This window comes from Mastigoproctus giganteus, chromosome 14 (genome assembly GCF_048544385.1).
Source record: "Mastigoproctus giganteus isolate SK-2022 chromosome 14, ASM4854438v1, whole genome shotgun sequence".
NCBI lineage: Eukaryota > Metazoa > Arthropoda > Arachnida > Uropygi > Thelyphonidae > Mastigoproctus > Mastigoproctus giganteus.
Window position 1 is genome coordinate 31,388,279 of NC_143588.1, and position 576,716 is coordinate 31,964,994.

Sequence of the window (576,716 nt, forward strand, 5' to 3'; positions counted from 1 at the left end):
ATTGAAATGTCTCTATATGTGTAAAATTTAAATAAGCAAACATTTTATTTATACACCATCCTACCAAAAGTCATGGGATGCTTTAATTATGAACAAGATAGCTATTTGTTCAAAAGAAAAGAAATTAGTGTGTTGGCCATGCTTGACTAAACCCCTAAACAATCTTTTAGAGTAGAAGAGCTTGCAGGTTTGCCTGTGGCCACCATGGGTCTGGTGAGATGAGCCACACATTTTCCCTGATGCAACTAACAAAATTAAGTCTTCTTTGTTATTAATGCTACCAGGAGAATGATAAGTGCTTATGTATTAAAGGCTAATTTCATTGGTGGAGATGCACATGACATTAAATTGGTTTCCTTCTCTGGGCCACCTTTAATGGCTGCAGGGAATTCAAATTTTCTGCTTATTCTCAAGAAACTACACTATTTAGTGGTCATGTGACCACATGTGTTTACATCCTCAATGATTTTTAAATATAAAATCAAAGCTGACTTTCAAGAGACTTCTATGTAATATACAGTAAGAATGACTGATCTGTTTTTATAGGATGTTGACAACATTTTGTAGATTTGTTTGTGGGCAAAGTTCAACCATGATATTCAGTATCAGAATATCTTACATCACTGGTGTTCAAAGAAAGTGCATCACCTATGAATTTCACATTTCTAACCCTTTTTTTTTTGTAATGGTATGTTACATTAATGACTAGCATCACAAATAGAAATTTATTAATAGTTGAGCCTAAGTAATATTTGACAGGTTGCGCTCAAAATGAGCATTTGCAAACATGACAATTATGGCTGAAATGTTATCAGAAGCCCTCAGTTTCATTTTAAATGGAATGAAAAGTTCACCAGGTGCAAACTAATATTTAGTTGAACTGCCTCTGGTCCTGATGACTGTTAGGGCACTAACAAGATCAATTTCTGAAGATAATCAACTGATAGTTTGTGGTTCCAAACACAAATTATGGCTTCCTGCAGATTCCACACAATGCCAGCATTCTCTATAGGATTCAGGTCTGGGGTGTAGTGGACTATTTTTTTCACCTGTAACAAATGTAAACACATTACTGTTGAACCTCTAGGCAGAAATGACAAGGAGCATTTACAGAAGCACTTGCTACCACTCCTGTTCTTCCTATTCTCTTTTCAGCTTAGATGAAGAAGCTGCATAAGCACTTGAAAATGTGGTCCTGTTTTTATCAGCAGATAACCATTATTCTTGAGTTTGGAAAGAATTCTACTCACTGTTGACAAGACACTAAGCAATATGATGGAAATCAAGCAAGGAATGACTGCAACAGCTGATGCATTCTGTAAGAAATATTGCCATATATACTTTTGAATAATGCACTTTCTTTGAACACCAGTGGTGTCATGTAATTTCATTATAAAAGTATACAGTTATCTTTTTAATTGATGTTTTACTTAGTACCGCTATACAAAGAATAAAATTTCTTTTTTACTATGATACAGTTGCCACTATAAAGTTGAAATGTAAGTGATATATTTCCAGAGCAATCTTTAAATATTTTTTCCTAGTGGGGGGGGGGAAAGAGAGAAAGGGGAAAAATATCACATCATGCAAGTACTAGTTATCACTAATATTATATGGTGTGAGAAGGAATTTGAAACAGTTAATTATAAAACAATTTATTTTCCCCATATACATACATTAACAATAAGCACATAGGTTTAAGTATAATTTTTGTGAACATCACTGCAAAAAAATAAAAAAACTTGGACTAGATACATTTGTTAAGATGTTCTGTATGTTACTGCAGGATAAAGTGACATTCTCGTAATTTACATGAAACAGCCTTCACCTTTCCCAAAAATAAAAAAATCTATACAGCCACAACTACACTTAAATAAAACATTACATACCAGTTTTGCATTCTACTTTTCTCTGAGCTGTTATAAGTTAAGGCTATCTACAGCATTAAGCTTTTCCTTAAAGTCATGTGTGCATTCTCAGAGTTACAGTATTTACATTGACACACATCTGCTTGAAAACCTTTAATGTTCAAATGAGATTATAATAACCCTGTGGGACTGTTAAACAGAATATAGGTATTTCTAAGTTCCAGCTGCCTTCCCATATTGTGTCATGAGAAAAATTAAATATAAATTCCACCCTATGCATGAAACTACCATACTGTTTAAAGGTTCTTAAACAAACTAAACAGTATGGTAGTTTCAACCCTGTACTACATCTTTTATTACACAAGGTTGTAGTGGTAAGTTATTCAACTTTAATTTAAAAAAAAAAAGCATTGCATTCACTAGTCCCATTCTGTATTTTTCTTTTACAGAAGGTAAGACAGGGTTATTATATTCTACTGTATTTTCCCATTTAAATATAATGGGACAGATGAGATTTCTGCATTAATGCCTACTGTCGGACCATGCCATTGATCATGATGTTGGCAAGGGCATTTCTTCTCCTGCGCCAGATACCCAAGTCTTTGGCGTGGTACCTTAACTGTTTCAGCCACTCCCGTGTCTCAGATTTGCATTCTGCCTGTAGTAAATAAAAGCATGGGCTTTACACTAAAGCAAATACATAATTGGAACATTTTAATTCCCCCAAAAAGAGTCTATAGATGAGGGCTAAAATTATACCTAACTAAGCTGTTTGGGAAAAGGACATTTGGATCTTCATTAAAGTCCTACCAACACTAATGTAGCAATGGAATATACAGGTGCTTTCCACACGGGAAAGAAGAAGGGAAAGAAAGGATCCACATTCAATATCAACCTACCAGACTGGCCTTTTTTTTAAAGAACTCTAGGGTTTTAACTTTAGTTATATGATTGGTGAATCTAAATATGGCATACATATTAAAAGATAACTATGCTGGGAGTCGTTGAAATGTGTATGGGATGAAACTTTTAGATTCACCCTTAATTATGTGATTTATTTAAGATTATGATGGTTATTGCTTGGCATGGACACCCAATTTCCTGATGATTAATAAATGTAGAAACTTACAAGCAATGGTTCTCCTTTGCTATAAAGGAGAGAAATTTAAATAATAGAAACCTCTTTTGTTGCTTAATTAATGTTACAGTTTTCATGGGGGGGAAGGAAGAAGGCCTTCTCTATTTCATAATTATTCAAGGAATAGTTAATGTTTCATGCAAAAATTTCCAGATATATAAAAAAAAGTATTCCAGTAGAAGATATGCTTTGCCCACTACTCCCACAGATTTTCACTTGGAACACATGCAAAATGCGTCAGAGGCTTTATCTGAGTGTATGTTAGTCTATAACAGGGGTTGGCATTCTGTGGCTCTAACTTTTAGTCCACATGAATTATATTAAAAATAAATCAAGAAACTGTGTTCCCAATGCAAGTCTCTCAGCATGTTTAAAGATTAGCTCAAGAAGTCATTAATTCATACCTAATTGGATGTTTGTTACGTTTTTTCAGTATAATAAATATATTTTTCTTAATAAAGCACCCTCATCCCAGCTTGAGCTGAGGTGCTGCTCTTTGGCTTTTTTTTTTTTTAAATCAAAAATGGAGTAATAATCCTTATTACATGAAGCAATTGCTGATAGAGTATCACACAAAGCAGTGCTTCTGAAAGACCAATTTGAGCTAGTAGAATATTGTTTAGATTCTTCTGATAAGCATAGTTTTATAAATTCCTCAACCCTAATATCGTTTCTATCTAGTACTTCATATTTCACCTGTTTTCTAAGCATGGCTTATTTGAACCTTTGTTTCTGTAAACTGGATATTGATTTAATGGGAACAGTACACTTTAATCTGGTGATTTCATCACACAACTCTTTTCCAAAAGACTGACTTGAAAGTGTTTTAGAGGGTAACAATCCTTTTTGCATTCATTTATTCTTCCAATAAAAACTGTGTTGAGATTATGATGAAACACATTTTGAATAAATCTCTGGACATGGTCTTTTCTGCTTTAATATTAAACTTATTATTGAAATACTATTCTAAAAGGGGAGCAGAACCTCAGTCCAAGATTCTTCCCCACTTAGTTATTAGAATGGAAATTTCTAGAAAAAGAAGTCTGCTGATTTTTACTTAAGAGAATATGCTTTATAGTATGTGAGATCCAAGTTCCTTTTGATTAGAAGTATAATCATCAGTATTAATACTTTGGTGTTGATAAGTTCTATTCCAAATCCCTTCATTAACATGGTTTAACTTGTCCAATTTGTTGCAGTCCTAAAGGAATTGACTTTCTCACTATTTGAAAGGCATTTTTCTAGTTTCATCCATATTAATCTTTTCTTTCAAGGCTTAAGCTGCAAAATGTCTAGTCTGGTCATTAAAGAAATTTGTGGATGTAAGGCTAGAAACCTTGGAAATCTCTAGTTTGACATACTAAGATGGTTGAAGTTCATGTGGTCGTAGTAAAAAGTGATTTTGAGAAAATTCTCAGGTACAAAATATTAGTTTATTGAAGGATATTACTGTGTTCCAAGAGGAGCACTTTAATTTCTTTTTTATCAATTTCAATCCTATGGATATATTGTGTGGGTAATTCATAACAGTTCCATCTCTGAGAGATGCTAGTTGAGGAGACACCACTTTGTTACTTTGAGAACTAATTAATAAAATCTGAACTGCAAGTGGTGTAGAATTCAGAATGTTTTGATATTTCTTTAATAGAATTGATTCCTTTGCTGTGTATTCTTGTACTTCAGTTAATTCATCATTTTCCTCTCTACTGTCAATTACACAACTTTCTAAGTGAAGAGGATCCTGAAAATTGCAATAGATGCATGGAAGTTTGCCTTTAGCTAGTGGATGGCTGAACTAGACAAACATTTGGAGTGACCAGCTGATGCTAAAGTAGAAGTGTCATTGGGCTTTTCAGAAGGTAAAGTGCAATGGCTGTGATCATCCTGGATTTAACATTTTCTCTTAATGTGGGGCTCTCTGCTGAGCTATTATTTCAACTGATAAAAAAAAAATGCAGAAACTCTGTAGACCTTGTAATATATTCTCTAAAGACCCCCCCCCATCAAGTAAAAATTCATACTGACAAAGTGTATTCAATAGGTTTACCTTTAAAAGAATTGATTCCTTTGTTGTGTATTCTTGTACTTCAACTAATTCATCATTTTCCTCTCCACTGGCAATTACACAACTTCCTAGATGAAGAGGATCCTGAAAATTGCAAAAAGAAAATCTGAGTCAGTGATAACTGGAATGGGAAAAAGTTGTGTATCTTAATTATAGGTGCTTTTCATGCCTTAATAAATTAGAACAAAATTCTATGAAAAATATACAGGGTGGGACTTCATTATGTTAGAAAAAAAACAGTTGTTTAATTTGTGGGTTTCTCTGCAGTCATGCAAAATTGGCATTATGCCATATATATTTAAAAAAAAAAAAGTAGTAATGGATCCAATTTGCATTGTGATGTATGATTAATTTAGAGGAATTGAAGAAAATAATACATCACTTTGTTGAAACATTGTGGATTTACTCCATATGTGATCATCCCATTAGCTTTAACCATATGTATATATAGAATTTTCAATGCATTCAAAATTAAAAAAATAACTTAGCTCTACATTAATAATTCCACAAGTATTTCTAGCTTGGGCTGGAGCTCAAGAATCAATTCTGTATATGAATGGCAGCAAAATGTACCTTCCAGTAATTAATTTAGATGTAACCTACTTGTCTGAGAATAGGCACCTAGCCCCAAACAACTGTCATTAAATTCTAGGGTAAAGGTATTATTCACATCAAAATGGAAACGCCAAATTGTAATCAATCACATTTTATAAAAAATATAAAACTATGCATTTGAAATAATCTTGTGCAAGATCAGAAGGGCAACACTACAAATCAAACATGGAGACTGATGATGACACATTTAGAGGCTATTGTTTAAGACAGCATTTCCCAAACTGGGGTCTGCAAAACAACCCTCTGGGACTGGTCAAATTGATGATGAATAAAGTTGAGTTGGTTTAAACATAAAATTCTGAATTCGTACATATATATATAGGGGATCTGCTGTTTTAGGAAATGGCAGGTGGATTTTATGTTATGCACTTCAATTTTACTTTCACAAATTGGCAATAACCAAAGTGTTACACATCAGGAAGTAAGGGTGGAACACTACATGTCATTTGGCCAATCAAAAAAAAAAAAAAAGTATTATATCTAAGGAATGCATGGTAGGCTGCTAGCCTTGTTTGTTCCCTGTATCTCATATTAGTTTAAATGTGAAAAAATGGATAAGAAACAACGCTGCCAGTTTCTTAAAATCTCTAATCTAGAGAAGATATGGGTGAAAGGATTTTGCAAAAACTATTATTCCAGACCTCATGATTGATTGTGGTACATGGAGAAAACCAATGCCAGAAATCTCATTATAGTGAAAATATTTTCATTAAAAAAAAAATTCACAAAGTTATTATTGTGTAATGAAAGAAACTTTATTTATACAGTACCAATATAAGTTCAGCCATAAGAGGATTTGCCTGCCTGACAAAAAAAAAGTTATCAAATCCTTTACTATGTTTTTTATTTCTCCCACAGTATGCATGGATGATATTTGATTGGTATTAATTTTTAGATACACAAATTGGAGAGAAGGGGGAAAAAAATTAGCTGGACTATATTTCTTATATACTTAATATATTTTGCAGCAGAACTTATTTGAACAAATACTGTGATTATTTAAAATTTTTTTTTTTTATGATAAAATGATTGAAAATACTACTCTAATGGCTAAGTGATGTAATAAAGCAGGCAGATGGTCTGCAAGAGTAGCTCATGGTGTCTTGTAAATGATATACAAGAATTTTTCTAGCAGAGAGGTAATTATCCCCTTGTATAAGGCTATGGTCAGGAGGCCTTTTAAGAAGGATGAGGAGTGTTGAAACGAGTACAGAGAAGGGCAACAAGATTACTGAATAGAACAATTACAGTGTCTGGAGACTAGGCACCTGCAAGGTGAATAAAGCCTTGAGCATGCTCAGAATAATCACCTGATAGGGCATAAATTCAAATTGAGGAAAGATGTGCTGAAGTTTGCCTATTGCTGGAACAAACTTCCATCTGTTGTAGAAGTTTATAGATTCAAGGCAGAACTAGACAAACATTTGGAGCAAGTGGATGAGTGTTTTTTTTTTTTTTGGCTGATGCTATATAAGCTTGCTTTCTTGCATCATGTGCCTTGTAATCAGTTCAGCCCTAGAGACTTTTTATAAGGATGGGATGTGTCGTGTCAACATTACTAAAAAGCAAAAAAAATGTACACTAATGCTAAGAATATAGTGAACAGATGTAGACATAGTGGGGGAAGGAGTAATGCCCTTTGTTAAGAAGCACAAAGTCTAATGGAGTGCAGCATTCAGTGACAAGCAATGAGAAAACTAAAATGAGAGGAGTGTGTTATAGGCAAGACAGATATAGTTGCTAGTAAATCAGAATGTCTTATAATGGAAGATTTTAACTGAAACAAGTAGATTGGTCACTCAATATGCACTAAAAATATCCAGATAAAGGAACCAATGATCTAACTGAAATGAAAGGAGTTGATCTAACCACTGTTAAAAATAAGGAATTTTATTTTAGTGAAGGTGACTATAGTGGTCCCAACTACAAATTATGAAGTAATGATAAAATGCTTCTAAAGCTTTTTATACCAATAGATGTGTGGGATGATTATAATTTAGTTAGGGGTACTACACAAGCTATAGCAGAATATGAGAATTCCCTGCTAAAAACAAGTGGCCCAGCTACCAGTTGAGGATGCTGACAAACTAAATAAATATTTTGCACCTACATTCATGTGCAAAGAATGTCTTTAGGGGATGGGAAGAGAAACTGTTAAAAGTGACAGCTGCCATAGCTGAGTGGTCAAGTGCATGTGCCTTAAGTGACTGCTAAACACAGTGCTGTTTCTTGTATTCCTTCTATCTGATGAACTCCTCTGACTGTGTGGTTGTCCCAGAGTATAAACAGAAATTTTATTTTTTAAATAAGGCTGATTAGATTTATCCAGTTATATTAAAAGAAGTGACAAAGCAGATAAGCAAACTGTTGTCTTAATTATGAAAGCTTAATTTCCATTCCAGGGAAAAATAATGGAATTTACAGATATCATAGCATGGGTTCATTGTTATAAGAAATAAACAATTTTACATGACCATCTACTATGAACTACATAATTTTGACATTGTTTAGATTTCAGTAAAGTTGTTGGTAAATTGGAGCAAGTTACTGCTAGGGATGGGCACTGCTTTTCTTGGATTAAAATGTTATTAGTGAAGCCCTCCAGCATTCAATGCTGGATCCCTTACTGTTTACATTATTTATTAACAATATTGATGAAGGCACAAAGCTTTTTGTCTAAGTCTGCCTGCACATGATACAAAAGTTGGCAGGATGGTTAATGACAGGAATCAAGACTTAATACTGAAACAAGTCTTAGATAAGTTAGACAGATGGGCATCAGTCATTCCAGAATAATATACCAATCAGACATGAAGTTCTATGTATATAAAGTGCTTAGCATCATAATACACAGCCATTTCTGAATAAACAGAAAATTTTTAAGGTGGCATCGTTTTAGGTTATATCTCATATTGTGAATGCCTTCACAACGAGTTGCCATGATATTGCACTACTTCGAATAAGTAACGCTTCACCTAAGGAGAAGACTAATGTTACTTATTCTCAGATAGGTACCACCACCCAGACAGCACTGTTTCAGGGCTATTTGGCCCTTCGTCAGTGAGTGGGGTAGGTACCCAAGTGATGCAATGATGGCAAAAACAGTTATGAAGTATAACTCCACAATATGAGAGATGCCTGATGGTGTATGATGTATTTAGACTAAGGCGCATTTAGGGCTAGAGCCTCAAGCTGCGAACAAATTTAGACTATGTATATAAAGTGCTTAGCATCATAATACACAGCCATTTCTGAATAAACAGAAAATTTTTAAGGTGGCATCGTTTTAGGTTATATCTCATATTGAAGTTCTTTGAGCAGTGCAGGGAGGCTGCTAAAACAACCCATGGGTCTACAGGAAAAAAGGAGTTGATCATCCCACATCTTGAGTACTGCATACAAGTTTGGAATGGGTGCAGAGAAGAGTAATCAGATTAGTCAAGAACACAAAGGGGAGCACGTGGAAATTAGGATCTTATGAAGAGACCTGATTGATGTGTTTAAATGGATTGAGTAAACTTAGAATACTATCACCTTGAACTCTTTCTCAGACAAACTCAAATTGATTGCAGGATATGTGTGAAAATTTCCTTTAAGCAAGAGTGGTTGTTGGAACAAACTACCATGTGGAAGTTGGTAAATAAGCTTGTTTTCTTTCACATTTGCTAATAGTAATGGGGGATTTCAAGTTATTGACTGGAACTTGTGGGTTGGTCACTCACACAGTGGCAAACTGTTTCTACACCAGTATGTTAGAAAGGAGAAAGTAATACTCCTTGTGCATTAAGAATGTGCGGGATTTATTTAATGTGTAACTATGCTCAGGAACAAAGGGAAGGGGGTTTTTGCTTTCATAAAGGTGACTACACTGTCTGAGGTATCTTTTAAAGTTCCATTCAGCGAAACCAGCTGACATTTTCATATTTTTGCATGAAGATGCCAGTGTGTCAAATTCTAACAGGGAGCTAAAAGTAAACAAGGCACTTGAAACTGAAGGGATCTGTCCAATTATATTGAGAGAAGCAGGTCATAATTATGAGAGCATCCTTGGAGGTTCCTATGGTTGGAGATGTGCAAATTCCACTCCTATTCAAAGGGTGAAGTGAGTAATTACAGACTTCTGTGTCCAGGGAAGTAATGCAATAACAAAGGAATTGGATGTAAAAAATAATTATATTTAGAAAAGCTTTTGCTACTGTTCCCACTCAACCATCCCTATGGATATAGGGATGGTTGAGTGGGAAAAGACAGAGTAGGTATTAATGCCATATCAAACTGAATGTCTGAAGTTTTCAGGGAATGTTACTGCAACAAATATACAAAAATTAGGCAAATAGGCTGAGAAGTGACAATTGAGGTTCATCATGGACAAATGCAAGATATTGCTGCCCAGAATAACAACTATGTGGTACCACACTCAGGAAAGCTGCTAGGACATGATTATACTATAATTTTTAGGCAAGATGTGAATCAGGAGAACAAAACCATGCTTTTACCAAGAAAGTCTTAATTTCTGGAAACAAGGAATCCTTCCTATTTCTTAGTGACTTTATTAGGTTTAATTCTTATTCCAGAGAATATGATCCTTGCAGTAGATGAAGTGTATCCAATTTAATTAAAGAATGCAATGCAGAAACATTTTGAAGAGAATGAAGTCCTAAACGAAGCCTTGTTTCACAAACCTAGTTATTTACTATGAAGAAGTCAAAGCATTTAAATGCAGGAAATAAAATAATTTTGAATCTATATTTAGTAAAGCTTTGATTTCATTCCATGAAAGGATTACTGCGTGGATCTGGCTTTGGTTAAATGAAAGTAGACATACGGTGGTAATGGGCATTTTTCAATGTGGGCTCATCTTGTTTCAAGGGAGGCAGAACCCTTAGCCATAATTATGAGGGCATCCTTTGATTCAATTCATAAAGGGTGATCACAAAAGGTGGCATGAGTAATTACACACCTGTTCCAGGGAAAATAATGGAGTCACTGGTTAAAGAAGTACTGCAATCACAGCACGGACTTGTTTGTCAAGAGGCAGTGTGTGTCTAACCAATCTGATAGGCTACTAAGATGCAATGATCAAGGAATTCAATTCAAAAAAAAGTTTCGACATTATATACTTGGATTTCAGGAAGGCTTTTGCTACAGAAAAGACTGCAGCACATATAGCTATAGATAAAAGAGTGGTTATCAATGGGCTCAACTCTTCATGGACTATAAGTAGAGTTCCCCAGGGTACGGTGCTGGGCCCATTGTTGTTTTCAGTATTTATCAGTGATATTGATGATACAAAATTTAGCAGAGTGTTTTTTTTTTTCAGCCTGGACTGTACTTGTTAACAGGAGAGATTGCTTCTACAGGGATGGGATACACTTAAATAGAAAGGGTGCAAGAATATTTGCTGATGCTATCGAGGCAGTGTTAGGTGGGTCGGAAAACTGCTAGCTTGGGGGGAGACAAAGATGAATAGATTAACAGTAGCCACTGGCAGAGGTAAAAGAGATTCTTGCACTGCTTCTATTGGAATGAGCAGAAGCCTGAAAAACAAGATGCAGGATATTTCAGAGACTGCTGGGAGTCATTGCGGTACAAGTAAATACATGGGTTGTGTTAGGGTAGCTAAGAATAGAAATAGGTGCATGTATACCTGCGTGTACACCAATGCTAGGAGTTTAGTAAATAAATTTGAGGTATTGCTCAAAACATCAAAGGCAGATATTGTTGGGATATCAGAGACGTGGTGTCACACAGATATAAGGAACTGGAATTTGGGGAGTACAACGTCTACAGAAAGGATAGACAGGATAGGAAGGGAGGAGGGGTTATGCTATTAGTTAAGAAATACATAAAATCCAAGGAAGTGAAGCCAGTGGACATCGCTGGACAGTGTAGTGTCGAGTCAGTTTGGTGTGACATAAGCATTAGGAAATCAAAATTGAGAGTAGGAGTGTGCTATAGGCCTAATGACTCTGATGAGTATAATAAGAAACTGTACAGGGAAATAGTGGACCAGTAAATCAGAGAGTCTTATAATGGGAGATTTTAATTTCCCAGATATTGACTGGAATTTGGGGGCTGGTCACTCACACACCAGCAAGGCTTTTGTGGATTTATTGGATGATTGTTTTCTACATCAGCATGTTCGGGAGGCAACTAGAGGGAGGAATACTCTTGATTTGATTATCAGCAGTGATTCTTCATGCATTAAGAATCTGCAGATAAATGAACCACTAGGTGGCAGTGATCACAGTGTGCTGAAGTGGGATTTACTCAAAGAGGTAACTACCATTAGGGGTAAAGGGAAGGGTTATTGCTTTCGTAAAGGTGACTACGATGGACTGAGACAGTATTTAAATTCTATACAGTGGGACCAACTGATGATGTTACCAACAGCAAATGCAAAATGGGAAGCATTCAAAGAACTTATCTTGGAAGCTACTAGGCTTTACATACCAACTAAGAAATATTGTTCAAGGTTTAGGCCTAAATGGATGTCAGATGAACTAATGAGGCATATGGCAGAGAAGAAACATGCATGGGATACATACAAATTAACACATGACACAGAAGCCTATAATAGATACAAGTTGATCTGTAACCAAGTTACAAAGGAGGTTAGGCAGGCGAAGGCAGATTACGAGAAATCCTCGGCAAGGGATGCAAAGAAAAACAGCAAAGAGTTCTTTACTTATGTAAACTCTAGAAGGAAGGGGATGAATCAGATTGGTCCACTTGATATTGATGGGTCAACTGTTGATGATCCTGCTCAGGTAGCTAACAAACTAAATGAATATTTTGCATCGACATTCACACATGAGGAGTTATTTAGCGAGGGGGAATGCCAGAGGTGTACTCAACTCTAGCAGTAAGCTAAAGAATCTTGTAATAACTGAGAGTAAAGTGGAGGAGAAATTGTTGAAGATAAACACAAGAAAAGCACCCGGGGTGGATGGGATCTATCCAGTTATATTAAAGGAGGCAGCAGAGGAAGTAAGCAAACCCTTAGCCATAATTATGAGAGCTTCCTTGGACTCAGGGGAGGTACCCACAGATTGGAGATGTGCAAATGTGACCCCAATTCACAAAGGAGAATCAAAGGCTACACAAGTAATTATAGACCTGTGAGTTTAACTTCTGTTCGAGGAAAATTAATGGAGGCACTAGTTAAAGAAGCACTGCAGGATCAATTAGACAAGACTTCAGTTATTGCTCGGACACAGCATGGTTTTGTTAAGGGGAAATCTTGCCTGACCAATTTGATTGGATACTATGAAGCAGTCACAAAGGAACTGGATGCAGGGAATAACTTTGATATTATATACTTGGATCTTAGAAAGGCTTTTGATACTGTTGCACATGGAAGACTGCTGCACAAATTGGAGCAGTGTGACAGTGGCGGCAAATTGCTGCTGTGGATAAAGGGGTGGCTGAGGGGGAAAAGACAGAGAGTGGTAATCAATGGACACTGCTCGTCGTGGACTAATGTTATTAGTGGAGTCCCTCAGGGCTCAGTGTTGGGTCCATTATTGTTTTCTGTATTTATAGATGATATTGATGATGGTATATCAATCTTAATATCGAAGTTTGCAGACAATACAAAGGTAGGCAGGGTTGTCAAGGACACTACTGATGTTATGCTGCTGCAACAGGATCTGGAAAGGTTGAGCAGATGGGCTGAGAGGTGGCAAATGAAGTTTAACATTGACAAATGTAATGTACTACACATGGGTAACAGCAACCCCAGAGCAACATATCAACTCTGTGGTACTACACTGACAGTGGTAGAGAATGAAAGGGACCTGGGGGTGGTTGTGCAGGCAGATATGAAGTTCTCTGAGCAGTGCAGACGGGCTGCAAGAGTAGCTCATGGTGTACTGTCAATGATATATAGGAATTTTTTTAGCAGGGATAAGGAGGTGATTATTCCCTTGTATAAGGCAATGGTCAGGCCACACCTAGAGTACTGTGTTCAGGTCTGGAGGCCTCATTTCAAGAAGGATGTAGAGCTGCTGGAACGAGTACAGAGAAGGGCAACAAGATTAGTGAATGGAACAAAGGGGTGCTCTTACGAAGAAAGGCTTAAGTTTTGCAAATTACAGTGTCTGGAGACTAGGCACCAGCAAGGTGATCTGATAGAGGTGTATAAAGCCTTGAATGGTTTGAGCATGCTCAATGCTGATGGGATTCTTCCTCTTGCTCAGAATAATCACCTGAGAGGGCATAAATTCAAATTGAGGAAAGACGTAGGATAGATGTGCGGAAATTTGCCTTTAGCCAGCGGGTGGTTGGTTGGTTGGTGGAACAGACTTCCATCCCTTGTCGTGGAAGTTGATAGCCTAAACAAGTTTAAGGCTCAGCTGGACAGGTATTTCGAACGAACAGAGGGGTGAAGTGGAAGTGGTTTTTTTTTTTTGGCTGATGCTGCATAAGCTTGCTTTCTTGCATCAAATGCCTCTACTAATGCTAATGTCTGTGTCTAACCAATCTGATAGGCTACTAAGATGCAGTGACCAAGGAATTCGATTCAAAAAGTTTCGACATTATATACTTAATTTCAGGACAGCTTTTTCTACAGAAAAGACTGCAGCACATATAGCTATAGATAAAAGGGTGGTTATCAATGGGCTCAACTCTTCATGGACTATAAGTAGAGTTCCCTAGGGTTCGGTGCTGGGCCCATTGTTGTTTTCAGTATTTATCAGTGATATTGATGATACAAAATTTAGCAGAGTGTTCAACAATTAGGGTAAGCTATTGCACCAAGATCTAGGAAAGTTGGGTCAATAGGCTGAGAAATGGCAGTTGAACATTGACAAATGGGTAGCATTGCAGTAACAACTATGTGGTACTACACTCAGTGTAATGGAGAATGAAAAACACCTGGGGGTAATTGTGAATTCAGACATGCTGCCAGGACAGCTCATGATGTTTTATCAGTGATAAGGAGGTAATTATCCTTTTGTATAAGGCCACAAGTTGAGTACTGAATACAAGTCTGGAGGCCTCACGTTAGGAAGGATGTAGAGAAGGGCAACCAGATTGGTTAAGGGAACAAAAGGGTGCTCTTATGTAGAAAGGCTTCGGTTCTGCAAATTGCAGCATCTTGACACCAGGCACCTGCAGGGATATCTGATTGAGGTGTTAAAGCCTTGAATGGATTGAGTAAGCTGAATATTAATGGTATTCTTCCACTTGCTGAGATCACACATGAGGGGGGGAGACATAAATTCAAAGGAAAACTAAAATTGTTGGAAGGTACAGATTTTTTTTTTTTTTTTTTTTTTGGCTAATGCTATATAAGCTTGCATCATTTTACCATTACTATTACAATTTCTTTTTATTCAACATTTCATAAAGTTTTATTACTTTAAAAATGTTTTCCCTTTCACATTCATCTGGAATAATTTTTTTTACTATACACAATGTATTTCACAAAGTGGTCCATTGTAAATTTGTTGCATTTATCAACCAAGATAGTTTTATATGCAGAAATGACTGGACTGTGTTTAAAAAAAAAATGTGAGCTTATTTCATTTCCCATTTATAAAGTCATCTATTTTCCTTAGAGTGCAAAATCCTGAGTTATGTTCTAAAACATTATTGTATTTTCTTTATTTCTTTTCCTATGCCTCCAACACGATTGAAATTGCATTTAAACTTTTTTTCAATCTAATTGCACTGCTCAAAGAAAGTCCCCACGTTTCAAGTTCAGTTATACGACTAGGTAACCATCTGAAATGAGTAGATGAACAATAAATGTTTTCCAGCAAAAGAATAAGAAAGCATTGCCTTATTGCTGCTGAATGCATACCATCCAAGGAATCACCAAATTCATTTATGGCATAAAATGATGCTGCTTGTAACTAGACCAGGTAGCATATTTCTGTAATTTGTTATTCAAAGGCACTTTTGACAAAATCTTTATTATACAAATAGAACAGTTTAGGACTAAAGCCTCAGCTTACATAAGGAGTTAACTGGATGTACAAGTTAGTGCAATTGCATCGTTTCTGTACGTAGCCAACTACTTAAGTAGTTATAAATTGGCATCATTAAGTGTATCTCATATTGTGAACAGCTTCACGAGTTGCCATGATATTGCATTACCTCTAATAAGTAATGCTTCACCATAGGAGAAGACTATTGTTACTTATTCTCAGTGGATACCATCACCCATACGGCACCTCATCAGTGGGTGGGCAGGTACCCTGGTGTTGCAATGATGACAACCCAGTTGCGAAGCATAACTCGATAATATGAGAGATGCCTGATGGTGTGAGTTGTACTTCTGTTTTGTTGAATAATGTCATAAATAGCTTTAAGGTAATTCTTTCTCAAGGTAGATTCATTTGGAATATTTTTTTTCAAAAATTGCTTGAAGACTCAATTGTTTAACTTACTGAAAAGGATATTGCTGCTTACCAGGATGAGATGAGACAAATCCTTTGAAAAAAAAAAAAAAAAAAATATCACTTTCTCATCTTTTTGAAGGCTTTGTATGTTAAAAGTAACTGCTCTGGATATTTTCCCTTTGCTTGGCCATAATCTGCGATGCTGTTTTCACGTTGATCTATCTCAAATTTTTTCTTGCATACAATGCAGTGCCATCCACAATTCCATACAAAATTTTGTAACAAATAGGAACACAGTGATATTTTATGTACTTACGAGATCAACATTTGAGGGAAAAAAAAAAAAAAAAATCAAGTTAAGGAATATACAGTATTACTTGTGTTATTTGCATATAATCTGAAGTCTAATGATGAAGGTACACACAAAGCTATCAAAATCTGCTGATGATTAACTGTCAGGACAATTACTATATATGTCTGAAAGATGGCAACTGAAGTTTAATCTTGATAAAGTCTGGAAGCTTTACCTAAAAAGAACACTGAACTTCTAGAGAAGGGAAACTAGACTAGTGATCAACAACACCTCACTGGGATGTAGTTGAGGTGAAGAGTCTGGCAAGAAAAGTGGCATTGCTGGGTCTTAGAAATTGGCAAATGATCATGATTGACTTCTTTTTTTTGCTTCATTTGGCTTAATGGAGAAGACTATTGTTACTACAACTTCTATAACAGGACTGCAAGATCAATCAACAAAGCAAATCTGGAAATATTTGATACTCATGGACACTTCAAGAGGCAAATGAAATTGCTAACCTCATCCGTTACCCGAACCTTAAAATTGATTCTGTAATGTGTGTGAAGAAACACCTTACTCCTACCTGTTCACTTAAATCTGACTGATCCGTCCTATTTTTTTTTTTTTTTTATCTATACATTTCAATTTACTGTTTTATGTTCTCTTTATGTACATTTACTTTTCTCTCTACTTTGGGAGCTGTACCCTCAGGCATGTTTGATCGCTGTTTTGTAGCTGTTAACAACAATAATAATAAATGCTAACACACGAAGGCAGAGGCATTTCTAGGGTATGTGGCATCCCCTTTAAAAATTTTCTTCATACTACTATGTAAGTTTCAGGTGTAGTGTGCCCCTTTCACCCTCAGGACAGCCCCCCCCTGCATGAGGGAACGTAAATTTAAATTGAGGAAACTTCCATTTGGTGTAGAAGTGGGCAGTTTGAATAATTTTAAGAAAGTACTAAACAAATTCAGAAAAGGGACATGATTTGGTAAGCAATTTTTTTTTTTTGACTGATGCTGCAAGTTTCTAGCATCATTTGCCTCAAAATGGGAATTTTATTTTTTCCTCCAGCAGGAGGAGTGACAACTCTGTTCATATACATTTTGCAGTAGTCAAATGAGTACATCTTCTTATTCACAATTTGATTTGTAAAGTGAATGAGTTATGCCAGATTGTGTTTGTAAACAACACAACAGCTTGAATTCATTTTAAACATACCATGTAAGTGAAGAGCAAGTGGGATATAACAGTTGTATAAGTGTACAATACTTATACAACTGTTATATCACAGCACATATTACAACACTTAGTATAAGTATTGCCAAACAATGCAAACTTTTACAGCATCAGCCAAAAAAAACAAAGTTCCCACATTCTATCCACTACCCCTTTAAATTGTTCACTTATACAATACCAGATTCAAGTTTACTCCAACAATCCTTCCTCAGTTTGAAATTATGTCCCCCCCCATACATAGTCTGAGAAAAAGAGAATATTCAGCTTACTCAATCCATTGAAAGCCTTAAACACCTCAATCAGATATTGTAGGTATCTAGTCTCCCGATGGTGCAATTTGCAGAACAGAAGCCTTTCTTGGTAACAACACCCATTCATTCCCACAGACCTGTATGAAGTGCTCAAGATCGGGCCTATGCATTGCCTCATACATGGGATTATCACCTTATCTATTCTGGCATCTCATTGACAAAACTCCATGAGTTATCCTGGAAGCCAATCTGCGCTGTTCAGAGAACTTCATACTCTTATCTGACTGCAAAATTATCCCTATGGACCAAATGTGTGGTCTTTTTCATCCTCCAACATGGGATTATAGCACTTATACAAAGTTATTAAATGCAGTGGTGAGCTACAGTGGGCTTGTGAGAGCCCATTATTAAGACGATCAATATTATTTTACAAATGAAATCCTGGATGCAATTATTGAATATCCAGAGCCGAAACTACGGTGGGGCAAGGGGGAACCCCATTCCCAGCATTTTAATGGTGCAATCGATTATGTATTTTAAAATTGCTTCATTTTTGATTTAATTACAGTGGGATCTCTGTTTAACAAACTTCTTTATAGCACAATTTTTTTTTGAATTGCCCTTGGTAATTACATTTAAAATAGTTTCCGTTGAACAAAGAAAATTTCCATGTAATGAATGGGTTAGGAGAGACAACTTTGTATGCATTGTTCTCACCTCTGAGGCAATTTAGGTAATTAGAAAGTGCGAATTAAGGGTGAAAGAGATTACCATTTCAAAATGTTAGCGGTATCCCTAAAACTTATGTAGTCACATACCAAGAAGTTGCGCTAGTCAATCTGTTTTCCATAGCCAGTCAGAGAATTAAGAAGATTCTCTACACTGATTATAGCCTCTAGTCAACCTGTGTTGTGGTTCCCCTTTACTCCAACAAACGGGCATATATTTTTCGGAGAAGTGAGTGATCCACGCCTTCCAGTAAATTTCTCCTGTCTATGTTAATATGGTCACAGTAGCTGATATCCGTGTGATTCAAGATTTTCACTATATTCACAGAACTAGTGGGGGGGGGGTGAGGCAACTAAGATATTATATAAACTTTACGAAGATGAAATGTTGGCAGACTTTGAAACTTTTTCGAGCCTTTCACTGTGTAGAAAATGTTCTAAAATATAATGGCATTTAAAAAAAAAAAAATACCAATCTCCAAAAAAACTAGCACAAACTAAGGATGATTGCTAAAGAACTTGATGTGAAAACTATAAAGATTGGTTGTGTGTTCGTGCCACGATGTATCTTTCGGACGGTAGTTGTGGGGTGGAGGAATTATCTTGCTTTTCGCAAACATTTTGAATCAGAAGTAAAAATTCTGAAGGAAAAATTAAATCGACTTTTAAATTTGGAATTTCTTAACCATTTAGCACTAATGATCGACACCTGCAGGAGCTCTCTTACCTTTCAGAATCACTATGGTAAAAGCAGATAAATTAATTATTCGAACTATCAATGCTATTGCTAATTTGAAAAATTCTGAAGGAAAAATTTTTGTTGAAGTGGAAAGAATTTGAATGATTCAAAATCGAAAGTAAAAAAAAAATTACCTCGTGACAAGTTATTAAATGCATTGTTTTATCCTTAAAGGATAAGTTATTAATGCAACAGGGTGATTTTAAATTAAATAAAGAAAATAACGATACCAACGAAAGAAATTTTAAACGTACGTTACCCGAAATCATGGAATATGAAATAACTTTCGTCTTGGTGGCAAGAGGGTGAAAACCATTTGATAAAATATGAAAGAAAAATTAATGATTTTATAGAAGACAAGTTTATCTTTAAAATCGAGTGAAATTACCTTTGAAACCATTGCGATTAGCAGTTCTGAAACCGAGTTCAGCTTTCAGCGTTATGAATAATATTGTGACAATTAAACACGTTGCAGATTATGGTCTTCATAATCTGCAACGTGTTTAATTGTCACAATATTATTCATATGCTCTTTATTCATCTAAATGGAAAACCATTGCTTCAATTTGATCCGGATCGTTACGTCAAATCATCGCTCAGCTATTGAGCAAAGAACATCGACAACAAATATTAATAAAGAAGTAAATTGGCAATTTTTAGAATAAATTTTTCTTGAATATTTGTGAAATAATTTTTTTTTTTTCATGTAATCTGTGATTTTTTGTGTACTTTTTCTAGAAAGTTTGTTTTTATATTGTGGAATGTTTTATGATATGGAGATATTTCATGTTATTTTTTATTGGCAATATTAAAATTTTATAATGAAAAAAAAAAATGTATCCATCGTATTTCCCTAGTTAAAAAGTTGCGCGTGTGCTGAGCACGCGCGGTAGATGGTTCATGCGAAAACGTCCTTCGCTTTTATTTTAGGTATTCTGATTTGTATATATCGATTACAAAATAAAAGAGCTTTTTTATTGATCATTCACAGATTTTCATAATTTCTGCTAGACAAGATACAATGGATTTATGATAACTAAAGTAAGAGATGTATACTTGCGAGTGCAACGTATCTAAATATCTCTGTAAAACAGCACTGGTTGTTGTACCGATCTTGTAGTTGAAGCGACAAACGCAGCTGTTAGCAGTGTTGCCAACTCTTAATAATATTTCCCGCTAGCCGCATACTCAAAATCCGCTATTTTTAGCACTTGACCCGCCAAATTTTTTAAATTTTCATTTGTTTGTACTTTGTAGTGAATAAAAACAAACAAATAGTACATATAAATATTTATTTATTTTTCGGTTTTTAATATAAAATCAATATCTAAAAATCTAAATTTCGAAATTCAAACAGCCTCATCATATGCTTCTTGTGTACCTATTTTGCGAAGCACTTCTTCAGGTAAAACATAATTTTTACAACACTTTTCAACTCTTTTGAGCCCGTATCGTACTGATAAGTTCGTACTGATAAGATTGCCAACACTCATTCTGTTGCGTGTTTTGTTTTTTACTAGATTTAAGTTGCTGAATATTCTTTCCACATCTGCATTGGATAATGGCAAAATTAAAATACCCAATGCAAATTCGCTAATTTCTTTAAATGGATTTTTACCGCTTGCATCTCGATATTTCGAAACTTCTGACCAAAACTTCATTGTATTGTTGATGTTTTCCCATTTAACGAGAGTAATGTTTATATACTGTTGCTCAATTTTTTCAATTTCTACTTCAGACAATTTTAAATTTTGTAATAAATTTATCAGTGGTTCTTTTTGTTGCTTTAATATATTGTTAATTGAGATTAATGACATTTTTTCTAATTCTTTTATGTTGTCCGGAAGGCGTTGTTTTAATTGTTGACACAAATCAATCAAGAAATTACGGCATCTCTCTCTCTCTCTCTCTTATTGCCATTTCATCTGTTGTTGTTGTGATAAGTTTATTCATTATTAATTAATTTATTTTTCTTTCAAATTGGTAACCTAAATATGGCTTAGGGTCTAAATAATTATTAATGTCCTCTTCTATCCTTTCAATATATGTATTTGGTAAAACCATTTTATTGGCAATCATCGACAATAGCATGTTTAAATCATGTAGTAATAATGTAGGATCGGCAGTATTTGATTCAAAAGATTTGTTTACTCTTTGTACTTCAGATAAGATAGGTTTTAAAATAAAAGATATGCTAAATTACTTTCATCTTTGAACATTGAATAAAGAAGTTCTGCAGTATAACATTTGTCAGTCAAACGAGTTATTTCAAAATGGGCTTTTAATTCAATATACTGTTCTAAAATTCTTGTTATAGCAACTTCAATGGATAACCACCTTGTTTGACACGAATGCACTATCTTTTTCAGATCTGCACCATCGTTTATGGCCCTGTATAAATATTTGAATTGATTTCGTCGGCTGGTGGATTTACTAAACGCACGATTTTGCATTGCACGAGGGTTTCTAGGAATACAACTATCGTGCTAAACGAGGACTGACTATACTAAGATATTATTACACTGTGGTTATTAGAAATAATTATTACTTATTACTCTTATTACTTATTGCTCTGTGGTTATTAGAAACGTTGAAAGAGATGTCGGTAATTCGGATCGCATTTCTTGGAAGCCAAACAAATACGACGAAGAAAAATTATCGAATGCCATTCCTTCGCTGTTTCAAAAAAAGGCGTCATTAGAATTTTTTCCACAATTTTAGATTTGATTCAACAATTTAAAGCCATGACCCAATGATCAGGTCGTTTGACCGCGAGCGTAACTACGTAAAATTGTTGGGGTTCTCCTCAGGGAAATCCAGAATAATATAAAACCGATTCTTCGCTTTATAAAAAAAAAACTATGAAATATGATATCCCTACTATTTCAATTATGAATTATTTTTATTGTTAATTAAATAATTAATTAAACAATTAATTTAATATTTCTTAATATAAATGTTACATTGCCAAAATACATAAAATGCTAAACATTTATACTCTTCCCGCTAAAAAATCCGCTATCCGCTATTTCATATTTTTATCCGCTAAACCTGAAGCAATTCCGCTAAATCTAGCGGGAAAACCGCTAAAATGGCAACACTGGCTGTTAGTGGAACCTAACAATGAAATGTAACGAAAATGCAAGACGAAAAAAAAAATTGTTGACAAATATTTGTATTGTTGCAATCATACTGCAGTAGTAACTTCAGGAAGCATGATTGTGACGTCATATATTCAAAAATTCTAAAAAGTTAGAACTCCAGCTGCTGTCGTATCCAGTTATCATCATAAGGCGAGGCATGACGACCAGGTTTTTTTTTTTTTAGATAAACCTAGGAACGTTTTACACATTCACTTATACGCATGGTTAAGGAAGTAATAAGCTGCATATGTCCATTTGCTCGTCACTCGAGATATCACACCAGTCACAAAAAATGCGTCACGCGCTCTAATAAATCTACTGGTAGTGCGAGCGTGGGAAGCCCCTCTAGTGGAAGCCGCGGAGGACGTCACTTCCGTGAACGATCAAATTCACTCGGTAGAAAGTCGGAAAAACTGCGAGCCCATTGTTAAAATATTTTAACAATGGGCTCGTTTGGTATTTTATATTATAATTTGGTATTTTAACAACAACAAATTATAATGTTAAGAGGAATACAGGTGAGGTACTCTTAAGGCTTAGCAACAGTAAGCTCCTGTGAAACTCCAATAAGATTCCACAGGAGCTTCAAGCTATCATAGAGAACGGGATAGAGCTCTAAGTCGGTTTTTAATGCTGATGAAATGAACTTTTTCTGGAATAGGATGTCAAGAATAGACATCAGTAAAGAGAAGAATGCACCAGGTTTATAATGAAGCAGGCGACATCTAAAGTCGCTGCTAGCTCCCCACACTACCAACCTTTGTGCATTGAAAGAGCTGAGCAGAATAGTACCTGTTCATAGAGCAGCACCTCAAACTCTTGGACACGTAAAAATCAACGTTGTGTACCTACTCCCTAATCATATGATTATCTTAACTCAAGGCATGGTACCTTAAGAGCGCTTTTCTCCTAGTTTCCGGATGTTACATAACTTCGAAAATACCAAAACTGAACCAGATTTTCATGAGCGATGCTATTAACATCATGGTGTCATGAAACAAAGTGAAATCGTCTACTATGAACTTGCTTGGGAAGACCAAGTTCCTGACTACAGAGTTTCCTATGCTCTAAACCTCAGCGAGTGTGGTTGTTGAATAGGATGTAGAATTCTCTGACCTTAATAAATGAGTACAAATGATGTCGTCCACATAGCTGCTCAATGGCAGGAAGAAAAGGAGCAAAGACATATCAATAAAGAGGATGATAACCATTTCTTTAATGCTGAAAAATAAACCACTCTGATGTAATTCCCAAGGTCTTTCCTAGCTGTGAATGCTGCTTTCTGATAAGGACAGTCAGTGTAATGTTTTTATTGCAATCGTTATGTGGGAGATTTTTTAAGAACGCAAGCCTTACACATACGGGAATCCCTATAACTCTTTATTTGTTCAGAGGACTAGAGGGGAAAGGTCAGATTTACTGAGGTGCAGTTGCTTAGTTATTCCAGGGCCCCAATAATATCTAGTTTCAGCTCTGATTACAATTGATATAAATCGTAAAATAAAAATATTTCTTGCCTAAATGCTGAGTACGAAAGAGTTGGTTTAGGCATGGGTACTGCGCACACTTCATTTCTACTACCCAGATAGTATGAATCCATTGTTTAATTATATCTCATATTGTGAATACCTTCACAACTAATGTCTTGGTATTGCACTACTTCAAATACGTAACGTAGCCAGGTGCAGCCGTGCGTAGCACACGCTTCTTGATTAGACCGGGGTTCGAGCCCGTGGCCACCAAATACGGAGGATAGGGAAAGGTCAGGGAATGACCACCGCATATCCCGGAGCAATATGGCCTTAGTTGCTAATGCTCCAAATAACAACAACCAGTGGAGAAGACTAATGAGCAGGTACTCGGTTGTTGCAATAGTGACAACTAAGTTATGAAGGGTGGTATCCGCCGAGAATAAGTAACATTAGTCTTCTCTCCACTGATGAAGCGTTATTTATTCAAAGTAGTGCAATACCTCGACCACTCGGTTAGGAATTCAACAATATGAGATATAATTAAACGATGCATTCATACTACCTGGATAGTAGAAATGATGTGCAGTACCCATGCATAAACCAACTCTTTCAAATCATAAAATATTTTTGGATTAGGACAGTTCGCAGGTGTCAATGTTGTTTAGCAAAGCTAGTACCAGGTACGATTTTGCTTTTACGTAATTCATTTTGCAAAAATAGCCTACTCACGATTTGCTCTCAGCAAGAGAAGTGATGGGCAAATGAAGTGGGTGATGTGTTTTTTTTTTTTTTTTTTTTTTTTAGCTTTTTGGGCAGGTGGCTGCAGCGATATATAAATAACTTTGTATATATATATTAAGAAAAATAATGCTCGTTATATATAAAATGCGTGCGCATAGCGAGATCAGGTCAGTGAGTTACTGAATTATGTGCTCCTAAAAATACTCAAATACCTAAGTTAATCTGAAAGAATCATAAATGAACTGCATATTGACAGAGAGCTTATGAGAAGTGGAATCCGGATATAGTGTCTACTAATGGAATCCTGAACAGGTAATATGTCTAATCTTGATTTTAAGCATTCATACTTCGTGTAATAGTTGAAAGGAACGGTTGGTTTATAGCGATTCAGTGCAGCGGAACATAGCAATATTCTGCTTAAGGCAATACGGCACTTAAGCTCTGGACAAGGTCAAACGGTGACAAAGTTAGGGATTAAAACCTCCCCCATTTCCACCTGCATATTTCATAGGCTAGTCATCGAACGATAGAAGTGCCCTATCTTGTTGTACTAAAGACTACCTGCCTCGAAATTACTGAAATTCCGGCTCCATTTGCATTTCAGAATGACAGATTTCAGCGCATCAGCCGTGCCGCTTACTTGCTGCATATGTCTGACCAATGATGACTTCATAATTAAATGCGTTACTTGTCACAAAAACTATTGCAATAAGCCTGATTGTACTTCTGTAGATATTAAGAGATTAAACAAAACTAGAAAACGCAAGTTTGAATGTGACGCTTGTAGGCAACAAACAGGGAAAAATAATGAAGAATTGCCTAATGAAGTCATTTGTGAAGATTCATGCACAGAACAGATTAATGACCTTGAACAAGCAACAAGAGAAATCCTCTCGCAGACTGACCTTGGAAATGGCATCTTGGGCCATCCTGAAGGATCAATTTTTGAAACCTTGGGATGCGATATTTGCCCGGAAGACTGCGAGCACTCTGAAGGGGCTTTCGCTAGACAGAGGAGCAATCATAGCCCGGATGAAAGGCAGGAGGAGAACCGTAAAGAATATGTCTCGCGTACGGAATTAAAGGATATCCTTGCAGACTGCATCAGCCCCTTTTCGATGCAGGCTGTGGAATACGCTGAAAACCTCGCGAGCAATTTCATCCCTGTACATAAAATGCTACAGGAACTGCAGGAAGAGAATTTTCTTCTCAAAGAACAAAACAGTAAAATATTGCACACCCTTAAACGACTGGAGGAAAAGCTAGGATGCTTTGAATCAGTCCTCGTTGCACAAGGTGGCTCAGCGGCCCCCGTAACCGACGAAACTTGCTATGCGAGGCAGAGCTACCCAAAGAAAAGTAGAAGTGGTATGCATGGATTGTACAGGATGACAGAAAGCATTCAAAATCAGAAACAGAAGACAAGAAAAGAATTGAATTCGGGGGAAAACATATCAGAACGAAGTGCAAAACTACAAGACAGCCAAATAATATGTGAATTTCAAGCCCAGCCGGGAACTGTCTGTTTGCAGCAGGACCTCGCAAGCAATAGCACCAAATCCAGTGAAACTTTAGGGGCAGCACAAGGAAATGGCTCCACACATTCCACTAGGAAAAGTCGAAACCAAAATAAAGAAGTCTCAGAAATATTAGGACAACAGGAATCAACTGAAATGAGTGGGGCATCCATGTATTCCAAGAGTACGATCGCGAGAGTTACATCTTCCCCCTCAAATCATGTTCCTGCAAACCCACTCACTTATGCGCACATCACTATGCTACCTAAAAAGCATAACACTTTTGAGGGTAGAAAAACCCGCCCATCCCAAAATTTCATGCCTAGTCTTGCCGATGACAGCCGACGACATAATCCAGTTCACAGAGAAAGTATTAATGTGTCTTCCTGTAACACACCAGAAACAAACAAACGGTTTTCTGAAATGTACAACATTACTTCCGTTGCAACCAGAGAGCAAATTTTTGTATCAAGGCTGGGACCCACAACACAGCCCAAAAATATTAAAGCCATGTGTGAGGGCGAACATGGGATAACTGTGGAAGTAAAGCAAGTGAAAACACGACACCCAGCTTACTCCTCCTTTATAATCTCTTGTCCACCAGATAAGGCAACTCGCCTACAAGACGTAAGCGCCTGGCCAGTAGGTACCTTAGTCAAGCCCTACAGAGACAGATGGGCCAGACCACTGGTTAAAAATGATGCAAGGAATCGGGCTCAATAGCAATCAAGAAAACTACCCCCAGCTGGGGATGCAGAACATCACATCCACCTGTTTGCACAAAACGTGAGGAGCATCTCAAATAAGCTCCACACCCTACAAACGATGATGATGTACGGGGACCTGGATTTCATTTGCCTAATCGAAACCTGGTTGGGAAATGGAAAACAGTTAGATCGGCTAACTGCGGCAGCAAACTGCAAATGTGTGGGAACCGGAAGAACAGATAGGCGAGGGGGGGGAGTTATAATTTGCTATCAAAATAAATACCAGTCTATAAGAGAACGAAAAACCAATTCAAATAATTTTGAAGGGATTTGCGTTACCTTTTCAAAAGAGCACGTGAAAATACAGATATGCATCATATACCTCCCACCTGAGCACTCAAAGGAGACAAGAAACGAACTCTATGCTTGGCTTGCTGCAAATCTAAAGCCATCAGTCGACACAATAATAGCGGGAGATTTTAATTTGCCTCTTCCGAAACACAGGGAGGCCAAGAAAGAGCTGGATGCTACATTGGGTGCATTGCACTTGACGCAGCTTCCGACACCAGTAACAAGGGGAATGCAGCAACTTGACCTGTTGTACCATAGTTCCTTAGACATAAGGCTAACGCAAAACTGCATAAAATTTAAGTCGGACCACAATCCCATTGAAATAGAAGCAGCACTGAAGATACACAAATACATGCAGGGTAACCACACGAACTGGGAAAAGCAAAGGAAGTATCTTTTCTCCGTGAAGTATATTAATGCAGAGGTCATTCTCAGTCACCTGACTAGTTACAACTGGAATGACCTGCAAGAAAAGCCAGTAGACGAAGCTTTAGAAATGATCACTAAAAAGCTATACCAAACAGCATTGGAAGGAGCAGCAAAAGAAATCAAAATATCTGAGAGAACAAAAGAATGGTTTAACCCACAACTGAAAGCAAGTTTCCTCAGGAAGCAAAAACTGTATAGAAAATGGCAAAGAACGGGTCATCCTGCCGATCACATTCGTTATAAGAAAGAAAGAGCACATTTCATCAAAGCAAAACGACAGGCACACTGCAGTGTTATTCATAACAAACTAAAACGAGCAAAAAGAATTACTAGCAATAGAAATAGCACAGAGAATATGACAGAATGCATTTTCAAGGAATGGGCTAATAACACTTTTAGTAACCTGCATGGACTGAATCAAATTGAGAACACTGATAATGGTAACAAAATTTTGGAATTCCTGAAAGATTTAAACAAGCGAAACTATTCGGCAAGAGAGGAACCAACAAGACCTCCATTGAGTGAAATACTAATCACCAAAGAGAGCGTAATGAAAGCAATCAACATTCTGCCCAATAAGGCCACTGTTGGACCAGACAAATTTCCAATGTTCATCCTTAAAATAAGTAGCCCATTTATAATAGATCTATTACTGCACATCTATCAGAAAATCATCAGGTCAGGAGCTTTCCCGCAAGCTTGGAAAAATTACATTGTAACCCCAATACCAAAGATTAAACACCCAAAATTGGCTAAGGATTACAGACCAATTTCTGTTAGTTGCACCCTACAGAAGGTATTCGAAAAAGCGCTTCTTCCCACCATCAATCAACACTGCTTCAGCCATAGACCACCACATTTGCACTCAGTTATTTCGGGTAGATCAACAATAACAAACTTACTGGAAACCCTTTTTCGCGTGCAGAAAGCACTAAATGAGAAAAAGCAAATTGATATTATTTTTTTGGATATCTCCGCAGCCTACGACAACGTCTCAACTCCAGCGCTCATTGCGATTTTAAAGAATTATTTTAATGTAAGAGGAAATCTGTTAACTATAATAACCAGCCTGCTAGAACATAGGAAACTTATTGTTAAGCACCAAAAGCTACAATCTTGCTTTACCATCTCGCAAGGAGTGCCTCAAGGGGGAGTTCTTTCGGCTACTCTCTTCGCGGCCGTCCTGGAGCCGTTTCTTGCACGGTACTACAATTTTATAACATATGCTGACGATGTAAAATTCTTCATCACTTCCAAAGACAATGAATCAGCAGAAAGTATTTGCCAGATGGCAAATAGCACAATCCGAGAATTTGAGAGCTACCTGGATTGCATCGGGCTCCGTATTAATGCACAGAAGTCTGCCCAAATGACCATAAGTTACAAGCAGAATAAAAATGACATCTCAATCTCTGTGAACGGGTCTAGTGTGGAAAAAGTGCACTCTCACCTGGACCTGGGTCTTAAGTGGGATGACAGACTCACCTTTGCTCAACACTTCGCCCATATGAAGACAAAAATATTCGCCGCTTTATGGGCTACTAGGCAGGAACTGGTAGGAATTAGGGATCCTCAGCTAGCGACCAAGTACATTTTAATGTGTGTCCTGCCAATTGCAATGTATGCCTCGCAAATCTGGTCTTCAGCTCCAGATTCACATTATAAGTCCGTCCTTGGGATCGAGTACTGGTTCTTGCGATGGCTTAACAGAGTTGCTGGCCACCCTTTTACTATCTCAAGGGCCATTCTCTACTCAAACCTTAACATCACACCCTGGATGCAGCGGACAATTAACAGGAACATACACACTCTCGCACAAATGCTCACAGGCAGAGTGGATGCTCCAGTCCTGGATAATATTCTAGTTAAACCGCGTGCCACTGCTAGACGTTGCGGAGAACTAAATAATCCACTGCGTTCAGTCCTGAACAATCTTAGTAGCCTGCAAAGATTCTTCCCATCAAATGCAGCGAGAATATTTAACTCACTACAGATAGATGCCGAAAAACTGTGTGAGGATGCAACATACCGGAAAGAGATCTTCCAGGATTCGTACAGACTTACTGAAATATGAATCGGCTGCAAAGTACTAAAGAATTGTGAATAAAAGTGAAGCTTTCTGCTTTAAGAACAATAATAATCTGTTGACTGTAAAAATATACCTTCTGTAACAGTTGTGTTAATATGTAAGTTATATGTGGAATTATTAATGAATTGTAAATATATGAGCTGTATAATGTTTGTACACAATCATAAATGTGTAAATACTGTATGTATGTATTAAACATAAAATATGTATATAATATTTCGGGACGAGACTACGTGTTCAGTATATGTAACCCACTGCACGTAGTATCTCGTACCCTGATATGTACTTAGCACCCTCCTGGCACTTTGCCGTCCCGGGGTGGTTTCCTTATGGAAATAAACAGATAATAATAATAATAATAAAAAATCGAGGAGATATTGTAATTACTTTTAGCATGTATTATCACCTTATAATCTCAAGAAAATTTACCTTTAAAAGTTTTCATGAATCGCATCGTGCTATATTCTGAATAAAGAATCCATTTTCTGCATGATGTAGCCTCTCAAGGTGTGGCTACATGAAAGCCAAACGGCATGTCGAAGTGCATTCTAGATCAGTTAGACATAATCCTCGAAGGAAATACTCAAACTGGTTGCTCAGACATTGGTGGCTTAAGTGTGACGAAAGGCAAGAAAGGGGGAGTTCAGGCTAAAATAAAAGAAGTGTACAAAAATGCACACCAACTGAATCTGATGATGAGAAATGCAGCAAGTAGTACCGGAGATTCAAGAATATTCTTTTCGAACCTCATGTCGATACCAACATTTTTTTCGAGATCACCAATAGCGTCTCTGTTCTCAGAAGGCATATGGACAGCCGGGTTGCCCGACCTTCCCCTACAAGATGGAACTTATACGCACCGTGAACAGCGTTTATGAAAATTTTGAACCTTAAAGTGCATGGAGGAACTACAAGCGACAGCAAACGCAGATAAGACGATTTCAGAAGCAACTGGAATTTTCACATCTTGAGTAATGAAAAATTCCAGTTCTAGTTAGAACTTTTCCATCAGATAATGCATCACGTGGAAGTTATTTATAAGCAAATGCAATATCGAGAAATTGAGGCAGTTAAAATACATGAACATATAGGAAACTTTAAGAATCCCATTCTAAAAATCAGGAATTTGAAAATCCTTCAAAAACACTAATGATTGAAGCGAAGGAAGTATGCGACTATATAAGTGTTGACATAGGTGGGAGATATTCTTTTACAAAGCAATAAATTGCTGCTATAACAAGGAGAATTTTTCTATTTATCGTACGAAAATGCCCATGGAAGGGGTACGGGAGACTACTGAGACATATCCCATGATTTAAAGAGAAAAACTTTTTACGAAATTAAAAGTTTTCTATAGCAGACATGATCTACACAATTATTGCAAATTAACTGACTTGCTGAAATTTATCTCAGAAAATAATCTAGCTGAAGTTCTTTGACCATTCCGATGACTACTTCAGAGCCCGAACGCTCCCATTCGACTATGAATTAGGAAAGGCTAAATACTCAAAGCAGTGCTTTCAATAGAGAAAAGCTTGGTCAACAGTGCACCAAACTTGAATGAAAAAAAAATATTAATCTATTTTCAACAAATAAAAACCGAAGAATGGATTTTGTTTTTAAATAAAAGTTCAAGTCTGTTTTGTAGTATTTTTAACTTATTATTATTACTGTGTATGTCTTATAACCAAGGCAATTTAATGTAACTGTAAGACGCAGCACCCCCAAACATCAGAGTCACTGAAACTGACGATGGATATTAAGAAAAGTTGTAGAATGAATGCTACAATTTTTCCAAGATGGAATTTACTGGCATAAACAAAACTATGAAAATAGAATTTCCAATCAGCGAAAATTTATTAATTTACGGTGGTAAAAAAAAAAAAAAAGGGGTAAAATGACAACATTGGGGAATTTAGCATTGGCACATGATGCAAGAAAGCAAGCTTATATAGCCAGCCTAAAAAAAAAAACACCCTTTCACCCATCCACTCGCTCCAAATGTTTATCTAGTTCTTCCTTGAATCTCTTTAAGCAATCATCCACCCGCTGGCTAAAGGCGAACTTCCGCACATCTATCCTACAACTGTCTTTCCTCAATTTCAATTTATGCCCTCTCAGACGATTATTCTGAGTAAAAGGAAGAATCCCATCAGCATTGAGCATGCTCAAACCATTCAAGGCTTTATACACCTCAATTAGATCAGCTTGCAGGTGCTTAGTCTCCAGACACAGCAATTTTGAGCTTAAGCCTTTCTTCATAAGAGCAACCCTTTGTTCCATTCACTAATCTTGTGCTCTGTACTCTTTCCAGCACCTCTACATCCTTCTTAAAATGAGGCCTCCAGACTGTATACAGTACTCAAGGTGGGGCCTGACCATTGCCTTATACAAGGGAATAATCACCTTATCCCTGCTAGAAAAATTCCTGTATATCATTGACAAGACACCGTGAGCTACTGTTGCAGGCCGTCTGCACTTCTCAGAAAACTTCATATCTGACTGCACAATTATCCACCAGGACCTTTTCATTCTCTATAGGGCGCCTCCGTAGCCAGGTGGGCAGGAGCAGCAGTGCGCAGCACACGCTTCTTGATTAGACTGGGGTTCGAGCCTGTGACCACCAAATACGGAAAGGTCAGGGAATGACCACCGCATATCCCCGGAGCAATATGGCCTTAGTTGCTAATGCTCCTAAAAACCAAATAACAAAAACATTCTCTACCACTGTCAGTGTACCTGACAATCTCGACTGAGAAAACCTCCAACATCCTCCTGAAAGGGAACTTAAGCTCAACCAGATTACCGCAGGTTAAGATCAATGGCACAACCATCAAGCACCGCACCCAGCTTAAGCATCTTGGTGTAATCCTGGACTCAAAACTGTCCTTCCTCCCACACCTACAGTATATCCAAAAGAAGATAAGAAATTACACAGCACTGGCGGCAAGTGTTACCTGCAGGGACTGGGGTTTCAACCGACGTACCCTATTCCTATTTTACAAAGTATTTATTCCAGCTATCTCATATGCTGCAGGGGTCTGATATCACCAGGCAACTATTTTTACAAATCAGAAGAAATTAGCCACCATTCAAAGAGCAATACTACTTACGAATAACTTGAGACAAATTCTCTCCAGTAGCATCAACCGCCAACCTCATCGAATCTCAATTGAACTGAAATTTACTTCCTTCCTCCAAGTTCCATCCGGCTGATATCTGCAGGCAACATCAACTGGGACCTGACTCAAAACTCAGACATTGGAGTCACCAGCACATTCTCTGCCACAAGCCACATTGGCAATCAAACCAAGCACTCTACCCTAATTTTCTTTTATTCTCCTCTGGGGAGACGGGTTCCTGTCTTTCCCCCCCCCCGTGCCGCCACCTTCTTCCACCTGGTGTGGTATGGGCCTGCCTCACTGACTTTGAGGTCGCCTTCTCTATCGTCCCCATACCTCTGTCTTTCCCCCAGCCTTCAGGTCTCCTGCCCCCTGTCTAATTCGCAGTGTACACCCCGCACAATTTATCAATTAATAACGTCCAAATTTAAACCTCTGTCGGCCTTTCATATTCTAGCGTTAATCCCCCCCACCTCCAGTTTTCTCACATGGGCCTTGCCACTGCCACCTAGTTTACAAAGATCTCAGTGGCCCTTGCCACTGAAATCTTTGGAAACTAGGTGGCAGGGGCTGTCAGAGTACAAAATAAAAGCTATTGGGTACCTGACCTGCCTCCTCGGGGCCAAGTGCGGTAACGGTGGGTCCCAACGGCTAAATGGTCAGAAGAACAATGGTACACATTCTTCCACTCCCCACACACTTTTTAAATCTCTGGGCTACACATACAGAGCACACAACGCATAGATGGAGGAAACCTCTGGTGCCGTCAGACAACTAACACACTTTGCACTTGTCAGTTGATACATTACTCTGGGGTTACTGCTTCCCATATGCAGTACTTTACACTTGTTAAATGTTAAACTTCAGTTGCCACCTCTCAAGCCCATCTGCTCAACTTTTCTAGATCCTATTGCAGCAGCATACTGTCATTAACAACCCTGCCAACTTGGACATTAAGTCTGATATACTTATAATTAATATCATTAATAAATACAGAAAAAAAACAATGGACCCAACACTGAACCCTGGAGGACTCCACTAATAACATTAGTCCACGAAGAGCAGTATCCATTGATTACCACTCTGTCTTCTGCCACTCAACCTTTTATCCATTGTAGCAACTTGCCCTTAATGCCATACCTCTTCAATTTGTATTGTATCAAAAGCCTTTCTAAGTCCAAATATATGATATCAAAATTATTCTTTGCATCCAGTTCCTTTGTGACCTCATCATAGTATCCAATGAAATTGGTCAGACAAGACTTCCCCCCACCTTAACAAACCCATGCTGTGTCCGAACTATAACTGAAGTCTTGTCTAGATGTTCCTGCGGTGCTTCCATTAATTACCCTGGAACAGAAGTTAAACTAATAAGTCTGTAATTACTTGTGTCGTTCTTTAATTTCAGAGAGACTTTAACGATCGAATGTAATGAGGGTTATAGAGAAAAACCAGTCTGTCCAATAGCAAAAAAAGGACTGCACCCCTTACCCGATTGAAAACAACTTCAGTTTCTTCGAAAATTTCCAAACAATCAGTGGATCGACTGAGAGAAACGCCAATACTGGCGATCATTAATAGTAGACAGCAGCATTTCCCAAACTGGACTCTGCAAAACGTTCAGAAGGTATCAATGTGTTTATTTTCTTAAAAAATATACTGATAGAATAACACGAACTTCGTTAAAGAACATTACTTATTTTCGATACAATTAGTGTATATAACTGTATACATATTTTAAATTATTCGTTCTATCTTGAGCAAATTTATGATAATATATATATAGACATATTTATGTGTTGGGGTCCGTAAATCTCAATATTTTGGGAACCGCTGATATATAGGGTTTCAGGATAGTGTATGTAACACTTGGCAGATGTCTTTAATAAAAAGGCAAGTACAATATGGCGATTTTTGGAAGGAAGATTTGCGAAAAAACTCTGAAGCACAAGTAGAGAAATGCCTTCAAGATTGTTCCGGATTCTGTGTTTCTGCGCAAAAGCCGATGGAGGTATCACACAGAATTAATTGTATAAAGATCATCCATGCAAGGGTTACAGTGAAGAACTTGCCTCTAATCCAGATGATAGTTGGACCTCCTCGCAATCTATGGTTCTAGTGCATCTTTCTAAGCCATTTCAAAATTGAACTTAAATTTAAATTGTCCAAGTTTCCGGGTCGTACAGAAACAGCCAATTTTCATCGCACGTAATTACAGTACTTAGAAAGTTTCGTTCTTCTTCAGGGCATATTCACAAACTTGGAGTCCTCTCACTCTTTGATATTCATTCAAAAATTTTGGGGCACACTTTCCTCGTGTTGAAATTTATCTGTTTCTTTGTCCATATTGAGTTCTAATGCTTAAACAACGTTCACTTTTAATCAATGTCCTTACCCAGTCTACATTTACATGGTTACCTGGTAGTTCATAGTCTTCCACATTCTCTCTTCTTTCTAAAAATCTTCGATGTCATTCAACGGGTGAGCTCTTGACAAAACTCATAACTTCCAGATAGTTTGGTCTGTCATTTTTCCAGCAAAACTGTACAGCGAATGAGCTCTTGAAATGTTACTTGGCAGAATGGCTCGAGGTCACTTGTGCCTTTGTTTCACAGGTGGCGCTTGATGGGGAGTGACTGTGCGCGCAGTCTCGTCTCGTCTTGTCTATCAATACCCACATATAAAGAACACAGTACAGCACAAGTTTCAGACTGATTTGAAAGAGGGAATTACAGATTCAGAAGAACAGTGCCCATAGGAGTATCTATATAAAAAGCATGCAACAGAAACTGGAATCTGTTTAACAGAGACCGGTCACTAATAAACCTGACTGCTCTCTTTTGAACCTGTATCCTGAATTTAATTGAAAACTGAGAAAGTTCGTTCTTTAATAACAATAAAAGAATTCATATCGAGCCAGAGAGTATTATTCAAATATTCAATTAAATTATATTTACACAAAAATCATTCAACGTTCGATTTAACGTTACCGCCATCAAAAGTTTTAAATTTTTGTTACATAATACGAAATCCATTATTTAGAACAATTTCAAACATGTTCTTATGGAATGTAACAAAAGGTATCAAACATTTCTTTTTGGTGATCACTTCAAAAGCGTTTAAAAATATTCCTGTACGAGTGATTTCACGTGTAGATTTTCAAGGTGATTACTTTAAACGCATTTTTAATTATGAGGCAGCAAAGGAAGTAAGCAAACCCTTAGCTATAATTAGTACAGCATCCTTGGACTCAAGGGTAGTCCCCAAGGACTAGATATGTGCATACGTATCTCCAATTCACAAAAGGTGACACGAGTAATTACATACTTGTTAGTTTAAACAAATAATGGAGTCACTGGTTAAAAAACCATTGAAGGATCATCTAGACAAGACTGCAGCAATAATTCAGACACAGCATGGGGTTTTTAAGGGAAAGTCTTGTCTGACAAATTTGATTGGATACTGTGATGTGGTTACACAAAGGAACTGGATGCAAAAAATAATTTTGCTATCATATACTTGGATTTCAGGAAAGCTTGACACTGTTGCGCATGAAACACTACTGTACAAATTGGAGCAGAATGGTATTAAGGGTAAGTTGCTACAATGGATAAAAGGATGGTTGAGTGGGAGAAGACAGAGGGTGGTAATCAATGGGTGCTGCTCTTCTTGGACTAATGTTATTAGTGGAGTCCCACAGGGTTCGGTGTTGGGTCCACTGTTGTTTTGTATATTTATCAATGATATTGATGAAGGTATATCAGGCTTAATGTCGAAGTTGTAGGGTAGTTAATGACAGTAAGAGCAGTGTGCTCCTGCAACAGGATCTAGAAAAGTTGGGCAGATGGGCTCAGAAGTTTAACATTGCATTTGTCAAAGTACTGCATATGGTAGAAGTAATCCCAGAGAAATGTACCAACTGTGTGGTAGAAAATGAAAAAGACCTGAGCGTAACTGTAGTCTGAGCAGTGCAGACAGAGCAGGTCATGAGGTGTTTTTTTTTTTTTTTTTTGAAAAACCCCAAACACGAAAGGTATCAAAACCTATAGTACTTAGTACCGTGCATGGGTTGAAGGAGAAGTATGGGGGGAGGGGGATGCCGGAAACTTTGCTCTAGAGACTAAACATGGGTTTCACCACTTCAAGCCTCCAATAAGCAAAGTGGTGGTATTTCACCGGTTGATGAAAGTTATCTACCACATGGTTAATGATATACAGGAATTTTGCTAATAGGGAAAAGGAGGTGGTTATTAATTTGTATAAGGCAATGGTCAGGCCACGCTTTGAGTACTGCGTACAGGTCTGGAGGCCTCATTTTAGGAAGGATGTAGAGTTGCTTGAGCGAGTACAGAGAAGGGCTACAAAGGGGTCGTCTTACCAAGAAAGCCTTAAGTTCTGCAAATTGATTCAAATTGAGGAAAGACAATTGTTGAATAGATGTGTGGAAATTTGCCTTTGGCCAACAGGTAGTTGATAGCTTAAATAAATTCAAGGAGGAACTGGACAAACTTTTAGATGGAATGGACGTGTTTTTTTTTTTACTGATGCTACATAAGCTTGCATCACATGCCTCTACTACTACATCTGGTATCAAATCTTCTAGTACATAATAATAATGATTTAAAGTCCTCCTAATTACTATACAGGATAATAATTCTGAATGGCTTTTTGTCTTTCGCTTTCTGACGGATTGGGAAACAAATGCGACTTTTTAATGCAAGAAGAAATGATAGCCAACTAGAAAAAAAATAATTATTCTTTACCGTTCTACGCACTACAGTGAGATTCTGGCGCTTGCAGGCACTTGGGTGGATGCATTCTTACGAATGTATCGATTTCTGTGGATATTAAATTAGTGCCTCCGATCAATCAACGGAATAATTTTCAACTGTCGAAAATTATTTCGTTCTTTCCGGTTTTGCAATTAAAAAATTCAATTTATTAATCTACTGATTAGCACGGCCATGCTGAGTTGGACATCATCAGCTAACGGGGAATGCCAGTTAAATTTTTCGGCACTTAACAAGAGTGTTTAAAACTAAGGTGGATCATTTTCCGGTATGTGTTAGGTTAGCTAGCCGGTGCTATAGTTGGTACTGTGAACATTTATTTTTCTTGCGTTTCTAATCAACATATTCGCCATATAAAACGCAACTGTCCAACTGGACTGTTTACTACAAAAGCATTGGGTAAAATTGAAGCGCCTGGAAACTAGGTACCAGCGATGAAATAACTTTGAATGGATTGAGTAAGCTCAACGCTAATGGAATCCTTCCTCTTGCTCAGACTACACACATTAGAAGGCATAAATTCAAATTGAGGAAGGATGGTGGCAGGACAGATTGTCCGGAAATTTGCCTTCAGCATTTGGGTGGCTTGAAGAAATTCAAGGAAGAACTAGACAAACTATTAGAGGGGATGAACAGATGATGCGAGAATTTTTTTTTTTTGCCTGCTTTCCTGTATCGTTTTGCCAATTCTGATAATCACTCGAATTAAATTCATTGGAATAAAAATAACTTGTTTCTTTTATGGAGTGGAAACATTAATGTCGCAAACAGATTTAATTAATGACACCCCTTTTGTTTATACTTAATTAACATTACCTACTTTCGTAATTCAGTTTAAACTTCTCTCCTTTACAGACATGAAATGAACGTAATTTATTGAGAAAGCATATTTACAGTATTCTATGCAATTCCACTGATCCACAGATATTAACCAATTCGCAAATTTTTCAATTGATTTAAAGCTTTAAGTCCTCTTGTTTGTAAATTGATATTTAATTAACGAGAACTCACAAAAAAAAATTAATTCATTTGGCTATGGCTCAGACAGACTAATTTCATTGATCAAAATATTCTCTTTTGTTTTAATTTAATTCAAAAATGAAATATCGATTCTGCTGTACTCTTGAGTGGATTGTTGGGAGTGTCTGCAGCCATTTTATTACAAGCGGAAACAGAAAATGTCCTCCAATCCTTGATTTCAGATATTTTGTTAAACAACAAGAAATTAGAATACGATGAGATGGTAACAATTTACTTACCCTGGACAAAACAAATCTCCCATTCTTTTCTTTCGCCAGCAATAGCGTTGCATCTCTAATGCCCGTGTTCCTCGGGAAGAGAATGGTGTTTTCGTTCACCAGATCTGGCCTGTAGTTAGTGTTCGGCTTTCCTAAGGTAGCCAACAAGGCATGGACTAATGTATACTTCGCAGCTTTTCCTTTCTTTGCTTTCAGGAAATCGGCCACGGGACTGAAGTGAAGTTTTCCTGCCATCACAAATCGTATCTCTTCTCTGCTCCATTTCAATACTTCAATCGCCATCTTGTGGGAGATAAAAAATAAGAATGGTTTCATATTATAGTGTGCCTATTGCATTTTTCACAGTATTTGTACAAGGATAACAAAAACGTTTTATGGGTTTATTAAAAACATGGAGCAGTTAATTAAATCTTACAGCTAAATTGAGGACTATCTTTTCTTATATGCAGTGTGGTTTTAAGGCATGGATGGCTTCGGCTATTTGCCAATAGCATTTACAGGGTGTTTTAATATGGAAGCAACCCCACTTGGGGACAAAATGAATACAATATTACGGGAATTGGTGGAATTTACTTGCTTGCATCAGGACGCTTAAAAAACCTTGACAGGGCTCTACAGTTTAGACAAATAACATCACTAAAAGGCATATTATTAAGACTACTGCATTATTTGGAGTGGTCAGGAAATAAATTAACCCGATAATCCGCGCGATGAAAGAAAGATGTTATTAAAATGTAGATTTTTTTGATAAACACTGTATTCATATTTGTGACGATTTGACATAAAATACGAACACATTTTTTGAAAAAAGAAAAAGAGGTTCCCTTTTGACTATCAATGGAACTCGTAAATTTCAAAGAACTATCTTATCAGCGAGAGTGGTGTGTCCTAGTTGTTTCATGTAGTTGAAGAGACAAATTAAAGTTGACATTTTAACACCTCTTTCACGGCTGAACTACCTGTTCAATAGAAAGAACAACCCTAACAGATTCAGGGGATTTCCTTTTCTAATCTCATTTTGACTTCCATGGAGTGTAGAGGCTCCAGTTAATCCATGACAGTCTGATCCGAGACTGGTTTCTTATTTATTAATAATTAAAAAAAAAAAAAGAACTACTTGACAGGTAGTTCTTTTCATGGTGCTTACAAAAGTGGAGGAAGATGCAGTTAAAAGTAACTGATACAAGACAACAGGGGCATTCTTCTGTGAGTAGTAAAAGATCTGTATAATAATGGGGCTACGATGCTCATGTCCTGTGGTTCGATTAAAACAGCAGAAGACCGTTTTCTTTTGTATTATCCTAATTATGTCACCAAATGATAATAATGTCCTCCCACAGAACAGTTTGTAATTAAACTTCTAAAAGCAACAAGTTACCCTTACCTTCCTTAGCTTGATGCTTCCTATGTCCGACACGCTTACGATCCTCCTATGAGCTGCTGAGATGTTCGAAATTCTCCTCCAGATTTTTGTCCCGCCAGTTCCCTTAGTTTGCTACAAAAACATATTTACTTTATTAAATCTCGCTCGAAGCAACAACAAACAGCTATTCTTCCCTTTTGGGAAGAATAGCTTGTTTATTCGACGTAACCCTAATCAGAAAAGCTAAAAAGTTTTCTACAGTAATCTTATAATTCTAAACACTATTGTTCCTTTACCAATTCGAATAACAACAAATATAACGATTATTTTTCGTCTTCGACGGTTTTAAATAGAGTGGAAAAGGATGTCGCACTCTACAAACCTAATGTCTATTAATCGCTGTTTACGTACCATCTGTCTTGTCTTGGCGACCATATTGAAAGAGTTGCTTGCCACAGAATCAGACAAATTCCCACTCACTCACTCATCTGAATAAAACCCGACTACGCAATATCTCTCAGACACTGTTACTTTTTCCGTGAGAGGACGTCAAACATGTTTTCATTCGAGCATGACTAGACGTAGGTAGTAAGGGAAGTAGTAACGCGAGCATTCGCATGACGTCAAACATTCCGCGGTGGCGAAATCGGTTAAAAAAAAATCTCATACTAAGCATTTTGTTATTATTCGCTTGCTTTAACCGAAACATTCAAAGAAGGAGAAAATAATTAAGGCCACCAGCGAAATTAACTCGTTATTTAGCTTTTAGCAGAACGCCGTGTGGCGAGAAGTTAACCTGACCACGAGCTGAACTGGTATCTAGAATTCCCTCATCAAGTTGTATTTTTCTTCTTAAGAAAACAACGATATTAACATCGATTTCCTGTTTTTAACGAGGAAAGTACCACATCTGCAAAATGTCCTTTTTCGGGACCTAAGTGGTTCCAACAACACTTAATTTGGCTCTCCCTACTTCCTATTACGATACAGGATGGCACTGTTCCAGTTTAATTCACAGCAGAGTGGCTTTCTGATATTTTGGCTGTGCGCGCGGCTTTTATACTGATAAAGATATGAACCTTTAAATCCACTCAATCGCATGCCCTCAAAGATGAAACTTTAACAAAACAATGGTTTTAATATCATTTACCTGTTAACCAAACTTATCTCAAGCAGCTTACCTGATTTATGTGTTCAAGGTGTAGCTCTATTTTCAGTTGGGCCTCCCTCAAGGGTTCTCTGTCCTGATGATGATATGGGGTGACCTTATACAGGCGGTTAAGAAGAAGTGGATACCTAAGAGAAACGAAAGAATAAATGCAACTCAGTTATTGCAAGCTTCTAATGATGAATAAATTTCATCCATTTTCCGTTGCCATGTTCAGAATATCTACAACTCTCGAATTTGGCTAAATAAAAGGGCATTATTATAATACAGGATCCACCTTCAAATATATTTTAAAATTAACTGTACCCTCTCGAAAGAAAGGGCGTTAATGTAACTCCTTCAGAGTTAAGATTTCGAGACAGTAGAACTGTGAGTGACAGGCAAAGGGGAATAATGGCGGACAATATCCACCATGACTTCAAAGCTGTCTATTCTGATAATATCACTCAGTTGGTATTTTCCAATAAGTCTGTTAGAACCCTTCACGGTGATGATCGCTTTCGAAATTTATAATATCTGAAGACGCGTATTTTTATTTAAATGGCTTCGTGAACAAACAAATGTTTATAAACCGGTTTTTTCCATTATTATTTCGGAAATACATACCCTATTTTAATTTTAATGGATCCTGTACAGCACAAAATCACTTTTGCTATAAGTAGTAAAAAGAGCTGAAGAAACTTCTTACTTTGTTACTCGTTGCACGGGCACCATAAGAAAGGCAGACAGATTCATCCTTCGTAGAAGAGTGTTCTCCATCTGAGAAACCTTTAGAAAAATTCGAAGTAGCTCTTTCTCTTTCTCCAAGTTACCCAGAAGTAGCGATGCTGTTCCCTGGATAATAGGTAAAACCACTTGAAATTCATAAACAGTCTGAAAAAGCGCAATTAAAATAAGATTCAAACAGAAACCGGGTTGGATCTTATAATTTTATCACGGCCGGTTTCATTTTTAAACCCGATAACCCTATTAAATTCTCGTTCAAGAATTACGTTGGAAAATTATTTATCGAGAATAAAGCTGCCGATTTCCTCAATTATCATGAATGTTAGATCGATTTTTTTAATTCAAATTTTTCGTAATGAACCGATGAAAATAATAAAAATTAAGACTAATAGATCACTTTTTAAATATATTAACTGAACAATTCTGGGTCTCATTTATAACTTCTGTTCTGTTGAAGAGATTATTACTTCTATTCCACTTACCTGTTTGACACAATAAGTCTCGAAGGCGTTCAGCATGGAGGTAGAGTCCAGGAATAACTTACCGATACTTACGGTCGTGTAGTCCTGAAATAACAAGGCATTGTATGGAACAATTTTCTTCATAAATTAATTTAAACAAAAACAGCAGACTTACTCCTAAATTGCTTTTAGCCCACTTACAAAAGAAACAGTGTATTGACTTACCTCGTCGCCTTGTTCCACTGCAATATCCACAGCATCCTTTAATTTTTCGGCAAATTTAGAATTGACCGTCATTAGCTCCTCCAGGTTCAGAAATACCCCTTTCAACTGCTCCTTGACAAGAAGTCCAGCAACTTCCATAGGCACATAGAATTCCTGCAAGGGAACAACCAGTAGATTACAATTTCAGTGAAAGATTTTTATACTACTTCACGTTTGAGTACTTAAATATATTCTTAAAAAGGAAGAAAACGCTTTTAGACTTAAAGATGTGTGGTCTAAGATACACGTCAGTGTTTTATTTTAAGAAGTTTTGTAAGGGCTTCTTTACTTATGCAAATAGTAGAAGGAAGGAGTTTGGTTCAATTGATATCGATGGGTTAACTGTTGATTTGATTCTAGTCAGGCTGCGGACAAACCGAACAGGTATTTTGCATCTATGTTCACACACGAGGAATTCTTTGGAGAAGACGTGCCAGAAGTTTATCGAACTTTAAAAGGGGGCCAATTGAGAGAAAAGTAGTCAAGAATTTGTTGAAGCTAAACGTAAACAAAGGCACCTGGAGTGGATGGGATCTATCCAATTATATTAAGGAAAGCAGTAAAGAAGGTAAGCAAACCCTTAGTCATAATTATGAGAGCATCTTTGGATTCAGAAGAGGTCCCTGTGAACTGAACATGTGTGAATGTATCCCAGATTCACAAAGGGATCAAAGGGTGACACGAGTAATTACAGACCCGTTAGCTTCACCTGTTCCAGCGAAAATAATGGAGTCACTGGTTAAAGTAGTACTGCATGACCATCTTAGAGTGCAGTTAAACAACATCACAGCATGAGCTCGTTAATCGCAGAACTTGTCTGACCAATTTGATTGGATACTGTGATGCAGTGACAAAGGAACTGGGCGCAAAAAATAATTTTGATATCATATACTTGTATTTCAGGAAAGCTTTTGATACTGTTGCACAAATTGGAGCAATGTGGCATTAACGGCAAGTTACTGATATGGATAAAGGGATGATTGAGGGGGAGAAGACAGAGTGGTAATCAATGGCCACTGCTCTTCTTGGACTAATGTTATTAGTGGAGTCCCCCAGGGTTCAGTGTTGGGTCCATTGTTGTTTTCTGTATTCATCAATGATATTGATGATGGTATATCGGGCTTAATGTCCAAGTTTGCAGACGATACAAAGGTTGGCAGGGTGGTTAATGGCAGTTATAAAGGGTATGCTGCCGCAATAAGATCTAAAAAAAATTAGGCAGATAGGCTGAAAAAGTGGAAAGGGAAGTTTAATACTGACAAATGCAAGATACTTCATATGGACGGTTTCAAGATGTGTAGAGATTTGCCTTCATCCAGCGGGTAGTTCATTGTTTGAACAAACTTCAATCGGTTGTTGTGGATAACTTGAATAAATTAAAGGAAGAGCTAGATAAACTATTAGAGTAGATAGACAGGTGGAATTGAAAGTGTTGGTTTCTTTTTTTTACTGTATAAGCTTCCTATCTTGCATCATTTGCCACTTCTAACATTCATCTAGGCTAAGATAGTACCCGCTTACTAATTTCATCAACTGGTTTCTCTTTAAAAAAATGTGAATAACATTACAAAAACAAATTAAGTTTGTCAAAGCGAAATTCTCACCTCCAAAATTATCCTCAAATCACGTCCGTACTTGAACTCCGTTTCTACAATTTCGGTTACGATCTCTTTTCTCTCGGACCGCTTCTTGTCGCATTTCTTACAAACTAACGGACACATGAGAAGACCCGAAAGCTGATCTTTTAATGGTTCCACCTGCTGGTCACAGTCGGCGCATAGCTGTTCCTGGTCGCCTGTTTTCTCTATTCGCCGCAGTCTGAGAGGTTTGCTGGTTTCTGAGCCCACTCCACTGTCATTTCTCTCCACTTCCGCTGCACAGGGCCGGGCAGACTGAAAGTGAAACACAGAAATCTTCGTAATACCAAAAGCATAAGATGTACATGATAATTAGAAATAAATTTCTTTCAGCTCCATGTGAAAAAACAGCTTCCATTTTCACATTATCGTCCCTACTGTAAAATATCTCTTTGAACAGCCACGGTTAAAAAAAAACTGTACTCCAAAAGCCGTCATTTATTATAATTATTTTTTCTTGCATAATGTAACAATTTATTAACATTTGAGGGCAAAAAAATAAGGTCATATTTTAACTAGAACGGGTACATAAGGTCTCGAAGACTTAGTCATTTATAGATGATTTAACGTCATTTTAGACAATCTTAATGGCCCAAGACCTCACACGCAATACACTTCACCGCTAAGTTCACCAGGAGACTTCATAAGCAATAAACCATAAATCAATCAGAGTTTAGCCACCAATCAAACTATATCTGCTCAATCCAGTCAGATGGCTTTTTTTTTTTCTTTTTTGATGCTTCACGCTTCCCAGTAGCTTAAAATATACACAAACTACGAACTCTGGCAGGTCCAAACAACTACAGATATCATCCACTAATTACAGTCTCTGCAATTTAATATTTTCAATATTTAATTCACGTATTCTCTATAATGCTTGAGGAATATTAAAACGTCATGAGGAAGTTTGTGTCGTTCTTTCAACTACTTGATGTAAAAGAACTGCAGTTGCCAAAGTCCAATAACTACTGATGACGTGTACCCATAAAAATAGGGAAAAAAAAAAAAAAACAGTTACAGGTTTCTTAAAGGGATCATTTACTCTCCCGCTAAAGAAGCTGGACTGTTTCATCTGTCCAAATCTGTAAATTGTTTCACAGTAATCCAATACCAAGGCGAACTACAAGAAATCGGGTTCTCCTCGATTTTACCTTTAAGATACTTAAACTGGTCGGGTACGATAGAAAGAGTATAAACGCATTAATAGTGGGGCATGCATCTTTTTGTTGCTATAAGCTTACAAACGGAAACTCAGGAAATTTTAGATTTTTTTTTTGTAATGGCGGCGATCTCTTATAGCCAACATCTTCACAATGTTTCAGACATCAAATGAAAGTATCAGGTATCCTCTTATAACACTTACTTTTGTACTTAAAAGATTTTGCTGTACTGGATCCTCATGGTTGATACTGCTGTCACTGGTGGCGCTGGAGTCACTGGAATTGCTTATATTACTCACACGATTACGGTTGTTCCTGATGGTAGTATTCTGATAAAAACAAAGGAGTAAGAAAATAAACCACTTAAGTTTAAGAGAATGTCCAATGCAGTACTAAACTGCTATACTATAAATAAGTTGTTTAATAGTTAATATTATTAGTGGCAAATGAGCCAGAAAGCAACTTATAAAGCATAAAAAAAATTCCACATCACCTGTCCATAGCTCCAAATAATTCGTCTACTTCTTCTTTAGATTTATTCAAACTATTAATTTCCACAACCATGGATGAAAGTTTGAATAAATATGCAGAAGTTTATCTACTGCATACCCAACCCTGCAACCATTCTTACTCAATTTGAATTTATGTCCCCTCATGCGTGTAGTCTGAACAAGAGGAAAGATTGCATCACCACTGAGATTTACTAAATCCATTCAACGCTTTAAATACCTTCAGTTCTGCAGTTTGCAGAACTGAAGCCTTTCTTGGTAACGGCACCCTTTCGTTCCCTTCTCTGCACATGTTCCAGCAGATCCCTATCCTTCCTAAATGAGACCTCCAGACCTGTACGCAGTACTCAAGGTGTGACTTGACCATTGCCTTGTACAAGGGGATAATCACCCCCTTATTCCTAATAGAAAATTCATGAATATCTTTGATAAAACTCATGAGCTGTGCTGGCAGCCAGTCTGCAAAATTACCCCTAGGTCTTTCATTCTCCACTGCCCTGAGTGTAGTAGTAGTAGTACACAATTGGTACGGTTCATCTGGCATTACTGCTACCCATGTGCAGTACTTTGCATTTTTCAGCTTTAAACTTTAACTGCCATTTCTGGTCCCATCTGCCTAATTTTTTAAAATCTTGTTGGAGTAACCTTCATTGATAACTGTCATTAACCATCCTGCAAACGTCTACAAACTTAGAACATTAAGCCTGATACAGTAAACGATTATGGGCCCAGCAATGAACCCTGGAGGACTCCACTAATAACATTAATCAACGAAGAGCAGTGTCCATTAATAATCACTCTGTCTTCTCTTGCTCAACCACCCCTTTATCCACAGCAGTAACTTTCCCTTAATATCACACCGCTGCAATATGTATAGCAGTCTTTTATGAGGAACAGTATTAAAATTACTTTTTGCATCCAGATCCTTTATTACTCCAACATAGTATCCAGTCAGACAAGATCGCCCATTAATAAATCCTGTATTACTTCTTTAACTAGTGAATTGCATTAATTTCCCAGGAACAGAAGTTAAACTAACAGGTGTGTAATTACTCGTCACCTTTTGATTGCCCTTTGTGAATTAGGGATACATTCGCAAATCTCTAGTCCATAGGGACCTTCCCTGAATCCAAATATGCTCTCATTATTATGGCTAAAGGTTTGCTTATCTCTTTTCTGCCTCTTCTAATATAACTGGATAGATCCCACCATCCCAGGATCTTTTTTTATGTTTAATTTCAACAATATCTCTTCCACTTAACTCTCATTTATCTCCATGTTTTACTGTTCCTGGATGGCAACACTAACCTTCTGTTCAGACTCGTCCTCTTCACAATCCAAGAGTAATCAATCAATGTTGAATTCCGCCAAATTGCCCACAACGCGTCCTTCGGAGTCTTCCAGTTTAAAATTTCAGCTTTGGATATAAAAATAACTTACACGGGCAATCGAAGGAAGGAGAAAAAAAAAGAACTTAGTAATAAAATACCCACATCAGGAATACTTAAAATGTAAGAGAGATTGGATATCATTGTCAGATCCAATCTTCCTTACATTTCGAGGGTACAGCTCTAAAACAGTGCTCGCAGGTCGGGTTCTAGATGTTCACCGAACCTATTGCTAACTGTAGCTTCCGGATCAACTAGTGTATAATCTCGCTGCCAGATAGTGACTGGAGGGAGTTCGAGTAGTGTGATGCAAGGTGCATTATCGAGACCACGTTATGTCAAGGGACTAGGTATATTCTTGCCGTGTGTACGCCATGTCCAAAAATTTCATGCAACATGTTCTCCCCACCTTTTCTTACTACTGAATACACCATGAATTGTCAAACTAATAGAACAAACTTATCTGCAAAAAGATCTAAACCTCGTTCATTTCCCCAATATACGTGGTCTCGGTTATAATCTCAACGAAGTCCATTTCCACCTGCAGTCTACCAAACCCCCATGTACTTTTTCTGACATAATCTCAGTTATCGGATCATTCAACTACTGCTTATCTCAGATGCCCAAATTATTCGCTGTATGATTCCCTTCGCCTCAAAGGTGGTACTTGTGTGCATATATCCGTTCTGATATTCCCTGTCAGAGACTTGGTCATTTGGAATCTCCTTTTTTCGATCTTCTCTGGCTTAAAATCTCTCTACCTCATTGTGTCAAATTCATCTGTTGTCTCTACCGTTCTCCCAACTCCACTAATCACTTGAAGCTCTTTGACTTCCTCTCTTTGCAACTTGTCTTTCTCCAGTCCAACTTTCCTAACAGTGAGGTTAATTTTCGTTGGTGATTTTAATATTCACAACAACTCCAGCTGATTTCTGTTTTCTATACTATTTTTAAAAAAATGAGTAATATTCATTGAAAAATACTTTAATCAAACATATAACGAACTACATAAGTTCCACTCCCTTAGAAACGTTTGCCACTCGAGATTTTCTTGTAGTCCATTTTGCTTTCGCATCTCCAAACATTGTAGTACTCCAGAGACTTTGGTACCGCTGTTCCATCAATGATATGCTCTGACGAAAGCGTTCTATTGCTCATCACACACATCTCCCAAAGTTTCAAACACATTCGGTGGAGCATATCTTCGTAACATTGCAGTAAAATAGACACCAGAGGTTCATAATTATCTTCTTTCCTTCTTCCAAGAAACCCATGCACAACCGCTTTAAACAATCGCCAACCGCTTTAAACAATAGTAAAGTATCCTGTACTTTTGAGGACTTATCGAGTATCGTACTACAGGATTATCCAGTATTGTACTCAGGGCCGGACTAAGGCATTTTGGCGCCCCTTTAGTAAGGCAAGGGCTCTGCTAGCCCATACCTTAATCCAACACTGATTAATTGTTCATATCTTGTAGTACAATTTGTACTCCAATATATGAATAATTAAAACATCTTTTTATCCCATTTGTAATAATATCAAAGAATGCTGCGTAGTTATTTATAATAACTTAGCCTCTCATAAAAGCTTTAAGTTTTACTGTTCCTAGATGGCAGCACTCACCTTCTGTTCATTCTCGTCCTCTTCATAATCCAACAATAAGCCCTCGATGTCGTCTTCCGCCAAGTTGTCCACAACACGTCCTTTGGCGTCTTCCAGGTAGTTTAAAATTTCCGCTTTCGAAGCCCCCTCGAAGAATGACTTACGTGGCGAATCGAAGGAATGAAGGACTGAGTGGGAAAGAAAGAAAAGCAATTAATAAAATAGCAAACATCGTGGATATTTAAAAGCAGGATCGGTCCCAGGATTTTCTAAGGGGCGGCTAAAGCAATTAAGGGCAGGGGAAGCAGTCTTCATTAAGCGTTAATTATCACGTAGCAGTAAAAAATGCCCGCATTATTTTGACATTAAGGGGGCTATAACCTCTTTGCCCCCTATCTAGGGACCGCCCCTGCTTAAAAGTAAAATTTACAAACGCTGGGAAGTCTGAAGGCCCTGGCGCACTTATAAAGTAAACAAGTGTGCTCCTAACAACAATTGCATTGGTCCCAGCCTCCCTGGAGGCCCTTGAAGCACCTGCACCCCAGTAAATCCTGCCTTGATAGCAACAGTTCTGATTTAATAGAACTTTATACTATACGAGGGCTGTTCAAATAAAGAATGGTCATAATTTTTCATGACCAACCGTACTGCTTGCTATTTCTATCTGAGCTGTGGAATTTAAGACCAAACCAAGCTGCATCACGTAGCCACTGCGCACGGTGTGACCTTGGTGGTCGGTCAAGTTTATACTTGTTCAGTTTCGCCTACGTAACAATGAAGATCTATAACTCTCCCCCCTCATTCAGATTAACAAGGAATGAAAGATCGCAGCGAAGAAACACCGATGGAAATTCGAAATGACTTTCAAATCAGTTCCAACAACATCCTGTAGCTAAAACAGCCATATGGAGATGTAAATTGCTCGCTGCAGGATGTAAAAGGATAAGCGGTGTACATCCGCTCTGAGGTCATCCCAGATATTTTTCCCTCAAGAGTTGGTAGGTGGTACATCCTTGTTCAACTTGGCTCGATAATTATTCGGAATAAAACACACGCATAACAAAGGCTTGCTTGTAACTAAGTGAAATAAACAAAATTAGGAAAATGGCAGACAATTGAAGTTACTTCAGATTAACTAAATTTGCCATAATTTATTAAAATACTTCGATTTTGAGCAGTTACAGAAGATGATCTAAAGTAACCTTCCTTTAGCTATTTCTCAAACTTACCTGAAGACTTCAACCTCTGATTTGAAGGATCCTTTTCATTCGTTGATGGGCTAAACAGGCCTGGAAGTTCCTCATAGATGGAGTCGGAGACAGAAGAATTGCGTTGATGATCTGGAGAGGCTGACCTTGTGTTGCTAATTGTAACAACAGACGTATTGGATGAAAGAGAGGGATAACTTTCGCTATTTTTCTCAGACTGATTTTTGGTACTTATCGAAGTGGTATTACGGTTGAGTTGGTCTTCGAGTTGGATGGCCTGGTTGGAAATGGATACTTCCGATTGATGATTATTAACAGATGTTGATCTTTCGTTTGGCACGTGGACAGGTTGTAATTCGTTGTTGTTTATCTCGGGAATAGTCCAGTAAATATCTTCATCTATCTGCTTGAAAAGTATACATAGAATGAATTAGTCAGATTCGAAACAGAAAGACAACTGAATTAAACTTTTTTTCCAAATCTTAAAGATGACCACGCGGTAAACTTGCTGTTTACCATGTAGTTATCTGCTATTTTTAAACTACAAACATCCATTCGTTAATTGAAAGAATGTTACAGCTGTCGGAAAACAAATTCATCAGGTGTTTACAACTTTGTTTCCCAAAAAGAGTTCAATGAAAATTTTATAAATAATTTCGTTATGAAACTTAATTATTGATGCAGTTATGGTATAATAGTTGCATATTAGTCTTTCAGTAAGTTCTTTAGTGCACAAGTACAGCATTGTAAGAAAATGCGGAAGACAGCCATTACTCAGCCATATTTTAGGAGTGACTAGTGAGATTTTTCAGTGACCTTTGAGGATGAGGTCAGCAATTTCAGTTGGAAGTTCCTGATTGCAACAGGACTTAATCTGCCCTTTTTTTTTTCTTTTAAGGATGGCGTAGCCACGTAGAGGAAAATGGAAACTGAACCCGACATTTAGCGAATTCCACTGTAATTGCTGTGGCATCTGTAGCTTACAAATAGTTAGAAAAGACACTCAGATCGCGACTGATGTGACATGAACCATATCATCTACTCGAAAATCCCACGCTGTATTCCTCCATCCAAGCAGGAAGGTCCATAAAAAGCCAGTGGCCAAGATCTGCTTGATTAACCACCCAGGCGCCATATTTCCGAAGCACCAGTAAAATTCCAACTCTGCTTTTTTTTTTGGTCCTTTCATTTAAATCGAAAAACAAAAAGACACTCAATGTGCTGCTTCCTTTTAAAACGGTTTGTTTAATGTTTTTAAATCCATAATTTGTATTCTCTTGACAAAGAAATGGAAATAGCTTCCAGAACGTTGTGCAGTTTCTATAAAGAGTAAATTATATATTTTTTAATACTCAGAATACCATTTCTGAAGAATAAAAGAATATTAAAGTACTTTTAAGTCACAGTATTGTAAAAATTTTAATAAAATTCCTATTTTATAAATTTACCTCCAGATTGTCGTCTGGAGGCGGTGATGGGGGAACAGGTGGGGGTGCTTCAGTAGGAGGAAGTCCACTCGGTTTGTAATCCAGATCTTCGTGAGTAAGCTGCATGTTTTCATCAATAAGCATTCTTCCCGAGCTGTGATCAGTCCTCTGATTGTGTGGGCATTCGTACACCGGTTTGGGTGGATTCGTAATGATCGTACATCGAATCTCTCCTGGTTTCAGTGAACGCAGCTGCAAGTCCGAATTTCGCCTTGCTCCTACGTCACGATGCTGTCTAGAATACACGTTTCCGGTCTCCAGAGGTCCTTGTACACTCGCCGAGGTTCCACTGTCATCTCCGAACTTCCTGGGTTTGTCACCCGAAGTAGGAATAAGAATGGGGATGTGATTAACATTTCTGTCGTGACCTCTGCTTCCATTGTAGTGATTACTCGGTCCTGACTTGCTGTTGACGTAGATGTGTTCAGGAATGTCCCTTATTCCTTCATCACAATCTTTTGTTGGCGCTGAAGACGGACTTTCTGATAACGAAGGCCACGATGGTTGAGTTGTGTCGCCATCTATCGTACAGGACAGGAAACGTTTTGGTTTTTCTTGAGAGAAACGAGAAGATACACCTAAGTCGATTCCACCTGATTTGTTCTTCCCCCGCGTTATGGTGGCAGTCTCGTCCCTAGCGGCGGGGGAAGAAACCACGTTTTTTGGAAGAGAAGGTATTGCTCTCACGCCATTGGAATCTGGAAGAGAGAACGGCCAATTAGACATTGATCATTTCGTATAAGATTTTTAATACTATAAAATGGTACATAGAAATTTAAATGAGCCGAGTGGGCAGGAGCATTGTCGTGTTGGATGCCAGCTGGGTAATGCGCATCTTCTGACAGTCAGTCTGCAAGACGCGCTGTAGTTTTTATTGAAAAAAGTTAGTAGGCTAGTACAGTGGATAGGTTAAGGGTGGGCGGGTAAGCTTCCCTGGACATTATGTAGGGGTTAGAGTCCCCTACACGGAAAAGCGCTCTGACCCAGTGGGGCGTTTTAACCAGAGCTCGTGGGGTTTCTGGATGCTCCTGACTAAGAATGGTACGCCAAAAGATATTTTTTTTTTTTTTTTTTTTTTTTTTTATGTGATCCCCAAACACGAGAGGTATTAGAACCTATAGTACTTAGTACCGTGCTTGGGTTGGAGGTTGAGAAGACGAAAGAAGATATTTGTTGACATCGGACTTGAACTTCTGTAGACTGTAATTTTCAGGAAATACGTATGAAGGAAGGTTGTTCCAGAAAACGGCAGTTGAATGAATAAATGAGGAAGATGAAAAGTTGGTTCTGTGGGTTTGAAGTTGGACAGTAAATGGATGTTGGCTGGTGGCGGCACGTGTTCGGACTGTTTTGAAAGAGAGAGCAGGAATTATAGAAGCCAATTCAGAAGAACAGTGCCCATGGAAGTATCTGTAGAAGAGGCATGCAGCAGAAACAGTACGTCTTTGAGACAGTGAGTGGAGAGACTCTGTTAGAGGTGAATCATTAATTAACCTAACTGCCCTCTTCTGAATGGAATCAAGAAGCCTGAGAGAGGTTTTGGAGGCACCACCCCAAATGTGGGAACAATATTCCATGGCAGGGCGGATTTGCGATTTATACAGAGTGAGCAGCTGTTTGGAAGAAAAGTAACGCTGAGAGCGAAAGAGAAAACCAAGTTTTTTAGATGCAGAGGAAGCAATATTTGTAATGTGCTTGTGCCAAGAGAGATTAGAAGTCAGGGTAATCCCCAAAAGAGATATATCCTTTTGCCTAGAAATTGGAGTGTCACTAAAGATAAGCATAGGAGCAGAAGAATCCTTTTTGCGAGATATAAGACAAGACTGAGTTTTAGAAGGGTTGAAATCAACTAAGTTGTCTTTGCCCCACTGGAGAATTACCTGAAGATCGGCATTTAAGGAATTGGTAGCAGATTTTCGAGAAGTTGAAGCTGATTGAGCAGGGCAAGGTTTCTCAAAATGGAAAGTTGAATGCAATGTGCTATCATCGGCAAAACTATGGATAGGATTTCCAGTCAATGGAAGAAGGTCATTGATATACAAGAGGAAAAGAGTGGGGGAAAGAACTGAACCTTGGGGGACACCGGCATTAGTGGAGAAGTTAGAAGACAGAGAGCCATCTACCATCACCCTCAGTGAGCGATCAGAGAGAAAACTGGATAACCAATTACTAAAAACAGTTGGCAAACCATAAGATGGAAGCTTGTTTAGAAGACCTTTATGCCAAACACGATCGAAAGCCTTTGAGATGTCAAGAGCAACTGCTTGTGTTTCACCGAACCTTTCCATTGAAGTAGTCCATAAATGGGTAACATAAGCCAGAATATCACCAGTGGATCGACACCGACGGAATCCATACTGGCGATCGTTGATCAGACGGAAGGTTTCTAGGTAGTTTAAGAGTTAGCGGTTAATTGATTTCTCCATTACTTTAGAAAGAGTAGAAGTAATTGCAGTGGGACGATAATTGGATGGGAGGGATTTGTCACCCTTTTTAGGAACTGGCTGGATATGAGCAAATTTCCAAGCAGAAGGAAAAACACCTTTGGAATAAGAAAGTGAAAAAAGGCGGCAAAGAATAGGAGTAAGTTCAGGAGCACAGATTTTGAGAACAAGTGGAGAAATACCATCAGGACCTGGAGCTTTCTTAGCATCAAGATTCATCAAAATATTTCTGATATCCTTTTGACGGAAGACCACAGGAGGCATTGAATGGACCGTGTTGGGAATGGTGGGAGGTGTTTTACCAAGTTCATTAATACATGAGCTGGAAGAAAAATGGGATGCTAGCAGGTCAGCTTTATCCTTGGCTGAAGTGACAACAGAACCATCTGGTTTGGACAGAGGTGGAAGCAGAGATGGGCAAAAGTTGCGGCCGATAGCTTTGGCAAGAGACCAGAATGCTCGGCTACCATTAGGGCAAGAAGCAAGTTTTCTACTCTTAGCCTGTTCAAACTCTAGTTTGGACTGATTAATAACTGCTTTACAATTGTTGCGAGCTTTGGTGTAGGCAGAAAATGAAACTGAAGAATTAGAAACAAGCCAATTACGATATGCAACATTCTTCTCTTGAACAGCCTTAGCACATTTATTGGAAAACCAAGGTTTAGATAAAGGACGAGATTTTAAAGTGGAGTGTGGGATAAAGGATTCCATTCCTGCAAGAATAATTTCACTGACACGATCTGAGCAAACGTTGACATCAGGAGTTTTGAAACAGTAATCTGACCAAGGAAAAGAAGAAAAGAAGTCTCGCAGGTCATCCCATTTTGCATTCTTGTAATGCCAAACAACACGAGGTTGGGAATAGCCATGAGATAAAGGTTCCATTGGAGAAGAGACAATCACCAAGTTGTGATCTGAAGTGCCTAAAGGACCTCTCACTTCGACCGTGTACTTAGAAGGGTTGTTTGTGAGAAAAAGATCAAGCGTATTGGCTGTATGATTCGGATTGTCCGGTATTCGTGTAGGTAAATGAACAATCTGTGCTAGGTCATTAGTAATTGCAAAAGCCTCAGCATCTCGACCTGCTGGGTCGGTGTGACTAGAAAACGGAAGCCAGCTGGAGTTGTGAACATTAAAATCACCAAGGAAAATTACCTCACTGTTAGGAAAGTTGGACTGGAGAAAGTCAAGTTGCAACGAGAGGAAGTCAAAGAGCTCCAAGTGATTAGTGGAGTTGGGAGAACGGTAGAGACAACAGATGAATTTGACACAATGAGGTAGAGAGATTTTAAGCCAGAGAAGATCAAAGAGAGGAGATTCCAAATTGCCAAGTCTCTGACAGGGAATATCAGAACGGACATATGCACAAGTACCACCTTTGAGGCGAAAGGAATCATACAGCGAATAATTTGGGCATCTGAGATGAACAGTAGTTGAATCAACCGATAACTGAGATTCTGTCAGAAAAAGTACATGGGGTTTGGCAGACTGCAAGTGGAAATGGACATCGTTGAGATTAGAATTGAGACCACGTATATTTGTGAAATGAATTAGGAAATCCTTGGGAGGTTTAGATCTTTTCGCAGATAAGCTTGTTCTATTAGTTTGACAATTCATGGTGTATTCAATAGTAGGAAAAAGTGGGTGGGACATGCTGTATGAAGTAATGAAATTTTTGGATATGGCGTACATGTGGGAAGAATATACCCAGATCCTTGACATAACGTGGCCTCGACAATGCTCCCCGCATACACACTACTCGGACTCCCTCCAGTCACTATCTGGCAGAGTAGAGGTAGCAAGATTATACACTAGCTGATCCGGAAGCCTCCTAGAGAGTTACCAATAGGTTCGGTCCGGTGTACTAACTAGCGGCCGGCCTGCGAAAACCGTTTTAGAGCTGTACCCTCGAAATGTAAGGAATATTGGATCTCGCCACAACGTTCATCATAACCTCAAGAGTCATCAATCATACTGCATGATGGAAGAGATAGGGAAGGGTTGACCGGAACTTAGCTCTAGAGACTAAACATGGGTTCCACCACTTCAAGCCTCCAATAAGCAAAGTGGTGGTATTTCACCGGTTGATGAGAGTCATCTACCACCTAGTACTGCCTGGTAACATAGAGGGGCGGCATTCCTCCATGTGGTGTGGGCGCCACACCTCGACCCCTGCTTACGTTGGTTCACACCTGGGTGGTCACCCACCATGTGCTTGTGCATGGAGGTTATACCCAGGATTACTAACAGTCCCACCATCGTGAAGGTGCAAGCAGAGGATTTGGTTGTCACAGACCGTCCGGACTTCGCCGAAATTGGGTCCACTTGACTTGAGTGTCACCCGAATATCAGTTCCATCAGCGTTTTAGACTCCCAGGTAGCAAGTACAGCTTGTCTGGCATATCTGAGAGAATGTCTGTGACAACCTCAAGGACCAAATTTAGTTCGCATTGAGGACGAGATTTAAACGGGGTGTCTAAGGTCGTGAGGTGTCTGTATAAAATGCCTGCCAATTTCATATATTGTATTCTGTGTCATAAAAACTGGCCTGTGTTCACTATATACAAAAACAAAATTCTCAACCGTATTGGCCTAGCCTGTTTACCACCAGAGAACAGCCATCAAATAGACAAAAGCAACCCGGCTCCCGTCCCTAGCACAAGGAGCCGGGCCTGGGTTCACTATCTCATTCTGGGCAGTTAAGAGCAATCATCCTGCACCCACCAGTGAAATGCAAGACTGGTGGGTGCCAACACACTAGCCTTGCACCAGGTGAGGGGGGGGGACCAAGCATCCACCCATAAAATTACACCTTTGTGATGGGATTCGAACCACATTTTCCACACGGCATGGATCCTAATGGCAGTGCTACCTGAAAGGCTGTTAGTATGGCGAAAAGAAATACTTTTAAAACACTTATTTGGGGGTGGTCTTTTGAAGTCGATGTGTTTCAAGTAGCTAGGACTGCAGGTTGAGAAAGAAATTTAAGACTTTTTATGTCCCTACTGAGCTATTATAAGATTTCTAACCTTCTATAGATTTCAGCAGGAACTGAAGCATGCATGGTGATCATGTGATGTATTTTCGGCAACATTATCCGTGCCATTACAACATTTGTGTTCGATATAAGAGTAAGATAATTAAAACAAATGGCTAATTGAAAAAAGTTTAGCAAAGCTCATAGGCCATCAATAGAAATCATATAAATAGAACTTCCGCCCGTTTGTTATACATGAGCTGCCGTGCAAACCAAATTCGGGGAAAAGAAGGGGGGGGGATTCTCCGGCCCTAGATGCAAGCTTCGGTTTCCATGGCAACCCGCGTATCGACGCGATTTAATTAATTAATTGCCATTACTTTAACAAGCAGTTCATTGTGCGCACGAACTATAAGACAACATTAAGAAACTGACCACACACCCTAAAAGCTATTTCGCCAACACCGGGAGCGTTGGTGAAATAGCGAACACGAATTCGCACGTGCTTCGCTTACGGAAAACATTCCGGTCAACAGTTACTGTTGTGTGTTGACACCACTATCAGATGGCCCACTTTCAAATGTACTTTGATTTAAATAAATCCTATTTAGAGGATTATTTTACGATGACGTCACTCTCCACTGGGTGGTGTCAAAATGTCCTCCTTGTTAGGTAATGCGGCCAGACGGACCCGAAAACGCGTGTATAATTATCGGTAAAGGCGCTCTCATCCTAAGAATGGAGAATGAGGTTATTCTCATCCCTTCGTACACCCCCCCCCCCCTATCTTTTTATCCCAGGGCTCACGAGTGTAGCCAAGGTCTGTTGCTGCAACCATCTTGTTCCAGTTCCATGTGTGTTGACCCTTTTAACGAAGTCATGGAATCTTGGGGAAGCTCAGGCTTTCTGAGGGAAGTTTTTTCTCTCTGAAGCTACTGGAATGTGTTACAAAAGAGTGTTTACCTAATTACAGGGATGAGCTTCCTGTTATCCGGAAATATCAGCTTCAACATCCTTTTGTTTGTAAAGTAGGGTAGATGATAACCTGTTCCCAACCATCATCTAGGATTACAGATGGTTTAATAGCTGGTTATTAGCATATTATAAAAACTCAGTGAAGTTGATCAGTACACGAAAGCTTGATTTGTTGGGAGAGCGTTTAAGCTCAATTAATTTATATTTACAATTAACAAAGTAGCTTATTTTAGTATTTATTTTATAAAAGCAAAACACCATGATATGATATTCATTATCTGAAATCGCGAGCCATCAGTAGCACGAGGCATGACTCGATATTAATTCATTTTATTAATCGAAAATCCGTTAGTGAACAAATTTGCATGTTATTACAGAAAAATACTAAACAAAATAAAAAAATGTTACATCCAATTGATTTATATATTGAACACTTTTAAAAATACAAAAATAAATCAATTTCGCGAGAAGCTAAAATATTAATGCAGCAAACTAAACAAGTACGTGCACTGCCCTCTAGTGGACAAATCTTTGTATATTTTCAATAAAATATTTATTTATTAATAAATATAATATCTATTAAATTAATTAAATAGATAATGCGAAGTTTTAGAGATCTTCAAGTACCGTGTTAATAGACTAGTAAAGGAGAGCGAATTTTTGTTAAATAGATATTATATTAATAAATAAATATAATAAAATAAAGATCTATATTTTAATTTGTTTTTAACGTTGTCATCATTATTCAAGAGTTAAAATTCATCCTCTTATATGCAAATTTTCGGATTCGATCTACAACATGAATGAGGGAAGTCCCTATACGGCGGAGACTGTAATGAAATTCCCGCACTCCCAAACAGTGACCGTGACCCAGTTGTTAGTATGCAAGGGTATCAGTCAAGTAAGGCTATGAGCAGAAGCCTCATCCCAATGACCTTCGCACAAAACTCTTAGGTGGAAAGAGAAGTCACCCTTGATCCCGTTAACTGTGCTTCGAATAGCCATAAAAGGTGGAGACAGTTGTCTACGGACCGGTCTTTTCTCCCTCTACTTTTATGCACCACCTGCTAGCCAGTATCCTCCAACCAATATCCTCTTTTGTTGGCGAGCGAGGTGAATACATAAGGTGCACTGTATGAGCACGTGAGTGGTTATTTTTCTAAATCACCAGACTTGTTCTGTTTTCACTTTTTTCAGTGCCCTGTTCAGCCTACGATCTTCCAGTAACTGGATCATTTACAATCACCCCAATCCCAGAAATGAGAAACTCTTTATGGCACGTTGCGAGTGTGTTTGCAACTAATCCTGAAAAGGCGTGTGAAATTCTGGAAAATTTAGAAGTTATCATGAAATTATTTGGGTGTTTGTTTTTGTTAATTTGGATAGCGCGCAATACTTTAATTTCCGCTCTGCAATAATAGGAAATGAACGCGAACTGGGCCCTAGAACCTGCTTTAGATTATAATTGGCAATTGACGCTGTTTTATATTACAATGAAATGAATTCTTTACCTCGAATTTTAAATATTTCAAATCCTCAAGCGTTTATCGGATATTAAGGTTGCCTATTTCCTTTTTTATGATTATAAAACCTACTTTATATTTCGTTCGTTTGATAACATATTGATATACTGTATATTAATATGTCAATATGTTTACTGAAATGCGAAAACCCAGATTTCAATTTCAACATTTACTTCCACATCCGAGATTGGTGTTTAAGGAAAATCAACACTGTTAACAAAAATAATTACAGTACTTAAAAATTTATGTAGTTACCTTGGCCTGAATTATTATTTAGCTTGTGTACTTCCTTAATTATGACACCTACATTTCAATTTACCAAGAAGCAAATTTTCTCCTTTCATTTTTATTTAAATTTAAGAAACTGTGGTAAACGGTCTCAATTAGAAAGAGTAGCTACAAACACACACAGTAATCAAAGTATCATCCGAAAACTATCACGGAGACACTTACTGGGAAACAGGAAAGTAAAATGCAAATTTGTAATTTTTGGTTGGGATGAGGAAAGCCTTATTGCAATTCATACCTGAGGACATGAATTAATCCGATTACCAGCCAGTCAGTACGCCTGCTTAGGGAAGTGATTGATGCAAGTCGATAGAGAGAGAGAGAAACTGCTCAGAATTCTAATGGGAATCTTAAGAAATGAAATGAACACCAACCAATGTCCAAAAATAGTCCAAGACTGGTGTTAAAAACACCATAAATTCCCATATGATCACCAGAACGATAGCTGAATAATCACTGCTTTATTAATCTATTTTAAGAAGCACTGATCTATATTTATTAGATACAAAAGGTTGCTTATGGCGCCAGTGCTTGCATGTCTTTTGAATGAGATCAAAATGAAGATATGGTTATAGATGGAGATCAAACGCTAAAACACCAACTGCAGGTAACACAGATTAGAAACATTCCCTCAAGATTTTTTTTTATTCTTTAAACACTTAACTTTTTAATAAAGTTTCAAAGTCTCTCTCTGAAACGAGTTTGACTTTTCTCTCCATTGGACTTTTTTTAGTCATTCCCTTATGAGAGTCGGTTTCTCATGTACCCCATTATCATGCACAACAAAATCATTGTTCACAGGTAGGGTTAATATTGTGGGATGAAAAACTCTGAACCTCCGCTGGAAAAAGGGGTTTCATTTAGCAAACACCTGTTTCTTGTGTTCCTGGTTCTGTCCAGAAGGCATTTCAGTAATTGTGGTGTGGAAAAGACTCATTCCTCCCACTTGAAGCCGCTTAACAATTGAAAAAGTCCAAGAATTTTTCATGCCTCCGGTGAAATTTGAATCCCAACCTCTTCAAATGTGATAGGTGCCGAACTTACCACTGCTCGGTAACTTGTGGTAAAGATGTTTGAGGTGGAACTTTTAATTCGGTGACGAACGTGCAAAATGTATGCGTTTTTAAAATCGTTTAATTTACTTTTTTTTTTTTAATGAAAACTGCAGAAGAGTAAAATGCATTAAGAATTTTAAATCGAAATGCTCGTAATTGTAGTTTAAACACTATTAACGCAGCAAATGAATTTTACCGAAAAAGTTCTGAAATTTCAAGTTTAAAATACGACTTAATAACCATTACTGAAGTTATAGCTAATCATAATAAACCGTATAAAATTATTTAAGCAATTAAGTTGTCACATGAAGTGCCCAAATAGAAATAATATATTGATAAAAACTGGCTCAAGGGATAAATTTGATAAAAGCATTCTTCACTATTATTCAGAGCCTGGATCTTGGCACAATTTGGAATTATTTTAATTTTAGGATTTATCATACAGTAGGGGAACATAATACCTTGGTATGGATTAACAGAATCAAATCTTGCTATTTATTATTTTATTTGAAAACAAAGTGATTTAATAAAATCTAAAAATTTTATCGTGTTAATTTGATTAATAGCAGTCACTAGCTTTTCAATAGCACACTCCATAGTTTATTCTACTCAAAAATGCAGACTGGAAGGAGGTATTGGTGGACATCTTTAACTATGCATAAGTAGCAAATCCAAATGCAAAATAATTTTTTTCATTCTGTTAACTGTAGAAAGTGTCAAATCCTCATTCGCATGAAGAGGATTCATTTGTAGCCAAAAACTGAGCTCGTAAGGAATCCTCTTCTTTACCTTTTAATATTCAACGTAATTCTACAGTGAAATTGGGTGTGGGAGCTATCAAGTAAAAAACATGAGATTGACAATCGTTTTAGTTTCGTGTGAGGAAAGAGACCTTGTGGGTCACGCGGTGCTGGGTCTTGTCGTCTGAACGAGTACTATTCCCGTAGATCCATTTAAAGGGCAAATCAGTGAGCCGTTTCTAGTTGGAGGCCACACATTACTCCAACAAGGCACCTGCTGTCGCTATCCGGTAGTTAAGTGTTGAAAAGTCATGCCTTCGACATCCTCCAAGAACTCTGAGTGGAGCATAACGAAACTGCGGTATCTACTCCAAAGAACTCCAGCCAGTAATAGTACTACCACTGACACCTGGGTTCTTACGCGGGTGTCAGTGGAGAAATCTGTCAAACACACAGATTTTGTTAATTATTCTCGAAACACAATGAGATATATAAGTATCAGTAAAAGTAACTGATAATTATAAGTAACAACATATAAAATCAGCGTCTTTATCTCTAAAAAAACACTGATTAAAAACAAACAAACAAGGATGGCTATTTGCCAACTCCTGTAAATTAATATTTTATCGCTCGTGTATACTTTGTTCTAAATTTGAGTTTTGAATGTGAACACCTTTTGCCATCTTTGATTAAGTGGTAATACTTCATCGCTGAGTCGTATCTTGTTCTCCGCATTTCATAATTAATGCATTCTTCTACACATTCAGCAACTGGATGAAGTTTCTATTTCCATAAAGAGGAAAATATTTGCTAAAAAGTCATGTACTGAGCTTGAACTTGCGACTGTGAAGTGTAACTTTAATGAAATGAAACTCAGATGACGCAAGATTAGAAAGCTTTGGAGACATGGTAGAGTGTCAAATTTCAACTCCTATATGCCTTCTAGACGCGTATATAATGGACGATATATCCACAGAAAATGAAAATTCGCCTTCGAATTATTCAAGGAACCGATCGAAAGAGACCCTTTAGTTCTTTCCTTTTAATTCTTTCCAGTATTTTACTTCCGGTGTGTTCTTAGGCCATTCAGATATGGTCCTAATTAAGCTACATCTGGTCTACCTGAGGTAGTTGTCTGCAGGTGTATCGACTACCGCTCGTTCGTAAATTGACCCACTTAACTCTGTTTGTGGGTCATCAAAATAACGGAAGTAGTAACTTGCAAAGTAAGTTGCTGTTTCAAACGCAGTTGCAAAAGAGTGGACACACAGCTAGAAACACATTGTCAAGGAGTTAATATTGCCCGAAGGAGGGACTTTCTCTTAACTCCTACAGTATTTTTTTATAACTGTGTGTACGAATAAATGGAATACCAGAAATAATGCGGTTTTTTTTTCTTCCGGAAATAATCAGGAGATGCTAACGCGCATGCTCACACATATTCTATTCTTTAGATCGGTAAAGTGATCTATAGAATAAAGAGGTCAAGTGCCACACTGAATGGGGAATCTGGTGCTTAAGAGGCTCATGGCCAAGAAGTCTCCCCCCCCCCAGTGATATACCCACTGAAAACTAACTTCATCTAGCCAGGCTAATTGTGTTGCTGACCCAAGTGATGTTCCTCAAACTCTACAACAATAGAACTGGCTGAAAGCCAGGGTTATAAAAAGAAATTTTAGAACAAAGCCGACTCATTTGTGAAAGACCCTGCATTCTAAGGCAACATGAAAGGAAACAAGTTTGAGAAGAGTTATGTCCCGGCGTACCAATGCAACTCCAGTCGGAATACAATCATGAATGGACTCTCCTCGTCCATATTTAATAATAAGCTCATTTATTCCATAAGTGGTAGAAGAGCATGGAAGTACCAAAGAAGATAAACCATATAATCAAGGGTTTTAACGGGTGTTTGTTCCCTGAGGTTAGGGTATGTAGTTGTACACGCATTTTGGTAAATGAATCTGACATTTCAAAACTGACGTTTACTTAATACCGGACACTTAAGAAACAAAAGTTTAAACGGTTTCCAGAGTTTGGTCCATGGTTTAATATTTACTCAAAAGTGTCTTGAACTCTACTTGGAGGACTTAATGAGGAAGAAGAGTTTTTTCTCCTCTAAACGTAAAGCTTTTCTACCCAACTAATTTCCCGAACGATGGGATCTTAAAGTTTTAGATTACGTTTTCTTCCAAAGTGATAAATCAAAAAAGATAAGGGAAACCTACTGAGCATGGTATACGAAGATAGCGTACCTTAATCATGCCCTTGTAACTTATTTTGAAGTCAAGGTCTAGGAGTTTGTTCGTAGTCCTAAAAATCCCATATATTTTGATTAGATTTTCAAAAATCATATCTCAGTCCCAGATGAAATTTTTGAAAATCCATTTGAGAATAATTTGTGATTATTCCCAAATGGATTTTCCAAAGTAAATACAGTAATTATATTTTTACCACTTAATGAAATGAATAATTTTGTTAATGTATATTAAACGACTATTGTCTTCACTATGTCAGTCCGTCGCATTTAACAACTGGACTCAGATTTTAATGAAATTTTATATTTAGCTCTATCAGAATGATTTATAGAAACACTCCAATTTTTTTTTCAACAGATAAATCCAGCATTTGCTGTTTCTTTTTTTCATACATATCATCACATAGGCTATCCGTATACTGTACTGACGCAGTGAATATTATGTTTACAGTTGTGCGCAGATTCGTGAATATAAAGATTTCTCAGTTCGCGCATATAAAGATTTTTAACAAGCCCGTTGTTTTGTTATCAGTTTACTAAATATATATAAACAATGAATTATTATTTCCTTATTATATTAATTACAGCAGAAACGTGAAATAAGCGCTATATTTAATTTTTTTTTTATTAAAATCCAAGCGGATTTAAGGAAATTATTAAAAATTACATACTTTTCACTTTATTAATTCAAAGAAAGAGAAAAAAAATCATTTACTTTAAGAAATACATATTGAAAGTGCCTAAAATATAGCGCACTGCAAACATTAACTTTCTGACAAAACAGAGCATTGAATATTTTATTTTCTCTCTATTTAGTAAAATAGAGAGAAAATAATTTTCTTCTTCTTCAGTAAGTATTTTATTCCGATTTTTTCCTGGATTTTTTTAAATAAAAATTGATTTGCAGCATGTATTTCACTTATCATATACAATCAATACAGTTGTAACGCAATTAGTAATAAATCATGCTTTATATATTTAGTAAACTGATAACAAAAACCAGCTTTCAAATGCGCACTGCTTAAACCCAAAACATTTCTCTTCTGTGTATCAGCTAATATTGTTCACTCATTCTTCCAATCAGCTACAGTATACCCCTATTTATTGTTACACGGCGAGAATAATATTTAGGTAGTGACTTTGTTTGCGTAGTACTCCTTCTGATTAATATGAATGCTCACCACTCAGAAGTATCAAAATTTAGATGGCTTTTTCGTCCATCTTGATGAAAAGTGACTCCCGCGTATGCATCAACAAACAAAATTAGAACCTACAAGTAGTCACCACCTAACCAACGTCTACTCCTAGAACTTCATCATTCTATTTTGGGAATTTCCACCCTCATCCATTTTCGTTCCACCCGCTAATTTACATCTCCCGCGTTTTCCTCAGCTGTGCGTCCCGTTTTAAGAACTTGTGAACGCCCGAAGATAGCAGATCGAACGTTGTTTTCGGAAGCAAAGCGTACAATCGACACATGAACACCGAGGGCGGTTATTTATGTAGGACAACCACTGCCCCGGGCATCTTCGCAGTTTCATCTCATTTTCTGCATATTGAAATGCAGTCACGAACTGGAACCACCAACATAACTAATGACAAGTGGGTTGAAGTGTCTTTATCAGTTGGGAGACTCTACCAGGTTCTGGTGCATTTTTTTTTAATCCGCAACTCGTTCTGTGTCCACTTCTCTATCCCCAGGTGTCACACATTGGTTACAGACTATTTATTTGCACTCTGTGCCAGTCACATCTGTTGCAATAAGTTGTGCGAAACAGGTAGTGGGAAAGTAGAACGTTAAGGGTGAAGAAATCGTGATGCGAAGATAAGAAAAGGAGAAAAACCTAATGTTGAGTGACAAGCAGGTAAATTGGCAGAACGAATTACTACACTAAGATAGTGTGATCGGAGATTTTCCTTGATTGTTCCAGTAGGAGGAAATGACGTCAATAACCACCTAATTCTTTCTACTGATCATTAACCCGATCTAAGCCTTACCTAGACTCATTTATTATTAAAATTGACAACTTTGTGTTGATTGCACCAGTAAGAGGAAATGACGTCAAACTTGTACACTGGCAGACGTCAAAACCACTTAATTATTTCTACTGACCATTAACCCGATCTAATCCTTTAATTATACTACAGAATTAACTAATCCTTAAATTTGTTATGTAAAAAATCTAATTTACAATATACAGTAAAGTAATTATTTTATAACGGAACTTAATGTATCCTTTCCTCATTAAGTTCTATGCACATTGGAATCTAGGCTATCAACGAGCTTAAAAAGCAGGGATAGCTTTAAACAATATGGCGTATATCAAGATCACCTGCCACCTAGTGGCACAGTACTTTAAAACTGATCTCGCAGAATATTATTATTATTTTAAAGTACTGTGCCACTAGGTGGCAGGTGATCTTGATATACGTCATATTGTTTAATGGACTACTGATGCGGCCAAAATATACGTTGAAACTCGTGGGGTTCAGACAGCATTGAACATTTCAAAGGCATTTGGGGTATTTCATGCTCTAAATTCAGGTTCCTTTCGGATTAATAGCTGCTAAAATCAAGGGAGTAATTTGTGTGTGTTTTAATGAATAAAACAGGGATTAAACCCACATAAAATGTATGAATATAAAAAAGCGAGGCAAAGATTGTAAATACAGGATTCCATAAATAAAATCTAAATTATAAAACTTGATATAAAAGTGAAAACAAAATGATTACCAAATGGATTCAAATTAAAATCTCTAAACAGTTTAAATTCGTGATAAAGGACTAATCTTACCGCAATCTTTTTTAAAATTGATTTTAAATAAACTGTGTATTCGAGTGTCCTTGAAGGTTGCATGTACGTACACTGCTGATAAGATGGCATCTGAAATTAGAGGATTATGTAATGCTTTATAAAGAATTTTAGGTTAGCAATGTCACTGCGTGTTTCTAAGAAGACGAGATTATATCTCTTGAGGAAAGTCGAACACTGGTGTTTAAAGTAACGAATCTTACCAACCATCCCTTCCTAGCATTTGTTTAACAGCAGTAATTTTTAACTTTAATTTTTTTTTTTTTTTCAAGTGCAGAGGCTGCCACACCGAAGTCAACATTTTTTAGATAATAAAATAAAGCATTAATATGTAAACTGAAGGGCATTGGACCAAAAGACGAGCCCTGGGGTACATCTACTCTTAATTCAAAGGGAGTGGAGCACACGCCATTGATGCGCACAGAATACGACCTATTTTTCAAGGTAACTTTCTAACCATTTAAGCAAGGGATCACGAAAACCATACCTGTGAAGTTTATCTAACAGAAGCCGATGCTCCACAGGGCTCGTGAGAGGTCAGTACATACATCATATCCGTGCAGTCACTAGAATCCAGGGCACGAGAGATTTCTTGCCATACAACGAACAGGTTTGTTAGTGCAGAAGAAGTTCAGCTTTGTCTCCCTTTTTATGCATTGGACGTATAAAACCTGCTTTGAAATTGACTGAATATTCTCCCGATTTTATCGACGAGAAGATGTTGGCCCTTCTTCCATAGAAATGGAGGAATTCCATCTGGACCCATAAAGTCTTTTTATAAGAGAGAGCGACTCCAATAAGGGTGATTTAGAAATGGTGCTGGAGGACAATGATATCAAATTCCCTGATATGCGATAAATCCGAATTTGTTGGTGTGGAGATCTCTTTAATTGAGCGATACACACCCCCTGAAGGGAGGTGCATATCTCTGTATAAGAGATGTACCACTTCTACAATAAAGTTTTAATGTTAAAAAAAATAAATAAATAAATTTTCTGTTTATACTCCGGGACGACCAAACGGTCAGAGGAGTTTACATGATACACAGAATACAAGAAACAGCACCGTATTCAGCAGTCACGGGCTTGAACCCCGGTCACTCAAGGCACGTGTACTTATACACCCGCGCGCCTGACCACTAGGCTACGGCGCCCAACTCGCGTTTTTATAAATAAACAATATCTTCATTAAACACGATAAAATAATAAAATGTCTTACCAGTGCCGAGTTTCTGCGGCGCACCCCCTTGCGGGTCACTCTGGACATCCAGTCTAGGTAATGATGAAGAAATAATCTTAGTGTCACTGAGGGGAGGAGTAATCCTGATCACTGACTGGAAACAACGGACATCCGGGTTTCTCAAGTCTAACGATGATGCACTTTTGGACGACGCTGGCCGCTGCACTAAATGCGTCGTGACTGACCTACGCGGGACAGGAGGCGGAGGCGGTGGTGGGTCAGATGGGCGAATTAACCCGTTAAGTTTCTGAGAGTGGCCATTGAGGCAGGGTGTCGACTTGCACTCTTTCTTTATATCCGGTGCGTTTTCCTTCACGGGGGGCGTACTTTCTGTCGATCTGCAGAGGGGGTCAGAAGGGACGATCGCTTTATTGACGAGGTATTCCTCCACCGTCTGGAATCCGTTGTACGACTGCTGGAACTGGGGGGAACCCGCCTTGCTGGCCTTCTCATCGAACGCCGGTGTCCTGCCGGCAGCAATTTTCGGATCATCCTCCTCTTCGTCCTCGTCGGAGGACGACAAAGCGGGCGCCTGCTTGATGTGCTCCACCACAAGGCTTTCGTCACTGAGCGACTTGAACTTCACCCGTTTCTTCTTTTTGGCGTCCTTCAAATCACAAAATGTTGTCATCACGAATCCATTCACCGAAACTTCGCGGCTGTTTCCGTTCGCATCGCCGTTCTTTTTCAAAATCGACTTCACCTCCGGACATGGAGTCGGCTTGGCTTGGATCTTCACGGCCACTTTCGCGCTCTGGTAAGCGGGAGGAAGTTTGACCTTTTCTGTGGAGCTGCGGGAGATGTCGGAAGACGCCGCCGGCGTCGTCTCCCTAATCCCTTCCTTAGCGGGTCCTTTCCTGGCAGTGTTTGCGACCTGAGCGATAAGGTTCCGCTGGTGCTTTGACCGATTCAGAGTGTCGTTGTACACCTTCGTGGCAGGAGTCGAAAACTCCGGCTGGACTTCGATGACCGCACGTGGTGCCAGCGTGACCATGGATGCTGCTCTCCTCACAGTGGAGAACTTTTGGGGAGGAGGCGGGGGTGGCGGCGGAGGCGGCGGAGGAGGAGGGGGAGAAGTAGACTGCGGAATCGCAGCAGCCGTTCTCTCCGTTGCAGGAACGACAACGGGCGCAGCATCCGGGGCTTTCTTGGAAAGCGGAGGCGAATACGAAACCTTCAAGTCCTTGAACTGTAGAGTGCCGAGATCGGATTCGCTTTCCTCGTCGAAGTCGTAGTCCGGCTCTGGGAGCCAGTAGATCCCATCTTCCGAACTCCAGGTGCTGGAACGGGAATCGACGGAGTTGGTTTTGGATCCGTCTGAGTAGCCGGAGGAAGACTGGGACTGGTCGGAAGGAAACAGCTTCATCCCTTTGCCTCCAACACGGATGCTGGGTGGCTGCGAATAGATGCCGCTCTCTGCTTCTGAACTGGCGGGACTCGGGGACTTGTCTGACACAAAGGAACTGTTTGCTTCCGTTTTCTTACTTCGCAACTTTTTCGAGTCCTCATCGACGGCGTTGTCGCTGAGATCATCGTCTACATCGCTGTCCACTTTGCCGGACGTCTTCAGATAAGTCTTGATCAAGTCATAGGCGGTAACGTCGCACTCCAAGATAGACTTTCTGGATGCGATCGAGTTCAGCGAGTCCTTCTTCTCGAGTTTTTGAATTAACTTCGCCTTCTGTCCCTGAGGCTGAGAGGGACCCTTTTTGGCGCTCGTCGTTCTGAGCGCGTCCGGCGGCATTCTCTTTTGGACGGCAGCTCCGTGACCGCTGTCGTATTCCTCGCTTACCGAGTACAGATCAACTTTGTTCGGTAGGATCGACTTCCGCTTCGGAACGGAAGCCTGAGCGAAAGCGCCCTGCGTTGAACGGACGCTCGAGAAACAATTGCACTTTTCCGGACGCTTGGACTTTGCCGTCATTGTCCCGAAGGGTCTTTTCGACTTCTTTTGGCATGTACAAGGATGGTGGTTGAGTTCTCCCAGAGAATTACCGGAGAGGCTCGCGGGTGCAGGCGTCTGTCGCACATGATTGTAGGTCTCCCACGGGTACACCAGGGCGCGAGTCCTTCCATTGGCGGTGCTGCGTACCGACGCGTGTTTAAGGTCCGAAGCCGATTGAGATAAACTGTAAGGCAGTGAAGTCTCCAAATCTCGATAGAGAGCACCAGTGGAGAGGGCAGAGACGGATCCGAATTTGTACTTGTTGTGTTTGGAGAGCGTGGACGGCTCGGCGGAGTCGTTTTTGTTTTTGTTCCTCTTCCAGGGCAGCAATTTCTTAATTCTGCTGCCTGTGATGGTGGCATCTCCAGGAAACGCTTTCAACGGCGGATCCCGGATGTTGCTCATCAGATGGTAGTAATTGTCATCTGCGACGCCGCATCCGTAAGACGGACCGCTCTGATGTCGAACGCTGTCCATCGGTTTACGACATCCTATTAAATGAAAAACAACGGAAATTCATTAATGCTGTTGCCGGCCCTCATAGTATCTTAACTAGAAGTTAACAAACAGAAATAATTTATTCACTCAAGTCTACAGTTCGTTCCAGAATTAACCACGTAACAAACTATTTAAAATACACAACGCAGAAATAATCACTGAATCTCGTTAAATAAATTGAAGGCCATCATTATCTTACAATAATACAATGAAGGTGATTAAGAACTCTCCTAAAATTGGGACGTTTATTGCACTTCTTTATTAATTTTAAACTGACATCGATGTAAATATTATTCCAGCAGGTGGCGCAACTGATGCGAAATCCGGCTATCTCTTCAGTTGTACGCGTTAACTAGTTTAGGTACACTCAAGTCAAAGTCTAGTGGGTCGGAAGCGCATCACGCTCATTAACAGATCCCCCACATGACAATAAATGATATTGATCTCTCAACTCGACCCGCGAGAATGGCAATAAAGATCTGAATCGCCTTGGAAAATAATAAAATTAGCATTTGCACTGTTTGTACATTAAACTCCAACTTAATATTATTAGCTTTTTTTGTTTTTTTTATTTAACTGATTCGTCTTTTTCTTTATATTTAATGGGCGTGTGTTGAGAATATAAGAGCATTGAATATTATTATACTCATTGTTTACTAATTGCTGTTACAGATATTGATCCCTAATTACTGTCATTTTTTTATGTTAATAGAAAAGTAAGTAACCTGTAACTGGAACCGGATATTTTAGACAAGGTCATATCGCCCTTCTTAGAAAATCCAATATTAAATTTATATATTCTGCGACTTGTTTCTTTCATTTCCCTTTTTTTTATAATTAATAGTAGAGATAATTATTTTTAATCATTATTTCAGCGATAAAATCTTTAAACTATATAAAAAAATCCACTTATGAATTGGCCATTCTAATATTAATAACTTCAATTTAATTGAATATTAATTTAAAAAGTTAAAAAGTACATTTATAAGTCTGAAACTCCTAAGAAAACTAAGCATTTAATTTTCTTTTATAATAGTCTCACCATAATAACAAATGCCTTTTAATGAAATTACCTCAGTATTTTTAAAAAAAAAATACTAAGTAATCTAATTTTTAACACAATTTATACAAAAATATGGATAACTAAATGAAAGTTTACTTTGTTAATTAAATATTTAGTTTGATAACGTTCTTTCTTTTTAAATTCAAATTTACTTAAGCACCTTTTTTTTCTCTCTCTCTAAGATTTTATAGTACAATTTTTTTTTTCCATGGTAGTAATTTGTAATTATGGGTAATTTTATACCAATTTTCATCCATATTGGAACGCTTACTGGGCATGCGTACAGTGCTTCTTAACTGTAAGTATTGTACTTCATTATTAAGAACGTATTAAAGGAATTTCTCATTCAGTTTGTGGTGTATGATTTTAAAAACTTTAATTTGACAACTCTGCTTGGAATACCATGACGATATCCAGTTACCACGTCATGTATGGTGTGTATGAAACCATTTGTGGTCTTAGCGTAGGTCATAGCGTAGCTGTGCACCAGAAGTGAAATAGAAGCAGCTTGTGGGTACCCGTTACATACAGCAGAAAGTAACAAACGTACTAGACCAGGTTAAGGCAAACTAGTAGAACCAACTCTCTCAGTTCCCCCTTAATAAGTGACCTTGGCGACATAGCTGCCGGAATAATAACGCGAGTAAAAACTTGAAATGTATAATTGTTGTTGGGCTCCCTGGCCTTCCCTCCTAAACAGGTTCCGAGCGCTCGCGGGCAAACAAGGAATTGTGAGGACATACTAGACCCTGTCGTCGTAGATTCGCACATCGAAGCCTCTCCACACATAGAAAGAAACAACACGGAACTCCATCTGATTCAATCGGCATAAATAGCACTTTACGATAACTGAAATACTTCAAACTTCCCCAAACCGAAGGCACGTGTATAAATCCCATCATACAGTGCGATGAAGTCTCTTAACAATTATCACAATGATATACTGTTCGCTGTTTGGTTTCTTTAGTGATAAGTCACTTAATCTTTCTTCAATTCCAGATACATCCAGATTTGAATAAAGCCCCAGTAATACGTTGCGTTACTCATCTCTCGCAAGCATCCAGATCATCCTAAGTGAAGAAACCAGCAGAACCGGATGTTACTCTTAATATTATCACGTTACCTTCACAGACAGTGATGGATGGATCTATGAACATCGCCAGACTTTTCTTCTGGGGAAGGGGGGGGAAATTAAGGAACATGCACGATATGAAGTCCACTATCTGTTCGTCAACAGTCTAGTAAAAGATATAAAGAATGTAAAAAGCAGGGTCTAAAATCCATCAAGGGAAAGTTCCTCCCCCCTCTAATGATGCCCATAGATGGATTCAATGAGTGATTGTAGAACTCGTTAATTACAGTAATCTAATTTCAAAAATGCATGGCCTCCTTGCTTCTACGTGAATATTAGTAATGGAACATCAGTTGTATTAAGTACTTTGAAGTTTACATCTAAATAGATTATCAGAAAATAATAAAATTTAAACAATTCTATGAAATGGTATGAACCATGGCTGAGCTACATTGTCTTATGCGAATTTTGTATGCAATTTTAAATTATGTGAATAAGAATTTGCGGTTTACAATGAGGTGTATAAACGAGAGCACGAGACAACCGGTTTTGTGGTCATTTTGTTTTGGTAGTTGTGTAATCTTGACTTCGGATTATGCAAAGCCTATGGCAGGACTCCGCTCTGCCATTTTGCTTTTTACGTAACTGTTGCCCAAGAGCTTTCGAAAATTAACGTTTTCCTTCAAGGACAGAATATTTGTTACTGGAAATGAGAAAGTGGTAGACTTGAAAACAACGTTTTTTCTTTTTTATGAGAATCCCAACACGAGAGGTATTAGAAATTACAGTACTTAATGCAGTGTATGGGTTGAAGATTAAGAAGATGATACTTGTTGACATTAGACTGTATTTCTGTAGATTGTTCAAGAAATACAACTGAAAGAAAGGTTGTTCCAGAAAACGGAAGTTGAAAGAATTTAATTGAGGAGGAAGGAAAATTGGTTATGTGAGTTTGAGGTTGGACAGTAAAAGGATGCCGACTAGTTGTGGCTAAGTTATCTTTGTCCCACTGGAGAATTACCTGAAGATTAGCATTTAAGAAATTGGTAGTGGATAATCGAGAAGTTGAAGCTGTTTGAGCAGAGCAAGGTTTTCAAACAGGAAGGTGGAATTGCAATGTGCTGTACTCAGCAAAACTATGTATGGATAGGATTTCCTGTCAATGGAAGAAGATCATTAATATACAAGAGGAAAAGAGTGGGGGAAAGAACCGAACCTTGAGGAATTAACAGCAGCATTACTAGAGAAGTTAGAAGACAGAGTGATCTACCACTACCCGCAGTGAACGGTCAGAGAGAAAACTGGATAACTAATTACAAAAACAGTTAGCAAAGTGATGGATCTTGTTTAGAAAACCTTTATGCCAAACACGATCAAAAGTCTTTGAAATGTCAAGAGCAACAGCTTGATTTGCATCAAACGTTTCCACTGAATTTGTCCATAAATGGGTAACGTAAGTCAGTATATCACCAGTGGATCGACATTGACAGGAAACATTAACGATCATTAATCAGATAGAAAGTTTCTAGGTCGTTTAGGAGTTTCCGGTTGATGGATTTCTCCATTACTTTAGAAAGCGTAGAAGTAAGTGAAATGGGAAGATAATTGGATGGGAGGGATTTGTCACCCTTTTTTAGGAGCTGGCTGGATATGAGCAAATTTCCAAGCAGAAGGAAAAACACCTTTGGAATAAGAAAGTGTAAAAGGCGACACAGAACAAGAGTAAGCGCAGGAGCACAAGTGGAGAAATACCACCAAGACCTGGCGCTTTCTTAGCATCACGATTGTTCAAAATCTTTCTGACATCCTTTTGACAAAAGACCACAGGAGGAATGGAGCGTACTGGCAATGGTAGGAGGTTGTTTACCAAGATCATCAATACGTGAGTTAGAAGAAAAGTAGGATGCTAGCAGGTGACCTCTCTGGCTGAAGTGGCAATAGAACCATCTGGTTTTTACAGAGGTGGGAATAGCGATAGCAAAAGTTGCGACCAACAGCTTTAGCAAGAGACCAGAATGCTCGGCTACCATTCGACAATAAGAAAGTTTTCTACTCTTAGCCTGTTCGAAATTAGTTTGAACTGATTGAAAACTGCTTTACAATTGTTGCGAGCTTTGGTGTAGGCAGAAAATAAACCTGAAGATTTGGATACAAGCCGATTGTGATATACGTTATCTTGAACGGCCTTAGCACATTTATTGGAAAACCAAGGTTAAGATAAAGGAGATTTTTAGATGGAGTGTGGAATAAAGGATTCCATTCCTACAAGAATAATTTCACTGACACGATCTGAGCAAACATTGACATCAGAAGATTTGAAACAGTAATCCGACCAAGAAAAAGAAAAGAAATCTCGCAGATCATCCCATTTTGAATTCTTGTAATTCCAAAGAACACGAGGGAAAGGCTCCATTGGGGAAGATACAATCACCAAATTGTGACCTGAGGTGCCTAGAGGACCACTCACCTTGAATGTGTACAGTACTTGGAAGGACTGTTTGTGAGAAAAAGATCAAGCGTGTTGGTTAAGTAGTTAGGATTGTCTGGTATTCTAGTAAGTAAATGAATAATCCGTGCGAGGTCATTAGTAACTGCAAAAGCCACAGCATCTCGATAAGCTAGGTCCGTGTAGCCAGAACCTATGATGGCGAAGGGGTGCAAGGAGTACATTGTACCCAGGCCCAGGGTTCAAAGTATTAACTGTAACCTATATTACACGTTATTGCACAGTTCATAGCTTATCTATAGAACTTTTGTGGCCTAATGATGATAACTATGATCGCCAGCTTGGCTGAGCCTAATCAAAAGATTAGGCATCACATATTGTACGTTCTGATAAGCCAATGGTTTTATGCTACAAAGAAACTTAAGTAGGTATGCAATTTGTACACGAATCATGAAAAGGTAAAGTGTATATTAATATACAATATTTAAAATCGGAATGGCTTTTATCGTTGGCTGGTGGATGTTGACATTGCTTGAACTTAATTGTAGTAGCATGTTCTCTTAAATGAAAATGTACGTCGTGTTAATTATAGCAGTACTATTACTACTAGTCTACTACCACTTTCCTACAGGATCCCAAAATATGAAAAAAGCAATATGTTACTTTGGCGAGAACTAGAAAGGCGCGTGCTGTCTGGGACAGGAGTTGACACCATCTTAGAAGTGTGAATCAAAACTGAAGCTGTGAAATGGTACAATCTTTTAAAGCGCATCAACGATGTACTCTTCTTGGGAGAAGATGGTCTGGCATTTACTGGTTCATTCCATTGAATTGGTGATTCAAACAATGGACACTTTCTAGGACTCATTGAACTGCTCCCAGGTGGGATCCCATCCTTCAGGATCATGTGCTAAGTGTAGAGGAGTCACAGAAAAGGAGTGAGCGGCTTAAAGTTCATTATCTGACTCACAAAATGAATTTATTGCAGAATGTTCGAATCTTGTGAAACAACACATTTTGCTGGAGAGGCAATCTGCAAAGTACTTTGCAGTAATAGTAGATGCCACACCAGATTCCTCCCATATTGAACAAACAACATTTCTTTTGAGATACCTACTTTTAAGAAAACGCAGTATGAGATTCAAGAAAGATTTCTCAAGTTCGCAGATTGTAGCAACAAAAGAGGGGAAGAAATAGTTCAGTTGATAACTGATACATTGAAAGAACATGCATTCCTCTCAGTGATTGTAGAGCTCAAGCTTACGATAATGGGGCAAATATGGCTGGAAAATACAACGGCGCACAAGCAAAAATACAAGAACAATGTTCAACAACAATTTTTTCGCCTTGCGGTTGTCACTAACTCAACTTATGTGGAAATGATGCTGCTGAATGCATACCTGAAGCAATTACCTTTTTTGGAACAATTCAAACTGTACCACCTGCTCAGTTCCAGTCCTAAGCGGTGGGAATTACTATAAAAACCATATTTGGTTGTTCTCTTCATGGTATGTCTGAAACAAGATGGTCAGATCGTGTTGAATGTGTAAAGCCTTTTGCAGCTCACTTGCCTGGCATTAAATTAGCACTGGAAGACCTCCTAGAACTAAATTTGACGGCCCAAACAAGAAATGGAGTTTTATTATATGTGACATCTTTTGCCTGTGTGGTACAAAATATTAGATGGCATAGATATCTGCAAGGTCATCCAAGCTAGAGATTCCACACTGGATGTTGAAGTAGCAAACAGAAACTCTCCTTACAGATCTGACAAAACTTGGAAACAACTGGAAATACATGTGGAATAAAGCCAAATTAGTTGCGTCAAACCTAAAGATAGAAATAAAACTCTCCCGTAGATGTGGTGGAGTTAGGCACAAGAAGGCAAGGCCGCATGATGACAGCACACCTGATGCTAACTTGGAGGAAGTGAATGACACAGATGATATGCCAGAAGAGGGCTATTTCAGAAAGTGCAAATTTTGTAAATGTGCAGTTGAAGCCATTAGATCTGTTGAACTTGTTAACAGAGTACAGACTTAGTGATCTGTTTCCAAATATTTGTGTTAGCTTAAGAATACTGTTAAAAATTCCAGCAACAGTAGCTTCTGCAGAGTGGTCACATTTAGCAAACTCAAGCTGATTAAGAATTATTTAAAGGTCTACAATGTCTCGGGAACGTCTTGTGGATTTGGCCAGCCTAAGTTAATTGAATCAAACATTGCCAGAACAATGAATTTATGTTGTGATTCGAAATTTTTCTAAAAAAAAGCATAAGGCCTCAAATGCAGAAAAATCAACAGAGCGCTCCATTCCTCCCCGCTCTCATCTTCCATACCCTTTTTAGCCTTCTAGGCTACAGCTCATGGCATAAAACCGTAGTGGATAAAAACAAGATGACTAACGGAGAAGGGAAGGGAGCCCGATAGAGACTTTGTATCCCCTGATAAAATTCCTCTCAGAGGCTCTGCGTGTAGCTGGAGCTGTGAACATTAAAATCATCAAAGAAAATTACCTCACTGTTAGGAAAGTTGAACTGAAGAAATTCAAGTTTCAAAGAGAGGAAGTCAGAGTTCCAAGTGATTAGTGGAGTTGGGAGAACGGTAGAGACAACAGATGAATTTGACACAATGAGGTAGAGAGATTTTAAACCAGAGAAGATCGAAAAGAGGAGATTACAAATTACCAAGTCTCTGACAGGGAATATCGGAACGGACATATGCTCAAGTACCACTTCTGAAGCAAAATGAATCGCAATAATTTGGACAACTGAGATGAGCAGTGGTTGAATCAACTGATAATTGGGATTCTCAGAAAGAGTACATGGGGTTTGACAGACTGCAAGTGGAAATGAACATCGTTGAGATTAGAATTGAGACCACGTATATTTGTGAAATGAATTAGGAAGTGCTTGGGAGGTTTAGATCTTTTTTTTGCAGATAAGTTTTTTCTATTAGTTTGACAATTCATGATATATTTAGTAGTAAGGAAAGGTGGGGAGGACATGATTTATGAAGTAATGAGATTCGTACACACAACAAAAATCCACTGAACTCCTTCACATAATGTGGCCTCGACAATGCTCCCGCATACACACTACTCGGACTCCCTCCAGTCAATATCTGGCAGAGTACAGGCAGCGAGATTATACTCTAGCTAATCGGGAAGCCTTCTAGAGTTTACCAATAGGTTCGGTCCGGCGAACCATCTAGAGGCAGGCCTGTGAACACCGTTTTAGAACTGTACCCTCGAAAAGTAAGGCAGATTGGATCTCGCCAGGATGACCATCATAACATCAATCATACTGTATCGGAGGAGGGGGGGGGGGTTGCCGGACTTTGCGTTGGAGACTAAACATGGGTTTCACCACTTCAAGCTTCCAATAAGCAAACGGTTGTATTGCACGGGTTGATGAGAGTCATCTACCACTTAGTATTGTTTGGTAACACAGAGGGGCGGCATTCTCCCATGTGATGTGGGCACCACACCTCACGTCAGTTCGCACCTGAGGTCATCTCCAGTATACTAGGTACCGTATTTCAGGACTTGCATATCAGTTATATCCAGGGTTATTAACAGTCCCGCCACCGTGAAGGTGCAAGCAGAGGATTTGACTGTCACAGACTAACCGGACTTTGCCTAAATTTGGTCCATTTTAATGTGTCACCGGAATATCAGTTACATCAGCATTTTAGACTCGCAGCTTGACATGCATGAGAGAACGTCTGTGACAGCCTCAAGGACCGATAAATATTAGAATTACTTACAAATATTACATCCTGTTCAGTTATATTAAAACACAAACCAGATGTCGAGAAGCTCGCTTAATTTGTTTTAAATATATCCTTAAAATAATTAACATTTGCTTTCAGTATGTGAAGGAGATAAAAATTGTTTTCCTTCTAACGGCTGAAACGAATTCAACAGCGAACTTCTGGCGCATGCGCAGATATAAAATATACTAAAAGAACTGGTATAAGAAGCATTAATATCGTAAACCGTAATTGGAAAATATTGACTTTTCCAGCATTCAAATGGAATTGTTTTATATATCTTGTTCACATACTATGTATGTAATATGAACCGGAAGTCAGGATAATTTAAGTCAAAGCAATTATTTACATTTGTAGTGTACAAACATGCGAAATCGGCTGCTGCTGGGAGCTATATTGGTACGTGTATCTACGTTAAATTTATTAATAATAAAAACAAAATATATTTTAAAATCAATTAACATATTCCTTTATATAAATTTTTAAATAGTACACTCTTTCTTAATCCGTGTATACAACTATATGACGAGAAGAGGTAGAATTATTACTGCCTCTTCTAATCTGTTTAGTTCGTTCTGTTAAAATTGTTGTTGAAAAGTGGGGGCATTGATTTCTGGCTTAATCCTGATCATATCAGTCTGTTATCAACTCCAACAGTAACACTTCTAGACTAGATAATTAAATACTTTGTAACACTTTTCATGCCATTAAAGCAAGAATGTCTTAACATTCACGCTCTTGATAAAGGGCGAGACTCAGCACGAGGCAGACATCACGATACAGACTTGAGACAGCAATTTTCTAAACGCATCAGTGGTTCGTGACATCGTCTTATAGCCAGGAAACCAAGAGGGTGGGGAAGAGAAAAGTGGATGAATAGAATGTTTAAGTAGTACGCTTAAATTCATATCTTTCGGAGGATGTCTGGAAATTTGTTCAAATAGATCTGATTTCTAATCATGTGACTAAAGACATGCAGAAAAGAAATTGGTCAATCTGGATGAAATGTCTCTCCATTTTGCCGACCTACTCTCTTTCTTTCTCCTGAAACAGCTTGCAGTAACAAGTTGGCCAAACTACTCTAATAGGGATATCAGCAGTAAATACGTCATTTTAAAACACCATAAGTTCACTTCTATCGTACCTGTTCCGGAAACCAACTGAAGAGTTCAATAAACTCCAACAGTACCTGCAGGGGCACTTTTTTCATACTGCACTCTCTCACTCTCCGTTCTTTTAAACTCGTCTCCGCAGACTACAAAGAAAAGTTGAAAAATTGGTCATAATTTTGGACAGTCATTTGGTGTTAACGCAAACGTAGTAAACGGTATAACTTCAGCGAAATAAGCAAAATCTCAAATGAAGAAATACATTTATATTGGGACAAAGGAGTTTCCTAAATGTATTTGCATTTACTTAAGAGCTGATTTTTTTTTCTTTTAAAATATGATTCCTATCTACGAGAGTCAAATGAAAACTAGATCGTGTAAATTTAAATTTCATAGATTAAAATTAAAGTAATTAATAATAAAACAAAATACGGTAGAACCCGGATAAGAAGTTTTCCAAGGGACCGGAGGTTTAGAACTTCTTAGAAGACTCACTATCAGTCGTGTTTTGATCTTCGTGCAAATATCTTTAATACTTCGCAATTCACAACATAATCTCAACAATCTTAAAAATTTACTGTAAATCCCAATCTACTCTGTAGGAAATCCCGTTCGTCAAAAGGTCACTCCCTGATCCGTTGGTTGCACAACTGACGTGGAATCACCAGGGAAGAACTCCACATGGACATTGTCTAAGTGCTCATTATTTTTTGGATGAGCAGGGCAGTTATCGACAAACAAAAGGATTTTTCTATTCTCTCCTGCCATCTTTGAATCTAGAGCTCTTAAATACTCATCAAAAAGACACAGGTCATCCATGCTGTTTTATTGTTCCTGTATTTACATAGAAGTGTTTTCACATTCTTGAAACAGCGGGGTTTCCTATCACAAGCAATCCATATTAGCCCCCACTAACACTGTAATTCTCTCCTTACTTAGTTTAGCACCATGGCAATTCTGTCCTTTGAATGCATGTCTTATTAGGAAGTAGGTTATAAAAGAGTCTTAATTCGTCAACATTAAAAATATCACACTTTCTATATTGTTTGATCAAAACATGTAGTTTCCTTTTTCTCCACTCATCAACTTGTAACATATTCACACTAGAACGCTCTCCGTAAATTAAACTGTATTTCTTCTTAAATCTATCAATCCACCCATTAGAAGGAATGAAATCCACTCCAGGCCTATCAGCAATTTCGATGCCCTTTTCTCTCAACAAATCGCCATTAACTGGAACATTTGCAGATATCTGCTTAAAACAAACCACTAATGCCTTCTCTACATCTCCATATTTTCCAGTTAGTCTCCTTTTAACTTTACATGAAACATTAGGGGCATTTGAGTTCAACACTTCTTTTCGTGGCATAATTCCGTTTGCTGTAGAAACTGCCATATTAAGTTTTTTGCCACCTCGACTCCTGTGCAAGAGGGATTTGATTCCACCGTTCTTATGACATCAGATTTTTTTTTTTAATGTCAAAGCCTTTCTTTTTATTCCTTCGGAGTTCATCCTTCCAAATTAGAAAATTATAATATAGTATGATTAATATTTGTAGCGTTAAAATAAAACTGTAAGGATGGACGAATAATTAGAGCCAAAACCGTAGATAGACAAAAATACGGTTAAGAAACCAAACTTAGTACAAAGGAAAACTTCTCATGCGGGAATTTCTTATCCGGATTCTACTGTAGCTTAATTCAAAATATCCTAAATTATTCTTTGAACTTTTCACGTTTTAGGACACATAGCAAGGATTTGTGAAAGTTGGATGCGTGTACTAATTAAAATTAATATAGAAAGAAGAAAAAGGGGTCTGAAATGATTTTATTTTTACTAAAAAAGAAAACTCACTTTTCATTAAATATGATTCACTTAAAGAATTAAAAAACATATATATATATATATATATATATATATATATATATATATATATATAGAAAAATGAGAGCGATACATCGAATCCTTGAGTTATTGATAGAAATTGATAAACATTGGCAATACTGTGTCCCCTCCCCACAGCTGATTCCATTTCAAAGCCGATTACATTCTTATACGTGTACATGGGAATGGAAACAACGCCAATACAGAGGTCTAAAAATATTAAAATGTTTTTTAATACAAATGAAATGAATTGGAAAAGCCTTAAACTCTTATACCATATTAAGTTCCCACACCGTATTTTATATGAAAACTTTTCATTCACCCTTTTTAATTTAAAATCGGCTCCCAGTTTTTATATTCCTGTGCAGATGTGCAATGCAAACGCAAGTAACAGTACAATATGTGACATCTTTCTCACCATTTCAGTCAATGCAAGTCCACCCATCGCTATATGACCCACTTACTATTTTAAGTTTGATGGAGGAAGTCTGTTACAAGCTGGTCATCGAACCAAGAATGATTTTAAATTTTAAAGAATAAAGTTATTCATAAAAGTCTTCACGTTGTACATCCTCCCCCCCCCTTGATCGCTACCATGCAATAAAAACTACTTTAAATAAACCAGGACTTGATAAAGGGGGGGGGGGAAATCTATAACAAACCACTCTGTTATATACCAGTTAGAATATCGGAACTTGTATATGTATTAAACAAGCTATCTAGTTTTCGACCGAATGCAGATTTTTCAACCTTGTAAGAAGCCATTTTAGAAGCGAAGGCACGTGACTTTCAGAAAAACCATCCCTCTATTGCGTCCAGTTATTATTTTTTGTTTGTTTGTTAGAAGAAATCCGTGACCTCTGTCCACAGGCCATCCGATTAGACGAAGTCGCCACAGATTATGAAACTGGAAAAAAGCTAAGCGAAAGTTCCTAGCTTCCCCCCCACCAATGGTTCCGCTGATATCTAAACTCTCACTTAGCGTTTCAATTAAACCATTTCCGTCAGAGCACTTAGTGACCTTTCGCGCTCAGTTGATGGTTCCAAAAAGCCCATTGAAGTCATAACAATCGGAAAAAACATTTACGTTTTACTTAGGGGGAAAAAAATAAGATTCTTTTTGTGATTAAAAAAAAACGTACTTGGGCATTCCATCTTTTTTTTTTTTTTTTGCTTTAACCTTTGATCTTGTTCTCCTCTGCTTGAAGAAGACCCGTGGGAAACTATATTCATTAGGGGACACAAAAAAAAAAAAAAAGTCAAGTGTCTTAACGCTAACAGAATCATTCTAAATACCTAAGAGGTTCTGATCACTCCCATGTTCTGCCGGAGTTCACCCAACATTTCGTTTAAAATACGAAAATCCTGTCATACTAGAAATATATAACCTCACCCCTGCGGTATGTTCACGAAGGCCCTTTTACTAACAGATGTTCGAATTACACCCACGAAGGGTGTACGGATGAGTTTTTAGAGATTAAAAAAAATCAGGTCATTCAATCTTCCCCACCTACGTTGCATTCTCCAGTTTCAATGAAATATCACACATCGCATATTCAGAGTGGAATGAAACTATGATAGCCTAGTAAAGTTAACCACTGGCAAGAGTGCCTATTTCATCTTCCACCGATTTAGTTTCTTATTAACAGCATGTCTTATGGAAAAGCTTTCCAGTTTCTCACATTACGTACACAAAAAATTATAGTAATTAAGAAAGTACTAGTGAGTGTTAATGGCGTAATTGCCCTCTTTTATATCCCCCGGCAGCAGAAACATTCTCCTTAAGGCACAGAATTACTGCACAGCACATTTGAAGAGCACCGTCTGAAAATAAATTCAAATGTAAAAAAAAAAAAACTTAAATTATTCGTTTATTAATAATGTCTTTCATACAAAAACCAAATAGGCTTTTAGCAGAATTTTTAATCTCAGCAATCATATTTGCATTGATAGATCATTTTGAGATTTTCTACAAAATAAATTTATTTACAATATAATTTTATATTAATTTTTAATCTTGGATATCTTGTGTTAGACTTTGTACACGAATTTTGTCCAATAACGATACAATACATCTATATCTGAAATGGCTCTAGAGCAGTGGTTCCCAAACTACTCAGATCAACGGACCCCTTCAAAAAAAAAAAGTTCCTCTCCCCCCCCCCCTATATATAAGTTGTATGTGCATATGTTTCTCTGTGTATGTATGGACACTGGATTTTATGAAAAGAAAATTCGAACTGCATAGAACAAATACGTCCAGTTCCAGAGGGCCCGTTTCGCGAACCCCCTGGAACTGGTCTAGGACCCCAGTTTTGGAAACGCTGATCTAGAGAATGTCTTGCCACTCATTCTTGAAAAGCTTTAAGGAATTCCTCATTGATTACACCACCATTAGTATCAAATAATGCATTTGAAATTTAAATTATTTTAAAATTCGCAAAGTAGATTTTTAACTTATTTCTCCACACAACAATATAAATCATTCTGAGGTATTATCTTTCAGCAGTGTTGTTTTATTGTCCGAAGACATGCAGAAAAGCAACTATGCTGCAGAATCGGTTCATTTTTGATTGAATATTCATTTTAAAGTCTTCGTAAAGTTGCAATAAAAAAGGTAAAAAAATATAGAATTCATTTTTAATTATTTTTATAAAAAAATTGACAAATGCGATTTAAGCTAAACTTTAAATTTATTAGAAATATTTTTAAATATTTTATTTATTAAAGGAAATTTATTTAAACACCTTTATTTTTAAGATAGCCTTATAATAAGATGTTACTAAATACAAACTAACAAAATCACGTCCCAAGTAGTGATGTTATTTCTATGGGTATGTTTCTTCAAATGATAGAAAGAAAGAGAAAGATGCGCCAAAGTATGAAAAGAATAAAAGTGGGGAGTAGAGTCGAGAGGGAAGGATTCCCTGTCAGCTTGGTGATCTGCCTTAGCTCAGGTGGTCGTATCCTAACTCATTTATCTGTGCTGTGTACTTGACCTGAGAGAAGCGAGCGGCACCACACAGAGACCTGTTTCTACTTCCGGCAAGGTATTATCAAAGGGCCGGATCAATCTCAGTGCTAAGCACCTGGAAAGTTAAGAAGTCGTGCCAGTGTACAGCACAATAGGCATTGTTTCTCTGCGTTCCTTCAGTAAGCAAACGATCACATAACAATACTTCCGGAAAACAAGGGAACAGATTTTAAAATACCCACTTCCTAAAGTGTCATTAAAAGCACGAGGGAACAAACGTTTTAATTATTCTTCTATTTCAGAGAAAGAGAAAAACGAACGTCATTACACATGCGTGATATTGAGAACTGGCCAGCCTTGACTGCTTTTCCCTCTCTGTTTTTATGGCAGGAAGCGAAACGAAACTACAACTACACCAGTGCTGAGCATATTTTCTGTTTCTGAGCAGAACTACTTTCGCTTATAATAAACTGAATGAAAAATATGCGATGCTCTTATTCTCACAGAAGAACCCTTGCCTTTATAACGAGTTAACCTAGTACTGCACTGCTTGAAAACCAATTTCGTATACCGCATGGCAGAAAAACTTTTATGCAAATGTTTTGCCGTGTTGCCACTAGATTATTTGCTATTTAATGAAGAACCAGTCATTCTTGAAACAGACTGTCATCTTTTAAACAAATGGTCAATTAAAACCATTGCATTATCTACAATTTTCATTAGAAAAAATAAATAAAATGGAGCATTTTCTTAACGTAAATCACAAACTTCTGTTTGATATTCATAAAACCATAACATGTTCTAGTTCAAGTAACTCGTTCCCCATTTTCTGTGCCCCTTTGGCATACAACTTATTTTATTCTCAGCCTCCAGGAAGAAACGTAGACAGAACATAAACACACCAGTACTAACCATGCGTCCTAAATATCTGGATTACTATCTTATTTCGTTAACATTCTCTTAATTATTAAGTGTGTCTTTCTTCTTATCTCTTCACTTATTTCTGGACTAGCTCCCTCCATAGAATAATAAATGAATCGAAAAGCTAAGGATAATTTCTATATCTGACATATTTTGCATTTTATCAGTATGCAATGCGAATAATAAACCTAAATATAGAGCAGGAAACCTGAATTCTGAAAGATATAATCTAATAAAGACAATATCGAAATACAAATGACACATTTTAGCATCCATATATTTCTATACGATATTTCTATTCTTAATATTACAGCTTGAATGCATGCGAATCATTCCCAATTTTTAAGATGGGGGCAAAATTGTGCTCTCCTATTTTTGATCGATAGTGTACATAAGCTGTGCCATGTAATATTTCGAAAGATCTTATATCAAAGACAAAAGAAAGAAAGACCGCAAACATGGTTTAGTCGAGTTAAAACGTGACGTGCTGTTCTGATCTATTTGAAGCGGATTAAACTTTTATAGCCCCATCACTCAAAGGAGAAATACAATATTTTTTTAATGTTATCGCCCGCATCTCTTCTCTGCAAATCGATCGTGCAGTGAAGTAGTGACAATTAAATTAGCTTCCGAAGTCTTCTAAGGCCTCCCTCGTGATAACTCTACAGCATTCTTTTCCTATTGAGAGAACCGGGCTGAGTAGCTTTTGTCAAGATACCATCGGAGTTTATTGCCCGTAGCAGAGAATGGAAAACTTTTCAATGAAAACCAAACTCAATATCCTGAGCCCCATCATCTGGATTTCAAGTGCTACAAAACCATGTTCTCTCTGACAAAAGCGCATTTGTTGGCATGACAATAGTTCAGCTTCACCAAGCGGACCAGACAATTCTGTATTCTCTGCAGCTTATACTGTAGTGGGGCGCATGTATACAGCTGGGCAGCACTTTTTGCGTATGAAGCGTTATCATGGATTTGGCGAATTAATATCAGTGCCATTTCAAATATTTTGGTTGAACTACTCGAGCCTTTGTTGATTTAAAATGAACAGAAATATTTAATTAAAATATTTGTTTAGTCTTAGATAAACTATGTTTTATTGCGGAACTATACACGATCGAAGTAAGCTTCAAACTCTTCATAAAAAATGCATTGGTTGCAATTATTCACCATTAGTGCGTCACATACCGCTACTTAGCCTTCATGCCCCAATTACGGTCCTAATATAAAAGGACTAATAAAAAAAAAAAAGTCCAAATGAAAGTACCACAACTGGAAAGAGCCGATTAATCTCTAATAATATAAATTACAATCTGTTAGAAATAATATCCCTCCGCCTTGTCATTAATAATGTGACATTCAATATAAGTGGTAATAAATGGTTTTTATACAAAACAAAGATTAATTTGCGATAAAATTAACTATTTAAGATAAAATATTTAAATATATATCGATTTCATTATGTTGAAAAGCTGGTAATTTAATAGAGAAAGCTTGAAAACATTTCCAGTTTTATCTCAGAAAACATTCCGCTATAAAACTGAGGTCGGGATAATCTCGCACCCTCACGGTCTAGGAAGAAAATTTCTGGAGAAAAATGACCATTACTGTGACGAATTATGTTTTCGGATCCATTAATGCTTAAGATGTCAAGGATCTTTAGCATGGTTGTGTGATTAGTGATACTACACTCGTGACCTGCAGCTTACAACTGGATCGGTGTTAAGAGACCTTCTTATCGAGCATTTATCGTTGTCGTCAGATGGCTTTAAACACATTTATAATGTCCCGTGGAGAAAAGTGCATCTAAGAAATCGGACGGGAAGACAGTAATAAATGGTAACTAATAACTCTATGTTGTTATGACGAACGGTTTGCCCTCAGAGGTCACAAAATGTATCCTACGTAGCTCTGGTGTAAAGAAAAAGCAGCAAAGTCTCTCAACCTCCGACTTAATTTCGTGGGAGTGGTTAAGTGTATTTTGAAGAGCTGGAAGATTTTTTTTTATTTATTTATCCCTTGCCTGCAATAATAGCTTTGATATGTTTGGGCAAGGCTGACATATGTCTAAAATAAAAACAAGATCTTATTTTCATTTGAAACTAGCAGTTCAGTTGTGGATATTTTTATCAATATCCGCGAAGTATTAGAAATTTACGCCACTTACATATGCTTTTCAGTGATAATCATCCGTCACCATAACGTGTGTACATCCCATCCAAATAATATTTCAAGATGGCGGCCACTTTGTTAGAGCCGCCATCTTGAAAACTGACTACGACAATATTGAAATATTTATGTATCGCAAAAATTACAAGTACATGTTAAAGCATTCACTAATAAGTATATAGTGGTTACTTATGTCCACGAGAAATGAAATTTCACCTTATTATCTAGTTCTGGTAAATAGCCAATAATGCAATTCTAGTTTTCAAACCAGTTTAGTAAATATCCGAAGTTAAAGACTACATGAAAGCTGGAGTTTTCTGACATACTTCAAGGAAGTTATCTGAAGATTTACACCTGTGTTTCTTCGCAGCTTGGGGCAAGTTTTCTAGCTGGTCAATAGAGAATGTTATAACAAGACGACAAAGAAAAAAATAAAAGTTTTATATGTTACAAGACAGGTGTTCTCCTTGAAGAATACCTGGAAGAAGCAATAAGGTTTTCAAACAAGAAATTTCGGCATAAACGTTTAATAAAGAGGATTTGACCAGAGACAACGTTCATTATCTTATTATTGTCTTTCCAATGGGTTTATCATTTATGTTTTAGAAAATAATGAGAAGTACTTCTACCTGTTAACCCTCTTTTGCAATTATTCCTTGCTCTTCCATTTTGGATGGAATGTTCAGCCTTCCGGGTAAATTCTTGATCCCTGGGGAGATTAATTGTACCTTTCTTTGTTCCCTTTCGACTTTGAGATGTCCTTCACGAACAATGTACATTTGCTTGTTAAAAAAAAAGTACTTCATCTGTTGCGTTCTTCATTAGGCTCATTACCATGAGGTGGCGTCTTTGTTCACTGCTTTACTTTCTCCAATAAGAAGATCTCTCCATAATATGCTTTGTTGATAAAGAACGTAAGGAGGAAATAATATGCATCATTTTGGCAGACAGAAAGAGAAATTATTTGTAAAAACATACACACGAGCAACTGTGGAGAAAAAGGGAAGATTACAGCATTAAGTAATAAAGATTTGCTTTCTTATGCTATTATTATGACCCGGGTAGATGCAGAGGATCTTACGTATGAAAAGACCCTAAATTGGGTGAAATTTTACTACATCAAAAATAGAAATCGGGATAAAGTCTCCACTTATCGTCAGTAGGTGGCGCTACTTCCATGACAACAAATAACCACGGTATTTGGCTGAGATGTTGGATCCATAATTCTGTCTATTTTGTTGCAGGTGTCTGTAAAAATCGTAGCAAACATGCAAAGGTTTCAAAATGTGATGCAAATAATAATTTTCAAGTTCTGCAAAATGTTTTTATTCTTTAATTTTTTTCTAATGAAAATCTACAATTTTCATTAGAAAAAATAAATAAAATGGAAGCATTTTATTAACGTAAATCACATTCTGTTTGATATTCATAAAACCATTACATGTTCTAATTCAAGTTACTCGTTCCCCATTTTCTGTGCCCCTTTGCCATACAACTTATTTTATTCTGTATGTAAATTTTTAGAGCTATCATGAATAGTAACACGCTTTTAGAAAGAAGAATTAAACTAATGTTTCCCATGGAATATTTTTAACAATAATACACGAGCATTTTAGAATGTCCAAAGTTCATTCACGAACAAACATCAAAGGACGGATCAAACATCAAAAGAGAATTGCATTTCTTAAAAGTAAATAATACTAAGAAAATTACCAATTGTCTACATTCAAAGGATGAAATCTAACCACTGTTGAAGTATCTTCAATAACGCCAACGTGGACTGGGAGAGGAGTACTAATTTGGCGAGGTTCGGAAGGATCCCTTACTTTTCCCTAAAAGTGTAGAAGGAGTCAGCGATTCCTGATGTCACAGTTAAATGTTGTCGCTATACATGGAAGTAATCAAATATTAAAATCAAGTACTTTAATATCACGTTAAATGGATAGGAAAGTCCCGGGCTCGTGCTACATGTTTGTTATTGAACAGGCAGGTAATTTACACGGTTAATAGCTTAGGTTTTCCTCCAGAATCTTCCATAATGCTGTTAATCGAGTCATTATTTCCTGTTGTTTTGCAACAGCCCAAGATATAAAAAATAAAGACTGAAATTTCCCGTTATACGAGTTCTATTAACGTCAGTTGTTTTTAGTGATAAAACATGGAGGGAAAAAGAAACCAAGTATTAGAAGTGTTGAGATTTGTATAAGATGCACATTCTTTTTATGGGCCGCTTGTAATGAAATTATTGTACATTTAAGGCAATTTTTAAGTTGAAAGAGATTCTTTTCTAAATAAGTAATCTATATAAACGAAGCGTAAAATTCAGCCCTCCCTCCCCACCCCCAGAACTTCGAGGATTAATTTACTTTGCTTCTTCGTTCAGGACTAAGTTTTTCTTGATTTTTTTCACATCTGCATGCACCAATAATTTCGGTGAGAAACAAGTCTCGAAGGGGGAAAAAAAAAAAAAAAAAAAGTTTGCTTTCGTTCTTTGTTTTCTTTGAGGTCATGGTCCTCAAATTAAATCAACGGCTCTTTCACCTTCGCAAATGGATCGCATCGCAAAGATCTGCAAAATAATGCTTGATGTATGCTTTAAACTAAGGTTTAAGGCATACACTTTATTGGAGAAGCACTTTATTTATAGTCCAATATCAAGGCAGCTCGTGGCGCAGTTCCTCAATTATTGTCATACAAATTCCATTAGCTTTTCAAACCTCAATTATGACAGTAACTTTGCTTCATTATTCGCCATTTTGTGGGTATAACATTCTATTCGATACAGGCCGTGTAATCCGCAGGGATTTCAGCGCTGGTTTCTGCTCTCACTAGGGTGCTGTCTGTTAACATTCAAGACCTTGGTAGCTGCGGCAGACTCGACCTTTTTCCGCCTTCACACCCCTTCCCCAGAGCTACCCGCCATTCTTTTCTCATCACTCAATTCGTGGATGACCCTAAGCCAGCAGGCATCAGATTTTCTGGCCGACTTCCAAACGTGGTGTTCATAAAGATGAAAAGAGAAGGGAGGGTCAAGGGTATCGCATTTTTACTGTTTCTGTGCAGAATTTTTTTTTTTTTATACTGTCATCATAGAATGAGACAACCACAGCAGCATCTCGAGGCTTAGCCGGACTTCCTGCTGATAATCTGGATTTTGAAGCTGCTCCCAAGATGACAGCTGATTACAGGTGGATAAAAATAAATTCTCGCAAGTGGAAACGTTCCATAACACCTCTCTGCAACAACTAATAATAAAACTGGATCCAGTGATTGGTATTCTTGTGATCTACAAGCCATCTAGAGAAGAAAAAGCAGGTGGCGATCAGTTCGACAAGGTTATGGAAGATATCAGCACACATAAAAGCATTTGCCACCAGTGGGCACCACTGCGACCTCTCCATAAGAAAGGGTCATGTACGATTCGTACAGGTGGCGAGGTGGAGACGTTCGGAAGATGTAGCAGTGTCATTTTTCATCTTCCCAATCTGACCGTGCGATCTCTGATTGGTTGCTGAACCCTTTGGTGGATTCTGCTAACTTTTATTGTCTCCTTTATCATCCACCTTAACCCCCGCAAAAGATAACGAAGGCGGACATGAGGGAACGTTGGGGTTCGGCTGAATGTACTTTAGAGTGCTGGGAATGACGTCTTAACATTCTGAGAAGCCGATTCTTCGAGCAGTGTGACAGAATGTTTATTGGCAGCAGCTACACCATTAAATGTGTACACATGGTTTATCGGCACTTAACCCCTACTGTAACTGACCCTTCCGCGCGCCATAAATTTGTAATGAAAGCTTTATCGGCGTTCAGTTTTTTTTTTCTTTTTTTTAGATTCCTTAAAATCTTTTTTCTAACTCTGGTAATGGGCACCAATCTGTGCTTTGAGTGGTGGTGGTTTTCATCATTTTTAACACGCGTAAAAGAACGCATATTATCGAGTTTAAAACTCGGTTACTTAAAAACAGTTAATATCTGTAGAAAACAGTCATATAAGCAAATAAAGGCTACATAAATATAAAAAGTAGGATGGTAATAAATGTGAGAAAGTGGTAAAGCAACAAGAATTTTTTTTTAAAAATGTATTTCGATGTTTATTGCTTTTCTACTCTAGGCTAAAGAGAAATTGGTTCTCGCGCAGTAAACCGAAACTTGTAGAGATCGGTTTCAAACTACCGCACCGACACCTTCCGAAACACCACGTAGTGAGGATTATCTAGCCGTACTTGGTAGAGAACAAATAAACGATGCGTTACGTAACCACCCCTGTTTCCATGGGTGACCAGCCAAGCGATGCTCTTTTCTTTTGACGTGCATAGAATACACATCGCGAGCTCATAAAAATGGTGCCCGTGTATTGCTCGGATGTGGATGAGCATACCATCCATAGGAGACCAACTTAGGCTTAGTAGGTTATTGGTAAAACTCGTCTGTGTCTAGCCATCCATTCGTGCTGATATTTCGAACATATTTCAACTTCAGTGGAATAGATTAATTGTTGTCTACAATTTGGCACGAAAACTTATACATATTTTAATGCATTGTTTTATTTTGTCTTGTAATATTCTTGTTTTCATCTTCTTGGAATGAGTATTATTTTTATTAAAAAGTATTGCATTCTTTAAATTAATTAAAGATTTAAGAAAGTTTTCATTTTGGCAATTAAAAAAAATGAAGATTTATTTAGACACTTTTATTTTTTAAAAAATAAGCTCTCATAAAATAATTGTTGAGGTAACCATAAGTTTCCGAGCATCTTCATTGGCAGGCTTCAAGGCTGCTGCTACAACTAATTTAGACTCGGAGGAAAGTGTGCGGCAATAATTACCTCTTGGAATTTCCTCTTCGTTATCGACACTCCCCTTTCTACCAACGAATCTTTGATAGCGAGATAATTGACTCTACCATAAGCCATTACAAGAAGAAGCAGTTCAAGCGTGCAATTTACTGCGCGTGTCACCAAAATCCCCGCATGCGCAATTTTGTCAGATGCAGTTAACTGAAAAATAGCGAACCGTTCCAGTGATCGAGTGATGTCATAGCAACAACTCGTCACTCAGCCAGTGGGGAGGGGTCGAGTTTTCTTTCAAGGTCGAAAATTGCTTTAATTCCGTTCAGTTTTTTTAAAAAGTGATCCAGGTTCGCCCCCCCTCCTTCCGCCTCTCTCTCTTCTCCGTATTAGGTCAGCACTGCTGACCCACAATGTAAGTTTTCATTCCCTCGAAGGCAAAACTTGGTGTCTTCGTAACCATGCGCAGAAAGAAGGTAGATGACCTGACCTCTCGTCCCCTTCACCCTACCTCTCCGCCGACATACCACGTTTGCTAGCGACAGCGACGTACGTAGGCGGGACATGTAGGTGAACCGGTGGAAAGAATGCCATCTCGATAAAAGGGTCTTAAGAACTGGAGACCAAAAGGGGCATCGTGGTACAAGCCCCGTTGCGGTTAATTTGTCGTTTTTTTAAAACACAAAAGGCGGCAACTTGTCGCTTCCGTTCAGTTGTCGCCCGCGACACCAACGCATAAACCAGTTTTAATGACTGCGCTACAATGGAAATAATTAGATGGGCATTCAAATACCCGTAATTTAATTCACAGTAGCGCGCCGTAATACGATCTACAGGCAAATATTCGCTCACTCTGAACGTTTCCGGTCGTCGAATCGAATCGAATTCGTTATTCACGAACAGGAGTTGAAATTGTTAAAAAGGTAAGCGCCGAGGCACCCAATGATAATAGATTTCTGTATGGGGGGGGGGGATATGGGAGGATACAGAATTTGCCCTTTTAGGACATAACCTGAAATTTTTGTTTCGATCTAGTTTTTTTTAATTTTTTCTATTCAATAACGTCCAACCATCTGTGTGTGGATATACACACAAACACAGTAATGAGAAATATGAGGGGGGAAGGGGGGATAGATTGCTTAAATTTTATTAGTACGATTTTAATGTAATGAAATCTGGGATCATCGCAGATTAAAAAAAAAAAAAAAAAACACCATCTTTTAATTAAATTGTCAATAATAACAAAATAAATTTAATTTCTGGCCTCTTTTGTTTGATACTTGTATATTTATTAAAACACCTCTTTCTTTTACATACTTTTCATAACTAATAATTTGTAATGGTATGTGAAAAATTTTTTTAATCAAATTTTCTCCATTCACAAAATATTCTTTCGACATTTCCTTTACGTACCAGAAAGACAAACAAAAAGCAGATTTTTCAGTTTAATCCAACATTCCTAAAAATACTGACTAAATGTTTATATTAATTCAAATTCCATATATCAATAACATTTTAAACATAGAAGGGTCATTCCAAGTATCTACCACAGAAATAAAATATCATTGTCCGATATTTTTCCCCTAATACAGTAGAACCCGGATAAGAAGTTTTTCTAAGGAGTGGAGATTTAGAACTTCCAACGAGGAAAAACTTCTTAGAAGGGAAAATTACCTAAGGGTATGAAATATTATTAAGTACACAAATGAAAAGATACGCATGCATTTTAAGTACTATTTCAGATTTATAAATATTCTATGGGAAACATTTTTAAACTGAGGATTTCTAGTTGCTTAACATTCTGTTCATTAAACTCATGACCAAATTGGAAGAATGAGCTCCTTTGGAGTTTCAACATACCTTAAAAGGTCACAATTAGAATAAGACACAGAAACGATCCACTGAGAATAAGTAACATTAGTCTTCTCCACTGGCGAAGCGTTGTTTATTGGAGGTAGTGCAATATCAGGGCAACTCGTTGTGAAGGCATTAAAAATATGAGATGTAAAAAACGATGCCATTTCACCCTACTTCGGCGATTTACTACGAACTACAATTATGCTATGCACTTGTTCGATTACCAAAATGTTTGTTTAATATAAAAATAAAGAATTTCTATATTTAAAAAAAAGTATTAAGCGGAAAGTTGCTGGAGAGGCCTTCATCCTGCAGTGCATTAAAAATGGCTGATGACGATGATGATTACTTTTTATGCGGAAAATAATACAATACAATATACAGAGTTGAAATTGGGAAATAAGAAACCAAACCTAGTACAGGGGCAAACTTATGCAGGAATTTCTTATTTGAGTTCTGCTGTATATATCCCTCTCCCCTTGAGTTCTTTTTTGTACACAGTTTTCCTTAAAGAAAGTAATATCTGAAAAGAGACTTATGTTTTCGCCCTCTATTGTCTCTGAAGGCAATCACTTCTTCATTGTTTCTTGTTTAAATAAATAGCAAGACAGTGCTATAGATAGCTTAAACAAACTACTTATAATAATCAGCTGTACTTTCTGTTCTCTCCTTTATATAGCTAGGTACTTTACATGAAATTCCTTCTTAGGTTGACGCTGTCCAGGATGGCTGCAATAGTCAGAACTGGAATTCGAGCCTTCTAGGTCAGCCATCTTGATCTTATCTCTCCTCGTGTTGTTGGGCACCGAGGCAAAATTGGGTGACAACAAACCACCTCGATCCTGACAGTACCTTCCCTCCTCCAATTTGCGAGTAGAGTTCGTTGACTCCAATCACAGAGATAAACTCTAATGTCCACCGAACAAAGAATGGGTTAACCAGGAGGGGTGAAAAAGCGATTTGTCAATGGAGAGCGAACGGTAAACAGCATTTTAGGAAAACTCAAATAGTGGCCCCCATCTACTCACCTACTTCGTTTGTTCATGCCCTAATAATCACGGCAGTCCTTCTACCCCACGGGGGAGGGGGCTCAGTCATCGACAGACAATACGGCGTCCATCTCCATTTGCTACTGCACCGAAGAGAATCTGAAATCACGTGACCGAACTGGACCTGTTGTCCAGTGAACTGAGATACTGCGGCACAAGATAAGTGCAGCTCCTTGGCGTCTTCTTGCTATCTCCTACCATGTCTAAACATAGCAACATCACTAAGATCCCTTAACTAAGATAAGGGGCTTTTGTATCGATAATTTTCTTAGTTCCTTATTTCTTAAGTCGATTAGTGTAAGGAAACTTTGTAAGAAATCGTGGAAATGGTTAATTCTTCCGAGAGGAACACTTACACACGTATACAAAAAGAACCGATTGGCCTACATTCCATGAGAATTACAACTGTGCCCAAACAGTTTCGTTTATTTACAAATATAGCTTCTTTTCAACAGTTTAGCCAGGAAATAATTTAAAACGTAGTTGAGTCCATTAATTTAGAAAGAATTTTTGAACGCTCTTAACGCGCTCAAAAAAGAGGGGGGGGGGGGTTACTGACGTCATTTTCTGCACTGTCAGTACCAGAAGAGTTAATGAAAGAGTAGGATGTGAGAACAGAGGTAAGAGACGCATTAAAACTTATTAGAAGGTAAGGAGATACAGAGGAGCGTAGAAAACTAGGAAAACAAGTTTCTACGTGGGAGTTTCAACTGCGAGGAGGGAATGACACAGCAAACATTTCAAGGAAAGATGAGGAAAGGCCAGGGGTCATCAGATAGCATCAGGGAGTGGAAACATCGGGGGGGAGGGGAATTCGAAGTGCGGCAAGGTGTGATACTGAATATCATTTTTCTCGGATAAATGAACCCACGCAAGGCAAAGCCATGAAATGCAGACAGCCAAAAGACAGCTCAAAAGTAGGATGAGAAATTTCAGAGGAAAATCTTCGATATGTGGGCAAATATATAATAATAATTAAAGAATATTCCAACGTGGAGTATGCATATAAAAATAGTAAATGAGAGTCACTGATGTGGGTGACCTTTTCTCGCTAGAATACTATAAACTTAAAAGAAGTGGTTCGAAAACCTCGTAGATTCATCTTTTTAAGAAATGTTAAACTTAAATTTATTTTATCTAAAAAAAAATTGTATTCTTTAATTAATTTTTTATTAATGGAATATACTTGTATTTTTCTTTATTTTTGAAAAAAATAAATGCAAGTTTATTTAAACACCTTTCCTTTTTTCTAAGATGTAATTTAATACTTTTATCTTTCCTTAGCGCGCGATTTATGTTGCTATGGCAACAGAAACAAGATTGGTCATTGTAATAGGCAGGCAGGAAAAATTACATTGTTACACAAGATGTGGCAAATTAAGCAACTTTTTTTCTTGGTTTTCAAAGATAAATTAGTGAAACGAATCAGTGGAGAGTGTGCGAGTGAGTCAGCCTAATTAGCAAATCGAGTCTGCGTGTTGTCTAAACAGACAGCGGCACGACTGTGTGGCACCTCAGAGTCAGCATGGAACTCGAAACGTGATGATTTCACTCGAAGTACCAAAAATGGAACTTTGGATTAGTTATCGCGAGTGTCAACTATTTCACCTGGTCTGGTTCTCTCCATGATAGAGCAGTGTCGGATTGCCTTCGGAATTTAAACATAAAACTAAGCTAAAAGAAAGAAAAAAGCAGCTTAGTAGAAACTGGTCGGATTAAAAAACAATGTTATGCAAAGAATTTAAATGTCATAAGAAGGGAGCATCGTCTGTCCGTTAAATCAACCGAAGGGGACCTGACTTGATATCTCCGGTTGCGATGAGATATTCTTGAGTAGTATAAAGTGAAGTGTCCTAGCAACCTGAAATCCTATTAGAATATTTCTGAAGTGGTCTCTTGTAATATTGCATTCTTCACTGACTGTTCCAGGGCACATCTCTTCCGGCTTTTGTTTATGTTGTCCGACAAATAAAAAGAAGCCAGTTAAGAATAAAAGCAATGTTGTTGGTAGTCTTCCGTGACGGTCAAAACCATTGGACTCATCGAAAGCATTTGACATAACTTGCAAGCATAAATGCTTGCAAATGACGTAAAAAAAAAAAAAAAAAACTTCCTTGCAATGTCAAGTTTTGTAAATCATGCAGTAATCCAACCGTGTAAGATTTTTAATAATTAGCACTGCTTTTACTATTTTTATAATAAAGGTGTATTTATTAAATTAATATGAAATAATGATTTCATTTTACTTTTTTTTTAAAGAAAAAATTAGTAAATTGAAATTTAATTATAAACCTGCTTTCCTCAAGATGATTGTTATATAATTAACAATCATCTTGATTGCCATAATTGTGATGAACTGTCATAACAGTTCATCATAATTGTTTGAATTTTTTTGAACTTTTAGAAACCACTGCTCTTGCACAACTATTATTGTGACAGAATTACTAATTAACTTCATTGATTCTTCCTTAATTATCGAGTTAAGCTGTAACCAATCCAATGAATTTGTGTACAATAAATGGTCAGAAGCAAGATTTTTTTTTATGCATTCTTTGGGAATTCCTGAAAGGTCTTTCTTCATGAAATACAAATAATACTGCGATTATTTAGGGCTAATGATAATAGTTGTAATATATGCCAAGGATACTGTTAAAAAATGAGGTCTTCACGGATGTGAAAGAGGAGAAAATGGAAGCTGATGGCTGTAACTGGTTCTGGGGTATCTCTATAAGGGTGTCTTCGTTACAAAAATGATCGATGTTAAAATAAAATGAAAAGCCATGTAGGAGTATGAACCTGCCTTGTTTGAGATTAACGATCTTTGACTGTAGTGGTGGTGGGGAGGGGAAATCCAAACCAGTTCTCGGGTTTTTAAAACCAGTGGACGCGGAGTTGTAAAACACGGCAAGATGATCTCACAAAGCTGTTAAAATCTAATCACACAAACTATAAGCAATTTAACACAATTTAGATGTCCTGTTACAAAAAGTCTGCAGCACACTTAGCGTAATTAGTGTATATAAAATACAGTTATGGAGGGTGACATGAATGTCGAACAGTTGGCACTCTTCCCATATTACTTATTCCTACTTAATCCGTTTAGATTTCCTCATTCGCTCAGTAAACAAGCTCTCCACCTGTCCTAATTGTCTATCTTTCTAACCGCTTTCCAACCACACCCATCAACGCCATTCTTAATCATTTCTACTAAAATTATAATTTCACTTTCGCATATTTTTAGTGGAATGCAGCATTAGACATGAATATAATACTGGAATATAAGGAAAGGATTATCCTAAGCCTAGTTATATACTCCTCTTGTTAAAACACCTTTTAAATTCTTTCTGAAGTCAAAGGGTTTAAATAAAGCCAATGGCTGACAAATGAAGAATAAGTTTACGTAACGCAGTACAGTGAGTGTAATTTCCACCACCCCTCAACATCCTCCGCCCCCAGAGAAATGTAATACTTCAGTAACTGAAATATTGATTTCATAGCTTAAACTCGTCAGGCTGTGTTTTAAATTAAACCAAAAACTCATTTAAGATAGTCCAAGGAAGTTAAACACAACTTTATTCAAAAATCATTTTGATTTTTGAAGAAAAATAAAATTTGATTCATGCTTTTATACGATAAAAATCAAAGCTACTTTTGGAGTCGAAAATATGTGGTTAAATTTATGGAAAATTTTCAAGCAGGTCACAGTGAAAAAATAAGTATTTGTTAGGAACAAACAACACATTTGACTGATGCTAAAGTTCAAAAGAACTTTTGTATTCGGACCTGACTGACTCTGGTTAATGGTTGACTTAGTAGCTGACAGATTTTAGTTTTATTAATTTCTAATATGTGAAAATGAACAGAGGATATGTTTGAGAAGTAATGGGGGTGGGCGTAAGATGCGAAAAGGAATGTTGATATTAAAGAAAGAAAAGAAATTAGGCTGCTTTATCTTAATCAGACTATGCACAAAAGAAACCTGTTTCTTAAAATGCCACTTACCACTAGCTAGGAACCAGAGGATGACTAGGAGTGTAGGATCCCATCCAGGCCATTATCCCTTCCTGGTGTAGGTTGAGAAGCCCCACACAGGGGCTGCCAGTGATCTATTACACAACGTTCACCTTCTAGTTTTGGTACGAATGCACAGCTAACATTATTATCTAAACGACGATTATCCTCGAGAGTGGGGTTGCTGCCCCAGTTGACGCGCACACCTCAGGTCAAAGGGCGAAGGGGTTTTGCACTGTTGCCGCGGACAAGTGTTAAGTAAGAACTCTTCGAGTAGCACCACCACTTTCTCTCCGGTCTTTCAATCACCATCGGTTGACACGACGAGCGGACCTCGCGAAGCACGTGCCCCACAGAATAGTTAGACTTCCCCGTCTTCATGCGGAGGAAACACTAGACGTCGCCGACAACTTCTGCGCGTGCTGCCACCTGCTCGTTCGAAGCTTCAACGCCCGATCACACTAACGGTCTTGGCGATCAGTGGTTGCACGTTCCAGCGTGTTCGCTGCCCGAGTGAAGCCAGCCAAGCGACCAACCTGGGCGGTTTGCTCGCTTTCTCATTCGCTGGGGCAAGTGGTTAGGGCAGATTAGACTTTCTAGCCTGGCCCGACTCGGGAACGTCAGTTTCCTGACCGCTTTAGGCCACTCACGTGACCTACCAGGAACAAGTTTTTCACGGGTATGTTCAGGACGGGCCACTGATAAATGATCTTCGCGCCGTAGCTACGGGCATCGTAATCTTTCGCTCCTAGGGTTGGCGACTCCTCAAGTTTGGAAAAGAATCACGCGCGGCGTTAAATAAGCCGATATTTGGACTATTGCAGCGTTAAATTATGCAGAATAAAAAGTTTTCAGAAGAGCAAACCACACCCAGTGGCATTTCGAATTCACTTTCACAGTCAGAGCGATAATTAGTCCTCTCCTGACTTTAGTAAAAAGTGTCCACACAAATGCTTATTAAGAGTTTTACAGCAGTTTCATCGCTTCTTTAAAGCGCAGAAACGAATACGAGAGGACATCTCAATTTCCACAATGCGAAATAAGGCAAAACAAATAACTCAAACCTTAACAGAATGTACGCATGTGGTACACTGAAAACGTTCCTTAAAGTTGGCAATTACCTTTCCCGTGCCCGTCTACTGGAGAATGAAACAAGAACACTCGCGCCCTCTATTCAGATGTCCCAGAATTCCCCTCTATTTAATACGGGCATTACAGCTTACCGTTTCATTAAATGCCACATTTTTTATAAAATCGTGCAAAATAATTTATGAATTCTAAATTGTAAAGAGAAGACACGAATGAATCAAAAATAATTCTAAAAGACTGAAAAGCCCCTTTTGACACGAGTGGACCCCACTAATTAGCATAATTTGGAGAAACCCGAGGCTTTAGTTTCTCTCCAGCGTATTAATCTTCAAACTGCGTGTATTCTTTGGTTGGTTAACTGGATGAAAACAGTTATAACCACCATGCTAATCACGGGATCGCTCGTTCCTTAGGTCCAGCAAGATGGCCATCACATTCATTTAATCGATAAAGATTTATCACAGAAAGCTTCCAAGCGTAGAATGGCAATTTGGTTTCAAACCAAATGGTTTAGTGAATATGTTTTGTCATTCCACAAATCTGGAAACCAGGCCATAGATTATACGCAGCATATAATGGTGGTCACAACTTTTTCCCCAGTTACAGACCAAAGACTTCTGGTGTGGACTCCACTGAGAAAGTCGGACACCTAGTGGAATCAATAGAATCCTTTGTTAGCTGCTGTACGATCCTCTAGAGTTGCCCCTGAATACAAGACTTCGGCAACCCTTGCTAACTGCCATACGACGCTCTACTTTATAGGGCCCTGGTTCTGCATACTTTCTCTCTTTCCCTGGATTGGGTGGGCTCCCCAGTTACTTCACCCTTCCCCCTTCTAGAAGGGGAGCCCAAGCAGTCCATAGTTCTCTGGCTGGGTCGCTGACCTTACTGAAGGTGGTGGGCAACTTTGAGTCACATTATGGGCGCTGCGGCCAAAAGAACGACACACTTCTGGCATTTACAGGGTTCTGTTTACTTCACACGGATAATGATTGAGCAGTTGTGGAAAACCACTATGGTCGGTAGAGAACTGCGCTTTCCAACACATCCCAGATATTCTCAACTAGATTCAGATCTGAAAAATGGGGAGCGGACAAATAATGGAAACCTTAAGAATATTCCTTGAACCATTCAGATACAAATTTTTGCACGGTCGTTTGAAAGAATCCATTGCAATCGGTTGGATATTCATCGGAGGAAATGCGACTTTACAACAGTGGGAGCGGACCCAATCCGTACTCCATACTATGATACCAACTCCAGCCGCTTGAGTAGTGGACAAGAGTGTAAATCGCAGCCCTCAGACCACAGTTCCAGTCTTGACGTTGGCAGCACCACTCCAGTCGAATCTTTCGATTTATTACCGAAACAAGTGGTTCACAATATGTTTCTAATTTTTTGACCAGTGAGTGTGTATTATTAGAACCACTTCCTACGTTGGGAACTACCCCGTAGAAAGTTGTTAAAAATTCAGTATCATTGTCTGTCCTCGAAAGTAGGTTTGGGGTTGTGAGGGGAGGGGGTAATCAGCAGATCAACAATTATCAGAAGTAGGCCGCGTTGTGCTACCCCCCTCCCCCAATGTCATCGTGTACACTGACAGACTCTTCTGTTCCGAAGAATACAGCTAAGGAGTACTTTTCATTGATATGAACTAAGCAAGTTTAAATATACATGATAATCGAGTTTGATACCGCTTAAACATAAAAAATAAGATTTTACTTTAGTCGCGATTTGTTTTATTATTTTTCTACTGAAAAGATATAAGTTATTGCTTACTTTTAGAAATAAAAATCAATGTTTATATCTAAAAACAAATAATTATTCAAAATATATTTGATAGATTGATTTCTAGATATTTTCATTTCAAATGGAATACATTACATCTTGTAATAATCTTTTTCTTCTCTTATCAGGAGCTTACGTTTTATACCACTGGATAACTAATTGAACGAGCAGAAACTTCTCCCTTCACTTCAATATAAGTAACAGCAGCAAGGAACTACCCTCCCGTGAGTGTAGTTCCGCCCCCACGCACGGGTGTCTTAAATTTAATACACCCGAAAACGGGTGTATTAAATTTTCAAGACCCCCCCCACCCACGTGTACTTGTTTCTGCCCCCCTGAGTGTACTACGGTCGGTTTAGGGTTGTGAGGGGAAACCGGAGTACCCGGAGAAAACCTCACTCCACGGCCTGAGACCGACTAACTCAGCAACCGAGTGGGCACGGCTGGAAAAAACTTCCTGAATGCCACTGCCGGGATTCGAACCCAGCTCTCTCCACTCGGCGAACAAGCACGCTACGACTGTGCCACCGTGGACCGCACGTGCACACGATCGTAGTTGGCTTATATCTTTCGTTTCGTCACATTTCAAAGTAGTACTCTCGTGATCAGAGGATCTAATTTAGTAAAAAAAAAATTGGATGAGAGAGCAAAAGATGTAAAGTACTTAAAACGAACAGTTGTGATGTAGTTACTATTTAATAAACATAATTTTTAGTTAAATAAAAACACTCCACTAATTTCAGCCTCGCATTCTCGGAAAGATTGTCCTTCAATCTGCATGAATATAATTAATTTAAAATGGAATAAAGAGAGAGATTTGTAATGTTCAAAAGGCTACTGTGTTCCTGGTTTCTACCAAGTAAATTCGTCTGGAAACGAGGCATCTGTTAGGAGATCTATTGAAATATTTAAGGCTTAAATAGAATTGGATAAGATTAAACAGATTCAGTCGATGGCATCCCTAGTCTTTCTCGAGCGACGCATATGTCCAAACATAGATTTAAATTAAATAGGATCACCTACCTAATATCGAGTCGGGCTTCCACAGGCTTGCAGAATGATTTGCATCGCCATGTCCTTAATATAGCATCCTATAATTGTCCCATGGTCGATCTACACCTACAGATGTTCAATGGGAATTGAGGTCCACGTCTTCAGTGTTTAGGAAACCATTGCTCTACAGCTTATCCAACTACCACCTTCACCAACACAGGCAGAGAATAAATTGGTCATAACAGATAAGCACTGATTTCACAGAACCAGTTGAATTGCAATCTTTAAAAGATTCTCCAGTACAGTAGTCCATTGCTGACAGAGTCATTCACAAATTTCAAATAAAATGAAAATGTTTTCCTTCCTATTCAACAGCGCACACTGACCACCCTGCTTTTCTACAAGAAGCTCGTGTTCATTCGTGAACTCACAGACTTCTCCCCTCGACGTACGATTACACAACATTAGCCGTGCCCTTGCTAAGTGATTAAAGAAACCCATTCTACTTTCTTTCACTGTTAATAACATCGCCATCTAACTGGAACAGCTAAAGAAAGAGTGCTTTTCCCCATTACAGCCAACAACACTTTCTTTGGGATCGTTAAAAGCTTCTGAACAACAATCCCCATTCTAATAGAGTTAATGGAAATTCGCCCGTTTGAATATCGTGACGAAATCTTACCCACAGACCCTAAAACTGACATGAGAAAGTTTGAGATACACCGCATTAAGACCAAAATGAAATGGAGTCAAACACAGATCGGCGAATAATAAGTTTGATGTTTGTTTATCAGAACAGAGGACAACAGTTAAATCTGGAGTACGAAGGAGGAGGGATGCAGTCAGTGGGACACAAGCTATTCTTGGTTTCAAAAGAAATTGGTCATTCAGTTTGTTGGAAAGGATTTGCGAGGAGTCAGTGAGGTTGGTGGTCCACTTGGGAAATATTGCTGTTTGTGTCGGACGAGATCCTTAATTGATACTGGCACCAGTGGATAGAAGAACGCACCCACAGCTGTCATCCTTGTTGCAAAGAATAGGTTAATAAATTAACAACTGACAGAAGTAGGATTACACCATCGTAGTCCCCCCCCCACAACCATACATCGTGTGCACTCACAGAATCTTCTGTTCGGTAAGCAATGAAGGAACAGGACACAGTCTTAGTGGTACTTTTCATTGGCATGAACTAAGTAGGATATCGCAAAGAATTTCGCTGTCCCCCCCTTTTTTATAACCTACTGTAAGATGCGAGAAGTTATAAAAGAACGTTTAAAAGTGTCCTTTGTTTCCTTCATACAAATTGACGAAATTGTACCAATTGCGCAAACTGTCAGGAATTTAACCAGCAATCCACTAAACCAGGCGGTTGGACGTTGTGTTGGGACACGAAGATGACACTTACAAAGCATCGCAGTTGGTGTTTGCAAAGATGGAGAATAGCCCTTTCCACCATTTAAAACCCTATACTCGTTTGAATGAGCTACAATCAAGAACCAACTCCATTTTGGAACCTCACAATATGCAAGTTTGTTCATAGTAGATTACATTACTGAAAAAAAATCAAAATTCGCACGGCTTCAATCTTTTCAGCCAGGATGCACCCTTCACAGCTGTGTCTGATTATTATTCCTTCTCGGGTGCATCTTTTACAGTTATCTTCCCAATCTGATGGAAATGAATTGCAATTTGTGACATGCGCAAAAGCTATTTTCTTAATATTTGGAACAATTGTGGTCAATTATCACATTCTTTAACTGCAACGCTCTTTTTAAATATTATTTAATCAAAAGGAAGTGAATGCATAAATATCTTGTTAAATTATAGTCTTTTTTTAAGGAGCTTAAGGTTTACAAGATTGTAATAATTAATTTTAAAGAAGCAGCACCTTCAGTTCAATGTACGTAACGGCAGCAAGGAACTACCCTCCCGCGAGTGTAGTTCCCCCGCGCACAGGAGCCTTGAAAATTCAACACACCCAAAAACGGGTGTGCTGAATTTTCAAGACCCCCCCAGTCCCTGTATACTTGTCTATCCCCTTCCGTGTTCTAAGGTCGGTTTTGGGTTGTGAGGGGAAACCGGAGGAAACCTCACTCCACGGCCTAAGACCAACTAACTCAGCAACCGAGTGGGCACGGCTGGAAAAAACTTCCTGAATGCTACTGCCGGGATTCGAACCTGGCTCTCTCCACTCGGCGAACAAGCACGCTACGACTGTGCCACCGTGGACCGTACGTGTTCACGATCGTAGTTAGCTTATATCTTTGGATTTCTTCACATTTCAAAGTAGCGATCAGAGATAGAATTAGTATAAAAAGAATTATGAATGAGAGACATCTGTGTTCATTAGAAAACTTAAAGATGGAAATTGAATTACTTTATGCCAATACGACAGCAGCCTCTTGAGTAATGTAGTTTTGAATTAATATACACTGAAAGCGCATTAAAATAGGATCACCTATTTAATATCGAGTCGGGCTTCTATCGGCTCGCAGATCGATTTCCTCACTTCGTGGCATGAATGCCAAAAAGAACTCATCTGAAGATATGGATAGCCATCAGTATAGCGTCCCATAACTGTCCCACATTGTACGGTGTCGGATCTACATGTGTCAAATACATTTCGATCTAACCCTACTGACGTTCAATCTTCACAATGTTTAGGAATCCCATTGCTGTACAGGTCTGGCATTGTGTGGATCCAACTACCACACCCGCTAATCTCGCTAACACTCATAAGGCAGAAACTGAGTTGATCAGAACAGAAGACATCAGTTAATAGCTGAGTACGGAACACAGGGAGTGAGATTGTTTGATGATGACAATTTGCCGGAGTACAGTAAATATTTGCACGTTTACTCTGCAAATAAGCAAACAGGTTGGAGTTTGGAAATGAAAATAAGCAGGATTCAGAGGCAGTAGTCTATCGCTAGTTCGGAAAGCCTTTTGCGATGTCCACTCCACGTGAATGAGGAATCCGTGAGAACGGTGGTCCAATTGGCAAAAAATCATGTTTATATTAGACGAGACCCTAGGACGACGTTGGCACCAGTGGATAGCATAACCCACAACTGCTGTTGATAGGTTGTTGTAGGGTTTTAAATTCCTAACGTTACTGACCGGGATTCGAATTCAGGTCTAAGAGCTATTTTAACTAAGCCATTGAGAGACACGTTCCCCACTTCTTTTAACTGTTTGCACTAACACCACGAACGTCCAACTAACTGGAACCATTTAAAGGGAACTCCTTATTCCATATTACACCTTGCAACAAGTTTCTTTTTCTTTTGGCATGGTTAAAGCTTATCAGAATTAATCATCTCATGTTCATTTGTGGATTTACATAACCTAATACCATCAAATTATGTCTGGTCTTCGGAGAAACTCGTGATTAGCACATCTTGTGGAAAAGGCCTGTTTCAGTAAAAATGCGCAAGCTGACACATCTCCAACAGACGCGCAAAAGATTTCTGCTTTGTGAAAGGTTTAACTCGCAATTATTTCTTCCTCTTAAATTTAAAACTCACTGAATTTTATATAAATTGAGTTGATGGAACTCTGAAAATATCCACATACAATCTTTTTACGGTACGCGCTGTATGCATTCTCCTTTGAAGTTTTCGCCGTACCTTGTTTTCATTACTGTCCAAGTAAGGGTCACCTTCCTTGCTTCGATTTAAACCACCCAGAACAGACCTCCAGAAGCTTCGTAGACCCGCTTCTTTTCAAATCGCCAACGGGATTTGAAACCATTTAAGATGGTTTCAAATCCCGTTGGCGATCGGATGAGAGTCCATTTTGCACCCACAATTGGTTGAACTCCTGAAGACTTCAACCAATTGTGATGGAAGATCCTAAAAATCAGGGCCGTGTAAATGGGGGCATTGATACGCCGAGGAAGCCATCAAAGTTTCAACATAAATAAACGAGGCCTCTTAACCCTTTTTGCATCCCGGCTTCCAAGTACTTTTGCACGTCCCTGACAAGAGGTTCTCAGATCACAGTATTAGTGCCACTTCCAAATACGAAGATGAAATCAATTAAAAACGGGGAGATAACAAGAAACACCCCCTTCAACAGCTTGTGAACTCCGAGAAAGATCGTATTTCAGCAGCTATCGTCAAACAGACTGTGTCTGAATACACCTGGTGATAGGGATGCAGAGAAAAGCAACAAGATAAGTCAGGGACACAAAAAAGGTACCTTTATCAAGAAAGACTTCTCTCTGTAAATTCGCCTGGAAAGTAGATCCCTTCTGGAAGATCTCACAGAAATGATTAAAGCTTAAACAGATTGAGCAAACTAAATGTTGAAAGCACCCCTGCTCCTTCTCGAACGAAGCCCAAGAAGAAACATAAATTAAAATTAATAAAGAATGATTGCAGGAGAGCTGTACGAAATCTTTTAGCTTGCTTCTTACCATCATGTTTCCATTACTGATACTAATATCAGTCTCGAATTAATAAAGTACTAATACAATGAATGCACAATGAAATAGGATCACCTACCTAATAACGAGTCGGGGTTCCATAGGCTCGCAGAAACACTTGACAGCTCGTGGACACATGGATCGCCAGGCCAATTGTGTAACGTTCCATAGTTGTCCCATTCACTGCAGGAAGATGGAGCTACATGTTTAACAACGTACACATGTTCGATGAGGAATTGCAAGACAGGTTTGGCCCGGTGCGTATCCAACTACCATAAGGCAGAGACCGAGACGATCATAACTGAGTATCACTGACTTCACACAATCGGTTGATTAGAGAAACCCATTCCACTTTATTTCACTGAATGGAACAACCAAAGCCTGATTATTGATTCCACATTACAGTCCACAACACGTTCTTTGGGGTTTTTTAAGAGCTCCTAAACGGCAGTCCTCATTCCAACAGCGTTATCTGAAAATCTGCTGACACAGTCATTCACAGATTTCAAATAAATTACAAATGTTCTGCCACCTATTCAAGTGTGGCTGATTGAACAACGCACACTGGACCACACCTAACATTTCTGAAAATGGTTTGCCCTTCTGCTGCTACGAATACAGAAATAAAACTTAATGAAGTCCAAATTGCAGAACACAAATGAAATCGAACAACTTCTTTCGTCAGTGATCCCACAAGGTAACTTTCGGGCAGAAGAGCTCAGTACTTCTTTAAAGAGGTTGGTTGGTTGTCATGGGACACGAAGCTGACACATCACAGAGCAGAGGTTAGGAATTTTAGTGCGTATAACCAGTTGAAATTTAAACCTATGCTAATTAAATCACCTCCCACTCTGTTTTACCACTGTTTGCAGAAATTAGAGTTCTTAAAGCATGTTTAATGCACTTGCTGAGTACTTAAAGAAATACATACATCCCACACTCTTTCCCTGTTGGCACCGAAGCCACCAACTTCCATCTAAAGAGAACTACATAAAACGAGATTGTTTATTCCACATTTCAGCCCGCAACAAGTCCTTGGGAGTGTTCAAAGTCTTGTAAACAACAGTCCTCGGTTTGGAGATGGGAGAGGAATCTTCAGCGTCCGTTGGAAACCTCATTGCAAGTCCTCAGTTGGATTAACTCAGCAACGAGTGGGACACGGCTGAAAGAGTTTCCCAAGCGCCACTTCTGGCATTCGAACCCAGCTTTCTCCACTCGCGAACAACACGACATTAAAACAGTATAAATAGCATCGGGATTAATTGCTGAACATAATTTTCATTCTTTTAAGTCGCGTGCTGGAACAAAAACAGAAATGCCGCTACTATTTTTATTGATTTCAATTGATATTTAACGTATTCTATAAGAACGTGTTCTTATAGAATCAGCTGCGACGATTGCAAACAAATAGAAATAAATCAGCTTCTTGAGACACGCAGCTGATTGATTCATTTGTTATTGGGGTATCTTTTAAAACAATATTCCCAAGGGGGAGGACAGGAGAACACAGAAATTGTGACAATCCGCCAAGCTTTTTGGAGAACTGAATTGGGGTCAACTTTCCTTCATAATTAAACATAACTGTACTCTGGTGCACTTCTGCTAAATGGACATCGATGGCCAAGGCACTGCGATGGACATTTCCTGGAGGGAAAATTATGTTTTCTCTGGTGCTTCTTGAAGTTTCACCACCGTTTAGACGGGTTCCAATTGAACCTTCAGTTGAATACATGTAACGGCATGTAATGGAACTACCCTCCTGCGAGTGTAGTTCCCCCGCGCACGCGCTTCTTGAAAACTTATTGAATTTTAAAGACCCCCTCCCCACCAAGTGTACTTGTTTCTGCCCCTGCGTGTACTACAATGAAGAATCTCTGTTGTGATGCCATGGCAGGAAGAATGGCCATCCTTATAATCAACACAGGCACAAGAATTGAACACCCTTCCGTTTTTCAGTGTCATAACGAATTAAAGCCGTCCCTTAATCGGAAGTGCAAAGGGTACACTTAACCTAAAGCACGGAGAAATATTCCCCAAGAGGATTCGACATCGGACAATCAATTCCCTTTGAAATGCTACTCTAGGATTCACATGAATATTCATGAGTACCCCCCCTCCCCACCGTTCACAGGAGAAGCTTACTTCTCCCATAATTGCAAAGAAGTGAACTTCTCCTCGGAAGGGGGGGGGAGGAAATATTACGTGCCATTTCTTGGTATATTCAACCACAAATTTTGAATAAATTGAAACTTTTTTGGTAACTATTCAAGTTTGACGGATTGAACAACGCAAACTGACCACGCTCGTTTTTGCAAGTGCACGTTAAATTCTTAAAATATGTTCTTAAGTTGCCACGAATATAGAAATAAAACTTAACGACTTACTGCAATCCAAGTGGCAGCGAACACAAAGGAAGTCGATCAGTTCCTTCGTCAATGATCCTCTCAAGGTGACTTCCGGTCAGAAGAGGTTGGTTGTTGTCACAGCACAAGAAGCTGACACTCACAAAGCATCAGAGGTTAGGAGTCAGAGTACATCATCACTAATATTGCACAACCCGTTGAAAAATAAACCCATGCAATAAAATCACCACCCACTGCTTTTCCACTGATTGCAGGAACAGCATAAAGACCTGTAAAGATCAATCGGCTCGTGTTCATTCGCAAACTCACAAAAGCTTCACGCATCCCTCGGAGAATCTGGTAATTAGCGCATGAATACGATAAATGTTCTTGCACACCTTGTGCTAAACGCCTGTGAATATGACCTGGTGGAAAAATATTTGTTAAAATATATTTCCCAATCCTAAATAATTAAGAGTTTTTAAAGCGAGTTTAAAACTTTAATTATTTCTGATCTTTAAACTAAAAGTGAACTCAACGTTAGAAAACCTGCGTTGATGGAACTTCCAGAAAATTTCCACTTTTAATCGTATTGTCGCACGCTCAGTATGATTTCGTCAAATGATAAGTGGAAGCAAAGTTCACCTTCTTTACTTTTATTTGCATTGAAAAAAGAGACTGTTGTCTTTATTATAATTAGTCAAGCATTATGTCTTCAAGACTCTTATGATAAGGGCCATCGTAACCGAGGGGCGAAGCGCAAAGGACATCACAAAATACAGTGATGTCCTTGTATTATCCTGAAACCCTCCGAATTATTTGCTAACATTTCCTTTTAGCCAGAGAGTAGTTGGAGCCAACATCGATCTCGTACTGTGAAAGTGGGCAAAATGCATGGTAATGTTTCGTCCATGATGTCAACTTCGTAGTAGTAGTGGCATGTGATGCAAGAAAGCAAGTGTATGAGCTTATGCAGCATCAGCCAAAAAAAAAAAAAAAAAAAATCACACCATTCCCTCCAAATGCCTATCCAGTTCCTCCTTAAATTTATTCAACCTATCAACTTCCACAACGACAGATGGAAATTTGTTCCAGCAATTAACCACACGCTGGCTAAAGGCAAATTTCCGCACATCTATTCTACATCTGTCTTTTCTTAATTTGAATTTATGGAAGGATCCCATCAGAATTCAGCGTGCTCAACCCATTCAAGGCCTTATACACCTCAATCCGATCACCGCGCAGGTGTCTAGTCTGCAGCCACTGCAATTTGCAGACTTAAGCCTCTCTTGGTAAGAGGATCCCTTCATTCCCCTCACCAACCTTGGTGCCCTTCTCTGTACACGCTCAAGTAAATCTACATCCTTCCTAAAATGAGGCCTCCAGACCTGTACGCAGTACTCCAGGCGTGGCCTGACCATTGCCTTATACAGAGGGACAATCACCTCCTTCTCCCTGCTAGCAAAATTCCTATATATCATTGACAAAACCCCATGACCTGCCCTGGCAGCCTGTCTGCATTGCTCAGAAAACTTCATATCTGACTGCACAATTACTCCCAGGTCTTTTTCATTTTCTACCACCTTAAGCGTAGTACCACACAGTCGGTACGTTTCTGTGGGATTACTTCTACCCATATGCAGTACTTTGCATTTGTCAAGGTTAAACTTCAGTTGCCACTTCTTAGCCCATCTGCCCAAATTATCTAGATCCTGTTGCAGTAGCACACTGCCATTACTGTTATTAACAACCCTGCCAACCTTGGTATCATCTGCAAACTTCGACATTAAGCCTGATATACCTTCATCAATATCATTGATAAATATACAAAACAACTGTGGACCCAAGACCGAACCCTGTGGGACTCCACTAATAACATTAGTCCAAGAAAAGCAGCACCCATTGATTACCACCCTCTGTCTTCTCCCACTCAACCATCCTTTTATCCATTGTAGCATCTTACCCTTAATTGCTCCAATTTGTACAGTAGTCTTCCATGCGCAACAGTGTCAAAAGCTTTCCTGAAATCCAAATATATGATATCAAAATTATTTTTCGCATCCAGTTCCTTTGTAACCACATCATAATATCCTATCAAATTTGTCAAACAAGACTTTCCCTTAACAAACCCATGCTGTGTCTGAATTATTGCTGCAGTCTTGTCTAGATGATCCTGCAATGCATCTTTAACCAGTGACTCCATTATTTTACCAGGAACAGAAGTTAAACTAACTGGTCTGTAATTACTCGTGTCACCCTCCGATCCCCCTCTGTGAATTGGGGATACATTTGCACATCTCCAGTCCATGGGTACCTCCCCTGAGTCCAAGGATGCTCTCATAATTATGGCTAAGGGTTTGCTTAGTTGCTTTGCCGCCTCCTTTAATATAACTGGATAGATCCCATCCACCCCAGGTGGCAGTGATCACAGTGTACTGATGACATTGCGCGTGCACTTCCTAAGTGTTTAAAGAAAAACTTCCCACACTCTTTCCCCGTTGGCACCGAAGCAACCAACGTCCATCTAACTGGAACAACAACTTAAAACGAGATTCTTTATTCCACATTTCAGCCTGCAACAATCCTCACTTGAAGGAAGTTACCAACAATCCAGTACACCCCCAAAAAGATGATGCGTGAGACTTTACAAGTTCTGTGTGGAATCCTCTCACTGTGGATTCTAACGTATTCTATAATCACACCTTATACTATACTGTATTCCTAAAAGCGTTGTCCTTGGACTGCCACAAATGTAAACAAACAGAAATAACTCAGATTCGCGATACAGGAAGTTGATTGATTGTTTTGTTATTGGGAATCTCTAAAAACAATCTTCCCAAACTTTGGGGAGGGGGAATAGGTAAACAGAGACGCAGAAATTGTGACATTTTGCAAAGCTTTTTGGAGAACTGATTTAGGTTCAACTTTTCTTCTTTATTAAACCTACTGCATTCTGCTAAATGGACACCACACTGCGATGGATAATTCCCGATTTACTGGAGGGAAAACTGTGTTTTCTTTGGTGCTTCTTGAAGTTTCACCACCTGTTATTCGTTTAGATGGGTTCGAATTCCGTGGGCGACTATATTCGAGCACCTGCAAACCTCAGCATGTACGCTTTTTCTTAAAAAAAAAAAAAAGCAAGTTTATACAGCTTTCACTAATAATAAATCGGATAACTAATTGAACGAGCAGCAACTTCTTCCTTCAATTCAATATATGTAACGGCAGCAAGGAACTACCCTCCCGTGAGTGTAGTTCCTCCCCACCGCATGGAAGTCTTGCAAAACCCAATACACCCGAAAACGGGTGTATTGAATTTTCAAGACCCCCACCCCGTCCCCGTGTACTTGTCTGGCCCCTGAGTGTTCTATGGTCGGTTTTGGGTTGTGAGGGGAAACCGGAGTACCCGGAGGAAACCGCACTCCACGGCCTGAGATCGACTAACTCAGCAATCGAGTGAGCACGGCTGGAAAAAACTTCCTGAATGCCACTGCCGGGATTCGAACCCGGCTCTCTCCACTCGGCGAACAAGCACGCTACGACTGTGCCACCGTGGACCGCACGTGTACACGACCGTAGTTGGCTTATATCTTTAGATTTTCATATTTCGACAGTGATAGTGTATACAATTTAGTAAAAAAAAATGTACGAATAAGAGAACAAACGATGTAAGGTCATGAAAATCTAAATTAAACTATTTAATGCACATAAGTTGTGTTTGAATAAACTTCGCTTAATCAAAAGTAAGCTGGTACACAGAAATATTCTTATTCAATAAATATTCATCACTTTAACCTTGCATGTAAGGATATATTCATAGAATCCTGTCTTTCACACTCTCACAAATGTAAATAATTTAAAATGGTATAAAGATGGGTATTTGTAATGTAAAGTATGGCATAAGGTTCCTGGTTAGTCATTCAAGAAAAGAGTATCAACTTTGCAGAATCCACAGGAAGTTAGAATGACGAAAATGTAGTGGAGTACAATAAATATTTACCTCGTTTAATTATTTGCATATTCACGCTGCAAACAACCAAACAGGCTGTAAGTTGAAAGTTAAAATAAGCAGACCATCGAGAAACAAGCTGTTGTTGGTTGCAAAATAAAATCAGAAATTGGCGATTAATTTTTTTGGAAGGGCTTTTGTGATGCACGCTTCACGTTGTGATTAGCATAATATCCAACTGAACCAGTGAGCCTGGAGGTACTTGGGAAATATTGCTGTTTGCGTTGGACGAGATCTTGCGACGACATCGTTGGTGATATTGGCACCAGTGGACAGCAGAACACCCACAGCTGATGTCCACATTGAACAGAATCGGTTAAACAACTGACAGAACTAGGTTTACACATGCGTTGTGTTCCCCCGCCTTCTCCCCTTAGGGGAGGGGAATACTGTGTGGAATTTTTTGATATATTCAACCACAAATTTTGAATAAATTTAAACTGTTTTGGAACCTATTCGAGTTAGACGGATTGGACAACGCAAACTGACCACGCTGTTGTAAGTGCACGTTAAATTCTTAAAATTTGTTCTTAGAAATAAAACTTAATGACTTACCGCAATCCAAGTAGCAGCGAACACAAAGGAAGTCAAACGATGCCTGTTATCAATGTTCCTCTCAAAGGGACTTCCGATCAAAAGAGGTCCGTGCATGTTTCAAAAAATGTTGCTTGTCTTGAGACACGAAGCTGACACTCACAAAGCATCACAGAATTTAGGATTCGGCGTTCGTCTTCTAAAAATGTGCACTGATTTGCAGAACCCGTTGAAAGCTAAAGGCGATGTTAATTAATTCAGCTACATCTTACACTTCTTTTAACTGTTTTCATCAACTCCACGAACGTCCATCTAATTGGACTAACGTAAGCGCGATTCCTTATTCCATATATTACAACTTGCAACAAAATTTCCTTTCTTTTTCGGCATAGTTAAAATGCTTATAAAGAGCAATGGCTCGTAAACTCACATAAGCTAACTCCCCCTCTTCGAAGTACCAATGCAGTCTTCAGAGAATCTCGTGTTTAGCGCACGATCTTGCACCCCTAGTAGAAATGGCCTGTTCCGTACGTAAGGATTTTGTTCCTCAAGTTAAAAAATCTAATTATTTCTTACTTTTAAATTTAAATTACACTGAATGTTACAAAATTTGAATCGATACAACTTTCTGGACTTTTCCACATATTACGGCACGAGCAGTATGCTTTCCTGTTGAAGTGTTGAGCAGCTTGTTTTCACCAGTGGTGTTAACAAAGTTCTTCCCTCAAATTGAGTTGTCTCATCTGATGGATCTCTTATTTACAGCCAAGCTTCAACCAGTCAAATCCACAACAACTTAAAGAGATCTGGGTTCGAATTGTGTTCGGCCACATTGGAATTTGCATGAAAATGCGCACAAAAAAGAGATTTCCAAAAGTGTCGGCTACCACAGAAGGCACTGTTGATGTCAAGGAGAGTTTACATAATCCAAGATTACCATCTGCTAAGCAAAGGGGAGATTGTGAACCGAACGCAACATCGTTCAGCAAGTTAAAATAATCAAGGAATTGTGATAACATCGCGAGTAATTAATGAACAATCTTTGATTCATTGAACTTGTGCGTTTGAACAAAAGGATCGTTACGAACTGTCAACTATTTTTGTTGATTTCATCTTGTATTTAAGTTTGTTGAACACACGTTGCATTCTTAAAATAGCTGCCCTTCAACTGTCACGAATGTAAATAAAATACCAAATTTAACGACTTACTGTAATCCAGATTATCAGCAAACACAAAGGAAGTCCAACAGTTTCTTTCGACATTGATCCTCTGAAAGTGACGTCCAGTCATGCTGTTGTTATTGTTGCTGTTTTAAGAGCATCAGCGATTAAGGCCATATTGGTTTTTTCATGGTTTTTCTCTACTGAGAAAACCGTGGAAGTACACTTGGAACATTGCTCAAATGGACATTGAAGGGCAACACATTTTCATACTACATGCATCTTATATTTCTCCCATTTAAGTGGCTCTGACTAATCACCCTAGTCTTTTTCGTGACAGGTTTCAACTCGCTTTTTGTTACTCGCTCTAATTGGTTGGAATGCCATCGGAGACTCGATTCGGGCCCAGACAACATGTAAATCTTCTCGTGAACACTGTTTCTTATTTATTTTTATGAAAACACCAAACATAAACGGTATTAGAGCCTATAGTGTTTAATTTAAGGAACTGGTGGTGTATGTTGGAGAATTTAAAGTTGTTTGTGCAAATCAAGGTTTTTTTTAAACTGGAAGGAAGGGCCATCTTTTCTGTTAGCCACACTGTGTCTAGGGCCTACGAAAAAAATGAGAAATTATCCCAAACGGGATAATTTCTAGTGGGAGCAAGGAACTACTCCTCTCCCCAGTGGGGATAGTGCCCGTAGGAAGTGATTGAAAATCCAGTACACCCAAAAATGGGTGTATTGCATTCTCAACAAATGCCGTGTCGTTGTCTGTCACAATATGTGTTCAAAGGTCGTTTTGGAGTTGTGAGGGGGAAACCGGAGGAAACCACTCCACTACCTGATAACATCGCACTACCTGATATTATCTGCAGTGTTTATAAGAGTTAACAGGGTCTTCTCTATCTTCAAAATCGTATTAGATATACATTCGCTACGTGACTGTTTTAAGGATAAATTGGAACTTATTCGTACAGCAGATTCATTATTTTACAAAAACACGTATAAATTTCCTGGTTCATCTGTGTTAATGACATTGCCTGTAACATGCCTGGAAATATCTTTTCTTTTTATCTAAAACTGCTGCCAGTTGTCGAAGTGATTCAGGAAAGTAACCTTCCCGAGATGATGCTACCTGCTTGTTGATGGACTTTTCCAATATTATGTTCTCTCGAGGCGATCATTAAAACTAAAAACATAAAATGAATAAGGACGCTTTGGGGTAAAACAGGTTACTAAAGCGGAACGAGGCCCTTAAAGGGCCTCATGTTCTTTAAGAAAAAAAAAATGATGTTCCATCGTTTATCAGTTTAACACTCCAATTCTTGGTTTTGAAGTTTGGCACGAAATCTGCAACATTCAAATGCGCTGGTGCTAAATTTCCTATATTTTATTTTTTAATTATGTCACTGATATTTGACTGATAAGAGGTTGTAGCCACTACACGAGCCATAAGGACTGAGAAGCGCAGCACAGAAAAAATACTAGAGCAAATATTAGTGGCGGGGTTAGTTTTAAATCGACTGGACACTCGAGAAAAGTTTTCAGTTTAAATGCAAGCCACTCGATGGGGATGTTTACTCTCATTAGTATCGATTAATTTCATTAAATATGTAGTATTCATACTAGAAAGCAGCTGCTCTGTCTGTCTGTAATCTGGATTGCATATAAAAACAGTAATTTTGTTAGCAGAATCTGAACTGAGCATTAATCATACGGACATTTAATGTAAGATCCTCAAGAAGTAATTAGCGCTGCTTCACGACTAATATAATAAAACTTTTTTCGTCAAAAGATTTGCATCTATTAAGCCGGGTGGCTAACCAGAATAAGTTGTTGGGTTTTAGGAGCATCAGCGACTAAGGCCATATTGCTCTGTGTACGCTGTCTGTAAATTGCATGTGTTCTGTGATCGATTTTATGTTTGCTGGATGAAAACCCGAGTTTCGGGGAGAAAAAACCAAGATACCCTTGCCTGAGACCGACTAACTCAGCCATGTTGTGAAAAAGGCCATAAAAATTCCTCCCGTCATTGACGGGACTCGAACTCAGGTCTTTTCCACCTGGTGTGGGGAGGACAGCGATCCTACCAATCCACAAGGACAACGAGAATAGGTAGAAATTATCCAATAAATCGTGAATTGTTCTAGCTTTTATTTAGTATTCAGCAGGAAGAAATGAATGAATAAACATCGCTTATTCATTACAAGACAGAATATTTTCGAAGTTGCAACAATAAAGAATCGGAGGAACTTTTATGGATCAGTTTTCATCCATAAAATTGTGTAAATAAAATTCAAATTGTTTTTCGCCCCAGAAATATTCGTTAATTAGACAAACTGATTAAAGAGACACCATCAAAAACATTGGCAATTAAAAAACAGTCGAACTATTGCTATGGAACTCACAATTCTCCTGGACCTAAGGGATGTACTTGACCTACACTCACCTGACAAAATACAATTAATATGCCTCAAATTGTCAGTTAAGTACTCCACGGAATTTCTTTTCTAATAGCAAAATCGATACCTGACATCTGTTATTAACGAGGAAGACGAGAATTTTGTTTAATTTCGTATTTCGAAATATAACACGAAGTGGACAAATGACGTCATTGTCAAAGAATTGTACGCTGCCAATATGATGGCCATCTTTAATTCATAAACGGTGCCACAGAAATAAAGTACTGACTCGTGATTAATATCTAAATCTCGTGCGGCATATTGAGAAAGGGTTTGGCTGTCGGCTAGTAGAAATTACGACGCGGGACAGGATGGTAAAAAAAAAGGTGTAATATTCAGTGAATATAGAGCGTGATCTGCATCCAGAATTGCCCCTTCTCATTTAAGAAGACGATCTATTAATGCAATAAATTAAAGCTGTTAAACATAATGAAATTGCTATTGACCTCGGTGTCAAGTACACCCGTAAGAGGAAAAGAAAACTGGAAGTGTCTCCTTGTTTTCATCTGCTTGGCAAAACGATTGAAAGCAAATCTTTTTGCGAAGTTCACAAGACGCGAAATATTTTGCATAATTACGATGATCAAGATTATCGCTGACATCTGGAGTTAAACAAAGTTACCTTCAACAATATTGGGATGTATTTGGTGTGCCATCTAGTAAAAAAGAATCAAAAAAGTACGATATAAGTTTATTAATACTTAAACATCCAAAAAGTAACTTTTGTTGTATATTTTCAATAGCGAATTTCGAGTTCTTGTTTTGATTCTTTATTATCATGTACGATAAAGGATCAAAGATGACCCATAAAACGGTTGGGAAAACACGCAAGATTGCGATCATCATTCTAAAGTGGATAGCTGATTCTCAGTCCCTCACAAGGGAGTTTCGTAATCGGATTCTGAAAATACTCCCTCCTTTAACAAAGCCGACTGTAAGCTGAAACTTATTGAGTTTGTCTACCGAGAAATGTTTACATTCATCGAACCACTTTGATTTCAGCCATAGTTGCGCGAGCAAAATGTAGGGGGCGTTGCTTCTATGTGAAGCTATGAAAGTTGGAGTGGATATTGCTTAAGACAAAAGATTTACCCTACTTGGGGGGAAGAGAGTTACAATGTTTATTCAATGCACGTGGACACCCGAGCGAGTACAGCTCGGATATATTTTAGGGGTGTCATTTAGGGGCACAATTCTCAAAGGGATGGTAACTGGTTCACTGTTGCCTTCAGATCTTGTTATCCGCTGGCTGTGGGCCAACTCTCATCATCATCCAAATGGGAAACGCTTCAAATGGAGAAAGCTGCAGGAATGTGTCGCTATTGGTGCAGGATACGATCCAGAACACGACGCTTGTCCTACGGGCAAGTCGGGTGAAAGAATGGAAGTCGAGCGGTTAATTACTTCCAACCCACTAATTTCACAGTGCAGTGAACTTTCCATAGAAGACATTAATGTAGCTTTCCAGCATCTTTGCGATGATAAACTCTACAGATACGGTGACCTGAGGCCCCAGTATGGCTATGCAGGTCCTGGAAAGGGTACGATGATGATGATGCGCGACATAGTAATGAATCTCAAAGTTTATTCATAATCAGAAACATTCAGTGGCTTAAACTACACCATAAAATATCTTCATAAAAGGAAGTTTCAAATACTGTATATGCAAAGAGAGAAAAAAAAAAAGAAAATTTCAAGACTGGTAGTTCGTTTGAAGGTATGGCAAAGGATTGTTTATTTAGGCAAATATCCATTATACAATGTTTCAGAATTAATCATTTAATTTTCCTATTCCTTATAATAATTTGTTCAATCCTTTAAATTTGTCCAAACTATCCACTTTCATAACTCTAGGTGGAGGTCTATTCCAACAATTAATTACTCTTTGGCTAAAAAGCAAGTTTCCCACATCTGTCTTTTTCCAATTTAAATTTATATCCCCTTATTCCTGTTGTCTGAGAAAGAATAAGGATTCCATCAGCACTAAGCTTGTTCAATCCATTTAAAGCTTTAAACACCCCGATCAGAGTTCTTTGCAGGTGCCTAGTCTCCATATGTTGCAATTTGCGGAACTAAGGTCTTTCTTGGTAAGGGTACTCTTTTGTTCCCTTCAACAATCTCGTTGCCCTTCTCTGTACCGGTATCAACAGATCAACATCCTTCCAAAATCAGTATTCAAGATGCTGCTTGATCATTACCTTATACAATGAGATGAACACTTCTTTGACCCTGTTATCAAAATTCCTGTATATCATTGGCATACCCCTGAACTGTCCTGGTAGCCTGTCTACATTTCTCAGTAAACTTCATATCTGACTGCACAATTATAGCCAGGTTCTGGGAATACTGCTACCCATTTGTAGTACTTTGAATTTGTCAATGTTAAATCTCAATCGATATTTCTCAGCTCATCTGCCTATTTTTCTAGATCTTGTTGGAGTAGCATATCATGATTACTGTCATTAACGTGCCCATCTTTGTTTCATCAGTAAAGTTAGATATTAAACTTGATATGCATTCAACGTTAATAAATACTGAAAACAATGATGGAATCCAACGCCGAACTGAGAGGGATTCTGCTAATAAGATTATTCTACGAAGAGCAATGCCATCGATGACCACTGTTTGTCTTCTCACACTCAACTGTCCCTTTATCCATAACAGTAACTTTCTCTTAATGTCACACTACTCCAATTTGTCTTTTATGTGCAACTGAATCAAAAGCTTTTCTGAAATCCAAGTATATGATTGTCGTTGTTGTTATTAGGTTTTAGGAACATCGGCGACTAAGACCATGTTGCTCCGTGTATATTGTCTATAAATTGCGTGTGTTCTGAGATCGATTTTCTGTTTGATGGACGAAAATCCGTGTTCCTGGGAGAAAAGACCATGCTACGCTCGCCTGAGACCGACTAACTAAGCCACGTTGTGAGAAAAATTCCTCACGCTATCGATGGGACTCAAAGTCAGGTCTTTTTCAACACCCGGTGTGGGAACGATGGCGATTCTACCAACTGTGCTAAACCACGAGGGCGAATAATACTTTTAAAATCCATGCTTTCAAAATAAGGTTAAAAAGAAATTGTTGCCAGTTAATCAGGTTTAATTTTGCAGGGTATTGTACTGATGAAGTCGGGGTATTGTACTGATGAAAACAAGTAGGCAGGCAGGTAGGATTTATATTAATAAACAAAAACAATACTAAAGATTATATTCCTCTTCCCGTGAATGCAGGTTGGATGAAAAGAAGGTTGCCTGGTGGTTGGAATCTTTTTGTTCGACCCTCAGTGCAGAAAAACTATTCTAACAAGAACAGCGACAGAAATTTATATTGCCAAAAGTATGCGAATACCCCTGGAATTTGGGAAAAAACGAATTACACCCGCTATCCACGTGTCGAAAGCAACACACACACACACACACACACACACACACACACACACACACACACACACACACACACACACACACACACACACACACACACACACACACACACACACATGGGGTGCACTGATATGGAACGTAGAGTTCCTCAGATGCTTCGCCTCTTAAAAAATTATTCGATGTCTTTCCTTTCACCAAATATTACTTGATATAATCAAAAGTTCCTTGATATAAGATATTTACGCTTTTCTGGGGATTCTTAGTTGATCAGGACTTGGGGAAGAGATGTGATCTTTCTGAAAAGTGTTATTTTTGTAGCCCGTTTAGTAGGGCCACAGTTGAGAAAACAAAGGATATAACTGGTATGTCAAAAGCAACCATCTCAAACGTACACAATGACTGGAAGACAAAAGGAGAATGCAGCTCTAAAAGAAAGCAATGCAGCAAAGGTCGACACTCCAAGAACGAGACCGCAGGAATTTAAAGCGAATTGTGCGTCAGAATAGAAGATCCAGTTGGAAGTAGTGACTGAAAAATTCAAATTAGGCAAAGAAAGACCCATTTCCAACCGAACTATGGGAGTCGAAGAATCTTGGAACCACTTTTTTTCTGTAAAAATTGAAAGATTCGATTGAAGTAGTACAGTCAACGTCAAGACTGGACTGTAGAACATTGGAAAATGATCATGGAATCTAATGAGTTTCAATTGAAACTTTTTTTTCACCAATGGTATGGTGAACATATGGCGTGAACCTCACCATGTCATGCATCCAGGCTGTCTTGTCCACCACTAAAACGACTGTAAGTGTTATCATGGTATGAGATCTGCTCATACCATTAGAAAGTCGTGTAACCTCCAGAATATCTTTCTGCCGTATCTGACAAAGTTCACCCTGCAGCGTTTCATTTTTACTCGGATTGGGATGGATTCTTTCAAGACGACATCTCAACTATCCACCGTGCAAAAATTGTATTTGAATGGTTCGAGGAACGTTTCCAAAAGTTGTATCTTCTACCTTGGGCGCCTAATTCTCCAGATCTGAATCCAAATGAGATTGTCTGGGACAAGTTGAAAGGGCAGTTCAGCTTCGCAGTTTTCTACTGGCGACAGTACAGCAGCTGACAAATAGCCTGATGAAAGAATAGTCAAATCTGGAGCCAAGCCCCCCCCCCCTCAGACACCTGAGGGGGTTTGGAATGCCTACTGGAATCCATGCCAAAACAACGAGCAAAAAGTGACCCTACTAGATACCGAATAAAAGTTTGATCAGTGAGTGTGTATTTGCAATTACACGCTCACTGATTAAAAATGAAAAAATAAAATTAACGGCAGGTGAACGTCTTCAGTAGTGTCGCTAACGCTCAAGAGAGTGTGCTGTAAGTAGCCTCAGTGCTAGGTCGAGTTACGTCAGGCGCATTCTTCTCTTTGTACGGCACACTGATGCTCGAAGTATGTTGTCATCCGTCAATTGACGCGTCTGTCTTTTTTTCCCCGTACCACTCTAAACTACCCGTTTTTGATCACGTGATTGGCAGTCACAGGTCGCTTGCCTTAGGTAGCCACTGACTATTGTCTTATCTGCGGAACAATGAACTTCAAGAAGAAACAGAGTCACTTCCTTCTGGATAATTAGTCTCAGATTGGTCGCCGGGTCATCGGTGCACCGCCTTTGTGTTCGTACACCATAAACACACACACAACGAAAGAGAAAATGACGAACGAAGTGGCAGTCGCAGGACATCCACCATGGCGACATCTACTTTCTCAGAATTACTTCCTTCATTCCTGTCATGTGGAGTTTCTTTCCGGGATAAAAAGCAAGAATTGAAGTCGCCCAAGAAAGTGGGTCAGTCAAGTGAATATTCCAGCGGAGGGAGATTATAAATCCATATATAGTTTTGGGTTCAAATCAACGCAAACAATGGGTTATTCGTTACAGGACTTCATTACTATGTTGAAAGGTAAATATAGACATGCCTTGTTGCATGAAGGTAATTGTTTGTTGCTGGTAAACAGAAGAGGTAGCGTTTTGGAATATTTGCATATTCTCTAAGTAGACCAAGCAGAAAAGATTCCTTATCATCTAATGAAATTAGGTTATTTTCTTCATATGCGGGAATTGTTAAAGAAACAAATGCATCTTTAAAGTATTCCAATTTCATTTTTTACTGGAATGGGGTGCATTTGGATGATCTGAGTATCGTAGAATGAATTCCACGTTTACGTTACGAAAAATAAGAAGGACTTTTGATTTCTATTTTTTAATACTCGCGTCCTGCTCAGGAAATCTGCTCCATAAATAGAAATTATGTGTTATTTCCAATATTTTAAGGAACGTCTTCCCGATTATCAGTTTTTATCTTTAAATTTCATATACCACAAAGATATAGGCCCAATTAATATTAAACCACTGTGTCACCTGCAACAGACGAAGCTAATGGCAACCATTTCTGGGACTGTCATAGTGTTCTTCTGGTTCATTTTCAAAAGCCAGAACAGTGAATAATACTGCATCGTATGGACTGCTTCTGAGAGAACTCAGGAACTCAATTTACAGGATCTTCATGGATAGCACAGTTTAGAATCGCCGTCATCCCCCACATCGGCTGGAAAAGACCTGAGTTCGAGTCCCGTCGATGACTCGAGGAGTTTCTATGGGTCTTTTTCACAGCGTGGTTGAGTTAGAAGTTCTCAGGTGAAGGTAGCATGGTTTTTCTGCATGAAATTCAGGTTTTTCATCCAGCAAACAGAAAATCGACCTCAAAACACACGGAGCAATATGGCCTTAGTCGCTGATGCTCCTAAAAACCCTACTACAACAACATACAACAACAACCAATATTACATACTTAATCAGTGGTTCCAAACATGCTTAAGTCTGTTGTGTTTGGAGTCACAAAATCAATTTTTATGTAAAGTATTTTAGTAAATATATGCGATTTCAACTGGATTGTGCTTGAGCACACGAGACGTTATGTTCTTTATGTCCGTCAGATTTTTTATGTCGTCAGAAAACCAAAGTGTAAAATGAGGCCACAGTATTTAATCAGTAAAAACAAGATGGAGAAACACTGAACTGATACAGGGCCTGAGTCTCGTAAACGGTTCTGATTCAAAGATATCATCTCTTCAGGGCACGTTATTGAGAAAGCTGAAGGCATACATTATAATTATGTTGTCTTTCGATTTGGGAAAACAAGTGATCCATCTTCACCCAAAGAAATGTTGCAGTAATCCAATTTTCGCAAAATTCCAAGAAGTTTATTGGGACCTGTTCGGTTACCTTAAATACCTAAGTCAGTTCTGAAGTATTTCCAGGAAGAAAGAGACTCAACATTTGTTTCTTATTTATCAGAAAATATTTAGATATTTCGAAAATATTTCGAACAGCGGCATTTTCACTTCATCTCGTGATTTCAGTTTACTGATTGTTCCGGAAGACTAGTTTTAATATATCATCTTCCGTCCCCTCTCTCCCAACTGGTAGCTAACTTTTGGAAATGGCGCTTAGATCTTCAACAAATTTGCTGAGGTCTGATTATTAAGTCACCATTTCTCTACAGAATGATGACTTTGGTTGTCTGATTTCAATACTTGCATGGCATGAGATGGGTTCTATCAGAACCCATCTCATGCCATACTGACCAACACCAATTCCAATTTAGGAATTTTTGCCTATTTTGCGTTTCACTGTCCAAGAATTCTCTTGAAAGAGGACTTATTCTCGAAGCATGGAGTTCATTTCCTGCATCTTGCGATTTAAGGAACCTTTTCATCTATAAAAAGTTCTATTGATATCTGGACAAAATATTGCCCGATCACTGGTGAGACACATATTGACAGATTGACGCAACGCTGGAAAATCTGCCTTAGCATTAATATATCTATAGAGGAAGTATAAGTCGATATCCTTTTTCCGTTTCTCCTTTCTTTTATCTCTTGCAGAAGAAGCCTGGTACACTATGTCCTTAGTTATCCTAACTGAGACAGGTGTTTCTGTTGAACTTTTCCTAGATGTCATTACTGGAAACTAATTATGCAGTAATAACAGGAAATCGTGAAAATTATGGGCACAAACTCTAGGAAGCTTCTTATAAAGTTGACATTTACCTGCCAAATAAGGTGTAGAATGTTGGAATACTCTTACTAGACTAGTATAAACCTTTATGGAGCTTATATGGCTTTCCTTTGCGCTGGATCTGTAATTAGTTAACAAGAGAGAGAAATTGAAAAATGCGTACAATAATAATGCAACCAAACTTGACCAAAATAGAAGAAAATTAGAATTTTGATCGTATTTTACTTAAGATCGGTGAAGTTAAAAACTCTATCAAGATCAAGCGTACTGAAAAAATTAAATTATTTTTTCGTTTCTCAACTTTACAATAAAGAATAATTGAAAATGGTTTTGGCTGAACTCCCCCTGAGATCCCTTTTCACTTTCATCCTCGCCAGACTAACGGGTTCCAGCATATTCCGCCTGACACAGCAAGCCACCAACACAAGCATTCAGGTCTCGGATGCATGAACAGTCCACGTCCAATTTGACGCCTCATCTGAAGCACCCCGACGTTCCTTCGGCACGAGAGAGAAATTACCCTTCTCTGTTATGCCAAAAGGGGGCAAGTTATCTACGTCTTTGAACACAAGAATAATTCTCCACCGCTCCACCCCGGTGAGACAAGCTGGTAACTAAGCAACAACCTCCGTTCTACCCGCTGAGAAATTCTCTGCAGAGGTAATTTCTGTAATAGCCTAAGGAGGTTGAAAAGAATCGCTACACCCATCTCATGACTTAAACCTTAACAAGGTTTGCTCACCAATCAGGAAATGCTGTTTGGTTCGAATAGTTGAAAGGTCTTTGACCAAAACTTCGATCTGTTAGGAGTCGAAGAAGCCATTATGCAAATATAAACTGACATATTAGCTTACATTTCAAATGACAACGATATTTATTCCTCATTACAAACCATTTCTAAGACTATTAATTAATGTGATATGTTGAAATCAGTCTTTTTGACGTTATAATTAACCTATTGACCCACCATCATGATTTGACTGATCAGCTACATAAAAGACGTAAACAAACTTCAAACAAGAACCTAATGTGAGGAAAGGATCGATTGCTTCAAAGATAAAGAGACATCATAGCCGTGACAGTTGAGAAAGTTCAGGTTCCATGTTTAAACCATTAATTAAATCAGAAAAAAACATTACCGAACATTTTCTTAATTTTAATATTATGAATTATGGTATTGCAAGTATTGATAATCTTCAGATAAACTGAATAAATTGTATCGGGGTCTCAAGGAATATCATTTTTGTAAGATCATCCAAAAACAAAAGGTTGTTGACAATTTAGGATGCATGCTCATAAACACTTTTGCTATTATCAATCCGAAATGCTACCCTCGTGGGTAGCACAGTGGATATAATCACCGTCTTGCCCACACCGGATGGAGCCATGACTAACAGGAGGATTTTTAACGGTTTTTTTTTTTTTTTTTACAGCGTAGCTGAGTTAGTTGGTCTCAGTTTAGGGCCGCATGGTTTTACCACCCTGAAACTTGAAGCCGTTCATCGGTGTCTTTGATAGATGATATCCTTTTTGCCTATTACAATTCACTGGGGAAGAATCAGAAACTGACCGAACGCCTGCTTTTAGAGGAACAGGTGGAGGACCATTCAAGAAGGAGCCTGGAACTAGCACGAGAAATGCAGTAGCAGTATTAGCGTTGTACATTGAACTGTGTGAGAATTCTTTGTGGGTTCTACAACTCGCATCACGTGCAGCTAGTGCAAACTGCACAAGATGATTTTCATCAATCAGTCGTGTTTTGTCACTGGATTCTGCAGCAGTGAACGGAACCATCTTTTTTACCATCAATTATCGCCGTCCTTCTCACACCGGGTGGAAAAAGACCTGAGTTCGAGCTCTATCGATGACATAAGGAATTTTTATGGGCGTTTTTCACAACGTGGCTGAGTTAGTCGGTCTTAGCCAACGGCGGCATGGTTTTTCTCCCGAAAGCTCGGGTTTTTCGTCAAGAAAACACAAAATCGACCAGAGACAGTATACACCGAGCAATATGGCCTTAGTCGCTGATGTTCCTAAAACCCTACCACAACAACCATCAATTAAAAGTTTTCAGAAACACATTTTCCTGAATTCTTAATCCTGGCTCTCTTACCTGGACCTTACAAGGTCTAAAAGTTTGGAATCACAGCGTATGACAACAGTTTTCCTTAATTTTATTGAAATTAGTTATGCCAATGTAAGGTTTAACATAAAAAACAAGTTTTTTGAAGACAGGCAGACTGCGCGGACTTGTCCATATAGATGGTCCCATAAAAGCTCTATTGGGTTTAAGTCAGGCGATTGGGATGGCCACACCATAATTTGAAACTAGAAAGTCCCTGCACAGCTCAGCTGTGTTTCGGGTCATCGTCTTGTTGTAATATTAAATATCTTCCACAAAGGCGAAGTCCAGAGAATATTGTATTAAGTTCAAGAATGTGCTTTTAGCCCTTCTTTCTTGACATTCGTTCAATTCTGACGGTGACACGCACTCCAGGAAAACAGAAGCAACCCCAGATCACGATGGAACAGCCACCGTGCTTGACTGTAGGCACTAAATAATGTGGCACCATTTCTTTCTTCAGTGGATCGTCTCACATAAACCTATCCTTGGATCCAAAAATTTCAAATTTGGATTCATCCGTCCACAGTTCGTTTTTTCACTCTTCAATTGTCCAATGTCGATGGCTCTTCGCCATCAATGTTGGAATAATCGTTTCCTTCGATTTTCTGGTTTTAACTTTGAAAATTTATAAAAATGAAAAGGTGATTCCAAACTTTTAGGAAAGCGTGTATATATTTATAAATTTCCATATATGAATATGGAATAAACCGCCCGGTAGAATCTACAGCGTATAAAAAACAACATTTCAAACAGAGGAACCACTGTTCTGTGCGAGCTACCACGGGAAAGATAATTTGTATACATGAAAGAAAATGATCTGGGAGTATCTAAAACAAAAAGCAAATTTCTTTCAGATTCGTACGCGGGAAAAGCTTTTGAAACGTCCCCGGTTCTGATAGCAGCCCTGTCCCTAGGGCAAGCAACAAGCGCGGTCCACTCCTACCCGATTGTCTGCTCAACACACAGCGCATATAATGAGATACTTTTCATTTTCTGTTTGCCCATCCAAGGGAACGCCTTCCTTTAGAATGTCTGATATCTAGATAGCCACCGGCACGTGCATGGCTTGGTTAAGTGATACGTCGATGGTCGCCGTGTCCCTGTGTCTAAATAGTGATCTGCCTATTGCAATAAATCAATTCTTTTTCCTCTTCTCTCTATCTCCTTTTTTTTCCTCCTCTTCTCTTTAGAATGTTTCAATTCTATTTATTTATTTTAACTCCTGAATCATCTGCAATCTTCTATAATATTGAAACAATACTCCCACTTTCTAGAATGTTGTAGAAGATTCCCATCTACAACGTTCGGGAATTTTCTACAATGTCTACCATGTTCAGGAGTCTAAGATTTAAAATTATATTAAATCTATTTTTGGACCCATCGTCTCTCTCTGGTATAAATATACACGATATTAAACGAACTGGAAAATATAAGAGCATCGGAAATGTTTCAGCAAAATCTTGTAAGGTTTCCATCGATTTCTTGTTGAAATACTGATGTATGAGCTCGATGTGGAGAATGCTAAAAAGGAGGCGCGTAATCCCATGAAGCCAGCTCACATCTAAGGACAGGACGCGTTTTATTTTAAGCTGATTCAAAAAAACAACATATTTATTAAATCTTAGATTGGTATTGTCTTAGTTAAAGATGGTAGTCAGTTTAAAAAACAGAAACAGAGCTTAATCTCATAGGTAGAATCATTTTGGGATACAAAGTTTGAAATATATGACGAAGTAACGTTAATTCTTGATTGTGTTCTGTACTAGCGCCGCCTGGTAGTCGATCATGTAAAAAAGTCAGCAGAATTTTTTAACTTTCATTAACATAAATGTTTTTCTTCACAATTGGACGCTTTTTTAGATAAACAACCAACCGTTAAAAATGAAATATGTATCGCGATATTATGATTCTCCCGTAGCGTTTTGTCGTGCACGGCAGTAGTATGGCTTGACCTCAATGGGAAACCTAAAAAAACAGCGACAGCAGAATAACTACATATCTGTCAAGGTACATATAAGGTTTCCAAAGAGCCAAGAAGTTGCGCAAAAAGACAAATGGAAAATAGATATTCTCAGAGGACGTCAACCTAGATCTTCCCACACAATTTGTTTTTATTATTTGCATCAAAGATTTTCAACAATGCCCCTGCATATTTCCGAAGATGCCCTCACTGGAGAAAAAGAAAATTTATTTAACAATAATATGGTTGAGGTTGACCAAAGATTATACAGAAAAAGTCAGAGATAAATTATAATGGTGGAAGTTATCCAGAAAAAACTTCAGAGATAAACAAACTTCTTTTAAACTATAAAGTGACTTCTCCGGCTAAATATAAATCTTAGATGATGTTGGTTTCTTCAAGATGGTAGTCACAGCTACTATATTGAACTTTGTTTAAAGCCACTCCAACCAGAACAAAAACCAAAGCCTACAGTCAGAGCATTGACCTGCTTGATGCGTCGTCTTAAAACTCCCACTCATCACCCAGAATAGAGCGCTGGTGCGTATGCGATTTCCCACACACACCCCTCTCCACCATGCACTCGGACTTCCCAAACGCGGAAGGTGCAACCAGCTAGCCTTTAAAGAATGCAATTAAGAAACGAATTGATAAACAGACTTCATACTGAGATATTGCTCTCACTAGGGTTGCCGACACGCACGCGCGCGTGCTTATGAATGTAAACTTCGCTGAAGAGAAGAGAAATCGGCAATCGGTACAGGAACCACGTTTTATCTCGTAGGACAGATGAATTTCTTCCTTTTAAACTACGTCTTCTCGCCATTAGGACGAATTTTTCTCCCAATAAGAACAGAAATATTCAACTCGGTCTGAGATGTGTCAAGAAAGGTGGAGATACCCTAACACTCGTTGGTCTATTTGCAGTGAGGTTAAGAAGCGGATAAACACCAAAGTAGAATCACACGACAGCTCCTCGAAGAGTCCGGCTTAATCCCAAATAACCCAGCGTCATCAATTTGGATTTCCCTCTTGCGTGATGCAAAGGAATGTACCGGTGACAGATCCACAGCATCTTCCCAGTCCTCTCATCTTACTGAATACTTCCTGTTTCCTCTTCCCCACCTCTAGATCAACCTCGAAGAGAAAATCGCCCAGACATTCCAGGGGGCGTTGTATTTGTTTCTACAACGCCCATGAACTGGACACCTGCCAAAATCTGTATATCGCACTCGAGACAAAAGTGGTGGTTCAATGACCTTGAAGCAACAGATACAATCGGTTATCCGCCTTATGATTGGCACTCTAAAACCTCGAGAAGGCACCGCGGGTGACGTACTGAATTATCGCTCCAAAAAAATTGAAATTCGAAGTGATTGAACTTCAAAGTTGAAATCGAAGTTCAAATCATTACCACTTTGTCTTCCGATGGACTTTTAGATGAACCCGCTCCGTATAAGGGAGCCTTCGAAGTAATAAAACTCGCGCACCATGTACAACGAGAGATGGACTGCGGAAACGAGGAGAGATGGTTGATCACATGATACAGTTACCTCATAACGATGAAGGTGGAAATGGTCAACCATTAAGTGTCAAGAACTTCACAGAAACTCCACAATCCAGCGTAAAAGTTCAAAGATCGTGAAATAAATCCGCAAATACAGTCTCTGGAAAACAAGTCGCGATGCCCAAAGCGCAATAAATCCAGCAGCGTTGTCTGAACAAGAATTCATAAATTATATCGGCTAACTGCGTTCATCCAAACATTTTTCTTTTCCTTTTTTGTTTTTTTTCAATCATTAACTGTTTAGCAGACGACGATATCAACTATTTAATATCGTCTTCTGCTAATGTTTCACTAACAGAGCATGCGTGAATGACGCATGCTCTGCGCATGTATACTATTGACAAGCCTCCACATTGTCGGGGCACACTTCCTTGAGACGCTGTTCACAAATCACTCGAGGAACACAGACGAGTAGTCCCACACCCTCCAGTAACCAACGTTAACCCATAAAGTACGCTTACGCGCAGTTCCCCCCCCCCCATTGACAAACTTGAACAACCAACACCTATACTTCCGTGTTCCGGTGCCCTCCGTCCATAATGTCCCCCCTACTTTTTGTCACGCCCTCACACACACACACACACACACACACGCACATCCCAGAATGAATCGGTACAGTTTAAATTGGCATTTCTTCGTGAAACGGAACCGGAAATCACGTGTTTGTTTAAACGAACCGCGAGCGATGTATTTAAAAAACCAGCGTCGCTTTATTGGAAGGAACACGTGTTCGGTACACGCCATTGCGGCTCCTGCTCGACAGAGTGGCGATTTAAGATCTGTGAAAACACCTGGCGTACTTTCCTCGGACCCTAATGATGGACATTAAGATAATCAGAAGGAAATTCCGGTTTTTGCTTACGTCATTGTTAGGCGGTTCGGGTAGGCGCGGCCGATGAGTGGGCTCGGAAATAAGCGAGTCCATTAAACACCCACTACAACGAATTTCGCTACCGCCCAGGGTCTTATAAAGGGTTATTAGCGAACATCTGTATCAATTCGGTAAAGGCGAATGCAAAAGAAAACACATTCGCAATTTACTCTTTAAAATATCCTCCGGGTCCTCCGGTGAGTTCTGCGCGACGCAAAGACGCGTCTTTAGTTACCACGGTTATCTAAAAGAAACAACGGCGGTTAAAACTCCCGAAGATGCATCTTTATCCTCGAACGAGTGACTCGCATTTCCTGCGCACAGACATCTACGCCCGCGCTACGCTCACCTCCCAAGTCATGACGTTGTCATGGCAACGGAGTTGCCAGAGGATACTTTTTTATACCGTCTCCGGCCTCCGCTAAGAACCCTGCTAGTTATACAGCCACGATCCCTTGTCAGCACACGGCGTAGCTCCTTTGGGGAAAAAAAAAAAAAAAAAAAAAAACCAACAAACTAGATCGTCTGCAACCCTCGTCTGCATTCTTCGTGCCTCCCCTGTTGCCGGATCTCTCTTTTTTGGGGTCCCTCAATCCGTCACTGCGTTCGCATAGTTCGCATTTCAACGCTTCACGTTTACTTTATTCTTTCTTGGCCAAAGAGAAGAAAAGCCAGTTCGGACCGCAAACAAACGCTCCGCCGCCATGATGGCGCCGTCACCTTGTCAAGATGTCCGTTCGCAGTGACCTATTTTAAACTGGTTCCCATCGGGGCCGACGAACACCGAGCGAGACCAGTTGGTCGTGACCGTTCCAGTTATGGTAAGTAGATTGAAGGGAGCAGACACGCGCCTCGCCACTGACCATCGCTCCCTCCGTACCTTCGGAATATGCTCGGCATCTTAAGTGGAGAATTCGGTGTTGGAAGGAAAGAAGCACGCTCGAATACTTTAAGAAATCGTGACCTCCGAGACGCGTGCAATTATCGAACACACTTTGCACAGTTAAAAAGTCGGGGAGATCGTCCGGTCAGTTACCCAAAGAGAAAAAAAGGAGGAAAATGCGAAATAAGAGAAATGTCTGATTAATACAGTGCAGAGTAAAGCACTCCCCCCCCCATGATAAGGAAGATTAAAGACGGATAGATGGTGATTCTTATTAAACACAGCTATATACCATGTTTCAATTGGCACATCAGTATACCATGTTTCACAATTGAAACATTATTAGTCGATAACACTACGTTTAATTTGAAACAACGTTATTTGATACACCACGTTTAATTTGAAACGTCACTAGTTGATACAACATGTTTAATTTGAAATATCATTTTACCAGTTTCAATTGACACATCATTAGTCGATAACATCACTTTTAATTTGAAACAACGTTATTTGATACATCATGTTTAATTTGAAACATCATTAGTTAATACACGTTTAATTTGAATCATCACTAGTTGATACACCACGTTTAATTTGAAACGTCATTAGTTGATACACGTTTAATATTAAGCATCATTATGCCATGCTTAATATTAAGCATTATTATGCCATGTTTCAATTGACACATCATTAGTCGATAACACCACGTTTAATTTGAAACATCACTAGTACGTTTAATTTGAAACATCATTTTACCACGTTTCAATTGACACATCATTAGTCATTAACACCACTTTTAATTTGAAACAACGTTATTTGATACATCATGTTTAATTTGAAACATCATTAGTTAATACATGTTTAATTTGAATCATCACTAGTTGATACACCACGTTTAATTTGAAACATCATTAGTTAATACATGCTTAATTTTAATCATCACTAGTTGATACACCACGTTTAATTTGAAACGTCATTAGTTAATACGTGTTTAATATTAAACATCATTATGCCATGTTTCAATTGACACATCATTAGTTGATAACACCACTTTTAATTTAAAACATCATTATTTGATACACCACGTTTAATTTGAAACATCACTAGTTGATACACAACGTTTAATTTAAAACAACGTTATTTGATACGCCATGTTTAATCTGAAACATCACCAATCGGTAAACCACATTTAATTTGAAGCGTAATTAGTTGATACATGTTTAATATTAAACATCATTATACCATGTTTCAATTGACACATCATTAGTCAATAACACCACGTTTAATTTGATACACCACGATTAACTTGAAACATCACTATTTCATACGCCATGTTTAATTTGAAACATTATTATACCACGTTTCAATTGACACATCATTAGTCGATACCACCACTTTTAATTTGAAATAAGTTTATTTGATCACCACATTTAATTTGAACCATCATTAGTTGATACACCCTTTTAATTTGAAATAACGTTATTTGATCACCATGTTTAATTTGAAACATCATGAACTGATTACACCATGTTTAATTTAGTAAAAGATATTTTGCCACATCGTAATGAAGGAATAAATTTTGGCATTCTTTTGAGAAAGCCATTTTCAAGAAAAGAACAAACTGAAGAGAATTTAAAAATTAAAATCAAAGGGATTGGGGGGGGGGGGTTGCGGAAAAAACGTCTGCTTTTTGATGTCCTTTCATCAGAGCTCATCAAAATGCAAATATTCGTTGTCGGGGTCAAAACGCCTTTGCTCCAAGAGTGAAGATAAAGCGTGTTCATCTTGAGGGCAGCCGTTCTTTTGGCGAAGAGAGCGCCGTGTTGTCTTCAGTAAGCAACACGTTGCCGTTATCTCCGTACTAAGTTGCCAAGCAGCTCGTAACCTGGGAAACTGCGCCGAAGATGGCGTAATCCGAGTTCTCTGTCCTTAAAGAAGATATGTAGTTGGAGATATGTCGTTGCACAGATAAATGAAGACAAAGACCTCGGAGTTACGAAAGCCACACTCGACCGTGTCCCTAAACCACCCACTTTTGTTTGTAGACACCCCGCTGGGTCTCCTGCAGGTTAACCTGATTCCAGTCCCTTTATCTTCCGCGAGGCAACAGAAGAAGGCGCGTCTAACAGCCATTTTGTGTATTTGGGTAGGGGAAGGGGGTGGGGAGGGAGAGCTGGATAAATTGACTTCCGTCTTTATTAAAGGAATTTGACCCCAAGAAAGTGAAAAGTATTTTAAGATACGGGAAAGGTATTTTATCCCTCTAACCTGAGAGGTAGCTCGAAAAACCAAGCTATCTCTCGGTTACTGTAAAGTGCTTGTGGAATTCAAAAGTGTTTGTTGATGTTCGGAATTCTGTCGCGCTAAGCTCATGCAGAAGAGGAGAAATTTGCCCTACTTGGAACTTTGATTGCAATAATGCTTCCAGAATTCTAACTAAGAATAGCAATGTCTATGTTTGAGTTGCTGTTGATTTTTTTTATTTTTTTATTTTTTTAATCTTTAATAAGACGCCAATGATTTCTTTCTTTCTTTCAAGAACCACTTAACCATTTCTCGCACCCATCATTTTCTCCTTCTGTTCCCGCCTTTTAAAAAAATCCGACTACTTTAAATTCAGTCGTAATAAATGAAAGAAACAAATGAACAGTAATAGTAATACGAGGCTAACTTTCCTCGAGGAACTAGGGTGCCCCTTTGAAACAATTAAGATATTTCAAAACTGGTCGATCGTGAGCTGCATTAAGACGTGCCCACACTACGCACGTGTACACAGAACAAGTCCAAAATAAGAGGCGGATGACTAACAGAGAGAGAGAGAGTCCATCACCTTGTAATTAAAGGCTCCCTGATGTCGAGACTACCAGGTCCTCCGGCCTTGTGTTGTCCATAGCAGGTACCTCAAAGCCGTGGCTAACCCCAGCCATAAAATCTCGCTCTGAGTCATTTGCAGCGAGGTTTCACAACAACGTTCTTTAAAATTCATCAGTACAGTGAAGTGTATCGCGAAAATGGAGAACAGTTTGGTTTTTAGGAGTGAAAAGTGTACGAAATTAGAAAGAGTTTTTACGAAGGGAATTGTACTTTATCTTACTGGTTAATTGGATACGTATACTTCCTGGTCATGTGACCCGCAGTAGATTAAGGTCGATGTTAACCGTTAACAGGTTCAATTACCCTTGAGTAAGAAACAAAGCAGATACCTTCAGAAACTACAAACTTGCATGCCTCAATGACCTTAACTGTTGGTCCTTCGACAGATATGGCATTCAACGTACCGTGCACTGGACATGAATTGAATGCGGCTGGCAAAAGTCAAAATGCAACGAAAATAAGATTTAATCTTAAAAAAAAAAAAAAAAACAGAATCTTAGAATGACAGGAAGGTTAAAGGATAATGAATAAAGGATGACATGTCAAACAAACTTCGGGACAGCTGCAGACATAAATGTCACATCCGCATTCTCTAACAGCACTGATGACAGTCTTCTTATTCTTTTATAAAAAAAAAAAGAAGTTACTAATAACAAGCAGTGTTGTTATTAACTTAGGTTCGTCAGAAAGGGCAACACACACCATCCCTTTAGCAACTCTAAAAGCATGGACGAGCTTGGAAAAAGTCTTCCATAAAAAACACCTGATTCATTTCTTCTCAACCTTCAGTCCATCCATGATACTAGCATACTAGTCTTTAATGGCTTTTCATAATTTCTATTTTAAATTATTTTTAAAAATATTAAATCAAATGTGACTCTCATACTTAATCTTAAAATTAGGAGAAAACTCGTGAATTTATATTTTTATGTACAAGATTGTAAAATTTAATAAATTAAGCATAAATTCTATTAAAATATAATTAATAATAATTATTAAAATGATATGTAAATGTGTCATAAAGAATATATAACCCTTAGGATTTAATTTTTTAGAGAGAAAAACAAGCGAGCGCTGAATTTTATTATTCAAAATGGGAACGACTGATCGAAAATATAATTACTGTTTATGAAACCCATAAGTAAGGTAAAAAGGAAAAAAATGACACCAACTTCAGTACTGAGTGATACGTTATTATTTTATTAAAAAAAAAACAACAACAAAAAAGGACATGCACGTACACAAATTGTTTATTACCTTTGCGACCTAAGAGAATATTACCGTTGCACGCAATCAAAAGATTAGGGTGAAAAGTAATTATTATCTTTAATGTACTTCCACATTTTTTCCATAATCGCAAAATAATTATTTATTCAATTAACTAATTATCTTATAATTATTTATTATTAATATATTTTGTAGAGAGGACATGTGTGATGATCATTTCGAAGTTGAATAATGGCGTTGTGAACTATGATTGAAGTACAACTGGTTTTGGAAGACAAAATTATTTATTTTTTACCATAAATAAAATTAATATAAGTTCGCTGTTTACTGTAAACTTTCACTACAATTACAAATAATAATAAAGTGCTTAACACCAGTAAGGTCACCTTTTTTAACCCTACTTTTAACCCTAATTTGAAAGTTGTCTTCCCTGAAAAAAACTAATAATTTATACTCAATTTACAAAATTGAAACTCTCAATATACATAAAAAGAAGTATATTCTTTAATTTCCTACCTTTAGCGCTCAGCAAAAACTATTAATTCACTCTAAAACAGCAAAAATGTACGATCACAGTTCAATTAATTAATTAATTACTAGACACTATAAACTCATAACATAGAGAGATACTCTCCACCCATGTATTTAAAACAATGGCAGACTTGTGCTGCCATCTATCGACTCATGCAGGCATTCACCAGGTTAGTGTGTCAGTTCTGTGAATAAAACGAAAAGACAAAACGTAAGACAGATAGTAAACACAAATTAAAGCGTGCTCGTTGTTATTAGCGTTTAAAAATTGGTTTAAAATTTATACAGCGCACGTGCATAAACTACGAAAGGTTGGTAGCTGTTCATCTCACGATTGCATTGTGTGACAGATCCTGATACCGCACGAACCAGTTAAAAGCCCACTGGGTCATTCTAGAATATTAAACCCACTTAGGACGAGTAATAAATGGAAGTTTTACGATCAGTAGATCTCTAGCAGTGGAGCGTTATCCTATAGGCAAAAAAGACATCTGCCTAGGGCCCTGATAAGAGGGTGGCCCCAAAATCAGTTTCAAAAACGTATGTCATATTATTTGTTTGTTTTGTTGTCACAATAAAATGAAATTGAAAATATTCTTAGTTTATTCTTTAGATGGGGCCCCGAATCGTATTTTGCCTTGGGCCACATTAAGGTATAACGCGCCACTGAACTCTAGCCTTTCGCACATTGTCCATCGAGTTTTGTTGTTCCTATTTTTATTACAAAAATTTCTCCTTAAATTATAAGGCAAGTAAAAAGTTTTCTAATATTGACATAGCAACTTTCAAAGTTATTTGAAAAAAATGCAAAGGTTGAATCAGTTACAAAACACCATTGTAATCTCTATATGAATATTATATATTTATCCTCATAAAAATGTTTTTGGAGCTTGATTGGCTGTGACATTTAAGCTATTCCGTCTATTTATCTGTTTTTTGGGGTTAATCTTTACTAATGATTGAACTTGGAAGGATGCACTGCTCAAGATTATCCTAAAATCTCCAACCAGTTCACCTGCTTCATATAGACCTATTGCATTGCTTCCTGGTCTTGGTAAAGTTTGAGAAGTTTTAGCCATGCGGATTGTTATCTACCAAAGAAGTAATATTGGCGTTTCTAACAAACAATTTGGTTTCACTCTTGGTGTAGGTACTGAGGATGCACGTCACTCTTTAGTTTGAAATGTTCGGGAATCGAATTATACTTTGGGATTTGTCGATTTTGCTGTGGTGCCTTTGATTCATCAGTTGGGACACTGCACTGATGTTGCGCATGGTTAAATGTTCTTTTAATATTTTCTCTATAATTAAAGATTACTTTAGGCATCGCGCAGTAACAGTTAAGTCGAATTTTGGATCAATTACGCGCCGTGTGACTCGAGTCTGTCCACAGGGATCTGTCTTTGATCCTTTAATGTGGAACTTGGTTTTGGAAGATTAGCTCAAGAGAGAATTTGACTACTCACACACAATGTAGATAATATGGTAATACTTGTACATGGAAACTCCAGAAAGGAGCTTGAAATCAGGTCTGATTGCATACTGAAAGAATTATGCAAATGGTGTAATTTAAATAGGTTCACAATCTCTACATCCAAAACTAAAATCATGATGTTGAATGGTATTTTGGCTCTTGGTAGACCTCCGTTCGTAAGGTTGAATGGTATTGCCTTACAGTAGGTGTTAATCATTAAATACTTGGGAATATTTATTGCTAGGACCTTGAACTTTATCTCGTATATTAACTATATATCAAAGAACGCGGGTAGAATGGGAGATAAAGGGGAAAGCACTCCATTTTATTTATGATTGTATTTCTCTGCCGATTGTTATGTATGGTGCATCAGTCTGGGTTGGCCATGCAATCCAAGTAAGCAACATCAGAAAGCTCTATTCTATACATCGAGTTATGTTATTCAAAATGGTGATGGCCTGCAGAACAGTTTGAGCTCTCTGACTGCTGGTAGTTGGCTGTTCGTTGAACTGTTTATCTTTTGGAGATTACCCGCGATGATCAGTCTCTAGGATGTGATGCTTATGCTAATCTATGGGCAATATTCTTCATCAGTTTCTGCTGTAGCCTACTTGTCCAGGCTGTTGTGCTGTAGCTGAGGGGATGACCATTGCACAGTATAGTTGATTTGTAATGTGAATGTGAAATTTGTATTGTTAATAATTGTATACCATACTATACCATGTCTATATGTATGGTGGATTTGCCAAATTTACAAAATCAAGTGTTTCAATGCAACGATCATTTCGAATTAAGTTTTACAGAAATCCACCAATTGGAGACTCCATCATTAATTGGTATAGGCAGTTCGTGGAGAGGTGGATGCATCTGCAAGGGCAAAAACACACTGACAAACAGAAAGGTAGGAACCACTGAAAAACAGGTGCACATGGTCTCACAGACCCAGCCTGCAGCAGAATACCAGTTGCCACTTAAAGTACACGATGACGTATTCGCTCTTTTAGATGACAACTGTTGTTAAAATTAAAAAAAAGATCATCCTTCCGTTTTCCTGATGGGGGGAACAGTCATTACAGTATTCCACCAGGTTACTGTTTGTACGATTTCATGCTGTACGCCTGCGGTAAAAAGTGATGACCACAAACTACCTCTTCCTTGTTTCCTTATGAACTAAAAGACTACACCCAACTTATTTTTGCCCACTTTTTGTTCTTGTTATTCTTCTCTTCTGTGCAATATGCGTTCTAGCCTAACCAAAAGCAGGTCACCAACAACAAATTATAGATGTCGCTGCTACTACCCAAGTATAACACCCTAAAACAATGCAACATGGTATAGCGGGTATGGAAACCATATTCTACGATTACATAATGACCCGCGCATGACAGAAATGACCTTTTTATGGCTATGATTTGTCTCGGAATGATACGCGAAGACAGGATTACTACGGTTTTTGCATTCTCGAAATAGATCCCCGTGACGATGTACGGAAAGAAGGAGAGGACGAGGAATTTGGTCTGGCTTTGATACTTCCAGGATGTCGCTTGCGAGAAAGAACATTTCAACTAACCGGTTATGGCACACAATAAAAATAAATAATAAATCTTTTTTTTCAAAAGTCGTTTTGATTTATTTGTGCGCGACTTCCAGTTTTCTTTTTCGTTTTCGACCTAATTCCGAAGTATGTTTTTAAACTGTTCGCTTTTTTAAAAGCGCGTGATACAGGAATTCGATCAAGAGTGAAGAGGACGCAAAGAAAGAATTACGGAAGATAAATTCCTTTATATTTTTCTTTTATGCAGTAACTAGCAATCAAATTGCTTAGTAAGTGGCTGCAGATGTTTATGAGGTGGAAGACAAAGTGGTTATGCGGGTTCGAACCCATGGAAATGCGAATAACTTCAAGTAAAAGAGTGTTAGAGACTTTAGTGCGTTGTAAAACCATAAAACAAACAAACAGAACTGGAGGGGTGCACCAACGTTAATAAATTATAAAATGGGAAAATTTAAAGGTTATCAACATGTATTTTGTAAGGATCAAAATGCTAGTAATAATGGCAAATGATGCAAGAAACTAAGCTTATAAAGCATCAGCCAAAAAAATAAATAAATAAAAAACCAGCACAGTTCAAGTTCACCTATCCGTACCCTGCAAGAATTTGTTTAGTTATTCCTTGAATTTATTCAAACAATCCACTTCCACAACAACAACAACAGATGGAAGTTTGTTCTAACGATCAACCACCTGCTGGCCGAAGGAAGGCAAACGTCTGCACATCTATTCTGCAACCATCCTTCCTCAATTTGAATTGATGTCCCCTCATGTGTGTAGTCCTAGCAAGTGGAAGAATGCTATTAATATTCAGCTTACTCAATCCATTCAAGGTTTTAAACACTTCAATCAGATCTCCCAACAGGTGCCTATTCTCGAGACGCTGCAATTTGCAGAGCGAAAATCTTTCTAGAAAGTGTGTTCCACCCCTTTAAAAACAGTCCCTTCTGTTAACAAGCACAAACCAAGCTGCGAAAAGTTCTACCCCGTGAGTCTTGCACATTCTTTTCAGGATCGAATTGATTCACAAGGCCCTCAACATATACTACCGTCTATCGTGTCTGGGCAGAATTGCAGACACTTCAAATTCAATCCTCACTCGCGACCTTTTTCCCAAAATTGCCCTGTACTTGTTAAGCAAGTCCTAAGATCTCTTACTCTTAATATCATTAGTGCCAACTTGTCAACAATATCACATTTTATGTCCTTAAAATCTTTATCTGTTCCACTGTTGGACCAGATGAATTTCCAATGTTCATCCTTAAAATAAGTAGCCCATTTATAATAGATCTATTACTGCACATCTATCAGGAAATCATTAGGTCAGGAGCTTTCCCGCAAGCTTGGAAAAATTACATTGTAACCCCAATACCAAAGATTAAACACCCAAAATTGGCTAAGGATTACAGACCAATTTCTGTTAGTTGCACCCTACAGAAGGTATTTGAAAAAGCTCTGCTTCCTACCATCAACCAACACTGCTTCAGCCATAGACCACCACATTTGCACTCAGTCATTTCGGGGAGATCAACGATAACAAACTTACTGGAAACCCTTTTTCGCGTGCAAAAAGCCCTAAATGAGAAAAAAACAAATTGATATTAATTTTTTGGATATCTCCACAGCCTACGACAACGTCTGAATTCCAGCGCTCGTTGCAATTTTAAGGAATTATTTTAATGTAAGAGGAAATTTGTTAACTATAATAAGCAGCCTGCTAAAACAAAGAAAACTTACCGTCAAGCACCAAAAGCTACAATCTTGCTTTACCATCTCGCGAGGAGTGCCACAGGAGGGAGTTCTTTCGGCTACCCTCTTCGCGGCCGCTCTGGAGCCGTTTCTTGCACGGTATTGCAATTTTATAACATATGCTGACGATGTAAAATTCTTCATCACTTCCAAAGACCATGAATCAGCAGAAGGTATTTGCCAGATCTCTAATTCCTACCAGATGAACTGGTAGGAATTAGAGATCCTCAGCTAGCGACCAAGTACATTTTAATGTGTGTCCTGCCAATTGCAATGTACGCTCAAATCTGGTCTTCAGCTCCAGATTCACATTATAAGTCCGTCCTTGGGATCGAGTATTGGTTCTTGCGATGGCTTAACAGAGTTGCTGGCCACTCTTTTACTACCTCAAGGGCCATTCTCTACTCAAACCTTAACATCACACCCTGGATGCAGCGGACAATTAACAGGAACATACACACTCTCGCACAACTGCTCACAGGCAGAGTGGATGCTCCAGCCCTGGATAATATTCTAATCAAACCACTGCTAGACGTTGCGGAGGAGTAAATCATCCACTGCGTCCAATCCTGAATAATCTTGATAGCCTGCAAAGATTCTTCCCATCAAATGCAGCAAAAATATTTAACTCTGTGCACAGAGATGCCGAAAAACTGTGTGAAGATGCAACATACCAGAAAGAGATCTTCCAGGATTCTTACCGAAATATGAATCGGCTGCAAAGGTGACAACATACCAAGGAATTGTGAATAAAAGTGAAACTTTCTGCTTTAATGATAAAATAATAATAATTTGGTAAGCTGTTGAAAAGAAAAATATACGTTCCCTAACAGTTGTGTAAATATATAATGGAATTATTAGTGAATTGTAAATATATGATTTGTATAATGTATATACAGAATCATTAATGTGTAAATACTGTATATATTAAACATGAAATTTGTATCTAATATTTCGGGATGAGACTACGTGTTCAGTATATGTAACCCACTGCACGTAGTATCTCGTACCTGATATGTACTTAGCACCCTCCTGGCACTTTGCCGTCCCGGGGTGGTTCCCTTTACTGGAATAAACAGATGATAATAATAGAGTCATCTAAAATAATCATCTCCTTTGGGACCAGCGCATTCTGCCTTGGAGATTCCCGCTGTGTTGCCCAATGCACACTGTAAGCTCTGGCGTTGAGTTGGGCAGCGGAGAGCTTGACGGGCCCCGTTTTAATTCCTTCGAGGACATCTACTCTACTCTTCAAACTCTATCAAATACCTATCACTAAATACGCTGGCGCTTAATTTCTTCACACTCTCTGCACCTAGCACACTTAAATATCTCCTTGGCTGGATAATGTCCTTTTTAGAGAGATCTGCAAACATTTCGCAAGTTGCACATTTTGTTAGGCTGTGATGTGTTGGAGAATCGACCTCTTCGGTTCTGCTCTGAGCCACAGCACTCCCGCTACTTTGTGCCCGCTACTTTGCTGCTCTAATATCTTACGTACAGTACTTGTCTAGGCCGGAACTCCCTCTTACCACACCCAGTTCACCCCTTCGTGATTTTGTCGGGTATGTGATCGGAGAACAATGTTTGAGAGGTCTTCTACTTTGATTCTGGCTACATCTTTATACGTTTTGACAGCATAAGCATATCAGTTTCCTCCATGTTCTCTTCATGGCTTCCAAAGGTCATCATCAGTGGGTAAACACGAAGTTCTCAGTAACAGCAAAGACGTCAGCAACAGGACAAAGATTTTTCGACGTCCATTATTAAGTAACACAAGTCATGAATTGGGTTTACGGTCCAGCAATCAATTGAAAGCGAAGGCCAATATATCGAAAAGAAAACCATTCTTATCGCTCTGGACAGTTCTGATTCCGAATCACACTCTCAGAGATTTTCGAACACCCCACCGCACTTAAAATGGCATTTCTGAGCGTAAAGGAAATATGGAACAACTGCTAATTTCAAACTGATGATTCCACGGGTGCAGGACTTTGGAATGAAACCACATCCGGTATCAAAAAAATTAAACGTAACTGAAACGTGCTTTGTTGTCGCTCAACAGTGATAAAATTAGCATTTTAAACAGACTGCCAAGCGGAACCACCACGTGCACCACGAAATCTGAACTCGGTAGAAAGATTTACGTCCGGTTTTTAATTCCACGAAGATCAAACTTCGAAATAACGGAAACTCGACAATGCTCATGCGCAGACGGATGCTTCTTCCGAAATCCGCCATCTTCTTTCGTTTGTTAGAGTAGTTACGATGCATTGACGCGTAAACTTAATGGATTTCTCTGTTGCACAAATTTTTATAGTCCCATCAGTAAGGAATGGATATTTTGATTTATAAAAGAGTACATTATGTTCTCTATTACTGTAATTTCTGCGGGTAAAAGCATTAAGAAATCGTAATCAAAGGAAGCGGCAAAATTAATAGAATCCACGTGTTTACTCCCTTCTATTTCCTTCTGTTTCTCTTTCATCCAGCTTTCCTGGGGTCGCTTATTAATCATTCCAATCACTCGACACGCGACTGATAAAAAAGAAGTCAAAGAGAAAGACGGCAAGGCTTCCCCCCCCCCGTCTGCCCACAACGGTGCTCAGCTTACCCAGCTAAGTAGAACGCGCCTGGAGTGTCGAATCTTCGTTATCTCTTCCAATCGGTGTCAGCGCATCGTAACGGACCGCACATTTCCACCGGCTGCAGGTCATCAACGCCGCTATATCGCTCGGCGTTGCTGACCGAGCGGCGGCGCTGCACTGACCTCCAAGTGTGCGAGCGGGGACCGATTAAGCGTCTTTCCCTCTTCGCTACCTTCCGTTTGTCCGGCAAAACCATGGTTAGAGTTCGGCACGTGCAGCGTGATCATAACCAAGTGGCCAACCGTCCTACTGACACCCTTTGCGCTGGAAAGGCAATAATACGCCAGCCGCTAATGTTTCTTTCTCTCCCTCCCCACTATGCAGTCACTAAATGCCCGCCACACTCGAAAAGTAACCCATATTTGTTTCCTCAATGGCTCATTCCCCTGCCGGCTGTCAGGCAGTAGGATAACATCGATATTTCAAAGCTACTACTGGAGACGGCTCTTATTGGAAGTGGCATCATTTACATCTGACTGGGCGCACCATAGCAAAGGCACTCCACGCTCGAGTTTACGGATCAAGCAAGCATTGCGTACGCAGATTACTACATGTAAAAAAAACATACATAGTGTTCGGGAAGTTTGGTTTCTCCAACCAAAATTAGTTTGTGGTAATGTAGATACCATCTATGTGTTTTGTAAACAGCTGTCTGTTCGAGGTATTATGGTCTTGCATGCAACTGTCCACTCCACTTACGTTCTGATGGAAAATATGTGGGCGTCAAAATGTACACAGAACTCTCCATGTTTAGAACCCCTCGTGGCTAGCACTGCTGTCCTAAAACTCCAAAGGAAGTTTAACATTTTTTTCTTTCTTTTTCTGTTTTCAAACCATGGCAGAAAACTTGTATGGTTCATCTGTTAAAATGGACAAACCGATCATAGATTATTTGCAATCCGTTGTTTTCTACAGCAGCATGTTCGAAATACAACCGGAGGGAGTAATATTCTTCATTTGATTATTAGCAGTGATTATTCGTGGGTTAAGAATCTGCAGATAAAGGAACCACTAGGTGGCAGTGATCACATTGTACTGATGTGGGATTTACTTAGATTTAACTACCATCAGGGGTAAAGGGAAAGGCTTTCGTAAAGGTAACTACAGGGGTCTCACAGCATTTAAAATCTCAGACCAAGTCCTAAAGGAGTCGTGAACTTTCTATTGGGTTTTCTAAATTAATTAAATAGGGCTCTTTTGTAGAAAAAAAGGTGTCCAAATATTTACATTTATAAAATAAAAATAACAAACACAAATTTTTATTTTTGACATAAACTTTATAGATATGGATTTCTTTTATATTAAAAATGTTTCTTCTATATTTCTATGCTTTTTGTTTCGCATATTTACCACTTAATGAGAACTGCATGATGGCAGCGCAATTATTATTGGTCGTACAATCTTGTAAACCAAGATAATCAATTTTGGGAGAGTACGAATATGTCTTTATTGCATACCGATCACTTATGTAAATTAGATGGTCTTTCAAAAGCCTATCATAAGCCTGTCAGGGGATTACAAATTAAGTGAAAAATAGCAATAAAATAATAGATTACGAAATAATTAACAGAAGATTATAAAATTAATAAATCATTTAAATTAAGATGGGATTAAAATTACACACAAAGCTAAATTACAAATCTTTGATATATAATTGTAAAGATGCTAAAAATACGTACAGTCATGTGGCCACCGAGGTAAATGGCTAATGAGAGCACATTAGAGTTTGCATTTTAATTTTATTTATTAGAATAAGATTGTTTCTATTTGTCACAGCACACTTTTCAGAAGCAGATGTTGCCACATTTGTTTACAATTCTTATTGAATTGCTATTTTAATCAAAGATGCTTGTTAAGATGGCTGTCCACCATGCTCTAGAATGGGACGTGTGATTGTGAGTTTTGAAGGCTTCGTGTTGTGTAACTGTGGCTATCCATTTTATTAGCGCGTTGACTGCTAGTTGGACTTCGCAGGATTTGAGTATGGACCACAGGATTATGGATGCTGCTATAACACATTTGGAGAGATCTTAAAATCTGGGACTGGAAGTGGATTATTATTATTATTATTTATTATTGCGTTTTAGGTTCAAAGGTCCAAATTATTGCTGCCTCTTATGGGGCCATTATTGGCATTCGTGCTTTCATCTGTAATAGCAGTGACTGTTTCAAGTGGTCCAGTTGAGGAGGAAAGTTAATATTGCCGCAGATGGTTGTCGATCACAGTCGGGCTGTGATCGACTAACTCAGTATCTTCTGAAATTTTCCGAAAAATGAAAAAAATTAATCAACAACTTCTTCGAGCTCAGATATAGTAATAAGGCCATTGAAATGATTTTTTTCTTTCTTTTCAGAGAAGCGGTTAGTTTAAGTATTTTATTATCGCCACAGTCAAATTCCTTTATTTTATTTATTTTTTATTATTATTTCTTCCGCAACGTAAGATAATCTAAAAAAAAGGGAAAAAATCTAATCTAATATAGAAATAGATTTTTCCACTTTAAAATCCAACCTTTTCCGACGTCAGCCATATCTTTAAATAATTATTTTATTATGCCTTTCTTCGCAATATAGAATACAAGCTCAAAGGAATTACGTTATTTCGTTTTCCTTAGTAGAATCAAAAGATGCAGAAACTGGTAATTTTGACTACTTTCTGCATTTTTGTGGTTGTTTCCTCCTGAAATTCCTCTGTAAGGCGTTGGTGCCCGGTTGCTATTTATTGCAACTGGCAAGGAAGTAAAAAGTTGTCATTACTGGGGCTATTAATCAACACGTTCAGCTTCTATAGACCATTTCTAGGTGCACAATAACATTTCCCGCCCATTAACCAGAGTGGGTCAGAGGAATAAAGGAAGGAATTAGAGAAAGAAAGCTCTGGAATCGAGCACATTTCAGCGAGAACCAAAAATAGCAAATATGATTACTAGGGTCCAGGTGGTGTGGTGTCACCTACAAAGTGAAAGGACCCGAGTTCAATTCCCTCTAGAACATTCCAGGGCGAATTTTAACTTCGCCTGTCCTTACTTTTCGAATCACTCAATTTCGACTATTTTTTATCCACTGCCTAATTACCTTATTTTGATTACTTCTCAAGAAATCCTTACCTCACACCCCAAACACTATTATCTCTTGGGTTCCACGACTGGTTTCAGATACCTGCCTGCCTATGAAATAGGACGTTGGTTATTTTCCTACAGTAGTTTTACAAACTATTCCATTTTTCTCTCATAAAGCACGCTCTCCATCTTCCCAACGAGTTGCCTCGGTGCTGGACTATTTCGAATAAATCATTATTGCCTATAGAAAACCACCTACTTCACAGCGAGTTGCCCGGGTATTGAACTACATCAAAAAGTCAATGTATTACCAGTTGTATTTTAATTATAATTACAACTCGTGTAGTTACAGATATATATCACTGTAATTACAATTTATAATTATGATCAAGGCTTCGAATTAAATGCAAACTGATGTACTGTCACGAGAGTTTTCTGATAAGGCTTAAAATTCAATCTGGTGCAAAAACAGTTTCACGCTCTTAAGGTGTTTTCCCATTTTATAAATTAAATTTGTTTTCTTCTTTCAAAAAAACTTAAAAGGATTTCACTGTATAGTGTTTTACAGTTTGCTTTCTTATATAAATTAGAGATTTTCCAAAAAGGAAGAATTTATTTTCTTTGGCACTCATAATTTTTTATGGGTTTAACAAATATACAAGTGGATGTCTCGCAAGTTTTAACTTCAGTACTACTGTTAAAAAATTAAAATTTTGTTGTACCACCAAATTCTTTTTTTAATTTCTTTATTTATTTTTGTAATTGGATAATACTGGCAGCGATGTACTTTACGTATACCATATCTTGGGTACTCCTGCGAGAACTTTAAACCAAGTAAAAAGTTTTACGAAATACAAAATTTCCTTATGAAACAATCGATTGAGATTGTTTTTATAAATAAATTAATAATAAGAAGAATTAAGTTTAAATTTAGCTTATTAAAGATATTAGCTATTTTATCGCATGTGAAAATCACTAAACGTAAATTTATTAGACACCTCTTTTATTGTTTTTAAAGGATGGCTCCTTTAATGAAAATTGGACAGTTGTTGGAGTTTAGTCAAATTTAAGTTTAGTTGTTTTATAATGTCATTATTAGTGGTAGTCAGTTATGGTTGGCTGTGAAATGAATTTTACATCATAATTCCAAACCCATAATTCCGTCTGGCTTAAATATTCGATCGTGGACCTTTGCCAAAGGAATGATGAAACCCCTAGGCCATGGAGATCTGGCAAGAACATTGATTTCCTGTTGGTAACATAACGCAGTACGATGAACTTCCGTCACTACAGAATTAGATTAAAATTCAGCTTCCCCTAACACAACTAAATCATCGTTTTCGATTCCTTTGGGCGAGTAGTCTCTTTTTTCTTTTAATCCAAATGAACTGGAAGTACTGGATGTTCTCCATCGCAAACTACGTGCTGGAACCTTCGGCAATAACACAATTTTATTTTTACTCTTTCAGCTTTTCAGCCCAAACCTTTTCCTATTAGCCAAGAGGCAAACATGCTAATTTATTTTTTGGATGACTACGGAAGCCATTCCTAACATTGATATACCTTTCATCTGATATCCACCTTCTGGACAATGCATTAGATGAATGTAAAGAAGTAATTATTCTCCACTCAATCCCTTATCAGCAGGGTTTTTTCCCTTCTTAAAATAACTTGTTAAGAATTGAGATAAAAGAATAGTCCAGCTGTGATCCTACAATAACTCATTCGTGTCACGACTGTTTTTGGACAAAGATTCACTTGGGGCAATAAACCAGTTAGATTCGTAGATGGATTTATTTCCTCACCATACAAAAACAACTTTATCAGGTTGCCCACCTGGCATTATAAATTCCATCTCGAATGCAGCATAGATGGAGGTATTTTAAAGTATCAGATTATTACAGGCTTCCATTTTAAGATGTAATATTAATTACATTCGTACAATTTAGGGTTATATTTGACAAGGTGTGACTGCTACCTTGCGTACCAAGGCATCCTAAATATTCAAAATAAAATAAAATCACAAAATTAGGTTTGTTGGATGAGATACATTGGAAACGTTTTCAACAAAACTCGCTGGTTTCACCACTTCCTTCACAACGAGTTGCCCCGATATTGCACCACTTTCCTCAAAACGAAAATGCTGTTTAACTGAAGTATATGGGGACACACAAATGGTCAGGTCACAAACCCCAAAGGATCAGATTTTGCTGTCCGTAATGCTGACCCCTCACTACAGGGAAATCGCAGCACCTGCAACCTCTCATACGATAGATAAATGATACATAATGGGGTCGACTGGTCATTCGTATAACGACACGCTTAACTTCCCTAAAGTTGTCAGAGGGCCACAGTCCCCCCTGCAGAGACAGTCCCGTCAAAACAAATAGAGCTAAATGTTATCTTAGATTATCAAGAGTTTTGATATTCCACACTCGTCACGTTTTCAGCATTGAAATGTCAGGGCTAATCAAAGGATGTCGTATTTTATATTTCAAACTAATAATGTTCAACTGAATCAATAGAGAAACATTCAAACTTGCTTTTTTTTATTAATAAACTAATTATATTTGTTAAATTTTCTAAAGATCTAAGATACAAGCTGACTCCAGCTCTGCATTAGGTCGGTTTGTCTGTTTTTGTGGAGAGGAAATCCTAAAGCCGAGTGGTTAAGTGCGAGTTATGAAGTACACGCGTTTGGGTAACCGTGGTTCAAGTTAACGTGACTACTAAATACGGCGATGTCCCTGTATTCTTTATCTTTTGAATTCTTCTGACCTTGGCCGTCGAGTATAACCGGAAAATTTATTAAAACCACAGAATACACACGATATTGATTCCCCATGGCCTGAGTTGCTTCGGGAATTTTCAAAGAACAATTAAACTAATTTATATTTTGTTCATAGCACGTTCCAGAATGAATGATGTGTAGCGTTCACGATCCGCGATGTGTATCAGCCTCCGTGTTAGGAATCTCGTAGAAACAGCGCCTGCTAATCTGCGTAGAATGCTTCTCCTGATAAGATAAAACCAGCCGATGAAGTCATGCAGTTTACTATCACGTCGGTTTTATTGTCTCGGCATTTGCTTCGTGCATTGAAATCACCCCATCAAGGTCGGCGTGACCACACTTCCTCTTCCACTTTTCCAGTTCCATTCGACTGTATACAGGATATCGACTTGGCCAAATATACGTCTTAAAAAAATTACTAGAACCATTCCGAAGCGGTCAGGCAGTGTCATAAGAGATATGTCACACATCTCTTATGTTCACGCATTCCGTTGATTTTAAGCAGTAACACTGAACTGGCATCTGTCATTTTTTTTTTTTTTTCTTTCTTCAAAAACCAGACCGAACACGTATATCAGCTAACCAACATCTATTCCGGTTCAACTCCATACTGTTTTCTTTCATTATCCCTTCTACTCTGTCATTTGAAACGACCTTCGTTCGCATTTCCCGAAAAGGGCGGTTCTAAGAGTGAAGTGGGAAATTACTGGCCGGTTAGTCTAACTTCAGTAGTAGGGAAAATCATGGAGACAATGATCAAGGGTGGAATTCAGGATCACTTAGATAGAAGTGGAATTCTGAAAGATACTCAGCATGGTTTTTGTAAAGGGAAAATCGTTTTTAACTAATCTGGTTAGCTATTTTGACAAGGTCACTCAAGAGCTGGACTTTGGAAATAATTTCGACATTGTTTATTTGGATTTCAACAAAGCATTTGATTCAGTCCCACATGAGCGGTTACTTTATAAGTTGGAATCACGGAAAATCCTTAGATGGATAGCAGGATCCCTTCAGGGCAGGAGGCAGAGGGTTGTGATAAATGATTATTCCTCAGATTGGGTTGATGTAAGAAGTGGGGTTCCCCAAGGATCAGTATTAGAACCACTGCTGTTTTTTATTTTTATAAATGACATCTATGAAGGGATAGAGGGCGTGATGTCTAAATTTGCAGATAATGTAAGGATTGGTAGAGTAGTTAAAGATCGCCGCCAAGCAGAGCTTCTTCAGAGTGACCCAGATGGACTTCAGGGACTATCAGAAAAATATCAGCTATGCTTTAATCCAGAAAGTTCAAGGTCTTATAACTAAGGAACAGTAACCCCAAAATAATTTATACACTTGGTGGAGTACACTTACTGGATACACTTACTGGACTAAAGTCAGTAGTGGAGAAAAGGGACTTGAGTGTTACGGTAGGGTCAGACATTAAGTTCTCCAAGAATCGTGGACAAGTTGCAAAGGAAGGTCCATGGTGTCTTGTCAATGATTTATTGAACAATTGCTAGTAGAGATAAGGACGTGATAATCCCATTGTATAAGGCTATTGTTAGACCATATTTGGAATTCTGTGTTCAAGTATGGAGACCGCACCTAAAGAAAGACATCGAGCTTCTTGAATGGGTCCAAAGACGGGTAACTCGCCTGGTGACATCGGCAAAAGGGCGTCCATATGAGGAAAGACTTCGAATATGTGGGTTGCAGAGTTTGGAAACTAGACACCTTAGAGGAGATTTGATTGAGGTGTTTAAGGCTCTGAAAGGCATCAGTAAAATGAAAAGGACGAAATTTTCATGGTTATAAATGATTCTAGAATTAGGGGCCATAATTTCAAGTTCCGGGGGGAGATGTTTAGACTGGATTGCAGGAAGTTTTATTTTAGCCAGCGAGTTATAAATTATCGTAATGGATTACCAACATGGGTGGTAGAGGCTGACAGTTTGGGGAAATTCAAAGGTCAGCTGGATAGTAACCTACGAGAGGAGGGAAACGCACGGGTTGACTATTTCATTTGCTTTTATTATTTATTTATTTTATTTTATTTATTATTATTATTATTATTTTACTCATTTTTTCTTTTTTATTTCTATTATTTTTTTTAAGCTAATGCAGCATACGCTTTAGGCTTCCTCGCACCATACGGCCATTACTAATACTAAAATTGAACGGTAAATATATATAAAAAAATTTTAATGTGTCAAAAATACTTCACAATGAAACAGCTTTTTAAGATAATTTTTATAAAAATATTTAAATAATCAAGTTTAAGTTGTATTTTCTGGCGCATTTTCAGTTTTTATATTTTATTAAATTTTTTTTAATTATTAAATGCTAACGTATCAAGACACCTTTTTTATTCTAATATTTTAAGCGATAAATCTTAATGGCAGTTTTTCAGAATGAGAAAATTGGTTTAAAGTTGGACAACTTTGGTTTTAAAAAGAAGCTTTCTTGTAGTTCGGTGAGGAACATCACATCATGGAGTTAATGCGCTTCAAAGACCATCTTGAAAGTATGGTTTCTGAATGGATCCCAGCATGGGCTGGTTAAGTGATGTGATGTCTGACCTTCCACACAACCAACTTGACCTTGAAGATGTAGTTATTACATATTCATGCTCTGCACTGCAATTAATGACTGCGTATCTACAAACAACCTTTATTTACAGGAAAACTAATAACCATAAAGAAGCATTTATGACAGCTCTAGTTTCCGTGGGACTATCCTTTATTTTCAGCCAAACACTGAGATAAACTGCCTCCCAAACGTGACAGATGAGGAGGGTGGCTAAATTCAAAGCATAAATGGATGGTTATCTGGTGGGAATGGGAATAGTTTCATATTATTTTTTCTCTATGCACTAAAATTCCGCTTCCTTGCATCATTTGTCCTGAATAATCCTATTTCGTCTCCCCTTCGATCTAGTTTACATGGCCTGTAGCCCATCGTTACGTTGATGCTGGGAAGTGAAGCCTAATGGCGCGTGATAATGCCGTGATTCGGCAAACATGTCTCGATGTTTAATACGATATTTCGTTGGCAAACGCAGCTGCTTACATAGGCTCCCCAGAACTTACAAACGAGCTCACCCCGGTAGCCTTAATAACTCTGGGTCGTCTTCATTAACACAACCAGTTCTTCTCCCAAAAGTAGCTCGCTAATTGCAGTCCGGAGGATGCCCGCAGCATTAGGTCTGTGTGACAGGGTCAAATGTACTCAATGCATCCAGTTTAAAGACGATACCTGCGGAGATATCGGAGAGGTAAGTCTTAAAAGACGATTATGACCTTAAATCGACTGATATTATTAGGACAAGTTCCTGAAAAAGTCGCGAGCAAAGAGTCTTGGAAAAACTGACCACGAAAATACAGAAAATCCTTGGATTTCTTGTCTTCCATTCACGAGCATGGGCCGTTGGAATTACCTAATATCGATGTCCTGGACCTGATTCTTTGCAGTTCTAGTTAATCATACAAACAAGGACATGAGGCGTTGTACATTCTATCTGCAAATTTCGGGTAATGCATGGTCGATTTATTCCTTTTCTAGATTGGAAGCCCGAGTTTCCGATGACCCAAATGTCCCAGTTTCTAACTTAATTTAATTTTATTTATTTATTAAAAAAATAAATAAATAAAGGCATAATAAGGTTAACGGAAACTTAGTGCCACTTAGAAATAAAAGTCGATTAATTTTGCTATGGAATGTACAATATATTTAGGAAGGATTGATAGGATAAACACGAAAGGTATTAGAACCTACAGAACTAAGGGCGAAAGTTGGGAAGACAGAAGACATTAGACTTCAATTTCTGTAGATTGTAATTCAAGAAATACATGTGAAGAAAGATTGTACCAGAAAGCTGAAGTTGAAGGGATAAATGAGGTTGTTGTTGGGTTTTAGACGCATCAGCAACTTAGGCCATATTGCTCTTTATATAAAATGCCTGTAAATTGTGTGTGTCTTCTGTAGATGGATGAAAAATCACAGTTTCCGGGAGTAAAATCCATACTGCGTCGCCTAAGATCAACTAACTCCAAAAAGTCCCATAAAAATTCCTCGTGTCACTGACAGGATTCCGACTCAGCTCTTCTCCACCCGATGCGGGGAGGACGGTGATTATACCAATTGTGCTGTCCACAAGGGCAATAAATGAGGAAGAATAAATGGTTGTTCTATTAGCTTGAAGCTGAACAGTAAATGGATGTTGACTGGCTGGACGCTTGGTCATTATGATCAAGAAGTTCAAAGGTAGATGATGAGGAGAAGGGTAGCGGTTGTAAAAGGAAAACGAATGGATTTTAATTTCAGGAAAAAAGATTATGATAGCTTATAACCCAAATCAATTTGTAGCAACAAATTTATCTGTAATAGTACTACAGAAAAGGTTAGGCTGGCAAACGCAGATTATGAGAAATTCGGCTATGACAACAAATAACGCGAACAAGAAGTTTTTTCATGCATATGAAAAGAAAAAAGAGAAAAACCAATCAGATCTGACAGATCAAATCTTGTGTAATCAGAGAGGGGAGAGATTTTGTAAGCGATGGGTCATTAATTAACCTAACTTCCCTCTTTTGAATGGAATCCAGAAATCTGAGAGAGGTCAAGGAGGCACATACAGTCAATGGAAGGAAGTCATTAAAATACAAGAGGAAAAGAGTGGGAGAAAGAACTGAACCTTGGGGAACAACAGCATTAGTGGAGAAGTTAGAAGACAGAGAGCCATCTACCCATCACCAATTGCAAAAAACAATCGGAAAATAAGCTTGTTTAGAAGACCTTTATTCCAAACATGATCTAAAGCCTTATAAATGTCAAAAGTGACTGGTTGAACTTCGCTAAACTTTTCCATTCAATTTGTCCATAGATGGGCAATACAATCCAGTAGATTGACGCTGATGGAATTCCTATTGGTAATCATTGATTAGATAGAAAGTTCCAGACAGGTGTGGGGCTCTTCTTCTTCCAGTCAGTTGGTGGCCACCAACAATGTTCGTTCCCATGTTCGTTCTCACAGTTCCTAGACGATTGGATCCTCACTAGACGATTGGATGTAGAAAATATTCCAAATGATTATATGCTTGAAGCAGGCAATCGTTTTCAAGCTCTATTAGAACTAGATGACGATAAGCTGCCTGAGAAAATGTGGGAAAATACAAAAAGCATTATTAAGGATTCAGCAAATAGACACATTAGAGAAAGATCAAACATCAGGAAGTCTTGGATTACAGAAGCCACTTTTAAATTTGTTGAACAGAGAAGAACTGCAAAAGCCCATGGTGTACAAGGAAACGAAGAGTATCAGGAATAAGCAAAGTCATTTAAGCCAGGACAAACAGGATTATATCAATCGAAAGTGTAAAGAAATCGAATACCACAACAAACGAAACAACACTAAGAAGATGTATGATGTAATTAAGCCCTTAAGACAAAAGTTCCGACCCAAACTTAATGTAATTAAGGACTCCAAAGGGGAAATTTTAACAGGAGAACACAATCAAAGGAAGGTGGAAAGAATACTGTGAGCAGCTCTTCCGAGCACTTGCTGGCACTAATGATCTGCAACCCCCTTTTCAAGAGTGTGATCACGAACCAGTACCACTGAGGGAAGAAGTCGAAAAAGCCATCAGAGAAGTAATGTGTGGCAAGTCACCTGGAATTGATGAAATCCCAGCGGAATTGATTAAAGCTACAGGTATGAAGGAAGAAGTCAATTTCCATCTCCTTACCAAAAAAAATCTGAAATTTTGCTCAAATTACAGGACTATTAGCCTAATTTCTCACGATAGCATGATTCTTCTTAAAATCACATTGAACAGAATCTCAAGAAAACTTGAAGAAGAAATGCCAGAAGAGCAAGCAGGTTTCAGAAGGGGTAGAGGAATCAGAGATCAGATCTTAAGTCTATGACTGATTATTGAAAAATGCAAAGAATTCAATGTTCCAGTCGCTTTGTGTTTTATAGATTATGCAAAAGCATTTGATTGTGCTCAACACGAGAAACTATGGGAAACGATGACTAATATGGGTTTCCCAATCCACATAATTCAGCTGATTAAGCTACTCTACCAGGTGTGGGGAAGACAGCAAAAATAAAATGAAACTGTTAGTATGCTACATAACATAAGATCGTGAAGAGTATGACGACATCAGTTACATGCAGACAGAATGGGCGAGTAAGTACGGGTGCCTTGTTTATAGGAGATTTCAATCTATCCCTTATTGATTTTAGTAACTGGGAAGGAATCGCACTATGGCTGCAAAATTTTTAAATCAATTAATGACGTAAAGACATTGTCTTTTACACTTAAAGGGCAGAATTCACGGGACCTGGTTTCTGGGCTAACGCAAGGAACTGTTCAGGCAGGTGGACGGTCGGTAATGGTCTGGGGCATATTCAACTGGCACACGTTGGGACCTCTGGTACGTCTAGACGCATCTCTGAACGGTCCAGGTTACGTGTCCATCCTTGCAGATCATCTGCAGCCCTTCATGGTCATCGTGCACCCACAGGGCAATGGACTCTTCCAGCAGGACAATGAGCCGTGGTGACTAGAACATGGTTCGAAGAGCATTCCGCAGATTTTACCACCATGGAATGGCTTCCCCGTTTACTGGACATGATCCCTGTGGGGCATCTTTGGGATGTTGTGGAAAGGACTGTTCGAGCTTTGGATCCTCCACCCAGGAATGCGATGGAAATATGGACAGCAGCGCAGCAAGCGTAGATGGAAATACCTGTGGAACGCTTTCGTGAACTAGTGGACTCTATGCCTCGTCGTGTGACTGCCCTTATCCTGGCGAAAGGTGGATCTACCTGTTACTAGGTTGGTATCCCATGATTTCTGTCCACTCAGTGTACATCAGTACGTTGGGTAAGTGCAAAAGTCAAGAATATTCTAGATCTGATCATCATCCGCAATCCTTATCATAGGGGATGACAGTACACGAACCCTTAAGCCAAGAGTAACTATGGATCAGTCACACCTCACCAATTATAACACAATCAATGTCCAAAATTAAATAATGATAATCACAATAATACCGTAATGATATCGTAATGATAATGAATAATCATAAAGAATAATCATACCATAGGATAGGCTGGCAAACGCATATTATGAGAAATTCGGCTAAGACAGCAAACAGCGGAGACACGAAGATTTTTCATACATATGAATAGAAAGAAGAGAAAACCAATCACATTTGACAGAACAAATCTTTTGTAATGGGTGCTAGAAAGTCTTAGATAATCTAGCTGATGTTGCAGATGAACTGAACAGCTACTTTTCAACAATGTTTATAGAAGAAAGACTCTTGGTGAGAAGAAATTGTGCGAGTAAAGCAAAAAGGCATGAAATTAGATATTTTGTAATTTCAGAAGATTGTTTTTTACAAAAACTTTCAACCCAAAAGGCAAGCAAGGCCCCTGCAGTTCATGGCAGAGGAATTCTGATTTCTCAAAATGCAGGATCGTTAAAAAGCGTGACTTGAGGAGATGAGGGAACTTGGACTGTTGACATAGCATTACTAAGGTCATTAAAACAGCACCCACACGTGTGCACTACTCTACATCACACACGTGGACATCACACATAACATACCGCAATAGAATGCATTAAGCCATTAACATTAAATCACAGGGCATCACTGGACTAGGGAGAAAATCCGCTGGATTGGAGAAGTGCTAATATATCGCTAATATAAAAAAAAATGTTCTAAGAGCGAAGTTAGTAACTATAACCCGATTAGTCTGACTTCAGTAGTAGGGAAAATCATGAAGCCAATGGTGAAGGGTGGAATTCAGGATCATTTAGATAGAATTGTAATTCTGAAAGAAACAGCGCATGATTATGTAAGGGGGAAATCATATTTAATCAATCTGGTTAGTTATTTTAACAGGATCACTCATGAGCTGGCTTCAGGACACATTGGTTACTTGCCCGCATTTCGGCAAACATTTGACTCAGTCCTGCGTGAGAGGTTATGTATAAGCTGGAACACATTGGAATCACAGGAAAAGTCCTTAGATGGACTATAGGACAGCTGCAAGGCAGGAGGTAGAGAGATGTGATTAGTGGTTATTCTTCAGGTTCGGCAAATTCAAAAAGTGGGGTCCCCAAGGATCGGTGCTTGGGACGATTGTCGATTTTGATTTTCTTAGAAGACATCGATGAAGGGATAGAGGACGTGATGTCAAAATTTGCAGATGATGTTAGGATTGGTAGCCTAGTTAATAATCATTACCAAACAGAGCTTCTGCAGAGCGACTTAGAATTCAAGGATGGTCAAAATGTCATGTTTCAATGAAGCAAAATACAAAGTCTTATATTTGGGGAATAGCATCCCCAAAACACTTGATGGGGTCGAATTAAAACGGCACATAAAAAGAAACCGATTTGGAACGGTCGGACAAAAAGTTTTTATTATTATTATTTTTTAAATAAATTATTGTTTATTTGTTTTTTTGGCTGGTGCAGAAAAAGCGTAGGGTACTCTTGCACCATATACCAATACAGTACTAACAATAATTAATGGGCTCGAAATGCTGACACCTCATGGTCTTAATTGCGTTGTTTATCAGGAATAAACAGCTTATGAAAAATACGAATCCGCAATGAGGACAATAAGTACAGCAGACCGCGGAATATTCTCAGTTTGTCACAAAACAAAGACCCAGAGGAATTCTGATTTCGCAAGATGCAGGATCGTTAAAAAGCGTGACTTGAGGAGATGCGGGAACTTGGACTGTTGACATAGCATTACTAAGGTCATTAAAACAGCACCCACACGTGTGTACTACTTTGCATCACACACGTGCACTTTTTTTCTTTCTAGCGGGGTTCAATTTGTTGGCGAGACACTTAGGACTTAAATAGGCAGATGCAACTCCCTTCAGCGAACGGTTTGAGTTTATTAAGTCCTAAAAAGTTTGTATTTCAAAAAGAAAATAAAATTAGTCTTAGGAAAAGAAATATAGGTAAAATTCACGTAGGAATATAAAACTTATATTTAATTTTATTCTGGAATTCTGCCATTTTCTTAAAGATGAAAACCCGAAGCTTCTTATCCGATTTCTTACAGTTATAAAGATATCTCATGGACACTTTCGCAACAATCCATACTCAACGGCGCATAGTTCGGGCCCTGATGCACTCAGATTGGTGACTCCACAATGGCGATTTCCTGAACACGCATCAGGACCTTGAAAAAATAACTTCCAATTACTTGGAACTAATGATGTATTAATTATTACGGATGTGACGCAGATTTCGATTGACCAAAGAAAAAACAAACGTACGAAAATTGATATAATGTACCTTAGAACCAGTCCAATTTCTTTCTTTCTTTTATTACAGAGTGCAATGATCAAAATCTTACACCGTATCCTTTGTCATTGTGAAGGTCAGGTGACTTAATGAGTTCTGATGAAAGCGGGTAAAAAACAACTGCAAAAAATCGTTGTCAAATACTATTGCTAAACACCAATTGCAGTGCATATAACCTTCCAACCTTCCAAAGTAATTACATTCGTTGTTAACACGAATACTTCATTTTCAACTCTCCAGCTTAATAACCTAATTGGAAATTATTAAAAGCTCGTTGTGTTAGGTTCAAACATCTAACTTTCATTAAACACAGTGAAGGGTGGCAGTATTACGGAAACTGCGAATCTTGTGAGCCATTCATGGAGTGATGGCGTTAAGTTGTGCCAAGAGTGGAGTGATCTTGGACAGAGCAGCAGTCGCGGGGCTAATGGCAGCCCCATACCTCACCGATGGTCGTGGTGAACGTAGGCTGTCCCGACTTGTGAGAGCGATAGATGGAAAACGATGGAGCTGCTGACTTTAACCAGGGGACGAATACTGGTGTTTCCAAGCCCATAATCCAACGAACCCCCTTCATATAGGAGCCCGCACCTAAAGTTTGCTAACCGCATCGCTAACCGCACCTAAAGTTTGCATCTGAACGGCATTCTTGGACCATTGACAATTGCAAAAAAGTGTCCTTTTCCGATTAATCACATTTCCTGCTATGTTGTTGTTGTTGTGTTTTAAGAGCATCAGGAACTAAGGCCATATTGCTCCGATATATTGTCTGTAAATTGCGTGTGTTCTGTGGTCGATTTTCTGTTTGCTGGACGAAAAACCCAAGTTTCCGGGAGAAAAAAACTATGCTACCCTCGCCTGAGACCGACTAACTCAGCCACGTTGTGAAAAAGACCTATAAAAATTTCTCACGTCATTGACGGGACTCGAACTCAGGCCTTTTCCACCCGGCGTGGGGAGGACGAGATTCTACCAACTGTGCTACCCACGAGGACCCATGCAATGCCATGTGGACAGTAGATGGAGGGTACGGCGACAAGCTGCCGAGAGAAATCACTCGGATGTTCTGGTCCAACCAGGTGGCGGCAGTGTTTTGGTATTCCCAAAAACGTTTTTATTCCCCAAAACACCAAGGTTCAATTGTTGCCAAGGTCACGTTGTCATTCTTCCGGGTCTTAAAAGGTGTCGTCCTTATAAATTACCTCTCAAAAGGCAACAGCATCACTGGTTGGGGGGGATACTACAGAAACCTCCTGGGAAAGTTAAAAGAGGTTATAATGTTGAAGAGACGTGGGAAGCTATCCAATGGGATTCATATCGGGCTTCTTTGCCTTGAAAATTAAGAAATTTGTCCGCTTTCCAGCCGACAGTGGTCCTACTTATAAGGTAGCTCTCATAGTGGACTTTGCAATCAGGTGTAGCTTGCAAATTCAGACTTCCAAAAACGAAGAAACCATTACGGTATTTCAGACTGCTGAAGATGTCCTCAATGAAGTGGAAGCGTGGTTTCCTGCTCAAAGTAAGTTCTATTCAAGAGATCTGAAAGAGCTTATCCACAGACGAGGAAAATGTTTAGCTCTGGAAGGATGAAACTGTCAACCGAGTTACAAATCCCTAACTCAAATATTTCTAGGTGAGGGTAAATAGTTGTTGACCGGCCCTCGTATATTAATAAAACAAGATAATTTAGAACAAACATAAAAATATTGATAACAGACTTTGCTCAGTCTTTTAAGGGATGTTCTGTTGACTCGGTTGTGTCTACTCCTCGTTAAGAAGAAAATTCCATCTTGCGTTTGGTTTTCAAGTTCATCGCGAGCACAACGCATCGCCTTTAGTTCCGTCTTGTGTCAAGGTGTAAGATACGGGACTTCGTGGTACGGCAGAGGGCTATCGCGCTAGCCGAAGGCGCGTACAGATTAACAAAGCACGCCCTCTGCAAACACAGACTGACCGAGCAAAGCCCCTGCCAAAGGAAGTCTAGCAAACAGCGAAGCAGACTTATAACCGGTTGGGTTCCCCAGATGCGATGAAAGGCATTTCACCATCACAATGTCAAAGAGCGTCTTTTGTTCGCTTCTGTATAGCTACAAAAAAAAAAAATAATAATAAATAAATAAATAAATAAAATGGCTACGATTCCATGTTGGTCTCTTTCCAACAGATGTTAGTAAGGACCATGACTATCGATGTGGTCTGCGTCATCTAAGATCTACTGTACTCGCAAAAATCTAAAGCTATTTTATTTACTTTGTTGTTTTTGTAAATTTGTGTGTTCCGAGGCTGGTTTGTTTGTTTGCAGACGAAAAACATTGTAAAGAGACCAGATTTATTTCTGAAGATTGGCTTCATTTTACTAATGAGCCTCCATTTATCCGGAAATTAGCCATTTTTGTATGTTCTAAAAATAACTAATTTTTGCGCATGGCTAATAAAGCCACTGCAAGAAACAATTAAGCTACAACCTGTTTTCCTACTAGAGAAGTTATCGTCATCCTCTGGTTTCCTTCGTAATAATTAGTCCTGGGTGAACATGTCTGTTGCTAAGTTTCCGGGGATGAAAAACCTCTGAAAAACTACTTTTTATGATTTCCGCGCCATCGGATACATTCCTTTAATTACTGTTTTTGTTAATGCCGCAAAATAATTAGTATTTTTTTTATGGTCCCTTACTTTTGCTTCATTTTCCACTTAAAAAAGAATGAGTCAGGTGTTTAATTTTTCGTATGTATTCGATTATTTGGAAGGAAACTTTTCTGCAGTGTAGTTAATAAATAAGTAAATAAAATATATTAAAATACATTAATTAGGCGCGTTACCACATATACTCGTACCGTAGTACGCATAAAGTGTCATATTGTCCTCACTATGCCCGTCCGTCCGTCCGCATGTAACAACTCGACGCCTAGTGGTTGGATTTTAATAAATTTTACGTTTTGCTCTTTTAGAAAGGTTTTTCGAAACTTTTAACCCAAGGGAACCAAACAAAATAGACATTTTTTTCGGTTCCATATTTTTTTCCATTTTACGAAGCTCTTCATGCAAACGTTAAACATCAGTCGAGAAAAAAACTAACTGTAGCTTTGTACGAATTTTAAATTCTCTTAATGTTTTTCTCGGAGGTTATAGGGGAGGTGCGCAAAAATGCCTAACAATGCATTTTTATTCTTTGTCTTCACAGAAGGAACTATGCGCATTAACCATCCTTTATACCCTGTCACGTTTCTTACAATCATTAACATAGATTGAAAAGGTTATTCTCCTCGGGGATCTTATTTCAATCAGGCCATAATAAAACTAGGATGGACATTGTCGTCCAGTTATTATACAGTGTCACGCTTATGGATTTCCAGTTCAATACGAAGCTGTTATGCTAACACATATCATTCAACTTGGAACACAAAAGAGCTCAACACAGTTTTTAATGTTTCTCGATAATTCTCAATTATTCAGAAGTGGTAGTAGCAAAGCATGCGAGATTATCCATCCGCATCGAAGATTACTACGATGACATCAAATATCTGTCTTTAAATCTATTAAGATGGACTTTAAATCTAAAAAAGGTGGACTGTCCAGCGACCATCGATGTTAGAAATGAAAACATCAAAGGATCTTTCATGGATCAAAGTTTGGCTTTGCCTTAACTGTAAAAGCCATCCGTTGAAGCATTATGAGCTTTTATTTCTCAACCTGCGATTGAGAAGATGAGGGTTACTGACCATTAGAATGTGTCACTGCCATTTTGATCGTTCACTCCGTTTTTCTGATTCGTATCCAGCCTGTTTCACTTTACGATCATTAATCGGCCGTTGATCACGAGGGGTCGCAGTCCTCGAAGAATTCTAGCTAATTGTATACAATTTTATTAATCTGTTTCTACACGCAAAGTGGAGTAAGGGACCTGATCGAGCAATTTAAATCTCTGAAAGGTTTGCATAAAATAAATAATGGAGGGTATTCTTCTTTTTCTTTTGCAGGTGCACAAAATAGGGGATATGGCCGTAAATTAAGAAATAATAAGTTAATTTTCTGGTAAAAACGATCTTTAAGGAACATAATTGTTTAAATCACAGTTATTGATTCGTGGAAGGCTAAAAAGGGAGGGTAGAGCATATAAAGTTTCTTTTAACAGATAATGGAAACATTCTTATATAAAAGTAATCATTGTAGCGTCATTAAATATTTACTACCGTGCCCTTTTGTACTTTGTGGTTATCCACAACAACTTTAAACCCCTTAATGTACGCTTTAATGCGATACTGTGTCATTGGGCCACCCTTCTCAAGTGAATCCGACAACCTGGAATAATTTGGTATCAAACAAGTGGCCGGCTTCTAGCCATACGTCTATGACCTACATAATAGAACTTCCCCACAGGTAGGGGAGGGTAGCGTTAGATTTCTACAAAGAACCGTTCCCTTATCGATGTACCAGATGGCTTCATATGATCAGCGCAAATTAAAGTTTGAAAAAATTACATTTATTTATTTTTATTTAGGAGATATACGATGAGCGCCATCTATAATTCTTCATTGTTTAAAACTTGGCGAAGGACATTTTGTGAGCTTTATAAGCCTACGTAAAAAGTAAAACGCGTCGAAAGAAAAACAGAAAAAATATACAAAATTTTCAAAATTATAAAGACACACTGATAATTAAGAATAATTGAATATTTGGCTATTAACTGAAGGATAAATCGCAAATAACAACTGTTAAAATGATCAAGATTATGTATAAAAGTTTGCGTTGATATCGAAGTGATCGAGAACTTGTAGGTTGAGCTGTTTTTGTGGAAACCAAGGCAACTGAAGCAATGAGGCGTCCTTAAGATCTAAGATAATGCCGAAGAACGCTCTGACCTTATTTAGCGCAGTTCGGCGTATTTTTATATACATAAAATTTGAAATATTCCCGCATCTAATCAGAATTGGGTTGCATATTTCGAGCTCTAGGAACATAGATCGTGGGACTTTATTTACGTTTTTAAGAAACTTAATTTACGAAATATTCTAACTAGGTGGAGTTGCGCTGAGGACCCTTGAAGTTAAGGAATTTGCGATACCTGTTGGCGCAGGAATGATCACGCAGGGAGAGAGATTGCGTGCAATTACATCTTCGCACATGGCTCACGCGTCCTGCATCGAATACTATTCGCCATAAGCATTGGCCAACTGCTTTACTGGCACAACTTTCGTAGAAAAAAATCGCATACAAAATCGACTTACCTGATTCTTTTTTGTATCCAATTATACAATAACAACGCAAGAATAAAAATACGCTCGTTGGCAGATTACAATTATCAATCTTTCCGCTGGTGTATCAGCATCGGAAAACTAGAACTCCTCAACCACCCCTCTAAAAATCCTTCGTCTCATCTTAAGTACAAAAACGCTTACTGAAGTTGGGTTTCGAAGTAAATTTGTTTACTTACGTTGAGCTGCGTCCCTTTTGAAAAAGAACCCGGTGTAGGTCATTTTCCACTCTTTGTCGATCGTGCGCAGTTCCAACTTGCACTTCACATTTTCAGTTTCCAAACGATTCACAAACACGTGAGCGTCCACAAAAGCGGCAAACTCGCGGCACGCTCTAAGAGCGTGCGGTACATTCAGTCAAAATGGAAGTCACACTGGCGTGACTGTTCGACCGTTGCCCCGCGCGATGAGCGCGCAGCATATGCGCATGCGTCGCCGATGAGTGAGGGATGAGATGCGGTTAGGTTCGGAGGCAGTGTATCGTCTGGCTTACGGCACACGTTTGACTTTGCAGGATGTAGCGAGCGATACGGACAACACGTTCGTCATCTGGTGTTATGTCGGTCTATTGCCCGCAGTCACAGCGATCGGAGTTCGGTAACAAATGAGGAAAAACGGGAGAAGTTGAAGCCTCGAGAGATAGGTTAGGAGGTAAGCAACATAATAGGGCAACGCAGTCATTATTTACCAAAAGAAATTGGGCGCATCATCAGTTTCCGGTGTACAGACAAGATTACTGATTATAAAGCGCAACACGCCGGAAAAAAATATGCGTATTCTTCATGACTGTAAAGCCCCTCCCCCAGTGTTTCGTGCATGAGAAGCTGGCACTACACGCGCGAGGAAATCTGCGTAGAATTTTTGGATATCAAGGAAAACATCAATCCTATGGAAAATGATATAGAAATCATCTGCTGAAGAGTAGAGTCAGCAGACGTATAGCGTCGAAATCGAGACACGAGCTGTGATATACACGAATCCCCTGTTAGACCTTCGTGGTTTTGCCATTTGTCGCTGTTTGGAGAGGTCTGGGTTCGAATCCCATCAGAGACTGAAATTCTTCAATCGGAGCTGCAGTTAGACACTCTCAGGCGGAGGGGGGTAGGCTTTTTCCCCATTATTTTATTTCCGGCTTTTAAGTGAACAAAACATGCAAATTGGCTTGTGAGTGCGTTTTGTACTGACTTAATCACACGCAGCTCAATATGACCGTAATGAAGAGTAACAATATATAGGACATTTCAAAATATATGCAAAAAAAATTTAAATGTATTTATTCTAGGGTTAAAAATAAGGAAAAAGTCATATAATCGTATCCAATTATATAATTTGGGACTTTTTTTAATTTTCAGGCACGTTCGTATTATGTAAATCGTATTATGCCTATTGTCTGTCCGTCCGTAAGCATGTAACAATTCGATCACAGTGAATCGAATTTTATGAAAATTTTATATTTGGCTGTTTTAGATAGATTTATATGTCAGCGACTTAGGCATCGAATTTTCACTTTAAATTGACCGCACGCCCGACGAAGTTTATCCAACCTGTCTGTAAATTGCGCGTACTCTTTCACTTTTTTTTCCGAACTATATACACAGGAATTCTAAATTTTATTTCTAAAATACTTTCTTTGACATCAAAATGTAGTTATTAACTCTTGAAGATACTTTCCAGATCTTCCTAGAGGTCAGCAAGGCGTTTTATAAGGTCAGACATCAGGTAGTAATTAGGAAGTTAGATATTAATAAGATTTCTAAGCCTATAAGGTGAATGGGGGTGGGTTTCATATTTAACCTCGTGGTAGAGTTATCTGGTCAAGACTAGCAAAGTTTTACGTAGGCCATTTTGATATTTTCATTTAATTTTTCAACAAATAAAATAGCTTTCTACAGTTTAGTTTTTAACAATTACTGGCAGTGAGAAGAAAAGTAAAAATAATATTTTTATTATTCGTTGGTTGCATAAACTTGTTCCTGTAATTTACTGACTGTAACACTCCTGACACCTAGTGCCACGTACTTGAAATATCCAGTGATTCATGATAAAGCAAAAAGGAAATTATGCAACTAATAATGAAGTGTCAAACTACGAGATAAATAAACTTTATTTCACAAGACAGGGTTTCCGATGTGCTTCTTTCTGCGTTTCATTCACCCGCATTAAATATCACGTGGGCGAGACCGTAAAAGATCTTACGAGCACTTTATGACGTTCGTAAATTTTATGACTCCGTTTATTTCTCGCCTCTTCCAGAATATCCACCACTCTGTTATTCCAAGATGGAGTACGAAATGCTTTTAGAAATGTGAAACATAAACCTTGCAAAAACATATTCGATCTCCCAGTCCACGTTGTTTCTTAAAAGTTTTTGCAAATCAAGAGTTTCATTCCAGCATCTGCCCGACTTAATGCGGATGCTCCAACAGTCTGCCAAGACAACCTTTCAGATTTTACGACCCCCCATTTCTTATTTCGGCTGGTAGACGCTACGGCAGACTGTCTGTTTGGCGAACAACGTGATCGGGTCACACGTACCCGTGCCGGAGGTAATAATACTTTGATTACTGCCGTACAAACCATACACGTCGCAATCAGAACCTTAGAAGATAGTATGAGGGATAGCTGGGTCACTCTAGTAATGCTCGAGGGGTTTGGGGGCGTGGTTTTTGTTTCAAAGAGTGGATTTCCACGTTACTATCTGAAAATGACCTTGGAATTACACGAGTTAGTTCGCGTTTTCGGGAGGAAAAACCTCTGATGGAATCTATCCAATTGCATCTAAGATAAACAAAAAGGTAAGCAAATCTTTAAACATAATAGTGACAGCATCCTTAGATTCCAGAGGTCTCCAGGTTAGAGATTATTCTCCTATTCACAAGGATGGTTCAAAGAGAGCAGTTATACAAGTTGACTTCTAGTAGAGGGAAAATAATGGAGTCAACAATTAAAGAAGCAGTTCAAGATGATCTGGAGAGGAATGGAACTATCAGATGACCACAAAGTTTGTGGGGAATTTTACGATAAATTAAAACATACGTACAACGTATTTTGTGTCTCTGTGGCACTTTTAAACAAAATATAATGTTCACTCGTTGCTCTTCCATTTCCGCGCAACATCGGACGAATACTGATCAAGACAAGTAGAAGCGATAAGAAAAATGCAATATCGATATATGGCTATCCATATAACCTGTATTACATTTGAAATGAATGGGTAATATGGCGAATGTGCAGAAAAGAAATGTTCTCGTTCTGAACATAAAAGTCGTTGCTTTTCTTCCATTTTTATTATCAGTTTACTAAATGCAAAAAACATCAATTATTAAACAGAAGGCTAAATATACGTGTCATATATATGTTAGTTGTTATTAAAATTCAGGAAGAAATAAGTAAACTGCATTACGAAAGTGGTGACAGTATACTATGATTGTTTAATGTATTAAATCAGAAAGACTGAAATAAGTGTTGCATTTCGCTCGCTGTTGATTACAAAGTATTACAAAAGGTGAAGTGATTAGGTTTGGAGGTGTTTGCAGTGAGGCGAAAACAATTCCTTTTATATGTTATAAGTTAATCAATTAATTGGCAAGGATGTAATTAGTCTTTACTTTACATTTCTATTAATCTCAGAAACAGAAAAAATAAAAGATAAAAATCTAAAACGCGCATAAAAGTCGTTGCCAAAGCAAGGTGCCCGTATACTCATACCTGTAAACTGCATGTGTTCCACGGTCGATTTGCCAGTTTGTTGAACGGAAAAACCCTGACTCTCTGAGACGAAAACAAACATGCGTATTATTATTAAGAGATGGGTCACTAATTACCATGACTACCTTCGTTTGTTGGAGTCTGGCAGTTTAGGGGTACAACTCCAGATATGGGAACAATATTTCATTGTAGGACAGATTTGAGATTTGTGAGTAGCTGTTTAGAAGAAAAATAATATTGAGAGCGAAAGAGAAAACCCAGTTTTTTAGATATAGAGAGAGCAATTTGTCATGTGCTTATGCCAAGAGAGATTAGAAGTCAGCGTAATCCCCAATAGAGATATGTGACCTTGTCTAGAAATGTGTTTGTCATCGAAGCTAAGTGACCGAGGAATTGGCTGTCGACGTGTTGCAATGCGACGCCCAAGGGCGTCCCACACACACGTTCGATCGGAATTAAGTCCGGTGATCGTGCTGATCATGGCAGTCGCACCCATAAAAAGTCGCACATTGAGTTCGAGGATCTGTTCTCAGTACCTATGCGCAGTTGCGGTATTCCTATCAAAAACACGAAGAGGGGTGCGGCCGTTTATCATTATTCCGCCCCACACGAGAACACTGGCTCCACAGTAAGAGTCCCTTTCCCTGATGTTTGAGGGATGGTACCACAGTCCTCGTCGTATCCAGATGAAATAACGTATAGAATCTGTTTGTAGGCTTAAACGGGACTCATCAGAGAATGGACTTATCAGGGCTGCAAATCACATGTTCATGGCACCAGTTTCGACGAGCTCTGTGGTGGGTTGGGGTTAATGGGATACAAACCATCGGCTTCCTTGCGTAGAGTCCACTTGAATTGATCCTTATTAACACAGTCCAGTTAAAATATATTTTCACCTCTGGGAGCAGCAACCTGAAGAGACAGTTGATGGCAGGATATCGTATGGTTCTGTCTTGCTATTAGAGCCAGATAGCGGTCTATTCCGGTTTACTTAGCCCTCAGGCGACATTGGCCAGCTCTTCTTCTAATGGTTCCTGTCTCCTGAAACTGCTTCCATTGCGTCGAGACAAACTGCGTGACATATTAAGCCAACGTACCTCAGCGACTGGCCAGCTTCAATCGTCCAACGGCTTCCCGTCTCAAAGAATTATCTAGAGGACGATGACTTGCCATCCTGAGAACTGGAGATGTGGCTCTCCCACTGAGCGAGCCAAAAAACAGGAATGAAGTGATGTGCTCGCAACTCGTGTTTTTATAGGCATGAATAATTTGCATAATGTGCGGCTCTGTAAGGCCATTATGCGAGTATCCAATTTCTGTTGGATACTCGCAATTTGCATGCCAGGATGCCTATTATATGAAAATTTTCACAATAAAATATTCATCAAAAACATTTTCTTCCATTAATTTTGTCGAGCAGCGTATTTACCCCATTGGAGACCAACATTTAAGGAACTGATGGTAGATATTCGAGAAGTTGAAGTTTTTTCGGCAGGGCAAGAATTCTAAAACTGGAAGGTGGAATGCAATGTGTGATAATCAGCAAAGGATAAGATTTTCGGTTAATGGAAGAAGGTCATTAATATACAAAAGGAAAAAAGTGGGAGAAAGAACTGAATCTTGGGGAACACCAGAATTCTTAGAGAAGTTAGAGAACAGCGCTCCATCTACCATCAACCGCGGTGAGTGGCTAGAGAGAAAGCTGGATGCCCAATTACAAATAACAGTTGGCAAACCATAAGATGGAAGCTTATTTAGAAGACCGTTATGCCAAATACGATAAAAAGCCTTTGAAATTCCAAGAGCAACTGCTTCAGTTTCACTAAACATTTCCATTGAACTTAACTATTCATGAGTAACATAAGCCGGTATGTCACCAATGGATCAACACTAACAGTATCCACATTGGCAATCATTGATCAGATGGAAGGTTTCTAGATAGTTTAAGAGTTGGCGGTTGCTGTTTTTCTCCAATGCTTAAAAAGAATAGAAGTGAGATTAGTGAGAAGATAATTGGATGGGAGGGATTTGTCACCCTTTTTAGGAACTGGCTGGATATGTGCAAATTTCCAAGCAGAAGGAAAACACCAGCGGAAGAAGAAAATGTAAACAGGCGACACAGAACAAGTGCGAAAATACCATCAGACCCTGGAGCTTTCTTGGCATCAAGACGGTTCAAAATTCTTCTGACATTCTTTTGGCGGAACACCGTAGGAGGCATTGAGGGCAGTGTACTGGGAATGGTAGGGAGTGGTTTACCAAAATCGTCAATACAAAGAGTTAGAAGAAAAGTAGGTGTGAGTAAATAGGCTTATCTTTAGCTGAGGTGGCAATAGAACCATTAGGTTTTAACAGAGGTGGGAGTATAGACAGGCAAATGTTGCAATAGGCAAGAGACTAGAATGTTCGACTACGGTTTTGACAAGAAGCAAGTTTTCTACTTTTAGACTTTTCAAAATCTAGTTTGGACTGATTAATAACTGCTTTACAATTGTTGCGAGATTTAGTGTAGGCAGAAAATGAACCTGAAGGTTGGGATGCAAGCCAATTGTGATATGCAACATTCTTATCTTGAACAGCCTTAGCACATTTATTGGAAAACCAAGGTTTAGATAAAGGACGAGATTTTAAAGGTGGAGTGTGCAATAAAGGATTTCATCATTACAAGAATAGTTTCACTGACACGACTGAGCAAACGTTGACATCCGAAGATTTAAAATCCAACCAAGGAAAAGAAGAATAGAACTCTTGCAGATCGTCCCAGTTTGCATTCTTGTAATGCCAAACAATACGAGGCTGAGAATGCCCATGAGGGATAGGTTTGATTACAGAAAAACCATCACCCAGTTATGATCTGAGGTGCTTAGAGGACCACTCACCTTAGAGAGATTTTAAGCCGGAGATGACGGAAAAGAGGAGACTGTGTTTAAAGAAAGCCTTTTGCAGAACTGAAATTGAAACCTTCAAGGAAGAAAATCGTAACTCAAACATTAAATCAAATTACCGATGAAAGTTTAATTTTTTGTCTCAGTGAATTCTGGGGACTTTACAGTAGCCTGGCTTTGACATTCCATAAGACTCAGACTAAAGACAGATCGCATTCCACTGGGGGTTTAGCACATTCATAGAGTTTCAAGAAATTCTTTGGCAATTTTACAATCTTCCTGAACACATATTTTCCCAATGTACAGAAGAATTTATATCCAGTGCTTCAGTTACAATATATAGTATCTAGAAAGCCTATGTGACATATATGAAATAAATAAATAATAATTATCTGATTTTAACGAAATTTAGATAAGTATTTTTAAAGGCCTCAAAATATTAAAGTTACAAAAATCCATCCAATGGGAGTCGAGTATGCGTGAATGGGCAAAAAAATAATTATTGTCGAATTTCTATTGGTCCGATTTTTATGATAATTGGAAGGGCTGAATAAAGCTTTCTAAAAGGTCCAAATGTAAAATTTCATGAAAATCTATCCAATGAGAGTAAAGTTATTATATGCAAACGGACGGACAGACGGTAGGGACGTGATAAAGAGAATAGACGCACTGTGCATACATATTACCGAGCCTAAAACCCAAATGACACCATTCGGCACATAAAATTCACGTAAGAAACAGTTAAATATAAACAAAACCTTTTTTTTACTTTGTGTAATGTAAACAAACCTGATGTAAATGCTTGTCATCTAATGAGGCGCATGTATATAGAAGAAGAAGAACTCTTTATTATATATCAGTGTCCATAAAATCTATTATGCAGTCATCGCAACAGGGATGGAGAAAAACAAACGAAGATTATACTGGCGATCAAAGGATAATGATCTTATATAATCGCACGTACGTTCGCATAACACACACACGGACAATAAGCATTCCTCGATGTCCAAACTCAAATCAGATATAGCGGTAATTTCTTTCTTCTCACAAGATATCTGGGTCATGTTTAAGCACGCGATCATTGTTGGCTGCTTTAAATGTTTATGGTAAAAAGGGCTTCTTCCTTCCACTGTTGATTTTTTCCTCCCCTTTCTACTCTTTCACGTTGAGAAAACATAAAAATCAGTAGCCCGCAGCAAATTTCAATCCTCTATTGTTAACAGAAGGTGTGGTTATGTAATATATTAGGGGTGGGCTGCAGGTTTTCGGATGGAATAAAATAAGGACATTAAAGAATGCAAGAGCAGCCATCTCCTGAGAACACAGGGTAACGCTTTTTCGATATTATCTCAGTTGGGCTATTTTCGAGTGTTTTGTAAAGTAGGGCGAGTCAGTAATGGCGTCGTATATCAAAATCAAACACACCATTAACGCCGCCTACAATTTACTTCCTTAAACAATATCAAGGTGAAAATGCTCGTTGGTTGTGGAGAAATATGAAAGAGGCACGTTTGAACCATTAAATAAGTTTGGTTTGAAGTCAGGTGACTGATTACACTTAATCGGCGATCATTTAATGTGAAAGGAAAATAAATTACTTTTTATTAAACTGCTGTTAGTAAAAAAAAAGTACATTAGTAAAAAAAAGGAAATATTTCGGAAGAAATCATTGAAATTTAATTAACTTTAATGCCATTGTAGATGAGCTAACGTATATAATGTCTGTATGTATTTAATCGATACATTTTATGCTAATATTAGTCATATTTAGCGCATGCGCTGCACAGGGGTTAAAAACTGAATAAATAATAATTGTTGTCAAGAGATAATTAAACGCACGATACGCGAATGTAAGTTGTATGATCTTTGGTATCAGATAAATACTCTACACTTTCCTGTGGTTTCTTAGTGGATCCGGTCATGGGAAAGACAAGTGATCGTTTAGAATGGTGATCTTTTAGAATGGTGTTATTTTTGGAGCACGTTTAGTAGGGGCCATAAATGAACAAACAAAGGAAATCACTGGTGTGTCGAAAGCAACCTTCTCAAAGGTTCATTGAGTGGAAGGCGAAAGGAGAATGAAGTTCTAAAAGGAAGAAATGCAGCAAGAACTCCACACTGCACGAACGAGACCGTACAAATTTAAAGCGAATTGTGTGCGTTGGAACAAAAGGTCCAATTTGCAGCAAATGACTGAAAAATTCAATTTTTTCAAAGGAAGATCCACTTCCAACCGAAGTACGCTGACAGATTTAAAGACTCTGGAATCTGGTAGTCGTGTGGCTGTAAGAAAAGCTATTTCGTTCTGTAACAAATCAAAAGATTCGACTGGAGTGGTGCCGCCAAAGTCAAAACTGAATTTTGGAAGTAGAGAAAAAGATCACGTGCTCTGATGAGGCTTGATTCACACTTTTAGCATCATTAGTACGGTAAAAGTGAGGAGTGAACCTCATGAAGCCATGCATCCAGACTGCTTCGTGTCCATCACTAAAACGACTGGAGGTGGGGTATCATGGTATAGGATACGTTCTGTTTATACGGACTGGATCCGCTCATATCATTAGAGGGTCGTGTTACTTCCTGTGAATATCTTTCAGTCTTATCTGAACAACTTCACAGTGCTGTGCTTCATTTTTACACGGATTTCGATGAATTCTTTCAAGACTACAACGCAACTATCCACCCCGTAAAATTGTATCTGAATAGTTCGAGGAACACTCCCAGGATTTCCAATATCTAACCTGGTTGACTAATTCTTCAGATTTGAATCTTTCGCAGTTCTCTACCGCTCACAATAAGAAGCAGTTAAAAATATCATGATGGAAGAATGGTCAGATTTAAAGCTAGAATCCATTTGACGACTAAGGAATCCATAACATGTTGTGCCATGGATTCTACTAGTCGTGTGAAGACTAGATGCCACAAAGTGTACAGGCTGTAATTCGGGCGAAAGGTAGTCCAAGTATACAGTGTCCTACCATTAATATCCGGACACCTGATTTTAGATAAAAAAAGAGCTTTTATTGTGGCATTTAATATTTTGTGCTGAAACCTTTTGCTTTTATGACGTCCTTCAATCTTCGCGGCATACTCTCAAAAAGCTTTTTATAAACGTCAGGTGATATGTTCCTCCACTCGGCCTTTAACGCAGCCACCAGTCCGGCCTTGTTCTTTGGGCGATCTCGATGTGCACGTACCCGACGATCCAATACATCCCAAAGATGCTCGATAGGGTTCAGATCAGCAGTCTGGGCTGGCCAATCCAACTTTTCCGCACCTATGTCCTCAAACCACTCTGTTACGACCCGAACAGTATGGCATGGCGCGTTGTCTTGCTGATACAGGTATGGGCCTTCCCTGAAGTATTGCCATAATGTTGGAAGTGCATAATCGTCCAGGTTGTCCTGGTATCGCACAGCATTCATGGTTTTGTCGATAATGACTAATGGGCCTGACCGAAACCATGAAAGGAATCCCATACTATGACACTGCCTCCACCCAACTTCATTGTAGGGAGGATACAACCAGGAAAGAACTGTTCCCCTGGCATTCGCCACACCCAGTTCGGCCATCAGACTGGTAAAGGGCAAACCTCGACTCGTCTGTCCATAGAACTGTTTTCCACTGCTCTACAGTCCAGGATTCGCGCTCTTTACACCATGTTAATCGGCGTCTGGCATTTGTTGAGGTGATCAATGGCTTGTGAACAGCTGCACGACCATTGTAATCCATATCATGGAGTGTCCTTCGTATTGTACTAGTGCTGACATTAGTCCCAATACTCTCACAGAGGGTTTGTGTGACTTGAGACAATGGCAAATTACGATTTGGTGCACAGTTCATCGCAGAATTCTCTTGTCCCGTTCTGTTAGTTTTCGAGGTTTACAAGGCCGTTTTTTGGCAGTTCAGTCCCATTCCTCTGCCATTTGCATATGACGTCACTAACCGTTGACCTAGGGATCCCCAGAGTGACTGCGATGTCTCGTACAGAACTCTTGCTCATGTGGCATCCTGCAATCATTCCACGTTGGAAGTCTGTTAATTCTGCTGAACAGTCATCTTACATGCCCACTTTTGCAATTGTCTGTTCGAAGCCCAGGTCCTGTCACGTGTTGCATGCATAGGACCTGTTTCCCCATCTATGGAGGGGTGTTCTTATATATTAATGGTAGGGCAGTGTATATTAATATTAGTATTGGTATCAGTAGTGACAAATGATGGAAGAATGCAAACTTATACAGCATCAGCAAAAACAGAAACTTCCCATTTTACGTGTGTATATCCCATCTAATAGTTTGTCTACTGCTTCCTTGATCAAAATACCCAACATTTGTTAATACTGTATTAAACTTCAACTGCAATTTATCAGCCAATTTGCCTAATTTCCTCTAGATTTTGTTTAAGTACCTGTATGCAAACTGGAACATTAAACGTGATATACCTTCATCAACATCATTAATTAACTGAACCCTAGGGAAACTCCGCTAATAACATTAGTAAACGAAGAAAAGAGGCAGTTGATAACCACACTTTGTCATCTCCCATTAGACCATCCTTTTATGCATAGCAGTAACTTTCCCTTAATGCCACACTGCTCTGATTTGTATAGCAGTCTTTTGGGTGCAGCAATATCAAAAGCTTTCCCGAAATCCAATTATACTGTATATGATAACAAAATTATTTTTTTTTGTATCCAGTTCCTTGGTTATTGCATCCAAATTGGTCAGACAAGACTGTCCCTTCACAAATCCATGATGCGACTGCAGTATAACTGCATTCCTCTCTACATGGTCCAGCATTACTTCTTTAACCGTTATTGTCCCTGGAACAGAAGTCAAGCTAACAGGTGTGTAATTACTCTTGTCACCTTTTGAGGAACCCATGTGAATTACAAATACATTTGCACATTTCCAGTCCACAGGGACCTCCCCTAAACCCAAAGATGCCCTCATAATTATAGCTAATGGTTTGATTACCTCCTTTGCTGTCTTCCTCAATGTAACTGAATAGATTCCATCCACCCCAGGTGCCTTTTTTTTAATGTTTAACTTCAACAATTTCTCTTCTACATTCCTCTCAGTTATTTATCACAAAATCATTTAGCTCCCCGTTAGACTTTGATGAACTTCTAGTATCACCCTTCCCTAAAGGATTCCTCATGTGTGAATGTAGATGCCAAATACTTTGTCAGCAACCTGAGCAGATCATCAAGTGTAATACCTTTTATATCAAGTGGACAACTGTGATTCATTTCTTTTCTTCTAGTGTAAAGCAATCTTTGCTGTTTTTCTTCGAATCATTTGCAAAAGACTTCTCGTAATCTGCCTTAATTTGTCCAACCTCCTTTCTGAGTTGGTTGCAGACTAGTTTATATCTACTGCGGGACGGTGCATCACATGATAATTTATAAGCATCTCGTGTATTTTTATTCTCTGCCACGAGTCTTTTCGGTTCATCAGACCTCCATTTAGGACTAAGCCTTGAACAGTATTTAGTTGATATGAAAAGCCTAGTAGCCTCTACTATTGCATCCTAGTAGCTTCTACTATTGCAAATTCAAAATGGGAAGCATCCATGAATGCTTCCCATTTTGAATTTACCGTTGGTAACATCATCAGTTGGTTTGACTGAATAGATTTTAAAAACTCTTTGAGACTACCTTTACGAAATCAAAAACCCTTCCCTTTATCTTCGATGGTCGTTACATCAAGTGATCATTGCCTCCTGGTGGTTCTTTTATCTATAGATTGAATATAGAATAAAGGTTTCTAATTTTTTGGCCAGTGAGCATATGAGAATTTCTCAAAATAATTGGATGTAAAGAATAATTTTGACATCGTCCAATTAGAGTTCAGTAATAGAAGTTTATACTTCTGAACAAACCGGACCAGTGTGGCATTAAGGACAAGTCACTGGGATGGATTAAGGGATGGTTGATGTCGTTGTTGTTGTTATGGGGTTTTAGGCGCATCAGCAACTCAGGCCATATTGCTTCGTATATAATATGTCTGTAAATTGCGTGTGGTCTGTGATCGATTTGCTGTTTGCTGGACGAAGAACCAGTTTCCAAAGAAAAATCTATGCTATCCTCTCCTGAGACCGACTAACTCAGCATGTTGTGAAAAAGACCCATAAAAATTCCTCAAGTCTTCTCCAACCGGTGTGGCCAGAACAGCAATTCTACTATGCTACTTACGAGGGTACTCGTTCCTCCTCATTCCAATAGATGTTCAGCTGGATTGAGATCTGTGACTTGAGAGGCCACGGCTGCTATGAAGGATGCTTCTGGTCATAAGCAATTTCCGCATGACCTGATTGCTCCACTAATATCAAATAGACCAATGTGTACTACAGAAATACCAGCGTGAAACAGCCGGAACCGGCAATCACTAGACCAGGCATCGTTTTTCCAATTCTCTTCTATCCAGTGTTGATGTTCCTGAGCCCCCTATAACATTATCTTTTTTTGGTGACAGGAATGGAACTACTTTTGGTTGTTGTCTGCGATTTGTGACAAGGTACGACAAGTTGTGCATTGTGAAATACCTCTTTGGTTGCCACTGCTCAACTGAATTATTATTTAACTGACATTCTCAGTCTTATACACAAGGACAATGACATCTTTCTACTTTCAAAGATCTTATAAATCATAGACAGGACACTTTGTCTTCCTAGTTGCTTGTTTATACAGCATGCCTAATTTCATATCTGTTTGTATTATAAATCCATAGACCCCACCCCACACTGTAATCTATAGGTTTTGGTAATAATCACGCGTGCGCGGCCACAAAGAAATTGCTCGTTCGAACCTGTACCCTTCAAATTATTGTACTGCTTATGGTGTGGGCCGAAAATCTGGCTGTGTTTCTTTCTTTATGTAGGCAGTTACAATTAATTATGTAATGGCTTCCAGCATGGGTTGTCTCGAAAATAAACGGAAATTTATTTTTATTTAAAAAGTATTATTGAAAGTGTGACTGATGAAATATTACCGCTGCACCTTTCACACGTTTTAAAATTCCTGGAAGAGTTTAACTGTAGGTTCCATCAGTTTTCTGAAGTGGAACCAATCCTTGGGTAATCCCTTGAATTTTACATATAGATTGTCACTATTGTACGTTATTTTTCCTGCTTTCTTGAACATTTTATTTAAGACTGTGATAGGACACAAATTTCAGCTCCTCTTGATCTCTTAAACCTTTGGAACTTCCTTTTGAACCTTTGGAATTGTTGAATTGTATCTTGTAACAAGCAGTTTATCCTCAAATGTCTGTGTTATTTGGAATTTGTTGCAGTTGGAATCTCACCGATTCCAACTGCAGCCAATTATTACAGCAAAAGTGGAAAGCTGTCTTTAGCGAGGATAATGATAGAAAGAAAAATATATTTTCTGTGTAATTGTTTGTTCGTTTTGAGAAATGATGCAGAGACTTTTGACTATGCCAATTATCCCATAACCTATATGAATGCCGTTCACTTTTAACTTGTGGCATGAGTTTAAGGAAGGCTAAAAATATATTTCACTGATAAACATTCGCATCATAAGGAAGAGCTAAAACGTGAGGAGATTGAGGGTGGAATGATTGTCGAGTTTATGTGAAATAAGAGAAACTTGTTTAACATGTTTGACAACCTGTTAAAGAGTGTCAAAAGTGGTTAAGCGCAATTCTTTGAATCCCAATAGAAAACAGAGAATTACTTCATAAAAGTGAACAATAAATTAATACCGATCTGTGTTTCAATTACTTGATTCCTTCATCATAAAAAAAATGAATTCATATACTTCAAAATTAATATTTTGAGCTTTATATTAATTAAGTTCAAATTATTAATTCTGTTGTTATATTGTATGATATGCTGTGATATGCTCTTCATTACTTCATACAACATATCCTCCCCATCTTTTCTTTCCATATCACGAATAATAAACTAATAGAACAAACTTATCTGTGAAAAGATCTAAACCTCCCAGACTCTTCCTTATTCATTTTATAAATATACGTGGTCTTAGTTCCAATCTCGATAATGTTTATTTCCACTAACAGACTGCCAAGCCCTAATTACATTTTTCTGAAAGAATCCCAATTTCGCCATTTCTCAGCCTCGTTGTTTGGTATTACATTTCAGCTAAAAAAAAGTAGGATGCTGGCATACCTGCCTGCATCCTACTTTTTTCTAACTTATATATTGACGATCTTGGTGATGGAATGGTGGATCTTGGTAATGGTGAAAGGTGGTTTATAATGGTAAACCACCTTCCACCATTCCCACTACACTCCACTCAATGGGTCCTCTGGTCTCCCGGCAAAAGGATGTCACAAGAATTTTTAACAATCTTGATGTCAAGAAAGCTCCACGTACTGATGGTATTTCTTCACCTGTTCTCAAAACCTGTGCTCCTGAGCTTACTCCTGTTCTGTGTCGCCTTTTTACACTTTCTTATTCCATTCGCGTTTTACTTCTACTTGGAAATCGCTTATATCCAGCCAGTACCTAAAAAAGGGTGACAAATCCCTCCCATGCAATTATCGTCCCATTGCATTTACTTCTACTCTTTCTAAAGTAATAAAGAAATCCGTTAACTCCTAAACTATCTGGAAATCTACCATCCAATCAATGATCGCCAACATGGATGCCGTCAATATCAATCCACTGGTGATATACTGGCTTATACTACCCATCTATGGACAAATTGAATGAAAACGTTGGTGAAAATGGAACAGTTGTTGTTGACATTTCAAAGGCTTTTGTTCGTGTTTGGCACAAAGTTCGAAAGTAAGTTTACAGTCGAAAGCAAGTTAGTTAAGGGCAGATAAGGAGGGGCATGTCAAGGAATCAGTCTGCTGGACAATAAGTCATATAATGAGCTCAGAAAAGCATTTTTTTAGAAAAGGTACTGAGATTAAACGAGGGTAAGGCTCCAGGAGAAGATGGTATATGTCCGTTATAATTAAAAAGAGTGCATATGAGTGTATTAAACAGTGATGATTGTTAATGAGAGCGTCATTGGACTCCGTGAAGATTCCCTTGTACTGGAGAAGTGCTAATGTCTCTCCAACCCACAAAGGTGGTGCTGAGAAGGAAGTAGGTAAATATAGGCCAATCAGTTTGGCTTCTGTGGTAGGGAACATCATGGAATTTATAGTTAAGAATGTCATTCAGGGCCACCTCCACAAGAATGATATCTTGAATAGAATCCAATATGGGTTCATTAAGGGAAGGTCACTCTTGACCAATCTAGTAAATTGCTATGATGTAGTCACTAAGCAGTTGGATGCAAGTAACAATTTTGACATTATACATCTAGTTGGCTTTGTATTAGTAACACCCACCTGTATAGATATTGACTGGTATGGATAATGCTGGTGAAAGCTCGAAGCCGTGAACGCCTGATATAAGGTTATAGTTTGCACACACGTGGCGATCAGTTTTTGAGTGTCTGCGAGAAAAAAATGTCGAAATTAGCGTCCCCATCGAAATCTTTCCTACTTCGAACTTGGAATGATTGTGGGAGCAAGACGGTCTGCGCGGGTAGCACAATTGGCCTGGGTTCGAATCCTGTCGATGACGCGAGGAACTTTAATGGGCTTTTTTCGCTCCGTGGCTGAGTTAGTCGGTCTCAGGCGTAGATAGCAAGGTTTTTCTCCCCAGTAACTGGGGTTTTTTCGTCCAGCAAAACAGGCAAATCGATCATAGAACATACGCAATTTATAGACACAAATACGGGTTAATGTATTTAATTACGGGCAACCCTAAAATAATAATTTTTTTTTTTTTTTTTTTGTGGGAGCAAGACGTGCAGGTGCCAGTATCTCTACAACAGCCTACATGGTTAATAGCTCCGTTTTGTTGTATCACGAATCTACAGTGACACCACAAATCGGAAGTCTAACAGCGGTCGAATAATGAGCCAAAGGTCACACAGGGACAGCACGTGTAGCCGACCCTTGGAGAGCGTTGCGTGCCTCGTCTTGTAACGCAGCAGCGACGTAGCATAGTGGCCGAGCTAAGGTAGGAACAGCAAGAACAATGTCCATATGGACTGTGCGACGGATATTAGCTCTTCCAGGTTATGGCATTGGACGCTTTTCAGGTGACCCTAATATAATAGGTTTTTTTTGTTTTTTTTTTATGGCATTCGATGGCGCCACGGGTACCCACGATAACTACGAGACACAAGAAACTGTTTGGGCACATCACGCCAACACTGGTGGACCGATATGTGGAAAGCTGTCCCCTGGTCTGATGAATCCCGCTTCCAAATCTGTCATGCGCATCATGGGCGTATCCGCATTTGGAGAAAGCAACATGAAGCCATAGCACTTGGATGCACTGTTGGTGTTCGGCAGGCTGGAGGAAGTGGTGTTATGGTTTGGGGAGCTCTTTTCGTGGCATTCGCTGGGTCGTCTTATCATCGTGAATCAACAGCTTGATGGAATCGCCTACCTTTCTATCGTCCCCGACCAAATATATCCCTTGATGAGAGTGTACCAGACAACTCCGGCTTCTATCAACAAGACAGCACGCTATGCCACAAGGTCTGCAGTGTGGCTAACTGGTTTCTGAAACATGATAATGAATTTTCCATTCTCTCTTGGCCGCACAGCTCACTCGATTTCAACCCAAATGAGTATGTTTCGGACCTACTGTAAAAGGATATTCAATGCTACGACCATCCACCTGATAATGTGCAGGCATTACTTACACACTGTGAAACGCCTGGGTAGCACTACCACAGGGCACCCTACAACATCACGTTGTGGAGTTCGTGCGAAGAGGATACGGGACGTGTTACGGGCAAAATGTGACTCCCAGTTATTGGGTTGGTGTTGTGCGTATCTGGACTTTATTAAAGCTTTTGATACGATACCTCAGTCGGATATTATATAAACTAAACGAAGCTAGGGTTACTGTAAGTCCTACACTGGATTGCATGCTGGCTAAAAGATAGGAGACCGGTAATTTATTTTGGTTGCTTCTAGGAAGAGTGTCGCGTTCATATTGTAGATCTTAAGGGTCTGTATTAGCCAGCTATGGAGAGAGGAGTCGAAAGCCTTGCGGTAATCGATGTAGGCCGTGTACAGATTGCAGTACTTCTCTCACGCTTGCTCCATAACTGCTGCTTCAATGGTCAAATGCTCCTTGCATAACTGCTTACATCCTTTCTGCTGCTCGATCATGATGTTCTGGCTCTCCAAGTGGTATAATATCTTCTTACTTATGCAGCTAGTCAGAATCTTGTACATTGTTGAGAGACAGATGATCGGTCTCTATTTCGCCAGGTTTGTGGAATCTTTATGCTTAGAGATATGACTTCAGATATGCGACCCTTGAGTCAGAGACAGTGCGACTGGATGTCTTGCAATATGGGTGAACTGCTCTGCTATGTGCCTCCTCCCCACACCAGTTGAAAAGACCTGATCGATGACGCGAGGAATTTTTATGGGCATTTTTCACAACGTGGCTGAGTTTGTAGATCTCCGATGAGGTCAGCATGGTTTTTTCCACCCGAAAATTGGCGTTTTTCGTCCGGCGAAACAGAAAATCCACCTCAGAATATATGTAATTTAGAGACAATATGGCCTTAGTCGCTAATGCTCCTAAAAACCGTACTACAACAACAACAGTTAAGTGCCAGTGTGTGCAGCTGAACTTCTTGCACCAGTAGTTGCGGATGTTATCTGTTCCTGGGATTTGCCAGTTAATATTACACTGGTGTGCAAAACTTAAGGACCAACACTATTTCTAAAGGTTACAACCACAAAATCAAACGAAACAGTCTGTGGCGATTTGCATAACTGTGGCTGTTCAGACATTTCAAACCAATCCCTCTGCCTAAGATCTGAACGCGAATGACTTTATCCTCGTCACACTCGATGCAGTATGTTCATTATTTCTGTTCGACATCATCCATCTATGGAGTTGGACCTGTTTAGCCTCGGCTTGAGTCTAACGATAATTAGTTTTTTGAAGTGATACTAGATGGCGCCATTATCTTCCTCAGCCGTAACTTTCGCTTGGTTATTACTATACTTATTATATGGCCCAGGTGCCAAATGATTTATTGAATAGTCGGTCAGAACTTTATCATTGCGACTTGATTTGTCAATTGATAGTGCGGCTGTTTGTTTGATCCCTCTGCAATAAATTATTTTGAAGAGGCTCTTCCTCCTAGTGGTCTGGGCTGGGCAGCTGAGGTGATTCCTCAGCTGGCAGATTGAGCCTATTTTGGTTGGTTCTTTTTGTAATTTCGCGAGATCTAAATTATTGTGATATATGCCAAAAACGAGAAGGAAGATCCCTGTTCCTCCGGTGGAGGAGCCAGGAAAAGAATCTTCGATAGAGTCTTTGGAGGTAAGCTCTGAATCTTCGAGTGAAGATGAATCAGAAGAGGTCGCGAGTCGACCGTCTGAAAAGAAGAGGATTCCGGAGGGGAAAAGTTCACAGGAAAAGACACGTACAGTTACGAAGAAGATTTCGAAACAGATACAGTGTAACCTAGAACCTATTACCTTGCAGGAATTAGAGTCTTACAGAACCAAGTTACGGCTTTTTGTGTCAGCTTTGAATAAGCCAAGTGCACATGACTTGAATGTAGTAATGGGATATTGGGACAAGATGGTATTGTATGTGGAGTCTTTGACTATACGGAATGTACGGTTAGAGACGAAGCTGAATACTTTAAAGGAACAAAAAAGGAAAGCAGGACAAGTCCCAGAATTAAGATCATATGCAGAGGCGGTTAGTGCGAGTTTAGAAACCAAGTTGAATACTTTAATGGAAAAAGGTAAAGCAGAACAAGTTCCTGAATCAAGACCATATGTTGAGGTGGCGAGTGCAAGTGAGATTAGATCCAAGAATAAATCAGTTATAGTGAAGGCTAATGCGGAGAGATATAACACCAGTGACCAAGTAAAGACCGAGTTAATGGCACGAGTTGCACCGGTTTTAACTAATGTCAAGGTGGTGTCAATTCGTCCCATACGAAACAAGAGGGTCATGATTGAAACTGCATCTGAGCTGGACGTTAAGAAAATTGAAGAATGCACTGAAGTGCAGAAGTTCGGAATGGAGGTAGAAAGGCCCCTTCGTCGACTTCCCAGATTGGTTATTTTTGACGTTAGTTCGGATGTAGATCGTGAGTCCTTTAATAACGAACTATGGGAAAGGAATTTGGCGGATGGATTTGACAATAAGGACCAGGTGCTTTCTGAAATAAAAATACTAGCTAAGAATAAAGCAAGGAATTCCTCAGGATACAACGTAGTGATGGAGGTTTCCCCACGTATACGAAGATACTTGTTGAAATGTTCTAGAGTATTTTTAAATTGGAGTTCGCACCGTGTCCGGGAATTGTGGACTCCAACACAATGTTACAAATGTATGGCGTATGGCCATGTGGCCCGGCACTGTGACGCAGGCGAGTTCTGCAGTCACTGTGCTGGGAGTGGACATACATTCAAGTCTTGTACGCAGAGAGCAGAAGCTCCAAAGTGTGTAAATTGTTGGCGGAGGAGGATGCCTTCTGAGCATGAAGCTAATAACCGAATATGTCCAGAATATTTAAAAGCGGTTGATACCCTAAAGAGACGTACAGAACAGGATTAGTGTGTCATGCGGGGGGCTTCTCCTCTTCCAGTAATTGGAAAAGACTTCTCCCAGCGGTGACTGGGGTCGTCAGTCACAGTGGCGTCAGTGTTGGGGTCTGCAGGAACCGGACAGGTGTGTCTTGCAATGATTGTGAGTAAATTAGTAAGATCAATTGTATTGAATGTAATTTGTTTTATTATTTAGTCTGAGAGGTGTCAGACAATGTTTTGTTAGATAGGGCAACCTACCTCCTCGCGGTGGGGACGGTAACTCGTGAGGGGGGCGGAGACGCCGTCTCCCCCGCGAGGCTAAAGGTTGTGCTCTCTTAATTGTTGCCATAAGTCAAGTTAGACTTTGTAATTGTTGTTTTTGTTAAGGTTGATCGACCTAAGAATTGTAACAAATAAACAGTTATGAAATATTGGTAGATGGGCTTCGGCCCAGGTGACCAGTTAGGAATAGCTTGAAATATGGTATACTTATTATATTTTATTATTATTCGCTCCCGCTAAGGCGAGTTATTTTTTATGGGATTTTTTTCAGCCCCGTGACGTGTACTGGCGTCAAGTGCATGGGGTGGTTGGTTGTGTCCGGTTACTATTATTGTTATTACTGTTGGTCGAGAAACTCTCATACTGCCCAACAGGTGCTCAGAATCGCAGCTTATTATTACAATTGCTTTACATCAAGCTATGTGATATTGTTCAGTAACTTAGAAAAGACTGATTTAATACAAATCATAGAATGCAAAAGAAATTCTAGATGTAAAGATGACAGGATAACTGCACGCACTTTCCTTAGGGTAATGACCGTATAACTATATTGTCTTCGGAGACATTTCACCCCAGGAAAAGTTAAACGCTAGCACACTCTTTCAGTTAACGAGCAATAACCTGTAAACGTTGGAGTTAATGAAGGCTTTACATTCTACTCTTCGGACTACCAAAAGAAATTGTTACTTGGGCATTTTAGCGGTCACAAGGAAATATTAATCAGGCTAAGTGAACACTTTTATGCAATACAAACGTGCCTTAGCACTCCTGCCTTAAAATGGCAAAGGTGAAAGGAAAAAGTACATTTGAAGAGCTGGAAACAAAATAAAGAGTAACTAATACCAAAAGAAAAACGGTAGATCTTATATTTTCTGGCTCGTCGAAATAATTGTTACTTTATTTTTTTACCTTGAATTAAACTGCTTTTTTTGTTTTTTTCTAGGGTTTCAGTAGTTGTACTGTGCTTAAAAGTTCTAATGATGCAATATTCACTAGATAACAAAAATAATAATGTAACTGTGTAACCTAGCAACCACTTGAAACAGCCTGAGTGTAATTCTCATAGGGATGGAGCAGCTACCAATTATTGTTTAACGAAACATTAATATCATTCTAACTGGCAACTTCTTCAGCGTAGAGTCGACCGATAATATACTGTAGAACGAAATTAATATGAATTATGATATTGAAACAGAAAACTAAAGAATGTCTAGACATTTTCCCCAAAGCTTGAGGAAAATTAAATACTTCGCTTAAATATTGTACAAGTCCAACTGGAATTTCACTATGAAGGTCGCATCTAACGTTAATGTTAGATGCGACCATAACAAGAATCAGGGTGTACTGCTGCAACAAGACCTAAAGAAATTAGGCAGGTGGGTTGAGAAGTGGAAATGACGTTTAATATTGATAAATGCAAGGTAATGCATATGAACAGCAATAATTCCAGAATACTGCTGCCTGTATGGGGAACATGCCAATTGGGTGGTACAAAACTAAAGACTGGAGAAAGAAAGAGATCTAGAGATTAGTGTACAGTCTGACATGAAGTTTACTGAGAGTGCAAACAGGCTGCTAGGCCAGCTCGTGGAGTTTTGTCAATGATATACAGGGATTTTGCCAGCACGGAAAAGGGTGATTGGCGTTGTTGTTGTTGTAGTAGGATTTTAGGAGCAGCGACTAAGCCATATTGCTCTGTATATGTCTGTAAATTGCGTGTGTTTTGTTTGGTGGTCGATTTTCTGTTCGCTGGACGAAAAACCTGAGTTTCCGGGAGAAAAAACCACGCCTGAGACTTACTAACTCAATCACGCTGTGAAAAATTCCTTACGTCATCGAACAAACTCTTAACTTAGGTCTTTTCCTCCCGATTGTGGGGAGGACAGAAATTCTACCGACTGTGTTACTCACGAAGGCAGGAAGTGATTATTCTATTGTAAAATGCAACGGCCAGGCCAGGCCATATCTTGAGTACAGTACTGCTCAGAAGTCTCGAAACGTGACTTTAAGAAGGACATGATCTGTTGGAACGGGGTCAGAGAAGAGCAACGAGATTAGTCAGTGACAGAGTCTACACACTGGGTGGAAAGGCATAACCCATAAAAGTTTTTATGTTTTTTTTTCCAAGTATGGTTGAGTTGTTCGATCTGATGCGAGGGTTTCATGGTTTTTATTTCCGAAATGTCAGGTTTTTCGTCAAGCAAATCGACACGCAGTTTACAGACATAATATATACTTGGCAATATGGCCTAAGTCGCTGATGCGCCTAAAACCCAACAACAATAACATGGACAAAAAAAAGGGTAATTTTAGATAAAGAGACTTCAGTTCTGCAAATTGCAGCATCTGGAAACTAAACTCCTGTGAAGGGACCTGATTGAAGTATTTAAGGCCTTAGGATTGAGTAAAGGTAACCCTTGTTCAGACGACACACATAAGGAGACAAACTTAAATAACGATGGCTGCAGGATAAATGTGCACAAATTGGATTTCAGCCGAAGAGTGAGTGATTGTTGGAACAAATTACCATGTAGTGTTGAGAAAGTGGGTCGTTTTGAATGAATTTAAGAATATGAATTCTGTAATTTTTTTTGATGATACCAGAGAAGCTTGCTTCCTTGCATTACTTTCCGCTACAAATAATATCACTAATAAATTGAAGAGATCATATATATCAGAATTATCTACTAAATTATCAGTGAATCTTTAAAAAAATATGCTTAATGTTCAGTAATCTTGCTCGAATATTTAACTGCGATGCTTTTTATTAATCTTTTTCTTCCTTTTTATTGTCGTAAAGCTAATGTAGTTCTTATAATTAGTTTATTGGCTGTTACACAAACAGCCATATCAAGATAAAGATCACAAGTGGTGATTTATATACAAGGTCAAGGTTACAATCGATGTAACAATTGATTTTATATACGAGGTCAATTGCTTTACAAACAAGATCACAAAATTTTGTGATCTTTATTTTAAAACATATCACAAAATATAACTTTCTTGCAATATTTCTATCATTAAAGCCAAGTCGTTTAAATAACACTTGTGTATTAAATGCGTGTCATTGCCACACTGCCCTTGCTGATCTTAAACTGCACACTGTCTACCATGACCGGCTTTAGAATGTTGTTGTTATTATTATTTGGTTTTTATGAGCATTAGCAACTAAGGCCATATTGCTCCGGGAATATGCGGTGGTCATTCCCTGACCTTTCCGTATCTTCCGTATTTGGTGGTGACGGGCTCGAATCCTGGTCTGATCAAGAAGAATGTGCTAGCACTGCTGCTGCTCCTTCCCACCTGGCTACGGAGGCGCCCCGGCTTTAGAGAAAACTAGATACTCAATTGCAAGCGAAGGCTCGGAAATCTATAAGATAGAAGCTTGTTTAGATGATTTTTATACAAAACAGCATCAAAAACCGTAGCTTGAGTTTCATTAAAAACATCCATCGAATTTGTCCAAAAATGAGTAACAGAAGCCAATATATCACCAATAAATCGATACCGATGGAATTCATATTGACGATCATGATCAGACGTAAGATTTGAAGATAGTTTAGGAGTTAGCAGTAAATGGATTTCTCCATTACTTTAGAAAGAGTAGAGATAAGTGCAATGGGACGATAATTGTATAGGAGGGATTTGTCACCCTTTTTAGGGACTGGATAACAGCAAATTTCCAAGCCGAATGAAAAAGAAGACGTAGAAAAGTAACAAGCTCTGAGCATGTTTTGAATACAATCGTCCAAATGTTAGCAGGACCTGGAGCATATTTAGCATCAAGATTGTTCAGAATTCTTGTTACATATTTCTATCGAAAGATCACACGAGGCTGTTGTTGTTATTGTAGGATTTTCGGCGCATCAGCAACTTAGGCTATGTAATATGTCTGTGTTCTGTGGTTGATTTGCTATTTGCCGAACGAAAAACCGTCTTTCTGGGATAAAACCATGCTTCTGTAATCTGAGACCGACTAAGTCACTTGTGAAAAAGACCCATAAAACTTCCTTGCGTCATTGAAGGTAATCAAACTCACGTCTTTTCCACCCGGTATGGGGAGGATGACAATTATACCTTTATATCCACGATGGCTTCATCATTAGATATTGAGCTGAGTATGACAGGAGGTGCCTTACCAAGATCATCGATACACATAGTGGGCATGGTGTGTTTATTGCGCGTTGCCAGCCGTTTCTCACAAAACTGCACTTACGTGGCCCTGTGAAGATGAAAGATTGCAAAGCCCAATGAGTGTAAGCTGTGTTGGTACCACGAGTTATGGATAGAGTGCCAAGAAAAGTAAAAGGATGACAGACAGAGAAAGCCAAAGCGATCGCTCTGCGATCACTTAACATCCCATTCTGGATTCCAAATTCATCAAGAAACTCCGAGAGGAGTGAAGGATCCCAAGGAAGGTAGTATTCCATCAGCATGATGGAGTGGACGAAATGGACGAAATGACGACAGAAGAGAGTCTGCAGTATGGGGGGGGAGCCAAGTCCGCAATTTGGGTTTCTCCTAGGTGGGATGCCACTCAAGACAAAACCTGGGCCAGCAGCAGCCTCATTGCATGTTTTCGTGAGTAAACACCTATTTATTCACTATACACAAGTCCTGGTAGAAAGTCAGGGCTTGCTGACAAAATATCCATTCCGGAAGAACGAATTCCATGTCTGCTGGAAAGAGAATCCAAAACAGTGTTCCAAGAGGAGTGTCAAAAATTACAATATCTGCAAACGGTTGTGTACTCCACTGTTCTGTATATTTCTGAAATATGGGCCTCTGCAGCACCTTCTCTCATGAAACCTATCCTCGCCAGTGAATACTAGATACTGAAGTGGGCAACCCACAAACATCGCTTGCCCTCCCAACAGAGGACCACTAGCATGGCCGATCAACTTCTATGGCTGCCTCAAATAATCCGCATGAGAACTGTAACCACCATCAAACTGCTCATTGGCAAGATCAACTCGCCTGACTTCTGGGACATATGCCAGTGGCATGTGTCACCTCCTTCCCTAAGTGCCACTCCTCTTGTTTCAGTGTCACGTTTTAATTTAATTTAAATTATTGTCATGTTTTAATTCTAATCTATTTGTAATACACGTTTCTCTGATACCCCATAACCTTGTCAAGCCCCTGGCCTCCTGGCTGTGGCGGGCACATATTGTATCTTTGCAGTATATGGACGATCTATGGAATTGTGGTTACCATGTATGCAATGTATTGCAATAAAGATTTCTTCTTCTTCTACACCTGAGGTAGAACAAGTGGATATTAAGTGGCCGAAGTAGTTGCGTTCACTGGTAGATGTAGTCTTTGCTACTGAGGGGTGTAGCATTTGAAGATATCCTTAATGTAGGTGGTCAAGGCTTTTAAGGCTTCGTTGAATGCAATAAGCTGATGTTCAGGTTGAAATGTTGTGATACTTAGCGCTTGCAGGAGGTTCATTCTAATGTCAAAATAGAATATGCAAATATTCATAAAGTGGTGCCGAGTTTCGTTGACCTCACAAGAACATCGCGCATCCTCTTGGATTCCCAGATCCCGCAATTTGCTGCTAAAGGCTCAATATCCTGTAAGAAGAAACTGATAAACCTTTCTTCTGTGTATCATCTTCTCATCACTCACTAGCATGTACGATTCTACAGCTGAAAGCTCATCTGCGTTTAATAAATGTAGCTTAAAACAATTGGCTCGATCAACGGATCCTTAGCCATGCCCTTTCTTAGAAGGGTACGTTACCGCCCCTGCACTGGGAAGGCGGAACTTTACTTCTCTATGCTTTCGCTATAAATATAAAAAAAAAAAACATAACATTGTGGTTCCTCGTTAGCATAAACTTCTCAAACTTCCAATTCCCGGTCAGTACTGCCAGGTTTTAGATGTCAGTGATTTAGCTCCGGCTTTATAGTAATTTTTAAGTGTTTTTAAATGGCATATTGGTAAAATGAAGGAAATTAAGTGGCAGGACCTGCCAGAGTGAAAATTTAAAATTACCGGGTACCTGGTCTGCCTCCACGAAGCATAGTGTGGACAACGTTGGGCCCTAGCGGCTAAACGTCCACTACACTGTATGAATTTTGTTCTGTTACTTTTACAATAGATGAAGAAAGTGCAACTAATCGATTTCTTTGGCACTCAGTAAAGAACGTTGGTTTACCAAGCTGTTGGTTATTTGGTTTTTAGGAGCATTAGTAACTAAGGCCATATTGCTCCAGGAATATGCAGCGGTCATTCCCTGACCTTTCCGCATCCTCTGTATTTGGTGGTGACGGGCTCGACCCCGGTCTAATTAAGAAGCGTGTGCTACGCACTGCTCCTCCTTCCCACCTGGCTACAGAGGCGCCTTACCAAGCTGTCTAATCGTAGCGAATAGATCGCACTTAAGTTGAACCCAGTGGTAGGTTGTTTGGAATTGTCCTTATGAAGCCCAAATTGTTTTCGATACAGCTGTTAATGTCTTCTTTGGATTGAACTTGCTCAAGAGTCATTTTGTGTCTTTACCAATATTTGAAAGCCGCCAGTCTCTTGTTCTCGATCTCACTAACTTCGTTGCTGTGTAAAGGATATATGGAGTAACAGCACATTGGTCAGATCGTCTGAGCTCACTCGTTGCCATCATGAACAGAATCACTCAAATTCTCTCCGTACGTTCTGAAATATCCAAGATAAATGCTGGGAAAGGACAGTTCCTCTTCGTGCTGATCAAACAGCAAGTTTTGCGGTACTTTAATTTCTCCTGCTCCTGGGGAAATTCTATATTTATCATCGCTTCACATTTGCTGTTAGGTGATGAGACTTTCCCTAATCGGAACTTCACTTATATTGACTTTAGGGAAATTAAATTTTCACATGACTTTCATCTAAGAATGAATGATCTATCGTGATTTGATAGTCATATCGACCAATTATTGAAGCTGTTCGCTTTCTTACTAACCCGACTTTGTATTTTCTTGCATTTTATACACAAAAATAAAGTGCCTGTGAGACACACACATATGGGCCAAGTGAACAATGTGCCTATTTCAATCTCCGTTGGCAAGCAATCTTGTTGACTGAAACAGGCACACCGATCACTTAGCTCCGTATTGTTTGTATGTCTCAGACACATTATTTGCATGAGGAGAACTAAGCCTGTCACTAAATTCGATGGAATTTGAGTAGACAAAGCTGTTCGACTTGGATAGCACTGGAACGGTGTCGTTCTTAAGTGACCCTCTGCAGCTGGTTTCTTTGCATTGTTTCCGAACCATAGACGATTGCAAATGTAGCATACAAACCAGAAATCATTCTCCATAAATATCCTTACACACTCTCGACGCAAGTTCTTATGTAAATAGTAGTTGGTGTAAAGGAAAGGAGCTTGATCGTTTACTCATTTGCTCCACAATTGGGGAAATATTCCGTTGTACATAGTACTTCTGTAATCAGTTAGATGGGGCAGCATTGCCAGTTGAAGGGACTGCTAAATCCACTTGATTTTGTCTTTTACGCAATCTCGAGTCTGTCATTCTCACACTCGTTGCTACCTTCATCTGTATTGTTAGGATGGCTTGCTCGATACTCTCGACAATGCTCTGCATTTGACTTCAGCATCGTTGAACACAAAGGTTATAGTAGTGTGCCTTTCGCAACTCAGAAAATTATTGATGTGAAAATATCTATAGTGGCACCTAACAATGGAATGTAACGAAATGCAGATTGCAACAATACAAATACTTGTACTGTTGCAAATCATACTATTCAAAAAAATGGCTACAATCAAATGGGTAATTAGGCTATCAGCTTGGATTTCCTTAACTTCTTCCAAATGTTGATTCGGTAGAGTAAGTAGCGGGCATGTGCTAAAAGCATTACATCGTTCATACCATTTTCGACCGACATTATGCTCTCACTAACGATCATTCGGTAAAGTAGCGACCGTGAATAAAAAACATTATCATGATTTTAAAGCACTTGATTTTCATCAAAGATGTTTTCACATGAAACATTTCATGTATACAGGATACAAAAAAGCGTTTTTTTTTATATTTTTTTTATTTGCTTATCATTTTTGTAACACAAGCATCCTATTAGTCTAGCTCATTTCAATACAATTCACACGAATAACACATGCACTGACAATTTGTTTTATGAATTATATTATCTACCACATTGCACACCCTCACAGCATACACACTGGCTTGAGATGGCTACAAAATTGGTAAAGCCCAAAGACATAAGATCAAGGGATCAATCATTGTGACTATTCCACTAGTCCTCACTTCCCAATCCAATGTTGAGGGAACTCTTCTTCAGCCACTCTCTGGCTGTATATTTGTAATGGACAGGCATACCATCTTGCCGTAACCATTCTAGATGTCCTGTTCAGTCAGAAATTCTTGACAGTTGTCTGCAACATAAACATAAGTGTTTTGGAAGAACATGCTAATTATTTGGTCCTGGAACTATCCTATTTTTTTTTTTTTTTTGCAATATTCCCATTCTTTAATGGCAGCCCATGATTGTATCCTGGAAGGCCAACTTAATGGGGATATTCAATAGAATCAGGGCCAGCTTTAGGGTAAGGCAGAGTAGGCACTGGGCCTAGGGACACGGATCCCCTAAACCTTGGAAGTTTTTATGAAGTTATTTCAAATTTAGCGTTATATTGCATATAATTTATTTTTTGTAAGTAAAAGATAAAATCATTCTAAAAAATTCAAATCTTCACATTGGCAGGAGTGCCATATGCTCTTGAGCCAACCTTGTATGTCATTATTTGATGGACCCAGTATGGGCTCCTTGCAGGGCACAGGTGGCCATTACATTATCGTTTAAAGTCCAAGGCAGTAATGCCCAAACTAAAAGGAGGCAGAGCTGACTCCAAATTGTAAACTCTACTGATTGTTGGGCCGGAGTATAAACAGAAAATTTACTTATTTAAATACCCGTGATATGGTAGCTTGGAAACAATTGGTAGGTAGCAACTTATTCTTTCAAACTGTGATTCATCTCAATTTTAAATGGTGTGACAGCAAGGTTATAGTACCTGTGGCCAACAATTTGCTCATCGATGACTACTGCCCATTGTCACTAAAACATAGTTGTTAGGTTTCCTAAGATCATCTGTTCCACTGTGGTTTCTTCAGTCGAGTTTCCGAGTGAACCTATTCTCAATTATTGGCACCATGCCTCTCGACTCATGCTGTGAGAGCGGTTAATCTAAGTGCCACATGAGGCAAGGTTTCTGTTGCTTGGCACACCAGGTCAACAAACGCTCTGTCTACCATCATGATGTTATAGCAGAGGTGGGTAAGGTGTTCATCCTGGTCCTAATAAGGTCAATAAAATTTATGACCCAAGAGTAGCTGGGTGCAATCACTGATCCAATGGTGCTATTAGAAATCTAAAAAGCACAGCCATTACAGGACCCTGCCACCTATTCTTGATCTTAGTGCTTGTCCATAGATCGATTTGAATCCTTTGCTACTTTGTTGCTGGCCCCAAGTTCATTTTTGACCAGGGTCACATCAACGATCTTTCTAATGGTGGACGACGACGAATGTTGAAGATCCGATCTCTGTTAAATAATGGTCATTACCCATCGAAGAGAAGGGTTGCGAAGCCCCGTCTACATCAGCATGAAAGTGTGCAGTAAGCACATCCTTAGGCATCCTCATCCAAATTCTAACATTGGCCCAAACTTGAAGATCTAATTTGTTCAGTTTAGCCAGCCAGGATTCAACCAAGTCCAACTTGTGATAAGGTCTCGGAAAAAAACAACAGTCGCTGTTGTGGTTTAAGAGGAGCCTTGCGAAGTTTATCAAGCATGATAGTATAACAGTGCAACTTCAATACCCACATACTTGCAGACAAGACTATGTTGGTTTAATCAGTTTAAGGAAACTGGCAGTGGCCATCTCACTGAGTGCTGCATGTAGGAGTCATTCTGCACTCATGGCACAGCTGTCATTGTTGAGGTGTCAAATGAAGCTTAGTGAGTTACCGTTTGCTGCTATGATCACAGCAATCAATCAATATTTCTGAAGATAATTAAAAGGGAAATCATGGACACCTTTTTCGATGACCCCGTATTTTTGAAGTGATACTGCAGATGCTTTACTCTTGGAAAGTTCTGAAACAGGATTAGCTAATTGGTAGTGATACTGAAGAGGAACTATAGAAAAACTGGTCTACACCAGGGGTCCCCAACCTACGACCCGCGGGCCGGATCCGACTCGCCAGATGATTTCATCCGCCTCGTGAAATTTATTCTATAGAAATCTTTTTTGGTTGCTACATATTGTTTATAAGGATATTTTAAATCAAAATATAATGTAAATGGGTCCAAATATAATTTTGTAACATTGTTGCAACTCTGTGCGCTTCCACTCGGCAGCAGTGTTTCTTGCTATGTCGGAAATCCCAACCATGCGAGTGCCCAAGGCTATAAGTTTATAGCCTCAAGTATTTCCGGCGAACACGAGTTGTCAAAAAGTGAAATAGTAAAGTTAAAATAAGCGACTGTTAAAACAATTGCTAAACACTAATCGAGTAAGTACTAGTGAAAGAATTGTACGTAATGCGTTCTTTGCAGTTTGCGATGTAAAGGTACGTGTATTAATCTTTCTCCTGGTCAGCTATTCTCATTCAGACCGTAGTCGTCGGCCCGCTGCACCGATTATCATGCGCAATAATTTATTAGTGCTATTTGTATAAATGCATATTATTTTAAATTTTATTTAACTTTGAATTTTAGCGAATCAAGATGTCAAGGAAAGGAAAAAATTATTCCGATTATCGTCTCTTCAATGAACTTTGGTCGAGTAATTATTTTTTTATAAGGAACAATAACCGATGTACCTGCCTTATATGTAAGGAAGCAGTTCGTGTTGAAAGAATATAATTTGAAACGGCATTATACGACAAAACATGCCTCAACTTACGATAAACTTCAAGGAGAGTTGCGAAACAAGAAATTACAAGAGCCGAGCTTTGATTTCAAGAGGCAACAACAGATGACACGTTTCACTAATCAGAATTTAAATTTAATTAGAGCTAGTTTGCGAGAATCTCAAATCATTGCTGAAGAAGGGAGAGCTTTTACTGATGGTGAGTTTGTGAAAAGAATGTGCCTATCAATTGCGGAAGAAATATGCCCTGATCAAGCACTTTGCTGCTGCAAGTTTATCAGCGTCAACTTTAGCAAGAAGAATCGAAGATTTGTCTGCTAATGTTAAAGATCAGCTGAAACAAAAAGTTACAGATTTTATAAATTTTTCGATTGCAATTGATGAAAGTGAAGGTATTACCAACACAGCACAGTTACTCGTTTACATACGCTGTATAAATCAAAATTTTGAAGTCACAGAAGAACTGGCTGCACTTGAAAGCTTGAAGAACAGAACCTGTGGTGAAAACGTATTTTATAGCGTATCAAAAGTGTTTGAAGACCGGCAGCTTGATTGGGAATTGTTGACAGCAATTACGACCGATGGTGCAAAGAATATAGTTGGAAAAAATATTAGTTTCATCGACCATGTTAATAAATATTTTGATTCCAAAAACATCGAAAGACCTATGCAATTTCATTGTGTTATTCACCAGCAATCGTTGTGCCGTAAATTTTTGTCTTCAAACTCAATCATGTCGACTATAATTAGCACTGTGAATTTTATACGCAAAAATGGCCGGAACGCGAAAGCGAATATGACGATTTGTTGTATCATACGGAGGTGCAATGGTTCAGTCGCGGATTACCGCGACTGAACACATTAGTGTTAAAAAGATTTTTTCAACTCAGAACCGAAATAGACATATTCATGAACGAAAAATTAAAACCAGTCCCAGAATTAACAGACTTTAAATGGTTATGGGAACTTGCATTTTTTAACAGAACATTTGAATACATTGAATAAAAAATTTCAAAGTCGCGATCTACTTGTAAATGACTTGTTCTACAATATTAAAGCATTTCAGACAAAATTAGAATTATTTAAAAATCAAATTGAACAAAATTTTTCCCATTTTCTGTGTTATGAAAGTTTATATAATAATATGCCCAATTGTGATTTTTCTACCGACAATTTTGTCCGAAATCTTCAATTATTAATGGAAGCATTTGTTGATCGATTTGTTGATTTCGAAAACAATAGAAAATTATTTACATTTCAGAATCCATTTGATGTAAATGTTTCACAAATAGATAAAGATCTACAATTAGAAATCATAGATCTTCAAAGTAACGATAACCTGAAAACATTATTGAAAAATGAAACTTTTATAAAACTTTGACAGAAAATGAATTTCCAGAATTAAAAAAAATAGCAAGAAGAACAATTTCTATTTTTGGTAGCACTTACCTATGTGAACAAACATATTCAAAAATTAAATATATCCAAACATCGATCAAGAATGACAGATGACCATTTGCAAGACTTTTTAAGATCGGGAACTTCTACTATTAAACCTAACATTTCAATTTATTGCTAAATCAAAACAACTACAAACATCTCATTGTGCTATTTCTGTAATATCAAATGTGATTATAATAATAAAAATTGTGATTTTTAATATGACTGTCTTTATTTACAATAAATATCCCTTGTTTATAATTTTTTATAGTTTTTCTATCTTGTATACGCCGTTTGACCTGGTGAAGTCACTAAAATTGCACCGACTCCGGCTCGCCATTTGTTATGAATTTTCTACGTGGCCCTCCGATTAAAAAGGTTGGGGACCCCTGGTCTACACAATATCTCCTTCCAAAAAGGCTGATTTAAGGTCTGGGTCCAAACCTTCATGGACCCAGAAAAAGAAATGTAAAATGCCAGGATAACATCTAAGTGTTATTCTTAAACAACATACGAAAAATTAAGCAGTTTCTTGTAGGTTATAACAAAATTAATAAAAAATATTTTAAGTCAAAATTTAAAAAAAAACAAAAAACCCCATGCATTTCAGGGTTAATGTGCACACTCAATTAAACTGCCAAATAGTGTGTATGTTTAACTGCTTATGATTGGTTACAAGATACAGGGATGGCTCAATAACGGCTATTGCAAGATGCACTGAAGGAAACAGGGACTGCAAACAGCAGCTAAATGTTAAATGATTTTAAAACAACTAAATTTGTGCACTGTTTTATCTTTCACTGATGTAGACATTTACAGATTTATATCTTGCCAAATTAGAAAAATACCAGAAATTGCAAGGAACAACTCTTTTAACTTCAAAATACAAGAATAACAATTTGAATAACAAAGAACAAGAATAACAATTAGCTTCAATAAGAGAAGTGATGAAGCAGGCGGGAAGTAAGTTTAATCACTTGTTATTCATTTGAATGCTCAAATCCAGTTAGCAACAGTTGAGGATGTAGGGTCTTCCCTAGTGACACCACAACACACAAATCATACCATTTACATACATAAACCACCTCCTATGCATGGTCCTGAAATGGTCTAAAAGAGGGTTGTGTAGGTAGGAGAGTCAGGGATTGAATGCCCATTCTTCTCCTCCTCATTATGAATGACTACTTTTCAAAACCTTGCTGCCTTTACTCAGCAAGTTTAATTTAGTTTAACAAACTTCCTCTAGCAGGTACGCTGATGTACAGTAGTCATTCCCAGCCCTTTTCTCTTGGAAAAATAAACCCCTTTTATTAATTCAGTTTTAAAATAACTTCTTGAATGTATTAAATTTATTACAAATAAAGCTTCTGTAATTAGTGTATAACACATACAATAAAATCAGTTTGCAGTTAGGTACATATCAATATTAAAATACAATTTCTCAAACATGAAAAAATTAGAACAGTACCATTTTTACTCGAAACTAATGTGGCTTCTGCACTTGTTTTGAAGAACACAACACTTTAAAGTCCAGGTGAACAAATAAAAAATATTGTCATAAATCTGGTTTTGCATAACTTTTTGCAGTACTTTTATCAAAGTATAAATTTTGTGGTTTTTCACTTACTGGATATTTTGGCATTAATCCTAACCAAAAGCTCGCAAGAAACTCAGGAAGCATTCAGCATAGAATCAGATGAGTACATATATTTTAAATCACTAACCCACCGAATAACTGCCAAGTAGCAAAATCTTTGAAGAAATCTTGAATCTAGTGGTCTTTACATATCCATGGAAAATACTCCTTAAACATTAGTAACCTCATGCTCTTTAGTGTTTTCTCTAATATTGTGGTCCAGACTCAGTTCATTTTCTGACAGAAAACCATATACAGAATACTAAAACATTGTAGTATTTTCCTCCCTAAGGCACATGGTCCAAAACTAACTTTAAAAATCATTGTCTACACTTGATCGTGCACACTGAAATTGTTATATAGATACCTTGAAATAGCAAATTAAGTTCATTAATTGAAGGGATGATTCATGGGTGGGTGGGTGAACACTGAGTCTGAATATACATGTGAGAACTTTGACAGGAGAGTAACCTGCAGCACTATTTTTGACTTGACTGAAATAATCTGGAATTGGCAGACCTTGCTTTAATGAAGTTGACTATTTCAACAGCATCACTAAGTTCTTTTAACCGTTCAGGCAATCACTTCGGTGCAAGAGTTCGCTTACAAATACTGTGGTGATTTTGATTTTTTGCCGACAGTTCAGACGCCAGAGAAGAAAGTCCAATCTATTTTTCTTGAAGATGAGTTACCACTTGTACATTCTGGTTAAGGGCAACAAAGATCATATTTGCCTGTACTGTAACATTATTCAAGTAGTGCAAATAAAACAGCTAGATTAGAAACATGAGAATGGTATGAAAAAAAAAAAAAAAAAAGAAACCCCAACTAATTCCATCAATTTCTGCTTGAAAAAATTAATGGGTTTAATTTTGTGAATACAGTGCTTTGTTTCTAAACGGCATACAAAAAAAAAAAAATATTTTCATGCTGCTGTTTCCAAGTACTTCTCCACTGATAATACACTGAAATTGAGGATACTCTTTATCACCAGAAAATTAACATATTATACTTGATTAGTATCAACCTGTCATGAATTTGTAACACTCATACAGCCCATGAACTGAATTCATTTTTCAATCCAATATTAGCATTAACATTTCAAGTTTTAACCAACTGGTCTGCGGCAAACAAAACCAATTTATATTTAATGGCACACAGAAGAAGCATAAGATACCATGCTTTTTTATGAAGAAACTCACGGAAACAAAAACTTAAAAAGGTGACCACATGACATCGGTTTTACTGATATTTATGTGTCTATACACAGTTTATTTAGTTGAGATGCTCCATGTATTCTGTTTATACCACTATACTTTAATTAGTTTTTTATTTCTGTAAACAATACCTCATTTGAGAGTCACCTGGATAGATTTGAAAGTTTATTTTTTAGTACGTAATATTAAATTTTGCTCTCTTAATATTAACAAGATTAACATTTAGTGAAGCAAATGCACTTCTCACTGTTTACATTGCATTTTAATTGTTTATCATATATCTCATCACAATGGGAGGAACCTTTATTGTCCCTTCCCACAATACTCCAGTTGGGTTCTTTTGCTCTTTAATGCCATAGTAGAACCTACAAATTGACCACAACAACACTAATTTTTGCCAGCTGTGTACGATACCTGCATAGTATTTACTCCGACTCTTTTAAATACAGAGGCACAGAGAGGTTAGTGGCACCTGAGGACAATGCAATATATTTGTGTTCCCCACCCCTTACGAATTTAAATACAAATATAAAATAATAGTAATTATTAGTTTTATTCACAAAAGAACACTTTACAAATGTTAAACAATGGCACACAATGAGAGAATAAAAAAGGATTCATCTTTACTAAAAAAAAAAAAAAAAAAAAAAAAAAAAATAATAATAAAGATAAATTCCAGATCAATTTTCTTGGACTCGAATGCTGTAAATTCATTAATAATATCACTAAAATAAATATTCTCTAGGTTTTTCTCCTACACATCACTAATTTGGTCTTATTCCCCTATCCAAGATGCTCTTGGATAGGAGATATTTAACTTGAACTCGTGGCACTCCACAGACTGGTGTCCAATGGCAAATACCCTGCATTGCTATGCCACCTGGTTGAAAAGTGTAAGTGCAAAATTTTTTTTAAAAAGGTACCATGTTGGTACAAAAGGTGCACTGTCCTCCTCCTATTAATTTTTCATAGTTTTTGGTGGCCTCAGATTTTGCATAATTTAGTCTTATGGAAATAACTTTTTTTTTTTTTTTTTTTTGAATAACAAAACTGTTACTAAAAATATTTTTGATCTTTTTATTCAACACAACTTTAAAATTGTCAGTAAAATTTAAGCTCTTCTTGGCCATTATTCCTTCCCCCCCAACACACGCACAAATCGATCAGTGAATTCTGTACACCAACGCACCTGCTACCTTGATTTTCCTTTCTTTTCTGATATGCTTGCTAGACAGTTCAAATTAAACTATTAATCCTGATTTTATAATGTTTGGTTTGAAAAGTATATTTTTGCTGCCTAAGTAGATTTTATTTAATAGAAAGATTTATACATAAGGCTCTCAGGTTTTTGTACGTCACCCTGTGCAGTACTCAAGATTGTTAAGTTTCACCACCTGATATACATCAATAAACTAATTAAGGCATTTATCTTGAATATTTTTGTTTCTAATTTGGTTCCAGTGATTTTACAGCAGTTAAGTTTATGGTATATACTTTTAAAAGAGTAATCTAATGGTACATTAATAAGTAGTAATAATTAATAATAAGTAGTAATAATAAGTATCCATAGGCAGTAACAAGAAGTAAACATTTTATGAAATAAGCAGGTTTATTTTAGAAACAGAATATTAAAATAAACTCCAATGTTCCATGTGAATAGCTACCATATAGAAATAGTCATTTTAATTTGAACCTCTAAAGTGATGATATGGAACATAATGTAGATAAAGGACAATACAAAATAAAAATTTGTTTAGAAGAATTCAGCCAGGTGAAACTAGGAATAAGCCATCTAGGGATTAGAGGGCTAATACTGGCATGGCACTTTTTTGAAAATGGAGGCAATATAGGGTACAGTCAAACATGCCTTCAAGCACTATATCACTGCAAAAAGCAGTCATCACTAACACGCATATGTTATCTCAGTGGTTTGATACAAATAACCTGAAATAGTGATTTTTGTTATTGAAACTGTGTCCCTCTACATATACTTCAAGAAACATACTCAACACTATTAATGCAGCTTGAGCTAACTTTATTTGGTCACTGTTTTAGAATATGGAATCAGCAAGGAAGTGGCAAAACAGAAAGAAAGATGCTACACACACACCACTCACACGTGAAGGAAATGAACTATTACATACAGGTAGGAACTAAACCTGAAATTTTCAAAATGAGCTGGAAATAGGAAGGGAATGGAAAATAGATGTTATTGGTCAACAACTTAAATACCATCTATTAATGGGATACTGAACTTTACATTTAAAAGAGGAATGCACAAAACTGTGTGGCACTTTTGCTTTTATAAAGCAAGGGTAACCAATTTCTGTTATGCTTAAGTCAACTGAGAAACAAAACTGATATGCACAGTGCAAAAGTATCAGCGATTTAAATCCTTTAAAAGGCATTAAAATTCAACCTGTTTAATGAATAAATTAAACAGCTGCCTTTAGCATGCATATATATTTTTTCTTTTTTTTTCTTTTTCTTTTTTGTACAATTTAAGTAAACTTCTTTGGCCAAACAACTGTAGTAACTCCAGGTAATAATGATATTTTAACTCAAAAATATATTCTTAGTTACCCTTGTTCATGGTACAATTTTATTCAAAGTTGCCTATTGTGCATAACAGTGAACTGCTTAACTATTCTGATTGAAGTTCACTTTCTCACAAGCCTCAAATTAGGCCATTACAAATGAGGTTTTGCTGGACCACACAGCCAATATGCACCTCATGAAGGCACTTCCCAATATGCACTCTTCCTTGTATGGAATGGACTTGAGAGGTGGGTGCTTGAGTTCTGTCTTCTCGGCAGACAATCCTGTAAACATGACAAATTCAGCACCAAACAATTTGAGGCCGACTTGGAAACAAGTCCCTTGTTTTTCTGCTCTAACAGTTTCTGATTCTTCCAAAACTGAACTGTTACAACTATAGCACTGAACTTGTTGGCTATGGATAAAAAAGCTGGCTGGCTGTGAAGTTACAGAAAGACTGAATATTCATACGGTGTGAAAGATGGAGCACACACGCACACACTCTCATGCTCTCTCGTCCCATATACACTAGGTGGCGCTGTATCTGCTAACGCCCTCCTGTGGCAGCCATCAAAAAGTGCCCATAACAGCACACGATGTTGCCAATCTCTTGAAATAAAGAAAGTCTGAAAAATAAAACAATATACATTTCTATTAATATTTTGTGTCATATATAGAGAAATACATAGAAAACTATAAAAGAACTGTTATAAATTAGAATTTCATTTTATAAAGAACTAGCTTTTTTTCCCTATGGTTTGTTATTTAAAACATTTTTTCAAAACCCCTTCCCTTCCATTCAAGATATAATACAAATGAAAAGCAACTCAAATTATAAAATGAATACATGAAATGATAATCTATCAAGTACACAGCATTAATTATGTAGAAACATACAAGAAACAAAAAGTAACCAATTGTATAGCCTTTACATGCACCATTCATGCTGGCAGTCATGTGAAATCACATACATGCCAATGCCAACATGCAGCACATTTTCAATGTATTCAATAAAAAAAAACAAATTTTCAATAGATTAACTATGGCAATAAACTACCATGAAAAACTGAATTATAAACAGAAAACCGTTCACTGTAGAGTCATCATCAGTAATTCAGTCTTGTGACTGGTCAGTTCCCCTGATGAGCTGTCTCCACCTCTCTCTCCTGTGCTGTTTGTTTTAGTTCCTCAAAATTTCGAAGTCCTGCTTCATTCAGCAACATCCCGATGACAGCATTTTTTGGTCCTTCCCTAGTGAGTTTTTCCTCCACGGCATCCAGAAGCAAACCACCATGTTGAATCATGTGGCCCATTTGAGTCTAGTTGATCTTATTCTACTTAGAATTTTCCTCCATTCTCGGACACATCTTAATACTTCCACATTTGACACTTTTCAGTCCATTTAATTTTTTCCATTCTGCACCAGCACCACATCCCAAAGGACTAAAGTCACTTTTTGTCTCTCTTTACAAGAATCCAAAGTGCATATAGGTACCACCACTGACCAGATATATATCATTATTATCTTCTTCCTAATTTCCTGTGACATCTCTTCTGTGTAATCAATGACAGTTTATTCTCGAAAGATTGTTTTGCCAGTGCAATTCTGGATTGAATCTCAGTTTAACATGAAATGTTCTGTGCAAATAACTGCCCCAGATACCCGTTCTATTCTTATTCTATCGATCTCAATTCAGAAGGGAAATGACCTTTTAGCAATCAATCACCACTGTCTTTGTTTTCATGAAGTTTATCTTCATTCCATACTCCAGCACTTTTTTATTTAGTCTTCTGATCATTTTTTACAGTATAGCAGGTCAACATGCTAGTATGGCCTGATCGTCTGCAAACTTAATAGCCTGTACGCACTTTTCACCTATTTTAACCCCCCCACCCCACTTCTTATTCCTAAGTGCCTCCTCAATTATCACTTTAGCAAAAACAATGAACAATCCAGGTGAAAGTAAGCACCTGTCTTACCCACTTTTCAACTTTAGCTTTTTCTGTCAGTACTCCCCTCACTCTTATTACTGCATTTTGTCTTCTATATAAATCATATATCAGTCCAATAATCTTCTTGCATTCAATTTTCTCAAGCAAGGGGAACAGTTCACTCCACATTATTCTACCAAACGCCTTCTCATAATCCCCAAAACAGAGGTTAAAAACATGTTATACATTTTCTCTCCCAACACTCAACGTTCCAACAGCATCTCTCTTTGATCTGCTGCTGCTGCAAAAACGGAACTGTGAGTCATGCAGAAATTGTTCAATATGACTCTCCATAAGGACTTTGATAACTTTCAGCAGAATCTTGGCATACTGTTGGTGTAGTCTTCTTGGACACAGGGATTATGAATGATGTGAGAATTCCTCCAGCCAATGCTCATCCCTGTATATCTTCTTTATCAGTTCAAATAAGGATTTCTTCAGATCGTCTCAACTTTATTTTAAGCTTTGGAGGTATGTTGTCAATTCTTGGTGTTTTGTTATTGCTAAGAGACTAAGGCTGTGTTGAATTCATCTTTACATATTTCCTCCTCTATGTGTAAGTGCTTGAATCTTCATAAAGTTCTTCGACATATCTCCTCCATCTTTCCTTTCGTTCTTTGAAATTCAGTACTGTCATTCCCTTTTCATTCCACATTGCTCTCGTTTGAATTCCTCTACTCTTCCTCATTAACTTGCTGTATTTCTATGCACCAAGTCCACCTGACCATGTTGTTCAAGTGTTTCAATCTCTTGGCAGTTTGCCCACCATTTATTTTTTTGTCTTCCTACATTCCCTATCAATTTCATTCTTCATATACAATAGTTCCCTTGATCATTACAATTTTTTTTGCCTTTCAGTCTCCTCCGATGCAGCTTTACGTCATCTCCTTGATTAAAGACCAATTTTGCTCTAGATCGTTTGTAGTCTCCTCAGTAGCAATACCAATGGTTAAATCTTGAAACATTTCTTGCACTCACCTCTCTAAATTTTTTACTGTTGCATCTCATGAATGATTTCCTTTTATTCAGGCATTTCAATTTTAGTTCCACGTTCATCTTCACGAGTGATTGGTCGGAATCTCAGTCCGCTCCTGGATAGGACGTGCTTCCTTCACTTGTTTATGGTATCTCGGTTTAACTAAGATGTAATCAATTTGGTACCTTCACGAGATGCCAGCATTCTTCCATGTATACGGAAGTGGAGTGGTGCCTTAAACCACATACACTGTGCTGCCAATTTATTAGGTACACCCCTGCTGTGCACACAAATGGTTTGTCCCACAATGTTGCAAATCACATGACCACAGTTGTGGATATAAATGCAGCAGAACAACCTTTCTAGTAACTGTTAAGCGTACAAACCATAGCAAGAATGGGGAAAAGATGTGCTGGACAAAGCATCTCTGAAACAGCAGTTCTGAATTTTTCACGCACCACTATTTCAAGTGGTGTATCAAGAATGGTGCAATGAACAGAAAACATCCTCTTAATGGCACTCCTGTGGAAGAAAATTGCTTCTTGATGAGAGGTCAGAGGAGGATGGCTAGAATTGTGCAAGCAAACAGACAGGCCACAATGTCGATCATTATGTCAGAATACAACCTTGGTACGCAGAACAAGATATCGCAATGGACAACTAGTCGCTTTTGTTGCAAATGGCTTACAACAGCTGACGGCCACATCACGTACCTTTGTTATCAATGAAGAACAAGAGAGCACGCCTCTGTGGGCACAGCAACACCAGCACTGGACTATCGAGGATTGGAAAACAGTTGCTCGGTCTGACGAGTCGAAATTCCTGGTGCATTATGCTGCTGGAAGTCTCAGAATTTGGTGAAAACAACATGAATCCATGGACCTGTCATGTCTGACGACTACTGTGCAAGGTGGTGGGGGCAGTGTTATGGTGTGGGGAATGTCTTCTTGGCACACGCTGGGTCCATTGATACCCATAGATTCATGTCTGAATGCCACATCGTAACTAAACATAGTTGCTGACTAAGTGCATCCATTGATGTTGAGAGTATCCTCAGTCAGATGGTTACTTTCAGTATGATAATGTGCCAGTGCACAAAGCCTGATTCACAATGGAATGATTCCAGGAACATGACAATGACTTTTCTTTGCTGCAGTGGCCCACTCAGTCCATGGATCTCAATCCTATTGAACATCTTTGGGATGAGCTGGAAAGAGTTGTTCACTGTAGGCCTATGCCTCCATCAAATCTCAAGGAACTGCGTGACACACGTCTGCATGATACTCCATTGCTGCACAACATGCCTAGACGAATTCAGGCTGTTTTGAAGGCTAAAGGAGGCTTGACAAGCTACTAGGTAGGTGTACCTAATAAAGTGGCAGCATGGTGTATTTGCTACCATTAGACTCCCTTCTGTACAAAACTCCACTAAGCCTCTTGTGTTTCTCACGCCCAGTCTTTTCTTCCCTTCTCTCTCTCCAATCACCACATTCCAATACCTCACAATTATTGCGCTATCTCTTGATCTGGTTTTCCGTATTAATTCATCCAGCTTATGTCTCCTCAACTAATTCGTCAGCACTATTTGAGGTTGGCATATAAACTTGTATAATTACCATGGTGACAAGATTTACTGCAAATCTGACCATGATAAGTCTGTCCCAACGTTTCCATATCTCCTAGTGCTCTCATGAATCTTCTTGTCAAAATTATTGCCACCCCCCCCACCTGCCACTACTTCCCAAATACACAACTTTATAGTCTCCACTTACAAAATTTGCCCACTTCACTTCATCTTGTCTCTGTCACTCCAAGCACATCAATACCATTCCTGTGCATTTCTCTTTTGACACCCTCAACTTTCAAACATTGTTCGTAAGTTCCATGTCCCGATCCCACAAGAGGGATTTTTCAAGTTGACGACCTGGAATGCCTTGACATTTTCCCTGCTGGTTCCGACATCACCATCAGCATTCTGTTGTGCTATGATGATTTTGTAGCTGCTTGATCTTTCAGATTTCTCTAGCTTGCTCATCACAGGATTGCTTGGGATATGCTTTCTTTACAGGACAGTTTCCCATTGCTTTCCCTGTCTCGTTTATATATATGCATTATTCAATTAGATTCATACTACTTAATTTTTTTTATATCTTCAGTGAGGTGGCACTATTATCCCTCTTCCTCTCTCAATGTCTAGCTAATGTCCAATATTTTCAATTAATGATTTTTGAAATTTCTTAAACATATTTTCATGTTGATTCGTACAGGCCTAGCCCCCAATGAATAAATTTTAAATTATAGTCAGATAAAATGTTAAGTATTCATGCTATGTTGTGGCATAGGCAAACAATCAACTGACCATTAGAACGAAGAACATTCCAACTGTAAAAATAAACATGTCTATATATAAGTAGATAAATAATACCTGATATTGTGAAAAAAACTCAACCCTACTACAATGTAACTTCGTTAACAAGGGGATCACTAAGAAAATCAAATAACTCTTCTTAATACCATTATTTTCAACATAAAATTCAGGAGCACATAGTAACTGCATTAAGCATAGACAACAGCGGGTAGCACCATTATTCCAAATTGTTGTTCACTATAGTGAACAACAATTTTATAGCAAACTTAGCATTAGGGTGGGGATGGAAGTCAATATGATCCCAATCTAGCTATACTTTCTGAACTAGATAATGGAAATCCATTGTAGCCACATATGAATTTCAGATTAAAACTAGCATACTTTACCGTATATGCTGGTTTTTAATCTGAAATTTTTATGCATAGCAGTGGAGTTACAATATTCATTAAATTTTCATTATAGCACGACCACCCTATAAAATGAATAAATGCTTATGATGCAGTAGTGTTATACGCATAGCAATTGAGTAACAATATTCATTAATTTTTCATTATAACATGACTGTCCTATAAAATGAATAAATACATTCCTTATAATGAAAGTGTTATAGGGAGCCAATCTTAACTACATGTTTATCTCTTATTGGCTTAAACCTGAACTTTGCAAACTTTTATACCTTGTGTGTCTCTCCACAAAATATTTTATTCATTTCATGTCCACCCTTCTAGAAGCATGCATAAGCAGATTTGACATAAAATTTAGCTATGAGTATACAGGTAACCCTCGTATAACACGGTAGTTAGGTTCTTTACTTTTGCTTAATAGATCTTTGTAAATCTCATGGTAGGGAGCTATGCATGTTTGAACTCCCTTTTGAACTTTGCACTCCTTTCAGTTGAAGGATCTGCATTTAGAAAATAAGATTATAATTGCTTTGCTACATTTATGCTTTCCCATATGCTTTTTTTTATATAAAATTTGAAATTTCAGAATTTACTTGCACTATCATCCTCTGAATTGATTTGGTTTACCTCCAATGACATTTGATCCAAATCTGCTTTACCAATTTCTTTTTCAACCAGTAATTCTTGAACATCTTCAGTAGTCATATCATCAAAACCTTCCTCCTCCTACCGACTTAGCAAGTTCTACTATCACACCGAATCCATTTTCGGTTGGTTCAACCATATTTCCGAATAAACTGAGCCATACATTTTTCCAACATGCATTTAATTTTTACTTCTTTGAGCGATAAAGCTATTATTCTGATACAGTCCATAACTGAAAAATTACATCCAACATTAAAGATGGGTTATGTGAGATTTTCCGCAATTCTCTAACAGTGCAAGAGTAAAATTGTGTTATATAAGAACCGTGTTGTGCGAGGATTGTCACAATTTATCAATCTTGTTAGAGTGAAACCATGTTATACAGGGATTGCCTGTATACCTTTATAAATTAATATTACTTCAATACATTTAACTAAACCATGTGAACTGAGGAAAGGATTTAAAAAAAGTTCGTACATATTTTGTTATAAAAGTGCTTTGCACAAAGAACATGCCCCCAACTAACTGTGCCCCGCATTTTGAGAACCTCTGACTTATACTAATTTTAAATGAGTGCTTGTTAACTTTCATGTCTATGAAGTTCCTTAAAAAGTACAGAAATATTTTCATAAATGTTCTTCATCTCTGTTTTATTCTCAGCTTTGTGAAATTGTAGTACAGAAAACAAAAAATAAATATATTTTTGAAATTCAAGAAGTTTGTCAAAACTTACTTCAGGGTTCCTACAGCCATCAGACAAAATTAGACACGGTAGGCAGTGATAATTTTGTAATGGGATATCCCCTAAGAAATTGGCTGGTGTGATCTTTGTTAATGAAGCTAATATTTTTCAGTATGTAAGTTTGTAAGACGTAAAGTGACTGACAGCTGTCCTTCAGAATCAGGAAGAATGTACTGCTGAATGGGAGGAATATTTCAAAGCTGCTCAGCAGACTTCTTTACTAGGAAACATTGGTTTTTAAGCAGTAAAATTTTTGTTTATGTTTTTAACTGTTTCTTACTTTGTCTCTTACTCAAATATGAGAATCGAAGGAGGTGAGATTCTGCCACCACTCTTTAGTGTTTGCTCCTTGCACTAATTTTAAAATTATGAATGTTTAATATTCTTTTATATAATTCCACAGGCATGTAATGTTAATTACATGCCTGTGGAATTATATAAAACATGTAATTGTATAACACGATTTTAAATCATAGTATGTATTACTGTTGCACAACCTTGAAAGTGTAGTCATTATTGTACTCATGTATCTTAGGGAATTTTTTTTTTAAATTTAAATTTAAGCCAAAAATCATGCCTCAAACTAGTGCAGCAAAGCAGTAAGTTCAAAGTACTAGAAATGTTTTGGTTCATGGAAGAACTGTCAAAGGCAGTTCCGCCTGAATATAACAAAGTGCATTTCATCTATCTGGCATGTGTCGAGAAACCACAGAAATAATTGCCTTTTTTTTTACTCATCTAAAGTGCAAAGCTATAACACAAAGTAAAAAGGATATTTCAGTATCTGAATCTATCACCTGATATAAGGCTCATAGTGCATGAGCCTGATCTGCTTATAACTTCACCAGACTCCTACCAATATAATTTTGTAATCATATTCTACCGACACACGTTACTACACAGGAACACTATTTCCAGTGTAATGTGAACCATAATATATATATATATATATATAAAAAAAAATCAAAAATCTAAATGTTTTGATGAAAGATTTGTCTTCCAAAATCCTCAGCACAGATCCCCAGATCAAGACTCCAAACAACTCGCCAACTACCAGAAAGATACTTTTCTTGGTACAGAGATCATGAGAAATTCACTCTTTCTTTCTCTGAGATATGTCTAGTATACAGCAATACTTCTAAATTATGACTATCATAGGAGTTCCATTCATAATTTAGAAGCATTGCTGTATAGACATATTCTCTCTCTCTCTCTCTCTCTCTCTCTCTCTCTCTCTCAGAAGAGTAGACTGTTCTTCAATCCCTTCAAAACATCTAGTCCAAAAGGCATTCGCTTTCAGACTTTTTTTTTTTTTTTTTTTTAAATAAAAATCCCAAACATGAGGTACAAGAACCTGTAGTACTTAGTACTGAGCATGGATTGGAGGTTGAGAATACGGAAGAAGAAGAAGACTATAAATCTTTTGCATATTCCGTTCACTTATGGCAGACATGAAAACCCTAATTATTTCTTAATAAATTTAAATATGAAGGGCACAACTGGCGACTCCGGTTTAGAACAGCAATCAGGTTACATGAATATATCATGTTTATATTGTGAATGTGACAGCAGAGTGCATGGAGCTGGCATTAGACAAGTAGTTTGTTTGTTTGTTATTTGGTTTTTAGGAGCATTAGCAACTAAGGCCATATTGCTCCGGGATATGCGGTGGTCATTCACTGATCTTTCCGCATCCTCCGTATTTGGTGGTGACGGGCTCGAACCCCGGTCTAATCAAGAAGCGTGTGCTACGCACTGCTGCTCCTTCCCACCTGGCTACGGAGGCGCCTTAGACAAGTAGTAGTGGCATGTGATGCAAGAAAGCAAGTGTATGAGCTCATGCAGCATCAGCCAAAAAAAAAAAAAAAAAAATCACACCATTCCCTCCAAATGCCTGTCCAGTTCCTCCTTAAATTTATTCAACCACAACGACAGATGGAAGTTTGTTCCAGCAATTAACCACCCGCTGGCTAAAGGCAAATTTCCGCACATCTATTCTACATCTGTCTTTTCTTAATTTGAATTTATTCCCCCTTAGGTTCGTAATCTGAACAAGTGGAAGGATTCCATTAGAATTCAGCATGCTCAACCCACTCAAGGCTTTATACACTTCAATCAGATCACCGCGCAGGTTCCTAGTCTCCAGCCACTGCAATTTGCAGAACTTAAGCCTCTCTTGGTAAGAGGATCCCTTCATTACCCTCACCAATCTTGTTGCCCTTCTCTGTACACGCTCAAGTAAATCTACATCCTTCCTAAAATGAGGCCTCCAGACCTGTACGCAGTACTTAAGGTGTGGCCTGACCATTGGCTTATACAGAGGGACAATCACCTCCTGCCTGCAAGCAAAATTCCTATACAGTAAACCCCCGCTATTCGCCGGGATTACGTTCCTGAGAAATGCCGCGAATACTGAGTTATGGGTCCCATAGTAATAAAGGGGTTCCGTTCCAAAGTATGAAATATATAAGAAAAACTAGTCTAAAATTTTGTCTATGTATATAGTATTATATGTACCTTCATAATATGACTATGTACATATGCAGTACATAGTGAAATGCAAGCATAAGGCATCGAAATGAAAATAAGAAACAATTTAATATTAAATATAATATTTACTAGAAATTTCAAACAAGTCTTTCAAACCAGCGTCTTTGCTAGCTAAAAAACTTATCCCGCCAGTTCTATCACCAGTTTCGCTAAAGTGCTGATAAAGGTGTTTTGCCTTTTCACGAATGAGTGAACTTAAGGGAATTTTATTTTGAGTTCGGTCTTCTATCCACAGATTTAAGGCATTTTCCATTTTTTCTAATTTAACATCACGAGTTACAGACCAAATTTTTGAAGCAATTAGCGCGTTTTCACGGACACTACGGCGGATTTTTTCTTCCGATTTCTTGATTGATCGTACCGTTGACTCATTGATTTTTATAATGTTTTGCCACTGACGAGACACTTTCACCATTAGAAATTGTCTAATAACTGAATTTTACTTGCTAATGTCATCACCTTCTTTAACCTTTTCACAATTCACTTGTTATTCGTAGCCATATTTTTGTAGGGGTTAGAAAAGAATTTGTCCACAATAAAGTCACTTTCTTCCGTTAACACACTCGAAAAAGTCTGTTTACACTAACACACTGCAAAACGGTAGATTTTTCACTTTTGTAAGCATATCAATTTATAAATTAATAAATTTATTCAATTTATAAGCATATAAATTAAAAGGAAACGACGAAACCTTCCATGACAAGCGCATAGCTTGTCATGGAAGGTTTCGCAATTTTGTCACCCCTCTCTCCCTACCCACCGAGCGCTGTTTTGACCAGGAAAGATGATTTTAGCCACGCCCATTTTTTTATGGCGGAAAATGTTCACGGCGCTTTAAAATTCACATTTTTTTAGGTTTCATTTTATATTAAATCAGCGACCGCGAATAGTGGGGGTTTACTGTATATCATTGACAAAACCCCATGACCTGCCCTGGCAGCCTCTCTGCATTGCTCAGAAAACTTCATATCTGCCTGCACAATTACTCCCAGGTCTTTTTCATTTTCTTGGTACGTTTCTCTGGGGTTACTTCTACCCATATGCAGTACTTTGCATTTGTCAAGGTTAAACTTCAGTTGCCACTTCTTAGCCCATCTGCCCAAATTATCTAGATCCTGTTGCAGTAGCACACTGCCATTACTGTCATTAACAACCCTGCCAACCTTTGTATCATCTGCAAACTTCGACACTAAGCCTGATATACCTTCATCAATATCATTGATAAATATACAAAACAACAGTGGACCCAACACCGAACCCCGTGGGACTCCACTCATAACATTAGTCCTAGAAGAGCAGCACCCATTGATTACCACCCTCTGTCTTCTCGCACTTAACCATCCTTTTATCCAATGTAGCAACTTACCCTTAATACCATTCTGCTCCAATTTGTACAAAAGTCTTCCATGCGCAACAGTGTCAAAAGCTTTCCTGAAATCCAAATATATGATATCAAAATTATTTTTTGCATCCAGTTCCTTTGTAACCACATCATAATATCCTATCAAATTTGTCAGACAAGACTTTCCCTTAACAAACCCATGCTGTGTCTGAATTATTGCTGCAGTCTTGTCTAGATGATCCTGCAATGCATCTTTAACCAGTTGCTCCATTATTTTACCCAGAACAGAAGTTAAACTAACTGGTCTGTAATTACTCGTGTCACCCTTCGATCCCCCCTTTGTGAATTGGGGTTACATTTGCACATCTCCAGTCCATGGGAACCTTCCCTGAGTCCAAGGATGCTCTCATAATTATGGCTAAGGGTTTGCTTAGTTGCTTTGCCACCTCCTTTAATATAACTGGATAGATCCCATCCACTCCAGGTGCTTTTCTTACGTTTAACTTCAACAGTTTCTCTTCCACTTTGCTCTCAGTTATTCCAAAATCATTAAGTATCCTGCTACAATTTGATAACCTTCTGCCATTTTCAAACCTTAATAATTCCTCATGTGTGAATGTAGATGCAAAATACTCATTCAGTTTGTTTGCTATCTGAGCAGGATCATCAACAGTCGAACCATCGATGTCAAGTGGACCAATCAGATTCATCCCCTTCCTTTTAGAGTTTATATAAGTAAAGAAATCCTTGCTGTTTTCTTAGCATCTTTTGCCAAGGATTTCTCTTAATCTGCCTTCGCCTGCTGAACCTCCTTTGTGACCTGATTACAGATTAACTTATATCTGCCATAGGCTTCTGTGTCGCTTGATAATTTATATGCATCCCATGCATTTTTCTTCTCTGTTACGAGTCTCATTAGTTCATTTGACAACCATTTAGGCCTAAACCTTGAACAATATTTCTTAATAGGTATGAAACTTTTAGTAGCATCCACGATTAATTCCTTGAATGCTCCCCACTTAGAAGTTACTGTTGGTAACATCGTCAGTTGATCCCACTGTACAGAATTTAAAAACTGTCGGAGACCACTGTACTCGCCTTTACGGAAGCAAAAATGAAAGACCATGTTAATTTGCACGTGCTACAGACCTAAATGAGGGAACGCCGAGAATTACAAAGAATGCAGAGAAAATAAAAACAACTTTCATAGCAGGAACAACTCAAAGTATAATTGAAATCCATTAGATTAAAACACAAAGAATTGGAAGAGATGGAACGACTTATCTGTTTGGATAGAAAAATCAAACAAAAAACAAGTTTGCTTATGATAGAAGTAAAAGCATTAGCAATATTTTATTATGTAATAGTTGTAATAGTCAAAACATTACCAAACACTATTTATTGTGTTTGGTAATGTTTTGGTTACAAATGTGTGTTCGATCTTGGGTGGTCGGCACGTAACCCTATTTTTTCCATAGGGCCTGTTGTTTATATTGCAGGATTTTGCTTGGCACAAGGGTTTCTAGGAACATAACTATCGTGCTATACGAGGACTGACTGTATATATATACTTTGACATGCTATCTCAGAAAATCTACTGAGTGAACATGAACCAAAAAAGGGGTAACAAAAATTTCAAGTACATTACATAACATAGAAATGGGATGCTACATCAGATTCTTAGTATGTTCACCACCAGCTATTGAGAAACAACATTAAGAACATGAGTGGTATCATCTCTCTTGCTGGGAACACTGCCTTGTTGACTTCTTGGTCCTGGGTAATATGCCCTTCTAATTACTTGGATGTTTTCAGTACTTCTCTCCTTATTAATGTTCTGAATAGTTTGATGGTGTTCAAACTTATCATGGAGGTGGGTTATCATTAGATGCAATGGCATCTTTGTTCCATTATAAGTTAAACCTCTAATATTTTCATATTTCCAGTGACATTTCATAATGCATTTCTTCTTTCATTCTTCTTTCTTCAAATGTTAGTTAATTAATCTCCACATTCAATGGGTTATCAGTTAATTTACAATATAATGAAAACTCATTAAAACCAAAATTGTTTATTTTAGCTTTAAAATAAACATCTTATTCAGATTAGCCTTTTTATCTACAAAACAGGGTTATCTAAAGCATTTATACATAATTCTGATCCACTGTATATATATATAAAGCAAGAATCATCTTATTAATCACTAAATGCTAAAAAAATTTAAAAATAGTTTAAATTCTGAGAATTTTGTGATAGGAAAATTAAATATATAAACCCACCATGAAGAAGTAGCATTTTTGAGCTTCCTAACTTCTTTAGTAGCCCATGTAGCTAGTGTTTTTGTTTTTGATGCTTTTGATCTTCTACCTTTTGTAAGTAGATCATTGATAATGTCATTATCCAGAAGTGGCAACATATTGGCATTGAAAGCTAAACAAAGATCTCTGAAAAATACAAAGAAATGAAAGTTGCATTTATAAATTGCCTGTTCCAATTTATATATATATATATATATATAAAAACTGAACATACTGTAAAATGTGAGTGGCTGCATTAGCAATTATGAAAATTCACTTTTCAATCATAAATAAATGCTTTAAGGTTTGATCAAAATTTAGCAAATATGACAAAATAAATTTTCATTCAACAATAAATGTTTACATTGTTAATTTTTTTCAATGTCATTTCCTTTTGGAAATGGGAATAAAAGAATAAATAAGAAAATGATAATATAATCAATAAGTATTATTATTACATCGTTAATTGATATAGTACTTAACTGTTTTTGATTACATAGTATTGGCTATTCAGTATCTTTACAATCAAAGCTGACTGAAGTTTACTACAGCACACCAGACCAACTTACACAAATAAAGTTTTATTTTTAAAATAAAATGTTAAAAAAAAAAAAAAAAAAACTGATCAAACCATACTGAAGCAAAAATATTTGAATCATCCAACACTGTGATGTGGTCCCTCAGATCTGTCACAGGCATTCCTCCTAGTATGATAGAAAAAAAAAAAAAAAAAAAAAACCCGAACAGGACTGCTACCTGAAAGTCTAAAAATGTTGACATCCAGGTCTCATTTGTGACAACCAAATCCTCTGCCTGCACCTTCTTGTTTGAAAGTTGCTGATGCAAGAATAACTTCGGTTAAAATGCACTCTGCTAAGGTTGGAAGGAAAATTCCACACAAATTAGCATTTAGCAGTTCTGTTATGTCAAAGGTGCATACCAGAGTACATGTTAGATTCTGTATTATAATTAATGTTTTCTGCTTCTGACATATAAGCATACAAAAAGCACCCATGTGCTGTAAAAGTAATGGCACATGAAATTAGCAACTGCTTGATTCTGTCAGTACAGTGATTTAATTCTCACCTATTACCAGCAATGCTTGGTACACAGATTTGTTTTGTTTGCTTGTGTTGGGATTAGTTTATGTACAAAGAATAAAATTACGAGATTTGTTCCCATTTACAGCTCAGCCCAATAATTAGAATTTACTTTTAGCTATGAAATGCAGACGTTTACTTTCCAACCTATTATTTACAAATTTTTGGAATGTCAAGGATTTGGAACATTGCTATTTCTCAACATTCTGAAAATTATAGCACATTGAGTGCACTCTCTCAAATATATGCAAAAGCAAACCTGTTGAACACTTCTTACAAAATTATGCAATGTATGCTCTACAAATTTAAAGCAGTTCAGTATAAAGTGCTGTACCATTAGTGAAACTTGACTGGGAGGAGGGGGGAGGGCTTCATCTCCGAGAACATAGGACAGAGTTGCAGATATGCTTGAATTGTAACCAATCAAGGGTCACTTTTTAACATCTGCATGGATGAAGCATTTCTTTAATTAAACAAAGTTTTGTTGGTTTGGTCTTGCCAATGTCATTGCTATTCCTTTACACTGCTTTGGTGGATGGATAATTTGTTATCTGTATATGATGCTGAGTTAGAGGCACAGGCTGAGATGGCAACTTCTTTCATCGCTATGTCTGCTTGTTTGTGTCCAGCCATCCCAGTGTGACCTGGAATCGACGATTTCTTTGCATAAGCTTTTACAATAAAACGAACCTGTTGTAGGGGTGGGTGTGCTGTTATATTAGAGAACTAAACAAGTTGGTAAAAATTATGTTGTTGTTTGCTTTCTGCTTAGATTCAATTCAGTTTAGTCATCAGATGGTTTATAATTCAGCAATAAAAATACTGCATTCTTGTGGGAGCTGCTAGATGAAGGTACAATTCTGAAAGAGTAACGGGGCTTCTCCTAAAGTTTCTGTTTATGATCCATCGATACATATAAATGTGATGCAAATATGGGTTGTGTATGCTGCATGTAATTGCTGATAGTTTATTTTCAGCAAAGATATTTTTCCCTAGGGTTGAAAATATGTTGCATACAAGTTGAAACATTTTCCATGGTGTGTGTGTTTGTGGGAGGGGGGGGGGCGGTCATGCTGTCAGACCTTGTAAGCAGACGGAAGAGCAATTCATCCATGTTTAGATTTGATCTTGGCTGCATAGTGTAACAACAGGTTTTCTTGTCTGTTCACGAGCTTCTGCATAAAGGGGCTTTGAACTGGTGAAGTGTGGAAAACTCAGTTCCAGGGTGCACAGGGTCCAAACGTCTCAGCGTTGCCAGTCATAAACAGGAGTTCCACAATCCAGTCTGGACCAAACTATTGTTCAATAACCTTTAAGAAGTGTACAATCATCTGCTCTCCAAGTTGTGGAAAGGACTTTTTTGGGATACAAAAGTCCAAGTTATTATGAAGAAATGTTCATTTCTTCGCTCAGATGAGACCCAAGAAACTTTTGCTTAGTACTACAGGGATCATCTGTCTGTCAAGTTGCAGTTAGGGATAAGGGTAGGTTTAATTTTCTGAAAAAGTGTATAATTGAGTTTCTTGTGTGGAGATCCAGAAGACATTTGCTCATGTCGATTTGCTTACTTTGCAAATCGACATGAGCAAAAACAAAAAAAAAAAAAAAAAAACAAAGGTAGCAACTAAGCACTGATCCCCTGGAACATCTTTTGTGAAAACTTTCAATCTATAGCTGAACTTGAAAGTTCTGTGTTGTAAAAAATCTTGTAACTGAGGAGATATGTTTTAGGAAATTCCATACACTTTTTTCTATGTAAACACGGACTATGACCTAATGTTCTTTTCAAAAGAAAAAATTATGTATATTCTAGTTTGATGAATAAGTCTATAATGTTCAGTGATTTTTTTTTTTTTTTGAAGACATGCTGTGCTGGACCAAGATGGTTATTACACCTGAAAATCACATTAGAAGGACATATATTTATAGATCATCCCCCCCTCCCCCCATTTTTCTATGATTTTTACTAGACAACCTTTTAAAGCTATTGGATGGTAACTATACAGGTCTGAAAGCTCTTCATCTAATTATTTTGGGAAAGCCAGAACAATTGTATGATGCCAACAATATGGAAGCTAGTTTTTCTATGAAGATTTTCTAGTAAAGCTATTTCGACTAATCATCAATTTGTTTTAACATTATAACAAATTTATATCTGCTCCTATTGCAATCTGCTTTATCTGTGATAGCACATTAATTCAAGGATTGTTAAAGGAAAATTGTATGGTTCATTTGTTGTAGAAAAATTCAACTAATGTTTCTCCATTTACTGCCTTTTTATCATTGAAAACTACGGGTATATTGAGGTAGTCACAGGTATTTTGGTGAAGATCACATGCAGCATTGGCTATTTCAAAAAGCTTTGCAAAGCAACTTGCTCATTTCAGCTTGGGACTGTAGTTGGATATCAGATGTCTAGTATCTGCCATTCATTTTGCCGATTTTATTCCAAACAAGCTGTCATAACATAGGCATGGTTAACGTGATGCAACTTTTATCGAAGATGCCTTTCTGCTGGCTCTTCAAACATATCTAGCCCTTGCTTTCTTGAAAAATGAGGTTCTCTGTAGTCAAAAGTCTGTTTTCAAAAAGCATTGGAGGTTGTTTCTCTCTTATTTGGGCTGTGTGAACATTCTTCATCCTACCATGATTTGAGACAAATTGATAAAAACGTGACATTTTTGGTATATTATTTTCTTGATGTAATGTGATCTCACAGTACATTACTGTACTGTGATGTGTGATTCTTGCTTGATAACATCTGAATTAAATTGTAACAGTCTTATACATTTCACAATCAGCTTGATTTATTTTTCATTTAGGATTGCTAGATGACTGAAATGCCATTGCTAATGCCATGATAATGATTACTGAAGAGTGGTCACTACCAAGAGGATCACTTTGTACTGACTAATTGAACATTGGAAGCAATGTGGGAGAGCATACACAGATGTTAATTTCTTGAGGGAAGATGTGTGCCATTTTTCAACAAATTCAAACCATTCAGATCTATCCATTTTTCAATTTATTGTACTCTATGGTCTATAGCTGCATTACTCCACAAAGGGCCATATCCACTGAAGTCTCCCAGTATGGGGATTTATCAGTATTACCACACCACTACAGGTTGTGCTGTCTATTACTTCAGGGCACACAAGCAAATTCCTAATTGAGACAACCTTGAGATCCAAGATAAGATACATGTAAGCAGATACATAGAAGAGCATGCTGTGCAATGACATCATATATGCCATTTAAGTTATATGTGAAATCCTCTATAATTCCAGCAGGATATACTTCATATTATTGGGTTTTGGAAGAGCTTCTAGATTTTTTCACAGGTGTTGTTTTAGATTTTTTGATCTAAGTTTTTTCAAAACACCTTTTAGGAAAATATGGTTTATCTTGTCATCTTCCTAGTTCATTTCACAAATATAAAAAAAACAAAAGGCAAACTGCAGCCATTATCAACCCACAGCAGGATGGAAGCCTCTTCAACAATTCATGGTGAGGGAAATGGACCACAATCTGCCACGCTGGTCCAGTGCGGGTTGGCAGATCGACGGTATTTAGCAGTTAGGGGGGATTGAACCCCAGTCTACTCAAGGAACATGTGCTACTGCACTCCTTCTCCTGACCACTCAGCTATGAGGGCCTTCACAAATATATGTGGTCTCAATTATAATTTCAACGATGTCCATTTCCACTTGCAGTCTGCCAAACCCCCATGTACTTTTACTGACAGAATCTCAGTTATTGGTTGATTCAAATACTGCTCATCTGAGTTGCCCAAATTATTCGCTGTATGATTCCTTTCGCCTCAAAGATGGTATTTGTGCATATGTCCATTCCGATATTCATTGTCAGACTTGGTAATTTGGAAATCTCCTCTCTTCAATCTTCTCTGGCTTAAAATATCTCTACCTCATTGTGTCAAATTCATCTGTTGTGTCTACTGTTCTCCCAACTCCACTAATCACTTGGAGCTCTTCGACTTCCTCTCTTTGCAACTTGACTTTCTCCAGTCCAACTTTCCTAACAGTGAGGTAATTTTCCTTGGTGATTTTAATGTTCACAACTACAGCTGGCTTCTGTTTTCTAGTCACACCAACCCAGCTGGTCAAGATGTTGAGGCTTTTGCAATTTGGTCCTTGAGGTTGTCACAGACATTCTCTCAGATATGCCAGACAAGCTGTACTTGCTACATGGGAGTCTAAAACGCTGATGGAACTGATATTCGGGTGACATTCAAGTCAAGTGGACCCAATTTCGGCAAAGTCCGGATGGTCTGTGACAGCCAAATCCTCTGCTTGCATCTTCACAATGGTGGGACTGTTAGTAATCCTGGGTATATGCACAAGCACTGTGGGTGACCACCCAGTTTTGAACCAATGTAAGCAGGGGTCGAGATGTGGTGCCCACACCACATGGAGGAATGCCACCCCTCTGTGTTACCAGGAAATATTAGGTGGTAGATGACTCTCATCAACCGGTGCAATACCACCACTTTGCTTATTGGAGGCTTGAAGTGGTGGAACCCATGTTTAGTCTCCAGAGCTAAGTTCCGGTCAACCCTTCCCCATCTCTTCCATCACGCAGTAAGACTGATGACTTTTGAGGTTATGATGAACATCAAGGCGAGATTCAATCTTCCTTACATTTTGAGGGTACGCTCTAAAACGGTGTTCGCAGACCAGCCACTGGACCGAACCTATCGGTAACTCTTTAGGCGGCTTCCGGATCAGCTAGTGTATAATCTTGCTACCTCTACCCTGCCAGATAGTGAGTGGAGGTAGTTCGAGTAGTGTTTATGCAGGGGGCATTGTCGAGGCCACGTAATGTCAAGGATCTGGGTATATTCTTACCATGTGTACGGCATATCCAAAAATTACATTACTTCATACAGCATGTCCCCCCCCCACCTTTTCTTACTATTGAATACACCATTAATTGTCAAACTAATAGAGTAAGCTTATCTGCAAAAAGATCTAAACCTCCCAAACACTTCCCAGTTCATTTCACAAATACAGGGTGCCTCAAAAATACACAGCATAACTTCAGGAATGAGTTCGTCATATGTAGACAATAAAAATATTTTATATCAACATAGTTCTGGAAATGCTTGGTTCCCGAGTTATTAACCGGAATGTCTTATCTTCTGCAGGTGATTTCCTTCATCACAAGGTACTGACAGAATCTGGTGGTTTTCCATTCCGACCATGTACTCAAATCAGGAGCAAGTAGATATGCACTTTATGTACAGTTTGGTGGACCGCAATGCTCTGGAGGCTCGTCGCTTGTACCATGAAAGGTTCCCAGAACGAAGATATCCAGACAGGAAAACAGGTGAAGGTATCCATTGCCGGCTTTGTGAACATGGTACCTTTACACCTTGTGCTGCAGACAGAGGACGACCAAGATCTACGACTCTTGGAGGAGATTTTGGATGTTGTGCACGCCACTCCTGGGATCAGCACACACAGAATAGCAATGCAACTGGCTGTTCAATGTTCGACTATTTGGAGAGTATTGCGAGAACAACTGTATCCTTACCATCTGCAACGGGTACAGGCCTTGTCTCCAGCAGATTACTTTGCACGACTAATGTTCTGCCAGTGGTTCTTGCAGCAGTGTTGTACAACTCCTCACTTTCCAGCCTTAGTGATATTTACAGATGAAGCACAGTTCACACGAGACGGAATCAAAAACTTTCATACTCAGCATGTATGGGCTGAGGAAAACCCACATGCAATTCTTCCATCACATCACCAACAGTGGTTCAGCCTCAACATCTGGGCGGGTGTTTTTGGTGATACGTTATTTGGACCCCATGTACTTCTAAACAAACTCACAGGGCAGGTGTACAGAAACTTTCTGAAAAACAACATGCCTGATTTCTTGGAGACACACCATCGGTCATTCGTCAACAAGCACACTTCATGCACAACGGCACTCCCGCACATTTCAGCCACTTAGCCCACAAATTACCTGAATCGAAAGTTTCCTGGTCGGTGGAAATGCTTGGCCTCCATGCTCACCTGATTTAAATTCACTAGATTTCTTCATTTGGGGCATTTACAGACATTAGTGTATTCGACTCCGGTAGCTGATGTAGAAACTCTCCACAATCGAATTGTGTCAGGTTGTGAGACAATATGAAACATGCCAGGAATTTGGCATCGTCTCGCAAGTCCATGCGATCTCAATGTGAGGCCTGTATTCGGGCAGAAGGTGGACATTTTGAACAATTACTATAAGATGATGTGAACAGTTAAGTACCACAGACAGACTTTCTAAACTTGGAAACCAAGCATTTCCGGAACTATGCTTTGTATTTTTGAGACACCCTGTATACATGGTCTCAATTCTAATCTCAACGATGTCCATTTCCACTTGCAATCAGCCAGACCCCATTTATTTTTTCTGACAGAATCTCAGTTATTGGTTGATTCAACTACTGCTCATTTGAGATGCCCAAATTATTCGCTGTATGATTCCTTTCGCCTCAAAGGTGGTACTTGTGCATATGTCCATTCCGATAATCCCTGTCAGAGACTTGGTAATTTGGAATCACCTCTATTCGATCTTCTCTGACTTAAAATCTCTCTACCTCATTGTGTCAAATTCATCTGTTGCTTTTCTACCGTTCTCCCAACTCCACTAATCACTGGGAGCTCTTTGACTTCCTCTCTTTGCAACTTGACTTTCTCCAGTCCAACTTTCCCAACAGTGAGGTAATTTTCTTTGGTGATTTTAACGTTCACAATTCCAGCTGGCTTCTGTTTTCTAGTCACACTGACCCAGCCAGTTGAGATGCTGAGGCTTTTGCAAATACATTTGCCTACAAGAATAATAGACAATCCTAACCATACAGCCAACATGCTTGATTTTTTTCTCACAAACAACGTTCTAAGTACAGGGTCGAAGTGAGTGGTCCTTTAGGCACCTCAGATCACAACTTGGTGATTGTTTGGCATTACAAGAATGCAAAATGGGATGACCTGCGAGATTTCTTTTCTTCTTTTTCTTGGTTGGATTACTGTTTCAAAATGTCTGATGTCTATGTTTGCTCAGATTGTGTCAGTGAAATTATTATTGAAGGAACGGAATCCTTCATTCCACACACTTTAAAATCTCGACCTTAATCTAAACCTTGGTTTTCCAACAAATGTGATTCTGATAAGGCTGTTCAAGAGAAGAACGTTGCACATCATAATTGGCTTGTTTCTAATTCTTCAGTTTTATTTTCTGCCTACACCAAAGCTTGCAACAATTGTAAAGCAGTTATTAATCACTCCAAACTAGAGTTTGAACAGGCTAAGAGTAGAAAAATTGTTTCTGGCCCTAATGGTAGCCGAGAATTCTGGTCTCTTGCCAAAGCTATTGGCCGCAACTTTTGCTCATCTCTGCTCCCACCTCTGTCAAAACTAGATGGTTCTGTTGTCACTTCAGCCAAAGATAAAGCTGACCTGCTAGCATCCATTTTTCTTCCAAATCACGTATTAATGATCTTGGTAAAACTTCCCACCATTCCCAACACGCTCCATTCAATGCCTCCTATGGTCTTCCGTCAAAAGGATGTCAGAAGGATTTTGACGAATCTTGATACTAAGGAAGCTCCAGGGCCTGATGGTATTTCTCCAATTGTTCTTAAAACCTGTGCTCCTGAACTTACTCCTGTTCTTTGCCACCTTTTTTCACTTTCTTATTCCAAAGATGTTTTTCCTTTACTTGGAAATTTGCTCATATCCAGCCAATTCCTGAAAAGGGTGACAAATCCCTCCCATCCAATTATCGTCCCATTTCAATTACTTCTACTCTTTCTAAAGTAATGGAGAAATCAATTAACCGCCAACTTTTAAACTACCTAGAAACCTTCTGTCTGATCAATGATATTGCCAGTGTCGATCCAATGGTGATATTCTGGCTTACGTTACCCATTTATGGACAAATTCAATGGAAAAGTTCGATGAAACACAAGCAGTTGCTCTTGACATCTCAAAGGCTTTTGATCCTGTTTGGCATAAAGGTCTTCTAATGGCTTGCCAACTGTTTTCTATAATTGGTTATCCAGTTTTCTCTCTGATCGCTTACCGAGGGTGATGGACCGAGGCTCTCTGTCTTCTAGCTTCTCCACTAATGCTGGTGTCCCCTAAGGTTCAGTTCTTTCCCCCCATTCTTTTCCTCTTGTATATTAATGACCATCTTTCATTGACTGGAAATCCTATCCATAGTTTTGCCGATGATAGCACATTGCATTCCACTTTCATTTTGATAAACCTTGCCCTGCTCAATCAGCTTTGTCTCGCATATCCGCTACTAATTCCTTAAATGCCAATCTCCAGTGGGATGAAGACAACTTAGTTGATTTCAACCCTTCTAAAACTCAGTCTTGTCTTATATCTCGCAAAAAGGATTCTTCTGCTCCTATGCTTATCTTTAGTGACACTCCGATTTCTAGGCAAAATGATATATCTCTTTTGGGGATTACCCCGACTTCTAATTTCTCTTGGCACAAGCACATTACAAATATTGCTTCCTTTGCATCTATAAAACTTGGTTTTCTCTTTTGCCCTCGACGTTACTTTTCTTCCAAACAGCTGTTCACTCTGTACAAATCGCGAATCTGCCCTACCATGGAATATTGTTCCCACATCTGGGGTGGTGCCCCCAAAACCTCTCTCAGGCTTCTTGATTCCATTCAGAAGAGGGCAGTTAGGTCAATTAATGATTCATTTCTAACAGTGTCTCTCCACTCTTTGTCTCATAGACGTACTGTTTCTGCTGCATGCCTCTTCTACAGATACTTCCATGGGCACTGTTCTTCTGAATTGGCTTCTATAATTCCTGCTCTGTCTTTCAAAACAGTCCGAACACTTGCTACCACCTGCCAACATCCATTTACTGTCCAACTTCAAACCCACAGAACCAACTTTTCATCTTCCTCATTTATTCATTCAACTGCCATTTTCTGGAACAACCTCCCTTTGTACGTATTTCTTGAAAATTACAGTCTACATAATTTCAAGTCTAATGTCAACAAATATCTTCTTTCATCTTCTCAACCTCCAACCCAAGGACAATACTAAGTACTATAGGTTCTAATACATCTTGTGTTTGGGGTTTTCATTAAAAAAAAAAATCTACAAAAACACAAGCACTGATTTGTACATTGCATCTATCCTCATTTGTTCAGGTTGCTTTTATAGTCAGTGAGTGTACTGTTCACTTTGCATATGACACAATGTTCTATATTATACTGTTGTATTGGTTTTTCTCTTATAATGTTCAGTTTTTTGGTAGGCGGAATGGTTCCACAACACGTCATTTGTGAATGGTCATATTTTTGGCATTTAAAGCAACAGAAATCATTCAGAATGTATAGTCTTATTTACAATTTAAATATCTGGCCTTGAATGATGTGGATGATATAGGAGTGTTAAATGGGGATAAGATTTCTGGTTGAGTAACTGTTCCATTTCTATTTATCTTAACTATCCTCACAGCTATAATAGCAGTTCTTCCAACTTCATTTTCATTTCTTTTGGGACACTGATTTCTGCAGTGCTTGATTCCTGCAATGAAAGGTGCACCTTCTGCACTAGAGTGCAGAAGGTATGCCTTTCATTTAAGGTATTATGGAGAGAGATTTGGAATTCTACCAAAAGGTTGTAATTTGAAGAGTTTTTCTCAATGTCTTGCATATTTAGGAGATTGTCATCTGATTTAATTGTCTGACAATTTTAGGTGCTCCAGAAAAATTTCATGGACTATAAAAATAGATGAACGAAGCTATGTTGTGGCTCTATTTATTATTTTTTTTTTTGGCAACAAAAGTGACAATCTTCATTTTTCTGATTCAAAGGAGACTGATGTTTAGAATCTGTGATTATTATTTTTAGATTCGCCCATTTTTGCTCCTTTTAGCCACAAATGTGAGAGCTTTATCTTTTCAGGTTTCTGGCCCTGCATTGGGGAGGCAGGAGCAGCATCTGGACCGACAAGCAAAGATTATTAAGTGTTAGTAATTAAAACAACAACAATTTTCCAATCTTACTTTCAAATTTTACAATCCTTACTACGAAAAAGGAGATTTATTAGCAATTTATTGATAATTGCTGAATAAAATCACATTTGAAGCTCAGAGAAAAATCATCAGTCACAAATCAATTAGCACCTATAGCTGCAATAGTGAGATTGTTAGTGATCCTGCATATATTCCTATTTTAAAAGTCAGGAGCACTGCACCTAGTACACTGGAGGTGTAAGCAGGGGGGGGGGGGGAAGGAAGGTTTTGTTTGCATTGTGGAGGAATGGTTGATCCATCCTGTTTGGCATCTTCCCGAAAAGCATCATCAATTAGCTTAGCATCATACAAGTACAATGAAGAAAACACCACTATTACTCCATGTTCCTATTTTGAAATGTGGACCAACACACCTAAAATCCAAATCCATTAATGAAATTAATCATTAAATTCACAATTTCTTTTTTCTTTTCTTTTCTTCTTTTTTTTTTAAATTCAGATTTTAACACTTACAAAACACTTAACTCTTGCAAAAAGAAAGAAAAACTTTCAATGGTAAGATAGAGAAGTCAAATACAGTCAAAAAGAAATTCTCTATTATAAACCCGAGAGCAGCAGCTAAGTATGATCTACTGAACTACCACCATTTTATGCAGTTTGGATTAGGCCCACAGACTGTCACTTGCCACAACAGCTGTCTACTGTGGATAATATGATACTATTCTGCATCACAAAGTGCTGTCAGTAAAATTGTGACACAGAAGATGTCAACTCAAATTATAAAGACAGACTCTCCATCATAAGTCTGGAGAGCTGCAGTTATGTATAATTCACTGCACTACCACTAAGTTAGCATTAGTACAGGCATATGATGCAAGAAAGCAAGTTTATGCAGCATCAGCCAGGAAAAAAAAAAAGAAAAAGAAAAAGAAAAACTACTCCGATTTCACCCCTCCGTCCGTTCGAAATACCTGTCCAGCTGAGCCTTAAATTTATTTAGGCTATCAACTTCCACAACAAGGGATGGAAGTCTGTTCCATCAACCAACCACCCGCTGGCTAAAGGCAAATTTCTGGACATCTATCCTACATCTGTCTTTCCTCAAATGAATTTATGCCTTCTCAGGTGATTATTCTGAGCAAGAGGTAGAATCCCATCAGCATTGAGCATGCTCAAACCATTCAAGGCTTTATACACCTCTATCAGATCAACCTCACCGGTGCCTAGTCTCCAGACACTGTAATTTGCAAAACTTAAACCTTTCTTCGTAAGGGCAACCCTTTGTTCCATTCACTAACCTTGTTGCCCTTCTCTGTACTCGTTCCAGCAGCTCTACATGCAGTTATGCAGTTTTGACTTGGTCCACAGTTAATATTAACAAATGATGCAAGTAAGCAAGCTTATTACAGCATCAGCAAAAAAAAAAAAAAAAAAAAAAAAAAAAAACACCCCTTCTCATCCCCTCTAACAGTTTGTCCAGTTCTTCCTTGAATTTATTCAAACTACCTCCTTCTAAAATCAGATGGAAGTTTGTTTCAATGATCAATTACTCACTGGCTGAAGATAAATTTTCAAACATATATCCTTCCTGCAATCTCATGTGCATAGTGTGAGCAAGAGGAAGGATTCCATTGCCACTGACCTTACTCAATTCATTCTGAGCTTTAAACATGTTAATCAGTTCTCCTTGCAGGTATCTAGTCTTCAGATTACAGAACTGAAGTCTTTTCTGGTAAGAGCACCCTTTTGTCTCCTCACCAACACTATTGCTCTTCTCTGCGCCCACTCCAACAGATCCACACCCTTCACAGCAAACGAGGTGCTCAGAACATTATGCAGCCTCAAGACGTGGCCTAATCACTACCTTGTACAATGGGATAATCCCTACTGGCAAAATTCTTGAATATCATTAACAAAGCCCAATGGGCTGTCCTGGCAGCCTATCTGCACTGCTTAGAGAACTTTATAATATCTCATTGCATAATTATATGCAATGAGATATGGGAGTACTGATACCTACCACATGGTATCAGTGTTAATCTGGGAGTACTGATACCTACCACAGGAAGTACCTTGCATTTGTCAATGTTAAATTTCAATTGCCACTCCTCAGCCTGTCTGCCTAATTTTTGTTCCAGTAACATACCCTGACTACCATCGTAAACTGCCCACCCAACTTAGACATTAGTCATGATATGCCTTCATCAACAGTATTAATAAATATTGAAAACAGCGAAGAGGGTCAGCATTGAACCCTGGGGGGGGGACTCCACATTTGTTACAAGAAAACCAGTGTCCCCTGATGAAAACTATCTTCTTCCACTCAACCATCCTCTTTAGCTATAGGAGTAAGTTGCTTGTAATACCAAACACTGCTCCAATTTAATTTGTAATGCAGTCTTATATGCAAAACAGTGTCAAAAGTTTTTATAAAATCTAAGCCCTATGATGCAAAATTTTTCTTTTTTTTTTTTGCACCCAGTTCCTTGTTTCACAGTGAAAAATCTTCAAGAGGGACCATATTTGATATTTGTATCAGTGTGAAACTACTCTGCATCACAAATTGCAGCATTCAGTAATACAGTGGTTTAAGAACAATATAGTGAATGTCCAATTTCCAGTCCAGAGTGCAAGTCAAATGGCGATGCCATAGCTCTATTTTAAAATTTCAATCTTACCGACTACCTTTTGGCATGCCTCTCTCCCTCAACCAGGTGCAATTGCCCTGCATTACTGTAGCAGCAGCAAAACCAGCTTTCTTCTGCATGAAGCACAGACCATGGCCCGATTTTCCAGTTGTACAGTGGGACAGGACTCTTCAACAGCAATCTGTCACAGTGCTCACTGCACCTTCGCCCTCGTTTGTTGCGAGCCACACTAGTGGGAAGATGATGATAGGTCTAGTGGTCTGTGCAGTGCCACTCTTCTGTGATTGCAGAATGTTTATGGTGGTGTGATCAACAATCAGCAGGCCAGGATTTTGTTTGTGTTCATTAGGAATATTTACATAACATCTGAATTCAAGTGAACATCTTTGGGATGCTTTGATACAACTGAGAGCCAGAATAAGACATAGTTCAAGCAGAGAACCACAGAACCTTTATGGAAGGCATGGATTAAGATTCCAGTCTTACACTAGAAAATTTACAAAGTGTCATGTGCTGAGGTTATTATTGTAATTATTTTTTAAATAACCATTCAATAATATAAAATGCACTAATTTTAGAGTCTACGCAGTATTGCTGACCAATTAAGAAATACCCAGAACTTACCCTATTAGACCAGCACAAGCAGCTATATTGCTGTCTGAATGATCAAGATCTTGAGCTATGTGAGTTATAAACTGAACCATATATGGCACATGTGGTTGCACTATTTGGACATCAGCTGCGAGAGAGAGAGAGAAAGATTATACTTCATTGAAATGTTCCCCAATTTTTAACCAAGACATAAAATAATTTAAAATTTATTTAAATAAAAATTTAATTCATATAAGTTATTGCAATAGCAGCGCATAATTGCCAATTACTTCACAACACTTTGCCTATCTCATTATACCTCAAATAAGTAATGCTTCCCCAGTATTGTTACTTATTCTCAGCACACACAACCACCTAGTTGGCCATTTCAGGACAACTTGGCTCCTCATTGGTGAGTAAGAAGTACCCTGATAGCATAACAGCTGACAACCAAGTTGGGAATTAACATTACAATATTAGAGATGTCATGTGGGGTATAGTTTGATACATAAACTTCACCTTCACCTCACTTGGCAGAAAAGACCATTGAAATAACTGCATGGGTGGCGGTGATGTTCACTGAGAGTAAGTAACCATAGTATTCTCTACTGGGGAAGAATTACTTATTTGAGGTATAATGAGATAGGAACTCATGAAGGAATTCACCTTACATGTATCAAAAGGCATCTGCAACTTGGCATCTCTCATATTGTGAAATTAATTCACAACCGGGTTGACAGTTGTTATACCATAAAATCCACTTACTAACAAGGGACCAAACATCCCTGAAACTGCCACTTGAATGGTGGTACTCACTGAGAATAAATAACAAGTCTTCTCAACTGGTGAAGTGTTACGTATTTGAGGTATAATGAGATGGGCAACTTGGGTTGTACAACTTCGGTTGGTTTACTGCGTATAGAAATGATGCTACTGCACTAACTTATATGGCAGCAAACTCTTCTTGCAGTCAGAAGCTTTTTGGCCCTAAATCCTCAATGTATATTTAATTCTTAAATATAAACTTAATCTTATGTGCTCTTTAAAAGGCAATACATGTAAGAAAACCAACCGAAAGATTAGAAAAAAGTATGTTTTGGAGACAATGTACAAGAAAAGGCAAATTTCAGAAATAACTACATTAAAATTAACATATCAGATATTTTTTAAAGTCAAAAACAATGTTGATTTATTTAAACAAACTGAAGAAACAGGTTAAGTTTAAAAAAAAAAAAGAAAAGAAAATAAGACAAAAAGTTATGACATTAAAGTGTCAGCAGGAGAGCTGTTGGAAACTAACTGCTGTCCTCCTGGAGCAAAACTAAGTAAAGTGGTGTATATCATGAGGATGAACTTTTGTTTCTGGTGGCAATATGCTTTGATCATGGGAAAGTTAGCAATTCTGTAGCAGTAGTTAGCTGAGCTGGTTGTGGGTGAACAGTGATCAGGAGCTGTGGGCCTTTGTCAAGACTGTTCTGGAACACAATGAATCAAAGAAATTTATTTTCTTATTTAAATCAGCTACTCCTTGGATAGCTGATCTAAGATATTGGTTATAGCACATATCAGTATATTGGTTTCTTCAGCTTGTGTTGATCCCTAGTGAATGTCTTGATAGTCACAGTTCTAGGAATGTTGCATTTCCATTGAATTCAACCAAATTAAATCAATGGATGAAAATTCTCTTTCGGTGCCTTGTTAAAAAAAACAACCTTAATTTTTTGAAATTCACACAGCACACTACAACAGGCTGAGGAAACTATACAGGTCTTTATTAGGACTCTCAAGTCCAAGGGGACAAACAACAATGTTTCATGTGTTCAAAATTAGGTTCTTGGTACAGATCCCCAGCATCCCAACTCCATTCCTCATAATCAGCACAACAAAACCAACAGTCCTTCTACAAATCCAGCAAGTCAGACAAACTACCAGTAGAGAAATTAACAACCTTTTTACCCAGAGCATCCATTTCAGATGGCTGATCACATTGTTGCCATAAACAACAAAATCCAGTCTACAACACTATGTACACCACCTGAATTCTGCTTCAACTACTCCATCAGGCCAACAATCAGTTTCTAACAGTTACACCTAAGATAACCACAATGCATACAATTTCTATGGAACCCAGACCCTTTTTATTATCACTGTTGTTAATTTGCAACCTGTTCGTTCACTCTGTTTGTATGTGTTGGCCTTTAAATGTAGATCACTGATAGAGTAAACCAGTATTGTTTGAACTTCATTTGGAAAATACTGCAGAAGAGTTAACTGCATCTGTGCATCAACAAAAAAAAAAAAAACCTTTGTGCAATTCATGTAGTTGATTAAAGTAAACAATTTAACGTTTACTTTAATAGGCGGTATTTACCACCTATTAAAGTTGATGAAAGTTAGAGTTATTATGGCAGGTTGCAAGCAGTTTACCTTCTGTTTGTGCAGTCTCCAACATAACTGGAAAGCAAAAAAAGTTAGACAGAAATGCCCTTTTCATCCCTTAAAATATTTTAGAAAAATATTGGGTTGCTAAGGCAACTTTGAAGAATACCAATTTAAATTTATAAAACATAATTATAAGATTGCCAAGGTATCTTTGTCTGTTATTATCCAACTAATGACAGCCATTAGAGTTTGAATCGAAAGATGGCAGTTTTATTTAATGAAGGGATAGCATAAAAAAAGGAACTGTGGAGGCTGAAAGGCAAAACTCTGAATAATGGATAGAATTACAAAAATAGGGTTTAGTGGGAGGGATGAAGAGGATAGGGGTGAAAGTGAATGGACTTGTAATTACAATCCTGTTATAATACTTGTTATATAAGGAGAACTTTGAACCATCAATCAGAGCCACTGATGGCATGCAGCAAAAATCATGGATAGAGTATATTCAACGGAAACAACTGTTGAGGGAAAAGGCCTGAAAACACAGAGAAAGATAAAATACTGCAAAGAACTGCCACCCATGTCTTTGATCATTTTACATTATTTATTCATAGTAAATCTCAAACAGAATTATAATTAGCTGTTGGGTGCACGCTGTACCACATATGCCATTTCTGTAGGTAACTATGGATGGAAATGAAATAAACATGAATTTTAGAAAAAAAGACTAGTTTATTATTCAACAGCCATTACGGTTTTAGTTATTTTTTGGTACTGCAATCTGTCAATTTTGCTAGGTACAAAAGGAAAAGTGGCACAATTCAATGTGGTGCATGGTAGTAGGGCAACCACAAGCTTACCATTAAAGAGCTCAAGACAGCATTGCTCACATGATTCAAGGAAATCCACACACAAGTAGCAGTCAATTGGCCACTGTACGATTTCCCACAATATGTTTGGTGCCTTCTTCAGTGTCATCAACAGACTCTGTCCATGATTCATCCATTGTCAAGCCTGAGGGGTCCTGGTGCTAATTCGATACAGCTTACTGACAAAGAAAACTTTGAACAGGATGAAATCAACTCAAGTGTGGGCGGAAGAAAATTTACAAATTCTAATGATAAGGATCTATCAAGAGCAATTCTTCATTCATTAATATCTTGTTCAATATTGTTGGTAATATATAACCTTAAAAATCAAGGGTTACGTTTGTAGGCATTTTTGAAAGTTTAATATAATGATTCATAAATTAAGTGCTATTCAACAAGCTGCCCATGAGCCAACCCCAGCCCACAGGACCTACGGTTCATGCCAAATGCGTTTAGTGTCAGTTTGTCATTTTTACATATTTAACTTGTTAAATATAATGAATTTATCTGTCCATTCTTGAAACTCCTTTCCTAACCCCATCTGTGAAACCAGTCTAAATATATATTAATAATACCTATGTAAATAAATATCTTTCATTTTTTACAGTACCTGTCCTTTAACACTGATGAAATTAAAAAGAAATATCAAAGGTGAAAAAATTAAAGGAAGACTGAATGTGCACGCTACTGGGATCTCTATTCAGTCAAATTATTTTAATTTTTCACCTTTTCATACTTTTTTGTAAATGGTTCCATCAATATGGCAAGTATAGAAAAGAAATAAAGTTTTGCTACTCATAATCAGTTGCAAATACTCCGTTCTTAAGGTTTAAATTATATATCAATCCTTTTGTTTATACTCCAGCACACCAGGTCAGAGGAATTTATAATAAGTCACGAATAGTCATATTTAGTAGTCATGGGCTAGAACCCATGGTCACCTCAGTGTGTGCTACTGCACTCTGGCTCCTGACCTTTTTGCTTGTATTTAAATATATCTTTATATTAGTTTACCTCATACAATATTTTTATATATATTGACATAGTGACCTAAGAAATTACAGTAAAATCTTGTTAATACAAACTGTTTATACAAAGTACTCGTTTATATGAAGCACATACCATTCCCCGCAAAAGGATAGGCTTTTCTATGTAAATATATTCATTTATTACAAAATTCAGTTAATATGTATTACAAAGTTCTTTTTCATCCCGTGAGAAATAAATATTGTCATTTTTTGTATTTTAATACAAATCCTGGCAGAGTGATCCAATTATTGCCCCAGGCCACCTGGCTCCCTACTTCCCCAAAGGATGGCACTGACTTGTTAGAAATTAGTTTTGTGTAAACAAAAGAAGTTTATGGGAGTTACAACATCATGTGCACTCTGAAAAACATCTTTCTGAAGGATGAGTTGTTAAATTAACAAAAGAATAAAAAAATTTTCGAAGTTGTTTAAGTGTCTCCCTCGCTGCTCGCTCTGCACGGGAATAAGGTCAGTTGCAATTGTTACCCCAGTTCAAAGAGTCTTTTTCTATTGTATATAGCAATCTATTTTCTGTGCAATTTTATCTAAGCTGTCTTTTTTGGAACTTGACTTTAAATTAATTTAAAATTTGTTTATATTAAATCTTAACTAGCAGTGTTATGGTGACTAAACGTAGACTGCAGAATTAAGCCTAGAAATTAAACTAAAAATTATACAAGAGGCTGATAGGATGGAAAGTAGCAAAACGGACATTGCAAAGGAATACAACATCCCTTTACCTACAATACTGAAAAAGACTTGAAGTGTGTGGCACTGGAGCAGCGATGAAAAACAGGAAACGAATTTGTGGTGCAAAACACAAGGAGCTTGAAACAAAACTTTGAGTGGTACCAACAAATGCATGCATCTAAATTGCCAATATCAGATCCGATTTTGCAAGAAAAGGCAAATTATCTAGCTCAGCAACATGGTATTAGCGACTTCAAATGCAGCAGTGGCTGGCTCCAAAGATTTAAAGACAGAAATAACTTGGTTTCATGAAATGTTTGCGGTGAGTCTGGATTAGTCAACAAAGAAATGGCTACAGACTGGTTGTGTTCGGTGTGGTCCATCCTTGAAAATATGAGGCAAAGGATATTTTTAATATTTAAGAGACAGGTTTATTTTATAATTTGCTGTTTGAGGAGAGTCTTGTCATTGTAGAAAATTAAGTAAACAAAGACTCACTGTTCTGTTATGCTGCAATTCAGATGGCAGTACAAAACTATGCCCATTTGTGATTGGTAAGTTTTCCAAGCCAAGTTGTTTTAAAGCAGTTAACCAACTTTCCTGTGATTATGAGGCCAATAGAAGTGCTTGGCCTATGGTCCAAAATTTTCAGTCTTGGTTATCAAAATTGGATAGAAGAATGAATGGCTTCAGAAAAAAAAAAAAAAAAAAAAAGGACCATTTTGATGATTCTAGTCTGTTGTTTTTATCCCCCAATACCACCAGTTTAATGCAACCACTGGATCAATACATTATTTATAACCTGAAGAGAGCATATAGAGCCCACCTGATAAGGTACTCTATCTGCAACGTAGAAGGAGGAAACAATTTGCAACCAAATTGGAATGCCTTGGATGCTATCTGTAATCTTGTTATTGCTTGGGAAAGTATTACATAAAGTGTAATAATCAACTGCTTCAGAAAGAGTGGCTTTCCAGAGAACATCATCAAAAAACATGGCCCAGCAGACGAATGTGATAGCAACAGCAAGGAATGGAGGAATTTGAAGGAGCATTTTGTTGGCAAACAGAGTTTGTGAAGGTGAATGATGAAGTTGCTACCACTGCATCGCCAACACCAGAAGAGCTGCTGATTACCAAACAAAACAATGTTTTTGTTACCAGCAACAGCGAAAGTGAAGAAGCACACACACTGCCATCTAAAAAAGATGCCCAAAATGCATTGCACATAATAGAGAATGTGCTGGCCTGCAGTAATGTTGATAAAGAATCTATTGCATTTGATAATGTCTATGCTGTAGTTAAAAATGCATATAGAACAAAAACTGTGCAAACATTGTGGATTCTTTAAATTAGATTAATTTATTAAAAAGTTAATGGTTTGTATGTCTCCTTTTATATTAAGATTGTAATTCTTTTTATTGTGATACTAAAATACTGTATATATCAAAATATATACCGTACAATATTTTTATTTCTGTTAATATTGCTTTTCTCTTAGTTTATCTTACAAATAAAATAAAATCTTTAAAAAATATGTTATTCCTATTACTGTTTTGTTAGACGAGGCTTTTGTTCTTATTTTATTTGATACTATTATTATTTATTATTCTTAGATATACAGTATGTAATAAAAAAAAAGGAAAAATTGACACTTTTGGGGGACCTAGTTATTACAAAACGTGAAAATTTAGGTCCCTTGACTTATTAACGAGATTCCACTGTAAATCACTACAATTTTTACACTATCTTGTATGGGACATGGTAGCCATAGTTGCTGATGCACCATTAAAACCCAACCAATTGCTCCTGACGACTCGGCTACAGCGACTGGGAAGTGCAATGAACAGCTTACTGAGAACAGGCAAATAAGCATTCAACTTGTGATTGTGCGTTACGGAAAACTAGCAGAGCCTGTACACAGTACGCAAAAAGTCTAAAGAAAGATGTACTTGTACTGGCAAGTTGGAACTAAGCTGGGAAGATAGACATGACCATGTAGAAATGAAACACCAAGTATACATTTCATCATATAGAATTATTGAAAATTTACCCCGAAAATTCAACCTGCACATCCACACTTTTAGTACGAAAGCTCTTCATAGAGAGCTTTGATAATTTAAATTCCTAACACTGCACCTTTTGTTATGCTGACATTTGGCAGTTGATTGATTTTAATGATGTACTGGCAACTAAGGCCTGATGTGCCAAGTCAAATTAAATTTAGTATTAAAAGCCACAGGCAACCTGAAAGTGGGTCACACATTCCTAAAAATTTAAAATTAGCATATTAGAAAAATAGTTTCACATTGACTTTGCGAAATTTGTTTTTATTTTTTATTATATATAATATAGATGGATGCCACTTATTGTGATCACTTCAGGGGAAAAAAAATGCAAGTGTTCAGCACTCTTCATTGATGCATGGTATTAATTAAGTTAAAACAAAGAGCTACAGGACTCAATAACTTATATGTTGCAACAATATATTTAAAAGAATAAGAGATTACCTTAATCTTTTGTGTAGAATGCTTCCGGTCAATGCTCTCCAAATGTAAATGAATAAAATAATTTAATGAATTCTTTCACTCATAGAGACATGACCGATTCGACACACAACGGAATCTAAAGCCAAGAGCCCCAACCCAACCCCGAAACACATCAAACCAACCCAACGAAACCATGAGTGTGAGAAGACATCAGAATCATTAAAATAATTAAAATCACGACTATAAAATTTGGATGAAATTAAACAAAAATTTAAGGAAGGAAAGTACAGTAAATTTTGTTTAACTTGTATGTTTAATGTGTTTATCCAAATTTCAGTTGTAATTTTAATTATTTATTCTCAATCAATTTTCTGTTTTTAATTATTCTGATATTTTCTTCTCGTACTCAAAGTTTTATTGGGTTGGTTTGATGTGTTTCGGGGTCAGGTTGGGGACCTTGGCTTTTGATTCCATTGTGCATTGAATCAGTCATGTCTCCATGGGTGTCCATAGAGGGGGGGGGGGCAAACGGGGAACTTGCCCCTCCCTGGGATCAAGTAAAAAATTCCAAAAAATTGATTATTATCGTAAAAGTGATTGAGATATGTAACCTTACACCCTCGACCATGGGACGCTTTGTCTGCCTTAAAATTTTATTATGGGTTGGCCGGTTTCGGCCGGGTAACCATAGAACACGTGTTTCATCCATTGCAGTAATAAAACAGAGTTCCTGTTTTTGGTTCATTGACTAATATTCCCCAAACTTTAACAGAAGTTTTGGAATATTGTGACTATTTCCCTTCTATTAATTCGGCAATAACTATTGGTATGACATTACCTGTTACGATCTGTACCATTGAAAGAAGTTTCAGCACCTTGAGATGTGTGAAAACATGGTTAAGGTGTCCACTATCTCAGAAACTCGCCTATATGGTTTATGTATGATTAGTGTGCACAGGAAGTAACTAGAAGAGAAAGCGGTAAAGAAGAAATTTATTGAAAATGTCATCAACAGGTTTGCAAGCGATTGACGGAGAATTCAATTCTTATATGATACGTGATTATTGAAATTATTATTATTATTATATATATATATATAGAATATTAAGGATAATAGAAAATTATTAGAAAAAGTAAATCAATCCAATAATATTACCAACAGGGACCTAAGAAAACGCAAAAAAAAAAAATATATATTATCGCTTTTTACTGACAATCTAGATGACTTCAACTGGGGCCAACCACCCAGAATGAAGGCAAAAAACAACAAGAGGTTCTCTGTTTCTGTGATGATCAATATATGCTAAGTAATTTAAATCTAAACCAAATATAAACCAGTATAGGCCAAATATAAATCGAATGATGATAAAAGTTAAGAAAAATAAGTAAAATATAAATGTAAGCATATATTAATCATCGTTGACCTGACAGAGAACGTAATTTAATGATTAAAATAAGATTAAATATATAATACATACTACATATTGACCGTATCTAGGACATAATGTAATAGTCGTCAAAATAATGTGGTGCCCCCTATGTGATGGATACAGTAAAAATAAATAAATAATTAAATTAACGCAAAGAGAAACATGCAGATAGTAAGAAGAAAAACTAAAGGAGTAGGAATAATAGAACCTGAACTCCACAAATGCAAAAAATAGTGGTATAGATAAGAAATAGTTTCTCATTACGTCCTCGGATTGCCCTAATAATTTTGGAGAAATAAAAATAGAGTGTAGGATAGTTTAAAGACATTACAAGATATAAGTTGTGGCTCGGGTATGCCCGGGCCACAACTTATTGTCGTTTTAACTTTCTTTCTTTCTTTCCTTATTTTATCATTAATATAATTATAAATATATATATGTACGAAGTTATGTAAAAGAATATAAGAAATAGAAAAGGAGAAAGAGTGACAGAACAAATTAATGCCATCAAATTTATGATTGTACATTATATCTGTCTGTATATAACATTTTTTTAGTTAACTGTAATACCAACTAGATAAATTGGAGAATTTAGCATAAATGTATTAGGGGTGCAAACTATACTCATTAGTTCAAAGGGCCAAGTTTAGGTAACCTAAGTTGAACTTCTTTGTTGTACCCCATAAATAAACACATAAAATAGTAAAATTAAAATGATAATATAGCTAATTATAGATATATGGATATATTGAATGGAACGTTAAGGCTAGCTCCACTCAATACATTCCTCAAAATACTCAAAATAATTAGCTGAAGCTATCTGTTTCTGTTTGCCATCCGGCAAACAGAAATGAGTATAGTTTGCATCCCTAATACTTTTATGCTAAATTCTCCAATTTATCTAGTTGGTATTATAATTAACTAAAAAAAACTGCTATATATATATATATATATATATATTCTTGTTTCCTTTATATTGTAAATTTATATACATTATGTATGTGTTTTTGTATTGATGCAATACTGTATTCTATAATCTACTTGTTTAATTAAATAACTATTTAAAAATTAAATAGAAATTTATTGATGTAATTATTTGTCTCCAAGCTTTGCCACCCCCCCACCCAAATTTTCTGTGGACGTCCATTTTTATTAAATTATTTTATCTGTTTATCTTATTCGTTTACATTTGGAGAGCATTGACTGGAAGCATTCTACGCAAAAGACTGAGGTAATCTCTTACTCTTAAATATATTCATGCATAGTGGAAATGTGTACATAAAATGTTGGATGTAGACAGAAAGAAAACAAACATCAAGCAATAAAAAATATTTTAATTTGACTGTGACCATTTTTTTGAGAGTCATCAATATACTGTCTTAATCCATAAAACCATTAAAACAAATAAAGAAAATATTAATATTAAGAATTATAAAAAGATTAATGCTGTGCTGTAAAACAATCATATTGGTAAGAGTTGAGATATAGTACTTTCTTTCACGGAGTGACAACACCAACAACCAAATTAACTATAACAAGTAACAGCAGTAACTAAACATACAACATGCTGAAATTCAAAAAAAAGCAAAGTGTCTTAAATATTTAGCCTGAAGTATAATAGAGTCACCCCAGGACCAACTCATATGGCCATAGGTAATATGTCCATAAATTTTTTGTCTTCTCTGGATGAAAGGCCAAACCCTAGTTTATGTGAATAAAACCTTGCTATCCATACCTGAGACCAACTAAACACAGTGGGGGTTGGCATAAATGTTCCTCTTATTGATACGATTCAAGCACAGGCCTACCCCCACCCACACACTGGGTAATTAAACTACTATGCTATCTGTGCAGACTCATGTTGGAGTTCAAGAAAAAAATCTGAATGTTTCGTAATCACTTTCACTGCATATACATAAACCAGAATAAGGCAAAAAAAAAAAAAAAAGTGATAACACAAACTGAAGTGCTAATTACAATAAATGGTTCTCCTCCCCAATATATTCATACATATATGATTGGGACTTCATAACAGTGATTACAATAAGTGGCATAACACTGCACTTCATTTTTCTATAAACAGCAAAAGTCCAAAAATCCGGACTGCTAGGGGACGGGGTTGATCAGGATTTTCCGGATTCTCAGGCAGTAACTTTTAAAATTCAAATTTAAGATGGGATAAAAAGAGACGACCAGGTAAATTTTGACAGTTTATTCATTAGCAAATAAAGCATGCTCCGTTTATCAAAATGAGCAGTTTTAAAGAAAAATAAAGTCAACAGCTGACAAAAATGTAAACAAAAATTTTCACAACAACAACAACAACAAAAAAAAAAAAAAAAAAAAGAAGAAGAAGAAGAAGAGGAAGAAGAAAACATGTAATGCTTGAAACCGTGTTTAAAAATGAACAATGTAAAAGAAAAAATACAGTATATAAATGAAAGCAGAAGATACATATTTTATATAAATTAATTATTTTAGGTTATTAACGAAACATTTTCATATAAAATACAAAGTTCGAAAAACAAACAAATATTTATTTATTCTTTTCCGCGATTTCTGTTGCACTGCTTGTGGGTAGAACACTTGCAGCTTCTATTCTATCTGCTGCACTGCTTGACGCTTCTATTGCTTTCTTTAAATACTTTTGTATATCATCTTGTTTACGACTTTGTAATAAAATTATTATGCACCAAGTGCACATGCATGACGTCCTGAAGACTCAAGCTATGGTTCTGTTCCATAAATTTAATAACTGTTTCAATGGACTTTTTTGCAGTAGCCCAAGATATCTTTTCTTCTTCAACTTTGTTTTCTTCACCAGATTCTTCTGAATGATTTCTTGATCAGTGAAAGTCACTGCAACTTCAACATCATCTTCAATGAGTATCCATTCTTCTATGTCATCAGCATTAAGTTTGTGTAGAAGGTTGTCTTCCATACATAATTTAACAGTTTCCACGAGTTCTTTCACTTCAGATGCCTTCAGTTTTATGTGAAAAATCTTCAAAATTTTCAAATTCTTATGTGAAAAATCTTTATCTTCAAAACCTTCGTTTCAATCAGATTGTATACCTGCAAACATCACATTCAGCCATAACTTTCGCTATGCGCTTAAGAGTTAAAAATACAGGTTTGACTGCATTCCATGCAGTTGCGAGTGAAAATGTTGCATCTTTGATTGTAAAACTGTGTTGAAATTCTGAAGGGCCGACATTCTTACGCATAATTTTCATCATAAAATCATCTTTATAGTAACATTTAAAGTTCCCAATGACTCGATCCATGGGTTGAATTAATGGTGTTATGTTTGGTGGCACGTAACATGCAAAAATATTTCCACAATCAGACACTAATTTCGATTCATGCGGGTGGGCCCTACAGTTGTCAAGAAGTAGCAGGCACTTTGTATTTGCAGGCTTCCCCAATTTTCTCAAGTTCTGATGAACTGATAGAACAAAATCATGAACAAACCAATCGCGGAATATATCTTTGTCCATCCAAGCATTCTTTTGGGTTTTATAGGTCACAGATAAGTACACAATTCCTTTAAAGGCCCGTGGGTGCTGAAATTTACCAATCACCAAAAGCTTAATTTTATGCTGACCTGAAACATTAGCACACATAATAATGGCTACTCTTTCCTTATTAAGATTAAACCCTGTTGCATTTCATTCTTGTTTTCCAGCCAAAGTTTTTGTGGGCAAACACTTCCAGTAAACCGCTGTTTCATCAGCATTATAAATTTGATCAGCTGTAAGGTCATAGCCAGGTACAATTTTTTCAAATTTTGCACTATATTCTGTTGCTGCTTGTGTACCAGCCGACCGTCTTTCTCTAGCAATATCTGTCTAATATCATGACAAGTCTTGAAACTCCTAAGCCATCCATCACTAAACGTGCATCGGCCCATAAACCGCCATACCTTCCGATCATTTTAGCAAAAACTATTTGTACAACAGTTTATCGAGATTCTCTAATTTTGGCCGATGTAAACCTTTTCTCTCTGCAATTTTATTGTAAGGCTCAGATGAGGGTGTGATTCTAGAATTTTATTCTTTGCCCTTTTTATATTGTAAATTGTAGACTTTCTGATGTTGTATGTTTCCATTAAAACAGTATTGCTCGCACCACTCTCTAGTTTAATTATTTCAAGTTTGTCACTCAGTTTCAATGTGTTGTTCTTTCTCTTTACACCATGAAGTTTATCTATTTTAGGAGCCATTATTATATTATGGGCTTGTAAATACATATTCTATATATGGTAAATGGAGAGTAGGACAAAAATTATAGCATTGCCACGGTTTGATTGCTTGTTTCTAAATGGTGACTGCGAGCTCGCTTGTTGTCACTGGGCATCTGTGGCATTCATGCATACACACAAAAGTCAGCTAAATTTAAAAAGTGTGCAAGTTTTCAAAAAGTCCAAATGTCTAGCATCCAGATTTTCGGACTTTCTGCCATAGTTTTATTTCAGGCTTAACTTAAATGAGAACATACATATTATAAAATATTAAATAAAACTTCACAGGTACACCCCAGTTCCCAAACTGTTTGGAGATGAGGAAAACCACTGGTGTCACCAGACAACTAACACACTTCCCAAACTGTGACCAGTGTACATCAATTCTTTCTTCTTTCATAAGTGTCTAGTAGGTTCTCACACTGAAATCTACATAACTGATTTAAAAAATATCTACATATTTATCTTCAATGATATTATGTAGGCTGAACCAATTTGTTTCAATTTGGTTCAGAAAACTTATACTTCACATAACATTATTAGATGAAAAATATCTTATAAGTTTAATGTAATATTTAATTTAATGTCTCTGATAACCCTGGGCATCTTGCTATTCATGAATTCTGTTTGGAGCTAGCAGACTTTTGAATACCACAAGGAAACATGATCTAATAATTCAGGATATAAAGTTGATGGCCATCAAAGTAAGTATGCAACTTACCAAATTTATTCACAGCCATTCAGCTTCTGCTATGAGTATATTACACACTGTATTTCAAGTTATGACACTTGATTGGACTATTAGTATACCAATCACCTCAATGGTACCTGTAAACTTGCACTAAGGGTGGGGTTTTTTTAAACATGTAAAACATGTTACAGCAAAATTTTACTGTCATCCAATGCTCAATAAGCACTGTTTCTGCAATAGTCTCTCAGTTTTTTATAACTGCAAATTTCAAGAAAGGTGGCCTTTACGAATTTGACACGGGAGAGTAGTGTTTTGGAAAGTACTTCTAGGCTCTATGGGTAATGCCAGTTTGGAGTTAAAACCTGTGTAATTTTTTCCCTTTGAAAATAGATTTTTATATCATCTAGTTTTTATTTTATTTTATTTTTTTATTATTTTTTTAAAAAATTTTTACTGCTTTCTAAATTGGGAGAGGGTATTATCCCCATGCCATATCATAGTTGTTGCACTGAAAATAAAAACCCACAGAATTTATTTATTTTATTAATGGCAAACAGAAAAATTATGACAAACTATTCTCAGGTGTTTATTAGGATCATATATTAAACAAAATTAAGAAAAAAATCTTCATTTTGCAGAACTGTTTTTCTTAATTTCAGGATTTTTTAAAATTCCAACAGCTATTTTTTTTAGCATAAAAAAAAAGTGTTTTTGCCATAAACAGAAAGTTTACAGTATCAACTCTATCTAGTACAACAGTGAGATAAGGAAGGAATCATATAAATCAAAAGGATGGATTATCCATCATAAATCCAGAGAGTTGGCAGCAATGTGAACTAAACAAGATATGACAATAAAGTTCCCAGTTATTAACATTTCATAAAGTTCTGTTTGATTTCTCCAGTTCAGAGCAAAATTTGATATTCATTCATTGCTCCACTGCAAAATCATGACACAGAACATCAATACTACTATTGTTGTTGGTACTGGGTTTAATGACACAAGGGCTACTAAGGCCAAATTGTGTCTGTTCATCGTTTATTCACAAGAAGCATTCAATACTACTAATCAAACTAGTTGTTACTTGCAGTTTTCCAGCTTACTAGACATCTGTACCACAAATTGTTGGGGGAAGTTTGAACTACAACAACAGCACCAATCTGGAAACTTTATTGTCACACCCCATACGCCGGAGATCCAGTCATTTTCTTCAAAATATCACATCAGCTGAACTTTGACCATCCAAAGATTTCGCAGAAGCAGGTAGTCAGACAATATGAAGATAGGTAGTTGCAATTTTGGAATCCTTTCCTGGCTTTATGGCAAGAAAGGATTCCAAAAGGATTCTAGGAAATGTCACTCCCTGGTGACAAATAAAAGCATACTGTTAATAAAAATTCGAAAGCAAATTGCTACTGCTTCAATGTTGATGTAAGTGGCACAGGTTGAAATGAAGTCTGGTTGTCCATATAGCAATGAATAGTTTATTTGCCTACAGGTATGTTTCCTTTTGTGCTTTTGCAGGAGGGCCACTGATTTCATCAATATTTTGCTGGAATTCACAGCAATTCCACTGTAGGAATTTAGCTAATATTTGGGCTTTGCAGATCCATCAGTCATCTTCCAAAATGTTGAGGGTTTATTTTTCTCAGCCTCTGGTTTCTTTTTGGGACTGTCCTATGTCCACATCTTTCCGCAAAGATTCCCAAGTATGAACCATCCAATACCACCACCTCGACATCCACTTATTTCTTGTGTAGAGAAAGGCCTAAAAATCTCAATTACTTTGAGTTGTTTAGATTTTTCCCTACCTTTTGGTAGTGATAGAGCATTAAGATACAGATATAGGGGTGGCAAATGACTGGTCCTCCTCCAGTGTGGATTACTGAAGTTTAATAAGTGGTGCGATGGCAGTAAACTCTTTAGGTGGGAAGAGTCATTTCAGCTTGAGTTTCAAAAAAACATCTACCCACTACCTTTTGAGTGTATTGGTATTTAGAGATTTCACTCCTTACATTGCTCCCTGGTAGAGCATGGCATGTTCAGCTCTGCCTTAGGTCTATTTCTCTTTCTTCCATCCACCGCTGGATACTCATGAATACCGGCATACCCTACCGGCAGATTTTGGAAAAAAAAAAATTTTCCCCCCCATGGGATCCCTCTCCTCATGCTTTGAATAGTTTACTTACAAATTTTGGTGGCATTCCGCTTATTACTTAGAGCTAGAGAGCTCTGAATAGGGATACTTTAATTATGGCCACCCACTCTGGATGGGGCAAGTGGCAGGAAATGTGGTGTTTTGAAAGACAAGAAGATGTCAACTAAACTGAAATCAAAAGTTTACAAACAGGTGGTAATATATGTTATATGGCCCAGAGTGCTGGGCTGTTGGAAGAAAAGAAGAACAAGCTTTAATGTCAGCAGAAATGAGAATGCTAAGATGGAGTTTGGGAATAACCCTGAGAGATAGAAAGTAGAATGAAGATGTGAGACAAGAGATGAACTGCACCCATCAAACTTGAAGATTAGGGAGAACAGACTTGGATGGTGGGGGAATGCCCAGCGGCTCCAGTTTACCCACATTGCTAAGCATGTCCTTTTTTAGCTGCCAAGTTCCAGGTCGAAGGATGAGAGCCATGCCAAAGATGACAAACAGAGAGCAGCAGAGTGTGGAAAGATATCCAGGAATTAGGACTCACTCCAGCAGACTGCCAAACTTACTAAGTGGAAGCATTCCATTCATGTTCCTGACCCCTAACTGGGACAACCAGTGCAGATAAAGTAAAGTAAGTATTATATGAACAGCAATGTCCGCAATATAACCCTCCAAAAATTATCCACCCATACGATTTCACACTAATGTCGCTGCCGCTCACTTCAATAGTAAGATGGTAGCCCTTTAGACACAACTCACTCCATCTTCCTGTGTAAGCTTTCCACTACCGAATGACAGACTACAATCATTAGTCCTCCACTGCTCCTCAAGAACAGTGATCAGTTTAGCTACTGATGTGGGAAGCGTTAGTGTGACCCTCACCCAATGCTCCAGTTCATACTGGGCCAAAGCCGCCGCCACCACCACTGATGTACCTTTATATCAATAAACAATTTTCAAACAGCACTTCATGTAGTATTTCATTTTATAACTTCTACTATGTTTTATTTGTAGTACTGAACCATAAATAATACAAAAAACATAAAACACGGGCCTATGTCCAACTTACGACCAAATCAACTTAAGGTGTGGTTGCTGGAACGGAACTACATCGAGGAGCAACTGTGCATGTATGTGTGCGTGTGAATTTTTCGCCCCTTGTTCATAAACAAGTCAAGTTCTTATAATCTAAATGACCTTTTTCGACAGTGATATTGCAAACACAGACAGCAAATGCTTACTTGGTATTATTATTCACTTATATAAAATTAGATCTGAATTTGATTTACTATAAATTTTTAGAAATTTAATTCTATAATTTTTTGGAATTCCATAATGATAACTCTTAGTTACTGTCTTGCAGTCGCCGATAAAGTTGTAGGAAAATACCACAAAACCTTTGGCTATATTATGTACATATCGGAAATAAACATAATTAAACCAACAAAGGTTTGAGTGCTTTATCATCTTCAAATAACAGTTTACTTATGCACCATGATGCTCAAGGAATATCTATATCACACAACAGAGAATATACAGTGGGGCCAAAAATCCGATAGTATCCCTATTCAAAACCCATTGTATGTTGAAAATATTGTAAGTCGAAACCAATAATACATTGGTTTTCTGTAATTTGTTCCCCAACAACACATAAAATAGGCATTTCTTACAAATTATACTTCATTTTTACATTAAAAATGAATGTTTTGACTATGTATATATTAAGTGCAATAGCATCATTAATACACAGCCATTTCTGAATAAACAGAATATTTATAAGGCGGCATCGTTTTAAATGCACCTTAGTCTAAATGAATGTTTTATAAAGATTATTTAATAAATAGTAATAAAACTTCTTAAAATAATTAAAAAAACAATAAATTAGCATTTCCTTTAGACTTGAAGTGCAGAGATGATGAAATCAATGGTGGCGTAGTGGTGGGACTATATCAAGCGCCAATGTCTTTTCAGTCTTTTGTCGCTATTGGAAAAGAAAGTGTCCAAAGTGAACCGTTTTTGATGACTTTTTTGTACTTTCCCGAATTAAGAATTGACTGTCTTCCATTTTGCACATCATGAGTTCACTATTTTCAATGTTGGGGTGTTTTTTACCACTTCTCTTAAACATTCCCAACAAGAAATGACAGTCCAACTCTTCAGCTGATACTTTTTGGGTGTCTTTTTCTTCCTCTTCATCAGCAATTCCCAACCTTTTTTGACTCATGAACTCCTTTCAACATAATATTCTTAATGCGAACCACTAAGCCTATATTCTCTGAAATTGTATAATATTTCTGAATTTTTATTATTAAATATTTCAAGTACTATGTTTTTATAAATGACATTGCGTAATAATAAAAACTATTATTAAGTATTTCTCTTGCCAAAGCTATTCGCCGCAATTTTCGCCCATCTCTCTTCCACCTGACAAAACCATATGGTTCTGTTGCCACATCAGCCAAAGATAAAGCTGACCTGCTAGCATTATATTTTTCTTCCAACTCATGTATTGATGATCTTGATAAATCACCTCAAACCATTCCCAGTACATTCCATTGAATGCATCCTCGCCAAAGGGTTGTCAGAAGGATTTTGATGAATCTGATGTTAAGAAGCTCCAAATTCTGATGGTATTTCTCTACTTGTTCTCAAAACCTATACCCTGAACTTACTCCTGTTTTGTGTCATCTTTTTTCACTTTCTAAACAAGCTTCCATCTTACGGTTTGTCAACTGTTTTTTGTAATTGGTTATCCAGTTTTCTCTCTGATCGCTCACTGAGGGTGATGGTAGATGGCTCTCTGTCTTCTTAACTTGTCCACTAATGCCGGTGTCCCTCAAGGTTCAGTTCTTTCCCCCACTCTTTTTCTCTTGTATATTAATGACCTTCCATTGACTGGAAATCCCATCTATAGTTTTGCTGATGATAGCACATTGCATTCCACTTTACATTTTGAGAAACCTTGTCCTGCTCAATCAGCTTCAACTTCTCAAAAATCTGCTACCAATTCCTTAAATGCAGATCTCCAGGTAATTCTTCAGTGGGGCAAAGACAGCTTAGTTGATTTCAATCCTTTTAAAACCCAGTCTTGTCATATCTCGCAAAAAGGATTCTTCTGCTCCTATGCTTATCTTTGGTAATACTCCGATGTCTAGGAAAAAATGATATCTCTTTTGGGGATTACCCTGGCTTCTAATCTCTCTTGGCACAAGCACATTACAAATATTGCTTCCTCTGCATCTAAAAAACTGGTTGGTTCTTTTGCTCTCGCTGTTACTTTTCTTCTAAACAGCTGTTCACTCTTCACAAATCGCAAATCTGCCCAACCATGGAATATTGTTCCCACATCTGGGGTGGGGGGGCCAAAACTTCTCTCAGGCTTCTTGATTCCGTTCAGAAGAGGGCAGTTAGTTAATTAATGATTCACCTCTAAGAGAGTCTCTCCACTCGCTGTCTCATAGACGTACTGTTTCTGCTGTATGCCTCTTCTACAGACATTTCCATGGGCACTGTTCTTCTTAATTGGCTTCTATAATTCCCGCCCTCTCTTTCAAAACAGTCCGAACACGTGCCACCACCAGCCAACATCCATTTACTGTCCAACTTCAAATTCACAGAACCAACTTTTCATCTTCCTTGTTTATTTAGTTAACTGCCATTTTTTGAACAAAACTTCCTCCATATGCATTTCCTGAAAATTAGTCTACAGAAGTTCAAGTCCAATGTCAACAAATATCTTCTTTCATCTTCTCAACCTCCAACCCAAGCACAGTACTAAGTACTATAGGTTCTAATACCTCTCGTGTTTGGGGTTTACATAAAAAAAAAAAAAAAAAAACAGTAATAAAATTCCGAGCATAATGGTTTTACGGAAGGATTTATTGGACTTTGATAAAGGACAGCTTGTGGGAGCTCGACGAGCTGGTGCCTAAATTTCCCAAATGGCTGAACTGGTGGGGTGTTTGAGAGCTGCCGCTGTTAAAGTGTACTAGGACTGGTGTCAAAATGGTCAAACAATGACCCAATGTCAAAACTGCAAAGGTCAGCCAAAGGTTGATGTTAGAGGTGAGCGCCAGGTCCTACGACTCGTACAGGCAAACAGGCACAGCACTGTTCAAGAGTTGACTACACAATGCCACGACCATGTGTCACATGTATGGGCTATACCAGCAGATAACCCCCTACTGCATCCTCTCCTAGCCAAGGTTCATCGGCGTAAAAGTCTCACCTGGTGCAAAGAGTATGAAGTTGGACGTTAGAACACCTTAAGGTGTACTGGTCAGATGAGTCATGTTATTTACTCCACACCATGTATGGTGGTGCTGTGCTTGGATTTTTCTGGTGCAAAGGCTACTTAGGCCATATTGCACCTATTATAGTAGTTAATACTAATTTTATTGGCTTCTATGGAAGCAGTTAGAAATGGTTATATAAACCTATTCATTTTAGAAAGAAGAAAAATTCTGTAAGGTTTGAATTTTCGCCTATGATATGGCTAAGTGACAATTCCTGTAAGTCTGAGAAAGAAATGAATGAAATTAGACAGGAATTGTTATACAAGGTGCATTCCAGGAGTATGTGTTTTATTGTGAGTGGCCTTGTGGCAATGTGAAAACTGTGGAGGGTCATTATCTGATAACAGAAATAGATAGGTCAAATGACTGTTCGGGCTCTGGCCAGGACCACCTCTTCTTGTCTGTTTGTGCAGAAATTGCGGTACAGGTTTAATTTCAAGGAGTTTGTTATGAATATGCATTTGCCACTGAAGTGTCCATTGTTCCTTACATATATTTCGTATATGCATTTTGTAATCACTGAACGGGACCAGAAAATTCATTGGGGATGTGCTGGGCGGATGCTTGGCAACATCATCTGCAATTTCGGGTCCTGGTATTCCATTATGGCCTGAGATCAAGCAGAAGACAATCTGTTGCCAATGATCTCTGAGACAAATCAAATCTGATATGATGAGCTGTAGTAATGGATGCATAGGTGAGGAAATCTTTTGCATTGCTAATAGGGCACTTTGCAAGTCTGTGTAGATTATGCTCTTTTCGAATGAGAGACAGAAAATGTTTTCCAGAGCAAGCTTTATGGCATATAATTCAGTGGTGTAACTACTGCATTCTGTTGGAAGTGATACAGAATTGATAGTGTCGTGGAATACCACTGCTGTGCCTGATCCACTTTCGGACTTCAATCCATCAATATATATTTTAGCGAAATCAGGATAACATTGTATACGTGCAATGTGCAGCTGTTGGATGCTAATACCTTTTAAAAATTGTGTTTTCCCCATTGGTGGAAATAATCGTCACAAGACAGCACGATGACAGACCATGGAGGAATGTGATCTTTAGGTTCTTGGTGGACTTTGAGTTGTATATTCTAGTTTTCTGCTAGTTCCATTAACCTAATACCTGCAGGCATAGTTGCTTGTGGTTTGTTTCCATAAAAGGTCGTGAGTTGCGGATCATTAAATATTGACCAATTAGGATGGGTTGACTGGCTTTGGATCTTGGTTGTGTAGTTCAGTTATAACATCTTTCTTCTGATGTTTAGAGGAATATGGCAAATTTCCTCTCAGGCCAAGAGAATATAGATCCTTTAAAATGCTGAAACGTCATGTGGTGTCAAAGGTTTTTTCAATATCTAGACATACTATAACAAAAGCTCCTTTTTGATGAATGCATTTCTGATGTTTGCTTTGGTTTTAATCATAAGGTCCAATGATGATCGATTTTTTCTGAATCCAAATTGATTGAATTTTGGGACTCAAGATACCAAGTCATACGGCAATGAATCATTTTTTCGAGGGTTTTGCTCAGACAGCCAGTAAGTGAAATTGGTCTGTAGTTATGAGGAACAGAAGTCTTTACCAGGTTTTTGGATAGCCAGGAGCTTGGGAATGTATGTTCAGTGAAGATTCGATTGAAGAAGTTCAGCAGTGATGAATGTGACTTTTTTTGGATCTAAATTTTTGAGCATTATATAAAATATCCCTTCAGGGCCAGTGACACTGTTCCTTGTGTTGGTAAGAGCATGCTGCAGTTCAACCATGGTGAATGGCTGATTATATGTTAATGCACATCTTTCAATGAAATTCAGTTTGGATTTTTCAGTTACATCTTTAATTTTTTGAAATGATTGGTCATAAGCAGTTGAGGAGGACAACTGAGAAAATACAGATCCTAGTGCATTTGCATTTTCTGCAGGGTTAGCGAGTTCCTGTCCATTCCAGTTAATGAGTGGAGTAAACGTTGGAGGAATTTTTCCATTTAACAATTTTATCTTATTCCAGATCAGTCCGATGTTTCTATTTTTATTAACCGAGGAAGCGAATTTAATCCAAGATTCTTTTTTTGCTTTCCATCTGATATAACGGGATCTTGCTCTAAGTCACTTATAATTAATAAGATTGGAAGTGGTTGGATGTTTGTGGAATTGATTCCATGCCTTTTCTCTTTTTTTGCATTGTTGCACTCTTTGTTCCATCAATAATTTAATTTTCGCCTTTTCCTGACTTGGTATTGTGGAATGGCAGTGGTTGCAGCTGTTAGAATTTGGTTTGTTATATGTTCAGTAACATGGTTGATAGAAGAGCACTGTACAATATGGTTGTAGAACGAAACAAGCCTGCTGTATTTTATCGAGTCAGCCTTCGGAAATTTCCATTTTACTGGATTATCTCTTGGTAATGAACAGAAGTTTGAACTTTGCATATTATTGGGGAATGATCGCTGTTGAGGATCATTAAGAGCTACCCACTCGATACTTGGATAGAGCACTGGAGAGCAAATGGAAAGGACTATTGCGGAGGTTGATCCGGTAGGAAAATGAACATAGGTAAGAGAGCCAGTATTCAACAATGTTAAATTCTGTCTATCAACATTTCAATAAGCTTTCCACACCTGTCTAAGCTAGAGGAACCACATAATGGGTGGTGAGCATTAAAGTCACCTAGTAGACAGAAGGGAAAATGGTAGCTGCAACACAAGATCTTCGATTTCCTAAATAGAATATGGACTATTAGGTGGAAGATAAATTGAGACCAATGTAACAGTGATTCCAATTGCTATTCGTGTGGCAACTGCTTCTAAAGAGGTTTCCAATGGAATGCATCTGGAGGGAACTCTTGAGTCCAACAGGATGGCTACTCCTCCACGAGCACTATTAATGTCAGATCTATCTTGTCTGAACACAGTAATTTTTAACTGTAGTAGAAACTTGGGACGTCAAGTTGGTTTCTTGTAGGCACATGGCAACAGGATTGAAGCAGTGAATTAGTTCATTGATATCATTGATGTTGCTGTGAAAACCTCTACAATTCCATTGAATGATGTGTTCCATTATTTGGTTTTGTTCGTGGAATATGTATCTGACTGCTTTTTATAAGCTGATTCTTTATGACAGTCTGGTTTTTGATTTTTTTCTTTTCGGGGAAAAAGTTGGATGTCCTGATTCACTGCTTTTGTTCATATCATCTTCTGTGTGTATTTCAAGCAGTTCTTCTTGACCAATAGTATCATCTGTGTCCATCCTCGTTAGGCATGATTCTTTCGTCTCAACAGGATAAGATCCTTGCAAATTTTCTGCTACATGACAATGCAGAGGTCTCTAGGATGGAACTGTGAGTGGCGTATCATTGCTTTGGTCTACTGAATTTGGTTTAGATGGATGCTGGACCAAGAGTACAAGCGAGCCCAGTCTGATATTGATATTTTTGGAGAGATGGATACTTCTGTCTGACTTCAAAACTTCTGATGTCAACGAAACCACTGATTCGTGTCTGTGAATGGTAGAAGCATAAGTACGTTCTGGTATACTTAAGTTGATGTGTTTTTTCGCTTCTTGGTAAGAGACTATCTTCAATTATATATATTTTTCCCTATCTTCCACAGTTCAATCTTTCGAGTAAGCCGGATGCTTGCCACTACAATTACGATACAGTGGTCTCAGAGCCTTGCATTCTGCTTGTGTGTGATTTTTGCAGCCGCAGTTCGGACATATAGCATCTCCATGGCATGTCTGAGAATGGCCAAACTTTTGACATTTATAACATCTAAGCGAATTTGGGATATATGGCATGATTGAGCAATTCAAGTAACCTGATTTGACAGAACCCCGTAGATTTGGAGTACTGAAATGTTAAGATTATGTTTCGCGTGGAAGTTAAGTTGCAGTCTTTTCTGAACATGATTCGTTTTGCATGAGACACATTTTGATAATTTATCTCCTGGATAATTTCTTCCTGGGAAACGTTTAATAGATCCCATTCGGAGAATTCAGTGTGTTGTGTGGGGTAACCTGAATTGATATTCCACTTAAAGAAGTAAGTTGTAGTAATAACTCAGAATGTCTTGAGTGAGATGTTGCTATTAGTAAATCCCCTGATTGGAGACGTTTAACCATTTTTGGTGAACCTGCAGCATTTTCTAGGCATCTCTGGATGATGGAAGGGGAGAGCTTGCTCACAGGTTGGGATGACAAAGTGTATTATGAGGAAATTACTAAAGACCTTGCAGAGATTGTTCATTTATCTACAAGAATACCGGACAATTTTAATCATACTGCTAACACACTTGATCTGTTTCTCACAAACAACCCTTCTAAGTACAAGGTCGAAGTGAGTGGTCCTTTAGGCACTTCAGATCACAACTTGGTGATTGTTTCTTCTCCAAGCTCCTTTAGCTCATGACAATTCTTAACCTTGTGTTTGGCATTACAAGAATTCAAAATGGGATAAACTGCGAGATTTCTTTTAATTGGTCGGATTACTGTTTCAAAACTTCTAATGTCAAAATATGCTCAGATCGTGTCAGTGAAATTATTCTTGTAGGAATGGAATCCTTTATCTAAACCCGGGTTTTCCAATAAATGTGCTAAGGCTGTTCAAGAGAAGAATGTTGCATATCGTACATTGGCTTGTTTTCCAATTCTTGGGTTTCATTTTCTGCCTACACCAAAGCTCGCACAAATTGTAAAGCAGTTATTAATCAGTCCAAACTAGATTTTGAACAGGCTAAGAGTAGTAAACTTGCTTCTTGCCCTAATGGTAGCCGAGCATTCTGGTCACTTGCCAAAGCTATTGGCTGCAACTCTTGCCCACCTCTGTCAAAACCAGATGGTCCTGTTGTCACTTCAGCCAAGGATAAAGCTGCCTTGCTAGCATCCAATTTTTCTTCCAACTCATGCATTAATGATCTTGGTAAAACACCTACCACCATTTCCAACACACTCCATTCAATGTCTCCTGTGGTCTTCCCCCAAAAGGATGTCAGGATTTTGACAAATCTTGATGCTAAGAAAGCTCCGGGTCCTGACGGTATTTCTGCACTTGCTCTCAAAACCTGTTCTTTGCCGCTTTTTTTCACTTTCTTATTCCGAAGGTGTTTTTCCTTCCACTTGGAAATTTGCTCATATTTAGCCAGTTCATAAAAAGGGTGACAAATCCTTCCCATGAAATTATCGTCCCATTGCGATTACCTCTTCTCTTTCTAAAGTAATGATGAAATCAATGAACCACCAACTCTTAAACTACCTAGAAACCTTCTGTCTGATCAACGATTGCCAAACATGGATTCAGTCAGTGTCAATCCACTGGTGATATTCTGGCTTATATTACCCATTTATGGACAAATTCAATGGAAAAGTTCGGTGAAACACAAGCAGTTGCTCTTGACGGCTCAAAGGCTTTCGATCATGTTTGGCATAAAGGTCTTCTAAACAAGCTTCCATGTTATGGTTTGCCAACTGTTTTTTGTAATTGGTTATCGCTCACTAAGGGCGATGGTAGATGCCTCCCTGTCTTCTCCACTAATGCCTGTGTCCCCCAAGGTTCAGTTTTTTTCCCCCACTCTTGTCCTCTTGTATATTAATGACCTTCTTCCATTGACTGGAAATCCTATCCATAGTTTTGCTGATGATAGCACATTGCATTCCACTTACCATTTTGAGAAACCTTGCCCTGCCAATCAGCTTCAACTTCTCGAATAAAGGTAAAAAGATAAACTGCAGCCACTATCAACCCACTTTTGGATGGAAGCCTCCTCAAAAATTCATGTTGAGGGAAATGGACCATAATTTGCCACACTGGTCCAGTGCGGGTTGGCAGATCAACCGTATTTACCAGTCAGGGGTTTGAACCCCGGTCTACTCAAGGAGCGTGTGCTATTGCACTCCCGCTCCTGACCACTCGGCTATGGAGGCTTCGGCTCGAATATCCACTACTAATTCCTTAAATGCCAATCTCCAGGTAATTCTCCACTGGGAAAGGACAACTTAGTTAATTTCAATCCTTCTAAACCTCAGTTGTCATATCTCGCAAAAAGGATTCTTCTGCTCCTATGTTTATCTTGGGTGACACTCCGATTTCAAGGCAAGATGATATATCTGTTTTGGGGATTACCCCGACTTCTAATCTTTCTTGGCACAAGCACATTACAAATATTGCTTTCTCTGCATCTAAAAGAAAAAAAGAAAACAACAAAAAACAAAAATGGTTTTCTGTTTCGCTCTCGGGGTTACTTTTCTTCCAAACAGCTCTCCACTCTGTACAAATCGCAAATCTGCCCTGCCATGGAATATTGTTCCCACATCTAGGGCGGTGCCCCCAAACCACTCTCAAGGCTTCTAGATTCCATTCAGAAGAGGGAAGTTAGGTTAATGACATCTCTAACAGAATCTCTCCACTCACTGTCTCATAGACATACCATTTCTGCTGCATGCCTTTTCTATAGATACTGCCACGGACAGTGTTCTTCTGAATTGGCTTCTATAATTCCCGCTCTATCTTTCAAAACAGTCCGAACACATGCTGCCACCTGCCAACATCCATTTACTGTCCAACTTCAAACTCACAAAATCAACTTTTAATCTTCCTCAATTATTCATTCAACTGCCGTTTTCTGGAACAACCTTCCTTCGTACGTATTTCCTGAAAATTACAGTCTAATGTCAACAAATATCTTCTCTTATCTTGTCAACCTCCAACCCAAGCACGGTACTAAATACTATACGTTCTAATACCTCTCATATTTGGGGTTTCCATTAAAAAAAAAAAAAAAAAAAAAAAGTCATTAAAATGCACTACACTTTCATCATTATCATATGTTCCCATTATAAGAACCAATTTTGAATGGCTTTGTGATATTTTTCTAAAATACATTTCTGCCAAAAAACAATTTGCACTTTTTGGTTTATCGGGCTTTTCTGTTAGTGCATCTAATTATAAATGGGTAGTAAACTCGATCTTATTGCATTTGCGATAATATTGATAGCTGGAAATGTGTGGTTTTTTACATTATTACGGTGAATTGTTTCCCCTTTACTGAAATCTTCAATCACATAAAAAACAAATTTTCAAAATCTTCTCTTGTTTTTTTTTTAAGCTTCGTAAACTTTTTACTCTGCACGAATCATGTTAGTTGCAATTTGTGCGTGCCATTAAAAAAAAAAAAAAAATGTTAATGCATACTATCGTGAAATTTATAAAGAAAGAAGAGATTATCTTGGAAACAAACAACTTTTGAAGCATTTCTGAAGAAGACTACTCCTTGTGCAACAAACCAACGAGTGCCAACCCAACACTGAGTGATCAACAAGTGTGCATTTAGTTGATGATGAAGAATAAACATTCTTCAAAATTTGTAAGCCATTAATAATTTCTTTAAATTATAGTTTGCTTGATTTTACAAGCTGTTTTCATTTCTCTGGATAAATCAATCATTGTTTAAGCATAAATTAATTAGCTAACTAATTTCGTTTTTGAGAATGTAACCCCTGCTTTTAACATTATGTCTATGGGAAATAAATTCCCACTTTATGAGCATACGATTGAAACAAATTAACTCGTAAAGTCGGGAACTACATGTATTTATAATTTCTTCCTCTATTTTTAAATGTTGTCAAAAACTAAGACAAATGCTTGTTGTTAGGGCTTTAATAGTGTCAAATTTAAACACTGTGAGAATGGCTGCAAACAAAATTTAATCCTCACTATATGTGCATTTTTTTATAAACTTGGCAGTATATATATATATATATATATATATATATATATATAAAAAGTATATCCATGTTTTTTCTAACACAATGGTTGTTATACTTTAGGTAAGCTATTCATGAACTCACTGAAATTTCACATTTGTTTCTTTCTCCTCGTTCCCAAATTAAGAAAATATCCACAAAGATGGTTTTAAGACACCTGCAATAGCTTTAGTAGTTTCGAAAATTTCCACAAATATGACTGGTCACGATTGGGGATAATAGATTTCCCATGTTAAGTCCAGATTTTTGTAAGTAAAACCCCCTCTCAATTTTAAACAACTTGTTTCTAGATCTATTTCCATAAGATCTACTAACTGTTTGTGGGATTCATATATTTTCCATCCTATAATTTTTTCTTTACTAATTCTGGCACGAAATTTAGAAATGCTGGTCATTATTTTTTACCATGCTTAAAGAAAATAAAGTTGTACTACTAGCGTCTTTATGGCAATTATCAATAAAAAACATGTACTGATAACAATTTCAAAATTCATAAAAACAAGCAACATTCTGTAGACAGGTGTTTTCTGAAAATTTTTACAGGAAAACTATGAATGCTGTTAGGTAGATATATACATAGTAGGTTCAGGGTTGAGAATTTCTGATTAAGTGATGTTAAATCATTGTTAACTCCATTTATCACACTGGCACATACACCATGCCTTTCTCTAATCCAGGGGTGTCCAACCTATGGCCCATGAAGTTTTATATGGCCTGTGCTACTAAACTGAACTAAAACAGCATTTCAGAGAGTCACATCATTGCGTGTACAGGCATGCAAGTGTTGAGCTCGAATGTATGAAATGTGTACATGTAGTCCAATGAAGTCATATGTACACTGAATACAGTTATGTAGGTATCAATCTTTTCATATTGTGAAATTCTACTATATTGATATAACTTATCAATACCAATTGTATTGAATCATTACTAATTTGTATTGAATTAAAAAACTATCCTTAAAAATGTTCCAAAGGAGGAAAGTCAATTTGGAACGTCGTGTTTTCAAACAAAAGTGGACCAAACACTATTTCTTCATTGAGTACAACAAAAAAGCAGTGTGTTTGGTGTGCAAAGAGACCGTCAGCTTTTAAAGAATATAATTTAAAATGACACTATGATTCCAAGCATAAATCTTATGATCAATATAAAGAAGTGTTGCAAAAAAAGAAGTGTTCAAAGTTGCAAAATGAATTAAGAAAACAACAAAACACACTGTACCAGTCAGGAAATTTATCTGCTATAAGTGCCAGTTGTCAAGTTGCACATCTGATCGCTTTTGAAAGTACACCATTCAGTGATGGTGAATTTGTTAAATGCTGTTTGTTAAAAGTCATGGAAGAAATTTGTCCAGAGAAACAAACAATGATACAAGACAACTTGTCTCGACAAACAATTATGCAAAGAGTAGAAGCTATTTGAAGGAATTTGTTCAAACGACTTTTGGTAAACAAAAAACATTTGCAATAATTTAATGTAGCACTGATGTAAATGAAAAAGCCCAACTGTTATCTTCATATGTGGAATTAATGATCATTAGCATTAGTAGAGGCATATGATGCAAGGAAACAAGCTTATGCAGCATCAGCCCCCCCCCCCAAAAAAAACCCTCCCATTTCACCCCTCCATTCATTCCAAATACCTGTTCAGTTCAGCCTTAAATTTATTTAGGCTACCAACTTCCGCAACAAATGATGGAAGTCTGTTCCACCAACCAACTACCCGCTGGCTAAAGGCAAACTTCCGCACATCTATCCTACATCTGTCTTTCCTCAATTTATACCCTCTCAAGTGATTATTCTGAGCAAGAGGAAGAATCCCATCAGCATTGAGCATGCACAAACCATTCAAGGATTTATACACCTCAATCAGATCACCACACAGGTGTCTAGTCGCCAGACACTGTAATTTGCAAAATTTAAGCCTTTCTTCATAAGAGCAACCCTTTGTTCCATTCACTAATCTTGTTGTCCTTCTCTGTACTTGTTCCAACAGCTCTACATCCTTAAAATGAGGCCTCCAGACCTGTATACAGTACTCAAGGTGTGGCCTGACCATTGCTTTATACAAGGGGATAATCACCTCCTTATCCCTGCTAGAAAAATTCCTGTATATCATTGACAAGATACTATGAGCGACTCTTGCAGACTGTCTCCACTGCTCAGAAAACTTCATATCTGCTTGCACAATGTAATTGTGCAAGCAGATATGGCAAGTACTTTACATTTGTCAATGTTAAACTTCATTTGCCACCTCTCAGCCTATCCGCTCAACTTTCTAGATCCTGTTGCAGCAGCATACTGTCACTAGTGTCCTTAACAACCCTGCCAACCTTCGTATCGTCTGCAAACTTGGACATGAAGCTTGATATACCATCATCAATATCATTTATAAATACAGAAAACAATGGACCCAACACTGAACCCTGAGGGACTTCACTAATAACATTAGTCCACGATGAGCAGTGTCCATTGATTACTACTTATGTCTTCTCCCACTCAACCATCCCTTTATCCATAGTAGCAATTTGCCTCCAATGCTACACTGCTCCAATTTGTTCAGCAGTCTTCCACGAGCAACAGTATCGAAAGCCTTTCTAAGATCCAAATATACGATATCAAAGTTATTCCCTTTCAAATTTGTCAGGCAAGACTTTCCCTTAACAAAACCATGCTGTGTTTGTGCTATAACTGAAGTCTTGCCTAGATGATCCTGTAGTGCTTCTTTAACCAGTTCCTCCATTAATTTTCATGAAACAGAAGTTAAACTAACAGGTCTATAATTACTTGTGTCACCCTTTGATCCTCCTTTGTGAATTGGGGTCACATTTGCACATCTCCAGTCTATGGGTACCTTCCCCGAGTCCAAAGAAGCTCTCGTAGTTATGGCTAAGGGTTTGCTTACTTCCTTTGCTGCCTCTTTTAATATGACTGGATAGATCCCATCCACCCCGGGGTGCCTTTTTTATGTTTATCTTCAACAATTTCTTCTCCACTTTCCTCAGTTATTACAAAATCATCTAGCTCACTGCCCGAGTTCAACTCACCTCTGGCATTCCCCCTCCCTGAATAACTCTTCATGGGTGAATGTAAATGCAAAATACTCATTTAGTCTGTTAGACACCTGAGTAGGATCAAACAGTTTTTATGCATACTCCGTCGATGGCTGATTTATGGAATATGTATGGAACAACTACAGGTGAAAATCTTTTTGAAAATTTTTATCAATCTATTGAAAAGTTAGGATTAAATATTAAAACCATGGCAGGAGTCATCACAATTGAAAGTGCAAAAAATATGATTGGTAAAAACACTGGGCTTATGGGTAGAATAAGCCAAGAAAATTACAGATATTGGAGCTGAACCTCTGATTGGAATTCCAATCGGAGGTTCAGATCAAGAAGCTTGAACACATTATGAATGTGGTTATTTCAACTATAAATTTTACAAGATCACGTGGTCTTAATCACCGTACGTTTCAACAGTTTCTTTCAGAAATTGAAGCTGAATATGACCATGTAATTTTGCAGTGCAGTGAGATGGCTTAGTCATGGCAAAGTGCTATATCGGTTCATTAAATTGCATCATGAAATTGATATTTTTAATGCAGAAAAGGGGAAACCAATAAAACAACCATCAAATATGGAGTGGCTGTTTGATCTTTCAATTCTTACAGACATTTCTAGTCATTTAAATGTTCTTAAATTAAAACAACAAGGTATCTGATTTGTATGGTGACATCAAATCATTTGAGAATAAGTTAGTTAAATACCAAATTGAACAAGACAATTTAGTTCACTTTGAATGCTGTGCTGAGCTAAAAGAGAAACACATATTTCCAAAGATTTGTCAGCCCTCGTTATTACTTTTTGAAGAGTTTGAATCCATTTACTTCTATGGCTGAAAACTACAATCCCAGTTTGCAACTTGAAATTATTGATCTTGAATCGAAAACATGGTTCAAAAATAAGTACATGGACTGCAAAAATAAACTGCTTGCATTCTAAAAGGCTCTCTCCAATCACTCTCACTAATAAAAGAAAATGGCACAAAAATGGCTACTTCGCTGGGATCAACGTATGTTTGCAAGCAAATTTTTTCACGCATGAAACCAAATTAATATTTTAAAAGAAACAGAATAACAGATGAGCATCTTCATTCTGTATTGAGAATTTTCAATTTTTCAATTTGCAATTTTCCTTGCATATGTTCAACCCCATCATTTCATAAAATGTTATTGTGTAATTTACTTAAAATTTTTGAATACAATAAACACCCGCTATTCGCATTCGCTGATTTAATATAAAATGAAATCTAAAAAAAAAAAAAAAAGCGAATTTTAAAAGAGCATTTTTGGCCATAAAAAACATGGGCGTGGCCAAAATCATCTTGCCTGGTCAAAACAGTGCTCAGTGGGTGAGGTGGGGGTGACAAAAATCACGAGTGCAGATGTTTCCCACTAATCCTTGTTCAGTATGTCATGCGCTTGTCATGGAAGGTTTCGTCACTTGCTTTTAATTGACATGCTTACAAATGTGAAAAATCTACCATTTTGCAGCGAGTTAGTGTAAACAGATTTTTTCAAGTGTTAACGGTTAAAAGAAAGTGACTTTACTGTGGAGAAGTTCTTTTCTAACCCCTACAGAAATATGGCTACGAATAACAAGGGAATTGTGAAAAGATCAAAGGTGATGACATTAGTGAGCAAAATTGAGTTATGAGAGAAATTTTCTAATGGTTAAAGTGTCTTGTCAGTGGCAAAACATTATAAAATCAATGAGTGAACGGTACAATCAATCAAGAAATCTGAAGAAAAAATCCACCGTAGTGTCCGCAAAAATGTACTAAATTGCTTGAAACATTTGCTCTGTAACTAGTGATGTTAAATTAGAAAAAATGGAAAAGCCTTTAAATCTGTGGATAGAAGACCGAACTCAAAATAAAACTCTGTTAAGTTCACTAGTCATTCGCGAAAAGGCAAAGCACCTTTATCAACTTATCCAGCCAGTTTCACCAACACTTTGGTGAAACTGGCTGGATAAGTTTTTTAGCTAGCAAAGGCTGGTTTGAAAGATTTAACAATCGATATGGCCTTCATAACGTAAAACTTGTAGGTGAGTCTGCATCAGCAGATTTCTTGTCTGCAGAAAGTTTCCCGACTGAATTAAAAAAATTAATTACAGACAAAGGATATGTTCCCGAACAAGTGTTCGATGCAGACAAAACTGGGTTTTGAAAGAGAATGTCAGCCAATCTGCTCCTGGATTCAATATTCCAAAGATAGGCTTACTCTTTTGTTTTGTGCAAATGCTAGTCGACACATGATCAAATCGATGCTCGTGTTTAAATCGCAGAATCCATGTGCTTTGAAGGAAAATAAAGATCATCTTCCAGTTTATTGGAAATCCAATAAAAAAGGCAGGGTAACAACTATACTTTTTAGAGAGTGGTTTGATGATAGCTTTGCACGAGAGGTGGAAAGTTACTTAGCTTCAAAATCTTTTCCTTTCAAAGTTCTGCTTCTTATTGATAATGCGGCAGGACATCCAAGCAGTCTAGAATTTGACCACCCAAACGTTGAAATTGTGTTTCTGCCACTCAACACCAAATCACTTTTACAACTGCTAGACCAAGGTGTGATTGCTGTGTTTAAAGTCCTACTATGTTAGAACTTTTATTGGCTTAATTGAAAAAATGGAAAGGGAGTCAGACTTAACTGTAAGTCAAAGTTGGAAAAATTATAATATCGCAGATTGCCCAATCAACACCAAGGCATCAGTTGATGAGATAAGAGCATCTACAATTAATGCGTGTTGGCAAAAATTGTAACCAGAAGTGGTTGTTGCTAAAACAATCCCTAATGTCAATGAACTGGTTGCTGATATTATAGCAATCGCACAGGGAATAGAAGGAGGGGGGGCGCTTTGAAAACGTTGATACAACAGACATTTGGGAACTTATTAAGACTCATGCAGATGAACTTACAATAGAAGAGTTGGATGAATTAGTAACAAGGTCAAATGAGAACCAAAATGATCCCAAGGAGGAAGATCTCAACGTTGTTAGACCAGAATTAAATAGCAAATCATTAAAGGAAATCTTTAATCCATACAACTTTCAGAAAAGGTGGTGAAAATGGATCCTAGATTGATTTGGAAAGAAGCATCACGTTAACACGAAACCTAGAACACAGAAATTCAAAAGGAGCTCAATGAGAAAAATGAAGAAACAAACTTTGATTACGAGTTATTTTTCACCCGGCAACCCATATTCTTGATGGGTTTTTGAAAGATTTTTTTGAAATTTCTAATAAATATTAAATGCAATTTTAAATTGTTGCTTATTTCCATTTCGATGCCTTATGCTTGTATTTCACTATGTACTGTATGTGTTTGTCTATGTACATAGTCATTATGTAGGTACATATAATACATACATAGACAAAAATTTTAGACTACTTTTTCTTATATATTTCATATACTTTGGAATGGAACCCTTTTATTACTATGGGCAGCATAACTCAGTTTTCGCATTTCCGGTATTCGTGGCATTTCTCAGGAATGTAAACCCCGCAAATGGCGGGGATTTACCGTATTTTCAATTTTAGGTGTATCATTATATTTATTCATTCACCTTAATATTGAAAAGAAGTGATCCTTTTCAGATTGCAAATTTTTTCAAGTGAGCATTTAAAAGCAAAAGTAAGGTTTTTTTTTTTTTTTTTTAAAAGAACAAAAGTAAATCATGCTTTTATAATTTTAATAAAATCTAGAAAATAAATCTTACATAGATTTGTTGCACTTAAAAAAAAAAAAAAAAACGGTTTGGAATTTGCATTTTTTAAAAACAAACTAACATAAATACAGAAACTTCCTTTTACATATAACAAAATATGGAAAATGTAACACTAATTTTTTTCAAATCACTCAGTGTGGCCCAAAACCAAATCTAACTTTGAATATGGTCCCTGTAGAGAAAAGGGCGGACACCACTGCTCTAATCCAAAAGTAACAGATTGTCTTATTGTATTTCATCCTTCCATCCCACACACACACATATACATGCACGCACACATGCACACAAATATATACTTACGATTAGGGGCTGATTGATCACCTTTAAGGCCTTGGACAATGCCCGTGTATGCCTCCAGACATCCTTCTCGAAGTTCATTTAGGTAGTCCACCATGTCATAATCCGACTGAAAGTAGAGGGAGGAAAAAAAAAACCTTCAGAAAGCTGAAGTCATTTCACACAGAATTTTTACTGAGACTTACTATTTACTTTTTTTTTTAAATAAAAATATAATACTCTGGACAAACTGATGGTGATTGACTTGTCAACCCATTTTTTGCTCAAAAATAAAACTGAGCACTACTAAATTTATACTGAATGAAAAAAACAATTCTGTGATTGCATGAGAGAAATCATGAGAGAGATATCAGGCATATATTACTACTGAACAAAATAATAGACCCAATACCAACTTTTAAAAAGAACATTAGCATTAGTAGAGGCACATGATGCAAGAAAGCAAAGCTTATACAGCATCAGCCAAAAAAAAAAACAAAAAAAAAACCACACCTTCCCATTTCACTGATCCATTCATTCCAAATGTTTGGCTAGCTCTGCTTTGAATTTATTTAAGCTATCAACTTCTACAACAGATGGAAGTTTGTTCCAGCAATCAACTACCTGCTGGCTAAAGGCAAACTTCCGCACATCTATTTCTATTCTACAACTGTTTCCTCAGTTTGAAACTATGCCCCCCCCCCTCAGGTTTGTAACCTGAGCAGGAGGAAGGATCTCATCAGCATTGAGCCTGCTCAATCCACTCAAGGCCTTATACACCCCAATCAGATCACCTTGCAGGTCCTAGTCTTCAGAACCTGCAATTTGCAGAACCTAAGCCTTTCTTCATAAGAGCACCCTTTTGTTCCCTTCACTTGTTGCCCTTCTCTGTACTTGTTCTAGCAACATCCTTCCTAAAACGAGGTTTTCAGACCTGTACACAGTACTCAAGGTGTGGCATTAGCATATGATGCAACAAAGCAAGCTTATATTCAAACAAACAACTATAATGCAGAAAAAGAACTACCTCATAATTAGTATCAGCAGTACTGTGCTAAATTCCACTTAAGTCATTAAAAAAAATGGGGGAAAAACATTGAAATTAAGGTAGTAATTAGGTTAAAACTAAATCAGTAAATGTATTGAAACGTGACACATGAAGTTGATATACAATTTAATCTTGTAAACACTATCATCTGGTCACTGTAAACTAAACACGAGCATGGAACCTAATGCTAACTTTTAAACATAAAAATTGTAAAGTGCACACACGCAAAGGCTTGTTTTCCTGCTGTAAATCTTAGGATTTACCATGTCACTTTGATGGAAGACTGAAATTCAGATTTTGGTAGATATTAAATCATAGGGTTATATTTGGAAGGGTGGGAGATATATCTCCCATTCCCCATAATACCTTGTGACTATGCCTTTGATTAAAAATAGGAAAAGTGAATGAAGTAGGAAGTTATCACTGCTTTCCTTTTCTTTGCACTGTTGCCAATTATCTTTAGGGAATATGATATATACCTTCCCGTGCCCTTGTTTAAAAGTCAGATGTGATAATCAGACAGTGCATAAAGGGAAGTAATGCAAATTTCCTGCCTCATTCACTTTTTGATTTTTAAAATGACATGGAGAGAATATATCTGCTATCCCTGCAAAATTGCCTGGGTAAAATATTCACTGTATTGAGAACAAGTAATATATATATTAGCTTCATCAACCTTCTGCTCCTGCCCTGTGGCCATCCTGCTAAAGGATTTTCCACGTGATTCCAATCTGTTTCAGCATATATAAAATAACCGCTCATGTGGAACTTAGTCAAATGCTTTGCTGAAATCTAAATAAACAATGTCGAAAACTTCAGTCAGAGGATGGATAAGAATTTGCAAATGTGTATATCAAACAATATTTTATGAACACGAACTGCGAAATATTAGGATTTGCTGTATCAGAGCAGTAAAATGAGCAATTAGTATTAGTAATGGCCAGATGGTGAAAGGAAGCCTATGTGGCACCAGAAAAAAAATAATAATAATAAAATAAAATAAATACTTAATAAATAAAAGAAAAGGAAACAGACAACTTATGCATTTCCCTCTTCCCATAGGTAAATTCAGTTGACCTTTGAATTTCCCCAAACTGTCAGCTTCAACTACCCATGTAGTTAACTTATTCTAGTAATTTATAACTCAGCTAAAATAAAACTTACTGCAATCTAGTTTAAGCATCTCTCCTGATATCTTAAATTTATGGCCCCTAGTTCTAGAATAATTTATATCTGTGAAAATTTCATCCTTGTTCATTTTACCTTTGTCTCAGTGCCTTAAACACTTCGATCAAATCTCCTCTAAGGTGCCTAGTTCCAGAGCTCTAAAAACCCACATAATCGAAGTCTTTACTCATATGGACTCTGTTCTGCTGAACTCACCAGGTGAGTTACCAGTCTTTGGACCCTTTCAAGAATTCAATGTCTTTTTTTTCTGGGTGCAGTTTCCATACTTGAACACAGTATTCCAAGTGTGGTCTAAAAATAGCCCTTATATAATGGGATTATGATGTCCTTATCTCTACTACTTATCTTTGATAGCTCATCGAAAGGACACCATGGGCCTTCCTTGCAACCTGTCTACAATGCTCAGAGAACTTCATGTCTGACCGTATCTTAACTCTCAAGTTGCTTTCTTCCACTATCGACTTTAGTTCAACTCCACCAAGTGTATAAGCAATTTTGGGGTAACTGTTCCCCAGGTGTAGGACCTTGCCCTGTGCTGGATTAAAGCATAGCTGCCAATTTTCTGACCATCCCTGAACCCCAGTTCCTTGGAACCCCAGTTCTTACATTAACCCAATCTGAGGAATAACTATTTACCACAACCTTCTGCTCCTGCCCTGTGGCCATCCTGCTAAAGGATTTTCCACGTGATTCCAATTTATCTAGGTCACTCTGAAGAAACTCTGCTTGGTGGTAATCATTTACTATTCTACCAATCTTTACATCATCTACAAATTTAGACATCATGCCCTTCATCGATGTCAATTAAGAAAATCAAAAATGACCGTGGTCCCAATACTGATCCTTGGGGAACCCCAGTTCTTACATTAACCCAATCTGAGGAATAACTATTTACCACAACCTTCTGCTCCTGCCCTGTGGCCATCCTGCTAAAGGATTTTCCACGTGATTCCAATCTGTTTCAGCATATATAAAATAATCGCTCATGTGGAACTTAGTCAAATGCTTTGCTGAAATCTAAATAAACAATGTCGAAATTATCCAGCTCACAAGTGACCCTGTCAAATAAATAGCTAACAAGATTTCTTAAACACGATTTTCCCTTTACAAAACCATGTTGCATATCCTTCAGAATTTAATTTCTATCTATGTGACCTGAATTCCACCCTTGATCACTGCCTCAATGCTTTTCCTTACTACTGAAGTTAGATGAAAAAAAAATGGATGCAAAGAAAAACAGCAAAGAGTTTTTTATTTATGTAAACTCTAGAAGGAAAGCAATGAATCACATTGGACCACTTAAGATAGATGGGTTGAATACTGATGATCATGCTCAGGTAGCTGATAAACTAAATGAGTATTTTGCATCTACATTCACACATGAGGAGTTATTCAATGAGGGTAGTGCCAGAAGTTTATCAAACGCTAACAGGGTGCTAAGTGATTTTGTAATAACTGAGAGCAAAGTGCAGGAGAAATTATTAAAGTTAAACATAAGGAAGGCACCTGGCATGGACAGGATCTATCCAGTTATATTAAAGGAGGCAGCAAAGGAGGTAAGCAAACCCTTAGCCATAATTATGAGAATTTCCTTGGACTCGGGGGAGGTCCCCATTTACTGGAGGTGTGAAAATGTATTATCAATTCACAAAGAGGGTTCAAAAGGTAACACAAGTAACTACAGACCTGTTAGTTTAACTTGTGTTCCAGGGAAAATAATGGAATCACTGGTTAAAGAAGCATTGTAGGATCATCTAGACAAGACTACAGTAATAGTTAAGACACAGCATGGGTTTGTTAAAGGGAGGTCTTGTCTGACCAATTTCATTGGATACTATGATGTGGTCACAAAGGAACTGAATGCCAAAAATAATTTTGATATCATATACTTGGATTTCAGGAAAGCTTTTCATACTGTTGAACATGGAAGACTACTGTACAAATTGGAGAGGTATGGCATTAAGGGTAAGTTGCTACAATGGATAAAGGGATGGTTCAGTGGGAGACGACAGAGAGTGGTAATCAATGGACACTGCTCTTCGTGGACAAATGTTATTAGTGGAGTTCCCCAGGGTTCGGTGTTGGGCCCATTGTTGTTTTGTATATTTATCAATGATATTGATGAAGGTATATCAGGTTTAATGTCCAAGTCTGCAGATGATACAAAGGTTGGCAGGGTTGTTAACGACAGTACACTATTCAAACTGAATCTAGATAAGTTGGGAAAATGGGCTGAGAAGTGGCAACTGAAGTTTAACATTGACAAATGCAAAGTACCGCATATGGGTAGCAATAACCGAAGAGAAACGTACCAACTGTGTGGTACTACACTCAGAGAAGTGGAAAGTGAAAAAGACCTGGGGTAATTGTGCAGTCAAATATGAGGTTTAAAACTTGTATGGGGAAACATTCTAGAACACTCGAGACTTCAGATTAGGGGAAATCTGCTGTGGCTGAGCACTTCTGGGAGGAGAACCATCAAATTTCTCCAAGCAATGCTGCATCATGGATCACTTGCAAAAGTACTGGCACCAGAAATGACTCAAGAGTTTGCAGATTTGTTCTTTGTAACATAATACATGTCATGAGCTGTTATTGCCCTAATGTTATTTAAGGATATGCCACAGCAGTAATGTTCCACAGTTGATAAAGGAAATGGCCATCTTTGAAAGCTATGGTGTTGTTTGTTTTATTATCACTTTTAATTCGTATTTTTTTTTTTTTTTTTTTGTATATTTTATCTATATTTTGTAACTTTTAACTTTACAGTTGTCAGGGAATTTTATTTTTGTATCAAAATTTTATTCTGTTTTATTTTATCTTAATAGTTTTGGTCATATACAGCATATTCAATTGCAACTAGTATGAGCCGTAATCCCAACCCCAAAGGCCTATTTGAAAAATAAGTCTGAAATAATCTGAAAATTTAGAAAACTACTCCAAGAGCAGATCTCTTCATGATTTTTCATATTACTGATTACTGATACTTCATGATTTTTCATATCTGCACTCAACAAGATTTGCTTATTCTAAAAATCTTGTTGAACAGTGATAAAATATAACTGTAACTGTAACAACTGATGGAACTGTAACAAGAAAGTTGTAGGAAATGTCAGGAATCATCATCCAATTAGGAAGTTAGTGTCCATTAATCATCAGTACAGCCAATATCTTATAATGGGGACTTTCTTTCCAGATATTGACTGAACTTTGTGGGTTGGTCACCCACACAGTAGCAAGACTTTTGTTGATTTACTGGATGACTATTTCCTACACCAGCATGTTAGAGAGAGCATACTCTTGAGACGATTGTCAGCAGTAACCTATGATGCATTAAGAGCCTGCAGATAAAAGACTCACTAGGTGGCAATGGTCACAATGTATTGTGGAATTTATTTAAAGAAAAGGTGTAAATACTGTCAACTGCAAGAGAAAGGGCTTTTGCTTTTGTAAAAGTGAATAGAGTGGTCTCACACATTCTAAATTCTATGCAGACCAACAAATGCAAATTCTAAATGGGAAGCATTCAGGGATGTTATTCACAGAATGCTATTAGGCTTTTTATATCAACTAGAAGATACAGTCCAAGGCACAGACCTAAATGGATGTGAGATAAACTGATGAGACCTGAGGCAGCAAAGAAAAATGCACAGGTTGCATATAAATTATCAGGTGATACAAGTGTCTACAGTGGATATAAAATAAGCTGAAATAAATTCACAAAGGAGGTTAGACTAGCTAAAGCATATAACAAAAAGTCTCTGGCAGAGAATGTGAATAAAAGAAGCAAAGACTTTTTTTTCTTCACATGTAGGCAGTGGAAGGAAGAGGTTGAATCACATTGGTCAACTAGATATTAGTGGATTAACTGTTGATGATCCTGCTCCAGTTGCAGACAAACTGAATGGGTATTTTGCATGTGCATTCAGACACGAGGAATTTTTTAGGGATGAGGATGCCAAATGTGGGTCAAATTCTGGTAGGGAGCTGAATGATTTTGTGATAACTGAGAGGGAAATGGAGAAACTGTAGACTTTAAATGTAAAAAAAAAAAAAGCACCTCGGGGTATGAATCTACCATTATATTAAAGGAGACAGGAAAAGAGGAGAAACCTTTTAGCTGTGAACATCCCTGAATTCAAGGGTGGTCTCCATGGACTGGAGACGTGTAATGGGACAGTTATATAAAATCATGTGATTCCAATTTGCATGAGCACTATAAGAAAATTTTTAACAACGCCACTGATGGGATAAGACAGGCAAAATCTGATCAGGAGAAAGTGCTAGCAAAGGGAGCTAAGAGCAAGTTTAAAGAGTACCTACATGAATACGAGAAATACAAGAGTAAATTCAACAGGCAATTTAACTGGTTACAAATGAAGCTCCATAGAAAGCCCATCAGAAATTGCAAATGAGTTGAACACTCTCCTCAACAATACACTTCGTCGTCGACTTACGACCTATGCTACTTACGACAGGCCGCACTTATGACCACAAAAATAGCAAAAAACCCATTATTTAAACTATATAAGAATTGGTTAATTTTAAACTAAACTAATTATAACATTAGGTATGTAATAGTACACTGCAAAAATTCAAAATGAATGTTTATGCAATCTTCAGAATCAGTCACGTTGGGATAATTAATTATAAGTACCTCCCTAATCAGCACACCCTACCCCCCCCCCACTCCTCTAAAACATGCTACTTAAGTTAAAAATAAATTTTATATGTACAGTATTGCCTGGCGATATTTGTAAGCTATAAATTGTCTATGCGATACTGACACGCCGGTAAACTGCTAGCGATTAATTGCTGGCGGTGAATTGCGGGTGATAAACTTTCCTAGACTCCTCTCTCACATACACTCAGTCGCTTTCAAGCATCTGTTGCGTGTGGTGTATTAATTAAAATTCTGCTGAAATACTGTACCCATAAAATGTTTAGTAAAAGGAAAATTCCTTCATCTACATATACGCTAGCTAAGAAGTCAAAGAAAACTATTGATTTAGAGTGCAAAATAAAAGTTATCCAGCAGTATGAAGGCGGAAAGAAAGTGAATACGATAGCACGTGACTTGAAGTTATCACATTCCATGGTATTGACGATACTTAAGGACAAAGAAAGGATTCGGGAAGCTGTGAAAGCACCTATTAAGTCTACAATTTTAACCAAACAATGACAGGGACCTATCCATGAAATGGAGAAATTGTTGTTTATGTGGATGGAAGATTTAATACAAAAAAATACACCCATGAGCCTTCACACAGTGCAAGCGAAGGCTAGAGGTTTGTTTCAGAGTTTAAAATCACGCGACAGAGACGATTACGCACAAGATTTTCAGGCTAGTACTGGGTGGTTTAAGCGTTTTAAAAAAAGATTTGCTTTGCATAATGTACATGTCACAGGAGAAGCAGGAAGTGCAGATGAAGATGGAGCCAAAAAATTCATTGATAGTTTCAACTCTTTAATCAAAGAAGAAGGTTATCTACTGGAACAAATATTCAACGTAGATGAAACCGGCTTGCAATGGAAATGCATGCCTAATCATACGTACATACACCAAGAAGCAAAAAGGATGCCAGGATTCAAAGTTTTTAAGGATCGGTTAACTTTGTTGCTTGGTGAGAATGCTGCGGGTTTTAAGCTGAAGCCCTTTCTCATTTATCATTCAGAAAACCCTCGTGCATTTAAGCACATCAACAAGCACACACTGCCCATTTACTACCGCTCAAACCCTAAAGCTTGGATTACTCAAGCACTGTTCGAAGACTGGTTCATGAACTGCCTCATTCCCCAAGCTCGTGAATATTGTGCGGAGAGAGGTATCCCTTTCAAGATTTTATTTGTTATGGACAATGCCCCTGGACAACCTTCATCATGATGTTAGAGTGGTTTTTATACCACCTAACACAACCGCTCTTATTCAACCCATGGATCAGGGTACTATTTCAGCATTCAAGGCTCACTATCTCAGAACGACTCGCACAAGCCATCGAAGCGATAGATTTTGATGCTGATTTATCTTTGTGAGACTTTTGGAAACAGTACAACATCCTTCAGTGTATCAAGAATATTTTGACCGCATGGGAATGTGTAACAAAGAATTGCATGTCGGGAATTTGGAAAAAGTGTCTAAAATGTTATGCGAATACTACATTTGAAGGATCTGAAAAAGGAGAGGAGCTGGAAGTGATTAAAGAAAAAAAATAGTTAAACTTGCAAAAAATCTTAAATTAGAATGTGAAATAGAAGACATAGAGGAGTTGCTAGATTGTGAGCCAAAAGAACTTTCGGATGAAGAGTTGATTGAATTGGAAGCACAGAGAGTGGCACAAGAAAAAGCAAGGGAGGAAGAAGAGAAGCTAGAAAAGAAATTCACTGCAAACGGTTTATCAGATTCTTTTTCGCAACTGAATAAAGCTCTCGCCAGTTTCAAAGCAATGGATCCTAATGTCGAATGATTTACAAAGATTGAACATATCATTCAAGATGCTGTGAGTTGCTATCGTGAGATATATGAAGAAAAAAAGAAACAAACTGTTCAAACAAAGCTCAGCATGTTCCTCATCAAGAAAACATCTCCTACCTCAACCCAAGAACATGACCCTGATGATCCATAACCCAGCACAAGCAAAGATTAAAAATTGATTTTGTAAATTTCATTTGTATTAATTTTTACATTAATTTTAGATTGTACTTTTATGCTTACATTATGTACAGTATTTTTCACATTTTTATGTGCAATATAATTATAGATTGTAGTTTTGTATTTTTACAAACAGTATGAATAATAAACCAATTAAAATGTAGAGAAGGTTTGAATTTAACCTCCTAGAGAAGAGATAGCCTAGGCGTAGAAATGAAGGTATGTACAGTATAGCGATACTGTAGAAATGAAGGTATGTACAGTATCGCTAAGTAAAAGATAAAAACATTACTGTATTTAAATTGTAGAAAAATAACATTACTGTAGAAAAATAAAAGACGATAAAAAGTTTAGAAAGGTTAAAAAATACTGGTAATAAATATATGGCCGACATACGACCAGATTGACTTACGACTTGTTAGTCAGAACAGAAGTCGTAAGTCAATCTTTAAGTTTGAACTTATATTCAAAAGCAAGCTTGAACCCATGGGAAATGTTGAGTAAGACTGCAATAACATAAGTGATAGAATGAATCAGAGAAGCATTTGTTGGAAAATGCTACAAGAGTTAAGGGAGTACAAAGTTGCATGTGAGTGTCTCTTCAAACTACAAAGGCGGGCAAGATCACAGAAACTGTGACTAAGGATGCAAATCAGAACTATCTCAACAAGAATAGTATCTGTATTTATAAATGATATTGATGATGGTATATCAAGCTTAATGTCCAAGTTTGCAGACGATACAAAGGTTGGCAGGGTTGTCAAGGACACTACTGACACTATGCTGCTGCAACAGGATCTGGAAAGGTTGAGCAGATGGGCTGAGAGGTGGCAAATGAAGTTTAACATTGACAAATGTAAAGTACTACACATGGGAAACAGCAACCCCAGAGCAACGTATCAACTCTGTGGTACTACACTGACAGTGGTAGAGAATGAAAGGGACTTGAGGGTGGTTGTGAAGGCAGATATGAAGTTCTCTGAGCAGTGCAGACGGGCTGCAAGAGTAGCTCATGGAATATTGTCAATGATATACAGGAATTTTTCCAGCAGGGATAAGGAGGTGATTATTCCATTGTATAAGGCGATGGTCAGGCCACACCTAGAGTACTGTATACAGGTCTGGAGGCCTCATTTCAAGAAGGATGTAGAGCTGCTGGAACGAGTACAGAGAAGGGCAACAAGATTAGTGAATGGAACAAAGGGGTGCTCTTACGAAGAAAGGCTTAAGTTTTGCAAATTACAGTGTCTGGAGACTAGGCACCAGCGAGGTGATCTGATAGAGGTGTATAAAGCCTTGAATGGTTTGAGCATGCTCAATGCTGATGGGATTCTTCCTCTAGCTCAGAATAATCACCTGAGAGGGCATAAATTCAAATTGAGGAAAGACAGATGTAGGATAGACGTGTGGAAATTTGCCTTTAGCCAGCGGGTGGTTGGTTGGTGGAACAGACTTCCATCCCTTGTGGTGGAGGTTGATAGCCTAAATAAGTTTAAGGCTCAGCTGGACATGTATTTTGAACGAACAGAGGGGTGAAGTGGAAGTGGTTTTTTTTTTTTTTTTGGCTGATGCTGCATAAGCTTGCTTTCTTGCATCAAATGCCTCTACTAATGCTGATGCTAATCTTGAATAGATCTAGCAAAAGTTCATAAACTGGAATTCATGTCTGAACAATCTAGCAAATTACTATGATATTAAGAAATTAAACAGTTGTAAGCAGTTAATAATTTTGAAGCTTTCAGTGCTGTCCCTTGTGGAAGACTGCTCCATAAACTAGTAGCTGGAGGTCTGGTAAGAACCTATGCTGAATTGCAGGGTGGCTGAAAGGTGAGAGCCATAGAGTTGGCATAAATGGTTAGTTTTTGCAATGAACCAACAGTGTCATGGACCAAAAGTGGTGTCAGGCCCTCTCCTATTTCAAATTTTCCTAAATAATATTGACAAGGGTATCTGAGGACAGTTGTAAAAGTTTTCTGATGATTTTAAGGCAGTGAGGGCAGTTAACAATTCAAACCAGTCACAATGTTTCAAAAAGATCTGGATCAGTTGCATCAGTGGTCCAAAAATATGCAACTAAAGTGGAGCTAAAAGTGATTCAAGACAAAAAAAAAAAAAAAAACACAATATTATGATTCAATCTGACATGAAATTTTCCATGCAGTGTAAACAGGTGGCTACTATGGTACTCATAGAAACACTGGAAGAACTTTGCTAGACATTACCAGAAAAATGACAACTTCTGGAGAATGTTCAAAAAATGACCAGATTAGTGATTAGGGCAAACTGATGCACATATGACGAACAACTTAGAAAGTGGCTTCTAAAGTTTAACTAGATATCTAAGAGCAGATCTGAATGAGGTGTATAGGAATAAGTTGCCTCCAACATGGCAGATGAGTGAGTCTGGCTAAAGATCTCCCCACAGGTGCCTGGTCTTGAGACGCTGCAATTTACAGAACTGAAGCCTTTTAAGGTAAGAGGACCCTTTTTCTCCCTTCACCAATCTGGTTGCCCCTCTCTGCACCTGTTCCAGCAATCTACATCCTTTCTAAAGTGTTAGTATAACCATGGCTTTATACAAAGGGGTAATCAACTCTTTATCCCTGCTAGCAAAGTTTCTGTACATCTTGGACAAAACCCCATGAGCTGCCCTGGCAGCATGTCTGCACTACTCAGAAAATTTCATATCTGCCTTATCTGTACCTTAAGTGTAGTACCACACAATTGATAAGTTACTCAGATTACTGCTACCCATATGAAGTATCTTGCATTTGTCAATTTTGGCATACAACTGCCATTTCTCAACCCCACCAACCCAATTTTCCTAGTTCTCATTGCAGTAGCTCACCCTGATTACTGTCATTAACCACCCTGCTAACTTTTGTATCATCTGCAAACTTTGACATTAAGCCTGATATACATTCATCAATATCATTAATAAATATTGAAAACAGCAATGGGCCCAGCACTGAACCCTGGAGGCTTCCACCGATAACATTAGACTTATTTCCTACAACCATCTCCTTACAGTTCTACCAGTTGTTTCAATTCCAGTTTTTTTCTTTTTTTTTTTTTTTTAAATGTACAGCAAGATTTTTTAGAATATACAAATATTTGTTGAGTGCATATGTGAAGTATGAAAACATCTGTTCTTGAATTCAACATGCATTTTCCACCAAATTTTCCTACTTTTGCACTACCAGCTTATCCAAAGCTGTTTTGGGGTACAATAATTTCAGTATTCATTTTTTCACATTTCCTCAGCTCTATATTCCTTATGTTTAATAGCCTTTCTATGAATGATCAATTCTCTTTTATCCACCTTCATTACTTTCAAAAAACAAAATCACCTTAAAACAGCAAAATTACAGGATTGCCATTGAAAAAAAAAAAAAAAAAAAAAGAACTACTCTTTATAACGGCTTACACCATGTTGCCTTCAACTGCGTGCAATCCACCTTGGACTATCAGATGTACAGAGGATTTATTTAAGTTGTGTGAATGGGACTAATGTCTAATAATGTAAATATTTTTCTTGTTTGTGGTCATAAAAGCCAATACTGGCAAGATGTACCATGGGTAACAGTTTCGAACAAATGGAAAGCTAATGCTAGGATAATAAGATTAAATAACTTTGAGGGGTTGGTTGGTTGGTAGTTTGCTTAGTAGGTTTATGACACATCAGCATCAAACACTGATAGGTTCAGTCTCTAAATCTCATAGTATGATAAGTCCAAAGGTATCAAATATAAATAATACAACTAATTAATATATTCTAAAATAATATAACACATTTATAATATCAAAGCAACTCCAAATAAAATTATATAAATTAATAAGTTATTTTTAACAAAACTAAAGAAAATTATGAATTGTTAGGTCAAGTTCAGGGGGAAGATACTATGTCCAGAGCTAGAATGTTTGAACGGCACAAACAATTTTTAGAAGGAAGAGAGAATGTGGAAAACTACAAACAACAAGGCCATCCAGTATCCACGAAACCTAATGAAAATGTGAACTGGGTAAAGTCACTTATTTGAAATGATCAGTGTTTAAACATTAGAATGGTTGCATTAAACTCAAAATGGACAAAAAAAAAAAAAAAAAAAATTATCTGAAAATTTAGGCATGAAGATCAAAGAATGAGAAGACTACTCCACATTTGTGAAGATAGCGAAGATCCAGACTTTGAGTACAAGAATCCCTCGATTAGCGCAATTAATTAGTTCGTAAAAATGGCGCGCTATATGAAATTGCGCTAATCGAAGTTAATAATCAATACAAAATAGCCTAATTCATTCCAAGACCTACAATATACCAATCAATATTTTTAAAAATATGTATTTTTATGGAAATTTAATGTACAGCAGCATAAAAGCAAAGGATAATTATAAATATTTGCAGTACAGTAATCAAAAGTTTATTGAAATTAAAAAGTAACAATATATAACTCATTTTATTTCTTTGTAAAATATTTCAAAAGGCTGGTTTATGCGGACTTTTCTTTCTTCCTTTCATCATAAACAATAAATTGTTCATGGATACACATCTTTTTCAATGTTCCTGCGAATTTACACACTGCACTCAATATCTGGGTCTGAATCCATGATTAGTTGTTTCTCAAATTTTCAGCTGCGCGAAATATTTTTCTTCAAGTTCTTTTAATGTAAACTTTTCTTCAACATTTTCTTCCTCGCAAGTTTCCACCTCGTCACATGCTCATTGTTCATCAATATTAAGGTCAGAATCACTTAATTGTTCTGAATGTGATTCCAGCAATTCGCGAACATCACTGTTGTCGATTTCATCAAAGCCTAGATCTCTTCCAACATTTGCTATTTCATCAATAACAGTATTGACACGAGTGAAACTACAAAAATAATTTGCACAATGTGGCAAAATATGCTTCCAAACTGCTCTCATATTGCTGGATGTCACTTCAGACCATGACTCATGAATATTGTCTATTGCTTTCCTGACGTAATTTCTCCAAAATTCAACTAAAGAAACTGAACCACCTCCAGTTGTTGCTTCAATTGCTTGTGCAAATGTTCTGCATAAATAATAGGCCTTAAAAGTAGTGATTATGCCTTGATCCACAGGCTAAAAAAGACTTGTCGTATTTGGAGGTAAAAAAATAAATCACCTTTTCACACAAATCAGAAAGTGCTGGTGGGTGGCCCGGGGCATTGTCTAAAATTAATAAAATTTTGAATGCAAGATTATTTTCTTCACAGTAGGCCTTAACTTTCGGACAAAAATAGCTAGTGAACCACTCTTCAAATAAAGCTTTTCTATTAGAGCGGCAAACAACAGGTAGGCTTGCTTTATTAAAAGCTTTACCGAAAGATCTGGGAGTTTCATTTCTATAGATAATCATGGGTTTTAATTTCAAATCGCCTTCTGCATTGCCTCCCAATAAAAGTGTTATTCTATCTTTGGAAACTTTATAGCCTGGTTGAGCCTTTTCTTTTTTTGCTAGAAAGGTTTTTTTTGGCATTCGTTTCCAAAAAAAGGCCTGCTTCATCAACAATTTTCTTTAAAATTTAAGAATATTTCATGGGCTGCATCTTTATCTGCACTTGCTGCTTCTCCAGTCAATGCAACATTATGCAGTCCTGTTCTTTTCTTAAAACGTTCAAACCAGCCTTTACTGGCAGTGAAATTTTCTTCCGTTTCAATCACTTTTTCTTTTGAAGAACTTCAAACGTTTTCTTCAGTTACTGCTCTACCCAAGTTTTCTATTGTTGACTTTTCCTTTAACATTGCAAAAATACTCAAGGCTTTTGTTTTTATGATCATTGTGCAGATTGGAATTCTTTTTTGATTGCAGTCTTCTATCCAAATGGCTAAAAGACGTTCCATATCAATCATTGTAACACTTCTATTTCTTGTGGTTTGTGTGTACGCCGACGATGAAGCAAGCTTACCTTTTTTCCTTATATGCACTGGCTTTACTTAAAATCATCCAAACTATTGATTCAGGCATTCCAAGATGTCTGAGAAATTTGTATTTTACTCTCACCATCTTCAAATCTTTTTATGACATCAATTTTTTCATCTAACTTTATCACTTTTATTTTCACTAAAGGCACTATCAGATACACTTTTGCTTTTATCCATAGTTAATAATTACATAATATATAAAAATATTTAAAAGAAATTAATGTAATTAATTAGTATGTACAGTAATTGAAGTAAACAATGTGCAATGGCGGGAGTCTGCACGTTAACACGCATCGCAAGAACAACTGAAAGCAACTGATCTGCATGTACGTAATAAATGCGGTGCAGCTGATGTTGTCCTTCATAGTGCATAATGTTAGAAAATATTTCAATTGTTGTAATAATACACGTTTGAAATAATCAGTTTCTTTTTATTTTCTTATGGCAGAAAAACAAACTAGCTTCCCACACTGTATCTTGTGTTCGTTTTTGTTTATTTCTCGATAACGCTTCTCAATGGAGACGGTATGACGTGACGCGAAATAAACAGTAACTCCATTTTGTGAACACAGCCATGCGCTCACAAAGAAAACAAGCGACGTGTTTCTATAATGTTCTCTAATGTTATGCATACTTTAGCAATGTATTTACATTTGTAGCATCACCAGCTTCAGTTTCTTTAGGCCAAGCCAAAATACTGCGCTAATCGAAATTTTGATTTGTGCTAATCGAAAATTGTTAGCTAAATATAAACCATGCTAATTTGAGTCTTGTGCTAATCGAGGGATTCCTGTACTGTGATTACTTGCAATGCAAGTTGGCTGTTCCAGTACAACCCAGAAACTAAAAGACAGACAGCACAATAGAAAACAAAAATGTTCCAGACCAAAAAAAAAAAGCAAGAATCTCAAAATCAAAATGAAACCCATGCTTCTTGTTTTCTTCGATATTAAACATGGCTTAATAAATTCCCCACCAAATCAGAATTGTCTATCAAACACACACACTGAAGTTCTGACAAGGCTGCATTAAAAAATTCGACCTGAATTGTGGAAGGATGGTTGGATGCTCCATCAAGAGTGCTCTAGTACACAATGCACTTTGTCCACCAGTTTCTGGTCAAAAACCAAATCCCTGTGCATGAACACTCCTATTCACAAGACCTAGCTCCCTTGAGAATTTTTTTCTCTTCCCTTAACTGAAAAGTGTAAAAATTAAGGGAACCCATTTTTCAGTCCATTGAAGACATTCAGAGAGAGAGAGAGAGAGAGAGAGAGAGAGAGAGAGAGAACACCAAAGTGATAAAACACTTACAGAAGATGATTTCCAGAAATGCTTTTGTACTTGGAAGTGCATGGAACTGTGTGTGCAAGCCAATTAAAATTTATTACTTTCATTAAATGTCCTTGTCAATTAATTAATTAAATTGAATTTAAACAGAAATCACACCCAAGATCAGAGCAGCAAAGAAAAGGACACAAAGTAGCGGGATTGCCGTGGCTCGGGGTATAACCGAAGGGATCAATTCTCCAACGCATTACAGTCTAAAAAATGTGCATATGCAGTACTCATGATGTGGCCTATTATCTTATAAAACAGGCGAAACATGTGAAATGTATGCAAACCGATGCATAGTACATTTCACAAGTTTTTGGAACAGGAAGAAGACATGATCTAGGTAAGGAGAATGTCTGTGTGTGTTAGGTGCAGAGAGTGTGAAGAAATTAGGCACCTACTCAGCAATCTGATGGGCATCTATGAGAGAGTGAGAAGTTGGGCAGATGCCCTCAAAGGAATTAAAATGGTGGGCCCATCAAGCTCTTCAGTGCACCAACTCAATGCCATAGCTCACTCTCATGCAACAAGCAACACAGTGGCAATCTTCAAAGTAGAATGCACTGGCCCCACAGGAGCTAGTTATTGTCAGTGACTCAATTGTTAGGGAGTTGGGAAATATATTGTGCAAAAAGAATAGGTGGAATAGGACCAGCGTATGTATGCCAGGACAAAAGTTGATTACATTGTAAGCAGATAAAGGTACAAAAGGTGATATTGTTGTACACGTTGGCACTAATGACATTAAGAGTAGGAGATCTGCAAACATACTTAACAAGTATTCGTAAATGTTGGGGGGGGGGGGAGTTGTGAGTTAGGGTTAAAATTGAAAGTGTCTGCAATTCTGCACAGACACGATAGGAGGTAGTATATGACAAGAACCTTGTCAATCGATTCAGCCCTAGAGATTGTGTGAGGCTCATGAGATAGAAATTTTCTCAACACGGTCCATGCTTGTTAACAGGAGAAACTGCTTCTACAGGGATGGGCTATTAATGATGTTATTAAGGCAGAGTTAGGTGGATTGGAAAACTGTTAGCTTGGAGGGATTCACAGTAGCCTCAAGCAGAGGTGAAATCCCTCCTCGGGCTCTGATCCAAGCCCGAGGCAGGATTCAAACCAGCGACCTTTGGGTTGCCAGGCAGGCACTTTACCCACCCGGCTAGCCCGGTCGGCAGGTGAAAGTGATTAGTGCACTGATTCTATTGGAATGAGCAGCAGCCTAGAAAGCAAGTTGCTGTGGATTTCAAGAACTGCTGGTAGTCATCATGAAACAAATAAATACATGGGCTGTGTTAGTAAGAACAGGTGCATGTATACTTGCATGTACACCAATACTAGGAGTATAGTAAATAAATCTGATGAATTTTGAAGTGCAGGTCAAGACATCAAAGGTGGATACTATTGGGATATCAGACATTTATAAGGAACGCAGAATTGGAATTTGGGGGGGTAAAATGCGTACAGAAAGGATAGGGAAGGAGGAGGGCTATGCTTTTAGTTAAGAAACAAAATCTAAGGAAATGCATCCAGCTGACATTGGTGGTTGTTGTTGTTGTTGTTTTGGTTTTTAGGAGCATTAGCAACTAAAGGCCATATTGCTCTGGGACCATGCGCTGGTCATTCCCTGACCTTTCCGCATCCTCCATATTTGGTGGTGACGGGTTCGAACCCTGGTCCAATCAAGAAGCGTGTGATACGCACTGCTCCTCCTTCCCACCTGGCTACGGCGGCGCCTGCTGACATTGGTGAACAGTGCAGTGTTGAGTCAGTTTGGTGTGAGATTAGCACTCGGAAAGCAAAAATGAGGGTAGGAGTGTGTTATAGGCCTAATGACTGATGAGTACAATGAACAACTATACAGAGAAAGAGTGGGCCAGTAAATCAGATTGTCTTATAATGGGGGATTTTAACTTCCCAAATATTGACTGGAACTTATGGGTTGGTTACTGGCACACAAGCAAAAGTTTTGGGGATTTATTGGATGAGTAAAATAATATCTTCTTAATATAATACTAATATAATAAAATAGTAAAATAATACAATACTCTTCATCTGATTATCAGCAATGATTATTCATGCATTAAGAATTTGTAGATAAAGGAACCACTAGGTGGCAATGATCATAGTGTACTGATGTGAGATTTACTTAAAGATGTATTACTATCAGGGGTAAAGGGAAGGGTTTTAACTTTCATAAAGGTGACCACAGTGGTTTCAGACAGTCTTTAAATTCTATTAAGACGGAAGCAGCGGGATCAACTGATGATGTTAAGTTTCCATTTCTAAATGGGAAACATTCAAGGAAGCAATCTTAGAAGCTACTAGGCTTTTTGTTCCAATTAGGAAATACTCTTCAAGGTTAAGGCACAAATGGATAACAGATTAATTAACAAGACTCATGGCAGAGAAGAAAATGCACAGGATGCATACAAATTATCAGGCGACAAAGAAGCCTATGGTAAATATCAGCTAGTCAGTAAAAAAGTCACAAAGGAGGTTAGGCAAGCGAAGGCAGATTACAGGAAATCCTTGGCTGAGAATGCAAAGAAAAACAGCCGACTTCTTTACTTAAACTACAGAAGGAAGGGAATGAATCAGATTGGCCCAATTCTAACCATTGGTGCAACTGTTGATGAACCTGCTCAGATAGCTGACAAACTGAATGACTACTTTGCATCTACATTCACATGATTAATTCTGTAGGGCAGTGGAAGACAGAAGCTTATTAAACTAACAGGGAGCTAAAGGATTTTGTAATAACTGAGAGCAAAGTGCAGGATAAATTGTTGAAGTTAAACATAAAAAAGGCATCTGGAGTGTATGGGACCTATCTAGTTATATTAAAGGAGGCAGCAAAGGAAGTAAGCAAACGCTTTCACTCAGAGTGGAGGTCCCACAGGAGATCTGCAATTGTATCCCCAAGAGTGACAAATAATTAAGGGCCTGTTAGTTTAGCTTCTGCTACGGGGAAAATAATGGAGTCACTGGTTAAAGAAGCACTGCAGGATCAGCTAGACAAGACAGCAGTTATAATTCAGACAGCATGGGTTTGTTAAGGGGAAGTCTTGTCTGACCAATCTGATTGGATACTGTGAAGTGGTCACAAAGGAACTTCATAAAAAAAAAATGATTTTGATATATACTGGGATTGCAGGAAAGCTTTTGATACTGTTGCATATGGAAGACTACTGTACAAATTGGAGCAGTATAGCATTATGGGTAAGTTGCTACAATTGATACTGCTCTTTGCAGACTAATGTTATTAATGGAGTCCCCTAGGGTTCAGTATTGGGCCCACTGTTGTTTTATATATTTATCAATGATATTGATGAAGGTATATAAGGCTCAATGCCAAAGTTTGTGGATGATGCAAAGGTTGGCAGGGTTGTTATTGACAGTATGCTACTGCAACAAGATCTAGAAAAGTTGGGTAGATGGGCTGAGAGGTGACAACTGAAGTTAACATTGACAAATGCAGAGTACTGCCCATGGGTAGCAGTAACCACAGAAAAATGTACTATACTCAGGGTAGTGGAGAATGAAAAAGACATGGGGGTAATTGTGCAGTCAAATATGGGGTTTTCTGAGCAGCACATACATGTTGCCAGAGCAGCTCATGAGGTCTTATCAGTGATATACAGGAATTTTGCTAGGAGGGATAAGGAGGTTATTATCCCTTTTGTATAAGGCAATGGTTGTTATGTTGTTATTTGGTTTTTTAGGAGCATTAGCAACTAAGGCCATATTGCTCCGGTGCGGTGGTCATTCCCTGACCTTTCCGCATGTTCCGTATTTGGTGGTGACGGGCTCGAACCCCGGTCTAATCAAGAAGCGTATAAGGCAATGGTCTGGCCACACCTTGTATTCAAGATGTGGCCCGACCTTAATTTTCCCCTTCTTAAAATGAGGCCTCCATACAGGTCTGGAGGCCTCATTTTAAGAAGGATGTAGAGTTGCTAGAGCAAGTACAGAGAAGGGCAACAAGACTGATGAGGGGAACATACGGATACTCTTACCAAGAAAGGTTTAAGTTCTGCAAATTGCAGTGTCTGGGTCTGGAGATTAGATTGAGGTGTATACAGCTTGAACTGTTTGAGCAAGCTCAATGCTGATGGGATTCTTCCTCCTGCCTAGATTACAAACCTGATGGGGAATAAATTCAAATGGAGGAAAGACAGTTGTAGACTAGATGTCCATCTGTCATGGAAGTTGATAGCTTAAATAAATTCAAGGAGGACTGAACAAACTGAAATGAGAAGTGTGTGATTTTTTTTTGCTGATGTTGTATAAGCTTTCTTTCTTGCATCATATGCCTCTATTAATGCTAATGAAGGGAATAACTTGTGAAGAATGAAACATTTCATTATATTTAAATGCTGCACCAGCTTATGCTTGTGCAGCATAAGCCCCAGGCTTCCTTACACCATATGTCTAATAATAATATTAATTCCTCATTTACCTCCATTGCATCCCTTATCCCACTAATAACAGGCTGAGTCGTAGTTGGGGGGGGGGGGTATTTAGATGCTATGACTACTTGATTGATACTGAGATGAGCGTAGCAACTGTTTTTTCTTCATGTGCTTGTGTCAACAAGTAGCAGGCATGGAACTGAAATATCAGTTTATGTTGACATAGAGCACTTTCACAAAACCACTTGAGTATAATTACCTGTTCTTTGCCAGCATTATCCACTTCTTTGCTTTTGCATATGGGATAGTCAGGAAAATCTGTCGATTTTCTGGATGTGTTTCTCATCTTTCCACTGTTGGCATGCCCTTGAATAGGCAGGATGTCCATCACCACAATTTAAGTATGCTGGTTTCAGAGAAAGCATTCTTTAGTACCATGTTCCTTTCTGCCACAGCAGGAGAACCATGACATACCATCTGCAAGTGACCAAATTTTTAGCATCTAAAAGATCAATGGATTAAGCCCTTATGGGAAGTTAAAATGTCCTGCCTTGATGGAAGCAGGTAGTTTAGGTAGGGTGTAAATTTAAAGATAAGAACCCTAGTTGGAACTAGTTTTCCCTGCTTACACATGAAAATCATCTTAATGGCTGTTACTTCTTGGTCTCTTAATTCGGTAAATTTCCTCTTCGGATATTTCAAGGAGACCCCATGGTCTTGAAATATCCGAAATGACAGCTACTATGGTACTACATGATATATTAAGTATACTATGTAGTGTTATTACTCTAAATGCAATGCCAAGAGACAATGTTTGGAGGAGCAATTGCAAACATTGTACTGAGGAAGTTTCTACTAGAATGTCATCCAATCTAAATTGTTTTATCAACTTCCAAGATCCTGCTAGCCCTTCAAGACCCTTCTGAATGAAGAAGAGTGATATTTTATCAATTTCCTTTTTTCATGTAGAATTTATAATAAGAAAACATGGAACAGTACATGGTGCATCTTCTGTTCAGTGCTTCTTTTTGTTTATTTCATTTTATTCAGTCTCACTATTGGGTATAGACTTGTTAGAGGCTACAGAGGAAAAGGGATTAATTTGAATTACTTATTTAAATTTAAATAATTTAAGTCGGCATCTTTAAGGCTCTCTACCCACCAAAGTCCAATGAGGGGATGTCAGAGACACCTAGATCCTATCCCATACATCGAACATGTCTTTATCCTGTCCCAGGACAAAAGGGAAGGAGACCTAGTAAAGTAGTTGATCCTAGCAAGCAGACTTGATAAGTGACTGATTCTGAATGGGCCGAAACAGGACCTCCCCTCTTGGCCAAAGCAGGAACCAAAGTGACGCATTAAGGCTGGGGCCCCTCAACCAATTTCCAACAAGTCCACAGGTTGCAGTGCGCAACAAACAAACTGAATTCTAGTGATAGTGATCTATAAGCAGAGTTCTCAGCAGAAAAATTTGCAGTCCAACTTCTCTACTAGGGATTTCATTGGACTGCTTCATATCATCTGTCAGTTATTTTATCTCCATCCCCTCTTCATGTTTTTCATGCCATTAGTGAAGATGTTCAAGGGCAGGTGTGAGAGCTGGATCCCAGTTATGCCAATCATTAGAGCCGGCAGTGTCACCGGGAAGTACCCCCCCCCTCACCATATACAGGTTTTCAATGTGGGGAGGTTGAAGATACAAGACTATGGTCTTAACTGTGTCTACAGCAACATTTCCCAAAATTTTTTAGTCAAAGAACACTGTTCATCTCACAATATATTTACAGAACACAAGTTTAGCGGGAGCCAAAGAACTTTGCTAATATTTTTTTTACATGCAACGCACTGTGCATCAGGAGCATCTTTATTTCCAACATATGTCAAGCCAAAATTCAAATAACTGTCATCATACTTTCGTTTTTGTCTTTTTTGTTCCTGTTTTTTTTTCATTTTGGATAACAAAAGGCTGTGATTGTTCATCCTCACCGTGAAGCGTGACAATATTGTGTTCGTTTTAGTCCCTAGTTTATGTAAGCCAGAGTTAAGTAACTTCGGACAATTATTGTTAATTATATTCTATAAAAATGTTTTATAACACCCTATAAACGTATACAAACAAAGTAAAAAGGTTTTTTTTTTTTTTTTTTAATTACATGAAATTTAACATAACTGAAATCTTAAGGATTCATTTAGCAGCATCATTTAGCAGCACAGAATGAAATCACAAAATCCCATAGTTTCATTCCACTACATGGCTAATGCTAATAGCACATACCATAACAGGAAAGGGACCCAATAATGAGTGCAAACAATACAAAACAATATATTATTAATTACACTTAATAAAAATGTTTTATAAGAGCCTTTAAACTTAGGCAAACAAAGCAAAAAGTAGAATTTTTTTATTTTTTTTTTAAAACATGAAATTCAACAAAATCCTGTAAAGATTCATTTAGCAGCATAGAAGCATCCTTTGCTTATGTCACACTGTCCTTATGTCACTAGCAGACTGCAACCTGTATTTATAGTGTTTTACTGCATACCCATCCCAATATTTTACCAAACTGTAGAAATACCACTGGTACAGGAATAACAACAATAAAATTGACACAATAATCACTTCAAGAATTTAACCACAATGTTGCTATAACAGACAGAAATATTTTCAAAATAATTTTTAAAAATACACTTACTGCAACCTGACCCACACTTTTGGCACATTGCTGCAATTATGCTTCCGGTACTGCATGCAAAGAAATATGTTTCTTAATCAGTCTGTTTCCTGAAGGGTTCTAGTGCTAAATATCTGTGTACAGTGTATGTTTGATAAAAAGAAAGGTCGGTGACCAAATGATAATGTTGTAAATAAATGTAGCAAAGTCACTGGAGATGAAGGCAAAAATGGTAACAGTTAATGTGTAGTGGTGAAGTAATTATAATAGTCAATATAATGACCACCGTCATTCCATATATGACTAGTAGTTAACTTAATATCCTACATGTATTTATACTTCTGTGTTTTATTTTGAATGTTTCAATGACCTAAAATTTTTCTTTTATGACAGACTACTTAATTTTGAGGAAGAGGAAGCATACCTCAAGTGGCATCAAGTGACCTCCAATCAATAAATAAAGACGAGAAATTCGTGTAGTTATCTCTGGTAATAGAGCATTACTTATGGCTCATGAAAAAAATGGAACACAATTTATTTTTCATAGCTCAGGCTTAATTAAACAGACCCATCTATGAAACTTATATGAAAGATCAACAAAGTTTGAGACAAAAAATATAAAAATGTTTTACCGAGCTTTCAACAGTTATTCCTTTTCTTACATTTAGTTCAATACACTTCTCATCTCTTCCACCTATTTTCAAAATACTGCAGAAAATGCCATCATTTGAGAGAAAATTTAATGTATCTCAGGTCATGTTTGTTAGCTACGTTTTTGACAAAGTGTCAAGCTTCTTTTTGGAAACAATAAGTCACAACATTCAAAATCTGGCCCATAAGGAAAGTGGGGATCTGTTCTGATGCTTATCACATGTAGTGTTTACTGAACAATTACAGGCTGTGTGGACTATTACATTATTGTGACAGAGCAGCACCATCAATATTTTCATACATCATGAAATTTAAAATCTGGCAACTTTCTGATTGGCACTTCATTGTAATATTGTCCAGACATGGACAAATATGATAATCATATGCTCATCAGTGACCACACCTTCATTGGATGGAGGGGGGAGGACATGCTTCAACCATGAACTTTGTTCTTTTCATTCAGGATCGTTGCAGTGGTAAATCCAAAATTCATTTCCAGTGTCTATTCTGCTTAAAAAAATTTTTTTCATTATGTTGCTAGGTGTTTCTGAGGCAAACATAGACACTAACTGTAACCCACATTAGGTTGGACATATCACAAAACACCACAATTTAGACACTGTGGTGTTTTGTGATAGATCAACACCACAATATCTAAAGTGTGGTGTTTCGTGATATGTCTAAATGCCCTTTTAGAATGATTTATATGCCTCTATAACAAATTTACTGTTGTAATTCATCTACCTTCAAGGAAGACAGATGCTGTAGTAATCAGCCAGCAGATAAAGTTTTGTTCATAACTATGGGCCCGCTGTCTAGACTATACTTGCCTGGCTGAATGTTCTCTCACACTCAGTATTGCTGTGAAGAATTGTTAAAATGCTGCCAAGCATGACTTAGAATAATTTGCTATAGTTCAAAATTCCTTGCGCACTTGTCATTTCCACAACCAAGGACCACCGTATAAATTCTTTCATAATAGCATCTGACAGGTTTTAACACTAAAATTAACAAACTGATGCTGCACAACAAACATATTTGTTTCTTTATCTTTAACTATGCAGAGAAGTACGGAAAACCAGTGCTCAAAAAACTTGAAATTTGGAAAATGCACTGCCACGATGAAATTTGTTCTACCTTGGCAATTATAAGTACATTTTTCAATGGAAAATTGTGCACCATATAGTGACATGCAGAAATAAAGCACACCTTTGGCCTATGACGAAGTCAAAATCATCCTTCTTGCTTCAGTCGGTCATGGTAAATCAAGTTCCAGAGTAGAAGCGGAAGATTTAAAAACTGATGGCATAATAAATTTACACACATAAAAAAAAAAAAAAAGTGAACCCCAAACACGAGAGGTATTAGAACCTATAGTACTTAGTACCGTGCTTGGGTTGGAGGTTGAGAAGACGAAAGAAGATATTTGTTGACATTGGACTTGAACTTCTGTAGATAGTAATTTTCAGGAAATACTTATGAAGGAAGGTTGTTCCAGAAAATGGCGGTTGAATGAATAAATGAGGAAGATGAAAAGTTGGTTCTGTGGGTTTGAAGTTGGACAGAAAATGGATGTTGGCTGGTGGCAGCACGTGTTCGGACTGTTTTGAAAGAGAGAGCAGGAATTATAGAAGCCAATTCAGAAGAACAGTGCCCATGGAAGTATCTGCAGAAGAGGCATGCAGCAGAAACAGTATGTCTATGAGACAGAGTGGAGAGACTTTGTTAGAAATGAATCATTAATTAACCTAACTGCCCTCTTCTGAAAGGAATCAAGAAGCCTGAGAGAGGTTTTGGGGGCACCACCCCAGATGTGGGAACAATATTCCATGGCAGGGCGGATTTGCGATTTATACAGAGTGAGCAGCTGTTTGGAAGAAAAAGTAACGCGGAGAGCGAAAGAGAAAACCAAGGTTTTTAGATGCAGTGGAAGCAATACAAAGGGTACTAGGAAAGTTTTGCAATATGACACAACAATGAATCACAGGAAGCTGCTTGTTGCTGCATGTTAAGACATGTTCATACGTGCATAGTAGCCGCCGCGCCAAGTCGATGGGCTCAGCTATTCATTAGTAGTGAGAGTGTAAAGTGCTTGCGATGGCATCGTGGTCACGAAATGAGATAAGGACAGTTTTGTGGTATAATTTCGTGCGTGGTTTAACCACAGACCAGTGCTTAGAAGAAATGACTCTTGCACTAGATGATGATTGTCCACATCGTACAACGATATTCAGGTGGTATAGAGAATTCCAAAGGGGAAATTTCACTCTGGAGGATTCTGAGAGGCCGGGAAGGCCACGAACGTCAGTTACGGAGGAAAACGTTACTGCTGCGAGGAAAATGCTTGACGAAAACAGGCGAGTGACCTACCAACAGATAGAGGATACTTTGGGCCTAAATGCACCAGCAATTCGTTCGATTCTGCAAGATCATTTGCACGTGAAGAAACTTTGTTCTCTCTGGGTGCCGCATCAACTGACTGAAGAGCAGATGACACGACGCGTGACTTGGTGCCGGGAGATGTTAAAAAAGTTTGATAAGGGACAATCTCGGTATGTGAACAACATCGTGACAGGTGACGAGACTTGGCTGTACTATTACGATCTGCCGACCAAGGCTCAAAACAAAGTTTGGGTCTTTGATGATGACAACACACCCGTAATTGTCAGAAAATCCCGATCTGTAAAGAAGAAAATGATAGCTGTATTTTTCAAATCGAGTGGAATTGTGGAACGTGTCGTTTTGGACACGCAGAAGACAGTCACAGCTAAATGGTATACTGAACAATGCCTGCCTAAAGTCATTGGATCTATGAAGAACCTGCGGCCAAAGTCAAGAATGGACACCTGGTACCTCCATCACGATAATGCTGCAGCTCACCGCGCCAAAGTCTGCACCGAATATTTGATCACGACAGGACTGAAACTTCTCGAGCACCCTCCCTACAGTCCGGACCTTGCTCCCTGCGACTTTGCACTGTTCCTGCATGTGAAAATGAAGCTAAAAGGGAGGCGGTTTTCCAGTGATGAGGACCTTCTACGGGCTTGGGACAATGAGTGTGCTTTACTCCCTAGTGAAACTTGGCAGAACTGGTTTAAAGATTGGTTTCGGAGGATGGAGAGGTGTATTGAATGTAAAGGAAATTACTTTGAAAAAATTAAATAAACAAAGCTGTATTGCAAAACTTTCCTAGTACCCTTTGTATTTGTAATGTGCTTGTGCCAAGAGAGATTAGAAGTCAGGGTAATCCCCAAAAGAGATATCATTTTGCCTAGAAATCGGAATGTCACTAAAGATAAGCATAGGAGCAGAAGAATCCTTTTTGCGAGATATAAGACAAGACTGAGTTTTAGAAGGGTTGAAATCAACTAAGTTCTCTTTGCTCCACTGGAGAATTACCTGAAGATCGGCATTTAAGGAATTGGTAACAGATTTTTGAGAAGTTGAAGCTGATTGGGCAGGACAAGGTTTCTCAAAATGGAAAGTGGAATGCAATGTGCTATCATCAGCAAAACTATGGATAGGATTTCCAGTCAATGGAAGAAGGTCATTAATATACAAGAGGAAAAGAGTGGGGAAAAGAACTGAACCTTGGGGGACACCGGCATTAGTGGAGAAGTTAGAAGACAGAGAGCCATCTACCATCACCCTCAGTGAGCGATCAGAGAGAAAGCTGGATAACCAATTACTAAAAACAGTTGGCAAATCGTAAGATGGAAGCTTGTTTAGAAGACCTTTATGCCAAACACAATCAAAAGCCTTTAAGATGTCAAGAGCAACTACTTGTGTTTCACCGAACCTTTCCATCGAATTAGTCCATAAATGGGTAACATAAGCCAGAATATCACCAGTGGATCGACACTGACGGAATCCATACTGGCGATCGTTGATCAGACGGAAGGTTTCTAGGTAGTTTAAGAGTTGGCGGTTAATTGATTTCTCCATTTCTTTAGAAAGAGAAGTAATTGCAATGGGACGATAATAGGATGGGAGAAATTTGTCACCCTTTTTAGGAACTGGCTGGATATGACCAAATTTCCAAGCAGAAGGAAAAACACCTTTGGAATAAGAAAGTGAAAAAAGGTGGCAAAGAATAGGAGTAAGTTCAGGAGCACAGGTTTTGAGAACAAGTGGAGAAATACCATCAGGACCTGGAGCTTTCTTAGCATCAAGATTCGTCAAAATCCTTTTGACGGAAGACCATAGGAGGCATTGAATGGAGCATGTTGGGAATGGTGGGAGGTGTTTCACCAAGATCATTAATACATGAGCTGGAAGAAAAATGGGATGCTAGCAGGTCAGCTTTATCCTTGGCTGAAGTGACAACAGAACCATCTGCTTTGGACAGAGGTGGGAGCAGAGATGAGCAAAAGTTGCGGCCAATAGCTTTGGCAAGAGACCAGAATGCTCGGCTACCATTAGGGCAAGAAGCAAGTTTTCTGCTCTTAGCCTGTTCAAACTCTAGTTTGGAGTGATTAATAACTGCTTTACAATTGTTGTGAGCTTTGGTGTAGGCAGAAAATGAAACTGAAAAATTAGAAACAAGCCAATTACGATATGCAACGTTCTTCTCTTGAACAGACTTAGCACATTTGTTGGAAAACCAAGGTTTAGATAAAGGACGAGATTTTAAAGTGGAGTGCGGGATAAAGGATTCCATTCCTGCAAGAATTAATTTCACTGACACGATCTGAGCAAACGTTGACATCAGAAGTTTTGAAACAGTAATCCAACCAAGGAAAAGAAGTCTCGCAGGTCATCCCATTTTTAGCATTAGCATTAGTAGAGGCATTTGATGCAAGAAAGCAAGCTTACGCAGCATCAGCCAAAAAAAAAAAAAAAACCCCACTTCCACTTCACCCCTATGTTCATTCAAAATACCTGTCCAGCTGAGCCTTAAACTTATTTAGGCTATCAACCTCCACTACAAGGGATGGAAGTCTGTTCCACCAACCAACCACCCGCTGGCTAAAGGCAAATTTCCGCACGCCTATCCTACATCTGTCTTTCCTCAATTTGAATTTGTGCCCTCTCAGGTGATTATTCTGAGCTAGAGGAAGAATCCCATCAGCATTGAGCATGCTCAAACCATTCAAGGCTTTATACACCTCTATCAGATCACCTCGCTGGTGCCTAGTCTCCAGACACTGTAATTTGCAAAACTTAAGCCTTTCTTCGTAAGAGCACCCCTTTGTTCCATTCGCTAATCTTGTTGCTCTTCTCTGTACTCGTTCCAGCAGCTCTACATCCTTCTTGAAATGAGGCCTCCAGACCTGTATACAGTACTCTAGGTGTGGCCTGACCATTGCCTTATACAAGGGAATAATCACCTCCTTATCCCTGCTGGAAAAATTCCTGTATATCATTGACAATACTCCATGAGCTACTCTTGCAGCCCGTCTGCAATGCTTAGGGAACTTCATATCTGCCTGCACAACCACCCCCAAGTCCCTTTCATTCTCTACCACTGTCAGTGTAGTACCACAGAGTTGATACGTTGCTCTGGGGTTGCTGTTTCCCATGTGTAGTACTTTACATTTGTCAATGTTAAACTTCATTTGCTACCTCTCAGCCCATCTGCTCAACCTTTCCAGATCCTGTTGCAGCAGCATAGTGTCAGTAGTGTCCTTGACAACCCTGCCTACCTTTGTATCGTCTGCAAACTTGGACATTAAGCTTGATATACCATCATCAATATCATTTATAAATACAGAAAACAATAATGGACCCAACACCGAGCCCTGAGGGACTCCACTAATAACATTAGTCCACGATGAGCAGTGTCCATTGATTACCACTCTCTGTCTTCTCCCCCTCAACAACCCCTTTATCCATAGCAGTAATTTGCCTCCAATGTCACACTGCTCCAATTTGTGTAGCAGTCTTCCATGTGGAACAGTATCAAAAGCCTTTCTAAGATCCAAGTATATAATAACAAAGCTATTCCCTGCATCCAGTTCCTTTGTGACTGCATCATAGTATCCAATCAAATTGGTCAGGCAAGACTTCCCCTTAACAAAACCATGCTGTGTCCAAGCTATAACTGAAGTCTTGTCTAAATGATCCTTCAGTGCTTCTTTAACCAGTGCCTCCATTAATTTTCTTGGAACGGAAGTTAAGCTCACAGGTCTATAATTACTTGTGTCAGCCTTTGATCCTCCTTTGTGAATTGGGGTCACATTTGCACATTTCCAGTCTATGGGTACCTCCCCTGAGTCCAAGGAAGCTCTCATAATTATGGCTAAGGGTTTGCTTACTTCCTTTGCTGCCTCCTTTAATATAACTGGATAGATCCCATCCACCCCGGGTGCATTTCTTGTGTTTATCTTCAACAGTTTCTCCTCCACTTTACTCCCAGTTATTTCAAGATTCTGTAGCTTACTGCTACAGTTGAATACACCTCTGGCATTCCCCTCGCCGAATAACTCCTCATGTGTGAATGTCGATACAAAATATTCATTTAGTTTGTTAGCTACCTGAGCCAATCTGATTCATCCCCTTCCTTCTAGAGTTTACATAAGTAAAGAACTCTTTGCTGTTTTTCTTTGCATCCCTTGCCAAGGATTTCTCGTAATCTGCCTTCGCCTGCCTAACCTCCTTTGTAACTTGGTTGCATATCAACTTGTATCTATCATAGGCTTCTGTGTCATGTGTTAATTTGTAAGTATCCCATGCATTTTTCTTCTCTGCCATATGCCTCATTAGTTCATCTGACATCCATTTTGGCCTAAACCTTGAACAATATTTCTTAGTTGGTATGTAAAGCCTAGTAGCTTCCAAGATAAGTTCTTTGAATGCTTCCCATTTTGAATTTGCTGTTGGTAACATCATCAGTTGGTCCCACTGTATAGAATTTAAATACTGTCTCAGTCCATCGTAGTCGCCTTTACGGAAGCAATAACCCTTCCCTTTACCCCTAATGGTAGTTACCTCTTTGAGTAAATCCCACTTCAGCACACTGTGATCACTGCCACCTAGTGGTTCATTTATCTGCAGATTCTTAATGCATGAAGAATAACTGCTGATAATCAAATCAAGAGTATTACTCCCTCTAATTGCCTCCCGAACATGCTGATGTAGAAAACAATCATCCAATAAATCCACAAAAGCCCTGCTAGTGTGTGAGTGACCAGCCCCCAAATTCCAGTCGATATCTGGGAAATTAAAATCTCCCATTATAAGACTCTCTGATTTACTGGCCCACTCTATTTCCCTGTACAGTTTCTTATTATACTCATCAGAGTCATTAGGCCTATAGCACACTCCTACTCTCAATTTTGATCTCCCAATGCTTATGTCACACCAAACTGACTCAACACTGCACTGTCCAGCGATGTCGACTGGCTTCACTTCCTTGGTTTTTATGTGTTTCTTAACTAATAGCATAACCCCTCCCCCCCCTTCCTATCCTGTCTATCCTTTCTGTAGACGTTGTACTCCCCAAATTCCAGTTCTGCATCCCTTATATCTGTGTGACACCGCGTCTGTGATATCCCAACAAATTTTGCATTCTTGTAATGCCAAACAACACGAGGTTGGGAACAGCCATGAGATAAAAGTTCCATTGGAGAAGAGACAATCACCAAGTTGTGATCTGAAGTGCCTAAAGGACCTCTCACTTCCACTGTGTACTTAGAAGGGTTGTTTGTGAGAAAAAGATCAAGCATACTGGATGTATGATCATGATTGTCCAGTATTCTTGTAGGTAAATGAACAATCTGTGCTAGGTCATTAGTAATTGCAAAAGCCTCAGCATTTCGACCTGCTGGGTCGGTGTGACTAGAAAATGGAAGCCAGCTGGAATTGTGAACATTAAAATCACCAAGGAAAATTACCTCACTGTTAGGAAAGTTGGACTGGAGAAAGTCAAGTTGTAAAGAGAGGAAGTCAAAGAGCTTCAAGTGATTAGTGGAGTTGGGAGAATGGTAGAGACAACAGTTGAATTTGACACAATGAGGTAGAGAAATTTTGAGTGAGAGAAGATCAAAGAGAGGAGATTCCAAATTGCCAAGTCTCTGAAAGGGAATATCAGAACGGACATATGCACAAGTACCACCTTTGAGGCAAAAGGAATCATACAGCGAATAATTTGGGCATCTGAAATGAGCAGTAGTTGAATCAACCGATAACTGAGATTCTGTCAGAAAAAGTACATGGGGTTTGGTAGACTGCAAGTGGAAATGGACATCGTTGAGATTAGAATTGAGACCACGTATATTTGTGAAATGAATAGGAAGTGCTTGGGAGGTTTAGATCTTTTCGCAAATAAGCTTGCTCTATTAGTTTGACAATTCATGGTAAGAAAAAGTGGGTGGGTCATGCTGTATGAAGTAATGAAATTTTTGGATATGGCGTACACGTGGTAAGAATATACCCAGATCCTTGACATAACGTGGCCTCGACAATGCTCCCCGCATACACACTACTCGGACTCCCTCCAGTCAATATCTGGCAGAGGAGAGGTAGCAAGATTATACACTAGCTGATTCGGAAGCCTCCTAGAGAGAGTTACCAATAGGTTCAGTCCGGTGTACTAACTAGCGGCCGCTAGTTAGTACACCGGCCGCTAGTTAGTCCGGTGTACTAACTAGCGGCCGGCCTGCGAACACCATTTTAGAGCTGTACCCTTGAAATATAAGGAATATTGGATCTCGCCACGACATTCATCATAACCTCAAAAGTAATCAATCATACTGCATGATGGAAGAGATAGGGAAGGGTTGATCGGAACCTAGCTCTAGAGACTAAACGTGGGTTGCACCACTTCAAGCCTCCAATAAGCAAAGTGATGGTATTTCACTGGTTGATGAGTCATCTACCACCTACCATCTGCTTCATAATAAATCTGCACATAATATTATTCAATGTATTTAGGAGTAATGATGCCAGTACATGGAGGTGAGGTACAATGGATTGAAGGGTGTATTCGAATTTTCAAACATTGGCATAACATTTTGCAATTCATAAATTCTTATTCTTGAGTTCAATTTGTCTTCTTTCATAACCTTTGGATAATGAACTGGATTTGAACATCAGCCAGTGTCACTCACCAAATACCACTTATACTTTTCAATTTGATAACTGAAAAGTGCTTGTATGACTATTCTCACCAGCTCTAAAAAGAGCTGTCAGATGTTGCCACTAATCTACAATAATTCAACAGGTGTGTACATAGATGCTACAAAATATTTCTTACTTTAGTGGTATGCATCAGTTGATATTGTAAATTTCCACCAAATATTCATCCATTTTCCCAGAACATCCTCTTCTCAGTACACAAATCAATAAGATGACAAAGACAGCTATCACCACCAAGTGCTCAATGTCCTACTTTAATATCCTTACTACTCCAATTAGAAGGCCTATCATAAGGCATTTTTTAAGGCCTATTTATAAGGTATATCTACCCTTTTCATGAAATCGAACAGTAAAACTTTTCACTGCATACACCCCTATACTACATTTCCCACCATTTTCAATGGTTACGTAATTTTATTTTATTTTTTGCCCTTGAAATACACGCATTTTTGATTGCACTCAGTTGAGTTTTCATACCTTAATGCAATGCAAAAAGTTAAATCATTAAAAACAAAACTGATGTGAACAGTAACAAGTTGTATCTACTTTTTTTTTTTTTTGGTAGTTATTGGCACATCGGCTTCTGTGGCCATAGTGCACCTCCCAAGGTTTTTGCAGTACTTTGATCCAAGCCCAAGGCGGGATTCGAACCCGCGACCTTTGGGTTGCCAGGCAGGCACTTTACCTACCCGGCTTGTATCTACTGTACCATATTTTTGAACGTGTAGCATTTCATATAAATAAAATATTCTCTCAAAATGGACAAAATGATTCTGAACAATTTTTTACTCTTGTCATTTATTTATTACCGATTTTAAACGTGATATTTAAGTAAAATAAAGCAGAAATTAGTACAACTTACCTATATTAGAAAAGTGCAGCAGATCCAAATCTCAAATAATTAATTTTAATAGCATCTATTACAAAATTTTCAGTACAGCAAAATGAACCCCCTAAGAAATTAATTGTAACAGAATTTTGCCATATATATTTTTCACTATACTATTCATGTAAGGTTTCTCTTATATTCTGCAAAAGACAAAAACTGAACTGCTCTTTTTGTACTGAGACTCAGCATCTGGAAGTTAGAATGCTGCCATATTTTGAAACCAGGATAAGCATACCAGAAAATCATGATAATAACATTATATTGCTGAAAAATCTTCAACTCTTAAAACATTTGCTGCAATGGGGAGGGAGGGAGGGGGAGAGAGAGAGAGAGAGAGAGAGAGAGATGATGTTTCTGCCTTTTTAAAATAAAGTGTACAATAGCTGTTGGATTGGTTACAATAGGCACCAAAATCACCCAACCTCATACTTAGATTACTTCAAAATGGGGTTACATGAAATCCATGGTTCATTCTATGTGTATCTAGGCAAGATGAACTGAGAAGTTGCATTTTGGAAGCTGTTGAAACCATTAAGAATATTAAGGATTCACATTCTAATTGCTGCATTGAACAAAATGGAGGTCCCTTTGAACAGCTACATTAGATGCATTTAGAGGTTTATATCAGATTCTTTTTAATTTTGTTATTCATGATGAATGTTTATTACCTTGGTAAAACTTTGAGAAACTACAGAAATTTTTTCCTTATTTTTAGCTGTACAGTATGCACACATTCCTTTGAGTTCAATCCATGTCCTATGTTTTGAAACTAAAATAACTGAAAAATAAGTTCAGATCTCTGAAAGCCATATAGAGCTTAGGATCATCAGAACTCAAAAATAAAACTGATACCTACTTGTGTGTTTCATCAGATTCCTGAAGAGGAAATAATCACCATGGGCCAGTGGTTTCACTCCTGGAATCTGCAATTTCTCAGGGCAGTAACTGCTTTATTGGTCTTGTGTACAGGAGCACTGTGATGAAGAAGCAAGACACCTTATGTCAATTTCCCCTCTTATCTGTTCCTTTATAGGCCTGTCCAAACATTTGAGAATAGTAGCATAGGCATCCTCCAGTAATTGTTTTTTTTTTACATGGCATGTAGTCTACAAAAGACTTCCTCCCATACCCCAAAATAGTGGCCATGATCTTCCTGGTGGAGAGTTCAGTACCAAATGTTTGGGCAGTGGTGACCCATAGTGTTTCCAGATCCCAGTAAGGGAAAGGGAACTACCTTTCTTCCCCAGTTACATTTCTTGAAAGAAACCATTGTGGATCTACTGTCATGTATGCGCAAATTTTCCTCACAAAGTTGTGGCCTGCAATGTTTCTAAAGCAGTGTGAGCTTTCTTGGCACCTAACAAGAAACTAGCCTTAGGCAAGGCCAAGTGTTCACAGAGGATGGTCAACAGTGACCTTTCAGAAATATTACATTATCTGGCATAGATGCTTTAATATGTCTATCCTATATAACTAGATCTTCAATTTTTTTTTTTTTTTGGCCCATTTTCTAGTCATGTTCTATTGATTCTCAATTCCATTAAACCAAAATTTTACCTGACATTCAGAAAGTGCAGCATCACCATATACAGCTTTCACTTGTCTATGAATAACTTTTGGTCTATTGTCAAAAATTTAATGATGGCCTGATGCTCAAATTTCATGCTATTCATGTTTCCTTTGGATATGATACTTTAAATGTTCTGCTCTTCCACACTTCACTGCAATAAGCCAGAACCGCACAAATAAGATAGATTAGTAAGAGTATAATAAAAACTAGCACGCGTGCACACACTATTTATAATCAAGGTGGATAATTTACTGAATGTCCCCTCTTACTTCATATGAGGTAAAATTATTCAGAATTTGCATGTTTAATTATTTTATAATTTTTATTAAGTCTTAAATCACATTCAGTAATTTTAATTGTCAACTGAACAAAATTATCACTTTCCATAATCACTAAACAAAATTTTCTTCTTTTAATATAAAAATTATCATATTACCTTTTCAACTTGAGTCTGTGAAGCTTGCATAAGTGTTTGTAGTACTATGTCCAAGTATTTCCTAAATTCTGAACCAACTGCTAATGCTATATCACCAAAAACTGATAAAATTTGTGGTTTTACTGAACGATGTACAACTGAATTCTGAAATAAAAAAATTTTTATTTTAAACATGTTAATTTTAAAAATACCGTAAATGAATTTTTATTATCTATGTTTCAGAAATCCAAAAATATCTCACAAAATTATTTGCTTATACTAATTACTGGCATACAGAAACAAAACACAAAATGCTATTAACTGGATACTTTCCTGAGATTTGTTCATATGAAGTTCAACTTGAAAATTTCGAAGTTGAATTTTACTCTTACAGACACTAAACACACTATATATAATGTAGCAGTAGTAATGGAGGCATGTGATGTAAGAAAGGCATGTGATGATCTTATCAGTCAAAAAAAAAAAAAAAATTTCACACATTCATTCCCTCTAAAACCAGAGACTGCGTCTGGAGGGATGGGATACACTTATATAGAAAGGGTGCAAGCATATTTCCTGATGCTATTGAGACACTGTTAGGGGGATACACAGACTAAAAGATTAACCGTAGCAGCAGGCAGAGGAAAAAGTGATACATGCATTGCTTCTCTCGAAAGAGCAGCAGCCTAGAAAGCAAGTTGCTGTAGATTTCCAGGACTGCTGGGAGTAATAGTGAAACAGGTGCATGTATACTTAAATCTACACCAATGCTAGAAGTACACTTAATAAATTTGATGAGTTTGAAGTGCTGGTCAAGACATCAAAGGTGGATATTATTGGGATATCAGAGATGTGGTGTCACACAGATATAAGAAGTAAAGAATTGGAATTTGATAAAGAATTGGAACAGTTGGTATGTTAATTTGGGATTACTGCTATCCATGTGCAGTACTTTCAAAATTTTAAACCTCAACTGCCATTCCCCAGCCCAACCACCTAATTTTCTAAATCAATGCAGTTGCATACCATAATTACTGTCATCAATCATATCATCTGCAAACTTACACATATCTTCATCAATATCATTAATAAATACAGAAAACAACAACGGGCCCAGCTCCGAACCCTAGGGAACTCATCAGATTAACATTAGTTCACGAAGAGCAGTGTCCATCGATAGCAACTGTCTTCTCCCACTCAATCATCCCTTTATCCACAGCAGTAATTTGATTTTAATCACACATTGCTCCAATTTGTACAGCAGTCTATTGTGTGCAGCAGTATCAAAAGCTTTCCTGAAATGCATGTATTGATCCTGTTAGCACTTTCGTTTCTCCAAATTCAAACCCCAGTTTGAATTTTTGCCCCTTGGTTCAAGGTACATTTAACACAGTTAAATTTTCATCTTTATTCATTTTCTTATACCATCATAGGGCTTTATAAATTTCATTTAGAAACCCCATAAGATACCTAGATCTGTAGTTCACATACTTTTAAGTTTCTCTATATATGGGAGAACCATAACCAATCTCACTAAGTGTGCTTCCCATCTTTTCAAGAAGCTGGATGCATGCTTTTTTGGGTAGCATCTATACTTGGGCATAGCATTCCTAATCACAACTGCTTAATACAGCGGAATTATAACCTCCCTATCCCTACAAGCAACGGTTTGATGTCATAAATCAATTAGAACCACACAAAATAATTTCTAAAACAACTATTATGCATTAGTATCTACTCACTTCAAAATTGGTTTGGGACTCTGCTAAATAACTTTAAGACCACGGAGAAATCACTGCAAACAAAGAGTAAAATATTCTTTGTTATCATGGTGCATGAGTGAGCTTAGAGTTTTGTGTGGAGGGTAAACAAAAATTCACCTTGGACATAGACTGAGTTTATTGAAGGATATGATACAAATATTGGGAGATCAGATTTCTCTGAATTTCATTGAGTCAGAATTTGATTTAATTTTTATGACAAAATTTACAATTCTTACCCCCCTCCCCCAACATTAGCATTATTAGAGGGATATGATGCAAGAAGGCAAGCTACAGCATCAGCCAAAAAAAAAAAAAAAAAAAACCCATTTCACCCCTCTGTTCATTCCAAATACCTGTCCAGTTCAGTCTTAAATTTATTTAAGCTATCAACTTCCACAACAAAAGATGGATGTCTGTTCCACCAATCAACTACCCACTGGCTAAAGGCAAACTTCTGCACAGCTATCCTATAACTGGCTTTCCTCAATTTGAATTTATGCCCTCTCAGGTGATTATTCTGAGCAAGAGGAAGAATCCCATCAGCATTGAGCATGCTCAATCCATTCAAGGCTTTATACACCCCAATCAGGTCACCTCGCAGGTGTCTAGTCTCCAGACACTGTAACCTGCAAAGCTTAAGCCTTTCTTCATAAGAGCAACCCTTCATTCCATTCACTAATCTTGTTGCCCTTCTCTGTGCTCGTTCCAGCAGCTCTACAACTTTCTTGAAATGAGGCCTCCAGACCTGTATACCGTACTCAAGGTATGGCCTGACCATTGCCTTATATAAGGGGATAATGACCTCCTTATCCCAACTAGAAAAATTCCTGTATATCATTGACAAGACACCATGAGCTACTCTTGCAGACCGTCTGCACTGTTCAAAAAACTTCATATCTGCCCGCACAATTACCCCCAGGTCCTTTTCATTTTCTACCAGTGTCAGTGTAGTACGACACAGTTGATATGTTACTCTGGGTTTCTTCTTCTTCTTCTTTGGTCCTTAGCTGGCAGCTGGGGGAGGCGGTTGGCCACGCAACCAGTATGCTGCTGTAGGTGCCGCAGGGTTTCGGACTTGCTCTGTGATGTTCTTCCATACCTTACGATCCATGGCTTCAGTCCTGGCCTGGTTAAGGTCGAGACGTCGGCTCTTCAAGTCATCTTCCACTTGCTTGGCCCACGTTTTCCTAGGCGCGGTCCATTGGATGCTCCATTGGGTGGGTCGTTGTCTCCAAAGGAGTGTGGATGGTATTCTGTTCGTGCCCATTCTACATACGTGGCCAAACCATCTGAGCCTTCGCTTCTGGATTTGGTCGGCAATGGTTGGTTGCTGTTGGCATCTGGCGCGGATGGTATCATTAGTGATGCGGTCGCGAAGAGAGATGCCCAAGACCTGCCGCAGGCATCGCATTTGGAATACCTCAAGTTTGTTCAAATCTAACTTGAGACAAATCCATGTTTCCGATCCTTTGTGACCACATCATAGTGTCCAATCAAATTGGTCAGGCAAGACTTCCCCCTAACAAAACCCATGCTGTGTCCGAGCTATAACTGAAGTCTTGTCTAGATGATTCTGCAGTGCTTCTTCAACCACTGCCTCCATTAATTTCCCTGAAACAGAAGTTAAACTAACAGGTCTATAATTACTTGTCACCCTTTGATCCTCCTTTGTGAATTGGGGTCACATTTGCACATCTGCAGTCCACGGGTACCTCCCCTGTCCAAGGAAGCTCTCACAACCATGTCTAAGGGCTTGCTCACTTCCTTTGCTGCCTCCTTCAATACAACTGGATAGATCCCATCCACCCCGGGTGCCTTTTTTATGTTTATCTTCAACAATTTCTTCTCCACTTTCCTCTCAGTTATTACAAAATCATCTAGCTCACTGCCAGAGTTTAATTCACCTCTGGCATCCCCCACCCCCCCCTGAATAACTCCCTGAATGTAGATGCAAAATACTCATTTAGTTTGTTAGCCACCTGAGCAGGATCATCAACAGTTGAACCATCAATATCCAGTGGACCAATCTGATTCATCCCTTTCCTTCTAGAGTTTATACAGGTAAAGAACTCTTTGCTGTTTTGCTTTGCATCCTTTGCCAAAGATTTCTCATAATCTGCCTTTGCCTGCCTAATCTCCTTTGTGACTTGGTTACAGACCAGCTTATATCTATCAGAGGCTTCCATGTCACTCATTAATTTATATGTATCCCATGCATTTTTCTTCTCTGCCACATGTCTCATTAGTTCATCTGACATCCATTTAGGCCTAAACCTTCTTGAACATTATTTCTTAGTTGGTATGTAAAGCCTAGTAGCTTCCAAGATTAATTCTTTGAATGCCCCCACCCCATTTTGAATTTGCTGTTGGTAACATCATCAGTTGGTCCACCATATACAATTTAAATACTGTCTCAGACCACCGTAGTCACCTTCATGAAAGCAAAAACCCATCCCTTTACCCCTGATGTAGTTACCTCCAAGTAAATCCCACTTTAGCACACTGATCACTGCCATCTAGTGGTTCCTTTATCTGCAGATTCTTAATGCATGAAGAATCACTACTGATAATCAGATCAAGAGTATCACTCCCTCTAATTGCCTCCCGAACATGCTGATGTAGAAAACAATCATCCAATAAATCCACAAAAGCCTTGCTAGTGTGTGAGTGACCAACCCACAAACTGCAGTCAATAACATGTTTGACAGGTACAAAAAACATTTCAAACAAAAGGGCTGTTTCATAAATTTCCAATGTTTCTAAACCTATATTTCTATAAAAAAAAAAAATCCAGCTTTCAAAAAAAAAACACTTAAAAGTAAGTTACCAATGGTATCCAAAATATTAAATTCTTCGGCACCATATATGGTGCAATAAAATTAGGGAGATAGTAGTTTGCCATAGAAAGACTGAATTAACTTCACAAGCAATAAATAAATTTACAGAGATCGGGTACGTAGTTATCTATCTAGTACTCAGGGGTAGGCCATCCCGAAAATGCAAGGGGCACCTGAAAAACAAACTTACATGCACATACAAAGAATATTTTAAAGGGGGTGCAAAATTTCAATTGTGACCCGAGCACCACATACCCTAGGAAAGTCCCTGCTAGTACTGAATGGAAATTAAATGATTTCATAATAAATGAAAGAAACACGAAACAGAAACTGCTACAGCTAAAAGTGAACAAAACACTTGGAGCTGATGAAATCCATTTAAATTAAAATAAGTTGCAAAAGAGGTAATAAACCATTAGCCATAACAATGAATGCATTCTTAGATTAAGATGAAGTCTGTGAAGATTTTATCAATCTCCAGCTTGTAGATATGCTTATATATATCCTCTTTACAAGGGTGAAGCATGTAACTTCAGACCTTAAGTTTAACCCCAGGAGTTGGTGCTCCAATCATCATATTAGTTAGGCATCCTTACTGTTTTTAATATTTATTAACAATACTAACGTAGGTAATTCAAGTGTGAAGCTCAAGTTTTCTGATAATAGAAAGGTGGTTAATAACCTTAATCATGATAATACTTCAATAAGATCTAGATAAACAACACAGATGGGTTGAAAAGTGACAAATGCAGGTTAACATTGATAAATAAAAAGCAACAAATTTGGGTGGCACACACTGAAACCTATGGGTAACTGTATCGTCACATGCGCTTCCCCAAAAGAACAAACAGGCTGCTGCTGGAACAGTTAGCATTAGCATAGGCATACAATGCATGAATGCAAGCTTATGCAGTATCAGCCAAACCCCCCACTCCCATTTCACCCCTCCATTTGTTCCAAATGCCTGTCCAGCTCAGCCTTAAATTTATTTAGGCTATCAACTTCCTCAACAAAAGATCATCAGTTTATCCCACAATACAGAATTTAAAAACTGTCTGAGACCTCTGTAGTCACCGTTACGAAATCAAAAGCCCTTCCCTTTAGCCTTGATGGTAGTTAATTAAGTAATTCCCATATCAGTACATTGTGATCACTGCCACCCAGTGGTTCGTTTATCTGCATATTCTTAATGCAAGAATAATCACTGCTGATAATCAGATCAAGAGTATTACCTCTGGTTGCCTCTCGAACATGCTGCTGTAGAAAACAGTCATCCAATAAATCCAAAAAAGTCTTGCTAGTGTGCAAGTGACCAACCCACAAGTTCCAGTCAATATCTGAAAAGTTAAAATCCCCATTATAAGACATTCTGATTTACTGGCCCACCATTTCTCTGTACAATTGCTCATTATACTCATCAGATTCATTAGGCCTATAACACACACCTACTCTGATTTTTCCTTTCCCAGTGCTTATGTCACACCAAACAGACTCAACATGCATTGTCCACCAACATCAATTGGATGCACTTCCTTAGATTGTGTTTCTTAACTAACAACATAACCCCTCCTCCCTTCTTGTCTATCCTTTCTGTACATATTGTACTCTCGAAATTCCAATTCTGCACTGCTTATATCTGTGTGACACCACATCTCTGATATCCCAACAATATCTGCCTTTAATGTTTTGTCTAGCACTTCAAGCTCATGAAGTTTATTAACTATACTACTAGCATTGGTGTACATGCAAGTATACATGCACCTGTTTCTACTCTTAGTTACCCTAAAACACAGCCCATGTATTTATTTTACTGGCTGGAAATCTCCATTGCCTTGCTTTCCATGCTGCTGCTGTTCATTCCAATAGAAGCAGTGCAAAAATCACTTTTGTCCCTGCCTGCAGCCCTGTTAACCTTTTAGCCTGTGTATATCCCCCCCCCAGTTACCAGTTTTCTGACCCACCTAACACTGCCTCGGTAGCATCAGCAAATATTCTTGCACCCTTTCTATTTAAGTGTACCCCATCCTTGTAGAAGTAGTCTCTCCTGTCAACAAGCACAGATCAGGCTGAAAAAAATTCTACCCCTCGAGCCTTGCACAATATCTCCAGGGCCGAATTGATCGACAATGCTCTCATCATATACTCCCTCCTATCGTGTCTGAGCAGAATTGCAGACACTTTCACATTCAACCCTAACTCGCGACTTTTTTCAACATTGATCTGTACTTGTTGAGTAAATCTGCAAATCTCTTACTCTTAATGTCATTAGTCCCACAGTGTATAACAATATCACCTTTTGTGCCCTTAAAAGATTATATCTGCTCTACAGCGTCATCAATTTTTGCCCCACGGTAGACATACCCTGGTCCTGTTCCACCTATCCTTCTTGCATAGTATATTCCCCATCTTCCTGAGAATAGTGTCAACAACAATAACTAGTTCCTTTGGGACCAGCGCATTCTGCCATGGAGATTACCTCTGTGTTGCCTGATGCACAGGAGTCAGTTTTGCCGTTGAGCTGGGCAGCCGAGATCTTGATGGACCCTTCATATTAATTTCCTCAAGGGCATTTACCCTACACCTCAAGCTCTCATAGACTCCATCAGAATGTTGAGTTGGTGCCTAATTTCTTGACACTCTAGGCAGTTTATAGGTTCTGTCACTGATATACAGGAATTCTGCCATCAGGGACAAAGAGGTGATTATCCCACTGTATAAGGCAAATGGATATGCCACAGTGGTAATATACTGTATAGGGTACAGAAGGCATATTCTAAGAAGGATCTGTTGGAATGGGTGCAGATAAGAGCAACAAGATTAGTTGGGATCACAAAGGGTAATGGCAATATGATGTCAATCTCTGGAAACTGGCATTTTCCACCTTATTTACTCAAGAGTTCTTAAGTCAAAAATTTTCTTAGAAAAGTCATAATAGTCCAAGTCACTGTGATGTGACTTGGAATTGCAACATTTTACATGATAACCAGCTTGTCTTTTCCTCTCTGACCAGTTTCACTAACAACACCAAACTGGACCTTCCCCACTTTGTTTCTTTCCACAACTCTTTTGCTGCTTCACCGTCAAAAAACATTTTTTAACAACCTTTACAATCAGCACAAGCTGGAGGAAGATTATGTTCTGATAAATGGTGCTAATAAGCATTCACCAACCATATAGCACTGAATGCTTATTAGCATCATTTATCATAGATATATGGTTTCAAAGTCAAAATGACACTATCATCTTCACTTTGAAAGCATACATTTCTGTATTTATTTCAACACTGCATTTTTTATACTTATTTGTTATTAAATGTTACAATATATGGAAAATTTTGGGAATGTCTTCTTGAAGACTACAGTATATTTCTCTGACACCTTACTAAAGGACACATAAATCAAATGAAACATTAGCAACCAAATTGCTAAAAAGTAATAATAAAGATGTGTTGCAGTTGGAAATGATCAATTTGAAGGGTTTTGCTCTGATGGGGAAGAAAGAAAAATTTAACACTGATTTCTACCAATTTTGGGTAAAAAATATCAAACATAAGACATAAATAAATAAAAATGTGAACTCAAGTGTGCACACTATTCGGTTCAACATGTGAATCAACAGTTTTGAAATCTGTTCCAAATGGTGCACCAACTGACTCCAGATTCTGGGGAAATTACTTTGGAAAAAAAAAAAAAAAAAAAACTGCCATTTTTGTCAATTAAAGCATATACTGACATTATAATTATAAATATTGTATCTTAAATATTATGCATAATAATTAATAAACAAATGAGTTTTAAAATACTATCTATTTGATGCTTATTAATTTTATAAAAAATAAGAAATTGAACAGTGAGTAAATTTGTTTGATATGAACTATAGTATACCTTCATTAATTTCATATTGGATTATCCAAATTGATGTATTTCAAAGTTATTACCATTTCCCAATTATACAGAGATTTATAAGCATTTTTTGTATGGATTATTCGAAGTACAATATGCGGCAATAAGGTTCCTAGACTGCAATAAAAAGAACACATGAAGGAGCTCAAAAACACTTATTTTTATTCAAAGTTTTCACCATCTGATTCAATGCAATTATTGTACACCATTCTAAAAGTTTGTGAAAAGTCAGCAAAGGTATGCAAAGAGATGATGATGCTCTGCAGTTACATCCTCCAAATAATGCATCTTTCATTTGAGGGCAGTTTACACTCTAGGAAAGAGGAAGAATTCCACTGATAGATAGGGAGAGTAGGGTGGGAAGTTGATCCACCGTACTCTTCCTATCTATGCCATGTTTCATCAGAAATGTCTTCACAACAGGTGCAAGACAGGTGGGGGCATTGTTGTGCAACAAGAACCAGCTGCCTTACTCTCAAGATTGCAATGCACTTCAATAGTCTTTGAAGCACCTGTATGTAGAATGTGGCATCAACTCTCCTCACTTCAAGTACAAATTCCTTGTGAATCAATCATTCACTCACTCACTCACACACACACACACACACACACACACACACACACACACACACACACACACTGTTTATCAAAAAACACAATCAGCATCATCTTGATCTTGGACTTCTGTAAATGAAACTTTTTGAGCCTTAGTGAGGATTTTGTAGTCTACTGTATACTCTGACTTTATCTTTGAAGACTCATCTTCAGTGACAATACAGTCAAGGAAATTAGGATTGTCTTTGCAAATATGGATGAAGTCTTTGCATGATACTCTTTGTTCCCTCTGATCATCCATGAGGCTGTGCAGGACAAATTTTGCACAGGTCTTCCCTTTTCCCCAAATCTTCGTGCAGAATTTGACAAATCACCTTATTTGCATCAACTCATCAGCCATCAATCTTTTGCCATAATTTCCTGAACTTTTGTAACTTTATCCTTATTTCAAGAGGTTGATGGATGCCCACTTCTTGGGTCATCGCAGACATCCTCACATCCATCTTTGAACCATTTATACCATTCAAACAAATTGGTAGGACTTTAAGTTGATCACCATACACATTTTTTAACACTTCATACATTTCTGTTCTAGATTTTCCCAGTTGAAGCAAATTTTGATATTCATTCGTTTGTCCCATTGCAAAATCCTGATACAAAATGTAAATGCTATTAACGAAACTAGTTGTTACTTGCAACCAGTCAGTCTACTGGTCAATCTATGTACCACCATCCCTTGGAGAAAGTTTTAACTACAACTTGTCACTTTCATTTATTTTTAATCTCACCAAATGACTCCAGGAACTTTATCTCCACACCTTTTACATCTACTATGAAATTCAAAATCTGAATTGGGTCCTGCAACTTGTGAATAGCTTGTCTAATTCAAAAATGCTGCCAAAACCCCATAGGCAAATGCTATATACAAAAAAATTACAGTATACTGCACACAGTACATGGCATCTTTAAATTTTACATTTCTATTCACTTCCACAAAAAAAGGAGAGGGGGGGGCAAATAATGATCATTAATTAATGATACAAAATGTGTTATTTCCCGATGCACAGAGAGATAATCAAAGTGCTTTCAAGAAAAAGAAATTTTGCATTGGAGGATTTAAAAAAAATTAATAATTCTTGAATTCGCAATGACAGTGAATTTGTTTTTGCTGCCATAATTGTCCTGCTGCTTAATGTATAAGCTGGGTATTAAAACAAGCAATGTGTTATTTATTATGTATAACTGTACACATCTTCTAAAGAAAAAATGTGTGGGGGAGCAGCGTGTGGACAGAATTTAAAAATATACATTTGATTACAATTGTGAAATCTTAAATTGGCTGCGTGGAATTAAATATTTTTTGTGGGCACAAATTAAGTCATTATTTAAGTAAAAGATTAACTTTGAAGTGCTGCAGGAGCTTTCCCTCCTTTCTTTTCAAATATTACTCTGCCAACTTGGATCAAAAGACAAAGGATATAAAAACATCTACATTCAAATTCAACAGTTCAAATGTGCTGAAAACGTGCCATTTTATTTATTTTTGTCCGCTATATTAGTATATGCAGTAGTCTTGTGTAATAATTTTCTTCCTTGAAGCTTTCATTGTTAAATTCTTTCCATAAATGAAGATTTATTTACGTTAAGTGCACATACACATTTAATTCCATGACAACCGTAATAATCAGGCATATTTTTTCAGATGTACTGAAACATTGGGCATTTTCCATCTACTACTTTCAACTATTCTGAAATAACAGCAAGCTGGTCACTGACTCACATAACAAGAACACTGTCCTTAGTTACAAAGAAATTTACTGAAAGCAATAATGGGAAGGGGGGGGGGGGTCTCCACATTTGGCTGGACTATAAACAGCAAATAATAATCCCAAATACACTCTCTCAGCTGTACACGATTACACATAATAAACAGCAGTGCACTTATTTTTCATAAGGCAAAAATGAAACTGAAAATTAATCTTGTAACACCATTTGAAAAATTAATAAATTTCTCCAACACACAACTGTTATTTTTCACATTAACTAAACACATGGATTAAAAAAAAACAAAAAAAAAAAAAAAAAAAAACACACAATAATAAAAAATGTGTGCGCACGCACCTGCCTACCTTTTCCAGTACATGAGTGTGTATATATACACACACTCATGCACTGGAAAGGTAAGTATAACGAAGTGTAGTGGCAAATAAGTTAAATAGAAGAATTATTTATTGATTTTTAGTTTTCAGCTATAAATATAAATAAAATATCTGTGAAAATAGGTTAGTCCTTACCCCTAAATTTTCCATTAGCATAGCCATAATCTCATCACAGTAAGGAAGGACTTTTGAACCAAGGGCACGGCATATATCACCAGTTAATCCTACTGCTGCACTACAGACCTAAAATATAAAATTATTAGCTGGTTATACAGTTTGACATCATGCAGTTAATGAATACTTGAATTTGAGACCAACCATTACTCAATGCAGTGTTTCCTCTTCAATTCAAGTAATAATATCAAATTGTGTATAGGAAGACAGTTTTTAACCTATGGCAACACACTAAAGATACTAATTTATTCATTTGCACATACCTGGTATTCTGCAAAATTCTTTAATCCTAATGCTAAAAAAGGTCGAAATGCTTCCATGTATTTCAGGAACTTTTCCCCAAGAACTACGATAAACAAAAGCATCAAAGAAAAAAAAATGTTTCAGCAGATTTTTATAATGCAATAATTATTTAAGTAATTTACTGACTATATGAATTCTATTACAGACTTAATTACTCCTGGCCAGTGCAGAAAAAAAGCCTAGAGCTTCCCTACACCATATCACTGATATCAATCATTTACAAGCACACAAATCTATGTTCCTGGAGAACAAGATCATTCTTCATAAGGGGTTACTGAACAAATAAGACTTTCAAGTAGTCCACAATTTAAAAGCTGTGGTACAATTAAGTGTTGCTCACCACAAACTTGTGCAGATACTATCTAAGCAGTTCACAAGTCCAATAAAATCAATAGTAACATGGAAGTAAATATTTCAAGTAAATTATTTTTGTTGGTGAAGGGTGTTTATCATTAAAAGTATTGCAAAGTTCATGTCTATGCAGTTCTGCTGATAAATTTTAATTTCAAAAAACTATTTGTTGCTTATCTACAGTGTTCAAATGGGCAGTGTCACTCACTGGACAGACAAAAGATTTTAAGAAGAATTAATGTACATATCATTCCTCATTTTCACACATTACAAAATTTTGTAAATTAAATGCAATTTAAATTAAAGATCTGCAATGCACAGGTACAAACAAACACACACACAAACACACACACACACACACACACACACACACACACACACACACACACACACACACACACACACACACACACTAAAAAAACATCACTTTAAACACCAGAATGATTTTTTTCATTTAAAGAGATTCATCATCATAATCTTAAGTTACCAAACAGTTGTTCATGGTGACATTTATACTATAAGCAATTCTATATACTGTTTTTGGGGTTTCCTTAATGATTGTATAGCACTTTATATTAAACTAGAAACTCCATCCCTTCAAAGTTTACTCTTGACAGACAAACTCTGATGGTCATCCAAGCAACATAGCAAAAATGCAGTAGAAGCACTTTATAGCAACCCCCCCCCACCAACAAAAATGAGAAAAACAGTCATTATACTATTAGTTCATAAAATCAGCAAAAGAACAAAGCACTTAATGTAATTCTACCTCTACTAATACAATACGGTATAATCTAATTCATAATACATACTACAGCATTAAGCAAGAAATTAAAGATTGAACATTTTAATTGATTGTACAGTGTAGTACGATTAATTTGTAAATTATGTACATCCCCCCCCCCCCCATACTCAGTCCTTGTACATTTACACTTGTACAAGGACTGAGTATGGGGGGGGGGGACGTGAATTTGGTCAAAGTAATGTCCAGGGACCCACGTTTGGTAAGAGTTGCGCAACCTGGAGTGCCCGAGCACTACTATATTTCCCTTCTTCCAATTACTTTTTCCTCTTCTTAAACACTAACATCATATCTTGTGTGCGATTAGGCTGGCCAAAAGCAATATTCGAGATACTATTTTTCTGCTATTGCTCCTTTTTTCTTCTACAACCAAGCCTAGTCTTTTCAACGCTACTTTGTTCTTGATTTCTCCCCTCTGCTGTGCCATTTGTCTCATTTGTTTAATTGCAGTCTTCCCCACCACACAGGTAAGGTTCACATTCACCAAACTAACACCTCTCCCCCCATACTCAGGGTGCTTCTTTGGTCTCCATCACAGTCTTGTTGTGTTCGCTTCCCTCACCATCTCCTGCCAGGCTCGCCAGTAAGTTGTCATATCGTGACTACTTACTGGCAAGCCTGTAAGTAGTGTTGTCTGTAAGCAGACAACAAAGCGATGCACGCTCGCTTTGTTGTCTGCTGCATATACATCGTAACAGAAACAGAGGTCTTGGTTATTGCTGTGATTCCTTTGGTTTTGGCTGCTGGCCCTTGGTGGTGTATTTAAAATCTTTTAAATACTTTTAAATACAATGGTATTTAATGACGTAGGTCATTAAATACCATTTATATATTTTCAGTTAATTTTATTTAAATTATGTAATTTGCTTTTATTTTTCATGCACTTTAATTTTTCCATTGTAGCTATATATATACATACATATATCAGAATAATGAAGCAGTTAAGAAAAATAGTAAAAAAATATAATACGAAAATTAAAGAAAATAAATGTTTTTCTGCTACAATTTAGTCTTGTTACCTATTCTTCTCCCTCCCTGTTTATCATTCGTTATTGTTTAATTTATTATTTTCGCTCAAGAGTTTTGCCATCAAAACTAATGCCATACTACTGGCATTAGTTTTGATTTAATATCAGTTATATATATATATATATATAGTTATATACTAGCTCTGTAGAGGATGGGGAATCTACTACAAAAAAAAAAAAAAAAAAACTCACCTTCAACTAACATTGATACTGCCATAAGGGCATCTTCCTGCACTCCACCTGATTTACAACTGCTTGAATTGAACATCTGGAGCAGTGCAGACATAATAGCATCAGATATTTTTGGTGCATCTTCAGGAGTCATCTTTCTTAAGACACTCTAGAAAGGAAAAAAAAAAAGCACAATTTAACTTGTACATGTCTTTGTTCACATTAATTTGTCTATCATGATTCATGACAGGATGCATCACATATTAACTTGGTGGTCAAACAAGTGCGTTAAATATGAAGAAATAAAGCATTTGTTAAAACTATCACTATTTAAACTTTATATACAGGAACATTTTTATCAAGATGGCTTATAATCTATACAGAAATTGTGCAATTTTTGGTAACTCCAACCATGTTGTTTAATAAAAAAATATAAAATAAAACTCTGCATGAGTGCAGAGGGGCATGAGGGAACCACTACTCATATTGCATAAGTTTCACAGCTCTTGACAACTAATATCACGGAAAGCTTCCAAGTGTAGAACTGAAGTTTATAATGCCCATAAGTTGATCTATAATAGCACCATAGAAAAGGTTAGGCCAGCGAAGCTGATAATAAGAAATCTCTATCTAAGAGTGCAAAAAGAAACGACAAGGAGTTTTTTCAAATGAAAATAATGTGTTTATACTCTGGGATGACCCAAAGTTCATGAGATAAAGAATCAAGATCACTATTTAGAACTCGCATGGACTTAAACAATTGCAAACTACCCTTGTAATGTACCCTTAAAATTCAACCACTTGACCAAAGTAGCCAAAGGTGAATATCAATCATATTGGACCATTGCATGCACAACAGATGCAGTAAGTCTTAAACTTAAACAACCCAGCTGATGCTGAAGATGAACTGAACAAATACTGCATTGATACTTACAGACAAAAGACCCTTTGCGGTGAGGAGAAACAGTATGAGTGAAGCTGGGCAGCATGAAATTAGTGACAAAATTAAGATTGTTTATTAGAAAAATGTTCCAGTCTAAAGATGAGTAATGTGCCAGAAGCTGATTGCAAACACACCAGCAGATGAGGAAATGATGATTGCATATACAGCAGCAAATGAGGAAAAAACAATAAAGACCATATGCAGCTGCATAGTGGTTCCTTGAGCTGGATATTCTCCGGCAGACAGAGTTCACCATGCCAGAAGACATTTCCAGAGATCCAGAGCAAATTGGCCACTAGCAGAGGTTGCTAGAAGGGAAACACTGAGTTTTAACAAACCAATATATACAAGCCTTATAAGGCAGAAAAAAAAGACTCATGGCAAATGTTTGTTGCTGCCATGGGTAATGCCGACTCTTGGGGTGTGGTTTACTGTACCGTTACCATAAACTTGAGAAAAGATGTGATAAAAGCCACAAACACTTATGAGGAAATCTAGTGAGTGAGGTGTCAAGAGTGAACTATCAAGATTAACTGAGGGACTCACTGAACCCTGGAGAGATTCCTATGGACTTGCAAAGTGCCAATGCATAAAGGTGGTTCCATGAACCAGTGTGGGAGCTAGTAGTGACTTCATTGGGAGAAAATCATGAAGGTGATGATTAAGAGTACTGTTCCATACGGTTCACTCAGCACTTGTTCGTTATAGCACTCTATTTCCCTGGCATGGTGCCATTCACTTCCAATGCCTTGGGAGAAGTTATCCATTAACAGGTGTTTGGGTGTCTGAGAAGCCCTGTCAACAAAAAACTTTAATACTGGCTTTATATCCTCTACATACACTTTAAATGTTCCCACCCAGCAGTGTGATGAGAAAGGAAACACCAGCTCAGTGGAATCTCACTTTCACTTAACTAAATCAAGCTAAGTGAAAGTTACTGAAGCATTGTTTACTGAAGATTTTTCAATGAATTGTAATTCAATGGATGCCTTCAAAAGTGTTCCTTGATTTTGCTATTAAAACCTGAATTTTAACCAATAATATAATCAATGAGAAATATTGAACTGCCACCCAAACTTGAAATACTGCAAAGTATTTTATATTTATGACAAAGAGAGATACTTTGAAGTTGTGTGTTTGTCCCAAAGATGCCATGAGTAATTTACATGTTAATTTTCTATAGCTGTTTGTATTTGCAGAAGTTTCCTGTGTCCATGGCTATAAAATGCTACAGTTATCATACAATATTTCTTGCAAACATTACAAAAATATAAGCTTTATATCCTCTACATACACTTTAAATGTTCCCACCCAGCAGTGTGATGAGAAAGGGAACACAAGCTCAGTGGAATCTCACTTTCACTTAACTAAATCAAGCTAAGTGAAAGTTACTGAAGCATTGTCTATAAAGCTTCCCTTTAGGGACTGACTTCTTTTCAGAATGACTTTTTCTCAATTGGCAACTTTGGATTAGACCTGGAATTCACCATTTTGATCTTGAAACAAGTGAATGATACAAGAGTGCAAATCTCAAGTCATTTCCTCCAAAGAAAGCAAGGATATAAACATCTGTTGGAAAAGTGATGCATGCTGTCATGTTCTGGAACCCTGTGACCAGTTGGCACTGTTCAACAACCCCACAACAATGCCCCAGCTGCCACACAGATGGCAAGCTAATGTGACTTTGAAATTTTGCTATATCCATTATAATTCTCCTGATCAAACCCCTTCAAGATTAGTTTTGTCCTTTCTGTTGTCATCATCAGGAAAATGCTAGCTATGTTGAAAGGAGTTAGTCCTTTTTTGCATAGCTAGCATTTTACTGATGACACTGATTTCTTAAAATGTTATGGGTGAAAAGAAACTGGTTGTTCTAAAAAAAGGGTCTTGTAAAGTATACCCATTAAAGGCAGCAGTGTTTCTTCTCAGATGATGGCTATTAAAAAAAAAAAAAAGGACTCTGGATGGATCTGGATCTCTACTGAGCTATCTTTGTATATAGCCCATGAAAAGTAGTACTCCAAGTGACACAGTCATTTGCAGTACTGTTTATTCACAATTTTCATGTTAGTATACATAAAAAGTGCTGTAGGATGCATTCAACGTGATCACCAACACTAAGCATGAACTGCTACATTGAAAAAGAAAAAAAGAAAGGTCCACTCTTTCAATTATCTTGCTATATATAACAATGTTTACATTCCATAAACAGCATGCCCAAGATCGTACACTGAAGAACTGGTGGTGTCTTGCAGCATGTATTACAATGGGCAGAAGAATAAATAGTAATGGCACCCATTATGATTACACAAGTCATGCTTTGTACAGCCCATATGAACACTGATCTAAAGGCAATATCATAAGACAAACAATGCATGTATGATATATTTTTCAAGAAAATTTTTAGCACCTAAAAATAAGACTCAAAATTCCATGCTGCAAGTCATTTTGTAATATCTTTTATATTATATTTTAACTTTTATAGCAAGTTATAAAATTCAGCTAAGGCCACATTGTGTTTTGTATTTTGTGCTAATTTGTATGTTGTGCACAATGAAAAATCTTCATGGGATGGAACACTATTCCCTCCTTTTGAAAATAATTAATGGAAGCCCTGACTGAACAGGCTGTAAACAATTCCTCCAGTCTGACAGGACTCAGACCGAGAACTCCCCAAATTGGTGACAAGTAGAAAAAACCACTTACTGTCAAGAGAACTGATTCTAGGTGCTGCTTTTATTTTCTTGTGCTTTTATAATATAATTAATTAAAATTTAGCATTCATCAGAAGATGGAGTGATAATTTTCAGTTGTTAACACATTAACTGTTTATAACTAGATTTTAACGGTTTATTTAAAAAAAATTGTTTTTAAACCAGAAGTTAGTGTGAATCACTGACAAACTAACAATTCTTAGGCTAATAGTTTCCCCAAAAACAAATCAAATTTTTTGAGAGACTGACAAAACAAGACAGATTTTTAATAACAAAATTAAGCCTGACTGAATTTAAAAATAAACACTTACCATAATTAAGCAAAAGGAAATAAATTAATAAATTTCTAAGGAATACTTTACCTGTAATGTAGCACACAAAAGGGACTGAAGGTCATTATATTGAGCTCTGTCTGATGTACTTTGTATGTGACTCTCCAGCGACAAAACATGCTGAAGCCTTTCCAATATTATCATTGTAGTTTTCTGAACCCAACCATAACAGTCACGAGGACTATTTTTTACCAGTTCCATTAATGCTTCATAAGCAGCATTTCTTAAGTTTGCTTGATTGCCATCAGCCCTGCAAAAGGAAATGGAATATGGAAGTACTGTTTCTTATATCATGCAGAAAAAAATAATTTTAAAATATATATCTAATATTTATAAAATAATAAGGAGTTATTATTCTCCTCTTATTAGTTATTACTATTCGTATTATTTTACAAATATTAATATCAACATAGAATGTATTGAGTATTACAGCTCTGATTCTTACTATATAAATCTAATATGAAAACAAATGTATTTCAGTTCAAGCATTTTACTGGAAATTTATCATTCTAATATGCATCTTGATTTTGAGATGCATATTAGAATGATAAATCTGTTGCATGAAGTTTACAGCAATACATAAAAAAATGGCTTAACAAGCTAACTACAATTAATATTAAAACAATTCCTCAAATGTCGACCTTCACAAGCCTATAATTAAATGAAAATATCAATGCAGTACATCCCAGTAAATTTTTTAAAATATTCTTTCCAACCTTGCTAGTCATAAGTACATGTATTATTATGCAAGCACAAAATACCAAATATTTTTCTTTCAGTAATACAAAATAGCATGCATACTCAAACTCCTAGATCTTGTGTAGCCTACAAGCTCTTCTGAATTTGACCCCCCCCCCAATACATGTTCTATCACACCATATTTTGCAAAACACTTTGTATATTTACAAGATATGCCATAATAATACAGCTTTATACATGAGCTGTACATTTAAACAAGTGCTGCATTGTTTATATACCTTCTGGAGAGAGAGCCATATTTTGGAGTATTATTTGCTGTTCGATACTTGTAATCCAAGCAGAACAAGATACATGTATTTCTCTTTTCTAGCACTGCCCCACCACTCATTCACTTAACTTTATACAAAACCACTCTTGACAAGAAAATGCACATGAACCAGTAAACAGTTATGTTACTTTGTGGGGTGAGGAGAGATCCTGTTTGTTTGTTTGTTATTTGGTTTTTAGGAGCATTAGCAACTAAGGCCATATTGCTCCGTGAATATGTGGTGGTCATTCCCTGACCTTTCCACATCCTCTGTATTTGGTGGTGACGAGCTTGAACCCCGGTCTAATCAAGAAGCATGTGCTACGCACTGCTGCTCCTTCCCACCTGGCTACGGAGGCGCCACGGAGAGATCTCAGCGTGTGGAATTAAATTGACATACTACTGTGTGCGTGTGTAAATTAAGTCACTATTTATGGAAATCGTTAACCACAAATCTGTTTCAGGAAATGTTCTGAACTGTTATTTTCAATACTACCTTGCTAAGCCTAAGCAAAAGATATACATAGAAAAAACTTTTGAATTAACCAGTTGAAATATACTGAAAATGCACAACATAACAAAAAAAAAAATAAATAAATAAAAAAATTGAAAATCGGTATTTTATTTTATTTATTTTTTTGTTATGTTTTGCATTATTTTAGTATATAGTTGTGTTTAATACAGTTGGATCAATTATAACGAAATTAATCGTTCCCATGACAAAATTCATTATACAGAAATTTCGTTATAAAGAAATGACCTTTTCAACAATGAAAAATACTGTAAATTCAGAAATATAGTAAAAGATGGGAAATAAGTGGAAATGGTTACATTTTAAAATAATTTATTAATACAGTGGTTTTCAACCTTTTTTTTTAATAACGGCACCCCTAAGTAATTTATTTTATTTTGTGGCACCCTTACTCAATTTTCTGCCTGTTAGATCTGATTTTCTCTCTCTCTCTCTCTCTCTCTCTCTCTCTCTCTCTCTCTCTCTCTCTCTCTCTCTCTGTATATGTGTGTGGTTAACTGGGGCAGCCGTTTATTTGGGGCAAATCTTAAAAAAACAGATAACAATCGAGAAAATAGCCAGGGTTTACTTCGCTTAATTGCAACAAAATGCCGTTTAATTGGGGCAGGAGACCGCACCACTGGAGATTACCCTACGATTGTCTTTGACCGTACCACGTAGTTTGGTCGAATTTCTGGAGGTCACAACCATAAAACAATAAAAACAATTAGCAGTCACCTGTTTATTGGGCTTTTCTGTTAGTGAAATCTATCATAAACGGACAGTAAACTCGATCTTATCGAATTTGCGGTAATACCGGCAGCTGGAATTCTGTGGGTTATGGTAAAATGTGTTTACACTTCCATGAAATCTTCAATCAAATAAAAAAATTAATTTTCAGATCTTCTCTTCATTCCTATTTTTAAAGCTACGTAATTTGTTACTCCGTTCTCACCTGCGCGTGTTGTGTTACTTGCAATTTGCGTGTGCCGTGTTCTTTATTATTGATTGCTTATCTTTTTACTGTTTTAAATTTTAACCCCCACCCACAAATGTCAGTGAACAGAAATGTCAACTAGTTTAGTTAGTATGTACACATTATTACAGTACGTATTAATACTTCCGATTATCATGTATCATTTAATTTTTTAATTGGACAGGTAATAAAGAGTAAATTTGTGCTTAATATATCTTTACTTTTATAGCCTGTGGATAATATTTCTCCTATTTTCACTAATTAGAATCGCTGTTTAATAGAATTAAAATTCAATTCACAAACTTGATCACAGTGACTGGCGCTTACTACATATCGTATAGTGAACGGAACTTTACTGTGGTGAAGTAGTGTATAAGTTTTGTATAGGTGAAGTATAGGTATAAGTTTTGTATAGTGTAGAGGTAAGTAGTGTATAAGTTTTACTTCTTTTTAGTTGTTGCTGACCCTCTTCTGGGCAAAGGCCTCTCCCAGAACCTTCCATCTTTTTCTGTCCCACGCCGTGGTTGGCCAGATTCCTCCTGCAGAGTTTTACAGGCACCATTAAATTGTAAAATGTTTTAGCTATTAATTCATAGAATTAACGCCTTTACCTATTAAAGCTTAAGGGATCAATTCTTAATCCTTTTAGCTCTTAATTTGTGCTTTCTACAGTGTCAGCTGTATTGCCTAAAGGCCAGAGGTGCGAACAATGCGTACCCAAGTCTCTTGAAATCAGTTCATTTTACGGAAATTCTTTGTTATATGGAAACTACTTTCAATGTAATGACCAAGAGGAAATCAAAAAAGTTTGCTACATAGAAAATTTTGCTATATGGAAGTTTGTTAAAGAGAGGGCGACCATATTTTTTTTCATGCAGCTTCCACGGGTAATCTTTTCCATAAAAAGTAACTTTTTTTTTTTTTTTTATGTGAACCCCAAACACGAGAGGTATTAGAACCTATAGTACTTAGTACCGTGCTTGGGTTGGAGGTTGAAAAGACGAAAGAAGATATTTGTTGACACTGGACTTGAACCTCTGTAGGTTATAATTTTCAGGAAATACGTATGAAGGAAGGCTGTTCCAGAAAACGGCAGTTGAATGAATAAATGAGGAAGACGAAAAGTTGGTTCTGTGGGTTTGAAGTTGGACAGTAAATGGATGTTGGCGGCACATGTTCGGGACTGTTTTGAAAGAGAGAGCGGGAATTATAGAAGTCAATTCAGAAGAACATTTAAGAAAAAAGATGCCCATGGAAGTATCTGTAGAAGAGGCATGCAGCAGAAACATTACGTCTATGAGAAAGCGAGTGCAGAGACTGTTAGAGATGAATGATTAATTAACCTAACTGCCCTCTTCTGAATGGAATCAAGAAGCCTGAGAGAGGTTTTGGGGACACCATCCCAGATGTGGGAACAATATTCCACGGCAGGGCGGATTTGCGATTTATGCAGAGTGAACAGCTGTTTGGAAGAAAAGTAATGCCGAGAGCAAAAGAGAAACCCCAAGTTTTTTAGATGCTGAGGAAGCGATATTTGTAATGTGCTTGTGCCAAGAGAGATTAGAAGTCAGGGTAATCCCCAAAAGAGATATATCTTTTTGCCTAGAAATCGGAGTGTCCCTAGAGAGAAGCACAGGAGCAGAAGAATCCTTTTTGTGAGATATAAGACAAGACTGAGTTTTAGAAGGGTTGAAATCAACTAAGTTGTCTTTGCCCCACTGGAGAATTACCTGAAGATTGGCATTTAAGGAATTGGTAACAGATTTTCGAGAAGTTGAAGCTGATTGAGCAGGACAAGGTTTCTCAAAATTGAAAGGGGAATGCAATGTGCTATCATCGGCAAAACTATGGATAGGATTGCCAGTCAAGGGAAGAAGGTCATTAATATACAAGAGGAAAAGAGTGGGGGAAAGAACTGAACCTTGGGGGGACACCGGCATTAGTGGAGAAGTTAGAAGACAGAAAGCCATCTACCATCACCCTCAGTGAGCGATCAGAGAGAAAACTGGATAACCAATTACTAAAAGCAGTTGGCAAACCATAAGATGTTGTTGTTTTGGTTTTTAGGAGCATTAGCAACTAAGGCCATATTGCTCCAGGATATGCGGTGGTCATTCCCTGTTCTTTCCGCATCTTCCATATTTGGTGGTGACGGGCTTGAACCCCGGTCTAATCAAGAAGCATGTGATACATACTACTGCTCCTTCCCACCTGGCTACAGAGGTGCCCCCAAACCATAAGATGGAAGCTTGTTTAGAAGATCTTTATGCCAAACACGATCAAAAGCCTTTGAGTGTTTCACCAAACTTTTCCATTGAATTAGTCCATAAATGGGTAACATAAGCCAGAATATCACCAGTGGATCGACACTGACGGAATCCATACTGGCGATCATTGATCAGACAGAAGGTTTCTAGGTAGTTTAAGAGTATGTGATTAATTGATTTCTCCATTACTTTAGAGAGAGTAGAAGTAATTGCAATGGGACGATAATTGGATGCGTGGGATTTGTCACCCTTTTTAGGAACTGGCTGGATATGAGAAATTTCCAAGCAGAAGGAAAAACACCTTTGGAATAAAAAAGTGAAAAAAGGTGGCAAAGAATAGGAGTAAGTTCAGGAGCACAGGTTTTGAGAACAAGTGGAGAAATACCATCAGGACCTGGAGCTTTCTTAGCATCAAGATTCATCAAAATCCTTCTGAAATCCCTTTGATGGAAGACCACAGGAGACATTGAATGGATCGTGTTGGGAATGGTGGGAGGTGTTTTACCAAGATCATTAATACATGAGCTGGAAGAAAAATGGGATGCTAGCAGGTCAACTTTATCCTTGGCTGAAGTGACAACAGAACCATCTGGTTTGGACAGAGGTGGGAGCAGAAATGGGCAAAAGTTGCGGCCAATAGCTTTGGCAAGAGACCAGAATGCTCGGCTACCATTAAGGCAAGAAGCAGGTTTTCTACTCTTAGCCTGTTCAAACTCTAATTTGGACTAATTAATAACTGCTTTACAATTGTTGCGAGTTTTTGGTGTAGGCAGAAAATGAAACTGAAGAATTAGAAACAAGCCAATTACGATATGCAACATTCTTCTCTTGAACAGCCTCAGCACATTTATTGGAAAACCAAGGTTTAGATAAAGGACGAGATTTTAAAGTGGAGTGTGGGATAAAGGATTCCATTCCTGCAAGAATAATTTCACTGACACGATCTGAGCAAACGTTGACATCAGAAGTTTGGCAACAGTAATCCGACCAAGGAAAAGAAGAAAAGAAGTCTCACAGGTCGTTCCATTTTGCATTCTTGTAATGCCAAACAACACGAGGTTGGGAATAGCCATGAGATGAAGGTTCCATTGGAGAAGAGACAATCACCAAGTTGTGATCTGAAGTGCTTAAAGGACCTCTCACCTCAACTGTGTACTTAAAAGGGTTGTTTGTGAGAAAAAGATCAAGCGTATTGGCTGTATGATTAGGATTGTCCGGTATTCTTGTAGGTAAATGAACAATCTGTGCTAGGTCATTAGTAATTGCAAAAGCCTCAGCATCTCGACCTGCTGGGTCAGTGTGACTAGAAAATGGAAGCCAGCTGGAGTTGTGAACATTAAAATCACCAAGGAAAATTACCTCACTGTTAGGAAAGTTGGACTGGAGAAAGTCAAGTTGCAAAGAGAGGAAGTCAAAGAGCTCCAAGTGATTAATGGAGTTGGGAGAACAGTAGAGACAACAGATGAATTTGACAAAATGAGGTAGAGAGATTTTAAGCTAGAGAAGATCAAAGAGAGGAGATTCCAAATTGCCAAGTCTCTGACAGGGAATATCAGAACAGACATATGCACAAGTACCACCTTTGAGGCGAAAGGAATCGTGCAGCGAATAATTTGGGCATCTGAGATTAGCAGTAGTTGAATCAACCGATAACTGAGATTCTGTCAGAAAAAGTACATGTGGTTTGGCAGACTGCAAGTGGAAATGGACATCGAATTGGAATTGAGATTAGAATTGAGACCACGTATATTTGTGAAATGAATTAGGAAGTGCTTGAGAGGTTTAGATCTTTTCGCAGATAAGCTTGCTCTATTAGTTTCACAATTCATGGTGTATTCAATAGTAAGAAAAAGTGGGTGGGACATGCTGTGTGAAGTAATGAAATTTTTGGATATGGCGTACATGTGGTAAGAATATACCCAGATCCTTGACATAACGTGACCTCGACAATGCTCCCCGCATACACACTACTCTGACTCCCTCCAGTCACTATCTGGCAGAGTAGAAGTAGCAAGATTATACATCCGGAAGCCTCCTAGAGAGTTACCAATAGGTTCGGTCCAGTGTACTAACTAGCAGGCAGCCTGCGAACACCGTTTTAGAGCTGTACCCTCGAAATGTAAGGAATACTGGATCTTGCCACGATGTTCAACATAATCTCAAAAGTCATCCATCATACTGCATGATGGAAGAGAAAGGGAAGGGTTGATCGGAAGCTAGCTCTAGAGACTAAACATGGGTTGCACCACTTCAAGCCTCCAATAAGCAAAGTGGTGGTATTTCACCGGTTGATGAGAGTCATCTACCACCTAGTACTGCCTGGTAGCATAGAGGCACGGCGGTCCTCCATGTGGTGTGGGCGCCACACCTTGACCCCTGCTTACGTTGGTTCACACCTGGGTGGTCACCCACCATGTACTCGTGAATGGAAGTTATACCCAGGATTACTAACAGTCCCACCATCGTGAAGGTGCAAGCAGAGGATTTGGCTGTCACAGACCGTCCGGACTTCGCCGAAATTGGGTCCACTTGACTTGAGTGTCACCCGAATATCAGTTCCATCAGTGTTTTAGACTCCCAGGTAGCAAGTACAGCTTGTCTGGCATATCTGAGAGAATGTCTGTGACAACCTCAAGGACCAAAAGTATTTAGTATGTTTGTGTGTGTTTTTAAAAAAAATCCAAACACAGCATAACATTTTGCAACTGTAATCAAACAACTTTTCCGTTTCTTTCAGATTCCACAATGGGCTTTTTTTTTTTTCTTTTTTTTTTTGACTACCACCCTTGACTATTCTAAAGTGAAGTCAAGAAAGTCACCACCTTGTGTAACAAGAACAGTTTGTTTGCATTTAGTTATGAAGTTTGCTGATTACTGAATTGAATGAGACAATGCAAAGAAAACAAAGTCACCCCCTTTTTGCCTGAAAAGTGTTCAACAGAAAATCATATAACAAAATATGCATGCTCTTTCTCTCAAAGGCATGTACAGTTATACTTAACAACAGTGCTTTAATACAGTTCAATTTACAGATAAGACAAGCAATGCTATGGTGGCAAAACTGAAACTTAGCTGTCTCATAATTCCACACAAGAAATTCACTGAATTTCTCCACAGCAGAATTGTTGTGTCTCATACTGACTAAATTAATGCATTAATTAACCATCTATTCACAAATGTCTACAACAATTAAACTAAAAGATTATTAATATTTTAAATGAGAATTATGAAACTTCTGCTGTGTTAATAAGTGTATGTGACATAAAATTTCTGTTAATACCAACACATTGTGAACTTGTACATACTTGAAACCCATTTAAATCAAAATTAGTGCAGTTTAGTTCCTAGAATTTTAACCAGATTTTACTGTAGCTTCACGCCACTGTTTGAATTTATATCACTAAACACACATTTTTCTTAAAGCACCATTCATAAAGAATAATTTTTGATCAATTTATTTTATTTATCTCAGCTTCATAGGTAAAAACAAGATTAAAACTGTTACAAACACCCACTTTGTAACAGTTTAATAGCTAGCTAAGAGCAAAGAATATTCAGTATTTTAAATACAGTGCAACTTCTCTATTACGAACTTCTATTTTAACGAATTTCTCTATATCACGAATTTTTTCGCGAAACATTGCACCTTGAAACGAAATTACATGTAAAATTAACCCCATATAACGAAGTGTTAGTCTCTCTATAACAAATTTTTAAAAAAAATTAGTAAAAGCATTTTTGAAGATTTTCAACTGCTAAACAGCCACTCAAATATACTGCCTCCTTTCCTCCAAAATTTCGCATTAGCATCTGGAATTAAATAATCATCCTTTTAGTGAACACTTGTGGCTGTTGACGCCCGTAGGAGGGTCTTTGTTTCAATTATTATCAACAAAATTGCTGTTTGATATAGAATATCTTATTTCCTCTAATATTTAATTTTTCAACTTTGTGGTTAGCCACTTAAAATAAAATCAAAAAAAAAAAAAAAAAGAAGTGTATGGGCAACCCCCATATAACACAGTACTTCTACAGCACGGTTTCGCTCTAACATGATTGATGAATTGTGGTAATCCTTGCACAACATGCTACTTGTATAACATGGTTTCGCTCTAACACAGTTAGATAATTTCGGTAAACCTTGCATAATGGGGTATTTTTAAGCTTTTGTGTGGGAAAAAACCCTGCTATTATGTGGATATAATTTAACATTTTCCCCTTTTTTGGATCCCTGCTGTTGACTCACTAGTCAAAAAAAATTATTCAGAAAACCCTGTATTTATTTTGTTGGGAAATCTCCATGTTACATTCTATGCTATTGAATTTGTACTTGAACTTGTGGAAAAATCTAGATTTCAAATTTTTATTACTATTGGATAGCAACACCAGGCCATCCAAAAGATTTAAGTCATCCAAATGTTTAAGTTATGTTTCTGGAGGCCTCATTTCAAGAAGGATGTAGAGATGCTGGAACGAGTACAGAGAAGGGCAACAAGACTAGTGAATGCAACAAAGGGGTGCTCTTACGAAGAAAGGCTTAAGTTTTGCAAATTACAGTGTCTGGAGACTAGGCACTGGCGAGGTGATCTGATTGAGGTGTATAAAGCCTTGAATGGTTTGAGCATTCTCAATGCTGATGGGATTCTTCCTCTTGCTCAGAATAATCACCTGAGAGGGCATAAATTCAAATTGAGGAAAGACAGATGTAGGATAGACGTGAGGAAATTTGCCTTTAGCCAGCGGGTGGTTGGTTGCTGGAATAGACTTCCGTCTCTTGTCGTGGAAGTTGATAGCCTAAATAAGTTTAAGGCTCAGCTGGACAGGTATTTCGAACGAACAGAGGGGTGAAGTGGAAGTGGTTATTTTTATTTATTTATTTATTTTTTTTTTTTGGCTGATGCCGCATAAGCTTGCTTTCTTGCATCAAATGCCTCTACTAATGCTAATTTTTGTTACAGTTATTAAACCAAATGGGTTTTCTTAAAAGTGGTCGTTAATATTACAATAAATAGAATGCTACCACAGTCGGTTTTTAGTAACGCCTACTGAGTGACATTCGCTTCTCACCTCAACCGTACCATGTGACCTTCATGTCAATCATTATATGATATGTCTGTTCTCGTCTAACTGGACCCCCAGTAGATGGTTTTCATGAATGTTTTTTTTTTTTTTTTTTTTTTTCGTTCGCCATCAATCACATAGGCTATATGCTCTTGTCCCCCCCCCACCACTGAAAAGTAACATACAGCATACGTTAATCATAAATTTTCTTTCGTGTATATATGAATGAAAGCGAAATAAAAGTCATATATTTCTTCAAAGGAAGTGATACTGTTGAATTGGCAAGGGAACGTCACTGAGTAGGCGGTACCTGTACTAACAATTCACTGTATGGCCAGCTCAGCGAAGTATGTATCGGCAAGAGCTGCAGTCCAGTAATTTTTACAATTGCGAAAACAATGTCGAAGAGAAAGTGTTTAAGTATTAACGATAAAGCAAAGATTGTTGTGATATTGACCAGGGTTTTAAGAAAAAAGATGTTGCGGAGAAATATGGCATACCTGCAAGCAGTTTATCTACGATTTAAAAAAAAAAAAAATCAAGAATCAATTTTAAATGTAATTGAAGGAGGAGCAGACATGAAGCGAATTAAGTTGTGTATATACAAAGATGTTGATAAAGCTGTTCTAAAATGGGTGCAAATGATACGTGAAAAGAATATCCCAATACTGGGCCTAATAATTAAGCAACAAGCTCTGAAATTTGCACAGTCTCTTGGACATACAGAATTTAATGCGAGCACTGGGTGGCTAGATAAATTTAAAAAGCGCCACAGACTTGTGGAAAAGGTTATTTGTGGAGAAAGTGTTAATGTAAGCGAAGAAGATTGCAACAGTTGGAGGAACAATTGCTTTTAAGGATGATAAATGTTTTGGCAGAAAACAAAGCAAAGAAAGAATCACTGTGCTAGTTGGAGCAAATATGACAGGAAGTGAAAAATTAAGACTTTTAGTCGTCAGAATATCAAAAAACCCAAGATGTTTTAGAGGCACAAAATCTTTGGAAGTTGACTACACCTTTAATAAAAAAGCATGGATGACAAGTGATATTTTTGAAGAATGGATATTAAATCTAGACAAGCATATAACAAAAGAAAAAAGGAAAATCGTGTTGGTAACTGACAACTGTATGGCACATCTTGCCAGTATTTCTGCCCAAACTTAAAAGTGCAAAGTTGTTTTTACCACCAAATGTAACGTAAGAACTCCAGCCAATGGACCAAGGCATTATTAAAAATTTTAAATTTAATTTTCGAAAAAGAATAATAATGAAGATTGTCAATGCGTTATCAGAAAATAGAAACTTGGAGGTTACAATTAAACCTTAGAGATTGCATCTCTGAACTGGCAAAAGTTTGGACAAACGATGTCACTGAATACACTATTCAAAATTGTTTTTCGAAAGCGGGATTTGCATTGAATGCAGAAGTCGAACAACAACTGGATGAACAAGATGAACTGTCCCTTTCACAACTGAAAAACTTTTGGACATTATTAGAATCGTCTGGAAACACTGAAAATGAAATAACAATGGATAATTATGTTTATGTAGATCACAGCAGAACATCCAAATGAAGATGAAATACTGCTGAACAGTGTTAGACGCGACCATGATCACGAAGAAATTAACGATGACGCTGAAGACAAATCAGAACAACCCGTAGAAAAGCCTACTTGCAAAGAAATGATTAACGCTTTTAAAACGATTCATACGGGTCTACAGTTTTGTGAAAATGTTCCTGATAATGTTTTTAATGGTACTGTGTAAACGAAAATTAGATTTTTTTTAATTTATGATATTTGCGGCAAAAATTGTGTAAACGTAATTTAAATAAGTATGTTTTTGAAATAAAATACATTAAAAATAAATGTAGATTCGTTTTCATTTTCTAATTAGATAACAATTTCTAATAAAAGATACTCTGTATAACGAAATTTCTCTATAATGAATTTTTTCGCCGGATTTATTGAATTCTTTATAGGGAAGTTCTACTGTATATGTATACAAATTAACATTTAAAAATTTAAAAACAGCTGACACGTCATTGTCAAATAAGATCTGACTGAGCGTACTGCCTTTAACCATCTAACTGAGGTTCAGTCAGATGAATAAAAGCAATAGAACAGGTATTGTTGAAATCTGTACAGCCAGTTAAAATATGTTTAACAGATAAAATGGAGGCACAGCATTCACACAGTGAAGGGTCACCAGTCCTCAGCAAAAAAGGAATGTGTCAAATGACTGTGTCCTATACAGAGCCAGGCATGAACTTCCTCTTTATGATTCCTGCACAGACTAGACTGCCATGGTTTGATTACAGGCTTTATCAGATGTATTTTATTTGAAGTCTGTCCATCAAAGAATTCTGCCACTGGGAGTGAATCTTGTTGTGTATTAGTAGTAGTGGCATGTGATGCAAGAAAGCAAGCTTATGCAGCATCAGCCCAAAAAAAAAAAAAAAAAAAAAAAAAAATCACACCATTCCCTCCAAATGCCTGTCCAGTTCCTCCTTAAATTTATTTAACCTGTCAACTTCCACAACGACAGATGGAAGTTTGTTCCAGTAATTAACCACCCACTGGCTAAAGGCAAATCTCTGCACATCTATTCCACTTTTTTTTTTTTTTTTTTTTTTTTAATTTGAATTTAAGCCCTCTTAGGTTTGTAATCTGAACAAGTGGAAGGATCCCATCAGAATTCAGCGTGCTCAACCCATTCAAGGCCTTATACACCTCAATCAGATCACAGTGCAGGAGCCTAGTCTCCAGTCACTGCAATTTGCAGAACTTAAGCCTCTCTTGGTAAGAGGACCCCTTCATTTCCCTCACCAATCTTGTTGCCCTTCTCTGTACACGCTCAAGTAAATCTACATCCTTCCTAAAATGAGGCCTCCAGACCTGTACGCAGTACTCAAGGCGTGGCCTGACCATTGGCTTATACAGAGGGACAATCACCTCCTTCTCCCTGCTAGCAAAATTCCTATATATCATTGACAAAACCCCATGACCTGCCCTGGCAGCATGTCTGCATTGCTCAGAAAACTTCATATCTGCCTGCACAATTACTCCCAGGTCTTTTTCATTTTCTACCACCTTAAGTGTAGTACCGCACAGTTTGTACGTTTCTCTGGGGTTACTTCTACCCATATGCAGTACTTTGCATTTGTCAAGGTTAAACTTCAGTTGCCACTTCTTAGCCCATCTGCCCAAATTATCTAGATCCTGTTGCAGTACTACACTGCCAACCTTTGTATCATCTGCAAACTTCGACACTAAGCCTGATATACCTTTATCAATATCATTGATAAATATACAAAACAACAGTGGACCTAACACCGAACCCTGTGGGACTCCACTAATAACATTAGTCCACGAAGAGCAGCACCCATTGATTACCACCCTCTGTCTTCTCCCACTTAACCATCCTTTTATCCATTGTAGCAACTTACCCTAAATACCATTCTGCTCCAATTTGTACAATAGTCTTCCATGCGCAACAGTGTCAAAAGCTTTCCTGAAATCCAAATATATGACATCAAAATTATTTTTTGCATCCAGTTCCTTTGTAACCACATCATAACATCCTATCAAATTTGTCAGACAAGACTTTCCCTTAACAAACCCATGCTGTGTATGAATTATTGCTGCAGTCTTGTTTAGATGATCCTGCAATGCATCTTTAACCAGTGACTCCATTATTTTACCCGGAACAGAAGTTAAACTAACTGGTCTGTAATTACTCGTGTCACCCTTCGATCCCCCTTTGTGAATTGGGGATACATTTGCATATCTCCAGTCCGTGGGACCTCCCCTGACTCCAAGGATGCTCTCATAATTATGGCTAAGGGTTTTCTTAGTTGCTTTGCTGCCTCCTTTAATATAACTGGATAGATCCCATCCACCCCAGGTGATTTTCTTATGTTTAACTTTTTTCTTAGTTGCTTTGCCGCCTCCTTTAATATAACTGGATAGATCCCATCCATCCCAGGTGCTTTTCTTATGTTTAACTTCAACAATTTCTCCTCCACTTTGCTTTCAGTTATTAGAAAATCATTAAGTATCCTGCTACAATTTGATAACCTTCTGCCATTTTCAAACCTTAATAATTCCTAAAATCCTTGCTGTTTTTCTTAGCATCTTTTGCCAAGGATTTCTCGTAATCTACCTTCGCCTGCCTAACCTCCTTTGTGACCTGATTACAGACTAGCTTATATCTGCCATAGGCTTCTGAGTCACTTGATAATTTATATGCATCCCACGCATTTTTCTTCTCTGTTACGAGTCCCATTAGTTCATTAGATAACCATTTAGGCCTAAACCTTGAACAATATTTCTTAATTAGGTATGAAACTTTTAGTAGCATCCATGATTAATTCCTTGAATGCTTCCTACTTAGGATTTACTGTTGGTAACATCGTCAGTTGATCCCACTGTACAGAATTTAAAAACTGTCAGAGACCACTGTACTCACCTTTATGGAAGCAAAAACCCTTTCTTTTACCCCTGATGGTAATTAAATCTTTAAGTAAATCCCACATCAGTACACTGTGATCACTGCCACCTAGTGGTTCCTTTATCTGCAAATTTGTCTGTATAGTCTGTAATGATTAGTGTGAATTGATGATTCAGCTGCAGTATCAGCCAAATGATTTTCCCTGATCCCAATGTGGCTAGGAATCGAGCAGAAGCAGATATCAAATTTAAGTTCGTAAAGCGAATGTATTTTCTGCCGAACCCGCGACAAGACTGGATGAGAATTGTGGCTCAAAAATAATTAAGCCTATAATATGCTCAAAGAATTCGGAATATACAATAAAACATTGGTACTGGCAAGTTCTGATATGATCCAAGACTAAGCCTATAGTGTGCAGTGCATATGTTGCATTCAGAGAAAATGTGCTCAGACATAGTAGTGCCTAGAAAGGTGGCAGCCAGATCATACATGATTCCAGTCTATGTAAACTGGCAAGAAATCAGAATGTTCAGCTCATTATGCTGAATAGAGCTGCAGGTAGACAGAGTATCTGACTTTACCCAGTTCTTAAAGGAAAAGTCACATGCTGGAAAGTGAGCATGCTAAGGTATAAGGATTGCTTTGGTGATTGGGCTATGTTGTCTACCACGATGTTAAGCTCTCTGAGTAGTTCTTGGACAACAAATACCAAAATAACAGTTGGCTGTCTGATGGGAATTGTACAAATTTTCCCAACATGGCTCAAAAACAGATGTCCATGTAGGACGATCTGCCAGGTCATAATCTTATTAAAAAATTAACTTTTTTTGGAACATCTACAAAATTGTTCTGTTCTGTAGATGTTCCAAATAGAAAGTGTAACTCTAAAGTTATATTTGTTGATGCTCCAGTACTTAAGGTCAGCTTTATGTTTAGAATGAATATCAATAATTACCTCTCATTTGTTGCAATAACTTAGAACCTTAACTGAATGAGCCACCACTGCGGTTGCTATGCTAATATGCACAAAAGCTTAATACACATCCATATTTATATTTGTTATCCTATATTATTATAATTTGCAATCAAAACAATAATTATGAAATTTATTACTTTTCTATACTAGACAATACAAATTGCTACTGTTTCTCCTAATTCACCCCAGTGTTTGAAGAATTTATACGAACTGTATTGTCTAGTGCTATGATATAACCCCATTTCACCTCTCCCACACACAGTAATGATTTGTTACTGTCATGAAGTATAGTATTCACAATAATTACGTTTATTAAATTCCTGGTTTCCTGACCTAATGCTCATTTATAATGAATTTGATATAAAACTATTGTAATAAATGGTTGACGATGTTGAAAGAGAAATATTGGCAATGCAATGACTAAGCATACTCACAAGCCTAACTCTAAAAACTAGTCACGTTTTATTAAAGTTATTGCCTGAATGTACTTGAGATGGGAAATTAAGAGAATTATAACTTAACTAGTTTTTAGATATCAGGGCTGAGGGCTTAGCCCTTCTGCTTAATCACTGGATGGTCATTTGCTCTGTTATGGCAACATCAACGAATTCTCACAAAAGTTTGTCATTCAGTTCATTATGGTCAGTTGTGCATGTAAGAAACCAGCATAAGTTTCATAACATGCTTCATTAATGGATACTAATGTCTTAATTAGCAGTTAACAGTAAGTGGAAATGAGTCTCAAAGTAAATAACTCATTTAAAGTTGCCAATAATGTTTTGCAGATACCTTTTCCAATTTCAAAGTGACACTATATAAGAAAAGTTTGGCCATACTGCAGTACAAGTCAGATGTTATAAGAACATTTGATCTCCCTAAAACTTGCACAGGCTGGGTAAAACTAACCTGTCTCACAACAGTCTAAACCCAGCTCACGTTCCCTATTAGTGGGTGAACAATCCACCTTAACATGCAGAACTGCATGGAGTGTAGTCTGTACATGAACTAATTCGTTTTACAGAGCAGTAGAACTACTTACTGGATGCACACTTAAAACCAAGTTATATAGTACATGATAAAATAATGGAAAAATTCATTAATCTTACCGTTCTGTAGTTTGTAATAATTTTTGAACAATTACTTCAAAATATTCTGATAAGCAATAAGTTTCTGGTTCAGACATTTCTTGAGGAGTTTCTGTAGCCTCAAACGCTGCTTCTGCCAAACTGCTAAAAGCCTACAGTTTAAGAAAAATTTAGTTACTTAGAAAGATGGCTATATTTTTCACTGCTCTGCTAAAGGTATATAGCATTAATATATTTGAAAAACCTTACTGCTTTTAAAGACTATGAATACACATAAATAATGTGATATTTGCATAAAATGGTAAATCAAGTTTAAAACTCTCCATTTAGCAGTTTATGCAAATGTCAGTTTTAAAAACCAAATAATTACCATATTCAGAATTTACTGTGCACATAAGATACTGTGCATTAAAGTGAGATGTGTACTTGCTACTTTATCTGCAGATAAAGGAACCACTAGATGGCAGTGATCACAGTGTGCTGATGTGGGATTTACTCAAACAGGTAACAACCATCAGGGGTAAAGGGAAGGTGGTTTTTTTTGTTTTCGTATAGGTGACTATGGTGGTCTGAGACAGTTCTTAATTCTATACTGAACTGATGAAGTCACCAATAGCATATTATAAGTGGGAAGCATTGAAGGAACTAATCGTGGAAGCTACTAAGCTTTTCATGCTGAAAAATGGATGTCATATAAACTAATGAGACTCGTGTGGCACAGAAAAAAAATGCATGGGATGCATATAAATCTGCATCCCATGCATTTATCAATGATATTGAAGTAGGTATAACAGGTTTAATGTCCAAGTTTGCAGACACTATCAGGTGACACAGAAGATTATGGCAGATATAAGTTAGCCTGTAATCAAGTCAAAAAGGAGGTTAGGCAAGCAAAGTCAGATTACAAGAAATCTTGGACAGAGGATGCTAAGAAAAACAGCAAAGACGTCATTACTTATATAAACTCTAGAAGGAAGGGGATGAATCAGATTGGCCCACCTGGTATCAATGGTTCAACTGTTGATGATTCTGCTCAGGTAGCTGAGAAACTGAGTGAGTATTTTGCATCTACATTCAATACACGAGGAATTCTATAGGTAAGTGAAAAAACTATTAAACTCTAACAGGGAGCTAATTAATTTTGTAATGACCGAGAGCAAAGTGCAGCAGAAATTGTTGAAAATAAGCATAAGAAAGGCAATTGGGGTGGATGGGATCTACCAAGTTATATTAAAGGAGGGAGCAGAGGAAGTAAGCAAACCCTTAACCATAATTATGAGAGCTTCCTTCGACTCAAGGGAGGCACCCCTGGACTGGAGATGTGCAAATGTAACCCCAATTCACAAAGGAGGAGTAAAAGGGTGACAAGTAATTACAGACCTGTTAGTTTAACTTCTGTTCCATGGAAATTAATGCAAGCATTGCTTAAAGAAGCAAAGCAGGATCATCTAGACAAGACTTCAGTTATATTTTGGACACAGCATGGGTTCGTTAAGGGGAAATCTTGTCTGACCAATTTGATTGGATACTATGATGTGGTCAAAAAGGAACTGGATGCGAAGAATAATTTTGATATCATGTAATTGAATTTTAGGAAGGCTTCTGATACTGTTCAACATGGAAGACTGCTGTACAAATTGGAGCAGTGTGGCATTAAGGGCAAGTTGTTGCTAAGGTTAAAGGGATGGTTGAGTGGGAGAAGACAGTGTTAATCAATGGACACTACTCTTCATGGACTAATGTTATTAGTGGTGTCCCCCAAGGGTCTGTTGTTGTTGTTTTCTGTATTTATCAATGATATTGAAGAAGGTATAATGGGCTTAATGTCCACGTTTGCAGACACTATGAAGGTTGGCAGGGTTGTTAATGACACTAATGACAGTACACAACTGCAACAGGATCTAGAAAAGTTGAGCAGATGGGCTGAGAGGTGGCAAATGAAGTTTAACATTGACAAATGTAAAGTACTGCATATGGGTAGCAGTAATCCCAGAGTAACAAAACAACTACATTCGGGTGGTAGAGAATGATAAGGACCTGGGGGTAATTGTGCAGTCAGATATGAAGTTTTCTAAGCAGTGCAAACGGTCTGCAAGAGTAGCTCATGGTGTCTTGTCAATGATATACAGGAATTTTACTAGCAGGGATAAGGAAGTGATTATCCCCTTGTATAAGGCAATGGTCAGACCACACCCTGAGTACTGCATACAGGTCTGGAGGCCTCATTTTAAGAAGGATGTAGAGCTGCTGGAACGAGTACAGAGAAGGGCAACAAAGATTAGTGAATGGAACAAAGGGTTGCGCTTATAAAGAAAAGCTTAAGTTATGCAAATTACAGTGTCTAAAGACTATGCACCTGCGAGATTATTTGATTGAGGTCTATAAGGCATTCAATGGTTTGAGCAAACTCAATGCTGATGGGATTCTTCCTCTTGCTCAGAATAATCACCTGAGAGGGCATAAATTCAAATTGAGGAAAGCCAGTTGTAGGATAGATGTGCGGAAGTTTGCCTTTAGCCAGCGGGTAGTTGATTGGTGGAACAGACTTCCATCGTTTGTTGTGGAAGTTGATAGCTTAAATAAATTTAAGGCTGAACTGGACAGGTATTTGGAACGAACGAGGGGTGAAATGGGAGGGGTTTTTTTTTTTTTTTGGCTGATGCTGTATAAGCTTGCTTTCTTGCATCATATGCCTCTACTAATGCTAATGAAACATACATATAATATAGTATCAAAATTAATTATTCAAAAGGAAATACCTCATATCTTAATTTTAAAAAATAAAATAATAATAATAATAAAAAGTTGGTTTATGCTGTTATTGTCAATAAAGAAAAGTAGGACTGTTTACCTCGCAATTACAAAAATATCCTAAAAATTGTTTCAACATCCTCATTTGAGTGGGTTTAACACTTCAGCCAACTTGATTAACATAATGCTAAATTACAAAATCGAATGTAAGTCAAATTAAAAATGAATAAGATGGGCAGATTTATGGATCCAAAAATGTGCCTGAATGGTGAATTTTAAATCCATCTGTATGACACATTACATTTTCATTCTTAATTTTGAACCTTTAAGAAAATAACGAATCTCAGTGACAGCCATCAATGGCAGGCATCAGCTTTACACTCTTTTTTTGACACAGCAGAGGAAATCAAACACATATTACGCTCCATCACCAAATTATAGACACCTGCTCAAGTTTCAAGAATAGAAATGACCACTTATGGAATTCTGCTAATTGTGATTAGCATTGTCATAAATCGTGGTAATGTAATTCTTTCCCAAAGTAGATTCATTTGAAATATTGCTACTTACCATGGAAAGACAAATTCTATAAAAAATCACTTCTCTTCCTTTGGATTATGGCTTGGTTAAAAGTCGATAATTTTTCCTTGCTTTTCCTTTGTTTGGCCATAATGTGCGATGCTATTTTCACATGTTGGTCGATGTGAAATTTTTTCTTGCATGGAATGTTCTTTTCTCAACCAGCAGCAGCACAATGCCATCCATAGTAAAATCTTTTCCATTGATTGGCAATATAAACAATTCTTTCCACGATTCCATATAAAGTTTTGTAACAGATTTAATTTTAGGCATGTTTAAAGAAAACGTTTCATCTGATGTAGTTGACTGCATAAGAATTAATAGCAAAATAGCATTAAAACTATGGGGTATTTCCACGTTTATTTTATTTTACCTTTCATTTGCTAATTCACAAATTACCCTCTTTCCAGGACCCTTTTCCCATGAAACTACTGGTTGTTTTCGATCTCCGCCACCTGTTGGGCAACACTTGTCAGCAGCCCCCCTTTATTCATTAATTTTGTGACATCGCCACTGTCCTCTCGCAAACTCCAGAACAAAGGTTCCCCACTGGGGACCAGTAGGGAACCTTTGTTCTTTTCTTTACTTTTTTTTTTTTGTTCTTTACTTTGCCCGAATTGCCTCACGAATGACTCATCACATTATAACTCACATGCTAGAAGGAAGGGGATGAATCAGATTGGCCCACCTGGTATCAATGGTTCAACTGTTGATAATTCTGCTGCTCAGATAGCTGAGAAATACTGTGCATCCATTTTTAAAACAGTAACGGATCAGTGTTAGTGGTGGTAAAGTGTAGGATATTGGGAGTGACATTCTGCTACGTAATGGGTGATAACATAACCGGAGTAAGCCGGGCTGAAAGTCTAAGTGTAATTTTAGATTTGTGCTAATATTCTGTCTCAAATATTCTATAGTGAACCTGGTGCAATATTTTAGCACTAGCAAGGGCACATGATGCAAGAAAGCAAGCTTATATCATCAGCAGCCCCCCCTTCTCATTTCATTCACCCACCCGCTCCAAATGTTTGTCTAGTTCTGCCTTGAAAAACATGATCAATTTTTTAAAGGAATATGGAGCATTGCTTGTAATATTTGTGTTATATGCATTTATACACACTAATAACGACAATGGCCAAAATATGCACATGTACATATGCAATTGCATATTGTGCCACTGTAGTTGTTATCGTATATTAATTTGTAGTCTACTGATAACTTTTAAAAAGCAAACTGTACTTAATGCATGCACTCTTCTCCCACTGTTGACACTGAATATCACATTGCATTTCACCAACTGAAAGAGTTTAATTTTAACACCATTCCATTGACAGCACCAATGTTGAGCTTGTGATAAATCTGACAATAACACTTTAATACTGAGTGATGGAGAAATAAAAAAAAGTATCAAAAATGGAGGTTAATGGCAAATGTGAATCAGTGTTCTTTCAAAACTGAGTTTCTACACAGTGTTGAAAACTAAAGAAAGGAATTACTATATTGTTTCTGTGAGTTTTCCTCACTTATACGTTGATATATTTGCTGTCACCTATATTTGAGAGAGAGAATTTTCAGAATGTTAAATAATAGCAAAATCCAAAAAATTTGTAAACAATGGTTGAAAAGTAAATGTCTGGAATTCATACCTAAAAGCTAACACTCACTTCTGGGCCAAGTTGTAAATCAGAACAAAACAATTTTATCAAAAGTTTATTCTGTGTACATAAAATAACCTCAACACAAGCAAAATACAAATAAAAGTGTGTACTAAGCCATAAACAAAAATGAATCATTGCTGCTGCTAATAGCCCAGAGTGCTGACAGAATTGAGCAGTTCATTTCAAGTGCCTTTACTTTTACACCATTCGTATACAGACCGCTTAAGAACAGCCACCTATGTGCATTGTGATATGTTGGATGCTGGGCCGTAATGCATATAAACATTAAGGCACAGCACTTGAACAAGTCAGACACAGAGAAAATTAAATGAGAAGATACTGATTTGTTTTAACTGTCTGACAATTTGGAACACTGCTGCTTTACATACTTAATTTTTTTCAGCAAATCTTAGCCTCTTGATAACTTAAACTGAAGCTAAGATTTCTAAGACTTCTGTTTTGATTTAGAGAAACCAAAGCAGCCACTATAAAACAGTCAAAGATGAACTGTATGCGTAAAAGGGAACTGAGTTCAATTTACATCTCTAAATTCTAGCAATAAAAATGGTGCAGTCAAGTGTAAACATTTACTATTTATTGCACCACTGTCTAACAATAATCTGACTAATAATGATAATATAATAAGACTACTAATAATAAAAATATAATCTGCATCCTTTCCTGAAACAAATTTAGAAAAGGATGTACAGTAAACCTCCGCTATTCGCGGGGGTTACGTTCCTGAGAAATGTCGCGAATACCGAAAATGCGAATACTGAGTTATGGCTCCCATAGTAATAAAGGGGTTCCGTTCCACAGTATGAAATATATAAGAAAAAGTAGTCTAAAATTTTGTCTATGTATGTATTATATGTACCTTCATAATATGACTATGTACATAGACAGTACATAGTGAAATGCAAGCATATGGCATCAAAATGAAAATAAGAAACAATTTAATATTAAATGTAATATTTATTAGAAATTTCAAACAAATCTTTCAAACCAGTGCCTTTGCTAGCAAAAAAAACTTATCCCGCCAGTGCTGTCACCAGTTTCACTAAAGTGTTGACAAAGGAGTTTTGCCTTTTTATGAATGATGAGTGAACTTAAGGGAATTTTATTTTGAGTTCGGTCTTCTATCCACAGATTTAAAGCTTTTCCATTTTTTCTAATTTAACATCACGAGTTACAGAGCAAATTTTTGAAGCAATTAGCACGTTTTCACAGACACTACGGCGGATTTTTTCTTCCGATTTTTTGATTGATCGTACCTTGACTCATTGATTTTATAATGTTTTGCCACTGAGGAGACACTTTCACCATTAGAAATTTTATCTAATAACTCAATTTTATTCGCCAATGTCATCACCTTCTTTGATATTTTCACATTTCTCTTGTTATTCGTAGCCATATTTTTGTAGGGGTTAGAAAGAACTTGTCCACAATAAAGTCACTTTCTTCCGTTAACACACTTGAAAGTCTGTTTTACACTGAAAACGGTAGATTTATCATGTAAATTTACCGTTTTGTAAGCATATAAATTAAAAGCAAATGACGAAACCTTCCATGACAAGCGCATAACACATACTGAACAAGGATTAGCAAGAAACATCCACGCTCGCGATTTTGTCACCCCTCTCCCCCACCCACTGAGCGCTGTTTTGACCGGGAAAGATAATTTTAGCCACATCCATGTTTTTTTATGGCGGAAAATATTCACGGCGCTTTAAAATTCACATTTTTTTAGGTTTCATTTTATATTAAATCGGCGATCACGAATACGCGAATAGCGGGGGTTTACTGTATATAATATTTTCAATAAATGTCACTTATCTGTGAATTGTTGTTAATGCCCTCATGAAAAGAGGAGCAGTTACTATAGGTAAAAAGATAGTCTTCTTACCTAAAAGATTAATTCATTGAAATATTTTCCCAAACATACAGGCATTCATTCTTCACACTACTATCTAGAAGGATAACAGAGCATATGTCAAGATTATTTTGGATAGGAAATCAACAGGATATATTATTTATATTTGGTTTTCAAGGGGATTGTCTTTTCCGTTTACTTTATCTTTTATGAAATTGGCTAACACTAATATTCTAGAAGGTGACAGTGCTAATGCTAGCAATCCTTGTCATACAGAATCTCTGCACTTGTTTAATCTATGTTCCTTATTGGATGCATTCACAAGGGAGAATCACACAGGGCAAACATTTTTCATGATGTTGATGTGAAGGCATATACAAATGGGAAGGCTTCTGTTTATGTTAACACTCCTTTGCTTAGAAATACATATTCTTATGAACTGCTCTATCCATCTTTAATCAGCTATTTCTCAAGGAAATCTAAGGTTACCACAAACTTTCACAATATTGTGGAAGTTTTTCAGCAATCTGATGAGCCTGTGATAAGGTTTATAATCACCCAGTTTCTAAAAAAGAACAATGGGACATCAAACTGCAAGATCAAGAATTTGTTTAATGCATTGTTTGTAGCTAGTTTACTTTAGGAGTAAGGAAATGGGATTTCAAATCTTTAAAGAGGACCTGGATACTGCTGATGATGCATCACATATATGCCGAGAAATATAAATTATGCAATTGACAGTCAGTGTAGATTTTTCCCTACTCGTTCGAAGAGCAGAACAGTGGTACACAGACAAGACATTGCAGATTTGCAATGTCATGTCTGTCTGAGCAGGAGATCAGAAACTTGAAGGAGACATTTACTAAACAGACTGATAACACCAAGAAGAGCAAGAAAAATTTGAGTTTTATGAGGAGAATTCCCGCTCAAATTCAATCTCTGCCTCGGATTGTCAGAAATCAAGCTCCTTAAACTAAAAAGTCCAAACAGAGGTTCTCTCAACACTGCTCATACTTAGTGAGCATTGAGGTCAAATGTGCTCCTCATTCATCCTGGAACAATGATTTTGCACCCTGCAATTTTTTTATTTTTATTATTTATTTTCAAAGTTAAAGAAGAGGCTGTGAGAAAAACTTTTCCAGTCACCAGAAGTTGCAAAAATAATAGCTGCAACTCTCACACATTTCAAAAAATGGTTTCCACCATGTCTTTGAAGAATGGCAGAAACATTAAAACAACCCTGAAAATATGGATGATTAATAAACATATGCTGCTTTTAATAAGCAGCATATGATTAATAAACATATGCTGCTTTTTAAAAAAAAAAAATCATGTTCAATCTTTATTGAACAGCCCTCATACAATATTAAAATTAAACACTGTACTGTGTACTCTGCTCTTTGAAAAGAAGTCTTTTCAAAGAGCACAGTACACAATTGCTCATGCTGGCTGATGCTTAGTTGCACTACAAATAGAACCTCTCCTACAAGTATAATGCTATTTGTTTAAAACACAAACAAGTGGCCAGTCATAAAGCATAAACAACAAACCCAAACTATCTGGCTTTATAGAGTTAATATCTTTACTTAGGCATCATTTGTAGTTAAGAGTGACTTCCAGCACCACTTAGACAGATACACAATACGCATGGTTATTTTATGTGGGTTGCTGCAAAACTAATGCATTAAATTTTTTTTTTCTTGGTACCACTGCAGGTATGGCAACTTTACCTGTACCTCACTTGAAGTAGTCAATTCCGGTTATTTGGGACACCTCGGGACTAGTGCATTTTTGCCCGATTAAGCAGCTGCCCCAATTATCCAAAGTTTCACGTAAAAAAAAGTTAAAAATACATGGACCCCAGCTTTACAATTGGTTCACTGTACAATCAAATCATGTTACGATGGAGTCACCATGGTAAAGTACCGTTCACTATACGATGTGTAGTAAGCGCCGGTCATTGTGATCATGTTTGTAAATTGAATTTTAATTCTATTAAACAGCAATTCTAATTAGTGAAAAGAGGAGTAATATTATCCACAGGCTATAAAAGTAAAGATATATTAAGCACAAATTTACCCTTTATTACCTTATTTATTATCACATATCATTTAATTAAAAAATTAAATGATATGTGATAATCGGAATAATTAATACGTACAGTAATTTGTACATACCAACTAGTTGACATTTCTGTTCACTGACATTTGTGGGTGGGGGGTAATTTAAAACAATAAAAAGATAAGCAATCAATAACAAAGAACAAGCACCCACACAAATCGCAAGTAATACGATACACGCAAGTGAGAACGGAGTAACAAGTTACAAAGCTTTAAAAATAGGAATGAAGAGAAGATTCTGAAAATTAATTTTTATATGATTGAAGATTCCATGGAAGTGTAAACATATTTCACCATAATAACCCACAGAATTCCAGCTGTCGGTATTATCGCAAATTCAGTAAGATCGAGTTTACTGTCCATTTACGATAGATTTCACTAACAGAAAAGCCCAATAAATAGGTGACTGCTAATTGTTTTTGTTTTATGGTTGTGACCTCCAGAAATCCAACTGAACCATGTGGTACGGTCGGAGACGATTGTAGGGTAATCTCCACTGCTGCGGTCTCCTGCCTCGATTAAACGGCATGTTGTCCCAATTAAGCAAAGTAAACCCTGGCTATTTTCTTCATTGGGTTCTGTTTTTTTTTAAGATTTGCCCCAAATAAACGGCTGCCCCGATTAACTGGTGGCCCAAATAACCAGAATCCACTGTACTTACATTTATTTTATCACACAGATTCTCTTCACCACTGAACCATAAGCTGCATCCCCCACCCCACAAAAGTTGCCATTAGCATTCCCCATGAAAGCTATCTTTCTAAGAACTAAACAGGTGGAAATTTGATGGCACATGATCAGGACCATAGGGCATAGAAGTCTATCTGAATTGTGCAACTCTGTCTGCCTTATCAGGATGCAGACGGTGGGGGGGGAGCATTTGTCATACTGAAGGAGAAATTTTCATTTCTTCCCCAACACATGCAATTTGTTTTCAGATTTTATATTGTCTCTACACAGTAGGCAGAATCGATCATGCGATCCTATAACAAGAGTTATCCAAGGATAATCTCCCTGCCTTGCCTGAAAAACAGAATATTTGATTTTTCACCAGAATCATCAACAGAATATTTGATTTTTCACCAGAATCATCAACAGAATATTTGATTCAGGTTTAACAATAAAGAGGAAATTAAAAGCTCAGCTGTTTAGCTGAGCTTTTAATTTCCTCTTTATTGTTAAAGAGGAAATTAAATTTCCTCTTTATTGTTAAACCTGAATCGGTGTCAAAGAAGGACCTCCCTGGACTGCAGCTTTGACTATGGTTCACAGTGATATATCCACATCTCATCTTCAGCCACAGTGCTGTCAAGGAAATCATCTATGGTCTCATACTCTCTAGAAGACTAGTATAAGAATGCACTCTCTGCTCCTTATGATCTGGCATACAAACCACCACCATCACTGAAATGTGTAACCCACTGCCTAACTGTGCTTACACCAACTCCTCATGTCCTCAATGGACACAATGTCCTCCACATTTAGAAACTCAATACACTGTTGTTTCGTAGGCACATCAACATCACCCTCCATTTTCATGGACTAACTTGACTGGACTGCAAGTTACACAGATTACAAATTTCAACACTGAATGCCTTATAGCATTCATATCATTGAAACTTGCAGGATATTTGTAGGAATATTTAAATTTTCACCTGCCTTCATTGCATTTTGTATGCAACATCACAAGAATGAGGGAAGAAAAAATTAATTAAATGCATTAGTTTGAGTGTCCCACTGCTTCCCAATTTCACTTTAGTTTGTGAAGTTCTGAGAATTTAAATTCACAAAATATATAATAAAATTAGCCTAAAAGCCCTGTCCAAGTTTATCTGCAAAGAATCAGTGTTTAATTATTTTGTATTATGTTAAGGCATCAAAGTGATGATTAAAGAAGAAACAAACTTACCCAGCAAACATTTGCAGCCACTCTTGGTTCTGCACCTAGGCCTTTGACTAAAGCTTCTAGCAGTGGCTTGAGGTAGTTTTCATTAATTATAGCTTCTGGAATAAGTTCACACACCCTACCAATTGTCCATGCTACAGTGTCCCGAACTACAACACTTTCATCTTCAGTCAACTCAATTAACATTGGCATAGCTTGTTCTACAATCACTTTCAAATTGTTTGGTTCAGGGCCCTCCAAGATACAACCTTAAATGTATAGAAAAATAATTCTTTTTTTTTTTTTTTTTTTTAAATAAAAAAATAAATAAATAAACTTTAAATAATGCACACAAAAAAATAACACTAATCACTATAATGGAAACCAACAGTGCATATTTTGATGGAATTAGAATAGATTTGGTTTGTGGAACAGAGCAAGCATAATTATCATTATTCTGGCAATGTAGGGAGAATTTTAATTTATGAACCTCAGTGATACAAACCATTACCTTCTAAAATTATTTTTCGCGGTATGAATGAAAGATCCATTGTACGGAGTATAAAAGTAATCTACCATAACAGCACAATGCAGTGCTTTATTTATGTTGCTTAAATTGTTTAAGCAATGTACATCAAGCTGGGCATTCATTATCATATAAGGATTGATCAGAATTCAGTAAATGCAAAAAAAATAATTTTATTCAGTGGTAAGTGTGGCAGATGAAGTAGTTGAAGAATTAAACCACCAGTCAGTCCTGGAGAGTCATTTCTACATTTCAGTCTGGCACTCAGAGTACTAAACTCCAAGAAGTGTTACAAAAATAACAGAAATTTCATGCTTATGAATTTCATCTGAAATGCAAAGTAAAACCAGCTTATTTTCCTGAGCTAAAATTGCAGCTGTTTCTCAAAAAACTTGATGGTAATTCTCAAAATCAGGTTTTGTTTTCTGATGAAGCCATATTTCACAAGGTGCCATAAATTTTGACAATTGTCATAATTGGAATTCTGAAACACCTTCTGCTGCAATGGAATATGCATGCATGCATTGCTGAACTTTTTATTTTTGTCAAAAAAAAAAAAAAATAAATAATAAATAAAATAAAAATAACTAGTAGGAATAAAATTTCTAGTGGGAACTAATTTCCCATCCCTACGCATGGATATACATTTAACAGCTGCCACCCCCTGTGGTTTTAACTCTGAACAGATCTCATCTTCAGTCACACCCATCAGATCCCATTCCGCGATGAGTTCAGTGTCTTGTGTGTGTGTGTGTGTGTGGGCGGGGGGGGTTATAGTGACAGGCATTCCCCCGATAGATGTAGCACGGAGGAGCTGTTCTGAGTGTACATCACTTCTGGTTTCTACAAGTATGTCATCTGAACGAAACCGTTTGAACAGGGTCTGAACAGAGCCTGCCAACCCTTCTGGATAAAGAAGGGTGACATTTTTCCTATAGGCTTCTCACTAGTTGAGTGAATTATCAGGAACCGAGGTGTTGGACCTGATAAAACCTCCTTTTTCTGTCTTTTTGCAGAAGCGACTTTCTTGATCTACGGTCAAATTTTTAGTTAGGGACCGGGTTGGGGGCCCAGAAGAAATTAGTTTATCAGGATTCATAAAGTTTTTTAAGTGGTTCAGTGCCCGGGCTCCACACCCACCAAGGAGCCCACAGTGATGCCCACTACCCAGGATGCAATAAATGCGCTCGGGAGTTGAATGCGAGGGCTACCCAGACACCATACCCGCACTGCCGCCAGCCTGAATGCTATCCCTCAGACCATGAGGGTAGAGGTGTGGCATTGACACGGCTGACCCTCGCAGGCGAGCCTACTAGCCAATTGATCCTAGCCGGGCCTTCCAGGACCACCCGTCTTGTTGAAGCAGGGGCCAAAGTGGTGTATTGAAGCTGGGACCCTCAACCACCAGGATCCCCCTTTCCGAATTTCCACGGGTCGCAGCACACAGCAAACACGCCGGATTCCATTGATGTTAGCCTGGAACCTAGGCTGTGGGCATTGGATCCCAGTGGTGCTAACTGGGGGTCCAGCAGCGTCACTGGGAGGTCCCCCTCACCACGTACAGGTGCCCACGTCGAGGGGACACTGGATCTGATTATCATTAACAAATCCTTCAAGCGTTAAAAACTTTCAGGAAAGGAACTGCTAGGGGAAGATGATGATCCATGTCAGAATCATTCAAAAATATAACTACTATCGTGGGTAAAAGGGAAGGGATGTTTTTGCAAAAAGACTACAATGATCTAGGCAGCTTTTAAATTCTTTTCAGTGGGATCAAATGATTATGATCATAGTAACAGCAAATTCTGAGTGGAAAGCAGTCAAGGAAATAAATGTAAGTTCTAAGTTTGGCGAAGGTAAAGAAAGCCAACATGAGAAACTTTGGATAACTTACGCGGAAAATTAGTTTCCTGATACGGCACTCTAGCGCTGCTCGCTTGGTAAACAGACAGTAGGTGTTATCGGTCTGGAGCAAAGTTGAGAACGATATATTGACTGACAGGTAGGCGTGGCAAACGATCTACTGACTGCTGCGCAAACACAACACACGATAACATAGGGTTAGTATCATTTTAGAAGCACTAATGGTAACTTTCCCTAATGAATGCTTTCCATAATGGTGAAAAAAGGTCAGTTTGCCTCCACTTGAATCCCATGGGCACTTGGGATTCAAGTGGAGTAACCCTTCCCGAGGTGGAGGGGGGGTAACCTAACCTTTTTTCTTTAGAATCAGATATATTTAGAAATACATTCATAAAAAATAAATTTTATGACTGTATTTTTCTTTTCTTGTTCAATAATATGCCCTAATGGTGAAAAAAGGTCAGGTTACCTCCACTTGATTCCATGTGAGCTTGAATCCCTCCCGAAATGGAAGGGATAACCTAACCTTTTTTCTTTAGAATCATGGGTGGACTAGCGCATAAATTGTTTATTAACAAAATATTAATTTTTTATTACTGTACTTTTATTTTTAAAGAAACTCATGCGGATACACACGTATCATAACGTCAATCAACACCTCAATAGCTATTCACTACATATATAAAGAATCTTTTTCTTTTCCTATTATTTCCTAACCTAACATTTAAGGTTAGGTCAAGGAAACCTTTTCTATTATTTCCTAACCTACCATTTAAGGTCAGGTTATGAAATACTGTATAATGAAAAATAAAGAAACCTTTTCCTTTTTTCGTAACCAAACCTAAATCAACAATATAGTAAAAACACTCGAACTCCAAAAATCTGCTTTTAATAACGAGAAAAAAAAAAAAAAAAACAAACAAAGAACATAAAAATGAACAGAAAGAAACTTTTATTAATTTAGTTTTCGTCAAAAAAATCAACCAACATTTTATTTTCCTTACAAATGTCTTCCATCTTTAAAAGATTCATCGCTACTATTGCCTGTTTACCGTTCATCACAAAACTATTATTCACCATTCTTTACTCAAATACATATTATAATGCCAACCAATGACTACACAATAGCTTGTTCTCTGTCGCACCCACCACCAATCACTTCATCGCTTGCCACGCCTACATGTCAATCAATATATCCTTCTCGATTTTGGCTACAGACCGATAACACCTACCATCTGTTTACCGAGCAAGCGGAGCTAGAGTCAGGTGTCGGGAAACTAATTTTCTGCATAAGTTATCCGACGTTTCTCGCCGTTCTCGTGTTGGCTTTCTTTACCTTAGACCTAAGTTTTTATACCAACTAAAAGATATTGTTCAAAGTTTAGACCTAAATGGAGATTAGATGAGCTGATGAGACTGACGGCAGAAAATAAAATGTACACGATAATTATATACTATTAGGGTACAAAAGCTAATAAGCATGTATAACCTATTGCACAATCAAGTCATTGAGGGGTTGGGGAAGCTAAGGTAGGTAAGTTTTGCTAAGAATGACAAAAGTAACAAATAATAATTTGCACATGTTGACACTAGAAGGAAAGGTACTGACCACACTGGTTCCCTAGATATAGCTGGCGTAACTAGTGATGATTCTGTTCAGATTGCCAACAAACAATATTTTGTATGAACATTCGCATGTGAAGAAATTGTTAGGTATGGGAATTCCAGAAGTATACCAAGTTATAACTGGGAGCTAAATGATTTTGTGATAATTGAAGAGGAAGTGGAAGAGCAACTGCTGAAACTAAAAGTAAATAAGGCATGTTGCTAGGGCTAACAGAATCTCTCCAATTATATTAAAAGATGAAGCAAAAGAGGGAATCAACTTTTAGCCATGGTTATGAAAGCATTATTGGATTCAGGGAAGGTCTCCACAGATAGATGGGCAAATGTTTCTTCCATTCAAAGAGGAAGATCAAAGGTAAAAAAAAGGAGCCAGTAATCAAAAGAAGCAATGTAAGATCATCTTTGCAGGAATGCAGTTATAGAGTAATCACAACACAGATTTGTTAAGGGGAGATATTGTCTGACCCATCTGATTAATTACTATGGTGTAGTTAACAAAGAAATGGATGAAAAAATAGCTGACAGCACATACAGTAGTCATCACATATAGCAGTACAAATTGGAGAGATTGTTATTTGGTTTTTAGGAGCATTAGCAACTAAGGCCATATTGCTCCGGGATATGCGGTGGTCATTCCCTGACCTTTCCGCATCCTCCGTATTTGGTGGTGACGGGCTCGAACCCCAATCTAATCAAGAAGCGTGTGCTACGCACTGCTGCTCCTTCCCACCTGGCTACGGAGGCGCCGCAAATTGGAGAGAATCATGGCATTAAGGGCAGGTTACAGAATGGTTATCAATAGCTCCTATTCGTCATGGACTAATAGTATTAGGGGATCCTTCAGTGCTAGACCTCCTTACAGATTTCAATATTTAAAAATAATATCTATGAAGGTCAATGCTGAAGTTTATTGATTGAAAGGAAATAAGAGCTTTGTTATTAAAAAAAAAAACCCTCAATTCAACTAGCCATTCGAGGATAAAACTTATTCAAGCAATTAAAAAATTTTACTTACCAAATGCCATAACTGCAGCATCACGATATCGCCAATCTGGATGCTTTATGTGATTCTTAACAAATGGAAGAACGTGGGGTACAATAGCATCCTCACAGCAGGTAGACATTAGCATCAAACAAACACCAGCTGCTTTACATGGATTCCAGTCATCTTCATCATCGTGCTCTTCCTACAACCACAAATTTAAGAAGCATTTATAGAATTACACATTTTTAATACAAAACTGTTACTTGTAGTTGTAATTTCCAATTATTCAAAAATGAATGGATTGTAAAAACCTATAATGCTTTAAGAGTTAAGACTTTACCAAAGTATATTAAAATAGCAGCCTCATTCCTTTCACAATTTTTAATGAAAACACCAAAACTTGATATTTCAATAATTTAAATGTTTTCTCCTAACTTTTACTACTATTTCTCTTCTATAGTGTTTTGTATGTGTTTATACAGTCAGTTCTTACAGGATTACTTCCAAGTTGAGAAATATCTTTGTATGGAGCAAGGTCCACATGAATAGTGCACGTATATGGAAAGGAAAAAAAAGCTAGAAATCTGCCACTGCTTGACTTTTCATTAGCAAGGGTACTTGTGCTAATGAAAAGTTTCTAATGCTGGAGACTAGACTGGATCAGATTTAGCTGCAGGCCTACCTTTGGACAAGGCCACTCAGTGAATGGTAAGAAGAATTCAGACTTACCTGCAAGATGTTAAGAATCATATAGAGAATGAGAGCGAGAGATTATTTTAGTTTAAAATTGGCTGTTGCTATTTGGTTGTTGTTGTGATGGAGTTTTACGACACACAGGTTTCCAGGGCCATATTGTGTCTTTCAAATGGTTAGTACAAAATACATTTTTTTTTTTTTTTTTTGTAATAGGTGTTATATTTTATGATATATACCTATACAGTTTAGAAAGGTAAACAGTTCTGTTTTATTAGGATAATCTCTGAGAATCTGCATTAATGTTAATGATGAATGTGCATTAGCAAATGATTTAAAGTGTTTGAGCGGATATTTAGAAACTAAGGACAGTCCACTAATAAATGACAGTCAGCTGTACATGACATGATGAGCATTGACAGGCACTATCATTCATTAATAGATACAGGTGAGTGAAGTGAGTATGCCCAATCCTAAGCCTTCCCAACATTATTTCATCTCGCCTGTTTTTTCGGAAGCTGGAGAGCTACAGCTTTGGTTCTGGTTTTATTTGGTAGAGTTTGTTTCCTGGATAACCTTTCCAGATTAGTGACCAGCTATTATAACATGCTTTACAGATAGATAATGTGTTTGTAATCTGTATACGGAACTTGAAAAGTCTGCAAAATAGTAGGTCTGGTTGTTTGACTGCAAGGTCTGCTCTTTCATTGCCAGCTATTCCAGAATGTCCTTGGATCCAACAGAATATTACAGTTTGGTTCAACTAATTACAAGCAAGTAACTTGGAATGTATTTGTTTCATTATAAGGTTACCACTAATTACATTCATGAGTGAGTCGGTGTATATTAAAGCAGGTGTAATTAAAAGTTCAGTAATCCGATCAAGAACTAAATTTTTTTTTTTTTTAATGAAAACCCTAAACATGAGAGGTATTAGAACCTATAGTACTTAGTACCATGCTTGGATTGGAGATTGAGAAGACAAGAGAAGATATTTGTTGCCATTAGACTAACTTCTGTAGACTGTAATTTTCAGGAAATACATATGAAGGAAGGTTGTTCCAGAAAACGGCAGTTGAATGAATAAACAATGAAGATGAAAAGTTTTCTTCAAAAAGGCCTCTGAGGTTGGGAAAGTTCATATTCATAATATTATATTAATACACCAACCGTTGAGTTAAAATAATAATTTAATACTGTATATATACCAACATAATAAAATACCAAAATTTTTAAAATACAATAAAATATATAAGGTTAAAAGCATTAAAACTGTACAATTGTAGCTTTCGGGGGCATCTGCCTCTTTTCTCAACAAGAAATAATGCTTGTGCAGCACATCCTTAAGTATCAGGTTCACGGCACACGTGGTTGATCAGGCGCATGAACAAAAGTTCCTACACAATATAAAACGTGCCCCAGAACCAGCTCAGGAACGTGGTAAACAAAAACGCTCATCTTTTGAGAGGACTATAGCCTCAAAAAGGGGGTGAAGCCGCACATTCCCTATTCATAGTATTGTTATCGGATGAGTAAATCCACAAGCTCTTGAGCCACTTGCAGTCCCAGTACCTATGCGCCTGATCAAGGAGGACAGCATTTTCTGGGGAGACCTGGTGCTGTTTTTCCCAAAAATGTTCAGCAACAGCGGACTTGTCAAACTCTGCAGTCTGTATGGTACTCGTGTGTTCCCCCAGACGATCCTTAAGCCGCCGCACGTTTCCCCCACAATCCGGGCATTTAATCTCGTATATAACCCCACTACTAGAGTCCCTTAATATGGGGTCCTTAACTTGCGACACTACTGTGTGCAACCTCCGACCTGGAAGCTGCACACAGCGTGCTTGATAATCCCGAAATACCTTGCAATGCATTCTGTAAGGCCCGGATAGTAGGGAATGTAAGCTGTGGTAACCGGAGCAGCCAATTCTCTATGGATAGACTCCATTCCTCTACTATATTTATCCACGATCCTCTGGGGGTAACCGCATTTCATAAGGTCCACTGCAATTCGTGAAATTTCTTTCTTTCTCTCTCTCTCCTCAGAGGTACTACAGTGAGTCCCAATCCTATCAAATAGTGCCTTAGCAACGCTATTCTTATGTTGTCTAGTCTGCACCGATCTGTAGTGGGTGTACTGGCTCCAGCACATTGGTCTTATAAATTGTGGTTTTAAGCCTGGAGCCATCTCTGTATACCATTACATCCAGGAATGGGAGGGTACCACCTGCCTCTACCTCTGAGGTAAACTGCACAAATGGAGAAAAACTGTTGAGAAAACCAAGCACATCTTCCTCTCTCTCCCCCTTTGAACAATAGTAAATGTGTCATCCACATATCTTTTACACTTACGCATAGGGAACTCCAATCCTCCAAAAATCCTGTTTTCTAATTCCTCCATGGCTAGATTCGCCCATAGCTGTGCCATGAACCTGCTTGTACATCACTCCTTGAAATAACATAGCAGTACTCGAGAGACAATTCTACACAACAAATATCTTCAATGTTTAAATGAGACCTAGCACTTAAAGTGTCAGCTTTCTGTAGGGCCATTTTAACACATTGAACCCCATGTGTTATAGGAATACATGTAAACAATGACTACATCCAACGATTCACCTCTATAGTCTGACTCTTCACCAAAGCTCACGAATTCTTTACTATCTTTAACAACGAATAATTGCCCCCATAGTGGAATTGCTCCCACTATGGGGGCAATCAGCTTTGTCAAAAATCTAGACAGCATTGGTAACCCTACCTACCCTTTTTGAGGCAACAGTCCTTTCAAAAGATGAGCGATTCTGTTTACCACGTTCCCGAGCTGCTTCCGGTTCTGGGGCAGGTGTAGGAACTTTTGTTCATGCACCTGATCAACCACGTGTGCTGTGAACCTGATACTTAAGGATGTGCTGCGCAAGCATTATTCCTTGTTGAGAAAGGAGGTGGACGCCCCCAAAAGCTACAAATGTACAGTTTTAATAGTTTTAACGCCTTTTACCTTATATATTTTATTGTATTTTAAAAATTTTGGTATTTTATTTTGTTTTCAGGCTTTATTCATAATCAGTTATTGTAAATAGATTACGTTACAGTATCCTCTGTATTGTTACTATATATACAGTATTAAATTATTATTTTAACTCAACGGTTGGTGTATTAACGTAATATTGTGAATAAGATGAAAAGTTAGTTTATTGTTGGCAGCACTTCTTCAGACTGTTTTGAGAAAGAGAGGGGAAATTATATAAGCCAATTCAGAAAAACAGTGGCCATGCTGTATGCCTATAGAAAAGGCATGCAGCAGAAACAGTACGTCTATGAGACAGCAAGCGGAGAGACGAGATGAGTCATTAATTAACCTAACTGCCCTCTTCTGAATGGAATCTAGAAGCCTGAGAGGTTTTGGGGGCACCGCTCCAGATGTGGAAACAATATTCCATGGTAGGGCAGATTTGCAATTTGTACAGAATGAACAGCTGTTTGGAAGAAAAGTAACGCCGAGAGCGAAAGAGAAAACCAAGTTTTTCAGATGCAGAGGAAGCAATATTTGTAATGTGCTTGTGCCAAGTGAGATTATAAGTCATGGTAATCCCCAAAGGCGATATATTATTTTGCCTAGAAATCTGAGTGTCACCAAAGATAAGCATAGGAGCAGAAGAATCCATATTGCGGGAGATATAAGACAAGACTGAGTTTCAGAAGGGTTGAAATCAATTAAGTTGTCTTTGCCCCACTGGAGAATTACTTAGAGATCAACATTTAAGGAATTGGTAGCAGATATTCAAGAAATTGAAGCCGATTGAGCAGGGCAAGGTTTCTCAAAATGGAAAGTGGAATGCAATGTGCTATCATCGGCAAAACTATGGATAGGATTTCTGGTCAATGGAAGGAGGTCATTAATAAACAAGAGGAAGAGAGTAGGGGCAAAGAACTGAACCTTGCGGGACACCAGCATTAGTGGAGAAGTTAGAAGACAGAGCCATCTACCACCACCCTCAGTGAGCAATTAGAAAAAAAAACTGGATAACCAATTACAAAAAAGTTGGCAAACCATAAGATGGAATCTTGTTTACAAGACTTATGCCAAACACGATCGAGAACCTTTGAGTTGTCAAGAGCAAATGCTTGTGTTTCACTTAACTTTTCTATCGCTGAACTTTTCTTTCTTTCACTGAACTTTTCACTGAACATTCTTCTCTTGAACAGCCTTAGCACATTTATTGGAAAGCCAAGGTTTAGCTAAAGAACGAGATTTTAAAGTGGAGTGTAGGATAATGGATTCCATTCTTAAAAGAATAATTTCACTGACACGATCTGAACAAACATTGACATCAGAAGTCTGGAAACAGTAATCTGTCCAAGTAAAAGAAGAAAAGAAATCTCGCAAGTGATCCCACTTTGCATTCTTGTAATGCCAAACAATACGAGGTTGGGAATTGACAATACGAGGTTGGGAATTGCCATGAGATAAAGGCTCCATTGGAGAAGAGACAATCACCAAGTTGTGATCTAAAGTGCTTAAAGGACCACTCACTTTGACCGTGTACTTACAAGGTTGTTTGTGAGAAAAAGATCAAGCGTGTTGGCTGTATGGTTAGGATTGTCCGGTATTCTTGTAGGTAAATGAACAATCCGTGCAAGGTCATTAGTAACTGCAAAAGCCTCAGCATCTCGACCAGCTGGGTCGGTGTGACTAGAAAATGGAAGCCAGCTGGAGTTGTGAACATTAAAATCACCAAGGAAAATTACCTCACTGTTAGGAAAGTTGGACTGGAGAAAGTCAAGTTGCAAAGAGAGGAAGTCAAAGAGCTCCAAGTGATTAGTGGAGTTGGGGGAAATGGCAGAGACATGAATTTCACAGAATGAGGTAGAGAGATTTTAAGCCAGAGAAGATCAAAAAGAGGATATTTAAAATTACCAAGTCTCTAACAGGGAATATCGGAAGGGGACATATGCACAAGTACCACCTTTGAGGCAAAAGGAATCATACAGCGAATAATTTGGGCCACTGAGATGAGCAGTAGTTGAAGCAACCGATAACTGAGATTCTGTCAGAAAAAGTACATGGGGTTTGGCAGACTTCAAGTGGAAATGGACATCGTTGAGATTAGAATTGAGACCACATATATTTGTGAAATGAACTAGGAAGGGTTTGGGAGGTTTAGACCTTTTTGCAGATAAGCTTACTCTATTAGTTTGACAATTCATGGTGTATTCAATAGTAAGAAAAAGTGGGGGGGGGAGACATGATGTATGCATTAATGAAATTTTTGGATATGGTGTACACTTGGTAAGAATATACCCAGATCCTTGACATAACGTGGCCTCGACAATGCTCCCCCACATACACACTGCTCAGACTCCCTCCAGTCACTAACTGGCAGAGTAGAGGTAGCATTATAATACACTAGCTGATCTGGAAGCCTCCTAAAGAGTTACCAATAGTTTCGGTCCATTGTACTAACTAGCAGCCAGCCTGCGAACACCATTTTAGAGCTGTACCCTCGAAATGTAATGAAGATTGGATCTCGCCATGATGTCCATCATGACCTCAAAAGTCATCAGTCATACTGCATAATGGAAAAGATGGGGAAGGGTTGAAATTAATAGCACAAAGCTCAGCAGTAAAGATACTACATTCTATTGGTAATGAAACAGAAATTGCGAATAAAGGGAAGGTTGCTGCAGCACCTACTTGGGTCTCAGTCTTTGATCAATCTGTATAGGTTTTACAGGCCTCTGGATTAGAAGTTTCATGTAACTGTGCTATATTGTAGGGAAGCAAGGTGTTCTTTCCCCACTGTTGAAAATAGACATGAATTACAGGAATATTTGTCCAAAGTGAATCAGGAGGTGTCCATGTTTGAGTCAGTTCTTTTAGTCTTCTAAATGGAGCAGGTCAGTTTTCATTTAGCTTACTATTGTAAAATGACTCCCATTCGGTATTATACAGAGATCTCCAACTAGAATGAGAGAAGACGGGAGATTTTTGTAGCATACATCAAAAGTAATGTTTTCCTCCGAAGATGTAAGGGATGTTTTGAGATCCCCCTAGAGAAACTCAGAGCACTGTGCTGGATCATGTTAAATCGTTCTAAAGTAGTTTTTCTAGCAGAGTCATACACTGGAGAACCATAGTCTAAGCGGGACCTGATGAGAGCTCAATAAAGATGGATCAGGGTATGTCAATCAGCGCCCCATGACAATTGACACACACCGGAGGATATTCAATTTCTCAAGCAGATGGTCCGAAGGTCAGTTACATGTGCTTGAAAATTTACTTCCTATCTAGCATCAGGCCAAGAAAATGGACAGTGTGAGCAAGGGGTATTGGTATTGGCATGTTGTTGATCTTTAGCTCAGGATGAAGTGACGGTAATTTGCAGAAGTGAGTAGTGGTGAATTTCTGCTCAGCAAGATGATATCCTTTGCAACTGTCTTTCGATAGTATTCATATTTTGTGACTGGCAGGACATAGTGAGGTCATCTGTATACAGGCTGGCCTCGATTAACGCGATTAATTCGTCCCGCAAGCGCATTGCACAAAATGGAAACACGTTAATCGAATATAATAATCAATAGGAAAAACTACAATTGGTCCTTGACCTTCTGGAATGTCCATAAAGAATTTTAAAAATAACTTTTTAACTGTATATAATGTAAAAGACAATGAAAATAATTATGGAATTAAATGTTTATTGCATAAAACAGCTGTTCCCAAACTGTGCGCTGTGGAATATTTTAAATTTTCGAGGGAAACAGAGAGATACTTGACATCTGTTGGACACCGCACGAACTACTAGCTCGAGGTAGTTCACAGTTTCAGCATTTCTTATTAAGTTGTTTGGACCTAACTACTAAATGGAACTGTTAGGTATTTCTTTTGGTCTGGGTGCACCTTGAAAAAATTACGAGACACTAAGGGCGCCGTGAACCGAGAAAGTTTGGGAACCTCTGACATAAAATACACAATGAAGAAATGACTGTTGCGGAAATATTGAACAGTGTTGACTTTCTCTTTTCATCAATTAATCTCCAATAGCCGACAATCTTCTCTGGGCCCTGGCGAAATAAATATCACAGAGAACATCAACCCTTTTGTTTGAGGTTCTATGCGATACGAAAGATTTCATCCAGTTCTTGTACCGTTATCTCCTTCGTGGTAACATTTTCATCTGGCTCATTTAAAAATTCGAATTTTTATGCAAGTGTGCATTGACTTTATTAGCAGGAGACAAACAAGTAACACTTCTTCTGATGGTTAATGGAACACACCGAGGCGGGCAGCAGGCAAACGTTTGTTTATTGACTGTACGACTCGCGGTAAGCTTAACGCGCGATTCAAATCTTTTTCAACTATTGCATAAAATAAAATAAATCGCATTAACTGGAAATTTGCATTGTGTAAAGTGAAAAGTGGTATAATTTTTCAAATAGCATTAACTGAAAATCGCGTTAATCGAAATCGCGTTATGCGAGGCCTAGCTGTACATGTATATTTGAATGGTTTTTGGATGATCTTCCAATATGTTGTTTACCCGAATCACAAATGGGTAGCACTCAGTATTGAACCCTGCAGGACACCCTCCTCCTGAATGCAAGATGCTGACAGCTTGTTTCGATATCGGACTTGAAACGTGCATAATTTTAAAAATTTCTGAATTATTTGAAGAAGGTAGCCTCTCAGCCCCAACTGATGCATATCTTTATTAATGTCATGACGCCAAGTGGTATTGAATGCTTTGTGAATATCTAGGTTGACCATCACTAGACGCTGTTTCATGACGAAGGCATTTCATATGTTGCATTCAATTTTTGCAAGTAAATCTAGGGTAGATCTGTTTTTACGGAAATCTTATGCACCATCCTTTCAAATATGTTGCCCAAACAGCTTGTTAATGATATCGGTCTGTAATTCTGGACTAGAGTGGGATCTTTGTCTGGTTTTGGTATAGCACTGATATAGGAATGCCGCCATGAGAGGATATGTATTTTCTGAAAAGATACGGTTATTGAACAGTAATAATATGCCAAGATCGGCTTCACATAGATGTTTCAGCATACTGTATTGAATGTCATCTGGTCCTACTGCACTAATTGATGATTTGCTTAAGCATTTCTTGAGCTGAACCGAGTAAAAAGCTGGTTATAAGGAAGTAAGAGGCTAGTTTGAAAATTCAATTTTTGATGTTCTTCATTAGTTTTAATGCATTGAAAGGAGGTCGCATAAGAGGATGAAGCAGAAATATTATAAAAAGACTCTGCTAACACATTTGCAATATCAGTAGGGGAAGGTAGGCTCTGCCCATTCCATTGTATTATTGGAGATTGCAGCAGTAGAAATTTCCCACTGAGAGCCTGTATTTTTTCTGGATAATTCGAGCATCACTATTTTTGTTAATGGATGAGGATGCATGTTTTGCTTTTCTAATTTGTCTTGCTTTAGCTCTGAGTTTTTTGTAAACAATTAGGTTGGCAGTAGTTGGGAATTTACGAAAGTGGTTCCAAGCTCAGTTTTTATCACTTTGGAGCATTCTTCATTCCACTACTGATTTTGGTGTACATGCTTGCACTGGTTGGATTATTTCTGCTGCAGATAATATATGGCTGGTAATGTGGTCAGTTACATCATCCAGATTTTGCTACTGCTGTACATATTGCTTTTCAAGTACGATACAAGTGGAATAGGTTTTCCAGTCTTTGTGGAAGTTCCAAGAAGTATGGCCTTTACTGCGTTTGAATTGAACCGATGATGAGAAAATGGTCACTGTGGAATGGATCATTCAGCACTGACCATTCCATGCTTGGAAAAAGAGTTGCTGAACAGATGGATAGGTCTATGACTGATGTAGTACCTGTAGGTAGTTGAGCATGAGTTGGAGAGCCAGAATTTAACAGTCAGGTTATGATTATCCAGGAATGTTTCGATTAGTTGGCCTCTCCTACCCATGGTGGAAGATCCCACAATGGATGGTGACTACTGAAATCACCAAGTAAACAGACAGATGGTGGAAGTTGTGCGATAAGACTGTCAAGTTCTGGGAGCAAGGATAATTCGGTGATATATAAGTGTATGCAAGGGTTAACGATATTCCCAATGCTATCCGAACTGCTACAACTTCTAAGGAGGTTTTATTTGGAAATGTCTTGAGGGTATTGTAGTTTTCACAAGTATAGCTACCCCACCACAAGCAGGAGAATCAGAAACCTTGCCTCGCCTAAACATAGTATAATTTTTGAATTTGATAGAAGTATGTGTGATAAAAACGTTTCCTGTGAGCACACACACCTACTGCATTAGTTTGAATTAGTAAATCACTCAGGTCATCTATATTATTGCATAATCATCTACAGTTCCATTGTAGGAATTTATTCATTGGTTGGGTTTGATTGAGGAAAACTTACCTGACTGTTCTTTCTGAGAAGGTCTGCTTAGTTTTAGTTTTTCATTTCTGGGAAAGATTGGGCGTGACATATCCATGATATTATTATTAGCATGTAACTCTAGTACTGTGTCGTCATCCTCTGATTAAACATCAGTTTCCATGTTGCTATTTCATGGTTTCATTTTCTTATGATTTTCAACAGTAGTTGATTTTGTTGTTTCGGGCAAGGTTGAGATAGCATCGGTTGGGATACTGTTCAGCATATTGCTGGTTTTGTTGACTGTAGGTTTCTAACTGCGTGAATAACACAGTATTAGCCCAGGTTGTAAAGGAAATGCTCAGTTCTATGGAGACATCTGTTTGAATTGCAGCTGAGTGGCTGCTTCTGGTGACCAATGCATATGGTCGGCTAGGGATGGTTAGTAGCACTTGCTTTCTTGCTTCAGGGTATGTGGCTTTATGCTCTACTTTATATTTCTAGATTTTGCCTGTTTTTCCAAAGGTCACATGCTTTAGGAAATGCCAGGTGGTTTCCCTTACAGTTTGGACAAATAGGAGTGGAAGCTGTACAGTCTTCTTGAAAATGCTCCTTGAAACCACAAAGAGGACACAAAGCATCACCTTGGCATGCTATCTGAGAATGGCTGTACTTCTGACACTTAAAGCAGCGAATGGGGTTCAGGATGTAAGGCCAAACCTTGCAGTTTAAGTAACCTGCTTTAACAGAAGATGGAAGAGTCAGAGCACTGATTGTCAAAATGATGGACCTGGTTGGTAGTAGGTTGCCATCTTTTTTGGTCATTATTCTTTATGAATGAGTCACTTTTATTCACTAAGCTCTTGTATTATTTCTTGTTCAGAGATGGTAAGTCCCATTAGCTGATAACACCTTTAGAGGTGTTCAGAGTGTTATGGGGCATAACTGACATTGGAATACTGTTAAATGTTATTAATTTTAAGTTTTTCTGAATGGCTTGGAAGTTTCAATCAGAAGGTCTCCAGATTGGAGCCGATTCACCATTTTAGGGGATCCAACAACCGATTCTAAACATTTATGTTTAGAATCGGTTAGAAAAGGAGATACCTTGCTGACAGGTTGTGTGGATAGTGAATGCATAATAGCCATAAGGTGAGAATTCTAGCAACGGATTGTGATGCATCACAATCCATCGCTGCTCCTTTTAGCCCTGGAAGAGGAGATTTCTTCTCCCAGGTTACCGGCCCCACCACGTGGAGGCAGAGGCGGTGCCAACAAGTGACCAAGCGATCAGCAGAAGAGGAGAGGAGAGCAGTAAGTTGCTAGCAATAGCAGTGACACTGCGAGCGGTGGAGGGTTTATTAAAGAACGAGTACTCTTCCTATGAAACACGCTATAAAATCACACTAGAAATATCGCTTGCCTGTCAAGAGCATTTCCAAAGTTTCATCAAAGAGCAAGCTGCACACACTTTTAGTATGTTCAGATAACTTTCTGGATACCATTTATTTTTCCCATTTAAATATCTTCTCACACTCAGCAATGCTATGAGGAATAGTTAAAATACTAAGCATGAACTGGGATAATGTGTTATATTTCAAGCTTCCTTGTGCAATTTAAGTTCTCCAACCAAGGACCAATGTATATTGATTTTTTCCTCTTTTACAATAGCATCTGGTAGGTTCTCACATGGAAAATAACAGAACTAATGCTACAAAACATGTATTGTTTCATCTTTAACGAAAACAAAGAAGTACAGTAATACCCCGACTTACGCGAACTCGGAGTTACGCGGTTCTTGATTTTTTCGTTTGGTAATGCTGCCGCCCACTATCTTCAAGGTCGTTTTTCATATGTTATCGATATACGGTGCGACGGCGGAGAATGAGAGCGAAAGATGAACAAAATTCAACTTTGCTGCTTTTATGTTTTTTACATCAGTGAAGGGGAAACACATTTCACCATAATAATGTAAAAACCAACACAATTCCAGCTATCGCTATAATCGCAAATGCAATTAGATCGAGTTTACTACCAGTTTATAACAGATTTCACTAGCAGAAACGCAACTGGATTTTTATTGTTTTATGGTAGTAACCCCTAGAAATGTGAGGAGTTAATAGCGTATCTCTGCCTTTATGGTGTTGTTTATTCAGTTGCTACATGCGCGCAGCTTTGTTTATGCGTATCAAGCGTGCCTCCTCGTTTTGTAATTGTGCTTTATTCCCTAAAAATGAGTAAAATACTTAATTAAAAGGTGTGAAAAGGAAGCGTCCTGGTGAAGACAGAGAGAGAGAAATTCAGATTCAGATTCAGAGAGAAAAAGAAAAGCAATTATCGATAAACAGAGGCGGACTGGGTCAAAAATTCTTACCTGGGAAAATTTATAGTGGCCTCATACTATGAGTTATGGCCAAAATCACACTGGCCCACCGGGGTTTCCCCGGTAAGGCTTATGGCCAGTCCGCCTCTGTCGATAGAGAAAAAATATGAAATTGTGAAACGCTTTGAGCAAAATGAAAGACCATGTGATATTGCACGTGCTACAGGCCTAAATGAAGCAACGGCGAAAAGCACATGACAATTGCAAACTTGACAGGTTGAAAAATTGAAAAGGGCTCAATTGTAAAGGGCTTAAAAATTTTAGAAAACATAGACTCCAACGAAGAACGCGTTATAACTACAAAGCAAGGAATAAAAAAATTATTAGCTTGCTACGAAGAAATTCTGTGTGAAAAAAAGAACGCGCCGTGTCGTCAGACGAATTTGTTAGATTTTATGAAGCCATCGACATCGAAATAACTTTTTAACGTAAGTCATTTGTTTTTTTAATACATATTTTGTATTAATATGTATAAAGAACTGCAATTTCATTAATATTTTTCTTCTAAACTAGTGTTTTTGTTAGTCCTTGGTCCCAATTAAGCAAAATTTATATGTATTTATATGCAAAGTTGTACCCCAACTTACGCGATTTTCGTCGGACCCACCTATCGCGTAACTTCGGGGTATTACTGTATCTGAAAATCTACTCATTTCACTTTCCATGACCTTAGCAGAAAAAGTACCCATGACTAAGCCAGAATCATCCTTCTGGTTAGTCTACTATAGTAATCAAGATTTAAAAACTGTTGTTATAATAAATTGACACAAGTTCTTCAGCATTTCTAGGAGTAATGACCTCAATACACGGATGTGAGGCATGTTGGATGGAAGGATGTCTTGATTTTCCAATTTCAGTAAACATTTAAAAGATACAAGCAAACATGAAGAGAATTATCAGCTTGCTAAGCCTATTTAGGATATCTTTCATTAGAAGGTTGCAACTTAGAAGTTTCCTTGAATTCGTCAATTTTGTCTTCTTTCAAAATTTCTGGATCATGAACTGTATTTAAACATGACTCATTTAAAAATGATCACTCCCTAATGATCATTTGTTGTACTTTTTAATTTGGTAACTCTGAAAAGTGTTTATATGGCTTTTCTCACAACCTTTAAATACCTTTAAAGACCTCTCCTTTAAATACTTTCCAGACGTTATTATTATTATTTTTAGCCATATGGTGCAAGGAAGCCTGAGGCTTATGCTGCACCAGCCAAAAAAAAAAAAAAAAATTCCAGCGTTAACCTGAGAGAGAGAGAGAGAAGTAGAAGGGAATCACCAAGAAAGCAAGAAAGAGAAGAATGATGATATCCAGCTCAGGACCCTGGGTTTGCCAAGCCCATACTCACCAGATGTGAGCCCCTGGGAACAACTGTCCTACCAGTCTTTTTTTTTTTTTTATGAAAACCCCAAACACAAAAGGTATCAAAACCTATAGTACTTAGTACCGTGCATGGGTTGAAGGAGAAGTATGGGGAGAGGGGGATGCCAGAAACTTTTCTCTAGAGACTAAACATGGGTTTCACCACTTCAAGCCTCCAATAAGCAAAGTGGTGGTATTTCACCGGTTGATGAAAGTCATCTACCACACAGCCAGTATTTAGTAGGCTAGAAGGGCAGCCTATGAAACATTGGCATGTACACATGGTTCAAAATGTCTTTTTACTTCAGTTGCATGCACACAATTCTTTCTAGATGGTAGTAAATATGCAGAAAATTTTCATCCAGTTTCAGAGGAAGGCACCAGCTCCATTTGCAGTACACAAATTGAGATTCAAGGACAGCCTATTACCAACAAGTATTCAATATCCTCCTTCAACACCCTTTCTACATAAGTTTAAGCTATCATGACAGTGCAATGTCAACACTAAGTGCCAAACAGATTTTTTTTAAAGGAATCCAATATGCTTTCGGGTTATTCAAAAAAAGATGCCCAATGTTGTACCCTGTAGAGTTACCCTCCAATGCCAGCAATGAGAGCAAGCAGCTTTCAATTTGCCTTTTTTTTTTTTTAAATGAAAGGTTACCATAATTACTGCCATCTTTAGCAACTTAAAATGGCCTTTTAGAGCTATCACTACATCTTATTTCCCTATCTGCACAATTTCACTAAGGATGCCTGCTGTTATAGTTCTTCCAAAGCTTGATTTCCCCCCTCTATTTCACTATCAGGAAACATATTTCTGAACGTTATATGGTCAGCACAAGTCACAGGAAGATTATGTTCTATGACAAAGGATACAAATAAACATTCAGCATGTGTGACATCACATTAACTATAAAATGCCATACATCTATTTTTGCATTTCTTTCTGTGGATTGCATGCTGTCCTTAAACTTATTTATTTGCAAATGTCTAATTACATTGAATTACCACAGCTTAAAATTAAAAAAAAAAAAAAAAAAATCACATCTACATACAGTATACAAAGTAAACATGTTACTCTGTTCGGATTTTACAATACACAGAAAATCTTGCACATCTAAAAATTTTATTATATTTTGTTGGCATCTTACTAAATGGCACTGTTAATTAGCTTTGCACCAGGCAAGTACTATATGAACTGAAATGATCATACATGACAGAGAACAACACTTATTCCATGTTTTGTAGGCTAGCATACCTTAAGGCCAATTTATTAACAAAAATAACCAAAATATTTAAAAATTCCAATTTTACTTTTTTTTGTGAAGACAGAAAATTTGAGATAAGGCCAAAAGGAAGGCAAAGAAAAAAGTGGCTTGATAATATCAAAGAATGGACAGGGGGTCTTTCAACATGAACTATTTAACAAAGCAAGAGATAGAGATGGTTGGAAAATATTGGTCTTTAACATTCAAATTGAACATGCAACCTGAAGAAGTAGTAGTGAGGAAAATGGAAGAGAAATTGTTGAAGTCAAACATAAAAAGAGGCACCAGGGGTGGATGGGATCTATCCAATTATATTAAGCAAGGCAGCAGATGAAGTAAACAAACCATTAACCATAATTAGGAGAGCATCCTTGGATTCAGGGGTGGTCATGGGGAAATCTTGTCTGACCAATTTGATTGGATATTATGTGGTCACAAACGAACTAGATGCAAAAAATAATTTTGATATTTCATACTTGAATTTCAGAAAAGGTTTTGATACTGTTGCATATAAAAGACTGCTGTACAAATTGGAACAGTGGCACAAGTATACAAATTGGAGCAGTGTGGCACTGCTCTTCATGGACTAATGTTATTAGTGAAGTCCCCCCAGGGGTGTTGGACCCATTGTTATTTTCCACATTTATCAATGATACTCATGAAGGCATCAAGCTTAATGGCAAAGTTTGCAGATGATATAAAAGTTGGCAGGGTGGTTAATGATGGTAATGAACGTAAGTTACTGCAACAAGATCTAGAAAAATTAGGCAGATGGGCAGAGAAATGGCAATTGAAACTTGACAAATGCAAAGTACTCCATAGGTAGCAGTAATCCCAGAGTAACATACCAACTGTGTAATAGTATACTAAAGGTAGTAAAAAGACCAGGGGATAATTGCAGTCAGATATGAAGTTCTCTGAGCAGTATAGACAGGTTGCCAGTGCAGCTCATGGAGTTTTGTCAATGACAATACAGGAATTTTGCTAGCAGGGATAACGAGGTGATTATCCCATTGTATAAGGCAATGGTGAGGCCACATCTTGAGTACTGCATATACAGGTTTGGAGGCCTCATTTTAGGAAGGGTATAGAGCTGCTGGAACAGCTACAGAGAAGTGCAAGATTGTTGAGGGGAACAAAAGGGTACTCTTACCAAGAAAGGCTCAGTTCTGCAAATTTCAGCATCTGGAGACTTGGCACCGTCAAGGTGATCTGTTTAAGGCTTTGAATGGATTGAGCAAGCTCAAAGCTGGTGAGATTCTTCCTCTTGCTCAGAATATGCATGCAAGGGAACATAAATTCGAACTGAGAAAGGACGGTTGCAGGATAGACAGGCAGAAGTATGCCTTTAGCCATCAAGTGGTTTGATTGCTGGAAGAAACATCCATCTGTTGTTGTGGAAGTTGACAGCTTCAATGAATTCTAGGAAGAACTAGACAAACTACTGGAGAGAATGAATAGGTGAAAACACTGGATGATTACAATAAAAAGAATATACCCAAAAATATAATAAGTAGCAGTCCATGAACTGTACTTGAATCCTCTACTTCAAATAGAGGTTCAGAAACACTACATTACATCTAACATGTAATGTAGTGTTTCTCAACATTTTCATTGCTGTGGCGCATTTTTAAAGATGTTAAAATTTTGCTGCACACTTAAAACACACTAAAAATTTTCTAACACACCACATTCACTACTATACTCATATTTACAAACGGGAAGTTATTTCTGTTGGGTTAAGATTAATATGTATTTAATAATACACTTATTGTTGTTTTAAACACTTTTAATATCTCTTTTTTTTGAACATACATGAAATTTTAAAGAAAAATTAACATAATTACATAAGAACAAACAAAAACAATTATTTTTTTATTATAATTATTTTCTTTTATTTACACTTTCTGCGGCACAGTTGAAGCATACTTGCGGTATACTAAAGTGCCGAGGCACACAGAATGAGAAACACTGACGTAATGTATCTCATATGGCAGCCCTCCCTAATAAGATGGACTGCATCATTTATATAATTTGAAAACTGAAGCCACAGTTACAGAACGATAGCACCTGATGGAAAGGTCAATTCTTCAGATTTTGTGAATCCACTGTCTCCCTTTGTTCTACTTGTTCAGTGGATTCAGATTCATGAATTAACAAAAGCTGTAACTTATGCATGAAAAGATTATCTTAAGGAATTATAAATACTATACATGTATAGTGGATGATAAATTTCTGATAAATGCATTACGAGAAATGGTAAAAACAGAATAGAATTTCTATTTACTGAAATTTCTAAAACTTTTGGTAAATACTGAGGTTGAACAAAGGAATGAAAATAAATGATTTTTTAGTTATATTTCACATTTTTGATAGGTATAAATTTAAGGATTGCTTTACATATAAGTGAGTAATAAATACAAAATTTCTTAAAGTTTTACAATTATATAACTAGGACACTCACCTGTTTTGTAAGTGTTTGCATTAAAATAGGAACCAAATACTGTAATGCCCCCTTTGCATAAAACCTGGAAGTTCTAGTTGGTGGCCTTCCCTGTTCAGCAGCCTATTCATAAGATGTAATATTACAAATTGCCTTAATTTTAATAATTAAACAGATTTTCTTCTGTTAATATATGAATATAAAAATGGAAAATGTCTTCTCCTTTACAACAGTGTAACAGATACCCACATCTTCTAAAATTCTTTATGCCACAAATTAATTTGACCAGTTGCCTTTTTAATGTCTGAAAATAGTACCAGATTTCCAAAATCTGGTGCTATTTTCAGACATTAGAATATACAGATTTTAAAGATTAAATAATAAAAGGCTTGAAAATGAATCAGTTATTCAAGCAAAAAATGAATTTTCTGTTCAATTAAATTACTCGGTCTGAAAATCGGGAGGTATTTGAAATCTAAAATCCATTATTGTGGAATATGCATAAGTATAGCAGTCTTATACTGAACTTGCACTTACATCTTCCCAGGACATCTAATAGAGCAGCATTTCTCTAACTGTGTTCCATGAGATGTGAACGAGTGTTCCACGAAAAATTGTAATTAATAATTAAAAAAAAATAAAATAAGTTCTGCATATTTGTAATGTACACCACTTTTGTATCATTATAATATTTAACAATTTTTTTTTCGGTTATTAATATACTTGGCATAAACTAATAATCAAATAGACCACGGAACACTTTATTTTGGCGGGCTTTACATAGAGAAGTATACACAGAGGCAATGACATGACATCTACAAAAAAAAGTAGCAATGTAGTGATCTAGTATGCCATTCGTAAGCGATTTACCTGGAGTATATGGGTTGAAGGAGAGGAAGCGAATCGATATCATAACTAAACTCACTTCCCTGTATAATTTTTTTTGATAATTATTAGTATTTCGAAATATTATTATTAAAATATGCAACCATGGATTTGTGGTTGAAAAAGAGGAACTTTAAAACGAGAAGCAAAGTACTTCTAGTAGTGCAATTGTGGTCGATGAAAACAAACACAATATTGTCACACTCCAAAGTTTACAATGAACAATCGCAGCCTTTTGTTCCCCAAAAATCCAAAGTGAAAAAAAAAACAGGAACCAACTAACAAAAGTATTACAGTTATTGGAATTTCGGTTTTTATGTGTTGGAAATAAAGATGCTCCTGATGCACAGTGCGTCATACGTAATAAAATATTAGCAACAGTTCTTTGGCTACCACTAAACTCGTGTTCCGTGAATATATTGCGAGATGAAAAGTGTTCTGTGACTAAAAAGGTTGTAATAAAGAATCTAATGCTAAAATTTAACAGCAATAGACAAATTTGCCCATTCATCCACCCAACCAACAGAGTACACAATTTAAAAACTGATGAGTGCAGGATATACATCAGTTTTTGAACAAAAATTATGATTAAAGAGACAAGTGAATGGTGAAATATGTGAAAGATGAATTTTACCTGGATGGGATGGCCGTCAGTATGTTTCATTAATTAACATAGAGGAGTTTAGTTACATACATATAAAAAAAAAATAATAATAAAAATAATAAAAAAAAAAAACCGCAAGTCAATTCAATTCCTTATAAGCTTAGTTTTTGTTTTTTTGTGATGGTGCAGGCTGCTTATTGTGATCATGGATGTCATCACTTTTATAAAGTCACAATCAGATGTATGGGGGGGGGGAGAGTTTATTGTACTAAGTGCTTCAGTTTTATGTTATCAGTTTTTTTGCCTTATTGCAGTGGAAGTGATTATGTAACATCCAGATTGTTCTTGAACTCCAACACATTGTGTGGCTACTTCCATTTGCTTTGAACAATCCATATGTTTGTTTGTATCATTAATCTGTGAAAAAAAAAAAAAAAAAAAAAATTACTATATGTGTACTCCTACATATCTGACTGATTTACAGCACAGAATTAATCTTTTACTAATTCTTGATTTTAATATTTTCTTTATTTTTGATTTTAATGGTTTGCATGGACTTCCAGAACGTCATGACAGTCTCATTTTTATTTGACTTTGTTGAAGAAATAGCAGATAGTGAAATTAAAGTATTTTATATTGCTTGATGTAGTATTTTCTTTTTGCCCACTCCCACCTTTATGTATACAATTCCACTCTACATCAATAAACAACTAGCTACATTCTTGTTTCTTCGATATGTTTTTTTTTTTTTTTTTTTTTGAAATCCCAAACATGAGATACTAAGAACCTATAGTACTTAGTACCGTGCATGGGTTTGAGGTTGAGAAGACAAAAAAAAAGATATTTGTTGACATTAGACTTGAACTTCTGTAGACTGTAATTTTCAGGAAATACATATGAAGGAAGGTTGTTCCAGAAAACGGCAGTTGAACGAATAAATGAGGAACATGAAAAGTTGGTTGTTAGTTTGAAGTTGGACAGTAAATTAATGTTGGCTGGTAGCAGGACGTGTTTGGATTGTTTTGAAAGACAGAGCTGGAATTATAGAAGTCAATTTGGAAGAACAGTGCCCATGGAAGTATCTGTAGAAAAGGCATGCAGCAGAAACAGAACATCTCTCTACAGATGAGTCATTAATTAACCTAACTGCCCTCTTCTGAATGGAATCTAGAAGCCTGAGAGAGGTTTTGGGGACACCGCCCCAGATGTGAGAACAATATTCCATGGTAGGGCGGATTTGCGATTTGTACAGCTGTTTGAAAGAAAAGTAATGCCAATAGCAAAAGAGAAAACCAAGTTTTTTAGATGCAAAGGAAGCAATATTAGTAATGTGCTTGTGTCACGAGAGAGAGAGAGAGAGATTAGAAGTCAGGGTAATCCCCAAAAGTGATATATCATTTTGCCTAGAAATCAGAGTGTCACCAAAGATAAGCAGAGGAGCAGAAGAATCCATTTTGCTAGATATAAGACAGGACTGACTTTTACACGGATCGAAATTAACTAAGTTATTTGCCCCACCCGAGAATTACACGGAGATCAGCATTTATGGAATTGGTAGCACACATTCGAGAAGTTGAAGCTGATTGAGCAGTGAGAGGTTTCTCAAACTGGAAAGTGGAATGCAATGTGCTATCAGCAGCAAAACTATGGATAGGATTTCCAGTCAATGAAAGAAGGTCATTAATATACAAGAGGAAAAGAGTGGAGGAAAGAACTGAACCTTGGGGGACACCGGCATTAGTAGAGAAGTTAGAAGATAGAGAGCCATTTACTATCACCCTCAGTGAGTGGTCAGAGAGAAAACTGGATATCCAATTACAAAAATCAGTTGGCAAACGATAAGATGGAAGCTTGTTTATAAGACCTTTATGCCAAACATGATTGAAAGCCTTTGAGATGTCAAGAGCAACTGCTCGTGTTTCACTGAACTTTTCCATTGAACTTGTCCACAAATGGATAACATAAGCCAGAATATCACCAGTAGATTGATACTGATGGAATCCATATTGGCAATCGTTGATCAGATGGAAGGTTTCAAGACAGTTTAAGAGTTGGCAGTTAACTGAATTTTTTCATTACTTTAGAAAGTAGAAGTAATTGCAATGGGCGATAATTGGATGGGAGGGATTTGTCACCCTTTTTTTGGAACTGGCTAGATATGAACAAATTTCCAAGCAGAAGTAAAAACACCTTTGGAATAAGAATGTGAAAAAAGGTGGCAAAGAACATGAGTAAGTTAAGGAATGCAGGTTTTGAGAACAAGTGGAGAAATACCGTCAGGACCTGGAGCTTTCTTAGCATCAAGATTGGTCAAAATTCTTCTAACATCCTTTTGACGGAAGACCACAGGAGGCACTGAATGGAGTGTGCTGGGAATGGTGGGAGGTGTTTTATCAAGATTTTTAGGAGTTGGAAGAAAAATGGAATGCTAGCAGATTAGCTTTATCCTTGGCTGAAATGACAATAGAACCATCTGGTTTTGACAGAGATGGGCAAAAGTTGCGGCCAATAGTTTTGGCAAGAGACCAGAATGCTCAGCTACCATTAGAGCAAGCAGCAAGGTTTTCTACTGTTAGCCTGTTCAAAATCTAGTTTGGATTGATTAATAACTGCTTTACAATTGTTGCGAGCTCTGGTGGGCAAAAAATGAAACTGAACGGAAACAAGCCAATTACAATATGCAACATCTTTCGAGGGCATCCACCCTGTCCTTCAGCCTCTCATATACATTCTTCTCTTGAAACAGCCTTAGCACATTTATTGGAAAACCAAGGTTTAGATAAAGGACGAGATTTTAAGGTGGAATGTGGAATGAAGGATTCCATTCCTACAAGAATAATTTCGCTGACCCGATCTGAGCAAACACTGACATTAGAAGTTTTGAAACAGTAATCTGACCATGGAAAAGAAAAGAAATCTCGCAGGTCATCCCATTTTGCATTCTTGTAATGCAAACATCACAGGGTCGAGAATATCCACGAGATAAAGGCTCCATTGGAGAAGAGAATCACCAAGTTGTGATCTGAGGTGCTTAAAGGACCACTCACCTTGCCCGTGTACTTAGAAGGGTTATTTGTGAGAAGAAGATCAAGCATTGGCTATATGGTTAGGATTGTCCGGTATTCTGGTAAGAAAATGAACAACCTGTGCAAGGTCATTAGTAATTGCAAAAGCCTCAGCATCATGACCAGCTGGGTCGGTATGAGCCCACTGGAGTTGTGAACATTAAAATCAACAAAATGAAAATTACCTCACTGTTAGTAAAGTTGGACTGGGGAAAGTCAAGTTGCAAAGAGAGGAAGCCAAAGAGCTCTAAGTGATTAGTGGAATTGGGAGAACAGTAGAGACAACAGATGAAGTTGACAGAATGAGGTAGAGAGATTTTAAGCCAGAAGAAGATTAAAAAGAGGAGATTCCAAATTACCATGTCTCTGACAGGGGATATCGAAACAGACATATACAAAAGTACCACCTTTGAGGCGAATAATTTGGGCAACTGAGATGAGATGAACAGCGGTTGAATCAACGGATAACTGAGATTCTGTCAGAAAAAGTGCATGGGGTTTGGCAGACAGCAAGTAGAAATGGATATCATTGAGATTAGAACTGAGACCACATATATATATATGTGAAATGAACTAGGAAGTGTTTGGGAGGTTTAGCTCTTTTTGCCCATAAGTTTGCTCTATTAGTTTGATAGTTCATGGCATATTCAGTAGTAAGAAAAAGTGAGGAAAGGGACATGCTGTATGAAGTAATGAAATTTTTGGATATGGCAAACACATGGTAAGAATATACCCAGATCCTTAACATAACGTGGCCTTGACAATACCCACTACTCGGACTCCCTGCAGTCACTATCTGGCAGAGTAGAGGCAGCAAAATTATACACTAGGTGATCCGGAAGCCTCCTAGTGATTTACCAATAGGTTCGGTTCGGTGTACTAACTAGCAGCCAGTCTGCGAACTCCGTTTTAGAGCTGTACCCTCGAAATGTAAGGAAGTTTGGATCTCTCTGTGATATTCATCTTAATCTCAAAGGGCATCGATCATACTGCATGACTAAACACTGGTTCCATCACTTCAAGCCTCCAATAACCAAAGAGGTGGAATTTCACTGGTTGACACAGTCATCTACCATCTAGTATTGCCTGATAACATAGAGGGACAGCATTCCTCCATGTGGTCTGGGTGGCACACCTTGATACCTGCTTACGTTGGTTGATACCTGGGTGGGTATCAACTAACGTAGCAAGCACTGCTTGTCTGGCATACCTGAGAGAATGTCTGCAACAATCTGTGCAAGGCTGCCCTCAAAGACAAAGGTTGTTGTTATCAATTAAAAGTGCATTAGTAATTACACTGGCCTTTCTGTTATCCAGTTTATTTTGATGCACACCAACAGTATTTTTAATTTAATTTGTTTCTTCAATGGCTTTGATAACTAGCATAGTGTGTGCCAATTTTGTCCATTCAAATTCAGCTTTTTTAAATCTGTTAAAAAAAGCTCTACTACACAAACTTGAACTCCCCCACCCCCAATCTTTCAGTGTAATTTAAAAAACTTCAATTTTGTTCTCTCTCTCTTCTTTCCCCCCATTAATATTTTCTGCTTCCTCACCATTTCTCTTAGCTTGCTTTTCTTTTCAAGGGAGAAATACTTTGTATACAGTACAAAACTTAGAAATTTCAAAGTAATAGGGAGAGGTTCTGGATTGTCACTATAGTGCTTGAGAACATCACTATCAGTCTTGTACTTTAATTGCACTATCAGTTTTAAACTTTAATTGCAGCTTCATCATCATTTGCCACTTAGATATTTTTTACTTTAATTGAGCATTTTTAGGTCCAAAAAAAGCCCAATGATGGTCAATTCTCTTCACCTCACTTTTCCTCCATTAGAAAATCTTGCACTTATCTACCAGTGAATCAACCTCACTATCCACTATCAAAATTTACAGATAATTTTGAGATACCACTTATTGATTGTTATATCCTATCAAAAAGCACAAAATGTACTTTTTCAGGCACATTTTGTAACTAAATATATTTTCTTTTTCAGGTAGCCTTCTGCAGCAGCAGCAGTATAGTTGGCACGGTACATCATATTCTGCCACAAATTTGTAAAGGGAGAACATGATTTATCATGGATTTGATTATTCACCTGGATTCGATTCCTGTTGATAACTGGAAGAATTTCTAAAGTCCGCATAAATCAGGACTGTAGTTAGCCAATCTCAAATGTAGAATTTTCTTGTATGACATTGCAGGATTTTTTAGCCTGCACAACATGAAATTGGTCCATAAACACAGGCTTCTGTTTGTTATTTGGTTTTTAGGAGCATTAGCAACTAAGGCCATATTGCTCCGGGGATATGCGGTGATCATTCCCTGACCTTTCCGCACCCTCCATATTTGGTGGGCACGGGCTCGAATCCTGGTCTAGATCAAGTAGTGTGTGCTACGCACTGCTGCTCCTGCCCACCTGGCTATGGAGGTGCCAGGTTGGCAGGAGCAGACACCTGGCACCTCCGTAGGCAGGTGCGCGCGCACGCACGTGCACACACACACACACTTCTGCAGACAAAAATACATATATGAGTATGAGCTACAAGCTCTGGTAGAGAGCTTGTAGCTCATACCCATAAATAATCTGAATTTCTTTTTTCAGGTAATGACAATTTCAACTTGTATTTCACTATTACAGTAAAATTCTTTCAAAGGAAAGAAGTTTTCCATTTCAAAAGAATCAATGCTAAAAACAGGCTGCCATACTTAATGTGAATCCGTGTTCTTTCTGAAACTGCAGTAAACTTGGTAAACAGAAAAGCACTAGATGTGACAAATTAAGTGAGCAACACTGACTGTTTTTTTTAGAGGGCACACCAATTTCTTGTATCTTGTGGCATTCCAGCTTTTCTTTCTTGGATAGGATGTATTTGTTTAAAGTATTCTTTAACAGTTTCCTACTGGTCCAAGACGTTCGGCTCTGCAGGCCAAAGTTATCAACCAATGACTGATGTAATTAAAGTACTGTTCTAATAATTCCTACCCCCCCCTACAAAATTTTCCTCAAAACCTTCCAAACAAAGGTCAGTCACTAAAGTACCATGTACCAGCTATGAAATGTGATATACCACATTCCACAGCTTACATTTTAAGTCATTTTTAGAAAGAAGTATGAATAATGTATATTGCATGCTCAAATTCAACTAGTCCCTTACCTATAACACTTTAATTTTTTTTCATTGAAGAGCCAATATACTTTTTTTTTATTCACACTGGGACATCTGAGTTAAGGGGAATGATACATTTCGAAATCCATAAAACATTGACCAAACCATATTGAAAAGAAGAGCTTCAATTTAAAACCATGGATAAAATATATTAGAGGTGGTCAACCTCTCCTGCAGCACCTCATATGTTGGAAATGATTCACATGTCCCCTAGATGTGAATGCAGACGCTACTGAAATTAATATCCTCCCACAGATCCAAACAAGGTGTCACCAAATGAGTTATATGCTTAGCACTTATAATAATAAAAATAATAATAATAAATAAATGCAGATCCTTATAGAATTGATGTTGCCAAGAGCTCACTAACACTCCTACTTACTTGTACTAAATCAATAATAAAAGTCAGTAAATATGAACAAGAACTTCCTGTCATATAGAAACTCTGTTCATTTCTGGCAATAAAAGTGGAATATAAATTATGTGCTTAGCTTTATTTTTGATTTTTAGTAGGCATGCCATTAATGAGAGCCGAATTTTCCATAACTGGTGCACAAGTTGTGAACTGGCCATCCCTGTATATATTACAAAATAAATATTGACACTAAGTAAAATTAATTTTTTGCAGTTTTAATATACACAGTTTTTCCATTTTTAAACTTCAAAATTTTAATTGTGCATCCCTAGTACAGAAAAGAGACATGGATATAGCTAACATTCTCACAATCATCATTAGCATAAACTAACAATGGACCCAATCACAGACTTATCTCCCCTCTCACTCATCCCTCTCTTCCATTGAGGCACATCACATGACAGCATGAGTGATTCAAAGATAGGATGGATAGGAACCTCTGAAAATACTGAGGATTCCATATGCAATCTTTAATTCTAGTGTACATAGTAAAAGCCCTGCCCCATCAAAATTGTGGGGGAGGGGGTGTGCACATTTACACACTCATGCATGCAGAAAAAGACAGAGAGAGAGGGGTTCTCTGGCAGCAACTATGCTTTACAATACAATTATATAAAGATTAAAATATATAAAGCTAGCTGTATAAATTATATATAAAAAAAATAAGTAAATAAATACCTCAGAAGCTTCAATATCCAAATCCACTTCTTCATCACAGACATTAGACCAAAATTCAATCCCTTGTAATGACACTTCATCAATGTCACTTTTCATTGCTTCCATTGTAATCTAACATGTCAAAAAATAGTAAAGCTGGACATCAAATAAATAGCAAAACAAGAAATAAGTTAGCAGCAGAGAAATCTGCATTAACAAAATACAGCTTTAAGTAATTAAACTATAATATCTCTAATTATAAATCACAATAAATTTTTCCCCCTTTAACCACATGCTATTCACAGTGAAATATCAGGTGATCCTGTCAAATTTCTCTTATTCTTAAAAACGGAAAATATTTAACTTTTTTAAAGGAAGAAATATAAAAGAACAAGCAGAAAAGAAAAAACATTTTGAACAGTACACTAACTGAAAATATAATCATGTGACAATTATGCTTATGGCCCTTTAGACATATCAACAGTATGATAAAGTGTACAGACAACAGTAATTAGACAAGAATGAGGCCTTAAAGCTCTATTCTAGTTCAGCTGTAAACATTAGCACTTTTCATTTTTCTTGTGGCTGTTAGTGTTGGATGGTGAAACAGATCATGTTTTAATACCAGCTTTTGATATAGTCATCCCAGGTTATAGGGTTTTTAAATATTATGGTTATAGAAGTGTGCATGTTTGCCTATCAATTTGAATGCTATAGGCTGAAAACCTTAACTCACAAGGGAGCCATTCCCCCATCTTTCAACAGCTAACTACAACCCCAAGTTCAGCAGTTTTTAAGAATTCCTCCAGTCACCAACAGAAGCCAGGTTTCTCCAAAAAATTGGTTAAATCCCACTGCATGTCTCATGTTATGGGAATTGCTGTACTGGTACATTCATTAGGACTCCTCTATGGGTTTCAACTACATAATCTTGTAATGGATCCCACAATTGGTGCATGGTACAATGAACTTCTCACCCAGTATGTAATTCCAAACTTCAAGCTAGGACCTGCTTAGACACAGTGGTTTCCAAACAAGAGACTGAGAAGCACACCACACGCTGTTTGCCAAGTAGCACAATTTCCCCAAGGAGCATATATAATTTTCTGTTTGTTACCAAGTTCTTGGCCACCATGCTCAAATCTCAATCCATGCAATTTTTGGTTGTTTGATTTGAAACATGATTTTACTTCAACAAAGTTCTCAAATAATTTGGAGGCAGTGATATGGGCAACAAATCACAAGGTTCTACAATGTGCATACCCGCACCATGAACATTAATTTTTGTCAAATTGTTCAGCGCAACACTGGCAAGTGTTATGAATGTTGGTTTCGGGAATTTTTTTTTTTTTTTTTTTTTTGCAAATAGATTATTTTGGTCAAAATGTGTCAGTTTATATGGTTTATCCTAGTGTCTGCACAGGTGCGTATATACAAGATAATTCTCATGTGGCATTAGCCGAAAAATCTGAAATAACCTGAACCCTACTGCTTCAGGGTTTCACACATTGTTGCTATACTTAAAAAAAAGTGTCAATTTCTTTATACTGTATGACAACTCAAACAGAACTACTTAAATATTCAAAAGTTATTAGTGATTCCTAATCAAGGCCACCTGCTACCTGATGAGAGACCAGTAAGTCTTTATAGACTGCCATAATGAAGTCTTGTAATTTAAACAAAGTATTCAGAAATATTAACTCAAGGTAACTTTTTGTTAATGGAACTTGTTTTATCTTGGGTATTAAAGATCACAGCATTTATTTACTCATGGTAGTTGAAAACTTTACTATAACTGCAGAGACTGATGAGCCTGAATTTATACTCGTATAGACTAATAATCGAATAGACTGCGGAACACTTTATTTTGGCGGGCTTTTGCATAGAGAAGCATGTGTACAGGTAATGACATCGAAAAAGTAGCAGTGTAGTGTTCTAATATGCCACTTGTATGTGATTTGGCCGGGAGTACACGGGTTGAAGGAGAGGGAGAAGCAAACCGATATCATAACTAAACTCAGTTCCTTGTATAATTTTTTTTTTTTGATAATTATCGGTATTTCAAAATATTATTATTATAATAAATGACCATGGATTTGTGGTTGAAAAAAGGAACTTTAAAACGAGAAGCAAGTACTAAGTATTGCAACTGTGGTCAATGAAAACGAACACAATATTGTCACACTTCAAAGTGAGGATGAACAATCACAGCCTTTTGTTCTCCAAAAATCAGAAGTGAAAAAACAGGAACCAACTAATAAAAGACCAAAACAAAAGTATGATTACAGTTATTTGAATATCTGCTTTACATGTGTTGGAAATATAGATGCTCCTGATGCACAGCGCATCGTATGTAATAAAATTTTAACAAACAGTTCTTTGGCTCCCCTAAACTTGTGTTTAGTAAGTGTTCCGTAAATATATCGTGAGATGAAGTGTTTTATTACTAAAAAAAGTTTGGGAAACGCTGCTCTAGGAAATACACCAAGAGTGGTCTGTGTTTTCCAGAATTAACTTCTTTAATATATACAGCAGTGCACTAATGAGTTATGCCTATCATGGTCTATAAGAGTGGAAGCCAGCCATCAGCAAAACTTAATGGAAAGTCTGAATGCGTTAAATTTTTGTGGCATACCTGTGTTTTTCCTGGCACATTAGTTGGCAACATCTGATGTGGGCTATAAATAAAAGGAGAGAGAGGACAACTGTATAGCAGTAACAGTTCTTTAAGTGCTGTGAATGGGAAAGTTATTTCTTTGATTGAAAAGTGTATGGTGCAGGTACTCTGAGCTATAATTATGAAACAAGATCAGTGCTCTTGGATAAAGACTAAAGTTGCATAGGGACACAACACAATATAAAGGAATGTTACATTGCTTCAAAGGAAGCCTTGGAGCATGTCAGTTTAAGAAATGGCACAGGCCTAAGTTCTTCCTGTGTGCATACACACAAATATATATAGGACAAGAACCAGGGAACATGGAAGCTGATTACTTATTGCGCACGACTGGGATGGCATCAATTATGGGTCACTCTGTTCTACATGTCAATACTTTAAAGTGCTCTGAACTACCATTCATTCATGGAGAAGCCCGAATGTGTGGTAGTTGAGAAATACAGAAAAAGGATCACCGTTTTCTGAAGACAGTGCTAATAACCTTGTACAACAATGCAGGGTGTCACATGGTTGTTGCGACATATCAGCACTGCTGCAGCAATGGAAATCCTTGTGTATCCATCCTCTTCTCTGCCATATTCCAGACTTGTTAGTCTATGCACTCTTGCAAGGTTATAATAAGTATGTGGATTACAGTTAATGTTTTAACAAAGATTAAACAAATTTAATAATTACTAATGAAAGTAAAGGCTTGGGAATTAATATTTATTTTTGTACAGAGTAGCAATCAATTTCCACTAATGTCTTTTGAGCTAATTCAAGAAGAATCATCATTATCAAAATCTGTTATAACCAATGGGCAAACAGGTCTATGATAGTATTTGCAACTTAAAAAAAAAAAAGTGTACCCTTGTATGCATGAAATATTTTTATTTTATGTGAAAACATCCTTGGCTTGGCGGAGATTAAAGGGTTTTAGGCACGAAAGGAATCCAAATGATTAACATTTTAAAGCATTTTTTTTCCCCACAGCAGTGTCATCAATGAGGTTTCACTGCTTACACCGTTTCCCATATTTAAAAAATAAATCTGAACAATTATAACAATTCTGTGTTACATTTGTCTTCAGAAACCGCTATGTCCATTGCCCAAGACATATTCGTCGGGTACAGAGTTGCAGACTGCGAGGCTCATGTATGACAAAAACTTCATAAAATGGCAGTATTAGACACCAGTGGATTACCATATGAACTTCCTTTATTTATTGGCAAACCATACTTGATAACAACTAATATTGGCATGTCTGATGGTCTGGCTAATGGAGCATTAAGAAAATTGGCATGTATTGAATTATGACAAAGACTAATTCTATTAAACGTCTTTGGTTGAAATTTTCAGGATCATCCGCAATGGGTCAACTTGCTAGAACTTGTAGGTTTGCTATGGCTTAAAAAATCAATTTAGAAGCTGTACAGATCACAAGAAGTACGCGTGTTTTGTTGAATAACAATGGAATGATCTCAGCTAAACGAAATCATTTTCTACTACTACTTGTGCTATTAGTATCCATAAATCTCAGAGAGGTACTACTTTTGATTCTGTAATTTATGAATACGAGAAATGTCACGCACAACAACTAGTTTATGTTGCATTATCTCGAGTTACAGATATCAATGATCTTTAACATTATTGCTGCAAATGGACAAAAGAAATTATCATGGACTGAGAAACTTTACATCCACTCTTGCACTTCAAGCTGAAATACAAGAGTGGGGTTAACTTCCTGGGTGCACAATTTCACATCATTTTTATACCATAATGGATCATAAATATCACAAACAGCTCCAAATGTATTTTTCAGAAATTGTCATTCAAATTCTTTATATAGGAGTTAAGGTCATGTTCGATGTTCTTGTAAATGATTTCATGTTCAATTACTGTTGAAACATGTGGAGGGTCTACAACAGACAACTGAGCTGAAATATGATTGTTTTTTTTTGGATGATGCAACCGACGCTGGTTGTTGCAGTATACTCTGTCTAGGTGGTTCAGGAATCAATTGAAAATCCTGAGGTGATTCATTTGGACTCAAATCTTCTGGATAAAAACCTTCAGGAAGTCCTTGAATATAATTTTATGATGTTGACGGTCCAGCTTCTTGATGAGAAGTCAATCTAGAAGGTTGATGTTGATCAAAATCTTCAGAAGCAGATTTTATTAAACTCTGCATTTTTTTTTTTTTTTTTTGCTCTGTTTTTGAACTCATTCGTTTGTCAACATGGGAGGCTTCTTCGGTGGCTTTGAAGCTTTTATTCTTGTATACTTCTCTCGATTTCGCTCAGCTGGAGTTTTAGCCATATTCGAAATAATCTTATAGGTTGTTAAATGAAATTAAATTTGGTGTTTTTGCAATTCAATAGTTAGCGAAATCCATTTGTAAACTAGTATGATGTCATAACCAAAAACTACTGCAAGAAGTGATTGTTTTATTGTTGTGTTACTGAATCAAAACAGTTTAAATTTTTAAACGGTTTAACCAAACAAGATCAGTTATCAATGATGTAATGTTTTATACCCACGCTACTTAGGTTGATGTTGATCAAAATCTTCAGGCACATTTTATTAAACTCCATTTTTTTCGTTCTCTACGTGTTCGAACTTATTTTGTCAACACAAGGCTTCTTCAGTGGCTTTGAAGCTTTTATTCTTGCATAATATTACTATCTGCTTCTTACGTTAGTGACTGAGTTAGCATCACTTAGGAAGTGATGCCATTTCGTCTCTTAGTATGAACAATGCAACGTTTTATTCTCATGCCTGCTACTTACTCATCAAATCAATGTTAGTGACTGACTCAGCATTGTTAGCATCATTTAGGAAGTGACACCATGTTTCATTTAAAACCTAACAGCCACCTAACAGGAAGTAATATCATTTGAGTCATTTCTGTAAGGAAATTTCGTTACTAATTGGTTTTACTTCAGTGCGAAAATGGTAGGTGTGCCACCATAGATGTTTTCACATCAATAATTATTAATCTACAAATTATTATATTTATGTTTATTCACTTCTGTTGAAAAAGCATAAAATTTGCACGTTGTGCACAATCCCACTCCTTCCACCTGAGACCAGCTAACTAAGCCTCAAGTGAAAAGGACTTTAGAAGTTCCCTTGGTCTTCAAAGGGATCATCACACTCAGACATCTCCAAACAAGCATCAGATAAATCATGTATTATGCTAACTGAGCTGCCAGAGAGGGCTAAGTCTCTATGATGATAGAAATCATTCTGGACTATCAGCTTCCTTTCACTACTTTCCATCATGCTATCCAATTTCCTGTTGTATCTTTAGTCCTATCCAGAGTAAGTCCCCCCCACCCCACCCTTTTACCTTATGCTTGCTCGATACGAATGGCCCCCCCTCTGCTGTCTGCATCCAGGGCCTTTTAGCATGCTGTCTTCACGGACCTTCTCTACCTCTTTTGCAAACTTTCACTAAAGTTCTCTAAAATATTTGCCATTCTTCGTCTGAAGTCATGCCAACATCAGAAATGCTACAACTTTTGAACACAAAAGTAACTATGTTTAATGAATTGCTGGTAAATCTGAGATCCTCCCAATTTTTGTTCATTTTCAACACTTTTTTTTTATACTTCCTATTACTGGCACTAATTACCACATTTAATTTGGTTTCAGGTAAGGAATGACCATGATCACGTATTGAATACAAGATCATGGTCGCTTCCTATCTCAAAGAAACTATATGCCTTCAATTAGTTGTTTATACAGTTGATTATGTTCGGCCCATGTAAACATGTATTACCTTTACTGCTAGGTTCAGTGTCAAGGTTTCTTTGAAGATATTCCATTAAAAAGACAGTTTGTTTAAAAACATGATTAAAGCATGGCTGATTTTATTTATATAAAGCTTGTTTATAATTTAAGCATACAAAACAAAACCTGCATTGGGATGTTTGGATTAGCAATTTGTCATTTTTAATTTTGGAATTAAAAATGACAAATTACAGGCTTTCAGCTGATGAATTTAGCCTTAAAAGTCATAAAATGAGCTTCTCATTATGAACTTGCTTCAAATCCAGATCACTGTAAATGGTGGCAAGAAAAGCGGCAACTCCACTAAGGTAGCCAGCGCAGGTATCCCAAACGCTAAGCAAGAGATGGGGGGGGGACAGTTACTGAAACACAGGATAGGCGGTTAAAAAGTTTCTAGCCTCTTATAGAAGAAATGCTGGAAAGTGGTGAAAACCCATTTATTTTTTAACATAGTCCCCTTAAGTTAACAGACTTTCCTGAAACAATCCACAAGCTTTCACAACTCACTCAAATAAAATTCAGCTGATTTCGACTCAAACCAGTTGTTGACTGCATTCATCACAGCACTGTCAAATTTCTGTCCTTTCTGAGATTTGGAAACAGAAAATAGTCCAATAGAGCCAAATTCAGCAAGTAGAGCAGATGCTGTAATAGTGTCTTTTTCTTTATGTGAACCCCAAACACGAGAGGTATTAGAACCTATAGTACTTAGTACCGTGCTTGGGTTGGAGGTTGAGAAGACGAAAGAAGATATTTGTTGACATTGGACTTGAACTTCTGTAGATTGAATTTTCAGGAAATGCGTATGGAGGAAGTTTTGTTCAAAAAATGGCAGTTAACTGAATAAACAAGGAAGATGAAAAGTTGGTTCTGTGAATTTGAAGTTGGACAGTAAATGGATGTTGGCTGGTGGCGGCACGTGTTCGGACTGTTTTGAAAGAGAGGGCGGGAATTATAGAAGTCAATTCAGAAGAACAGTGCCCATGGAAATGTCTGTAGAAGAGGCATACAGAAGAAACAGTACGTCTATGAGAGAGCGAGTGGAGAGACTCTGTTAGAGGTGAATCATTAATTAACTAACTCCCTCTTCTAAACAGAATCAAGAAGCCTGAGAGAGGTTTTGGGGGCCCCACCCCAGATGTGGGAACAATATTCCATGGCAGGGCGGATTTGCGATTTATACAGAGTGAGCAGCTGTTTGGAAGAAAAGTAACGCCGAGAGCGAAAGAGAAAACCAAGTTTTTTAGATGCAGAGGAAGCAATATTTGTAATGTGCTTGTGCCAAGAGAGATTAGAAGTCGGGGTAATCCCCAAAAGAGATATATCATTTTGCCTAGAAATCGGAGTGTCACTAAAGATAAGCATAGGAGCAGAAGAATCCTTTTTGCGAGATATAAGACAAGACTGAGTTTTAGAAGGGTTGAAATCAACTAAGTTGTCTTTGCCCCACTGGAGAATTACCTGAAGATCGGCATTTAAGGAATTGGTAGAAGATTTTCGAGAAGTTGAAGCTAATTGAGCAGGACAAGGTTTCTCAAAATGGAAAGTTGAATGCAATGTGCTATCATCGGCAAAACTATGGATAGGATTTCCAGTCAATGGAAGAAGGTCATTGATATACAAGAGGAAAAGAGTGGGGGAAAGAACTGAACCTTGGGGGACACCGGCATTAGTGAAGAAGTTAGAAGACAGAAAGCCATCTACCATCACCCTCAGTGAGCGATCAGAGAGAAAACTGGATAACCAATTACTAAAAACAGTTGGCAAACCATAAGATGGAAGCTTGTTTAGAAGACCTTTATACCAAACACAATCAAAAGCCTTTGAGATGTCAAGAGCAACTACTTGTGTTTCAACCGAACCTTTCCATTGAATTAGTCCATAAATGGGTAACGTAAGCCAGAATATCACCAGTGGATCGACACTGAAGGAATCCATACTGGTGATCGTTGATCAGACTGAAGGTTTCTAGGTAGTTTAAGAGTTGGTGGTTAATTGATTTCTCCATTACTTTAGAAAGAGTAGGAGTAATTGCAATGGGACGATAATTGGATGGGAAGGATTTGTCACCCTTTTTAGGAACTGGCTGGATATGAGCAAATTTCCAAGCAGAAGGAAAAACACCTTTGGAATCAGAAAGTGAAAAAAGGCGGCAAAGAATAGGAGTAAGTTCAGGAGCACAGGTTTTGAGAACAAGTGGAGAAATACCATGAGGACCTGGAGCTTTCTTAGCATCAAGATTCATCAAAATCCTTCTGATATCCTTTTGACGGAAGACCACAGGAGGTATTGAATGGAGCGTGTTGGGAATGGTGGGAGGTGTTTTACCAAGATCATTAATACATGAGCTGGAAGAAAAATGGGATGCTAGCAGGTCAGCTTTATCCTTGGCTGAAGTGACAACAGAACCATCTGGTTTGGAGAGAGGTGGGAGCAGAGATGGGCAAAAGTTGCGGTCTACTGTTAAGCGGCCTTGCCACCCCCCCCCCCAACTCTGTGCTATAATAGCTCGAACCCACAGTCACGCAGTGCTGACCGAGTCACAAATGCTGTGTACACAGTATTAGGGTCAGACGCCGCCTGTGGGGTTTCCCACTGGTGCTTTGTCTTGATGCAAGATGGCTCCTTTGCCCGATTGCCCCACACCTCTTGAGCTTTAATTCTTCATGGAAACATCTCAGAATACTCAGCACTGAGAGTGGCACCTCGTTCCAACAAATTAACCATGACCTTCTACATCCCAGAAGATGGATAGATATATAAATATACATATTATATAAATATATATATAATATGGCTTTCCCAGCTGTCTTCTGCACTCAAAACTGGTTAGCAGGGTGGGGGGGGAGAGAAGAGAAGAGGTATGCTTTTGTTTCTAAGTCAAATGGGTGCACAAATATTTTGTCTAGTGTGACATATGGCCCCAAAACCAAGCTTCATTGTCTTCAAAATGCTGCACAATCTCATGACAACCTCACCCATTCCAGTTTCTGATCTGCATTCAGTGCTTCAGGGACCCACCTCGAGGAAACCTTCATCCTAAAACATTCATCACAATATTGCAAGCTTGCTCATGTTGAACACTGTCTCAAAGTGATTCAATATTATTCTGATGTCTTGCATGGTCAGGTCACGAATGACAACCACATTTGCAGGTGTCGATGTGATAACAGGTTTCCCACTGTAGGGTGCATCCTTCAACAATGTCTTGTCCATGCTAAATTTCTGCAACCCAGTTTTTGACCATGGCATATGAAGGACAATATTCCCCTCATGTTTACTGCAAGTCTTAATGAATTTCTTCATATTCCCTCTGAAGGTACTCAGTGACTGCACAGTGTTTGATTCTTCTCAGCAGCCAGTCTTCGTTCGCCTCCCACAATTCAACTTCCTCTGTAAAGGAGAAAAATAGTTACAAACCTGAAATCTTTTATGAACACACGAGAAGAGTCGCAGCACGGACTGGCAATATTGTCTTACACAAAAACCTCTGCAATCTATATTGGACAAAAAAACTTTGTCCAATATAGCCCAGTGTTATAAGCAATGTCGAGGAAAAATAACTAAAATGAACAAAATCAGACTGAGAACTTGTATAAAGATTTTATGTATGGTGTTAATGAACATTCTACAAAACCAACCGAAACATATTCCCAAGTAAGTGGAATGCTCAAAGATTTACAATGCACTACCTCAAATTACAATTATTATACATAAGGTTCTGGTGAAGATTACGATCACATTTACATGATCTGGCATTGAGCAACTTCTGTTTTCTATGTCAAGAATGGTTTGTCTTTCATAACCATTAAAGTATATAAAAAAAAAATGTTAAAAAATTGCAAATTAAAAAAATAGGCTAGGCCTACAACACATACAGCATTAAAAACAATGTTTTCTATTAAATAATTCGTCAAGATATCAAAATGTATTATTCAGATTTAATATCTATGCATACATATTCCTATAACATGCAAATACTTACTGCAAATAGTGCTGGTCCCATATAATGCTCCATATATTGATAATAAAGTGACATAATTTTTACCAGACACTGCAGTGCAGCTACTCGTACCTTTAAAGAAACAGCCAGTATCAACGACAGAAATTTATTTAAACATAATTTATAAAGTAAAAATCAACTTTTCATAAATAACAGTAGACAAAAATTTAAGCTTTTTATGACCCAAAATATGGTACATTTCACAGATTTTGATGAGATGAAACCCAAATGAAGTCGGATATTGTCCAGCACCCACAGATTTAAAAGCTGACAACTTTCAAATAGCTACAGAATTGGGTAACTGAAAGCAGGAGAAAAAAAGGGGAATTTTCTGAAAAAAAAAAAAAAAAGATGTTTTTTGAAGCGCACACACTGCATCAGAAATTAAATATCACACAAAACAAACATTTTATGTTAATAATACAGCCAGAGGATTTTTGTTCCGTGGATTTCCGTTTGGATTTCTATCAACTGATTATGTTTGCTTCAAGATACATACTGTTGAAAACTTTGCCCTCTTTGTGAAAGTTTTGTTGGTAGGAATGGCAATGTTGTTTTGGCTGCCTGTTTAGAATGGGGACAAGGAATTTTTCATGTGTGTGAATATAACAAAGATGAAAGCTAATCAGATTGGACCCATGTGCACCGGGTGTGAGAAAGTCTTAAGATAAACCAGCTGTTGCTGATGAATTGAATAGATACTTTCATCAGTCTTTACTGACAAAAGACCCTTCATGCTGAGAAGAAGCTGTGAGAGTGAGACTGAGCCATATGAAATTAGGATGTCATAATTACAGATGATTGTTTATTAGAAAAACTTGAGAATAAAGACAAGTAAGGCTCCAGGAGTAGTGGCATATACCCTGTAGTTTTGAGAGAGAGAGAGAGTGCAAGGGAGTTTACCGAAGCATTCACGTTAATTATGAGGGCATCTTGGGACTAAGAGGAGATTCTTCAAGATTGACATAATTTGGGGAGTGGGGTCCCCCCAAGGATCAGTTCTTGGACCAGTTGTTTCTCATTTTCATAAATGACTTGGCAATAAGCGCTCCTCTAAGTTGTCTTGAACAGACCTCGAAAATGGTCAGAGAAGTGGCAGCTATGTTTTAATTCTGCTAAATGCAAGGTCTTACACTTGGGGAATAGCAACCCACAAATAAATTGTACACTTGGTGGGGTTGAATTAAAAACAATGGAGGGAAAAGATCTGGGAGTTACAATACAGGCAGGTATGAAGTTTTCTGAAAAGTTGTAAACAGGCAGCCAAGAAAGCCCATTGTGTCTTATTGATGATTCATCGAATGTAATGCTGTAGAGATAGGGAGGTCATAATCCCACTGTATAAGGCAGTTGTAAGACCTCATCTGAAGGAAGATGTTGAACTTCTTAAAAAGGTCCAAAGGTGGACAACTCGAATAGCGAAATCAGCAGAAGGTTGACCATATGAGGGCTACAGAGCTGGGCCACTAGGCACCTCAGAGGTGACCTGATTGAGGTTTACAAGGCTCTGAGAGGGATTAGTAAAATGAATGAAGATGGAATTCTCAATGTTAAAGAATTCCAGAACTAGGGGTCATAAATTCAAATTACAGGACTTTAGGTTTAGATTAGCTTGTAGGAAGTTTTATTTTGGCCAACGAGTCACTGATTGCTGGAACAAGTTGCCCTCAGAGGTAGTTGAGGCTGATAGCTTAAATAAATTCAAAGGTCAACTGGATACTTACCTGTGTGAGAAGGAAAGCATATAATCTGTGTTTTGTTATGTATTTGGTTGTAGGGTTTTTTTTTTTTTTTTTTTTGCCAGCACAGCAAAAGTCTGTGGCTTCCTTGCACTATATAGCGAATACTATTACTTAACTATCAAAATAATTTCAAAAGCTTTAGCAGAAAGAGAAGAATTGAACTCAGTAGTACTCTCCACCTGCTTGAATTTTCTCTCACTCTCAGAGGAAATTGAATATTTTCTCATGCTTTTTTGTTGGTTACTGAAACAAGCTGCCTTCACAGGTAGTTAAGGATGACAATTTGAAGAAGAGGAAACTGATTATTCTCATGCACTCTGGCATTTTAATAATCCTGAGAATTATCAGTGCCAAGCATGATTTGAAATAATTTTTTATATTTCAAGCTTCCTTTCAGTTCCCAAGCCATGGACCACTACACATCAATTTTGTCTTTCTTTCATAATAGCATCTGGTAGATTATCACACTGAAGACGACAGAACGTATATTGCAAAATGACCATTTCTTTCAATGACATTGAGATATACTGAAAACGCTTAGTGTTATAATATTTAACTTAAAACCGTCCAAAAACAGCCAGAAACTTGCTATCTTTGAATTCTGTTTGGAGCCAGACACTTTATGCTGCCATAAGGAAACATGCTTTAGCCTTAGTAATTCATGAAAGAAAGTTAGCCAGCTACCAAACTAAGTCCACAATTTAACAAATTTATTCATAGTGATACAGCTTCTGCTGTGAGTGTATAAAATATCTGAAGTTGTAACACTTAAAATATTCTAAAGGCAAACCATCTACGGCACAACATCGTAAAACTGCACTGACACTACTGTATTAAACAATTCTAAGAGAGTATCATCCATGGACTGAACTATACACCTTGTGTTAGAAATGAAAAACCTGTAGAATAATTTTTTTTTTTTTTTTTTGGTCTAATACTGAACAATTATAGAAAACTATTCTCAGTTGTTTATTATAGCCATATTTGTTAATAAAAAAAAATAATAAATTTGAAGAATTTTTTTTAAATTCCAATTTATTATTATTATTATTTTATTTTTTGCAAAAAAGATGGAGAAACTATCTTATGGTGTTAAGACAGAAAAGGGGTCAAGTTGAGTCACAAAGATACATTCTCCATTGGAGTTTGCAGCTGTGGATTTAGAGCAATATGCTTACTGAAACTTTTGATGAAATTTTAAGTAGTATTATAATAAATGGTGGGTTTTTTTTTTTTTTGTAATGATCAGGAGCTCATCTCATCAACACCCAGTTACACTCTGCCAGCCATAACAGACTCTTACCATGATCGGTTGGTTCATCTTTGCAACACAGGAACAACAAATTGGAGTGATATTTTATTTTTTTAACCAACCTCAAAGGTGCAAAGCACAATCAATGTTAACATACATGAGAAGCCCACTTTCTGTCCTCATCACCTAATTTGCAGTCAAAATAAAGTTTATATGCTTTATTCATTAGGGTCATTTGATGAATTTGTCATTGTGTGTGATCTACGTGTAATGTCTAACACCAAAATTAAAATAATTAATTACTGACTGTTTACATTTGAAAAATTAACAGAAATCTTTATTATGTGATTCCCCTAATAAATATCTTATTACTAATTCCAGTTTCTAAATCTTTTACATATAATCATCAAGTTGTGAGTGAACCATCATGTTTTCCTTTAATTAAAGACATAGCAAGCATCAAGTTAAATTACTTTTTTCAACTTTTCTGTACCTAACACTTATGTGCAAGCTCTTTTCAATTATTCCAATTACAGTTAACCATTACAGTTAAACAAATAGGATTCTAGCCAATGCATTTATATATTGTGCATGAGCCAACTAACTTGATATAGCAATTGCTTATAAAAAAACACAAAAAACTCAATGTCTTTAAGTGCTGAGTTGATTGAATCTTTCTTAGAGGCTTTGTACCAACATTGCAAAAAATTATTTGCTTAGAGTTGCCTCCAATATTGTTCTGCCAATGCACATCAAGTTTTCTATGACAATAAATCTAGCAATTATTAGCATTCAATTTAATTCTGATACCCTGCCTTTGTTAATAAACAAACATGTTTCTTCATGTAAATACCTTAACTTCATGGAACTAAGCAGCACTAATTTTACAATGCCAGAATTTAACAATAATTCTGCTCATTCTGAGGTATGTCAAATTTCTACTCATTTCTTTTTAATTGTTACTCCTACTACATGCAATAATAAGTGTTAGGTTGGGTCCTAGGCAAAATTTCTTTGGGGGGGGGGGCTGTAAAAATTATTATTATGAACAGAGCCTATCTTTGGAGTATTAGGTCCTTAGCCAAAATATATTTACTGGGAACTCCACGCCCTACTTTAATAGTAAAAAAAATAGGACAGAGGCCCCATGGAAAATTAGGATTACACAATCAATATAAAAATTATAAAGCAAACAAATTTGCATATATTTCTAAGGAAATAAACACAAATCTGAACATACTGGCGGCACGCACATTTTGACTAGAAGCTAATTACAATTTAAAAGTATATTTTAATTTCAAATTTTATAAGGAACACTAGTACTCATGCTCACCGTTATGCTACTGGATATTGGCAATTTTGGCTGTGTCGATTGCCATTTACAGGTCCCCCTCAAAGTATGAGGCCTGCAGGAAAACTGATCAAGTAGAGCAAGCAAGCTAATAATTACTATGATATTACATTAACAAGTAATGTAGTCTATATCTTCCTTGTCTTTCTTAATTCCATTTTTTGTTGAACTGTTCATATCAGACAGTTGCTCCTCTGATTTCAACAACACGCGCACATTTATGTGAGGGGGGGGGAATTTGAGATTAAATCTTACTACATATCAATGCAATGACGTGACATATTAAAAGCACATTCAACTACAAGTTTTAAAAGCATGTCCAAGTGCAATTATAAAAAGAGCACAAGTTTATTAACATGCAACAGTGTCTCACACTTAACTGATTGAGTGACCTATCCAAGAGGCTTGCATTATATATCCATCTGACATACAGGGAACAAGTGGGGGTAGAATAGTCTAGAAATCAGAAACTGATGGCTGCAGAAAGGTCAAGAAAATTCCAGAGTCCAGAATTTCTCAATCAGCAGCCAACTAATATAAACATACACAGCAAAATCTAAGTACATAAAAAATAAAATATGTTGTGAACTGAGTGCTAGGGAAATGCTGCTCGTGGAATCAGCATTGAAAAAAATACACTAAATCCATCAAAAAAAAAAAAAAAAAAACGTTCACTGTAATTCAGTACAATCTTAAATTCAGTATGTAAAAGGTATTTAACTTACTTGTATATTAGATGACTGTGTGGCTTCACAAACTACTTGCATGATGAAGTGCCTTTCTGAGACTTTTTCAAAATTTGCTTTTGTAAATTCTAAGGAATTGAGCAAAGCATTGGTAGCAGCAAGTTTAACATGATCACTTGGTTCGTCTTTACGCATACCATGAACTATAGCTGTCAGAATGTCATTTGATTGTGTGACCAGCACTTCAGGATCCTAGGTAGGGGAAAAAAATGGGAGAGGGGTCTGATTATATTTAAAGAAAACATGTGGGGAAAACCATTAAACCAAAAGCAGTGCAAATAACACTAAGGAGAGGACTAAAGGAAGAGTGTAAATGTATTAATCTATTAACCCTCAATTACAATTTTATTCAAAAACAGCCAAACATCACTAAAAATAATTACTCATATACATTTTATAACTAAGACAACTCTCCTAACATCCATCCTAGAGTATAACTATTTCGGAAACAAAAAAGAAGCTTTTAGGAACACTAAATTTTTTGCATTTGTTGAAAAAACCTTGTGATAGTTATCATCAGCAAATATTATCTTATATACTAATCTCACACAGGTGACAACATCTTCATACCCACTTCAGCAGTAAATAATGATGAAACAGGTTGGTTAGAACATGCAACTGGGATAAATGCTTACCTTCTAGGATAAGTGATTAACTCACCTAGTCACTTATTAAAATTTAAGGTGTTGCCATTTACAGGTCCCCCTCAAAGTATGGGGCCTGCAGGAAAACTGATCAAGTAGAGCAAGCAAGCTAATAATTACTACATTATCAAGTAATGTAGTCTATATCTTCCTTGTCTTTCTTCATTCCATTTTTTGTTGAACTGTTCATATCAGACAGTTCCTCCTCTGATTTCAACAACACGCACACATTTATGTGAGGGGGGGGAGAATTTGAGATTAAATCTTACTACATATCAATGCAATGACTGATGACTGACCCAATAACACCCTGTTTTTTTTTTTTTTTTTTGGGTGCTCTGCATCTTAGAATCGATGGCATCTTACAATTGCAGTTTTTTTTCAAATTTTCCCGCACTTTGCACAGCACCACACTTTTTGTTTTTATTGAAAACCTGCCTGCAAGTTTGACTGTTATCACATTCTCCAATTCCATTGTAGAATAAAGTGGCGTGGGTGATTTCACGTGCTTTCAAAATGTGAAGCCACCGTTATTTCATTATAGTGGAGCTCACTCAGCTCCACTATAATGTATAATGAAAACTAGGAAGTTTTGTTTGTATCTTCGAAAGTACGTAAGAAGTGGAGTTACCATATTTTGCTAATTTTGATCCCCTATTGCACATTAAAATGTCAAAAAGATTGCACTACGAAGCCGCATTGAAACGAAAAGTTATTGTTTATGCAAAAGAACATGGAAATAGAGCTGCGGGTCGACATTTTGACATTAGTGAAGTAAATGTTCGTCGTTGGAGAAATGATCGCAATTCCATATTTTTGTGCAAAGCAACAACCAAGTGCTTTATAGGGCCTAAGAAAGGAAGATTTCCACAAGTCGATGAAGCTATGATACGTTTTGTAACGGAGACGTGCGCAAAAGGATTACCCATCACTCAACAAGCCATGCAATTGAAAGCTAGAGAAATTTCCAAGTCCCTTGGAATAGAGAAAATTTTTAAAGGCAATCGCGGCTGGTGCGACAGACTCGTGCTTCGTAGTGGATTATTGTTAAGACGCCGAACATCTATCTGTCAAAAAATTCCTACAGACTATCAACAGAAGCTGATTAGCTTTCGTCGACAGGTGATGAAATTAAGAAAAAAAGAAACTGAGTTGAGTCGAATTGGAAATGCTGATGAAGTCTTCTTCAATATGCCTCAAAATTACACAGTCAACACTAAAGAAATCAAGATTATAAGCACAGGCTACAAAAAGTAGTGTATCACTGTGATGCTATGTATCACCGCTGATGGTCAAAAGTTGCCACCGTATTTAATTTTAAATAGAAAAACCATACCGAAGAATGAAAATTTCCCCAAAGATGTTATTGTGCACCTACAAAAAAAGAGATGGATGTCAACAGAGCTTATGGAAGACTGGTTAAATGTTGTGTGGAATAGACATACTGGAGGTCTTCGTAACCCACCTAGCATGCTAGTACTTGATGCATTTCATGGTCATTTGTCTGAACGTGTCAAAAATAAAATAGTGCAAAAAAGTGGTGACTTGGTTATGATTTCTGGTGGCTTGACTAGCCAACTGCAGCCACTCGACGTTTCATTCAACAAACCATTTAAGGATTACTTGAGAAAGGAATATGAATCCTGGCCGTTGACCGACAACCTTCCGTGACACCTTCCGGAAAAATTAAGAAAGCACCGGCATCAAAATTGGCAGAATGGGTATCAACAGCTTGGAAGCTGATCCCAGAAAGAATAGTAAAGCACTCATTTAAAAAATGTTGCATTACCAACGCTCTCAATGGCTCAGAAGAATCTGACCTTGAATGTGAAGTAGACTCTGATATTGATTCAGATGCAGATATCAACGACTTGGAAGAAAGTGATGAATAACATACCTACTGATAAATAGTGGTATTATTGTTGTTAGTAAATTGAATTCTATTGTAATTAAAATATTTATTAGATTTATTTTATTTATTTATTTTTCTTAGAATCAAAGCTTTTTTTTCTGAAATTAAGGTGCATCTTACAATTATAGTCTTAGAATCGAAGAAATACGGTATTTATTACAGGTAACCTCTGCTTAACACTGATAATTCATTCCGGAAAAACGGAGCGCTAAGTGAATCTGCACTAAGCGAGCACCACATTCCCATAAGGTAACATGTATTTGTGAGTTGGGGTTGGTGCCACAGGATATTTCCTAATCAATAATAAACGGTAGTGAAAAGATGCACAAATGTCAGTCAATATATTTAATATTCAAATATTTGTACATATAAAATATTCTGCATTGCATACATATATAATTATATGGTAACTACTTACGTATCAAAATTAAACTTAAAATTCCAATTAAAATCATGAATTTATTAATTGATGAATTTAATCATGAAAAATGTGTCAATTTTGGGTTGTACTTTGGCCCTCTTCCTGGTAAATTAAAAGGGGTTTTAATTTAAAATCCCCCCACGGCATTACCACCCAACAAAAAAATGTCAATCGATCCTTCGCCGCTTTGAAACCTGGCATGTTTTTTTCTTTCAATATGAAACTTCTTTTAGGCATTCGTTTCCCAAAAAAGTCCTGCTTCATATATGTTAAAAACTTGTTGAGAAGTAAACACATAATACCCCTTTTCAATAATTTTAACAAGTTCTTTTTGAAAGTTTCGGCTCCTTGATCTGCACTTGCGGCTTCTCCCTGGATTTTAAATCCATTCAACCAGCCCTTACCAGTTTTAAATGGTTCCACATTTTTTTTTTTTTTTAGGTGAGCTTTCTTCAGATCATCATATAGGCTAATTGCATTTTTTTTATAATATTTAACTTAACTGAATTCTGCATTGGATATTACCTTCAATAAAATTAGTTAAAGTCTCTCCATTTCAATCCTAATAGCCGGCTCAACCCTAGTTGCTTGCAGTGGAACAGCTGCCTTTCCCACTGCTAAAATTAATTCTTTATTTTTTGTAATTGTTCTTACAGTTAAACTTGCCAGTCTTAAATTATGGCACACATCTGCTTGTCGTTGACTGGAATCGATTCGCTTCAAAACGGCTAATTTAATTTTCAAATTCAATGTTTTTCTTACATTTGTAGTCTTTGTACTGCATCCAGATGTTGCTTTTTCATTCTTATCCCTTCGAAAATGTAACTGCGTTGGTTTCATTAATTATGATACAATGTTCGAGTGAACTGTCTGTTACACACGATGTCTAACGCTGTACTGAGTGATGACTAGACTTCGGATAAATGCATATAAAGCAAATATTACAAGCAATATACTTGATAATTTTTTAAAATGTTGTCTCAGAACTACATAACAAGTCACTGTGCTGCAATTAAATTAGGGTGCGAGAAAATTTCACTGAGCATGGGAAAATTTCTCAACTAGACGTGGAAAACGTTTTAATGCTGTTTTGCTATCCATTTTCAAGCTATTGACTCCATCAAATGAAATGATTTCGTTAAATATGTCAAAAATGCAATCTGTAAATTAGCGTTATAGTGATTTGTAACAGCGTTATAGTGAATCAGCGTAAAGCGAACCGCGTTATACCGAGGGCCTGCTGTATTATTATTTTATTTACTTATTTTTTCTTTTGGCTTGTGCAGCATAAGCCATAGGCTTCCTTGCACCACATGCCATTACTAATACTAATTTACTCACCCTAGGGATGAAGTTCTGTTCTCCTCCACAAACCCCCATTACTGAACGTGCCATGGGTGTTGAAGTGTCATTAGCACGTATCCCCGAGAAGGCTGAAATTATGATCTGCCTGAAAACCACAGCAATCCTGTAATGTGCCTGTCCAGTCGACGTCAAATCTCTGCCTTCAATACATTGAAATGGGATAATTCCATTGTCAATTTGTCAGCAGACAAGGGATGTGAACTGTCGTTTTGAATCGTTCCGACTATGATGCAAAAGCCCCATCACTTCTACAAGACACCTCCATCTACGAACCTGTAAGCATATCTCCCGTGAGGGTTCTAGAGAAATGGGAGACCAAAGTAAACAGTCTTACAAATAAATTTAAGTCGGGGAAGATCTCTGAATCAGTGCACTGGCACCTACATGCCTCTGGATGGCAGATTCCCCAGTTCTACAGCCTGCCAAAGGTCCACAAGAAAAGTGTACCCTTACGACCTATCTTCTCCTGCTGTGGTTCCCCAACGTATGAGTTATCCAAGTTCTTTCCCAGTCTGCTCACACCCTTGGTAGGCAAGACTGTCCACACCATTTCCAACAGTGGGGAAAACCTGAACCAAGTTAGCAGTCTATCCATCTCAGATGATCAGGTCATGGCTCATTTGACGTGGTCTCTCTCTTCACTTCAATCCAAGCCCAACTGGCCATCGCATGTGCCAAGGAGCTTCTAGACAATGACCAGATCCTGAGCAGCAGAAATTCTCTAACTGCCAACGACCTTTGCACCACCCTTAATTGTACTTGACTGGTGGTGCCGTTATGTACAGTGAATCCACTTACTGGCAAATACACAGTACAGCCAAGGGTTCACTCAGTTCAGGCATGGCAAACATTGCAGTGGAGGAACTGGAGAGTCGCACGTTTGTGGGTTCACCACATCCCATGGCCTTTTGGTGTCGCTACATGGATGATGTGTTTGTTGTCATTCCTCAGGAGTCCAACTTTTGTATCACCTCAATTCTCTGTCGCCCATCAGTCAATTCACCATTGAACTGGAGTTGTTGTTGTTGTTATTTGGTTTTTAGGAGCATTAGCAACTAAGGCCATATTGCTCCGGGATATGCGGTCGTCATTCCCTGACCTTTCCGCATCCTCCGTATTTGGTGGTGACGGGCTCGAACCCCGGTCTAATCAAGAAGCGTGTGCTACGCACTGCTGCTCCTTCCCACCTGGCTACGGAGGTGCCTATTGAACTGGAGTCGGGCAATGCCTTTCCCTTCTTGGATACCCTTTTTTTGTTTTTGTTTTTTTTTTATGAAAACCCAAAAGTAAGATGTATTAGAACTTACAGTACTTACTACTGTGCATGGGTTCGGAGGTTGAGAGGATGAAATAAGATATTTCTTGACATTAGACTTGAACTTCTGTAGACTGTAATTTTCAGGAAATACGCATGAAGAAAGGTTGTTCCAGAAAACAGCAGTTGAATGAATAAACTAGGTGGAGCACTCGCCGATTGCTGAGCACTTTTGGTCTACCCAGCATGACACCAATCCACGCTGCGTCGTCAAGGTTATTGACCAATCCCACCAGTACCATTGCAGTGTCAGGTTGGAATTGCTCCACATCTTGTGTTGTAGCAATGTTATTTGTTTTAGAATTCCGGAATTGTCATTTATATGGCAGTTGCTTTTAAAATTAATTGTTTATATAAATGAAACAACACAAATTACACCCCCCTTTTTTATCTTTATCGGATGGTGACATTTTGTTCTAGCAAGCTATGGCTGAGTTTGTGTGAACTGTATTATAATTGTTTTATTTGTGTATTTTACGCAATTGTCCTATTTAATTATATTTCTCTTTCATTTTTTTTTACTTTTTTTTTAAATTCAGTTTTAGCCAAAAATGTCTTACCCCAAATGAATAAAGTTAACAGCGAAACCCATTAATTTACAACAGAATGGATAAACGATGTTTGTTTCATACAACTTAATAATTTAAGTATGTGTTTAATCTATAATGAAGTCCTGTCAGTTGTTAAAATACATTTTAAAAGACATTGAGACCAAACAATGATTTTCATCTAAAATTTCCCAGACTCAAAAGTCCAGAGGAAAGCAAGCTAGCCAACCTAAGAGTGTCATATAGGCAGGCCAACATAATACTGTGTGGACCTTCTGCTTCACACGAAAAATGTAGATTCTTTGAGAGCATTATGGATTCTATCTAAGAAAATGCTACCCTTCAGCCATATTCCAATGGTGAAGCAATGTATATTAGAAACAGTAGAAGTATTCAAGGGAGAAGAAACAGTTAAAAAAAAAGTTTTAAAAGATTCCTTTATCAAATGATATGGCTACACAGCACTGTTGGAAACAGCGTAGCTAATCAATTACACGCTGAACTATCTGCATACAAATACTTTTCTTTAGTTGTAGATGTAACTTCGGATTGTACAGATATAGCCCAGCTTGCAGTTCCTGTGAGATCCTTCAATGGTAATGTATCTGTTGAAGTTTTAAAATTATTAACTTCCAAAGAATTTAAAACCAAAGATGTGCTTTCCATTACAACAGACATGGCTCCAGCTATGGTAGGTGAAAGCAGCAGATTTATTGACAGGCACCACATTGATAAGCAAAACACAATCTTATTTCCTATCCCTGTTGCAGTATGTATTATACATACTGCAACACTATGTTCAAAACTGAGTGGGGACTTTCACTTTCTCCTGATTGAAATGACCAAATTGGTTAATTTTCTACAATCAAAATCAGCACTGTCACACAGGCAGCTAAAAAGTTTTTGATGCTGAACTGGTTGCTTACAACATGAGGTGGTTAAGCAAGGAAAGAATGCCAAAAAGAATGAGATTTAAGAAGAGAAATTGAGTTTTTTCAGCTGCAACTAAATATTTTGCTTACATTTTGAGGGACACCCTACATCTTTCCAATCTAGCATTTTCAGTTGATATTTTTCTTACATTAATGACCTACACATTTGTCTCCAAGGAAAAGTTAAAAACAAAAAACATCAGTGGATTCTATGAGCCTATCTTAAGTTTTAACAAGAAACATGTTTCAGTCCAAATAAACATGTGGACTGAAACACAATTAAAGTAGAAACAGTAAAAATCCATAGCTTGCTGCTTTTTTTTTTTTTACAGGGATCCTGATTACATATTTTTTATGAGCTGGACACTTCATTTATAACCCAGTGTCCCTCTTGGTTGCTAGATTGAGTCAGCATATACATAGTGGTACAGCAAAACAACATGCTCCATCTCTCTGCACATAAAAATAATTCTGGCATATCTTTTACTTTTCATAATGTCATTATAGTGGAAATATGAGATTCATATAAAAAATTATGTTAAAATAATAATAATATAGCAAAGCCATGTAAATACTCACTACAAAAGATGCACAATAATTAGTTATCCTCACACAGAAATACATGAGTTAGGGATTTATTTAATATTGTGAATATATTTATTTTATCACACACACACACACACACACACACTACTGTCAGAAGTTAATGTTCTCAATCCCTCAGTAACAAATGAAATGCATATTAACCATAGATCTGTTTGCACATAATGCACGAGTTCCTGCACACATCTAAGGTGATAGCCAGATGTATTCTGAGATTATTCACATTGTCCATGCAATTCTTGGAGCTTTCTAGAGAGAATGTAAATTAATTTTTAGACCAAACTGTGACGATGGATAAATGCTGGGTACATCACTATGACCAAGAAACCAAACAGATGAGCAAGCATTCTTCTTCACTAACCTCTCATAAAAAGCCAAATAACAACAAGGTCATGTTGTTAGTCTTCTTGGACTTTTAAGGTATCAACTTTACAGATGATCTCCAAAAAAAGTGTCCACATCCTAGCTAACCATGCTCCTGCTCACAAGGCTGCTCTAAACAGTGAACTTTGCAATCAGGTGTGGCTCTGAAAATCTGCAACACCTACCTTATTCTCCCAACCCTTCACCTTCAAGCCTCCTCTTTTCCCTAAAATAAAGAAGCCATTATGGGAGCTGCAGATTTCACACTGATGAGGAGCAATTAAGCCTGGTTTACTGCTCAAAGCGAGTAGTTCTATTCAGTAGGACTGAAAAATGTGCAACTCTAGAAGGTAGCCACATGGAGAAGAATAAAATTGCCAACCAAATTTCAAATCCCTAACTCAAGTATTTCTATGTGAGAGTAAATAATTTACTCTCATCTGGAAATCTTTGGGTTAAGTGAGGGTAAATAATTTATTGACTGCCCCTCTAATTATCTCAGTACTTTGTCCAATAACATCATTTCAAAAAAAGTTTTTCCAAGTAACACACTTAAGGATTCAAGAGTAATCAAGGTTTGTTTCTTGTAAGAAACAAAATAAATTTGGCCAAAATATTAAATAATGAAATATAACTTGCAAACAATGATACAACATACTATGTCTTGACAAATGTAGCCAATAGCTTCTAAGGTAGCTTCTTTCATCATCTCCGTACTCGTAGCATTAGTAATATTGTGAGTAAGAATCTGTATTAAATCTGGCCACTGACCATGAGGTAATTCTGCTACTGCAATGTATGCTACACACTGTGCAGCTGAACTTGGGCGAAAACTTTCAGTTCCTAACGTTTCCAATACCTACAAAAAAGAACAAGTTTAAAATTAAGGTATCATCACTTATATCACTAGAAGTACCATCATTAGAAATATCACTTATCATAAAAATATTAATATATTTAAAAACTATTATTTAGTAAGTGATTAAAGTGAGAGTTACCTTTTAAAGCAGGGTTGAAGAAAACTTTTATTCTTTATTTAAAATCACAAATATAAGAAATTTATGTAAGAGGGAAGGAACAAAACTTAAAATAACAAGAAGAGAAACACATAAAACATCAGTAATGCTGGCTTGTAACAATTAATGTTTATGATTTCCCACTCATGTCCTTTGGGAAGCTGCAACCTGGTTACCAATTGACAGGAACAAACAATATAATCCGAAAGAATTCAGTATAAGCTTTAATACCAATTTTGTGCACAGTAATCAATATTTAAGAGGTGAAAAAATAAAAGCGCTACATTTCATAGAACAAGCAATCTGGAAAGATAACTAAACTTCAAACTTCCTTTAACTTTAGACTTAAAAAACATGATGCTAAACTGATACTAACTAAATAAATTATTATAAGGATAGAGGTATTCAGCATAATCACCTATGTAATCAGTTGCATTACTTAAGCACACTCTGCAACCAATTTTAGGAATCTTGATATCCTGCAAGACGCAAAAACTATCTCATTTTTTCACAGTAATTGCCAGGAAGGATTTTTAAATGTTAAATAAAAACAATACTGACTTCAGGTATCACATAAAAATATACTTATTCATTAATGTAAATCCAGCAACTTGAATGGTATTAAAGCTTCATCTGAAAATATTTATGTTTATCAAAACTATCGAAAATTTTAAGCTATCGGATAACCAAAAAAGAGACTCATTATGTGTCCAACTATTAGTATGTAATCATATCTGCAAACATTTACAAATCATGTTTATAGACATTTACAAATATATCCAAACATACAAATACCAAACAACTTAAGCTATCATTCTGCTCTAACTTAATAAGCCAATGATTGAAGTGACAAAAATTACTTAGTTAATACTCTATACAAATCTATACCAATACAAATAATCTACATTTCTCTAACTTACTATTTTCAAGAAGTGATTATGATGGCTGGCTATTCCACAGAATAGAAATAGAGGCAACAATTTAGCCTAGTTAAGTTCCAGTGTAAAACTGTGAACACTGGCAGTTGGTTGGCAACTGTGCTCTAATGTATACCATTTAAAGAGCCAAACCCAAAAGGCTGCAATTCTACTGAATATCCATAAAAACATCTGTAGAAAAATCATGCAAAAGAAACTGAATACTAGTGTGACAACAGGAGTGAAACACCAATGGTAATTCTTAAAATAAAAATAATTTCTGCTTGTACTCCAGGACAGGCCAGGATAGAATACAAGAAACAGCCTGTATATAGAAGTCAAGAGATGGAACCCTAGCAACTCAAAAGCATGTGTCTCGTGCCTGACCTCTTGGCTACAACCCCAGGATGGAATGGCAATTTCTCCAATCGTCGCATGTCTGGAGTGGCATAAACCATGCTGACAATTTGAATAATTTCTTAAGGGCCTTTTCGCTAAACACCATAATTAGCTCGGCACATGTATGTCTGTGTATGCACACGAGAGAGAGAGAGATATGCCCCTCATAAGTTTTATATCCTGCAAATCAGCAAGGATGCTTCAAAAATACATACCATACAAATATTTCCTTATTGACAAAATGAATAGCCACTAAATGCAGAAGTCAAGGTTTTAAAGCACTAGAAAGAAATGTGGAACAACATTCAATGTTGTTGTTTTTTTTTTGGTTAGTTGTTGCCACAGAAGCTCCAACAACTAACAAAAAAAAAAAAAAAAAAAAGTTTTTTTTTTTTTTTTTTTTGTTAGTTGTTGGCCCATTGGCTTCTGTGGCCATAATGCACCTCCGAAGGTTTTTTCGTATTTTTCTACTCTGATCCAAGCCCGAGGCAGGCACTTTACCCACCCGGCTAGCCCGGTCGGTTAAGTAATAAAGGGCATAGCATTTTTGGGTTAGAATTAAGACTAAAATTATAAAACAGCAAATCTCAAGAGTTATATAAAGCTGCAGAAGACAGCCTTTTGATACGGGAAAAGATGTACTGAGGGCAGAAATGTTTTAAACGAGCAGGAAATAATGCATGAGAAACAAGCTTAAATAACTTTAAGGGATGATCAGGATACTTGTGTGAACAAGAACATTAATCTCAACTAATAGCAATGTCAGGAGTGATGTCAATAAATGAATTTGAACTCCTGGTTATAACAGCCAATGTTATGTAATAGGGAAAAACAGAAACTTAAAGTCACTTATGTATAGTGTATTTAGGAAGAATAGCATGCACAGAGTAGAAAAAAACCAGTCTTCTACACTGTACAGCTTTCATATCTTTCCTGATTACATAATGACAGGAGTCAGCAAGGACCCAGAAATATAGCTAATTATTAAATAGTTCTATTATCGTTTTAAAAAGTTAACATAATAGTTTTATACACAATAAAACTCACTTGATAACAAGTCAGTTTAATTATTGTTATCCACATTTCAAAATAATTCATTATGAATCACATAAGATTAATGTTATTAGTGGCGTCCCCCAGGATTCAGTGTTGGGCACACTGTTGTTTTGCATATTTATCAATGATATTGATGAAGGTATATCATCAGGCTTAATGTCGAAGTATGCAGATGATACAAAGGTTGGCAGGGTTGTTAATGAGAGTAATGGCAGTGTACTACTGTAACGGGATCTAGAAAATTTGTGCAGATAGGCTGAGAAATGGCAAATGAAGTTTAACATTGACAAATGCAAAGAACTGCATATGGGTAGAAGTAAACCCAGAGAAATGTACCAACTGTGTGGTACAACACTTAGGGTGGTAGGAAATTAAAAAGATCTGGGAGTAATTGTGCAGTCGGGCTGCCAGAGCAGGGCATGGGGTACTGTCAATGATATACAGGAATTCTGCTAATAAGGAAAAGGAGGTGATTATCCCCTTGTAAAAGGCAATGGTCAGGCCACGACTTGAGTACCACATACAGGTCTGGAGGCCTCATTTTAGGAAGGATGTAGATTTGCTTGAGAGTGAAGAGAGAGAAGGGCAACAAGATTGGTGAGGGGAACAAAGGGCTCCTCTTACCAAGAAATGCTAAAGTTCTGTAAATTACAGTGGCTGGAGACCAGGCACCTGCAAGGTGATCTGATTGAGGTGTATAAGGCCTTGAATGGGTTGAGCATGCTGAATTCTGATCGGATTCTTCCACTTGCTCAGATTACGAACCTGAGGGGGCATAAATTCAAACAGGAATGACAGTTATAGATTAGATGTGCGGAAATTTGCTGGAACAAACTTCCATCTGTCATTGTGGAAGTTGATAGCTCAAATAAATTCAAGGAGGAACTGGACAAACTTTTAGAGGGAATGGATTTGTGCAATTGGGTTTTTTTTTTTTTGGCTAATGCCACTAGTTCACAACTTGCTTTCTGGCATCACTTGCCTCCATTACTACTACTACTACAACAATGTCCTCTCAGCACTAATAATTGATGTTTAATTTTAAAGGCTTATTTATTTTATATTAAAAGATTTCAAAATATATATATACAGTAGAACCTCACTAAATGGTCCCCCTCTGTAATTGGTCACCTTTAGAAGACCAGTTTTTTTTTTTCCCTGAAATTGTCTTGATATCTTGTTGATTCCCAAATCTAATGCACATTTGTGATAGAGTAGGAAGTGGGCGAGAAAGAAAATAATAGGGAACAAAGTCATTACAGTGTTCCTCAGAACTCAACTGAAAGATACTGATTCAAACACATCTCAGTAAAACTGTCCTTCCCCGAATAGTAAACAGAAAACAAGGGTGATCGTTTCCTAGCTGGCTGTTTAGAGCTAATCCGTAGAAGTTCTTCCTTCCCTTCCACTGTGACTTAGTTTTTAGCCAGTATGTATTCCATTAGAGCTGTTCACAGTCACATAGTCCTTCTTAATTTCAAGTTTCTAAGTGTGTTTGAGTGACTTAAGTCATGTCTGCTAAACGTACTCATAAAAGTCTGGATTTGCCAAAAAAATATGAAATTTTACGTCTTCATAAAGGTGAAAGTGCATCAAAACTCTCGGAAATGTATGATGTCCCACATACCACGATTAATAAAATAAAAAAGAATGGGGGAAAAAAATTGAAGAATTTGGGAAAAACAGAGGCTACTGAGGGAAACATTTCGGGAAAAAAAAAAAGGCTGACTACAGCGACACTCGACAAAATTGGACAAAGCCATGTTTACATGGTTCGCATAGCAGCGCTCCCAAGGGATTCCATCAAGTAGACCAATTATTATCAAAAAGGCACTCCAAATGAATCAAAAATTGAACTGTGACCCAAATTTTAAAAAGTCAAGGTTGGCTCCATAGGTTTAAAGGAGCGGCACAGTATTCGGCAACTACACATTGAAGGGGGGGGGGGAGAGAGAAGATGAGTGCTAACAGTGAAATCCTAGTGTGTTATCGTGAAAAACTAAGTGCCCATATTAGTGATCTTGGATTGTGCATGGAACAGGTGTGTAATTGTGACGAGTCAGGATTATACTGGAAAGCACTTCCTTAAAAAACGCTGGCATCTGGGTCAGAATCTTAAACCCCAGGATTTAAGGTAAGGAAAGAACGTTTAGCAATTCTTGTTTGTTCCAATGCTAGTGGGGGCCACAAAATGGCATTAGAAGTAATGGACAAGGCAAAAGGGCACCTCCGTAGCCTGGTGAGCAGGAGCAGCAGTGCGTAGCACACACTTCTTGATTAGACTGGGGTTCAAGCCCGTGCCCACCAAATACGGAGGATGCGGAAAGGTCAGGGAATGACCACCGCATATTCTCAGAGCAATATGGCCTTAGTTGCTAATTGCTAATGCTCCTAAATAACAAACAAACCAACAAGGCAAAAAAAAAAAAAAAAAAACCACATGCTTTTAAGAACATGAATTAAAATTTACTGCCTGTAAAACATTATGCCCAAAATAATGCCTGGATGAACAAGGAAATTTTTAAGCAATATTTACAGAAGAATTTTGTCCCCAAGTTCTTTCTTACCTTAAAACAAAAAAACTCCAAGAAAAAGCCCTTTTGATAATGGACAATGCTCCTGCCCATCCCCTTGACGATTTAGAAGAATTTTCATCTCATAACAACATTCGCTGCATATTTCTTCAGGCTAACAACTAGCCTATTACAGCAATTGGAGCAGGGCATTATAGAATTTTAAGAGGTGGTAGATATAAAATTAGTTTTACAGAACTTGACACTATGTGAAAACGATTTAGAGGTAGAACAGTTCTTGAAGGAATATACTATAAAGGATGCTATCTATAATGCAGCTGATGCGTGACGAAGTATTCCTGAAAAGACACTAAAATCTGCCTGGAACAAGCTCTGGCCATCTCAAACAGTACAACCTAACTCTGCAGAACAAGAAGATTCTGGTCTCACACCACAAGTTTTAATAGAAATTTGCAGATCCTTGCCAATATTCAAAAACTTAAATGAAGACAATGTCAAAAATTGGTGCGATATAGATGCAACCGATGTAGGTTACGAAATTTTTGCGGATGATGAAATTGTCTCCTATGTTTCTGTGGGATCTACTGAAGTAGTAGACGACAGGCCCACAAAATCTACCATTTCCCATAAGGAAGCCAGTCAATCCCTGATAGATATAATCAATTGGTATGAATGCCAAGAAGAAGCAGAAATACCAAAAATAATTTTACGACGACAAATTTATAACTTGGCTACTGAAAAACACTGACAATACCAAAAACAAAAATAGATTTTTTTTAAAGCAAATAAATTATGTATGTACAACTTCAAATTACTGTAATGCAAATAAGTTTTTTTTTTTTATTAAATTAAGTGTTATTAAATATACATGTATGTAATTTTTTTAAATTACTGTATATGTATTAAAATTTAATCTAAATAAATAATTCCTAGTTTTTTTACGGTTACAAATTAACTCTTTATTTACTCTCACTAAATGGTCTATTTCACTAATTGGTCCCGAAGGTGACTAATTAGTGAGGTTCTACTGTGTATTACATATATATATAAAGTTACCCACTCACTGTTGTTAGTAGTTTGCATATTTATTTTATTTGTTTCATTAGATACCTCATCATTGTCTCTTCAGTCAATATTCATGTAATGTGACCATCAGGCTTATTTGTTATTCTCTGATATCACACACGATATTAAAGAGCTTGATATTAATACAACAAAAACAGCTCTTTGACCATTATGATATATGAAAAATAGAATTTTTCATATATCAAGCAGTTTGCTGTATTTTCTTTTTGATACTTATGCTGCTAATAAGGGGTGGACATGTGTAAGCAAAATGTTATTTTAGAGAAAATTCACTCCTGTTCAAAGCCATAAAATGTATTTAAATAAATTCTTCATTAAAAATTCACACAAAAGCAACAACAGCTGTTTAATAGGGGGGGGGGGGGAAGACATGCTCATAAAAGTAAGAATAGGAACTAATTACTTTGGTAAGACTTGCCTAGAAAAAACTACTGCATTATTTGTCAGATTAAGAATATATGTATACATATTGTTTTATAAGCCTTTTTGGAAAATAATGCTATTTTTTTTGTTTTTGTTTAAAGCAGATGTTCCCAACTGCTGTGTGCGTCACAAAAATTTAACACATTCAGCACCATAACCAAGTATTGAAAGTATGGCTCCACTTTTGTAGCCTAAAACTGGCATAACTGAATTACACCACACTGCTGATTATAATTTACAGAAGTTAATTCTGGAGATTATATGTGGCCCTTCTGTTTTTCCTGGATATAAATTATAGTGAGTACGGATTTATTTTTGGAAATTTTTTTCTCTTTGCAATACTGGTGATGCAAAGTTTAAATTTAGGATCACCACCAAAGCAAAAATGTTACTATTCTTGATTTTGTGTTCTAATTGCTTTTGCAGCAGACAAGTTTCTGTTAAAGAAAAAGGAAGTTAAATAAACTATGTTTATGGCAATCAAACATCTGAAAGAATTTATTACAAATTTGGCTGCTCTGCAATCTGTTTTGATCAGTTACTTTCTATTTCTATGAAGGAATATGATGATCAGGTGGTTAGATCTCTACAATTTCTCCACATACCTTTGACAATGCATCCAGTCTTAGTCCTGTGAAAATGTAACTTAAGTTAACCTGCAACACAAATTTTAAAATGAAATATCATGATCTTTACTGAATTTAGGCAATCCCTGGAAGAATACCACATAGTAACTAATGGGGTTTTGGATATTTTGTTACCCATCTCAACTTCCTACCAATGTGAGATTGTTTTCAACCATGAAAGAACAAGCCAAAAAAGTTATGCAAAATATAGAAAGAAATCTTCTGAACTGTTCATCTTGTTATGCCCATGGTTCAATGCTGGGATTAGATAGTCTGGGCTATGTCACAGCTGCTCCAGGACCATGCAACCTTGCAATTGCCACATTAAGACTGGATGAGACTTATCTGCTGTGAAAGAAAATAAAGGTTTGGAACCACTGTTTTGGGCAGAGTGCACATGCACATACACAAATTGTGTGTGGGTGAGAGAGAACAGACCAGTCTAGGTGACATAGGTGAAAGGCCTGATGCTTATCCATATGATCACCGCTCAAGTTGGCTTCGCTTAGTATATGTATGTACATGCATTTTGTGGGAAGTGTCAGTTTCCTGATAGGATTATTATGGTGTTGGCATTATTACTGTTTTATACACGTGTATAAAAAAAAGTATTCCAAAATTCAACTCCTATCCCACTGGTCCATTTCTTATACGGTTTTTGGGAATCTTAAGGAGAATACAGAATTATAAAAAGAGGAAGAAAAAAAAACTCTTGTCCTTGAGCAAACCAACACCTGCAGATTCCTAAAAATCTTTGTATTTAAATTAAAATGTTTATATCAGAACATTTAGAGTTTCATATTGGCCCTTTGAACTATTATTTGCAGTTCTACTACACCCCTCTGGCAATATCGTAGTGTTTAACCAATTGGTTTTAATATGCAAAATAATCAGTTGCAATTACTCAATGGAGTTCCTGTCCCATCTAATCATCTTGTTTTAGCATGTACAATTATGTATAATACAGTACCACAGAACATTGATATGGAATGAAATATGCTATTCTGGAAAGTTCTCAATTTTCAAATGTGTAATCGTTAGGAAATAGCCATGAACCTAATCATAAACGTAACATTTTATGTCATAGCAAGCAGATCTGCTATTTCTGTATCCCTTATCTGTTATTGCTGCTACAATATTTATGGTTATATTGCTTTGTGTTATATGTTTTAATTAATGCAATAGAAGAATTATTATAATTAGCTTAAATTAATTATAATTATGATTTCTTTATTAAAGATCCAATATAGAACTTTTAATCTTACAACAAACAAACATTTTATACACCAGACAGCTGATTTACAATTGCAATCTTATGAACTTCTTTGGCTTCCCTATGAATTACTTCCACAAGTAAAATAGGCAAGAATCACATATTTTCAGCTTTTATGTAAAAAAAAAAAAAAAAAAAAAAGTAAAGTGCAGCCATTATCAACCCACTGCAAGATGGAGCCTCCTCAACAGTTCAAGCTGAGGGAAATGGACCATAATCTGCCATGCTGGTCCAGTATGGGTTGGCAGATCAACCATATTTAGCAGTCAGGGGCTTGAACCCCAGTCTACTCAAAGAGCATGTGCTACAACACTCCTGTTCCTGACCACACGGCTACAGAGGCCTTATGTACTAAACATAATATATACCAATTTAATATAGTACAGTCAGTCCTCGTACAACACGTGTTTACACTACACAAATTATAAATAGGGGAACGATATCATATATAACATGAACCAAATTCGCTTATGCACAATTTGCCTTTGTGTTTACAAGAAATGGCAGTCGAACGCAGAATCACCCCAAATGAACACAACACGATAGGAATGAAGAGAAGATTCTGAAAATGTATTTGTTTTTCATATCAGTGAAGGGGAAACACATTTCACCACAAGAACGTAAAAAACTACACAATTCCAGCTATCGTATTATCGCAAATGCAATTAAATCGAATTTACTACCAGATAACAGATTCCGCTAGCAGAAACGCAACTGGAAATTGTTTTTATTGTTTTATGGCAGTAATCCCCAGAAATGTGCTTTAGTAAAATGTGAGCTAGTGAGGTGTTAATAGTGTCTTGCCTTTGCAGTGTTGTTTATTCAGTTGCTACACTTGCACAGATTTGTTTATGTGTATCAAGTGTGCCTCCTCATTTTGTAATTGTGCTTTATTCCCTAAAAATGAGTAAAATTCTTAAAAGGTGTGAAGAGGAAGCATCCTAGTGAAGACACTACAGATTCAGAGAGAAAAAAGAAAAGCAATATCGATAGACAGAGGTGGACTGAGTCAAAAATTCTTACCAAGAAAAAAATTGTAGCGGCCTCATACTAGCGTTTATGGCCAAAATCACACCGGCCTCCATAGTCTTCTGGCCAGTCCGCCTCTGTCGATAGAGAAAAAAATATGAAATTGTGAAACACTTTGAATGAAATGAATGAACATGTGATATTGCAAGTTCATTCATATTGCATGTGTTCATTGCATGTTGCAATGAACATGTGATATTGCGTGCTACAGGCCTAAATGAGGCAATGCTGAGAAACAGAAATAATGCAGAGAAAATGAAAACAACTTTCATGGCAGGAACAACTCAAAGTGTGTTTTTTTTTTTTTTTGGCTGATGTTATATAGGCTTGCTACCATGCTTTTGCTAATGCTAAAAATCCATTAGATCAAGACACAAAGAATTGGAAGAGATGGAACGGCTGTCATCTATTTGGATAGAAAATCAAACAAAGAACATGTTTGCTTACGACAGAAGCAAAAGCATTAGCAAAATTTTATTAGGTAACAGTAGTAATAAAATACGTAAGTATTTTATTACTACTGTTACCCTATTTTTAACCCTATTTATAACCCTATTTTTCCCATAGGGCCTGTTGTTTATATTGCACAAGGGCTTCCTAGGAACAAAACTATCGTGCTATACGAGGACTAACTGTACACTATTTATAACTATAGTGCTATGCTCAATAGAGGAACTAACCAGCTCGACCTTATGTTCTAATCCACACAATGCACACTGTATGATTCCCTGAATCATCTTTTAACTCTAATCATGACCCTCTTTTTCGCAAATTTTACTGCCCCCATGCAAAGAGGTTATCCATAAGTCATGTGTCTGTTTATAAGCCGAGTAAAACGTCCACAATCACCAGCCCAAATTTTCTAACTACTGAAAAATGCCCTATGGCTGCTACACACATTCCTTGGCAGGGTGTGAAGGGTGTAAAGTTACACTTGCAACAACCATTCTTACAAACTGGATTAATACCATTGCAAACTTTTCTGCCTCCAAGAAGGTTAAACTCGAAAATTCCCCCACTCAAAAGCATGGTGGAACAAGGACCTCAGTGCTGCTTTTCAAATTAAACAACTGCACAAAATTTGGAAGGAGACAAATGATATTGGTGATCGAATTTTGTACTCAAAAGCATGGGCCCATAACAGACAAAAATCATCAGCAATTGTTAATTTCTTCAATGCTCAGCTTCATATGAAAAAATTCCTTATAGTTATATGTGCCTTAGAAATCAAATCCTTGCTGATCCTGACCAATGGATGGACTACATTGAGATATCAACTGTCAATTGTGCTGCCCCCCTAAAACTTGATGTGCCAGATCATGTCTCAGCTGGATATCCTACAGTTATAATTTCACTTTACCTCAACTTATAAAAGCCACCAATTCATTGGCATCCACTGCTGTTTCAGGAGATCATCATCAGCCATTTTCAATCCACTGAAGAATGAAGGTCTCTCCAGCAACTTTCCAGTTACTTCTGTTTTGAGCACTGGCCATCCATTTACTATTCACAAAACTCATTAATTTCATCTATCCATCTCCACCTTTGTCTTCCAGGTTTTCTTCTAGCTCCTCTTGGGGACCATTCTGTTATTTTCTTAGTCCATCTGTCATCATGTCTTCGAGCTATATGTCCTGCCCAGGACCATTTTAGTTCTTTAGTTTTGATAAGAATGTCCTTTACTTGAGTTTGCTGCCTAATCCACATGTTTCTCTTCTTATCTAACAGTCTGATTCCCAATATAATTCATTCCATTCTTCGCTGCATAGTTCTCAGTTTCTTTTCCATTCTTTTGGTGAATGCCCAAGTTTCACTTCCATAGGTCATGGTGGGGAGTATACATTGGCTCATTATTTTACGTTTCCGACAAACTGAGATATTGCTCTTCAGTATGTGGCTATATTTCCTGAATGCTATCCATTCAAAATTTATTCTTCTCTTGACTTCCAGCCATTTATCATTATTACAGCTAATAACTTGTCCCAGATAAGTATATGATTCCACCTTTTCAATTACTGCTCCTTCAATCACTATTTCCCTTTCTGTGGCATACTTGTTCATCATTACTTTTGTTTTAGCCATATTCATCTTTAGTCCAAAATCCTTACTAACTCTGCATAACTGATTAAGATTTTCCTCTAATTCTTTGGGATCGTGACTTATGACCACAATGTCATCTGCAAATCGTAAATGGTTTAGGTACTCTCCGTTCACATTGACTCCTTTCTGCGACCAGTCTAATCTACTGAAAGCTTCCTCAAGGGCAGCAGTAAACAGCTTCAGAGATATTGTGTCTCCTTGTCGAACTCCTTTCTCAATTTTAAATTTCCTACTGTCTTTGTCTAGTCCGGTGTTTCCCAACGTGGGTCCCACGCCCCACATGGGGGAAATTTGATTGTTCAGGGGGGCAATTCAAAAATTGCTCGTCTAGAGTTTAAAACAACCGCCTACTATGATTTAACGTGTACAAAAGAAGAATTGTTGGTATCTCAATTTGAAATAGCATTCGTTAAATGTTGTACTTTCTATAGAGCCGTACTTAAAAGTTTGGAGTAATATCAACTACAGTTTTCTCGGAGAGTATTGCTTACTATGCCTAGTGAAGAAATAGTACGTACTGTACTGTATTGGACGAGTGCTTATGGTATGCGCATTGCTCAAGCAAAGTGGTTGTCTACTGTAGCCTACCGCAAACTCCGCATGTTATACGAAATAGGTAATTCCTTTCATACAAACGCTCGTTTGGGCGTCGTGACTGTACATTTGGATAGGTTTGGCGATCTCAGATTAAAATAAAAAATTACTTTGTCCGCGCACAGAATTATTATTAATGAAGAACCGTGATACACAATGGTATGTATTTGTCGTATTTGTATATTTCTGTGGTCTCAGTAAATAAGCAAATAAGTCCAAAAACTCGAATTTGCGGGAGAGGAAAAATAAACTTCACACTCTCATATAAACACGCATATATTCGAATATACAAATATTTATTACTCACGCTAAAACTACAATAACGAAGATATCTGTGTGTCACGTAATAGTAAATAATAAATACTTGATTATAGTGCACTTATCTCATTTTTGACAAATTAGACTTATCTGCTTGTTCACAGAGACCACAGATTTAATAGCCCGAATTCAGTAATTTGTGTGATTTATTCATTCAGAAGCGTACTAATAATTAATTTAGATATATTAAAATAAAATTAAATTAACTTTAATGCGTAGTTTATTTTTAGTTTTTGATTTATCTTATATTTATTTCTTTCAGTTGCACAGTAAAATGAGTAGTGCAAGTAAAAAAAAAGTTCGTCAGTATTCAGAGGAATACTTAAAATTTGGTTTCATACCCGCTGTCCATAATCAAAGGTCTTTTATACCAACAATGCTTGACCAACGAATCAATGAAGCGAGGTCGTCTTGAGGCGCATTTGAAGGCGAAACATAATGCTCGTGTAAATTCAGATTTAAATTACTTTCAAACTTTAAAGAAGAATTTTGAAAAAAGAGCAACATTAAAGTCTCTGTTTATTGCTCATACTGCAACTGTCAATCGTACTCTTTAGGCTGGTTATGAAATTTCTTTACTCATTGCTAAATCTGGGTTGTTTGTTTGTTTGTTATTTGGTTTTTAGGAGCATTAGCAACTAAGGCCATATTGCTCCGGGATATGCGGTGGTCATTCCCTGACCTTTCCGCATCCTCCGTATTTGGTGGTGACGGGCTCGAACCCCGGTCTAATCAAGAAGCGTGTGCTATGCACTGCTGCTCCTTCCCACCTGGCTACGGAGGCGCCGCTAAATCTGGGAAAAATCATACTATAGGAGAGAATTTAATCAAACCATCAATATCAGCATTTCTTAAAACAGTTCTGGAAAAAGATGACAAAGACGTGAAAGCTGTGCCACTCAATAACAATACTGTTAGCAGAAGAATAGATGAAATGAGTGAAGATATTGAAATAGAACTTGTTGGAAAGCTGAAAACAAGAAAATTCTCAGTGCAAATGGATGAATCAACTTTGAGAGACAGTGAAGCCGTGCTGATAACTTATGTAAGATAAAGGTAATTTTGCTGAAGAAATGTTATTCGGTAAATCATTAGAGAGCACCACTACCTCCAAAGATATATATAATAAGCTAAAAAATTACTTAGATGACAATAATATACCAATGAAAAATATAACATCTTGTGCTGCAGATGGTGCTCCTAATATGATGGGTAAGAAAAATGGCTGCTTAAAATTGATGAAAGATGAGAATCCAGAAATGCTTCTTGTGCATTGTGTTATTCATAGGGAAAACTTGGTAGCTAAAAATATTTCACCTGTTCTTAATGAAGTAGTAAAATCGGTTATAAAGTGTGTCAATACTATTAAAGCTAATGCCAAATGTGAGCGTCTCTTCAAGCTTTTTTGTGAAGAACAAAATGCAGACCATGTGAGACTTTTACTTCACACTGTGAAGTAAGGTGGCTCTTGAAAGGGAACTGCTTGAAAAGATTTATGGAACTATTTGATACTATTAGTGACTTTAAGTGACAAACCTAAAATGAAGCATCTGTTAACGGTCGATGGTAAAGCATTTGTAAGTTATTTAGCCGATATCTTTGAAAAACTAAATATATTAAATAAACAACTTCAAGGAACAAATAAAACTCTCGTCGATGCAAAAGCGAAGATATTTGGTTTCATTACATTTATTGAATTATGTCAAAAATATATTTGTAACAAAAATTTTGAACAGTTTCGTTGGCTGCAAAAATGTGAAGTGACTGATACCGCTGTACTTGTTATTGTCGATCATCTGAAAATTCTGTCCGCTGATTTAAAAGAAATTGATTTTCCAACCTGGATGATGCAACCAATGTTAGTGGATTTGTCTGATGTATCAATGCAGTACCAAGAACTCTCAGAAATGCAAAATGATGAGTCAGTTAAAACTTTATTCAATATAAAAGGAGCGATGGCATGGCTTTGTGATGAAGCAGAAATTAAATACCCAAATTGAACCAACTTTGCAAGAGAGCTAGTGTTACCGCTTCCATCTTCATATTTAGCTGAATGTGGATTTAGTGCCATAAATGATTTGTTACTAAAGAAAAGAAATCGACTGGATATCACAAAATGGGGAGACTTGAGACTGAAGCTGACTAAATTGGAGCCCAATATAAAATCTTTCTGCGGCAAGCATCAAGCACAAGCGTTTCACTAAATTTAGTACACTCATCTAGAAGTGACTTCGCATGGAATGTTGAAATTATTAAACAATTAAATAATAATTACTAAAAATTAAAATATTATAGAAAAATCTTTCATATAAATTATTTTGTTTGGTTTTTAGGAGCATTAGCAACTAAGGCCATATTGCTCCGGGATATGCGGTGGTCATTCCCTGACCTTTCCGCATTCTCCGTATTTGGTGGTGACGGGCTCGAATCCCGGTCTAATCAAGAGGCGTGTGCTACGCACTGCTGCTCCTTCCCACCTGGCTACGGAGGCGCCTAAATTATTTTGTACTTTAATTTTGGTTGTCTATTATATGTATAGAAAATTTACTTACTGTTTTTTTTTTAATAATTTCCTAATGATTTCTTCCTAAAACCTAAGTCTTGTGTCCTGAACAAATTGTTGTAATTAGGCTTCATTTAGGGAATAATTCAATTTTTGAATATAAAAAATATGTATATGTTACATAGGGGCCATCAGAATTTTAGAAAGACTTAGGTGGGGCATGGTAAAAAAATAGGTTGGGAAACACCGGTCTAGTCTAATAAAGGAGGTAGCATTCTCATATATTTTCTTCAAAATCATAATGTGGAGTATCTATGCCTTGTCTTTCCAGTGCCCGAAACATTGCCTTATGCTGTATGGAGTCAAATGCCTTTTCATAATCCACAAATGCCAGGCATAATGGTTTTATATTCATTTGCTTTCTCCATTAGCTGTGATATTACGTGAAGGTGATCCATAGTTGAGAATCCTGTCCTAAAGCCAGCTTGCTCTTTCGGTTGATTCTCATCAAGTATTCTTTCTAATCTGTTAGTAATGACCCTTGTGAACAACTTGTAGATGTGGGATAACAAGCTAATCGGTCTATAATTTCCAATTTCTGATTTATCTCCTTTCTTATGCAGCAAAACTATGATTGCATTATTCCACTGCTTAGACGTCACACCTTTTCTAATGCACTTTGTGAAGAGCCTTGCCAGTTTTTGTGTTATGTCTCTTCCTCCCAATTTTAACAACTCGACAGTAACTTCATCTTCCCACGGGGATTTCTGATTCTTCAATGCATGTTCTACCTCATCAGAAAGAATATCGGGTATCGGGTTCACAGGTAGCAATGTGTTGCTAATTTGTGATCCATCTTCCCCACTGCTGGCATCATTCCCTCGCTCCTTGTATAATTCTCTATAGTAGTCTTCTGCTATTTGAATTATGCCTTCAGGAGATAACATTCCCCAATTCATTGTTAAGTGCCTGAGCCCTTTTATTATTAACCACTGGTGTCTATCTACAATGATGTCCTGAAGATCCATTCCTTTCCAATTGAGTGGAACGACTATAGCATCAGGTCTATATCCATCCATAACCCATCACTAATTAAACATTACCACCCAATCTCTAAAGCCTCAACACTTCTGAAGTTAGTCGAAAAAATGCTGCTACCAGTCCTCACCAAACAAATACTAGCAGATAAGCCTCCCCAGATTCACTATGCTCTCTCACAGCGGTCGACGACCACAAACGGCATACTAGCAGCATTCAAGAGCAATCATAAACTTGCTTGCTGAAAATTACTTAGATATTGAGGCTGTGTCTGATGCTATGAATGTCCCTTCTCTTTTGTGGCTTTTACTATCATATCAAGGGAGACATGCTGTGCTTTCTATCTGCTCCCCTTAGCAAGAGGTTGTTGTGACTAGACACTAGAGCAGGCCTGGGCAAACTTTTTGGCTGAAGGGCCACATTAAGGCGGGTCGCACATAAAATACTATTTTCAGATATATATTATTTGTTATCACGAAGAAGAAATATAACATAAAAAAAAATTATTCTCTAACAACCAAGAATTTAATGAGATGAATGGAACTGTTTTACATCTTTTAATATTTTTTTAATTTCGGGTGTAAATTTTGTAGTTGAGATTCTTAAAACTGCTTGTAAATGTTCATCGGTGATGTTTGATCGTAAAGAATTTTTATTTAGATTCATGATTGAAAATGTTTGTTCACATATCAGTTTGTTGATCCAAAAATGACCAAAATTTTTCGGGCAAAATCTTTTTAAGTTTGTCGAATTTGTCCGAATTAAGAGTATTGTAAATTTACAGATTTCCTCATGACGGTGCAATTCTCTTAAATCAGTATCACACTGCAGTATCAATTTCTATTGAAAATGAGTCTCGCACTATTGCCAAACTTGTCTCAATTTTTCAGAAGTCGCCAAATCTTCGTGAAAAGTCGTCATTCAAAGTGTTGATAATTTCACAATATTTTTGAATTTTATTTTCTGGAATTCAGCAACTTAAAGTTTTAATTGAAATCCATTCAAACTTTTTACCATATCATGGGCGTATAAATTTTTCCTTATAACACGGTGTTGAAAGTATTTAAGTGTGTCATGATGTCCAGGGTAAACACAAAATCACAAATCCAGTTATCAGTTAATTCGAGAAAGTCCATAATATTTTTCAATTTTCTCGATCGTATTAAATTTACTAGTTTAATAATACAAGATGTGACATGTTCAACTTTTAACACATTTTTACATAATACTTGAAGTATAATACAATGAATTGTAATTAAATTATAATCAGGATAATTTTCACAAATTTTATCCTGAATTTTCTTTAACGCTCCAACATTTTTACTTGTCAAACTTGGTGCTCCGTCAGTTGTTACGTTTACCATTTTGTTCCATTGTAAATTATATCTTGTTAAGCATTTTTCAACTTTTTCAAATATATCAGCTCCCGTTGTTTGGTCTTCAAGAGATTCCATTGAAAGAAGCTCTTCAATAATTTCAAAATAGAGGTACATCCATGTATGAAAATTAATAACTACGCAGTATTCTTTTGGTCGTTACTTTCATTGAGAGCTATCGAGTACCATTTTATGGATTCTAATACTGATAATAATTGCTCATTCAAATTTGTATCGACACATTCAATTCTTCTTACTACGGTTCGCCGAGATAAACTTATATTCTCAAATTTGTGTTTAATGTCAGGACATAATTCCACAAGCTTCAGTCATACATTCTTTAATATAGTCTCCATCAGAAAAATGCTTGTTGCAATTATATGAGAAATAGCAAAACTTGCCTCTACAGTAACTTCTTGTTCCTTAGTTACCCGCATAAACACATTTTGTTGTCTAGATAAATTTTGAATCAATCCATCAGCAGTTTTCTTCCTCGCTTCCAGAGTTAAATTGGCACCATATTCGGAATGTTTAGTAGTGAAATGTCTTTTAATATTGTACTCTTTCAACTCTGAGACACTCTCCCGGCAGATGAGACAAATAGGCTTGTTATTTATGTTAGCAAAAAAATATTTTGTGTTCCATTCTTCATTGAAGACACGATGCTCTTGTTGAATTTTTTGTTTTTTATTCATTTTTAAAAGGGCGTAAATATTATTTTTATTGCTACTGGAACCAAGATGATAACCAAAGATAGCGCAAAAAAACTAACTGCGGGATGACCATCAGAGAAAACAGATTAAAACTGCGGCCGGTCAGCAGTCCTCTTCTATTACTCCGCCACCGCAGCAAAGCCTTTGTCGTCATCACCAGTTGTCTGTTACCATAGTTTCTTAAAGATTCTTATCCTGATCAAGCCCGGTCTCAACCTCATCACAACAACTAAAATCACATTAATAACACTGAACAACAAATTTTGGGTCATATCTTGTTAGAGACATAAAAGTAAGTTTACTTTACAGATTTTGGAGTGCTAAACATGAAAATAGTGCTTAAAATGGCAGATAGATCTTGTTTTCGAAAAAAGTAGTTTTTTTATATTTATAAAAGGGTTTTTTTTTAAATTTATATGGCAGTAAGATGTAGCTATGAACATACCCGTATCAAACACGGGACCTTTATGCCTTTTGCCTATAATCACCTAAAATGGTGGCAACCCATTTGCTTTTGTATTTTTGTTCCATCGCTGCGATGTCTTGATGGAAGCTCACCATGTTCGCTGCCGACAGCACCACGGTTTGGCAGGAAGAAATTCAGATGTGAGTGCAAGAAATGCATCTTCAATGACACGTTGCACCCCCAGATTATTGTAAAAAGTAATGAGATCTCCCACAAGCTGCCTTTAGTTGCTGGCTTTTAAGATTTCCTAGAAAACCAGTTGAAACGTTTCCACGCCGATTTCTTGCTATCACTAAGGAAATATCCGAACTGTTAGTTTTTGAAAAGGTGCCTTATTTGTGGACCAATGAAAACAACTACCTTAATCTTCTCTGTACTAAGTTTTGGAAATTTCTCTTGCAAGTATGTGAATACAGGACCCTACACTTCCAAAGCCTTCATGAAATTTTTAATGAGCCCCAGTTTGATGTGGAGTGGTGGAAGCAAAACTTTATTTGGCTCTACCAGAGGTTCAAATGCTACATTCTTCATTCCAGATGTTAATGATTTTCGTCAAGGTCAACTCCTCTTCTCGTAGTGCCTATCCTTGGCAGGACTATCCCACTCACAGAGAAAGCAACAATACCGTTTTGTAGTCATAATAAAATGGCAATTACCTTCAAATAACCACATCTGTCATTCATCCATCTGATTGTGTACACCTAATAGGATGTCCTCCATATCTGCATGTTTCTTTTTTCTGAACAGCACACACAAGAGGTATTGAAGGCAGCATATTTCCATTGTGTTAGCCTTAAGGCTAACCTCAGAAGAGTCTATAAATAGTTGCCATTCTTCGGGAACATGCCCGACGTTCATTGCTGCCATTCAATCATGACCATCCTTACAAACAGTAAGTTCACCTTCTGTTTGATAGAATTTATCAGTTTTTATTTCAAGTAAAAAATGTTGTCACTTTCGCAGCATGAGCTAGACCAGTAGTTCCCAAATTACTGAGATCTACAGACCCTTCAGAAATGAAAAAAAAAAAAAAATAATAATAAATAATAAAATAATAATAAAAAAATAATAATAAATAAATAAATAAAAAAATTTAAAAATAAATGTTTACGGACCCCCTCAAAAATAAAAAAAGGTTTATGGACCCCAATATGTGTGTGCATGAGTGCACACGCACGCACTGGGTTTTTCTGAAAAGAAAATTCAAAGTTACGTTTAAAAAAACAACTTTATTCTTATTTTTACATAAATAAACAATAATGTTATTTATCATCAATTTGCTATACATAGAACGAATAATTTGACCCCAGTTCCAGAGGGTGCATTTAGCGGACTCCCCTGGAACTAGTCTTCGGACCCGAGTTTGTGAAACGCCGATCTAGACGATTCCACTATTGTGGTCTCGAGGCCAAAAGCTCTGCCTTATTCTTCAGCAGTTCAAGATCAGTGATGAAGTTAAACTCATTTTGTGATCCCATATGGTTCAGAAGGATAAAGGTTTGGACAAAATGGTGAATCCCTTAAAGTAGATGGCTGCTGTACTTCTTCGTGTATATAAAAATTGGTGTTCATCAGTGTCTTCATCAGAGTGTACAGAAAAATGGTTGGGTGGTTTAGGAATATGTAGTACTTCACCATTAGGCACGGAACGAATTGCAGATGCTATATTTGGGTACATCATTGTCTGCTTTTTCTTCATCATCATCCCCTCTCTGAAAGGAGTCACCATACAGAAGTAATGGTCTATGCCGTGATTTGCTGGCTCCCTCCGTATCTTTTTTTAAATTTTTTTTATGAAACCCCAAACACGAAAAGGTACTTGGTACCGTGCATGGGATGAAGGAAAAGTATGGGGAGGGGGCAGGGATGCCGGAAACTTTGGGGTGGCAGGGATGACAGACAAGCTATGCATTTTCCTCCTCCCATAGGTAACTATCCAGCTGAACTTTGAATTTCCCCAAACTGTCAGCCTCAGCCACCCATGTAGGTAACTTATTCCAGTAATTTATAACTCTCTGGCTAAAATAAAACTTCCTGCAATCCAGTCTAAACATCTCACACCAGAACTTCAATTTATGACCCCTAGTTCTAGAATATAACTGTGAAAATTTTGTCCTCATTCATTTTACTTTTGCCTTTCAGAGCCTTAAACAATTCAATCAAGTCTCCTCTAAGGTGCCTAGTTTCCAAGCTGTGCAACCCACATATTCAAAGTCTTTCTTCATATGGATGCCCTTTTGCCAATCTCACCAAGTGAATTACTCATCTTGACTCTTTCAAGAAACTAGATGTTTTTTTTTTTTTTTTTTTTTAGGTGCAGTCTCCACACTTGAATACAGTATTCCAAGTGTGGTCTAACACAATTGGAATATTGTGGTCTAGCAAATGTTCGGTAAATTATCAATAGGACGCCATTGCAACCTGTCTACAATGCTCAGAGAAATTCATATGACCATAACATAACTCCCTTTCTTTCACTACTGACTTCCGTTCAACTCCAAGTGTATTTTGGGGATGTTTCCCAGGTGTAAGACCTTGCATTTTGCTGAATTAAAGCATAGCTGCCACTTTTCCTGACCATCTCTGAAGTCTATCTAGGTCACTCTGAAGAAGCTCTGCTTCTTTGCATCATCTGCAATTATGATCTGTATGTGGTATTTGACATTATACAAAACAAGAATGATATTTTGCAGGAACGCAGCACAACTATCTCACTTTGGTGAAGCCGTGCATACATCTTCAAATGAACTGCCGAAGTTCCTCATTAGTGGATTCATACAGCAAAAAACTTGATCACTTTAAAGATTTTTACCTTAGCTTCTCTTTTATGGATATGTGGTATTACAGCTGCCAATATATACACCTGCAACAGCTGTCAATACCAACTGAAAGCATATGTAAGTACTTTCGGTGTGTTTTTAATTATTCCCAAGCTAGTTCATTTTTATAGCAAAATAGTATTTTGCTATAAAAATGAACCTCCCAAACTCATAAATCTGTTATCTGGCACTGCCCATTTACCAGCTGCCTCTAGGAAAATGGGCAAACCAAGCAAACCACACAAAAATCAGCAATTTATATCAAGAAATTTATTAGACAGCCCTGAAAAAGTATATACTGCTATTTGTGAACAATGTTTGATGTTGGTAAATGGCAATGGATTCCTCATTTTTCTGGACATTTATGCTAACTTAAGCATTCACTAACCAGCTCTCAAATTGTAAATAGTAATTAACACAGTAACTTTCAACTATTTGAATTTGCCTATATGCTATTTAATAAAAAATCAAGGAGCCCAGAGGATTTAGGTGTTTAAAAACACAAACACAGGTGTTGTTTCATCAACTGTATTATCTACTGTAAAATACTACATTGTTAAAGAAACCCTAACACTAGGACTTTAGTGAAGCAACTGCGTAAAATTTCTGTTGCTGTTTCATAAATTATATACTTTGGAAGGGGAAAATGATTTTATACATGAAGTCACCCGGCCCATTTTTTTTCCACTGTTTTTTTTTTTGGCAAGCATATTTAAACTTTAGTGTAATAATGCAATGGGCTTATTATTCACAATGGAGTGAACTACTATACCAGAAGTTCCCAACCTTTCTCAGTTCACAGTGCCCTTAGTGTCCCAGTAATTTTTTCACGGTGCCCCTGGCCAAAAGCAATACCTAACACAGTGGTTTTAGACCTTTTAATAATCTGATTCTCTGTTGTGTATATATATATATTTAAAAAATATATGTTATATGATAGTTACTACAATAATAATTAGAAACAAAATTTCAATTAATAATACAAATTATATATACTTATATAATTTTATTCTTTATATATAGGTACTAAATAAATATTAATTATAGATCACTACAAAATTAAAATGATACGGTACAATGGATACCGTACACCATTTTTATAATGAACTAAATTTTTAAAAAAGTTTTAACTAACTTAAACCCAAAAGATATGGCACCTCTGGAATGTTGTTATAGCACCCTAGTGTGCCGCAGTACCCCGGTTGAAAACCACTGTGTTATACCATGAGTTTCCTAGGTATTGCACTACTTTAAAACAAAATTACAAAAGGTTACCCCCAACCCTTGTTTGAATGAGACACTGCTATGACAGGCTGTTTCAAGGATTACCAGTCATTTAAATGAATGTCAAACTGGTCTTTTGCTAATATCTTATGTTTCAAAGGATTACCAAAATACCTAGGCATTTTGTGGTATAGAATTCACATTACTGTGAGTACTACATTATTGCAATATTCGCTGAAATTTAAAATATGCCATCCATAAGTGGGCACAATAGTTTTTATATAGTGTTTTTTTTTTTTAAATTATTTATATTTTTTTATATGTATACATTTACTAGAAAATAAAGCATCTGTTATATACCATGAAATAATATTTTTACTATACTGCACAATATTATACTTTAATGTACATTACCTTTCTCCAACATAGGATAACTTGTACAATAAAGCATACAGTAAGTTTCAGTAGAAAAATACAGCATTTATTATTATTATTATTATTAATAATTTATTATTATTTTTTTTTTTTTCATATATATTTTTCCTTACAATGAAACCAGATAATTCCAAGATTTAGCAAGGAACAGGTCCCCAGATTTAGGAAGTTCAACTGAACTGTGCTTTTGTCATATAAATGTATACTCTGAATTTTTTTTGTGCATGTGCACATACATGTGTGAAAGAGATAGTGGTGATGGTAAAGAAAGTAAATGACGTGCATTAAAGCAGTAAATAAAAAATAACAGTAAACTACTTAATATGAAATGCAAAGAATCAATTTGTATGTATCTGTTAGAGGCTCACTGTGCTGACTGTATGGGCAGGAACTTAATTTTTATTTCTTTGCTAATATAAAAGTTCAAATCAGGTTCATTTAGTTCCACCAGCAAATAATATTTAAGTCTTAGGGTTAAAAATAAAAGCATTCCAAATTAAAAATAAATTTTAAAAATTCAACGAAGTTATAAGTAATCTAATCTTTTCATATTAAGCTATAACATCATTTGCTACACAGAATATGACTTTTATAAACACAATAAACTACTCACTCTTTGTTTGACATAATTGCGTATTTCATCAAGAAATGATAACCACCGTTGCTGATACTGAACCCTAATCTCAGGATCTTTTGATGTAAGAGCATTTTTAATCTGTAAACCTGCAGCCATTCGGGCCACAGGGCTGTTTGCACCATGCTGAAGGACATTAGCTAACGACTGAAGGAAATCTGGCTGTAGTTTATAAAAAAAAAAAAAAAAAAAAGGGGAAGAAAAGCTGATACATTAAAAAGAATATGATTTAGTTTTACAAAATTAAAACTAATTTTATTTAATTTGAGCTAGCAAAATTCATTGAATTAATGCAATTTAGAACAAAGTCCACTTATATTTGCTAAAGTTTATACCTTTCATGTTGGTAGAACAATTTTTTTAAAATTTCTACAGTGCTGATAAATATAGGTGTCAGGTGATAACATTAACACACACATGTTATAAGCAAAGAGCACTACAGCTAAAAATAAAAATAAGACAAACTAATGAGTTAAACATTTTAAATGGCAAATGCACTATTATTGTATTTTTTTATTTATATTTATTTTTTTTATAATGTGGTATTTCAGAATAAAAATATTAAACAGCAGCACTGTATACTTAAAAAATAAAATTTATAACTGCCAATTCCATATAACAATCCCATATTTCCAAATGAGACAATTGGAAATGTGGAAGCATTATAACACAAAGAAAACTCAGCCACATTATCATAGGACACGATCTGACAACTGCTATACTTCTGTGTTCACATATGAGTTTTAAATAAAAAAAATAAAAAAAAATCCCTTGACTTTACGATTAAGGTAGACCTGAAAATAATCTGTCGTAATTTCCAGCAATACCTTCATGCCAATGTTTCTTTATTTCTTTGTTAAAAAAGGTACATTTCTTTAATAAATGATAAATAGCAGATTACCATTGCTGGCAACTTCAATTCAGGCAGTAAAATTCACTTGGTTACCTTTCCAGGTAGAATTTTCTCTTTGTTACAATTAGTTTTATAGAATGTAACTCTAGTCATCTAGCATTTATTTCTAATTATAATACCCAATCTCCTTCCTTTCAGTCAAATTTGCTGTCTCTACCTCAGCTAATCATGTACACCAGTGGGCCAGTTTCAATGTTGCAAATTTTCTACTCAATATTCAAATATGAAGTTATGTATTAGTAATGGCCACATGGTCCAAAGATGCTATGCTTATACTGCACCAGCCAAAAATAAAAATAATAATAAAAAAAAAACAATAAAAAAATAATAATAAAAAATAAAAAAAACAGTAAAAATAAAATAAGAAAATTAAAAAAAAAAACAAAATAATAAATAATTAATATGAGAAAAGGAAAGACAACCGATGCATTTCCCTCCTCCCGTAAATAATTATCCAGCTGACCTTTGAATTTCTCCAAACTGTCAGCCTCTACCACCCATATAGGTAACTTATTCTGGTAATTTATAACTCTCTGGCTAAAATAAAACTTCCTGCAATCCAGCCTAAACATCTCCTGCCCCCCCCCCCAACTTGAAATTACAGTCCCTAGTTCTAGAATCATTTATAACCATAAAATGTCGTCCTCATTCATTTTACTTATGCCTCTCAGAGCATTCAACACCTCCATCAAGTCTCCTCTAAGGTGCCTAGTTTCCAAGCTCTGCAACCCACATATCCGAAGTTTTTCCCCATATGGACACCCTTTTGTCGATCTCACAAGGGAGTTACCCTTCTTTGAACCTTTTCAAGAAGCACAGTGTCTTTCTTTAGATGTGGTCTCCATACCTGAACACAGTATTCCAAGTGTGGTCTAACAATAGCCTTTATAAATGGGATTATGACATCTTTATCTCTACAAGCAATTGTTCAACAAATCATCGATAGGACACCATGGGCCTTCCTTGCAGCCTGTCTACAATGCTCAGAGAACTTCATGTCTGACCGTATCGTGACACCCAAGTCCCTTTCCTCCACTACCAGCTTTAGTTTTAACTCCATCAAGTGTATAAGTTATTTTGGGGTTACTGTTCCCCAGGTGCTGGAAGCATAGCTGCCATTTTTCTGACCATCCCTGAAGTCTCCCTAGGTCACTCTGAAGAAGCTCTGCTTGGCGGTGATCATTAACTCTACCAATCTTTACATCATATGAAAATTTAGACATCACATCTTCTATCCCTTCATCGAAGTCATTTATGAAAAACAAAAACAGTGGTCCTAATACTGATTCTTGGAGACACTCCCACTTCTTACATCAACCCAATCTGACGAATAGCTATTTATCACAATCTTCTGCCTCCTGCCCTGAAGCCATTCAGCTATCCATGTAAGGATTTTTCCTGTGATTCCAACCTGTTCCAGCTGAAAGAGTAATTGCTCATGTGGGACTGAGTCAAATGCTTTGCTGAAATCCAAATGAACTGTCAAAATTATTTTCTAAGTCGAGCACTTGAGTGACTCTGTTAAAATAGCTAACCAGATTAATTAAACCTGATTCTCTCTTACAAAACCATGCTGAGTATCCTTCAGAATTCCATTTATATCTAAATGATCCCGATTATTCCTTGATTATCGTCTCCATGATTTTCCCTACTACTGAAGTTAGACTAACCAGCCAGTAATTTCTCACTTCACTCTTAGAAACACCCTTATGTATTGGAGATACATTGGCACTTTTCCAATCCAATGGAATTACTTCCAAGCCCAGATGCTCTCATAATTAGTCTCAATGGTTCAATGCATTCACTTGCTGTTTCCCTTAAGATTATAGGGTATATGCCATCAACCCCAGGAGCCTTATTGCCCTGTAGGCTCCAAAGTTTTTTCAATTTATTACATCATTAATTAATTACATTTTTTTCAACTCCACTCCCATAATTTCTCATTAACATAAAGGGTTTTCCTTCTGTAAATATCAATGCAAAATAATTGAGTTCATCTGCAACATCACCTGGAATATCTAATACTATCCCACATCCATTACATAAAGGTCCAACATTTGTCCTTTTCTTTGTATTTATCTATGTGAAGAATTCCCTATCTCCAGAGATTCCTTATTCCTTTGCCAGCCTAACCTTTTCTGTAGCACTATCATGGATCAATTTTTAGCTGTTATAGGCTTCAGTACTTTCTATTGCTCTAACTTTTCCATGTCATCTTTTTCTGCACAAGTAATCTGGCAACTTCATTATTAATCCAACTTGGATCTTCCTCATTGAGTATTTTTTTTAATGGTTTAAGCATTCAAGGCTTCTGTAATTAATGTTTTAAAGGTATACCATAATTCAATTGTATTCACTCTTCATTCTACCCAGTTAATAGAGGCCAAGTAGCACCTTAAGCCATCATAATTTCCTTACCCAATAATTTACCTGAAATTATAACCCATTCCTCTGCCTTTAACTACTGCTACCTCTCTCTTCATCGTCCACCATAGAACTCTGTGTTCACTTCCTGCTACTGGTTCCTGTACTGTCAGCCCTATTATGCAATTCTTTTCCCTAGTACTTTCCCTGACATGTTGATATACAAATAACAACCATCTCGTTAACATCTGGAATTACTCTGGGTATATCCATAGGAATTGTTATCTACAACTCTTGTTGTAGATAACAATTTTTTTTTTTTTTTTGTAGATAATTTTTTTTAACGGATGCCTTGTTGGCTTTGTATTATTGCTATTTCAACAATATCTCATTTGCCTATGATTTCAAGTTATTCTAGACAGATGGTGGCATATGCTAATTTGTCTTCGCTATTTCAGACAAAGCAACAAATATATGGAGTCTATACTGCTTCCTCTTCAACATCACATGCTGACTTAGTTTTTAGAACCAAACCTGATGGAACTGTCAATTTTGTATGTGTTAATACTCATAAAGGAAAACATATATTCTTCAACTGTGCTTCAAGTTGGTTATTCTTCAACTTTGAATACTGAAAAATGGACTTAATATTATGTAAATTTTATTTTTCCTGAACCTTCCCCATTTTGCATTCTTCTAATGTCGAACAACACAAAGCTATGAGCTAATGTACAAGTTAGCGCATTTGCATCATTTGAGAACAATAAGAGAGGCTCCGATGAAAAAGACCATCACCAAATTGTCCTAGAGGACCACTAAAATTGAGTGTACTTAGAAGGGTTGCTGGCAAGGAAAATATCAAGAGCACTGGGAATGTGATTGTCTGGTATTCTTGTAGGTAAATGAAGGTGCTGTCTAAGGTCATTAGTAATTAGAAAAGCCTCATCATCTAGAAAACTGATGTCAACTGACATTGTGATCATTAAAATCGCCGAAGAAATTTACTTCACTGAAGGAAAATTAGAAAGCACAAAATCCACTTTCAAAGACAGGAAGTCACAGTTACACACGATTAGTGGAGCCTGGAGAATGACATAGGCAAAAGATGAATTTGACAGAATGGCACAAAGATTTTAAGTCAGAGGAAATTCCAAATTAGGAAGTTTCTCGCAAGATATTATCAAAGTGGACAAAATGACAAGTACCACCTTGGAAGCAAAAGGAATCGCAGTGTAAACAGTTATGGTAACCAAGATCAATAGATGAGGCAACCAATAATTGAGATTCTAAGAAAGAATAAGTGGAACTTAATAGATTGTTGGTGGAAATGAACATTGAGACCACATTTTTGTGAAATTAATGAGGAAGTTTTTTGGAGGTTTACATCTTTTCACAGATAAAATTTTTCCTATTACTTAGGCTATTCATGATGCATTTAGTAGTTAAAGTAAAAGTGGAGGGGGAGGAACATGATGTACGAATTAATGAAATTTTTGGATAGGTGTGCACACATCAAGAATATACCCACCTCCTTGAAATAACATGGCCTCTCCATACTCCACTCTGACTGCTTCCATCACTAGCTGACTTACTACAAGCAATTAGATTATATGCTAATGAATTTGGATGCCTCCTGGAGAGTTAAACAGGTTGGGCCCAATGGACTATATAGTTGCCAGCTTACAGTAAGCCATCACTCATATGACATGATTGAAGAGAAGTAGTTGCCAGATTTTTTTTTTTTTTTTTTTGATTTGGTAGTTGTTGGCGCATCGGCTTCTGTGGCCATATTGCACCTCCCAAGGTTTTTGCAGTACTTTGATCCAAGCCCGAGGCGGGAATCGAACCCGCGACCTTTGGGTTGCCGGGCAGGTACTTTACCCACTCGGCTAGCCCGGTCGGCTGTAGTTGCCAGAGCTTTACTCTCTAGACTAACACAGGTTTCACAATGAGAGAGAATCACCTACCACCCAGTACACTGCCTGGTGGCACTTAGGGTCGGCATTCTTCTGTGTGATGTGGTTGCCACACCTCAACCAGTGCTCACATTAATTCCCACTTGGGGTCATCCTCCAGTATACTAGATGCAGCATTTCATGCTTACACGTGTGGGGGAGGGGGTATACCCAGGGTTACTTACAGTCCTACCAATGTAAAGGTGAACACTGAGGATCTAGATGTCACAAAATGACTGGACCACACTGAAATTTGGTCCACTTAACTCACCAAGGGGACCTGAATATCAGTTTCCATCAGCATTTTTAGGTTCACAGGTAGCAAGTTTTAGCCCATCATACCCTGAAGAATGGCTAGACAGGCCCGAGAGATCAATAGCTTAGCCAATTACTTAATAACTTTCTAAATTGTCACTCAATCACTACTTCAAATGAAAGTCAGTTACAACTTTGTACTTTATATAGTGTCCACAAACTTCTTTATAAAACAAAATTTTTATTGTGTGCAGTGGGTACATGATACAAATCTGAAACCATGTCCAGGTGATAGAGAATATCTTCAAGTTTAGAGGTGTGTTCAATGTGGTCCTTTGGTTACTCAGCAGATGTCCTACCTATTATTCAATTCCTCCATATTCATGCACAACATAACCATGTAAACACAACCAATTTCATCAAAAATGCATTATTTTTGCAATACTGCATTATACAGAAATTACCAAGAGAATACCAATAAAGAAATTACCAATTTCTTTCAAAATGCATTATTGTTATTAGTTCAATAACAGTTCCTAGTACTGGCAGAAAATACACCTGGTCCCCTCAAAAATCTGCAGATTAAAATTTAAAGGAGTCAGATCAGGGGATTATGAGGACCACAAAATCAGTCCTGTTCCAGAATGTATGAACTTCCTTGTGGTAATGTGACATGTCCATACACACGATAATTGTGAAAGAAGACAGGTTCACACACTTTGTGCCAACTCGGTGTGCAAAAAGGCAGATATCTTCAGACTATCAACACTTATTCCAAAATTCAGAATAGCTTTTCTGTATCCTACATTTTATTTGTTTACTGTCTAACTGGTGTGAAAAGTGCACTTGTCACTAAAGATGATTTCAGGCAGCTGCCAATCTTCCATAAGCTGAAACGTTTCCAAACAAAATTCCATCCTCTTTGTTTTGTCATCAATCGATAACTTCTACACAAGCTGTAACTTGTATGGTTTCACCCTGAGACAGTGATATAATACACTGTTGGTCTTGACAAAAGTTAAGCTTGTAACTCACATGCCATAATGATTTTCCCATGCTTTGCATAAAACTTCCTTGAATCAGCTCCATTATACCATCAGTGACTTTTGTTTGGCCATGAACTTGGCAGGAATGACTCCACAAACTAAGTCTACTGTGACAATGGGCAAAAAACCAAATTTGTGTGCATGGAAGAAAACTAACATTTTGCCCAAAAATTTAAAAAAAAAAAAAAAAAAGGACAAGAAACACATGCAATGATGCAAGCACTATGGGTGTTCAAAGGGGGAAGTGTATTAAGCATTTTAGGCCCTAGACTATAGGAAAATATGCTGTAGATGGATACCAAAGCTGTTAACAACAGAAATGAAGTTCTCCAGGCAAGTGATCCACCAAGACCTGTTACAATACGACTTTCTAGATTTTTTTTAACACTTGGATCTTCCATTATGACCCTTATTCTAAATGCCAGTCCATGGAATGGGCACATCTGCCATCTCCAGTGAAGAAAAACAACCAGATAATCACACAATCCCAGACTATAAATAAGGAAAGGAAATGCCAAACACCACTTAAGCTTGGGCTATAAAATAATAAAAAAAGGAAAGCTCTAACAGAAACCAAATCACAAATACATCATGATAATGCCAGGCCACACACTGGCCATTTCATGGGATAAAAATTGCAGACCTAGGGTAGACAATTTTGCCACACCCTGCATATATAACAAACCTGGCTCCAACTGATTCCCTCCCCACCATTTGGATATATGAAGAGATATCTTTGTGGAAAACACTTTTTGAGATGGGAGCTGAAAAAGACAGTCACAGGCTGGCTTCAGCTGTAGTGCCCATTCTTTTATCACAGTGAATGTGTGAGTTAGAAAGAATAATGGCAAAAATGTAATGATAAACAAAGTGGATACACAGAATAAATGTACATATGATTTCCTGTATGTTTAATAAATCATATAAATTTTAACTTTGTATATACTTTTATGGGCAATGCCATTACTTATGGATGTGTGTATGTGAAGGCGTGCAAGTGAGTGAGACATATCCAACAAAATCTTGATATCTTTAAAGCAAAAAAAAAAAAAAAAAAAAAACAAAACAAAACAAAAAAAACACAACATAATATAACTGCATCATCCAAATTAATTTTTTAAACTTGATTGCATGGTGTTAGCATACTATGTTCACTGTTATAAATTATTCATGTGTACTTATATTCAAAAATGAAATAAAACTTAAATAAAATAATTTGATCACAGAAAACCTGAAATTCTGTGATAAAATTTGGCATTTCATTATATTAATTAAGCATTAAGGGATGTTAATATATGAAACAAAAACAAAAAAAAAAACCAGCTTTTCTGGCACTACATGTCAAAAGAAGCTGTTAAAGAATACAGGTAGTTCCTGACTTTACAAATTAATTCGTTCCTAATGCACACTCGTAAAGTGGGAATTTATTTCCCATAAACAATGTTAAAAACAGGGGAACGTTCTCAACAATGAAATTAGTTAACTAATTAGTTTATTTTTAAACAATGATTGATTTATCCCAAGAAATGAAAACAGCTTGTAAAATCAAGCAGTTTATAATAATAAAGAAATTATTTATGACTTACAAATGTTAAAGAATGTTTATTCTTCATCATCATCTAAAATGCACACTCTTTGATCACTCATTGTTGGCTCTGCACTTGTTGGTTTGTTGCACAAGTCGTCTTATTCAGAAATGCTTCAAGAGGCATGTTTCCAAGATAATCTTCTCTTTTCTTTATAAATTTCACAATAGCATGCATAAGCATTTTTAACAACACACACACAAACTAACACAATAAGTGCAAGTAGGATTGCAACTAACGCGATTCGAGGAGTAACAAGTTTACAAAGTGTAAAAAAAAAAAAAAAAAAAAAAAAAAAGAATGAAGAGAACATTCTGAAAATTTATTTGTTTTTTATATGATTGAAGATTTCAGCGAAGGGGAAACACATTTCACATAACGTAAAAACTCACAATTCCAGTTATCAGTATTTTCACAAATGGTAGTACAACATCGGGTTTACTACCCATTTATAATAGACTGCGATAACAGAAAAGTCCAATAAACTGGAGAGTGCAAATTGTTTTTATTGTTTTATGGTCATGACCTACAGAAATATGCCTTAGAAACACAAAGGCATTCAAATTTGATTCTTATAACAGAAAAAAAAAAAATAATAATAAAATAACGATGAAAGTGTAGTGCATTTTAATGATTTAAATTGGTAACCAGCACAATTTACATTATAAAAATTACCTTTTAGAGAGATAAATAGCTTAGTTACATAGCGAAGATTTCAACTTCCGAGGTCTTGGAATGAATAACTAAAAAACAATGTGTTATTGGGTTCACATTACGATATTTTCACAATATGATGGTGTCTCTGGAACAGATTGGTTTGAAATGCGGTATTTATGAATGTTTAACATTCATTTTTTGCAATTAACGTTCATATTTTCGATTTTCTTGATACTTGAAAAAAAAAAAAAAAAAAAAAACTCGTAAAGCGGGAACTTCCTGTACTTTATACATTTAAGCACTATCTTTTCAATAGAGAAAAATAATTTAAAAAGTATAAAAACTTACCAAATTATTCTGTGCTGCCTGTTCTAAATAGTGCTGTGCTGTTTCAAGTTCATTTTTATCTATCAAAAAAAAATGACAAATTAATAAAAAAAAATAATGATAAATAATAACAATAGTGAAATAAAATTTTATATAACAGCAAGTTATATAAGCCTGAAGATATATATAAATATATATATATATGATCTCACATGCAATATGCATGTGAGATCCAATCACCAAGAAAGAGAATGATGATATCCAGCTCAAGACCCTGGGTGCCTCAAGCCCATACTCACCAGATGTGAGCCCCTAGTGGTCTGCAGTCCAAGCATAGCTGAATACGCTATAAGAACAGTTCAGTAAACACTGAACTGTTCTTATAGCGTATTCTGTTAGCTTTCAGTTTGCATTGTGTTGTTAAATAAATGTCTGATTTAAGATTGTTTTTGTTAATATTTTACTGATGAATCAAGGGAAAAGATTGTCAATGATTTTATTCAATTAACTATTAGTGTTTCCAAAAAATTTATCAGGATGCATATTCTGATTGAAATGAGATCCATTTTCAAACAGACAGTTCGGCATGCTGTCATTTCCTACAAATTTGTCAGAACTACATGATGCTCTTTAAAGAGCAATATATGTATGTCATTGACAAAAATTAGGACTTTAAAGTGTCACAATGGTAAATCCCAGCCACCAAGTGCTGCAGTATTGTTTCAAAGTTTATGTTCACATAACCATTTAAGATTGCTTTCTAGCATCTTGTTCCATGACTGATGGATCAATCATGTATGACAGAAGTTATGACAAGATTCTGTTTTCATTATCCAATGCACTTGACAAGCAGTACCATCTGTCAATGATTTGTTTCTTTGTAACTTTTATTTCTATTATATAAAATGCGTATCACTTGTAAATATACTGTAGAAAGGAATTGCAAAAGTTACACAGATGCGTAAATAACTAAAATAGAAGAGAAAAAGAGGAAAAACTGTGCAGATTAACATAATGCAATTTAGGATGTGACTGACATCAGGAAACAAAGAAAGAAGGCCCAATTCATAAAATTGTAAAAAATGCTTCAGATACATTTTCCCATCATAATTTTTTTGCAAATACCAACAGTTACTTGTGTACAATGCTTTTTGGTGTTGAATATTTAAATGATAATTAATAAAAAGTTCCTATTCAATAAAAAAAAAATTATATTTTTGCCTTGTCACAACAACACAGGATATGAAAAATACCCCACACAAGTACTTTACTTTTAAATGCATACTAAATGCTTCTCTTTTCCATTATATACACATCTTTTCAAAAAGATGCTTCCATTCTGAAGAGGTATTTGAACTTTCTGGTCAACATATTTTATTTAAAAAATAATTACTGGCATTTATACATAATTAACCCAATTTTTGAGTAATAACTTAAACTCAAATGGGTCACAAAGTCACCAGAGGTAAATCCAGATCTGGATAACCCATGATTTTGTTGACAACATAAAAAACATGGTATTTATGACCTGATCTTGAAAGACGTTCAGAATATGTTACAATTTTAGCAAAACAACATTTGTCCACAGTATACTCTGGACAATTAAATGATACTGCCCACAAAAAAGTGGGCAGTATCATTTACTGCCCACTTTTTTGTGGGCAAAAATTTCAGAAAAATGGGTACCAAGAGTACAGACCACAAAAGGGAGAGTAAACAGTGAAAAGACAATTCTTGACAAATTTTCCCCGATTCAAACAAGGTTGTCGGTCACCACTTGACTGGTGAACTAAAGTTTCACCATAAATGGAATTTAGATCTGTTACTATGATTCAGAGAGAAAATGGCCTTTGGAATGGTTTGTATCTTTAGAATGGCATCAATGGATTTCCTTGGCACAATGAATCGTTAAGGATGACAACAGCTACTAAGATAATGGAATCAGTTTTCCAGGATGGATAAAGAAAGGATAATATTCAATGGGATTTTTTACAACACTCCTAGTCACATGGCTCAGGTAACAAAACTTACCCTATTCTCTGGATATAGCCACTACACATTACCATACCTGCCAACTTTTAGAAATTGAAAAATGGTAGACATTGAATGAATATCCAGCTTTAAATGAATGCTCAGAACTGCACACCAACATTCAACTTTTCTTCCAAATTAATAATTAATTAATTAATGCATATCATTCTGAAGTGAACATGTATAAAGTTTGATCAAAAAGTATCAAAAATTATAAGAATGATCTTATGGTTTTTGAGTTAGTTAGTTAGTTACATGGCTTTTAGGAGCATTAGCAACTATGGCCATATTGCTCCGGGATATGCGGTGGTCATTCCCTGACCTTTCCGCATCCTCCGTATTTGGTGGTGATGGGCTCGAACCCTGGTCTAATCAAGAAGCGTGTGCTACGCACTGCTGCTCCTTCCCACCTGGCTACGGAGGCGCCATATGATTTTTGAATGAATACTACTAGCTAAAAGAGCATTAGTCACTTACAGTGACATCTTTTGACCATTCACACACCAAGTTTTTACTTATGTACCAGATTAGAGAAAACTGCATTGAATGAATAAATACTGTACAATTTGGAGCAGTATGGCATTAAGGGCAAGATGCTGCTATGGATAAAGGAATGGTTGAGTGGGAGAAGACAGAGTGGTAATCAATGGACACTGCACTTTGTGGACTAACATTATTAGTAGAATCTCCCAGGGTTCGGTGTCGGGTCCACTGTTATTTTCTGTATTTATCAATGATATTGATGAAGATATATCGGGCCTAATGTCCAAGTTTGCAGATGATACGAAGGTTGGCTGTGTGGTTAATGAAAGTAATGACCGTACACTACTGCAACAGATCCAGAAAAGTTGAGGAGATGAGCTGGGAGGTGGCAACTGAAGTTTATCATTGACAAATGTAAAGTACTGCATATTGGTAGCAGTAACCCCAGAGAATGTACCAACCATGCAGTACTACGCTCAGAGTAGCGGAGAATGAAAAATAACTGGGAGTAATTGTGCAGTCAGATAAGTTTTCCGAGAGCAGTGCAGATAAGTTGCAAGAGTAGCTCATGGGGTCTTGTCAATGATATACAGGAACTTTTCAAGCAGGGATAAAGAGGTTATTATCCCCTTGTACAAGGCAATGGTCAGGCCACACCTTGAATACTGCATATAGGTTTAGAGGTCTCATTTTAGGAAGGATGTAGAGCTGCTGGAGCAAGTACAGAGAAGGGCAACAAGATTGGTGAATGGAACAAAGGGTTGCCATTACCAAGAATGGCTCAAGTTCTTAAATTGCAGCGTCTGGAGACTAGGCACCTGCAAGGTGATCTGATTGAGGTGTATTAGGCCTTGAATGGTTTGAGAAAACTCAATGTTGATGAGATTCTTCCTCAGATAGCACACCTGAGAGGGCATAAATTCAAATTGAGGAAAGACAGTTGCAGAATACATGTGCGGAAATTTGCCTTTAGCCAACAGGTGGTTGATTGATGGAACAAACTTCCATCTGTCGTGGAAATTGACAGCTTAAATAAATTCAAGGCAGAACTAGGCAAACTTTTGGTGTGAATGGGTGGGTGAAATGGGAAGGTGGTGTTTTTTTTTTTTTTTTTTTTTTGGCTGATGCTGTATAAGCTTGCTTTCTTGCATCATATGCCTGCTTATGCTAAATACTTATTTTCTCATTTGTCATGTGTACTGAAAAGGATTAAATTTAACAAGCCCATCAGGCAATTTCATGCCAAAAAAAAAAAAACACTCCCCTTACACTGCACCAACCTTATTCACATGATTTGGCAACAAGCAACAGGTGGCTATTCTCAAAATTAAAACAGGACATAAAAAAGAAAATTGTTTCAGTTGATTCAAGAAATTCAATCAAAGACAGGCATATATCGCCTAAAAGCATATACAAAAGAATTCCAAAAAATGTTTTGATCAATAACAAGCACAATGGAAAAAGCATGGCTGCAAGATTATAAACATTTATCACTGAATAAAATTAATTTTTTATAGCATTCCCTGAACCTTGTATGTCATTATTTTCCATAATTTCACTCAAAGAAATTGACAAGTTTAATATTTAAATGAAAGATACAAAACTGAAAACTAACATTACAATATGAACAAAATGCTAAATTCATGTTTTTGTCACTAAATGTCACCTCTTTAATTCAACCCATGAACCGGATAATATCAAACATTTTAGCAGTTCCACAGGAAGATGTTATTACAACTCCTGCTTTTTAGTGTAAATGAAGAAGAAATAAGCATTGGCCAAGCTGAAGGAACATAATCAGCACAAGAACAGAAGTTGTTCATTCAACTCTAATACAGGTCTTGTGTAGATGCTTTCATTCCTTATGGCACACTTTACTGGGAATTTTACAATGAATATTCTGTTCTATTGTAAAATAGTGAATATCTTAATAAGATGGTGGTTTGAAGCAGCAAAAAAAATAAATCTACCCATGCTGAGATCAAACATTTTATTAAAAATGTTTGATCTGTGTATTTCATCCATCGCAAAAAAAAAAAAAAAAACCAGCAGCAGTTTCCTCAAAACAGTAAAAAGTGACTCAACAGCACTCACATATTCTTGTTCACTCTTTTGAGACCTCAAGAACAACTGTATAACAACAATCCCTTCAACCGGAAATGCTGGGAAAAACAATTCTACTCTATGATCCTTATACAATTTTTTTGCGCTTTTTCTGACTAGTGTTGAATGGCATGGTTCATATCATTTACTCCTCCTACCATGCCCAGGTTAAAATATTCAATACTTTCACAGTAAGCCCTAACTTATGGATTCTTGGCAACATCATCTAACTACGTAGTATTAGTACTTTTGTATAGAACATCTTTTGATACTGTTTAAGTGTAGGTAAAAATGTTACCAATAATGACAACATTCTGGTACCAACGTGTTAAATATGACAATCTTTTATATACTTTAACATCTTTTACATAATCTTCTTATTTTTTTTTTTTTTACATCCTGTAGTATCTATAAATACCTATAATCCTTGCTTGCTATAAAATGTTTATTGTGTACATCATTCTGACTAAGCAGGTGCTTGTAGATTTTTAAATGACTGAGTAGTTCAAAAGCTTCCCTCATCTGAACAAGTACGAAATTCTAGTAATGGACACATTCAGTAATAGGTAAGTATGGAAACTATTTCATAAATTTAATGTAATTCATACATTGTCCAATCAAAACATTATGACCACTCCCATGCTTTAGGAATCGGCTTTTTCCTCCCTGCCTAATTACACAAGTGGCGCGGTAAGAACTGATAAATGTGATGCATGTTTGTAGCATGCAGTCTATACAAAGTATTTTATCAATGTGAGTAAGGTATGTGACCTCACAGACTTCAAAAAAAAAAAAAAAAAAAAAAACGACAACTGTCAAGTACCAATTGAAGGATAACAATATTTGAGATATTCTGCCCATGCTCCTATAGAAACACGTGCTGAGAACCGTGAGCCTGCTGATATTTAAGGATGTGCCGCACGATAAACTTCACTGTTGAAAAAGGAGGTGGATGCCTCCGAAAGCTATGGAGTTTTAGCGCTTTTATTATCCTGTGTTTTATCTAAATTGTTTTATTGTAATTTATTCATTGCAGTTTAAAATTTCATATTTTATTTTACAGTCAGTTACCTTTTTATCAATTTTATCTGGAATTATATCATTCTATTTAATTCATTATTATTTTAATATAACACAATGCTATTTCTTTTTAATAATTGGTGTAGGTGTGAGAAAATACATATTTTGTGAGCCGTTCGAAGAGTGCCATAGTTATGGTGTCCACAAGTGAAAGGATAATTGGCAGGACAGCAGTCACGGGGACAACGGGAGGTACCATGCCTCGTCAATGGTAATGTTGAACGTAGGCTGCGCTGCATTGTGCAAGATGATAGACAAAAAATGGAATAGCTGACCATGGACTTTAACCAGAGGTTGACCAATGGTGTTTCCAAGGCCACAATCCAAAGAACCCTTATCCATGTGAGCAACCAAAGTAGGTGCCCAGCCGAGTTACCCTTGCTTAGAGCCATCCATCACCAACAATATACAAAACTGCCATTTGAACAGCATTGTTGGACCATGCTTCATACTACACAATGTGCATAGCAGATGAAAGGTATAGTGAAACTGCAGAAATCACTCAGATGTCCTGGTCCAACAGAAACAGGCAAGTGGTGGCAATGTTTTGGTATAAGGGATAATTTCCTGGGAATCCCTTGGAGCCCTCATACCCCTAAACACACTCTGAACACTAAAAATTACCTACTATTGTGGCTGATCAGGCACGCACAGGTGTGTTCCAGCCACACTGCTAATATTGTTCAAGGGTGGTTCTCAACAAGGTGACCTTCTGGGTGCTTGCTTGGCAACCAAATTCGTAAGATGTGAATCCCAGACTATTTCTGAGATTACACGGATCAGGAACTGCATTGTGTGTGTGTGTCCCTCACCACGGACTATTGAAGATCTACAGGATGCAATCCTGCTGACACGATACAACATACTCCGCAACATTCAGACTTTATCGAGTGCCTCGCCACATGGCAACAGTACTGGTGGCAAGATGAGGAGACTCACTAAGTAGATGGTCACAATGTTTTTACTGAACAGTGTGCGTGCATTATTCCCACTTACTCCAGCAGTGTGGAGTAATGTAGTGTTATTGTCGTTATAATATAGAGGTATAATGTTTTAATAATATTTTTTTAACTAAAATGACTTGACCTGGACATAAGCTCAGAACACTGAAGGCGCCTTGTTCATGGAGGAAATGGTGAAGGAATTTTTTTACAAATTTCCAGAATTAAATGAAAATTTAAAGTTTTTGTGAAATTGAGACTTTGTTTAGCAAATGTTATAAACTCTAGTAAAAGAATTGTCGATCAATTCGGCCCTGGAAAGATTGTACAAGGCTCAAGGGGTAGAATTTTTTTCAGCCTAGACTGTACTTGTTAACAGGAGAGATTGCTTCTACAGGGATGGGATACACTTAAATAGAAAGGATGCAAGAATATTTGCTGATGCTATCGAAGGCAGTGTTAGGTGGGTCGGAAAACTGCTAGCTTGGGGGGAGACAAAGACCAATAGATTGACAGTAGCCACTGGCAGAGGTGAAAGAGATTATTGCACTGCTTCTATCAGAATGAGCAGAAGCCTGAAAAACAAGATGCATGATATTTCAGAGACTGCTGGGAGCCATTGCAGTACAAGTAAACACATGGGTTGTGTTAGGGTAGCTAAGAATAGAAACAGGTGCAGGTATACTTGCGTGAACACCAATGCTAGGAGTTTAGTAAATAAATTTGATGAATTTGAGGTATTGCTCAAAACATCAAAGGCAGATATTGTTGGGATATCAGAGACGTGGTGTCACACAGATATAAGGGATGCAGAACTGGAAATTGGGGAGTACAACATCTACAGAAAGGATAGACAGGATAGGAAGGGGGGAGGGGTTATGCTATTAGTTAAGAAACACATAAAAACCAAGGAAGTGAAGCCAGTCGACATCGCTGGACAGTGCAGTGTTGAGTCAGTTTGGTGTGACATAAGCATTGGGAGATCAAAATTGAGAGTAGGAGTGTGCTATAGGCCTAATGACTCTGATGAGTATAATAAGAAACTGTACCGGGAAATAGAGTGGGCCAGTAAATCAGAGAGTCTTATAATGGGAGATTTTAATTTCCCAGATAATGACTGGAATTTGGGGGCTGGTAACTCACACACTAGCAGGGCTTTTGTGGATTTATTGGATGATTGTTTTCTACATCAGCATGTTCGGGAGGCAATTAGAGGGAGTAATACTCTTGATTTGATTATCAGCAGTGATTCTTCATGCATTAAGAATCTGCAGATAAATGAACCACTAGGTGGCAGTGATCACATTGTGCTGAAGTGGGATTTACTCAAAGAGGTAACTACCATTAGGGGTAAAGGGAAGGGTTATTGCTTCCGTAAAGGCGACTACGATGGACTGAGACAGTATTTAAATTCTATACAGTGGGATCAACTGATGATGTTACCAACAGCAAATTCAAAATGGGAAGCATTCAAAGAACTTATCTTGGAAGCTACTAGGCTTTACATACCAACTAAGAAATATTGTTCAAGGTTTAGGCCAAAATGGATGTCAGATGAATTAATGAGGCATATGGCAGAGAAGAAACATGCATGGGATACTTACAAATTAACACACGACACAGACGCCTATGATAGATACAAGTCGATATGCAACCAAGTTACAAAGGAGGTTAGGCAGGCGAAGGCAGATTATGAGAAATCCTTGGAAAGGGATGCAAAGAAAAACAGCAAAGAGTTCTTTACTTATGTAAACTCTAGAAGGAAGGGGATGAATCAGATTGGTCCACTTGATATTGATGGGTCAACTGTTGATGATCCTGATCAGGTAGCTAACAAACTAAATGAATATTTTGCATCGACATTCACACATGAGGAGTTATTCAGCGAGGGGAATGCCAGAGGTGTATTCAACTCTAGCAGCAAGCTACAGAATCTTGAAATAACTGGGAGTAAAGTGGAGGAGAAACTGTTGAAGATAAACACAAGAAAGGCACCCAGGGTGGATGGGATCTATCCAGTTATATTAAAGGAGGCAGCAAAGGAAGTAAGCAAACCCTTAGCCATAATTATGAGAGCTTCCTTGGACTCAGGGGAGGTACCCATAGACTGGAAATGTGCAAATGTGACCCCAATTCACAAAGGAGGATCAAAAGCTGACACAAGTAATTATAGACCTGTGAGCTTAACTTCTGTTCCAGGAAAATTAATGGAGGCACTGGTTAAAGAAGCACTGCAGGATCATTTAGACAAGACTTCAGTTATAGCTCGGACACAGCATGGTTTTGTTAAGGGGAAGTCTTGCCTGACCAATTTGATTGGATACTATGATGCAGTCACAAAGGAACTGGATGCAGGGAATCAACTTTGATATTATATACTTGGATCTTAGAAAGGCTTTTGATACTGTTGCACATGGAAGACTGCTACACAAATTGGAGCAGTGTGACATTGGAGGCAAATTGCTGCTGTGGATAAAGGGGTGGTTGAGGGGGAGAAGACAGAGAGTGGTAATCAATGGACACTGCTCATCGTGGACTAATGTTATTAGTGAAGTCCCTTAGGGCTCAGTGTTGGGTCCATTATTGTTTTCTGTATTTATAAATGATATTGATGATGGTATATCAAGCTTAATGTCCAAGTTTGCAGACGATACAAAGGTTGGCAGGGTTGTCAAGGACACTACTGACACTATGCTGCTGCAACAGGATCTGGAAAGGTTGAGCAGATGGGCTGAGAGGTGGCAAATGAAGTTTAACATTGACAAATGTAAAGTACTACACATGGGAAACAGCAACTCCAGAGCAACGTATCAACTCTGTGGTACTACACTGACAGTGGTAGAGAATGAAAGGGACTTGGGGGTGGTTGTGTAGGCAGATATGAAGTTCTCTGAGCAGTGCAGACGGGCTGCAAGGGTAGCTCATGGAGTATTGTCAATGATATACAGGAATTTTTCCAGCAGGGATAAGGTGATTATTCCCTTGTATAAGGCAATGGTCAGGCCACACCTACAGTACTGTATACAGGTCTGGAGGCCTCATTTCAAGAAGGATGTAGAGCTGCTGGAACGAGTACAGAGAAGGGCAACAAGATTAGTGAATGGAACAACGGGGTGCTCTTACGAAGAAAGGCTTAAGTTTTGCAAATTACAGTGTCTGGAGACTAGGCACCAGCGAGGTGATCTGATAGAGGTGTATAAAGCCTTGAATGGTTTGAGCATGCTCAATGCTGATGGGATTCTTTCTCTAGCTCAGAATAATCACCCGAGAGGGCATAAATTCAAATTGAGGAAAGACAGATGTAGGATAGACGTGTGGAAATTTGCCTTTAGCCAGCGAGTGGTTGGTTGGTGGAACAGACTTCCATCCCTTGTCGTGGAGGTTGATAGCCTAAATAAGTTTAAGGCTCAGCTGGACAGGTATTTTGAACGAACAGAGGGGTGAAGTGGAAGTGGGGTTTTTTTTTTTTTTTTGGCTGAGAGGCTGCATAAGCTTGCTTTCTTGCATCAAATGCCTCTACTAATGCTAATGCTAAGAACAGTTTTTAAATGCCTCAATTATACATTTTTTTGCATTTATCTAAATACAGGTAACCCTCATAACAAGGTAGTTGGGTTCCTATGAAATCTCATGTAGTGCAAAAATCATGTTATATGGACTAAGAACAAGTACAAAAAGGTTTGGGTTACATTCCAAAAGCTAATAAAAACAACATCTTTTTATAACTATCAGAAACTTTATTATTATTAAAAATAGTAATAACTGAACAAACATCTTACAAACTGTAATACATATGTCAATTTAATTTCTTCCTCTTCATCACCGCTAAGCACAATCAAATGAGAATGTTTTCTCTGTTGCAGAATACCTCACCTTCTGAACTTTCTTCTGCTCTCTGTAAAAAATCAGTAATCTAGGTTTGTTTGCTTTTGCTTGATAGACCGCTGTAAATTTCATGGTATGGAGCTAAGCATTTCTGAAGCTCCCTTTTGAACTTTCTGTTCAAGTCAAAGGATCTGCATTCAAAAAATAAGATTCTAATTGCTCAAGCTAAGTTTATGCCTTCCTGTATGCTTTTTTTAGTATAAAATTTTTGAACTTCAGACCTTTCATCTGCACTATCAATCCTCTAAATTGATTTGGTTTACCTCCAATGCCATTTTCACTTTGCCAGCCTCTTTTTCTACCAGTAATTCTTGAATTTCTTTGGTAGTCATATCATCAAACCTTCCCTCCTACCAACTTAGCAAGTTCTACAATCCATTTTCTGTTGATTCAACCATATATTTCCTAAATGAACTGACTCTGGCCATACATTTTTCCAATGCACATTTTCTGTTGACAGTTTTACTTCTTTGAGCCATAAGCACAATCAAAGCCATATGCTTTGATTCTGATACAGTCCACAATTTAAAAATGTTTCTATGCCTCCTTCACTTCAGCGAGTTTGGAGATGGAAGGTGAATGGATGCCGGCTGTCTATGGCTTAAGTTTGTACAGGTTTGGATGAAAGTGACGAAATTAAACACCAATTCAGAAGAACAGTACCCATGAAAGTAACAACTATGCCTGTGTTGTTTCCGCTTCTTGGATGGTATCACTCAAAACCTTTTTTAAGCTTCTGGACTTCATTCAAGAGAGAGGGCAGTCTCATAGGGGAGTTTCATAGATGTTCAGCTTATGCTGAACATCTATGAAACAGAGTGGAGAGACTTTGTAAGAAATGGATCATTAATTAACTTGACTGCTCTCTCTTGAATGAAGTTCAGAATCTTAAAAAAGGTTTTGAGTGACACCATCCAGGAAGTGGAAGCAATATTCCATGGCACAGAAAGGAAATTCGTACAGAGTAGCAGTTCAGAATCAAAATAACAGATTGCAAAAGAAAAAAAAAATTAGTTCTTTCTGATTCCGAGGCAGCAATATTTATGTGCTTATGCCAAGAAACATTTGAAGTCAGGGGAAATTTGAGAAGAGATGTGATCTTATCTAGAAATGAGTCATTAACATGAGCAGCACTCTTTTTGTGAGAAATAAGATAATGTTTTAGGAGGGCTGAAATTAAGTTTTCTTTGCCGCAGCACTGAAGACTAATGTAAAGCAAATGGAAATTTAAGAAATTGTTTTTTTGAACTGAAGGTGGAATTGAGTGCTATATCATCAGCAAAACAACGAACAGGATTTCCAATCAGTGGAAGGTCATTAACATACCAAGGAAAAACAATAAGAGAGAAAAAAAAACTGGAATTTAGGGATCACCAGCATTAGTGGAAAACATGAAAGATAGCCATCTACCATCATCCGTAGTGAGCAGCCAGAGAGAAAACTGGATATCCAATTGCAAACACAATCTATAATAAAATGGAAGCTTGTTTAGAAAACCTTTAGACTAAAATGATCAAAAACTTTAAAGATCTCAAGCTCAACTGCTTGTGTTTCAAACTTTAAGTTATCCAAAACATTACCAGTGTCAATGAAATAACTGACACTGGTAATGTATTGGATAACTTAAATCAATTATAGTGATGGGTATAATCAACAAGGTCATAATTATATTGGTTATAGCATAACATTCAATTATGGAAAATCAATTTTACTACAGCAAATGATTCAATTATTTCATTTGAATGATATAATCAAATTAAAATTATTCGTAGTTAATTGTTTGAATCAACCATTATTCTAATCAATATTGGCAATGATCGATCAGACTGAAGATCAAGGTAGTTTAAAAGTTTGTAACTGATAGATTTCTCTATTACTTTGGAAATAGTACAGGTAGTGCAATGAGATAATAAATGGACAGGAAGGATTTCTCGCTGTTTAAATGAATTTGACGGATATGAGCAAATTCCCAAGCAGAAAGAAATCAGTGGAATAAGAAAAAGTAAAAATGTAACAAAACACAAGCAAGTACAGGTTTTAAGAATAAGTGAAGAAATGCCATCAACACCTGGAGCTTTCTTGCCAACAAGATAGTTCAAAATTCTGCCATCCCTGTCAGGAGGTGCTAAACAGTTTTACTGAGTATAGTAGATGGTTTACCTAGTTCATCAATACAAGAGTTAGCAGAAAAGTAGGATGCTAGTAAGTTGGCTTTATCTTTAGCCCGGAATGCAATAGAACCACCAGGTTGTAATAGAGAGCAATGTAGATAAAAGTTGCAGCTAACAGCTTCAGCAGGAGATCAGACTGCTTGACTACCACAAGAAGCAAGTTTTCTGCTCTTAGCCTGTTCAAAATTGAGTTTGGAATGATTAATAACTGCTTTACAATTGTTGTGAGCTTTAGTGAGGGTGTAAAATGAAGCTGGAAATTTGGATATAAGTAAATTTTGATATGCAACGTTATTTTGAACAGCCTTAACACATTTATTGAAAAACCAAGGTTTAGATAAAAGACAACCCTACAAAAATAATTTCATTGACATCATCTAAGCAAACACTGAGATCAGAAGATTTAAAACAGTAATCCAACCAAAGAAAAGAAATCATGTAGATCATCCCATTTCACATTTTTTTAATGCCAAGCAACACAAGGCTACGAATGGCTGAGAGAGAGAAGCTCCAATAGAGGAGACAATCACCAAGCTGTGATCGGAAATCCTTAGAGGACCACTAATGTTGATCATATATTTTAAAAGCATTACTGGTGAGAAAAAGATCAAGACTGTTCAGTCTGCAGTTAGGATTGCCTAGTATTCTCACAGGTAAATGAACAAGCTGTATGAAGGCCTTAGTAAGAGAAAAAGCCTCAGCAACTTGACCAGACAGTAATCCCACTTCGGTAGTGGGATTACTGTCTGGTCATTACCTATAACTAGAAAACTGAAGCCAACTTTAACCATGAACATTAAAATAGCCAAGGAAAATTGCCTCACTATTAGGAAAGTTAAGACTATAGAAAGCCAAGCTTCAAAGAAAAAGAATTCCCAGTGATTGGGAGAACAATAAGAGGCAACAGATGAATATGGCAGAATGGGGGTAGAAAAATTTTTAAACCAGATGAGGTTCCAAATTAGAAAGTCTCTGAAAAGGAATATGACAGCAATGTGCACAAGTCTGCTCATATGTGAATCTTTGAAACAAAAGGAATCATATACAGTCGAACCTCCACATAATGAAATCTATCATTTGCTTGAAAAAATTTGTTATACAAAAATTTCATTATAAAGAAATATGACCTTTTCAACAACGAAAAATACTGTAATTCAACTCAGAAATACAGTAGGAATGAAAAAATTTTCAAACAATTTATTACCAAATACGTTAAGAAATAACTACTTACATGATGTGCACAATATATTAGTACACCTTTAAGAATTATGTCGTAAAATATTTGGTTATATTTTGTTGTACACTCGATTTTACCGTACATTGTTCATAAAAATGTTCGCATTTATTTAAGCACTCAAATATAGTTTTCTGGCACATTTTCTTCAAATTGAAGGCTTCGACGCAAAGTTTAAAATGCTGCCAATTTCATGCTTGGACAGTTTAATACTGCCTTTGTTGCACTCAATTTCATACAACTCATCGTCGATATTCTCACTAGTTCTTTGAATACTCTCCAAAATGATTGGATTCACTCAGATATTCAGCTACTTTGACATTGTTATCAACTTCAAAAAATTTTTCAAGAACGATTTCTCCACTGATCAAACCTCACGCTTGGAGATTTTCCCCAAGACTGCTCAATGTCTTGTAGCAGTTCATCGACGTTTTAGCAAAACCCGCTTTTTCGAAACAATTCTTAATCATTGTTTCCATCACATCTTGACTCCAAACTTTTGCCAACTCTGATATGCACATCCGCAAATCTAAAACAGAATCTATAGGTTGGTTGATTTCTATTCTCAGTATAAGTTTTTTCAATATGCACCTTCGGCAGTGCATTTTCAAATTCTTCATAATGCCTTGGTCCATTGGCCGCAGTTTAGACGAGGTATTAGGAAGGAAGAAAACAAACTTCACACTTGTAAATTTCGAAATTACCAAGTGAAGGTGGGCAGGGCAGTTAGTATTAGTAATGGCCACATGGTGCAAGGAAGCCTATGGCTTATGCTGCACCAGCCAAAAATAACAAAAAATAAATACAATAAAATAACAAAAGCTTATTTTGTTATTTTATTTATTTCTTTCATCATCTTTCTAATGAATTTTAAAATCCACTCTTCAAATATTTAACTTTTCATCTAAGCTTTTTTGTTGTAGACCAACTCTAACGACTTTACTCCTTTGAAACATTGGGGTTGTTTACGTTTGCCTATTACCAAAAGCTTCAGTTTTTCATTACCAGCCATATTTGCACCAACCAAGACTAATTCTCTCCTTACTATTTTTACACCCTACGCATTTATCACCTTTAATAGTCAGTGTCTTGGTCAGCAAACATTTAAAATATAGACCTGTTTCATCAACGCTGAATATGCCTTTGGGCTTGTAGCCCTCCATAATTTTTTTCAAGAACTGTTTCTTTCCAATGGGTACAGTTTTCTTCGATTACAACCCCATTTTCACCAGAAATAACTTTTTCAAGGTGCTTTTTAAATTTGTCCAGCCAACCAGAACTGGCTTGGAAAATTTTATGCCCGAGAAAGATGGATATTCCGTAGCCCTTTCTTTTATTAATGGCCCTGATATTGGTATGTTTTGGTCTCGAATCAACTTCACCCACTTAAAAACAACTTCAGCTACATCTTCATACAGGCATAATTTTGCACACTTCCAAATGGGTCTTGTTTCCCCAAATAGTTTGAGAATTGAAACAAGGTTTTTTTAGAATGGTTGACACACCACTGACATGGATACTAAATTTTAAAGTGTTTTTTTTTTTTTTAACACCACGACCTATACTATCAAGCACTTCCACCACACTTTTTCCACCACACTCAAGGATTTCATCTTAGACATTGTAAGGTTACTTGCACAGCAGCTAAAACAAAACTGATTTATGGACAACTTGTATCTACCATACAGACAGGTGAAATTTAGCAAAAGTGTGGATGACTCATTTCTGCAAAACACCAGATTAATTTCCAGAACAAAGTGAAATCACTCTCTCCTAATTCTCTAATAGGGTGCTTACAATAGCAAACAGGTTGACCAAAGCCAATGTCGGGAATATTCCTTAATCTTTGCCAATGACTGTGGACACAGACAGCAGATGACCAGAGCGACTTCTTGGTACAGTAAATGCTTTACGAGCAACACTAAATTGTCGAATGCTCTTAAGCTATTAAAAGCTAAAGTGATTAATTCTTAATACTTTTAGCTCAATCTGTGCTTTCTACAGCATCAGCTCTATTGCCTAAAGGCCAGAGGTGCAAACAATGTGTAGCCAGGTCTCTCGAAATCAGTTCGTTATATATTTCTTCATTACATTACATTACATTACTGATGTTAATCAATTCGAACATACTATGTGATCGAAGTCAATGCGACAGGAGAATATCAAAATTCTCAGGCTTCCTGGAACCATACAGCTAATGATGATGTTAATAATAATACCTCCAAATGAGACATTTTCAGGGAATCCGGCTTACAGAACACTACATAAATAGGAAATAAGTAACAAACCACAGATGAGCATTCAAAGAAAAAATAATTGTTTTTTTTTTTTTTTTTTTTTTTTTTTTTTTAAACAGGAGTCCCTTAAGCCTTACAAACACAATTAAGGTATTTCTGGAAATTACTGTGTAGACAAAAATCAACTTATTATTATTATCATTAGCTATATGGTGCAAGGAAGCCTGAAGCTTTCGCTGCACCAGCCAAAAAAAAAAAAAAACAATTCCTGAGTTACCCAGAGAGAGAGAGAGAGAGAGAGAGAGAGAGAGAGAGAGAGAGAGAGAGAGAGAGAGAGAGAGAGAGAGAGAGAGAGAGAGAGAGAGAGAGAGAGAGAGAGAGAGAGAGTAGAAGGGAATCACCAAGAAAGAAGAATGATGATATCCAGCTCAGGACCCTGGGTGTGCCAAGCCCATACTCACCAGATGTGAGCCTCTGGGGTTACTTCTTAGAAACAAACTTTGGATTATAAATAACAAGCGAACTTTACAATACTGCAGTATAATAAGAGATCAGCAACTTATAAAAATGCACCAACTGTTCACCGATTAATGTACTTTGCATTCTGCCTTTATCATTCTTTGCAGTTCTAAATTCTCTGCAGTAAAATTTATAACTGAATATATCATAAATGACAGATACAGTAGCTGGTTCCCCTCCCAGAGTAATTGCTTAGTTTTTGCAACTGTGCCGTGTGCAATTAACATTTCATTGACATTTTTCCCCCCTGCATATCTGAAGAAGGAGAGGAGAACAACTGAACATTACCTCTCAAATAACTCCTGTTTATAAAAATTTAATCATCTAACTGAGAGAATATGCCACAAAAGAGAATAAAAGGTCAGTGGTAAACACTTCAGAAACCACTGCAGTAGCCAGACTCCATCGATGAGGTATGGAGTTTGCTTCTCGTATCTACTGCGAAATTTGTTTTGCCATAAACTGCATTTTTTATGCCCATCTTAAGGGACATGATCATACTCATGATATATCCAAAACCATGGTATAACCAGGCTGTATATTGAGGTTGCACCGTATATGGGCTGTCAGAGTTACTTACAGCAAAAGTAGGCATTCGTATACATCTACATATTAGCTAGGAGCATAATAAACAAATCTGAGAAATTGGAACATACTGGTTAAGACATCAAATACAGATATAGGAGGGATAACGGAAACATGGTGCCAAACAAACATAAGGATACAGAATTTGAATACACTGAGTACAACGTGCACAAAAAGGATGGATAAGTAGGTAGATAGGCGGAAGGTGGGGCAAAGAGCTTTTGCACTTGGCTAAGTACATGCAATTTAAAACAGTGCACCCAGGTGATGTGGATGTCCAGTTTGTGTAACATAAGCACTAAGAAAACAAAAAAAAAAAAAGATTAGAAGCACATTATAGGCTAAATGACTGTGATGAGTATAATGAACTATAAAACGAGAGTGGACCAGCAAATCAGAATGTTAACCTCCAGATACTGACTGGAACTTGTACAGTAATAGAAATTTTCTGGATTCATTGGATGACTGTTTTCTATACAATGATGTTAGAGAGAAGATAAAACAATACAGGTAGCCCTCATTTTGCACCAATCTGCAATAGCGGCGATCACCAACCACAACGGCATTTTTATTTTTATTTATTTATTTTTGCTTTTTTTTTTTTTTTGCAATTTTTTTTATAAATTTAAAGTTTAAAATCATCAGACAGAACTTATTGTCATCATACTGTGCTATGTATTGTGCGCTGTTCACGTGATTTAGGACAATCTGAGCCAATCAGCAATTAGCGCATTCGTATCAGAGACGAAAAAGATTCCCACCCTCAAAGTAACTACTCGTGGATGTGGGTAGCAAAGGTCCGTGCGGTGAACAGTTGGTTGTTGTTTATGCTATTTACACATGTTGGAAATTTATTAAGCTAACATTTTTTTATTAATTGTGCTATTAATAAATAAAATAATAATAATAGTGACAGCCGTGTGCAGTTTTTCCAATCGTGTTATAAAGTTTTTAATTTAATAGAATAAAGACACACCATGTCTGGTAAAAGTAGTTAATTGAATCCTAGTGCAATATTCAGAGGACAGAATCTGATGAAAGCCACCCTAATGCCTCCATAAACTATTACTACAACTATGAAGAATGCTAATAAAATAAAACAACTGATGCAAAGTAGTAGGTAAAATTTTTGGTGCTCGGAACCTAACCCTGTGATTTCCGATTGACTCCATTATATAAATGGTTCCATTTGCACATATCCCCCCCCCCCAGGGAATCTAACCCCGACGTAAATAGAAGGCTACCTGTACTCTTAATCTGACTATCAGCACTGACTCCTCACACAGGAATCTAGAGATAAAGGAACCAGTAGGTGGCAGCAATCATAATATACTGTCAAGATTAAAAGGAACGTGTTTTGCTTTTATAAAAGCAAATAAAATTATCTTAGTTTTCAAATTATTTTGGAGGCATCCCATGAAAGTGAAAACATGCCCTTCAACGAAAGCCACAAGATTTATTTGTAATGTATTGTTGAACAAGTGGCACTCCACATGGACAGACACCAATGACTTTCCGGCAAAAACTGACTTGGAACAGCATGTACAGGGGGTGTTGATCTCCTAGAGAGCCATTTCCTAAACAAGTGTTGTCCAAGGAGAAGCCTAGCCTGAGAGCAAGGAACCAGATGAAAGAGTTCAGGCCTGGTCAGCTTTCATGCATCAACAGTCTGGCACCTTTTTTAGATTTCTCCCAAATCCAGTCCCTCTTCTCTTTGTGGGTGGCAAATGGTTATAAATCATGTCTCCATGCTAGGTCATAAAGGTATAAGTCCCATCATATCCCATCAATGATGCAAGAAACTTTTATGGGCTTTTTTCACTGTGGCAGTCAGTCAGCGAAGGATAGCCATGTTTTATATCATCCTGAAATCCTGTTTTGCTGGACATAACATCCTGAGTTATGTCCGGCAAAACAGGATAATACACACTGTGGATAAGGATGTTCTCCGATAATCCTGATATGACACACACACACACACACACACACACACACACACACACACACACACACACACACACACACACACACACACCAAGAGATACTTTTCTTAGGTTTAGACCTAAGTCAATTTTAGATGAACTAATGAAATTATTTGCAGAGAAGTAAAATGCAAATGATTATTATAAATTAACAGGAGAGGTAGAAACTTACAAAAAGTACAAACTAGTTGGAAATCAAGTCATTAAAAGGGCAAAGCCAATACAGACTGAGAAATCCTTGGCTAAGAATGCAAAAAATGTAGCAAAGAATTTTCTCTTTATGTTAACACTGGAAGGAAACAGATAAATCACACTGGCCCACTAGATATAAATGGTGTAACAGCTGATGTTCTTGTTTGGGTGCTGAAAAACTGAATAACTATTCTGTATCTACATTAAAACATGAAGAAGTTCTGAGGAAAGGTCGTTGTTATGTTTTCTGGTCATATTGCACCTCCCAAACAAGTTTTTATATATAAAGTCATTTGATTTGATCCAAATCAATTGACTTTACATATAAAAACTGCTTGAGCAGCAGTTACAAACAGTCATACATTTGAATTTGTTTTAAATAGAGAAAGAATTCTGAGTGATTTGCTTCTTTACCTATGATGCTATTGAGAAACAGAGGTTGTAGATCTGAAATCAAACTAAAATATGTTCGTTGGGCATTGTTGAACAATGCTACATTCGAGGAGTATATGTTTACTGTAAGTGGTTGCAAGCAGTGCACACACTGAGGAGTATCATTTCCCATAAGCAAGTAGAGATGTGTGAGGTGAGTGCGACCTATTCGAGTTCTGGCTAAGATTACTTCTTTTCTATTTTTACGGAGGTAGAAGTCCACAATTGTGGTTCAGGTTTTATTTGGAATAGCTTGTTATTTGTTTACATTTTCCACAGAAGTGTCCATTGTTCCATAGATGTTCTCCGTACATTGTGTTTATAATCAGGATATGGGACTAGATCATTTGTTGAGGCTATGTTGGAAGGATGCTTTGCAGCAGCATCCGCACATTCATTTCCTAAAATATCACTGTGGCTAGGGATCCAGGAGAAGATAAGTTTGTCAATGCTATGTAGACACATCAACTTATGTCTTATGAGCTTCCTCAGCTAACAATCCTTTTTAATAAATGATTGTTAGGTGAGGAAGTGCTTTTCAAAGCTAAAAGAGCACTCTGTGAATCAGTACATATTATGCTTTTATTTATTGAAAGCAGTGAGATGTTTTTCAGAGCAAGTTTAATGGCATGAAGCTCAGCAGTATAACTGCTGCATTTGGCTGGGAGTGAAATTGAAACAGTTGTATTAGGGAAGACTGCAGCTGCACCCACTTGATTCTCAGACTTCGAGCCATCAGTATAGATCTGGGTAAAGTGAGGGTACTTTTGTGTGTGGACAAAATGTAGTTGTTGAATGTTAATGTCTGCTACAGAACCTTTACCCCATTGCTCAAAGTATTCATCACAAGAAAGTGTGAAGGAAGTCCAAGGGAAATCTGGATCTTTTGATTCTGAGGATATTATTAAGCCAAATGTTCCAGCTTTCTGTTAGATCCTGTAGTCTGATACCAGTAGGTCAAATTGTTCTGGGTTTATTTGCATAATGGATTTTCCACTGAGGATCATACAGGATAAGTAGGCAGGCTTTTAATTTTAGCTGAATAATTCATCAGCAACATCTTCCTTCTGATGCTAAGTGGAGGTTCGTGAGCCTCAATGTAAAGACTGTCTGGAGACGTTCTGTATGAGGAAGTGCTAAGAGAAGAGTGTCAGATGGGTGCAAGACAGGCTAAGGTGCTCTCCTAGCTGAGTCGCAAACAGGTGCTCTGTTGTTGTTGTTTGGTTTTTAGGAGCATTAGCAACTAAGGCCATATTGCTCCAGGATATGCGGTGGTCATATTGCTTTCAGGATTATCCTTAGTAGTACTGAAATTCACGAAGCCTTCAGTGACGTTTCTTCATTTGTTTTTGTTTTCCGCACCTCCAGTTTTGGCAACTACAGAAATCTGCTGGCGTGTACCGATTTAGCACATTCTCTCATCTTCCATTCGTGTGTGGGATCTGTCCCTTTTTGGGCAATTAAGTTAATACAGGCCCACCCCATCATGCAAAGGATGGGCACCACTTTGCTGCTGCTGCCCAATTAAAGTGGCACATCCAAACCACATGTGATTTACATTTGGCCAAACTTTGGCATTAGGAGTCTGCTGACGAGGCTAGTAGGGGCCTGACGTGTTCAAAGCCGCTAAGTGGATTTTTCTTATTTATTGATTTGAAATTGTTTTTCTACAACTTTTGATTTAAATTTAGTAGTATAGCATTATTTTGTGATATTTCTGATTAATCTGGTGTATTTATTCTTTACTCGGCCTTGTAATTGCATAAAAGTATCGGTAAGGGTATCAAATCCATGTGTTACAAGTTACAACTCCGCTGAACGAGAAGTTTTTTAGCCATATTTAGCCGCTTATTGAATATTTTTTTACAAATTATTTTTTCTAAGTAGCTTATAGACCTAGTAAAGATCGTTAGTTTATTCTGAATCGAGACAGCAAGATTTGAAAGTTAATTAATACTTAAGTGTCCATAGATTACCGTTCGTAAATTCCCGCCTTTGTCTTTGTCATACAATCTTTATATATCGAACCTAGATAGCGTTAGTATAGTATAGGTTACAATAGTTTCAGCGATCGGTAAAATCTATTAAACTTGTTGAACTTCGTTGGCATTTAAATTGCACTTTAACTAAATACATATACCGACTTAGATTACAAACGTAACATAATTAATTAATACATAACTGATACGGAAGTTATATAAAGGGAACTCTGAGATAGTTAATACTTGACACTAAAAATATATATATACCATTATAACTGTGTTGGGAGATAAGCTAGGGTTTATAAACTGAAATTGAAATTTTATTTAAATTAAAAGTAATCATGACTCAGACCAGAGCAGCAAAACAAAAGGCTCAAGCTAATGGAAGTGCTGTGGCTCAGAGGAGAACTGAGGGGGGCAGTTGCCTTCTGCTTCACAGCCTTCTAAAATGCACAGCTTGCATGATGTTTGTGGGGCATTCAGGTACGGGACATGATTTGCCATGGGGGATGTCTTTGTGTGTGCGCGCGATGCAAGGAGTGTATCGAAATCAGGCAACAACTCAGTGTTCTTATGGACCTATATGACAGCTTGAAGGACAGGGTGGATGCCCTCGAAGGAACTAAATTGAGGGGCCCATCAAGCTCTCAGCTGCCCACATCAACGCCAGAGCTTGCACTTGGTCATCGTGAAACACAGCGGCAACCCCCAAGGCAGAATGCACTGGTCCCAAAGGAACTAGTAGTTGTTGGTGACTATTGTCAGGGAAACGGGGAACATGCTTTGTAAAAAGAATAGGTGGAACAGGACCAGGGTATGTCTGCCAGGGGAAAAGGTTGATGACGTAGAGCAGATATCATCTTTTAAGGGCCCAAAAGGTGATATAGTTGTACACGTTGGCACTAATGATATCAAGAGTAGGAGACCGGCAGAATTGCTTAACAAGTACAGGTCACTGTTGAAAAAAAAGCCGTGAAATAGGGCTGAATTTGAAAGTGTCTGCAATTCTGCCCAGACACGAGAGGAGGAAGTATATGATGAGAGCCTTGTCGATCAATTCGGCCCTGGAAAGATTGTGCAAGGCTCAAGGGGTAGAATTTTTTTCAGCCTGGACTGTACTTGTTAACAGGAGGGATTGCTTCTACAGGGAAGGGATACACTTAAATAGAAAGGGTGCAAGAATATTTGCTGATGCTATCGAGGCAGTGTTAGGTGGGTCGGAAAGCTGCTAGCTTGGGGGGGGATACAAAGACGAATAGTATTATAAGCCACTGGCAGAGGTGAAAGAGATTCTTGCACTGCTTCTATTGGAATGAGCAGAAGCCTGAAAAACAAGATTCAGGATATTTCAGAGACTGCTGGGAGTCATTGCGGTACAAGTAAACACATGGGTTGTGTTAGGGTAGCTAAGAATAGAAATAGGTGCATGTATACTTGCGTGTACACCAATGCTAGGAGTTTAGTAAATAAATTTGATGAATTTGAGGTATTGCTCAAAACATCAAAGGCAGATATTGTTGGGATATAAGAGACTTGGTGTCACACAGATATAAGGAATGCAGAACTGAAATTTGGGGAGTACAGCGTCTACAGAAAGGATAGACGGGATAGGAAGGGAGGAGGGGTTATGCTATTAGTTAAGAAATACATAAAATTCAAGGAAGTGAAGCCAGTGGACATCGCTGTACAGTGCAGTGTCGAGTCAGTTTGGTGTGACATCAAAATTGAGAGTAGGAGTGTACTATAGGCCTAATGACGATGATGAGTATAAGAAACTGTACAGGGAAATAGAGTGGGCCAGTAAATCAGAGAGTATTATAATGGGAGATTTTAATTTCCCAGATATTGACTGGAGTTTGGGGGCTGGTCACTCACACACTAGCAAGGCTTTTGTGGATTTATTGGATGACTGTTTTCTACATCAGCATGTTCGGGAGGCAACTAGAGGGAGGAATACTCTTGATTTGATTATCAACAGTGATTCTTCATGCATTAAGAATCTGCAGATAAATGAACCACTAGGTGGCAGTGATCACAGTGTGCTGAAGTGGGATTTACTCAAAGAGGTAACTACCATTAGGGGTAAAGGGAAGGGTTATTGCTTTCGTAAAGACAACTACGATGGACCGAGACAGTATTTAAATTCTATACAGTGGGACCAACTGATGATGTTACCAACAGCAACTGCAAAGAACTTATCTTGGAAGCTACTAGGCTTTACATACCAACTAAGAAATATTGTTCACGGTTTAGGCCTAAATGGATGTCAGATGAACTGATGAGGCATATGGCAGAGAAGAAACATGCATGGGATACATACAAATTAACACATGACACAGAAGCCTATGATAGATACAAGTTGATCTGTAACCAAGTTACAAAGGAGGTTAGGCAGCCGAAGGCAGATTACGAGATATCTTTGGCAAGGGATGCAAAGAAAAACAGCAAAGAGTTCTTTACTTATGTAAACTCTAGAAGGAAGGGGATGAATCAGATTGGTCCACTTCATATCGATGGGTCAACTGTTGATGATCCTGCTCAGGTAGCTAACAAACTAAATGAATATTTTGCATCGACATTCACACATGAGGAGTTATTTAGCGAAGGGAAAGCCAGGGGTGTATTCAACTCTAGCAGTAAGCTAGAGAATCTTGTAATAACTGAGAGTAAAGTGGAGGAGAAACTGTTGAAGATAAACACAAGAAAGGCACACGGGGTGGATGGGATCTATCCAGTTATATTAAAGGAGGCAGCAGAGGAAGTAAGCAAACCTTTAGCCATAATTATGAGAGCTTCCTTGGACTCAAGGGAGGTACCCGCAGACTGGAGAAGTGCAAATGTGTCCCCAATTCACAAAGGAGGATCAAAGGCTGACAAGCAATTATAGACCTGTGAGTTTAACTTCTGTTCCAGGAAAATTAATGGAGGCACTAGTTAAAGAAACACTGCAGGATCATTTAGACAAGACTTCAGTTATAGCTCGGACACAGCATGGTTTTGTTAAGGGGAAGTCTTGCCTGACCAATTTGATTGGATACTATGATGCAGTCACAAAGGAACTGGATGCAGGGAATCAACTTTGATATTATATACTTGGATCTTAGAAAGGCTTTTGATACTGTTGCACATGGAAGACTGCTGCACAAATTGGAGCAGTGTGACATTGGAGGCAAATTGCTGCTGTGGATAAAGGGGTGGTTGAGGGGGAGAAGACAGAGAGTGGTAATCAATGAACACTGCTCATCGTGGACTAATGTTATTAGTGAAGTCCCTTAGGGCTCAGCGTTGGGTCCATTATTGTTTTCTGTATTTATAAATGATATTGATGATGGTATATCAAGCTTAATGTCCAAGTTTGCAGACGATACAAAGGTTGGCAGGGTTGTCAAGGACACTACTGACTATGCTGCTGCAACAGGATCTGGAAAGGTTAAGCAGATGGGCTGAGAGGTGACAAATGAAGTTTAACATTGACAAATGTAAAGTACTACACATGAGAAACAGCAACCCCAGAGCAACGTATCAACTCTGTGGTACTACACTGACAGTGGTAGAGAATGAAAGGGACTTGGGGGTGGTTGTGCAGGCAGATATGAAGTTCTCTGAGCAGTACAGACGGGCTGCAAGAGTAGCTCATGGTGTATTGTCAATGATATATAGGAATTTTTCTAGCAGGGATAAGGAGGTGATTATTCCCTTGTATAAGGCAATGGTCAGGCCACACCTAGAGTACTATATACAGGTCTGGAGGCCTCACTTCAAGAAGGATGTAGAGCTGCTGGAACGAGTACAGAGAAGGGCAACAAGATTAGTGAATGGAACAAAGGGATGCTCTTACGAAGAAAGGCTTAAGTCTTGCAAATTACAGTGTCTGGAGACTAGGCACCAGCGAGGTGATCTGATAGAGGTGTATAAAGCCTTGAATGGTTTGAGCATGCTCAATGCTGATGGGATTCTTCCTCTCGCTCAGAATAATCACCTGAGAGGGCATAAATTCAAATTGAGGAAACACAGATGTAGGATAGACGTGCGGAAATTTGCCTTTAGCCAGCGAGTGGTTGGTTGGTGGAACAGACTTCCATCCCTTGTCGTGGAAGTTGATAGCCTAAATAAGTTTAAGGCTCAGCTGGACAGGTATTTTGAACGAACAGAGGGGTGAAGTGGAAGTGGTTTTTTTTTTTTTTTTTTTTTTGGCTGATGCTGCATAAGCTTGCTTTCTTGCATCAAATGCCTCTGCTAATGCTAATGCTAATTCTTTAAACAATACAATAACTGGCAGAGTTGAACTCTAGGTACTGCCACTACACTGAACAGTTACACATATACATGTTTTTCTTTATTCTTTGTTTTATCCCGTATTTATGGATTTGGCATTAGCATTAGTTGAGTCATATCATGCAAGAAAGCAAGGTTATACGGCATTAGCCAAAAAAAAAAAAAAAAAAAAAAAAACACATTCCCATTTCACCAACCCAGCCACTCCAAATATTTGTCTAGTTCAGCTTCAAATTTATTCAAGGTATCAACTTCCACAACAACAGATGGAAGTCTGTTCCAGCAATTAACTACCTGCTGGATAAAGGCAAACTTCTACACATCTATTCTACAACCCTTTCCTCGATTTGAATCTATGTCCCCTTCAGGTTTTTAATCTAGGAAAGCGGAAGTATCCCATCAGCATTGAGTCTGCTCATACCATTCAAGGCCTTATATACCTCAATCAGATCACACTGCAGGTTCCTAGTGTCCAGATGCTGCAACTCGCACAGCTTAAGCCTCTCTTGGCAAGAGCATCCCTCTGTTCCTCTCACAAATCTTGTTCTTCTCTGTACTCGTTCTAGCAACTCTACATCTTTCCTAAAACGAGGTCTCCAGACCTGTATGCAGTACTCAAGGTGTGGCCTAACCACTTATACAAATGGATAATCACCTCCTTGTCTCTGCTGGAAAAATTCCAGCTATATATCATTGACAAAACTCCTTGATCTGCACTGCTCAAAAGAACTGCATATCTGACTGCACAATTAACCCCAGGTCTTTTTCATTCTCCTCCTCCCTGAGTAGTACCACACAGTTGGTATGTTCCTCTGGGATTACTTCTACCCATACACAGTAATTTTTTCAGTCTGGACTGTACTTGTTAACAGGAGAGATTGCTTCTACAGGGATGGGATACACTTAAATAGAAAGGGTGCAAGAATTTTTGCTGATGCTGTCGAGGCAGTGTTAGGTGGGTCGGAAAACTGCTAGTTGGGGGGATACAAGGACTAATAGATTAACAGTAGCCACTGGCAGAGGTGGAAGTGATTCTTGCACTGCTTCTATCGAAATGAGCAGAAGTCTGAAAAACAAGATGCAGGATATTTCAGAGACTGCTGGTAGTCATTGCGGTACAAGTAAACACATGGGTTGTGTTAGGGTAGCTAAGAATAGAAACAGGTGCATGTATACCTGCGTGTACACCAATGCTAGGAGTTTGGTAAATAAATTTGATGAATTTGAGGTATTGCTCAAAACATCAAAGGCAGATATTGTTGGGATATCAGAGACGTGGTGTCACACAGATATAAGTAATGCGGAACTGGAATTTGGGGAATACAATGTGTATAGAAAGGATAGACAGGACAGGAGGTGAGGAGGAGTTATGCTATTAATTAAGAAACACATAAAGTCCAAGGAAGTGAAGCCAGTCGACATCGATGGACAGGGCAGTGTCGAGTCAGTTTGGTGTGTCATAAGCATAGGGAAATCAAAATTGAGAGTAGGAGTGTGTTATAGGCCTAATGACTCTGATGAGTATAATAAGATATTGTACAGGGAAATAGAGTGGGCCAGTAAATCAGAGAGTCTTATAATGGGGGATTTTAATTTCCCAGATATTGACTGGAATTTGTCGGTTGTTCACTCGCACACTAGCAAGGCTTTTGTGGATTTATTGGATGATTGTTTTCTACATCAGCATGTTCGTGAGGCAACAAGAGGGAGCAATACTCTTGATCTGATTATCAGTAGTGATTCTTCATGCATTAAGAACCTGCAGATAAATGAACCACTAGGTGGCAGTGATCACAGTGTGTTGAAGTGGGATTTACTCAAGGAGGTAACTACCATCAGAGGTAAAGGGAAGGGTTTTTGTTTTCGTAAAGGAGACTATGATGGTCTGAGACAGTATTTAAATTCTGTGCAGTGGGACCAACTGATGATGTTACCAACAGCAAACTCAAAATGGGAAGCATTCAAGGAACTAATCTTGGAGGCTACCAGGCTTTACATACCAACTAAGAAATATTGTTCAAGGTTTAGGCCTAAATGGTTGTCAGATGAATTAATGAGACATGTGGCAGAGAAGAAAAATGCATGGAATACATACAAATTAATGGGTGACATGGAAGCCTATGATAGATATAAGTTGGTCTGTAACCAAGTCACAAAGGAGATTAGGCAGGCAAAGGCAGACTACGAAAAATCATTGGCAAAGGATGCAAAGAAAAACAGAAAAGAGTTCTTTACAAACTTGAACTTGAGAAGGAAAGGGATGAATCAGATTGGTCCACTGGATATTGATGGTTCAACAGTTGAGGATCCTGCTCAGGTGGCTAACAATCTAAACGAGTATTTTGCATCTACATTCACGCATGAGGAGTAATTCAGGAAGGAGAATGATGTAGGTAAAGTAAACATTGGCAGTGAGCTGGATGATTTTGTAATAACTGAGAGGAAAGTGGAGGAGAGATTGTTGAGGATAAACATAAAAAAGGCACCTGGGGTGGATGGGATCTATCCAGTTATATTAAAGGAGGCAGCAAAGGAAGTATGCAAACCCCTAGCCATAATTATGAGAGCTTCTTTGGACTCAGGGGAGGTACCCATAGACTGGAGATGTGCAAATGTAACCCCAATTCACAAAGGAGGATCAAAGGCTGACACAAGTAATTATAGACCTGTTAGTTTAACTTCTGTTCCAGGTAAATTAATGGAGGCACTGGTTAAAGAAGCACTGCAGGATCATCTAGACAAGAATTCCGTTATAGCTCAGACGCAGCATGGTTTTGTTAAGGGCAGGTCTTGCCTGACAAATTTGATTGGATACTATGATGTAGTCACAAAAGAACTGGATGCAGGGAATAACTTTGATATTATATATTTGGATCTTAGAAAGGCTTTCGATACTGTTGCACATGGAAGACTGCTGCACAAATTGGAGCAGTGTGGCATTGGAGGCAAATTGCTGCTATGGATAAGGGGATGGTTGAGTGGCAGAAGACAGAGAGTGGTAATCAATGGACACTGCTCAGCGTGGACTAATGTTATTAGTGGAGTTCCTCAAGGTTCAGTGTTGGGTCCGTTGTTGTTTTCGGTGTTTATGAATGATATTGATGATGGGATATCAAGTTTAATGTCCAAGTTTGCAGATGATACAAAGGTTGGCAGGGTCGTTAAGGACACTACTGACGCTATGCTGCTGCAACAGGATCTGGAAAGGTTGAACAGATGGGCTGAGAGGTGGCAAATGAAGTTTAACATTGACAAATGTAAAGTACTACATATGGGATACAGTAACCCCAGAGCAACGTATCAACTCTGCGGTACTACACTGACAGTGGTGGAGAATGAAAAGGACCTGGGGGTAATTGTGCAGGCAGATATGAAGTTCTCTGAGCAGTGCAGACGAGATGCAAGAGTAGCTCATGGTGTCTTGTCAATGATATACAGGAATTTTTCTAGCAGGGATAAGGAGGTGATTATTCCCTTGTATAAGGCAATGGTTAGGCCACATCTTGAGTACTGTATACAGGTCTGGAGGCCTCATTTCAAGAAGGATGTAGAGCTGCTGGAACGGGTACAGAGAAGGGCAACAAGATTAGTAAATGGAACAAAGGGTTGCTCTTACGAAGAAAGGCTTAAGTTTTGCAAATTACAGAGTCTGGAGACTAGGCACCGGCGAGGTGATCTGATAGAGGTGTATAAGGCTTTGAATGGTTTGAGCATGCTCAATGCCAATGGGATTCTTCATCTTGTTCAGAATAATCACCTCAGAGGGCATAAATTCAAATTGAGGAAGGACGGATGTCGGATAGATGTGCGGAAATTTGCCTTTGGCCAGCGGGTGGTTGGTTGGTGGAACCGACTTCCATCACTTGTTGTTGAAGTTGATAGCCTAAACAAATTTAAAGCTCAACTGGACAGGTATTTCGAACGAACGGAGGGGTGAAATGGGAGTGGGTTGAATAAGCTTGCTTTCTTGCATCATATGCCTCTACTAATGCTAATGCTAATTTGCATTTGTCAATGTTAAACTTCAGTTACCACTTCTCAGTCCATCTGCCTAACTTTTCTAGATCCTGTTGCAGTAGCATACTGTCTTTACTGTCATTAACAACTCTGCCAACCTTTGTATCATCTGCAAACTTGGACATTAAGCCTGATATACCTTCATCGATTCTGATAAAATACACAAAACAATAGGCCTAGCACTGAACAATGGAGGACTCCACTAATAACATTAGTCCACACAGAGCAGTGTCTATTTATTACCACTCTCTGCCATCTCCCACTTAAGGCCTTATCATTAGTTATCCCTTTATTTATTGCAGCAACTCACCCTTAATGCCATACTACTCCAATTTGTACAGCAGTCTTCCATGTGCAACATAATCAAAATTTTTCCTGAAATGCAAGTATATGATATCAAAATTATTTTTTGCATTCAGTTCCATTGTGACCACATCGTAGTATTTAATCAAATTGGTCAGACAAGACTTCCCCTTAACAAACCCATGCTGAGTCTGAACTATTACTGCAGTCTTGTCTAGGTGATCCTGCTTCATTTCTTTAACCTTTCCCCGGAACAGAAGTTAAACTAACAGGTCTATAATTATTTGTCACCCTTTGAACACCCCCCCCCCGTGAATTGGGGATACATTTGCACATCTCCAGTCCATGAGGACCTCTCCTGAATCTACAGATGCTCTCATAATTATGGCTAAGGGTTTGCTTACTTCCCTTGCTGACTCCTTCAATATAACTGGATAGATTCCATCTGCCCTATGTGCTTTTTTTTATGTTAACTTCAACAATTTCTCCTCCACTTTACTCTCCATTATTACACAATCATTTAGTTCCCTGTTAAGAGTTTAGTAAACTTCTGTCTTCCCCTTCCTTACAGAATTCCTCGTGTGAATATAGATGCGAAATACTCATTCAGTTTGTCAGCTATCTGAACAGGATCATCAACAGTCGAGCCACCACACCATCAAGTAGACCAATCTGATTCATCCCCTTCTTTCTAGAGTTTACATAAGTAAAGTCTGTTGTTTTTCTTTGCATCCTTTGCCAAGGATTTCTCATAATCAGCTTTTGCTTGCCTAACCTCCTTTGTGACTTGATTACAGACTAGGTTATACCTGCCACAAGCTTCTGTGTGACCTTGATTTATATGCATCCCACGCATTTTTATTCTCTGCCACGAGCCTCATTAATTCATCTGACATCCATTTAGGTCTAAATCTTGAATAATATTTCTTAGTTGGTATGAAAAGCCTAGTAGCTTCCAAGATTAATTCCTTGAAGGTTTTCCATATAGAATTCACTGTTTTTAACATCATCGTCAGTTGATCCCACTGTATAGAATTTAAAAACTGTGAGACCACTGTAGTCACATTTACGAAAACAAAAGCCGTTCCCCTTTATCATTGATGGTAGTTACATCTTTAAGTAAATCCGACATCATTACACTGTGATCACTGTCAAGTAGTGGTTCCTTTATCTGTAAATTCTTAATGCATGAATAATCACTGATGATAATCCAATCCAGAGTATTACTCCCTCTCGTTGTCCCTACAACATGTTGCTGTAGAGATTTGTATGAGATGATCTATAACCAGGAATTTCTCTGCAGAACCGGATGATTGTATAAGAAGTGTTTGTATATATGTTAATAAAAAAAAAAATTAAAATTAAATGAAATTACCAATAAACAAAATTAAATGATACATGAAAATCGGAAGAATATTTTCCACAGGTTAGCAAAATAAATTTATGCTTATATACATAGCTTAATTAATACTGTAATATGTAAATATTAATTAATTGATATTTCTGTTCACTGACTTTTTTTAGGTTGTAAAATTTAAAACAGTAAAAAAGATAAGCAATCAATAACAAAAGACAGCATGCACAAACTGCAACTAACACAATACACGCAAATGAAATATAGAGTAACAAGTTTACAAAGCTTAAAAAACAGGAATAAAGAGAAAATTCTGAAAATTTGTTTTTTATATGATTGAAGTGGAAACACATTTCGCTATAATAACATAAAAAACCCATGGAATTCCAGCTACCGGTATTATCGCAAATGCAATAAGATAGAGTTTACTACCCGTTTTACCAGTTTATAATAGATTGCACTAACAGAAAAGTCCAATAAACCAGAAACTGCAAACTGTTTTTATTGTTTTATGGTAATGACCCTCCAGAAATGTGCTTTAGAAAAATATCAAAAAAAGGTGTTCAAAACTGATTCTTATAACGGAACATATGATAACAATGAAAGTGTGGTGCATTTTAATTATTTGAATTGGTTTCTTGAAATTTGATTCTATAAAGTGGCTGATTCTACTAACCAGCGATCATGTTAACTGGCGTCTATTTATTTCACTACGATGGGCTTATGTTTTGTTTTTGCATTCTTTAGTTTGTCATTTTTTTTGTATTGCGCTTTAATATATTAGTTTTAATCAATTTTTTTTAATAAATATGTACAATTTCCATTACAAAAATCACTGTTAGAGAAATAAATAGCTGTTATATATGAAAATTTCAACTTCCTGGAACAAATTATCAAAAAACAATGTGTTATTTGATAAGATGGTGTGTCTGGAATTGTCAGTGGATACCACCACCCAGACAATCGTTTCGAAGCTAGTGGGCTTCATCATCAGTGGGTGGGCAATACATTATTATTACCTACACCATTTGGCATCTCTCATATTGTAAAAATAACTTCGCAACTGTGATGGCATGTTGCATTACCAGGGTACCTGCCCACCCACTGATGAAGCCCACTAGCTTCAAAACGATCGTCTAGGTAGTGGTATCCACTGAAAATAAATAACAGTAGCCTTCTCTACTAGAGAAATGTTATTTATTTGAAGTAGTGCAATACCAGCTATCTCGTTGTGAAGGCACCCACAATATGAGATACAATTAAAACAATGCCTTTACACTACATACATAGTTCAAATTTATGGTGTATCTACACCGATATTATATAGCTAATTACCTAAACTCATAACAAATTATGCCTTGTGCATTTCATCTTCTAATATATTATTATTATTCATTAATGAATAAATATACAAATAATAACATAATACAATTACGGCTTTTATTATTGATGTACGTATTTCATATTCAGTGTCTTAGCTTGCTGATGATTAAGAATGAATGGTGATTAATGACTAATTAAGGTATGATTTCAAGAGACACTAGTGTTAACACGCACTGGCCAGGTAAAGAAAAATTGTACCCCGAGAACCACGTACAAGTTTTCTGGGGCAAATGGTACAGCTGAAACCAGTTAAAGTGTAATTCATTAAAACATGATTCCACTTATGACACGACGCAAGCTAGGCAGACAAGATCGAAAATGACAACTAAGGTTTAACACTGAAAAAAAAAAAAAATTACTGAATTTCAGAAGCAGTAATACTTAAATAATATAATTTGGGTAGCACCCAACTCAACGTTGCTGATAAGGACAGAGACTTCTGTAGTCTGTTACGAAGTTCTATGACTGGTGCAAATAAACTGCTAGAATGGCTCGAGTGGTACAGTCAATATCATATAGGAACTTTGCCAGCAGGGACAAAGGAGAAAATAAGAATTGGCTACATCTTGAATACTGCATATAGGCTTGGAAACCTCATTTCAGGAAAAACAAGTCTTTTGGAAGAATAAAAAGCTATTCTTAGTAATGGCTCAGTTTCTGTAAATGTCAACACCTACACTGAGCATCACTTGGATGTAAGTGAACCTTATTTAAGGCTATAAAAGGCTCAGTAAACTAAATGCTGATGCCATTTTTATCTTTCCCTGGTTACAACACAAACACTGAACTACAGTCCCCATTTCACTAACAAACAACTGAATTTCTACAGAATTACAAACTCGTGTGGGCCCACTCAACCCTGAACAACTTGTGGAACTATTATATCCTGCTACAGGCAGCTCTAAATACATACCACAGTCAGCACAAGCAATAAGACCCTAACCCAGTGGTATACAAATTGATGGGCTAAAATGACCCCAAGGGGTTGAGGGATAAATTAAAGGGGTCACAGCAATTTTTAAATAAAAATTAGTTTGTGTACATAAAAGCTAAAAAACGTGTTGTTAAAATTACTTTTTCAATACTGCAGGTGTAGAGATGTAAGTCTGAGATACAAATGAACCCTACTGCCACTTCATTTTTTAGGGTGGTTTACATGTGTGATGCAGGTGGCATTCTTACTTATTGTCCATGCCTTAATTTGCTCACTGACTATGGACATACAGAAAGCAGCTGACTAGTGTAACTTCTCAGTACTACAATTACCGAACGGTAATCCCTTTAGCAATTAATTTGTGCTTCCTACAGCACAAATTCTCAAACTGCCTAAAGGCCAGAGGTCCAAATATGTGGTGGCAGTAAATATTTTTCAAAAGACACACCAACACCATACAAGGTCTGAAATCTTTCATGAAGAAACACATGGAAGTCCCTTGTAAAGCTTTAAGAGCATTGTTGGAAGTTTCATATTTAATAGGAAAAAAATTGAAATCACATACTATTGCTGAATCTCATTCTCCCTGCTGCAATAAAAATGATTTCAATTAGGCATGGAGAAAGGTACAGCAACAATTTAAATACCATTCCTCTATCCAGAGAGAGAGACAATCTAGTAGCATATTACAGTTATCGCCACACCATAAAATTCAGTTTGCTAAATCAATTGAGAGAAAGTCCAATTTTTGCAATACAGTTAGATGATTGAATCCACAGATACTTCAAACCCTGCTCAACTTACTGTACATGTCAAATACTCCTATGAGGGAGATATTTTGAAGAATTTTTTATTTTGCAAACCTTTGGAAAGAACAACAACATGTAAGAAGATTTTTGATGTTATGAATATTTTCTTTCAAACAAATAACCTAATGTGGAACAACTGCTTTGTGATTTGTACAGCTGCATTAACAGGATAAAATAATGGTTTAAAAGGCAAAGTAAAAGAAATTGATCAAAATATAGTTTTTAATCACTGCATTATACATAAGGAAGCATTAATAGCGAAGGAAATGCAAACTGATTTGCAAAAAGTTTTGAAAGATGCAGTAAGTGTGATCAACTTTATTAAAAGTAGAAGTTTAAATAACAAACTTTTCACTATACTTTGCAATGAAATGGGATGAAGCACTTCTTTTATATATGAAAATGAGGTGGTTGTCTGGTGGTAAAGTGTTGCGACGTCTTTTTGACCTCAAACAAAGTTTAATTGTTTTTATCAGATAAAAATCAGAACCTTGCTCAATTGCTTACAAATCAAAAATGGCTTAGAAAACTTAGTTCCCTTATTGATATATTTGAAAAACTTAATGATTTAAATTTAAGTCTTCAAGGACAGGGAACAAATATTAATGTTTAGTGATAAAATAGAAGGTTTAAAAAAGAAGCTGAATCTTCAGAAAACTGAATTTGTCATAATAATACTGAAATGTTCCCATGCGTTTCTGATTTTGTTAATAGCAATAATATTGACATTTTACAATTTAGGGATATCACTGCCACCCACCTAACAATGCTAATCAAGAATTTTTCCAAACAATTTAATGTATCTCCAGAAAAAAAAAAGTTATTGGATTTGTGATCCCTTTGCTTTTGATATTTCTACGTGACCCGAAATTACCAATCAGCAGGCGCCTCCATAGCTGGGTGGGCAGGAGCAACAGTGCATAGCACATGCCTCTTGATTAGACCAGGGTTCGAGCCCGTGACTACCAAATATGGAGGATGTGGAAAGGTCACGGAATGACCACCGCATATCCCGGAGCAATATGGCCTTAGTTGCTAATGCTCCTAAAAACCAAATAACAAACAAACCAATCGGCAAAAGGAAAATGTTATCGACCTGTCATCTGGAAAGTAGTTTTCACAGTTTTTCCCAAGTGGTCTTAAAGTGAGCACAATGCTTGTTTCACGACTAATTTGTGAAAAATTCTCTTCAAGAAGAGTATCCAGAATTATTGAAAAGGGCAATACAAAGATTGCTACCTTTCGGATCTACATATTTATGTGAGGTTGGTTTCTCGAAATTAACAGCTATAAAAACAAAACAAAACAGCATTCCAGACTTGATCCAGAAAATGACGAGATTAGGCATTTTAAATATTGCACAAAATATGTATGCAATATTACTTGATATCCAGGATCATCCTTTTCACTAATTGTTTTCTTTCGTAATGGTTCATTTTTTGTTTTGTAATCTTGATTGAAGAATAAGAATTTGATTTGCTATATTCAATTAAAATATTAAACAATTATTTTAATATGTAAATTAAAAAGGAAACTTTTTTATTCCTTTCTCAGTAATCAAAATTTTCTACTACAATTTATAAAATGCTATTTTTCTTCTCTAAAAATCTGGTCTGGCACATTGAGGGGTCGCATCAATTTTATAAAGGCTGTTTCAAAAATGGTCAATAATTTAAAAGTGAAAAGTACAAACTAAAATATGCAAAAAAGTCCCAGTGAACATTGGGCCACAAATGAACCGTTTTCGGGATAATGCACATTTTCTGTCAAGATCCGCCACTGACTACGGGAGCACTAGTTTAGCAAAAAGCTGTGAATCCTTCGCTAAGGGTGGTTTTATTAAACACAAGATAATACATTTTTAATTTTTATTTTCTACACCACAGGATTTTACAGATGTTACATGATGTTCTTTCTAACACCTTTCCTCAACACCAGGTGTTATGCTACTGGGCCTATCTACTCGTACTCCATGTGCAAAGTGCCCATGTTCTCTAAGGCGTTGATGTACCCTGATAAATGTGTGTCTGTTGGGCTGCCTTCGGCGGGGAAATGCCTCTTGGTACAAACATGCTTTTGATTTTTTTTTTTTTTTTTTTTAGGAACATTAGCAACTAAGGCCATATTGCTTCACGGATATGCGGTGGTTATTCCCTAACCTTCCTGCATCCTCCGTATTTGGTGTTCACGGACTCGGACCCCAGTCTAATCAAGAAGTGTGTGCTACGCACTGCTGCTGTTATTTGGTTTTTACGAGCATTAGCAACTAAGGCCATATTGCTCCGGGATATGCGGTGGTCATTCCCTGACCTTTCCGCATCCTCCGTATTTGGTGGTGACGGGCTCGAACCCCGGTCTAATCAAGAAGCGTGTGCTACGCACTGCTGCTCCTTCCCACCTGGCTACGGAGGCGCCATACAAATATGCAGCCTCGAGTGCACTTCCGTTGGCTTTACCATACATGAAGTGCATGTCCACATACTCTTCGTTGCTGTAACCTCTTTCCATGTTGACTATACTTTGACAAGTATAGGTCTCACCGCAATATCTCGAAAATGATTCACTTAAGGACCCATGTTTACTAGGCTTTTTTTTGCATATTGTAGTCTGTACAGTTCACCTTTAAATTATTGACTATCACTTTTGAAACACCCTGTATTTCGTAAAGGCTAACCCACACGAAAAATACAATACTGTACAGACAGCAAGCTTAGTCTGAATCATGTCATCGTGAGTCATAACTCCATAGGATCTTATTATGACCACAGTTAACTAAAATTTTTGTTCCGATTAGGAGACCATATTTAAAATCATAGTGGTCCACACTACAAATTTTAGTTCAACTGAAAACTGAAACTTTTCATCCATAAATATAGATGCTGTTTTATCAGATCAGTATTTTAAGAGAAATTTTACAGTTTGTCAGTAAAATTGTGTGAAAATATCTATCAGCAGCAGCTCAACTACTCTTGCAACTCTTTTTATTTGTTTTGTTTAGGGTCATGCGTGCTACAACTCCACGGGTGTTTCTCCACCCCCAAAAAAATAATAAAAATATATCCGCTGTATATATATGCAAGTGGGAGTGTCTTTGTATCACCTTTTTGCAACACAAGTGATATCATATATCCTGGCAAGTCCCAGATTTTAACTTTAATGTTTAAAAAAGCGTTTGGTTTTTGGAATTGTGCTTGAAGTGTACCAGTGCTTGACCATTTATCAGTAGACTGCAAAAGCTTATTAATTTCTGCATTTATTTTAATAATGATTGAAAGCATTGCAAATGTTATATTTCTGGCCACTAGAAATACAGCATTAGTTTTAACAGAGAAAAAGAAAAAAAGTTCCTTAATTATACTTAAATTTTCAGAAAAACATTTGTCACATAAAATAAAAAAATTAAACAATCTTTGCTAAGTTATAATTAGGGAAAGACACTTCAACATTACTATAATTCAACATATTAGCCAATATTTATATATTTCAATGAAAAAATAATTTCTATTAACTCTGCTTGTAGATTATACACATGAAATAGTAACAAGAAATCGATCATATCCTTTTTTTTCCCGAGGTACTTGTGACATTCACTACATAAATTCTGCTTCGGTATATTACAAAATGCCACTGTGTCCATTTATCTCAATCAGTTTTATTTTTCCTATGAACATCCTTCTTCACATATCACTGCTTGCATGTGAGTTGCTAAGAAATGTTACTTTTAACTTGATGCCTGCTAAAATCATTGGGCAGGGGATGATATCATAAGTAGCAACAGAACTCGTCAACTATGTTTGTTTGTTATTTGGTTTTTGACCTTTCCGCATCATCTGTATTTGGTGGTCACGGGCTCGAACCCTGATCTAATCAAGAAGCGTGTGCTACACACTGCTGCTCCTGCCCACCTGACTATGGAGGCGCCATCCAATGTTAGCTCACCCCAACAGAATTGTAAAATTTGACAATCATGACTTTCCATCAGATTAATGTTCTGGCCTTTTCTAGTAATGTAGAATATGACTGTGATGCCTGTTGGGAATGCAAATACACTGGGGATTAACTGATTTACTATTTATGGCCCCAAACTGTATTGGAATTTCTCATTTTTCCCACAAGTGAGCAAACTTCAGATAGTGGAAAACATGCCACTGTGATGAAAAGGAATGTTTTCACTACATGATAAATTGTACCCAGCTGTGAACACAATAGAGTAGCAAATTATATTTCATAGCCTTATATGCCCACTCAGCCTACACAAAGTGAACAATATAAACAGACAAAAAACACACACACACACACACACACTTACCATACAAAGTCCAAGCTGACACAAGCATTTAAATTTTAATTTAACACTCGAATTGCTTGCATCTTTAAAAAAATAAACCCACAATCATAATGATAAAATCAAGTGATTGAAAATCGCTGAAATTTGTGCAGAATCTATCCGTCACATTCCAGTTTCCTCTTTACCGTTAAGAAAATATATAAACAAAATGGATATGATCAGGTGAATAAATAAAGAACTGACTAGTTCACAACAGGGCAAAATAAAAAAAATAAAATAATAATAATAAAAAAAACAGGAATGTGGTATGGTTAAGGAATGATAAAAAGCTCCAAATAATTAGTTTCATCTGTAACAGTATCACAGAAGCTGACAAAGGATAAGCAATTAAAAGCAAGAAAATCGAAAAGAGCAAATCAAAATGCCCTTAGATAATGGATACAGTAGCATTAGCATAGGCATTTGATGCAAGAAAACAAGCTTATGCAGCATCAGCCAAAAAAAAAACCACTTCCACTTCACCCTTCTGTTCGTTCAAAATACCTCTCCAGCTGAGCCTTAAACTTATTTAGGCTATCAACTTCCACGACAAGGGATGGAAGTCTGTTCCACCAACCAACCACCCGCTGGCTAAAGGCAAATTTCCGCACGTCTATCCTACATCTGTCTTTCCTCAATTTGAATTTATGCCCTCTCAGGTGATTATACTGAGCGAGAGAAAGAATCCCATCAGCATTGAGCATGCTCAAACCATTCAAGGCTTTATACACCTCTATCAGATCACCTCGCTGGTGCCTAGTCTCCAGACACTGTAATTTGCAAAACTTAAGCCTTTCTTCGTAAGAGCACCCCTTTGTTCCATTCACTAATCTTGTTGCCCTTCTCTGTACTCGTTCCAGCAGCTCTACATCCTTCTTGAAATGAGGCCTCCAGACCTGTATACAGTACTCTAGGTGTGGCCTGACCATTGCCTTATACAAGGGAATAATCACCTCCTTATCCCTGCTAGAAAAATTCCTATATATCATTGACAATACACCATGAGCTACTCTTGCAGCCCGTCTGCACTGCTCAGAGAACTTCATATCTGCCTGCACAACTACCCCCAGGTCCCTTTCATTCTCTACCACTGTCAGTGTAGTACCACAGAGTTGATATGTTGCTCTGGGGTTGCTGTTTCCCATGTGTAGTACTTTACATTTGTCAATGTTAAACTTCATTTGCCACCTCTCAGCCCATCTGCTCAACCTTTCCAGATCCTGTTGCAGCAGCATAGTGTCAGTAGTGTTCTTGACAACCCTGCCTATCTTTGTATCGTCTGCAAACTTCGACATTAAGCTTGATATACCATCATCAATATCATTTATGAATACAGAAAACAATAATGGACCCAACACTGAGCCCTGAGGGACTCCACTAATAAAGTTGTATAATAAAGTAAAGTTGTGTTCTTTGGTTTTTAGGAGCATTAGCAACTAAGGCCATATTGCTCCAGGAATATGCGGTGGTCATTCCCTGACCTTTCTGCATCCACCGTATTTGGTGGTGACGGGCTCGAACCCCGCTCTAATCAAGAAGCGTGTGCTACGCACTGCTGCTTCCCACCTGGCTAAGGAGGCACCTTATAGTAAAGTGACAGAAAACCCAGCTGATGTAGTCAATGAACTAAATGGGTACACTCCACTGATCTTTACAGATGAAAGCTGTTTCACAAGGTAAACCTGGCAAATGAACTGCTAGAGTAGACTACAATGCATCAAACCATTAAGGTCAATTATGAGACCTTCATTTGATTCCCTGAACAGGAGAATTACTAATATCTTGCCAATTCATAAAAGTAATTCTAAGAATGAAGTAGATAACTCCAGTCTAATTTTAGTGGTAAAGAAAATCAATGAAGGCAATTAAGATTAAGAATACAACACCAGGTAATCTATACAGAAATGGTTTTCTCAAAGGAACACAGCAAGGTTCTGTAAATTGTAAGTCCTGCGTAATTAATCTCATAAACATGATGACAGCACCACTCATGAGTAAGTTGGATGCAAGAAATAACTAAAGTCTTTATTTGAACCTGAGCAGAGCATACGACTTGGTCCAACATGAGAGACTGCTGTAATCACAAGCAAGATCCTTAAATGGATTATGATGAGTTAGCCACATGACAGAAAACAAAGGGTTGTAATTAATGGCTACACTTCAGAATTGGTTAGAGATAGAATTGGCCTCCTCAGCTAGAGTGCATCTGATTTTCTTAAGTTTTGCAGATTGCATGATCATTGGGAGTGGTTAATGAGCAGTGTCTGCCAGGCAACATGCCTCCTGAAAGAAATAAACAGGCTTCAAGGTTGGTCACTTGAGTGGCAAGCATTATTTAGAATTTGTTTATACTGAGCACCCAAAATACAAGTCTAATACTGTATAATAAATATATAACATAATAAAAACACACAACACCTCTAATATAATAAAACAAATGCCTATCCCTGAGGGCTAGGAATTAGTTTGTTTATATTAGACGTGTCTCTTGGCTTCTCATTATAAACAAATTCTAAATGCTGCAATGCATTGTGTCTTTGGTATTTAGAGTAAAGGGGTTTATCATCATTTTTTTAGGTAATTACAGTAAAGGGGTTTGTCATCAAGGCCTCCGTAGCCGAGTGGGCAGGAGCGGGAGTGCAGTAGCACACGCTCTTTGAGTAGACCAGGGTTCAAGCCCCTGACTGCTGAATACGGTCGATCTGCCAACCCGCACTGGACCGGCGTGACAGATTATGGTCCATTTCCCTCACTATGAATTGTTGAGGAGGCTTCCATACTGCAGTGGGTTGATAATGGCTGCACTTTTTTTACATCATTTTTAAATGAAAAATAAATGTCGTCATGTCTTTTAATTTTGGATTTGATTGTGACAATGACATATTGAAGTGTTTTTAGTAAGCTTGTTTAGAAATGAGCTGCACATTGATATAGACAAAGTGACGTTCACATTCTAAAAAAAAAAAAAAAAACAAGTTTTAAGATATTTCTCAAATAAATCTTTATAAATGAATTTTATGAGTGAGATGATGTTAAGCAAGGCCTTTCTGCACTGTTGTCTACTATTTATATTTGTGATGGAGTGAATAACCATGCTATGTTATGCCTCAGCAAAGCCAAAATACAGGCACTGCTCTTCAAACAATGAAGGTCATTCAAAAATAAAAAATTAAACAAAATTAAAATTGTTTCATTAAACACAAATATTTTTCAAACCAAAAAAGGTAAGGAAGCCTTGATTTTGTCAAAAAAAAGTTTTACATGAGAAAACTGTTAACTTCGTTTTGTTTACTTTGTCTAAATGCCAGATAACAATTAAGAATATTAAATTACATTCTCAATCAACAGAATTGAATCATCAGATAATTAATTGCAACATGCTACTGAATGAATGAGCTCAGTATTTTTATATATTGCTTTTCCAAGCAATTTGATTTCATTTGATTTTTTTTTTTTTTTTTTCTTGGCATTCTCTGATGGTCTATTCATCCCAGTACAGCAGGCTTGTATTAACTGTAACCAAAAAATATTTCCCAATAAATATCATTAAGTATTAAAAATGCCTTTAAAATATATTTTTTAACTCTTGAACTATGTAATCACTTTCTTTTAAAACGCCTGCTTCATGCCGCTCCCGAATTAAAAACTTGAAAGCACAACAATAAAAAAATTTAAAAATGGGGAGTAGATGAGGGGATGGTTGCATATATCGGCTTTTCTTTAAATATCATAAATTCTATCTAAAAGACGAAATATTACAAAATACCAGAATAGGTAATAATCACATTTACTACAGTACTCGGAACACAGGATGTAAGGTGCATTCTACTAAGTGACTGGTTCAGTGAGATAATGTTAAGCAAGGTCTTTCTGCACTGTTGTCTACTATTGATATTTGTGATGGAGTGATGTGTGTTCCGTAATATTTTTGGTTAGTTCCTTGGCAAAAATGAGTGACATAAAATTAGACCTGCTGCACTATCTCATTAAATCAGTAAAAGTAGCAATCAGTTTGTCTAAATTTAAAATATACAAAACCTATTTTTTCGTCTATGCAGGAGCATTTTTATATCAAATAAGAACATGAAAGAAAATTGTCAAATGCGGTTTCGTTACACCTTTTTTTTCAAGAATTACTAACAGATTAGAAATAACGCGTACTACCACTTCCTTTTAGTGTTACCAGAACTAGCACCAAATTAATGAACTTAATTTAAGAATGAAATATATGCAAATCGCTTCAAGGACAAGGTAAGTTTAAATGATTCAGTCTGCTTTTGGATGCCTTCAGTCATTTCCATAATTTGTGAACATAACAGGGTATCTGCAAAACGATTTATTACTTTTGTTATTATTGTTATCATCAAAGCTTAGGAACTAAGCTTTTGTTGAGAAATCGAACTGCAATTGCTAGGCCTAATAACTCGCTACAATTGACATTAGGCTTACGATTGCTAACTGATAACTCTAGTGGCACTGCAATAATTAAAATCCATTAACTCTTTACATACCTGCAGAAACCGTCTTCTCTAACACCGCTATGAGATCCATTTTTTAAACTAACTATAATTCTAAACAAAAATTAGCGAACAAAAAATAATGATATAAACACGTTACACATTAAACCTGGAGCAGAAAAATCTACTCTCCTTCCCAAGCTATACCGGCAAAAGTGGCAGAGTTTCCCCACATGGTACTGCGTAGTTTGGCAGTGCGCAGAAAGTTCTACCGCCCTCCTGAACACTAGTTCCATTGGTCCATTCATACTTGCGATTGGATTTTGCACCAATAAAGAGCAACGACTATTCAACAAGCTGTTTCTTGGATCCAGTTTCTGTGTATTAAGGTACTGTACCTGTGTCTCAAATATTATTTTATTATTTTCATTAAGACCTATACATACACTTTTGTTTGAATTAAAACGTTTAAAAAAAACAAGAGTATTTTCCAAAATAGGCCAATAGCCACATAACTTGCAAATAAAAATATTGAGTCAAACAAAAACAGATTGTAGTTGTGAATATGATGATGGTCTGTGGTTGTGAACAGAAATAATACTGCCTAAATTGAAAACCAAAGATCTCTATCTGCAAAAACTCTGATTTAAGCAGAAAGTCGTAGTAGTGGTAGTAATAGTAGCACTCAAGACCAGCTTTTAAATAAATAACAAGATATCCCCCCCACCCCTTGTTGGAAGTGTTATTTATTGAAAAGACATTTAATGTTTCGGCAGTTCTTTTTTTACAAAGGTGGCGCCAATTGAACGAAAAGTCCACCCACACTGAAAGATACCAGTACACAGAGGTGAACTGGCCCAAAATGCTAAGCACCAATTACCACCGGAACAATGCAAAAAACAATTGGAACAAAATCTTTGAAAGCCACTGAGCCGAAATGCATTCCGCTCCTGACAGGACAAATTGTTAATACGAGGGGAGATCATTTAATTCGCGGACTGATGCAGGATTTCATGTTTACCGCGCGAACGTTCCATAACTGCCGCTAGAGGCGCTCGCCCTCATCGCTACTTACCGGACTCTATGTGAGTACTTGTCGAGCTAGTATTGCATGAATAGAGTTTTTTTAGCCACGTGTCACTCGATCGTTTCGAAGCAAGTATCATGTCGGATATACGGATTGAACAGCGATATGTGATTCGTTATTGTGTGAGGAGGAGCCAGTGCTGGATTAAGGTACGGGCTACCAGGGTGCTTGCCCAGGACATCATTCTTTAAGAGGCACCAAAAGCAGAAGGACAATGAGGGAAAAAAAAAATATATATACCCTTAGTAAATAGCTCCGAAAAATGATACTGCCGGAGGAGCGCGGTAGCACAGTGGTATCGTCACCGACCTCCGCACACCGGATAGAAAAGGCCCGGGTTCGAATCCCGTCGATGACGCGATGATCTTTAATGGGCTTTTTTTCATTCCGTGGCTGATTTAGTCGGTCTCAGGCGTAGATAGCAATGTTTTTCCCTAGAAACGTGTTTTTCGTTCAGCAAACAGACAAATCGACCATAGAACACACGCAATTAACAGACATAAGGCACAGCACTGCAGATGAATTTAATTATTCAGGTGGATTAAATATAATAGTTTGGTTTGGTAGTTTGCCCGGGGCAGGCAAGGAAATACCTTGGTTCGGAACTGGACGGAGCTTAAACCCCATCAGAAACAGTTAAAGAGATGAATGAAGCATATGGTAATGAGTGTTTTTTTGTAGGCAGGCCATATTCCAGTGTGACCGATCATTCCGGTGTGAAGTGGTTTCTCCATAAAGACAATGTCAGGCCCCATATGGCTAATATTCTGCAGGCCATGGACACCAGCAGCATGGTGCCAACTGGTCCAAATGCACCGCCTTTGGATTTCGAAGTAATACATAATTTTTAATATTTTCATTAATTTATTGAACATTAAAACAATACAAATTCTTTCTTTCAAAATGCAGTACTTCCTTCCAACAATCACAAAACGTTGGCTCGGCTGTACACAGTGCGCCAATTAAATAACAAGATTCATGCGCTCTGCGTTTAGTATTAACGTAAGAGGCCAAAATAGTATATGATTAGATCCACTAGATGTGCTCTTTCCAAAGAGTGCAAGTTGAAATTTGTCAGGTCAGTAGATAGAGATTTATGACGGAAAGAGTAACAGTAGTTTTGTGCATGTCATCAGAAAATTAAAAATGGAGCAAAGAGCAGTCATCAAATTTTATGGTAAATTGGGAAAAAGTGCTACGGAAACTTTTGACGATTTAAAAAAGTTTATGCTGATGAACGTTTGTCTCAACCAAGAGTGTGATTTCCTCATGTTTCCATGCCTGAAGAAAGATCTGAAATGCAAGCATTTCGAGTCCAACACAAAGATGCTTGCAGAGCCACAATGGAAGCACTTTGCAGTCTTTCAAAAAATAGCTTGCAACAAGCATCTAATGCATGGGCACAACGGTGAAGAAAGTGATAAAGTTCAAGGGAGGAAAAAAAACTACGGTCACTCGTAATTGATTACATCTACCCATGTGTATGGTGTCTGTAAATTGTGCGCGCTCTCTGCTCGAATTGCCTATTTTGCTAAACGAACGCCCCCCCTTCCCCCTAGTTTCTGAGGAGAAAAACCTTCCTCTATACGCCTGAGACCAACTAATTCAGCCACGGAGCGAAAAAAGCACATTTAAGTTCCTCGCGTCATCGAAGGGATTCGAAACCGGGCCTTTTCCACCCGGTGTGGGGAGGAGGTTACGACATTACCATGCTACCGCGCAGAAAAGTTCAAAGGAGAGTATTTCAAGAAAAAGAAATCCATAAAAGATTCAGATGATCAAAATTAAGATAAGATCTTGCAAGAGACCGGAAATTAAATGGCTGCTCTCGTAGTTTCGCATTTTAATATCATTGGCTCCATCCCTAATTTTGCTAAAGTCAAGTTACTTCCACCCATTGGCTTGTTTTCAACCTTGATGTCTTGGTTGAGGATCGTGTAATACCAAGAAATACTGTTTCTTTCTACGATATAGTAGAACCAGCTAAGCCCATGCATAAGACTAATGGGAATTATCTTATAAGTACCTACAATGCAAATATTGATATGGTTCGGCAGTATCTGGTGATGCGAAACAAACACCGCGAGAACTACCACTGGACATAAGACGAAGGTAAATAGGTCCAACTACAATAATGGATGATGTCGCAGAGAAATATTATTCATACTGCAGCGAGTGTGGCGCAGGATAAAGTCACTCGCGTTCAGGCCTGAGGCAGAGGGGTCGGATCGAAAATTCAGAGACGGTCTCCCGAGGAAGACAGTGGAGCGAGTGGCGGTGTCCCCAGCATGGCTACCACAAGAGAAGGGCAAAACCACCCAGCCCCACCAACTGGAAGTGCTTCCTGCGCAACTTCCTAACACTTCCTAATTCATTTCACAACTATACGTGGTCTCAATTCTAATCTCAACAATGTGCATTTCCACTTGCAGTCTGCCAAACCCCGTGTACTTTTTTGACAGAATCTCAGTTATCGGTTGATTCAACTATTGCTCATCTCAGATGCCCAAATTATTCGTTCTCAGAGACTTGGCAATTTGGAATCTCCTCTCTTCGATCTTCTCTGACTTAAAATCTCTCTACCTCACTGTGTCAAATTCATCTGTTGTCTCTACCGTTCTCCCAACTTCACTAATCACTTGGAGTTCTTTGACTTCCTGTCTTTGCAACTTGACTTTCTCCAGTCCAACCTTCCTAAAAGTGAGGTAATTTTCCTTTGTGATTTTAATGTTCACAACTCCAGCTGGCTTCCGTTTTCTAGTCACACCTACCCAGCTGGTCGAGATGCTGAGGCTTTTAAAATTACTAATGACCTTGTACAGATTGTTCATTTACCTACAAGAATACCGGACAATCCTAATCATACAGCCAACACGCTTGATCTTTTTCTCACAAACACAGTGAAGAGGAAGATGTAAGTCGGGGTGCCAGCAGAGAGATAGTAAAAAAAAAAAAAATGGGAGAGTGGTTATCTATCCTGAACAGAGTGAGAAAGAAGAAAAGGTGAGCCAAGGCTGCTCCTAGTTCTAGGGCAGGACCTGGACACAGTGCAGAACGCAGGTTAGAAAAAAAAAAAAAAAAAGAATAGTCAGTAGAAGGAGTGACTTTCAGTTGGCAGTGGAATTGTTAATGATCGGCATTTGCACGTCGGTGATTGGCGATCAGTGTCCTCCTCCAGTCAAATACCTCAGCTGCAAAGGTCTGGAAGGCTTCGAGATTGTTCTGGGTACATATCAGCAGATGCAAATCTGCTGGTGGGAAGTCCTGGATCTTATTCTGGAGACGGTTTCTGATGTCGTTGTAATGTACACACTCCAGAAGCAAGTGTTTCCAACTTTCACTTTGTCCGCAAAAGCAGGTAGGGAGTGTTGATGAGTCCCAGTGTATGCAGTTTCTCATTTAGAGAACCGTGTCCGGTAATGAGAAAAGAAGATTTGAGGCTGAGGGAGAACCATCGGGCGTTATTTTTAGTGGTTGCAAAGGTTGCCTCCTGAAGAAAACTCCGAGTTACAACCCCTACAGTAGAAGAATCCCATCTGGTCTGCCATACATTGAAGAGTTTATTGAGATATCGAGATTTCTCCTGCTTTATATCCGTAGTTAGTGAGAGTTCTATATCCAGGATCGTTGCCGGAGTACCTTTTTAATTCGATAGCAGAGCCCCTTGTAGATTGTATAAAGGTTGAGAGGGAGGTTGAGAAACTGTACGGCAGATTCGATGGGTCGCAAGGTGGTAGATGACTTTCATCAACCGGTGAAATACCACCACTTTGCTTATTGGAGGCTTGATGTGGTGAAACCCATGTTTAGTCTTTAGAGCAAAGATTCCGGCATCTCCCACCCCCCATACTTCTCCTTCAACCCATGCACGGTACTAAGTACTATAGGTTTTGATACCTTTCGTGTTTGGGGTTTTCATAAAAAAAAAAAAAAAAAAAAAAAAAACATAGCTCTTTGTATAGAGTTTAGCTTTCCTTTCATCTTAATGATGGGAACTCTGTGAAACCAGACCCCGGCAGCATAGATTACTATTGGGAGAAAGACAGCTTTATAATAAAGAAGAAGGGTTCGTTTTAATAGTCCCCACTCACTTCTTGAGATCCGTATAATTGCGGCGGAGAACTTTTTGGTTTGGTCTTGGAACTCAGATGCTGTAGATGGGGGAAGAAAGACAGGCGGTTGTCTATTACTACTCCCAGGACTTTTGTCTGTTCTATGAAGGTTAGCTGGGTTCCATCGATTTTGACTTGGGGAGGCTTTCGTAAGTCGAGTCGGTTTTTAAACATCATCATCTAGTTTTGGCAGAGTTAATTTGCAATTTGTTCATTGTTGTCCAGGTAGAGAAATGGTTGAGTACTCGCTGTGCTGTGGATTCGAGGGCTGCTCTGGAATGACCAGCGACCACGATGGTGAGGTCGTCGGCGAATGCTATGATTTCCGTTTTTTCAAAACTGTTACTGAGCCAGCTCTGGAGCACCATATTCCACACCAAGGGCCCCTGGACAGAGCCCTGGGGATAGCTACGGTGGATGGGTTTAAGGACTTGGCGATATTTTGACTTAACTACTATTGTATTGTGAGAAGTAGCTTCTGAACAGCCAGTAAAGATTGTTTGGACATTCTGCTGTTCGAAGACGTTCCAGTGCACTTTCCCACCATACATTATCGAAGGCCCCCTCGAAGTCTATAAACAGGGCGAGTTAATATTTGGATTGCGAAGTTTCCAGATGCAGGACCAAATTAGAGAGAGCATCTTCACATGATCTGCCCTGGGTGAATCCATATTGGGCTGGTGAAATCATACCTTTGGAAAGAAAGAGATTCGTGATTCGGATGGCCATTAGTCTTTCCAAGGTCTTGCCCAGGTTTGCCAGCAGGGCAATTGGTCTGTACGAACGAGGGTTCGTTATTAGGCGGAGAAGTGCAACCTTCCAGGGCTGGGGGAACTTTGATTTTTGGAGGCATTTATTGTACAATAGAAGATGTTCTGGCTTTAATTTGTGAAATCTAATGATGAAGGCATATTCAATTAAATCCAGTCCCTGGCACTTTTTGGTATTTACGTTTTTGAGGACCTGATTCAATTCCAGACTGGTGAAGGGTTCAGCTTGGGTCTGTGTTATATATTCGGCATTCTTCTTTCGGATACTTTTGTGTTCCGGCAAGTCATTCTGAGGGTTGTCATCCGGGAAGAGCTTATTTATGATGGCACTGACAGAGTCACTCCAGTTGGTGGTATCATTTCGATCAGCCAGGACAGTGCCGGAGATATCTGTTGTGAAGGTTTTTCCCCGTGTGATTTTATACAGTAACCCCTAAGGGTTTGAATTTCCAGATTCTAGGATGAATGTAGCCCAGGTTTCTCGCTTTCTAGTTGGTATTGCCTTGGTGTATGTATTCTTTTTATTCAAGTATTCCCTGTGAAGCCTTTCGACGTCTGCTGCTGCTGGCCAGTTTCGTCGGTTCTGATATTGCTTTCATGCGCGATGGACTTCCCTCCTTAGTGTCATAACTTCCGTGTTCCACCATGCACAATGTCTGTTGCATGGGACTTTCTTCCTTTTTGTTCTATACGAGGCTCTGGTAATTGCTGCTTGTATTACTTCGCTGTATTCTTCTGGTGTTGCATCTTCATATTGGAGAGGGTCGTGTGTTGGAAAGTCGAAGGCATCCCAGTCGACTGTTCTTCATCAGGGTCACATAGATAAAATTTCTTCCAATGCATGGCTCACGAGCGGGAAGCGAAGCTCTTCTCCGAGACTGAAGGATTCATGCTCGCCATCCAAGACCAGGTAATCAACACCAGGAACTATAGAAAATATAGAGAAACGATCCAACCCATCACCGCGGGATGCAAGGCGATCACCCAGACTGAGTACACTCATAGAGACGACCAGGTAGCCAGGATAATAGATTAGATGCTAGCAAGGAAATACCAGTTGAACAAAGAAAGCGTATTGTACTACAAGTATGAACCCCAGGCAGTACTAGAGACCCCAACCCACAAGCTGTACTGGAACTGCGCGGTAATAACGGATAGAACAATCCTGCACAACACACAGGACATAACCCTTGTGGACAAGAAGTAAAAGCTACCTATCTGATTGACATAGCGGTACCCAACACTGGCAATCTGCAGAAAAGCCATTGGGGAAAAAATCAGGAAGTACACAAACAGGAAGTATAAGACAGGAGATCAAAGAGATGTGGCATAGGCAACAAGTAACGACCATCCCGATTATCGTGTCAACAGGTATGGTACCAAAGATCCTACGTAACAGCCTAGAAGCAATAGGGCTCCCAGCGAACACCTACAAGAATTTCTCGAAAGTCGCAATCCTGAACACCTATAGGATTGTCAGAGAGTTCCTCGACCAACAGTAACATCAGACATAAACAACAACCACGCTGTGTACTTGGTAGCAATACCCGTCACGAGGTGGAACCCCCAATCAGAGAGAAATAATATAAGAGCAGAAATAATAATAATAAACTCAAATGTATCATTAATTAAATGCATTAATTTTATGGTTCATTAGTGCTGTTGTTTTCTATAACACGTTACATTTTCCACTTATTTTGAACACTAAATGCACAAGGCATAATATGTTATGGGTAGAAATTAACTCTATAATATCCTTGTAAATACACCATAGTTTCCCATAAATTTAACTACATAAGTAGTGTAACGGCATTATTTGATTTTATCTTATACTGTACTGTGCTACCTTCACAACGAGATTAGCATTAGTAGAGGCACACGATGCAAGAAAGCAAGCTTATGCAGCATTAGCCAAAAGAAAAAAAACTCCAATTTCACCCATATATTAGTTCCAAATACAGTACCTGTCCAGCGCAGCCTTAAATTTATTTAGGCTATCAACGTCCACAACAACAGATGGAAGTCTGTTCCACCATATTCTTCGTATTGGAGAATATGGTGGAACAGACTTCTCCCACTCAACCATCCCAGCTACAGTGGCGGATTTAGCACTTCAGAGCCCCCCAAGCGCAATTCAATTTTGAGGCCCCCTATAAATATTTTCGGTACCACTACCGTGTGCATTCTACGCGCACGTTTTTACTATAGCACGCGCTCTAGATTCGGTGTTGCGGTTTCAATCACATGGTTGCGCAATTCTTTCATACATATTTTAATTAATGTTTAAATGAAAAAATGACACAACTACCATCCCTCCAAAATCTAACATTAATACAAATCTAACATAAAATTAATACAAAATCTAGCATTAATGATAATATGTATTCTACTTCAGATTCACTTAGTTCGATAGATATTTCATATAATATGTGGGTATATTCGCATAAGAGTTTATTAACATCTCATATTAAATTATAGTTTTATTCAGTAACGGTAATACAGATGAGTGTAAACATTTAAAATGAAACAATTTTATTTTTTTTGAGACCTGAGATTTGAGGCTCCCTCGATTTAAGAGGCAACTCGCGCCTCGTGCGCCTGTGCGGAAATCCGCCACTGACCCGCTGGCTAAAGGCAAACTTCTGCAAATCTATTCTACAACTGTCTTTCCTCAATTTGAATTTATGCCCTCTCGGGTGATTATTCTGAGTAGGAGGAAGAATCCCATCAGCATTGAGCATGCTCAAACCACTGAAGGCTTATTACACCTCAATCAGATCACCTCGCAGTTGTATAGTCTCCAAACACTGCAATCTGCAAAATATAAGCCTTTCTTCATAAGAGCAACTCTTCGTTTACTTCACTAATCATGTTGCTCATCTCTGTACTCGTTCCAACAGCATTACTTCCTTCTTAAAATGAGGCCTCCAAACCTGTATACAGTACTCAAGTTGTGGCCTGACCACCGCCTTATACCAGGGGATAATCAACTCCCCATCACTGCTAGAAAATTCCTGTATATCATTGACCAGACACCATGAACTACTCTTGCAGACCGTCTGCACTGCACAGAAAGCTTCATATCTGCCTGCACAATTACCCTCATGTCCTTTTCGTTCTCTTTCACTATCAGTGTAATACCACAGAATTGATACATTACTCTGGGGTTACTGCTTCCCATGTGTAGTATTTTACATTTGTCAATGAGAAACTTTATTTGCCACCTCTCATCCCATTTCCTCAAATTTTCTAGATCCTGTTGCAGCAGCATAGTGTCATTAACAACTCTGCCAAACTTCATATCATCTGCACACTTGGACATTAAGCTTAATATATCATAATCAATATCAATCATAAATAAATAAAACAAAAATGGACCCAACACTGAACCTTCAGGAACTCCACTAATAAAATTAGTCCATGAAGAGCAGTGTCCATTGATAACCACTCTCTGTCTTCTCCCACTCAACCATCCCTTTATCCATAGCAGCAATTTGCCTCCAATGCCACACTGCTCCAATTTTTGCAGCAGTCTACCCTGTGCAACAGTATCAAAAGCCTTTCTAAGATCCAAATATATGATATCAAAGTTATTCCCTGCATCCAGTTCCTTTGTGACCACATCATAGTATCCAATCAAGTTGGCCAGACAAGACTTCCCCCTAACAAAACCATGCTGTGTCCGAGCTATAACTGAAGTCTTGTCTAGATGATCCTGCAGTGCTTCTTTAATCAGTGCCTCCATTAATTTTTCTGGAACAGAAGTTAAATTCACAGGTCTATAATTACTTGTGTCAGCCTTTGATCCTCTTGACAATTGGGGTCACATTTGCACATCTCCAGTCCCTGGGCACCTCCCCTGATTCAAAGGAAGCTCTCATAATTATGGCTAAGGGTTTGCTTACTTCCTTTGCTGCCTCCTTTAATATAACTGGCTAGATCCCGAGGTGCCTTTCTTATGTATATCTTCAACAATTTCTCCTCCAATTTCCTCTCGGTTATTAGAAAATCACTTAACTCCCTGTTAGAGTTTGATAAACTTCTGACATGCCCCTCCTTGAATAACTCCTCATGTGTGAATGTCGATGCAAAATACTCATTTAGTTTGTTAGCCACCTGAGCAGGATCATCGACAGTTGAACCATCAATATCCAGTGGACCAATCTGATTCATCCCCTTCCTTCTAGAGTTTACATAAGTAAAGAACTCTTTGCTGTTTTTCTTTGCATCGTTTGCCAAAGTTTTCTGATAATCTGCCTTTGCTTGCCTAACTTCCTTTGTGACTTGGTTACAGACAGACCAGCTTATATCTATCATAGGCTTCCATGTCGCCCATTAATTTATATGAATGCCATAAATTTTTATTGTTTGCCACATGTCTGATTAGTTCATCTGAAATCCATTTAGACCTAAATCTTGAACAATATTTCTCTGTTGGTATGAAAAGGCTAGTAGCTTCCAAAATTAATTCTTTGAATGGTACCCATTTTGAATTTGCTGTTGGTAACATTATCAGTTGGTGCTACCGTATAGAATTTAAATACTGTCTGAAACCACCATAATACCTTTCGAAAGCAAAAACCCTTCCCTTTACCCTTGATGGTAGTTACCTCTTTGAGTAAATCCCACTTCAGCACACTGTGATCACTGCCACCTAGTGGTTCATTTATCTGCAGATTCTTGATGCAAGAAGAAGCTCTACATAATCAGATCAAGAGTATTACTCCCTCTAGTTGCCTCCCGAACATGCTGATATAGAAAACAATCATCCAATAAATCCACAAAAAGCCTTGCTAGTGTGTGAGTGACCAACACACAAATTCCAGTCAATATCTGGGAAATTAAATCCCCCATTATAAAACTCTCTGATTTACCGGCCCACTCGATTTCCCTGTACAGTTTTTTATTATACTCATCAGAATCGTTAGGCCTATAACACACTCTGACTCTCAATTTTGATTTCCCAATGCTTATGTCACACCAAACTGACTCGACACTGCACTGTCCAGCGATGTCGACTGGCTTCACTTCCTTGGATTTTATGTGTTTCTTAACTAATAGCATAATCCCTCCTCCCTTCCCATCCTGTCTATTCTTTCTGTAGACGTTGTGTGCATGGTAGCACAGTGGTATCGTCACCGTCCTCCCCACACCGGGTGGAAAAGGCGCGGGTTCGAATCCCGTCGATGACGCCAGCAACTTTAGTGGGCTTTTTTCACTCCGTGGCTGAGTTAGTCGGTTTCAGGCGTAGATAGCAAGGTTTTTTCCCTCAGAAATTGAGGGTTTTTTCGTCCAGCAAAACAGGCAAATCGACCAAAGAACACACGCAATTTACAGACACGAATACGGGTTAATGTAATCATTTACGGGTAACCCTAATATAGTAATTTGATTTTTTTGTGTAGACGTTGTACTCCCCAAATTCCAGTTCTGCCTTACTTATATCTGTGTGACACCATGTGTCTGATATCCCAAAAATATCAACCTGTGATGTTTTAACCAACACATCAAATTTATTTACCAGACTCCTAGCATTGGTGTGCACGCGTATTATGGTTGTGTGATTATTTTGATATCAGCATGTTCGGGAGGCAACAAGAGGGAGTAATACTCTTGATCTGATTATCAGTAGTGATTCTTTATGGATTAAGATACCAGGTATTGTACTACTGCGAATAAATAATGCTTCTCTAGTAGAGAGGACTACTGTTATTTATTTATAGTGGGCACCACCACCAACCAGATGGCACCGTTTCGGAGCTTACATTTATATGCTTGTTTGTATTAAAGAAGCACTGCCGGATCATCTAGACAAGTCTTCAGTTATAGCTCGGACACAGCATCGTTTTGTTAAGGGAAAGTCTTGCCTGACAATTTGATTGGATATTATGATGTGGTCACAAAGCAACTGGATGCAGGGAATAAATTTGATATCATATATTTGGATCTTACAAAGGCTTTTGATACTGTTGCCCATGGAAGATTGCTGCACAAATTGGAGCAGTGTGGCATTGGAGCAAATTGCTGCTATGGATAAAGGGATGGTTGAGTGGGAGAAGATAGAGAGTGGTAATCAATGGACACTGCTCATCGTGGACTAATATTATTAGTGGAGTCCCCCTGGGTTCAGTGTTGGGTCCCTTGTTGTTTTCTGTATTTATAAATGAAATTGATGATGGTATATCAAGCTTAATGTCCAAGTTTGCAGACGATACGAAGGTTGGCAGGGTTGTTAAGGACAGTAATGACAGTACGCTGCTGCTGCAACAGGATCTAGAAAAGTTGAATAGATGGGCTGAGAGGTGGCAAATGAAGTTTAAGATTGACAAATGTGAATTACTACATATGGGAAGCAGTAAACCCCAGAGTAACGTATCACCTCTGTGGTACTACACTGACAGTGGTAGAAAATGAAAAGGATCTGGGGATAATTGTGTAGGCAGATATAAAGTTTTCTGAGCAGTGCAGACGGTCCGCAAGAGTAGCTCATGGTGTCTTGTCAATGATATACAGGAATTTTTCCAGCAGGGATAAGGAGGTGATAATCCCCTTGTATAAGGCAATGGTCAGTCCATACCTTGAGTACTATCTACAAGTCTGGAGGCCTCATTTGAAGAAGGATGTAGAGCGTTGGAACAAGTACAGAGAAGGGCAAAAAGATTAGTGAATGCTCTCTTAGGAAGAAAGGCTTATGTTTTGTAAATTATGGTGTCTGGAGACTAGTCACCTGCGAGGTGATATGATTGAGGTGTATAAAGCCTTGAATGGTTTGATCATGCTCAATGCCAATGGGATTCTTCCTCTTTCTCAGAATAATTGCCTGAGAGGGCATAAATTCAAATTTAGGAAAGACAGTTGTAGGACAGATGTGCGAAAGTGTGCCTTCAGCTAGCGGGCGGTTGATTGCTGGAACAAACTTCCATCTGTCATTGTAGAAGTCGATAGCTTAAGTAGTTTCAAGGCAGAACTAGGCAAACATGGGTGAAATGAGAAGGGTTTTTTTTTTTTTTTTTTGTTTTGGCTGATGCTTTATAAGCTTGCTTTCTTGCATCATGTGCCTTTACTAATGGTGATGCTAATATGTAATAAGAAAACACCTGTTATCTAGTTGTAAAATCAAACGATGCCTTTACACTACTTACGTAGCATGTAGGTTAGTGAAAATGCATCATTTTAACATAGCTATCTACCAAAGTAGTTATATTAATTAATTAATTAAAGTGGCATCGTTTTGGTTATATCTCATATTGTGAATGCCTTCACAACGAGTTTCCATGGTATTGTACTACCTCGAATTAATAACACTTCACCAGTGGAGAGGAATATGAGATTTAACCAAAACGATGCCAATTTAATTAATTAATTTAACTACTTTGGTACGTAGCTATGTTAAAATGACTAACCTACATGTTAGTCATTCTACCTCGTAGCATGAGGCCTTTGCCCTTAAATATTTTATAGTCTTTATCACTACTTATGTAGTTATCCTTATGGGTAAACTGTGGTATATTTCCACCAACATTATATATATATACAATTTGCCACTTATAAACAATGTAAAACTAAATAGTTACAACATAAAAACGATGATAAGGTTGACAATACAAAAAAAAAAAACAGAAAACAAGGCGTTGCAACAACACACACTTAAGTCTGGGCTTGTATTTGTATTTATAGTATACAGGGTGTCTCAAAAATATTGGTACAAATGTTTAAGAGAAGTAGGTAACATCTAAAGGAATGTGAATCGCATAGGAACCCATAACCGAAAACGTCACGGGAAAGTAGTAGCAGAGGCGCAAGAAGCAGAAATGACACTAGACAGTAATTAGTGGCAAACATTTATATGACATAATATTAACAATAGAGTATGAGATGGATGCCTTTCATGATGTTACAACGTATGCCCGAAGGTTCCACCATGAGACGCGATGCATGCGTGACACCGACGCAGCATGGATGGGCGGACACGGTCAACACACCAGGAGTTTCTTTGACAGTAGCAGCAGCGCAGATGAGTCTCGCCACAAGATTCATTTCCATCGCCACAGGCGATTCATCCACGATAGATTTGCGGGCCCCCCACAGAAAGAAATCAAGGATCGATAAATCGGAATTTAGGAATTTTTCTAGCAGGGATAAGGAGGTGATTATTCCCTTGTATAAGGTAATGGTCAGGCCACACTTTGAGTACTGTATACAGGTCTGGAGGCCTCATTTCAAGAAGGATGTACAGCTGCTGTAACGAGTACAGAGAAGGGTAACAAGATTAGTGAATGGAAAATTATAAATGCCATCCCCCTTCCAGAACGCCAAACAAACAAACAGGAGAAAGTGATCCGCACCAAACAAACTGTTGGTCTCTGCTCCTGAGCTAGCAGACTTGGTGGTATGATAGTTTCGATAGTGGTCACGTGTGGACGCTTGCAATATCCATCTGGAATATACGAGACCACCCTCCTACAAGCATTTGTATGTGCAACTGGAACAAATAAATACAAAAGTTAAAACATGTCATTTTCGTCCGTGAAATCCATATGGAAGGTACGAGACCACACTCCTACAGGAATTTGTATGTGCAACTGGAACAAATAAATACAAAAGTTAAAACATGTCATTGTCGACCGTGAAATCCATATGGAAGGTACGAGACCACACTCCTCTGGAATAAATAAAAACAAAATGACGTTAAAACATGTCTTGTTTGATAGACGTTATTTTAAGCAACTCAATTGTAATATTTTTAGTACATAAAACAAACATTGTATTGCTTAAAATTTTTTTAGTAGTAGCTTTCTAATATATTTAAAAAAACTGCACATTTTGTCCAGTTTTTTTCCGTAATGGCTAACCTACTGTTTGCAATTCTAAACCAACCCTTAGTCACAATGTAGTTTACGTAAAAGAACGTAGTTTTTAATACATATTCAAAAATAACTCCAGGAGCTCACATATGGTGAGTATGGGCTTGACATACCCAGGGTATGAGCCAGATATCATCATTCTTTTATTTCTTGGTTATTCCCTTCTACTTTTGACTCTCTCTCTCTCTCTCTCTCTTAGGGTAACTCACAAAATTTCTTTGGCTGGTGCGGCATAAGCCTCAGGCTTCCTTGCACCATATGGCTAATAATAATAATAAATAACAAATGAGATGTTTCCCCCCATCCTTCATTTATTTGCAATTGGTTAACGCTTGCCATGTGCTAGACTACCGCGGATATTTAACCTGGAGTTGGAACGCATTTGAAAGTGCGTGTGGACTGGATTGTTGTATGGTAGTTAGAATTATAGGTACACAATGGCTAAAGAATTTTTTAAGCCAGCGTAGTTTCCTCTTGAAATTTTCTCATTGTAAATAGTTATAAATAATAAACAAATGGTAGGTATGAAAAAATGGGGAAAGAGAAGCTAAGGCGATGCGCAATGCTGAATTTAAATGGCGCTGGCCTTCATTTTCAGAAGTTCTACAGATGGGAGCGGGATGACCGGCGATTTGAGTTGAAAAAAAAAAAAAAAAAAAAGTGTCAATATAGTATTAATGATTCACTTTTCTGATTTTTAAACAAGAGTATATGGGATATGTATTCCCCATCCTGAAAAGTATATTCCTTGGCTTCTATTTTTAACACAGCTTTTTTATTTATTTATATATACATATATATTTTTTATATAAAAATACGATTGTAGGTCGACATTGGTCTGGCATTTCAACAGTGTGCACTGTTGCAACTACGCAGTTAAATACCGCTTTGGAAATGCTTTTGAAACCTCTTTCCCCAACACTGCAGACTTAAAAAAAAAAAAAAAAACAGAGAGATTAACCGATTGTTTTTTTTTTTTTTTTTGTGAGGGGGAGTTGGAAAATAGTAAGGGATTTAAAAAAAAAGATCGTGTTAGAGTGTGTATTTAGAGCAGGGTTTGGAATGAGAACAGTTCGTCAAATGCATCAATTAATGTGAAGAGCATTATTATTATTTTATTATTAGTCATATGGTGCAAGGAAGCTTGAGGCTTATAATGCACCAGCCAAAAAAAAAAAAAATTTCTGCGTTACCCTGAGAGAGAGACAGAAGTAGAAGGGAACCAGCAAGAAAGAGAAGAATAATGATATCCAGCCCAGGACCCTGGGTTTGCCAAGCCCATACTCACCAGATGTGAGGCGTCCACAATGTTTTTTTTTTTTTTTTTTTTTATTTGGCATCCTGATTTGGAATTATTGGCTAGAGTAAAATGTGCCATTACATCTAAAACAGAACTTAGAAAATCTTGCTCTGTTCATAATTAGACAGTTCTTATTGGCGACCCCTCAAGGTAAATGAACTTCATGTGAAAAAAATAAATAAATAATAATTAGTTTAACCTTTAGAACAGGATGCACACTCCAGTCTATTCAGTTAATCTGTGTTTTTTTTTAATATACTAATATTTGGCTAGTGAAAAAAGGTTATGTTATTTTAAACCGCTAATTTGGGATGGAGTCAAGAAAAAATGGTGTTTGTAATCTTTAATGTGCAGTATCATATGTGGTCAAAGTTTTTTCACTTGAATCCATCCCAAATTAGTGGTGTAAACTAACCTAACTGCTTTTCACTAGGCGAATATTAGTCTGTTAAAAAAAAAAACCACAAATAGACTGGAGTGGTTACACCGTTCCAAAGATTAATCCAAAATTATCCCGAGAAAGAATTTTGAACAGATTGCACATCTCGTTGGCAGCTAAACTACAAATTCTGTAACTATTGCCTAATTCACAAACAAGCATCTGCATGCTCTTTAATGGCGCCTCCATAGCCAGGAGCGGCAGTGCATAGCACACGCTTCTTGATTAGACCGGCGTTCGAACCCGTGACCACCAAATACGGAGGATGCGAAAAGGTCAGGGAATGACCACCGCATATCCCCGGAGCAATATGGCCTTAGTTGCTAATGCTCCTAAAAACCAAATATCATATCATACTCTTTAACATTTAATCCAAAACATCTGTCTGTGTTCCCCTGAATCACTGCTCTCTATCTCCCCCACCTGTTTGCTTGAATCGTGCTAGTTTGTGCCACGGCATTTCATAAATATGTGCATATTTATAATTGCCTAAATATCTAACATAATGGAATTAAAATGAAAGCAAACAGGAACAGCAAAGATTTTTGTAATGAATTAGCTGCAGACTAGTGTCAAAAAAAAAAAAAATGATGTATTAAAATGCAGTACTTTTATAAAAGTGATTGGAGGAGTGGGGTGATGCTAGAGTTAGATATACTGTGCTCTGTGCATGGCATATCACTTCATACAACTTGCTGTATCCATAGCAAAAAAAACTTTTATCACTTCATATAGTCAAAATGATCACCTCTTCCTTGACTTTTAACTTAACTTACCTTACCTTATCTTATGTATATATCACGAATAGGGAAATGAGACTGAAACAAAATACTGTAAAAATATTTAAACCGCTCCAGGTTTTGCAAAGTATATTTTTGCTAATATATTTTGTTTCAGTTCATTCACATCTTGGTAGTGTGCATTTCCATATACAATCTTTTAGTCCTTTTACTTTTTTCTGACATATTCTCAGTTATCTCATCTCTTCAAGTTTTCCTGTGCCTGCTGTGATAGTGCTATTTGTGCAAATGGCCAATCTCTAATTCTTTATTGAATTAGGAATATTTTGGAAAGCACTTAACAAATATTTATAAAGCTTGCTGAAACCATCTTATTTCCTCTGCTGATCATGTGCTTTTGAAGCATGCAAAATTTGTATAATAAAATCCAATAAAAGAAATTAAAAAGAATAAAAATCGTATAAAGCAGGAATTTGTTACATCTTTTCAGGAAAGCCTCAAGAGACAAAAAAAAACAAAAAAAAAACAAAGGACCCAGCATTTCAATAGCTCTTAAACCCAGCTGTAAGCCTTTCAATCAAAGCTTTGAAAGTAAATGGGCAACAGCTGTTCAACCCATTTTACATTGCAGTAATTCAAACATGAGGCTAAGAATGGCCATGGTACAGTGGCTCTATTGGAGAAAAGACTATCTTCAAGTTGCGATTTATTTTTCTGCATGCACACATACCCCTTATCATAGAATGTACATAAACAGCTTGGATGTTTTAAAATTCCAAAATTAACTGATTCTAATTGTTTCCTACTTGACAACTTTTTTTAAAACAAAATCTTGTTTTAAAAAAATGTCTCTCTTGATATAAAGGTGGGCAATAGTGACAATGATCAGGGTATGATACTTCAAGATCTAAATAAACTAAGTAGATGGATTGGAAAATGGCAATTGAGGTATAACAATGATAAACACAAGGTACTGCATTTGGGTATCAGAAATCCCAGAATAATGTAGTTTAGGTGTTACCAAACGCATGATTTGATAACACCTAAATAGTGTACTATGATAAAGATCTAGGGATCTATGATAAAAATCTAGGGATCTAGGTACAGTCCAGTATGAAATTCAAGCACTAGCAGTACAAACAAGCTAGAACAATTCATAGGGAATATAGGGAGTATTTTGTGTAATCATGTTATTTTGCATCCATTTCTCTGATAATGAAAGTAACATTATAAAAACTTCAATGTTGTTTTGACTAAGTACTATGCTGTTTTGGATAATGCCCAAGTTTATTTTTAATTCCTTGTGTTGTCACAAATCCTCTATAGAATTTGAATGATGAATCACTCTGTATAGTAACAGTGTACATTTTTGTATAAGTGCTCTCTTTGAAAGAAAAATTTAATTATGAACTTGCTTTTTGTGGTGCTAGACCTTGATTAGGATTTTTTTTTATATATATTTAAAATCATTCACCAAACATAATTATAACAGTTTCTTTTATTGAAATGTTATTTATATATATATATATATTTTTTAGCATGATACTGGAATTATGGCCAATGGAGGAAAGTCATCTTCAAGGGCTCTGCTAGCCAAATCAAGCTCCAGTTTAGCGAAGCAAAGGTTAGTTTTTTACTTCATGGAAACAAACGAACATTATAGTCACTTAAAGAAGGAATGCCTGTTTTATACAAATGTTACCTGAAATTAATGATTTTAATTGTAAAAAACTTATTTCTTATAAAAGCCTAAATCCTGCCTGCCACATCTGATTGTCCATTGAACTCAATACATATAGTCATAGATGTTGCTAGAATGTTATGAAAAAGTGCTATGGAAAAAAAAGGACAGTAAATGTTCTAATACTATATTTTACTGAACTTATGAACTCACTGTGTGGAGTAAAAGTATTTGAAATTCTGTTTCATATGGTGACAGTGGAAAATCTGGCTGAAGCTTATTGAGAGGCTGAAGAGCTAAAGTTCAGGCCATAAATTCAAGTTACGAGGGTGGGGGGGGGATGTTTAGACTGGATTACAGGAAGTTTTATTTTAACCAGTGAGTTAAGTTACTGGAATAAGTTACCTACATGGGAGGTAGAGGCTGACAGTTTGGGGAAATTCAAAGGTCAGCTGGATACCTATGGGAGGAGGGAAATGCATATTTCCTTTTTTTTTTTTATTATTTATTAATTGTATAAGGCGATGGTCAGGCCACACCTAGAGTACTGTATACAGGTCTGGAGGCCTCATTTCAAGAAGGATGTAGAGCTGCTGGAACGAGTACAGAGAAGGGCAACAAGATTAGTGAATGGAACAAAGGGGTGCTCTTACGAAGAAAGGCTTAAGTTTTGCAAATTACAGTGTCTGGAGACTAGGCACCAGCGAGGTGATCTGATAGAGGTGTATAAAGCCTTGAATGGTTTTAAGCATGCTCAATGCTGATGGGATTCTTCCTCTAGCTCAGAAAAATCACCTGAGAGGGCATAAATTCAAATTGAGGAAAGACAGATGTAGGATAGACGTGCGGAAATTTGCCTTTAGCCAGCGGGTGGTTGGTTGGTGGAACAGACTTCCATCCCTTGTGGTGGAGGTTGATAGCCTAAATAAGTTTAAGGCTCAGCTGGACAGGTATTTTGAACGAACAGAGGGGTGAAGTGGAAGTGGATTTTTTTTTTTTTTTTTTTTTTTGGCTGATGCTGCATAAGCTTGCTTTCTTGCATCAAATGCCTCTGCTAATGCTAATTATTTATTTTATTTATTTTGTGGCTGGTGCAGCATAAGCCTTAGACTTCTTGCATGATATGGCCAATACTAATATATTTTAATTAAAGGGCATAAATAAAAGAACTAAAAAAATACATTTAAGACATCTGTTCAATATGGCCATCATTTTGGTCTTTACAAAAATGTATTCTTTTGGATACAGTGTGACATGCAGCAAGGCACAATTCCTCAGAAATGTTCTCAAATTCTCTACTATTGAATGCTGAAGTGCTAGCAGAGAACTGTGTTTATCCTTTAGGAATTTCATAAAAAGTAATCACAGAGCTTTAAATCCAAGGAGCATGGTGGCCATTCAGTGGAACCTCGCCATCCAATCTATGAACCTGGGAACTTTTCATCTAAGAATTCCTGGGCAATTTTTGCTCAGTGAGCTGGTGCACCATCCTCCATTAAAAAAAAAGTAATTCTGAAAATTGATTTTAGCCTGCATTAATGGAATGATTTTGTCTTTTAGCAGTCTCAGGTAGCTTTCTCCTGTCACAGTTCCCTCAAAGAGAAAAGGTTTTAGAACACCTACTGTCCAAATTCCAGCCCGAATTGTCAAGCCAGGAATGTTTAAATTCTTGTTCAAGAATAAATAAGGTTGTTAAGAGTAAAATAAACACAGTTATGGCAATTCACAGTTCCATTTAGTTTAAGTGAGGCTTGATCAGTCCACAAAACATTGTCAACGATATTTGGGTTTGTAAAAAATTCCAATCTTCTATCGTCTATCATTCAAACTTTGTAGCAATGTGGGATAATAAATCTTGTATTTAAGTTCCTTTATGATTCTATTTAAGTTTGTTTTAGATATTTTAAATTCCAAATTTTACTTAATTTTTTTTGGATTTCTTTTGATATGGTCTTTTTATTGTGAGTGGTATGTTCAAAAAAACTTCTTGAACTGGTGTGCAGCTTCTGTAGCATTTTCATATTTTGCATGCAACTTCACAATTTTAATCCTCTCCTTCATTATAAGGCCCATGATATTTTTACTATATTCAAGTATTCTGAAACAAAAAAAAAAATTATAAACTACTACTGTATTGGACCATCCTGTATATACATCTGGTTTTCAGAGTGCAACATTGTGTTTACATGTTAAAATACTGAGTAGTCTAAGATAATCTCAGTACTGCAATCAGTGCTGGATTAAGGCACAGGCTAGTAGGGCCCTTGCCCGGGGTGCCAGTCTTGAAGGGCCCAAAATTTTACAAATCATGAAAAAAAAAAAAAAAAAAATATATATATATATATATATATATCCTTAGTAAAGGGGGTGCAAAAAATCTTTCTGCCTGGGGTGCAAAAATACCTTGGTCTGGCACTGACTGCAATAAATGTAAAATTTATATATTTGAAAACACATTTTTCTTTAAAATAAATGTCTGAAAATGGCCGTTGTCTTTAATGTCTGTTGCTATTGCTATTATTACTTTGTGAACTCAAAAGTTCTTATAAGACAAAATATTGGTCTTGAAATGAAAAACTCTTAATTCAAGTAGTCCACAAAGTTATATTTATAACTCTACTAAGTCACTCAGAAATCACAATGAACAGCATTTTAAATGAATATGACAAATGATATTTAAAATTTTAACAAATTCTATATGTATTGGATTTCTATCCAATTGATAACATGTATCTTTTGCATCTTATGAATTAAAGATGTTCTGTTTATACTTCAGTACAACCACCAGATCAGAGGAGTTCACAAATAATCATTTTGATACTGAATACAATCTTTAACAAAATTTAGCAGTCACATGAGCTCCAAATATGGTCAGCTCAAATGTGTGTATGTGTGCTACTGCACTCTCAAGCTCAACCTCTATGCTATATGTTGGGCAGTTATATTCATTCTGTGGAAAATTATCAATAAAAGAGTGTCACATTTTAATCATAACACATTTCACTGAATATTTTCTTGTTGCTCTTCAAATTGCTGTAGTGTCCCAACCAGCATTCATAATTGTGCTATATTTCTCTGAAGAACATTTTTTTTTTTTATCACTTTTCATTGCAACCAGATAACAACCTTTTCTCCCATTAGCATGATTACAGCTGTGCGATACAGTACAGTAAACCTCACTTTAATGGACTTCATAAATAACAGATACCATTTGATGATCTAGTCATTTCATAGTAGTCTAACTGATGGTAAATACCATCAGTTAGACTACTTTCACAATAAAGCAGAATGCCAGAGAGCCAGGATTTTCCTCACTATCAACTTTCATCACTAGGACATTATCTGAAACTTCAGAGATTTAGTACAACACGAAGCCGTGTTGTACTAATCCATGATCATGACCTTTGTCAAACAGCTTCGTCCACTTCACCATGGTAACAGTAATCATATAATAGTCATATTTGTTTTTATTTAATTTAATGTATTCTTGGGGTCAGGTTTGGAGCTCTAAAACTATTGATACTGGATATGTGGTATCATTAGCATTAGTTGAGGCATATGATGCAAGAAAGCAAGCTTATACAGTATCAGCCAAAAAAAAAAAAAAAAACCTTTCCATTTCACCCATCTGGTCACTCCAAGTATTTATTTAGTTCAGCCTTAAATTTATTTAAGCTATTACCACATTAAACTTCCACCACAACAACAGATGGAAGTCTGTTCCAGCAATCAACTACCTGCTGGCTAAAGGCAAACTTCCGCACATCTATTCTACAACTGTCTTTCCTCAATTTGAATCTATGCCACCTCAGGTTCTTAATCTGAGCAAGTAGAAGTATCCCATCAGCATTGGGCCTGCTCAAACCATTCAAGGCCTTTTACATCTTGATCAGATTACCTTGCAGGCGTCTAGTCTCCAGATGCTGCAATTTGCTGAACTTAAGCCTCTCTTGGTAAGAGCACCCCTTTGTTCCTCTCACCAATCTTGTTGCCCTTCTCTGTGCTTGTTTTAGCAACTCTACATCTTTCCTAAAATGAGGCCTCCAGACCTGTACACAGTACTCAAGGTGTGGCCTGACCAGTGCCTTATACAAGGATAATCACCTCCTTGTCTCTGCTAGCAAAATTCCTATATATCACTGACAAAACTCCATGACCTTCTCTGGCAGCCCGTGTGCAGTGCTCAGAGAACCTCATATCTGACTGCACAATTACCCCCAGGTCTTTTTCATTCTTCACCTCCCTGAGTGTAGTACCACACAGTTGGTACATTTCTCTTGGGTTACTGCAACCCATAATCAGTACTTTGCATTTGTCAATATTAAACTTCACTTGCCACTTCTCAGCCCATCTGCCTAACTTTTCTAGATCCTGTTGTAGTAGCCTGTCTTTACTGTCATTAACAATCCTGCCAACCTCTGTATCATCTGCAAACTGGGACATTAAGCCTGATATACCTTCATTGATATCATTGATAAATACACAAAACAAAAATTTGTGGAGTCCCCCAGGGTTCAGCCCAGCACTGAACCCTGGGGGACTCCACTAATAACATTAGTCCATATAGAGCAGTGTCCATTTATTACCACTCTCTGCCGTCTCCCACTCAACCATTTGTTTATCCATCGCAGCAACTTGCCCTTAATGCCATATTGCTCCAATTTGTACAGCAGTCTTCCATGTGCAACAGTATCAAAAGCTTTCCTGAAATCCAAGTATATGATATCAAAATTATTTTTTGCATCCAGTTCTATTGTGACCACATCATAGTATCTAATCAAACTGGTCAGACAAGACTTCCCCTTGACAAACCCATGTTCTGTCTGAACTATTATTGCAGTCTTGTCTAGGTGATCCTGCATCACTTCTTTAACCTTTCCCCGGAACAGAAGTTAAACTAACAGGTCTATAATTATTTGTGTCACCCTTTGCACCCCCTTTGTGAATTGGGGATACATTTGCACAACTCCAGTCCATGGGGACCTCCCTTGACTCTAAAGATGCCAGCATCCTACTTTTCTTCTAACTCTTGTATTGATGATTTTGGTAAACCACCACCTACCATTCCCAGTTCAATGCCTAGCATAGTCTTCCATCAAAAGGATGTCAGAAGAATCTTTAGCAACCTTGATGTCAAGAAGACTCCAAGTCCTCATAGTATTTTTCCATTTTTCCCAAAACCTGTGCATTTACACTTATTCCACTGGAGTTTTTCCTTCTGCTTGGAAAGCTGCTTATATCCAGTCCATTTCTAAAGAGGGTGATTAATCCCTCCGATCCAATTATTGTTCATTACACTTCTACTCTTTCTAAAGTAATGGAGAAATCCATTCACTACTAACTCCTAAACAATCTAGGAAACCTTCCATCTGATCAATGATTGTCAATATGAATTCTGTCAGTGTTGATCCACTATTGATATGCTGGCTGAAGTTACCAGTCTTTGGAAAAATTCAGTTGAAAAGTTTGGTGAAACTCAAGCAGTTGCTATTGAATTTCTAAGGCTTTTCACCTTGTTTGGCATAAAGATCTTCTAAATTAGCTTCCATCTTATGGATTGCCATCCATGTTTTGAATTAGGTATCCTTTTCTCTGACTGCTTGCTGTGATGGTAGAGGCTGTCTTCTAACTTCTCCATTAATGCTGGTGTTCTCCAAGCTTTAGTTCTTTCTCTCACTCTTTCCTTCTTGTACATTAATGACCTTTTTCATTGACAGGAAATCCTATCCATAGTTTTACTGATGATAGCAGATGCATTCCACCTTACAGTTTGAAAAAACCTTGCACTGCTTCAACTTCTTGAATATCTGCTACCAGTGCCTTAAATGCTGATCTCCAAGTAATTCTCCAGTGGGGCAAAGGCAACTCAGTTAATTTCAATCCTTCTAAAATTCAGTCCTGTCAACAACACTCAAATTTCTAGACAAGATGACATATCTCTATTAGGGATTATCCTAACTTCTAATCACCCTTAGCACAAGTATTGCTTCCTCTACATCTAAAAAACTGGGTTTTCTCTTTCACTCTTGTCACTACTTTTCTTCTAAATAGCTACTCACTCTATACAAATCTCAAATCCCCCCCCCTTTTACTTGGAATATTATTCCCACATCTGGGGCAGTGCTCCTATAACCTCTCTCTCAGATTTCTAGACTCCATTCAAAAGAGAGCACTTAGGTTAATTAGTGACCCATCTCTTACAAATTTTCTCCACTTACTGTCTCATAGACATTTTGTTTATGCTGCATGTATTTTCTATAGATCCTTCCATGGGCACTGTTCTTTTGAATTGCCCTCTATAATATTCTCTCCCCTCTTTAGCCAGCAAGTGATTGATTGCTGGAACAAACTTCCATCTGTCCTTGTGGAAGTTGAAAGCTTTAAATAAATTCAAGGTTGAAATAGACAAATTTTTGGAGTGAATGGATGGGTGAAATGGAAAGGTTAATGCTAATGTGTGCAGTACACATAAGAATGAGCTATAATAATAAATCTTTGTATAAAAAACCTCGCAGTGAATCTACAAGATAATTTTGGTTTAATTTTAAAATAACTTTGGGAGAAATAGCATTATTAAATTATCACTGCTAAAGTAAAGAAAGCCAACACAAGAACCACAGGGAACTTCAGGAAACTGTTACCAGACAAATTCGTTTCCCACTACCGGAGTTTCTCCCAGCATTTTCAGCATGTTATCGGTAGTCACAGTAGAAGTCGATAACGATATATCGATTAGTTTTTTCTCATTACTAAAAGCAGATTATTGGAGTTCATGAGTGGGATGAAATCTACTTACAGGTACACCCTCCAGACTGCCTTAGTCTTAGGGTGTGTATCCCCCCTTCTCACTGTTTTAAAATAAGAAAACAAACTTCTACATTTGCTTATTTTTTTCCAAAATACAACTAAATAAAATATATAAATAACTAACCCAAAATATCACTATTAGATAAAACTCCCAAAAAACAATGTTTTAAAACTTCTATTTTTGCTCTTGAATATTAGACATTTTATAGGTGGTATGCTATTATAAACTGAAGAAATTTTTGTAATAACAAGCACAAATTGAATAACTTAATAACATTTAATGTAAAATATTGTTATATTATATTAAATAAAATAACATTATTATATATTATATTAAATTCGAAGATAATATGCTAAGTCTATTAATGGTAAGGCTATTCATAACAGCTCAATTTCTCTTTGGAATATATTTTGTAGGAAAACTCTTAGTGCAGGTAACAGATCAAAATCTGCTCGTGTTAACAGTAAAGGAATGTGGAGATTTTACACTGATGATTCCTCAGGAATTAAAATGTAAGTTTAACTGCCAATAATATTTATTGCAGTTATTTTATATATGTATATGATATATGTTAGTATGAACCAGAGCTATAATGCTCAATACATTCTACGTTGATATCAATATTTGTAAAAGAATAAGAGAAGTTTACCTCAATATGATACTCTACAGAAATTAAAACGAAAACAATTAAAGAATTGAAAATCTTACATTACAGTAAGAAATAATTAACAATAATTAAAAATCAACTGAATACAATTAAAAATCAAATAAACACAATTAAAAATCAATTTAACGCAATTAAAAATTAAGTGTCAAAAATTAATTTAACGAAAAATTGCAAAATGATATTCCTTTCTGCAGCTGACAATGCTTTTTGACTATATGTCGTGATCACAGGAATGAAAATTACCGAATAGGGATGAGCATGGAACTTAAATAGGGATTATTTGTCTTTGCACATGCACGTAAAGGACCACGAGTCGGAGATTAGATATGGCCGGCGAAGGTTAATAGAATTCTCGTATAATTTAATTTTGACGGTTTCTGCAATTAATAATCTCGTATCATTACATTGCACACTAAGTATTTTGGGCTCATTAAATAAAAAAGTATATTTTTCATTAACGGAATGAAAGGCTAATTCTGATGCTGCTGAATGAGAAGCATGAACTGAGGCTGCATGTTCATTAACAAAAATTCAAGGGAAACCGCATAGAACCCTGATGAGACGAGTTGCAGTCACTGCAAGAAATGTTGTATACTAGGTCATTTATTTGTGTTGCAAACAAGGAAAGGACTAAGCAATCGTTCGGTATAGTGTGTAATTTCCGTATTGGCCTGGCTACAATTTTAAATTCGGTAGCTTTAAAGAATCTGCTAAATTGTTTGTGTCACTGTTCAACATATGGGACAGAAATAAAAGTATTTTTTGATATTACTATTGTTCATTGAAGAGGCCTCTGGAGTCAGAACTCTATAATTCATCTGTAATGCTATTAAAAAACACTGACTCAACTCTATAGAATGCCTTAATTATAATGAAAATATAAAATAACGTAAAATTATATGTGTACTGATTGTATAAACTGTATATTAAAATAATAATAAAATAAAATGATGTATAACAAGAATAAAATGCAATAAAATATAAAGTTAAAAACACTAAAAAATGTTTAAAATCACTAAGAACCACTAGAACAGGAGCTTTCGGCAGCAGCAGCAGCCACCTTCATCAGCAATAATGGTTACAGGCTATCCGACAATCTATATATATACATCTCAGCAGGTCCGTGACACGAACTCTGCCATCTGCGCACGGTTCACTTCTCGTGCATTGGAACTGGAAATTGGACAGGCCACTCTAAACCGTTCATCTCTTCTTAGGATAGGAGCTTCAAAGAGTGGATGAATGCGACAGCCCTTATCCCTATTAAGATTATAGCATTCAGACGAACATATCCTTAAACTCTCTAGCCATTTCTAGTTCCAAAAGCCACGTGCTCTATTCATGGTCACGGCTTCTTTAGTTGTAATACCATGCCCAGTTTCCCAGGCATGTTCAGCTACAGCTGGCACCTCCGTATTGTTATTGTTATTTGGTTTTTTTTTAGGAGCATTAGCAACTAAGGCCATATTGCTCCGGGATATGCGGTGGTCATTCCCTGACCTTTCCGCATTCTCCGTATTTGGTGGCACCTCCGTAGCCAGGTGAGCAGAAGCAGCAGTGCATAGCACACGCTTCTTGATTAGACTGGGGTTCTAGCCTGTGACCACCGTGTCTCCGTAGCCAGGTGGGCAGGAGCAGCAGTGCGTAGCACACGCTTCTTGATTATACCAGGGTTCGAGCCCGTGCCTACCAAATACGGAGAATGCGGAAAGGTCAGGGAATGACCACTGCATATCCCCCCGGAGAAGTATGGCCTTAGTTGCTAATGCTCCTAAAAACCAAATAACAATAACTAACAATAGCCCGTGACCACCAAATACGGAGGATGCTTAAAGGTCAGGGAATGACCACTGCCTATTCCCAGAGCAATATGGCCTTAGTTGCTAATGCTCCTAAAAAAAAACCAAAAAAAAAAAAAAAAAAAAAAAAAAAATCAGCTACAGCTGAACCTCTGTAATTGGCAGTCTTGAGGGCTCTATTGTGTTCTCCCAGGTGATCTCGCAGTCTGGGTTTCATTTTGCCCACACAACGCCTGGGTAACTGGGCATGGTATTACAACTAAAGAAGCCGTGATCATGGATAGAGCACATGGCTTTTGGAACCAGAAATGGCTAGAGAGTTTAAGGATATGTTCGTCCAAATGCTACAGTCTTAATAGGGATAAGGGCTGTCGCATTCATCCACTCTTTGAAGCCCTTATCCTAAGAAGAGACAAACGGTTTAGAGTGGCCCGTCCAATTTCCAGTTCCAATGCACAAGAAGTGAACTATGCGCAGATGCTATAGTTTGTGTTGCGGACCTGCTGAGATGTATTTATATATATGTAGATTGTCGGATGGCCTGTAACCATTATTGCTGATGAAGGTAGCTGCTACTGCTGAAAGCTCCTGTTCTAGTGGTTCTTAGTGATTTTAAACATATTTTAGCACTTTTAACTTTATGTTTTATCGCATTTTATTCTTGTTATACATCATTTTATTTTATTTTATTTTATTTTAATATACAGTTTATACAATCAGTACATATATTATTTTATATTTTGATTATAATAAAGGCATTTTATCACAGATGAATTATTACTATTGTTGGTTGGTGTATTTTTTGTATTCTATCCTTAGCTTGTAACCTAATTCTGTCTATTGTAGCAAGTGGGTAACCCCGGTTTAAGAATCTGCTGGTTAATATTTGTATTTCTGAGCCCAAAGCAGATTCCATCATTGAATATAATTATAAGCATTGAGATATTGATTAAAGATAATTACCCAACATGATTTTTACCTCCAGCAAATCAATGGTTGTTTCTGGTCAAATTTTATGTATAGAATTTAAAATCAATCATAAAAATTTCCTATCATATCTCAGTTTTAAGATATAGATAGATAACTGGATTCTGTACAAAGATATCATTACTGTTTGAAATGCAATTTTTAAACTTATTAACTTTTGGTTGGTCTTGTTTATTGGGCTAAAAGTTAAGCAAGTACATCATTACTGTTCTTGCAATATAGTATATTTTGATTTTGATGCACTTTTCCAGACAAGTCAGTATTTTTATTACACCATTCTACTGTTCAATATATAGTGTATGATAAACTACACTACAAGAATTCACCTTCTGTTCAAATTTACCAATTGCTTTTACTGTTTTTAGGTTAATGCATTTTTAAAATGGACAAGACAAAGCACAGAACTGCATCAATCACCCAGACAACTTCTGCTATGTTTGTGGACATTTAACCCTAAAAACTCAGAGGAAGAAAATATACAATGTCACAAAAGTTGCATATTCATTGTACTTCGGCTGCAGGATCGGTGACCAAGAAAAAAATTGGACTCCACATATCTGTTGTATTACTTGTACAACAAACTTAAGGCTGTGATTATATGGCAAGCTGAGAGCATTACCTTTTGCCATCCCTATGGTGTGGCGCAAGCCCAAGAATCATTTCAATGACTGCTATTTCTGCATGACAAAAATAAAAAAGGTATTTCCAAAAAGAGCAAGCACTGCATCAAATATCCAAATATCCCATCAGCAATTAGGCCAGTGCCACACGGTAAAGAACTGCCAGTACATGTGCCACCAAAATTTTGGGTTATTGGAAGTAGTGATGAAGGTACAGAAGAAATCGTTTTACCAGATGTTGTGGAACCAATTTACTTCACATGATTTGGACTATGAGCCTGAAAAAGAAAAGGCCCCACACTACATTGAACAAGAAGAATTAAGCGACTTGATCAGACTTGGGCTTACCCAAAGAGAAGGTTGAATTACTTGGATCCAGACTACAGTGGAACTTACTTGCCAAAGGTCAAACATTACAATATTCCATAAGCAAAATGAAGAGTTTTCAAGATATTTTGCAATGGAAAACAGCACGTGTGTCTGCAAAGACATAGTTGTTCTTATGCACGAACTGAACATTGATCACAATACCTCTGAATGGTGTTTGTTCGTTGATGTGTCAAAGCTAAGTTTGAAAGCAGTATTGCTTCATAATGGAAATACTTTACCATCAATTCCTCTTGTTCATGCTGTTGGCCTGAAAGAAACTTACGAAACTTAGGGAATAATTTCGACATTGTTTATTTATATTTCAGCAAAGCTTTTGACAGTCCCACATGAGCGGTTGCTTTATAAGCTGGAACAGGTTGGAATCACTGGGAAAATCCTTAGATGGATAGAAGGATGGCTTCAGGGCAGGAGGCAGAGGGTTGTGATAAATGGCTATTCCTCAGATTGGGTTGATGTAAGAAGTGGGGTTCCCCAAGGATCAGTATTAGGACCACTGTTGTTTTTAATTTTCATAAACGACATTGATGAAGGGATAGAGGGCGTGATGTCTAAATTTGCAGATGATGTTAAAATTGGTAGAGTAGTTAATGATCACTGTCAAGCTGAGCTTCTTCAGAGAGACCTAGATAGACTTCAAGAATGGTCAGAAAAATGGCAGCTGTGCTTTAATCCAACAAAGTGTAAGGTATTACACCTGGGAAACAGTAATCCCAAAATAACTTATTCACTTGGTGGAGTTCAACTAAACCCAGTACTGGAGAAAAGGGACTTGGGTGTTACGATACGGTCAGACATGAAATTCTCTGAGCATTGTAAACAGGTTGCAAGGAAGGCCCATGGTGTCCTATCGATGATCTATCGAACTTTTGCAAGTAGAGATAGGGACGTGATAATCCCATTATATAAGGCCTATGTTAGACCACACTTGGAATACTGTGTTCAAGTATGGAGACCGCACCTAAAGAAAGACATCGAGCTTCTTGAAAGGGTGCAAAGAAGGGTAACTCGCCTGGTGAGATCGGCAAAAGGGCGTCCTTATGAAGAAAGACTTCGAATATGTGGGTTGCAGAGTTTGGAAACTAGACACCTTAGAGGAGATTTGATTGAGGTGTTTAAGGCTCTGAGAGGCATCAGTAAAATGAATGAGGACAAAATTTTCAAGATTATAAATGATGCTAGAACTAGGGGACATAAATTCAAGTTACGCGGGGAAATGTTTAGATTGGACTGCAGGAAGTTTTATTTTAGCCAGCGAGTTATAAATTACTGGAATAAGTTGCCTTCATGGGTGGTAGAGGCCGACAGTTTGGGGAAATTCAAAGGTCATCTGGATAGTACTTTCAGGTAAGGGAAGCGCATAGGATGATAGGATTAATTTCCTTTTTATTTAATTTTTAATTTCATTTTATTATTTTTATTTATTTATTAATTATTATTATTTATTTATTTAATTTTTGTTTTTATCATTGTTTTGTTCGGATTTTTTTTTTTTTTTTTGGCTGGTGCAGCATAAGCCATAGGCTTTCTTGCACCATATGGCCGTTACTAATACTAATACTAATAGTATGTCCCAGATTCTTGCTGCTATACGTTACAATGACTATGGTTGGAATATTTGTGGTGATCTCAAAGTGATTGGACTGCTGGTTGGGTTGCATGGTGGTTTCACAAAATACTGTTGTTTCCTGTGTTTGTGGGATAGTCGTGCAACAGCCAAACACTACGTCATACAACACTGGGACAAGAGAGATGGCAAAAGCAATGTAAAGTATGTTCCATTGGTTGATCCACAAAAGATTTTTCTTCCCCCTTTACACATCAAGCTTGGACTGATTAAGAATTTCACTAAAGCACTGGATAAAGAAAGCAAAACCTTGGGAGGTGCTATGTCACTAGGTCCCATGAAAATATCAGTGGAACCTTTATGTTGTTCCTGAAGTCCATTAAACTTGGGTTCCATAAGTGGAAGTTTACTATGTGTCTGCTGACCGGGCTAGCCTGCCTGGCAACCCAAAGGTCGCGGGTTCGATTCCGGCCTCGGGCTTGGATCACACAGCAAAAACTGCAAAAACCTTGGGAGGTGCATTATAGCCACAGAAGCCGATGCGCCAACAGCTACCAAAAAAAAAACAAAAAAAAACTGTGTCCATACTCAAGTTTTGTTCCATATGCAGTTTTGTTTCTAGAAAGTAGTTAATTCTGAAGGCTTGAAATTTGTTTCAGTATTAGCAGTGGCAAATGATGCAAAAAAGCAGGCTTATAAAACATTAGCAAAATAAACTACTATCCCTCTAATAGTTTGTCTAATTCTTCATTGAATTTATTAAAACTAGCAGCTTCTATAACACCAGATGGAAGTTTGTTCCAACAATCAACTACCTGCTGGCTGAAGAGATCGAGAACATGAGAACAAAGTTATGATCAGGTTTTTGGTGAAAGAAAAGAATAAAGCCAGCTGAAATTTATCCTAGATTAATACAACAGAGCAGTCTTCCTTCATGGTATTTATGGGGTCTCCACTTATCACTTGCTTGGAGAGGTCTGGGTCCACATCTTGTCAGAGACCAGAAGAATTCTTAAAGGCATCTTTAGTGGGCGGTAATTAGCCAATTTTAGGCAGATGGCATTCCCCATAAGTTATTCAGCATTCTTCAGTCTACAGAACATGTGCACATAATTCTCTGAACACACACACACACACACACACACACACACACACACACACACACACACACACACACACACACACACACACACACACAATGTGATAAACCACATGAACTAGTGAAATAGAGCACCTTGATGAAAGCAATTAGTGTATAAAAAAAGTAGTATAGTAAATAATGCCTTACCATATGTAGTTGTGTGTGTGTATATATATATATATATATATATATGGCAGAGTATTTTGAAAACAGCATTGATTCAGTAAATCATCTTGAACATACACATGTGTAACAAACTGCATTAACAAAATCATTCAATGTGTCTTACAGCTAATTGCAACCAATTGTCATATTGCTGTATGTGGCATTTCCATCATGGCAAATATCACTTTAGCAACTCTCACATCATCCTCCCTATCATATCAACTTGATCGGTAATGGCCCCTGCAAAAGAACCTTAGGGGAAATGCTGTTCTGGAAGATCAATTCCAAAGATTAGTGCCATGGCTCGAGCTTCATACTTCTGCAGCTAGTGCAAAAGTGGCATCCCAAGTGCTGGGAAAAACAATGCAGAGAGAGAGAGAGAGAGAGAGAGAGAGAGAGCACAACAAGTGACCAAACTGCTCTCACTCCTGCTGACTCGTCTGTCGAGGAGCTACAATGAGGCAAAACCGACTTCCCAGAAAGTGGCAGGAAGCAAGACATTGAGATTGCAAGAAACAGCAACTCTGTATAGCTTTAAGAGCAACCGAATACACCTTATGACAATGCTACAATGCTGGATCCAACATCCCCTGATGACCCTATCATGGACCTGGTCAAAACTTTCCAATGGGAATTGTGGAGGACCTTATGACTGACTCCAGTAATCACATAACTATAGCCCTGAGAGGAAAGATAATTACCACCTGGTCAAAGATGGAATACTTATTGCTGAATATGCACATCAAATGCAAGAAGGCTCCAGCCAAATTAGAGGCTTATATGGAGGAACAAGGAAACCAAATGCAACAGTGCCCTCATTCATATCCAGATACGCTGAGGACTGCTAACAAGCAGAGTGATGAGGCCTCTGGCCCAACAACCAAAAGAAAAACACTACTAAAAACCCCAAATTTAGTTATTCTAAAACCTATTGACAATGAAGAAATTAAGTCTGGTGAGGAAGTCAAGAATACAGTCGTCAATAATGTGAAGGAACACTTTAAAACTACAAGAATTAAATCAATCAGGAAGATCTGAAATGTTGGGGTATCGATTGAAACTGAAACATCAAAAGAAATAGAAGACATCATAAAAAATCCTGCCATCTCAACACTTGGCCTTACTGCAGAACAACCAAAGAAAAAAGTCCCTCAGTAATCATATTTGATGTCAGCAAGGACTCTACACCTATGCAAATCACAGAAGAAACTATACTACCATAAATTACAAGCATCTCACCCTGACTTGGCCGGCCTCAAGAAGAGCTTATTAAGCCAAAATTTCATAAAATTTGACATTATTATCTGAGTCAGATAATAATGTCAAATGGGTGGTGGAGTTAACCCCCCAGCCATACAATAAAAAATCAAAACACAATATATATTGACTGGGGCAGCCATTATTTTAAAGAACATGTGGCTGTCCCAAAGTGTTTCAAGTGCTGCAGGTTTGGACACACCACACACACCTGCTCTCAGGCTGAGTCAACCTGTGCCCAGTAGGGATATGAGTATAAGAACTGCCCCAGCAAAACCAAACAAAGCCAGTCTGCACAAACTGCAAAAGCTCAAAACTTCCTCATAATCGTTCAATAAGAGACAACAGTTGTCCAGTTTATCTAAAGGCAATGTGAGCACAATAGAACCGATTATGGGCCTTAAACAGTTTAACACCCAACAGATCAAATTCATTCAACTTAATGTGCAACAGGCCAAGGCAGTTCCAGACCAGCTTAAAGTAATTGCAAATGAGGAAAATATTGACATCATGATCCTTCAAGAACCTTATACTCATGCCAGGCAGGTGCAGGGTTACCCACTTACACACAAAATAATCCAAGCAGATAATGAAACTCCCTGGGCAGCAATTGTAGTCAGGAACCCAGAACTCACCATCACCACCAAAATATCAAGTCTCTACACAGCCTAGGCAGTGTGCCTGCATATCATAGGCCCCCTTGGAACCTTTTATGTGGTTTCTATATATAACAGACCTGGAGAGAATATTCTACCAACAATAAACTATCTGGAAAACATAGCGGCCCTCTTTCCCAATGAGAAGATTATTGTGGGGCATACATAAACTGCTGCTCTCCTGCTTGGTTTGCTGGGTCTGATGACCATAGTGGCACCCACAGTGGGCAGCGATTGGAGGAGTTTATCTCCAATTCACAGCTTACCATATTAAATAGGCCACAATTTGCCAAAATTTTCATCCATTCTTTGGGAATCAAATATCTTAATCACCCTGGCTAGTAGACAGATGGCTGGCTACATCTCTGGCTGGTGTGTACAGGAGGCCTAGACCACCTCAGACCACCGGGCCATAACCTTCCAAAAGTCTAGAATCCAATAGTAACCATTGAATCCCAAACTCACACTTAACAGATTTAAAATAGAAAATGCTAACTGGGACAACTTCATAGCAGCCCTGGACATCTCTGTCATGCAATTCCCGGCAGGGGACTGTAAATTGCTGGATCCAGAAGTGCACAGAGAACTACCAGGGTTATTACAAATGCCTGTACCACAACCTTTAAACAAAAGAATCCGCTCCCCAGTGCTGTTCCCTGGTGATCCCCGGAGCTGCAGCGCCTCCACAGAGAGGTAAATAGTAAAAGGAAAGCTTTCCAAAGAGCAAGATCATGGCCGCAGCCAGATGTGGACGTCTTGAGACAACAAAACAGAATAGCCAGGAACATCTATATGGCTCTAATCCGCTAAAGGAAAAGGACATCTTGAGAGCACCTGGTGGCATCAACTGGGAATACCGACCCTTGGGAAGGGATATTAGCATTAGCATTAGTAGAGGCATATGATGCAAGAAAGCAAGCTTATTCAGCATCAGCCAAAAAAAAAAAAAAAAAACACACCACTCCCATTTCACCCCTCCGTTCGTTCGAAATACCTGTCCAGTTGAGCCTTAAATTTGTTTAGGCTATCAACTTCAACAACAAGTGATGGAAGTCGGTTCCACCAACCAACCACCCGCTGGCCAAAGGCAAATTTCCGCACATCTATCCGACATCCGTCCTTCCTCAATTTGAATTTATGCCCTCTGAGGTGATTATTCTGAGCAAGATGAAGAATCCCATTGGCTTTGAGCATGCTCAAACCATTCAAAGCCTTATACACCTCTATCAGATCACCTCGCCGGTGCCTAGTCTCCAGACTCTGTAATTTGCAAAACTTAAGCCTTTCTTCGTAAGAGCAACCCTTTGTTCCATTCACTAATCTTGTTGCCCTTCTCTGTACCCGTTCCAGCAGCTCTACATCCTTCTTGAAATGAGGCCTCCAGACCTGTATACAGTACTCAAGATGTGGCCTAACCATTGCCTTATACAAGGGAATAATCACCTCCTTATCCCTGCTAGAAAAATTCCTGTATATCATTGACAAAACACCATGAGCTACTCTTGCAGCTCGTCTGCACTGCTCAGAGAACTTCATATCTGCCTGCACAATTACCCCCAGGTCCTTTTCATTCTCCACCACTGTCAGTGTAGTACCGCAGAGTTGATACGTTGCTCTGGGGTTACTGTTTCCCATATGTAGTACTTTACATTTGTCAATGTTAAACTTCATTTGCCACCTCTCAGCCCATCTGTTCAACCTTTCCAGATCCTGTTGCAGCAGCATAGCGTCAGTAGTGTCCTTAACAACCCTGCCAACCTTTGTATCATCTGCAAACTTGGACATTAAACTTAATATCCCATCATCAATATCATTCATAAACACCGAAAACAACAACGGACCCAACACTGAACCCTGAGGAACTCCACTAATAACATTAGTCCACGTTGAGCAGTGTCCATTGATTACCACTCTCTGTCTTCTGCCACTCAACCATCCCCTTATCCACAGCAGCAATTTGCCTCCAATGCCACACTGCTCCAATTTGTGCAGCAGTCTTCCATGTGCAACAGTATCAAAAGCCTTTCTAAGATCCAAATATATAATATCAAAGTTATTCCCTGCATCCAGTTCTTTTGTGACTACATCATAGTATCCAATCAAATTGGTCAGGCAAGACCTGCCCTTAACAAAACCATGCTGCGTCTGAGCTATAACTGAATTCTTGTCTAGATGATCCTGCAGTGCTTCTTTAACCAGTGCCTCCATTAACTTACCTGGAACAGAAGTTAAACTAACAGGTCTATAATTACTTGTGTCAGCCTTTGATCCTCCTTTGTGAATTGGGGTTACATTTGCACATCTCCAGTCTATGGGTACCTCCCCTGAGTCCAAAAAAACTCTCATAATTATGGCTACTTAATTGGGGTTTGCTTACTTCCTTAGCTGCCTCCTTTAATATAACTGGATAGATCCCATCCACCCCAGGTGCCTTTTTTATGTTTATCCTCAACAATCTCTCCTCCACTTTCCTCTCAGTTATTACAAAATCATCCAGCTCACTGCCAATGTTTACTTTACCTACATCATTCTCCTTCCTGAATAACTCCTCATGCGTGAATGTAGATGCAAAATACTCGTTTAGATTGTTAGCCACCTGAGCAGGATCCTCAACTGTTGAACCATCAATATCCAGTGGACCAATCTGATTCATCCCTTTCCTTCTCGAGTTTAAATATGTAAAGAACTCTTTTCTGTTTTTCTTTGCATCCTTTGCCAAGGATTTTTCGTAGTCTGCCTTTGCCTGCCTAATCTCCTTTGTGACTTGGTTACAGACCAACTTATATCTGCCATAGGCTTCCATGTCACCCATTAATTTGTATGTATCCCATGCATTTTTCTTCTCTGCCACATGCCTCATTAGTTCATCTGACAACCATTTAGGCCTAAACCTTGAACAATATTTCTTAGTTGGTATGTAAAGCCTGGTAGCCTCCAAGATTAGTTCCTTGAATGCTTCCCATTTTGAGTTCGCTGTTGGTAACATCATCAGTTGGTCCCACTGTATAGAATTTAAATACTGTCTCAGACCATCATAGTCGCCTTTACGAAAACAAAAACCCTTCCCTTTACCTCTGATGGTAGTTACCTCCTTGAGTAAATCCCACTTCAACACACTGTGATCACTGCCACCTAGTGGTTCATTTATCTGCAGATTCTTAATGCATGAAGAATCACTACTGATAATCAGATCAAGAGTATTGCTCCCTCATGTTGCCTCACGAACATGCTGATGTAGAAAACAATCATCCAATAAATCCACAAAAGCCTTGCTAGTGTGCGAGTGACCAACCAACAAATTCCAGTCAATATCTGGGAAATTAAAATCCCCCATTATAAGACTCTCTGATTTACTGGCCCACTCTATTTCCCTGTACAATATCTTATTATACTCATCAGAGTCATTAGGCCTATAGCACACTCCTACTCTCAATTTTGATTTCCCTATGCTTATGTCACACCAAACTGACTCGACACTGCCCTGTCCATCGATGTCGACTGGCTTCACTTCCTTGGACCTTATGTGTTTCTTAATTAATAGCATAACCCCTCCTCCCCTCCTGTCCTGTCTATCCTTTCTATACACATTGTATTCCCCAAATTCCAGTTCCGCATTACTTATATCTGTGTGACACCACGTCTCTGATATCCCAACAATATCTGCCTTTGATGTTTTGAGCAATACCTCAAATTCATCAAATTTATTTACCAAACTCCTAGCATTGGTGTACACGCAGGTATACATGCACCTGTTTCTATTCTTAGCTACCCTAACACAACCCATGTGTTTACTTGTACCGCAATGACTCCCAGCAGTCTCTGAAATATCCTGCATCTTGTTTTTCAGGCTTCTGCTCATTTCAATAGAAGCAGTGCAAGAATCACTTCCACCTCTGCCAGTGGCTATTGTTAATCTATTAGTCCTTGTATCCCCCCAATATATAAAGTTACAACTAATAAATTCCCCAGGTGAGAGGTTCTGACAACCACTCCCACACCACAAGGCACAATAACCTCTACCTGGCAGCAGTCAATACTCAATACCATTTTCCAGCCACCAATCTCTGACTTCACACCAATACAAGCCCAACTGTGTGCCTCCAATGATTGCTACACCATGCAAGAAACTGAAGAGCCCTTCACCCTGGAGGAACTTCATCGAGCAGTATTGAAACTCAAGGACAGGAAATGCCTAGGTCCTGATCTTCTGGAGCCCGAGATTGTCAGGATAGTGGCAGACTACAATCCATACTTGCTGCTGAACCTTTTCAACCACTGTCTAGCAAAAGGATCCTTTCCACTTGACTGGAAGACAGCTAATTTTTGACTTCTCCTCAAGAATCCGAATAAATCGCCATAACAGCCAGCATCATGCAGACCAATCGCCTTCCTAACTGTTTTCAGCAAACTCTTCTTCAGAATTCACAAGTATTATAAAACACAAACCTACAGGCCAACAACCAATATGGATTCTGTCCAGGGCGCTCGACTGCAGATGTAATAAATAACCTGATAACATCTGCTCAATCCACACCTGAGAAATACTTCTTGTAATTGCAGCCTACTTTGCCAGGGCATTCGACTCACTTTGGTGGCTGAGAATCCTTCGCAGGCTCAGGCAAGCACAGATTCCTCAAAATCTCTACCCCTGCATTAAAAGCTATCTATGTGACAGATCTGTCAGTGTAGAGACTCCTTACTCCAGGATGATCAGAAAGATCTACAGGAGATGCCCACAGGGCTTGGTCCTAGGACCAACTTTCTGGAACATGGTCCTGGATGAGTTCCTAAACCAAGATCTTGGGCATGTTAAGTCCCAAGCCTATGCAGACAATTTGATCCTTTCCTTGCCTGCCAACTCAAAGGACCAGCTTGAAATTTCTGCTAACCGAGCGCTCTGGCTCCTCCAGGAGTGGGCTACCTAGCATAACATGACAATTTTGGCTGAGAAAACCTCCAGCATCCTCCTGAAAGGGCACACAAGCTCAACCCGACCACCGCAGATTAAGATCAATGCCACAACCATCAAGCACTTTGGTGTAATCCTGGACTCAAAACTATCCTTCCTCCTAAACCTACAGTATATCCAAAAGAAGATAAGAAATTACACAGCATTGGTGGCAAGGGTCACCTGCAGGGACTGGGGCCTAAACCGATGTACCCTAGCCCTGTTTTACAAAGCAGTATTTATTCTGGCCATCTCATATGCTGCAGGGGTCTGATCACCAGGCAACTATTGTTAAAAATCTGAAGAAATCCGAAGAGCAATACTACTTACCATCACCAGAGCCTGCTGCACGGTGAGCACTCCTGCTTTCCAAATCCTCGCTGGGGTCCTCCCTCTAGACTTTGAAATAATTAGATGTGACATGTATCATCTGTCCAAAGGAATCTCCACTACCACCATTGGATTCACCACCAACCCAGCAATCAATCGCAAGACAGAGAAAAGGCGCCTTCTTGCTCACCTGCAGCAGGCCTGTCAGGACAGATGGATGACATCTACTAAGGGAGCAATTACAAAGAAATTCATCCCTAAAGTAACATTTGCATTCTCAAAAGCCCCAAGCTGGTTTTCCCTCCTAACCTGTACATAACGTACCTCCTTACAGGCCATGGGTCGATACAATAAAAATTAACGTCTCTAGACATCACAGATGGTCTTCAACAAACGAAGAACATTTAAGGAGCCTATTAAACCACCAAGACCATCAACTCTTACCCAATGTACTTTTACCCCTAATCCTTGGACCACACACACATTCATTTTCTTGTATTTTTGAGGATGCCTCTATCTACATCCCCAAAACTTTTGTTAGTATAACTAGCCAAAGCCATAATGAAAATCCATACCGAATGAGATAACACTCAATAACTCTTGCTTGTCGCATGACTTTTAATTCGACTTTTAATTCAGCTGACGAATTATCGCTACAATGCCACAACACATGGCCAACAATCACAGAGGGTACCATGTCCCAGGAAAGACAATGCACTAAACTGGCACTACAACATAATGAGACAACAAGGAAGTGACGGTAAATCCTGGATGGGACTCCGTCCCAAGTATATTAACACGTCTGGATCCTGAATACACAACAATGTAAAAAGAACAACCATGCAAGGGACTGCATCCCATGAAATGCAATCTACCTAATTGTCACTATAACTAGAAGAAACAAGGAAGTGATCACAAATCCCGGACAAGACCTGATCCCACACAAGACTCTAAACCCAGACATTGGCAACACCAGCAGCTTTGCTGCCACGTGCCACACTGGCAATCAAACTGAGCACTCTCAACTGGTTTTCTTTTACTTCCCTCCCCAGCCTAGTGGGGAGGAGATGAGTCCCTGTCTCTTCCCCTGCTGCCCCCTTCTTCCTCCTGATGAGGCATGGGCCTGCCTCACTAACTTTCTGAGGTCGCCTTCTCTATCGTCCCTGTACCTCTGTCTTTCCCCCCCAGCCTTCAGTCTTCTCCTACTCTGTCTAAGTCACCAGTGTGCACCCCACACAATTTATCAAATAAATAACATCCAAATTTAAACTGCACTTACATAAATCTCCCTCGGCCTTTTATATTCTAGCATTTACCCCTCCCCCCTTATTTTCCCCACACATATGCCCTTGCCATTGAAGTCTTTGGAAACTAGGTAGTAGGGCCTGCTAGAGTACAAAATAAAATGTACTGGGTACCTGACCTGCCTCTCCGGGGCCAAGTGCGAGTAATGATGGAACCCAATGGCTAAATGGTCAGAAGAACAATGGTACACAATATTACACATCCTTCCACTCCCCACACACTTTAAATCTCTGGCCTACACAGAGTTCTGTGCTACACAAACAAAGTACACAACAAGGAGATGGGGGAAATGACTGGTACCGTCAGCCAACTAACACACATTGCACTTTGTCCTATCAACTCTCAAATTATCCACTCTTGCCTCAAGTTTCAAAAGATGAGCACTTGTTCAATGTCGAAGGACTTATTTCATTCAATGCAGATGTGTGACTGTGTTCTTAATATTAATAATTTCCATATAGTACAAGGAAACCATGGGCTTTTGCCCATAGTTTCCTTGCCTTATAGACTGCAATCAGGTCTCGTCTATTGTCTGTAGTTACCAAGTTCTTTATCACACATATTCAAAACTTTTCGACAGGTCCCCTTTTCCTGATTTCACAAGCATGCCATCTGTTTTTGGATCTTTTCAAGAAATAATGTCAATAGGACACCATGGGCTCCTCCTTGACACCCATCTACACTGCAAAGAACTTCATGTCTGATTGGATCATGACCTCCAAATCTCTCTCTTCCCTAATTTGCTGTTTTTAACTCTCCTTAATGTATGTTTTTGGTGTTATTATTTTCCTTGTGTAAAAGCTTGCATTTTGCAGCATTTCACTCTTGTCTGAAACAACAGATACGCAGAATGGATTTGTGGTGAATCTGTGATCATACATGTCCCTGAACTTTTGTTATTGAAAATTGATTATGATCAAGTTAACTTTGTTTACACAGCAGTTAACCAAAATAATTAATCTTTCTTTCTGTGTTTCCTCATGCTGTTTGCTCTCATTTTGTAACTGTTTTGTGAAATATGTTAAATTTCCATAGGATAGTGATGTGTTAGTAGTGGCAAATGATGCAAGAAACCAAACTTATAGTATATCAGCCAAAACAAAAAACTACCCATCTCACCAGTACATCCCCTCCAACAATTTATCTAGTTTTCCCTTGAATTTATTCAAACTACCCACTTCCACAACAACAACAGATGGAGGTTTGTTTTAACAATCAACCACCTGCTGGCTGAAAGCAAAATTCTGCATATCTATCCTGCAACCATCTTTCCTCAATTTGAATTTATGTCCCCTCATGGGTGTAGTCTCAGCTAGAGGAAGAATGCCGTCAACATTGAGCCTACTCAATACATTCAAGGCCTTAAACACATCAATTAGATCTCCTCTCTGGTGCTTAATCTCCAAACACTGCAATTTGCAGAATTGAAGCCTTTTTTGGTAAAAGCACCCTTTAGTTTCCTTCTCCAATCTTGTTGCCCATCTCTGCATCCTAAAATCCAAAAATAACATCCTAAAATAAGGTCTCCAGACATGTATATAGTACTGAAGATGCAGCCTAACCATGGACTTGAACAAAGGGATAATCACCTCCTTATCCCTGCTAACAAAGTTTCTGTATGTCATGAGCAAAAACCCCGTGAGCTGTTCTGGCAGTCTCTCTGCATTACTCATACAACTTTGTATCTGACTGCACAATTATTCCCGAGTCTTTTTCATTTTCCACTATGCTGGCAGTGTATTACCACACATTTGGTATGTTAATCTGAGATTACTGCTATCTGATGCAGTACCTTGCATTTGTCAATGTTAAACTTCAACTGACATTTCTTAGCCTAAATTTTCTAGCTCTTGTTGCAGTAGCTTAGCTTGATTACTGTCATTAACCACCCTACCAACCTTTAATCATCTGCAAATTTTAACATTAAGGCTGATTATACCATCATCAATATCATTAATAAATATTAAACACAACAATGGGCCCAGCACTGAACCCTGGTGGGGGGACTCCACTGATAAAGATGTGTACACAAAGAGCGGTGCCCTTCGATAACTACTCTGGCTTCTCCTTCCTGCTCAGCCATCCCTTTATTCGTGGCAGTAACTTGCCCTCAATTCCCCATTATTCCAGTTTGTACAGCTGTCTTTTATGTGCATCAGTATCAAAAGTCTTCCAAAAGAAATCCAAGTATATGATATCAAAACCTTTTTTTTTTTTTTTGCATACAGTTCCTTTGTTACTGCATCATAGTATCTAATCAAATTGGTCAGACAAGATCACCCGTAAACAAATCCATGCTGTAACTGTGCTATAATTGCATTCCTGTCTAGATGGTCCTGCATTACTTCTTTAACCAATGACTCCATTATTTTCTCAGGAACAGATATTAAGCAAATGGGTTTGTAATTTCTTGCATCACCTTTTGATCCCCTTTATGAATTGGGGATACATTTGCACATGTTCAGTCCATAGGGATCTCCCCTGAATCCAAGGATGCTCTCATAATTATGACTAACTGTTTACCTACCTCCTTTGCTGGCTTGCTTAGCATAACTGGATAGATTCCATCATCTCCAGGTGCCTTTTTTATGTCCATGTTCAATAATTTCTCCTCCACTTTCCTTTCAGTTATCACAGTCATTTAGCTCCTCATTACAGTTTGACAAACTTGTGGCATCCCCTTCCCTAAAGAATTCCTCATGTGTGAATTTAAAAATCTCTCTCTCTCTCTCTCTCTCTCTCTCTCTCTCTCAGGGTAACTTGGATATTAATAACTTCTCTCTAACAGAGCCTCTCCACTCTCTGTCGCATAGATGTACTGTTTCTGCTGCATGCCTTTTCTACAGATACTTCCATGGGCACTGTTCTTCTGAATTGGCTTCTATAATTCCTGGTCTCTCTTTCAAAAACAGTCGGAAAATGTGCCGCCACCAGCCAACATCCATTTACTGTCCAACTTCAAACTCACAGAACCAACTTTTCATCTTCCTTGTTTATCCATTCAACTGCCACTTTCTGGAATAACCTTTCTTCATACGCAATTCCTGAAAATTAGTCTATATACAGAAGTTCAAGTCTAATGTCAACAAATATCTTCTTTCATCTTCTCAACCTCCAACCCAAGCACGGTACTAAGTACTATAGGTTCTAATACCTCTCGTGTTTGGGGGTTTCATAAAAAAAAAAAATCTCTCTCTCTCTCTCTCTCAGCTGTTTTGAAGTGCTGTATGACCATAAGTTATGTTATAACTTTAGCTAAATATATTATAACTTCAGGGAAATTATAAGATATTTGCAGCACTCTCTTGTCCTTTGTGTTTTTGCAGCCAGAAGTATTTAAACTGCTTTAATAATGCAGTGGTCTTAATTATCATAATTTGCCTATGTAATGAGTTGCGCTAGTATGGGCAACACATTACACTGGCAACTCTGAGGACTAACAGGCCTCTCCTCAGATAACAGGTGGTCTCTAATAACGATATGCAGACAAAAAGTGTTTTTGACTCAGAAGAACTTGGAGGGATTAATAGCATAAGATTGTTTTACCTTATTTTAATTTAATATTTGAAATCCTAAATTGTAAAATCAAGTATCAAAATTAATAAATTGTCTGTTACAATATGCAGTAAAAGCTTTTGTTTTTTTGTAATGGTGCTAGAAATATAATTGTGGATTGTATTCTATTGAAATCTATTATTGTTAATGTACTGATTAAATATGTTCAGTAAGATAAAGTAGAACACATAAAAAAAAGTACCAGAAAAATAAAAACTACAATTTCATTTAGTACACAATTGTTGTTATAAGAAAAAAACAAACCCATTTGTCAGGATTAACATTACTGTGTGAGTTATAGTCTGTTGTGGTATACATTGCCCCCTCTCCCCCAGTCTTTGCCAAATATTATTTAACAAATAGGAATCATAAAGAGAAATTAATCATTTTCTTTTGTTGGCCCTACTGAAAATAAAAATTAGAACTCACTGCTGTTTAAACTGATTTTTGTATATTACTTTCAAAATACTTTTAAAGTACTGCCAGCATATATGACTACTACAGTTTTTTCACAAAAGAAATTAATTTAGCACTGACTAAAATTTAAGTATACATGGTAATAGCTATTTTTAAAAATTTAAATTCTCTGTAGTGGTCCAGTGCCAGTTCTAGTCATGAGTCTTGTCTTCATTGCATCGGTCTTTTTGCTGCACATTTGGGGAAAGTATACCAGATCATAAATAACCTTGAAATGTGTGTAACCAGATTTGAATTATTTAGGATTTCATATACAAACGATGATTAAATTTTGTACCACTTTTATATTTTTATACTTTGTATAATTCATAATGACCACTTTAGTTTGGATCCAAAATATGAATAAAATTTTATTACTTTGGATATCTTGAACTTGAAGAAATAAATTAATAATTGTTGTTGAATTTAATTGGTGAAACAAAAGTCTTTTCATTTCTATTTCAGTGGAGTATCCTTATGCTCCAATATTTCTTAGGTTAGATTAAATAGCAACCATGTTTTCTTATTTAATGCACAGTTACAAAATACAGTATGACTTTAATGATCATTAGTGTATGTGTCATTTGCAAAAAAAAAATTTTATTATCCACTTTACCCATTTTGGGGTGTGTGTGCTTATTAATTGGAGTTGATTTCAAGACAGACTTTCTACCTCACTTTCTGCTTCAAGAAAATGTGCCCTGTCTTGTTACAAGTTAATTGTAAATGTGTAGACCATAATGTACGTGAAAATTGCCACAGAACAATAAAAGGAGTAAACAACTTTAACATGCAATTACAAAGAAAAACACATCAAGTTTCATACAGTAGGATACACTATTTTATTACACTGTATAAGACAGTCTTACAAATACTTAGTTTTAATTGTAGAATAGCAGGTGGAAAGAAAGTAAGTTTACAAACAAAGAAATCTATCCAGAAATAGTTCCGTTAGGGACTGTAGGCCAAATGAAACAATTAGCAGAACAAGGTGACAAAGTGAAAGAATGCTAGATTTAAAAGAGTGTGCAAGTAGGGGATCCATGTTCACTTAATCCCTCTATCATACCGCCAATTGAGGATGCACTCAGTTATTTTGGGAGAGGCATTGGCACACCTTTATTCTAAAAGTTTTGAATGTAGGGAGTAGATGAAAGGAATCCGTAGATGAAGGGATTCCATATACTGGGAAACAAAATTTCAGATAAACAAGGTATGAAAAAATATAAATTAAGAAACTGCAGTGATTGGGCCTGTATAAATTAGGTAGGTAGGCACATGTAAATTAAAGAGAAGTATATAGGGTTTTTGCATGCAAAGAAGGGGGTAAAAAAGGGAAGAAGACTGAGGAAAGAGTTACTGGGAGTTGTAATGTTACAGGGCAGTCAGTGGGGGTTGATGGAGAAAGGTGGAGGAATGAGTTTAGTAAAATCAAGTTATGTAGGAGTGCTGTTGTTTTGAGGAGAAAGTGTGGAGAAGTGAAGAGAGTTGAAGGAAAGGGAAAGGACAGTCTAAATAAGATGGCCAGAGGAAAGTTTAGGAAGCAGGAGCCTTGCCTTAATAAGAGATCCAGTGGAAGAATGCTGATCTTAGCTTACAAACTTCCCTAAATGTAGGATCCAAGAACAACTACAGAAATGAATGACAGGCGGTTCAGGAAGCCAAGACCAAGGAAGACAGCCACATAGGAAAGACCAAAACCGAACGATTGCCAACTGGAGGTGGAGAAAAGAGAAAGGCAAGAAAAAGTAAGTCCCCAGTATTGACCTTGTTTAGAAATGTTTAGAAACTAAAGTACGAATAGGACTGACGGACTTAACTTCCTCTAGAGATAGTGGTGAGTTAGGTAGCATTGTAAAAATAACTAACTAAAAATAGAAAAATAAAGTGGACAAACTGTGTTAATTAGAAGGAAAGAGTGATGAGAAAGAATGGGTTAACTTTTATGACTCAAAAGCATTGTAAGAACGAAGGTTTGGAAATTTTTAGATTACCAAAGAGAATCTAAGTAAGGTGTAGGATATATGTTCAAATTTTAGCATTTATGTGACTAAATGTCCTGAAGAATTACATATATATGTAATTGTTCAGGACTCAAAGAAGGAATCTTAGGTAAAGTGTAGGATTTATGTTCTAGTTTAATATTGATGTGCTTAAGGAGACGTTATGTAAGTATATACATAATATCGGTGTATAGATACACCATAGACAACTCTTAAAAAACTACAAAGTAGTTGTTGTGGGCATCATTTGCTCTTTCTCATATTGTGCTCTGCCTTCACAACGAGTTGCCATGATATTGCACTACCTCAAATAAGTAACGCTTCACTAATAGAGAAGACTATTGTTACTTATTCTCAGTGAGTACCACCACCCAGACATGTTTCAAGGCTATTGTGAATTTAATGTGAAAAAAAACCCATTGGACCAGATCTATTAAATCAAACAAATGAATTATAAAATTCAAACCATTTGTCCCTATTAGACTTAGAAAAGCAAAAAGGTAGAGGGAAAGTAATTGTAGTAGTGGAAGAGGAAAAGAAACATGTCGAAGAATGAAAGGGACAGTAACTCTTCAACTCACACCACTCAAAAACTCAAATTCCTCCAATAGGTAACGCTTCCCCAGTAGAGAAGACTTGTTACCCATTCTCGGAAACTCCGTGAATATCAGGCTCCCCAGACATGTTTCAAGGCTATTGGCCTATCATCAGTGGGTGGGCAGGTACCCTAGTATTGCAGACATGACGACCCAGTTGTGAAGTTAATCACACAATGAGAGATGCCAAAAGGTGTATAAGACAATATTTAAAATAATTAAATGCACAAGGCATAATACATTAAGAGTTTAATATCTATATAATATCGGTGTATAGATACACCATAGACAACTCTTAAAAAACTACAAAGTAGTTGTTGTGGGCATCATTTGCTCTTTCTCATATTGTGCTCTGCCTTCACGACGAGTTGCCATGATATTGCACTACCTCAAATAAGTAACGCTTCACTAATAGAGAAGACTATTGTTACTTATTCTCAGTGAGTACCACCACCCAGACATGTTTCAGGGCTATTGGCCTATCATCAGTAGGTGGACAGGTACCCTAGTATTGCAGACATGACGACCCAGTTGTGAGAAGTTAATCTGCCCACCCACTGATGATAGGCCAATAGCCTTGAAACATGTCTGGGTGGTGGTACTCACTGAGAATAAGTAACAATAGTCTTCTCTATTAGTGAAGTGTTACTTATTTGAGGTAGTGCAATATCATGGCAACTCGTCGTGAAGGCAGAGCACAATATGAGAAAGAGCAAATGATGCCCACAACAACTACTTTGTAGTTTTTTAAGAGTTGTCTATGGTGTATCTATACACCGATATTATATAGATATTAAACTCTTAATGTATTATGCCTTGTGCATTTAATTATTTTAAAAATTTAAGTAAGTATATATGTACATATTTAATTCAATCTTACATTGTGCAAGTGTATTGTTCATGATTTGTAGAGAGATGTTAGGGTATGTAAAGATTGTATGCTCAGGTCTATTAAATAAGTGCCCATTAAATTATGTATAGCAGTGTATAAGGAGGATAAATGGTTCTTGAGCTAGGAAAATAGGAGTCAATGAGACATAAAATGTTGGTCGTATAGCCAGAGACAGTCAGAAAAGGGATAAAAGGTTGCGAATACTAACTTATATATATAGTGTGTGTATGTGTGTGTAGGAATTGAAGGGATAGTTTAGTACTTACTGGAGTTTACCCTTTAATTTGAAGTAAAGAAAGTGGATTCGAGTTTTTGTTAAGGAAAGTGGTAAATATGTATATAAATATTGAAATAAACCTCTGTTATGTTTGAAATAAATACTATGCTTCTTTTTTATTCCTGGCACATTATAACCTTCGATGTTTTTGCGCTATAAAAAATGAAAAATCAAATCATCTAAGCCTCTTTATTCAATAGAAGAGCCCTCAAAAGAACTCTTTGAGAATCATCCTGAATGGGGTATTAAAAGAAAATCTCATAATCTAGAATCTTCTGAGACCAGAAAAGGAGTGGGATTTAAAAATTTAGAGCAGTCAGAAAGAGCACTCATTTCTCCAGAGGCCTTGGAGAAGTGAGGTACCAGTTGTTCTCCTTGGAAATGTTATAACAACTACCTGATTGAGGTGCCAAGGTTAAAAATTATATACAGCAATACCCCGCATAGCAATGATAATTGGTACCAAAACTGTTCTGTGTTATGGTTTTTTTTTGGTAGTTGTTGGCGCATCGGCTTCTGTGGTCATAATGCACCTCCCAAAGGTTTTTGCGGTACTTTGATCCACGTCAGAGGCGGGATTCGAACCCACGACCTTTGGGTTGCTAGGTAGCCACTTTACCCACCCGGCTAGCCCGGTCAGCCTGTGTTATGTGAAACCGTGCTAATTGAGGTATAATTATAATGGGTTTTAACTGAATGCATACTAGAGAAATAGTCTATTAAACTAATTATAATAAATCTATAAACAATTTGCATTTGATAGCCAATTAAAAGGATTTGAAATAAAAAATATTGCAAAAATTTTATTAATGAAAAGGTAACATCATGAGAGATGAGAAAAAAGCTTTGTTTATTTAGGTATTTCAATAATAAAGTCTGGTGAAGTCATCTCTTCTTTTTCTCAGCATCCAAGTCTTTGTAGCATCGAATTCCACCTTGTAAAATTTGCAATATCTTGATGCTACGTCCAACATCCGGATCTCCATTCATAATCACCTCGCAGGCCAAGTCAACCCCCCCCCCCCGAAAAACTTTCTCCAATTCTTCTGTTGAAAATTCTTTTGGTGCCACTTCAGAATTGTTTTCCTTTTCCTCATATGCAGTTTGCTTGTCAATTTCAAGGAGAGCTGCATCATCATCTAAGTCATTTGTATGTGAGTCAGTGCAGTCACATACATTGGCATTGTCCAAAGTTTTGAATCCTAAGTCTTCCAATCTTCACAATGTCTTCCAGTGAAATCATTTGCCAAATGGGACAAAACATGCTGCCAAACAGAACGCATGTTGTTGGCAGTGATTTCTAGGCAAGATGCAAATATATTTTCGATCGTATTTAAAGGGGTAAAAATTAAATTGTGAAATGAAAAGTTTGAAAAGCTATCACATCACCTCGTCTGGATGGAATTAAGAATACTGAACACCATTGTTGCTGATTGCCCACAGGGAACTATTGGCATATGTGCATTTGAGACAATAGAGTTGGCAACACAGCATATATTCAGAGTACGTGTCTAGGCTATTGAATGAGTTTTAATATGTACAGTAAATTTTAAACTTAATTGAAAACCATGTTATAGTGAAACCTGTACTGTTTGAAGCCATGCTAAGTGAAGTATTGCTATATAAGTAAATAAATAAAATAAAAAAAACACCCCAGTTCCTACAGCTGATAATATCCTCCCAGTTGGATATAGTTTTTTACACTGATATTATCCTATTAGATGAATATAATTTGTTACACTGTTAATATCCAATAGTAAGCTGTTGTGTGAATGCTTTTATCCATATTTATTGTGTTATGGAAGCTACTGCAGCAGTGATATGCTGTCATAGATCAGTAATAATCTCTACCTTTGGTAGAGTTATTTCTGATCTCTACCAAACACCTTTTTGTAGAGATCAGCAGTACTTTTCCCATAGTCCTTAAACTTTGCTGAACAGGGTGATCTTAAGCAATGTAATTTCTGTTGTTCACCCCCCCCCCTTTCTCCTTCAGGGTACGCCTGTGATGTCTATTCTGCTTCAACTGTTCAACCGGTTAGGACAAAAATCCGAGCCCTCGAAAATCAAGGGTTTTAATGACCCCTGATCTCTGCAGCAACAGATCGCGTTGTTTTGTAATGGAAAGATCACTTAGTATTTCTCCACCTGCAAGAATCCATTTTCTTTATTTATTTACCCTGGCGTGTTTCAAGATGCTGACAGAGAGAATGCAACATACAAATAACACAACATTTATTACAAACAAAAAAGGTTATGTATACAATATACTTTCATTCAGTATTAATACAATGGATATTTTGAACAGTTTTGTATTATTTTATTATAGCTATTAACCACAACAGACAAATGGCTGCTAAAATAGTAAGAAGGAAAAAATTCAAATAAGATATCTGAAAAGAATTATGGACAGAGAAATATTGATTTGGAAAGTGTCAGACGTTGAAAAAGATAAGCAATTTTTGAAGATGTTTTAGATTTACAAAATGACTTAATCATTCCCAAAGGGAGGATAGTCATTCCTTAGCAAAGACAAAATAAACTTAATTAAAAGGCCCCTCCCTTCTACAAACATTAATTTGTCACAAATTTCTATTTTGAACCTTAGATTTAAACTGGATAGATTCTATCCAACCTTAGGGGGTGGATAGAATCTATCCAGTTATAAAGGAGGCAGCAAAGTAAGTAAGCAAATCCTTAGTAATAATTATGGAAGCTTCCTTGGACTCAGGGGAGGTCCCCATGGACTGGAGGATGTGCAAATGTGTCCCCAATTCACAAAGGGAGATCAAAGTGACACGAGTAATTACAGACCTGTTAGTTTAACTTCTGTTCCGGGGAAAATAATGGAGTCACTGGTTAAAGAAGCACTGCAGAATCATCTAGATAAGACTGCAGTTATAGTTCAGACACAGCACAGATTGTTAAGGGGAAGTCTTGTCAGACAAATTTGATTGGATACTATGATGTGGTCACAAAAGAACTGGATGCAAAAAATAATTTTGATATCAAATACTTAGATTTTATGAAAACTTTTAATACTCTTGTACATGGAAGACTACTGTACAAATTGGAGCCGTCTGGGAGTAATTTTGCAGTCAGATATGAAGTTTTTTGGGCAGTGCAGACAGGCTGCAAGAGTAGCTCATGGTGTCTTGTCAGTGATATACAGAAATATTTTGCCAGCAGGGATGAGGAGGTGATTGTCCCCTTGTATAAGGCAATGGTCAGACCACACCTTGAGTACTGCATATAGGCCTGGAGGCCTCAATTTTGGAAGGATGTAGAGCTGCTAGAATGAGTACAGAGAAGGGCAACGAGATTGGTGAATGGAACGAAGGGTTGCTGCTACCAAGAAAAGCTTAAGTTCTGCAAATTGCAGTGGCTGGAGACTAAGCACCTGCAAGGTGATCGGATTGAGGTGTATAAGGCCTTGAGTGGGTTGAGCATGCTGAATTCTGATGGGATTCTTCCGCTTGCTCAGATTATGAACCTGAGAGGGGGGCATAAATTCAAACTGAGGAAAGCCAGTTGTAAAATAATGTGTGGAAATTTGCCTTTAGCCAGAGGGTAGTTGATTGCTGGAACAAACTTCCATCTGTTGTTGTGGAAGTTGATAGCTTGAATAAATTGAAGGAGGAACTGGACAAACATTCAGAGGGAATGGATGTGTAAAAAAAATTTTTTTTTTTTTTTTTTTTTTTTTGGCTGATGCTACATAAGCTCATATGCTTACTTTTTTGCATCACATGCCTCTACTACTACTACTACCACCAGTGTGCCACAAAATTAGAAAAAACTCCATTGAATCCAATGGCAATAACTATTTAGGTGTGCCATGAATATGAGTCTTAACTTCAAGTGTGCCTTAAGTGACAAAAATTGAGAACCACTGCTTTAGAAGATGCAACATATAACAAGTTATTGACACAATCAAAAACTCCCAGGCTAAGTTTATCTCAAGTGATATATTGAATATTAACCAATGTTCAATCAAAGCACCGAAGTGTTATTTTTTCTTTTCTCTTGCAGAAGAAAATTTGCCATTAAATGAAACCTACTTCCATTTTATGTATTTTATGTTATGTAATGCTGGCCATAATCAGTAAGCAAATTCTAAAAATTGAATATTCTTAAAATTACATAATATAGGTCATCCATTATGCTTTAGGTGATGATGGAAATGTTGAATTTATGCAATTAAGAAAAATTGGTTCCCTTGCAAAATTTTGACTGATAGTGGTGAACAAATGGGTGAAATAAAGAAAGAGACCATGAAAAACTAATTGGAACCCTATCAGAAATCTGCTTTCCGTTAAGTGCTGACTGATCTCAATCTTTTTCATCAATCAATCAATTAAATCATGTAATTAGAGTTCAGGGGCATCCAACCCTCTTTTCAGTTAGGGACCAAAACAAACAAAACACTGATGGTTGTGACCAACATGGGTTATCATGGCAACTGTGTTGTGGGTTGCAAGTGCAGTTAGTATTAATAGTGGCAAATGATCCAAGAAAGCCAGCTTATAAAGTATCAGCAAAAAAAAAACCATCCCACATCACCACTCCATCCCATACAATAATTTTTCTTCTTCCTTGAATTTATTCAAACTGCCTACCTCCACAAAAACAACAGATAGAAGTTTAACCCAAAGATCGACCACCTGCTGGTTGAAAGCAAACTTTCACACATCTATCCTGCAACCACTCTTCCTAAATTTGAATTTTTATGTCCCCCCCCTCATGTGTGTAGTCTGAGCAATCGGAAGAATGTCATCAGCATTGAGCATGCTCAATCAATTTAAAGTCTTAAACCCTTGATCAGATCACGTCACGGGTGCCTAGTCTGCAGACACTAATTTGCAGAACTGAATCCATTCTTGGTAAGACCATCCTTTTATTTCCTTCACTAATCTTGTTGCCCTTATCTGCACATGGTATGGCTTATATGTGGCGTGGTCTTATATGGTGTGGCTACCCCAATTGCTTGACTTAAACCCACTAGATCTTTTTGCAACTGGCAAAATCATCTAGACTGTCAAGTCCGTGAAATATGCTCATTTTCACAAAATTTATGGGAAACCTTGCAGATCGCTTGGAATGACGTTAGTCAATACACTGTTATAAATTAACCGCTTGCACTCCACATCTGTATAAGGCAAGGCACTGATAAAATCTCGAAGATATTTTGAAGAAAAATCGGTATAGTTAACATTAATCATTTCAATATTTTTTGGTGTAACTTTTTCAATGCTTAACAAAAAAATCTTAAAATAGTTTACACTGTATTTTTTATATTAAATCTTACATTGTCGTACCTAATTCTGGAAAAAAAAAACCATTGTCAAACTCCTACCTAAAAGTCTGATTCCAAACTTCTAGGTAGGAGTGTTATTTGTAGTTAATTTTTTATTATTATCAGTAGCCATGTAGTGCAAGGAAGCCTGAGGCTTATGCTGGACCAGCCAAAAAAAAAAAAAAAAATTCAAGTTACCGAGAGAGAGAGAGAGAGAGAGAGAGAGAGAGAGAGAGAGAGAGAGAGAGAGAGAGAGAGAGAGAGAGAGAGAGTGTGTGTGTGTGTGTGTCAGTCAGTCAGAAGTAGAAAGGAATTGCCGAAGAATCAAGAAAGAGAAGAATGATGATATCCAGCTCAGGACCCTGGGTGTGCCAAGCCCATACTCACCAGATGTGAGCCCCTTTGTCTGATCAGCAGAAGCCATATTTAACCCTGGGATTAAATATGGTTTCTGCTGATCAGACAAACCCGCTGTGTAAAGGTTCTTACAAGAGGCCAATCGGTGAAGTGGTGTAGTGTAATGTTTCTTGAGAGGCGTCTTTTGGAATTGATCGAGAGAGTTCTTCTTTGTTGTTTGTATACTAATACAGTAATTTAATCCTTCACGGCTTTAAGGCTACAGATTTTCCACTGCCGTTCCAAGATTGGTAACATATTTATTGCAACTGTAAATAATGACCCTCTGCTGTCCCTCTTGGACAGCTGGTCTTGGCGCATTATAGCCTTAGTTGCTAATGCGCCAATAAAATCCAAACCAAACCAAACCTTGGACAGCAAGGGCCCCAATCAGAACTTACGCGTAAATCTAGCCCTGTTAATGACCACATCTATGATATTTTCATAAAATGCAATGTTTTTTCCCTGTAGTTATTGTTATTTCTGCACCAAATCAAGTAAGGCTATGAAAAATCGTATAGTTATTATTATAAGTTATGATTATTGTTTTTCCTATCTGTCCATAATTTGAATGTATTGTATAATCAATTTGTCTTGTGTGAGTGACCGGGATTCAAGCCAGTGACTGCTGAATATAGTGCGGTTTCTTGTATTCTGTCTATCTTGTGAACTCCTCTGACCGTTTGGTCATCCCAGAGTATAAACAGAAATTTTAATTTAATGAAAAACACGTTTTCAATTTTTTCATCAAAAAAATTCCTCCTATTCTGATAGGATCCAAACACAGAGGAGTAACTACAAATTCTGTACGTTCGACATATTGCCGAAAGACCCAGGTGACTTTTAACAACCATACAAACCCAGTTGTCTTATTGGTTGATATGGTTGTAACACATAAGCTCTGTTTAAAGTTTGGAATCACATTGTATGACTTAACTGTTAATAGCACTCTGTTTGTAGGCCCATAACAAAAACACCCCGAGGGGCTCACATCTGGTGAGTATGGGCTTTGCACACCCAGGGCCCTCAGCTGGATATCATCATTCTTCTCTTTCTTGGTGATTTCTTTCTCTTATATTGTTATATTGGGAGACATATAAAAATAATAATATTAAAATGATGGGACAAAAAGCATCAAGAAAGTTACCCCATCTGACTTACCTTCCCCAAGGTCGGAGTGACGGCTGAGGCAGATAGTGGCGCCATCTGGTGTCACTCTCGAGAACTAAATATATATATGGTGGCATCCGGGCAAACACCCATCACCACCCAATATCATATATCCAAAATAAAACTACTACTAATAGAGGGGGGGGGGGAATCCTCATCGCCACCAGGACGCATACAGTCAAGCATGACTGCCCCTGGTGCTCTCGCCCCTAGGTACCTATAGCCAGACCTGGATCATCTCTGTCGATATTAAGTACCATCCCCACGCCCACTGGATGGTGGTGCAATTCCAATGGGCATCATCTTTGCCACCTCCAAGGGGCCTAACCCAGGAGGTCCTAAAAAAAAAGAAAAACAAAACAATAATACCAACAGCGATATTAACACTATTAAAAGTAAAAGAAGAACTTAAAAGCATCAGACTACATGAAATGGCAACAATCAACATCAACCAGTATACTGAATGCCTAAAAAACATCCACCAACACTTGTAACCTTCTTCTCTTCTGAAACACTAACTCACAAAAATTACTAAACTTGTTAAAATTAGACTTAGTCTATGTAATGAGGCTCAAATCCTCTTCCAAAATATAATAATTCATTTCTAAACAATTGGCGATATTCCTCATACAATAAACAGTCGTACAATACATGATCCCAACTTTCCTTATAATAACCACAATTACAATTTGGCTGGGTTTCCAGACCAAGATCATATAACGTACTCCTTAAGAAGGGTCCAATGTCCCGTTAATATATAGGTCAACATTTTAGGAAAAAACCACTGCTTATTTTGGTATGCAAATTGAACTCTTGGAATAAATAATCTAGTAACCGCCCCTGTTACACTTACATCCCATCTATCCTGCCATATTTCCAGGAGTTTACCAAAAATCTCCTTTTTTCCCCCTTCTTTAACTCCCACTGTCACATCATTAGTTATTTCAAGACATGATATCTGCATTCTTTTCCTTAAATAGTAACAAAAAGCTGTATGTAACAACTGACAATCTAATGGTAATACTCCTACAATGACTTGCAGAGCATTTGTTGACACTGTCCTATGAGCTCTTACTATTAACAACAACATTGATCTTTGAACTGACATCAACTCATTTCTAAATTTAATATTGGATATTCTCCCATACACTATCGAAGCCGAATAGGTTACAATTGGAATAAAAATAACTTTATAATATAGCCCCAGAACTCTCTTATTTAATCCCCACTCAGTTCTTGTCAACCTTACAATAGATGCAGTATAATTTTTAACTTGACTTCTTAAATAATCCAAGTGAGGGAAAAAAAGATAATTTATCATCTAACAGAACTCCTAAATATCTATTTTGAGATACCAATGGTACCTGCTTTCCATTAAGAAGCAGCCTGGGGGGTCGTCTGTAATCAAGTTCCCTTTTAAGCGACATTACAGTCTTGCTCGAGGAAACCAATTTGTTATTTGTAGACCAATACACCAGGCTATCAATTATATCCTTTATTTTTAGTTCCAACTCATTTCTGGAATTTCCATGCACTGCCAAGACCACATCGTCCTCAAAAGCTACTTTGTGGCAATCCTCTTGATTCATTAACAACCAAGAATTAATTACCAAATTCCAAAATATTGGGCCTAATACCGATTCCTGGGGACAACCCCCAGTCAAGCTGTCTTTATATCTTAAATGTTGAGATCTGATAGCTACCTGCCTTCTGCTTAAATAATTTTGAATTGTCCTATATAACCTATAAGGGCATGTCAGGCTCCGTAAAGCCTCGAGGATGCCTCGTACCAACAGTATCAAAAGCTCAAAGTCAATAAACACAGCTAACACATTTTTTATTTGCCAAACTGTTATAATAAAACAGATCATATATTGCATCCTCAGTTGAAAATGTCTTCTTAAAACCGTATTGGTGAGGAAACAAATTGTTGTTTTCAAATAAAGATAGCAGTCTAATTAGTAAGAGACGCTCAAATACCTTCCCCAAATTCGCTAATAACGAGATTGGGCGAAAGACCTTTGGGTCATTCTTACTTTTCCCAGGCTTAAGCAACAATTTCAGTAAAGCTATTTTTCAAGGACCCGGAAATGCACCTTCCAAAAGACATTTGCTGAACATGTTCAAAAATATGGCAGGAAAATTCTTTATAGCTTTCACAATACAATTGTTTTCAATCAAGTCCATTCCTGGACTCTTATTAAAATTTAATTTCGAGCAAACTTGCACAAGTTCTTCAGTATTAAACAACATAATTTCCTCCTCCCCCCCAAACATACTCTTCATTCAGCCGTCTAATCTCTTTTTGCCATTCATTATCATCCTCTGGACAATCCCTCCTAAAAATCTTCTGTACAATTGCCTTTACTGTTGTAACCCAATCAGAGCATTCCGCTCCATTTACCACCACAGTATACATCAAATTACTTATATTGCACTTATTTCTAGTAAGCTTGAAAATGAGGCCTCAAGGATCGCTATTCCCCACATCATACACAAGATCATGAACACTTTAACCTTACATTTTAATATCTGCTGATGGTAATACTTCCTTTTCAGCTTATAAAGATCCCTATTCCTCTCTTCTTCTCCCACCCCTAGCTCTAGATCTTTGATATTAGCATTAGCAGAGGCATTTGATGCAAGAAAGCAAGCTTATGCAGCATCAGCCAAAAAAAAAACCATTTCCACTTCACCCCTCTGTTCGTTCAAAATACCTGTCCAGCTGAGCCTTAAACTTATTTAGGCTATCAACCTCCACCACAAGGGATGGAAGTCTGTTCCACCAACCAACCACCCGCTGGCTAAAGGCAAATTTCCACACGTCTATCCTACATCTGTCTTTCCTCAATTTGAATTTATGCCCTCTCAGGTGATTATTCTGAGCTAGAGGAAGAATCCCATCAGCATTGAGCATGCTTAAACCATTCAAGGCTTTATACACCTCTATCAGATCACCTCGCTGGTGCCTAGTCTCCAGACACTGTAATTTGCAAAACTTAAGCCTTTCTTCGTAAGAGCACCCCTTTGTTCCATTCACTAATCTTGTTGCCCTTCTCTGTACTCGTTCCAGCAGCTCTACATCCTTCTTGAAATGAGGCCTCCAGACCTGTATACAGTACTCTAGGTGTGGCCTGACCATCGCCTTATACAATGGAATAATCACCTCCTTATCCCTGCTGGAAAAATTCCTGTATATCATTGACAATACTCCATGAGCTACTCTTGCAGCTCGTCTGCACTGCTCAGAGAACTTCATATCTGCCTGCACAACCACCCCCAAGTCCCTTTCATTCTCTACCACTGTCAGTGTTGTACCACAGAGTTGATACGTTGCTCTGGGGTTGCTGTTTCCCATGTGTAGTACTTTACATTTATCAATGTTAAACTTCATTTGCCACCTCTCAGCCCATCTCAACCTTTCCAGATCCTGTTGCAGCAGCATAGTGTCAGTAGTGTCCTTGACAACCCTGCCAACCTTTGTATCGTCTGCAAACTTGGACATTAATCCCGATATACCATCATCAATATCATTTATAAATACAGAAAACAATAATGGACCCAACACTGAGCCCTGAGGGACTCCACTAATAACATCAGTCCACGATGAGCAGTGTCCATGATTACCACTCTCTGTCTTCTCCCCCTCAACCACCCCTTTATCCATAGCAGCAATTTGCCTCCAATGTCACACTGCTCCAATTTGTGTAGCAGTCTTCCATGTGCAACAGTATCAAAAGCCTTTCTAAGATCCAAGTATATAATATCAAAGTTATTCCCTGCATCCAGTTCTTTTGTGACTGCATCATAGTATCCAATCAAGTTGGTCAGGCAAGACTTCCCCTTAACAAAACCATGCTGTGTCTAAGCTATAACTGAAGTCTTGTCTAAATGATCCTGCAGTGCTTCTTTAACCAGTGCCTCCATTAATTTTCCTGGAACAGAAGTTAAGCTCACTGGTCTATAATTACTTATGTCAGCCTTTGATCCTCCTTTGTGAATTGGGGTCACATTTGCACATTTCCAGTCTATGGGTACCTCCCCTGAGTCCAAGGAAGCTCTCATAATTATGGCTAAGGGTTTGCTTACTTCCTTTGCTGCCTCCTTTAATATAACTGGATAGATCCCATCCACACCGGGTGCCTTTCTTGTGTTTATCTTCAACAGTTTCTCCTCCACTTTACTCCCAGTTATTTCAAGATTCTGTAGCTTACTGCTAGAATTGAATACACCTCTGGCATTCCCCTCGCTGAATAACTCCTCATGTGTGAATGTCGATGCAAAATATTCATTTAGTTTGTTAGCTACCTGAGCAGGATCATCAACACTTGACCCATCAATATCAAGTGGACCAATCTGATTCATCCCTTTCCTTCTAGAGTTTACATAAGTAAAGAACTCTTTGCTGTTTTCCTTTGCATCCCTTGCCAAGGATTTCTCGTAATCTGCCTTCGCCTGCCTAACCTCCTTTGTAACTTGGTTGCATATCAACTTGTATCTATCATAGGCTTCTGTGTCATGTGTTAATTTGTAAGTATCCCATGCATTTTTCTTCTCTGCCATATGCCTCATTAGTTCATCTGACATTCATTTTGGCCTAAACCTTGAACAATATTTCTTAGTTGGTATGTAAAGCCTAGTAGCTTCCAAGATAAGTTCTTTGAATGCTTCCCATTTTGAATTTGCTGTTGGTAACATCATCAGTTGGCCCACTGTATAGAATTTAAATACTGTCTCAGTCCATCGTAGTCGCCTTTATGGAAGCAATAACCCTTCCCTTTACCCCTAATGGTAGTTACCTCTTTGAGTAAATCCCACTTCAGCACACTGTGATCACTGCCACCTAGTGGTTCATTTATCTGCAGATTCTTAATGCATGAAGAATCACTGCTGATAATCAAATCAAGAGTATTACTCCCTCTAGTTGCCTCCGGAACATGCTGATGTAGAAAACAATCATCCAATAAATCCACAAAAGCCCTGCTAGTGTGTGAGTATCCAGCCCCCAAATTCCAGTCAATATCTGGGAAATTAAAATCTCCCATTATAAGACACTCTGATTTACTGGCCCACTCTATTTCCCTGTACAGTTCCTTATTATACTCATCAGAGTCATTAGGCCTATAGCACACTCCTACTCTCAATTTTGATCTCCCAATGTTTATGTCACACCAAACTGACTCCACACTGCACTGTCCAGCGATGTCGACTAGCTTCACTTCCTTGTTTTTTATGTGTTTCTTAACTAATAGCATAACACCTCCCCCCTTCCTATCCTGTCTATTCTTTCTGTAGACGTTGTACTCCCCAAATTGCAGTTCCGCATCCCTTATATCTGTGTGACACCACGTCTCTGATATCCCAACAATATCTGCCTTCGATGTTTTGAGCAATACCTCAAATTCATCAAGTTTATTTACTAAACTCCTAGCATTGGTGTACACGCAAGTATACCTGCACCTGTTTCTATTCTTAGCTACCCTAACACAACCCATGTGTTTACTTGTACCGCAATGGCTCCCAGCAGTCTCTGAAATACCATGCATCTTGTTTTTCAGGCTTCTGCTCATTCTAATAGAAGCAGTGCAAGAATCTCTTTCACCTCTGCCAGTGGCTACTGTCAATCTATTGGTCTTTGTCTCCCCCCAAGCTAGCAGTTTTCCGACCCACCTAACACTGCCTCGATAGCATCAGCAAATATTCTTGCACCCTTTCTATTTAAGTGTATCCCATCCCTGTAGAAGCAATCTCTCCTGTTAACAAGTACAGTCCAGGCTGAAAAAAATTCTACCTCTTGAGCCTTGCACAATCTTTCCAGGGCCGAATTGATCGACAAGGCTCTCATCATATACTCCCTCCTATCGTGTCTGGGCAGAATTGCAGACACTTTCAAATTCAACCCTAATTCTCGGCTTTTGTTCAACAGTGACCTGTACTTGTTAAGTAATTCTGCCGGTCTCCTACTCTTAATATTATTAGTGCCAACGTGTACAACTATATCACCTTTTGTGCCCTTAAAAGATGATATTCGCTCTACAACGTCATCAACCTTTGCCCCTGGCAGACATACCCTGGTCGTGTTCCACCTATCTTTTTTACAAAGCATGTTCCCCGTTTTCCTGACAATAGAGTCACCAACAACTACTAGTTCCTTCGGGACCAGCGCATTCTGCCTTGGGGGGTTGTCTCTGTGTCACGCGATGCCCAAGTGCAAGCTCTGGCGTTGATGTGGGCAGCTGAGAGCTTGATGGGCCCCTCAATTTAGTTTCTTCGAGGGCATCCACCCTGTCCTTCAAGCTCTCATATAGGCCCATAAGAATGCCGAGTTGTTGCCTGATATCGATACACTCCTTGCATCGCGCACACACAAAGACATTCCCCTTGGCAGTATCATGTCCCGTACCCGATTGCTCTGCAAACATCAAGCAAACAGTGCATTTTATAAGGCTGTGAGTCAGAGGACAACTGCCCCCCTCAGTTCTGCTCTGAGCCACAGCTCTTCCATTAGCTTGAGCCTTTTGCTTTGCTGCTCTGAGTCATGATTCTATTAATTTATTAATTATGTTATGTTATTAATTATATTACGTTTGTAATCTAAGTCGTTATATGTATTTATTTAAACGTACAATTTAACTGCTAACGAAGTTCAACTAACGCTATCTAGTACGGTATCACAATGGCGGGAAAGTTAATAACGGTAGTGGTAGTTACGAACACGTGGAAACCCTTACCGATACTTTTACAAGGCCGAGTAAAGAATAAATACACCAAATTAATCAAAAAATCACAAAATAATGGGTAGATATTCAGAAACGGGTACCCCTTTCAAAATGGCGGCGAGGAGAGGGGGGGAAAGCAATGATTGACGGATTGTGACTCCGCCCACTCACTGCGTTCCCCCTCCTCTCCTCGCCCGATGGATTTCAACTGACACGCGGACGGCACTTGGCACAGCAACAAATATGGCGGCTGAAAACAAATGATAAATCCAATAAATTTAAAAGTTCAAGTTACCAAAATGCACGTTTTTTTCGCGATAATAAAATGTCACGTGATATTTAAATAAGTCGCATATAGCTGAAAAGGGGAGAAGGAAATTTCGCGAAAGAAAAGGAACGGCAAATCAACAAAATTTAAAAATAAAACAAAGTTAAGCGAAATGCAATCACTTGATTCTTCTCGCCCATACATAACTAGACTATTTCGCGAGCATTAACAACGAACTGAGACGAAGAAATACCACTTGAAAACTGAAAATCTATATTATATATCTATAAGTATATTATTTCATTTCCTACTTTTAGCGTTCGGCAAAAACTATTAATTCACTCGAAAACAGCAAAAATGTACGATCATAATATCAATTTAGGAATTATTACTTCGGTAAAACGGCGCTCGAAACTTTGAAGACGAAACGCGCTAGGGCATTAGTTCAAAATTAGCTCTCTGTAAAAAGAAATTCGCGCGCTCTACATCAAGAAACACCAATCTCATTTTCCTTTCACACCGAAAACATTTGTACTCACACGCAATCAAAATAAATTTGATTGCGTGTGAGTACAAATGTTTTCGGTGTGAAAGGAAAATGAGAGGTTGAATGGAGAGAAACAAAGAAAAAAAAAAAAAAACTGTGAAAAAGAAGATGACACAGCAACAACAGGACACCCGCACAAATGAAATACTGTCTAAAAATGACCGCCGGAGCCTGGAAATGGCGCAATAGTAATCAGCCAATCACATTGTGATTGGCTAATTACAGTACTATTACTAATATGGCTTCGAGCGCCGTTTTGCCGAAGTAATAATTCCTAAATTGATATTATGATCGTACATTTTTGCTGTTTTCGAGTGAATTAATAGTTTTTGCTGAACGCTAAAATTAGGAAATTAAATAATATACAGTACTTCTGTTTATGTATATTGAGAGTTTCAATTTTGTAAATTGAGTAGAAATTATTAGTTTCTCTCAGTGGGGGGGGGGGCAATTTTCAAGTGAGATTATTATTATTATTATTATTATTAGCTATATGGTGCAAGGAAGCCTGAGGCTTATGCTGCACCAGCCAAAAAAAAAAAAAAAAATTCCCCAATTACCCTAAGAGAGAGAGAGAGAGAGAGAGAGAGAGAAAAGTAAAAGGGAATCACCAAGAAAGGGAAGAATGACAATATCCAGCTCAGGACCCTGGGTTTGTTCTTTTGCTTACATAATCCTCCTACCCCAATGAGCAGGCTAGTCATCAGTGGTAGCAGCTGTTCTGTTAGCTAGCAGAACATGTATTCTAACTCTTCCCACAGTTTATAATGTAATGTATTCAAATCCATGTTTCCACAGGGCCAAAGTGAAGACTTGATAAACTCAGAAGCATTTACTTTGAACTATTGGTACAACATTATGCAAGGAAGATATGTCTTGATTAAGTGAAATCCTCATTCTGCATTATGGAAGTTTACAAGGTGTTTAATACCACTAATATGCATACACTGTGTGCATTACCAGTGTACATTATGAATTTAAAAACCACTAATGTATGCATTAGTGGTATAAAGTACCCAAATTAGATTTTCCAACTCTCCTAACTGCCCCTTTTCATTAAAGGAAGATATGTCTTGATTAAGTGAAAATCCTCATTCTGCATTATGGAAGTTTACAAGGTGTTTAATACCACTAATATGCATACACTGTGTGCATTACCAGTGTACATTATGAATTTAAAACCACTAATGTATGCATTAGTGGTATAAAGTACCCAAATTAGATTTTCCAACTCTACTAACTGCCCCTTTTCATTAAAGACGATTACCGTGTAATATGATCAAAATGCCTGAAATCAGTGTTTTCAGATCATTGTAACAAACCACTAACTGTATGAGATAGAAAATTGTAAAAGGATATATTACTAGACCTTCAAGTGCAAAGCAGCTGTTAATAGTATATAAATAACTAAATTAGTGAAAAGAAGATAGTCTGAAAAAAAGTATAATGTGTCTTCATATCAGTTACCAAGTGCAACTGAAATAAAATATTATAAATTAATAAAAGCAAACAGCATAAAGCAATACAAACATACAGTGTAAAAAGTAATATGAAACAGATCCACTATACCAGTATTAATGTGTAAAGATAAGGATGGAAAAAATCTTGTAGCAAGCAAATATCTGAGTCAAACTTGGGCAGGTCAAAAACATTAATACCAGTGTCTCAAAATAAGTTAAAATATATAATCTTTGCAGGAACTGCAGTTATGCTTTTCATTTGGAATATAGCATTTTAATATTCAACAGATATTTTCAAATGTTTTGAAAGTAGTCACAATGTTATGAAATAAAAAAATAATAATAAACATTTCTAAGAATATATAAATTCATACACCGACCATTGAATAAAATTTAATATGACTACAATCTTTACAAAAAAAAAAAAATATTTACAATAAACTATTACGGAATGCTAAAAACTGTAATAAAAAAGATCATTTACAATAAAATTTGCTAAAATATAAAACATTAAAAGCGCTAAAAAACATTTATTGTAAATGATCTTTTTTATTACAGTTTTTAGCATTCCGTAATAGTTTATTTTAAATTTTTTTTTTTTTTGTAAAGATTGTAGTCATATTAAATTTTAAATTTTATTCAATGGTCGGTGTATGAATTTATATATTCTTAGACATGAGTTTTCCCGACCTCAGAGGCCTCTTTCAGGATATAATAAACATTGGTTGTATATATAATGCCATGTTATAAGGTTGGAGAATAAAAAGGACAGCAGCAAAAAAGTAATGAAGCTGAATTTTAAAAAATACCTAATGTGAGTACGTATTGCTCCAGAGAGGGTGCTGGAAAAGCACAGAAGTGTGACCTTGTCAATCCCACAATCCAGACCAGTTAGCCTTACGTTGTTTTTTTGTATGAACGTCCTCTGTGCATTGTGTCTAACATCATCAGAAACCAAAGAATCAACATCAAGTTTTTTGTAAAGCTGGAGAAGAGTCCCACTGAAACACATGAAACATTACAAACAGCTTATGGTGATGAAGCTCTATCCTGAGAAAAAACGTTTTGATGGTTTAAGCATTTTAAAGAGGGCAGAGAGGATACAGCAGACGACCCTTGAAATGGATGACCAAAAACAACCTAGAGTCCCAAATTGGTGGAATGTGTACAATTTATTAGCAAGTGACTGCCGAGTAACATTGAACAAGCAAGTAATGCTAACAAATGATTTAAACCACTGTAACAAATGTATTTAGTTCCCTGGGGAGGAAGATGAGTAAGAAAATATTTCCTTATTCAAATTTTGCATTATTTGAATTCAATCATTACTATTTTTGCCATACTGTGTATAACCATGAAATACTCAAGCACAAAAATTAAGATATGCAGTTTCCTGCATAAAAATAAATACTAACAAGATGAATTATTCAGGCAAGCTGAAAAAGAGTAAATGCCCAACTTCAATTTGTAAAGAAAAGAAAATTATTATAATTAATAAAGAAAATTGTGAAAAAGTGGTAAACAAGTACATGCAAAATGAGGTAAAAACATCTTCAGTATCCTTAGATAACTAATAATTTCAAAGTAAGAAGGTAAGAAAATTCAAAATAAAAATGTAAGAAACAGTATTGAAGGTTACTACATACAGGTTTGAAAACCTCATTTTAGGAAGGATGTAGATCCAGAAAGGGTGCAGAGAAGCACAACAAGGTTTGTTGTGCATGGAAACAAAAGAAAAGTAAAAAAGGTACACCTATCGAGAGAGACTGGGTTTCCTTAAATTGAAGTCTGAAAACTAGTCATCTGTGTGGTGACCTAGTTGAACACTAAGCAGTTAACTAAAATAAATGTTAACATCATCTTTTCACTTTCTCAGATGACACACAAAAGGGAACAAACATTTAAATTGGAAAAGGATGGTTGTAGATTACATATGCTGAAATTTGCATTCAGCTAAAGTGTAATCAATACTTAGAATAAACAACTGGAATTGGTTTGAGGGTAGGAACTGTGCAAAGTAAGGATTTTAAGCTCCTGGGAATGGATAAGTTTTTCTGGAAAATTTTATCATCTTTTTTTTTTTTTTTTTGGACTTAAGTAACATATTAAATTGTTCAATAAATAGTTTAATAGTCTTACTCACATGTGTTAGCTTATTTTTAAATTTAGCTAGAAATTTTCAACTTAATCTATCGGTGATTTGGTGTGAATATTGTAGCACATAACTAATGTAGTGCATGGTAGTTAGATTATAGGGTTTTAATTTTGATAGATAAGTAACTGGAAGGTTCTAATCACATAGGTTGGCATATATTTTTTATTTTTAACTAAGAAATTTTACTTTTAGTAAGGCTATAACTAATTTAAAATGCTACAAACTTAGCAGTATAGCATAACGTATAACATAAAAAAAAAAAAAAAAAAAATGGGAGAGTGGTTATCTATCCTGCACAGAGTGAGAAAGTAGAAAAGGTGAGCCAAGGCTGCTCCTAGTTCCAGGGCAGGATCCGGAAACAGTGCAAAACGCAGGTTAGAGAAAAAAAATATATATATTAAGCTTAAGTAAATCGAAAAAAAATAAATAATAAATAAAAATAATTAAAGAATAAATAAATAATTTTAATGCCACACCCTGGCTACATTGAAGAGGAAGATGTAAGTCGGGTGCCAGCAGAGAGAGAGAGAATGAAAAAAAAAAAAAAATGGGAGAGTGGTTATCTATCTTGCACAGAGTGAGAAAGAAGAAAAGGGGAGCCAAGGCTGCTCCTAGTTCTACGGTAGGACACGGAAACAGTGCAGAACGGAGGTTAGAAAAAAAGAAAGAAAAAAAAAAGAACATCAGTAGAAGGAGTGACTTTCAGTTGGCAGTGGAATTGTTAATGATCGGCATTTCCACGTCCACTATGTTTTTAAAGATTAAAACGAAAGAAGAAACAAAATAAAATGAAAGTAAAGAATTAAGTAACTTAAAATTAAATTGTCAAGCATCGGACCGTTCAAAGTCGTTGAAATTTCACCCGACCGATGAGGTGAGTGGTTTTTCTTCGTCTCAGTTCGTTGTTAATGCTCGCGAAATAATGTTTTATTTTTAAATTTTGTTGATTTGCCGTTCCTTTTCTTTCGCGAAATTTCCTTTTAAATTACCTTCTCCCCTTTTCAGCTATATCCGACTTATTCAAATGTCACGTGACATTTTTGTAACTTGAACTTTTAAATTTATTTGGTTTATCTTAGCGTGCCTCGTGTTTCCAGTGCCGTTAGGTACATGGCACGGGGATGACACGGCTGGCACGCAGTGCGTGCCACCGATGCTTGATTTGATTTGATTTGATTTGATTTGGTTTTTTATGGCGCATTGGCAGCTAAGGCCATAATGCGCCAAGTCAAATTTTAAAACGCTACTAAACATTTTGGTAGCCAAAGCTACCACGTCAAGTAATAAATCATTGTCAAAAGATGTATAGTAAAAGTATAAAAAGTATAAACCTTAGATTCTTTTATAAAAATTAATAGACTGTAAAAAGTTAAAAACGTCAGACATATTGTCTCTGTCACCTATAATATGACTGAGTGTAAATGGCTCAGTCACATTAGTAAAAACGGTAAAATACAAACGTCGCGCTTCTATAAAATCAGGACATTCTATTAAAATATGACTAACGGTTAAAATAACATTACATATCTCGCACATAGGTGGGTCATCCGCCCTCAGCAAGTAGGAATGGGTTAGATGACTATGACCTATGCGGAGCCGAGCAAGAACAACTTCCTCTCTTCGGACCCTGCGTAGACTGGACTGCCATTGCGCAATTACAGGCTTAATGCGATGTAATTTATTTGTGGTCTGTCCGTGCCAAGAATCTTGCCATTGGGAGAGTAATTTAGAACGTATTATTTGCCTGTAGTCTGTATAGGGGACTGACAGGCAATGATTATCCAGGGAAATGGCTGATTTAGCAGCGGCATCCGCCGATTCATTTCCCCGGATCCCAATGTGGCTTGGGATCCAGCAAAAGCGAATATCATATTCCAATTCTATGAGAGAAAAAAGAATCTGCCGGATCCTGGACAGGATCGGATGAGGATTAAAACTCACCGATACCAGAGCCTGTAACGCGCTAGATGAATCGCAATAAATCATATACCTCTGGTAGTCGCAATTTTTAATGTGATCTAGGGCTGTGTGTATTGCATGCAACTCTGCAGTATAAATGCTAGTTTCTTGTGGGATCTTATAGGATATTGTTTTGTGAGGGAACACAACAGCAGATCCCACATGACATTCTAACTTTGAGCCATCTGTATAGATTGGCAGAAAGTCAGAATGCTGCTGTCGATGTACTGCAAAGAGTTGCTGGTAGACAGATGGCGGTGTAGTAGCCTTCTCCCAGATCTTAAGGGAGAAGTCGCAAGTTGGAAAATGAGCATGCCAGGGTGGAAAGAATTGCCTTGGTGACTGGGCAACATTGTCTACCGTCAAGTTCAGCTCATTCAGCAGCCCTTGAATGCGAATACCAAAAGGTTTGTTGGCAGTCCGACGGGTGTTGTAGAGATTTTCCCAACGCGGCTCAAAAACGGATGGCCACGTGGGATGATCGGGCAGGGATTTTAATTTGAATGCATACTGTAAGGACAACTGCTTTCGTCGAAGAGACAGAGATGGTTCATTTGCTTCGACGTAAAGGCTTTGGACAGGAGATGTGCGAAATGCTCCAGTGGCTGTCCGGATGGCTTGATGGTGGATTGGATCTAACCACTGAAGTGCACTATCTCTAGCAGAACCATAAACCTGAGACCCATAGTCGAGTTTGGAACGGACAAGTGCTCGGTAAAGGCGAAGAAGGGTGGAACGATCTGCGCCCCATGAGGTTGATGAAAGGGCACGAAGGATGTTAAGCCCTTTGACACATCTTGTCCTCAGCTGACGAATGTGTTGCAAAAATGTCAGCTTTTTGTCGAAAATAAGTCCAAGGAATTTGAATTCTGCTACAACTGGGATGTTATTTTGCCCAAGCCTTAATTCTGGGTCAGGATGAAGGTTACGTTTGCGACAGTAGTGTACACAAACGGTCTTCTGTGATGAAAATCTGAACCCATTAGCCAAAGACCAAGCTGTGAGACGATCAATGGTTTTCTGCAGTTGCCTTTCAATGACCCTCATATTGCATGAATTGCAAAATATGGCAAAGTCGTCTACATAGAGGGCATTGTTTACAGTGGGTGGAAGTTGTTCTGTGATAGAGTTTATTTTGATTGCGAAAAGCGTAACACTTAGAACGGATCCTTGTGGGACTCCCTCTTCCTGAGAGAAAACTCGAGAGAGGGTGGATCCTAAACGGACTCGAAACTGGCGATTCGAAAGAAAGTTTTTAATAAAAACAGGAAGGTTACCTCTAAGACCAAAGTTATAGAGGTCTTTTAAAATTCCAAATCGCCAGGCTGTGTCGTACGCTTTTTCAATATCAAAGAAAACTGCTACCAAATGCTCGGATTTAATAAAAGCGTCACGAATGGACGTCTCCAATCGGATTAAATGATCCAGAGTGGATCGATTTCTTCGGAAGCCGCACTGTGTCCTGGAAAGCAGACCATTTGTTTCTAAATACCATACAAGGCATGCATTAACCATTCTTTCCAGGACTTTGCACAAACAGCTTGTCAGAGCAATAGGACGATAGTTACTTGGATTGCTAGGATCTTTTCCTGGTTTTGGAAAAGCAAGGACGATAGCCCTTTGCCAGGAATCCGGAAATTGTTTCTGAATAAAAATTCTGTTAAACAGAATTAAAAGGTGATCCTTAGATTGTGGTGAAAGGTGTTTTAACATTTCGTAGTGGATGTCATCGGGCCCTACAGCACTTGCATGCGTGAGGGCAAGTGCTGCATTTAACTCTTCATGTAAAAAGGGCTTGTTATACGATTCAAGCCCTTTTGAAGAGAAGTTCGGTGGGTTTTTCTCAATTTTCTTTTTCAGGGCCAAAAACTCCGTGGGAAAAGATGTTATCGCAGAGATTTTTGCAAACGTTTCCCCTAGACTGTTTGCAACTGCAGTTCGATCTGCAATTGGACATCCGTTGTGTTCGAGGATCACTGAAGGGCATGGTGGATATTTTCCCTTCATTTTCCGGATCTTATCCCAGACTACTTTTGAGCTAGCAGCCTGAGTTATGGAAGATGTAAAACGAATCCAAGATTTCCTTTGACTCTGACGTCGTACATAACGTGCTTTTGCACGTGCACGTTTGAATGATATTAAATTTTCAGTGGTGGGATATCGCCGGAATATCCCCCACGCTTTGTTTTGTGCTTTTTTTGCTGCCGTGCATTCTGAATTCCACCAAGGTTTGGGAAATAGTGGGGAACCGGCTGGATGATTTTGGGATTGCAATTGCAGCTGCTTGGACAATCGTTTCTGTGACATACATGACTGCTTCATTGATTGGCTCCTGACTGACTGTAGTGATGTCAAATTTTGCCAGATATTGAAAGGCATTCCAGTCAGCCTGATCGATCTTCCACCGCGGTAAACTAAATGGCAGACTGGGTCTACCATTAGTTAGGGTTGTTATCACGGGGAAGTGATCGCTTCCATATGGATTTTCTTCTACCTCCCAAGTAAGTGAAGGAAGGAGAGAAGGGGAGCAGATAGAAAGATCAATGGCAGAGAATGTACGGGTAGGCATGTGGAAGAAGGTGTTTGTTCCCACATTTAGGAGGGAGAGATCATTGTCAGTGAGCATATGCTCTATGACTCGTCCCCTTCCATTGATGTCAGCACTACCCCACAGAGTGTTATGTCCATTGAAATCCCCAAGAATTAAACAAGGGGAGGGCAATTGCATGATAAGATCATCAAGGTCTTTCTGGGGGATATCAATCCCAGGTGGCAAATAAACAGAGCAGACAGTTAATAAGAACCCCACTGTAAGGCGAATTGCTACAGCTTCAATGCTAGTTGTAAGCTGCAGAGCCTGAAATGGGATCTGGTTGCCGACGAGGATTGCGACTACTCCGTGGGCAGACCCATCCACAATTCTATCCTTACGAATGATGGTAATGTTATGCATGGTGGGGTCATCATTTGCCTTTAAATAAGTCTCCTGTACGCAAAAGCAAACTGGTTTGTGCTTTTGCAGGAGTGCCTTGATGTCGTCAGTATTTTGCCGGAATCCACGACAATTCCACTGTAGGAATTTAGCCATTATTTGGACTTGGTGGGTCCATCAGGCGGCTTCCGAGGTGCTGAGGGCTTAATTTTGTCAGTCTTGGATTTATCTTTCCTGGGGAAGTATGGACGCTGTCCTGTGTCCATTTCTTCCCCAGCAAAGAGTTCCAAAACTGACTCATCATGTACCTCCTTCTGCTCGACATCCATGTTTTCCTGGGTACTAGGTGTTACTTCCCCTTTCTTATTCTTTTCTTTTGCTTTTGTTACTTGTGGAGCATTAGGAGGTATCGATATAGGAGTGGCAGCTGATTGGTCCTTTTGTGCAGGTTTTTGGGAGCTTAAAAGATAACGTGCAATGGGAGTAAATGATTCTTTTGGAGGCACAGACATGTCCGTCTGAGTCCCAATCGAACAACTCCCTGCTACCTTCTGGGCGTAGGTAGGTTTTTTGATGTTAAGAGGTTTCACTGCTTTTCTTGCCTCCTGGTACGATATGTTTAGCTCTGCCTTCAGCCGTTGAATTTCTTTTTCTTCTTTCCACCTCTGGCATGCCCTTGAATAGGCCGGATGTTCTCCCTCACAGTTAATGCAGGTGGGTTTAGTGTCTGAACATGCTGTTGTTTCGTGGTCCTTTGCACCGCACCGGGCGCATGCAAGGACTCCACGGCAGGCCATTTGAGAATGTCCATACTTCTGACATTTAAAACACCGTAAAGGGTTCGGAATGTATGGACGTACTGGACAGTTGATGTATCCAGCTTTAATCTCATCAGGAGGTTTGGGAGAGTTAAAAGTCAGGATAACACTCCTGGTTTTAACAATTTTCCCATCCCTTCGCGCAGTGATTCTCTTGACGGCAGTAACTCCCTGTGGTTGTAATTCGGAGCAGATTTCCTCCTCGGTGACGTCGAGAAGGTCCCACTCCGAAATGACACCTCTCGATGAATTTAGCGTTCTGTGTGGTGTCACTGTTATGGGTATACCTCCGATTGATGTTACTCGGAGTAGATGTTCAGACTGCCCGTCATTTTTTGTTTCAATCAAGAGGTCCCCAGAACGGAGCCTCTTAACTGACTTGGGTGTACCTGCTAACCCATCCAACCCTTTTTGTATAAAAAAGGGCGACATTTTACCAATCGGTGTTTCATTGGTGGAATGCATTATTAAGAACCTTGGGACAGGCCCTGATGGTAGTTCGGTTCGCTGCCTCTTTGTAGCAATAATGCTATCTGCCTCTCCGTCGTTATTTTCAGATAGGGACCGGGTTGGGGCCCCTGAAGGAATACGTTTATCAGGATTCATGGAGTTTTTTTAATTGTTCAGTGCCCGGGCTCCCCACCCACCACGGAGCCCAAAGGGACGCCCACTACCCGGCATGCAATAAATGCGCTCGGGAGTGGGACGCCAGGGCTACCCAGACACTATACCCGCACCGCCGCCAGCCTGAATCCTGTCCCTCGGACCATGAGGGTAGGGGCGTGGCATTGACACGGTTGACCCTCGCAGGCGAGCCTACTAGCCGATTGATCCTAGCCGGGCCTTCCAGGACCACCCGTCTTGTCGAAGCAGGGGCCAAAGTGGTGTATTGAAGCTGGGCCCCTCAACCACCAGGATCCCCCTTTCCGAATTTCCACGGGTCGCAGCGCACGGCAAACACGCCGGATTCCATTGATGTAAGCCCGGAACCTAGGCTGTGGGCGTTGGATCCCAGTGATGCTAGTCTGGAAGTCCAGCAGCGTCACTGGGAGGTCCCCTCACCACGTACAGGTGCCCACGTCGAGGGGCCACCGATGCCGGCTGTTTCCGTGTGTTAAGGAGATCATGTGACAATGGGCGGAGTCAACACGCGTCAATCACGGCCGTCTCGCCGCCATTTTGAAACGGGTACCCGTTTCTGAATCTCTGCCAAATAATGTTATACTACTAAATTTAAATCAAAAGTTTTAGAAAAACAATAATTTCAAATCAATAAATAAGAAAAATCCACTTAGCGGCTTGGAACACGACCGTCACTAGTAGCCTCGTCAGCAGATATTCTAGGGATATACTTTCCCTAGATTAACAACCTCCCTTCTGATCAAGGTCAATTCAGCTGACCACCATGGAACAGTTTTACCCCTCTCCCTTTTCTTCCTGGCAGAGAAACTAAGAGCATTAGCTAAACAACTCTGCACATAAAATACCAACTCTTCTGCTGACATACTATTTAATTCCCCCATGGTATAATCAAGGCTAACAGACCATGACCCTCTAAATATCTCCCAATCTATCTTTTTATAATTATACCTTTTACAATCATTAAAAGCCAAGGAAGCATTTCCATCACAGGTGTACAATAACTTAAAATCAATGACTCTATGATCACTGTTTGTCAGATACATTTTAACATCCCAATCAACAATTTTCCTGCTTAAGTTAACTGACGTCATCGTCACATCTATATTAGAGGAACCATGTACATTATCAAATGTACTTGACTTTCTCCCCTCATTCAACACCTGTAAACCATAACTGTTCACAAATTCTTCTAATAACAAACCCCTTCTATCAGTAGTACCACTATACCATAGATCTGATTTGTCATTTGCATCCATAGTAAAAACCACACTCTTACCTTGTACAAAGCTCATTACATTTTCCATATATTGGATTGATATCTCCATCTCCAAGGAGGGAGGCCAGTATAATGACACTAAATAAAAAGAAATCTGTGGGGTTGACACAGAAATACATACACCCCACTGATTACATAGACTAGTTATAACTGTTACATTTAAATTCCTATTCAATACCACAATAACTACCTTAGGTTTGGCATCTAACCCCTGTATAATTTGGGCTGACACCGGAAACCCTGTCACTTTATAATTTTCACCGAAGGTAGCCACATAAGGTTCTTGAATACACACTATATCATAGTTATCATGTACCCCAGCTAATCTGACCTCTTCATTTATAGCTTTGGCTCTCTGGCAGTTTATCTGCATAATCTTAACATATTTCCGATTTATACTGTTTTCAACGTTACTACCTAAAGAACTGTCTTGTACCATACTACAATCCTGTGTTGCAGTACTACTATTTCCACCAGGCATATATATATTATCTGTATTATTCATGATATGTCCTACTACTAGCTAGATCCAAAGCTCTGACGCACTACGGGCAGTTGCTGGCCCTAACCGAGTGGTCACTTTGCCTCCCTTTCCGCTTACAATTCACACATTTTGGGTCTTGATCTTTACTAGGACAATCAACAAGGATGTGGCCACCCTGGGCACAATGCCCACACGTTACAGTTTTTGGGTACAATGAATAGCTGAATGACCGTATCCCAGGCAGCGAAATTACTTACTCACAACGACAGAAGCACGAAATTTATGAGATGTAAATCCCAGATATACCCTGCCCTTGTCAATAAACGCTTGTACAACTTCGGGCTTAACCCCACTATCCAGTTAGTCATTTTAGACTTAGCCCCTGTGCTAAACCTAAATATCACCCCATCAGTAACCTCCTTTTCAGAAAAACCATAATCACTAAAATTCCTAGCATATAAGTCATGCAATATTTCCTCCGTGATATGTTCCTTACTAACATCATATATCAAAATGGATGGGTCAATTAGCTTCAACCTGTCGGGGACTATCCCCTTACTTGACAATTCCCCAGATCCTATTACTTTATTCAAATCCTCACTACTTTCTGTCTCCAAAATAACCCCCTTATTTCTTATCATTCGCAAATTCCTTACTCTAATATCCTTACATTCCTTATTCAATGCAACAACCACTACGTCTTTAACCTCATGACTAGCAATATAACTAGACTCTTTATCAACCCTCAAAATAATAGTTGTATCAAATTTCTCCTTAAATTTCCTGTTCTTACCTTCAACCCCAGCACCCCCTTCTACTATTTGGTTAGCTGTACCCTCATCACTACTTTTTCTCTGACTAGCATAGTTGCCAACTATACCAGCATATGACTGATGCGGACTCTGCTCAACTACTTTTCCATTCCTAAAAATCCTTTCAACAAGTCAAGAAAAGCAACTCTTGTTTGTAACTCTTCATTTTTACCTTCAACTTCTCGTTATTTATTAACAATGCAGTTGTCACAGCCTCCATATCCAACCATTTGTCTAAAATGAAGTTGAACGTAGCCTTAGTCACTTTATTAGAATCGTGGGTAGTATAATCTACCACGATTTTCTTTAATTTAACCATCAGTTCATAAATGGTGGTTACCTCACCATATCCAACTTGCTGCTCACTGATATTTGAAATAATTATCTCACTCTCCCTGACATTTGTAGCTACACTCTTCCGACCACAATCTCCAAAGAAACTATCAAAACTCCCAGAAGGAAAATTTGTCAGTTTAACCATTTTAGGATCGTTACTCATTTGTAACTCCTCAATCCCTTCAGTGATATTCTCAGTTATGGCTGTGGATTCATACTCGGCTCTGAGCCTTCACTAACCTCAGGGATTCCTACACTAACTGACACAGTTTATTCCCCTGTATCACCAATCGCTAGATTTCCCACACTTTCTGACGCATTAATCACACCATTATCTACACTTACTCGGGGGGGAACCTCACTTGTAGCTTTTGCAACTTTTGACTTCAAATACTTAGCCTCCAACACTTTTTGCACTGAATCAGCAGGTAATCTAGGTAACCTTGAGAAGAAGAAGTTAGGGGGGAAAGAACTGGAATCCTCCTCCCTTCCACCCCCTCCACGTTGCGGTTTCCTATTATAAGATTTATCTTCCATTATCCAGAATCACCGTAGCAAATTAACCAAATCATCAAACAATATCCCTGTACTCATACACTTATTCACTGACTGTATTTTTGTACGACTTTCCCCTCAACTAAAATTAGTATACATGCACTCCAACTCCACACTTAATAGAATATCTTTATCAAAACGTTGCACTATGACCGCCTCGCACTACAGCACTCAGTTAAGCGCAACAATCACAACACTGTTAGTTTGTTGTTACACTAAGTTGAAATCCAATTAATAAAACAAAACAATGGTTAAGAAAAAAATCTTAGTAAAACGTTGAAATCTTAGTAAAAATCTTAGTAGCAGAACGTCAACTGCACGCAAGCTACCCAGCCTATCTCTAAACCGACAAAAAAAAAAAAAAAAATACAGTGCCCACAGCAAACATGGAACAAAAAATCAGAGGATAGTAGAGTACTTGGACACATTGAAGCAGAACCTCCTTGCTCTCAGCAACAGACTGCGTCGATACAAAGAGAGCTCCCAGAGGAAAATAAACAATCGAATCTTCGATGAGGATCAAAGAGGCTTCTACAGGAATCTCGGAGAAGACAGGAAAGAAGGAACCGAACCACCCGAGAAGAAGACAATTGAGGAGTTCTGGGGAAACATATGGAGCAGGGAAGTAAGACATAACAGCCGAGCCACCTGGATAGAACTATAAGGCAAGTAAACCAAGGACGTACAAGAAATGAGAAGATCGGAGATTCTGGAAGAAGAAGTAAAACAGACGATCAAGAACTCTCTCAACTGGCGAACTCTAGGAATAGATAACGTCCAAAACTATTGGTACAAGAAGCTCACTTGCACACACAAGCACCTGACAGAGCAGTTGACCCAAATGATAAGGCATCCAGAGACAATCCCGAAGTTTCTCATTCAAGGAATCACATATCTGAAGCCTAAAGACAAAGATACAAGAAACCCAGCGAAATATAGGCCAATCACCTACCTCCCAACAATGTACAAGATCCTGACCAGCTGCATAACCAGGAAGATATCAGGCCACTTGGAGAGCCAGAACATAATGGCTAAACAGCAGAAAGGATGCAAGTGGCTGAGCAAAGGATGCAAGTGGCTGAGCAAAGGATGCAAGGAGCAATTAACCATAGATGCCGCGGTTATGGAGCAAGCCTACAAGAAGCGCCGCAACATGTACACAGCCTACATCGATTACCGCTAGCTTTCGACTCCGTGCCTCATAGCTGGCTAATAGACGCGCTAAACATCTACAAAGTCAATCCGATAGTGATACACTTCCTAGGAGAAACGATGGCGAAATGGAGTACCACCATTAAGGTCGAAAACGTCACAACCAGGCCAATCCCCATCAGGAGAGGAATCTTGGATGGAGATGCCCTGAGCCCATTGTGGTTTTGTCTATCAGTTAACCCACTATCTACCATGCTCAACAGTAGCAAGTACGGATATAACTTCAAAGAAGGAAGGAAGAACCTGTACACCCTCACCAACCTGATGTACATGGATGACATCAAGCTCTACGCGGGAACCGTGAAGCACCGTCAGCAACTACTCCAGATCAGCGAAGAATTCAGTAGTGATATTAGGATGGAATTTGGTCTGGATAAGTGCAAGACCCATGGATTGCTCCAGGGAAAATTAGTAAACCGAAACTACCAGTTACAGGGTTGTACAGAGATCGAATCCATGGCAGAGGGAGAGGCCTACAAATATTTGGGCATGATGCAGCCTCAGCAGTTACAGCACCAGGACATTAAAGCCTTCCTGACCGAAAAATATCATCAGAAACTCAGAACCCTGCTGAAACAAAGCTGAATGGAGGGAACACAGTTAATGCCATAAACACCTATGCAGTCCCAGTGCTAACATACTCTTTCAGGATCATTGATTGGACTAACACCGATCAGGAGGATATCATGAGAAAGACAAGGACCATGATGACCAAGAGCCGCCAACACCACCCGAAATCAGCCGTGGAGAGACTGGCAATTGCCTGGAGCACGGTGCCTGGTAGACCTCATTGAGCAACAGAAGACAGAGCTTGCTAACCTGAAGGATTACTTCCAGAAACACACAGCAGCACTCCACCAGGCCATAAGGAAGACAAGCGCTATACCCCATTCAACCTAAGCGAGGAGTCCCTCCCCAACCAGGAGGTACAAACGAAGCTAGAAAGATGGGCAGAGAAGACATTCCATGGCAGACACTACAATGATCTCCATCAAGATCACATCGATAAAATTGCTTCCAATGCATGGCTCACAAGCGTGACGCTTTTCCCCCTAGAATGAAGGATTCATGCTCGCCATCCAAGACTAGGTAATCAACAGCAGGAACTATTGAAAATACACTGCCAAGGAACCCGGAGTGTCCGATGACACATGTCGACGACGCCACCTGCCCTCAGAAACGATCCAACACATCACTGCGGGATGCAAGGTGATCACCCAGACTGAGTATACTCATAGACACGATCAATTAGCCAGGATAATACATCAGAAGCTAGAAGTTAGTTGAAGAAAGTGTACCGTACTACACGTTTGAACCCCAGGCAGTACTAGAGACCCCAACCCACAAGCTGTACAGGGACCGCGCCATAATAACGGATAGGACAATTCCACACAACAGATCGGACATAACCCTTGTGGACAAGAAGGGAAAGACTACCTATCTGATTGACATAGCGGTATACCCAACACTGGGAACCTGCAGAAAACCCATGGGGAAAAAATCAGGAAGTACACGAACCTAAGACAGGAGATCAAAGAGATGTGGCATATGCAACAAGTAAGGACCATCCCGATCATGTCAACCACAGGTATGGTGCCAACGATCCTACATAACAGCCTAGCATCAATAGATCTCTCAGTGAACACATACAAGGAACTACAGAACGTCGAATCCTGAACACCTGTAGGACAGTCAGAGAGTTCCACGACCAATAGTAACACCAGACATAACAACAACCACCCTGTGTACTTGTTAGCAATACCTGTCACAAGGTGGAAACCTCAGTCAGCGAGAAATAATACAAGAGCAACAATAATAATAATAATAATAATAATAACACATTACTCTTATTATTATTATTTCTCCCTAATGGAGGTTGCATGCCTTGACGGGTATTGGCACCAAGTGCACAGTGTGGTTGTTATGTCTGGTGTTACTGTTGGTCGAGGAACTCTCTGATTGTCCTACAGGTGTTCAGGATTGCGGTTTTCTGGTGTTCCTTTTATGTGTTCTCTGAGAGTCATTGCTGCTATAGGCTGTTATGTTGGGTCTTTGGTCTTTAGCACCATACAGGTGGTTTACACGATGATCGGGATGGTTGTTACTTTTTGCATATGCCACATTTATTTGATCTCCTGTCTTAGGTTCATGTACTTCCTGATTTTTTCCCCATGGGTTTTCTGCAGGTTGCCAGTGTTGGGTATACCGCTATGTCAATCAGATAGGTAGTCTTTCCCTTCTTGTCCACAAGGGTTATGTCCGATCTGTTGTGTGGAATTGTCCTATCCGTTATTATGGCGCGGTCCCTGTACAGCTTGTGGGTTGGGGTCTCTAGTACTGCCTGGGGTTCAAACTTGTAGTACGGTCCACTTTCTTCAACTAACTGGTATTTCCTTGCTAGCTTCTGATGGCTAATTGATCGTGTCTATGAGTGTACTCAGTCTAGTTGATCACCTTGCATCCCGCGGTGATGTGTTGAATCGTTTCTGAGAGCAGGTGGCATCGGCGACATGTGTCCTCTGACATTCCAGGCTCCTTGGCGATGTATTTTCTGGTATTGATTACCTGGTCTTGGATGGCGAACATGAATCCTTCACTCTCGGGGAGGGAAGGGTTGTCCCGCTCGTGAGCCATGCATTGGAAGTTATTTCATCTATGTGATCTTGATGGAGGCCATTGCAGTGTCTACCATGTAGTTCTTTGCCCATCTTTCTAACTTCGTTTGTGCCGTCTGGGTAAGCGGGGAGTCCTAGTTTAAGTTAAGTTGGATATGCCGCTTCTCTGTCTTCCTTATGGCCTGGTAGAGTACTGCTGTGTGTTTCTGGAAGTAATCCTTCAAGTTAGCTATCGCTGTTTTCTGTTCCTGTATGAGGTCTATCAGTCTCTCCATGGCTGACTTCGGGTTGTGTTGGCGGCTCTTGGTCATCATTGTCCTTGTCATTCTTTCTCATGATATATCTTCAGCTCAGTATTAGTCAATAATAATAATAATAATAATAATAATAATTATTATTATTATTATTATTATTTATTTATTTTCTTAATATAATTTTCCCGAAGTCTTTCTGTTCTGTCCTGATTTTTATTTCTATATTTCTGTTTTTTTGTATGGATTGTTTTGTTACTTTAAGTGGCGCTATGTGTAATAGCTTTTCCTGTTGATAAAAACGTTTATAGTTTAACTTGGAGGCAAAATGCATGGAAGTAAGGTAGTCCAGAATCAAGATAATATTTGAGGTATGTAAACATTGTATTTGTGAAAAATTATTATTATTATTACTATCCCTTCTCAATGTTATTAACTCCCTTCCTCTTTAAAATATCCTCGCTACTGGCGTGAATGAATAACCGAATTAACAAAGCAAGTATTTATAGCAAAACTCAATGTGTAATCTCAATCTGTGCTTATTGTGGTAAGGTGCAACATATACAATGGTAATAATTCAGAGAACATAAATTTAAAATGTTAACTGCCCCTCCAAAAAATGCGCCCACATTTTTGCTTCTTGGTTGATCAAAATTAAAGCAAAGGGTAAAATCGTGAACCGTAATTTGCGATTTTCGAAGATCGCACATATTATAGGCCGACAAAAAAGTGAGATAAGTGAGTCTTATCGCCAATGACTGAGGAATCATGATATAAACAAGATTTTTTTCCCTTCATTTAATTCTAGTTGGTAGATAATTAAGTCAGCTTAGCTCTAGTACCGTAAATAGTATATAACTTTCAGGCTACTGCTTAATTTTATTCTGAAGCCAGGTAGTCCAATCAACATTACACATGCTCACATGTTAAAAGGCTGTCTGCATTTTAAAAATGATTTAAAAGGTTATAAAAATGATTTGCTATTATGGTTGCTAGATTTCACAAAAAAACAAGAAAAAAAAAAAAAGAAAAAGAAAAAAAAAAAAGAAAGAAAAGTAAAAGAGAGAAAGGTAATAGAAAAGTGGTTAGTGTGTATTAGCAGATTTTTTGTATTGTTAATGCTTTGATGTGAATGTTCAGATAGTGATTGATGTTGCTAATTTAATTCGACAACATTATGACACAAAATGATTAATTACAAAGATAAAACCAAATATCTTATTTTTCATATAAAATTTCTTATTTATTTACTTATTAGTATAATTATTATTATTTTTTTAATTTGGTAATATAAAATTGTACTAAGTAATACTAATTTTTATAGCATTAATGTTAACATCTGTTAATTTATCTTCTATTGAATGTTAAAAAAAAAAAAAAAAAAAAAGTTCTGTACTTGACGTGTTTCTTGCTCGTAAAGGTGCGTTGTATTACACACTTTGCTAACGTGAAAATGTATTGTTTTAATACAATAAATATTTTTACACATATTTTACACTAAAAACTGACATTTAGAATATACACGTATTTTAGTTTGAATTGTCATCTATTGCCGCCTTTCTCAAATTTCACAAATACATTGCGTACAGCACAGAATAATTAATTTTATCTAAAAAATCACCAATAAAAAAAAAAAATTTAGTTTCACAAAATTATGTTAATTGGGTTCACAGAACAGAACGGAATCTTATTTTCTCCTGTAAAAATAGGTGGAATAGTCAGGAATACGTGTTTAACAAATTTTTAAAAATACAGTCTAAACGTTTGACTGTATTTTTAAAAATGCATCAAAAATGCTCTTTTAAACATTATTGCAATGACAGTTATGTATCTATTAGCAATTTAGCAGAGTGGTCGTTATACACCAATAAACGTCTTTCAATTGCCCTGGTTCTAATTCATGTGATACAATCTTGCGAAAGGAAAGAAAAGCTGCAGATTCTTTTCATCGATGTGGTAGCTTAATTATTAAATATTTGTCGGTCAAAATGTCTAGTTGGCCTTCTCTAAAAATTTGCCGCTTTAGTGCGTTATCAGTTTAGATCTCCGTAGCCGAGTGGGCAGGAGCGGGAGTGCAGTAGCACATGCTCTTTGAGATAGATCGGGGTTCAATCCCCTGACTGCTGAATACGGTCGATCTGCCAACCCGCACTGGACCAGCTTGGCAGATTATGGTCCATTTCTCTCAACGTGAATTGTTGAGGAGGCTTCCATCCTGCAGTGGGTTGATAATGGCTGCACTTTACTTTTTTACAGTTTAGATCACACATAACAGAGCCAACAAAACATGGGCGGTTGCTGAATTAAACACAGTTAGCTGTGAATCCAGGAGGTTTTAGCTAACTGTAGCATTGTACATCCCAATTAACGAGCATTTTAGAACAAGGGTCACCAATTAGCGGACCGCGGTCTGTATCCGGATGTATATTTTTTTGCGGACCTCGAGGTAAATGAACCTAAATCATTAATTTAAATATACAGTCGGACCTCTTTTAACGAATTTTATTTTAATTTCAAGCTTGCGGACCATGATAAGATTTTTTTTTTCTAATACGGACCCCGATGAAAACTAATTGATGACCCCTGCTTTAGAACATTCATAGCCCTCAATGGCAGCCTAATCCGAATGCCATCTCTCATTCGTTTGTAGAGGTTTGAGTTAGATTTCCATTGACGACTGGAGGACTATCCAAAGTCTTCATTCGAGCTGTATTGATCTCAGGAGGATGTAGGGGTTTTCCGTGATTTTTTCTGGGTTTTTCAGCCCGAACATAACACCTCTACAGATACTACACTTTCGGTTATATTTGGGGGTAATTAATACCAAACTTTATATTTCTATTTTAAAGTATTCATGCGTGAGGGTGGACCAACTTGCCGGAGACGCCAACAGGACAAATGAAGCTACCAGCAATTTCATAAGTGTGGAATGGGTTAAAATTTTATGGGATTATTGAAACTTAAAATAATTGCCAAGCCTTTCAAGAAATGTGGAATCAGTAATGTCCATGATGGCCCTGATGACGTTCTAGGAAGATTAAAAAATTCGTTTTATAACGAAATTTTGTATAATAAGCATATGCTGATTTGTGTTTTTATATGTGCTTTTAAATAAAATAAAATGTTTTTCTTGAAATTTTTCTCGAAAACGTGGATGCATCTTGTGGTCCGATACGTCTTATCGTCTGAAAAATACGGCAATTGTAAAGTAATTAAAGAATGAATTATGTAAAGAACTAAAGCTCAAAAGAAAAAGAAAGGTTTTTTTGTTGTTGTTGTTGTTGTTTTTTAATACTGTGTGATTAAAATACATCCCTCCCTTCTGTCATGCAGTATGAGTCGTGTCGTTTGAAGTTATGATAGACATCAATGCGAGATCCAATATTTCTTACATATTTAAGGTACAGCTCTAAAAGGGGTTTTCTCAGGTCGCCTCGATATTCTGCTGGACTGAACCTAATCGTAACTTGGAGGCATCCGGATCAGCTAGTAGCTTGTTGTTGTTATTTGGTTTTTAGGAGCATTAGCAACTAAGGCCATATTGCTCCGGGATATGCGGTGGTCATTCCCTGAATGACCTTTCCGCATCCTCCGTATTTGGTGGTGACGGGCTCGAACCCCGGTCTAATCAAGAAGCGTGTGCTACGCACTGCTGCTCCTTCCTCCTTCCCACCTGGCTACGGAGGCGCCTCAGCTAGTAGCCGAGTGGTTAGGAGCGAGAGTACTTAGCACGCGTTCCTTGAGTGGACTGTGGTTCACGCCCTTGACTACTAAATACGATAAATATTTGTATTGACGATTTATTGTAAACTACTGACTTGGTTGTCGTGCCGGAGTATAAACAGAAAATTTTATAATCTCTCTGGCTTTACTTTGTCAGTTAAAAAAAATAGAGGGAGTCCGAGTGGTGTAAGCGATAGTCACTGTCAAGGAGCTGGTTATATATTCTTGTGTGCGAATGCCATATCTAAAAATTTACTTCACTCATACAACATGTTCCCTCAACTTTTACTTTATCTACAAAACGAATCGTGAACAGTCAGTACTAGAACAAAGTTATCTGCAAAAAAGATCTAAAAATCCTTATTCATTTCACAAATATGCGTGGTCTCAGTTCCGGTCTCACTGATCTCCATTTCCATGTACAATCTGTCAAGCCCCACTTTTCTGATAGAATTTTAATTATCGTTTGCCTCAACCACACTCATCAGTTGCTATAATTATTCAGTCTATCATTCCTTTCGTTTCAAAAGTGGTACTCGTGTAACATGTCTTCTCTGATATTCCTTGTCAGAGACCTCCCAGTCGGGAACTTCTTTACCTCTTTCCTTCAAATTCTTTTGTTGACTCTTTTCTTTTTCAAATCACAGAGCTTTTTTGACTTCCTTTCTTTTAAAAAACTGGCCTTTCTCCAATCTAACTTTCCAAAAGAGCGATAATTTTCCTTGGTGATTTTAGTGTTCACAAAAGCTGGCTTCAGTCGTCTGGTTAGAAGGACCCAGCTGGCGAGAGGCTCGGTTTTTGGTATTATTAATGACTTTACAGAATTTGTTAATTTACTTACCAGAATATCAGATAATCTTTCCCACACATCCAACGAACAGTCTTGATATTTTTCTTATCAACAACCTTTCCAAATACACTGTTAATGTCATGTCGGCGCTTCAGGTTACAACTTGCGGCCTCTTCTCCAGTGGAGGCTCCGGTTATTTGACATTACAGGAATGCGAAATGGGATGATCTTCATAGTTTCTATTCTTATTTTTCTTAGTTGGAATAGTATACTGTTTTAAATTTTTTCGATTTTAATGTTTGCTCATATCGTGTCAATGAAATTATCCAGGAAGGAATGAAATCCTTTCTTCCTCATTCCACCATAAAATTTACTCTCCTTTATTAAACCTTTACATTAAATATGCTAGACTGTTCAAGATAAGAATGCATCATATCACATTTGGCTTGTTCAAGTCTCAGTTTCATAGTCTGCCTATACTAAAGCTCGTAACAGTTGTGAAACCAAACTCGATTCTGATCAGGCTAAGTGTGGAAAACTTGCTTATTTTCCAAATGGAAACCATTCTAGTCTCTGGCCAAAGATATTGTCACAACTTTTGCCTATCTGTACTTAGGCCTCTGTTTCAACTTGATGTTCTGTTCAATCATCAATTAAAGATAAAATAATGTATTAATTATTATTAATTAATAATCCTTATGTAGAGGGCGCTGGAGCGAGTTCTAAGGCTCGTACTGAAGAGAAATTTGGACAACAGGTACAATAAAGAATGCGCTCGCCATTTATTGAAAAAAAAAAAAAAAATAGTTACAAAATTTGTCACTATATGGCGCTGTTGTAATACAAATGAAGAAAATCTTTATTGTACAGTAAAGATACAGATACAATAATGTGCCCGCCACAGCCAGGAGGCCAGGGGCTTGACAATGATATGGGGTAATATAAAAATATGTACAGTATAAAAATTTGTACAGTATAAAAGATAACATAACAATTAAAAACGTAGCATTAATCATTTAATAGATATGACTATGTACATAGTTGTGAGGCAGACAGTACACCAAGGTATGTACACGTTCATATGTACAAAGCACATATTTAAGCATATTCACACAAGTCAGAATATTTCACAGTGCCAAATTGATTTCCGGTATTGCATTTTCTTGTGAAAACAGTTCGTCGATTTTCCTGTGACGTGCACTTCTGCGCCTCATAGCAGATAGCAGGTGGAGGTATCGGTATGAGTCGACATCAGGGGCCAAACAAAAGGGGAACAAGTTCGGCCAACCAGCGCCTGTAATTGCGATTAGAAGCGAATTTCTGGAGGTCAACTCCGATCATTAGCAGGGCTTGTACTGTAGGAAGTACTTGTCCAGGTAGGAATCTGTCACTGACCTTCGGCCTGTTCCGTTGTAGCTGAAGAAGAGGGGTGGCTCGTAAGGAAGGAAGTGGAACAAGCCAGTGGCATATATCCCAGAAGTCAGGGGAGTTGATTTTGCCAACCAGCATTTTGACTGTGGTCACAGTTCTCCTCATGCTGATTATTTGAGGCAGCCGCGGGATTTGGAGTTGGTCGGCCATGCGGGTGGTCCTCTGTTGGGGGGGGGGGGGAAGTCGATGTTTGTGGGTTGCCCACTTCAATATCCAGTATTCATTGGCGAAGATGGGCTTCATGAGAGAAGGTACTGCGGATGCCCATATTTCAGAGGCATACAGAAAGGTAGGATACACAACGGTTTCCAAATATCTGATTGTGGTTCTTGAACTTGAAAATCACTTGAACATCGCTACAATTGTTCAGTGTGCCCTCCATTTTGGTCAACAACAGTTTCCATTCGAAGAACAGCATTTTCTACAGCAGAACTTAATATGTCGACTGGAATAGCCAGCACATGACGTCTAATGCTGTCCTTCAGATCTGCCAGAGTTTGACATCCTTCCCGGTACACCTGGTTCTTCAAACACCCCCACAACCAGAAGTCGCATGGGGTGAGGTTCGGTGATCGGGGTGGCTAAGATTTCTGGAAACAAACGGCTGATGATCCGTTCGTCTCTAAAGTTTTGCCTTAGCAATCTTTAGACACAACAAGACATCATATTGCATGAATATGGTATCCTGAAGGCACCCACGTTGTTGCAGCTCTAGTATTGCGAAATTTTCCAATATTTAATAATATCGCTGTGCAGTGACGGAACAGGTGTGGTGTCCAGTCGGTGTTACCTGTTCACAAAAATATGGCCAAACATGAATGGGGCTGTAAATCCACACCACACTGTCACTTTTGGAGAATGCAGCGGAACTTCTTGGATAACTCGAGGATTTTCTGTTGCCCAAATGCGACAGTTGTGCGTATTCACTTGTCCATTTAAGCAGAAGTGGGCTTCATCACTCCAAAGGATGTTCCATTTTTTTAAAAACATTCGCGCCAGAAACTGAAGTGCGTATGTGAAACGAATATCTGCATCACCATGCTTTAGCTACTGTAGCATGTGCATCTTGTAAGGACAGTACCGCAACACTTGACGCATTACTATCCTTACAGTGGAATACGGCATGTCCACTTCACGAGAAACGGCTGGCACACTTGCGCTTGCACATGGAGATTGACTTGATAAATCCACGACAGCCATAGCCACACCTTCAGCCCGAGAGGAGTCCACTCGTTTTCGACCTCTACCTGGTTGAACACAAAGATGTCCTGTCGCTTCAAATTTCGCAATCATTTTGCGGACAGCACAAAGTCATAGGTCCACGCCTTATGCGCTTCTGACGCCGGAATTCTCTGATAGCCGCAGCTGCATTGTTGCTGTTCTGATAATACAGCTTCACTAATAGCACCTTTTCCTGCAACGTTGTTGGCATTGCTGCTGTAGTGCAGGCAAATATCTACTGTATGATTTTGAAGAGACTACTTTGCTTTTATACAGTACAGTAGAGCTGAGTAGTGGCGCTGTGGCAATAACTTACGATTTTGGAAATAACGTAAGTTATTTGCATAATCGTAACTAAGATAGTTACGCGCCATACAGTGATAAATTTTGTAACTAATTTTTTTACCAAAATATGGAGAGCGCATTCTTTATTGTACCTGTTGTCCAAATTTCTCTTCAGTACGAGCCTTAGAACTCGCTACAGAGCCCTCTACATAGGGATACTTTAATTTTAACAACCCTGTACATGCCCATAATGGCTTATTGAGGTCTGCGAAATAAATAAATAAGGCCAATGCTATATACATAGTTATAAGTTAATTTTTTTTAAAAACATTCATTGGTTAAAATGGTTTTTATCCTATTATCACTTCATGAAATTACTGGTAAGTGTAGTATAATTTCTCTAAATTAATTTGATAAAATTTAGTGACTATTTAGAAATGGTTCCTCGTAGTTAGGTTGTTGGTTTACATAACCACCGGTTTTTTTTGTTTTTTTTTTCCAGGAATATAATTTTACGATTTCGTTTTGATTATTTTAGCTACTTACGGTCAGTGTGAAAACAATCTGGAGACTTGTTTAATGGATTTCTCTGCGCATGTAGGAATACTGGAATACAGTGTCATCGGAGCCACACCAATGTAGTACCCAGGTTTTTCCTTGAGGGGAAGCAAATGTGACAAAATAGGCACTTTTACTGTCTGTTGGTAATATGATCTATTTCGCTGTCAAAAAATTATGCACCCTTCCCATAGGTGCCATTTAAGGAAAAATTGTTTCGGGGGAGCATTTGCTCTCCTTGCATCCCCTAGGTACGCTACTGAGCCACACAGTTGAGTTGCAATAGCGTTTTCAGCTGAAAATCGCAGAAAACGCTTTGGATCACTCCCTTCTTTTGTCAAAAATTTGATGATGGCCCGACGCTCCAATTTCTAGACTTCCATATTTTTCTTTGGGGTAGCTCAAAGAATTCTCCAGAAAAATATGCTGGGAAATAGCCTCGTTAAGTTAATGGGGGAAAAATGTAGCGGGATGAAAGGTAAAAAAACGGGAGTGGAGGGGGGGAAAGTAGGCAGACCCTACCTTAAGTTTGTTTTGTCTTTTGTACTTCACAGTATGAGTGTGCAAATGAGATGACAGGCGTTTATGCGATTATGATCCCTGACTTGTGAACTCTACTGACGTTATGTGTGGTAGTCCCGGTATAAACAGATATGTATTATTTAATTTTTAATTTGTATTATGTGTTTATAGGGCATGATCCTATTTATTTATGGGTTTGTGTAATTTATATTTTGGATGGAAGGCAGTTCAGGCATTAAGGCTTAACAGTGCTGCCTAGAGATTTGGTGTACTAGCAGATACTGGTTCGCCTAAAGATCTGTGTTGTAAAATTAAATTAAACTAAAAAGCAATTTAAAAATGGATATAAAAGTTTAGAGGAAATGGAAAAAATTAATATGAGATAAAGCTAAAGGATTATAAAAAGAATTTGAAAAAGGAATACAGAAGGGAATAAAAAGAAAAAGGGGTAAAATTACATTCATACTTGGCCATCTCTCCGCTACTTCGTCTGGGGCTTTGAGCGGACAGATAGTCATATTAAATGAATGTCTCATGCATACCTGTTTCTGTAGTCCCTATAACAGTTTAACTAAAATTCATTATTCATCTTTAGTTTTGTGTACCCTAATTATAATAAGATGTGACTGAAAATTAAATTTAAATTTACTTTAGATTGGTATTTACAGCAAACTGGGATTGGAACCCAAAGCCCAACGAATATGTACCAGTATAAAGTACAGGAACTCCTCGACTTACGTAATACTCGACTTAGGGAAATTCGACTTTACGTAAATTTTTGCCGGCCAGTGCAAACTTAAAAAATTCGTGGAAACGTATTCTGCATCTCGTAGGAATAAATGGAGGTATCGTGAAAATATCGTAATGTGAACCCAATAACACATTGTTCGTTTTTTTTCTTTTTTTTTTTTTTTGTAATTCGTTCCAAGTCTTAGGAAGTTGAAAATTTCGCTATATTACTAAGCTATTTCTCTAAAAGGTCATATTTATAATGGAAATTGCACTACCCTTTCATCGTTATCATAGGTTTCCGATATAAGAATTAATTTTGATAACGCCTTTGTGATATTTTTCTAAAGCACGTTTCTGGAGGTCATGACCAAAAAACAATAAAAAAATTTGCACTTTCCGATTTATTGGGTTTTCTGTTCGTGCATCTAATTATACACGGGTAGTAAACTCGATTTTATTGCATTTGCGATAATACTGATAACTGCAATTGTGTGGGTTTTTACGCTATTATAGTGAAATGTGTTCCCCTAAACTTAAATCTTCAATCATATAAAAAACAATTTTTCAGAAAATTCAGATGTGTTGGAAAAAATTATTGATGTAGGCGGCTATTCAACGCAGCAAATTTTTAACTTTAACGAGACTGCTCTGTATTGCAAAAAAAAAAAAAAAAAATGCCGGATCGAACATACATTGCCAAAGAGGAAAATACAATGCCAGGTTTCAAGGCATCAACAGGAGATTACATATTAAAACCACTGCTGGCGTACCATTCTGGAAATCCTAGTGCATTTAAGTGCATCAATAAAGCCACCCTATCCGTGCATTTCCGATCGAACCAGAGAGTGTGGATAACAATATCTCTCTTTAAGGATTGGTTTAAATGTTGCTTCATTCCTGAGGTTGAAAAATATTGTAAAGACAACGACGTTCCTTTCACGATTTTGCTTCTATTAGATAGATAATGCTACTGGACATCCTACGCATCTAGATGGTTTCAATTCGAACGTGAGAGTTATGTTTCTACCGCCAAACACGACTTCACTCATCCAACCTATGGATCAGGGTATTATTTCGAATTTAAAAGCATACTATTTACGCACATTTGCTCAGGCATTGTCTGCAGTAGACGATGAGAAAAATTTTACGTTGAGAGACTTTTCGAAATCTTACAATATTTACCATGCCATCTTAAACATTAATAAGGCCTGGGCGGAAATTACTAAAAGTTGTTTAAATGGCGCATGGAAGAAAATATGCCCACGGCACATAAAAGGCTACAGAGGATTTGAAAAAGACGAATCATATGAAGAGGTTACAGATAAGATTGTAAAGGTTGCAGCGCTACTTCAGTTGGAGGTTGATGCCAAAGATGTGGAGGAGTTAATAGAGGAAGAAGAGAAGGAATTATCTAACAAATAACATGAGGTATGAGGTATATTGAGGTCTAGCGGTTCCTAGGATTTCTCCATCTCCATGAATGTTCTATGTATCGGTGACAGTACCCTGTCAAAGCCAGAGATTTAGAAGTGTGTGGGTCATGAGTAGTGTTATATGTTGTGCCCATTGTTTATCCGGCTTATTGGTCCTGTCGACGTTAGGAATGAATTTCCTGGTTTGAGTTGAGAAACTTGCATCAGGTGTTTTTGCAGTCTTATCTTTTCATTTTTGTGTGGTACATTAACGTCCACAGTATAGCCACGGTATGTACAGGGTATTCCTTTCTCTATTTGGTAGTTCATTCCCCTGCGCGTGATCTCTAAGTCAAGGGGAGAGCCCCGGCCAAGACCTGCAGTGCGTGGGTACTGGTTGTTCTACAAGCACGTGTAACTATCGGTAGGATGGTTCTTTGCCTTGCATCAAGAATGCGTCGGTTTACTACAGTTGCTGTTTTGGGAAACCATATCGCTGAGGTGTAAGTGATGATTGATAGAAAGGTTGTTTTATAAAACAATGACAGGGTGTGTTGGTTTAACCCCCAGACCCGCCTGGCGATCCTAGCCACCACTCCAGAGTATATTTTAATTTTGGCTCTGATATAAGTTAAATGGTGTTTAAAGGAAAGATTACCTTCCAGTATAACCCCTAAATATTTTAACTTGGTGACTAGTTTTATTGTGGTAGGTCTACCTTTATTTGTGGCGGCCTACGTATATCAAGCTTGCCTTTTAGCAGGATGGAGGACATCTTTGTTGTTGATATCGTTAGGCAGTAGGTTTTTGTCCAGTTTTGCAATATCAGCATTGCCTGATTGGCCTTTTCCTCTAGTTGGGCCCTGCTATCCGCAGCAATGGTGAGGACCAAATCATCGGCAAAGGCCCGGGAGCGCACATCGCCGAGGTCCAAAGCCAACAATCCGTCCAGAACCATGTTCCACAGGAGTGGCCCCAGAACAGAACCCTGGGGGCAGCCTCCTGCGGACATCACGATTCACTCTACCATAAGGTGCTTCCACGACGCTGCGTCTCTCGGAGAGATATGACCTAACTATGGAGTATAAGTTGATCGGTACGTGTAACTGCCTTAGTTTTGCCAGGACGCTCGGCCACCAGATGGGGTCAAACGCCCCAGCGAAGTCAACGGAGACGACTAGTAAATATTTATTATTACAGTTTGCTGCTGATCCCGAAACGCTACGCAAGGCCTCCACAGTAGACGAACCCTGCTTGAATCCGTATTGCGATGTCTCTGTGAGTTTCGCTGTCTGGTAATGCTGGTTTATCCTTGAGTAGTCTTTCTAGCAGTTTGCTTGCAACCGGCAGTGGGGCTATTGGCCGATTGGAGTTTGGCAGGTGGGGTGGTTTGTTCGAATTTTTGGGGATTAATTTTACCTTTGCTGTCTTCCATTTTTTGGGGAAGATGCCCTTAGCCAAGCAGCTGTTATACAGGTGTAAGAGGATGTCTGGAACTATCTCCACAGTCTTCTTAATACTTTCGGGTTCTAAGTAGTCCAGGCCTGGACATTTATTATCTGGGTTGCCATTTGTTGTAGTTCATCCTGTGTGAAGGGTGGCTCCTGAGTGTCTGTTGAGTAAGCTTCATTATCTTGACAGATGATAAGTTGCTTTGGTAGTGTTGGCTCTATTGGTTCCAGGAAGATGGCATCCAGTATATTGCTTATAGATTGTTGCCACGTGGTGGTATAATCACCTTGTGGTGTCTGGGTGGTTGAAATGACTTTCCCCCTGGGAAGTTTATTCGTGGCTATCTTGTATACCACTCCCCAGCGTTCGGTGTTCCCTGTTGTGCTGACAAAAGTCTCCCAGGCCTTGCGTTTGCTCTTAACTATCGCATTTGTAGCTGTTTCTGGCTTCTCTATACATTTCCCTTAAAGCTTCAACCTCATGGGCTGGCCATGTGCGCCTTGCCCGTCGTCGAAATTGTTTTCTTCTTTTAATTGTTTCCCGTCTGAGCTGTTGAATTTCCAGGGTCCACCAGGGGACAGCCCTCCGGATCGGGCTTCTTCTTTTTATTGCTGCATTGCTGGCTTCTGTTATTATCTTGGTTCCTTTAGTTTGGGTTTTATTGGGTTCCTCGAGCTGATTTGTCTCAGTTAGGTGTTGGGCCGTTGCTGGTATTAGGATTTCCTTAAAACGTTCCCAATTTGCTTTGCGAATGGCATATAGCTGCTTTGTATTTGCTTGGATATTGGGGCTCTGTCAAGTGACCTTGCTATCTGATAGGTAACCACTCTGTGATCGGACGTTGTCCACGAATCCCGAACAAGCCAGTCCTTTATATAGCCTGCGACGTACCTAGTGGACAGCGTGACGTCGATTGTGGCCTCCCACAGTGTGTTACAGAATGTAGACAGTTGGTGCGGCCTATTTAGCACCACGATCGGTGAGTTGGAAAGGTATTCGTCTAGTATTTGCCCGTTCCGAGTTCTGCTTCTGTCCGGAGTTAGGCTGTGCCAGGGGGGGATCGGCAATTAATCTGGGAGCATGTCCACCAAAGCTTGAAGGTATTGTGTAGCTGAGATAATGTCCTCCCCCGATCATTCCTGTGGCAGATTTTGCCATTACTAACCGGTGTCGTCGTGGTTCTGTCCGTCTATGTATACCAGTTTTTTGCTAACAGGTCATGGGTCGATCAGGGATAAACTGTATTCTCGAGGGTAGGAGCCGGATTCTTGTGGAGCGGCAGAGACTTGGCAGCATATTTTGTTCTCTTGTCCTTATTATAATGCTGAACGGTGTCTTTTGGGAAAACAGATAGCTAATTTTAATGAAGATAACGTACATACATTGGTGCAAGGAGTTAACAACTTTCAGGCCTTACAAGAGTATGCAAATGCTGTGTTCCCTAAAAGATCTATCATACGAAACCTCACGGACATTTGAATTGGCCGTCTACAACCAGAATCTTCATTGATTGCATCAGGGCTTGGGAGCTTCAGACCTGGAAGCTTTTGGTCGGGTCTGGGGCTCCTGGGCATGGACCACTTAAGTGGTTTTTTTTTTTTTTTTTGTTCGGTTGTTGTTCAGTTCTTGGGTTTGGGCAGCCCAAGGCTGGACAGCTGGCACTCAACAGTCTAGCACTCTCTCTGTTGAGTGTTTAATTGCGCTTTGGCGCTTCAGCTTTTAAAGATAGAACCAGGTCCGGCTCTACGTGCCAGGGATGGGCATCAGATTGCAGTTGAAGAGTTCAGTTGCTTTCTGATGGCAAAGTGACCTGACATAAACAACATACTACACTCACAAACATCTCTCTTATATTTATTTTTATTGTTTCCTATTCAAAATTTCTTGTTTATACACTTAGCTTAGATTATGAACTTAACTTAATTTTTTTTTTTTTTTTTACTTTACTTCTCTTTTCAAAAATATGTTTTGTCTTTTTATTTATCAGGTCCACTTTACAGATTTTCTGTTTTAAATGATTTAGGTGGAGATGGGCATTTGCCTGGGAACCACCCTGAACCAGTACACACACACACACACACACACACACACACACACACACATACGTCTACAGTACAGTGCTACTATGTAGAACTGGCCTAATGGCGTCAATACGTGGGCACAAGCTGCCTATGACGAGCACAGTTGTTTAACTTTCGTGACTGTAGTCTGGGTTGACCAAGGGGTATCTTCCTCTTCGTGTACTATCTTATATGTGGTTGTGTATCCGCACACCCGTTTAGAGTGGATGTATGCTCCTGGAGTATGAGAATGTCTACATTGATTTCGTCAGCTTTTATCCTTAGCTGTTCTGCCTCTGCTCTGGCTCTTTGCGCGTTTTGTTGGATGATCTCTATTTTGGATGTATTATATTTCTTATTGTTTGCCTCCATAGTCGGTTGTCTTTTGGTATTGACCCTTTGCTTTGATATAGACCAGGTTGTTTGGATCTCTGATCGAACGTGTGTGTTCCATTTTGGCTGCTTTACAATTGGCACAGGTTGGATCCTGTTCTCTGTTGGAACAAGTTTTGTACTCATGGCCCTTGCCAGAGCAGTGGCCGCAGGTAGGCGGTGTCTGAGTACAAGTGTGGGTTGTGTGTCCGAACCTGCAGTACCAGAAGCATTTCGGCACTGCTGCATGCTCCCTGAACCGGTGGGATCTCCATTCTATGTATATTCTGTTGCAGTTTTTCAGCTGTTGCCATGCAGATGGGGCTAGTTCAACTACCCAGTTCCTATTGGTTTCCGATCTGGTACCGGTTGAATTACCTTGGTGTTACCGTGCATTTTTCTTGTGCTTCCTGGGGTAAATCCCTTAGATTTCTGGTGACAATTTCAGTTGCTAGTTGTTCAGGCGTTACGTCTTTGTCTACATTAAATATTATAATTGCAGGC

At 37.7% G+C, this 576,716-nt stretch overlaps 3 protein-coding genes across 5 annotated transcripts; 1 reads left to right on the top strand and 2 right to left on the bottom strand.

Annotated features, from left to right (window-relative positions):
- Window positions 1–1,686: 1,686 nt before the first annotated feature.
- LOC150075051 (uncharacterized) lies at window positions 1,687–100,598 on the bottom strand. 2 transcript variants are annotated; one of them, XM_090388217.1, is made up of 15 exons: window positions 99,749–100,598; window positions 68,176–70,632; window positions 51,850–52,586; window positions 50,423–50,804; window positions 49,215–49,381; window positions 45,895–46,020; window positions 44,499–44,786; window positions 42,856–43,008; window positions 42,652–42,735; window positions 42,132–42,277; window positions 41,457–41,571; window positions 40,297–40,407; window positions 38,913–39,194; window positions 5,054–5,155; window positions 1,687–2,526 (listed from the first exon to the last, which is right to left on the bottom strand). In XM_090388217.1, exons 2-15 carry the CDS (start codon window positions 70,616–70,618, stop codon window positions 2,398–2,400), a joined length of 5,265 nt encoding a protein of 1,754 aa, XP_090244343.1. In that variant the 5' UTR covers window positions 70,619–70,632; window positions 99,749–100,598; the 3' UTR covers window positions 1,687–2,397. The 2 variants fall into 2 exon arrangements, with proteins under 2 accessions (XP_090244343.1, XP_090244342.1); XM_090388216.1 differs by having other exon boundaries at window positions 1,688–2,526; window positions 50,423–50,807.
- Window positions 100,599–203,166: 102,568 nt separating this feature from the next.
- On the bottom strand, window positions 203,167–480,556 carry Fs(2)Ket (Importin subunit beta Fs(2)Ket). Of its 2 annotated transcripts, none has more exons than XM_090388864.1 (20): window positions 480,397–480,556; window positions 436,648–436,706; window positions 427,503–427,685; window positions 403,603–403,803; window positions 394,821–395,033; window positions 389,733–389,822; window positions 379,318–379,428; window positions 370,521–370,622; window positions 353,014–353,185; window positions 348,008–348,252; window positions 337,139–337,269; window positions 320,814–321,033; window positions 316,816–316,963; window positions 314,403–314,485; window positions 314,101–314,208; window positions 302,771–302,914; window positions 266,936–267,020; window positions 231,830–231,944; window positions 217,413–217,577; window positions 203,167–204,740 (listed from the first exon to the last, which is right to left on the bottom strand). In XM_090388864.1, coding segments are annotated over exons 1-20 (2,616 nt in total). In that variant the 5' UTR covers window positions 480,437–480,556; the 3' UTR covers window positions 203,167–204,739. The 2 variants fall into 2 exon arrangements, with proteins under 2 accessions (XP_090244990.1, XP_090244989.1); XM_090388863.1 differs by having other exon boundaries at window positions 266,915–267,020.
- An 18,640-nt stretch (window positions 480,557–499,196) lies between these two features.
- Window positions 499,197–526,207, top strand: LOC150075053 (protein transport protein Sec61 subunit beta-like). The gene is made up of 3 exons (XM_090389069.1): window positions 499,197–499,278; window positions 506,560–506,655; window positions 526,120–526,207. The coding sequence occupies exons 1-3, from the start codon at window positions 499,208–499,210 to the stop codon at window positions 526,205–526,207; spliced, it is 255 nt and encodes an 84-aa protein (XP_090245195.1). The 5' UTR covers window positions 499,197–499,207.
- Window positions 526,208–576,716: the final 50,509 nt, after the last annotated feature.

Coding starts and splice junctions, on each gene's coding strand:
- LOC150075051 (XM_090388216.1), bottom strand. CDS start 70,618: ATGGACAGCGTTCGACATCAGAGCGGTCCGTCTTACGGATGCGGCGTC. Junction 52,587..68,175: donor GCCGCAGAAACTCGGCACTG/GTAAGACATTTT, acceptor TCTCTCTTCCAG/ATTCCAATGGCGTGAGAGCA. Junction 2,527..5,053: donor AGGAATCAATTCTTTTAAAG/GTAAACCTATTG, acceptor TATTTACTACAG/GCAGAATGCAAATCTGAGAC.
- LOC150075053 (XM_090389069.1), top strand. CDS start 499,208: ATGGCCAATGGAGGAAAGTCATCTTCAAGGGCTCTGCTAGCCAAATCA. Junction 499,279..506,559: donor TCCAGTTTAGCGAAGCAAAG/GTTAGTTTTTTA, acceptor TATATTTTGTAG/GAAAACTCTTAGTGCAGGTA. Junction 506,656..526,119: donor GATTCCTCAGGAATTAAAAT/GTAAGTTTAACT, acceptor AATTCTCTGTAG/TGGTCCAGTGCCAGTTCTAG.